This window comes from Lepisosteus platostomus, chromosome 13, assembly GCF_059453375.1.
Source record: "Lepisosteus platostomus isolate fLepPlt1 chromosome 13, fLepPlt1.hap1, whole genome shotgun sequence".
Taxonomy (NCBI): domain Eukaryota; kingdom Metazoa; phylum Chordata; class Actinopteri; order Semionotiformes; family Lepisosteidae; genus Lepisosteus; species Lepisosteus platostomus.
The window spans coordinates 40,234,037-40,810,752 of record NC_142623.1 but is presented as its reverse complement, the minus strand read 5'-3'; the positions used below and the strand labels follow the sequence as shown (position 1 = coordinate 40,810,752).

The following is a 576,716-nucleotide window of genomic DNA, read 5'->3' as shown; positions in this document are numbered from 1 at the left end:
AGGTAGCAGATATCACTGACTCTTGGTTTGGTTTTTAACCTGTTACCTGACCAGTTATCTTCTCACAGTTCATCAGGTGACTGAGGGCAGCTGTTCATTCCCTACAGCATTCTGGGGAAAATGATACAGACAGCAATCTCCATTTTGTCTGGATTCACTGTTCTCTCACTGTACTGTGTATTCAGTGATAGATATATTCAGAACTGTACAGTATATACTGTAGTATGTACTGTTTATACAGTATATATGAGAATAATTCCAAATTAAGTCCTGTAGACAGTTATTTCCCAGTGTTGGTCACACTAACACCCCTCCATCATTTCCGTTTCTACCACTAGTGTAGCAGCCCTGTGGTTATTGCAGAAGTGGACTGGCTGCCTTGTCTTTATGACTTGCCAGCCGTCCCTCAAAACAAGAATGTTAAAGGCAAATATAATTCTACATAATTTTTATTTATCGCAACTGGATTATTGAATTTTATATGCATCCTCAACTGTACATAATTAATATGACCTTGATCCTGCTTGCTTCAAGTGCTGTGTGTGGTTGGGCTAATTGGCTGACTGAAAAGCATGAGATTGTGAGGAATGCTACATCCTCATTGGCTGATCAATCAATCAATTGACTACAGCTTCCACACCGTTTAAAAATAATTTAACAAAATGGATGAACTGCCTTGTCTAGGGAATTGATATTAAGCATGCATGACTGGAGTGTTTTGATGGATTGTCACAGTCAGTTAATATTTTGGTTCTTCAATAATCTGTGTTATTTTTGGTCCACCCACCCATCCATTATCAGAAAGCTGCTTATTCCTGGAGAGTATTGCGTCAACCAGCAACCTGTCCTAGAAAAACAGTGTGTCAGATTCTGTAGGTCCCCACCCTAAACAGGATACCTGTCCATAACAAGGTACTGTACACACACTCACCATTCAGACTCCAGTTCACCTAACCAGCATACAGTATCTTTGGAAGGTGGGAGGAAACTACTGTAGAGTATCTGGAGAGAACCCATATAAACATACAGGCTTCATGCACCCCTGTCTGAAATCAAACCTGGGACCAAGGAACTGTGAGGCAGTAGTGATTATGGCCACACTACCATGGTACAAATCTTTCTGTCTATTTAATCTTGTTTTCTCTAATACTTGTAGAGCATCATCTATCCTTTCTTGAGCCATGATTCCACTAGGCACAGTACATGTGGGTAGGCGTGTATTGTGTGAACTGTATATAGTGTACAGTATTTGCAGCATCTTGATGTAGTTTTGACTATTTAACAGACATAGAGAATAAATTCAAAGTACTGCATCCTACAGTAAATTTAATACTGAGTGCAACTGATATGCTATACTTTCAAAGTCATGTGTAATGGTCATTACAGTTCCATCAGCAACATTGCTGAGTGCAAGATGCTTAGAATTAAAGTGCTGTGAAGGATGCTTATTGTGGAATAATTGCCTTAATTTTTAATTTAAAAGTTATTAATTTTAAGATCCTTCCAGAGGAGAATATCAACTATTTAAAAATTGAGTTAATGTTTTTTTCTGCGTAGGTAAATACAGTATATTATCTTTTTTCACTCTTGAATTAAAAATAGAGGCTGACCACACTGTCGAATATTGTGAGTCTACTTATTGTTTGAAACACTCCTAAAAAGAGATCCCAAATACCGACCAATAAAAAAACAAATAAGCATAATTTCTTGAAATAAAAACGTAACTAATATTCCCTCAAAGTTTAGAAAGCAGATGCCAGCTGGAGTTGGAATTGCACAAATCAGCTCCGTACACTACACACACTGTGCTGAAACTGGTGTGACATCGAGTTCACACATAGAGCACCAGCCTTTTCAAGGCAATATCTAAAGAAGAAAATATTCCACAGGTTAAAAAAATGTCAAAGACAGCAACCCAAAGCACCCTATGAAAGTCTGTTTTTTGGAGAACTTTAATGAAATAGAGCCAACAGCAAAAAGCTCATTTGCATACTGCCAACACAGGTCTATGGAACAGAAAAGTACAAACAGCGGATTGAAATTGACGAGACCTGCAGTCAGAGATAAACTGCACACCTTCTGCACAGAACCCCTCACTTTGCCTTCAATTTTCACACTTCTGTAAAAAAAGAAAGCTGTGAGTAAGACTCATTGGGAAGCCACACATCATATTATATTGCTGGTGGTTCGGATTAATTTTTCTCTTTATAAAATCAATCACAAACCATATATTTCTTTTTAAAGCTGCATGGGTTAGCTAACTCAGGGAAACTGACCTTCTCCAATGTGTGATTGTATAGCCATTGGAAGAAAATCATTAGGGTGGAAATGTTAGATAAATGATTTATACTCCCTTTTAAATGTTTCATACTAGGTTTAGCTCCTGCCTAGGATGACAATGATATATAATTTGTATTTTAACAAAAGAAAGACACTTTTGGATGAATAACCTGTTTATAAACTCTGTTTAAACAAATTAGAATGGGTTGATTTTTCCCTGTGACCAAATAATCCATCTAGTTAATTTAATGGGCACTTTGCCTACAGTGTCTTCCCAGTGGAGAGACAGTTATTCTCCCTACTGATATCTAGATGGGGTTACATTCGTCCCCAACATGTGCCTCCTAATCACCATTCCTACATTAAATACTTTTTTGTGAAATAATGCTGATACAGTACATGAGGATCTCCGTAACCATGAGGTGTTTCTGCTTTCTTTAGTTTAGATACAGTATACTTTAATGTACTGTATTGTATGTGTCTAATGAACCCCTACGGTACCTTCTGCTCCTTTGTGACAAGTAGAGGACATTCGACATTGTCCACTTCCTCCCCATCTCTCACGTTTCATCACAACAACCCTGCTAAATCACATCACGTGCCTAATGCGGTGAATCTAATGGAACATTACTGATAATGGCTATTGTCAGTGGGGGGTTTTGTGACAAACAAACAACAGAGAGAACTCTGTGTAGTGAGGCTCATCAATTCTGATTTGGCTGCCAGTCCCAGGCTAGGAGGAACCCAGCTGACCCAACCTCCTAGTAGGTTGCACTAATTAAATTTTAAGTGCATTATGGCTTTCTTGGAAAAAAAAACGAATGCTTTAGAACACGGCTCCTTAATAGGGACATAAATAGGACTTTCCATCTTTACACTGTCAATCTGCTGCCTCTGTAGCACGGCTGGAGTTAAGTTACAGCATTAGCCCTCCGCTGGCGTCAAAGAGCGAGGCTGAAGAGCGCCTTGCTGTGTCTGCTATTGCATCAGTGCTTCGTTAATTGATTTTCTAACTGGCTGTGACAATTGAAATTTTTTAATAGACTCCAGAAAGCAGCACAGCCCTTAAATCAAACACTTTGATAGACAGACTTTAAAAGCTACCATACAAGACCTCGAAAACAACCATACCTTACATTCTTTAAAAAAACAACCTCACTGCATGCTGTTTTCTCCATTCCACACGATTTTAGAAGGCCTTTCGTCTGAATCCCCCTGAATGAGATAATTACTGTGCAGGATGTGTCAAACACGAAGGACGAGCTTTCCTTTTCCAGCCTGTGATCGATCTGTCATAATCATTCTGATTTTCATTTTGTTACATTATGCAGTACAGTGTATATTATATATATAGTACAAGTGTTTCAATATATGAACTCAACCAGGAGACAGGCAAAAAAGGAAAAAGGCTTTGACTGGCATGTACTGTATTTACTGTCAATTAGCCAAGGTACTTGTGGTTCAGCCAAATGCTTCTTTTTGTTCCCTTATGAAAAGTGGTTTCCTTAGGAACTGCGAATGTTTTTGTTGCTTCTCAACTTTTGAAAAATCTGGGAGATTGCTTTTCCCAAGAAATGTGTTTAAGGTGTTTTGATATGTTCAGTGCCAAATATCAGTCGTCTGTCTTAAGGTTTATTCATATCAAACTTATCTCATCTCTCCCTTCTACTTCCTCCTGAAAGTTTTTGTGTCCTCTTGAGAGAGATAGGGTTTCTAAAGCTTTAGCACACAAAGTGATCAAAGGTTGTTAACTTTTAAGTATTGTGTTTGTCCATGGGTGCTGCACTCTTTTTTCTTCACTTGACAACCTGATGTATACCAGCACACTAATCCTTTTTTTTCCTTAATAGAGCAACAGCAGTCTGAGAATAAATTGTTGGCCCAAGAGAAGACGGTGAATCAGTATTTACTTTTTAGGAACATAAAACAGAAGTGGAAATCTTTTCCTTATCATGCCTTCAATTTAATTTTCAAGCCCTTAAGAAGGAAGAAATATCTGAAACCAAGTCTAATCAGACAAGGATTGCAAAAAGGCAATTCTCTGATTTTGTGCTGTAGAACCATTGTAACAGAGAATCTATTGAAGAAAGCTGAAGAATGACTTTTATTCAACAGTGTTGAATATGAAAATATGCACGCCAAACTAACAAAAACCTTTATTTTTAATCAATGCAAAATGTACTAATGCTAAATGTAAACTTTTCCTAATTTGTTCTTCTTCTTTGCATTCACTAAAGGGATTTATATTTGACAGAATTCTTAACTTTCATCTTTTTACACCAGGTCTCCAATCCTGGTCCTGCAGGGCCAGCGTGTCTGCACATTTTAACACCAGCACCTGAAAAGCTCAAGGAAGTTGTTAAATTGGTTCACTTAAGCCAATAATGAGCTGACTTAGGTTGTTAAAACCTGAGTGGGAATAAAAACCTTTAGTCATGCTGGCCCTCAAGACCAGAATAAAAGACTCCCATTCTTACTGGGTATGTTCCTACTGTCCATACGTGCAGTTTTTTTTTCAGGTTTCCAAAGGATTCAAAGATTCTGCCTTGCTTTGGAGTATGGTTAAAGCCTACCGTACAGTACACTGACTGTGCTTTTCCAGCTCTTTTTGTGGCATAGATCATTCTTCTTCACCAGCTCCTCATGCCTTTATTGGGATTGACTCTACTTAGCTACCTTTCACATTATTTTTACCATGGTATCCAACAATAAAGTTTTATCAGTGAGTTTAACACACATTGGATCAACGGCAAAACATAAACCAAAGGGTGCAGGTGTGAATTACAGGGAAGTGAATTTAAAATTGATAATAGGAGGTAGTGCACAAGTGGTTGTAAGTGTTTGGAACAAACTACCCAGCCACATACAGTACCTAGCTGAAGCTCAAGAAATGGCTGGGTGAGATCCAGGGATCAATTAGTGAAATAAACACCAAAAAAGTTAAATGGGTGGTATCATCTACAGTACATTTGTGACCTTTCTCCTGTTCACACACAACATCCAATAGAGCACAAAGCAAGATAGATGTCGACTCTCTCGTTTAATGTGGGCCGCATTGAACTCTTGTGTCGCAGCATCATATATATACTGTACAGTATATAGAATTACTCATACAAGAGTGTGACTCAATGCTCACCTAGATCTTGTTCGATATCTCCTCTTCTTGCTACACTGGAGATAATTTCACCCCCTGCAAATGTGGAGCAGTCATTGCACGTGATGAGTGTTTATTTTTGGTCTGAAGTAAACAGAACATCAGTCATTATCACAAGGGCAGGACATGATATAACAAGCTACTGTAGTAGGCTGGAAATGAGAATACTTTCCATACAGAATACAGCTTGGAAAATACTAAAGTGTGTTTCAAGTTGGAATTGTTATGTTTCTCAGCCTTTACAGTTCTGTACTGCATGTAAACACTTTGTGTGAGTCTCACAGCCTGACAGAGCTTCATTAAAATGTTCCCATACCCATCTCTACTACTGCTACTAATTTTATGTACAGCTATAACCACTTTTTAAAAAACTCTACTTTTATCTTTGCTTTACTACTGAATTACCCACAAAAAGCATGTTAAGTTATCTGAAACATGGTTTAGTTTAAATACAGATAATGTGATGAATGTACTGTAGCATTGCTCAGCTCTAATATTTAAGCATGCTAACTATTTCAACTATAGCTTGTACATACATAAGGGCAGTCCAGTAGCGCAGTGGTTAGCATTGCTACCATGCAGCGCTTGTAGAGAAGAAGGGCTGTGTTCTATTCCAGACCTGGGTTCCTATCTACATGGAGCTTGTATTTTCTCCCCTTGTTCACCTTGGTTTTCTCTGGATGCTCCAGTTTCCTCTCACAGTCTAAAGACAAACAAGTAGGTGAAATGGCTTCTGGGAAAATTGGCCCTGGTGCGTGTGTACATATCTGTGTGTGTGTGTGCCCTGTGATCCACTTGTGTCCCATCCATGGTGTATCTCACCTTGTGCGTGTATCTTACTGGGATAGACTGCAGCTCCCCCATGATGCTGGATTGGATGAAGGTATTAGAAAATGGATGGATTGTTTTCATAATCAGGAGATACTGCTTCCTTTTCCTTATACCATATAACCCAAACCCTCCGAAATATTTCTCACATCTTGTATACAAGGATTTCCTGTGTTAGAACTAGCTTCTGTAAAGGATTGTATGACAGACAATGGTTTTCAGAGGATGAAGAGTAAAAAGAGGACGGGGAGGGGTGACAGTATGTCCCATCAGGCTGTTAATTTTACAGCACGCTGTAAAGATGCTTGTGAATATGACAGAAGTGCTATCACAAGGCACAGCAATACACTCTGTAAAAACATTTCAGGTGGTACTCGAGAGGGGGAGGGCTGCTGCCTGGGCAATTACAAAATCCACTTCTGTGTAATTCAGGTAATGGGCTTGAATCTTGTCAGTTTTATTTAAGTTCCCTAATTTCCATAACGGCACACTTTTATTGTTAAGTCATTAAAATGCTCGTAAGGCCTCCATTTCTGTAATGAGTGCACAATGTGAAGGTCAGGGAAAGTCAGTCCTCCCTTTTACTCTCTTCCCAGCCTTCTATCTGTTCCAGCTTGTCGGAAACTCCAAATAGCTTTCAATGGCAGGCCTTGCAAAAACTTCATTTAATGCTAATTACCACCGCTGTCAGCTTAATTGTGCCTATTCAGGAAACAAGAAAAGGAAAAAAGAAACATAGTCACAACAAGTCTCACTGTGAAAAAGAGGTGAGTGATTTCACATTTTAAATCTAAAAGCAGTCTATACATTTAAAATGAAATGTCTGCTTTGAATGATCTATTGCCAAGTCTTAAGGTTTACTCAGAAACTTTCAGATGAAATTCATTGCAAATGTATGGAGTGTCGGAACTAACTGTAGGAAAGTGAAACATGAATAGGTTTGAAAATTTAAAAGGTTGTTCAGAAGTTCTCCAGATCCAAGAATTGTGAGGCCCATGCAATGCAGAGCAATTCTCATGATGTAAAAAACAACACATTTTAGTAGTGCATGATCTTCAATGCTTAAATCAATACAAATTATATCATAATCACATTCCTCTTCTTCATGTCAGAATGAATATGAGAATTGCTGCTCACACTTATTTTCCTTTACATAACTGACCAGTACTTTCTGTTTATGTTTTTAACCAAGTGCATTTTCATTATACAGTATACTGTATATACAGTAGTATGCAAATAAAACATTATAGCATTAGCAAAGTGTGTAACAGTGTAATTAGTGTAACACAATTGTAGTTGTTCAATATCCTATCACAAAGCGTCTTTCAGGACCCTATGCAGACGGCAAAATCCGGAGGGGAGTGAAACAAACATGGGGAATAAAGACGACTGGGATCGGGGCTGGAAGAACAGGGGGGCATGTCCAAGGTGCGCCGATGCTCAGGGGGGCGTGGCTAAGGCAAACAAGTCCGAAGGGAGTCCGTAGGAAAATCCAGGAGTGAGCAAAAGTCCAGAGCCAAGTAATCAATCCAAGACAAACAAGACAGGAGTTAAAAGCCGGAGCGGGATCCGGTGAAGGGTCGGGAAATAGATGGGGTAACAGGGCCAGGTGCCACAGGCGCAGATCCTTAGCCACAGAGCCACTGCTCCACCCCAAACGAGTAAACGAGGAACGAGGAAGGGCTGCAGCGTCCTTAAGAGGAGGCGTTTACGATTGTGACAATGCACAGTACTTCAAGTTCAAGTTTCTGTCCAATATTTCTTTAATTGCTCCTCCCTGTTTTCACAATAAAAACCCACATCCTGATGTGATCTGTTACTTGTGCAAGCTGGCTTAATAAACAGTATTCAAAGAGAACATTTTAACTGAGCTTTAAGAGTCCTGTTCACATCTAGGTTAATGGGCAGTAGAAAGCAACAACTTTTTAATGAGACAGAGAATGAGTGATACCAATGTGTGGAAGTTAAACCTGAAGTTAATTTTTAACTGCTGTGATCTTGAATGCTGTCACCACTCACCATACTGTAGCTCATGAGTCACTGGGGCATGTAGCTTTTCTTAAGATATGTTCTCGTATCATCATGTATAAATTTGAGGTGCTGTGTCTTTCAGAGGTAATGTCATGCAATTTAATGCAGTATTTCCATTCTGTTAATAATACATTCCATGTATTATTAATTGATCATCAGTTTAAAATATTGTATTACTTCTTAAACATGTCAGCGGAGGAGTCATGTCAATAATAATAAGACTTTATGAATACCTGCTAGATTCTTTGTATGAACTTTAAGTATTACTTAGGGATGACGTTAAGAGTACCTGGTTGGACCCTATGTGGAGCTGAGTCTGTAGGCAGCCAGTGTTTGGTGTCCAAATCCCAAGGGCAAAAGGTAAAAGTCGTAGTCGAGGTAGAAGAGCTAGGTCGGGTATCCTGACAAGAGTCAGGTCGAGCGTATCCAAATCCAAAACGAGAGACGGGACGAAGTCGAAGCCGGAGGAGAAACAAGGTCGAGTAGCCAGAAATCAGGTAGAGAGTAGTTTACGTGCACAAGAGAAAGCCAAGGGTTATTCTCAGTAGTGAGCGGGGACTGAGTGGAGTGAGAGGGTACAAATAGGGAAGAGCGGGAGGTGCTCATAGCAATGCGGTTCGTGACATACAGTACACAGATGCTCTTTTAACCTTTTAAAATTGTAAATCACCATTACGATACTGATGTACTGTACAATGAAAACACTGCAGACTGTGTTTAGCGTAAGTAACTCTTTATTCATATATGTAACGGGGCTCACCACTGTCCCCATCATTCTCCTCAGAATCAGCATTCTGCTCGGAACCAGGAAAGCAATGAATTTTCCCCCAATGGGAAGGCCTACTGTATGTCTTTATACTGTACATGTTGGAATTCTCCTTTCGCTGTGTAACTCTGAAGCCATAACTGAATCCTAGCAAGAGAGGAGATGCAGCCATTCAGAATGTGTGTCAAAACTTGTGATGATTCGGCTTGTCAGATTGAGCTTTTCACTGCCCAATGACGATAGATAGGAGGCCCTTGTGTGCATTACATATGAATGGTATGATAACTGCATTCAATCTTTTGTACTTCCTCTTTAAATCCACTTATATTTAATATAGAATATTTATATGGAATTATGTAGCTAAAAGGAAATTTCGGTGGCTAAAAATAAAAACAATTGAACTATAATAACATTTCTGAATATCATTAACAATTGTAATTTATTAATATAAGTATATTTTTATTGCCAATAGTGGTAGCTGACAATAAAAAAGGTACACAATAGTATTTTCACCTTCCTGATAAACAATTTATAATGTATTATGTCATTTTAAATACTGAGAAGATGGGTTTGTTGGTTGGCATGATTCCTTGAGATAACAGAAGCCTGAGCTCAATGTATTTGATTTAGTAAAAAAATGGCAGGTGCCAAGTGTTTGGTATTTGAGCTGACCTAACATTTTCAGAACAGGTTGATTAAGAATCTGTATAAACACCAATTCAAAAGGACAGATTTTAATCAATGTAAGAACAGAAAGTTGTAAGAACAGAAAGTTATAAGACCATGTTATGACTGAAAAATTAAGATCAGACTCATTGCTATTGCCATGTCATCAAAGCAAGTTTCCATAATAATGAGATGTTATGCTTCAAGCAGACTGGAGCCACCATGAATTCAGCTCTGTGAGGGGCAGGTCAAGTCCTAGAAGGAACAAGGTCATCACAACAGCCATTTCCCAAATCCCAGATGACTGCAGGCTCCAGTAGGAGACATTTCAGGAAGGAATAACCTATGCAAAGGGAGCAGAATGATTGTAGCTTGTGATCCAAAGATCAGGGACTCTTCATGGGTAACATTAACAGCTGAGAGAGAAAATCTTAATCTTCTTTGGGCCGGAGAACATATGAGATGATGGCACAGAGTGTGTTTGATTATTGTTTTTGCAAGTAAATGTAATTATATGGAGCTGAAGGAAGACAATGTGCATATAGACATATTGTATGCCCAATGTTGCATTGGTCAGCCTAATCTGTGGCTGACGGAGTGTGATGATGTGGGCAGAAATCTCCTTCAAGACAATAATGCCTTTGATGTGGAGTGGGCAAAAACTTACTTCTTAGCAATATATTAACTAAGTCCTTGAGCCATAAGCCCTTCTGTTTCATCAAATCAGCCCAGATGCTGTGATTTCCCAGCAGGACGATGTAAAACCACACACTGCTTGGAATATAAGGGAATGACTATAATTAAAGGATATTGAGGTCTTGCAAAAGTCAAAACAGGATTCAGCTGTCCAGGAGCACCAAATGTCCCATAGGAGTCCATTATGTCATGATTGTGTATTCCCCAGAATGGTCATGCATGATAACTTTCTGATTTTACTCTGATGGTGTGTTATAGTATGTTTTATTCACATTGTCTCTGATTTCCCTTGCTTTTTATGTTAAAATATTAAATTAAATCAGTTAGACCTATGTTATGACAGTGTGTTGTGTCTCTTTTGTGCATCCATATATTACATACAACAACATTAAAATCAGATCCAAATTACAACCCTTGGATGTGAAACAGAAGCATATCATTATGAACTGCAGACAGTGGAAGAATAATGCCACTACCACTTTTTCTTTTTACTGAGAAGAGCTCTTTTCACATGTTGACATGCTGTCCAATCTTTTTCACAAGAGGGAATTTCTAAATTAAAATTGTGGGTATAGCATGATATATTGTACTCTACTTACAGCTTTTGAAAGCTAAGGCAAATAGATATTTTCTGACTAGATTATTCAGATGGATAGGCCTTCCTAACTTAAGTCTATAGTTTTCAATTTTTGAATTTGTGTTTGATGTATTTGCTACATGTAATTTGTGGGTTGTGTTAATTTAGTAAAAATATAATGTGAAAAATATTGACAGTGCCATTTAAAATATTATTAAAATAAATCTAAAAGGTCATTTCAAAACCCTTCAGTCATTTAAAATCAGAGTTCTGTGGTTAATGACATGTCTGGAGTTACATAATGTTTTGTCGCATTAATTTTTTTCCCCCTGTACTCATTGTAATCTTGCTGCTGTGCTCTGCTTGGAGGGGGGAAAAAAACAACAAATGTCTATAGATTTTCTTTTGGCTGAAATTAGACAGTCAGAAAGGCTGCGCGGCTTCTGTGAGGATTGGGAAGCGCTGACGGCAGTAATTGAAACTGACAGCGGGTTGAGCACAATGAGTCAGTAGATAACAACAATCATAACCCCGTAATCATCCCAGCATGCCATGCGTACCTTCCTGGGTAAACAGAATTACCGAGCTGACACCCAACATCTTATTTTTTTCCCTTCCTCATCGTCCGCTTGATTGAACGTGGCACCCCGCAATCAGCTGTAAATTGCACCAGTGAGCAGGGTGTTTGTTAATGGTGTCGCGAGAAGGTTATGTACAGGGCGAGACGGATTTGTTTGATAGCGCCCTGAACTTTGACACACAGCAAATCCCTTCCTCCTCAGAGAGCCAGTTTTAGTTCACCTGTGCACCTCAGGAAGACAAAGGAAAACTGCAAACAAAAGGTTATTCAGCTCGCTCTTTTTGTATTCAATCGCCCAGTTTTTTTCTAGTATCTCCTGTGGTGTGCATTGCCTTATCTGTTATTTTTTCATTTCTGTGACTTTTCAGCAGTGTGTTCAGCCTCCTCTCTTGACCATCAAAGGATCTGCTTTGTTTCTCAAAATATGTGAACTGTGAATACTGAATATGTGAATATGTGAATGTGTATTTATTATAAGTACTTAATTAACCAGGTAAAGACTAGTTTTCTGTTCTGCAGATTTGTGAAAAAAGTCTTGTGAAACCTGCACTGAATTTATTCACAGGGGACGGTGTGTCAGTATGAGCCACAACTGTACAGTTAAAATAGGAACCTTTCATTACATGAATAGACTTCACACACTTTCATAAGCAAGGGTTCCAGTGAAACAATTCCTGATTTTGGAAGTATGCAAAAAATATTATGAATGACAGGTACAATGAACAACAATAATTGTATTTTTCTTTGAATTCTCGGAAAGAGTGAAGCAAAGACAATATTATGAAGTAAAAGGCACCAATGAGGGTATGACTGATCGCTCATCTCAGTGGTAATGGCATAAACATAGAATTCTTTAAGGACACAGAAAGCCACACAATATACTTAGTCTTTGACTAGTATTACACAGAGTGGTCTTTTTTCCTTCAGAGAACAATATGTAGGTACTGTTATTAATAATAATACAGCACCTTCTCAAAACCTTCCCATTTAGACTTAACGTCACGCCCGACATTCCTCCCCAAGAGGGCGCTCCACTACTCCTGTCATGAGTCCCATGACTGTTGCTATGTTCCCCAGGTGTACCCTGTTATGTCTACAGCTATTTAAAGACTAGCTCCTCCAGTCCCCGGGGCTCATCATTAGGGTATGGATGTCGCGAGGCCCGCCTAGCGCCAGGACACCCTATGTCCGTGTCCTGAGGGCACAGGCCTCATCCCCGACACCTCCCGTTTCCTGAGCCCGGGGTCTGGAGGACCTCGGCCTGTTATCTCAGAATCTCCATGTTCGTGTTTTCCCCCTTCTAACGGATTTTAAACTTGTCACATCTCAGGATGGATCTTTTGCTAAGGGACTCATGGACTGGGCCCTGACCTGCCATCGGACCTGCTGGGATTCGGATGCCATTCTTTGTCTCCCCCGCTCACCGTCTCCCGGACTGTCACTGTTATTTTGTGCACCATTAAACCCCTGTGTATTTCCTTTTACCACGCATCCTGTTTTCTCCAGCTCCTACAGTACCGCATTGCATAGGGTCTACAACAAAACCTGACACAGACTACAGACCACATCTGTAACACTTAATATTCAATAAACAATTTTTGGTCCACTTATTCTTTAGAAAAATACCATACTTTTGGAGTCCATAAACTATCCTATTATTGTAAGAATTGATGTACTACTGTTTGCTTGGTTATTCTGTTATGTTACATTATTGCTTCTGTAACAGATAGTTGTTAATTATGCCATTCCATATTATGTACCTTTACTCTCTTAATTCTTTTTACACTTCATTGATTGTGGTGAGTTTAAGTCGCCTTGCATAAAGGTGACAGATGTAGAACAATATTAGTAATAACACTAACTAAATTATGCATTCTGTTTTTTTTTTTCGGAATGCACATCTCGCCCAGAGCTCCAGGCCTGAAACTGCCACAGTAATAATTACTGGGATCTCTAATATGAGAATATTTCTGTGTCACTACTTCAACTCGGAACTTTCTAGAGGCTTAAAAAGGCTGAAATGTTGTTAAAACAAACAGAAAAAAAAACTTGAGGATTACCTGCAATTCAAATGGTTGTGATTGCCTGACAATCTTGTATTGATTAAACAGACAGGTCTTGCATTGCACTAGAAATGTAATTAGCTAAGGGCCGATGCAGCAATCTCAATAGGTCTGTACATTTTTGCTTGATTGCAATCAGAGTGGATCGTTAGGATAAGCAAAAAGTCTCTTCCTATGACCTTGGCAGAAAAGGCCGCATTTAACAATATGTTGCTTTTAATTAGAATATTTATTACCCTGGCAATGGAAAAAAAGTAGATCATAAGGTTATAACAGACTGAAAAGTGGGTGAAAGGGGAATATTTTCTTTAAGTGCAGAAGGTAAAATATTATCCACAGTATAAAATGAAAAATATTCTGACGAAATTGTTGAGTTTGAGTCAGGTTTTCAGATACTTTTCAGCAACTTTTTCCCTGGAGAGAGCAGCTGAAGGGAAACGTACATTTACAGTATAACAAATCAGGTTTCTATAAAAAATAATCTCCATTAGTTTTGGCCAAGTCTAAAAGAAAAATAAACTGAAAGCTTCCCAGTCAGCTCTTTAAATTATTAAAGCAGAAATACATCTTGAGACACAAACAGGCTTTGAATTTTGTACTTAGAGCATAATGAATGCTGGAAAACAATACTAATATTGCATTTATATAGTGTTTTTCATGCCAAGGGATCCTAGGCTGCTTTGCATTCACCTGGGTGATATGCTACATCCACTGTGTGCTTCCAACTCCATTACACAGATCAGACAGGGAAGTGATAATTTGCTCCACCACTTGAACTCAAGGGGATCTTAAGGTAGACCAGATTGTGCTATCTGAGAGTGAAACTTATCACTTACTCTTATGGACAATGCTAAGGGATCTTATTGACCAAATAGTAAGGACCTTGGTTTAGCATCGCATCTGAGGGATGGCGCCTCTATGTCCTATGGCACCTGCTCCGTGTCACCATTTTGGGATATGTGGTTTTCCAAAGGAAACGAGTGCATACTGGTTTGCATTCCAGGTTTCTGGTGCCTTTTCTGATCAGGCCCAGTGTTAGGCTAGAGAACACTTTCAACATATTTAAAAACTTCATTTTAGTTCAGTTTCAATTGTTTTCAAATATTTGATGATAGAACTCAGGACGTACTTTTACTACTGTGTGAAAGTACACAATTGTAAAGATTTAGAACTACCAATGTACTGTACTGCAACACTGTACTAAAAACCTAAGTTTTAAAATGTTCCTTTGCAAACTTCTAGGACTATATGAATTTCCTATAATAGCTTATAACAATTAGTCATTTTAGTTTCCTATTTCAATGTTTGGAAACTTAGTACTGGACATCTTCTTCTTCATTCATTTTAGTATATGCATTTTAACACTCTACAGGGAAAAGAACATCATAAGATTGAAGAATGCTGTGCCAGATCGGACTTGAAAAATTGGGGCAGAACACAGCCTTTGTAACAGCAATTTAATTTTTAGAAAATGTAGCACACTGACCTTTAATTTCCCAGGCTGCACTGTGAAATCACATGGTTGAAGCTAATTTCTTCTCAGCTGGAAGAGATTATAGGAAACCCTGCAGTGTCTCTCTTACTCTGAGCCCCTCTCCAAGGGCAAGGAAGCTCAGCTTCATCTAATCATGAACAATTCACTACCTGGAAATAATATACCCTACTGTTCTTCACCAGCGCTCTTCCGTTTCTCAACAGTGGAAAAGAAAAATCAATGCCTTTTCTCTGAAAGTGAATTACAGAAGTGACCTCCTCCTACTTTAGCAGAAAAGAAGTTATATTTTGGGAGGTGCAGGTATACAGCATTTCATACAGTACAATGCTTTAAGAACAAAAGAACATAAAAAGGCTGCAAAGAAGAAGGAGCCATTTGGCCAGTCTTGCTCATTGGTTTCTAGCATGAAACTTCATATAGCACTTTCCTGAAAAATCCCCATGAAATGGTCTCTACACTGTGGTTTAGGGGAACGATCCACCCCCTTATCTTTTAGTCAATTCCTTGCTGTTTTTTTTTCTCCTGAGTCAACATTGGAGGTCAAGACGTGCAGTGTATTATGACTGAAGAAGCACTGTTACACCTTCATTTAATAGGTTTCAGGTGAGAGTTAGCATGAAAACCTTAACTTATTTCCATAACGATATGCAAATTACGAGAGTGAAAATCCATCCTGACAGAGAGAGAAAGGTAATACAGTATTTATTATGCAGACATGGTTTGAATCCGTAAGGGAAGTTTTGAAAACCTAGAACACACAAAAAATGAATATACTGCACATGTTTCACTAAACAATGGTCACTCATGCTTGGACTGATTTATTGCATTCTGGTATGGTTTTTCAGTGGACGATTGATGATTATAACACTCATCTCTACATATAGTGTAAGCTGTGGAATATTGAACATATAAACTCATGCAATCTGCACACCAGGATATTAGTTTAGGTAAGAGCTCAATTCATCTTCCACCCTGTTTGCTGTTTTTATAAATAGACTTTATAACAGCCATTCTGTCGGAAGGTTAGATCCTAGTCTTGCACACTTCCTCTCAGTAAGGTGTATACTGTAAGTCTCACACCCAGGACTTTGTTTTGGGGTATCCCTTCTCTAGCCCACCGCCACCCCATTTACATCTTGGAGCAACTTCCTACCTCACTCATCCAAAGTTCGAGAGGGCCTTTTTGGGCACCCTTATTCTCATGATTAGACTGCCATTCCCTGAGCTAGCTGATTCAAGCCATAAAAGCTCTACATGCTGTATTCCATCCCTCTTTGGCATTAATTATGGTAGAATCTAATCAAACTCCTGAATTCCACTGTTAATAACTGTTATTGTTCCATCTGAGATACCAGGAGCACAGAATGGAAGGGAACTCATCTCTGCCTCTACATAAATGAGTTGTCCACCTCTTTGCTGGATTTTGTTCAGTTAGAAGAGCTGACTTGCAAGGCTAGTCCAATTCAAGGCATTCCTGGTTCTTTATTTGTGACTTAAGGTCTGACTGCTTTTTCTTGACATAACCTTTTTATACTGGAAATGCAGAAACATTATACTGCCACAGTGCTGCCACATAATGGGAAATTTACCTCTCTGAAAATAAATGGGGTTTTAGTCATTAACTAGTAACAACTTCTATCTTGTCATACGTTAATTTAAAAGTATATATATATATGTATTTCTCTGATGGAGAGAATGGCAATATTTCATGGAACATTGTGCCACTTTATTATCCTAAAGTAACACTCCCAATTATTAATAATGTACTAAAATGAACTGAAATATCAGGGTTCGTGGTCATGTACCATTTCATAATCATCCATCTTCTTGTATCCGCATTGGCTAAAATTATCCTTTAATTTAAAATGATTATATTGAAAGTTAGGCTGACCTTTAACAGAATACTTCTTATCCCTAGGCCTGCAAAATAACCTCAGATTTTTCTGCTTTACTGCTACACCACTCACTCACATGAACCCACAGACAAAATAACACTTACCACTGCTTAATGACCACATGTGCTTGGATTTGCTGTATACCGAGCTATTTTAACTTCGTAAATTAATTACATATGTTTAGTGGTGTTTTCTTATCCTTGCATTAGATATGAAGACCTGAAGACCAGCATGTGTAAACTTTAAGTTTAAATGAATTTTTAAATGTAATTTATTTTCCATCAGGGAACCCTTGAGATTTGACCATGTTGAACAGTCTTTCATGAACCACTTAAGTGACTCAGAAGATAAAGGAGTTTATCACCGCAGCTCTAACTGAGATATATTATCAGCATATCTATGTATCCATCCATCTACCTGTATATATCTGGTATTTATTCCCAGTGACTTCTTCCCTGTAAAAAGGTACCATAAACCTAAAAGGCATCCTTTGTAAGATATGTCTCATCTATACCTGTGAACCATGTGTAAATACTATAATTTTGTCCTCAAGTCGCATTGCTGTCTACAAAGGATAGACAACTGCTGAATAATTTACAGCACATTTTGTAAGTACATTATATAACATGCTTTGGTTATATCAGCTGGAAATATGGAATGTAAATAGAGAAAATAATCATCTGTGACAGGACATCAATTCAAATCTGCCAGTTCCCACGAAGTGTAAAATAAATGATTGGCACCTGATGTTTGATTTGACATTCTTCCAAGACACTGTTGTTTTGATTAAATGAATTCAGTATTGTTGTGTATTCAGTAAGGAATCACTATTACAATAACCTTGTGGTTGGGTGGCCAAAAAAAACAAAAAAACAATAATCTGTATATAACGAAACAGTAGGTTATTACAACTGCAGAAGTATTATAGTATCATTATTAACAGTTTAACTTGTCTCAGCTCTGTGAAACAAATTTAAAATACATTATTTCCTTAACCATGTATAAATCTCAATTTAAAAACAACATGACAAAGAGCAAGTTAATAATGTTTATGTATTCTTTAAGATCAACTTTAAAGCATGTCTCTTGTCACCTGGACTATATTTAAAAACAGCACATTCTGCAGTTGCACAAATTAAACCTACAGTACTTGAGATCTTTTTCACCACAGTGAGAATTTGTCTTAGTGGGTCATGGATTCTATTAATCCATTATGTATACTTGAGGATTTTTTTTTCTCAAAAACTGCTGTTTCTAACATTTCTTGTACAATGCATTTTTTGCTGTATTATTTTCAGTTTCTTAATGTCTTATAAGGGAGAGATTCGTCACCTCAGCACACACCTCAACCAAACATTTCTGTGTCAATTTTAAAAATGGTCTGCTTTCCTCACGCATTTCCTAAGTTGACAAATCTGTCCAATTATTAGGTGTAAAGGTATCTTTTTGCAATTTACCCTTGAGAGTAGTGTATTTAGTTGAATATTTTAGTTCTATTTATCTGCACACTCCCACAGTTGCATAAAAAAGTAATGTTTCACACAGGGTTAGCTGACAAGGTGCAGTCTGACTGTGCTGCCAAGGTGGAACACAACATGATCATAATTTCTAAGATTCAAAATTTCAGCCACATGCTCTTTCTGCAATGTGTTTGCTGTTCAAATAATATCTAAAAAAAGACTGACGATGTTTCTTATGCGTAGTTTCCAGTGTCTGTACTTTCTCGTTGTGCTGTCTGTGCTTTCTCACTGCGCAGTGCAGGGATAATGAACTGGTAATGCATCGTTTCAATGTGAGGTTCTGAAAATACAGAAAAGCAAAACTAGAATTTTCTTTCCCAAACTTTACAGTTTCAGTCCCAATCACCGAAGATTCAGCACAGTTAGAAAACCATGACTCAATCCTCAGAACAGCACTAAAACATATATTTAAAGGAACACTTAACGAAAGCTACCCATGGGCAGCTGCATGCTTCCAATTACAAATTGACTAGGGCATTTCACCAGGGACCAATCGCATAGTCATTGCTCTAATGCATTAAGCAAACTTTAAATCACAGTAACCCCTATGTGAGAGACACACTTGCTAATCGAGTTTAGTACTATTTCACAATTACTTCCTCTCTACATTTATCATGGCCTTATTTAATTAGTGGTAACCCTGCCTTTTCAGGAACTATTGATGAGCATGAAGCCATAAGGGATTGACAGTATAAGAACACGTTCAATTGTTGGCACACACTTTTGTATGTTAGAATAATACAGAAGACACATCCACTATACAGTATGTTTTCAGCTGCTGTGGTGTAAAGAAAAAAGGAAAATGGATTTATTTTTTGTGATGATTTTTTAGCAATTCAAAGAGAATATGCAGGTATTTTAATTGGAACTTTAACACAGAAACGTGGCTAACAATAGGTTTTATTGAAATAAATGGTGCCCATTTAATTTTCATATGCATTTGTTTTATGTGCAGGGGAAAAATGGATGTTTGTTATGACAAGGAGAACTGAGCAATTAACTTCCATTATCTTCTGTCACATACTGTAATTAGCCAGCCGATACAGTAAAAGGCTTCTACTAAAAATACATTTTAGAAGTTTATAAGAACAAGTCTATGTTTTACGAGTCAACATTGGGGAATCAGTTAAAGGCCAGAGATTTGTATTTCAGTTTTTATGAAAAATAAAAAAATGTATAACTGTGACTAGTGGATGTGGATTTGGAAAAAGTTTCTCTTATCTGATTATTAACTAGAGTGACTGTAGTTATTTACATTTTTAAACATTTAATAATTTGTAATCCTACTATTATGGCATTTAAGCACTGAACTTCTGTGTGAGGACAGTGCTGTTCATACAGTATTTAAAGAAAACATCCATTCTGTGCTGTTGTATTAAACTTTAGAAGGTTCCAATTTACTCTAATTCCATCCATCAGTAATACATAACCTGTATTAAAACTGACTTACAATCAATACGAACTAAAAAGAAAAAGGTTCAGGAGATTGATTGATCTGCCTTAAACATTTCATTGTGCATAAAAAAGAAAAAAAACACTTGTAAAGGTGTCAATGTTTTTTTTTTTTCAGTTGCAGATATAAATCAAGGAATATGTTCTGAATGGTTAGGGGCAGGTTAGCCTTAGGTAGGGTTAGTGTCCATGATTCCAATGTACTTCTGCAACATGTAACATTAACACATAATTATCAATTTTATATTGATTAAATTGGGAGTCTGCTTGTCTTCATGACTTTCCACATGTATCCATACATTTTTGTCAGATTTCACAGAATGTTTCCATGAACCATTTTTTTAAATTTAGTTTTAATAACAGAGCAAAGCAAGAAGTGTTATCCACATACAGTATAAGCCTACTTACAATGTGACTAAGTTCTTCAGATACAATAAGTAAGGACATAACTCATATTGTGTTGTTATTATTACCTCTTATTTCAGGTTCAACATTCTAAAAATAAGGTCAAACACAATTTGGTCAGTTGACTATCAACAGAAGAAAGTGTTGTTTTACAATATTGTATTGCTTCCAATACACATACATCATTTAAATCTGCATCATGGGGCAAAGTCACTCCTGAATCTTTCACAATCAATGCAAACAAACACTAAAAATGGCTAAGTTAATTTCTGACCAAGTTATATACTCTACCATTTTTACTTAATTTTCATCATTTTTCCATGACTCAGACATGATATTTTTTATATTTGAGCCAAAAATCTAGATGTAAAACCAAACAAACTGGATAGCGCCAATATGGGTGGTCGAGAAAGAGAGTAGAACGAGGACTCATACATTTTATAGAAGGTTGCCCTGTTCTAGGTCAGATATCCTGATTTATCCAATGTTATGATGTGCTCTTTTAAGTGATTCATTCGCTATTGATTTTCTTCAGCTTTCTCTTCGCTGCTCGGTGTCCATGGGCCAGATACATGTGACGGGGATTTGTAATGCTTGAACACTCTCCATGAGATGGAATTATACATCCCTTCAAAGCCACACTTCATCAATAATATAATGCATTCTCATCTCTTCAGCGAAGCCCAGAAATCAGTATGTGAGCATCTGTTTTGTTAAACACTGTGTACAGTATGTGAAGCTTTTTTTCACTAGCAACGCAGAATAACAATTTGCCAGTGCCATAAAGACCTCTTTGGGCAAGACTTATTGAACAGAGAATGAAAACATAGGTCGTTGTGTTAAAGAACACATACTGTACTGTAGGTATTTAAATCCCTATACATTTGACTACAGGCCTTTATGTACAATATGTAAAATTCTGTTCCACGATGTACTGTAGGCAGATGTGCTAAGAACTAAGAATGTATTGCTTTTTAGTCATGGCAGTGTCAAAGGATTCAGAGGAAAATACTGGCATGGCTTCACCTTGTGTTCAACTACACACATTTTGTAATATGGTAATCTAGATGCTAAAGTGCCATACATGTCAACATTCAAACAAGGCAAATTTCAGTTTCCTGGAAAGATCTTCCAAACCTGTGTTGGACTATGGGACTGCCCTTTATTCTGAATGTAAAAATAAACACAATACACAATGTCCAAATGCTACTTTGCATAACATAAAAGGCTTTAGATCACACAGTACAGTATATATTTAGCATTATGCAAAACAAATACAATGTACTGTAGTTTGGGAAGGCATATTTATGTCTTCCTTTTAATAAGTTGCTAATTAAGTGTTTGACTCTTCCAAACATATCACAACAACTGAGTAGCATATTTGTACAGTATACTGTAAGCTTTCCTTTACTTGTTTAATAATTTCAGTGGGTTAACATGAGAGGTGTTGTATTAAAAATTCCTCCATGCATTGTTTCAGTAGTCTATTTCACTGTAGGCTGCCATGCATGACCTCCCAAGCACACCTCACTCTTTCATCATGACACATGCTGTTATGTCTACAGATTAAATGTAATCTTTAGATGTAATCAGGTCAAATTGTAGAAAATCATATCCAGTAATTCATTTTCAATCCTGTTTTCAATTACTATTGCTAATTAAGTTGTATGATGCTTTTATCTAAAGCAACTTACTACACTCTACAGTATGCAGCTGGTTATTTTACTGAAGCAAGTAAATGAAGCAAGTGAATACTGTATTCATTAGCAATTTGGTGGCTTTTCAAATGCCGTGAAAGTATCACTATATTTATTTGTGCAAAGGATTATGATAAGAATATTGCATTTGCAGACTCTATAAAGTATAGAAGTCATTACATTTTAACAAAATAATGAATGGTATATTAATATGATACGATTTCGGGTTCACGTGGGTATGCGCCCTCGCCACTGCCGCCTCAGGTGAGCCCTCCACCATTGGGGACTCAAACCCAGGCCTCCTGAGTGTCACTCAACAGGGACCCAGCCAGCTGAGATAAAGGGAGATCTCCCACCAGCCTGGCGGCTCCGGTCCCTGCTATTCACAGGGAAGGGTGGTGACGTCACCGCCCTGGCAAGCCAACTCGCACAACCTGGAATGTCGGCCGTATGCGTTACAATATGATTTTCCTTACCTACTTAACTTCCTTACCTGCTTATAGGCTGAAGGCTGAAGGAACTGAATTTGTTAGCCTTTAATAGGCTAAACTACAACAGAACCTGATACAAATGTCCAATAACCTTGAAAGCATTGTAAAAGTCAGCTAAATGGACTTCTTCAGAATGAACATTGAATCATGAAGCAGAGAACACAAGTGAAGACTAAATGGAAGTGAATTCCTGAGAAAACGTTATCAGAAAGGAAGTCATTTTGTCAATGCTGCTCCTTAATTTTGTAAAAAAGTTTTCTTACTCCTTTCAGAAACAGTTTCAAGAACATGTCCTGTGTTCTGCATCTCCTGATTGTGGTCTTAGATGGCCCTCGATGTGCATCTATCACGAAGTGTCTTTCAGTACCCTATGCAGATGGCAAAATCCGGAGGGTAGTGAAACAAACACGGGGAATAAAGACTGGGATCGGGGCTGGAAGAACAGGGGGGCGTGTCCAAGGTGCCCCGGTGCTCGGGGGGGTGGGGGTGGCCAAGGCAAACAAGTCTGAAGGGAGTCCGTAGGAAAGTCCAGGGCAGAGTAATCAATCCAAGACAAACAAGACAGGAGTTAAAAGCCGGAGCGGGATCCGGTGAAGGGTGGGAAAATAGAAGGGGTAACAGGGCCAGGAGCTCCAAGCCCCAGACCCAGATGGTCAGGACGCCATTGTGAACCCTATTCCGTCGAGCCTCTCCTGGACTTGCAGGTAGGCGGGCTTCCGGGCATCCATCTTCCAAAGCTGAGCCCAGATTGGCAGGAATGTCTGGCTCTTATAGGAATGGGGCTGGAACTGGAGGCAGGTGCGGGAAATCTGGAGTAAACGAGGAAGGGCTGGAGTGTCCTTAAGAGGAGGGGTTTACGATCATGACAGCATCCCTGTCTCCTTGTATTGCTGTCCCCCTAAGATGACTTAGTTAAAGTCTCTCAAAATACCTGAATGGCTCTTCCCAGAATCTCCACTGTCTCGTGCTTGAAGAATTCAGTTCCCTTGGTCAGTCTGAGTGTGGCATTCCTTTCAGGCTCTCCTTCGTGCTGCCTATCTTGATTTGCAGAGTGTCCAGAACTGAATGTAATACTCCAGGTGAGATCAAACTAACACATTGTATAATATTGACATACAGTAATTTAACTTCATTTAAGTTCTAGATACTCCTCATATACTGTAGGACTTCTTCCAATTCAATACCACTGTTTTGATATTTGAATTTTGCTTTCTTGCTTCTTGCATGTATTATATTACACTTATCAAATGTTAAATTTCATTTGCCAAGCAGCAACCCAGTCTAAGCCCTCTCGTGTTGCATTTGTTGTTGTTAAAGTATCTGCAATACAGCCTACAGTATGTTTGTGTCATCTATGAGTTTGACTGGTTTACTCCTGATCAACCACATTTCTACATCCACACCACACCAACTATCTCATAGCATAGATTTCATTTAGTCTTAGAATTGGGTTACTGGCCTTCTTTCCATAAAGGAAAAAGGTAAGGCTAGAAAATAGACAGAAATAGCAAAAGCCATTAGCAAAGGGGGGAAGAGGTGAGAGCTTTAAAAATAATGAAAATGTTTAAGACTATTCAGAACTCATTTATAAACATAGTGTTTGGATCCCTGACATTTCCTTGAAAAATCTGAGGAATCACACAATCCATGCCATCTCGAAAATCTTTTTGTTTTGAGCAGTTTGCAATACTTGGCAGAATAATTGCCTGGGTTTTATAAATGTTAGCCTGCTTTTGTTTCCCAGGTTGATCATTTCGTTTTTGAATCAATAGCTTTTACAGAGAATGAATCGGTGACACTGGCTGTCTGCTTCCTGACCCTGCGTTCCCATTCTCCACCAGAACATTAATTGTCTTTTGATTAAGCCTTTGTCGTACAAATTGCATGTGAAGATTAAAGACTGAGACGTGCCTTTCTTCCTCCAGAGACCTACTCTTATTTCGTTCCACTTTTACTGCTTTTATGTTGTATTTTTTAAAGATTTTTGGTCTGGTTTTTTCACTATATATTTACTTGTTGATCTCTTTGTGTCTAGCTCCATAATGCATTTGAGAGATCTCAGTCAATTATATGCCTTCACAATATCTAATTGTGTCTAGTTGGCCCTTGATGTTACTGACCCCAGTTACCGATTTCTCAATTTAGAGTTATTGTCTCCCAGACCAAAATTATTGTTAAACAATTTTTGTTAATTACAACGGCTGACTTTGACCAGTGATGCTTGAGTCATTATACAAAATAGAACATACTGGGATTTACATCTATAGGACTGAATAACACAGCTGAAGAACTAAACATTACAAGAGTACATTCGATTCTGCAACTAGTGTATGACTTTAAAGTCATTAAATTTGATGAACTACAGATTTTGAAAACTCTGAAACACAACCTGTACTGTGTGGATGGTACAGTAGGTGTAACCTGCAGCCTGTAGTATAACTCCACTCTGCTTCCCCCCTACTGTTGGATTATTTTAAGTTTCTAGGATAAACTTGGAAATTCAGAGACATTTACTATGATGTACCTGTAGTTTCATTTAACCATACTAGAAAAATCTCTGTATGAAACATGTCATTGGAGCCATAGTTCGTCATTTGAAATGCATTTCATTCCAAAGATTCAGAATCTAATGCATCCTGTTTATTTACAGTATGTAGTATAAATATGCAAACTGTAAAAATATACTGTATTCCTGCTTATATATCCGGTAATATATACTGCATTATTGTTTTAATCCACTCTTGTCATAACAAATTCCGCAAAGAAGCATGCTGACACATCAACAAGACTAAACAAGACTAAAATGTCTGATTTTCTTGATCGTCACCAGCTGTTAACTGTACATTGGGATCCCACACATATGGATTAACAATGTTCTTGCTTTGTAACCAAAGCTAAGTCATTATTAAAAACTGTATTTTTAATTTGTTGTAGATAAACAGTTACCCCAGATAAGAACATCAATTAATCAAATACTAACATCTTCATCATGGGCAACAAGAAAAAATATATTTATTGGTTATTACAATTTCAAGAACTTTCACCATTCTGAAAATTTATCTAATCTTATTGGATTGGATAAAGAGAACATTTATAACAACTTTTTTTTCTTTCTAAAAACTTTTTCCTCAAAAACTACACATGTTTTTAGTTTGTGTAACTCCTCAAACCTCAGACAAAATATTTCTGCTCTTACTTTTGTAAGAGTTACCTGGTTCACATGCTCGTAGTGATTCTAGGATATACTGTAGCTAATTGGTGGGTCTCCAGAAAAGTTCAAGGAAAAATTGCCCCTGAAAAGCTGTCTCAAGTGGGAGTTTCAAAACCTTTGGTTCAAAGGTCTCTATACATGCACTTCAGAACATTGTGCTATTCAGGAGAATATGCACTGAATGTGCTATCTGTGTCTTTATCTCTCTGTGTTTAAATATGCTGTCAAATTAATATCTGTATTTATTATTTGGACTGTGAATTTGAATTATTGAAGTCAAAATATTTTTGTGTTAAGGGAAACTGATTGACAGCCTCCATTTAGACTTGAATGACAGTGCAATATGCAAACGAAAACCTTAACAAAATAAATAATTCAATAAGTATCTGCCTGTATTTTTTAAGAGAGTCAATTTTAGTTAATATAAAATAAGCTAAATGCAGGGAATTCATATTCAGTACAATTTAGTTGATAGTTTTGTGTAGTTTTAAGATGTTTTTTTCAGGCTGCTGTATTTTGTTGCAGGAATAACTGATTGCAATGGGATACAGGGAACAAATAAGCAACAGGTGCTATAAACAACAAAAAAAATCCAAGTAAAGCTAAAACACATTTGTGAAAGAGGTGAGTCTGGGAATGAATGTCTGACTTTGAGATTCAGACTTCATGCTGCATATTTTATTTTTGATTAATTCTCATTTTCATCAAGTAAAACATAACTACCACAATGTCTGAGCAAACATCTGTCCTCATCATTTTCAATAAGCGCAGTTTGTCATGCATGTAATAAAAAAAATCTGACGCTGTCAATCACATCTCTAAGAATGAATAAAGTCTGTAGTTTCGATAAGCTGTGGTGCAGGTAGCTGGGTATTCTTTTATCAACCTGTCTGGAATAATTCACCAGATGAACTTCTTAACCTGAGATGAATAAACACTTTACATTCTTTTTGACAGAAAAGTCAACAGAGCTGAATTGAAGTCTCCAAGATATTCTTCAGCGTCTTCAAACATTATCAAAAGTTTTCTTTTTTAAGAAACGTGTGCTGTCTATATAATGGGTTTTAAAGGTTTTGAAACAGCCTGTGTCAGTTTTTTGTTGCATGCAAGGCAATATAATTGGAAGAGAGGTTGTTTGTTTAAGCTGAAACCTCAAAAGAGTTTAGCACATCTCTGAGTAGAATTTTCACTACCTGTTTTTTTAGTAGCCAGACTTGCATTTAATAAGTGTGACAATTTCTGCCTACAGACCTATTTTTGAATGTGCATATGTTCTGTGACCTAAAACAGTTCAGCAAATACAACAAGTGAATAAGTTAAATATAATTTTTTTTCGGAAATTAAACTTTGCAAATTCAAATGGTTACTGTAATTATATCCCCATATTGTAATGCGTTACAAAGTTGTGCATTTGCCATCTTTTTAACTATTGTATGCAGCATCAAATTTAGGTAAAGGACAAGAACAAAGGAATGCCGAACACACTGTAACAAGTGGAGTGATGATTATTACATACTGTACTCAAGCAGAATACAGTTATAAGAAAATCCCTTGATGCTTCAGATTAAGTGTGGCTAATTAGGCATTAATTGTTTAATTATGAACTTTCATGAATATGGAATTAAATAATTGATTGATTATTTAGTTGTTTGATTAATCCATTGGGATGATATCTATTAAACATACAGGGCCCCACTCCTCAACATTCCATTCACAGTTGCAAGTTATTGCTGCAAAGTGTAAGACTTAGTCCTCGAATGTATTACCTCACATACAGTAATAAAATTGTTCAATGATAAAGTACCTTAGGTAGCTCTTACCCTCGTATTTGGACAGGCCTAAACCAGCAAGCTTTCTTTTTCACATTATGCACATAAGCTCCAGTTACAGCATTTAGGACATAGACCCGTGCACTCTATCATACTTTTAGAAATGATCAAAATGGTACATCAACTTTATCGTGTAACACTACATGCTTGGCCTTGACCACCCAGAAGTAAGCTTGACCATGGTCTTTCCTGGTAATCTCCATAGTTTGTGTCTTATTTCAGGTTTCGAATGACATTTTTATTCCATGTAAATTTGTAACAATCATAACGGATTTGATGAGACCGGCAGTGGGGTTTCATGGGAGAAGCCGCTTGCAGGGCGAAAGGTGGATGAATCCCAGGGGACGTGCAGGCAGGCGTGGTGACAGCGGCTGCAGTGCGGTGCTGCACACAGGCAGAGGTTGAAATGCAGGCGGGTAGGGGCAGGGATCCACCTGCGCAGACAAGGCCGCCATGCCGCGGATTGTGGGCCTGCCAGCACACCACAGTGGTGGAGACTAGCAAAAGCATCAAGGGCGAGCCAAGTAGGATGGTCAGGCAGACATGACGACGTAGCACTGGAGAAAGGTGCAGGATCCGGATGATCCCGGTTGGACATGGGAAGATGAGAAGGAATCCAGTGGGAGATCCCAGGTCAAGAGAACAAAGCAAAATCAGAAATTCAAACCAAGGCACAGGAGGCAAAACAGAGCTAGTGATTAGACAGTACAAAGCTCGAGGGACTCGGAGACAGACTCTGTATCAGAGGCGAGAACAGAGCCTGGGTGGTTCTTAAAAAGTCCCCCAAATCACCCTGACCAGCGAGGTGGTTTTTCCCTCCAGGTGAACCAGGTCTCCTTAAAATTGGTGTCCATGGCAATCAGCACTGCGAGACGCGTGGGCGGAGCAGAGCAGCAGCCAGGGCAACCCTGACAAAAACAGTATGACCATACAGATATATACGAACAGTCTTTCTCATCCAAAGACAATGCAACATGTGGGCATGTCAACAATACATATTCTTCTGACCTGCTTTAGGTCAAGAATGTGTGAGAAGGTTACTCATATGCAATCCTCCTACAACCCATAAAAAAGCAAATTGAGTTTCATGGTTCCCTTTGACAGAGAAAGTTTACATACCTTCAAAATTAATCACACATGCGGCACATTATTATCTGAAATGCATTCTGATACTAATCAGTTCTCAGATTGCATGGTGTTTGAGCCTAAGAAGATTTCTACCATGCCTTCCAAAGTAAGTCTGGTTAACTTGAAAGCCAGATTTCTCACCAAGCTATCGTCTGTTGTGAAAACGTTGTGGGGGGTATGTCTTTCTGGGAGAAAATTTAATCTAAATAAGTAATAGCATAAATTCCCCAAACCAATAATAGTAGGAAAACAAATTGGGATGTCATGTCAGCATTTAATCCTCACAAACAGTCTTGCCTACATGTTAGGTAGTTTACAAATTAAACTAATTAACATTTAGCCTTGATATGCTCAGTACAACTTTCAAAGCAGAGGCTTACACAGTTGAGAGAACCCAGATACACAGAGCTTGATTACAGCCCGGTTTGCCAAAGCAGAAGTCTGCTGATGTATTGCTGCCATAATTGATGTCTGAGCCTTTCTCTTCATGTTTCTTCAAACATTTTATCCAGTTTACTTTGGCCTTTTGTGTGTCTCTTTTTTTTATGAACTAGTAATGTAAAAGAAAAGCAATTGATGTGTTAAATCTGAATTAATAGGTTCTTCAAACTCTGAGAACACTGCTAATTAAGGTCAAGTAATTTTCCATCACCGCTATTGAAAAGTTCATGAAAGTCCTTTGATAAATTCTACAGATAAAACAAGAACTGTTCTAACAATGGCAGATTTTTTTTCACTTATGTTTACACATCATTACAGTTTAATCACCACAGTTTATTTGAATCTAAAATGTGTTTAAGTGAAATTTGGTTGTTAAGCCGTAAACTCATTATTGGTGATTCTGTCTATCATCGTGGGATTATATTTTCTTGTGACCTGCTCCAGAGAATTTAGCAGAAAAGAGAAAGGGAAGTTATTTGTGCACTTTGTCTTTAATTGTGAAAACCTAGAGCTGACCTGGCCTAAACACGTTTATTTAAACAACTGATTCTACGAGAATAACAACAACAATGGAAAAACTGGGCCGAAGAAATGTAGTGGTGTCCTGTCAATTAAAAAATACTAAAGACAATAAGCTTTATAATTATAGTTACTGAACCAGCTGATTTACCTACTATCATGACTACTTTCTTGCACAGTGGTGTGAATGTTAGCACTTCTCATGAGCTCAGTTCCAGTCTGCTGCACCTTCTGTATGGACTTAGCATGTACACCACGTATTCATAGAATTTATATTCATATCCTGCATAGTATTTTCTCTAGTTGCTCATGTTTCCTCCTACCTTCCAAAGGTAACTACTGTAGATTAATTGGTGTCTCTGATGTATACCTGTATGGATATACAGTATGTGTGTATACAACATGTCCTGCTATGGACTGGCAGTCTGTCCAGGATAGAGTCCCACCTTGTGCCCCATGCTTCCTGGAGAAGCTCTGTGTTTCAGTGACCTTTAATAGGAACAAATAGCTTTTTGATGATGGATGGATGTATAGGCATTTCTAAAACTTCTAAATAAAAACTACACTTCATAACCCCTAAAGGTTGTTGCCTCATTCATTAAACTAAACCATGTTCCACTAAAAGCAGAGTCCCTTCATCTAGCACTTTATATTCTGCAATAAAGTTCAAACAGCAATATAGTCTTCAGAAACTCAATTTCAAATGCTATATTAAGCATGTTCTTGTCAGACTCTACTTATTATAAAGCGAACTGGAGCTCTTGGAGTCTGAGTTTTGAATTGATTGCTTTTGTGTGCATACTTTCAGTACATTGAATGTATTATGTATTTATTTTTTGTAAGCTGCTGCCTGGGCCTGTATCTTCATAAAGACAGGATATAAATCTAAAGTTTTTTTTTTTAATATAATGACTAATGAGTAAATTCTGCTTTCAGAAGTGAGCTTTTCTGCTGAGTCTGTTTGCAGTTTATTTTTGTATGACAGACATAGTTCATTTTTGGATGTAAGCCTACCTTTGTTTGTGTTGCATGAAAATAGCCTGGTAACATGTCAAAGCACTACTTATCAAATCCAAGGTTTTCATTCAGTGAAACATTTGTGGTCTTTAACTGAACACACTGCTTCATCTGGTGTCTTTCTTTTCATAAGCCCTTTTTCAAACATATTCTGTACACTCTACTTTATATGCAGACAGAAAACATGGGAGTACTGAAAACAGCTGTATACTAGGTGCTGAAAAGCTGCAAAAAGTGCAGACCCAACCTGCATTAGCTGCATGAACTGAAAGAAACGCTAGTTGGGTTAATTTTCAATTTGCCACAGGTGCGTTGTTTTGATTCGCACGTTCCTATTCGTTATTTTAACATTTTAACCCCGTTATTTAAACACAAACCTTAAAAATCCTTGCAGTATAGTGTTATAGAAACTACTTTTTGCACAGCAGTAGTGCTGATATTTCTGAAAAAAAGCTTGCAATACATACTACTTTCCACAGAAAAAGAATTTGGTTTTTATATTAGTGATATTAAATACATTGTTCATTTAAAGCCATTTGTTCATCACATGCTTAGACAGGTTCAATGCCCAACGAGCTACATAAGAATGTAATTTCGGTTTGCCAGTTCTTGATAGAACAGATGCATTTGCTACAGTGCATTATGAAAAAAATAATGAAAACCTTCATATAACAGCATCCATTTAATAATCATTAATAGTACAAACACGCTCCACAAGTTAATGCATTCCCAAAGTTTAAACTGTGTCCCATTCACTGCAGATGTGATTGCAATATGGTAACACAGCAGTTGAAGATGGATCCCTGTTGTTTACCAGATGACAATTTTAGTTCACTGTCGTCTCCTGTGCATTATTGCCAGCGTTTCTACAAGAGTAATAAGCCCCAGTGAGGTCTTTGTATTTTCCCTGAAGCCTTCCTCTAAGACGATGTCCTATTTTTATTGAAAGACATAGAATCAGTATGTATGTATAAATATAATATTTATGTATTTGCAGCAGTTTTCCAAAAGGTACTATCCACTGTAAGCCATAGAATGGCTTGCTTTGATGATTATGCAACTGTCACGATCGGGATCCTTCCTCTTAAGGGCGCTCCGTATTTTAGTTGAATACTGTATGTGCACCTGCCCCCTGTATTGTGTCCCCTTATTTAAGCCTGGCGCTCTCACTAGTCCTGGCACAGCATTGTGAGATGGACGCCCGGAAGCCCGTCTACCAACAGGTCCAAGAAAGACCCAACGGCATAGGCTTCATCATGGCGTCCTGACCATCTGAGTCCGGGGCTCGGCGAGCCTGGTCTTGTTACCTTCGTTTTATTTGCTGTCCCTGTTCCGGATCCCGTTCTGGATTTTAACCCTGTTTCGTCTCGTCTTGGATGGATCCCCTGGTTTTGGACCCTGGATTCCCCCATTTGGACTGTCTGGATCCTTTTGCCCTTGCCACGCCCCCCGAGCACCGGATCACCGTCGTCACGCCCCCCTGTGTGTCTACCTGTCCTGAACCTCTACGTCTTTTCCCTGTTGTCCTTCTCCACTTACTTCCGGATTATACCATCTGTATAGGGTCCTGAACTACAGCAACCAGTCGATCACAAAGTTAGAATATGCAGTCCCAGTCTAATTTTGGCCAAAACCTGAACGACGTTACTGCACAATATACAGTATGTGCTCTAATAATATGATCTTCCGCTCACTTCTCCTTACAGTGTGCTTTCTGGAAGTTGGAAAGCAAAGGCCTAATAATGATCTTTTTGTTTTTAAAGCTTGTATGATTTGTAGTCTGTGTTAAAATGTCTGCATCTAAAAATGCAGATGCAACTAATTTAATAACCGTGTCACTTCGTGGAAAGGAAGCTGTGAAGGTTTATTCCACATTGAAAACTACAAAGAAGAAGCACATCGTTTTGGTTGTTGTGTTAATCTTTATTCGTTCCTTGGCAGTCAGCATACACTGATGCAGCTCGCCCTCTTTATCATTTCATGGAGAGTTTCTATGCAACACTGGGCTGTGGGTATACATAGTTTATGAAACAATTATCGACAAATAACTGCTATTTGTTTAAATTCCTTATTGCCACCTCCAAACAAATTGTAAAGGCTTCTGCCTTGCACTTGTGTTCTTATGACTCATATCTCAGCCTTCCTTTTTTTATGTCTCACATTGAAGGTTTCGCAATTTAAAATATTTGTCGATATTTTAAAAAGATTTGTAAAAATGAAATTGTGACTGACTCGAGATGTACCTTTTGGGCAGTATTATGACTGAGGACCACTATCCCCATGCCATTTCTGCTATATCACTCACAAATATTTATTGTCATGCCACAGCAAAAGAGAAATAAACAGGAAGCAACTTCCAGGAAGCAAATTGTTTGAAAATGAATAACAATATACTGTATGCGCTCCCAAAGATGGAACCTTTTTACATTGCTGATCAAGTCAAGTATCGACACAGAATAAGAATTCTAAGACTTCAAACAAGAAAATGACTAAGCATTGTAGCCACAGAAAACACCGTATTCATCTAGTGCCGTTAGTCTGAGAATTCAATAAAATAAAAATAGAAGTGTGTGCTAAAATATAAAATTAGTATCATAAGACTATGACTATTGCATATCATTAGCTAAATAAAGGCAGGGTGATTTGCTTTTTTGTAACAGAAATGAATGCCCTCTGAAACCACTTATTTCATGAATCTTGGAGCAGAGACATGTAATAACTCTGGAGACCTATTTGGAGATATTTGTATTCCTTTCTCTGCTCTCCAACTGCTCAATTGACAAAGGGGAGTGAATTAAACCTAAAGGCAGAAACCTCTTCTTGGTATACCCTTAGGATTTGGACCATGGTCTTCCAAAAACTGCCATTCCTCCCGTCAAGCTTGTTTAGATTTAGTGTCCTTCATCTAAGTTGTCTTCCCTAATAAAAGATCTTGAGTGCTTATTTAATAATAACATACTGGGATCAAGAAAGGGTCTCAACTGTAGCTCCAGATTCAATTAAGGGGAATAAGAAAAGAAGCAAAGGGCTGCTGGGGTTGTGAGTCTTTGTATTTTTCATCAGCTTCTGATTGAATTTCTGCTTCGGTGCTTAAACAGAGGACACTGTGTCACCAGGCAAGACGAAGCCAATGATTATCAATGGATTCTCATTCATTATTTTTTATGCCCACTGCCTAGCGCTTTAGTGTTAAACAGGGCTCATCAGTTAGTGATGCCTGATTTTGAAGTATCTCTTCCATTAGTACTCACATTCAGAGCAAACATCAATCTAAGCCCTAGTTTACAACTAATGTATGAGTATGACTGTGGCTGCCCAGTTTGAGTTGCTTTTGAAAACAAAGTATTGCTTCTTCATGGTAATAGAAAACTCCAAGTCTTCAAGAAACTGGGGAAAACTCACCCTCAGGTATCTAAAGAGTTTTGTCAGCTGTACAGTGACATCTGTAATATCTAAGGAGTGTCCTTCCTTCTCTCTGCCACACAAAATACTCAGTATGTACATTATCCCCATTTTTCTCGTGTCAAAATACAAATGCTAGAAGTGGTGATCCTTGCAAATGCCCCCAGTAAAATCTGTTAAAGTTAAAGAAAAGACACATCTACCCCTTAATTTATAATGTAATATTTACTTATGGTTCACTTTGAACTAATTACGATTAAGTCTAATTTCACTCAATTTGTTTTCCTGAAGCAGATCTTGTCATATGTAAGAGACACAAACTGGACTCTCCTAACTTTGTGAATCATGCAGGGCCTAATGTTGATGCCACTGAATCACTTTGTGATAGCTTTTCCTTCCTTTGCCAGGTGCTAGAAGTTCAAAAGGAAGAACATACAGTAACTTTAGCTATTTGAAACTTCATTTAGTGCATTTAATTTTCCGTTTCATTATTTAGACTGGTTATGAAGCTTTGCTTTAACATTAAAGGAAGAAAACAATTATATAGAGAACCTACTCTCTCGTGAGCTAAAAAGTATTAGGTGCAAAGTGAGAGTAAGATTATTCTTATAAGGAAATTCATGTTTTTCTTTTTAATAACTGCATTCTCGAAAAAAAAAACTAATGAAAAAAAGGCACAAATAAATGTAAAGTAGTCACCACTGTTGCTTTAATAGTTCTTTAATGGAAATTTTAATGATTCTTTCCTGCAACCTTTCAATGAAGCTTTAAATGCAATGCAATTAAATCCTAATGTGAGCCAACTCTCTTTCAGCATGTGGCAATGGCCAGTGTGGTGAGTTATGCTAAGTACAGTGAGTTAACCTTATCCAGTCCTGGAGAAACTTATTAAGTTGGTTTGAACAGACCATAACAGGCCACATAAAGGACTATTAACATAGTCTTTTAACATTATCTTTAGAAACTTATTCTTTACCTTTTTTTTTTTGGATGGTAGAAAAAAAACAACAAAAACATAACAAAACTATGCACTGATACAACCATTAGCATCCCAAGCGCCTCATTTTCTTTTTTATTAAAACCCCCTCACCCTTCTTTTCAGTCCTGCAGCCAAAATTTTTATCTCTGGTTCTGCACAAAACGCACTTTGATAGCACTTTGAGTACCAGTACAGAGTAATTGTTCTGCAGCTCTACAATACTCGTTAAAGAAAAGTCTAAGGTTCAGTTTAGATTGTTTTTCTTCAGTATGAATTAAGAAAAAAATAACAAGTCATATCTTCTTTTCCAGTTAATACTAACAAAATGCTATTTAAATTAAATGTCTAACAATTCAAAAGCATTCATGGTATTGTTAATTAATTTAAGCATGCTTTAGTGAGGCAAATTGCTTTTTGTTATCCAGGGCAACAAAATTAATCTAAAATTAAAAATACATATATACTGTATAGCTATTCTGAATGGGATGTTAGTATGAACTCCATTTCGTTCTTTCAAATGGTAATTGAAAAACATTCAGATACAGGTCTTTAAAAGTTGAATTTCACAATCAATTTATTTCATTACTCACATATATATTAAAATTATTTGTATTTGTAAGATATGTCTGAGAATATAAAACACCTAGCACAAAAAGAGTTTAGAAAATTAATTACTAAACCCCATCATCTATAAATGATGATTAACTTCAAAATGTAATTTTGCTTAACATATTGTAAATGGAATTCTATTTTTCCCTCAAGATAAACCATCTTAAAATTAATGTACAGTACAACTGTGTTTAATGCCAAGGATAGGTACAGTCCAACACCACACTTGTTATTCTGCATTTTTTAGTGTTTTTAAAGCAAAACCTTTATTTTCTTGTATTCCTACTGAAAAATGAGTCACAACAGCATTACATAGGTACTTTGACTCTAAGGTTTGTATTTCACACGTCTTCATATTAATATTGATGCTACTGTAGTATTCTAAAATTTCTCCATGAGAAAGGAAATCAGAAAACAACCCAACCTTAATGACCACAACCCCAAACATAATGAAATGTATACTGTAGCTCTGACTTTTGCCTATCCTGTCAAACTCATTTTGTAAAAAAAAGAAAGAGAGGTAATCTATTCCTTGGGGACAATAACATCATACCTCTAGAAAAGCAATTTAGATTTAGAAAAGCTCATAATGCCACAAAAGCCTTAATTTAATCTCAAGTGATTCTATCCAAAGGATAGGAGCCATATGGACCTTGTTTACAGACTAAACACTCAAGCTGCGATATAGTCATTGTTAGGATGGGGCAGACATCATCAAGTAGAAGTAGCTATTATATCACATTATACAGCACTGGATACATAGCAGAATCTAGCTGTACATAATCATATTTTAAAGACCTAATGCCTGTGGCAGCCAGCAAAACTCAGTCCTTGGCCTCATAGCTCTGGCATTTCATAAATAATTTGCCAAAGCTGAAAAATGACTCCAGTATTTGTATGCCAGTCACTTGTGTCTTAAAACGGCCGTCCCTCGTTTGCTGGATGTTCAAAATAAATTTCAGATATATTTTAATAATACAGGAAATTGGTTTTGTGATGAATAGCTGCAGGGTAAACATTGACAAAACCAGTGTCTTGATGTTCCCTAGTTATCAGCATGTTGTAGGTAGTGAAAATCTGCTGCCTGTTAAAAACATGGACTGTAGGTGCTGTCCTGAAAGAGCAGGCGTGTTTTTTTCTTTTTCTGATGCCCAAGCTTTGCCGAGGACCCTGAATTAAAATTCCATCTACATGTTGGTTCTGTTGATAAAAAAAAAAGCCAGTCGGGAAATTGGCTACCCTGCAAAAATCTTAAATCAGGTTTAAGCCCCAAGGAGAGAATGACAGCAGTAAATTGCATATAACGTCTTGTACTAGATGACACTAGTGCGTTGGTTTGACAGGCTCAGTGAACTTTTGGAACATTATGGACACGTATGGTTCTTATCACCACTTGCAACCTTTTTAGTATCTTTCTGTTTTCAAATAACAAAGATTGTCATGAAAACCAACCAATCTGATATCCTGGAAATTCAGCTCATTCTTGACTGGATATTTATCTTTCACGCTGAAGATAGAGAACTTATAAAGGCACCACTTTTTTGCTACAGGCAAAATGACCTGAAAGTTGAAAGCAATCTTTTTCTTAAACCTCAGATCTTTTCCTCTTTTTATCTCTGTGTAATAGAGTCAGCCCTCTTGTTGAATCACATAAACATAATTTCTTTGACATAAAAAAAAAACATATAAATTTGAGCAACTTTAATGTAACATTACCTCTGTAGGTATTGTTACAGCTGCTGCCTCTTATAAAAACAAGAAGAAAATTCCTTTGATCTTAAGAGATGTTTCCGTATTCTTATAATTTCATTAACTGAAAGTTTGCTTTGTAGTCTTAATCCAGTTTAGTTTTGGGTCAGTAATAGATAGACAGAGATTAACTACGTATATTGAGCAAGCCTACAAAGTCTCATCTCGGAACTACCAGATCTGATAGGATTCTAAAGGTATGTTAAAGAAACTCTAGGCTACCTACTGTCACTGCAATACAGAATTGTAAATACTTCTGTCATATCCAATTTTCTTTTTATATCATTTATCTTATTTCACTTTGGCTTCTGCAAATATACAAAAATGTGCCAAAATGTTCAAGGTAAGGAATGTGCACTTGTTAATTTGCACACACAAAGGTGAAGTTAGAATCCATCAGGTGACCCACACAACATGTGACTTTTAGGAACTTTTTAAAATCCAAATATTTTACTTCTCTTTGAGTTATGTTGCTGAAGTGTTCCTAGGTACTGTCCTATTCTTTCAAGCTGTTTTAAAGGTTATGCATTACATACTGTTTGACTGTATGATACAGCACTTTTGTTATTTCTTCTGTCAGAATCCATATACTACACAGAGTAAGAGGAAAGACACGTCAGTGTATAATCGCACAGTGTGACTTAGGGTCACAAGACAATTGATCCATACTGCTAGTTTTGTATTATGGTGTACATCAACCGTGCAAAAATAAGATGATTGGGTATTACAGCAAGGTACAATAGCACAAAGTGGTGTGTGTTTAAAAATGGTTCTGGTATTGGTATATAATTTAGTATGTCATTTTCATTATTGTCCTCATTCTTGCCCATTACACTCTTTTGTAAGACTCATGCATAGGATGGACTATAATTTCACACAATAATAGATTGTTGAGAGAAAAAGGTGTTATTTAAGTGAAAAAAAATAAATTGCTGGTCTGAAGCAAAAACAACAGCAAATGGAAAAAAGAATTCTTACCATTTGCCCTTGTAAAAACAAATTAATTTATTTCCCTATGAAATTTATTTATTTATTTATTTATTTATTTAGTTTTTAGTTTATGACCTTATAGTGTCTGAAGATTACATGTTGAGAGTCCTAGGTCTACCAACGCAGACAAACTCCCGGCCAAGTTAGTCACATTTCTGAATAGACCTGGCATTTCTCAAACAGTAAATGTCTAAAAACAATGGGGAAGAATGAAGGAGAACTGTTTTACCATATCATTCAGGCTTTCTGTTGGGCAAACAAGATTGACTTTGGACTGTATCTGGCTGGTTTGAGAAAAAGAAAAAGGAGAGAGTTGTCCAGGGTGCTGATCGCTGACAAACATCAATCCCCTATTGCATTTCTCATCAGATCTCATCAGATCAATGACAGATAGAGAGTGGACATTCTTCTCATCAAACTAATTTGGTTCTGTTCCTCTATATTCACCCAGTCATCACTTGTTTCATAGGATACAAACCCACCTTATGTCTGAAATCTTCTGGAAAGCCCCTCTCTGGAAGGGGGAAATGTAAAAGAGGCATTATACTGTATTTAACGCACATGTCACATATAGTTGAATGTGCTGAGAATGTGTAAACTCTAAACAGGCAGGCTGCCCAAGCTGGAACTAAACCCACTACCACCTGTGAGGCAGTGATGCTTACTTCCATGCCACTAAAAATGAAATAAGCCATTGCATTCACGAAAAGTGCTTTGCAAAAGAGCACACTAACAAAACGTTCTTCCCGAATCATATTGCTAGACAGTCGGAATAATTCCATTGCTACCAATGTAAATGTGTATTCATTGTGAAAATGGAAGTAAAACCTGGTTTCAAATCTTCCAATTGGATTAAGTAGAGATTCATGAAAGGTATAAAATAATGGAACCATGCTTTCTAGTGTATTTCCAGTGCAGTGTATGTAATTATGTATCATGTTAAATTGCTTTGACATTGCTATAAACATATACATTACAACACTTCTACTACAAAACATAATTATAAGTGAAATATTATTTTATCACATAAAATAAGAATTTAACTTATTATTTGTTTTTTATATAGAAGGTATACTACAGCATACTGTATGTGCATGTATAGTTTCCATGTGTGCTTTGCAAATTATTATTATTATTATTGGTATTAATAATAATAATGATATAATATATCCTTCATTCAATTCTTACATGTTCTGACTATTTCACAAGGGAACACACTCTTCTGGGAAAATCTGATTACGTTCCTGGTTAGACAAAAGAAGGCTGAACTGTGACAACAGCTTTGCAAAAACCCTAGAGAATCATAAGCTGAACATTTTCCCCTTCAGAAAATTAAGGATCTGTCTATCCCACTTATTTTCACCGGCTCATTTCTTAAATCCTCTTATCGGAGAATCTAAACATTCTTTTTCCGCAATCCCTGTGCTCATGTCTGTTTTCATTTTAATTGTTAGGTTTACTTAACAGATTATGGTCTTACTTTTGAGTTTATGTATCTGTGGTGTGTTACAGTATATCTTTATTAATGTTGATAGCTATGTTTAGGTTTTAAAAGCACACCTAATTTTGTCTTTGGGGGGAAATTACCCATATACTGTGTGTGTCACATACTGTATGCTTTCACCAACATGCGTTGCTTTTCCACTGGCAGTGTGCTATCAAAAGGCCCCAGGTTATTATCTTCATTATTGTTGTTATTTGTTTTTATTGAATCCTAAAGCCAGCAACCAAGTGATGGGCAAGTCACTTATATAAACCAGTTCTGTTAACCTGTACACTTATACCGAATAACTCTTTTTTCTCTCTATGATACAGTACTTTTCATGCATTCTTCTGCTAATCATGTGTGTTTGACGAGGGTTCACTATGTGACTGAGCACACACAGAAAGCTCTGTGGATTCAAGATTCAGCCTTTTCGCTAATGAACTTGGCAAACTTTATCTAGCCTCCTCAGGTGACATTTTTAATGACCTTGAAATGATCATTCTGGATGGTTGTTCTCTGTTTGTTTATGAGTATTTTTTTTATCCATTATGAGTTTTCAAGATGTCTTAAAATATTTTCAGTGTGTCAGAAATATCTTTGTAAAAGAACATGTTATTGCTCTTTGAGCTCAGCTGGATATCTTACATAACCTTATACAATTATTTGAGATTTTACAGAAAGACCTTTTGTTTCATACTGCTTTTACTGCAACTCTTTGTTCTTTGTCATCTACTGGATGAAGGAACCCATGATAATTTTGTTTTTGCATTATTCCTGCTATTTTTACACATGCCAAACATTTTATAATCAGATTACATTCTGTCACATTTTGGTTTTAATGCAGAAAGTATTTTTTTGAATGCAGATGTCAAAAACATTGTTCTGCAAGGTTTTCTGGAGCTGAATTAAACAAAAGTGTATTCTAAAGAGTTTCGTAAGCAATAGGAGAACCATAATAAACTAGAAGTGCTTAATATACAAGAAGACTGCAATTTCAAAAGATTAGGAAATGTACGTCTGCTATCAATTTGTTTTATGTCGTATTGGCAAAACATATTATTTGGAATATCTGAATTATTTTTCAAATGTTTATTGGTTAAGTTAACATAGTCTGTCAGAACAATTTAAGTCTTTTAAATGAAAGCTCAGGAAAAGGTCACATCCTCACCTCTCCCACTTCCACTTACCTACATATAAATACCTCAGCTTTGGTTAAACTGACTGCATGTTTCACATCCTTTCCTCCTTCTTATTGGTCTCTTAAAAAAGGCTTTGGACAGGCTTGCCCTCACAGAATCATTCTTTCTCTTACCCAGGTGAGTTACACCACTAAAGCAAACTAATTTATATCTCTCCTCCACTCCGTCTTAATCAGTGCTTGACAGAATGACAGAAAGAAAAGAAATTAAAGCAGAAATACCACCAATGTGTGCACATAATTTACTGCTAGAGTCAGAAGGATCGCGGAAAAGGATCCCAACGCTTGTATTCATAATATCCAGGATGTACTTTGTTGCTGCATAATGTGCTGAGTTTTAGCCTGTTGAGATTTGTGCATAAATGTATAGCCTCAGGCTTTATTCAGGCAAAGCTGAAACAAACCCAAATACACTATTGCAAAGCTTGACTGCGTACTGTATATTGCAGTGCGAGAGTGTGTAACAGTGATCTCTTTTCTGATCACAGACAAAAGGAAACAGTGTAGCATTTCCATTTTGAAATGAATTTCAAGATAAGAAGGTATGATTTCTTTTATGCGTTTTCTACTTTAAATCTTCAATCTTGATTATTCATTTTCTTATATAATTTGTTCACTTATTGTTGATCTTTTGACACAGAGATTGTTTTGTCACACAGAATATGAAAAAGACCACTTTTCTAAGCAAATTTGTCACAATGTAAATCTGTAAATAGATTTTGTTTTTCCATATTCTTATTCAAATACTGTAGATATTGCCTAGAACCACAAATATTCCAGAAAAAAAGCTCTGTTTTCTATATATGCACTGTTAAAAAATACTGCAGCAAGTGTCAATAACAAGTTTAATTTTACATTTGGGAGCTGTTTTTTCCTGAGAACTATGGTTTTCACCTAGTTAAATTTATGTACTATATGTCTCTTTATGCTCTTTTTCTCTACAGTATTACCATTTCATAAAATTGTGAATTAAAGCTATATCTATTTTTGACAGTACGTACCCCACGTCCTGCACAATTTGTTAGGGTTGCGGTGAAGTTCAATTTTGTTGATGAAATCCCAGAATGAGACAAGAAACATATGTCCATCTCTGTCATGCTGCTAAAAAGAAATAAATCTTGAATTTCACCAAGAACATAGTGACAGGTGATAGCTCCAAGTTGATTTTTTTTACACACAAGTGTTTTTTCCCAGTCTTTCCCATTTTATGAAATTTCTGACACTTTCTTCTTTGCAGAAGTGGGCTCATTTTAAGCAGCTGCTGCATTCATTCACACTGCTTTATTAAAAATGCATTCCTCCGACTTGTTCTTTATTTGTTTGTCTTGCCCTGCAGAGTTGTGACATCTCACCTCTTGATTATGAATATGGCAAAGCAACCTATTTATAATTAAACATCTGCTGCATATATTTTGTTCTCTCTCTCCCTTTTTTCACCACAACTATATATTTATCTTCAGTTCTTCTCTGTTGTTTCCTTGAGTGCTTTCTCTTCTTTATCTGGGGCTTCACACGTTCCCCTTTTCACCCCCTTGCTAGCTAGATGTTAAATATTTAACAAAGGTACTGTATATCATATAACCAGGATGCAACTTCTTTCATCAGCTGAGCAATTATCATTATTGTTGAGGTATAAAACCAATTTGGTCATTTGTAGCTTAAATGTCATTAGCATGCACAACCTCTCATTATTTTGCATGGCTAAATTAGCCATTTAACATCTTTTTTTTGCTTTCAAATGGCCTTCATTCTTTAATGAACGCTACAGGACATGACAGCTAATTCTAATCTTGAAATAGCTTCCATAGTTGTCACAGATCTGATAGCTTTTGAGGCTGTGCTGGTTTAATTAGGATGTCACGTAAGTAAGACCCCCGCCAACTGAAATGTAGAATCCCACCAAACAAGATAAAAAATATTAACACATTTTCAAAAGGCTTTGTTTTGTCTGCTTCAGACAATACTTTCAACGGAGCAAAATTGTAGTCTGGTGAACCAGTCAATCATAGAATCGAAACCACAAGGAAAGAAGCTTAGATTTTGTTTTCTGTTCACCTATTAGGTTCTAAATAAGATCTCAAAAAAGCATCTGTCATTACCATGAAAGCTCATCCATGGGTGCCAAACACAAAACAAAAAAAATATATGTTGAAAATGTATTTTATATACAGTACGACACCACATGGACTACTTCCCCATTTGGCACCTCTGTGAGCAAATTGTACATCTCATTCTTTTATTGAGTTTGCCCACAGGGAATGTCTAGAGCCCTGTCTTAAAAATATATGTTTTCATAAACAGTGCTCAGTAAACAACATTAACAGTTGAATATGTTTCTAAACAAGTACGATGCTGAATACACTTATCTTAGCCTGTACTTATAACCATATGAGAACTGTCCAACATGTTTTAGAACGCCATTCATTCGAAATAAATGCATTACTTTCAAAGTCAATGAAAACAACAATGAATTGTGTAATAACTATGTTAATACAGGTTTAATTATGCCTTGGATTTAAAATTTCATCCAAAACATTTAGATAATATTCTAGAATGTAGAAATTATAGTGAAATATTTTGTTTCTTTGAGTTCAGCACTGTTTTAGGAACTACAAAGGATGCAGTATGTCTTTATTATACAATGTGTATGTGAAACTAGTGAGTTTCTATAATATAAGAACAGTGGAAACATCGAGGTAGTGAGTAAGATAACAATCAATGTGCCTGAATTTGGAATTCTCAAGGTTCAAAGTGAAATTGCATAAAATGTACAAAGAAAACCGTGTATACTGGGTCTTTCATTTACAAGACGTTTTTTTTTGTCAATGTTTAATAGCATGCTACAGTACATTCATATACTGTTGCTTGATGTCAAAGGTCAGATGAAGTTTAACTACAAAAAAAGATTCTGTCTGTTTAAAACAATTCATAAAGGCTACTGCAGCTTGAATTTTTTATCAGAGAAAGGATGGACTGCATTTATGAATACTGTATTTTTACTTTATAACAAAGCACATTTTTCTTCTGGTGTGCAATGAATTAAAACAATGTACTTCGTCGGTTTTCTATCCCAGTGGACAGCTTCTGCATTTGAACAAAGTGAAAGCAGACTGCAGAAGTCACCAACTGTCTCTTCATAGAAGACAATGTAGAAATGAGCTTCAGCTAATGAATTTGCGGAATATTAAAAAATATGATTATTAGAACATTTGGATTTTTCATGCAGAATCATTGCAATTGAATTATTGGTTACACAATAAAAGTTACCAAATTTAATCTATCACCTAGTAACTCTAATAAGAAAATCAATTGGGGCTTAGAATGCTTTTCTCTAATTGAGAAATAATCTTACCATGAGAAGCAGGTGTATCTGCAAGATGTAGTGGGATCATTTAGACTAAACTATTTAAGATATAAATTACCTTGCTTATTTCATTAGGTATGTTTCTTGTAAGTGCTAGGGGTTCATTTAGTGAAGTAGATAACAGTTAGCATTAGAAAATTATAATTGCTTTCTGGAGAGCTGCCTATCAGATCCTGAAATAAGCTTATTCGAATATGTCTGGTAAAATATAAAAATAAGGTTTGTCAAAATGTTCTCTCACTTGTATTGCATTTTACAAGGCAGACAGGGTCAACTAGAAGACTAAATCACAGGTCATAAACAGTTGTGTTAATGTGAGAATTTCAGTGTTAATTGACAAAATCTTGGAAAAACTCATCTCAAAAGCGATAAAAGACAAGTCACTGACCAAGGAACTCTTGGGAGACTTATTGAAACATTGAGGTCAAGGAGAAGGCATTACACACACTCCTGCTGACTCAACCACCATCTGTATGTGGATCCCGGAAGAACTTAAACAAAAAGCAATGCTGTTCTCTCTAATGTCTCTCCAACTGGTTTCACACATGATGGGAGAAATGGAGAGCACTCTTTCACAGGAGTACTGTTGCTCCAGCTCCTCCAGGCATCCTGCATACAGCCAACAGACAGATGAAGATGAGACAAACCCTTATCCTTGGAGATCTGATTTTCCCATCTGGACTCCTGTTAGGCCTGGCATCCATTGGCAAGAAGCTATTGGATAATATCAAAGTCAACTTCAAAAGCCACAATGGGAAATACAATGAAATCAATTAGACAAAACACCAGAAAGATGCCAAGGGAGAAGAACCTTGTGTACTTCTGCAGCTCAAGACTAACAGCTGGCAGTCTATGACATACTGTGAAACTACTTTACATTTCCAGGAAACAAAAAATATGTTTCACCTGCTGTTTTTTTCTGCTTCTCTTTTGATTGTGTATGAGATTTGCATAGTTCTGAGACTGGAGTCCTAAAGCCCCCACAGCAGTTTGAAGATAGAGCTAGCGTTTCTCTTTCTGGGTGAGGTCTGATGTGAAATACAGTACAGTATGTCTCACAAAGTGTGTACTCCAGAAAAACTAAAACTGCAGATATTGCACATTAGAAACAAGATGGAATCTCAGATCCAACACTGATTTACTTTAAATATTTCTTGCTAAATGCTACTTACCAAGCAGGTAAAAATACAATTCCTTATACGGTAATTACATCATTACAGTCTTTAAACAGGTAAACAGGCATGCACTACATCTTACCTTTGCTGTTGTACAAATGTTCAGTTCCAATTTATTTGAAAATATTCTGCATGGTAAGTGCTAAATGCAGCTCAAAGAAGTTTAAATTATTTAATTAGAAATTCTTGTGCATCATTTAATCCTGTGCAAAACGAATGGGATTGTTTAAATAACTGGCAATTGAAAGGTTAAGAACTATGATCGATGAATACAATATAAAAATGAGCTGTGGTTCTATAGAATAACATCTAGAGAAAAAATATTAGAGAAAAGTAAACAGATCTTTGAGGGTTATTGGCCTGACACATGGTATGAACATTGTGTCTTCTAAAACATCTCAGAAGCTGGCTTTGTATGATGAACATTTAGCAGCTACTGTATACTGTAAATCTACAAGAGTTTATAAAGAACCAAATTAAGACATTTTGTGTATACAGAATTTGGGTATTACCTTTTTGATGTGTCTTAATCTGCAGTTTGATAATGAAAGACTAGCAATAAAATTTACTGAAGAAAGTGCATACTATTAAGAATCAGAGTAATGATTCCTTGCCTATTAGAGATGCAAACTGCATATAGGCCAATTCACATTTTTAGTAACCACAAAGCCATTTAAAAGATAAATTGTCTGCAATTAAACAAACATTGGAATATTTAGCTGCAATTTGCAGCTTTACTTAATCTTTAAATATTTTGCAAGAGATAAATAACACAATCTGGACATATTAAATTATATCTAGGATAATTATTTTCATAAAGGTACGATTTTAAGTAAGCATAACAATAAGTTAAAAAAAGTTTATTAGCAAGAAGTAACTACAGTTAAGTGATATAAAAAATGTTAATGTATGCCTTTATAGGCTCCTCTACAGTCTGAATTTAAAGCGTCCATTGTAACATGAAGAATGGCAAAAAATTACTTATCCCTAATGAAGATATGCTTCAGATAAAACTGTAACATATCTATTATTAACTATACTCCCAGTCCTGAGGCCAACATAAGCTATGATGGCCTTAGTTCTGGTGTCTCTGATAGACAACACTGCAGCAAATTCATTCTCCACGTTTTTAATCTGTAGTTTCACAGGGTTCAGATTTTATTTCACTTGATGAGCCCAGATCTGCATTTATAGCACAGGGATCACTAAGTGCAGGGTAAAAGTTTGCAGTTCTCAATAACACCGGCTATACTACATTCTGCAATGTGGACAGGGTCATCAAAAATGACTTTTAATAATAGTTATTGTCCTGTGTCCTGTAAGAAACTGGCAGAAAAACTTGACTTGCACTTGTGTGTCCCTTCTCCTGTTTAATATACATTATATAAGATTTTGAAATTTGTAAGTCTCGGTATGGGAAAACAGTTCCTTTTACTGGTCACTGCTCTCAATTTAAATGGAGCTTTCCTTAAACCAATATAATCAAATATAATTAAATAAAATCAAATTTTCACCCGCTAATGACAAATTTTAGTTTTCCACAATGACAATGAAAATCCGGGGTGCAGTCCAAAATCCAAAAACCGGGTGATCCATCCAATACAAGACAGGGTTAAAATCTGTAGCAGCATCCAGAACAGGAACAGGAGATTAAAAATAGAATGACGAGGCCAGGCACTCCGAGCCCCGGACTCAGCAGGTCAGGACGCCGATCAGAAGCCTGTGCTCTCAAGCCACGGACATACTGTACAGTTGGGTAACTTGATGCTAGGCGGGCCTCCAGGCGTCCATCTTCCAATGCAGAGGCCCGAGCTTCTGGAGCATCGGGTTTAAATAAAGAACGGAACAAGGGGGCAGGTGAACGTGATAATGAACCTAACACAAAAGGGTCGGAGCGCCCTCTAGAGGTGGGATGACGAACGTGACAGTTATAGCATTGGTTTTATGTAATTTCTGGGAGGCACCCAACACCATAACCTTAGTGATATGACTTATGAATTATATACAAAGCATTGGAAGGCAGGTGGGTTTCTAGTCAATGGAAGAAAGGTTCCTTTGGGTACAGTAAAGCTGGCATGAAATACAAGGTGTGTAATTTTATAACTTTTGATTTGACTTGAATCTTGGCAAATTTGAAGCACCTTTATGTTTTAGTTAGAAACACCATTTTCTTAGGGACTCAAAACCACCTGAAGATGTTTTACTGGGCAATAGTCATACAGTAGGTTCCTCCACCCGTTTTCTAACCACTTCATCGAATTCAGGGTCATAAGGGAACCAGAGCCGATCCTGGCAAACTACTGTATTGACACAAGACAGGATACACCCTGGATACCTGTCCATGACAGGGCAAACACAGACAGACAAGTCAGTGAGGTCCTCTGAGTCAATGGATTCAGGGATTTCCTAAATATCGCATATCCTCTTTTTCTTGACTTTTGTAACTTTTTATACCACATACAGTACAAGACATGGATCAGTATTCGAAGCTTGATATTGGAAAGCAAATCATCCAATAAAGTATCATCATCTAGTAGAGTCTTTTGTTTATCACTGTCCTTCACATTGTTCAACTGATTCATCTGTGTCTTCCATACGTGAAAACAACGGTATATTCATCTTTAACTTAAAAACATAGTGAGCAATTTAATATGAAATGGTATGGAGCAGTGTACTGAAATTGCCTACAGCTGAATACACAGAAAAATGGCTTCCAATCAAAATGGGATATGAAGGTGACCACTTCACTGTTCCATTGTGCACAATAACCCTCATAGCATCCTATTATGACAATGGGGGTTCCAATTTGCTGACTTTTAAACAAGCACCCTCAGGTTCATGCAATGCAGATACAGAAAAACTACAAGAATGAAGATTACATTCACAATTGCTGAGTCTTCTTCAAGTGGATTTTTACCTATTGATTTTTCTTTAAATCCTCTTTACGGATTTTAAATATTTGACTTGCATTTCAAATGATTAAGCTGACTCAGACCCATGTCTTAGGCTCCCAGCTATGTTTTCCCCTTTTAAAACATTCATCATCTTGCCATTTACTGTAACTTCTCTGGGAAAGAAATTAAAACTCCATAAAATTAGTCTAGAACGTAATTATGTCTGACGCAATTTGGCAGCCTTGGCTCTGTGGTTTTCAGAAAGAAAAGAATGGACAACCCAGAGGTCCGTGTGAAGAATCTATGAAGGCATTAATCTTAGTTTTATTACTTTAAAACTTTAGAAAGCCTCGTTTTTTTTACCCTGAAAGTATAATTAATGCCCTCTTTTCTTTTCATAGCCAAGCGGTTCAACCGTTTATAAATTTCTTCTGAGATTGTTACAAATAATGACAGATAAACCTAAGTATCTTACTGATTTACTAGATTAAATCTCCTAATGTGGCACTCTGTCTGGTACTGAACTTGCCTCCCATGTTGCTTAGATTATTATATTTCATGTTTCTAAGATTAATTAATTTATCATTTTAGTATGACAGAGACAATTTGCATTTAAGAGGTGCTGTGTAGTTAGTCAAAAGTTTCTTCACAATTCTGTTTACTTAATAATTTATCCTGTGACATCCATCCTCTTGTGAAGCTTGTCATGTCTGTTGAATGCTGAATAGCACTGGAGTGTTTGGAACATTACTATAATTGAGTACAGAGGAATGAAGCACTGTTTGTAATAACAGAACCAAAAAGCAATTTATCCAAAAGTAAATGTTAGAAATGTCAACCTAACCAGTGACTGTAAGACATACGCTATGAATCAATGTTAAAAAAAGCCTGAAGTGTTAACGATTTAAATCAAGTCTCAGCATTGCATGTCTTTAAATTAAATACCTCTGACAAACAGACAGACTGAATGTTTACATACATTTTCATTAAAACCCTTCACATTCACAAAACAAATTTGAGAATGAAGTGTGATTAACTACCAATGCCATAACGCATTGCTTCATGTAAAGAAAGATTTTTGCTTATGTAAAGAAAGATAATTTATTGTGAAACAAAATAATAAACACACTTAAAGCTGCTCCAACCCAGTAACACACAGCACACAGATATAATAAAAGTCACCATCTGTTAATCAGACAGAAAATAAGGAGTATAGAATAACAAACATGGTAGTGCAAGGAGAGCTGCAGAATGAGCTGTTCTGCTGCGCTTTCAGGTGATAAACATCAGCTGTTGATTTGCGCAGCCTCCCTTATCTGAATGCTGAACATCAAGCCTTGCAAACTTGCCTCACTAATCTAAGGAAGGAAAAAGAAATTGAAAATGTGTGAGCTTGGAGTTTACTTTAACATGCAACAGGTTCACACCCATCCTAAAATAGGAAAAAAAGGTCTACCTTGAGACACTTTTGGTCTTTACAAATCTGCAGATGTCCTGATTTATCACTTTCGTCCCACACTGTATGGGAGTTTTTCACATCTTTCTGCCCATCTCTAAAATATCATAAGTAGTAACAGGTGAAGAAGTTTCGTGTCGACTTCAAAATCCTCATACTCATCTACAAGGCTCTGCATGGCTTGGCACCTCAGTACCTGCCTGAGCTACTATCATCCTACTCCCCACCTCGCAACCTTCGCTCCTCTAATTCTGGTCTCCTTACTGTCCCCCAAGCACGTCTACACTCTGTGGGTGACAGGGCCTTCTCCTGTTATGTCCCAAAACTCTGGAACTCTATCCCTATGGATACCAGAGAGTCACCTTTTCTAAACTCCTTCAAATCCTGACTCAGAACCTTCTTCTTTAGAAGGACCTTTACTGAACTGGTTCTGTTATTTACCCCTTTGCTCCTACCACATTCAGTACAGTTCTGTCCCCTCTCATTGTGTGTTTCCCTTGTGCATATGTTGTGTATTTTTGTTGTTGTTGTCTTTCTGTAAAGCACTTTGAGAAGCCACCTTTAAAGGCGTTATGTAAATAAAGTGTATTATTATTATTATTATTATTATTATTATTATTATTATTATTATTATTACTATTATTGAGAGAGACAATTGAACAAAGAACCACAAAATATAAATCACAACATTAGGGTCAGGCAAGATGTTAAAACTGTACACACCAAATAAAACATTCAGATTTAGTTATTGTTTCATGTGTCTGAAGCCATTAAACCCATGGTACTGGGCTTGGAACATAAAGGAGAAATTCAATTTTCACAATCCTACGCAGGCTAATATTCCTTACAGAAAATTATTAATATTTACTAATACTATCACAGAGCCTTCCAAGTGTGTCTATAAAAGTGAATATATATACAGTATATTGATTCAGCGGGCTCTGTATTTTTGTTGTGCATTTGGGATTTCTTTGGATTTTTTCTGCTGTCACAGCGGATTTCAAGAGGATTTGCAGTTGTATGTAATTGGAATACAAAATATCCTTAAAGAATCAAATTATAAATCTCAAGAGACAGTCACTGATACAGTATGTTTGACCTTTGTAAAAATCCCTCTGGATTTGTTGATAATAAAACCTAGAATTTCAGATTTTATATGAAATTAAATTGTTTAATGGCATGAATAATTGTACTGCTATTGTATCAATTTACAAAGTATTTTTAGACATGAATGGATTTGCAATTTGACACACATAGTACAGTACATATGATCTTTTTTAAAGACCTTTGTCAATATAAAAAGGTGGTAAAGGGAAAAAAAAAACCATTTTTCCAGTATTCTAACAATGTGCATTATTACTATAATACGTTTTGTTGTGATTAGTTGAGTTTTTTTAACCTGAGTGCCTCAAATATTATTAACACAAATGTAAGCATGCTTTATACATAGATTTTCTGTTATTTTACATCTCGTTCCAAAATAAACATTCTTTACAAGGGTTAGACCTGTGAAACACTGACTGTTGCAACAATGAAAAAAAAAACATATTTACACTACAAGAAGCTCAATCACATACAGTATGTATGGTGAGGTGAAATCTCACAAATATCTGCTGAAATTTTGGAAGTTGAGCAGCCTGCAGAAGATCTTGGCAATGATCATAAGAACAGTCATAAATGAAAGGAGCCTATTTGGCCTGTCTAATCCATTTGGTAGCTACTACAGTTGATAATTGATCCAAAGATTTAATCCAGCATTTCTGGAAGAAGCCAAGGGGTTTGGCTTCAACAACATGGCTGGGTAGCTTGTTCCACCCTCCCACCACCCTTTGGGTAAAGACATACCCCCCCATGTTCTCAGTTTTAAATGGACTTTCAATGACAAAAAAGTAACCCGTAATGAAGAAAGGCAAAAGGCTTTGAGAAGAAAGATATAAATGCTCCTATTTAAATGCATGTAGTCTTCCAATGTAGTTTCCAGCAGCTGATACTGTATATTTGAGAAATGACATATTTACTTGTCTTGAAAAATGTTTATATAATTCTGCAGCAGGAATAAATACCTCAGCACTGTGGCATGACATGCACAGAAATTGCCTGAAGGTCCTGAGATAAAGAAGCCAGAGGCAAGGAAGTTTGCTGCCTGGAGATGATTCTACCATTAATTAGCTCTAGGTGGAGGACTTTATTCCAGTTATACTTATATTGATTCCAATTAAGATGAATAAAATGTTTTACTTTGCAAATATGATCTGAATAACCAGGCACGTGGAAAGAAGACACAAGCGGAAAGCAGAATACTTCAGAATAGAGACTTCAGTTGACAAGCGAGCTTGGAATTGTAATCAAAGGCCAAAGGGAGCTGTTGATTCAGACTGCAGGCTGTTGTGCCAAGCCCTGGCTAGAGTTTCTCTCACCCCAAGTAGACCGATGTGTCCCAGTTAGCGATGACATGCAGTAGACACGGTGGCAACGCTTCAGCCATGCAATCTTTGGTTCCGCAGTTTCACAAGCATTTTAGATGAGCATCCTGATGTATCCTTAAGTAAATGCTTACATGCACTCAGCTGGCAGCACACTCTGGAATCACTATCCTCTTTTCTGCCATCACATCAGTTATGCATCCATTTGTACCACCAAGGTCTTTTCGCTTCTCTAGTGGCATAGAGCTTGTAATTGCCTCCCTTTATCAGCTTGTGGCTGGCAGCAGTGAGGAATCTGAGTTTACTTAGGTAAACGGATTGTAAAGTACTCAATGGATAAATAATACCTTTTTGTCGGAGTGAGCTGGAAGTTCTAAGATATACAGTATGGTGTTAGTTACGGGTTTAAGACCGCTACACATTTGCTCTCTTCTCCTTTGTGTGCACAAATTCAGTCCTGGTGCCCATAGTGTCTTGATTTTCACTACCAGATTCAATTAATTCATTTCTTAAATGGATTTCTTTAACAAATTAAGGTGTTTGTGACCTTTTAAACCATGACCTCTTCAGACCATGACCCTCAAGGCTTAAAGTGTAATTCTTACAAGCCACTTTGGAAACAAAGGGAAAATAGATATTTTGTATAAAGAAGGACATTTCTTTCCAGATGATAATTAACCCCAAATGAATATGGAAAAATGCACATTTTATCAGCATCACTGCAATAATATCTCTTTAATTATAACTCCAGGTAATCTTTTTAGAGACCATTAGAATTTCTCCAGTAATTCTGTTACTCTGGGGTATTGAGACTGCGCTAAAGAAGACTTCACAATCACACTAGGGGGCTCCACATTAAAGCAGTGATCGCATTTTATCTTTACAAAACTAGGCTGCGATTAAAGTGGGTCCAATTTCTCTGGAGCAAACTCCTAAAACCAAATTATTTTTTCCAGTTGCTTTGAAATGGATTCACGGCTGATGGAAGATATCTGCCTTGAAATAATTGGAAATAGTAGCTTCCATTAACAAAACCATGGGTCCTTAATGTCAGTGTAGATTTGTTTTTTTTTTTCAAACTGTGTAAACTAGTTATTGTTCCTTATGACTTTTTCATGATTCCTTACATACGGTTTGTGCCATAGTAATAGAATTACACTAAAATGCTTTTTTTTCTTTCTCTTAAATAAAATGGATTACACAGCAGCCTGCTGTTTAATTTCCTAGGAAACTGTCAAAGTGAATAAACATGGCCTTATTATAAGATGCATTCTCCTCTAAAGAAATGAGTGTCGTATCCATTTGGCCTTCAATAGAGTTGCTCAAATGCATACTATTGTGCTCTTTGCTTTCACTTTTGATTCATTAGAATTTTTAAACACATATTGAATATTAGGCACGGACATACATTAATTGTTTTGTTGGTTAGTAGATTTCCAGCATCTCTGAATCACAGACTAATGAATTTAATGCATCACTGTATTCATTTATAAAACATACCTTATTTTAGCAAATGCAGTCAAGCAGAATCCATTTAGATTGATCTGTAATTCATAAGAATTTTCAGGATGGAAAAATAATTTTAAAGATAAATGTTACTACCTCTAGTTATAAACAATATTTGCATGAGTGGTTTAACTTGTCTAATACTGTAATGATTATATTTCAGATAATGAAGGATAAATAAAATGCATTATTTTAATTCTTCCAGAAAAACATAGTGATACATTAATATAAATGTAACTTTAGAAATGTATCATCTTTCTTTTTCAGTCTTTAATAATCATTTTTATTGTTATTGGTGTGTTATTTTGAAATGCTAAATGCTCTTTTGTCCCTTTAAAGTAAAACTGTATGAAGGGGAAACTAAGACCAGAATCTGTTTTTGTTTTTTATTTTATTATTGATTTGTTGCACGCACTTCAGAGCAATTAACCTTCATATCAGTTCAAGACATGAAATTTGGATTATAAGGAACCATATTTTTACAATGTATCCTTCCTGCTGGTATTTTATCATGATAAGTCAACATAAAGACTTTCTTCTCAGCATGCAACCTCAAACTACAGCTATTGCTTTGCTGTAGAAAATCAGCGAATATTTAGCTCAATATTCAGTATGCTTTTGACATTATTGTATATGCAAAAATGGGAAGTAGAGGAATAAAAAAAATAAAAAATAATTACAGCTCTGGTTTACAAATATAAAAGAAACAAAGTTTTTAACTTCTTCTTTTGTTATCTAATCTACAATGTTTCAGTGCCACAGAATTAGTGTACAGCTCAAAAGGACTACAAGTTTGAGCTCTGTTTTGTGTTTTTTTTGGGGGGAATGTGTGTTTTTGAATCTGCCTTACATTATCTATTAGCACAATCTCTTTATCATTTTTTATTGTTTAGTGCAGGGGTGGCCAGACTTAGACAAAAGACTTCCTGAACACAGAAGGTCTTCAGACCTTAGAAAGACCTGGAGCAATTTTAGAAGTAAGGGGTTTTTATACTTTCATTTCAAGTGATCTTTGAACTGCTCAATTAAACAAATCACCTGCTTCACGGGTTTGAACAAGATTGTTCAAAGGGTCTGGAAATTGATGATTTAAGAGTGACCTCTAAAGATTGCTAGGTGTCATGATTCTCCAGGGATAGAACAGGGATGAAACCTCTGGCTTTGTTGCAAACATTTCTCAGCACACTGGTGGTTCAAAGCAAGCAGAGACAACGTGTCTTTTGGCCAAATAAATTAAATATTGAGCCATAGATTTACGTAGGTGATGAATTCATAACCCTAACTGAAAGTCTAAGTATTAGACATGCAAAATTACAACATTTATTTTTCTTTTTCCTGCACTTTTAGGTTAAGAGCCATAATAAATCTTCATCTGTCAAGGAATTTACTGAAGGCCAAAGTTTCAGACTGCAGATGGGCTTGCTGAGCTGCTAGAAAAGGATTCAAGTGGTCATTTTGATTCAGACAGATTTAACACTCTTGTGGTAGTGATCACTGTTGGGAACAAAATCATTTTTCCACCTTTTGTTCATAAGCATATTTCCTCTCATTTTTTTCTCATGTGTGTGCTAGTGTGTTATACAAATTTCCTTAGTCTCCCTTCCCCCTTATCTCTGCGGCTGTTTTTGAAAACGGCAGCCGGAAGACCTTAAGTTCGTTAGTCTTAGAATTTCAATAGGGGAAGAGCCGGTTTAGCGGTTTCACCACATTAATGCTTGTTGTTAGTAATCACTGTTTTTTTTTTCATCCAGCTATCAAACAGATTTTTTACTCACTTTCTCACTCCTTTGTTCACTTCCATTCTTGAACTGAGACGACCCTCTGAGATAAACTACAATGAAAGGAAGAAAACAACTAGAAGGTCTGTTTGAAAACAACCCTCCGCCCTCAACTCCAGCTGGGATGATGCTTATTAGGGGGTCCCCTAATTAATCTGGAGCTGCTCTGGCCTCAGGTTGGAGGGTGTTGGCAGGGGAAGAGGGTAGATAGGGAGGGTGGATGCTGCAATGTAAAAGATGAAAAAAATCCTCAAGCTGCCCATTATCAGTGAAACATTTCATCTTCCTTGCATCCAAGAAGGTTTGGGAATTTGCCTTCATTTTTCATAATCCTCACAGTCTTATCCATATTTCATGAACCACTCTCGAGGTGTGAAAGCAGTTGAGACTAATCCAGTGCTGGATATTTAGTCTCAGATTAAAATCACTCGCTTCAGTGCTCCATAATTTTGTTCCTATTGATTGCAAGGGTCAAGAAAGCAAGTTATGCATGTACTTTTTTATTATTATTTCTGTTTCTTATCCTGAAGATTGTATTAAATGCGTTTTGTGAGCCTATTTTACAAGAATGCCTGTACAGTAGCAGGACAGAGGCAAATACAACAATGTATTTAAACATGGGAAATCAAAGAATATACTGTATGTATCAAAAATCTGCTGCTTCTTTTTTTTAAAAAAAACTGATTTCAACAACTTCTCACCATCACATTTCTCTCTTCTTTTTGTTACACATAATGGCGTAAACAAATAAATTTATAAAGTATTTTGTGTTTCTGATAATTGTCCATATGGCATTTGATAAATTATTTATGCTTCCCGTTATATTACTTTTAACATTTCCCACATTCTAATTACCAACATCTGCACAGATGTACTTTCGAAACCATTATTCCTAGCTAGAAATTTCTAAATAGAAACATTTTCATTTTTAATTGGAGCTGCTAAATGGTTCTATAATAACATGCTTAATCAATCATAGCTGCTGACTCAAGAAAGCAATGTTATGGTTAATACCTCGTATTTATTTACTGATTTTCTAACATAAACAATTGTGTAGCTTAATACATAATGCCAAAAAAGAGATATTGCATAATTCAACAACTTTATGAGGCACAATATCCTGGCTATCATACAGGCTAAAGCGTAATTTTCCATCAGCAATAGCTAACTAACACTTATTTTTCATGATGCTGGTCCACCATTTAAATTCAGCTGCATGCTTGGAAAATAATAAAAGAGTACTCACAGAACCATACCCATTACTATACATCATAGCTAATAATTATTTAGTCAAAATGTTAACGCCTATGATCTATTTTCTGTACAAAATGGTACCACATGACAATTGTGAAAACATGACAAATCCATCCCAACAAATTTAATCTTTTCTTTTAATGAGTAAATTATACAGGATTTAATGGTGCATTTTAACAACAAAGACAAGTGCTGGTTTAATTCGACATTAATATTAGCATGTCTTAACTTTAATTACATATCCAGTTTAATCATACATTATGTTACCTTGGCAATTAATATTGCAGAAGCCCACATATTAATTACTAAAACTGAAAATCAAACCTAAAATTCATTTTTTTACCTCCTGTCTTTCACAGCTAACATATGGTGAATCTGTTTAGAATGAGAATGTTTGATAAAGTTTACCTTTCATTCCAACATCTGGAAAGATTATGAGAAGCACTGTTTTATAATCTACGATACTCTTGATATTAGCATTATATATTAACATCGGTTTTTTCTCCATGTGAGTCGAATTAGATGTTCTCTATGTCTTTCACTATTCCACCAGCATAATCATTAAATGGTTTTTAGGGCAAACTTCAAGGAAGTTTGCAGTTCAAACTAATAGCCAGTCATATTTTAAGAAAGGCCTGGATGAGATCCTTGGAACCCTTAATGACGAACTACAAAACGAGTTAGGTAAGCTGAATGGCCTCTCCTCGTTTGAATCCTTATTTACAGTATGTTAATATGTTCTTGCTTCTGTAACATGCTTAGTGCTGTTAAGCCCTGTTACAAGAGTAGTTACAGTTGGTACTGTATGTGTATTCGTGTAGTCGTATAAGAGTCGCCATTCAAGCTGAGGGCAGTGACTGTTGAATGTCCGTACTGTTGCCTCCACAAAGTTTGTTACAAAATAAGATGTTAACCCCTTGGAACCTAGAGGATGCAGAATTCTCCAAAGTCTCTTTTAATTAAATGATTCGGGAGTCAGAGCTGTAAAGTCCATTACTGTGTAATACAATCTCCCATGTCAACAGTGAAAACATTAACTTTTCAATTATGTAAATACAGAAAATGGGTGATCTACACCCATTTTACCATACAGTCTTTGGTGCTGTGTGTGTGTGTGCTCTAAGGTTGCCCTTTCCAGTGAGGAGTAAAGATCGAATCCAGGCACAAGCAGAGTTGTACCTGTCAAAAGTCACAGCAAGATTAAGTCAACCAGCATCAGAGCCATGGTGCAGTCTCAGCACCAGTTCATCAGCAATCAGACTGAATATTTAGGAATATAAAATTATTTTGTTCTGTTTGCCACAGATACTGTACCTGAGGGGTGTATTGGCCAATGTTCATGAACTTGTTTTATCGGCAGCAGACTTTTCATAAACATCGACATGCTGTTCCTTAGTAAAAAGGATTTTCTTACACTCAGAGGCAAAAAAGTAGCAGTTTTGCAGGCAGAAATTGTAAATCCACTCACCTAAAAACAAAAGTGGGATTAGGTTTAAGGTTAGGATTAGCTGTGTAAAAAGAGTTAGCTAGGTCTCAATGCTTTGTGAGGAGATGAGTGGATACCTCATTCTGGTATTCTGGTGCACAAGGTTTCACCAGTGGATATTGTGCAGTGCTGATTTGCTTTCCTAACACACTTACTTGAAATCAGCTTTAAATAGTCTTTATTTAGACATTTGTGGCAGTAGAATAGTTAGTTACCATAGCAAATTACTACCTACAAAAACCCAACAAAGGAGAGTCATTAAGAACACTCACAATGTTATTTTGAAATAAGAAAGCAATGAAACACCTGGGGAAAATTATAGCTGCTGTATTTCTCACTGTGAACCTGCCCTAGCTCTCATGAGTTAATGTGTATCTGAGTAATAATCAGGAAATGCAACAATGCAGAGTTTTGCTCATTTGCAACAACTTTCTAATCCATTTAACATGCAAGTTTTCAAATCTATTATCCACAATGCAAAGAATATAAAGCTTTCACTCCTGACTTTTAATTGAAAAATGGTAATTAAGCCAAATGAAAAGGGAAGGACACATATCTGCAAATACCAGTGGTTTTATTTAATGCCAGAACATGTTTCTGTAGAAACAACTAACAGTCAATCTGCATAAGAGAAGGGAGAAGATTAATTACACTTTTTGGAGCCTTTCTTTTGTTTTTTTTTCCCCCCCTAATTACTTTAATTAACATTAGGCTGGTGAACAATATGGGACTGACAGCCGAGAATGGAAGCCATATATCAGGAAAGGCGCTGACATTACAGGTAGTGACACTGATGCACCATATCTGACAACTCTCCCTTATTTGCTGGGAGGTTTCCTCATGTGTTCCATTCCTTCCTAGCAGTTTCCTGGACAGGTTTTCTCCCATTTTCTAAATTTACATCACTGAAAAGTTAATGTTTCCTTACAGTGATCACTGTTGACAGGTGAGATTCTATTACACAGTAAAGGACTTTACAACTTCGACTTCCGAATCGATTCATTAAAAGAGAATTTGGTTCACAAAATCTCCTGTGAAATCCAGTTTTACAGCAATTTGCTCATTTATACTGTGTTGTCGAATATCTAGGTTATTATACTGTAAAGGTTCATTGCAGCAGCTAAGGGATAAAGGCTCGTCAAACTGGTTTTACATTCTTTTGTTTTCCATTTGTGTTTTTTAAGTTTATATCAGGAAACACACAATTGTCATTTTCTTATTTTTATATTTTACCAGATACGTCACGTATGAACAAGTACCCATTTACAGTAATGACCCATCAACCCATTTATACACTTTACTTTTCAGTCATAAAATCTGTTATTGTCTGTTATGTGTGACACCAAGACGTGGTCAATTTGTGCTCCTGTTCATCTTTTCTCATCAACTCTTGTTCATTTTATTAAAATGAAAAAGAAACAATGTTTCACAAATCACAGGATATAACACTTTCTATATTTTCACATCTGAAAGCTGGGAAATTTCAAACAATAACTTTCTTTAAAAATAAGGGAGATCAAGAGAGATCAAAATAAAACACAAGCTGAATAAACTAAAAACATGAAACAATTTGGATGAAGAAAGAAACAACACTGAAGCCAGACTGGGTAAGTAGGGTATTTAGAATCATTCTGGGATGTTTATGGCCAGAGGATATGATAACAATGAGTAATGTAACTAAATCTCTAAGCACAAAAACATGGACATGGTGTCAAATCACCAAATTAACATTAATCTCACCTTACAAAGGATTTTTGCTTACTCATCATATTGCAGTAGCAGAGAATATTTCATTCCTTGTTACAAGCACTGTCATGTAAAGTAAAAATAATCAAAGCTCATGGACTTTGAAAAGAAAAACTAGATAATATATCATGGTACGGTATTTAGTGTATTACAGTTATTATCATCATCATCATCATCATCGGGGATGGAAATATAGTCAGACTCGACACTTAACGTTCATTGCATTCTTATCTTTCATATTAATGATATATACAGTATGACATTGTATACTGTACTGTAGGCGGAGTGATATTTTGCAAAATGTAGAACCGAATGCATTTGATAACACCATCAAAGTATTCCTCGTGGACTGGAAGACTGAAAACGTTATACTGTATGGCACAAAAATCATTGTTTTGTCAATGAATTTCTTTACAGTACATTACTTTATATAAAAATTCTTTATAAAATTGGTTTCTACAGCAAATACAGAAGGATGGATGACTTAAAGAATATGTGTTTTAACTAATCATACTTTCCTTTATTCATTTCATTCATGTTCTCTCCCATAGATACGCTTGTTTGGAAAATGCTCAAAGCTGATACCACTAGCTTCTTTGTTTTACTTTCTGTAGGGGTGATTAGTCCGTTTCTATCTGTTATTTAAATGTTAAAGTGGTACAGTTACCCTGATTTTGTTCTACTGAATGGATATAATGAAACATTATATTCGATATTGGTCCTATTATCGTTGTCAAGGAAACTAAAAGCCAGCAATACAGTACATGTTTATCCCAACAGTTTTCTAGAGAGGGGGATTCTGGACGTCTTTGCTGTGTTTTTTTTTTCAAAATATGTTTAGACTTTCAGGCACAGTGAACTCAAATTCAAAACAAATGCTAGCTTTTTTCACAACACAGTATGTCACACTTCTGCTTTCTCTAACACTTTAAATTCTGTGTGACCTGTTAGTAAATCTTAATAGAGTCTTACATCCAACTAAGAATGTGGTATTCCAAATTATGTCAAGATGTGACCACATATCAACAGCCAGTCTGGTTAGTTGGGCTGTAGATCGACAACCATTGGAAGTTCATCGCATACCTTGGACTGTTATCTCCATATCTTGCTTTAGTTTAGCACACAGTTTACTAGGCCACTTTCAAATCAGAATATCTACAGTAAGACAAATCCTATGTTTGCTTTGCATCGTAGATTATGTTTTTTATTGTACTCAGTGTAGCGTAGTGACTAAGCCTTTGGAATAGTAACAGGCTGTAGGTCTTCACTGCTCCAGCTGTATAAATGGGCACGAGCATTGTTGAGGGGTAATCCCTGCGATGGACTGGCTACCTGTTCTACACACTCTTAATGTTCTGGAGCCAAGATGAGCTCTGGCCTGTTGAACACCTCACTCTTCTCTCTCTTTGGGTGAAGTGTCAATCCTTAACAGGGCTACAGGCAAAGGGGTGGTGTAATATTTTAATTTGTGTTATATTATTATTATTAGTAGTAGTAGTAGCTTCTCTGTGGGGTGAGCTAGCATTGGCATGGCAGCAGTCCGCTGTTCTGCCCACCTGTCACACAGTGCCATGACTTCTGATTGACAAGTGACCTGGATCACCTGGAGGCAATTCCCAGCTCTCTCGCTTCAGGTGGTTCAGGGAGACTTGTTCTCTTTGTATTTTGAGGACTATTTTTTCCAGCTTGTTCCCCTTATCACAATTCTTGGATCTCCCCTTTGCTTGTTAACGTTTCCCATGTACGACACGGACCTTGTCTAATCTTCTCCAGCTCTTCAACCTCTTGGGTGGTGTTAGTTTACCCCTTCGGACCAAGTACATTCATTTGCTTCCACCTACAGCTCTGCGACCGCTGAGTGGCTGCCTGGAAGTGCAGCTGCAACCCTGCCTGCCTGGCTGCCCACCTCCGATCGCAGCTTTGAACCCCTACCTGCTACACCGCTATTCCCCCTGAGTCTTTCCACTCCTGCCTGCGCACAGCATTGCACTGTGGTCTCTGTCAGTGCACTGCCCACCGCTCCCGATCTGTTGCTGGTCCCACTGGGCCAAGGGGTCGTTATTATTCTGTTCTATTGCGTAAGAATATAAGAAAGGATACAAATCAGGGGAGGGTACTGTTTATAGCCCGTCTTACTTATATAGTTGGTAGCAGCTAAGTGATCTGCGAATCTCATCTAGATGTTTCTTGAAAAAAGCTAGGGTATGCAACAATACAGTTGGGCAGGCGCTTCCAGACTCATATTTTACTTTTTTCCCTTCAAATATCACTTTAATGTGGTTTTGTACAATATGATTGGAGAGCTTGTGTTCAATAAAAGATTAGATACATTAACTAATTTTTAGACACATGATATGCTGTGCATGACGTATATACAGGTACTTGCACTTCAAAAATGAAAGTTAAAAAGAAGAAAAATAAAAGCTTTATAATTTAATTTTTACTAATTTAATGCTCTTTCTTGATCGTATAGTCTAAAATAGCATACTCAATTAAGACCATTGGCTCTTCTTTGTGAATTTCATCTGATGAATTTGAATTATAACAGGTTACAGCTAACTATCTTGCATTCATGCACTTTTCAACAAAGCAAAGATGTACTGTATAATCAGGCTATTAATATTCTTTCACACTCCTTCTAGCCATTTTAGATGTTATTAGTAAACTCATTATACAGTTCACTTTTCTTGAGGAGAGTTTGTTTAAACTGTAGCAAAAGTAAGATAGAAATAACTGAGTATTTTCAAGTACAGTGATGGAAATTTCCTGCTGGCTTGAAATTTCTATCACTCGATTAAGAGTATTATTAAAGGAGTTTTGAAAACGAACTTGTAATTATAAAAAAAATATTTTAAAATCTGCATTTATATTCAAGTAGAAACAGTTATTTCTGTCTCCTTAATGTCTCTCTTTTAATTGATTTCATATGCTTAACACATTCCCTGCAATTTTTTGACCGCTTTTCAATTCCTTGGTTTCCAACAAACAATTTCCTGTGTACAGCCAAGATAACACAACACATATTCCTTAAACAGGCTCCCTATTCCTATTTAATGACTGTCATTAGCACTTTTGTTTGGTACCTGTGTTTTTAGTTAACACTTTGCACAGCATCTATTGTATGAAAGCAAAGACAACACAGTAAATTAATACAACATTCGCCACACTGTATCTTCTTTTAAAATACCATTCTTCTTAGATATATTCAAAGACAAAGGTCAATTTAGTTTAGAGCCTTACACATAAAATATTTGTCTGTGTCTGGGTATCAGGATTTTAGACTTTTAAAGAAACTGTCTTTAAAATATAACTCATTGTGCATGTCAGTCTGAGTTTGAAAATAATGTTCAATAAAAAATCTGTTATTTTCCTTAGAGCATTTTTATTCCTTTGAGGTACGAAAAGATGAAAGTAGAACGTGAATACACAGGAGGCATTCTAACAAGCTATATCCTTATAATATGATAAATAATAATGTAAATTTGGTCATGAGTCAGAATTGATTTGCTTTCAATGCTTTCTTGGTTTTACTTCTCTTTGACAAATATTATTGCTTAAGGAGTTTATAACACTTTAAAGTTATTAGAAACCAAAAAACGTCAGTTTCTTTTGTGTTGTACCCTCATATACAAATAGAGAAAGCTCTTTCAACCTTTCATTAAAGTTATTATAATACATGTGCGGCACTTGGTTTTTCCAAGAATGACTTGCTTGTAAGAAAATAAAAAAGAAAGGGAAAATTGCGCATTCTTATTTTGTTTAATGTAAGAAAAGAGCAGCCTGTTTATATCTCATTTCTGTGGAGTGGAACACTGCTTGGAATTGCAAATGAATACAGCCCACTCAACAAGAAGGTGCACTTGTTGAAAACCTCACCTCAGGCTATATCATTGTGTTAGCTACCAGAAACCAAAACCAAAAGGATAATGTAGAATGGGTTAATAAATATGTTCACATCGATTGAGAATAAGACGGATCAAGTTATATCTTGGCTGGGAAGTGCTGTTTAAGGACTAGCAGTTGTTGTTTGTTCTTTTTTTGGATACGTCAAAATAATTTTTTATATAAACAATCAATGTTCAGTTAGAAAAGCCGGACTGAGAACCTCATTCCTGGTATGTACTGTAGATGGTAGTGAGCTGCTGCAGAATAATTAGCAAGGAATTTTGATGAAGTAGAAATTATTTAGTATTGAAGTTATTTAATTACCCACATTTCATTGTCCACTGTATCTTGTCTCAAGGGAACAATACAATGCAACAACTACAACAGGTTATGCTTTATTTATGTGCTTAAACAGACCAGTTCAAAACATTGGATATACAGCTCAGTGGTGCTTTTGGCATTATATATATTTCTGTAGGGAGTGGTTAACAAAGACAAATTAATAAAAAACGTTTTTTCATTTCTCTCTCCAGAAAGTGATCAATAGAGTACTTGCTGTAAATGCTGGGGGAAAATAAAAGAGTTTTTGATTACAGATCTCATCATTTGTCATGCTGCTGCCTTCACAGAAAGCAATGAGCACATTAAACCTCTCTTGCCTAGTTTAGTAAAAAGCTGCAGAACCTGAGATTTAGTAGATCAGTAGGCAGTAACCAGTGAACCCTTAGAATAAGGAAGGAAAAGGGCTAGCCAGGTATCAGGGTTACATTGGTTACATCATGGAAAATAAAATGCTCTAAGTGCTCTGAAATGAATTGAAAACATCATAAAGCATGGAGATGTTTGGACAATCATCATGAAAAGTAAATGTATGGCACTGCATAGGAAAACCACTTATAAAATTGCACTACACTAGTACGAAATTGCGTCAGGCTATAATGGGAGAAACAGAGGCCTTCTTTTTCATTAACTTTGAAAATGAATACCAACACCAAACTGTCTATTTCTAGTCCTTCTAATCTACTTCTAGTTTTAAGGTAAAGACTAGTATTATCTCAGACAAAGCTTTTGAGATGACAAGAAAAGGCAGCACATATTAAGAAGGCAAAGGCAGCATGCATCACACCAGGATCAGAAGCACGTGAGGTTCAGCTGATTATTGCATGAGAAGAAGGAGTACCTGGGAAATGGTCAGTGGTTGGAGGGTGTACACTTCTGCAACTGTAACAAGCAGCATTCATTGTTATGGGCTCTTCCTTCTCAGCGATGGCACCTCCTTGAGTTGTGACACACAGTTGTCCAAGATGTGGCACTTCATCTCATTCTAAGACAAGTATTACGTTGGGGGAGACAGTTCTGGGACTTGGAACTTGTTCAATAGCACTGAGAACAAGCCTGTTACTGCTCCTCCTAATGGCATGAACAATCTGTGGAAGCTGCTCTGTGGACCAGCGAGAATTCACAGTCTACATTACATACATGTATTCTGTCCCCTGGCGGTTTGCTGTATATACAGTACATGTAGAACCCAGTGCAGCAAACGAGGTAAATGAAGATCCAAGTGAAGAAGGCCATGCAACAATACCGCTGTATTTATTTTTTGTTTAAACTTTACAGTTTGAGGAAAAATACTGCAGAATGTTGATACAAAAGGTAAAGGACCACAAACTGATCAAGTATACAATGTAGCAATTTGTATTTGTGAGTGTGAATATGCACAATATAATAAGTATAATATGTTTATACAGTATTATTTTTGGTTAATTCCAAAATGCATACATTTGGTCAATTAGAGCAAACTCATAGCAGGTGTTTTAACCAGTGATTTCAAGTATTAGGTCACACATTCACTTTAGATACAGTAAATTTCAGTAAAAGTCAGTATTTGTTTGCATATCACTTTAACACATCACCTGCAAGAGATCTGTGTCCTCTGGGTATCAGCTATACATAAAACTGTGCGCCAAAACTCTCCATCTTGGTTTATCATGTAGCCTATAAAGGTGTAGCCTTTATTTTTTTGCTGTTTCAGTTTTTGAAAACTGTGGATTTTGATACCTTTAGCCCTGCACCCTGAGTTTGTGGGTGATTTCACTGACTGATTTGTTTCAAGGTTATCCTTTCAGATGTGACTGCTGTCATCAAATACATCTTGGCCAACTCATTTTTTCCCTTCTTCAGTATATTCCAGACTTTTATTGTTGCATGCCCCATTTCTGAGTTGTGGTTCTGACTGAGAGGTTCTGTTCTTTGCATTTAGGAACTTTCTATTTTTAACAGAAATCTCTATAATTTTTATTTGACTTTTGATTACCAAACACCAGGTCAAAGTGGGAGAAGTTGATAAGATATTCACAGCTCTTAAAAATCACAGAGCCTAATTAACCAACAACAAACACTTCTCCAGCAAGAAATACCTGCCAACTAATGTCCCGATACTTTTACTACTTTAAGAAAAGAGATTTGTTGTTATCAAATTGTTTAATTGACCCACGTACTGTAGGTAGAAGTGAATTGTTTTTGTTATGGCTTACTTAGGAGTTGTACTTGTCTGCCATGTTTCTTTTCACGAGATGTTATTATTAGAGATCATAGTGAAAATCTCGGCTTAGGCTTCACTGTTCCAATATATTTGGAGGGCACTGTAAAGTATGTACTGTATATCAGAGCTTTGCTATATATTAAAAAAAGGAGTTTGGGGTCATGTCAGTGAAATATTTTAGAGACTCCAAAGCTGTAGCTTGGTGGAAGAATCATAATTAAGTCTAGTTGTGAACCATTCTAATCAGTCAATATCTTTAAAGTATGCAAATTTAAAACTTTTAATACAGTAATAAGCGTTATTGTAGCCTGGCTTTTTTGCTGCCATTAGTCCTGCAAAAAGACTTTTTACAAACTCAGTCAGCAATGAATAAGCATTACAGGAATATAATGTATGTACTGTAGATTAGAACCAGGTATTCCGATACCAGGTATTTTACATGCTGTAAAGAACTTAAAATATGTTTTATTTTAAAACTCCTATAGGATGTGTCACACACTTTGTGAATTAGTTTGAATTGTTTAAGCTGGTGTGTCATATTGATAGAAGCAGCAAAAGTGTTGTATGCTATTGTTTCCCAGTCAGAATCCTAATTTTCCTAACTCAAGACAAGCCTTGGACATTGCCTTTTATTACAGAATCACGAGGACTATAAATAATGGACACAGGGACACTGAAGAAAAGATATCAGGGTCCAGGTGACCATGGAGATGTGAAACACTATTTTAATGTGGAGACAGGTAATAAAAGAGCCATCATGTTTGTAATCTCAGCAACACTACAGAATATTACAGGTTGTAGAAGCCATATATATACAATATATATTATTTAAGCTATTAGAATGAAAATCCTGTTACTTTTATGGTCTGCCTTGCTTGCCACTGAAGTTGGTGACATTCATTAATTCAGTTCCAAATGTCACATGGCCAGCAACCTGTCATTTCTTTTTTTCTTTGTCTTGTTTTCAATACGCATCCGCTTGGATAAATGTAATCGAAACAGGTGCAACCAAATTTAATCATTTTAAAATAGCACCTTTTTTGGCATTCCTACTTCCACTCAGATGATCTAGTGAAGCCAAAATTAATCAGTCTGAAAGCGACTTAGTAGTTAAACAATGGTCGAAGTGTGACTTTCCTGAAAAGGTAAGATTTTTACTTTATACTTTAATTATTTAAATTAAAGCACCAATGGTATGACAAAGCACCATCAGTTTTTAGGTTTGCTTACTTGTTTGTTGTTTTTCAAGGGAGTGAGGTTTAGGATAGTGTGTATTGCCTTTGAGACAGAATGTCTATGTATATGAATGACTGCAAGCAGAAAATCAATTTCATGTTGTTTGTGAATACTGAACTTTGACTACTCTTGCGAAACACATTAAAATGAACTCGCACGCAATCTGGCTTTATCAATAATTCTCTTTATGAAAACAGCTGAGGAACAATTGAGAACATTTCGCATTTACTTCTGAAACCTATTATGTTTATTCCACACATATGGCTTTTTTTAAAATCACATTCTTACCTGCACCCATATTTATAACTTTAAAAAATCCTAAACAATACTCACACAATATTGGCTTTATTCCCATGACTCCAAGAGGCCTTAAATGACAAGCTGTACAATTTTAAAACGATTCAGAATAGTGTTAGCTATGATTCAGAGCTACAGTATGTTAAACGCAAAATTGAAATGGAGGAAAATCTGCCCTAGAGGAAGACTACTTGACTCACACAAGCAGGTCTTGTACAGAAACAAAACAGATTCAAAACAGAAAATAATAATAATAACTGTCACTGGGAATGACAACACCCAGAAATTACTGTAAGTGTATTGTAAGGTTTATTTTGTGATTTAGTCAAAGTAAATTAGTTTACCCTGTCTGGCCATTGGCTGTTCTCTTGGCCATAGGATGATCACTTACAGTACTCATCATTTTTTATGACATCAGAATTGATTAAGAATTACTGATAGCTGAGGCTGATTGAACTTGGGTGTTGTAATCCCTCTCAAAGTTTGGTACATCTATGTACATTCTTTTATACTTTTTATTAAGTGAGGTGCAAGTCACCATAGACAAACAAATCAGTTAGAATTAGGAGAATAAATATTGCACTGCATAATAATGACTATAATACATCTAACAGTGTGCAGATATTCATATGTAATGCACAGTGAAAAAAAAGAAATTGGAATGTTAACAGGTGCACTTTTTGAGAGCCAGCTGTAAAAGCCAAATTAAAATCTTGACACCTCATTAACAAGAGTCACGATTAATTATCACATTTACAGATGGTGCAAAACCTTCTTTAAACTGGGCAGAGTCATTTTTAAGGGGTTCAATCTTTCAACAGCCAATTGCGCTCCATCTGATCACATGCTGATCACATCCCTCTCTGATGCCACCCAACCTGTACAGCAAAGTGAGTCAACATTTCAGCAAGACCTTTTGACTCTTGTCCTTTGAAAAGTCCAGTAGATTTTTTTTTATATTTATGCGGTCTAGTTCTGTAATGTGCTACAGTAGGTCTGGTTTTCCATTACAGTCCAAAATGCAGTGCTTTTTTCAATTGATATTCAATTTGATGCTATTTTTGCTTCATATCTCTATTTACCAATCAGGGTTTTATACAGTCTGTGATCAATTAGAGTTTCAATTATCTGAAATTTCACACCGCTGAAACAAACTTGCACCCTTTCAAGTTCCTTACGCTTTACCAATTACAATTACAATGTAGTCAGCAGTCATTATACTGTACAGTAAGCTGCGCTGCTTTGGATTGGCTGTAGGTCTGTAATTCCTTCTCTGCTTCTATGCATTATGAAGCATTATACTGCTAATTATGCTCCCATGATTAGCGGATAAGCTGGCAGTGCACAGAAACCTTCTTTCTTGCCGGCTTGTGCAAATGAATCCATTACAGATATGGACTAAAAACAACAGGGCTGTGTTGTTGTTTTGATCAAATTACCAGCATGAAGACATTATCTTAACCTAATTTAACCTTATCTTTAGCTTAACCTAACCTAAGCACAAGCACAAGTTTTAATGCTAACATGGTCACAGTCACAGGAAGGAGTTGCTGAAGCTTCGCTAAATTAGCAATGTTCTTGACAAGATCCAACAAGCTGGCTTTTGTTCCTGGCTTCAACACCAGCCCCGTGAGAGAGAGCTGTTTAATTCTTTCTCACTTAAATGTCCCCTGTTACTGTTTTGGATGTTTTTCTTAATAAAGAATAACAGCAGTAGCGCAGTTCACTAGCACAGGACCAAAAGGAGTTCGTTTCAGGAATATAAAATAAAATAAAAAGTGAATTAAAAAGAATGGCTTTGGCTGAATTAGAGTAGGAGGTAAAAATGATGGGTTAGCTGTACATGATCCACAGAGATTCAGATTCAGAAAAGAAAATTAGCATGCTGGCATTTGAGTTTGTGATGTAACCCAAAAATAATATTGCCATATTTGTACAAATTAGCCTACTGTAATTGCAGGTTCTTTTCTTAAAGTGAAAAAAATGCAATTGCATAGAGTCACCTACTGTAAGTGGAATCCATTCTCCTTTACAACTATTAGAGACGTGCCTTGCCTTTTAGAACATTTATAGCACTCACTAATTCTGTTGTATGATTTTGGTTTCTATCATAACACAGCAATCTACGTACAGTATACATCACGTATACTGTATAATTTAGTTTTTAAACAGTTCCAGAGGTTTTGGGAAGAAGGGCTACTGACAACCTGGACAAAAAAACTGTTTGTAACACCTCTCTGTGAGGTAACACTCAACCGTATAGGGTGAGTTTCACTAGGCACAACCACATCAAAGAGCTGAATGCAGTGTGAGGGCTTGAAAACTGTGAGAGTAAAGGCCAAGGAAGCTCGAACCCTGTTCAGACTGAGTGAACCAAGGGGCAGCAGCAAGGTGAAGATGGAGTGGAGGAGGAAGGCCTAAGAGCTATGCAAAAAAGGGGTTTGCGTTTAGTATATCCAGCTAGAATCACCATTTTGTTATGTATATTATATTATGTATATTATATTATTATATATATATAAACGTGGTTTATAAAAAGCATGAAAGATAGAAAAAGCCAGCTGTACTCAGAAAACAGGGAATCGTTATACAGGGAACAGGAAACGATCCTCTTTAGATATTTAGGCAAGGTGGGGGTTGTTGACAAAATCAGAGCCTAGATGATTCGTTTGAGTCAACAGACATGGTTTTGGGTTTTGCCGTTTTCACATTTTCCACTGTGCCCTTATGCACTTCATCCATTATTGTTAACTCCAAATCAGCATCCTTTTCTCAAGAGACACATTTTCATTGCAGACACCGAAAGAAAAAATAAAAACAAATTTGTCATTGACATTATACTGTATACTGTAGGGTGTAAACCAGCACACACTCACTGAAAGCTGAATGCTGAAAGTATTCAAATCGATCACATCTATATTTTCACTTTATGCTTCCTGTTCAATGCCAGAGCAATGTTTACAAAGCAAAGTTACAGTGTACAGTATGCCCTTGCTTTTATTTGAAAATTGCATTGGAGAACCTAATGTTATTCCCACACTGAATACTGCTTGTCTGTTTCCATTACAATTGCGAGATGACTCTGTGTGAATGCACAAGCCTTGTGGTTCCAGATAGGCTTTTCAAGGGCCAAATAAATGTGCACATGCTTGCAAGTGGCAATCTTCTTATCACAATGAAGGTTCACAGACACCTTATCTCTGCAGCAGCAACCACACAGTACCCTTCTACTAGTACGACTTCTGCTGGGTACAACTAAATCTTTAACGGCGCATAATTAAAAAGAAAACAATGACATACAGTAACCACCACTCTGAAATAATCACAGCTTCTAACAAGAACCGCTAGAGGGCAGTAGTGGATATTTTGGATTTGATATCTACAGTAGTTTATTTTTTATTTTTAATGTACGTAGAAAATCATTAAGACTTTTTCTCAATGCTAAACTTTCATTAAAGGTAACAACAGAGATCTCTAATATTTCAGGACAGAATTTACTTTTGGGTGTAATGAATGCTTTCGGAGTGCTGTCATATTAAATGAGTTGCTTTGACAACAGCCTAATACCAGTGTAATACCAGCTTGACAAAAAACAGAATCTTTCTGATATTCAGCCAAGATCATCATCCAGAGGGATGACATCTTTAACAAAAATATTGAAGGGAGGAGAAGTACCTGTTTCGTAATTGTGAACTTCATTATTAGAATGTGCCCACTGACATGTACTGGGATATACAAGGCCAGAAGATTTAAATCTCACAAATAATAATATATTATGAAGAGCGTGATTTATACTGTATATATCTAAATACATTTTGCTTCTCTGATTTATTTCTTTTTGTATCTGTCCTGTTACGAGCAAAGTCCACCAAATGATACAATGTTTTGACTCCAACTATATATAGCACTGTCAATTTATTTTTACAGTGACAGAACTCAATTATAACCTTCCTACATTTCATCCTCTAACTCTAAGGAATGAATTAAAGGGAAATTTGATCAAGATGGAGGCAATCAGTTCTACACATTATCAAGTTAAGTACTTTAATTCACTTCATATTCCAGCCCTCATTTGATTAACTGTCATTATGATCACAATTTAATGTCACATCTGGCAGTGAACAATCATCAAGATGGTTTTGTAAATAAAGACATGCTGTCTTTTTTTTCTTGCATTGTTTTGTAAGAGGTTCCCTATTTCTGGATGATTAATTCTTCAGGTGTCTCTAATTAACAAATCCATAGGGCTTACACACCGTTATTAACATTTACAAAAGTGATATACAGCTGTTCTGTCTATTGACTTTTATGGATCAGTCAATAAAGCAATTTAATAAACATGTCTTACAATCTGCTAATAAATCAGCATTATCTGAAATTATTCAGCACTGATCTATTTCACACTAATGGATCAGGGTGAGATAGCAAACATTTTTATGTAAAACAAAATCTGAGATTTATGACAGCAGGCTGCTTGCTCATTGCTAAAGCAGTTTATTATTAGAATAAAGTTTTCCTTCTGGCGTATATAATGCACAACTCCAAAGAGAGAGATGCAGTTCAGGCTTATTTTTATATTAATCTTATTTTCTCATTGAAAAACAAATGTTCAGAATTTGCAGTTATAAGGGTGAAGCATATACACAACAAAAGTCTGACAGATGGATTTGGAAAATTATGATAACATTGTCATAGCGAAACAAATTACAGAAAAGAAAATGAGGAGGATCTCAAAATATGAGCACATAATTAACTCCCTTTTATCAGCAGGAGGAGTCACCCCCTCTCCCCACCAAATGAAGGCAATTTTCATATCTGAGCCCCATCGGGCCTGAGCTTATCCTGATCCCTGTGACATTAAGAGGACAAGAGAGGCTCCCCTCCTCGTCCATCACTGTGGATACCTCAACAATGCCCATCCCCATTGATACAGCTGGGCGGACTGGAGCGGCTGGGATTGAGTGCCTCTCTCAAGGGTAAAAACAGCCAGCAGCCATATCACTCTGGAACTCATAACTGGCAACCCACTGAAGCTAAGCAGGTGTGAGCCTGGTCAGTACCTGAAATAAGACCTCCTGGGAAAAACTAAGGTTGCTGCTGGAAGAGGTGTTAGTGGGGCCAGCAGGGGGCGCTCACCCTGTGGTCCATGTGGGTCCTAATGCCCCAGTATAGTGATGGGGACACTGTACTGTAAACAGGTGCCTTCCTTCAGATGAGACGTAAAACCGAGGTCCTGACTCTCTGTGTATTTAAGCTCTCCTGGCACAGAGGCTTTTAAGCAATAGGACAACAAAAAAAATGTTAAAGATCTTCGGACATCTTACAACTAAGGAAACGTAACACAAAAATGCATCCTTACATCACAAATGATGTGGCAAGACAGAACTGCCTTGTCTAGATATGTTCTGATCTTTTGGGGAATATGCCACCTGTAAGAAGTACGAAGAACATTAAATTCTGTGCATTACAGTATATATGCATCAATCATCCCTAGAGGCACCTTTGCACGGGGTGTTTTAGGTAATTGTTTCAGACTACATACTCTGTCATACAACTGCATATCTGCCAACATCAGAGTCTGAGAGACTCCCTGTGAACAAGGGGAAGCTGACAGCAGCAGAATAGGTTGTGGGAGGGGGCGAGGGTGGTGAGGTGCTGTTCAGGTTTGTTTCATTGACTGAGTGGGGTGGGATATCCTGCAAACCTCACTAGTAGGCAAATTACTGGCTTTTTGGTGAAAAAAAAAAACGTTTTTGATAAAGTAGGGAAGAAGGAGCTCTTTAGGTTTTTACAACCTGCTTCCAGAATGTTAATGAGTCATTCCTCTTTTTTTTAAAAAAAAAAGGTATCACATCGTGACCTTTTTTTAACCACTCCAAAAAGCAATCAAATACACCAAATGCTCACCTAAACAAACAGGCAATGGAAAGGTAGAAAAAAGGTTGGTTCCTGTAGTATTGCCAATAGAAGAAAGTGTTCATACAGTCACAACACGTATTACATTATGCCACTATTCATATTTCATCTCCGTTGCCGTTTTATTAAATATACAGTACAGTGCATATTGTATATGTGTGTCTGTTTTTCGAAAGAGGTGGGTACACTAGGGGAGGTTGTCATGCTACCTAATGAGCCCATCATCACAAAAACAAAACCTCCACTGAAATTAATACTTGCAGACAACCTCCTATTTCTTGAGAATTAATGTCAAGTAGGTCTTCCTCTCTTTACCATAAAGTCTTCTTTGTACAGATATTAAATAATAGATGGATGTTATGTGCTGAGGATATCCTGCTCTGTCATAACATAAAATAGGTTATACAGTAGCTGCTATTGTCATGCCTGTTTGGGAAACATCTGTATGTTCCAGTCATCCATAATTCTTCAAAAAATGTACTTTCCTTAACCTCAAAGAAAGCATTAAACTAGTGTGAATTGCAGTGTATTTTGCATGACTTAAAGCAATTTAATTCACTGTAAAAGCACATTTTAAAAAACCCAGCCCATCTGCACTACCATGCAATGACATCTCTCTATTAGGTTTAAAATATTGTCTTCTCCGCACTAGCTAGAATTTTCTTGGGTTCTGCCTCAGGGTTGGAGGATATGATGCTTAGGAGGCTTAGGAGATTTCACTCTAAATAAAACTATCCAAGACTATAATCTCAGTCAATAACACATAATTGATGTAGTAGCTCAGTTTTGCTGTAGATATTCTATTGCCAAGCCATGTACATACAGTACTGTAGGACAAATGATAAAACAAAGTACAGTAATTGTTAAAAATTATAATAATCTTTTGAGATTTAATGCATAGTCTCTTTCCATACTTTCACTACTGATAAAACAGAAGAAAACACAGGATCCCACTCCGGTTTTTAACTTTTGTCGTGTTGTCTCTTCTGGATATCCTGGTTTTTGGACTTTTGGACTTCGCCCCGGTTTTCCCCCTGGACTCCTTCGGATCTGTTTGCCTGAACCACACCCCCCGCGCATCAGTGCATCGTCACGCCCCCCTGTTCGTCGACCAGCCAAGTTCCTCGTCTCCTCCCCGTGTCTGTTCACTCCCTTCCGGATTGTGCTGTCTGCACAGGGTCCTAATAAACTTCACATCAAACTAATAAACAGTACATCAACATTTTGGGCAGCTTGCTCTTCAAAGCAATATGCTTAATATATAGCTATATACTGTATATAAATATTTTTCATATCCTCTGTAAGATTAGCTGGAATTTTGTGTTTTTCATTAAAAAATGCATCTTTGTGTAGTTATTCTATTTGTGTGGTGCCATTTGTGAATAATGATCTTTTACAATTGTGTGTGTGTTAGGGCCAATCTGTACAAGGCGAACCTTTCCTTGATTGTAATTTTGAAAAAAGGAGACATGTACAGGACTTCAAAACCTTGATCTGTAAAAAAATCCTAATCATAAAGGAAATTGAATTGCTTATGTGAAAAACCCCAAAATCAGAAACAGACCTACAGTATATAATGTATTAATATTTACCATTGCATACATTCTCGGCTGCATGATGTATATTGCAGGAGCCTTTAAAGAGTTGTCTTGGTTTCTGCTGTAGTGGGTCTGCAAGTGTCATCATCCATGCATAAGACTCCTTTCCACAGTATGTCTTGCATTGCCTGATCTTTTAAAAGAAGGTTCTAGAGTACATCTCTGAAAGCATTTCATTTTCACTTTCAAAATACAGTGTATTAAATTCACATTTGTTTGGCATCAATTGCCAACCTTTTAAGAACTAAGCTGAGTTGATATGAGACCAAGAAGTGCGTCATGCACTCTATGTATTGTACTGTATGTGTGTACAGTACATGATTAAGTATGAAACCTATCCAAGTTCATTAATGTGAGTGCATGCTTATTTGATTCTGCTTCATGTCCCAAGCTGCATGATATATGACAACAAATGAGACAGTAGCCTTCTGTTCAGCAATAACAACATCGACTCAAGCCCCTCTTAACAGTTCTACTTTAATCTCAATTGCTAAATGACAGATGTCTCTTCAAAACGAGAAACCCATTGTGACACTTGCTCGGAGAGCTAATGCAGCTGTTAACATGCAGTTTTGATTCTTAAAGCAATGATGGTAAAGCTCATAGAGTTCCCATGGCCAATGATAGATTTTTTAAGATGATTTTTGTTTCTGGTTGACTTTGGCTGCTGTTTCAAAACTGTACACCACAAAAGTATGTGAGCTGGCTGGAACAATGAGCAGTATAATTAAACTGCAGGGTTAAACTGTCTTGATAACGCAGCTTTCAAGAGTTCTTGTGCTGCACAGTCATTTCTCACTGCATGCCATGATTTCAATTCTAATATGCTGATTTAAAAATTTAAATAACATGGCTCACATTTATTCTTGAAATAGATTTATTATTGCTAGTTATCATGGAGCTGTGCTGTGAATCATGCGCTGCAGCCACTAGTGTCACTCATTTCAAATGCAAGGCGTTCGGAAGATGTGCATTTCGTTACTACAGCAAATGCAATAGGTATTTGAATTCACTTTTAAAAGTTACATTAAAAATGTCCAAATTCCTTTCACTCCCTATGTAATGCATCTCCACAAGCCCTCCACAAATTCTGCGTTTAGATACAGTACATAAAAATAGCAGTACATCACTGAGGGATTTACAGTATTTAGGTGTTTTATAAGTTAGTCATTAGGATGATTTTTGTACTGTATTTCAGGAATTGTCAAAGCATACAGTATAAAGTTGCAAAATCCTACCGATACTTTGAGCACCATTAATTCTATATTAACATCTTAAGAATAATAAGAAACTACTGTACTTATGGAAAACCTTTTGTGTGTTAAAGACTGGAGTCTTATGGAGAGACTACCTGCATAAACATTCATATCTTCATCTTTCATGAAGTACAATGTTGAGAAAATAACACACGCAGCATGATAAAAATGAAATGGTAAATTAATGGCATTATTTTTTAATTAAAACTACAATGAGTTATCTAAGTACGGGGCTACCTAAAGATTACATACTTTAGCTTTAGTCATAATAGAAATGCAGTGTGGGTTGTACAGTGACATAAAAACATCCCTTGCATTGGATCTTTTTGCCTTACCTTGTTTTAAAGTTTCTTTTGTGTTGCAACATAATATAACTCTCTACTGTTATTATCTCAAGGACCAGTAATAAGAACATATTGTGGGCACAAGAGACAGGAAAGACAGGAAAGCTGGGCCATTGAGTGGCATGAGGCCAATCTCTTGGCCTTTTCTGATGTGTGACTTACAGAATTCCATTTTATTTAGTGCTTTCATCTCCATGGACTTTGCTTGTTAGCTGAACTATGGAGAGAGAAAGCAAATTTCCAGTATTTCAGTCCATTATTGTAATTTTTGTTTGCAGCATGGAGATGTGATTGTGTGCCATTTTCTGATAATCCTATCCACTCAGTGGAATGGTTGTCTATGCTCTCTTTTAATTAGAAAAGCTTTATCCACTTTGGTGCTGTGTCAGAGCTTATTTGGACTGTAATCCTTCTGATGGCTGACAAGGCAATCAACCCATTGAATAATTAGGGTACTGTGCCATACTCTCCATACTTGAGTCTTACTTTAGCTTCCAGATCATTTAAATATACGGGTAAAACTGCCCTTGCTTTTAAATACAAATCCTTCTTTTTAAACTCTTCATTGAAAAGCCGCAGCTAAGAACGACACACCTGGCCTTTGACTTGCTATGAAGTTACACATGTGAGTCAGCTAAACTGAGATGTTTCCTCATTAGGTTTGTCTCGCATTGATTGATGTGAAAAAATGCCTGGGTTGAATTAAAGCAGCTTACATGTGACGTGAGACCATCTTTATAGTGGATTTATGTTGGAATTTTCTTGGCAGTTTCGACTCTTGCTTTAAATAAGCAAGTACAGGTATTGATAAAGCATAAATGAATAATTGCATCTACTGTAGATCAGTACTCACAGTACTCACGGTGACACTTTTTTTATCATGTGAAGAAACCAATTTTTATTTTTTTGGTTATAATAATAAAATTGAATCAGTTTTTGTAAATTTGGATATAGTTACAAAGATATTATCAGTACAAAAACGTAACATAAAAAAACTAAAAGAACAGTGACAAGGGAACTCAGTGACATTACCATTAAAAAACAAATTGTGACTATTTTTAAGGACCATGATGATTCTGTGCCACAAACGTGATGAGTCAAGTTAACAGAATGCACAGATAAAAAAAAAAAAAAAAAACTGGCGTTAAACATCTTCCAGGAACAGAAGTGATCCACGGGAGAGCTACAATGCAAAAAAAAAAATACTGCAGAGAGTGTGAAAGCAGAAGGAATGTAGAGCCAAACCCAGATTCAGTGAGACAGAACCTCCAATCTTTCAGGAGTTGAAGGCAATCAGCAGAAAGAAGCAACTTTATGATGCGGCGCAGGAAATATGATAAATAATGAACAAAAGCAACACCTGGGACAACACCAAAAGAAAATATCTAGCCTAGAGCACCATGTGTGTACTGAAAACAACTGTAAAAGAGAGAGAGAAAATAAATAATGTAAAATCGCTGAAGTAGGTATAGAGTAGGAGCATTCTCATAAAATTCATAACCTGATTACAAAGTGTGTTATTTTGGTCTCTTCTTTAAAAACGAATATGTAAATAACATAGCAGCAAGAGTGAAAGTAGATTTATTTTTCCGCTAACATGGTAAAATTAGGTTTTGTAATTTGGTTGCATTACTTGCATTATTATCTCATGGTAAATAATGACAACACAAGTATTTTGAATTGATGACATGTGAGCCAAAATACAAATATACCACTGGCTAATTAATAGAGCATCTGTTAAAATAGACTGGGGGAATTGCCTGAAGCAGATCTTCGTGTTTTAGGTGGAGGCGATGGGGAATTACATAGTAAATTATTATGTATGCATAGAAACATGGCAAATGTTTAATGAAAATGTACTCCAGGTGATTTTTAAAGCCTTTGCTAGATCTATTGACAAACAATTAAGGAGATGAGAAATTAGGAAATTAGTTTTTCCTAAGCAAAAGTTCATATGTTTTTTCTAAATAAAAACAAGTGTTTTCCCGTGGACGTGTTCTTGGAAGCTAGCCTGTGGTGTGATCATAAAAGCATAAACAAAGCAGGTGGGCTGAGCGGTCTCTTCTCATATGCAAAATTCTTATGTTTATGTAGGTAACAAACAAGAATAAGCTTTTAAATGAGAAGAGTCTATTTGACCCATCTGGGTTTTTTGGTAAGCTAATTGATCCACACATCTTCTCCAGATGTTTCATGAAAGACGCTATGTCCCGTACTCCTACAATCCTTTATGTTTGAAACTTTCTCTTCCCCTTAGTTTTCATTTGTATCCTATTGCTCAAGATTCGGTGTTGTTCCTGAAGGAGTCCAGAGAGCTAACTTTGTCAGTGCCTTTCAGGATTTTGAATACTTCTGCCTGGTTGTATCATAACCTTCTCTGTACTCAGTGGTTCTTTTTAAGATAGTGTTGCTTGAAATACTACTCCTGTTCATTTTATATTCATCTGGTATGTCCCCAAATGTTTGGAATTTTAAAAGTGCCGCAAGCTGAAAAGGTTTGGGAAGCACTGTATTAGAAGTTATAATGCTTACATTATGCAAATGTTGTGTCAATATGTGATAATAAAAATTCCTTCCATGACTCACATCGTCCAACACCACTGTTCAACACCCACTTAGGCAACACGCAGTAGCCATTTTACGCCAGCAGCCTCACTATCCAGCAGTGCAGGTGGAGAAGTGAGAAACTGCTTCTCCAGTTGAATAAATGGAAAACCAAATTGTACACACTAATAGTGGCATTTAGCCAGGACACTGGGGTTGACATCCTTTAACATATGTTTTACTTTGAAAAATGTTTTCAAAGGTAGTTTCGTTTAGCTCAGTCAATATTTTTGCTACAAGCACATAACACATTACACTTGTCTACATTAAATGTGATTTGTAATATGTTGTAACGCGGCCACCGGTGAGTGTGTAAGAGCCGGCTTACCAGAGCGGTGACGTCACCGCCCTTCCCTGTAATAGCAGGGCCACAGTCGCTGGACTGAGGGGAGATCTCTCTTTAGCTCACCAGGCTGGGTCCCTGTTGAGTGATGCCGGAGGCTCGGTTTCGTGACGGTGTGGGGCCGACCGTAAGTGGCAACGGCAAGGGAGCCCCCCTGAACCCCGAAGCGTTACAATATTTATCTGATTTTAAATTCTTTAAAAAAACTTTTAGAATTGCCTTTACAGATTCAACAGTGTTTCCCGATCCTCCCGATTATCTGTCAATATGACTAGTTTACTAACATACAGAATGGATACACTATGCACACAAAAATTTTAAAATAGCTCTTCCACTCAGCATCTTGTTTGTTGTTGGTCTGTCTGGGAAGGATTTATATTGGTTTGTTTTCTCTCTCACATTTTTCAGTAAACAAATACAATTCTCCTATGAGAACTGTTCTGTTTGGTGTTCCTCAGGGATCTGTTTTAGGACCTTTGCATTTTAAAGTATATGTGCTACAACCATTTCTATCAAGAGGAAAGCAGACTTTCACTTTAGTGCTTATTATACACAAGGTATACAGCAATGTCTGTCCATACAAAGTGTCTAGCCAGCAACTAAATTAAACCCAGATAAAACAGAGATATTGCCAACTGACTTTAAACACAGACTATTAAAAATCTAAACCTCCTATGATAAAGAGAGACAGCAATTATGTCTCTCTGTCCTCAAGAAATGGAATCAAGCATTGAGAATTTGAGCGTCATTTTGGACTCTTCTGAGGTACTCACGCACTTGTTTAACTCATCTGGGCACCTGGCTTTTAGATGTTATGCTCCCTGTTTTTGGAACTTCCTCCCAATTAGTATTAGAAGCTCTAGGATTTGTACCGAAAACTGTTATTTTAGATGCTAATGTTTTGCTTTTATTTATGTACGGTATTTAAAGCACTTGGGGATGCATAGTTATGAAAAACAGACAAAAACTTGTAATAGCGGATTGTGTCACGACCATACAGATTTGAACATTAGAAGCCATTGCACAAACCATCGCTTTTGAAATAAAAAGAGACAAAGTAAGATAAATTAATCAGAGCTGAAGCATGCCCAGTAAACCTCAAATTTAATTTCAGAATAAAAGTAGCACTTAAGTTGTCAGACTGTGCCTCATTTTTAAAGGCATAAAACTAGCTCTGTTCTAATCACTGGATATAATTAAGTATCCTCATTATGAGAAGCTTAATTAAACAGAGAGGAACACATCACTTTCAATTGTACCTTGGCTGGCTCTGGAAGGGGATTAGAAGAAATGCCACTGGGTAGCTGAAACAGCTGCGTGACTGGGAGCTCACAGCTGGCTGCTGTATTGCCCGTGCTTCCAGTCTTCAGCCAGAGAGAAGGTGGGGCCACAGGAGAAGGCAAAGACCTCTTCAGGTGGCCGGCTGGGGAAATGTTGCCAGTCAGCCCTCTCAAAAAGTGTAGTGAATCTTCTTGTCAGGTGGTGAATTATATCCCCACTTGCTTGCACCGCTGCCTCTCACAGCAGTGTGCAATTTAAAACGAGATGGAGAGAAAATAAAGACGGAGCTGTGTCTTTAGTTTACAGCCATGGCTTGATTTCAGAGAAGGCCTTCCAAGCGGTGTGAAAAAACGTAATTCCTATTTGTGTCAGCCAGTAATTTTTTTTTCTTTTTCGCAGGTGACTTTGTGGTGCACTGGTGTGAAATGATGACACGGATCATAAAGTTAGGTGCAGATTAATGTTTTCTTTTATTGCGACTTTATAAATGGAAAGCGCATAGCACATCTGACATTATGTTAAACAAGGGAACATCGAGAAGAGAAAAAAAGCAACAAAAACAAATTAAACAGTCGAATACAAGCAGGGACATACTGAATATGAAATGCCACATTCAGAGAATAAGAATCTTTTTCTCCCCAGGAGAGAGAAAGAGTAAATAAGGTTTGGTTGAATTCAGTGCAACTACATGATAAAGCCTGAAAAAAAATGTGCCAAGGAATTTAGGGCTGATACCAACGTTTTGTTTGAAACAGGATTATAAAACAATACAACTGAAAATAGTAATAACAAAAATAAAACACTGTAAGTTAGGAACTGCAGTGAAGGAAAAATGTAGGGAAAAGACAGGTTCAGAATCACGGTCCTCCTTTTAAAGGTATGAAATTTAAATACGGGAAGTCAGACAAGCTTCATTATCCAATGTGAAGCAAAAGTGACAAAAGTTAGAATTACTCGTACAATACTGACCACCCTGTTTCCAAGGGCATCTGCAGTGGCAGGCCATAGTAGCACTTTAAGCAAAACCAAATGACTGCACAGAGATCTATCAATCATACTGGTCAGCCCTACAGCAGCACTTTATAAACAATTGCTTTCCACGTACAGGTAATCCATCAGCCCAGGGTTTGAACGTCCGAAGGAAGAAGAAGACGAGAGCAATTTCGAATGTTGTGGCTTTTATAGAAAGTTGATCTATTTTTTACAGTATATAGAGCAAACAGACGGTTCACATACCTTGTCTTAGTTTGTTACTGTGGTGCTCTCAAGATGTTACTGAAATGTCTGGGAATGGACGAAACATTGTGCAGTTTTTAGTTTGTGCTAGAAGTCCTTTATATAATAGTAGAGTTCTCAAAAGCAATTTCAAAAACTGACCTTGCACAAAAACAGTCATTTGCGAGCGGAAGGCTAATTTGGAAAGAAATGTTGCCCTATTTTTTCTGCTTTTGAAATATTGTTATGCCATAAGCACACCATAAGCACATAAGTAGCATGGAGTACTGACATACAGTATATTGTTGCCTTTTAAAGAACAAAGAATCCTTTAATTACTCTATTTGAAAAAGGTGTCCATTTTAAATACAGTTTATATGACACTTAGTATGACATATGACATTAATCCTGTTTATAGCTAGTCAGCTAGCTGTCATGGGAATTTAAGTATTTAGCACTCAGCTCTAGTCTGTTTACAGACAGAATAAGTAAACAGCCCCATGCTGTATTATGTAGGCCCAAAACAATACAATAGCTATGCTCTTAAAGTAGGAAAATTGTAAATTCTGCAAGATGTGTGGCTTGCCTCTTATTTACAGCATACAGTATATGTATACGGTACATGGTATACAGTACAAACATTAGGAGCATTTTTGTGTATCAGACCAAACTTTCTTATTTCTTAAAGAGACAGTAATTGATTCGCCAGAGAGCTGTTATTAATAAAGTCTGTTAATATTATTCTAACATCTGTCAAATTTTGAACATGACTGTATTTCTTGATAAATGCTAACCATTATTTTTAGAGATTCATTTGTCTTTTTTAACATACTCTACTTCTGTGGTGCAAATTGGATGAGGATTTCTTTGACAAGAGATCTGTTAAACATATGATTTAAAATAAAAAAAGATATCGTTTTAGGCATTTGGCATTGCAGCCTGCGAAGCCTGGAGAAAATAGCTGAAGAAGTCTTCATTGTTTAATGCCTTTCTTCATGGGATACATGAATCACTTTCCATCAAACAGAAACAGGATAAAAAGGAGAAAGACGCCAACAAGATGAATGAAACAGTGGGAAGTGTTGCCTGGTTTTACTGCTTGGATAATCAATACAGAGTGACAGAGCTTAAAAGTAAAATATATTATGATAAGAGACTCACTCTGATGGGGTCACACCATTATTCCAATGAAAATCTAAGTGTTAAGCAGGAGAGTGGTTAAGAGACACCTCAATGTAGTCACTTTCTTCTTATTTTACAAAGACACAGATGACTAAACTTAAAGTTTAGAGAAAATAGAAGAAGTTGGATTTATAACTATTTTTCAGACTCTAGCAAAGTCTCTTTCACAGACTTTCACAGTTCCGTTTCCTGAGCTAGAACCTATAGATACTCTTCTGTATTTATTTTAAAAATATAATTGTTTTTCAAGATTCATTTTATTCTGTGTGTATGACCCTAATCGTTATTGAAACCACACATATCATTGGAAGATGAATGTCTATTTTTTTCTTTTAAAGAAGATGCATGTTCTTAAAATTGTCTGTGTATTGAAGAAATTAGATCAAATTGTTGTATATTATGATGTGTCTTTTGCTTTTGTGAAATAAACTGTTTTATTATGGCACGCACAATAAAATACAAGGCAAAATTAAACAATAACAATTTCCCTACCATTCCTTATTCCACATGAACCCCACTATCCATCCCTCCTAAGCATACTTTCATCCAGATTTTTACCTGAGAGACCCATACATATGGTCAACAGCTATAATAGATCTGTCCTGCAGCAAGACTTTGCCTGCACCAGCAGCTACACCCTAAGCCTTCCCCATCACCCTGTTGTTTTCATTGTTTAAAAAAAATCTTAAAAGAAAAGCAGAAAATGGAAAACATGCTACTAAATATTGCACTGAGATGATGCTGGTTATTCTAGTTAGTTCCAGTCAGGTTATGGAGAATTCCAGTGGGGGTTTATTCTTATTCTCTGACTCATGACAGTGAAAGAAAAAAAATCTTATACAGCGAAACAGCAGCAAAGATGCACAGGCAGCACCGAAACTAAATTAGGAAGCTCCCTAATGCAAGCATCAGTATGTAGGATGGAGTGCTTGAGGAGACCCTGCAAGTCCCTAATCTACTCTCCACAGCCGGACAAAGCATTTAACTGACTTTTCTATCTAGCTGGTATCACAGGAGATTACAAATATTGTGTCATAACAAACAGCTTTTAGTTTAAGTAAAAATACACAGGCAGTACAGCAACAAGCATTAGCAGTATTTGCTTATTTCTATCTACACATTCATTGACTGATTTTTAGACATACAGTATACTGTACATGCTTTGGTCATTGGAACAAAGCCAGTTGTGGTACAAATGCAAAAACAGCCCAAAGAAAAGCAGAATATTTAACATTTTAATCATCATTAAATCTATTTTGGGGGATTAAAATAAAACATTCTTTACTATCCTCTTTATTATTTGTTCCAGAAACAAAACAAAAATCCATAGTTAACTGAATTTGAAAAGAAAAGCTGGGAGGAATTGCTGCCTGAAATATAACGGGCTCCCAGGTGGCTCATCCCTAAAGGTGCTCAGTGAGATTGAAGATAATGCCCTTCAGCCAAGATATCACTGGTCCAGATCTGGCCTATATAGCCATTTGTGTCAAAGATGCCCCAGGCACTAGTTGACAACTGACGAAATACCACAGGGGAAAAGTGGACCTGGTATTCTTAATTTGTTGTGCAACAGACTTAAGTGACTTGTTGAACAGCTGTGAGCTTGCTGGGTGCTATCAGTAAAAGATACCACCCTCTACCACTGAGTACCATCTTTGTTTGCAGTAATAAAACTGGTGAAGTGCCCTTTTAAGAAGGACGTCCTTCTTTCCTCTTGTGTTGGAACAGAGATCATAACATTGACCAAGATAGTTAACAATATGAAAATATTGAAGTATTAAAATATTAAAGTATAAAAAATATTAAATACAAAACAGCAAAGATTAGCATCTTATGTACTATCATTGTCAGCAAAGAAAACTACAACGTACAAAGATATATACAGCTGGTTTTAGACTTTTAAGATTGAGGTTAGTATAAGGTGTGGGTTTAGGTGTGGTTTTATGGTGTGTTAAGTAAAGCATCTTCACTGGGCTCAAGCACATGGTAGTGGTGCTGAAAAGGGCTCTGTGAGAGAGTGTTTAGAGTGATTGTTCTTCAAGAAGTTCTTTTTTGAATCCAACTCTTGTTTTAAAATTCCCTTGATTCATATTACTATGATGACTGTAATATGATTTTGGGGTGAAATGTAATGAATTATTTGGTCATCAAATAAGACCTACAGACTGAGCCACAGCACTGGTTTGATTCTTTGTCTTCTAACACCTAGTCTTCTACCAAGATCCGATTTCGCCATCATCGCCTGCTCCTGAAATCAAGTCTCTTCCTGGGTCTCTGCTTAAGTTGAAGATCTATCACCAAGTGCACTACATTGCCGAAGGAGTCACAAGCCTATTGCAGTGTTGGCGGGTAACGCTTCCATTGAGAGATCACACAATTAATTGCCTGCTGTCACATCTGCTACAGAAGAGCAATTGAAAACATCTGCCAGCCTCTCCCACCACTCTCTTGAGGTATAACAGATGAGGATCAACCATTCTGAATGCTGCTCACCTAACAGTGACAAACACCTGCCTAAATATTACAGAATTCTGGCAAAAAGAGAAAACTCTGTCTCTGGGTATTTTATGAAGTGGAGTCTGTACACCACCATTTCCCTTGAAAGATGAAAAAAATCCATGCCTTTCCTTTTCCTAAAATGCACTCTAAAAAAACACAGCAAATTTAAGGTGGTGAGCAATGTAACTGAAAGCTGTGGGTTCAGTCCCAGTGGCCCCAGTGAAAGGAAATTAGCTTCTGCTCATTAAGTTTGCTGCATTGCAGCAATATTCTTGTTAAAAGCCTGGGGAATCCAGGAAGACACTAGCCAAGTTGAGCCCATTCCTCCTAGGTGTGGAATCTTGGCATCATCCTTAGATTATTAAAATGTAGTAATAAGGGGACCATTTACTTATCAATTCTACTTTGTGGTGTTCAGAAGTCATTGTCACTGAATTTTAATTTGTCACGCTCCATTAATACTTTTAATCTCCATTGTTAAAAGCTAAATATGTATAAAATATTAATACAAAGTTTTTATGAACTGCTTTAATATAAAGTAGTAGCCATTATTCTAGTAGGGTAAAAGATGCATGAGCTTGACGGTGTTATCAGAATTCTGTAATTATTGCATTTTCAACCTTTAAACCTTTTTTGGTTTTGTTTTTCTTTTAGGTTTGGTCCTATTGCTTCTTCGTTAAACCCGTTTAATACAAAAATGAGAATGCCAAAAAGTGTACTTCTAGCATTTACTTCTATGTTAATTCTAGTCCTGGAAAACTAAGTGGATCAGACTTTGTAGAAAAGATTAGAACATGCAGTTTATTAAACAATTCAATACTCTTCGTTGAAGACACGGTAATAAAAAAGATTAAGAAGTGCAAAATACAATAATCAAAAAGTAGGAAATAAAATTTTAAAGAAACGAAGAGGTATGGGGGGAGTTAAATTGTATGTGTATCTAGTGAACGCAACTTCAAAAGCAATATTTGACATCCATCTGTTGTCAGAAAGCGGCTTAATCCTGGTAAGCAACCAGAGTCCAAGACGAAAATACCTGTCACGATCATAATCCCTCCTCTTAAGGGCACTCCGGCCCTTTCGTATTTTAGTTGACTTCATGCACCTGCCCCCTGTTTGCCCGTTGTTATACCATCTGCATAGGGTCCTAAACTACACATTGTGACAACACCCTGGACAGGAAAGCAGCACATGGCAGGGTGCGCACACGAACTTCTGAGATGCAAATAAACCAAAACCAAATATCTTTTGCAAATCTGAATGAATGTGAATTAAGCATGAACACTCCACACAGAATACACCTCAATCTGGAATCAAGACTGGGACCCTAATAAACCTTATGATGCAATCAATAACTGTTCTCTCCAGCAACAGATGCAGGAGAAGGATCCTCACCTTGTCTTATGCAACATTTTCTGACTAGTTTTCTTTAGTCACACACTTCCTGACATCTTTCATCTTTAGAATAATATCCTTTTTTAGTTAATCTACGGTGTTGCAAACAACTGCGGTGAAGGCAGACAAAGCTAGCAGTTGTTCCAAAGAAAATAGGAACTGTAATGGGAAAGTATTATTCTTTATCAATTGAATTGACATACATCTGCTTCCTTTTGCGATTTTCCTAACATTCTGTAAGAAAAGCAATCTTTCCAAGTTTTCCTGTCACAGAGATTTTTCAGCCTACATTCATAAACAGCTACTCCAGCTGTTCTATCATTTCAAAAGATGTCTTTTTTATTTAAAGAAAGGGATACATGTGAAAGAGATATACATGTACATAACAATGTGTTCAGCCTGCAAACCACTTGAAGTATAAAGAAGAATCGGCTTGTAGGGGAATGTGTGTTTTTATTTAGAAGTGGTGCTACATAGAAATGAAAATAATACATTGTCAAATCAGGGCAGATAATCACTTTTTCTAAAACAATTGCTGCAGGCCAATGTTTGAAGGTCTGTCTTTGCAATTAAATGCATGCTGCCCCCAAATTGTTTATTTCTGAGAGACAGTGAAGAGCACTTATTCAGTTTTAATGTTGCTGAAATAAAACTGATCCTGCCTCCCACCAAACAGATAAACAGTGTTATATCTGCTTTTCAAAGATCTGTTCCCTGTTATGTTCTGAATTAACATGTATGTGGGTGCGTGGCATGGTGGTGTAGCAATTAACACTGCTGCCTCACAACTCTTTGGCTCTGGGTTTGATTCAGTGTTGGGGGGGAGTATACTGCAGGTACTTTGGTTCTCTCCAATGCTTGTGTCATTGTTTTATGCAAATTGTTGTTTTTGTGTGCATGTGTGTGCAGTACTGTATGTGCCTTGCATTGGAATCCCTTCCAATGTAGCATCTACTTTATTTGTGTCAGAAAACAGGACCTTCCCATCCTTGTCTTGTATCTGCTGTTTGGTTCCAGTTGAGTTCTCGGTTTCTCGGTTGAATTGGATTTTTGTTTCATAATAGTAAGGCTGTGACAAAGCTGCAGTTCTCAAGCCAGCTATAAACCATATAAGATCTGAAATCTCAAACAGCTTAAGGTATGAAATGTACTGAAAAGATCAAACTAATCAGATGGTTAAAACAGTTGAACAATGAAATGAGCTCCTTGGAATGGAAACCTACAGACATGAAGGTCACCAGGCTAAGGATATTGAAGCATCACTATATACAGGACACGGCCTCCTCAGGGAGGGCTAGTGTCAATCAGTTGAGTTCTGAGCCATTGTTCAGTTCAGTTGTGTGTCAATGTATTAAACTTGGTTAAGATGAATACTGTACCTCCTTCTCCCCTATTGAGCTGCGAGTGGATGTAACATACTCCAAAGGTCTAAGACTAGGAGAATGGGATGTGCATTTTAGTTAAGACACAGTGGTGTTTGTGCATCCTTCAGGGCAGTATAAGTTAGGAAAAGATCCACTTTGTTGAATGGAGCACTGTTTTTAAAGTGACAATGTCGCTGGCTTGCTCAAATGAGTGAAGGGAAACATTTGCATAATAACACTGTAATTACAAGCCCTGAGAATAGTTTATTCGGAGGTGATTAGTTTCAACTCTAACACTTGAGCTTTTCACGCATTGAAGTGCTGTCACACTCGGCACCAACAGAACGATGTCTCTGGAAACCGCTGATAATATGCATTTCTAGGCTGACATTGGCAAAAAAATGAGCGGGGATATGAGCGGTACATAAGAGACGTACAAAAAAGCAGCACATGCTTCTTTGTGCTTGTCATGTCTGAATTGTTGCTGTCCCAGCACATCTCGCGGAGGAAAGAAAATCTGACATAATCATAGAAAAATTGATAATAAAAAGAAAGTATCAAAGAGAGTGCAGCCATAAATAAACACATGGAAGAGAAGAAAGAATTCTCTGTAGACCTTTTTTCTTTGCTAATTTCTGCAAGACGAAGGTAAAATTAGAACATGCTTTTATAACTGTAATTACAACAAAAAATAAAGGTCTTCTGTCACACATCAAAGGGAAAATCATGCCTAGATTATTATACGGCTCATTTTTTTAAGAAGATCCTTTCCTGAGTGTTCAATTAAAACCATGGAAATCCCCCACAGAGTGCCAGAAGAAATGCGACTAACATTTCAGTATATTTTAAAAGACTTGCTGCCCTCCCAGAATGTCTTGAACTAAGAATATTTTTTTCAGAAGCAGAGAAGTTAAATTCCATCCAAGGCAGTGAATCAGATTCAGAACTCTTTGTGTCAGAAATATACTTTGAAATATACTGCTTTCAATTTGACATTGGGCTAATTCAGGAATGGATCAATCACCGATGCCGCTATCGATGAAGTTTGGCTATGACTTCAGCATCATAAACAGACTGACACCTTATTTTTCCATCTTTAACATTACACCCTGATCCATGCTTTTTTACGTATCTCATACTGAAACACAAGTCGGAAAGCAGCATTTTAAGTGTGGAAAGAGAAGGAAATTGCGTACAAATGAATGTTCCATTTTGACAAAAAAAGAACCAAAGCATACAGCTGTGCTTAAAAAATACTACATATAAAAACAGGATATGAATGCTATTTTCCTGCTGAAATATTGTTGGCATAGTATTTTGTTTTTCCGCAGGGGCTACGACAGACTGAACTTTGTGCCTTGGAGCTAGCGGACTGGCAGTGTTGTGTATCTTGGGATGTCTGGATCATCTTGACGTTATGTGGAAAGCCAAAGGGCTAAAAACTTTTCAAATAAATGATGTTTGAGACATTTTTACTTTATTCTGCTGTTTCATGGACTTTTCTTCCAGCTTAGTAACTGTCAAGAGTGAACTTCTACAAAAGTGCAATCAGGGTCTGGCCAGGGGAAATAAATTTACAGTACAACTAGGCTTAACTTTTGATGCAAATATACACAATAGGACTTTAGGCTCATAAGTAGTGTTATTTCCTGTGTGTTTGGGGTTTCAAGAGCAATCAGAGTTAGGAGTTACTGTAAATGAAAAGGCCTGTCTATTTCTAATTATGTATCTACTGTACAGTACATTTATGACATATTGTACACCATACACATCCATTCATCAGTCTGGCAATTTAAAAAAAATGTTCATTGTTGGTTGACTGAAACAAAGTGAGTCAGTGGTGATGGAGCAATTCTTCCACTTCTTAGTAGAAGAACGTCTGGTAATAGCTGATGTTCAAAAGACTACAAATGAGAAAGTGACAACTATTTCTCTTGGCAGAGATCAAACTGACAGTTATGGCTGTTTCACCTAACAAGTCAAAAGATAGAGACATGATGTGAAAATGTGTTAAGGCAGAGGAAAACCTTTTCTTTCATTGTATTGAGCATGTTTCTATTACATGGTGTGTCCCAAACAATGGAAGACTCATTATTGCTGTTAAAAGGGTAATAAGTATTGACATCTCAAAATACCTCCTCTGAAAAGTAACACACTCTTAGTTGTAATGTAAATTCCTGCTTTAGACAATTGTGCTTTCATAAATCAGGAAGGGTGTTTGACAAAAATGGCTGAGGTGTATTACAAGAAATATCACCAACAAAAGGCATCATTCTGTCCCTCTAGCCCATCTGCCTGCAAGAAATGAGTTTTCAAATGAAAAATTTGGAAAATCTGAAACATGATGCATTTTCTTTTACAGTACTTCAGTTGGTCATGTACATGCTATTTTATATATAGTATTTTTCTTAAATGAAATTGATTATATCATAAAATGAGTGTGGATACTGTTGGGTTGCTTTATTATGCTTGGGATTGGTTCTTTTTCCCAGAATTTTGTTTACAAAGATTTGTTTTCATCTCTATGCACCGCACAAGAGGCAATTGTTTCTGCACTGAAGCCAGATGTGTACCAAAAGGGGTTGAGAGACTTAGAAAATGTAAGTATATACTGTTTTAAACGAAATCCAAAATGTCAGTAGCATCAGTTTATTATCTATGACATACTGTATGTATCACAGGTTGGTGCAGTGATGAAGGGGGTAGCATTGTTGGGGGACCTGGGCTTGATTCCTCGGGTGCTGTCTGCATGGATATGGTATTGTATGTTCTCCCCATGTTTGCACGGGTTCCTTCAGTGCTCTCCAATTAACTCCCCCAGTCCCAAGATCTACTGGTAGGTTAATTGGCTTGTAGGAAAATGTGTGTGAGTTTTCGTGCATTTTCCGTGTCTGTGTGTGCCCTGTGATATACTGGCCTCCCATCCATAGTATATCCAGTCCTGTACCCTTTGCTCATCAGCTAAGGCTTCAGCTCCCCTGCATCACTACATTGGATAAAGAGGTTGTAAAATGGATGGATGGACATATATGTCATAAAGATCCTCTGTCCACCTTCAGAGTAAATCAGGTAGAATAGTTTGGGAGTTAGTTGACAGAGGACACAGTAAACAGAGGGCTGCTGCCTTAACCCAGCGCCATATTGTTCACTGGTATTGGGAGGAACCAACACACTGAAAAATACTTTTTCAAAGATAACTAGAAGCAACTCATCCACCATCAACAGGACACTTTTATGGTGTGGTAAAAATGTTTTACCATTCCAATCCATGGTACAACGCTGAGCTATACAATCCATTCATTAACCGCTGCTGTTGCTGCTGACCGCTACCAAATGTTAACCGAGATGACTGACTTTCAGCAATAGCTGGAGAAACTCTGGTTGTGTAGGGAATATCAGTGAAGGATGATACATTTTCAGCAGATTTAAAAAGGCTCCAGCCACGTGATCGCTATTCCTCAGAGGTACAGTTCTACAAGACTGATTACCCCCAGTATCATAATGTATCAGTGTGTCTCTTGAGGAAAAGTCCCTGCCATTCCTGTTAAAATGCAGTCCTCACTGTAAGCTGCCATTTTGCCCTCTGAAATAGTGTGCCTTTGGAGTACTGACACAACAAACAGCCTACTGCATGTGTGGTTCTTGTACCCACTTCTGTGCTTGAAGCATCAGTATGTCTGCTTTTATGCCTGCCAGCTCTGTGTATATAATTATCACCAGAAAGTTCTGTCTCTTTCTTTACCTTAAAGCAAACAGAAAATAGGATCATGAGCAAACGTACTTGGCTTGGACGAGCTGTATCCTCTTGGTCTTAAGGAAGATGAATGTTCATTTTCAGTCCAGCTCTTGCACTCATTCTGACAGATACGCCTGACACTAATCTCTTCAGGAAGCGTTAATTGTGTCCCCAAGTTAGTTTCTAGCAGCTCCATGCAGAAGCAGACTACTTATACATGAAGGTTTCTGCCTTGCGCTGAATGCTGTATGTAATAATAATGCTGTTTCAATCAGGAATTTGTTTTTTTTTTAATAAAGGGATTACAATACTTGAATTCGTTCACACATGTACATCAACCTAATACACACAGCTTAATGTGTTTTGTATTTAAATAGTACTCTCATGCAGAATAATGATCATCAGAGATATACATTTCTGTCACTTTTTGCAGATAATTCATTTTATTAATAATTAAGGCACACCGCAGTGGTTCCTCAGCCAGGGACAGGACAAAAACACATACAGTATACTGTATGAGTTCTTGCTTATATCAGTCGAATGACAGATCAATGACTGAAAGACTTAAGCTAATCCTATTAGTGTTAAACGCTTGCTTTTTTGCTACCATAACATCAGATTGATACAGATTTTTATTCTTATTTTTATTTCCACCAGAACAATAGAGACCTGAACTCAAGACCCCTGAACTATAGAGAATGGAAAAGCTCTACTTCCAAATATTTATCGCTGACATACTGAATTACACAGTTATGTCATTTAGTTTTACTTGGTGATGTGTTGTGGTAAAGAGCACTTTCCTTCAATCATAGCCATTTTGCTATCATGACAAGTATACAGTATAAGCAATAATGCACTGTGTTTAAAAATTACAGAACTTTTGTTGGTTAAAGAAACAAATCATCATTATACAGACTTCCAATTTTCGACTGTCCAATTTTCTTCTCCTAACAGTTAAAATGCAGAAGGAAGTGGTGCTGTGAGGGAGATATAAAAGGTATTACTGAAGAACTAAATGTTGCCTGGTAACTTTAAAAGATTTTCAGGAAACAGTTGTTAAGATCTGCACTCAATGTGCTGAATCAGAAAACACAGGGTTTTAGACAACAGATTTGAAACAAGAGAAGTTAAGACAGAGAACCAAGTTGTTGTTTTTTTACTTCTTTAAAAAAGCAATTGAAAGAGTGGAACATGACCATAAAGTAAGTATAGCATGAATGCACAATCTGTGCACCACCACAAAAAATCTGCTCAGATCTTGGGTCCTGGGTTCAATTATGGACCCAGGGTTCCATCTTTTTCTTGTATTTGTTTACTGTGGGATGTTCCAGTTTCCACACACCTCCCAGAGACTTGCTGAGTAAAGTTAATTGGTGTCTCTAAATAGAACCTGCAATGGAATGGTATCCTGTCCAGAATGTAGCCCCACTCTGCATCTTGTGCTCCCTGGGTTACCCTGCTGCTGTCACAGCCCTTACCAAGAATGAGTGGATATCTGGTACTGGAAGGAATATGTCGCGATAACCGAAATATAATACAGCAAGCAATTTAAGAAGTGAATTCTGTACAATATGGCATTTTATAGCAGAAAAAATGATTCAATTTTATTCTTATTAATAGAAAAATAAATACAGTTTTGAACAGCATTGCAAAGAGGGTAGTTCTTCAAGTAGTGCCAGTGAAGCATGCAGCTCTCAGGCCGCAGGACTGTGTTCCACCAGGTGATTTCTGCATTGATCCTTCTTGTTTAATATTCACTGTAATTTCAGTCTGGAATATTCATTGGAATTTGTTTCTGGAATTGGTCTTCGTTTCTGCATCATCACACACACACCTTCTTGGAGGAATCATCTCAAGCAGTGTTAGTGTGAAGTGAAGCTATACTAATCTGACGTCTCTTTCCCCATAAGTGACAACCTTTATATGACATGCTAGGTTATTTTATATCACACACACACAATTTTTGCCCAGACAGTTTTCATGCACAAAACGTTTTTAAAGCCTATTCTTAAACTAAATATCGGCCTGGAGATACTTTTAAAAAGAAGGCATGACCGAAAAAGTGTAGCTGACAAAACCTCATAGGTAACATTATTGTTTAACTCAAGTTTGATGGTGAATTAGGATTTGGTTTATTTTAACATATTTTTTTTCTTACAGATTGGTTAAAAAGCAAATGTCAATGGAAAAACGTTTACATGTCTGCAATTATTTCTTCACTACTGTCCCGGCAATCCCTTTAAGAACCATAACAGCAGTAATTCGGCCCTGTGACAGGAATGGGAGCTACTCTGCCTTGGGTATTTAGTTCAGCTGTGAGGTTGTTTACCAAACAGCTTGAGTGAGTGAGCTGGAATGATAATATGACTGAGTACCTTGCTGTCATTGCTTGGGCAATCATTCAGTCAGCTGAAAAGGAAGCACTTGCAGCTACTATTTAAGCCAGACGGCTGAAGGTTTAGGCCTCTTAGAGGTCCCATTATGGGGTTCTTTAGTTCAGTAGTGAGTCTTTGTGTGCTACAGTGTACAGTACTTTCTGGATTGGTTTTAGGGGTTGGTTCATGGTGAACCATGCTGATATACAGGTATTTCTGTTTTTATATTCTTCCAAATAACCACATGTTTGATTTTCCATAATTAGCATAAGGATACAATCCCCTACAGGTATGTTCATTCACAAGCATTAACAACAGAACTAAATTACTGAAGTGAAATATTCAGATTATTTTCCCATGTTCATTCAGACAATGCTGTTATCCAAAGCCAAAGAACCAAAGTGTCTGTCAATTGCTTCATCATCCCATTGCTTATATTGTATTTTTGTATGTTACACCTTTGTTTTTTGCAAATACTTCTTTGTGGTCTGCTGACTTCTAATTTATGATGCACTATGCACTAAATTAATATTTGATAAGCATTTTCATTCTGAGTAATGTCCACATGCTATTGGAATAGTCCTCTCTTGGAAACACTCAGAATATTTCAAAATATTTGCTGAAGATAAAAACTACTGAAAGCAAAATCAATACAGAAATGTTGCTAGCTTTTGAAGGATATTCATAGACTCTGACAGACTTAGTCTGTGCCTCCTAAGATTATGGCCCTTCCTAGTCCCCTTCAAGGAATACTTGCCAGTTCTAATATCCCCAGAAATCCATATAACACTTCAATGCAAGCATGTCTACTTCCTTCTGTTCCATTGCCAACCTTAATTTCTGTGGCAGGCCAGCTTTAGAAAGACTGTAATTACAGTGCACCTGCCACTAGAGGCCGCTATATGCCTCTACTGTTCTTGTAAATAGGCACACTTGAGGTTAACATTGTAATTATTAGTTATTTAATAAAAGGTGCAGCCATTCATATTTTCACATGGGTGTAATTAAGCCTTAGTTTGATATATAAAGGGTAGTGACAGTAAAGCATAGTGACTGTGGTATTGTGGTAGCGTTGTTTGTTCTGAAAAGAACTAAAATAAAGCCACTTGGGCATTTTGGGTTAATTACAACGAACCAAAGTAGCATTCTAACTGGGGTTCATCCTGTGCTTAGCACACAGCTCTGTGCTAAACTAGTGTGCTACCTTAGGACTTGCAGTTCCGTACTAAACTCATTCCCAGCGAACCCATAGTAACAGCTGCCACATTCTAGAAGTTCGTGAAGTTGGGGACTAACTTAAACCACCTCTTCACCTGGTTTAAGCAACACAGTAGCGTATTAAGTGGGACACTGCATCACATTAGAACATTTCCGAATGTAGTAGAAACAATATTGTCACTATGTCATGAATCTATTATGTATCCATCACTTGGAAAATTGTAATATTTAACTAAAATTGCTTTCCATTTATCTGAAAAACCACGAATATCCCAGAGTTGCTGGTGCGGTTCGCTCCAGATGCCTTCATGGTTTCAATAATGATTTAACCTCTTCAGCGATTTTACATCTCTTTTTAATTACAATTTTTCATTTACATTTTTCACTTTGTTTGTTTTTTTTACTTTGAGCCTTTCTTTCTTCATTGCTTGCTCTGTTTGGTGGATGTCTGACTCCAAAAACACTTCAGATTAGGGTTTAACTGTAACATGGGAATTGAACAAAGCTTTTCAGGGTAGAGAGCTATTACAAGAAGACTAAATTGGCAAACTGTGTTAATTACTGAGCCTTTGTTCATTAATTAAAGCAAGAGGAGGTACAGTACCAGATTAAACAAAACAGATTTCCTACAATGGGCATATGTTTCTTCACATTCTTCTTGTACTACTGTGATGCAGGGTGACAGTTTTTCAGCCCATGTGCTCAATTCGGTCTGAAGGTCATCAGAGCAGAACAGGATATCCGTGTAACCTTTGCATTTTTGAAGATTTTTAAATGCCATCATCCTAATTTGACCATTTTACATTGTGACTTAATATAGAATGTTCAGACGTTCACAGGTATTTAAATTGTATTTATTCACAGCACAAGAACATGTCCTTGATGTCATCTGATGTCCTGTACAGTATGCTTTTGCTTGCCGCCATATGAGAAAGGGAGCCATGACGCTGGAATACATTCCAAATTCACCCTGTAACAGAGAGGAGTGTGTCAGGTGATGACAGTCATCTAAACATAATGTAAAAAACAATGGCATACATTTTTGGAAGAGGTCCAAAAATACAGTGTAATCTTCCTTTAATGGGCTTTACAAAAGGAAAATGTTCATTAGGAGTACTCAGAAATGTGTTAACAATTCAAAATATGGATGCCATTTTAAATAATAAAAAAATGTTTATGAACACACTGATTTGGGAGAGTTATGTGTGATGTACTATTCAAGAAACACATTTATAAGGATTAAAAAGTATAATGTGTAAATCAGCTGGTCTTCCCCAATATCATCAAATACCTTTAATATTAATACATTTTTCTGAAGAATTCTCTGTGGACTGAGTAGGGAAGAAGCAGGAAGGAAAATTAAAAGACACTCTTTCTTTCAACTTTTGCTCAAATCCATCATTTCTATGTAAATGACTCATGCTCTTTTCAAAAGAACTCTATTGGACCTGTAACAGACATCAACAACAATTCAACAAAATTAAAATCAATGCTCTATTCAACACAAATATATGCTGATAAACATCAGAGCTCTTGGTAATATAGCCATCCGCACAATAATACAGTGACTTTAAGTAGAATAAAGTATGAAACTTATATGAAACAAATATTGAATCAAGGAACAACAGTAGCTTAATTGCTAATAAAAAAAAAATCTTCTGAAAGAGTTGATAGAGGATTATTTTTTAAATAATATGCTGCCAAAAATTTGAATAAAATGCATGATGTACTTTACGTTCAAACATTTTAAAATTGTAAAATTACTTATTAATTTTATTAGTAATAAAAGCATTATGTACAGGTTGTTAACTTTTGCTAGCAGCAGTTAAATTATATGATTTAAAAACAAAACAATTTGTAAAATCAGAGTAAAAAATCAGAGTACTGTTTGATTATCAAAACAGCAGAACACTTGTAATCACCTCTAAGGTGATTCAAGACAATTCATAATCAGTCACAAACATGATAAGTTGATTCAAGTACACATGTTGTGGTCTAAAAACAATGAAAATGCCCCTGTCTTAATAATGCAAAGAAAATCTTTCTTTTGAGACAAGAGGTTGTCTCAGCATGAAACTCAAAACAACCATATGTAAAAGTCATATTACAACATTATGAATATGTATTTTCATCCCAATCATAGGTAATATATGAAAATACTGGGGTGGGTGGTTGCATGCTTGAAATATCACCTGCTTTTAATCATAAATCTAAAATAAATCTATCTACAGTACATTCAAATTATATTGATGAAGCTGATCATGATTTCTAACTAGTACGTGGATATTTGTATCTGCATGTATAGAGTATATGTGTATATATAGATACATATACTGTACATTGTGTAATCAGCCAAATGCATGAGGAAAAAAGACATATAATGTCAGAAAACTGCATATCTGATGTCATATCCTATGAGCTTTGAGGTCTGACTGGTATGAAGAAATATGCTTGATTACAGAAGTTTAATGTAACAGCAGGCAAACACTCTGTTGGCTGAAGCCAAGAATTTATCTCAATGATTTCCCCATGAGAGTTAAAATCAAGAGTCAAATCAATAGGTAATGGCCTGTCTTGCTGCCCAGTAATGATTTCACATTCCTCACTAAAGTGTATGAGCTTTGTTTATAGAAAGCGATTACAGCCCTGATATTCCCTCATGATCAACTGGGCTTCATCAAAAGAAAGGCATGATGCTGATAACCTGCAGGGATTTCTGGATCTTATCAATTTCATCCCATCTAAACCTAATCCTAAATTGCGTTGTACCGTGAAATAATAAAGGATCATTTAGTGGTCCAGACCCGTGTTTTTGTGTGGCTGTCGGGAAGAATACGTCTTCTATTAGAGAAATCTGTATCCTTTGTTATAGCAGCAATTTTGCAAAGCTTATCAAACTGAACACCACAGACTCACTCCCGTTGAATTCCAGTCACAATGCTTCATTTAGAAAGGTCATGGCCAATCTGAGGCATTTAATGGAAGGGCTGCCACAAACATTACAGAATTGATTAAAAAAATATCTGCTTGGACTCCTTGGTCTATCCGAAGTGTGGTATAAAATATGGACATACAGTATTACAGGACAAAGGACAAATCCAGAAAAAACAGAGATGACCAAGCTTGACTTTTTTGTTACATTTAAACACAACCTCTCTTTGTTTTGTTGATAACTTTTAGAGAGGGTCCAAGGGTAATTCTTCCCAGACACCCTCACACCCTTCCTACCTTTCCACGCAAGTCTCAATTATGCAAGAGGAGCTTTCAGCTGGAACCCTTCCTTGCTGACCCACTAATTCTCTCATACCCACCACCATCTAATCTGCAACACAGCTGCCATGTCCACAGTTCATTTACACATCCACAGCAGCTACTGTATACATATTGTACTTTGCATTTTGTTACAGCGGCTGCCACTCCAAATCCAGCAGGTCGACACGCATCCTCTGGTCTTCCATATAGGAGGATCAGCTACAGGAATAGAGCCGTCATTAATGCCTTGTTTATTTAAAGATCATGCCATGCTCATATTGGCTGAGAGCTTGGTGCCACCTTTCATTGTGTTTTGCCTTTAGAAAAGACGGTAGCAGGACAAACACCGGGTGAGCGTACTGCAGGTGCTTCCGTCTGGTCTGTATTCAAATCACAGACAGACAGACATTCGTCTTTTATAAAAGTGTATTTGAAGTTATTCAAATAAAGATGAGGGCAGTATGTCGAATCAGCACTAACAAAAGCAGTATATTACAGAATTGCTGTATTTTAAATGACTTCAGAAAGAAGCATTATTGCTGGCGATAACATATCTGCAACATATGTCCATTCATACTTTCTTACTTTCAGGATTTACAGGTGGGAAGTAAAATTCAGGCATTGAGCAGCGGCTTAACTTCTACATCCATCTCTTGCACATTTATATCAATTATTGCCCTAGTTCAGCTGCAACACCTATAGTATTTGGTATTTGCTGATATTTTGCTGGAACAGTATTAAGTATATACTGTAAGAACCTGTTCACTTATACCAGAATAGATGTGTGTACAGTATGTACACAAACACAAGTGCTGTATACTGTATTTGCAATATTATTTACAGTATGTTATTTAGATCAGGTTCTCAAGGAAAGTGGATCAATCACCGTTTACACTGAGTAAAAAGAAATTATTAACAATCATTTGGAAAAAAGCACAGATGATTTTTATGTCTGTAGTCTGTGATAAAGTCTATCAACATCTTCCCTTCAGGCACACTTGGGAGTGAGCGTTGTGTCTCGAACTGCTATGATAAATAAAGTGCCCCAGATAGTTACTTGGAAATACTCTATGATTGATAGGCTGGCAGGGAGATACATACTGTAAGCTGATGGGTGGTCAGAAAGAATAAAAAACTGTGGTTCAAAAAGTATGCATTCATGCTGTCTGCATAAGGCTCTCCCACCTGTCTTGTAGTGAAGTGAAGCAAAGTCTGCCACATTGATCTGCTTCCCAGTACAAGTGTCCCTGAAGGGCTTCTTCATCCATTTTTTAAAGTTAAGATATTACCCACTCTATAAGTCGCATATCACACGCATATTTTACCACTTTAGGTGTTTCTTTGCCTGATGACACATTTCACTTCACAGAAAGTACGCTTCACTGGAGTATTGGCACAGTGCGAGAGGGGAATCAACATGCAGATCACACTGAAGCCAGTGGAGCTGCATTTGTCACTGATTGCTGGATAGTGGGGGGAGACAGGGGGGTATAGGACAGACTAAGGGAGAGTTATTTCTTCCGCTCTTCTGATAATACTAGAGAAACAAAACTAAAGATTTTATTTATTGCTTTGTTTATGGCTCTAGATGGATAAGTAAAAATAAGTCAGGAGAGTTCAATCTATCTCCTCTAACATGGCTTTGCAGGGCCTTGTCAGTAGCAGCCTGTGCACAGAGCTCTGATTTATAAGTTCTTTTAATAGCTCTCAATATCTCTTATGGACAAGGGCCTACCATCTCTGGATTGGTAGTTGTTATGGTTGTCTCTAAGCCGATGAGGAAAAAAAACAAAGATGGCCATTCTACTAGGAAATTTAGAGAAAACAAATCATATAAGTGAACTCACAAGAAAAAATCAATACGATAGTCAGGCTATATGTGCATTTGCAATGCATTTAACTGTGGGAAGGACTTAGAAAAGGCATTTTTACAAAACCTTGATTTGTTGATGTTTTTCATTGGGTTCTTTATCATTGTTTTAAATTAGAATTCTTTTAAATAATGTAAATATATATATAAAAATATAAAAGATTATGTTCACTTTTATTAGTGCTATTACTAAACCATAAGATACAACTTTGACAGTCTTACATATTGGTAAACAAATGCTGCCCTTTTCAAGAGCTGAAAAGAAAATTTAAAAACTGTGACTTCAGATAATAACTATATACAGTACTGTGGATACCGACCCCATTCAGCACTGTTTAATCCCCAATAAATTGTAGCACTGGATGTCGCTGTGAGGAAGGTCCACTTACCTGCACATCTGCCTCTTGTTAATTTCATCTAAGGCGACTCTGCCTCTAGTTACACTAAACTTTCTTTATCTGAGAAACTCTCAATTTGAAAGACTGCCTCCCACTGAGTTCTCCATTCCCCTGAGAAGCTAGACTGGAATCCGTCTCATTTAGATTGTCTTGTTTTACTCTGAACATAACACGCATCAAGAGAAAGAAAAGAACTAAAGATCTTTTGGCAGTTTGATGAGCCCTTTCGAGAGCCGTATGCTTGTTTTATTCCAACAAATTTCAGCAAGAGATTAGAGGGCTCTGTTAGATTGTAGGCTCACTTTTAACATTACTTTGTGGCGTTTTGTGTTAACTGCACTGGATGCTTTACCTGTGTGGTAAGCACCCTTTATATGTGGGTTTATTCTGTTTGCGACATCATTCCATATGTAGTTTCAGAGAAGGTTGAACTGCATAAATAAATACCTGAAACTGAAAAATACTTTTTTAGTTGTACACAAGGTTTAAATGATTAAAAACTGTCAGACCAGAATTTTTCTTCAGCAGTTTAGAGAAAATTGACTCTTCTAGGTGTAGGTTTGTGTTGAAAGGATGCAGTATATTAATTTGCTATTGTCCAATTATTGTCCCCCATCTAGGAGAGACAAAACTGTCTTACTTATACTGTATGTATGTGCAGAAAAACAGAATGAGATGATGCAAGACAGTTTGGGTTCTCGTAACATTGTGATTAGTCAAAGGCTTACTAGATTAAAACAAAAGCATGGAAACAGATATGGTCAGCACAACAAGAAGATGTAGCACAAGAAAAATACAATATGTGAACATTATTCCAGGAAAAACTTGGAAGGAAATGCACCCAGGCACAAAACAAAATGAAGGATCCTTTGACAACCATCCCATCGACAACAGTGCACAGAATTTCAAGACCTATAAGAAGACCTTGTATAAAACTGGAAGGTGGTTTAAAAAGAACAAAAAAAGGTTACAAACAAGAAACCCTCGATCCATCCAGCCCTAATGATAAAAGTCATTAAGCTGAAATCAATAAGATCCCAGCATAAAGCTGAATGAGGACAGCGGAAAACAGGAATTTGTGGGAGAAACTTGAGGAGGTCTTCATTCAGTATCAGCTCCATAAAGACTGATGATAATGAAGATGATGGTGATGATGACTCATATTGATGACACAGTGGAACATAGTTATGTGCTGTAGTCAATGCTCTGTATGTGGTCTCATATCAGCAAAGTGATGAAAACCAGAAAATTAATTCATTTGAATGCGAACAGCAGAGAGGCATTCCCAATACTTAAAGCCATCTTTGATAGATTGAAAGGCTCATATAACACTCCTCCTAATGGCGGCTCAGTATCAATTGTTAAGTTACTCAAATTAAACACTACAGTTCAAGTAAACTTGAAAAAGACGGCACTTAAAAAACAATTAAGCATTTTGTGGTCATCCGTAATAACACTACGACATTTTCATACACCCCTAAACCCAATAACTGCACATAAACAAACCCATCAGCGCCCTAAGAAAAAAATACTGGAACAGCCCCCCACAGATTTTCACAAGCATACAAATTTAAAACCATTTGAAAACAACAACAATGTTGCAATCTGCCCTCTTTAATTTGTTGAATGCTACTTACAGCAACTGGAGGTATTTTTCCAACTTCAATGGGGTAATTAGGCGCAATTGAGAGTGCAGCAATTTACTACAGGTGGCTTTTTGTTAGGCTTGATTTTCGACTGTGCCAGGCAGAATACGAATGTTGATTCCTGCAGTGAGGCAATAATAATTAGGCACATCAACATTTAAAGGAAAAAAATAATAATAATGGATCTCGGTCCCATCATTTGCGTATTTTAATCGAACAAAGCATCTTTTTCTTTTGTTAGAAATTGTGTTTTATTCTAATGACTCCCTTGAAGTCAACTTTAGTTCCCCCAAACCATGGAGAAATTAATGTATTTACTTTTAAGTACTGTATTTGTTTAGATTAACAATCGAGGTTTCTGGGGTTGACCAAACAGGTTAGTTGTTTTAGGGGAATCAGTTTTTTCGCTTTGGGCATTGCTTTGAGCTCTGGTTTTCCCAGTTCCCTTACCCTTCCTGAAAACAACTGGCTGGCATTATTGCACTGTACATATCTGATAAGCAGCTACTGTAAGTGTGAGTGATTTCAATCCTCTTTCATCAAAGCTTCTTCTAAACTTTTCAAGTAACATTGAATTCTAGTGAGAAACTAGAAGCATGAAATGCTTCAGAAGAAATGCTTCAGAAAGGTTTGATGTGGTACTCTGGCTAGAAGCTATAGCAGGCCTTTACGAATCATCTTGAAAATCACCTTGTATCTGGATTTCTTTAGTCCATGTTGAGAGTGAGCTTGGAGGGCTCTTTGCAGTCCCCTTCATTCTATGATTTGCTTAGAAATACATGTCAAAGGTCTGTGCTCAATGGTCGCTCGTCCTGGAAGCAAAAGACTCAGATCCTTGGCAGCAGACTTAGATGTACTGTACATGCAGCACTATTTGGAGATGGTCTGCCTGCCCCAATTCAGGGAAGGATTGAAAAAATGTGACCTCCCAGCTCCTTTCTTAATTAAAACAAATTATGTTTTGCATGTTATGTATGTTAAACTGTTTGTTTTATTCTAACCAGACTTAGACTGAAAGGCCATGAACTTCAGAAACCAGCCTAAACTAATTGAAAGCTCCATCATTTTGCTGTCAATGTCAGCACTCAGTGAGACAGAATTACAGTACCTTTACTGCTCCAGCAACCTTGAAAGTAAATTGTGAATACATGGGGTCAGACCTGCTGTCAGGAAATCTGACCAAAGTGCACAAACCTCACAGATATTTTTTAAAGAGAGGATTGGATGGATGGATGTGAGCCCAGATGTCTGACCTCTGATTGATTCTGACACTTAATGGGAAATTTCAGACCATATGATTAGCTATTGCCAAGAATTTGTTTGAATTTAACAAATAACAACATCCTGATTGATCTGTAGTGCCTGAACCTCTCTTGCTTCTCCCACTCTTACTGAGCCAGAATTGCCTAACCTTCAACAACCAACTTAATCCAGAACTTTTAAGGTGAAAGAGGCTAAGGATATGGTCCAGAATCCCACTAGAGTACTGTATGTGACCAGAAGTACTAGCAAAACCTGGGCAAGAACATGACCAGTGGACTGACTTTATTTTTAATGGTGCCACTTTCTGTGATAATGGATTAACTGCCATTTTCAAGCTTTCAACAATAACGTAAGTGGCCAAAACACCAGCACCTAAAGGTATAGAGAAAGTAATTGAAGACTTCATACTTTGCAAAAAAGAAGATAACCATAAACACCAGGATCTGAAAGATGTAAATATAATTATTCTATTAAAAAAGAAAGGTAGACAAAGAATATTGCAATTAGAGAAGGATACTTCTGCTTAGTGTGGTCAGTAAGGAATGTGCAATGGTCTTGTTGAAAAGAATCCAAATCCTAGCTGAGTCAGTCTTTCCTGAGAGCCATTGTGCATTTGGATGCTTCGTGACAGATATGTCTCTCACACTGCTTTTGCTGCAAGAAAAACATAATGTGCAAAGCACACATAATATGCACACATAATGTGTACATACTGTAGCATATAGCACATTCATTTGGGAAAGGCCTTGGACACAGTAAACAGGAATGTCATCTGTACATCCATCAGGAAATTAATGCAACTATTCTCACATACTTTATGCCATTGTCTCAAATGTGAATGCCCATTCACCTCTAAATTGAAAATGAATAGGCCTAATGTTCTACATTACATGAATACAAATTCAGTCAAATGCAGTGTATTTGATGTCTTCCATGATTTTCCCTTACTGCAGATATACTGTAGGAATGTTCTCAACACAAGACATGAAGTAGGGAGTTTCAGCTAATGATTGTAAGGGAATTAGAAAGCTTTTTTTTTCAGTTGGAGGTAAATGTGAAATGGCATCATTATCATCTCTCAGTTGGTTTTGATTGAAAATGCGTTTTTGTGATATAGACCTGCTTTATTAGCTGGGTATTAACTAACTCAAAACTTCAAATAATTCCTCTGGTGAACTGTAAGATGTGAGATGAGGCTGAGGTGACTAGATATAGGACTGCCTTGTCTGTTTATAAATAATGAAAAAGATGTTCACAATTTTTAACAAATTCTTTGGAAGATTTTGACACATGAAGCATTCGACATTAAATTGAATTTTTTTCATGGTCATTGCATCACATGAATTTTTAAAAACACCTTTCCTGCTTGTAGCAAGGATAATTACAAATTAAACATTGTTATTAACCCCAGTGCACTAAAAAATAAAAAAACGAAATTGATAGCAGTAGACTATGAATTATGCAAGCAATGTTTTACAAGTTGCATTCCTCAGTAATAGCCAGTGTTCATTAATTCTTATTTTTGTATCAGAACAATGGATGGCAAATCTTGGGTCAAGTGAGCAATTGAATAATGAATCTCCCTGGAATAATTATGCACTGTTAATAATGCAAAAGGAACACTTTGTAACTCTTGCTTTATAAATCATATTCCAAAAATGAGAAACACTGACATGTTAAGAGCAGTTTGATCAACAATCCTTATCATTTTCTTCCTTTTTAACATTTTAACATTTAAAAGTCCCAATATCCTTTGTGACTGTGTAATTCAGCATGAAAGAAGGATTTTTAAAATACGTTCCTGATTATCTTTGAGCCGCAACTCCCAGAACTTGTCTCTCTCACTGTGCTATTTTTATTGCCCTTTAAAACATTTTAGGAGTTCATGTGAGGAGCACAAAATGCTTTTCGGTTTATTGTGAATGCCTGTTGTCTGTGCATTCTGTGTATTAGCTGTTAAAGTGATGGAACTAACTATATACCACCAAAAAGGCTGTTCAGCTACTTTGGAGGTGTCTTGTCCAGTATGTGATGGCAGAGAGAGAAGAATTCACTTAGGATGTTGTAGATGCAACGTATGCTTGTAGCTTGGTCCCATTTTTTTTCCCTCCACCTCTTTCAGTGACAATGTGCTGTTATTTGGCCCCAGAGCACTGAAAGGTTGGCAATTCATGTTCTACATGGAGAGCTTGTGAGAGCATATTGATTTTCCAAGGAGGGATTTCTTCATGGCTGCAGATGGAGCAAAGGAAGAAATACACAAAGCAATTGTAAAAAATTGCTAGATTACCTGCAGTTAATTATAACTCCTATTCATGCATTTTCTTTTGAAAATGAAAGGGTCCCCTGACATGGATTTGTGTAGATATATATAAACAAGCTGCATAATCTAAATGAACAAAAAGTAATGAGATAAGAATTAAGTTAAATTATGCTAAACTGGTAAAACGTCTATAAAAATAACACCTAATTACAAAGTGCTTACATGCTTGTTCTATTTGTAATGTACATACAGTATTGTGTCACTTTTTGCATGCTGCAGTTATTCCCAAACCAAAGACTCTTTTCAAACCTACAGTAGTTACTTTTTAGAACACAGTTAGTTATCAAAATGAGACAAAGTCTGTCAATATAAAAAAGGTGTGTGGTGATATTTTTTCAGACTAGATAAAAATACCACAGTACTATTTTGGCAGCACTATTTATGGTTTTTGGAATTTGCATGTCAATCATTAACATAATTAATAAATAAAATGTTTCTTTCATTTTCAAAGAGCGCTCTTTTAGCAGTAAACTGTTCTGGTGGCTGGGCTGGTTACCATATTTTATGTCACTTTCTGTTGGACTTCAGCTAGTATCAGACTATCAGACTTACTGCCCTGGATGTAGTAAAAATTAACTTTTAAGAATAAAAAGAACCACAACTACCTTACTAATATTTAACTTTATTTACCTGTATTTACCTTTTCAGCATAGGAGATTACATTGGCAAGGTATTCTCTGTCATTCACTTCCTGGTTCCCTTGCTTTCTGGTCCCCCTGACCCCTGTGTCATGGAACTCTTGGTTCCTACCTGTTATGCGTGGTTTGTTACCCTGGTCTCCCAAGTTTATTTTTGTTGTTTGTGCTTTTGTATGTTTTTTTTGTTTCACTCTACAAGGCCCCCCTTCCTCTTCCCGATACCCAGAGGTTTCCTTTCAGTTAAATTAGGTTTTTCCTCCCCCCAGTGCTGTGCAGTTCATTTAATTCTTGGTCGTCTGGAGCCGCCCATGAAGGGAGGAGGGGGGTACTGTCACGCCCTCTACAGCTAGAGGGCGTTCCTACTCTGACCTGTCCCTAGTTTCCTGTGCTTTGCTTGTCCTTCCAGTGTGTGTCTGTCTGGAGCTTTATATTCCCAGGTCACGGTTTCCTCCTCGCTCAGCATTGAGATTCGGATGTCCTGAGACCCGCCTAGCATCAGGTCGCCCCATGTCCGTGACCTGAAGGCATTGGTTTCTAAACGACATTGTCTGACCAGCTGTGCCCGGGCTAACCCCTGTCCTGCCGCTACGCACAGGGTCTTTTTTTTTTGCTCTCCTGCCATTCCTCAGCATGCCTTCCCGACATCCGTGACAGAATGCTGAACCATCTCCTGACCCTGCAAGCGGCACCTTTTGTCTTTCTGCAGTGTTTTGGGCTTTTTTTTCTAATATTCTAATATATTCTAGTCGCGGGATGCTACTCCCAACATCCGTGCCTGTGAACTGGTCATTCAGCGGTATGCCATTCCGACCTCCGCGCACAAATAGCTGGCTTTCCGCGGGTTGTCTCTCTTGGCAACAATGATTGAATGTTGAGCTGGCTCTCCTATTCTCATTGTGGGATGCCACTCCCGACATCCGTGCCTGTTAGGGGGCCTAGTGCCTGGATTTCCTCAGGTTGTCTACTCCCAATATCAGTGATAGAATGTTGAGCTTTTTCCGTTCCTCTGTTCTCATTGCTGGATACCACCTCCCGACATCCGAGCCTGTGAGTGGGTCATTCAGTGGTATGCCGTTCCAACATCCGCATGTGAATACCTGTCATTCCTCAGGTTGTCACCTCCCAGTATCAGTGATAGAATGTTGAACGTGTTTTTGCCCAGTTTGCTGTGTTTTTTTATTTTTTATTTCTGATTTTTTTGTTGTTACTTTGCTTTTTCTCAAGGTGTTTTGATTCTTCGCTTCCTGGTTACCTTTCTTTCTTGTCCCCCTGTTATGGAATTTTTGGTTCCTACCTGTTCTGTGTGGGTTGTTACCCTGTTCTCCCAGGTTTGCCCTGAATTATTAATTTTCTGTACTCAATTATCATTTCACAAAATCACTAGGTTTGTAAGTCTATGCCAATACACGCATCTTCTTGAATATAGCATATGTGAAATGCTGAAATAAGCTATACACATGAGATATATAACAAGCATTGAATTTGTTTGGTTTATTTGCAATAAGGCTTATCCAAATTAAAATATAACTCACTATGGTCAATCTCAATATTTCCTCCATTCAGGTTTTCCAATGTTTGATGATGAGACTAAAGATGTACACAAATCCAGAGAAAATAAAGTTTGTTTTGGAACCTAACCAGCACCTAGACAGGCATGGTGGGTTCTGTTCTTCTTCCAGTTCAATTTTACCATCACGGAAAAGCCTGGGCCGAAGAATGGCAAGGCAGATATCCTGTCTAGGATCTACAGTATGCCATGGATGACTCTTGGCAGAGCCCAAAATAACATTATACCACCCACCTGCATCTTCAGAGCCATTCTCCTGTCTATGGAAGAAGCAGTGAAAATGGCACTGGTATCCAGAAATGGATCATTTCTTGATCGCTGCCTATTCCGTCCCTCTGCCCAGGCATCCTTCCACTTCCCAGATCATCTTCATGAAGTGTTCAAACTTCATGGTTTTCTAGACCGAGGGCCCCAGTTCACCTCTACATGATGGTAGGTGTTTTGCAGATGACTGGGGATCAAGGTAAACCTCCCCTCTGGATACCACCTGTCAAGTAAGGGACAGACAGAGAAAGTTAACCAGGACCTGGAGACCTACCTTCACTGCCATGTCTCAACCTTTCAGATGACCAGGCTCAACTACTTCCTTAGGCAGAGCTTTCTAGAGATATCCTATGCAACACATCCATGCGAATTTCTGAGTACAAAAAGGAATTTTTCCCTGCCAAATTCTGCAAATTGCTGTAGACAGAGTACCATATCCCCTTTATTGCCAGGGCAGAAGGTACGTTTGGCATCCAAATATCTGTGCCTGAGGGTTCGATCCCTTAAACTGGCTCTTTGGTTGATAGGTTCCTTCCAGATCTTGAAAAGGATCAAAGTGGTCACTTACAGGCTGGAATTCCCATGTCGCCAGGGAAGGCGGTTCTCTTCAACCTTCCATGTACTCCAGCAAATCCTGGATCCTTTCATAGCGCAGAGCAGTGTGCAGTACCTGATTCACTGGACGGGAAATGGGCCTGAAAAAAGATTGTGGGTGCCTGCCCAAATGCTCGGGGGCCCTGGACTGTACCGTGCCTTCCATCCTAGTTACCCAGGCAAACCCCATTCAGGGACTGGCGGTGGCCTTTTGAGGTGGAGGTACTTATTGCTCATGCTCATGTGAATGCTATTTCTCACTCCTGTAACACTGCGGCCGGTGGTCAATCAGTAGATCAATCATCCAATCTGCCCATTCCAGTTTCCATACGGTATGGCAGATTGTCAATACCACCAAGCTGTAATTAAACAGCACTCACCTCATTAACACCAGGGTATTTATTTCCTCTCCTCTAACATCACGGTGCTCGTTCTTCATCTTCTCATCTTCTGCTCAGTTTTACTTAGCCGTGCTGCTAAGCTCTTGCACTCCTTTGAAGCTTGGCTTCACCCCATGCTTGTTTCCTGGGCCAAAGACTGGATTTTCTTTGTGCTTTGCTAGTTCTCCCGTGTTTGACCCTTTGCCTATGCCTGTTCAGTGACCCCTTTGGACTTTAGCTCGTCTGTCTGCTTCACTTCAGCGGGTTGCCATTGGCTCTACTCCCAGTGTTCGGCTGCCCAGCTGCACAGCTGCATCTCACCAGCTTGCCCTGCTTCATCTGCTTCACGTGCATCACCTGCTCAGCCTGCCTGCTCTACTCAGCACACACCACTACAGCCTGATGGTCCATTTCATAGCCCAGTTCTATTTGGTGTGTGATCCTTCTTTGCATTTCTCCCTCCCAATGAATAACAGAAATTACTAGCAAACAATTTCTTTAATGGAAACATATTGATCGACATCTGTAAGAATGACTGTGTAATTATTTAGGGTATCTCAGTAATCCTTCAGTGTTATATTGCAAATATTGGATTAATCTCTGAATGTAGCTAGAAATAAAATCATTTTAATTGCCGATTTGCTTTTCTTCCTTCCTGTATTCTAGCTTTCTTCACAAACAAAAGCAATGACTATTGAGGTTACATTAAATTGTTTCTTTGTGACTTTCATGGGATCATTACACAAAAAAGCATTTAAAGATATTAAGGACATTAATTCACAATAAAGCAAATCAAGCTTTTGTAGATGGACTGATGCAGCTGGATCTAATAAAACAATAATTTTGCTCTGTGTTTTCTTCTGTATTTAAAAATTCACAGCCCATAAATTGAATTTGAAGCTCATTTTTTATGAACACGTGAAGAACCATTTAACATTCCATCATTAACACCGAAAAATGTCCTGAGAGGATATAATTCATTTTCAAATATGCCTTTGCATGAGAGAGCACTGATATGATTGGAAATCTTAATACGTGAATGTACATGAAGACAAAAAAACATCATAATTAAGTTATGATGAACAGCCCTAACACATGCAGACACAGATAGAGTTAAGTACTTTTCTTCTTCCAAAGTTTGTTTGAACAATTCACAGCTGGCACAGTCTCTGAGGATATTGGAACAGAATTCTAATGATAAAAAGCTTGGACTGAAATTTGTTAAGTGATCAATCTCCATCTTGACAACAGTGTCTGGAAAAAGTGATGATTTGCATATTCCTTGCAATATTAAATTCTGTGTGATTGTCAAACATCATATACAGGATAACTTACATTTTCATGAGGACAATGGTGGTTTGACAATACTTTACAATAATACAATTATGTATCATACAAGTTAGATTGCCACATGACTGCACTGTCACAATCTCATTTTCAAAAACCCATTAAGGTAAGAAGAAACCGTTAATGTATTCAGGAGTAAATGATATTATGTTTTTTTCTCCTTCTCTCTCTCCTACTGCAGAGGAGCTAGGAGATTCTGTCAATATAAGCCTGACAGAGACTCATATGGAACCAGTAAATCACATTTTCATCCTTCAGTGTGTAAATTATAAAACAGTTCTTTGTTTCATTAAACTAAATTTTGTAAATACGCATTTGAAGAAAGGAAAAAAATCCACGGTGTGTGATGTATAAAGAAATGCTCAAAATATAGCATTATGCACGCATAGGAATATTGTGTGATTCTATCAGTTCTTTCCAAATGCATTACTTAATTCTCAGTAATTAAATTAGTGTATGCAATAATAATGACTTATTCTGCTAAAGCAGAACCTTTTTGTATGAAATTGGGGTAGGCAACTCATCAGCTAAAAGCTGGTATTAGCTTATTTTACATTATGGAGGTCATTTGTGTTTAAATGAATTAATATCCCGAGTATCACAAAAAAACTGTTATTTAGATCAGAAGCCAAAACTCAAATTAAATACCCAATACAGTGTTAAACAAAGCAGACAAAGACTTGCTGTTTTCTCTCTGTTACTTTCTCTCATGAAGGGCTGTAATAGGATACTATAAATTATAAGGGCTTCACAACCAGACATTGTTTGTTTTCATAATTATTAATCTCTACATTTTTATAGTGTCATATGCCTAAATGTTGTTTCACTGTAAACACACAGCAGATACCACTCATTCAGAGCTGCTAAGGGACAAAATTACATGCAAACCAATTTACAATCCTCTATCATTTACTATATCAGACATCATTTATCATCCAAGAGCATTAATCTGGGACCATAGTGCAGCACAATCGATATGTCCAGATTTACACACATTATGCCAGGGTTTATGAGAGAATTGTCACATAAAATTGGCATATCAGTTGTCATACTGATGCACACAGACACATACTGTACAGTATACAAAATGAATATTTATTCATACTCAAAATTACTTTGGATAATTAAAGTTATTGTTTCAATACACCTATTAATATCACTACTAAGATTAAATATATTGTCATTGCTTGAAATGCTACTCCTTCTCCTCTCACTACAATAATATTTATGATATTTTGAAAATAAATACTAATTTGGATTGAAAGACGTTCAATGGTTTAGTAATTATCAATATGAAACATTTATTAAATATAAAAATAATCACACTGCACAGTTCTTTTCACACTGAGTAAAACAACCAGGAACCCAAGAACAGGCCACAAAGCTGATAGAGTTTTGAACAATAATTACAACAATAAAGACATGGACCTCTTTCGAACTACAGAACGCTGCGGTGTTAATGCAGTATCTTGTAGACTGGTCTTGTCAGAGTTCTGAAGCAAGGCTGGGATGGCTCAGTACTGCAATGGAAGACCTCTGAGGAAAACCAAGTGATGTAAGTGGCACTGTTGGGCCATTAAGTGGCACTTTTCTTTGTGGACCTGGACTTCCAAACAAACCCCCAGGTCTAGTGATAGGTACAGTATGACAGATAGAAGTCCTACTGTGCTGTAGGAGCTCCCAACAGCAATATAAGAATGATACATTCTTTTTTGCATGTACAGTACAATGGGACTCCTAAAGATCTCCCTTATTTGAATTGGTAAAGCAATCTCTTTCTGCTCTAATAAATCTGCTGTCTAGAGGGGCTGCTGGTACCTCAAGAATGGTACGCATCACCAAGGTGGATGCCACCAGTGAAATGGCTCCTCTCCTTATTAGGAAACTACCAGTTTACATTTAAGAAATAAAATTGAATCTAGTTTATTGCTATTCAGTCTCGGTAGCCTAGACCAAGCTGTCCAGTCAAGTTGGTGAAGCTGATTCTCTAGGATCCTTCAGGAAGTTACCACATTAGATATTCTGGGACATGTTATCTTATAGCAACCAATTGAGTTTGATGGGCAAATTGGCCACTTCTCTTATGTTACTTTCCTCATGTCCTTATGTTCATATGCAATGTTGAACAAATTGAATTCCCTTAATTCTGCTTTCTAATTAGGTGCAATCACCTACTTATGTTTTAATTTGTTGAAGTACACAAGACAGTGATGTTTCAAAGTAATGGTGGGTGTTAGAACATCATTAAAATCCCTGACTTTTACATGGGGCAGAGACAAGAATATTCAAAAGAATTCTACTTGGACACATGTTCAGCATCTAAAATTCTTGTTTACAGTATTCAATATGCGTAACAGTGCCTCAACAGCTGCAGCTGAACCACAGCTTTACAGTAAAACAGACGTGATTACAGCGAGCTGCAAATATACTGTTAGGTCCTAAAGGACTCTAGCATGCAAGACCAAGTTAATTAAAAGAGGATATGAAGCACAGTGTAAGCCTGTGTACAGTTTGTGCTTTGCCACACCAAATACTAGGAAGAATGGATTGCAGTCTCACTGGGCACTTCAGGAAAGGAGGAAATTGAATCTGGGAAGTACCATCTTTGGGGGGATGTTTCGATATTTCATTATCTGCCATTTTTTGCATAACAACCTAGTCATAATGGAAAATAAAACTAAACTGAAATGTTACGCAAAGACTTGTTTTCCAAACCCCTGAAAGGCTTTTCGCTTACTTCATACCAGTACCTGTGTGGGAGTGGAATGAGCCACGGTTAACACATTTAACGTTTACACCCTGTTTTTGGGCTGGAGGCACTGGTGTGAAGTTAGCGAAACTAAAAAAAAAAATGGAAAAAGAAAAATGCACCGCTTGGCACAGCGACATCCAGGCTGGACTGTTCCTGTTTAGCAGGGTCTAGACTGGAAGAAAAGGAGAGTGAGGCCAAAAATGAAAGAAAAGTCAACTTGAAAAAAGACTTTGACTTGACAGTATCCTATGCAACTACATGTGTCCCTAGTCCCATAGCAAGTCCTCAAGTCTGCTCTTACCCATATGTACTGTTATATATAAAGGAATGCTGCAGAGAATATTTTATATTCTATCTTGATATTATATTAATATAATATTTTATCTTGAAAAAGAAGTGCCATTATTCCTTCCTGTCTGACAAAATGAGTTCGATCTAATGAGCCCCTCTGTTTCCTGAGATGAAGTAAATGGAAACCATCTGCCAGCATGGAGGAACCTGAGCACAATGATATGCAACATCTGAATGCCTGGATCTCAGTGATTCCCTTACTCCTGAAAAAGCATGTCTCTTTTGGGCAGTCCCTGGGCTATAATCCAGGTTAACAATCAGTACTGATGACCTCAGCAGATTTCATGTGTGATCCCCCACCCAGTCCTGCAGTGCCAAAGGTAAAAAAAACCTCTGGGATTTCCAGTTTGAAGAATCTGACTGGATCATCCCATTCTCTTCTCCTATAACTAATCCACTATGGGACTAATGATGTCAGTAGTAGTCACTGGGCACGGCCTTCTTTCGATTTTCCTTCATCCTGTAGGGCACACCCTCACACTTCAGTAGACTCTCCAGACTCCTCCAGAATGGATACCAGGTGTTTCTGCCCAGACCTGAAGTCGGTAGGTGTTGGCCTTGGTTTACATAGTCTAGAGTTCCTTGAAAATTATTTCCTGCTTTAGTCAGTAAGGAACAAAATCAAAGCAGAAGTGATTTGCAAGATGCATTGTATCCATTATAGTGTTTTCTGTTTAGCTTGGTAAATTATGGTGGTGTTTTTTTGATGGTTTGAGATTATTCACAGGACCAAGTAAATAGTACTTGTTCATTTTGCCTTGCCATGGTCTGAATCATGCTGTTCTTTCTCATTTTGACAAGATTTTAATTTGTTTTACTAATAGCTATCCTGGTTATTATACTATAGTATACAAAATCAGCCTCTGCAAGGCTTTGTGTGTTTTTTTAGCCCTCCTTATATCAGGACTTACCAGAAATGAAGAAAAAAAAAGAGCATAACATTGACACAAACAAGAAAACAAAACTCCGGAGACTTGCCATTAATCTAGGACTAAAACTTGTCTTGCTTTTGCAAAGCTTTACTTTACTTCCAAGAAAATAACATTTAAGTTTGTATCTGCAGCTTTCCAGTAGTTATTCTGTGGTGCCACTGGATTTTAGAACAGTCTTGCAGCAACTCCACCTAATTTGACCCTTGACTGCTGTGAGGAGCCAAATCTTTCCACCAGCCTATTCCCATCAGACTGGGAGATGAGATTCTATCTTCAAAATGCCTAAAGCATGCCTCGCTGAATTAATATATTATTTATAAGACAATGCCTCCCTGGTAATTCGCTCTGTGTTGTTCAATATTTGAGTTATTGGAAGGTAGTCTTAAAAGCCCAAGTAGAATGCTGGAAATAGCTGTGGTGTAGGACTGCTTGCCACGATCGCAATCCCTCCTCCTAAAGGCGCTCTGGCTCTTTCGTATGTTAGCTGATTACCTGCACCTGCCCCCTGTTCTGCCCCTCCTTATTTAAGCCTGGCACTCTCGCTATTCCTGGCTCAGCACTGGGAGATCGACGCCCAGAAGCCCGCCTACCAGTGGATCCAGGAGAGACCTGACAGCATAGGCTTCATCACGTGTCCTGACCATCTGAGTCCGGGGCTCGGAGCGCCTGACCTCGTTAACCTGGTTTTTATTCCCTGTCCCTGTTCAGGATCCCGTTCCGGATTTTAACCATGTTTTGTCTTGTCTTGGATGGATCACCCGGTTTTGGACTTTGGACTGCGCCTCGGATTTCCCCCTTGGACTCTTTGGACTCATTTGCCTTGGCCAAGCCCTCCGAGCACCAGATCACCATCATCACGACCCCCCTGTCTGTCAATCCAACCTGATCCTCGTCGTCTCTTCCCTGTCGTCCTTCTGCACTTACTTCCAGATTATATCGTCTGCATAGGGTCCTGAACTACGCTTCACGGGAGCCCCGACGGCTCCAATTACACTTCTTACTTGAGGTATACCTGAAACCCAAAACCTGTGCCACAGGGCAGAGCCAGTCAAATCATTTAAACAATATGTTGTATTTTCTACTATATACTGTATACTGTACACTTCTTTTATTCTGAGGATTTCAGACCTTGTGAAAGGACGGCAGGCTCAGAAAAGATAAGATTGTACCTGAACTACATTAGCCAGAAAGCTTGGGAGAATTACCTGCCTTCCTTAGTCACCTGACCGATTGGCATAAGACAATTAAAAAACTTCCAGATTTAAGAATCTCCATCTTGTCTGAACCTAACACCTTCATGTAGGTTCTGTCCCAGACTATGTCCTAATATGCACACTTGCGGTCTTGCGTCCTTCATATGAACATTCTTGCTCAAGTCTGCAAGGGCTCAGGCCGCCCCAATTTCTAAATCTGTGTTTTACAAGGGAGCTCTTGTACCATCATCTTTGTACTGGGACAGATTACATTAAATGCATTTAGTAGTGCAAAGCTTTGAATAAACAGAGAGGGGTATTTCCATGTTTTCCTTAGTTTACTCCGTCCTTTTTGGATCGAGGCTGCCATACAAGAACGAACACGATGTGTCACTACTTTTGTGCAAGGATAGACGAGATGAAATTCCATTTCATCAAGCTGCGGGTGGAGAAGGAAAAATAATTTTAAAACTTATCTGCAGACATGCACTTAGTCACTGGAAAGGAGCCATCAACAACAGACAGCATTTTGACCCTGAGCCGTGTAACCAGTGTGTGTCGTCACTTCGCTGAAGGGAGTAACCTGAAATTCCTTGCGACATTGAATAGTTGAATGTTCTAACCTACAGTATCAAAGCGAAGTCTGTGGGAAAAACTCCTTACATGACCAAGTGATTATCGTGTATTCTTCAGTTACATACCCCCTCAGCTCATTTTGTCATCATGGTACATTAAAATGAATGCTTGTTCCATACTGATAATACAGCTGTAACAAAATGCAAAGCATAATGTGGAACATAATTTTTGTAAACTACTGAACGTCTTGTCCATCTTGCAGCAGACAGAAAATTGGAGTATTTTAGGAGGTTTTGAGTTTTTATATTGCCGGGCTATATAGTATGTCTTGAACTGAAAAGAATATTCAAGCCAATTAAACGTGGATTAAATAAAACACCTGTGACAGGTGATTAAATAATCTGAAAAATAAAATAGTCTGTCAAAAATCAAGTTAATTTGTCTTAATGTAGTATTTCTGTTGTGATGCAATTACGTTTTTTTTAAGTATATATTTACCTAAATAATGTTATGCTACAGTACATACTGTACAGTCATGTGAACCTTTTCTAGTGTTTTAAAGAACAATGATGAGAATTCTAAAATCTTGTTTTAATATACTATACATACTGCAGAGAAAAAGAGGTTAATTATGTAATATGAATCTGGAAACAAAAAGTTTTTGTGTGAAAAGGGACCTTTGGCCTTGGGAAACATCAAACACCCACAGCACTCTAAGACTCTTTTTTCTCGCAGTAATTTTTTGACCCTCTTTTCTGAAAAAGACAGACATTAATTGATGGATACTGTACTTACAGTAGATATGTGTCTCCTGTAGGTATTTATATACAGGACACACGTAATTAGTCTAACATATAGGCTAAGCTAAAAAAGTTGGACACATATACATACTGTACGCCCGAAGAAGGCTCTACAGCCGAAACGCTGTGTTTCCTTTTTTCTCTATTCAGCATGGAATAAACCTTTACTTGTTCCTTTGCAGCCTACGCATGCTGACGCAGCTAGCCCCTGAACTATATACAGTACATACTGTAAATGACATATACAATATTGTATATGACATATATATGCACATACTGTATATACAATATATGCAGATGAGAGAAAAAAGAAAATTAAATATAATCCTTTCCAAGGAATCAGAAGTTCAACAGCTTAACAAATGAATAGGTGGAGTGGTGCACACTGTATACTGTACAGTATGTGCCAGATTTTCAGATCCCATACTGTATATACTATGGAAAATCATATTTCCCAGCAGACATTCTGACAGATTGGGAATCAACTTGTTTCTTTTATTGACTGTAAACATAAACACTCTCCCACACAGACTCATCGCACACTGTTGAAGGCAATAACAGAAGTGGAGGTAATTCATCTTTTGCTCCCACTGTGCCTATCTCTGCTGATTCACTTCATATTTGAGGACCATCCTGCTATCACATTCTCTCTGTGCTTCCCAGTCCATAGTTATTCATACTGTATACTCTTGTCTATAAAAACCTGTTATGTGGAAATATTTCAACAGGACATTTTGTTAAAAGAGTTTATAAGAAGCAAACAAAGAGGTGATGGAGTCTCAGCTGTTTTTTGCTTACATCTTCTAAGGAGTTATCTGTAGGTATTATGTCCTGTGCCTCTTGCCCCAAAAGGAAGGTGAAATTGTGCAAGATCAGCAACACTCACTGATTTTTCTTCTTGTTTTCCATTTTCACAGTTGTTGGAGTTGATAGAGAAAAAATAGCAGCGCCCTTCATATTCCGTAGGGATTTTCTCGCACAGCTGCAAATGTATTTTCACCTGGGCAGAATTGCCTGGTGACATCAGGGAGGGGGGGGAGGTGAAAAAATACAACCGGCAGTGATGCACTTACTGTAGAGGGCCAAATAACTAAAGGACACCGCCATCTGAGAGAGCAAAGAGCAGCTGGGTGGTGTGCTGAGCTGCTGAGATGTAGAAAGAAGAGATCCAAGAATGAATGTAAAGGAGAACAGTAAAATAAATTAGAAAATGTCAAAATGACTTATGTTTATTTTTACTTATTAAATGATGTAATGCTTACTCACTTATTGTTGATATGGCTAACACATCATACTTAAGATGATAATATGATATGTATTCTAGTCACACAGCAGCACATTACAGTATTCTAGTCACAGCATTACGGTAATAAATATTTACATACAGTATGCACGCACACACACACACATATATATATACAGTATGCATATACAATAAATATATCTAGATGCATGTCTGGATCACATAAGACATTAAGATGAGATAAGCACTTTCTCAGATGCCTAGGGATGCATTATATATACAGTAGGTCAAATGGCTAAATTTATAGCTAAATGAAAAATAAATTAATTCAATTAATTCACACCATTAAGCTGTCGGAACCTGAAAAGTATAAATTGCAACTACTTTTAAAGGCACGGACTGCATTTTTTTAATTAGGAACAGTATTCTTGTCTCACCTCTGATCTCGTGCAAGTGAAGCAAATCCGGGAGGTGTACACAATTAACAGGATTTTTATGGATATCTGAAAGTTCTACTTCATCTTGAAAGATTCTCACTTAAATCTCGCCTTGCTTGTGCATCTGGTGGTGACTAAGCAGCTTGCAGCCTGACCAAATTGCATAACATTGTGAGATAATTTAGGTTTCAAACTATGCTGGCTAGCTACTAGACAGCTTTTGACATCAGGTTTTGTTAACACTTAGTGATTGTTAGTAGCACTTCATGGTAAATAAGAGATATTTACACCACATAAAATACAGAATATGCCAAAATTACTGTACAGACTCACTTCAGCTGCATGTAATAAGAACTCATGTGTTACTTGTGTCTGTTGAAATTATGGATTGTTATTATAAAGTGTTACCCCATTTTCTGTAAACAAAATCTGAATAGTGAGAATCTCGAGAAGGCTTTAAAGTTTTGCCTTAGCAGATGTTCTTACACAACAAACCTGTAAATATCTAGTCAGAAGAATAATTTTGCAAATATTCCACATCAAGAAATATCTATTATCTTTTGTCATGAAACTTTATTTTATATAAATGCTGCTGTATTTAACATTTACAAAGGATATAAAACATTTTGATAAATTAATAGTTTGCACTAATAAAGCTAGGACAAAGTACATTCAGATAAACTTTAATTTCCATAATAAGAATTACTTTTTTTTCCTTTAAAGATAAAGCACTCCAAGAGGCAATGTGCTGACAGTAGATGTTTAAACAGCTGTACTTGATTAATCAGTTCACTGCCTCAGTCCATTAATCTTGTAGATTTTTGCTTGGGATGCCCAATGATCACCTTCCCTTTGCCACTTACAAAATACAAGCCACCAAACACCATTGTATATAAATAATTCAGCTCTCTAAATATAAATTCCCTCCCTCCTTTTACAATAATCTCAAAATTATCTTGTCATATTGTACAGGAATCTGCTCTTCTTAAAAAATGCGTGCTTGAATTCTGGAGGCCATCTACCAACTTCATTGTATATGAATTTCTGACTACTTGTGTCATGGTATACATCATTCAACAACTCACCTGTAGACACAGAAGCCAATAAATGAATACTGAAATACCTCTTCCTGTGGAAACCCACACAACCATGCCTTCTTAATACTCTGGAGCTCAGCAACCAGGTAAACAAATGCTGGTCATACCAGAGTGTAAGTCTCTCAGAAGTGTGCTTCACACGGTGATGCAACCTGACTCATAACACCAGACCAGATTTCTTTTTTTTCTTTTTTTCATGTCACCTGTTTATACTGAAGAAAGCTGCATGGTAATGTGATTTTAAATTGTGCGAGAAAATTAGGAATTTGAAAGAATAAGCTATAAAGCATTTTTTTCCTTTCTGGCATTGTTACATATGGCCAACTTTTTATTTTTATATACAGTATCACCACGTACATAGAACAAAACAACCCTAAATAAAGGGGCGTGTCTGCTCAGCATGTTAGATCAAATTATCGGGTAAATACATTTTGTCATGAACAAGAACTCACTGCTGCCCAGAACTGGCTTGATATTTGCATGAGCCTTTGCAATAAGAAACATCATAAAATACAAAGAAGAACAAATTCATAATTTAATTCAATTTATTTTAATTAAATCCAAAATGTACCCTATTTAACATGCTCCATCTATACTTTTAAGGAAGAGATATAACAAATTCTGTTACTTCCTAAATGCATGTTTTACTCCATTTTCCATCTAAGTAGTCTTGGACAGTGTTATTGTATGGCCCTGCGTGATAATTATAACAATGTCAGCATTGACAGTTTACTACTTTGCAATCAGTTTAGATGAAGTGAACTCAGATCTCCTCAATAATATCATAAGAGAATTGAAGGACTCTAAGACACTTTTATTCCCTTTTATTCTTTTAGATTATTGTTGCAAAGTCCCACAGGCTGCAGTGGCAGCTGTTTTTTGGTTTTGAAAAGCTGCAAAAGCGTCTTCTTGCTCAATCCGTTGCCCTTCAAAGGCAAGGTGCCCCTCTCTCCAAGAAAGTGACAGCTGGTGACGCGTCTGGTGTTCCCAGCAGAAGAGACCGGACAGAGCCATCTCCATATGGGCTTTCCTTAGGTCACTCAGCTGGCAGATGAAGCTGGGCAAGCTCTAGCTCTCCTCTCACACATGCACACACAGCCATCTCCCTCAAACTCACACTATCCGAACCGCATTTCTGAAATGTTGTTCTCTGCAATTCATCCAAGAAACCTCTGTTCCACTATTGCAATGTCACTTTGATGACAGTGCCATCATGTCGTGCAGTGACTTTGACTGTAGAAAATGCACTGCTTGTTTGAGCGGCTGAGTTCTGGGGCTACATGGGGAGTTTTGGCAGCAATGCCCATTTGTTGAAAGAATCCAGAGTTGTCTGATGTGAACTAGTGAAACCTGATAAGCAAATTACCAAATGCTGTACCATCATGAAAAATCCTGAGATGGAGTTATCGGTTTATCTTTTCTGCATTCTGCAACCCATGTGGGGTTCTGCCAGATAAAAACACAGTTTTAAATTCTAGAACAAAATGGAATACAAATTACAGTAATTTGCTTGCTTTAAAAAAATCTTGTAAACAATAAAAAAGACATAAGAATTTCAAATTTCCTTTAAGATGTTATAGATTATTCCTGAGTCAGTTGATATTGTTAATATAAATGTAAAGCGAGCTGTTAAGGGCACAATAAAAGCCACTCTTCTGTTAATGTTCAATGCAGTCTCCTTTGAATGAACACTGTGAAAAACAATGATTAGGTGTTTCATGAGAGGGCAGTTTGAATTAAAATCGTCTGTAGGCTGTCATTGTCTGCTGAATGAAGCTATTTCAATTTCAATTTTAGGTTTATATTACCTTGGTATTTATCAGAGTTTTATTAAATTCTTTAAACATATCTCTCTGCAGTTCCAGAAGTTGCTGTGTATGTGTCACAAAGCGTAGATCAGGACCCTATGCAGACGGTAGGATCCGGAAGGAAGTGAAACGGACATAGGGAGGAGACGGAAACTGGGCAGGATGACAAACAGGGGAGCGTGACGACTGTGCACTGGTGCTTGCCTGGTCCAGGCGTACAAATCCAAGGGAGTCCGAAGGGAAAATCCAGGGTCCAGAGCCAGGTGATCCATCCAGGACAGACAAGACAAGGTTTAAAAACTAGAGCTGGGTCCGGCCCAGTGGGTTAACTGGCACTCCTGGCCCCGGACTCATATGGTCAGGACTCCGTGGTGAAGCCGATGCCGTCTGGTCTCTCCTGGACCTGCTGGTAGGTGGGCTTCCGGGCGTCCATCTTCCAAAGCTGAGCCAAGAATGGTATGAGCGTCTGGCTTAAACAGGGAAGGGCTAGATAGGAGACACAAAATAGGTGCACAAAATCAACTAAAACGGGAAAGAGCCGGAGCGCCCTTAAGAGGAGGGATTATGATCGTGACAGTGGAGGTACTGTGGAGGGGAAACCTCCAAGGAAAATGAGGTTGCTGCTGCAAGTGGAGTTGGCAGACCAGTAAGTGGCGCCATTTCCTATGCATTTCCAATGTATTTCCAACACTGTACTGTAGAAGTTTCTGGTCTTCAAATGAGTCATTACACCAAGATCCTGATTACTTGGTCATTAAAGATCCCCTGGCACAATCTGAAAGAGTGGGTGTGTTAACCCTAGTGTCCTGGCTGTCTACTCTGGCCTCGCTAAAGTTTCTCATTAATTCGGTAGGTTAAGCAATTTCTCACTTCTCTGTCTGATTTGTTGTGTAGTCGGCCTGTTGGCAAAGAACAGCTGCTGTCAAGGGTTGATGAATTGGGTCCCTTCCTATGTGTAAAGCTCTTAGAATGAAAAGCGCTATATAAATGTAGGGTGTTATCATTCAGACAACCTTTGCTTGGAATTTGGATTTTAATATTTACGATTACTTTCATGATTATAAACTCTGTTGAATTTGCATAAACACATTTTAAAGGAAAAAAGGTGAATATGATATTTTAGTCTGATTTAAATTAATAATTATTTGTTTTGTGCAAAATAAAACTTTAAAATATGTAAAATAATTTTTAAAGACTATGTTCTCCCTGTGTTCCTCTGGGAGTTTCCTCTTGGTGCTCTGGTTCTAGAAACATTCTGGTGGATTAATTGGCTTCCTGGAAAATGATCCCTGACATGAGTGTGTGTGCCTGTGTCTGCGTGTGCCCTGTGATGGACTGGCATCCCAACCAGTGTGTCCCTTCTTCACTCTGTGCAACAGGGAAAAAAAGCAGATTATAAAATCTATTTATTCACTGAATTCTACATTTTTTAATGACAAAGGCATCTGAATTTTCCCAAGAACACACCTAACTTAATAAAAGCTTCTAATACAGTGAGAACTATAGAGTATGTCCCCAACACAGTTCCTATTCAAACCCATACATGTTTGCCTAAAAATGCGTATTTAATTGTGAAATATGTTCAAGATATTCAGCTAAAGCTGGCGCCAGAATCCTTTGCTCCACTGATGGCAGAGATGTTAGAAAGAAAGACAACCTGAAAATGCCGCCAGCAAGGTAATTCACTCCTGACCCGCCACAAAGTTACAACTCACACAATTTCTGCCCTGAGTGCTGCACAAACACATCTGGGTCAGGGTCAAGATGGAATTATAGAAACAAGTGGAGGGAATGACTTCTCCAGACAGTAATGTGATACAATCTAGATAGATTGTGACCAGTGAATCACTGGAAATTGGAGGCCTAAGGCTGCTAGCTCATCCCACTGCATTTTCATGCAATTCTCTCCCTGTTGTTGGCATCATGTAGTGAGCAATGAGCTACTGGTGAGATGTGCACACATTGAGATAATAGGATCTCATTGGTGGAATAATGGTTCTGTCATCTTGAACGCACCAGGCTTAATTCGACAATGCCTAGGTTGTTCCTGCGGAGTTACCATGCATCATTTAATCAATCAAATTAAATAAAGTGTGTCTACTACAGAGTCATTAATTTAGGGTTCAGTTCACTAAGCCATTGGATTCCAAATGTTACAGGCATATTTTTGTTTCCCACAAGGACAGATAAGTAAATACTCATGGCTTGGTATTTACAGGTAGAGTTGTTTATTTGCGTTGTTGATTGTTGTAGTCAGAGTAGTTTGACCATAGAGAGGTCCACGTAGATGACTTTCAAATGCTGTGAATCAGTTGGACAAATGAAACATTGATTTATGACATATCCATTGTATCTAACCGATGCTCAGCTTTTTTTTGTGACCGGATGAGGTATTAGTTTGTTGTCGGTTGTCATTCATGATTCAAGTATACTGTCTAGATTTTGTATTTGTGAATTGCCTACAGGTTGAAATCAAAATGTTCCCTTCTGGCTACAACTTTACTCTAGAGTCTTATATCACAACCTTTCATGTTCTTTTGACAAAAAACAGAGTGAAATTGTGTATTTTTCTTGACATGTGTGATGCCTGAGTATGATCTGAAACTTCAGGTTATATACCTTACTGATCAGAATACAAAATGTCAGTATCTGCATGAAAAATACTCACTAGATTTCACTGTTTGCGTGTGACTCATTTTGGATCTACCTGTTCTGATACCTCATACTGTAATGTACATGTTCATTATTATTAATAAGTATCCTTAACATCTATTTTCCTAATTATTATGTTAATGCACAACTGTGCAGATTTCTGAGAGCTGAGTTAACAGTTTATATAGCAGCTAATTCCAATAGGACTGCACATGCATTAAAATGTATTGACGATGCAATCATAAATTTGCAGCTGTTCACATCTCGCTGTTCTTTCTGAATCGTCAATGGCAGTTTTGTGCTACAGTGCACTGCATTAACCTCTGCTAGCCACCCAGGTAAAATGGCCTGAGTGCTCCTATCTCTGCTGATTGCAGGATCCAGTGGGATGAAATAAATAAATACAAAGGTTTTCAGTTTTTTTAGCTGTTACACAAAAATCAGGTGCACATGTACAGTATGATTGCTGAGCTGGAAGCATACAGTACAGTAGATACCAGAAAGCTACAAAGCGAAGGGTTTTTTGGTATCAGTGCCATAAGGTTTACTGTAAGTCCCAGTGTGAACTAAAACTGTAGCCTGTGTTTAGGTGTTGCATGAGTAAAAAGCACATTGCCAGGGTTTTAGAAGTGACAAACCTGACAAAAGTTGTCCTGCAGTTAGTATTGTATTTTAAAGTTGCTTATACTGTAAAGTCAATTAAACTACCCAACATATGGGAAATGAAAACTGTGCACTATAGAGATTTTAGTAGACTTACAAATGGGATTACAAAGAAAAACAAATAACCAACATTACCAGGAATTAAAACACTGGGTACTGACATAATCATATCGGCATCCATTAGACAGTATATTGCAAGCAGTCCATGTTCCATGCATATTAGGATTTGCACAATATATCCTTGGTTGTGTTCTGTTTATACATTCATTGATTATGTGAACTAAATATATAAACAGTCTAGAAAAAAATTAATTTACTTTTCTCAGTTTGATACATCCACATTAACATATGTAGACCTAAGGACAAATAGAAATCATTTGACCATAGTAAGCTGACAGCAGCATAACCACCTTGTAGTTGGTTATTGTCTGGTTTCAGAAGTGGAAGATGTTGAGCAAAGTCACTCCTATACATAGAGCAATTCTGGATCCTTTGGGATGAAGTGCTCTAGATCTATTATTGGCAGTAGTAATAAAAATTGCATGTAGAATGGACTACTGGGATACAAATTGAATAGAGGGCTTATTAGAGGCTTTGGTGATTGTCTTTTTATTCTAATGTGCTTCTAAGTTGGTGTTTTCAGGCTGGATCAGAATTAGAGTATGGAATTGACAGAAAACATGAAATACCTCTCAGAGTAAATTCGATTGAAAATATACAATGACTTGATTTGCATCTGAAAAATAAGAAAAATAAATAATAATAATAAATTATGTAAATATCCAATAGTCCCTTAAGGTTTACCAGATGGACAAAATGGGACGATTGGCCTCATCTTGTATGTAACTGTTCTTATTTTCTTATCTGATTTCTGGCCATGTGCAATTTTATTCTTGCCGCCAGGGGAGCACTGGAGCTCAGCCTGCTCTGCTAATGTACCAGATCTGATAGGAATCAGTCACTTCAATGGCATGTTATCAAAGAAAATTGTCCCATAGGATCCAGGCAGTCTGTCACTACTATCCTTCCAGCAAATACAGGATTTTTAAAGCAGCAATGAAAATAGGCAATCAAACTCCAACACATATCGACTGCAGTCTTTGGAGAAAGAAATGACAATTCTGAAACCCAACAAAAGGCAGTACGAGCCTATTCATGGTGCTTGACTGCTCAAATACTCCAAACAATGAAATAATTAAAATAATCACTTTGCCTTTTTACTGGGTAAAACCGACCATTCTACCCTGTGAGTGCTTCATTCAAACTTGCTGAGCCTAGAAGTTAACTTCTAGGATCTAACCTCTAACCACAGTCCTGCAAAAACCCTTATAGCTTTGAGAGCATCCCACAGAAGTATATAGATCTCTATCAGATCTTGTGACTAATGATGCAATAACTGTGATCATGGAAAATGTGGCATATTGCAAATTCAATGCACAAACCCAATATGTTGCTCGTCTGCAATTACTAAGCTTGTATCAGCTTCCATAAAATCCTGTGAGCTTTCTTCAGCTTGGTCCTGTCCACATGTCCACCTTAAGTAGGTTCTGGCTCCCTTCCCACTTTGATCTATGGGACGTGCACAAGCACAGCTGCCTCAAAGGTCTCGGGTGCCTCACTGGACACCTTCAGTGCAGGGTTTGCATCTTTTTCCTAATTTTCTCTTGGGATTTCTCCTGGTGCTCCAGTTTCTCCCCACCTCAAAAACACATGCCGACCATGGGTCCAAATTGTCCCGGTGTGTCCAGCCAAGCATTGGACAGACTTCCAGTACAGGGTGTAATCCTGCTTTCAGCCCTGTGCTTCCGAGATAGATGAGCTCTGAGTTTCTATGACCATTACCAGGGTATCTGATAATGGACGTACCATGTGAATTATGTAACAAATGATTTCCTGACAATTCTGAAATGGAAAAGTAATGGACATTGTCTAATATTGTAATACCCACGTAAATGGAGGCCCTCACTTCCATGTCACAACAGCAACCAGCTGCATCTCCACACGTCTCTGCCTGGGCTGAGACATGTGCCACTGCCATAAGAACATGTTATGGGATTTTCTGTACCACCTGCTCCTGATTAACAGGCACTTACCTTATTAATATCAGGGATTGTAGTCCTGCATCAGGCTGAGTTTTGTGGTCAGTCATCAGGTTTCTTCCCTTGCATCTCTTGCTTGTTTACTCCTGGTGTCTACTTGGTGTCGGACCTTGCTTGTTATTTCTACTTCATCTCCTGTATTTGCCTCTCGTCACAGACTGAGACTGGATACCACCTTACTGCCACTGTCAGTGCAGTACGTTTAGTTTCTCTTTTGCCCATCTGCTTGCTGGCTTCCCAGAGCCCAGCGAGTGGATTCACTCTCCTGTACTGTGACTGCTCCACTCTTCAGGTGCAGTGTAACTACAAATATAAGGTGGCATGGTGGTGCCAATGTTAGCATTGCTTCTTCACAGCTCTGGGACTCTGCGTTCAACTCCTGGGGTGATATCTGTTTGCGTGGGTTTCCTTCAGGTGCTCTGGTTTCCTCTCAGAGTCCAAAGGCATGCAGGGAGACTAATTGGCTCTGGTTTGAGTGTGTGCTTGTATCTGTGTGTGCACTGTGAGTCCCATCCAGAGCATATCCTGCCTTGTGTCCTTTGCTTGCTGACATAGGCTTCAGCTCCCCCATGACTCTGTATTGGATAAAGAGGTTAGAAAATGGATGGATGGATTATCTGATATAACTCATAAACTCATCAGAAAACTCTAGGACCTGATAAGGATCATGTTGTTGCATAGTAATGTGTGATAAGGCTAATTCTTTACATACATTACACAAAGAAACACTATTCCACACAGTTTTAGTTTCAGTGTGTTTTTTGTTGTCTTTGAAATTTTTCAACAATAAAGCCAATGATGGAAAAACCACACAATTTACAAAGAAACAAAAACAAAAACTCCTAACATGACCAAGAGGAAAATGACGCATACCTTAAACACCGTACAAATAGTAATAATATGGACAGACAGCCTTTTCACACTCCAGAAGATTTCATATTAGAGAACAGAGCACCATGACTCTGTCTGCATCCTGCAGCACAAAGCATAGTGCAGGAATGGCAGACATTCAGCTATTAAAACACTACCCGTAGCTTCTTATCTCTAGGGCCAATTTTTTAATATGTATTTGTAATGTCTCACAATCTGCATACACTTTGCTCACTTACCAATAAACGGAGTGGTAAAACAATGCCTCCAGTCCACTGTAAAGATTGATTTGCATTTCATCCTTCTTGGCTTGGTTTTTCTAGTTTTTGCATTCTTTTTCTACCAGAAGACAATGAGTTATGTTGAGATTTCGACTCCTTTTGAAAATGGTCTCTGTTGTGTGAAACATCAGATCTCTAAATAACCAAACTAGTAGAGTGGAACTACGATTCACAGACTGGAGCTTGGCACAAGAGCTTAAATAAGGAACAAAATAACATCATTTCCAACTGTGATCTATTGGACTGCCTAATGGCTTGCTAATTTATCTTTACCCGATGTACTTACACAGATAACCTCCTATTCCGAGTGAAAAATTAGTAGCTGAACCACAGATGAAGGATAATGGCAACACATCTCCAGGCCTCTGAACGTATTTCAAAACGATGAGCACAGGAGCAAAAAAAGTTGTTATTCTTGCAAGGTTTTGCATCACATGTGGCTTGAGAAACCATTCTTCAAGACTGCATGGGAGGAAAAGAAGGGGGGCAAGATTATTTTGGCAGCCATTTAGTAAATGGCAAGAAAGGCGACAATAGTGGTTGCAGCAGGAGGTAGCTCTTCATTCTAGATCTAGTGCAGCACTGATAACACACAGATAATTATGCATGGGAATATTTAGTTGCTTATGACTGTTACCCATAACCATTAGTTATCCTAACTCTAACCAATCTGGTTTATTTCAGAACTTTATGATATTTAAAATATCAATTGTATCCCTTTTTAACATCAGCCTTTAAGCTGTGTGTCACTCTGAGATAAACAAATGTATTCATATACCTTTATAACTTTATATTCCTATGAGCCACAATTAAAATACTTGTAACATTATTCGACTGGTGCAACGGAAAATATGGTTTTATATCTTAGTGACTAAGACGATGCTGCGGAAGGAAAATAATGTTAATTGCTATTATGGTAATGAGTGTATAGCCTGAAATTTCCATTGTAATGTTAGACCCTATAGGTGTGATTTATTAGGGCCTAAGTTAATGGTGGTGACATAAATGCATCACAGATGGGTTGTAAATTGGTTGCTAAGTGGCAATAATAGACTCTGAACTGTCTTTAGCCATTTAACAGGGGATTTATGCCACTCTTTCTTGCAGTCACAGGTGTTCATTTGCTGATGAAAGCAATTGGTAGAAAACTGATAAATTGGACCTTGTTACCTAGGGTTTGTTACTCCCCTTTTGGAATTAAATCGAGTAATTAGCACCTAAGGTCCCTCTCATATTTTTCTTTACTATTAGCTTTCATTTATCTCAAGCACATCTCAAGTGCGACTAATACTTTTTTAGCAATGTATACAAGAGACCGCTCAATTTGTCCTCTAGCTAAAGAACATTTGCTGTGGTGTTGTATTATTTATGCTATTTGCACATTTTGCAATGAAAATACAAAAGTCTGTATTTCTCAATATTAGTTCATCGGGCATGTACACTTTTACAGGTATATACAGTATGTTTTAAAATACTTAGCAAACAGGTTTAATGATTGTTAGAGTTTTTTTGTTTCTTCAGATAAAAAAATGCTTAAGTCATGTGATTTCATAAGAATGCCAGGACATTATTGCCAAAATCAGTTCAGCTGATCTGTATAAATATCCATTCAGAAACCCTGATTTTAATTAACATATAAAGAGAAAAGGCTACATCAATGCTTTGCTTGATTAACAAAGATTGCCTGGTTGCTATGCGCATGATTGAACGCAGACTGTCCTTGAGAAGACGAGAATGAGTGTTCTCTCTGGACAAATCCACTGACTTGTTTAGCTTGTTTAGATAAAGAATGAAAATTTCTGTGAGGGACAGATCATGTCATGGAAGATAGAGCATCATCACAGTAGCCCAGGACTATCACATTCACCTGATTCATCAGCTTAATCCCTTGCAGACTGCAACAGCTATAGCACATTAGATACAGCACATGAAAATGATTTGCATGATCTCAGGCCATTCCGGAGCAACATGTTGACAGCTGAGAGATATCAACACTTTATTTTGTGGGCCAGATAATATCAGAGGAGGTGGCACAGAATAGTGGCATATTTTATTCACAACTGCAAGACTTTTTGCCTTGACAGACTTGACAGAAGACAAGCTTTGAAAAGCACAATGCTATGTTGCATTGCTCAAGCCAACTGTAACAGACAATTGCAGCTACTTCTGTAGGTCGAAGGAAGGAACATTCCACAGCAGTCTGTCCACAGGCTGATCAGGCCTTTGCTTCAGTGCTTCTGAGAATGTCTTAATGCTCAGGGGAGACATACCTAATACTACCTTTCTATTTTAATTTTTTTGACAGGGTCACTTTTCATACTGAAACCTGTCATGATTGTTTGATTTGTATTTTGAATTGCATATACAGTATAGAAATGAGTGGTGTGTTTCTGTTGCGCATCAACAAATTTTGCTAAAATCTGTCTGTAGCTTGAGCTTTATCCCATTTTGAGAAAAAAAGAATACCCCAAATCCAGAAAGATCTATGTGCTGTAAAACACTGTCTCCCTAGTTAATCTTGCATTACACACAGAAAGGGTGACAGACTCTGTTTTCTTCATGTCCTCTATGCCAGGCTACCAGTGAAACAGACAAGCAAGAGTATGTAATGTATAAAACATTGAATCTAGCCTGAGTTGAATGTCTTTTTCACTACTTCAGAACAAAGTGAGGCTCGAGATCCTTTTGGCCTTTGCTGGAGAATAGCACACGTCTGCAGCAAGAAACCCACACGTTAGTCAAGTAAATAACTAACCTTGCATCTGCTGCCACAGGAGATTTTCACTGAGAGTCATAGTACCTAAGGGACCGTGGAGGAAAAGATTATCACGGAAATAAATTCACAGTGGCAGAATGATACACAAGTCTGCATTTTGCATCCTTTTTGTTAAAATATGGTTTTAAAGGAAACTAGTTCAGCAGGAGTCTGGACTAGTGCTTATGGTGTAATCCTCACCTCAGTCTCTTTCTGCTATACTGATAAAAAGAGGTCTCCACTTCAGCTCTTTCTAATGTTACCTGACAGCACAGCACAGGCAAAAAACAAAACTCATAGTACAGAATTATGATTTTTTTTTTTTCTGAAGGAGGAGGTAGATTATATCTGTTGCTATCACAATGGTTTTTATTCTTTATTCCTTCATAAACCCTACTTTGAAAACATTTCAAGTACCTCATCTTATTTTGTTTTTTTAATGGTTGGCCTTATGTAATTTAATCAATACCAGTCAACCATTTAAAATACCTATTATTTATTGGGTTTTCATTGACAATAAAATTAGTGCCTTAAAGACTGGTGCTAGTAGATGATATACAATCAGATGAGATAGGGCCCAATCCTTGTGCTAGGAGGCCTTTGCATCTGCAGGTTTTCATTCCAGCTCAGCTCTTTACGAGCCAAATCAGATAGTTACTGGATTAATTGGATCGAAATAACAGTTTCTCCCAGTTCTTCAGGTGCTGCTGATTTAAAGAGACCCAGGATACACACAGACACCTCCTCCAGGATTGCACAGCCCTAATGTAGAGCTATTAAAATGTTTCACATTCCATGTATCCATAATCCTGAGGCTATGATAGCACTAGCTCTTATATTTTGTTCTGCAGGAAACACAGGTTTCCCATTAAAAACAGATGTGGATTTATATGCTTTACATCATTCAGATATAAAACATTCATACATCTTTCGGATGAGACATTAAACAGAGGACCTGACTACATGGTTACTAAAAAATAATACATGGTCCATAAGAGCTGGGGTGTTAACTCCTGAGTCTGGGCACAGACAATCTAGCTTATCTGAATTTCTCCCTTAATGCATCTGGAGAAGCACTTTCTCTGTTTCATCTGCTGTACAGTGGAGTTTCTTGTGCACAATGGTACTCCCTATCACCCAGGTGGATGCTGCACGTCAGTGGTGAGAGAAACGGCCCTCCTCCTATATTAACACACTTACTCTACAGTATAGGATCTGACGAGATGAAAAGCACTGTTTAAATGCAAAGAATTAATCATTAAAAAGTTGAATCCAATTAATCCTATGTCCCGGCTCTCTCGGTTAGTATTTACGTGTGGTGCTCCTGACAACATTATGGGCCTCCTCTCATTAGTAGCCTTTCTTCTCCACATGAAGATGTGTTGTGTGTGCAGATCTGTGAAAAAAGAGAACTGCCTCTATTGTGACCAAAAAAAGCGGTCCCAGAGAAGGAACTGGAAATCACATAAACACGTGGGAATTCTGTACTCCTATTTCCCACAGAACCCTGCATCTCATGTGAAAATGTAAACTGGCTTGTGAAGTGACCCTTTCAGGAGAAAGCGTGGGAGGTGTCAGACTGAGAACTGAGTTCTGTCTCTCTACTGGTTTTCCACAGTGGTGACGATTAATATCTGAGTTGGGCAGTTTCTTTAAAAAACCTATAGTTTTAACCATTAAACTCATGGGTGCAGTGCAACCATGCTGATGTGCATGAACAGGATGTGCCTCTTAAATTCTACAGAAGGAATAAAGGAATATTACAGCTCAGAGTAGCTACAGTTACTCCACCTTTGGAGCAATCAGACAAAGAGCCAATATACAGTATGTGTACTGTACTGTATCTTCCTTGTGGCCCTTTGAGGCAATGGACCAGTTTTAGGGGAAACCTGGGTAGGTACCTGTACAATCTTGGCTGTTCACTTGCTAAATGCACTAGCAAGTAAACGTTCATAAATCTCTTTAGGAGTTTTTAATTCCATTGTTAGCACCTCAGGAGTCATGCATACATCAGCACTGTAGACCATTTATATTGCTATATGAGATTTTTTAAAAGTTGTTAGGCCTCTTGTGAATACACTACACACAAAAATTGCAAAGAAGAGTTTCCATAATTATTCTCAACAAACTCCATACAGGGCATCACTTCATACTGATGAGGCATTACAGCAGAATGCCTTCAAAAGAAACCACATTTTATAGCTGAAATAGGCTGGGAATTAGTTTGAATTTGCCAAGGACTTTGCTATTTGCAACGTACATTCTAATTTCTCCTCTGATGACTTTCATTCATTACCATCCCAGCCAGGAAAGAAAGAAAAATGAACTCCTGTAAGAAGCTGTATAAAATTTCACTCCGACACACATGCCTCTGCTACAGAAGGTGTGTCATTTATTCTATCCGACATGCGATCCCTGAAACTCTTTGGGGGAGCTCATCTCAAGAGAACTTCAATCACGTCCTTTCAAGACACATCATTTATCAATTTCATCTCAGTTAGCAGGCTATAAATAACCATCTTGTACTTGATTACTGTCTGATATTTATCACCATCCATCCTAGGAATTTGACTCCAAATGTTCCAAAGTAAAATGTGTATAGATGTGTCTTACATATTGAACACGGACTATTATCTTTGTAACACAATGAGAAGCCATAAATATGAAGACAGACTCTTAATAACTAGATCTTGGCTCTGTATACTGACTGCAACCAGTATATGAGGTTTTTATTTGTGCTTGTGTATTTAATTTCAGGGCACACACAATGTGCTGTTTAATCTGTCATTACTTGTCTGGAACAAGAGGTGTGTTAGCCAGTCTCACTCTGGACTACAGTATATGGGTCCGCAGAACTGATGGACACAGAATCATCTTCTGTTTTTTTTAACTTGCCTGGACCTCTGCACACTGCTTGCTTTTTTTCCCACAATAGGTTGCATTTATCTTTATCTGTCATAGCCTTGATTGCACCAAATGTGAATTTTGCTGGTCATGATTTTCTGGAAACACAGCTACACTAGCAACTTTCCAAAGAGATGAGAGAAGTGTACGAAAAACTGCTTTAGTAGCTCTCATTAGCTCTCATTAGGTCATATGCTAGCTCGTTTCCCATTATTGTTGCTAAATAGGTCTATTAGCTCTCATTTAGCATACTGTAAATAGGTTGACTGTAAAAAGAAGACTGTCAGATTTTGGACACATCGGTGTACAGGTATATGCAATATTTATCGTAATTCATGTTGGGGAATTAGCAGGATTGCTTATAAAATTGATTGCAAGTCCTGATGCTTTGCCACAACAACAGGTGCCAGGGCATGACATAAGCTATGTCTAATGTGACACTGGAGAGGGAAATGATGAAGCAGAGTACCTCCGGTCCAGGTGTACTGTTTGTGTGCAGCATCTCGAAGCTCAGTAATATCTTGGTGTTGTCTTTGTGAAGAAGAGCACCATATGGAACAAAGCCTGGCAAGACTGTAGCGTTTGTGGCAGTTAGTAATCCAGTGCAACCACACAGAATCTTGTGCTGAGTGCTGGGAAAATGTAGGAACAAACTCAAAATGCTTTTAAAAGGGAGAAGCAAAATAAGAGACTTGTGTGAATTTAATTACTGACTATGTATTTAAACGGTTTGCTTACATCAGGAATCCATTCTAATTTCCTTATCAAATAATAATTTACTCCAAATAAGAATGTGAAGTAATTTTGTTACCAATGGATTTTGTTTAGATTAAAACATCAAAAGTGTGATGTTTATTCATGCATTTCTTTTCCTGTTCCTTAAATTGTTAAGCAGAAAAGAGTATTTGAACACCACAATGGAGAAAAAAATACATGCATCTATGAGACAGTCATTCGGCATCATCAGCATCGGTTTATTTTTTTCATGTGGTTGTTCACCCTGAGAGGAGGGAGTGCTGCTCCTCATTTCTTACTTGAGGATTACTTTGGTTACCTGGATACTCTCTTTAAATGAGAGGGAAAATTTCCCCTAGAGAAGCCATTAATTACAATGTATGAATGGATGTGTTTTGTTCTTCAGGTGCACTCATACATATATATATTTTTTTACTGTAGGTCAAAAATAAGCTTGGCATTTCATTATCTTTTTCTGGTGTTTGTTTATCCATATTACATGTTCAATTTTTAATTATCCTTCAAAGCTTTATTTCTATTCCAGAGCCCTAAGAGTCATCTGGGAGTTTTTTAAATATCGTTTAACACTGTAGTAAACTAAGCATTATTCATTTTTAAAATTTTCCAGGAATACAATTTATTAGTTTCTTCGATTCCCCTAGGTTGGTTTTGTTATATTACAGTACAAGAATGTAATATTTGCACACATTACTACAGAATTTCAATTCCTGGTGTTTTTACCAGAGACAACATTCACTTCATCTTAAGCTTTTGCGCAATGGTACTGAATGCAGACATTACTGGAATATGCTTTGAGGTACCAGAATCAGTTCAGGTCTTTAAGATTCCAGACTTCTATTGCACAGGTACTGCATATAGAGGTGTGTGATGTAAAATAAATACAGTATAATTTAGGTCATAACAATTATTTGCTTATTCAACGTCTGCTTGTTTTAAACATTAAAAACATGTTTTTTTCAGAGATAAAATAAATGTGGTCTCAGAAATTAATATTTTTTAGACAAACATGATCTTACCAATTGACACATCCGAAACCAAAATTATAAAAATTTCATGTTGATGTGTTTATTTTATTTATTTATTTTTTGTCGAGGACTAAAAGCTGCACTGACGTCATATATCCAATTTAGACAGCCTTGGGCAGATGTAGATGTCTTCCATAAAATATAAAATTACATTTCCTGTATTCAGTGCTTGCTTGCAGAGTAATGAATTATTTAAAAATCATGTTGGATTTATTTTCAGTTATAGATTATCCATACAAATGGTGCTGCCCTCATCCCTTCTTAACATTACAGGAAAGTACTGTTGAATGGGCTCTATTAATTAATAAAAAATGACTTGTGTTTTCCTTCCAAAAAGGTTAAAGAAATCATTGTGCAGCTATAGAAGCACAGCAATGTACTCTGTTTACTTTGCATTAAGCGCAGTATGGATCCTTTTTTAATCACACAGCTCTTTCAAGACATCAAGGTTTCTAGAACTTCTTACAGCATGTTAATTACAGTTATGCGTTGTTCTGTAAAATGATCAAAATCTCAATATGAAGACATAACTTCAAAGAACTTCATGCTAGTAAACACAGAAAAGAAAATGCAGGTTCCGGCAAAATTATTCCCGGATTAATTACTTTTTTTAATCATTCTTACTATATGCTCCCACACCTCGAATTTTGAACAGAAATTCATAATTTCATATTAGCCCATCTCTCTTATGTCTCAAGGGAATGGCAGAGTTGTGATTTCTAGCAGTAAATGTCACTTAGGCAAGAGGGACGAGATAATGACGTCTCGTTTCCATAGAGAACAATTTCCCAGAATGGAACAAACATGGTGTGTGTAGAGAAGTGTATGTGCTCTTACTGCAAGATTGGCATGCCTGACAATATACATCTGTCATCTTTGTTAACATCCGTTCAGATAAATTGATGGTATGTAGAAATAGGCCCAAAGACTGCCTTTGCTGAAGAATAGAAAGATGTAAGAAATATGTGGAAAAAGTCAGTTCATCTGATTCGATGGAGGCTCAATTTTCCGTATGTCTGTCCTCCTTTTTTCGTCTGTTGTTCACTGAATACAATCTTTTTTCTTCCTTGAGCCTCAAAATGCACTTTCATTCCCTTTCATCTAGTAACTTCGTCCATATCTTTGACATTTTTAAATCAAATTGGTTTTTCTTTCGTATGATGTTGAAATTATATTTCAGATGTTAAGGTATACCAGTAGGACAGTTCATTTTTTAAACCCTGCCCAGTCACTAAGAGAATTAAAACTTGCATTGAACAATAGTAGGATGCAAAAGCAGCAAAGGAAATATTAAATAATGCCGTATAGCAAGTGGTTAGAAACCCAGAGAGGAAAATGTCTTTGGAAATGTCGTACAGTATTAAAAAAGTATCTTATGAATACTGATGTCTAGTAATTTGAGATTGCATTTTCTGTAGGAAAAGTGAGTAAATGAATCTGATGGGCAGTTTGAACAATAGAAAAGTCAAGATGAAAATGTTTTATGGAGAGAAAAAAAATTGACTCAACTGATATAAATTCATCTCAATTTTCCTTATGGAAATATATTTTTTCTTTCCAGAAGATGTGTTCAGATTCTAAAATAAAAGAATGGCAAAACTACAAACTACAAGAGCTTACAAAACCTCAAAATGCATTTTAAAAGGGTTACAAAAAGGGAAACACTTTTTTTTTCTGTTAATAATTGATGTGCCATTGCATAACTAGCACACAGTACAACATCCCATTGGGCAAATGTTAAATTGATCTTTAATTAAAAGTGCCGCTTAAACTTTATATTACATTTTTTATTTTTGTCTCATTGACATAATTAAATGAGAATGTTCTTCTAGTTGTATGTTTATTTCATAAATTCGCCATGAAATAAATTTGCTTGAAAGTAATTGTATTATTGGCACATAATATAAATGGTATCCACAGTAACAGCCTAGGACTCCAACCGCACTTAGTTCTAAAAACTAGAACGATTTTCTTCTGAGGTTTACGCAGAATTTGACATAGAAGTTCTTACTATCGGGGACAGTGTTAAAATGGAACTCATAAAACCAGGCCCCATTCCAGAGGGCAACTGATATTCTCCTGGAATTTGTATGGATTTGTGGTCATTATTTAAAACCGTTGCCATCTGATCAATAAAAAGAAAAGCATTTCTCTGAGCTGTTGTAGAAATTTATTTCTATCGATTGCGAAACAGTTACACCAGCTCATCGTTCATCTTAATTATTTAGAGTTTCAGTGAACCAAATGCAAACTAACATGATCTCTTCTCATTTCTGGTTTTTGCATTTCTTTTGAAAATACCATCCGTTCTCCTAATTCTAATGTGGTTAGGGAATCTCACTAGGATTTAACTCCAGTCACAAAAAAACATTACAAGTGGCATTTCTTGAGGATTTTAATCTTATATCCCCTAACTGCTCCATATTCCTGATGTGCTTTGTTGATTTTTGTCAGTACAGTGACATTTTGAGTTGCAATACTGAACACTGTGCAATTAAAAAGTCACATTTTCTTTTGTATTTTGTCACTTCACTTCACTTCTACCCTATTCAGTCATCACAGGTACAATCACATCATCGTAAATGTACTATAAATGCAGAGAAATATATTATATAGAGAGAGTATATCATTTTTTCTGTCAAAGATTCACAGCAGGGATACTTCACTCATTCGGAAGTCAAACAAGCTTGATTTCACCATTACAAAAAAATAAAATGAAACTTGTGATCGCAGAAAATGTGCTCTGCAAAGCAAGAACATTACTGGTTGCTAAAGAATAGCTGCAAGGCCTTAAACCTTATAATGCGTGATCTAAGAGTATCCAAACTTTAAAACCCATTAATTTTTTGTTTAGCTTATTTCAAGATTCTTTTCTTCAAAGGAAGGATTTATCCAATGATAAAAAGAGAACTTATAATGGCTCTTTCGCCACAGTCTTCTTAAATTGTCAACCACATCTGTGGTTCATCTCCAGAGAACTGACTTTCGAATTGCAGGCACAAAAGAAGGAGACCTGTGCTGAGACAGCAGGAAGTTTCACTCCAAGGAGATGCTTTCACAGTTGTTGTACATCACAAAGCTTCCCCTGACTAAACTCTGCCCTGCACTTTCTGCTTTTATTTTACTTTAATAGAGAAAAATGAGAAGATGTGTTTGATTTCACTTTTCCCAGACCCATCTTCAAAACATGCATTTAAGAGTGAACAAAACTTGTAGGAAGGGATTAGAAAGAGCTTTGCTATTTCAGACTACAGTACATACTGTACTAGTACAGTAAATCATTGATTCTTTTGTGCTGAATTATATCTATAGGGTTCATTATTTTCACCAGTACACACTTTCCTACTTCATATTGTAATTTACCATGTTGCCATGTTTGTTTTGTTCTTATATGTTGCTATCATTATTTTGTTTTTTCACACATCTGCATGGATTTAAGAATCTGCAAAGATTTATCTTTCCTACCAACAGAGTGTGAGGGAACAGAACCTTCTCGCAAGATTTCCATCACCAGGTTCATCACATTTTTCTTGAAGAAGTTGTTTTATAATATTTCATACTTGGATTTATTTTTTATGTTTACGTTGCATGACTTTTGCACTCAACATTCACCACCTTAGACGCTTAGCATGAAACCATTCCCCATTTCTAATAAATTGAGCTTTTGAAAATTCAAGTAGCAGTAATACAGTTATATCGAAATGTCACGCAAATTCTTTTTTTTTTTTTTTTCCCTCAGCCATAGAGCTCAAGACAGGTAGGTCAAATTTTCTCTTTTTTTTTCTCTTATTTTTTTAATGTTCAGCAAACGCAGAGATCAAATACTCTCTGTGCCCCAGAGAGCTCCTGTTCATAATTAAGTAAGTTGCAGAGTGCTTTTGCAACTGATTTGCCAAGTACTTGGTTTATTGTATAAATATATAGTCAGGAGAGAGAGCGGTGCGAATTATGCAGTTATAAATGGATTACCACGCTCACTTCTGAACCCTGGGGTCACACAGCAAGTAGGAGCACAGTGCCCTAAGCGCGTGGCTGCAGGTTTGCATGAATTACCATAATCAGATTCACTCAAGAAGGTTCCTAGGAATAAGGCTGTGAGGGTGAAAGTTGTCACGACTATAGTCCCCCCTCCGTAAGGGTGCTCCAGCCCTTTCACTAAAGACTTCATTCTCTGCACCTGTTTCCCATTCCTTGCCCACCTTAAAAGCCAGGCGCTGACGCTCTTCCGGGCTCTGCATCTGATTTCCATATCGTGCGAGTCCGGGACCAGGAAGCGCCTGGTCCCGTTAAGGTTTTAACCCCTGTTCCTTGTCCCTTTCCGCCGGTTCCGACCCGGTCTTCGTGGTTTTTAATTCTTGTTCTGATGGATCTCCTGGTTTTGGACTTACTCGTGTGTTTTGGATTTTCCCTAAGGATTACTCTTGGATTGTTCGCCTCGGCCACACCTCCCCCGTGCACCAGCGCACCTTGGACACGCCCCCCTGTCTTCAGCCCCGTTTTCCTGCATGACGTTTCCCCAGTGTTCCCCCACTTCGTCGGATTGTGTCGTCCGCATAGGGTCCGGAAAGAACTGTTCGTTACAGAATGCAGAGCCAATACCTGGACCCCGCGGACGGCACCCTGGCAGCCTGGATTCCATCGGTTTTTTTTTCTCCCTTTTTTTTTTCTTAGGGCTTCGGAGCCGCCCTGAAAAGGAGGGGCGTACTGTCACGACTATAGTCCCCCCTCCGTAAGGGTGCTCCAGCCCTTTCACTAAAGACTTCATTCTCTGCACCTGTTTCCCATTCCTTGCCCACCTTAAAAGCCAGGCGCTGACGCTCTTCCGGGCTCTGCATCTGATTTCCATATCGTGCGAGTCCGGGACCAGGAAGCGCCTGGTCCCGTTAAGGTTTTAACCCCTGTTCCTTGTCCCTTTCCGCCGGTTCCGACCCGGTCTTCGTGGTTTTTAATTCTTGTTCTGATGGATCTCCTGGTTTTGGACTTACTCGTGTGTTTTGGATTTTCCCTAAGGATTACTCTTGGATTGTTCGCCTCGGCCACACCTCCCCCGTGCACCAGCGCACCTTGGACACGCCCCCCTGTCTTCAGCCCCGTTTTCCTGCATGACGTTTCCCCAGTGTTCCCCCACTTCGTCGGATTGTGTCGTCCGCATAGGGTCCGGAAAGAACTGTTCGTTACAAAAGTGGCCTTCTCTGGACCAAATGAAGACCAAGTTTTCAAACAGGGCAAGCGGGCCACCTCGAAGTTACCTTGCAGTACATCTTTTTAAGTCTTCCCTTACATCTGCCAATAATACTTCCTTGACTCTCATGCAACAGGTGCTTTTACTCACTGCATTACTCACACGCTGGTCTTTTGTTGGTAGCTTGACGTACTCTTGGAAACACCTGGAATCCATCTTTGATGAGTAGCTGTTGTGTCACTCCTTTTTCCCTATGAGTCAGCCTACGCCCATCAGTCTGGGTGTGCTGTGCCTTTGCCTTCATCTTTTTTAAAACCTATGCTAATTGAGTTAGCTCAGCACTAGCTGGATGTTGAAGAATAATTGCAGGAGTCGCATGGATGGCATATATGCTGTTTATGGTGAAACAAATGACTTACAGGATTTTTTTTCTCTGTTTTCCACAATTAACACTAGAGATCTTGTAGGGAAAATTTAAAATCAGTGCAGTAGCAGATAAAGTTACAAACAGTGGAGAACCAGCTTTTGCTATTTTCTGTCTACCTTGTTCTGTGTGGAGAATATAATAGCTTGTTTCAACAACTAAACAGCATTTCATAATTCTATATGCAATCCTTTAACAATAGTCAATAATCTTAGCTATAACCTAAACTGTCATTGTTTTCTAAAATGATATGTTTGTGTTCTTTTTCCGAAGGGACCTATTTATTACACTGCAACAGCATAAGAATAAAAACGAAGTCATTTTTGTGCAACATACTGTATACCCCAGATGTATACTGATGAATAATGTACATATGACACCATGAGGAATCATTTCTCTACATTTAACATGAATTATAGCATGCTTACATTGAAGACACAAATAAACTAAAATGAACCAAAGACAGGATATGGCTCTTCAAATATAATGAATGTAATAATGAGCAATTGTTCCAGAACAACTCATTCTTGTTTGTCTTTTTACTTAGCAGCTAATGACAGAATTATTTTCATGATCATGTCATTAAGACACCCTGTGTTATGTCTTCCTGTAATGTGCTATGGTGTATTAAATTGGGTCAATGAATTTGGAATCCAGGATTACAATGTAACACAGATTTTCTTTCTCTTATTTGATCTTTTCATTGCTTAGCTCAGTTCAAGGTTTTATGTCTTGTCACATTAGGACTATTAAAGATTGGAAAAACATGCTAAAAAATATACACTCCCAGACTAACCTTCCCCGTGTTAATCCCCTGTGTTGAATAGCTTTGTTAAGCAACAAAGAGCTACAGATATCGTCAACCATTGGCCTCTTCCCTTTCCAGCATGCAAATTTATTTATGATAGTGGAGACAGGAAAAAAAATAAATTAGCATGCATTTTAAAACACTCTAGCCTCTAAGATTAAAGAAATCTATTTTAAGATGGAAAAGCTTCCACAAACTAGATTGTTTTTCGTCTTATTATTATTCTAATACCACTGTGGACAGGGGAGCGCATAAAAAAAAAAATACATTATCAACAAGGCGGAAATAGTACTACTTCCTATCATGTTTGTTTTTCAATTACAACATCAGTGTCTACTCGTATATGTGATACTTTCGGCCTTGAAGGTGATTTGGATTTGTAAGGAGAATTAAACAATTTACCTAAAAAATTACATTTAAGTTTCTTTCCAAATCTTCCATGCAAGAGTATAATTATTGCTGTCAAATTGCAGTCTTCATCTTGAATCCCCTTCCCTGATGCTTTAACATGTCCGGTCTTTACATGTGTTCGTGAGTATAATACCACTGAAGGATCTGTATAGATGCTCAGCACATATTGCTTTTATGCAACCCATTTGCCAGATGAGATGTACTTTTAATACGATTTTCTGTCAAACCACTGCAATGGGGAGGGTGATTGAGATAATTGAGCAGTCTCTTAACTTGGTCTTTGCATTAAGTGAATCCTGTAACTGCCACCTACAGACGACTAAGGCATTTTCTAATTTTATCTGTTACATGGGGTTGTTTTGCTTCTTCCTAATTTCATCTGTTATATGTGTTTGTTTTGCTGCATTTTCTGATATTCAGTATAGGCCTATACAAATGAATATTGGAGCCCCTGGGCAAGGGGCGGTAATTGAAATCTGAAAAGATGTGATACCAAGACCTCGTAGGACAAGTAAACAAGGCAAAAGAAAAATGGATCAAGTTTTTCCTAATGCCAATACAATCACTCAGGGATAAAGAATCCAAGAACCACCAAAGTGTGGCACTGGTGCCACAGAAAGCATTTCACACTGTCTAGTTTTCTGTAGCTCAGCAGGCAGAGCAAAATAGAAAGGAATAGGTTTCTTTAAATAAAGTATTGCAGCCTTTAAGCACCGTCATTATTTTTAGCTTAAGCAAAGAGCATTCGTATTCATAGCTAGCATTAGTTTCCCTTAAAGTCATCATTCTTACACCTCTATAGCATGTTCTGAAATTAATACCACAGACTTTGCATTGGTTAAACATTTCTGTATCAATTAATGTAACCATCTATCTCTGACTCATTTTTAATGGACTGCAAGACATACTCAAATATGCATACATCCACGCTGACTCTCGCAGATCTTGCCTGATAATTCCACATTTAGATTCCCTGCAAGGCATTGCACTGCCAATGCTCCTGTGTCAACATCCTTGTTCCAGGCAGTGGGATTATTTCAGTTTAGCTATTTGATACAGGCTTACTGAACACAGTTGTGCAGCGTGTATGCTAAAAGCCCTTGCCTTCACACAACCCTAATGCACATCAAATGCCTGAATGTGCTTACCAGTATGGAAAACATTTTCCATGCAATTTTTTTTTTCTCTGCTTGAACTTTTGCTTGAAGAAAAATTTACAGCCTGAGAAAGAAAAACGGGAACTATCTCCAACATTACTTAAACAGAATGACATATTACACTGGTTTATCTTGTTGTGCAAAGTCAAAGAGGAAAAGGTGAGAATAGAGGTGCTGTTGATCTATGCCCGACTATGAATTTCAATAGTGTACTGTATTAAATGCAGAAGTGTTCAGGCAGTAGTATACATTTTGGGACAATACTTTGAGTTCTGATATGCATTGACTTTGTAACAGAGGTTGAATTGCTCACTATAGGACTCAATAAAGTTTATTGGCTGTCTTCTATTTTTTATTGTGTGTTCTGATGTGTTGCTTGTTTACCTGTGGGTGTGTACTTTCAATTTTTTTTCTTATTAATAACCATAATGTCTCACATTTATATTGCACTTTCCAACTCAAATGATCCCACCACACCTGACATACAGTATAATATGAGATCCACTTCACCCACCAGTGAAGTCCAGCACCCTCCTGGATGACACATGGAAGCCATTCTGCACTAGCAGCCCCCCTGCACAGCAGAATAGGCAGAGAAGTAACAAATTGCTTCACTGTGGGAACATTGGATAAACCAGGGAATTAGAGTCCATGTGGTTTTTATGACCAAACAGTCTGGACAACAGTTCCACATCTCACCCAATGGAAGGGACCTCCTGCAGCACAGTCTCTAGACATCACACTGTGGGATTTTTTTGGAAACCCTGGTCTGTGGGGAAGAGTGGAATAAATGGAAGGAACTGACCAGGAGCAGAGACGTCTGGCTTGGTCTGCTGGCAGACCGCAAGTCAGGCTCAAGGGGATGGGTTCCTCTCTATTGCTGGTGGGAACTTGGCTCTTACTTCCCAGGAATATTTACTGTAGTAACCTTTACTGTCCTGAAGCAATTCCTGAATGTCACCCAGTCCCTGGTAATGGAACTGTGGTTTCTGTGTGTTTCTTCCTGAACAGTTGGACCTGGGACCTGAAACCAGCCTGACATGACAGGGAAGCAGACTGAGAACAGAACCATCCCTAGCCTAGGGAAATTCAATACCTGCCCTGCAATAAATTCAGCTTAGTACGTCCGGACATAGAGAAAGATTGATGCTTTGAATTACAGTACTGTGTATAACTGCTGGGGAAAAGTGTTTAAGTCATCCACCTCAGACATCACATGTAGTGTTACAAGCTAGGCTAGTGCATTCATTTAGGATATCCTTGTGGGGAATCAATCATTTAGGATATCCTTGGGAGGATCAGTCATATAGCAAGAAATTATTAAACAAACTATTAAATATTTACAAAATTTATCTCCAAATGACAAAAGCATGCCTTCAGACACAACATAATAAATCTACCAGCTTTCTTCAGTCTCCACTCCTCACTCTTCAGTCTTCACTTTGACAACTTCTTCAGGTCTCTCCAATGCCTGTATAACACCTCTTGGAGTTACCACCTGTTCACTGTCTAAATCTGTGATCACCAAGCTACAGCTTCTAGAGTTGTCTGCTGCAGAAAAAGGATAAACCTATTTTGTCTTCTAATCACCTCAGGCTACTTGACTATGGTCTGTTACTTGAAGGAAACAAATATGGAAACTAAAAACCTTTAGTTTCCTCTGCTGCATTGCCTCTGTAGCATCATTTACTCATTGGTTGGTTGTTGATGTTGGTTTTTAGTTTTTCTACACGAAAGCATTGCTATGAGGTTCTTAGTTTTCATTTTGTTAACGTTTCTAATTTATACACTGTACTGTACATCTTGTTTTTTCCATGAAATATTATAATGATGAGAAATATTGTTTAATTTATTATTATTATTATTATTATTATTATTATTATTATTATTATTATTATTATTATTATTATTGATTTACTGTAAAATACTGTTTTATTAGATTTCAACAGAATAACAGTCCATGAAGCTGTGTTTATTATGTGGTTAATCCATGCACTATACAGAAACAGTATAGTCATATAAACATGACACCCTTTGAGCTCAATATGTATTGAAAAAACTGTCGCTAGGGACTGTTGTGTATTATGTGGGTGTAGGTCATGAAAGCTGTTCATCCTGAGAAACCTATATTTTCATATAGGTTGGTTCAGAGTAGTGGCTCTGCGGCTAAGGATCTGTGCCTGTGGCTGGAAGGTTGCTGGTTCAAATCCCACAACTGGTAGAGGAATCCTACTCTGTTGGGCCCCTGAGTAAGGCCCTTAACCCCAACTGCTCCAGGGGCACTGTACAATGGCAGACCCTGCACTCTGACCCCAGGCTCTCTCCCTGTCTGTGTCTCATGGAGAGCAAGCTGGGGTATGTGAAAAGACAATTCCTAATGCAAGAAATTGTAATGGGTTAATAAAGTGATGTTGTTGTTGTTTGTTATATGCATGGAGAACACAGCCTAGTTGTATTCCACTGCATGATTTCCAAACATCAGGTGCATATGTTTACCTCCATTTGGGTGAGAGCTCTAATATTGTAAAAATGCTATGTAAACTCCATCTGTAAAAAAAGAGGCAAACCTGATTTAACCTGACCTAGTATTTCCTTTCATTTTAGCTTACAAGGGTTATAATTGCAAGAGAAAGCCATTCAGCCCATCTTGCTTATTTGTGTTCTCATTTGCACATCAGTCCAAAAATCTTAACAAGCTACAGTATTTTCTGGAGTTTGTATCAGACAATGCAGCTTCTTGTGTTTTTTTTTTTCTTGTTGAGCTTGAAGTGAGGTGTTGACTTCTCTGGCTTATTCTGTAGGTTAGATATAACCTACAGTAAAAACATTGTGGTCACAGAAATACGAGACATCACACAGAGCAGTAATTTACATAATGTACAACACAAGGCGGAAGACGTAAAATAAATGAAGCACAGAATGAATTGTAATGCGGCAAATGTGCAGAAAATGGCATTCGAAGCAACGCATAGTCGGTAGGCGTGCGACACAGAGCAGGCCGTGGGATCTACAAGCACAGGCTGATGAGTTTTGAGGAGGTGCTGTAAATTAGCGAAAGATTTTCACAGAGCAGGCTGTGACATCAAAGGGTGGCAAGGAAGACTGAGCAGGCACAGAGATTCAGAGAACAGACAGAGTCACTGGCCCAGCAGGGGGCCAAAACAGGGCAGAGTGTGCTCATTCATAGAGTTGCTGTTTGTTTGATCAGGTTTTTCAACCCTGATCTTTATGGCTTTGTTCGTGAAGATGCGGAGTAAAAAAAAAAAACAGCATTCATTGTTCTCAGGGAATACAGCAAAATGCCACACCTGCATGAAGATTTCAGACTCTTTACTTCCTCTATCATTGTGCTAAAATCCTCAAATTCTGTAGTGACCCCTTCAAATTCTGAAGGGGTTAATCTATTAGCTGTAGGAAGAAACATTTGTGAGAAAGAGCTACGTTTCTGAAAACATAGAAGATAAACAAACATAAGAAACAGAGTGAGGTTCACAAATATCTATAGAAAAGATAAGATCCAAATTCAACAAATTACATTCATCACCAATTTCCTAGATAAGCCTGCCACTCTGAGAATGCAGTTGTTTTTAAACTCTCAATTTCCTGGTGGTTGATTACGATGTGTAATGAAATCTGAAATTAAGGATTGATTGCAGTAAAGAACACTGCTTGGTCGTTAAGTCTTTACAGCAAAGCTATCTGACCAACTTCTACTCCATGGGGAATTTTCCTGAAAATTAATTACATCACAACGAATCAATACAGAGAAGTGACATGCTTATGAGGAAGAAGCCACAGAATATGATATTAATTTAGCTTAGAAAAGATGAGAAAAAGAATGCTCTTGAAAGGAAAGTAATTTGAACAGGTTAACGTAGTAATAATTTCCCACAGTGTTTAGCCTTTAAATTGAAAAATAATTTATGCCAAATAAAATCTCATTTAATTTAATGATGACATGCTCAAATAAGCCAACAAAACGATCCTATCACCTTGTTTTTTTCCCCATGTTTTTTGCAATATTTTAAGCAAAACATATTCTAGTTTATTTTCTGCAAAATAGTGCAGTTTTAAAATATCATATTTTTTCTGCTTGTCCTTAAAAAGTCCTAAACGTTTATGTTTAATGTATTAATATCTACGCAAGTAGTATATCCAGGACACCAGTCCTCCAGACCTATAAGTCTAACTTCTATAACACCATCTCACCTATCAGAGCACTTCTTTATGATTTCTTCGGGATGTGGAGATCAGAAGAATGTTTGTAATGAAGTAGATGCAGCTTTACTCACACAAGAACTATATCTGTGAAAGCTTAAGTCCCACCTTGTTTAATTTATAACTAGTTTTCCTATCTTGCTGTCTTTTTGTCTGCTTACAGTCATTACTTAGCTGCAAGATATTTCCTATAATAAAAGACACAATGAAAGTCAACAGCAAATCGAAAGCCTTGCGTGGGCACTAAGCAGTGATCAGTTTAACTAAATCTTCTTGCAGGTTTCCATGTGTATTTTTATTGTTCAAAGGCTTCAATCCAGCTCAGGCTATATGACCAGTGAAATACAGCTTATACTACTCTAATAAGCTTTTATTAAAGCAGCTGAAGAAGAGGATTTCCTGTCAATTATTTTTGATTGATTTTTCCAACAAAGAGAAGATAAGAAGTTGTGCTTTCATTATTTTTAACACAACATCCTTAAAAATTGACAAGGTGCATTGGATTATAAATTTGTGGGAACCCACCTAGATTTTAAATACATTTTTTACTTATGATTTTAATTAAGCATTCACTGAAAAATACCCCTGGAACTGTGATTCTTCTGTTCAATTTATGTTTTACACAACTCTTCTGTAAGTGTCCCCAGCATGACCCCACAATGGTACCCAAGTCAGATAATGCTGTCAATGCCATACCTGAGCATAAATAATGTTGACATTATAAACTCATCCCATTCCCTCACACTGAAACACTATTTACGGTGTTTAAAGACCTTCTCCCTGTTTTAACTACATGACAGTCTTCTCCCTCTCTCTACTTGACTATGTCTTGTCATCCATCTCTCTGCTCATTGATCCAATCCATCCACCACTATTCTATCTATCTCTGCCTTGTTCTTCAGGGACTTTTAAGCACAGCATTGTGCACAAAGCAGATTAATCTACAATTTGTAGCACATGTCAGGTTCCCCAGCGCAGAAGCTTATTACTGATTGATTGTTTTGCTTCAGTGTTTTACTCCAGTTTAATGCCTTTAAAGAGGTGGCCTCAGGAAACCAGCTTGTGACCAGACCTAGTGCTCTTCACTCCAGCTGTCTCCACAGCAGCAAACAGGCACGCCAAAAGATGATAAAAGAACATAGATCTTGTTGATTAAAAGACCAGCCAAATGACCTTCTCTCATTTTTAACCCTTCTTATATCTAAAAATAAAACTCTGACAACAGCAGCTGTGTGTTAATTCGCCCTGACAAGTCCTTCTTTCATGTGATCTCTACCTTCAGCTCCTGACAGACTTACAGTATATGATTCTTTAACCAATGTACTGTATGCATGTAGTGAGTAATATTTACAGCTACCTTTATGACAGCACTACTAACAGGCTTTGTCTAATCTTGGGAAGGATTAGCTTGGTTAAAAGAACATTCACCCAGCAAATGGATGAAAAATATTATACTGCAATCATAGGCAAATCAGTGACAGAAATTAGTGAATTCAAAGCCTGATACTCAAACTGCCAGATTCTATTTGCTGTAAAAGTTGATTATGTGCCAAAACCAGATAAAAAAAATAAAAATTATCTATCTCTGATGCATTTCTGATAAGACTGGTGCTTTAGGGTTCATTTCTACTTTCTAGAAAGCGTGTGATGCGCACAACACTAACGAACTGTGGATATTCAAACCCAATATGTTGTCTGCTGAAATCTCTCCACGCGTTTACGCATATCAGATGTGCAATAATTAACAATTGACAAGAGAAGGCAATTGCCAGTGCTGCTTCTAAACGACTTTTCGCAAACTGTCTTACAATTGGGCTAATTAAATCCCCAAACTGAGGTAGAGCTGTTAATATGTTCATGACTAAACGTTAATCTTAGCCTGCATTTGATTATTTAGAACTGTCTCGCAGCGTATGGATTCATAATCTGCAGAAGAAGACTAGAAATCACGGGATTTCTACACTTGAAATCACAGGATCCTTCTGATCCTGTGATACTTAATCGGCAGCATCATCTTTTTTATTCTCACACCATACTAAACTTCGCTTTTGAGGGGGGGTTTCTCCTGTTACCGCATATACAATATGAATAATGATTACGTGTAACGGTGAGTTTAAAAGCAGACGCCGTGTTTGGAATACATTGGCCTGACTTTTTTTCTTGGCAGGGGACGGGGGGTAGTAGTGGTGATTAATCTTGAGGTCAATCCATTCCATGTGAGGGCTTGGGATCCACTCCTGGTTTTGCAGCAGTGGTGTTCGGTTTACCTCTTAGCCTCCCTCTCTCCTGCATTGCTGTACAAGCAGATGTTCTGCTACTGAAAAATCAGTTCATGCGAGATCGCGGTCGAAGGAGGTAGCAGACTGTTTCGCAAGCGAAGCAATAGAGAAGAAAAAAAAAAGGCAGGCTGCTGCTGCTGCTCCTAAACCGAACACGCTTGCAGACTCACGCAACGCACAGCCGCTACGCTGAGAAATTCCAGCGACAGCGTTCTGCACCACACCTGTGTCGCGCTGTTCTTAAGCAGAGAGGACCCAGGACGGAGATATCCATGGACAGGAAGGTGGACTCGGGTGTTTGCTACAAGTACACTTTCACGGGCTGCTGAAGAGAGAAAATAAGAACTGCTTCGTTGGCTAACGACACAGACGCGCGAGTTTCTCTGCTGTTTTTTAAAGCACCAGCTTTATCAAAACTTGAACGGACAGGTGCTGAATATCATGTTGTTGCTTCTGGGTCCCTTTGTCTGCTGGAGGTCCGGTCTGATGTTGGTTGGAAGCTTGCTGCTGCTTGCCGGATTTACCTACAGTGGTAAGTTGTAGATTTAATTCTCGTTAACTCGATCCACATATTCTGGCTTCTGTTAAGTGTGGCATTAATTAGATGAAACGGGTCGATTAAGGGGGAGGCTGCGTTGTTTTGTACTTGTGTGTTATTGCTAGTCTTCTTCCATTCCCCTTAATAAAATGACAGTTTAGTATTAGAACTATGACTAGTTAATAATAACAGCAATAATAACATCATAGATCACAATTTTGATAGTGCTTTGGAAGAAACTCAAAGCGCTGGTATTATTCATACACGCACACTTTTAACATATTGAATCGAGAACGTTTTTAATTAAGGTTGCACGTTTAAATACGCGAGTCAATATATTAAAATGACTCATTTGACAGTCGTGACAAATTGGATCTCCGCACCCCTAAGGTAATGATTCCGTGAAGTGAGGTTTTTACAATCTTTAAGAGTGAGAACAGTGGTGCCGCTGGTGTCTAGGTGTGATGATTGGGCTGTTACGCAGAAGTACGTGAAAATTAAATTTGTTGTGCCTTCTTGAGCAATGGTGCGAAACTTAAGAGCAATACGTTGAAATTGTGTAGTTATTTATGTGTCTTTGACGTGCACAAGTGTCAAAAGAGATACCTGCGCTATACCTAAACTGCGTGCAGCACGGATTTTACGTCCGGAAGATTTAAGGTGGTTTCTTAATATTGACGTGCTGCATATAGCTCATAAACATATGTACAGTATATACGATTGTTAACTGGCATGTTTTGTTTAACATATGGGCTAGGCATTGAATCAAATTGTGAAAGATCTGTAAACCAGACTGAGTTTTGGCTGCGAAGACTACAGCGCTGCGCCTTTCCTTCTGTGTTTTAAGGATCTGTCGACGGGGAATGAAGAAACGCAGAGCTCAGAGGGGGTACTATCTTTCTCTCTCTCTCTCATGTAAATGACTCGGGCTTTATTTGCATTATTATGTCAAGTTTACAGAGTAACTTTTTTGTTGCTGATGGGCGGTTATCGACGTAACAAAAGAGTTACGTTTTACGGGAGCTAGCTTCCGAGCCTGATCTGTTGTTCCAGCTTGATGCTTCAGAGTCGCGGCTGTGTGGAAGTGATGCAGCACAAGAAGAGAGAAAGTAGCGGCCAGGATAGTTTTGCATTTGCCGAGAGCTTCGTGAAATAGAAAAGGATCGCTCTCTTGTATTCATGTTAATGTGGTTGTGCTATCCGAGCAGCTCAGCACTAAAAACAGAGGTTAATGGTGCTTGGTGCTGTGAATTTAACCGGTTACTGCCACTTCCCCGAAAATTCTAAATCGATGCAGTGTCCTTAATCAGTGCAGTAATCTCAACCGAGTTTTTGTGAAAACTTCCCTCCCCAAAGCATCGTACATCATGAGAGTTCATAACAAAAGTTCCGCTGTGTTTGATCGATGTGTAGTGTTTGTGTGGTCAGAGTTAGGAGGAGCGTTTTAGAAACCAAATCAAGTGATGTTTATGTGTGTTTAACGTGGTGGTGTAGAGAGCATCTCTGAACACCAAATAACGTTTTAAGTGCCAGCCTAGTCTTGCAAACCATTCTACTGCTAAAATGAGACTTCTGCAGCAGAAGTTTTTTAAAATGAGAAAGTCATTTTTTTTTATCTTTGGCAGCCTAGAATACCTGTAACATCAGCAAAACGCTGCAAGTCTCGCAGCTAATGTATTTAGTGTCTTCCTTGAAAGCATTAATTTGCATTCAAAAGTCAGCCCAAGACATGTTATGCAATTACAAGATGCACAGAGCACTGACAGTTGCTTATGATCTTTTTCCAGAAGTACAAAGTGGCTTAGAGAGTCTACTGTTCATGTCTGGTGGGTTCAAGAATGCTTCAAACCCATGCTTTATGTGCGGTGCTGCTGGCTGTTAAGGTTCCTGATGTGACCTGCCATTCCAGCACATCTGCAGTTGCCTTTAATAGCTGTTACCTTTCCATCACTTAAAGCCTCCAATTCTTAGATAAAGAATCCCAGACAATTAGTTGGCTTTTCTTGTGAGTGAAGCAACACCTTTTTGTTTCACAGAAACCAAGCAAGAAAGCCTTGATAGGAACAAAAACCCATAAGGACAAAAGTTGGCTGTTTTCCTTCTTAAAGTAGGAAACAAGCACAAGCAAACATGCTAAGCTAAATCAGAGGTATACTACCATTTCTGGAAAATACAGGGATTGGGAAAATTCAAAACAAAAAGGAAACAATGGAATAAAATGGATCAATGAGTAGTATTATAATACTTTCATTTGTAGCTGGAAGTGAGGGCTTTTTTTGTTTTTATCTTGCACAACTATGCAATCCTTTCACGTTCGTGTTAATCACCATGGATATTGGCAGATTTCAACAATGATAAGCCACCGTGCTGTGGAAATGTGATAATTCAGGCGTCTGAATCATTTCTTGCCTCTCTAGTAATCTGAAATTCAGTGGGAAAGTCGTATTTTTAAGAGCAATAACAGGACCTCAGAAGGTTGCTTCCAAAAGTTCCTAAAACAATAAGACACACAGTAATTGTTCTTGATTTTTTTTAAGTCACAAAAATAAGCAGTTGTTGCTTTACTGCATATCACCTGCAATGCAAACCTGCTTCTGAATGAAATTTCCACATAATTAGTGGGACAAACAGAACAAATCTGGTATTAAAAATACCTCAGATGTTTCACAATCATCCGTGGTACAGTACATGCAGACCACTACAGAGTCAACTGTGGGAGACCAGTGGCTAATATCCTATTAAATGTGTGGGATTATTCCCCCTCATTTGCATTGTGCTTGATTTCCAAATGTTTGTTGTACCATGGACAGAGTGCTGACTTGTTTAAGTCGGGTAATTGGTGCTCTTGCCCCCAGGACACTTAAGTACATGAGATGATGAATCCGAATGGGCTTTTCTGCTGCATTAATTAGTGAATAATTATGAATAAATTAAAATAAAATTAACAATCATGCTCCAGGGACATCATATTTCACACTAACTAAACAAGAGTTGCCCCTTTCCATCACTGGCATTCTTAGGTTTGCTGCACTTTATCTAAATACCAATTAAGATTTAAAAAAATACAAATTTATTCTGGGGGAAAAATATCTGATCTCCTGAAAATTAGAAGGCCAATAAGCTATCGCATCCTGTACTATTATAAGAGTTAGTGGCACCTCTTTTCAGTAAAATATCAATAAAGTCCTGGTTACAACATCTTCGTATTTCTGTATGCTAGAAATGACAGATATAATAATAAATTAATTTAAGACCATCCATGTTCGGGTTTCCAAAGAGCATGATTGGTAATACTGTACATGTTCCATCAGTATTGCTGTGTAAAGGAAATGAATGAACCCATGGATAACTCTTGTCGCCACATCTGGACAGATAACCTCTGCAATGTAATATATCTATAGTAATTAAAACTGTTCTTCTGGTACTAAAGTTACTGTTTTTCTTGTTTAAGCATCAGGGATAGGACCTTTTATACAGGAACAGTACTGGGTCTGCAGTAAAGAGTTTGTTACCTATAATTCTCTGTGTCCCTGATTTGCGTGTTAACACCACTGACTCTAGATGTTTTAAGTGGAGCTGATAAATATTTCACCCCTTAACTCTGTAAATCACTGAAAATAATAGCACCTGATTATAATGAATTATCAATATAAAACTTGATTTAACAACTTTAATGTTTGTGTTCACAGAAGCACAAGTGCCTTTAGAAATTATTACCTTTTATTTTCAAAATCCCTTCAATGCAGCCTTTCCCAAATATCTGAATACCTATGTTGCTACTCGGCCTTAAACCATTTCTCTAAATGGACTGAATGCTTGGGGTTATGGAATTTGAAATTAAATTGTATTATACAGTTTTCAATTAATTTTCAAATGAAATTTTCTACCAAAATACCAACCTGTGGATTGGTATGGTTGATTTGTCAAGTAGTGGAATCACTGAAAAGGTGGAAATATTCAAATTACACCTTCCAAAGCACAGACAAGGAATGCAGCAGCACCTGAAATTGGATTGTAAAGTGATTCTGGTACTGTTTGTTTTCAACCCTGTGTTGGGATTAATATATGAAACCAAGACGGAGATGAATATATCCTTAGATCCATAGTTGTGGAGGAATTATAGCTTTTCATTTTTGTTAAGTGTTTTGTTTTTGTTTTAGGGGGGAAAAAATTCTTAAAGAGACTTAAATGCTGTGCCAGAAGTGATGTCTTGCCATTGTAAATCTGGAAGGAGATATTAGACTTTGATTTATTGGAGTGAGTCCATGGTGCATATTTAACTGAGAGAATTGTTTAAAGGACTGTGATGCTGTCCCTATAGTAGCCTAAAAGCTTGCATAGTCTTAGAAGCGTCTTGGAGAATTTGGCTGTTGTAGCTGTTGTTTTTATTAAATGGCACTGTGATGTTGCAGACACAGGGTAAGAAATTGGAATGAGCTATTTACTTGTGGATCTGTTTTTATTTGTGCTAATGGAATAATCAGGAAAGAATCCTTTTTTCTGATGTGAATGTTTATATTTAATGTACATTTCTTTAATTTGCACATTAAAATGCTGCCGAAATCGTTTTAACATTGTGAGAAGAATTTGGTCAAAGTAAATCTACCTTTTAGCAAAATAAAGTATTGAGCATAAAAAAGAGTGAGGAAATGGACAGTGTGTCATGAAAAGCGATATTTACAGTTATTTAATTTTCAGAGATGGGATAAAGCAGCCATATCCAGGGTTAAAATGTTGTTTCAGAATGTTGTTTTTCTTTAGATCATACGTTAAAGAGAGAAAGGGAATGAGTAAATACTGTAGGAAGTTAAGATTCACATGATTTATTAAAAAGGAAATTTGTCTCCCTTTGTCTCCCTCTTAAGAGAATTTAATAATCATTTTTTTTTTATCCCTTAGCTAATATGTAGCAAATTATTTTCATGTATTTGCTGGGCAAGGTCTTTCACATGGAGATGGTAATTTAACAAAAAAAAGTCTGATTTCATTCTTCATGGTAGTGAGCAATGAATTCAAATGATGCATGTGGAGAGAACATTTTTGCACTCAGGGAGAAGAGTTTAACATAAAATTATTTCTTCCTTATACCCCTGGTAGCAACTCGGTGGATTAGCATGATGTAGTGAAGACTCCGTGAGGAGGGGGAAAATTATACACCAGAAAAAAAAAAAAATTTGAACACAATTAGTCCTCTGGAGGTCAAGCACTGAATTAGGATTTTTTGTGTTTCTATAATGCAAACCTACCAGGCATTTTTGAAACAAGTGGGCTTGCCTTTGTCCTTTATGCTTCAAAAACTCATTTTGACTTAATTTTGCTGTTTCTGTCCAACTGTGTAAGAAGAATTTGTTTTCTTTTAGTGGGTGAGAGTAATGGAGAAATATATATTTTTTTCTAGTTCATTTTAGTTTTGAGGTTTTGATTTACATGTATACAAATGATCTACAAAAATACCAGGAAGTTCAAAGTCTGCAAAATTCCACTTTTTATAATATACAGTATAATAAAGAACTATTACACATTTCTTAAAAAAGCTAAATTGTCAGTATTCTCAGGCCTCTCTGGAGCTGAAAGACAGGTAGATTTAAAAAAATCATGTGGCTTGATCATATGAAAATGTATTCTAAATTAATAAATTTATACTTTGACAGTTATTGGTCCTTTGCATTTATGAATAGCCTTTGGAAACATGTAATTTTAATTACTAAATAAAATATGTATGAAAAGGTGTGGTGTCATAAAGCTGAACGTCAAAACTCGCAGTCTATTATTTTAAGTGCAATTGAACGTCAAATAGCATTTATAAGGATATCGATCACCATGTACAGAATGTGCCCTTTTGCTAAAACATTAATATTTCCATGGTGTTGTGTTTTTGTTAGGAAGGTCCTTTGATTTAAGGTTTGGGTTCAGATGCTTTAAGATATATTTCCCTTATTGCTATCTTGCTCCTCATCCTACTAATGTATTTATATAGTCTTTACATAACTTTAATAAGTAGGGCACACATGCTGTTTGTGGTTAAAACGCAAGTTGATCACTGTACGCTGTATCAAGGTGCAACACATTACTCAGTGCTAGTATTCCAGTTACTGGGGAATTTGCACACAGAAAAATATTCCCTTACCTTTGAAATGCGCATACATTACACTGCTATTATAGAACTGGTTTTGAGATGTGTGCCTGTAAGTTTTGGGAAATTGGGACTCATATCCTCCCTCCAGTCTGATGCTTCATTCAGTGGACATGTGTGTTGCTGTTATCAAAAGAAACAAAAAACCAACAAACAGCTATGATTCTTAAAAGATATAATTAAATCTCTTGAGTATCAGCGCATTCTCCTCATCAGGGTAAGCTGACGTGATGAATTCCTGGACCTCTGATGTTGGATGATGTCTTTGTGGGCACAACGGTGTTCGGAGAGAGAGTGCCCTGTTTTAGGCTGGTGTTTTAGTCAAGAGGATGAATGTCTGTTTGGTGGGTAAAATCAGTAATTAAAAGTTGCTCGAGCTGCTTCTGACATCGAGATTAAAGCCTCTTCTTCTGCTCTGTAAAAGAGCTTGCCTCTTGAGGTGAGGGATGGATGACTGATAATTCACACGAGATTGGATGATCCTGTTTTTGGTTCGAGACGAGTATTTGTTCTTTTCATCCATTTCAAATTTTTTGGACTATGTACAGTAGGTGAGGTGAGGCATGAGTAAAAGAACAAAGCACTGCAAATCAGAATTCCTAAAAGGAAAGTCTAGACTGTCCCTTTTCCAAGGTGTTTTATCTAAAAAATATTTCAATTATAAAATTAATTTAAATTGCATCATGTGTCACTGATTTGTTTTTTTTTATTGTTAGACTACACTTAAAGAGGATATAGAAGACATCTATCTTTCTAACAGCCCTGCTTTTCATTCATCATTCAGGAACTGCTTCACTGCATATCGCTGTTGGTAATGAATCATGATGCACATCATGTAATGAAATTTCATAATCCATAGCTGCATGATAAATTGTCTCACCTTTAACTGACAAAAATAACTTGTACATTTGTACAATAGAGATTTTCTTGGGAGGAGAACCTAAGCAGACCTCAATGGGAACTGTTCCAACCATTCTGTTTCCTCGATAAGCGAATATCCAGATACACAGACTGAAAATTGCAGTATCTACATTTATAGCAGGAAAGCATTTTTTTCCTGCAAAGCACACGACAACGTCACAAAGATAATAAATCTAGCTTGGCTTCCCAAAAACGTGCTGAAATAAGGTGACCTTTTGGAAGGATGGCTGTGTTGTTTGCACCACTCACTAATATAACTCCTTGTTTTCTTTCATTAAGGTTTTGTTCAGTTTTTGTTGTCTGCAACAATTCAAGCTGCCGATCACATTGAGTGACGTGTCTTGAAATTCTCCATTAAAATGGCTCGGAATGCTGGCCAGAGTCTGACAGTCTGACATGCATTAGTTTAGGGCACTAGTGTAGCTGTTCATTTCTTTTCAAAGGAGTGATTTGTAATATTAATATGGGCTTGGTGTTTGAGCATTCACCACATTTGCCTTGGAAGCTCTGTCCTCGTTCTGGGCCAGAATAAAGGGCTACTCCTAAGAGAATTTAATGATTGTTTTTTTTTTTTTATATGCTGTGGTCTCTTAGTGCTTTTCTGCCTTCATTTAGTCTAACTCGCTTGGTGTGTGCCTGTGCACATCCGTAAAGGCATTACTGTTTCATTTGTGAAGAAACCCAATGCTGTTTGAAACAAAAAAATATCAAATGAACAAAGTCGTACATCTTGGATTGCAAAGAGATTTGTTTGAATGGATTTCACTTGAAGGGACAGTGCTAGCAAGCATTTGACAAGGTTTTTATCCTCCACAGCCCTAGCTCATATGAAAAAAAAGCTTCCATTCTTAATATACACTTCAAGGAAGAGCTTTGAATATGTTTTGACCTAAAAGAGTTGTGTCTTTGTTTCTCAGTTTGATTGTCAGTTTGACTGACGGAAAAACTAAACAGATTGTGTGTCCAAGCACATTTAGACAATTTTATTGTAAAGTCTATTCATTTTCTTGAGGTACGCATAAAAGTTCAGGGACCTGCAGGTTACAACAAGGGGTTCGGAAAGGCCTGGAAACAGGAGAGAATAAACTGTGACCCCTAAAACTGTCAGAATATACAGACAACTGGTTTAACTTGTCTCTTCGTATCTAATCCTGAAGGATTCACTGTTATTGAGAGAGTTGGAGGCAATATCCCAGATCTCCTGTGAAGTCCAATCAAGTAAACTGTAAAAAACTGTAGTTTTTTCATCTCTGTATTTATCTCTATTCAAAAAACACATACAGTATAATATTTCTAGTTTTCACTCCACTACAAGCAAAGGCAGGGCTTGATCCTCAGGCTGTTTTGCTGCAGCAGGGCTGCAGTAGTGTCCTAATACAGACTGGGGAACAAGGTTACATTTCTGAAGCACTGTATGTAACTTACAAGGGAAAGCAGTGGTGCTTAGATGATAAGTAGGTACTGTACATGTGCTGTAGTTTCACTTTTGTTGGCACGTCAGATGATTAAAAGCTGTGTTGGCATGTAGGTATGCTAAGTAAGGTCCATAAGGAAATTGTGTGCTAAATAAGATGTTTACTATTGAAACGATGACAGTCTTAATGCATTGCTCTAGTATGTTTTGTTTTTGGTTGATTATACACCTTCCTGTTCCCATCATTTGGCAAGGGGAAAAAATGAAAAATAATTGCTACAGAAGACAGATACACCCCGTTTTAAAAATCATATTCCACGAGTGGTTAGTAAGTGTCATGTATGGAGGTAAATTATTGCCAATTTCCTGAATTTCCTTCAGCTCACAGATATAAATTCTGTGCCCCAGAATTGCCATTTCATGCCTCAGAATGAACCTTTTGTGCATAAAATGATCACCTCATCTCATGAAATGATTTCCCCCAGACAAAATAAACTCTTTGTGTCATGAAATGAGAATTTTGTACCTCAAAATGAGCATTTCACCCACAAAATTAGTTTTTAGCTTTGAGCTCTATCTTTGCATTTTGCCTAGAAATGACAGTTACACAAGAATTCTTTAATAGAAAATATTTACATGATCTAATGTAATGCAGTTCTTCCTTTCAGATCAGAATCTTGAGGCTGCAGACAATTTGTGTTCCTTCCTTAAATATAACATTAAAATAATTAGTTGTATTACTAATTTTCATCCCTTGTAAAACTGTATTTATATCTTTAAAAACATTGTCTAATTTACCTCGAAAGATTCATTAAAAGAATGAAGCACAGTTATAACGGACCCAGTTTAAATGCTGCTTTTAATGAAAAGTATACATTTCTTTTTAAAAGATTGTAAGTGAAGTTTTTCTAGTTTGAACAGCAGTATTCCTTTCATGAAATTTATAGAGACTGGAAAAGGGATCAGTTTTCAAATGACAATTAAAACATCTTAAAGCTTGCACAACACACACGAGGGTGCAGTATATCCACTACCTGAACAGCTGTCTCAGCACATCTACTGTAAGGCCCTCTGCTTGTTTTTATGATGTGTGGGGAGCTCACTCGCTCTCTGATGATCAATAGCTCTCACCTGAGTGTTTAAGTGTTTAATTGGCCATCAGTCAGTGACTGGGAGATGCTTATACACCCGGTGGTATTCAATCATGGCTCATTACAGAAGTCTCCTGGGTAGTGGATAAAGCCTTGCTAATACAGATTTTGGGGGCATACATGCTGTATTGAAAATGCGACAGGGCATCAAGGGTCAGAAAATGGATATATACATAACATGGAAATCTATCAGGATTTACTGTACTTCTTTACTTGTCTGGCAGACAGGTCCAAGTGTTCCCAGTACTTACCACCAGGGGGCAGCAGGCTATATTTAAAGCAGGAGCTTCTCTGGAAATTGCCAACTGTAAACTTGAGCACTAGCGTTCTTTTCAAATCCGCAGCAGAAGACGCACGGCCAGATCCGAGAGAGATTTGCAGCAGACACCCTGTGATCATAAGGGAAAAAAAAAAACACGTGAGCATAAATTCAGACCTCAAAAAGATACTGCAGTCATATGCTAATCATCCTGATGAGACTATCAAATCATTTTTTTTATTTCAGCAAGAAAAACAGAAATGGTGTTAATCAATTTACTGCAGTTGACTTCAAAAGAAGCATTTTTTTTTTAATTTCGTTATGCTATTTATGCATTATTTAAGATTAAATTAAGTTTTCTTTTCCTTAAAGTGAGTCTTTACATACACGGAAGTCTATACTTAAAAAATAAAAAGCAGGAGTATATTATTTGACAGAAAGATTGTACATAGATTTTATATTCAAATCACTAATGTTACAAGTATATGTTAAATGTAAAAAAGGAAAAATATATTCGTTTTAATAAAGTATCTATGTCTTTCAAACCCGCCGGTATATCCTTGATAGAATCTTGTGCTTCAGATACCTCTGATGTGAGAAGGTTCCCCGAGTTAGAAACCTGGAAATATTATGAAGTGTAAAAAGACATCCTTCAGTAACCTACAGTCTTGTGGTGATGTCTTTACATGAAATAAGTATGAATAAAAATGAGCCTACTCTGATGTGAATATATATTGACACTCAAGAGCCTTCTGACAAAGTTCTGCAGCTTCTTCTTTGAGTGTCTTAATATAAGACAGATTTTCTCTGTATGACTGATCTTTATTTTTATGGGGAAAACCATCACCAAGCAATTCGCTGAGTAGCTGAATCGGGTAGCAGCCTGTTAGAGTGTCCTTTGAAAGGTGTGTGAGTGGCTCTCTTAAACTGAGCATCCTCACCTCTCAACTCAGTTTTAAATTAAATGTCACCCCTGGCTTGTTTGATTTGACAGGTGACTTTAAGGTGGGAGTTTATGAAAAGACAGCCCTGGTTACACTGAGGTGGGAGAGAAGGTGGACTCTGTAGTGAAGTGAAGGGATATAACCCCGGCTGTTCTCAGCCCTTTACAGTAGGGCTAAGGAAAGAATCGTGAGTCGGTGTTGTAAAGGTTCAGGGAGCTTTCGGCTGGCTCAGTGGGGAAGAGGATCACTCACCCAACTCAGGTGAGCAAACAACCTGAACCCGCAGAACCCAGATAATCTTATTTCAGTACAGCTGCGGCTGTCGCTCATAAAACTCCAGATATTGAAATACTGTCCTTTGTTTTCACCCGGTATTGTTGCAATTTAATTAATACGAGCAGCATTATACCCTGTGACCTTTGTGAAAGCAAAGACGGGCAGAATACAATCTCTCACTTCATTTATTTTCATTCCATGTTATATTATGTATTGCTTCCAGTCAATCCGCATTGAAAGTATATATATCCATGTGTATGAATATACAGATCTAGAGATAATCATATAAGGTGATGCGTAATGAACTTTGAAATACTACTGCTATTGGTACAGTACGTAGTTATCGGCTGGCTTAATACAAGGATTCTGTTTATCTAAGGGTAGCTACTATATAGAACAAGACAAAGAATGTTTACATTGGTTAAGCCCGAGCTGCTGTTATTTTCCAAGGTTAAGGGTGCAGAAAATTTCAACTGTACTGTATGTGCTTCAGTGTTATTAATATTAATCATAGTGTGATCCTCTCATACTCACACCAGGACCAATTCTACTGGAGCCAATTAACCTGCCGGTATGTCTGAGGACTGTGGGAGGAAACTAGAGCACCTGGAGGAAGCCCTCACAAACACGGGGAGGAAACACAAACTCCATGCAGACAGCACCCCAGGAATTGAACCCAGGGAAATGCTAACTACGGTGCCGCCATGCCACCTGCTCCCCTGCCCCCTGTAGTTTTGAAAGTTAAAATTATTGTAAATTTGCCAATTGTGCGTTCTGAGCAGTGCACACTGTACACATTTTGAAACTCCAGTGTTAAAGCAAGGGTTTGGCAACACTGTAATTCCACTGTAATGCCAATGAAACTCGAATTTGTTCGGAGTTTCCCTCCTCGTGGGAGTATCTTCCCCTCTGCAAAGCTGAAGCTTGGCTTCCTCAGGATCTCTGTAATGGGGAAATGAGTATTTGCCTGTTCCGTGACACAGCAGGGAGGAAACCCTGGCTCTTTCAGGCCATTGTAAGCCTTAACATCCCTTACAAGACTTCAGTCCAGCTCGTGCTTTAAACACTTGATTCACCTTCACCTAAACGGTTTAAGAGTAGCAGGAATAAAGTCTTGGAATGGAATAGGAGGACCATGACTCCTTTGTGGTTCTGTTGGATATGAGCAAAGAAGCTTACAGTTTTTTTTGTTTTCAGAGACTTCACTACCTATTTCATTTTTGAATGATCCAGATGTTCACGTGTGCACGTGCAAGAGGGCTTATATAAGCATTGTATCAGGTGTTCCCTCTAAACTGCACAAGTGCGTGACCTTGAATGCCAAAACGTTCTAAGCTGTGGAACAATTTAGGAAGCAACAACTTTGCTTCACAATGGATCGTACTGGTAAATAGAGCTGAGCAGTTCACAAAAGATTGGTGAGCAAATTATTTCAGTAAATCAAACCAATCAATCTGTGATTCCCCAGATGACTCGATCAGTTGATTTATTATGCCTTTCAGTTCAGTGAGACGAATCGAGCATCGAACCAACACAGGAAACGATTCATTCTCAAAGCTCAGAAATACTTAGGGAGAAACTTGGAAGACAGAGTCGAATGCAATATCGTAAATCTGAAGCAATTGGAAATTGCCACACTCAATAAAAACACAAATAGCCCTTGTATTAATGAGGTGTGTGTATTTGAGGGCTGTGTATGAAGAAATGATTTTAGCTATTTATTTCAGATGGCTGTATTGATTGAATGTTCCCAAACATCCTGAATTACCTCAAACTGATAATAAACACTGGATATACCTTCTACAAGGGGGATGCATACTTTTATATTATTATAAAAATTCTGGAATGCATACATTATGATGTCTTAAAGTTATAAATGCAAATATTCCCTTGAGTAGGTAAATAACAAAACGTAATGTCATGTTTTTTAGTTTTCCTTTATCATTCCACTGTTAACGCTTTAGAAAATAACCTTGATTTGATGTTTTCAGAAATTATTCATATTATGTTTTCTTTTAGTTTTACATCATTAATTTATGACCCTGCACCTTTGATATTTGTTTATAAATAGATCAAATTTGATGTCCATGTGCTTGGAAGGTACTTTGTTTTGCTGCTTTTCACCCTGCAAAAGACAACTGCACACAACAATCTGGCCAAGCTGTCAGAACTGTCTATACTTTATGTGATATTTCTCTAGGATTTTCACAAAAATATACTTTGTTTCCAGAACTGTCTTCCTATGTCGAATAAGAAAAACTACCCAGACTTCCCATTTTACATTATACCTTCTTATTTTCCATTTAACTTTATAAAAGATTGAACCTCATTTCAGTAATTATTTCTCTAAATATAGTATTCAGTCAAGCTGTATTTGGCCTAAATCTGCTAATGAGCCACTATAAAGCAATTAATGTGTTTTGTTACAATCCAAATGCAAGATAAATGTAGGATTCAAGTAAACGATACTGCATTTAACTGGATTTAATTGTTCAGATTAATTTAAAATGTTGTTATGGAATTTTAAATCAAATAAAATCGAGTAAGAAGAGAATCAGACTCTCGGGTATTGTACTTCTGGATAGGTTGTGGGCATGACCAAGTTTAACACACCCTCACGTTGCTTGGAGAATTGACGTTTGTGCTCGTGTAACACTAGCTTGCTTGTTATTTAAAACAATTAGGGGGACATTGATTGACAGGCCCTTGAGAATCATGCCTAACATGATCAAAGTCTTTTGCAACACTCCACTGATCTGGACCTGTGTACCCAGATATGATTTTGTAGTGTTTTGAGTGAGTAGTGTACTTTATGACAGCACAAACAAAGAAGGAAGGGAGGGCTTGACTTGAACCGTTGAGTGATGAACATATTTGGCTATATGTACAAGTGGGAATAAAGTTCTTCAAATCAAGCGTTTATGGAGTTCTACAGCTGTGTTAGAAAAAATGTTTTAAATGTTACTCCCACACAATTAATCAAGACAGGATTGTTTCCTTAATCCGTGCATATATTAGGATCAGCTCACACAGGGAGTAATGTATGTAGACTACTTCACAGCAATATTTTTTTCTTCAGACAAGCTGAACAAACTGCACATGGAAACTAAACAATAGTCTTTCATGCAATCATACGTATTAAATGTGTTTGTTTATTCCATAAGATAGGATGGTTGATCTTTGATTAACAGTTTCTGAAATATACTTAAGAATATGAGAAAGGCCATTTGGCCTTTTCTTTTTTGAATACTTGTAGTGGCCCATGGTGTAGTCTTCTCTATTTCAGACAAAAATAATTCAGTGCTTTTAGCCTGTCAGTATAGAACAGTTCAGAATTGTATATCTTCTCTTGATTGATCCCAGCACAATAATCTTTGCAATGAGATTATACTAGTGTAATTAAAACTATGCTATTTTAACATTAAATCACATTATTTAATTATACACTTGGATATACTGTATATATGCTAACATTTTACTTTTTTTATTGCTTCCCCATATTGTCTAGAAGATCAAAACAATGTGTCAACATAAACTCCTACATCTTTGTCATAGGTGGCTTCTTCAAGCTGTTCCCTGTTTTATAATTGTAGTTGTAAGATGTTTTTGCTTCCTCTTCAATAAAACCAAGAAGGAAAGCTAAACAAGGCCAAGCCTATGATTCTGAAATTAAAAACTTTTCATTTGTGTATTGATAATTATAATGTGCTTAAAATGTGTACTTTAACAGTTTAAAAATATAAATCTTAGAACAAAATATGAACTCATTACAATCCCTTGAAAGTTTTACAAGGCATCTCAGGTTGTGAAACTTTTTTTTAAAGCAATATACTTAGAAGGCCATGGAATAATCCTAAAATGATAAAACATGATCGTAAAACATAAGCTTTCAAGGGGAACACACTAGACACTTTTATGAAATTTTAAAGCAAGTTGTTTTATCATGCTTTTCTCATAGTTCCAATTTTTGGTGTGTATCTGTGTGGTTTATATATAGTGTCCAGATTTTTGTCTTTATTAGTATTGTTCACACAATGGCTATTAGTATTTTGACATCTCTAAGACATGTGTTTTAGAGATGATTTGTAGTGTGGAATTTATAGCGGACAAAAAAAACAGAAGACTTTATGGGTGAGCATAAATAGGACATCATCACTTTTATATTGCAAATTTCAAGGGAGGATCATCTCAAAGTGCTTTACAGATAATCCATTAAAAAATGCAACACCGTAAAGTAACAGTCCCACACTACAGTGCTGCACAAGCTCATCATTGTCACTGCCACAGGGAAAGCATCAAACAAACCAATAGGGTTCACAAAAAAGCAGTCCTGTTGATCACAGGTCAGTCTTTTCCTTTACGTTTTCTCAATTCTGGTTTTAATATGAAGGTTTAAATCTGAAAACGGTTCAAGACCTGAATGAAGGGTTTAATTAATTCGATTACAGTAATGTGGTTAGAATTAAGATATTAACTGATAGCCAGAAACTAAAGAGATGAATGAATGGGAGCTCGTTTGTATTTCCAAAATTGTCAAATCAGATTTCTTTAAAGAAATATCTATATCATAAATGCTCTCCATTACATTATACAAAATTATACTGCATTATTTAGATATCTAAAAATCTAAAAATGTGTATTAAGTCTTGGTGGTAACAGTATTATTATAATAACTATTTTCATGTTTTTACATGTTAACAAAAAATGAAATATTTAAATTATACTGAAATTTATAAAGAGAACTATTTACCACCATAATCACACTTAAAGTGATTTAATAATTAACACATAGGAGTCATAACTCTTCATTAAAAAAAATATTGGTGATCATTTCTAGTATCATTCTTTTGTATTTTAAAAATATACAGAGAAGTGGTCTATCGAGTGCAAAAACTAAACCAGCATTTTAGGCACCCCTGGCTCTAAATCTGAATTCAGAAATATGAAAAAGGATCAAATCGTTCTCTGAAGTGTGGCTGGTGGAGCTGTTGTAAGATCAATTCAAGTATTCATTTGAAGATTAAGAAATTAAATTGGAGGCTTTCAAAAACTCATCGCTTTGTATGCTGAGGTTGCAAAATCATTGTGCAAGTTTGTTTGTAAAAAAAAAAAGCCACTTTGTCCCTCATTCATCTTCAAAGCCACACACTCCCTATTCTGATGAATAAGAGGAAGAGATTTGTTCCAGTGTTTCAGCCAAAAGGATTTCACAGAGAGATGAAAATTTAAGACCAGCCATACATAACAAAAAGGGCACTGCCTCCTTTATTGGATAATCAGGACAGGATCCCCAATGGGCTAGAATTTGCCTCAGAACGTCTCGGTGTTCCTTTAACATGCATGTCTTACCTCTCGGATTCCATTACCTTAATCAATAGCTTACATTAAAAGGAACCAGCTGTCTTCAGACGTTAAATAAAGATGTCTGAGAAAGGCAGGAAAAGCGTTCTTTTGTTTCCTTGTTCCACTGTTATGTTAGCAGTGAGTAACGTTAAAAAGAGCGAGCATGTAGTCTCGATCCATCCCGATACACAGGTTTGTGGAGCAAGGTTCTTAAGGTGATGCTGTACTGGATAATTGTTTGTTTTTGTGCAATTTCATGTAGCAACATTCTTTTTTTCCTCCTTTTATGTGTAATTTACAATGAGCTCCAAATCTGTGACAATATTAAATTGCTTAAAGCACAGATATTTGGGAAATGTTTTCATCTTACTTAATCTGTCCATGCTGGCACATCCTTATACTGTATACTGTATTTCCAGTTAACTTCCATGTATTTTATGTGTTATTATCCAAGCTGGCGTGTTTTGCAGTTGTGGGGTCCTTTCGTAACTCGACTCGATGGCGTTTGTCAGGCGAAGCTGCTATGAAAGTACAACGCTCTAAAGAAGGCACAGAGAGCTTCTGCTCCGGCCCTTATCGCACAATTAGCAATCATCTTTGAATGTGGAGAACAGTGACGAGCACTGGGAGCCAGAGTCGTGACCAGGAGCACTAGAGCTCTGAGCCAAGACAAACACATCTTCAAGCCGTGTTCCCCGGCCCGCGCACAATCGCCAGTTGTCAAAACCCATCAACGTCTGCGGTTAACTAATGACATCTACACATTGTTCAGAAGGTGGAAAGGTTGATTAAAGAGATAAAAAATTACTCCCCCCCCCCTCCTACCTCAATCCCTGTTCCATTAGGCCTGGGGCTTCATGTCTCTTTTGAGACAGAGGTGTAGACGCAGGTTAACTTAGGCGAAGGAAAATAGTCTACATTTCCAGTTGGCTCCATTCACACACACACCCACAAGGCACTGTACCCTTTCTCTCCCCCATAAGGGTCATAACACACAAAAATGCTTATATAGGCACACATGTAGAAATGCCTGTTTCTGCTCGGAGCTACTTTGTCATTACTCTGAATGAGCAAGGATGAACAAATACCGTTCGCTCCTTATTTCAAGATTGAAATAGTGTCAGACCACTGTTTCGCATTTTTATCAATACGTTTCTCTGTAACTGTGTACAGTACCTTAATAAAGTAGACTCAAACATACACTTAAAACTCTATTGCTAGGATTTAGACCTCTATGCACAGTATAAATTGTTTTCAGTAATTGGTAAGAACATTACCTGTCAGGTTCATTTAAGTGTATTGCCTCCATTTCAATATTTTTCGGCTATCTGTATTTCCCTTTTGGCTTCCAGTAGTGTTTGCAACTAACTTCTCAACCGATCTCTGCTTCATTCTCTGTTATGCTACCACCTGTTCCTTAACATTCCTCACATATTGCCATAATGTGATATTAGATTTTTAAAACCTTTGTACAAATCCTCTGAAAAACATTCAGCAAATATTTAAATCTGTAGTCAAAGAGCTCAAAAATCCTTAATCAAACAAGTTATTTTACTGGAAAAGCGGAAGTCTTTTAACTGTGTTTAATGAGGGGTGTTTGTTAACAGTTCTATATATCTAAATGTGATTAAAACATATTGTTAAAATCCAGATGTTGTTTTTCAAGAAGGGTTGTCAAATAATTATGGCTTGAAAATATGTAAAGGAAGTGTAGTTATGTTGCATTTCCAATACTCCTTCCAAAGATCTGCAAACTCTTCATATTGGCAAATGAGAACATAGCTTATGCTCTCTGATATGTTTTAGGGGACTCAGTTTCATTCATGACATTTCCTGTTCAAAAGAGAATTTATACAAACGCAAAAGAGATTAGTCAGTATGTTTCTTAGTGTTCAAATAGCAATGCATGCTGCTGAGAATGATGGTAAATTATAGATTGGATGCATGTGTGTGCTTTTGTACAGCTCTTTGGATTTTGTAAAACGCTTATGAAATAATGATCGTATTGTTATTATTCACCGAGACAGGCTCTTCATGTTTTGCAACCCATTTGTAATTGGGTTCTACATCTCTTTGTGCTCAAAATAAAGCAAATACACTGTCCTACAATACAAATCACGGTCCTTTTTTTTTTTCATTTGCTCGATTTATTAATTCCATCTGTGCACCTATCTACAATTTACATAATTCCCAGAACAAGAATTGAAGGTGTGTGACATTCAGGGTTCTGAGAACTGAATTGAATTACGGTGTGCAAAATGGAGTGTAAGACTGTGTCAAAACAGGCACAAAACCTCAATGACAGAGGGTGAATTAGAGTTTGTAGAACGCCTCGTTTCAAAGAAATAGGTGTAACGGTACAATGCTCTAAAGGACAAATTAAACACAATACATATAGAAAGCTCATATACAAACTGGAGAGTTTTACTGTATAATGAAAATATGAATATTATAGTAATATTCATATTTCTGTGGGGTCGCTATTTTATAGTTATATTGATATTTCAATTAGTGAGTTTTCTTTGATATTCTTTCTGGATGGCTTCTGGACAACAAGGAATTCCAGTTGAATATACCATAACCCTTGGCTGCTGCTCTGATTTCTGCTTAGAAATGAAGGCTCTTTTAAATATTATTTTCTTCTGCTAAATAAGTGCTAAGAATTTTATTTGATACCAGCGGAAAATAAATCCCTCCTCAGATATTTCTTTTTAGAATAATTTATAGTCCCGATCCCTTCCTCACGTGGGTAGGTCATTCCGATAACCTTCCCATAAAATGTTATCGGAGCGGCACTCTGCCGGGCATCATGGGACCTGAGCTGCGGATGGCATCTTGAGTGCAGTTGTGCAGAGCTGCCTGGATCTGCTGCCTGCCAGAGGTGTCACTTCACATCTGCTTCACAGTGACAGGAGCACATTGTCGCTATACAGGCCTGGAAGGGGTTAGAGGGAAGCAAGTCAAGACAATGTCAGTATGGGGGCAGACTCCTCCTGAAATTACTTGCAAACAAAAAGCATTTCCACAGATCTCTGCCTTTCCCCGACTCTCTTCCTAGACTTTGAAGGAAGTACCGTATTCTGGTTATGCAGACAGTGCAACTAACACCTATCGTGCTGCTATTGCTCAGAATTCATTGTATTATTTGTAATGTGGAGGTCTTTCTTCTACGGAGAAAAAGGTTTATTTTCCCAAAGGTAAATTTTATTTTTAACATAGCTGTGGCCCTCCTTGCCATCAGTTGAGGGGAAACAGGTGTGTACAGTCATTGGATAGATGCAAGATCTGGCAGTCTTAGTTAAGCAAACTTCTATGTAAAAAATATTCAAACATGTCATGTCAAAGTCCAAATAGTTTGTTTTTTTAAATGAAGGTTGTGTGAAGGTCAGATGGCAAACAGTGAAAGGAGTAAACCTCTGTATTCCCTTCTCTAAGAAGTGGTATGTTAGAACATTCTTTGAAGCTAGCGCAGGACCCCTTTGTGAGATTATCCATGTGGCACAATCTGCTATGTATTAGGTGATCTTTGAAGAGCGTTTTACAGCCACTGGAGATTTTATTATACTGGCAAGCTCTCTCAACACAGGGCGGCATTCCCTGTCACACTGACCTCCCTAGATAGCGTTGAACAGGGTAGTGTGTAGCTCAGACAATAGCTTCCAAAGAGATCCACTGCAGCAGCTCCACAGATTCCTTGTAGAATAACCTGAAAAGGAGTGTTTGCACCCACACCAGTGTACTGCACTGTCAAAGGTATAATGAAGGAGATTGCTCCCTCAGACTGCAGCTTGAGCTAGGCCTCATAACCAAGCATGATTATGAAGGTCAGTTGTGGCTTTGAACTAGAACACATTAAGATTTTGTAGAACTAACTAAGCTGATTCAGTATTCAAAATCCATTTATCATCTAAATCTTAATATGAAGGTGAACAGTACAGACCAGAAATTGAGCACTATTTTAACTAAAAATTTGGATCTTACCATGAAAAGCAGCTCCACTTTAGTGATTGCTCCTCTGGGTTATAAAGAATAGATCAGGAAAAAAATGTACCACAGATGCTATAGATATGCAAGGGTTTAAAATCTCACACATGAATAATGTATAGGAAGACCTGCAATTCAATGTTTTATATGACAGAGGTCACAAAGTTACAGCTTTCAAAGACGACTGTTAACTGAACTGGTAATCATGACATCTTACTTTCTCCTCTTTAGACTATTTGTAGTTTGTGGCATGGCTCTTAATTTTTCCAGCTCTTATCTTACTGATTGCTGACACTTTGTCTTTCTTGGGGGTTTCAGTTCTGAAGTTGGGTTCTGTTGATAACACTGTACTTGAATTTCAATCAAAAAGGGAAAAAGGTGGGGGTGATATTTGATCCAGGCTTGACGATTGACCCACATGTCCAAAACGTCACATATTTACAGTATGTCATATGTTACCTCTGACTGTAGCAGAAAAGCCGGTCAACACATTTGCATTTTCTAAAATCAATGACTGTGATGCTCTACTCGCTGTCATATCTAAATCCACACTGAACAAACTTCAGTATCTCCAGAATTTGGCAGGTTGCGTGCAAGTGATGACATTACTCCTGTCCTGGAGTCCTTGTCCTGTTTTCCTGTGCTCATCTATAAGGCTGTACTTAGTTTCTCACCTAGTGCCCACTTTGCAACCTTCATTCTTCTGATTCTGATTTCTGCAGCCAGTCTTCTTCATGCCCATCAAGATGACAACTCAAACCGGTTGTCCACTAACAAATTGCTAAACTTCACATCTTGGTTCAAAAAGCCTTGACAAAACTTGCTGAAGCATTTGGTGTTCACAGCCCATTTTGTTGCATATTGCTGCGAACTGAATTCAGTGGGAAAGCTTTAATGATGTTAACTATTTTCACAGAAACACATTGCCAGTGACATAACCCCGCTATACAAAATTCCGCACTGCGTGCCCAGTGTTGGCTTTCGTGAAAATGTCATTTAAATTAAAATATCTCCCTCCGTTGTATCGGTGGGAAATGGTTGACGGAACAAAAAATCCTCACAAAATCACTGTATACCCAAATAAGTAACAAACACAAACCAAAAGACACTGTATGCCAGATTTGAAACGTCTGTCGACTTGTCAGTTTGCAGTGAGTAAAATTCACTTTTTTGTGTGATTGATTAGGTGGCAGCAAATGTTTTCAGACATGCTACTAATCCACTGTGACACAGTATTGTCAGAAAGAGGGATCATATCCAACTTTTTAGCTGCCTTTTTGCCAGTCATACAACTTACCATGTCTTTGCCAACTGGTAAACAGATTGTTGGGACTATGCATTCATTTCCTTTTTTAGCTTTCCTCTATAACTTATGAGGTAGGATATTTCAATGCATTCTTGCAAGACTTAATGTCTGTGTTGAACTGCATTAGTTGTTTGTTTTTTAAAAGTTATTGCAGTTTCTTTACGAAACAGGTCCAGGAATGGATACTCAGCAATGAATATCACCAAAATCCAACATTTTTTCCAATGGCTTTAATTAGTATCTCTCCCCTTGTTTTTCATTTTCTATGCAGAACATCCATTGTAACAAAAAAGGTGAGGCACTTCAGCAATAAACTGTCTCTGAGAACTGTGTCAATGCTCCAGAAACAGCATTTAAACTCTGATATTTTGTGTGGAGAGACACAAACGTTTTTTGAAGTAATGAAGTAATTTTTTTCATTTAATTTGTCAGCCATTGTGGATTTTTGTCACATACCCCTTGGGCCCAGCTTGTACTGCACTGGGGTGTGTTCACCATAGTTTGAAAATCCCCAGTTTAGGTGAACGTTAAGGGTTTAGCTGCCCACACCGGAGCTGAATGACTGGGCTGTCAGCAGCCATTTTGGCTCTGTGCCAACTCATGGCTCACATAAGAACCAAAATGGCTGCCTCTGAGGGCTACTTCAAATAAATCTTGTGACTATATTCAGGGGTGTAGACTCTCTCTATCTGTATATATGCATTTGCAGTTCATGGTTCAGCGAGAGAGTAAGAAAATTGAGCAATAAATAGAAAAGTAGTTAGAAACAGTAGCAAGTGGGTCATTCTCTAAACACCACAGAATCATTTTGCCTGTGGATAACACTATAGAAGGCACCATTGCTATTATCTTCTGTTGATTAAATTGCAGAGTTTGAACAGTAGATATTGTTGTGGTCCAGGGGTCAGCAAACACATAATTTTGAAGAAGGGAGAGAGTAGCAGAATTATTAACTTATTTACCAGGAGGCTCCCAAGAACAGTAACTGTTCTTTGTTGAAATTGTAACTGTCCTTTTATTTAAAGTTAAAGAGTGAATTACAGTGGTTCTTACTGAAGAGCATTTTACCAGGGAGGTATTTATAATTAGCCAGCAACAGTTCTGTTTGCTGAGCAGAATAGGCTTTAGAACGTCGCTTTGCATTTGCTGATCCCCTGAACCGCAACAATATTTTAAAATTTATAGATGCGGTTTATATTTTTATGTGGTGATTGATTTTTTTTTTGCAGTTATTATTCTTGTGAAGTTAAGAATCCTAACCCACAGTTTCTCATTGTAATTCCATTAAACTGCTCTAATAAAGTAATAACGGCAGGTCTTTGATGTACAGCGCATTGTGCTGTATATCTTTCCTCGTCTCTTACTCTTGACGCTTTGAGAGCCTGGTTTAAATCTGTTTGTTCTATATGGGTGATCCCGGTACCCTTGTTATTTTTGGTGTAAAATCGTCTCTGGCCATGGTCTAGCAAGGCTGATAGAGGTAAAATGAGTTATGTGATGATAAAGTAGTGACCACTTACAGGACTATCGCTGCAGTCCTCCCTCAGTCAGTCCCATCAATTCAAACCTTGTGTCAGGTGCCTGAACAAAAAAAAAAATGTCTATAATTAAACCTTTCTGGAAATTGACCCCTCGACCCCTTTGAGCATGGTTGACTGATTGGCTGATAAATTTCCTCTTAATTCCCATAACTTGTCTGAAGACATGGATTCCTATGGGCTCGTGCTGTCACCCTATCTTCAGATCTTTAATTTAAAAATACAGCAGTGATTACTCTTGTTTTCCAAGCTCTTGATCCATTGATAGGGAGGTCAAGTATTGCCTTGGAGCGTGAACCAGGGTTTTATCAGCACACAAGCTTGTGTGTGTGTGTGTGTGTGTGTGTGTGTGTGTGTGTGTGTGTGTTTGGATGTGAATGTTCATCTCCAAATGGCCTTTAATGCATAGGATTTGTGGTGCTCTTGTTTCACTTTGAAAACAGCACAGCTATCAGTCATTCTTTGCTCCAAGCTCCATTCAGGTATAAAATGCTCTTGCACAGTGGACTTGGGGGGCATTATGACCATCAGTGAACCATTAGATGTCTTATTACAAACAGTACTATAAGGAAGGGCTTTATATATAGTATTGATTAAGTATCAAATAATGATTTTGGGATCCGAAACATTTTTTTTCTGCCTTTTCATGCATATTTGTGAAAGAATGTTTTGAGTGTTACGGCACTTTACATTTTGGCTACAATAAGCTCAGTCTTCTAGATAATGTTAATTTGATGGCCTTGTTATCGATTTCCATGGCTTACAGGAATAAAAAAGCAGACAGGCTCCTTAGGAGGGCACAAGTTTTGTAAAAGTTCACCAAAGGCCCACATCATTTCTCGTTGTCAGTCCTTGGCCTTTTGACTGATTCGCCTTTGATTTTTACAAGCTCCTTTGCCTCTTCTAACAGACCAGGAAGAGAGGAAGAAAGCAATATATTTAAAAGGAAGTGACTGCAATCGATAGGATTTTCATTACAGTTAAGTTTTCATCTTTCACGAGAGGCCAAGCAGACAGGTGATAAATGATGCATTAACATTCCTTCCCTTGCTCCTCTCTAGTGATATTTGCAACTGAGGGCTGTCACTCTGGTGAACAGCTATCAGGATGAGGAGCCCTTCCTTTTCCTCCTCCCTCCTAGTGCACTCGGCTGTCCTGTGTGACTCCCTGTCTCTGCTCCGGGCTTGTCCCATGCATGCAACATAATGTTCCTGCTCTGACAAGATAGCTGGCAGTAGCGGACCATGTTAACGTACCAAAAAACAACAGGTCGCATTTACTGGAATAGTCCGAAGAGTGTCCGAAGAGTCCGAAGAGCCAAGAGTGTGTTTATCAACAACAGAGAGACTGCTTCTGTTAGAACAAAAAAATCAGCTCAGGTGGATTTTTAAACGTCAGTACTCAAATAATGGAATGCCTGGCACTTCAGAGCTATAAAGAAAACTGTATCTATTTAAATATGCAGTAAAATCTGTACTTCACAGTGTAACAGAAGAGCTTATATGTTTGGGAATCCTGAAGATGAATCTCTGACAATATATTGTATCTGTGTATAATGTGTCCACTCACTTGTGTGTAGATATATTTTCTAACTGTGCTCATGCAGTAATGCAGCCCAGTGTTTATACAGCTCTTTTTTTAAAGCTGAACTGTAGTATACAAATACTCTTCTTTCTGATTTGTTTTTTTTAATATTTTGGAATAGGTGATAACTTTCTGCCACATTCCACAGGTCTGAAGCAGTTGATAAGGCTCTCATACATTGAGATATTACACCCGTTATGTCTAATACATTATTACTATTGGGGATTCTAGCATTCTAGAATACTAATATTTGGGATACAGCAGGTAATATGCTGTTTACTTACTGAATTTGATTGAAAATTCAAAATGTTTCATAAGCCAAAAGCTGTCTTTACATGTGAAAACAGCCTTGGGGAAAACATATAAATATGGAGAAGTAACACCATTTACTAAGTCAGTATACCCTTACCCTGAATAACATTTTCACAGTCTTTGGGCTTGCAAAGCATGTTTTCTAACTAAAAAAAACATTTGTATGATACTTCATTTTGTACAGATATCCTGGTTGTTTAATGATAGAAATGCATCACACAGAATTTTGATCTAACCATTCCTAGTCTTAACAGCACAGCTTTAAAACCACAGTCTCTGTTACACTGCACAGTATGTGCAATTAAGCTCAAATATGACAAATTAAAATCTAAAATCTAAAACTGCAGTCAATACGTCTTTTACTTTTCCCACAGGATCTTATCAGATTCCTGCTGCTCAGCTGCATTTTACCTTGCCTTGTAGAAATATAGGATTGGTTCCCTATCCCTGTAGAAAACTCTACTGCTTTCTCCACAGTGCAGTTGTAGTAAGGTAACCCTCTATTCTGTGAAAGGAGCTCTAGCACTCAATCAGATAGCAGATTGACGAGTGTGTCTGAAGTGATCTTTTCCCCCTGTGGTCAAAGGCTTTTTTTTCCTACTGAATCATTGAACTGCTTGGTCTCCAGAGTGTTGCATTCATTGAATTTCAGCTCTAGGGACTGAACCTATTGGTTCCTTTAAATGCCCTGGGCTTTTTCGAAAGATTGATCTCATTTGATTACTTATCAATTAGGCTTTTGCTGCTGCGGGTTTGTAGGTCAGCCCCCATTACATCTATGTCACAAAGTGCAGGGACCCTGGGACGACTAGGTCAGAGGAAGCACAATACAGACGGAAACAACACTTAACTATACAGATAAAGACATGCTCAGTCGATGCAGAAGTAAATAGTGCCTACATTACTGTAGAGCACAGCCAGTTGTAAATTATTGGTGTAAGTAATAACATAGTGTATCCCAGTAAAGTAGAACATCATTATATCTATACTGGTAACTTTATATGGATAGCCATGGCCTAAATATAACATACTGTATTATGTTGACATATACTGTACAGTATGTTACTATATACTGTTATGTATTTGAAATTCAAATTAATGTATTAAGGTCAGTAGTCATACTTTTTGTATTTTTTTATAACCTAGTGGAACATCGGTCTTAATGATTTCACTAGAGAATAACATGTGCTCTACATAAATTAGTATGAAATATTTAGTCAGGCAAAAATGCTTTAACTCGAGTCTTGGCAAATAAGTTTTAGAATCCAATATCAAAGACAAAGAGCCCCTCAGCATCTCATTTGTAAAGGCTGTTTTTTTTTTCCTGGGAGCATCTCTGTGCTAAATAGGGAGTGTTTTTAGTACTTTCTCTTTTGTAGTTGTGTATAGTGTAATGAATGCAACTGATGCTGGCATGTTTTGTATGTTTGTAAAGAACAATGGGATTCAATAGTTTATTTATACATCATACCAAGGGCAACTGCTTACTTATTTGCAAAAAAATAGCTAATTTTATGTTTAGCTATAAATGAAGATTTCTTAAAGGCCACTAATGTTCTAACAGTATAACAGTGATTCAGCTATAGAATTTACTGAACTAAATGCATCAGGGTAGGTTAACATTTCAGCTGGTCTGCGGTCTGGAGCGATCTGTTGGCTGGTGAGGTGTACTTGTCAAAGCATGTACCTGTATACATCCACTTGGAATGAGATTGTACTTAAAAAAAACATCTTTACATGGAAATACAGAGAATGTGAACTTCCAAATGAAGTTCCAAAAACATGCATACTGTAGAAGTGGGGAAAAAAACAGTTTTCTGTTTATATGTATATATTTTATTAAAAGGCATCTTCATGATTTTACAATTCCTTTTAGAAAACTGCCCCAGGGGTGCTGGATAAACGGCTGACCCTGCGCTCTGACCCCAAGCTTCTCTCCCTGTCTGTGTCTCATGGAGAGCAAGTTGGGGTATGCAAAAAAACAGATTCCTAATACAAGAAATTGTATATGGCCAATAAAGCCATCTTATCTAAAAACTGAAGGCACTAAGCTTTGAAATTCAAACCTTCCTCTGTTTTAATCACTTCACAGTTGACAGCAGAAAAGACAGATTCACTTGCATAAAGAAGTTTAAACTGTTTGCTCTCTTCCTTGGCTTTCTGCTTTCTCTGTGTGCGTTTCTTCCATTGTAAAGGAAAACGACTGTTGTGGCCTATGTCCTTTGGATAAATGAAAATTTCCCTTGCGAGCTCATCCCGGCAATCTATTGGCTTTCAGAAAGCGAAGTGCAAGACATATGCTTTAAAGACCATTGTTACCCCCTCCCCCTTGTTAATAAGTGCCCTAGGTAACATGGGCATTGCTAATAAATGATGCACTCATGTTCCAAGATTTATTCTCTTCTAATCCATCTGCAGGACTGCATTAAGAAGCGCAGTCTCTGTAATGTCTGAAGAAATCAAGACATCTTTCTCCATTAATGTCTCTCTGAGATTTGTGTAACCATTTCTACAGCCTGTGGGAGATTCTTAAAGCTTGTACCTAGGTCAGACATTTAGTTATTTAGTTCAGCCTTTTATATATTTAGGACATTTATGTCTCTTGGACTTTATTTTTTAAGTGTGCATTGATGTTGGATAACCAATGATTATGGCTCTGAAGCAAGGCCATCCGAGTGCTATTTCAAACATCAGAAAGGATGCCCTTGAAATACATCCTAAACAAAACCACGCAGCATTGTTGAGACTGCATTTTAAGTTTTATACTGTATACATTTAACTAGGTTTGGGTTTGGTGGCACAATATATCCAACAATAATTGTACAATTCCACTAAAAAGGGCAGAATAAAGCTTGTTTTTAGAAGCTCGATATGATTATTCACACACTTATCTCCATCACAGAAAACCCACAGGCCTGGGTTAAAGCACTCTGTGACACAGTTTGGCTCTGATGTCTTAAACAATCACAATCCTGCACGAAGCATCAGCTCATATCATACTGCTTCTCAATGACAGGCAAAACAGCCCCAGCATTATACCATATAGCATTCTGTCAGGCTAAGACAACCAGGGCGCTCATAAAGGACGTCGAGAGCTAAAACATTAGTTGCAGAGCAGTGTATTTTGGATTCAAATTAAAATGAGTGACAGTAAGAGGCTATGTGATGTCTTTAGATAAAGTTTTGCATGGCAGTGGTTATACACAAGTGACAGAACGCCTACCTAGAGAAGCACACTTAAGCTTTGGGGTGAACACCACCATCAAGGGACCTCATTCTTACTCAGGGAGATGGGATGTAATGTTCATTTTAATGTTCAAATGCAGTCAGCCAGCTGGGTCTTAATTTACCTGAGGATTTTCTCATGTCTGTAATAACTTAGCTCACCATTTCCCCAGTGTATAAGTACTGAAAACTGACTGCAGGCTTCTGACAGAGGATGATATAACATGCAAAAAAAAAAATCCAATTCAAAAGATGCTTATAAGTTTTGCTCAAGGAAGGAGGCTGAAGCTGAGGTCCAGGTATGACTAGTTAAATGGTTCTGTAGGAGTGACTCACCATAAGATGTCTCTTCATGTGCAAAGTGAGTCATCAATATCCAGAGTTTGGAATAATCTTCTCATCTCCAAGAAAGAAAAGGGTTAATTTTACAGATTAACAGTGGTGTGAACCAAAACTGTTCCCAATTAAGAACACATGCAGGCAGGGGACAAATGGATCTGTAATTTGAGGGAAATCAATGAAGCCACAGCTTTCTTCCAGCTCTTGATTCCATCCCAAGTGATCAGCCAGAAGCAGACTTTTTCCAGTCCGGGGTTATAGCAATCTGAATTCATGTTATTTAAACCCCTTTTTTAACCGTTTCAAATTATAACGAGAAATGGTCAATGGGGTGAGCTAGTCAGATACACCCTGTGAATAAAAGAACAGGTCCCACACTGTGAGAGACACCTTCCTCGCCAGCACCCACATCTGCAGTTTATTCTTTCCAAACCGATTTTCTCATCTTCTCTGCCCGTGCTGATTGCTATTGACATTCTGTATTAATCGACCAGTGAGACATCGATCTTCTATTGTGTGATTGTGAGATGACTGAGCGAGAATTGATATTTCAAAATGACCGACAATCTTACTCGGACGGACCAGTGCCCTGTCCGTTTAGATTGATTAAGTGAAATATGTAGTGCACGGACTGAACTTTAAATATTGACAGATCAATGGTTTGCAATAAATTTTAGAACAAAAGAAACCATGGGGCATTTTTGTGCCTCTTATTATGATTTATACCTTATGGTTTTATTTTATAATTCAGGTCTCTCTTATTCCAATTGCTTTTCTTATCACAGTTCCCAGTGCACATTGTTGACTCTGTTTCTACTCGGATAAACATAAGCCAGTGCGTCTGGTTCCCTGAAATCGTTCTCTCCTGATCTTTTCATTTGTTTTCAGTGTTGCTATCCTAAGGTTAGAACAACGAGAGACCTGCAAGACCCCTGTCCTGGAGATCAAAACTATGCAGATTTTAGTTGGTCTATTTCATTTTTATAGAAGCCTAATTTAACACGGAGAAAAAAAACAACTATTTTTGGCCCTTTATGAATTCAGAGATGAGCATAGAGACCTACAGTATGTGTAATGCTGCTTTGTCATTGTAACTGTGCACTGCTGATTGAATACTTTCTGTGTTCAGTGTGCTTACTGTTGGGCCAAATCGGAGATCCCCCAATCTGTACTCTAAAACCCAAGTACTAAGTCATGAATACAAATGTCTTTTTAGATTCCAGACCAATAAAATTCTAGCACTTACTGTCCTTTGGTTTGCGCTTCACTATGTACTGGGTATACCGTTGAAAGAAAGTTTATACTGTAAGTCTTTTTAAATCACTTGCTCAGGAATTAACATCAGGGCTGAATTTAAGTCTTAAACATCAAAATCACAAGTTCATTTAAGGAAACTCCTCATTAAACACCTACTGTATACAGATATGCAGATTACCCCGTGTGTCTACAAAGCAAAAGTGGAGTAAGCACAGAGGGCTGAGGGAACATTTTCAGATATTTCTTGGATACAATTCAGGAATGGGGATAATATATTTACATCATCATTTGCCTGAGCTCCCTTTTACCATTTGTAACCTTAAACAGAGAATGCTCCTGACCTGACTGGTCGAGCATAAAGTCATGAAAAATTAGTGTATCCATGCTTGTTTTTTCAGCGATGCGAGAGAGTGTCTCATTGTTTTGACACATACTGATGTCTTTGGTGATCTTAGCTGAAATAGTTACGTTTCACTGGGACAATACTTTTGCTACTATATATACAGGTGTTGTCATGAAAGATATCTGTTGTATGTACAAATACCTGCAGTATAGAGCTGAAGACCAGTCTGAGATCTGGACTGCCCATAATTAAATCTAATTATTCTGTTTTGGTGCATTGATTTTTTGATGAGCTTTTCTTCCCAAGACTGTTTATAATAATGTTTAGAAAGCTTTTGATTGAAATCCCCCCAAAATGCTCTTTCTATTGCCATACTACAATGGCATACTGAGTTCTTTCAATTTCTGATCGTGGTGAGAACAGTAAGTCAGTATGTGCTGCTGATGCACGGAAATTAGAGATACAACATTCCAGCCCATGGAAATGATTCTAACCATAATCAGATTTATTTACAGTACACATCTCTGAGAGAAAGATGAACATCTGCTCTGTGACTCTTAACTCAGGCCTCCCCATGTTTTCTGTGTTAGTGACCCCAATGGACACAGATAAAGGATCAGCCCTCCATTCCTACAGTAGTACCTTTAACAGTTTGTGTGTTGTTGATGCTTACCAAAATATTAACTCATTTTTTTTTCATTGGTTTTAGATGAAACACTGCTGCTTGTCAGAGTGTATTTACAAATTGCTATTATTTGTTTTAGGTGTTAGGGGCAGGTGAGGTTAGCCCACGTCAGATGCATCCATCCAGAATGCAAGGTGTCAGGCAGCATACTGCAGTAAGAGCTTCCTCGTGACGAACAGCACTGCATCTCGCCGTTCCTAGTTTTTCAAATAATCTGATGCGGGACTGCATTACTCTGTAAAACTGCCAAGTGGCGCAGTGAACCCTTAGAGTACCGCAGCTGCATGTGGCTGTCGTACAAACCGTTGCAGTATTAAATGTTTAATAACCCATTAGTGCTTTCCTGCGCTTATCATATTGTTTGTGTACAGCACTGGCAACAAAATAATTAATCAAATATAATGATTACATTGTTGAGACTGCATGTTGTGACCATGTTGCCATCACAACTCTAAATGACATATTGTACAGTATTTCATAGAACTGTATAACACTCATATAACACTCCCCTGTTTGATAAAAGTATAGTTTTTTAATTACTCACATTATACAGAATGATTAGTGATTAGAATATCAATAGTAATTAGAAAAAAAATATTTTAGATTTTGATTACAAAAGTACATGTATATTATATATTGTAGTAGCTTCAAAACCGTACAGTATTATACTGTACTGTATTTAATAAAGCAAATAAACACCCAAAGACAAGGTGAAGTTTTGAGTTGAATGACTGTCGATCGTGTACTACACATTAAGTTTCATTCCAGCTATTACAAGTCTGCACTATATTTGGATCGGTACGTTTCGATTCTTGATATTTTCAATAAGGTACTATATGTACTTCAATAAGTACAGTATGCTCCACTCTAAAAAAAATCTGAAATATAATTTTAATAATCTCTTGCAAAACAATGGTGCAAGTAATGGCGTTCAGATAAAGAATGACGCTAATCAGCACTATACCGTACTGTATTGTCAGGTATTGTTCGGATATCTGTTGATATGACCTCAGGTGGTTCTGGTTTGTGGCACATTGGTAATACTACTAATTTTATTCACATATTCAACACATGGCTAAAACGTGGCTGACGTTTTAAGACTACAGTATAGTACTGTACAGGACATGCTGTGAGGGAATTATGTTTGTGTGAATAGTACAATTAAATCTGCCTCCACTATCTTAATGTAACCTCAAGAGTTGTAGCCTTATTAAGTTATTAACAGAATTGTTGATTTACATTACATACAGTATACAGATTTATTAGTTTTTCTTCAGGGTTTTTCTTTAATCAAAGACATGTTGAATCCAATACTCAAGCAAGATGCATACAGTAATTGTAACCTATTATTTAGTTTGTGGTATTCTGCTTTATATGGTCATATGCAAGTATTTCACATAAACACCTGTTGATCAGCAATTCTCACAGTATGAATAATACTGAATTCTCGCAGTATGAACTGATCATTGTGCTTTTTGTTTATGCGCAATCATCAGTTCATACTGTGAGAATCCAGTATTACTCAGTTTGCTTTTCCAGTTTTAATTTGCTGTAAAACTCATCTGTAAAATCTATTAAATTTATTACAACCTTTCGGTTGACTCAGAGAATTACAGTCTCTCTGCTTCTGCAGTTATTTGGATGCATTTTTAAATAACTCATGTTTGCGATATTTAACATCATCCAGTTTTATGTAGCGGTGACTTATGTACTGTACTATTATGTATGCATACATACAGTACAGTATCTACACCAATTATGTAGGCAGTGAAGGTTTCTTATTATCTTTCTTTTATTCTGAGTACAAATGTTGAAAAAAAGGCATCTTACCATAATTATGATACAGGCTGGCAGCAGAAGAACATAAGAAAGATAACAAACTAAGGGAGGGCACTCAGCCCATCTTGCCCGTCGGATAGTAGTTACAGTAATTGATCCTCAGATCTGATCCAGCTGTTTCTTGGAAAAAGCCAGGTTTATAGCTTCCCAACATAGCCAGGTAATGTATTACACATTCCCCAGAAACTTTCCAAGTTCTTCTGTTTTCATTTTTAAATGCCAAAAAATGTCAGTGCCCTCGACAGTATTTTGGACCAGGTACCCTATTTCAATCTCTCTCAGCATAGGACATGCCCTTTGGCCCCAGAATGCATGGTGGTGTTTCCCGATCAGCAATATCTTTTTGTAATGGGATGAACAAACATCAACACTACATTCTTAATATTGCATGTAATGCAGGTGCATTGTTCAGTTTTAACATAATATTCTTTGATTGAGATTCTGCACTTATAACTAAATATGCTAACATTTTGTTTGCCTTTTTATTGCTTCCAGACTAAATTCCTAAATTTGGACTTCCACTACATCCTACAGTACCTAAAGCTGCAACCTAATTCAATTGGAGAAGCCATTTCTCACTTCTCAGCCTCTACTGGGCATCACACAGATGGCTGTTGCACTTCGATGGCACTTCAGGGGATCCCTCACTATACGTAAAACACTTCCTTTGGAATGAAAAGCGCTAAATAAATGCAAGGAATTCTTTTTAGTCTTTCCATTGACTAAATGGAAGAAGCATTTGGGAAAAAAAGGGTTGCAACAAACTGATGTGTTTAAAAATCCATGTGTTTCCGTTTTTATTCATGTTTGGTGTTGCATCGATGCTAAAAGAAGTAAATGAAGAAAATTACAATGTTGTTCCTTCCACTGAATGATTGCATTCCCATACACTGTAAATTCTTTCACTCTCTGAAAGGAGTATATACAGTACACTATGTGGTATGTTATATTTCAATGTTGCGTTATAGAGTATGTATTTTTATGCAATTTTTCTTTCTTCATTTCCAAACAGGACAGGATTGGGCTCCGTATGAAGTAAAACAAAGCCTAGACTACTGTTCTCTAATTTGTCTTCTGGCCTTTATTCACTAAGTTGTACATGGTTTCATCAACCCACATTGATTTGCAAGTCTCTCTTCACTGTAGTGTCAAATAAGTCCATAATGCAAACTACTCTTTAAACTCCAGCAGCCATGACTGGAAAAAAAAAATATCTAATAATCCAAATGCTTGCAATTCCTTAAGGCTGCACTTATAAAGAAATTAGATTCAAAAATCAATGTGTTTCTAAAGCCTCCTAATGCACATCACACAGTTAGTGCAGACCACAGCTGCTGCAGAACAAATTCACAAGAAATAAAACAGAAAAATAAAATGGTTTACAAGTGGTGTAATCCTCTGTTTGAAGCAAAATAAAAGTCTCAGGCCTGAGAGCTAGTCGCTTCCTGGTAATGTACCTGGGAGCCCCCATTTGTGGTTCCAGATTATGTAAGGGAAGGGAGAATAAGGGTCTCCAAGCTCTGGGGGACCTATAGATCCCCAATCCAGTTAATTTTATAGGTCACCTGCTGTTCAGTGATTAAAAACCCTTGTTTACGCACTTGATCAATTAAGCAAGTAATGTTTCAATGAACAGAACATTGGTCCTGGGGGCTGAAGGATATTCTCATTCTCATTCCAAATGATCTCTAAATGACTTAATTGAGCACTCCACCTGTTTAATCGATCGTAGTTCATTTTCTCCAGGTTTTGATAAATTGGCGACTTAAAGGTTGCCTATAAAACCTGCAGGTCTGGGTTCTCCAGACCAGGGTTGGAGACCCCAGAGTTAGAGCTTGTCTTTGTTTCTACATATCACTTACTCATCACGCTTTTGCTGGATACCCTGTCCATGTGATAGAGTAGAATTATGCAGATAAGTGGGCTTATCTGTGAAAATGTGACATTTCTTTAAACCTGACATGACCTCTTAAATTAACACCCTGAAAGATGTACGTATATACCTTTTTTTATTATTTAAAAATCAAAAAGGTGGTTGCTCATTTTTTATAACACGCATTGCAAAGTTTGTTCACAGCACCAGACACTTTTATGAATGCAGCCCTGTGCTTCAAAAGACATTTTGAAGAGAAACTCATTTCAATGTGGTTATATTAGTCAAAAGAGTAGTAACACTTTACAATTACAATTACCATCAATATTTTTGGCAATAACAGACATCCCTTCCCCCTTATTTGTCTGTTAAAGTGAGGATTTACTGTAATATATGAATATGGAACACAACATAGAATTCAAAACAAGCATAATATTGTATTGGTTTTCTTTCATCTAGAGCAAAACAAGACTGAATTTCTACCGTTATATCGGCAGCTCCAGGAGAAAATGTTAAATGTGTGATTTCAATTAATGATCGGTTTCCTGATTGATAAAGGAAAGCTGTCTCTTTCTTCCTTATAACATCATGAGAGTCTGCTGTTAAATAAAATTATATTCCCTTTGTTCTCTTTTGTATGAAAGATTTTTTCCCCCTGCTATTTAAAGAACAACACTAACGGTAAGAAAATTAAACCTGAGAATGCACAGATCAGTGGCAGGGGTCACCGGCCAATGTCGATAAGAAACACAGCCATGCCTGAGTGCGTGCAATTCAGACTCTATCGCCTTAACTATAGGCAAACACACAGACTTGCTTATCTGCATGCAGATTCTGCTCCTTTGTGGAGCACCAAACAGGCCATGCTAATTTGTATCAGCCAAAACCATCCATCCATTAGCAGAAAGCTGCCTATTCATGTTAAGGGTCATTGCAATCTGTAGCCTGTGCTGGAAGCCTGCTGCACACATCAGGGCTGCAACCTGGATGCGACACCTGTACTTCACATACATATGGGTGATTGAGAGACCGCAATTAACCCAGCCAGCCTGACTTTGGAAAGGGGAGTAAAACTGGAGCAGGGTGTTCATGGAGTCATGCCTCTTCTGTTCCAATCTCACAAACGCAAATTTATGCATTAATAACGGAACCAAATGGGAAGCATTTTTTCCCTTAAAGTTTGAATCCCTGCTCATTGAAGAAGCTCTACATTATAACCTCAAAAGATATTATCAACTTGGCTGGCCTTTGTGACACCAATACAAGCGCCAAGGGGGAATTATTCCCATATGCACTTTATTGCAGTGCTTTACTGGATTAATACAATGAGTAAACTTCATTGAAGGGATAAAATTTCCTTAACTGTACCCCACCATAACATGCACAACCTCGCTGTTAGGAAGATGGAGATAAAACAAGTTTAAACACAGCTTATTCTATGATTTTAAACTGATTTTTTTAACCTTGTACTATTATTTGGACTTAATGAAGACAGGAAAACAGAGGTAGAGGGAGAGAGATTTGTGTGGACTTCAGATAATGAAAAAATTCTCTGTTATTTTATCTAAAGTTCAGGTTTAGTAAAAAGGGGAAAAAAACTGGCTTTCATATATATTTTATGAAGTGGAGGAGGATTTCAGTTAATCTCCAAATTGTATTTCAGGAGAGATTGTTTTATGAATCTGCACACGTTTAGAATAAATTTCACTTTCTCTTTATTTTCTGGCTACATGCTCTGTCACCGTGAACTTTTCATAATTAAGTATTCCGGACGCAGGATTCATTTCGCATATGTCTAGCACCTGCTAATTTCTCCATCTTTTTACAAAATCTGTTGCATTTGACCTTGAACTTTTTCTGCACGCCAGTGCTGAGAAATCAGCATACTTTTGCCAAAGATGTGTATGCATTTGTGTGATTTAGTGAGTTTCTGTGCTCTCAAACATTTCAAATGAATTCATACACAGTACGCTCAAAAAAAGTGTACTGTATATACAGTACAAAAGGCTTCAAAGATCCAGTTTTGTTAGGATGTTGCAGTCTTTTGAGGTATGAGCTTTCTGTATTGTTAAATTTCTTTGTGCTAGCTGAGTTGACCTTGCACTTTGGGTACACAACAGTATGAAATATAAATGGAAAATACGTTTGGTATAGAATCATTATAATGCATACAAACTACTGCTGCTGCTGCTCTTAGGGCCGAGCTAGCGGTAGCGCGCAGCTGGTGACGTCATCGTCAACCTGACCGTCTCTGCGGGCTGAAATACAATCGAATCAGCTGGTGACTCGGAGCACCTGGAATCGGTTTACGGCCACACCCGATCCAGGTGCTCTTCTGAGTAAACACCTGGACCCGACAGAGCTCGGGGTCTGAGCCCCACGCGTTGCAGTCGCGGTGTCAGTTCCCCCTGGTTTCGCTTGCCGGTACTCGGGACTCCTGCTTGCTTATCTTGCTACCTCGTCTCCCGGATTGTCAGTCGACTTTGTCTGACAATGAAGGAACAAGTAAAGGTTTATAATAAACTTCATCCCATGCTGAAAATTGAGGAGAAACAGCGTTTCCGCTGTGGAGCCTTCTGTCACAGCCAAAACGTGGAATAAGCTTTTACCTGGTCCTTTGCAGCCTACGCATGCTGACGCAGCTACCTCCTTGAACTACTTTGACTATTGCGCCTTCCTGGCTTTGAACTTGGACTGATGCTCGACCGCGACTCTCGGCTTCCCGGTTCCTCAGCTTGCCTCAGTACCGCGTCTGTCTACCGTACGTGCGTGTACTCTGCGTGGAGCTCTGGGCGTTCCCCGTGTGCTGCTTGCAATCTCCCGGACTCGGCTGCCTTCCGCCTGGCACATGTTTCTTTACGTTCCTGGATCACACTTCCGAGTCCCGCCTTGTGCGACATTACAAATCCCTTTTCTTTTTTTTTTTGTGTGCGTCTCCAAGTAGAAGCATGAGTGATGTACTGTATTCACTCCGCGTCCTTTGAAATGTATTCGTTGAAAATACCACTTAACGTTGTAGGTTTTGCATGCATTAATAAAAGTATTAGTGCAGTGACTAAAACTATAATCACCTCTGCTGTAGACTGCATGTTAGCAAAAAAAGAATCCTAATCCTGACCATAGCCTGAACCACACCCTTAACCCTGAGGTTATTTGCAAATGCAAAAATACTCAGTCTATACTACTCTGTAATTGTGAAAGGATCTTAAATAAAGTGTGACCTGGAGACCAAAGGCCTTTCCATCAATCTTTAAGAGTCTTTAAGCAGGTGTACTGTTTGTATAAAAATAGTTGGCTAAGAATATTTGCTTTTGACCTTGCTTTCTTCAGCTGATTGCTCCCTGCTCAGCTTTGTAAGCTTGACTAATTAATATTTAGCCTATTAAAATAAGCAAATATTTCTCCTAATTACATGCACTTAGAATTCTAATTAAAATGTTCCTGTTTGTGGCAAGCCCAACATGAAGTAAATGCTCTAGATTGGTGAGAAACAATTAGTATTATGTCTTTGTGTTCACAGAAACACCTTTTGATATTTTGTCTCCATCGTGAGTTTAGTTCAATACAACTACTTATTTTGTTTGTGTTCAAAAGTTGCTTAATAGATTAATTACATTGGTTTGCATTTTAATGTTGCATGTATGCATTTTAATGTTGCTTGTTTGTACCACATGAAGAAGTGTCAGAATATTCGCAAGACTTTCAACTACATGCTTATGGAGCCTACAGAAATAACTCCATATCAATACTGAACATAATACCTGTATTCTATCAAATATAACTGGGTTTAAAATTCACCTTTAATAAATGATGCAGCTTGAACAAGTTATAATAATAATAATTAATAATTGCTTACACTTATACAGCGCTTTTCTGGACATTCCACTCAAAGCGCTTTACAGGTAATGGGGACTCCCCTCCACCACCACCAATGTGCCATTTCTCTATTCCTGTTTTGCAAGGTTAACAGAATGAGTCATGAGGGTGATCTCCCCAGTCAGTGATCACTATATAATTGCAACAGATATGCTTTTATTCTTGTGTGTTTCCTTATCACATTCTGAGGTGAAGAACACGTTTTTAAGACTATTTACAAAAGAACCAAATTCCTCACAGCTCCTACAAAGAAAAATCACTAAACTGAAAAAATACATCCCAATTATAAATGAAGGAGTTTAGAAGGAAATTGAAGGAATTGAAATTCTGTGTTTACTTCAAGATTTTGTTTTCAGCTAAAGGTGAAAATGAATCAGTAAGGAATCATGGAGCTTTGTGCAAATGGAATTCATTCATTTCTTTAGGTAATGATCATTACCATGTAATTGCACATGACAGTCATGAAATATGATCATTGTTTAACAAGGTTAGTTTTTCAAATGCAAATCACAATATCACGGTAGGGTTCAGGTACTCTATGAGGTGGGTGGAATGTTGAAATGTAAACACACTGCAAGATGAATTACCAGATGTTATTAAAATGCAATTAACAGTCTGTCACTGCGATGTTGAGTGACTTACTGTTTATCCAGTTTATGTTATATTAGAGCCTATTTATTGGGAGGGACAATGAGAGTCAACCTTATTAAAGCTTTAAACATAAGAATCCTAGAAAAGAGAGGAGCCCATTCAGCTCACTTGATTATTTTCTTCTCTGATCGTCTCTGTCACTTTTCAAAATGCATTGTGCTCCTCTGAGTGACTTTTTCAGTCTATTCTGACTGCCTACTGTCCTGCATCATTTGAATCCTATTATATTGCACATATATACAAAACTGTTACTTTGAAACAGGTTATATTAATGATGAAGAACACCTGACAATAAACTAATGAGATGTTATTGGTAAATGAGATGAATTAGCTGCTACAGTACTTCATATTGCTACTCATCTGTAGTTCACCTTGAATCACTGTGACCATGTTTTTGAAGATAATGAACGATGAAGAAAGATTGTTTATAGGTATAAAGTTTTATTAATGTTTCTGTTAGCAAAAGGAAAACCTGCAGAACCAGCATAAAAGAAACAAAAATGTCATACTATTGTTTTGCTTCTATCAAATGTTTAACAGAAGTGTTTTCATGACTTTATAAATAAGCGTTGTACAAAATCTGAATGATCACTTTGTGAATTTCAGTGGTTTGCAGGGCAGGCAGTATATTGTATAGAGCTTACAATTTTGAAATTTAAGCTGGGAAAGCTGTTCTTCTTTGCTCAAAGAACACAGGTGTGGTTGCAAACAAAGGGGTCATTTTGGCCCATCTAGATAATTTGGTATTTTAATAACTAATTGATCCATGGATCTCATCCAGATATCTCTGAAAAAGCCATATTATCAGCTTCAACAACATGGCTGGGCAGCTAGTTCTATACTCCCACAACCCAATTATTGATAGTGGAACATAAATATGATAATAGCGACCTTTGCTGTGAATTTGAATATTACCATCAAAGCCTTAATCCTGACTATAGCTTAGACCTTATCCTAATGTTAGAAGTGTGTATTATTTTTGTTTGTAATATCAGGGATAACATAGTAATGCATTGTTTTATGGAGATACAGTCTATGGAGCTCTGGAGACACCTGAATTAAGCTGTTACACAAAACGTTCAGATAATTTAGCTTTGTTATATAACTTCTCTGAGGAATACACTTAGATAAATTTGTGCTAAAAATCTAATTTCTCTCTTGTCTTGTGTTCTGCACTCAATGGAGTCCTCCAGAAACCTTGTTTGCATGTCCTCCAGCACTGCATAATTGTGCTCAATAGGTAGTTAATGCCATATCATAAATCAAGTGTAGAAATGAGTGGGAGGTCTTGGGGAGACAGAACCCCAATGAACCATGGAAACAAATATTTACTCAGGAAAATGGAGAACCGTATTTCCTGCCGACTGTGCACCTGTCACTGGGAGTCAGGCCCAGGATTTTGGCCCATGCTGGGAACATTGGAAGAAAGTCAAACTCTTAAGCCTCATTAAGATTGCTGCTACTCGTATACTTATGTTTTTGCCTTTAATTATCTGCCCAGGCAGTGATGGGATTGTCAGAATTGTTGGGTCTTCCTAAAACGTTTTTTTTTTTCTTTTTCTTTGTCAACGTCATCTGGATTCGGATAAGTGAACTTGTGGTGGGTTTTGTAACTGAGCAAGAACGGGCGATGTGGAGGACAATAAAAACAAAGTTCCAGAAGCATTACATGGTAAGGGAAACATATGGGATGTAACTAACCTTCCCTCCTTCTATTCCATCCATTTTCTAAGCACTTCTTCCAGTTTAGGGTCACGGGGGAGAGGGAGCCTATCCCATCAAGCAGCGGGAGGCGGGGGGGGGGTTGGAGGAAGGGAAGGAACGGATAGGCCCTGGACAGGGTGCCAGTCCATCGCAGGACAGACAGACACAAGCACAGACACACACACTCCCATTGGGGCAAATTACCCACCCAGCACTGTCTGTTTTGGGACTGTGGGGGGACGTGGAGGAAATTCACTGGAAGGTGGGAGAACATACAAACTCTACACAGACAGTCCTTCAGGTCCGGAACTGAACCCAGGGTTCCCAGAGCTGCGAGGCAGGAAGGACGTCTTTCTTGAATATGAGTATTGTCAATGAGACACAGTTCTGTAAGAAAGTGTTATGAGCTCTTTCATGATTCCATCTGGTCCAGATGCTGATATAAATAAGAACTAACTCGGAGCTGTCTTGTCTAAACTATGGTAGATGACAACATGCAGTCATTGAGAAGTACTAATGGGGTCTGCTTAACTATCCATGACAATCTAGGGTATCAGGCATATGTTTACAATCCCCAGAAGTGTATGTGCTGCACAGATGCTTTTCTTCTTATAAAGTCTGATGTAAAAAAAACCCCAAAACTCTCTGGTTTTTGTGTAACACTGTTGTTTCTTCCATTAGTTGGTAATTGTTCAGTCTGTGACTGATCAAGACATGATGGATAAGGAGCTCTTGATTGAATCCCTTTTCAGTCAGGGGGGAGGCAGAATCGAATGCTTGACCATTGATCACTGCCTTCTGTAAGTTGTTCTTTGGAGTGAAAATGCCCTTGAATAATTTGAATTTAACTACCTGTATAAAAGCTTCCTTCCCAGAAGCCAGAAGAAGTAAAAACATAGTGTGTTAATTCATAAAATTGAGCTGGAATGAAGACGATTTTATGCCTCTAGGACATTTATGCCGTTTTTTCATATTCATTTCCATAGAGAGCATTATCTACCATAATAGGTACTGTAAGTCAAATTAAATTAAGTCAATTGAAACATATTTGTAAATCTTTTATGGAATCCAAAATGCTTATTTTTGCATCTTTAGAAGATTTAATCAACTATGATTGAAAGAAGGTTGTGGGTTCAAATCCCAGGTGAGCCAATCGCTGTCGTGAGCAACAACTTTATGGCATTATCCCGTTTCCATTAATTCTTGTGTATTTAAACCTGCCTACTTTATAACTAGTTCAGGTGGGGAGCTGCGTCAGCATGCGTAGGCTGCAAAGGAACAAGTCATAGGTTTATTCCATGCTGAAAAAAAGAAGAAAGAAAACACAACTTTTCTTTCTTATTTTTTTTCAGCATGGAATAAACCTATTTCTTGTTACTTTATAACTAAATACATATAGCTGATATTTATTACAGAACTGCTTTGCTCAAAACGGTGAATTATTGTGTAATTTTAATGAAACTTTTAAGAGCTAATATATAGTCAATATAAATAAAAACTTGCAGTGACATAGCCGCAAATGTGAAAAAGATGTATTATAATGATTATTTGTCGTAATTGAGTAGACATCTTTATGAAGGGAGACTTACAATATGAAATTCGCTTTATGTAAATAACAAAGTAGCAACCATATACCTACAACAGTGTTGGTTCATAAAATGACAAAATACTACTATATTATGGAAGTGCAATGAACCAATGCACTATGTATAATGAAATAGATGTGAATAGTATTTAAAAAGGCGGTGTGAATACCAAGCAGTAATGAAGGCAGCCGGTTGATATGTATTCCAGGTACAGTACATGGTGAATAAAAGCAATAAGAAAGCCCACTTTCAATCTGAGTTTTAAGGATATAGAGAATAGTGCTGACACATGACAACATACATGATGCAGTAGATAGGTCTGTCGTGCTATTCCTTCATAAAGAAAAGGAGTAAGCAGGATTTAATAAAACAAAGAAAGCTGGTACCCCAAATCATGTTTCCAAAAAATGTCAAGCTGTGTTTTTATTCTTTAACTGGTTTTAAGCTAGGTAGATTCACACTTCAGAATAATTTCTTTTGTAATCAAAAATATTTCCAATACACATTTATAAAGCAGCTATAAAGAAACAACACCTGCTTTTAAAAGGATAGCTTTTCTCCTGTGATAAACATATTGTAATTAGGGCTGGGTTGGAATGAGGCCTGATATTTAACAAGTCTTGAAAAACTTCAAGTTACAGGTGAAATAAGCAATACTCTTTTTCCACTGAAAACCTTGACCTCCGTGAACTCATGATAAGATGAAAGACCAGGCTCAGAGTTGATCTCCAAGTAATCCTTTAGAAGAAAACACCAAGCTTCAGTTTCCCTGCTTAGATTTTGATACTTCCGTACTAAGTGCCATTTTCACTTTTGACAATTTCTATTTTTAATCTTTCATTTTAATTAACAAAATTACACTTCCTGAAGTTAAGTGAAAATTGTAATTTATAAAAGAAGTATAGGTTATGATAATTGCTTGTGAATTGAGCTTAGCATTTTTTAATTAAAATGTTAATTTTAGTTATGACAAATGTATGTGTATTAAAAGCATGCCATATGGATAAATGAACTTTTTTGCACTTTTGGCAGTTGAATGGCTAATTATTCCTTTAACCTTTTTGTCACCTTACTAGAAAGCTTTAAAACCTGTGGTCTTAAGCTTTGAAATGACTTTTCGTAATCCGTCTACCACATTCCTAAATTTCTATCTTTTTTCCCTAATTTGAAATTGACACAGTGGGATTGGAAAGTGCCACACAAAGCTTTCAGGATGCAGTTTATTTTTCACATCTCACTTGTGACCTCAATATGTGCAACAATTCATAAATCTCTTCCATGAAACACCAAGAGAGGTTTCTGTATAGATTTTATAACTATAAACTTGTCCTATACATATTGCTGTTGTTGTTAATTGTATATAGTGCGTTCTGTAGAAACTATGGAGATGCCTAGATTCTTCAGTGACATCATGTCTGATATAAAACTGAGGCCTTTTGTTTCTGCTTACACTTCATTACACAGAAACATTGTTAATTGAAAGTGATAGCTGAATTTACTATCAGTTACTGAACCTGAGTTTAATTGCTTAATGAATCGCCATGCAATTTCATGGTAACTGTGCATTAATTAATCCACACTAAGGTTTGATTTCTCAGTATTTACTAGCAGCTGATCATTTATTTATTCATCCCTCCCCTGCCTATTGCCTTTGAGGGGATTCATGAGGCATGAGCTGTGCAGACTGACCATATAAACTAAAGTCAAAATTAAATCAGTGTTATTCAGCTGCAGTATACATCCTTCCATCCATTTTCTGGCCACATTATCCAATACAGAGTCACGGGGAAGCCGGAGTTTACTGCAATGTACAGAGCAGGGAAATATCCCAGGCCTGATTTCAGGCAGCGATGCTTGAATCTATGAAATAAACTGAGTGAAAACTCTTTACCGTGGCCCCAGGCTGTACACCTTTGCTCAAAATAAATACAGTACATACTACCATGGCAGTGATACAACAGGGCAGGTAAGTTTTGTTTTATTTCTTTGTATATACCGGTGCCATTGGTGTTGGTCACGACATTGAAGCCAGTTCTTGAGATGGTATGGTCTTAATATTTGAAGTACTACACTATATCTTAAGCTGTACGTTTCTAAATAATCTCTTGCAAGTGGATGCCAGCATTTAAATCTCAGTAAATGTAGGACAAGTTGCGCTGGTCACTTCTCTTTTTGAATATCTGCAGAACAGATTTCAGTCAGATTGCTGGAAAGGAATATAGGGTGATTTTATCTGGCCTGTTCAAGCAATAATACACTGCCCTCTTTTCTGTGCTGTATGCTGTCAGAGACTTTTGAAGAAAGAGTTTAAGTCTCCAAGCAATCAGGAGTTGTCCCACACATCCCCCTCGTGGATTTTCACATGGTGGATAGCTGCTGCTTGATAGTTACTGGTCTTTCATAACTCAGAGAGATTAATGGTCGTATCAAACAAAAGACTGTCACACATCCTCTTGCTCACTGGTTTTTTTTTTGTCCGTTCAGCATATACGCATAAGGAGATCTTTAAAAAGTCTTTGCAAGTCTCTTACTTTGCATTTACTAAGTGTCTGAAAATAGATGTGAAATCTCTTTCTCCGAGATTTCATTCCCCAGCCACTGGGTGAACACCATCCATCTCTTTCATTTAAAAATAATCCCACTTCCACTTGGACTGCCGCATAAGTAGATGAACAACACAGTATTTTTAATCAAGCGTCAAGGATTAAATTAACCTTTTCTGAGCTTGCAACAAATTTGTGAACTAATGATCTGTAATTCTTAATTATGGGCAAATGTAACCACCAGAGAATTTGGTGTGACATTTTAATTAAACTACAGCCAACATGTTCTATCTTCTCTCCTCAGCAATACCAAGCTATTATGGCACAATAATAACACATTAAATCAATTTGGACATTGAGTGACCTAATTGCCTTTGTGACAAACCATGGAGACAGCAAAAATTGTTACTTAGCTAAAGACCTACCAATTGAAAGGCTTGATTGTTTGAAAAGCCTCTCGTCTCTGTATAAGGAACTTGCCATAGAATCTCTAACATGTTTGGTAGATGTCAGAAGAGATCCTACGTTTCTGTTGTTGATCTAGGTTACATTGTAAGTAAAGTGAAGATTTCTTAACCAATATGACTTGAATTTAGTAACACAATGCATTAAGCAACAACTTTGGCTTTAACTGTGTATGGTGTGTTTATTATTTAAATTAATTTATCTGGAGCTTAAAACGCATGTAATATATCAAGTGATTTAAAATGGAGCTCTAGTGGTTTATTTTGATGTTTGCAATTGATCTGTACAATTCACAGTGAGATTGAGTTGTCTTTGAGGATTCTTTAGTTGTTGATTTTCTTTGAATTTCGCAGTGTGAGAGAAAAAAAAACCTCACTGTGCCCTCTGTTGAGTTCAGATGGAGATCTCAACAAGTCCAAGAGGGAAGAAGTCACATATTCTCAGCCAGTTCATCTGTCAGTTCTTTGCCCTGAAGGCAGAATCTTTTTCAAAGAAATACATAGTCTCACCTGTATCTGTTAGCCCCTTCTATTGCACACAGACACACAAGGTCCCTATGGGAGTCAAGTTGCACAGTCATTAGATCTTGCATTTTTACTATTTGTTCCTGAATGTAAATTTAATATTTAATGTATTTTTAATCATCTGCCTTGTGGGCTCTTGAAAAGGTTTAAAGGGATTGTGTAAATTTATAAATGGATTCGTCTTTTTTTCTAATATATCTTAATGTAGATCAATGATCCATACAATGGCAACATAAACTGGACTTTTTGTGTGTTCAGGAGTTGGGCACATTTGTAGTGGAAGGGTTGCAGGGCCATGCCATTTGTTCTTCAAGAAAGACAATTATTCTTTCCCAGACTGAGATTAATAGAGGTACTGTAGTTTTCATCAGGGTTTATCAGGTTCTTTGAGTTTAATTGTCATACAGTATATCTTTATGTATTTATATTGGGTTTTGCATGGAGCCTTTGGCAACATGAAATCACTTGTTTGTGAGAAAGCGTTTTGCAAGGTAATAGTGTAAAATATGGATGATTTTTCAAAATGTTCACCCATGAGGACCTCAACAGCTTGCTTCTTTCTTATTACAGTAACCAGATTATTAAGGTCTTCATAAAGAGTCTATTAAGTGTACCTACAACAATATGATCTACATTGTACAGAAAAGTGAAAATCTACAGAACCAAAAGAAATGACACGTTTGTGGTACAGTGGCAAATTATTTCAAAAATGAGAATTAAGGAGATCAGAGGAGTTTTCAGTCCCGAGGAAGTTTAACCTGCATGTAACGAAACAACTTAGAGCTGATTTTGGAAAACCTTAGCATCTGAAATGTTATGTTGCCTTTCTCAGTTCTAATTTGCTGCCGTTTGCTTTGTTTATAATATTCAAGTAACAGCTGAGGGTTGCATTTGCTCTGAAATTTCCATTTGTTTATTTCTAAGAAGAACAATAAATCTCTTGGTAATAAGATGAAAGAACTAAAGCCTGTGTTTAAAAGGCAGGAAATAACACCAATCCTGTGCTCACACAGTTATACAGTACTCCCTTAGCTGGTTGTCACGTCAGACGCAGTCCAGATATTGATCCTAGGACTGTCAGAGTCTGCTTTGGGATAGGAGAGAAAAGCCGGAAGGGAGGGAGGTTATTGTTTGCTTTGCTTGATTTGAACAAGTATAGGTTTTTCCTGACTTCTGTATAACTTAGAAAGATCTTGGGTGACATCTACTTAAATGGAGCTAGGGGAAATAAAGGATGTTGGAGGTCAATTACTTTGAGCACAAGAATCTCTTGATAAGGTCGCTTTTGTCAGGATGGGACTGTGATCTTTTCACATGTGCCTTTTACATTAATTGCATTGTGTTTTCTCTCTCTCTGCCTCTGTCTCTCACTTCTCTATGAATAATGTAACCACACCGTACATTGTAAACATCATATGGGTGAACATAATAACTAACAAGAAGAAAGAAGGTTAGCCAGACGGCTTCCATTTGGGGAAATTTTCAGGACTGTCTTTTTTTTTTTAAACGAAAAACATTTTTTTGAAATTTGCATATGGATCAAATGAGCCTCATCTGGTACTGTGATTGATACTTTATCACATCTTTTGCCAATCCCTTCTCACAGGAAAGATGGATTTGTGCCAGCCATAGTCCAGCTACTAGCTTACTGAAAGTGCTTTGCTTGAACATCTTCTGTGTAATGCATTGTTATTCAGTACATTAGATTTGGCCTACATTATTCTACCAACCAAGTCCAGGCCCGTGTTACCAATATACCATGAGTTATAGCACGTGTTGTATAACTGAGTGTTTGAGGCCAGGTACAGTATGTAATCAAAATTTAAATAGCATAATGTGTTTGATGATGCAGTATCCATTTGCATCCTTTAAATTGCTTTTCCACTGCCTATGTAGCAGTATCTGAAAAGAAAGATTTTCACTAAAGCTGTTTTCTGGGGGGGGGGGGGAGATCACTTCTCTGAAATGGGTTAAGCTGTGCGGTAATGATGAATTTACAAGAGCAAAAAGCTGGATATATTAGCAATATTCCATAATACTTCATTGTTGCTGCAAAGCACAAGAAGCTGAACAAGCGGTGAGTCAGGGGAAGATGTTGGGAAGATTAAAGATTATTGTTTATTTGGTCCATTTTATACATGCGATAGAAGACAAAACAAGCACGCAGAGACTGCAAGCTGGCCATCTGTAAGGAATGTTGAGTAGTTTTATCACATTTGAAATTCAATAACACCATTCAAGGCAATGCAATTTCCATGCAATGTTTTGGAAATTGAATCAAATAATAGGGTTGAATGATAAAAACATTCCTCTATCATGCAATCCAGTAGCTAGTAAATCTGTGTGGTTGTACAGCAGACCCAATATAATGGGAACTACACTGTTGGATGGCAAATAACTTTATTATGGATTATTTATGTTTTGATTAATCTGCTGTCTTTTCTCCTTTTGTATATGTAAATACTATTATTAATTGCTTTTGCACAGGAGTGGTTGGAGGTTTTGCTTGTATTTTTGCATGTTTCTTGGTTTTTCTGGATACTCATGTTTCTCACATGAGTTTCCATTCCACTGTTTAGTGCCTAAGTCTGGGGGAGATGTGACAATCAGAGACAGATTCATGTAAATTCAATTTGCAGTAGCTTTTGAAAACCAAGCTGCTTATATGGTTTCTGGATATTTATATTTTGCCTGTTAGACTGGGAAATCAAAATAAATATGAACTGCATATCATAGTATTTATGCAGTAATTTGGGTAGGTCGAGTCTATATCTTGACAGGCGGGATCTTGCTTTGTAACAGGATAATTTTTTGTCCTTTTTTTGCAATCAGCAACAATGAGACTTATCACCCTAGTTGTGCTTTTATGTTTTTATGAAAAGGTATATACATTTTGGTTATGGATTGTGTTAGGAAATTAATTTATTATCTCAAACAGAAGGTGGTGGTTATTCAAGGTAATGTGTATGGGGATAAATGATCAGATTAGGATGATTTAATTAATCAACTACCTCAGGTACCATTGCTCTTACTAGATTACATGAGTGGTATAGTTTGCAGATAGTACCAGACTAGGAAGATTAACACATACTGTACAAGATGCAAAAAAAGCTGTACAAACTGAGACTTTGAAAATACTTGCCAGATGATATTTAATGTAGACATTTGTATGTTGTTATATGCTTGAAGCAAAACCATAAACTCCAGAATATAAAATGGGAAATGCCAAGCTTCAAGAGGCTTTAAGAGAATGATGTAGGTGTTTATGTAGACATGTTTTCATCTTCCTGGCACAGTGGGAATGTAAGAGAAAAGGTTAGCATACACAGTTAGAATTGTATAGTATAGCACACTTGGAAGATTTTATTTAGAATAGTGAGTATAATTGTGGGCACCATGTTACCATGTTGGAAATCAGCCCAGAGAAAAGGGAGGCAATACACATACCTAAGTTCAAAGGAATGTCCTACTACACCGAAGGGCTAAAGGGCTGAGAACTGAATCTTTTTAGTTTTGACATGCTTGAATTATTCAGAATCTTCAAGGACATTGACATTGTTAAATTTGAACCAGAGGCCACGAGTGGAATCTACAGGGGAGAGCCCTTAACAACAAGAGTGGGAGGCACTTCTTTATGCAAAGTTGTGTTATTGAAGCTGATACTCTGGCTAGATGACTTCCCAATTAGATCAATGAGCTGCTGAAATGCCAAGCAAGTTAGAAGGGCTGAACGGTCTCCTCTCCTTTGTAACCCTTTTTATGTTGCAAATGAAATGTTTTTGTTGACATTTTGGTTTTTCGGGACCGACCATGATACATGCCCATGACTGCTGCATAAGCACTGAATCGCCTCATTAGTGACAGTTGAGTGGGCACAGGTTATGTGGTGATGTAACCTGCTGAGTGTCAAGCCTGGTGGGTGAAAATAATAAAAAAGGAACTTGGAAAGGCATCTGTTTCAAGAGAATTGAAATCTCTTTCCAAGAGAACAACGACCTTGTGCCAACACTATGTTGGATCAAGACCTCTCATGGACTTGTTAGCACTGGAAGTTGCACAGAGTGTCACTGCGGAGTTTGTGTGATGGTGGTTGAACACTCTGCCGGTACGGATAGGAACAGTAGAGCAATACGTGTCCCCTTGATTCTCGCATAACAAGACCTTTCTTGTGTGACGGGAATTTAACAGTAATGCAGTGGATGCCCTCTTTATCAAACTTGAGCCCCATTGAACGTGTGTGGTGTGAGACAAGATGCCATGTGCCATCTAGGACTCTAGGACCATCTGGAGACAAGTAAGAGGCACATGGTGGTCCAGGCTCTGTGAGAGAAATGCACAAGACAGAAGTGCACAAGGCATTATCTGCAATTGGGTTCATATCGTGCATCACAGGTGTACAACTTGTCTTGTTTCCAACAGTGGCTATGCACTTGCCTCACAGGCTCCTAGCCTTGACTTTCATAGTTGACCACTTTTGATATTAAGTCTATTTACAGTCTTGAGGAGGTTAAATAAAGCTTCTTCAGAAGTGCTTTTAGTTAAGGATCTAGGAAGCTTGCTGGCGTAAAAACATGACTCATTACTCTCAAGATCTGTGAACACACACTAGTGAGCTTACACCTCTGAGACAGGGCCATTGATTTAGTCAGTGAGAACTGTTTTATTTTATTTTTTAATTTGCAGTGATAATGCATGGTTTGTATGTCCATGTCCATACATTGTGAAATATTCAGCAATTCATGCCCTTCCTTCTCCAGTGAGCTTCTTTGTGTGTAGACTAGGTTTTCTTCATGCATCCGGTCTGTGCTCATTTGCTGTCTGTGCCAGCAATCCCAAACAGTGCTGTAGATGTCACGTAGCGTGATCATTTAGTTGCTGAATCTTAAATATTTTATCAGATCTTTAAAATTTAACACCTAAAAGGTCAAAATAGAAGTGGTTTGTTATTGAAAAGAAGCGTATTAAACTGTGCATCAAATGGGACTAAAGCAAGCTGGTATAATTCCTTGTAGATTTATATTCAGTTGAAAATTCCAAATGTCATGGATTAAAACAGCATGCAGCAAGAGGGCTTCTTAATGACATCTTTATTAAAGCCCATTTCTCTTAGTCTAGTAATGGCCCTGAGAGTACTGAGGAACAAAAAAAAACATGTACCTTCTTGATTCTCCTGCTTCAAAGCTGGCATGGGATATACAAGCCTTGTGCTGTATCCATAAATTTTCTAGACTACACAACCATTCAGCCCTAGCAGTTGAGCTTTGCCTGTATGTCAAATCCTACACTAGACAAAATGGCAGCACATACTGTACCTGAGAGCACAGTTGCTTTGTGCGGTCTGCAGGTGCAGTAAATGTTATCCCTGGAGAGATGGACAAACTGGCAATCTGTGACAAAACAAATGTATATCAATCGTGCGTTATAAGTTAATGTGAATTAATATGCACACATGAATATGCCGCTTGCTGCATTCAGTCATTAAAAAAAGGTTTCCAATCACAAGCACTCTGTCTTTATAAACCCTATGATAAGAAACAAATGATGCTGGCTGTGGCCCTGGTCTGTTTACAATAGAAGAATTATAAAGAAAAATGAAAGCTGAACCCTGAAGCATGTGGCTTGTCCATCTTGTTTAGTCTTAGTCAAGGGTCCCCGTCTATTTCTTCAAAGACAGGTGGTCGGTGTGGCAGATCCACGGTGCAGGTGTTGTCAACCCTCTAGAAAAGCTAAGCAAACACCAGCACCAGCACTCTGAGCAAATTTCTCACCTTCATGTGGGCAGTTGTGCCGGTGCATTTTAATTGACATTAATGGCATTTCCTAGAAAAAAAGTTTAGCGGGGGCTGCTAGGGCCATGACTGCAAATGAAGCAGATGAAGAAAAAGAAATTGTGGATGAGTTCATTAGGAGACCCAAGCAGCTTGTTCACTGCTGTGCTAAACAAATTATACTGGCTCTTGCCGGGCTCTGGCTTCAGGAGGTCTCAAATTGATGTAGAATTATTTAGAAAATCAACTAGATTTGCATTCTCTCCTCGTGGCAGGGTGCATGCTTAAATAGCGGGGTCCCCCCCCAAATAAACGGCCTTGACAGCACATCAGGTACCCCACAGTAACTTTAAGAGTCCCAGGTCGCACTGGGGTGAACTTAGGAACTTGTTAATGGATTTTAATTGCAGGCGATAGAAACAGTTGCCTGGCCAGACTCAGAAGAGGTGTGATTGATGAAGAGCATCTGGTGTTAATAGCAATAATAAGCATCTTTATCAAGGCAAGGATTTTCAGAACGTGTTGATAATTAGTAGGCGCGACTTCATTTCAGTGATGGGCTCGTGATTAAATTATCAAGAGAAATTGGATTTGATTTCATAACACAAACAGAATACACATACAGAGCACACACAAACACACAAGCCTGAGCCTCTACAAACTGAGTATTGTGCCTGTCAAGCCCTGCCCTGTTCGCCCCAATTTCTCATCTGAATTACATTCAAGATGGGGGGTAATTTATTTTAATGCGCCTGACAGTTTTCTATAAAACACCTTCAGCTTTTTAGACATTTGTTGTTGAATTCTGTGTATTTATTTCTAAGTATTTTGTTTTTATTCTGTAATTTGCTGTTTTCAAGGCTACAGAGGCCTCTTTGAGTTTGACTCTTTGAAAGTGGATTTGTATTTGTACCGGATTTTGTTTCTCCACAGCGCACAAATTTTAAGGTGCAGTGATTTGAATCAGCCAGTTGCCTTCATAAAGAAGCTGCTCCTGTAGATCAGGACTATTCAACACGCAGCTCCTCCAGTCCACTCAATTGCAGTAGAGCTACCAGAGCCTTAATTGTTATATTGATCTTGTTAATTATCATTTAAAGTAATGTGAAGCTATTTGTTGCAAAAGTTGGCAAAAATTGGAAAGAGACATAGGCTGAATAGCCTTTTTTAGCTAATGCTTTAAAATCTTTAAGTTGACTATTATCAAATATTAATCTTATTACTCTTAGTTATACTCTACATTGCCATTTTGTTTTCATATCCTATGGGTAATTTAGTCTCTTAATATCTCCTAAACATTCCTTTTGCTAAAGAGCGGTCCGTGTCAGTGATCTTTAGCACCTCATGTTTGCCTATTAAGCTACTGTACTTTCATCTAAAGCTTCTTTCAGTTCTGTCTTTTACCACCACGTCAAGTCTTTCACCAATTACTTTTATCTCTGATAATGAGAAGGGGAAAATACATTGTAAGCTATTCATTCTTGTCTCAGAAAGTATTATTGAATACATGATCTTTCAATGTTTTTGTTGTCTAGCGCAATCCATTCCGACAGGGTAAGACTGATAATGCAGGCTGTTTGTTATCTTTATTACCAGGGTGTATATATATACTCAAAGTGTTTGAACTCTCCGACTCTAGCAATGCAAACGTCTCCTTTTGCATTCCAGAGTTGGAAGCACCGTGGGAATACATTGTTATACTTCAATTGACAAGACCCAGTACGATGTGAAAAGGATCCTTATATACTGTATATTATTGTAGGATAGAACAGCACACTGGTAACAAGAAATAAGCAGAGCTGTAGTAAAAAAAATCTTGCAGTGGTAAAAGATGAGTGGGGGGTGCTGAGAGAGAGAGGGAAGGTTGTGTCTGTAATGCACTAACAGGATAACTGTCATAAACAAGACAAGCGCGAGGCGTTCCAAAGTAGTTTGGCGACACCGACTGTTCTGGTTATGACAGCCCTGTCACGGGGATGCTGGGAGATATCTGTGCTGCACCATCGATGTGACATCCCAGAAGGATTTTTTTTCTTAAGAGGCGATGCAGGATGTTTTCATCCTACCTACCCCAGCGTAATAAGAAGGACACGCTTTCTGAATTGAGTCGCTCTGCGCAGGTGACACAAAGGGAGTGCACAGAAGAGAGCGATGATTAACAGCCACCCCTGTTCTTCTGTCTGATGGCAAACCTGTCACCGATGTTTGATTTGCTCACCTTATTTATGTGGTTGACACAAGGGTGCTAGTGTCCTTCAGAATTCTTCTCGCCTATGCTTTGACCGTAGCTGCAGCGCCCTTTGGAACTGATAGGGTTAGCGGCTGCTGACCCCTTAGAAATGCTGTAATTTCACCAGGTGTGGTCTGCACGTCTGTTTCAAAATCCCGTTATCAGATCACCTTGGCAGCTAACAGTACCTGTGTTCTACTGTCACAAGATGAAACAGAAGTGCGGTGTCAGTGGTTGGACTGGTTGACATGACCCATGATCAAGTGATAGCATCTACAAAACATTTCTGTTAAACAACGCGGCAGCTTATTCAGCCTTATCTAAATAAGGAGGGAGCAGCTGTTAAATAACTGCCCACGATTTGTCAGACGCTCACCACCAAGGAGAATTGTGTACCAAAGGGAAGAAAACAACCTGTTACTAGGAAAAAATAACAAGTCAAGGCTAATTTTAGAACTCTAAGTGACATGAGCATTGAGATTTACAGTTTACAGTCTTAATTTTCTTTTCCCTTTGTTGCGAAACACAATTATATATGCTGAGAATTGGAGGAAAAGAAGTACTTGATAAATGTGCTCCTGTCTTATTAAGAAAGACGGGGAAAAGAAGCTCAGGCACAGTATAGACTCCATAAATTGTTTCAGTATCAAAACTAAATCACAAGTTGGGCATGTAGGAATCAATCAGTCCATTTCCCAGTAACACTTACAGCATTCAGCAGCCCTACATTGAGCCCAAATTTGAGTGACAGTTTGGGATCCGAGAATCAAAGGCATCTACTTTGACCTTGTGCTACTGTACAATAAGATGAAGGTACATTTGCTGTGATCTCCAGAGAGTGCTGTTTTCTTCTTCAACTTTCTTTGATGGCATTTTATACAGACAAGTCCTCTTCTGACAGATATGAAATAAAATTATTTTTGCTCTTGTTAAAGCTTAATCAGAATTGATATGATACTCTTCAAGATGTGTTTTTATTTATAGATTTTATTATTCCTTACACAACACCTAGAAGCCGCATTCATTCAGGTTTTAAGAGAATTAATTCTTATATTTTATGAGAAAGATATGACAACACATATTTTGATATTCTGCTTTATTTTTCTAAAACTTGAATTGTTCTTTGAAGGAAATAAAAGCATTCTACTTATAGTCATGTATGTGGGTTTGCTTTAGCCCAGATAATCCTGCATATAATATTGCTGCATTTAACACTTCACTGCATAATATTTTATTTTGCATGTATAGGTTGTCTTATCAGAATGTGTGCTGAGGTGAGATATCAGAAGGTTTTTGTACGGTACAGCAGGATAGTAAAGTAAATTTCACAACACTTACAATTCAAGATTACAGTGATCAAAGATAAAAAATGTGCATAGTGCCAGTCGAAGCAAAATTTGGAGAAGAAAGGACTAAGATACAGTTTTGCCTATTCAGTGCAACATGCTGTATCCTAGTGATTACAAGAGAATTTTTAAAGTTGTCAAATCTTTGGTAAAAATCTGGAGTCACAGTGTGTGCAATGGATGCTGTTAAGTTGGACACTAACGAATTCGGTGTATATGCTAAACGGATAACACAAAAAACTAGAATCTAGTAACTAATAAAACTAACTGGTATCTACATATTACATAAAAATACAACATATCTGTGAATTAAAATAAAACATCTGCCCATCTTCAAAGTTAATGGCAAATCCAAGTTGTTGGTTCACAAAGAAGGTGAATGTAATAAATTCAGAATTATAGTTATATTTTGTGTTTATTCAGATAGTTCACTGTATCATTGGCAAAATATGTTTTGATTATATTTGATTGGGAATTTGTTACAGTAATATTTATTAATCAAGTTAACAGTTTCAAAGACCTGATTTCAAAATATGGAACACAATTCTGGAATAATTACAAACAACTGATCTGAATAGTGATTTTAACATGAGAGCAAAAAAAGACTTAGTTAACAAACTACCTTAAAAAAGATTTATTAATTTTGTGGTTTCACGTGAACAAATGTGACTGTTCAGCATTTTGTTTTTCATTTACTGTAACTTTCATTGAACATAGCTGCGTCATGGAACTGTTTAAAAACAGAATGATTTATGTCTTTTGTCTTCTCTAGTATTTTCTAATTTTCTCTAGTATTTACAGTAGCTCCAAGACTTCATCTTTATATACTTATTTAAAGCCTTCATTTTTTTAAAATTGTCTTTAAATATCTGTTAGCTATTCCCACAAGATTTTTCCCTGCAGTTATCTATTTTTAGTATTTATCTTCCATTTACTGTTTTTTTCCCCGATTTATGAAATGAATAATATGATTGCATACTGTATCATTAATCATTGCAGAATAATGAGTAAATATGATTATGGACAACTAAAATAAGTATGTCATATGGGAAAATGGAAACGAAATCCCTTATAGTTGAGTTAATTCTCCTGTATTGTAATGCAAAGTAATGTTAATTAAGTTCTGTACCAAATTAAGAGAAGGGTTGTTGCTCAGTTTCCAAATTACGTTTTGGGACAACTTCTAAAAGACTCTTTATGTCTCAGATTGTTTCCAGGAATGTGTGGTTGACTTACGCTATCTATGTCAATTGTCTACAGTAATCAAGGATTAGTGCAACATCTTTCAAGGGTGAAATGCAATTGCAGACTCCTGGTGTACAGGATAGTATGTTTTTTGTACTTACATGTGGCAATTCTGAAATGATTCAATGAAGCAATCCCCTAAGCAAATAACAAAACCACATTTGATTTGTTCTTTTCTTTCTTATTTAGTTTGAATGACAGATTCCAGTAAAGGCCCAGACTGATTGTTTCTTTCAGGCCTGGCTTCAGTGTAATGGGATGTGATGCAAGCACAATGACATGCTCTGGGAATGTGACACAATGTCTGTGGTGAGAGAGAACAAAGAGAATGCTAGAGAGAGGTCACAGGGCTCAAAGTGGTTTTCAAAAAGGCCTGAAATGTCTATAGTTGCCTTTGTGAAAATCTGCAGGTGTACTGCAATTGCTTTGTGGATTGCTGCAAATGCCACACGTCGCTTTTTGTTTTTATTTGCTTGGAAAAGTCCTATAAGATTATGACACAATTCTGCCAGCATACTCGTTGTCAAATACATCTTTAATGGCGTATTTTCTATGGTAAATGCGCTGTGCTTCTTTCAATTCTTTTTTTTTTCTTTTTTAACTATGGCATGCCAAATATTGAATCAATCATGCAAGGACCAGCTGTAATCTCTTTCCAGTACGGAGCCTTAAGGGTACAGAAAGTGTTAAAACACAAGGTCGTGAGAAATTGCCCTTAGTAACAAATTAATATATATTAACTCTTGGAAATTACAAATTCACACTCTTTAATTCCATCCAGCCACTGCTGAATTAACTATACACAAAACACTATAGTAAGATAAAATACCTGATTAACAAATAAAGGGGACGTTACTTGTTTATTTGACTACAAAAAAATCAAACTTCTTGGAGTGATAAGTAGCCTTATTGGAGCTGTTTAGCCTCTGTAAAGCCTAATCACTCAACCTCTGTTTCTCAGCCAGCCGCAATTTGTTGTACATTGACTACCGCCTACATTTGGGTGCTAAATAAAAAATTACACCTTGAGAATAGCTAGGAAAATGGAAGGTCATTTAGGGGAACCAAATCTCCTATTAGAGTTACAGTAATCATTTTTCTTAACAAAACTTTCATGAAACAAATTAAATACCTCTAGACTGTTGCTTTTCTGCAAGCCATGGATGCATTTTGTAGGAAAGCGGAAAGTTGATTAGTTTTGTTGGATACAAGGGTAGGGATGTGAAGCCTGGCAGTTAATGAGAACTGCACAGAAGAATGACCTCTACTGCATATGCCAACCACAATAATTAGTACTGTAGTGTAGATATCCAGCACCAGTATATTCTATGCAGACTTAATTTACTTCACTAGAGGATGTAGTGTTGTCAGTATTTATGGTTGACTGTCGCCGATCATTATAATGAATGTACTATATAGTGTATGGTAGTTTTGAAGACATTTTTTTTCACGTGAGAGACAAATTAGGTTATATGTGATGTGGCTGCCTAGTGATTATCTATTGCCGTTCTTGAGGCTATGGCTTTTCAATTCAGAAACACAGAAAAACAAATGTCATGAAAATTTTAAGTAGTGCAGGACCAGGGGTAACATTCCATGCATCTTGACTAACATGGTCTCTGACCTAATTGGAGTTCCTTGTGTCCAGATTCCTGTAGGATAGTGTTGTTGGTGTGTGGTCAAGCACAGCTTCACACCACTGGTATGCACATTTGAGTAATATTACGCAGATTATTGTGGGAACTATTAAATGACAAGATCTCATTTTATCAACTCTAACATAAATAATGTAAATTGCATTCCCTGTAAGGAGATCAAAACCGAGGGCTTCAAATTTTGAAAGTGTAATAAAGCAACATACTGTAGAATACACTGGACAGAATGTAAACCAGCTCTGGTTTTTAGATGATAAGCATTGAAGAAAAACAGATTAAATGTATTTTTTTTCTATCAGTGAATTCACTTTTCTCGACATAAAAACTCATTTACATTTATTTAAATCATTTACAGTTCTACATTAAAGTAGAATGGAAAAGGATCTATAGGGTGAGTATTTTGGAACTAGAAGAGTAACTCGCTGCTATCAAGCTGTAAAGTTGACCCCATTTATTAAATCAAGAATACACAATGTAGTCATTTTGTGTACAATGCCACAGCAGAACTGTCTGATCTGCTGAAGCAAACCTACAAAAACATCTTCCATGTGCATCCAGTATTCACAGTAGGGCCACTTCCTCAAGAACTAAACCTTGGTTGTGTAGGACAAAAAAATCAAACCTCCCTAGAGTGTTAAATGCATCTATATGTCATCCATCAACAGGGAATATGGTTTCTGACTCACTTTTTTTAATAGGAAGGCTGCTCGAAGAGTTCAGGTAATACAGTCACTTAGCACAGGCTCTGCAGCACATAATGCTGAATCCACATTTCTGAAATATAAAAAGCTGCCATGCTTCCAGAGATAATTAATGAATGACTGCATGCCTGTCTGTGAGGTTGGGAGGTGAAACCATTTTTTGTTTCAAAATTTTTTGCTTTATTTTTTTTTAAAAATTGGAAATTGGTTCAGGTGCACACACATACAGTGTGCTGTTATAATGAGCGGTATTAAAGTCTAAACGTGGGAGTGCAGGCTCCAAGACCCCACTGAAGGAATCTGAGATTATGTGTAATGAGATGCCATCCCTGGTTCCTAATTGCAGCCCCAACTCCATATCATTTGTCAGAGTGGGCTTAATTGGCTATCACTGCCCAGACATGCGTGGTGCTTAGCAGTGTGCCATTTTTTGCCTATGGAAAAAATATCTCAAAAGAATCCTTAAGATGTTTTGTGTACTTCTGTTACAACTATTAATGAATATAGCATCACACAAGGCAATAATCATACGGATGAAAACCGATAAGACAGGGCCTGCCATGTGTATATATGTTAATACAAGCTTGTTTTTTCTTGGAGTTTTCTTTTTCAGTCTGCATTTATTTATTAGGTAAAGTTTTTTTTTATTTTAGTAGGAAGCACCTTATGCCTCTCGTAGTAGAATTGTGAGCTGAAATTTTAATGTAAAAAGTTGTCAGGATGTTAACTTTGAACACTAGAATCAGGTACCCTCATAGAACTGGAACAAAGAAGACACTGACATAAACTGATGCAAGTATTCAAAATACTCCAAGACGTTAACAAAGTCAAGCCCATGGACAACTTCTGAATCAACATAAGTGGAACCTACAGGATTGTGAATTTACACCTGAGAATGTTAGATACCTTATTACACAAATGTCCTGAGAGTATGGAACAAGCCACCCTGTCATATGTTATCAAAACGGATAGTATTGCTTTTTCTAAGGAACAATTTGAGTTCCTCTGAGCAATTAACTACAACATACTAGATGGGCTTGATGACCTACACTCTTTTCTTATGCTCTGAAGGAAAGAAAAAAATTACAGGTATGTTAGTGAAGTACTTGCAGCAACACATGCTGCGGTCTACACTACACTGTAGCGGGTGCCGTCTTTCAGATGAGACGTTAAACCGAGGTCCTGACTCTCAGTGCTCATTAAATATTCCCGGGCATTTCTCAATAAGAGTAGGGAGTTATCCCAGTGCCCGGGCCAAATTCCCACGATCGGCCTTTACTGTGACCTCCAAATTGTCCCCTTTATGATTGACTGGAGCCCCGTCCAGGGTGTACCCTGCCTTGCGCTCGTTGCTTGCCAGGTAGGCGCTGGCTTCCCGCGACACCGTATGATATAAAGTGGTTTGTCAAATGACATGACATGACACTTATTCCTGGCAAGGGTCACAGCAGTCCAGAGTTTTGGCAGCAGAGGGCAGTACCTTACTCTACCAGACCATTGCAGGACACACTCTCACACACACAGGGACTGGTAGGAGGTATTATTGATGAAACATCGTTTAATTTAGGAAGCACGTCTAGAAAACTTTGGACATGGGAAGAACATGCAGGCTCTACACAGAGGGCAGCCCAGGCCAGAGCTGAATCCAAGACTCAGGAGCCGGGAAGGAGCTGCAGCAGGAATTGCCAAACTACAGTGACTCTCCAGGTTGCAAATACAGCAAATACCTCCTGCCAAAAACCAGTACACACACTAATGCTTATGCATTCAGCACCACTGAAGCTGTAATATCTTCCCACTGCAGCACTAACTTCCCAATGAAATACCAGAAACTATTCTTCCTGGCTATTTAACTGTGGCCACATAAGCACAGGGTTTAATGGATTCACAGTACACAGTTCTTCGTTTACCGGCTCGTCACTTCAGTTAACAAACATTAAACTTTTGTTCGTGCTGAAATGAGCACATAGCTCCAGATAGGAAGCACCACAGTGCGCCCAAGGTAAAAAAACAAATGCCACTAACCAGCACTTTCGTTGCTTTCAGAATCTAGCTGAACCGGGATGATAGATGTCTGGCAATGTGTCCTTGGAAAAGTTGTGTCTTAACATAGCGCAAACCACACAATGCAATATTGACTGTTGCTTAAGTCAGTCTGATAACTGCTTCGTCAGATCAGCCTTTTTTTTTAAATCAGATTAGGGCTTTTAGCACGATCGATGTAAGAATTCCAAAGGCACAGGCTGGCTGTGTCACAAAATGATATGTACAAATGAAATGATGCTCACTTTTACATACAAATTCAAACAAAGGATGAAAATCAATGCAGCTGTGAAGGTTTGACATTGTCATTGCAGCGTTTGTCTTTTGTCTGAAGACAAGTGTGTATATCGGTAAGGGATTATTAGATGATTAAAGTTAGGAGAAACAGATGGTTATTGTCATCGATTATGTACATGCTACTCTATCTACTGGGTATTTAATAGCCATTTAAAGAATGCATTTTTAGTGAAAGGTATAGCAAGCAAGCACATATTTCAATTAACCTGAGGTTGTATTTTGTTTGTCTTTTTGTGTGCTGTGCATTCATGTCTATGTGATTCCTTTCATAATGAAAAATCTGTTACAAATCATTACACAGCATTGAAAGGCTCACCATTGATCTGAAAATATTAGTCTTGTCAGTAGCCGAGTACAAAGATTTATATCTTTAATGAAAGCAGAGTTTTGAGTTTTCTAAATAAACATAAATGGATAGATTAATTAAACAGAGGATAGATAGTGCTGAAATGTTCAATGAAGTAAGAATATTCATGTCTTTCATGAAATTCTCCTGATGACTTTTCTAAATAGAAATTAACCACTTCTGAAAAACAGGGCAAAAAAAACAAACAAACAGAGGAGCTAGGGCATCAATATGAATGCCCATCACCTTCCGGAATAAAAGCAAGGATATGTAAAACTTCTGAGATAAGACCAAAGCGGATATTTGCTCTGTCCAGTCAGAATTGCAAGCATGACAAAATGACAAAGACCAGTGAATAAAAGAGGAAGAAAAAAATGTCTTCTGGAGCGTTAATGTGAACTACAATACCACATGGGAATAAAGTGTGTAGAAAGATAAATCTAGCACCCTTTGTGAGACAAGAAACACAGAGGCAAGCATGTGAACGTGTGCTGCCCCCTAGTGAGATCCACACAGTGCAGTCCCAGCCTGCCTTTCAGACTTCTGCTTCGGTCAATATCAATTTTCATTCCCTGCGGTAGAATAGAAAAGAAAATGCTTTGCGTAAGTGTAGACTACTAATACCTAGCAAAATATTGTTTTTTGTACTGAGTAACATACTGACCTTATTGATAGAAGTGATCCATACACCGAATTACTTAAATAAAGGTAAACACAGGTACATATACTGTAAACAAAAGATGAAGGTGATGACCTATTGGCACTTCACTACTATGTCTTTTCATTGACGTAAGATGAATTCCGCATCCATGTCAATGTTTTCTCTCTCAGTGAAATCTAGGCTACTCTGCATAATTTCCTTGTCATCTTTGAGTTGTTTTTTGACTTGACTGAAATATTATTATTGCTCTGCAGTGGATGCTAAACAGGTACAGATGAATCCACGTTAAATAACTATCAAGGCTTGTATTTATAAATGTTTTGACGTGGCTTCCAGTGTGTTTAAAAAAAAAAGACTTTTAAAGTGATAAAGATTTAAAAAAGGGAAAAGTGTTCAGAAGCAATTCAGGCTCATATTTTTGAAAATCGGGCCCTGGGGAGATAGGAGGGAGTTAGTCTCTGAGAATCTGAAAGGATTCCTCCAGCCTCTATCTGAAAGTGCTATTAACAGATTCTTCTCTTTGACCTTTACTGTGAAGGTGACCTGATGCTGAAGCCTCTCAGTGCAGCTTTTCTGTTCCCATCGGAGCCTCTCTCCCTTCCAGGGGCATTAGAGCATGCCTCATCTCACATCCTCACACTCCAGACTGCCTCTGGTTCCTTCCTTCTCCATCAGAGGAGCAGGCTACAAAAAAAAAAAGACTTCTGCTTTCACGAGCCTGAATGTAGCAAAGTTTATTAGGGAAGTTCGGTTTTGTTTGAAGACTTGATTTTTTTACCACTTTGTTAAGAAAATGCAAAATATGGATTAAAAAAAAAAGCGTGTGCCAGCACTTGATGGCCTTTTTTTGTTGCATGTGGCTTTTCCTTTTCCTGTCTGGGTCGGTGCTCTCTCAGAGCTTCTTGCGTTTTGAAATGGCACTTTATTTAGGAAATTATGAAAGACAGGTAGTATACAAAATTGCTTTCTTTTTTTTGTCAGCTTCCATTTCAGAGTGCGCTGACTCGGATCAGACTAAGTCTCCTGTTGCAGAGATGATGAAATTCCCAAAGTGTGCATCTCGGTTTGACAGGCTATCATGCGCTTACCAGCATTATTAGCGGAGTACACTATCCCATGAGATGCTGTGAGGTTAAACAGAATTACTACACAGTGAACATTTTTCACACCTAATGAAGTTTGTCATAAGCTCTTTTTATAAAATCTAGATTGTTTGTGTTGAACTTGACCCTGTTAACTGTATGCAAAATTAGTGTATAATAATTGGCTTCTGATACATGCCAATATTTTGGTTTTTATTTCTTAAAGCATTCCTGAAAAGTGTGTGTTTCTCTTTATGTTTCACAAGAGGCATATTACATTGGATTGAGAGTTCAAACTGCTTTCAGCATGATGTTGCAGGTTGATCACTGTCAGATATGTCTGAAAGCAGGGTGGCAGAAGTTCACTGTGTTTCTGACATTCCAGTGCAGCCTGATGGTTTAATGAAAAATGCATGACTGGGATGAAATGGGTGGACTGTTGATTTTTCTTTCTTTTTTGTTATTTTGTTGTTTCCTGTTTAAAGATGAAGGTCTAACAAGCCCAAGCAGTATAAAAGAAATGTCAAATTTAAAATGTTTCATTTTACTTTTTTTTTTGTTAAAAGGGGAAGAATTAATTTTTAACAAGGAAAGGATCTTTTGACATTATTTTAGATATGTAATTTGGTTTCATTGTCTATCTTGGACTCTATAGAATTAATATCTGAATAATATGAAATAATACTAATAAAATAATAATGAAAAGCCTTACATACAGTATGGAATGATGTAACGTGCTTGTAAATATAGCATATGAAGTGTTATACATGGTTAGTAATTATATATTAAAACCAGATGAATACATGTGTTAGTAGAGTATGTATGTACCATACATAGTTTTAGTGGCCACAGTTTACTGGATTTGTTCATGCCAGAATTATAGTAATTACCGATCAGTTGGTGTAAAGTTAATGTCCTTTCTCTGCAAATCTTCTAAAACAGCAAAGCACAACATGAGCTCATGATCAACACTTTTGACTGCAGTCGGCAAAAGTCTTTTTGTCAAAATGTGTTGTCAAAATAAAAGATGTTAGATTTGCAAATAGAAGCATAAGGCATGTCTCATTTAGTACTTGTCACACATCTGAAAAGTTAAAAAAAATCTCTTCATAATAATTGTCTGTAACAAATATACTGTATAATGGCTATTTGGAAAAAACAAGGTTTATATTTTCATGATGGTATGTACCTATACAGTACTGTATAATATATTTTTAATGCTTAAAGATGGAGCCTTAATTTCTGGACATTAATGTGCAATGATGGAAGGAGAAGTAATAAGGCAAAGGCTGTCAAATCTCTAGTCTGATTTTGTATTTAACAAGCCTGCTTGTTCCTGACCAACACACTTTACAACAGCAATTTCTTTATCATCATACCTTGCCTTTGTGGAACTCAGGCTTCTTGAAACTAAATTTGGCTGACTTTTTTATTCTGTTTTGTAATACTGTATAGTCAATAGTCAGTTTTCTGAGAATAACTCCTGTGAGCTTTGCTCTTTTCTGCCTTTTTGAAAGTAAAAAGAAATTTGGAGAAAGAGAGGGGTTAAGTTAAAGTGCAGTATTTTGCTAGCTCAGTTTAGCAAAGAATGTGTTTTCAGCCTTGGTTATGTTCGCCTGGGTTATGATGAGATTTAAATGTTAGTTTTCTGCATTGATTTTTTTATTTTGAATTGAGTGGTGCTTAGAGAGCTATGTATAGAAGCATTTGAAGAACAAATGAAAGCACAAGACAAATGAACAATCTGTTCCAGCCCTGACAAGACTCCAGGGTATTAATACCTGCCTAAAACTTAAAGCACCGAATAGCTAATGCTCCAGAGCAGAATTTATTTCCAGCAGTAGACAATGCTGAAGCTTTAACTTCCCACTAGCAATCCTGACATTGGCTACTCTCCGTCTTTAAAAAAGGTTTTTCAAAGATTTGATTTGTGAACACACTGGGTTGATGGTATGGTAAGAGCCTTAACGAAAGGAATAAATGTTGCTGTACATTTTGTTTTATGAAAAAAAAAACATTCAATGAAATCAATTAGAAATATTCCATCAAAAATATTTTTGCTGACTTAAAACTACTTGTTGTGAATTTAAATTTTCCAAAAAAGGTCTCGCCTCTCCTTCATCTCTTTTTCCTTCATTCACTATTAATAGTGCTTACTGCTTTTTGATTAGTGGCAGTACATTCCGTTACCATTTTGCAAGAATAACATTCTCAGCAGCTGCTTTCTTTGTAAAAAAAAAACATTAAGGGTAAAAATGTTTGTGAAGCATTTTATACTTCAGAGTCTGTGCCTCGCCTTTTCATCTGCTGAAACTGATGATAACAGATTCTGAAATTTTTCTTAAATTGGATTTTACAGTGATTCCTCGACATTTGAAAAGGTTCGTCAGTAGCACTGCATGAGAAAAACATATTCTGCCTCTACTTTTTTTTTTCCTTTAGGTGTAGAATAAATAGGTGTGTATCACTAGTGGTGCCATGTGATTTCCTGGTCTGTATGAGTACGTACTGTATAGTATCAGCAGCAGTGGAAATATTGCTCAAACCAGTTGAACTGCTACTGTCTGTGTAGTTCTTGATTTTCCTCCAGGTGTTTTTAAAGATCTGACCTGCCCTGATTATTGTGTCATTTCTGCAAGAGTATTGCAGGCAGCAGATGTGTGCCAACATTAATTTCAAGGCAAACCTTCCCCAAAATGTGACTGATGGAAAGGTGGGGTGTATCTGACATACAGACATGGGGAGAAATGCCAGTGGTGGCTGACATTTTCACAATGTCTGTAGGGTCAGGCAATAACTGCTTCTAGTTGAGCTGACAGCACAGCCTTACTGACAGCTCTAAAAGCCACATGTCTCCCTATGGTGTTTCCTCCGCTCGAGAGTCAACACAATGCCAGCCTGAGAAAGGAACATTGAAATCAACTTGCTAACATTGAAAGCCAAGCTGCCTTCCTGTCAGCTTCTCTGCAGTTTCTTGAGTTGCCACGAACGTTTTCACTATGCCTGATGGGAATGGTGTACTGGGTTCATTTTGTAGTTAGCACACTAACTGATCTCACTATATCCTCAATAAGGAGTCCTTACCAGCCATCAAACAGCCGCTCATTTTGGCCACTGCCTCTAAGGAGGTCAACAAAACTGGAAGTACAGTACAGTACACAAATGGGCCATATAAAAGCAGGTACATGACATGAGTGTTTGAAGGAAGGGTGCAGCATTTCTGCGTGAGAGCACGAGGGAGTGAAGTAAACGCAATCGGAGTCACATCGGAATGTCCTCACCTCATGTTCTCCTTCCTATCCAATTCTATATCCTTAACTTCAAGCGCTAGGTCATGAAGTCTGCCAAGCAGTAGGAAGGTGCACAACCTGGCAACAGCTTTTACTGGAGGCGATGAACAAACACTTAATCTTTCACCCTCCCTTTGTTTATGAAAAACAGGCTCTTTTTACAATGCGCAACCACTCTTTCAGTCAGTGTCTCACACATGCAGGTAGGTACTAATCTTAGAAATAGCATCTTTCAACTAAAGTTGTAAACAGAGCCATACGGTATCATATGCAGTATAGAGAAGTACAGTGCATGAGCTCCTGAGTTTCCCAGTGAGACTACCTCCTTTGAGAAAAGGCAAAGAGTTCTGAATGGATTATTGGGTGATAAGAACCCATAGCCCAGTACTGCTAGTGAGCACAGCTTATAAGTGAGAGGGACTACTTCTGTTTCCCATAAGAGACTCAGGAGAAACACACATGAATTTTGGTATGCTACGCATGTTTTGGCAGGAGAACAATTTGATTACATGAAAAAGCAAACATAAAAGACGGAGTGAAATTATACATCATTTTTGAAACTGTGAGTAGTCTCCAGTTTGTTAGGTTCTACCGTGTTTTTTAAGCCTGTGTTCTAGTTCATCAGAAATAATCCCATTGTCAGTGTGGGAGAAATGTAATCAGTTAAATGATAAACAACTTGTTTTGTGCTCCTATTGTGCTTTCAGTTTTACGTTTTTACATTTTTAAATCCAAGGAGCTCTTTTTATGTTCTCTTTCTGAGCAAAATGTTGTGAACTTGGGAGTTTGAGGACTTTGCTCCCTTATCTTTTGTGCGGAGAGAAACCTTTTATGGAACAATCAATCAATGCTGAATTCTGATTCACAGTGCAGTTCCCTCAAGTGTGAAGCTATTGAAGGGTATTTTTTTATACTGTGAAAAAATGTTTTCTTTCTTAAAAATAAAGTTCTAATTTTTAGTGCAGCGGCAGCTCAGCGGCAGCTCAGCAGTATGGTGTTATAAAGCAGAGGGGACACTTAGTCCTTGTCCTCATTATTAAATTACCATCATTTGCTGACCTTTGGGAGAGTTGTGAACTGTGTATATACTACAGAATGTTGCACTTTCTATTTCTTCTATCTATTTCTGTGTCTCACTGACATGTGTTTCAGTGATGTGCTGAACTCCAGAGGGCTTTCATGATGCTGTCTGAATGGTCAATAAAAGCATATAGTGAGATCCCTGGTGTCATAGAGTTGACTGGAGCCCTGAGATTTCTTCAGAAGTCCTTTTTTGTTTCTGCAAGCACTTCCACAATTTCAAAGGCTTGCTTTCTTTCTTTTTTTTAGACCAAATAGATAAGGTAGTATAAAAGACAAAACTTACCATTTTGCACATACAGTTCTTTCTCATGTTTTTCAGGTTTTGGCATCACCTGAGAAACTTCCTGATACAGGCAGAAAGCAAAGGAAGTACATGAGCTTTCACTGTAGTTTACTGAGCCATCTCCCAGGCAAAGTTGGCTTTTTGATGTTTAACATGTCTCTTCTTTAGGGCATTTTGTACATCACTAAGATAAAGAGGAGAGAAAAGATATAAAGTTGCTTACAGGGAAATATGAAATCGTTAGTCCAGGTTTCTTTAGAAACCCTATAAAATATCAAATTTGGATTCTTATTGAATGGCACAGGTTTTTAAGGAGCACAAGGCTTAAGACATTTTCTTTTCACTTAGTATGAAATATACTGTATATCCTGTTGTAGAAGACGAATTAAAAGCCTCTGTGACCCCTTCAATACAAATTAATTATGCAATGAAGGGATTAAAAAAGCAGCCAAAACTACACACAAATTATTTCTCCTTTTTTACCAGATATGTGAGATCTGTTTAGCTGGGGGAAAACCATAATGTATACGTGTTGGGATTTGATCGTCATTGAGTAAACCGACTTTTGGTTTTCATTGTTAAGTTAAATAATAAATTCTTAGATGTGTGCAAATAGTTAAAAAATGACCCAGGAGTCTCAGAATAAAGTCATTTTAACCCTATGTATTCAACAGTGCCAAATAATTATCTGACAGATTAATGTGGATTTCTTCTCCTGGGAATGTTTATAAAATATAAATCATAAATTATTATCATTATACACAGATTAGCATCTTCAGTGCAGGGAGTAATTATCTGTATTTGCATAATGAGAGCCCAGGAACACTCCAGAATTTAAAATTGTTTTAAGTTTACTTCAGCATCTAATATGTTTTCCAAGTTTCTTCTAATCTTCTGCACAGAAACTGAACTTAATCGTTGCATGTGGCATATTCATGTTCATGTACATATACAGTACATATACACATATTTATCAGAGTACCAACACAGGGTAACTAACACAGAAGAGTTGTCAAAGGGCGGCCAGATGTCTCAGAGGTAATAATGGGAAACGTTTAGATGACGAAATGAAAATGGATATTATGAAATGAATTATTTTACCTAGGTGTTTTCCCATGAAAGGAATAGAGAACACACCTCAGGCTGAGGAAAGACAAAGTTCTGTATTAAACAGTGTTAGTACAGAAGAGGCAGACGTCTTACAGGTATTAGAAGCACTTAAGATACATATTCGAGGCCCGATGGTATTCTGTCAATTGTGCCTAAATAAACAAGATATGGATTTCAGACTGTTAACAGAGCTCTTCCAATAGTTACTCAAGCCTGGGGTAATACCCACTGACTGGAAAATTGTTAATGTTGCACCTATCCATAACAAGAGTGTCAAAACCCAACCAAGTAATGATAGACCAGAGTCTTTTGTTGAAACAATAACAAGGACAAATCTGTATGGAGATAGGATTCTAGACCATAGTCAACATAGATTAAGAAAAGGTAGGCAGTGCTTAGCTTAATTTGTTAGAGATGTTTGATCACGAAATAGCAGTAATATAGTATATTTACATTTTTGGATTTTTGCTTTGAATAGCATTCTTCATGAAAGATTCATTCTTAAAATGTAGATAGTGGGCTTTCAAAATGATGTGTGTGCATTATATGAATTGAGAACTGTAACAGATAGAAACCAAAGTGGTAATAATGGGTGGATGTCCAAATTGGAGTAATCCAATTAGCGGAGTACCACAACATCTGTATTATGACCACAGCTTTTTCTTAATTACATCAATTTCTAGATGGTAGCAAAGTTAGTAAACTAGTCAGGGTGGCAGACGATAAACAGAGAACCCTTTTTTAGATGATTCAAAAGTTGTTACATTTGACATAGTGAGAGTTTAATGCAGGTACTGTAGATGGAAACATAACATGAAGAAGGTAATTGTGTTCTAGAAAATGTGAGGAAGCAATAAGAAAGAAAAACATTAGAATAGAAACTTAGAAGTGTAGAATTTAAATCATAGGATGTTATGTAAATGTTTTATCACACACGGTACTACTGTATCAATTAAAATGCTGTGTACGATGTGGGAACCATGTTTCAGAAGAAAGTATTGGAGCTCTGGAATCAGTCCAGAGAAGAGAAACCGCATACATTTCCTTGCTTAAGGAAATGCCCTACACCGACAGGAAAAAAACTTTTTTGTTTAGAATTAAACAGAAAAGATTACAGCATTGATAATTAACAAAGCCAACCCAAGGAGTTTCTTCAGAATTAACAGTGAAACATGAATCGGGTGACACGAAGAAATTTTGGGAGAATTTCTAAAACTGAGAAATGGAGGCACATTTTTACACAAAGGTCTGAAGCAATATGGAATAAGTCGTGTGGTTGAAGTTGATACCCTGCATCTTTAAACAAATCCCTGGATGTGATCCTTATGATCCTTGGATCAATTAAATACTAGAAACCAAAAAATTCTAGATGGGCTGGATGATCACTTTTGTAATCCTTTGTAATTCATGTTCTTACATTCTGTGTTTTTTTAAAGTGATAATTAATAACTCTGTCATTACATTTTCTGTTCTGTCGCTGTTGTTTGAGATTAAGTCAGATGGTCATCAAAACTGGCAGAAAATATGCATGGTTGTTTTTTTCTCTGAAAAATTAAGGAGACCAGGGAAGAAGTCTGTTATTGATTAGAGCCGCGGGGTTTCTAATTGCGTGGCCATGATTGAAATTGACTGCTGGTTGAGATGTCATTAAAAATCAAGGATAAATGCGTGCGTTTTGAGACACTTAATAAAGTTTATCTACTGCACTTCCACGTACGGAACTGCAACATACAGTAAGTCTGTTCTTTAGCTACAAGAAACTTGAAGATACAGTATACTTTTTACATTATAACTGCAAACTAAGATGAAATACAATGTATGCTGGAGGAGACAAATAAATGCCTATTGTTTACATTTTCTATTTTGTATTATTATAATAAATAATTAGTGGCCAATTTGACCAAAATCCAATTAACCTTTCAGTATGTTTTTAGACTTTGGGAGGAAACCGAAATACCCAGGGGAAATTCACACGAACATCCTAACCACTGCACCGCTATACCACACTTTAAAGTTAGGATTTTTCAATTATACTGTATATTTTATTCTTTCTTCCTAGAATACTAGCTATTATGTATATATAAATTACAGAATATATTTGCATCTGCAGTTAAACTCGTATGCACTGATTTAAAATTTGTACAAATGCATCTGCTCAATTCCCTTTCACACTTATGTCAACTTAAGTCTGTTAAGGGAATAGGTTTATGTTTGATACTAAAAGGCTCTATCTTACAATTCACAGCTTTGTGATTTAATATATACTATTGCAATTGTAAAGCATTGAAGGCAGTAATAGTTTCTGTGGTGTTATGAATGTTCACATATTTGGTGACATTTACAGTAGTCACCAAAACACTTTTGTCTTTTCATTAAACATTTTACATTTGAAATTCTAGCTCCAAGGATGGAACAAATTAAATTGTTGACCACCAAATTTCTTTCACCTTGCGCAGAGGAGACTGAGGCTATCCTGGCAAGCAACAGACACAAGGCAGGGCACACCCTGGATGGGACACCAGTCCGTCACGGGCAGAGACACGGCCACAGTCACATTTAGGATAAATTGTCCCAGAAGCCTCCTGATATGTTTTGGGATTGTGGGAGGAAACTGGAATGAATTACGGGGCGAACATTCAAACTTCACACACACGCCGAATTGAATCCAGGATCCCAACAATGTGAGGCAGCAATGTTAACCACTGCGCCACGCTCGATTTTAAAGGATATGGGATTTGATGTCATGTAGTTTAACTTCCTGAAGACAAGTTCATTTTCACACTGAATTGTTTTGTTTTGATTAACTGGAAAACTAAGCTAATTGGGTTCCCGGGATGCAAGAACATAGGAAATTGGGGGGAAAGAAAAACATTTGTTTATTGATTTTACAGATTGCTAATTGAGGGAAGGAGGCATGCAGCTTTTTGACAGGTCTGTCGTCCTCCTGGGAGCTGTGTCTTGCTGGAGGCTCTGCCAAAAGAAGAGTGACAGGCGGCGTGTCGCCGTCTCCTTGTCAGCCCATATCACACATTGGCTCGTCAGACGGGTCTCATGCAGGGTCAAGGAAATGAGTTTGCTGTTTATACACTAGATCTTCAGCTTCAATTTAAAGGACTCACATAAGGCTTTTATATAGCTACAAGCAAGATGTTTTACATAACTTTGTTTTTAAGTAGTTAAAATTAGTAGTTAAAATAAAATTGCTTACAGTATAGGTACCGTGGTAGTTGCATTAACCTGGTTAATAAATCATGACACATAAGATACAAAGCAAAAGGGTCCTGAACTACTGCACAATCTTGGTATAAAAAGACTTGTTTTTAGTTCAAATACCCAAAGTTCCTCAAAATTCTTTTTCTTTGCTTTCTCTTCAGATATTTTTTCCTCAATTCTTTCTTAAAACTATCTCTTTAGCCTTCTATTTTATCAAACATAAAGTGGGGGTAAGCTGAAGATCACATGCGCTTAGATTGCATTACTGAGGATTTCTGAAGCTCTGTTTTGTAACTTTGCGGCTTAGAAAAATCAGTTTCTCTAGTTGAAATCGCAGATAGAGAAGATTTTCTATTTAGATAACTCCTTTAACAAAATCATAGCAGAGTTTTATCCCTGTACAAGGCTGACAGTGCGACTTCAGGTGAGATGGAAAAATAATCCAAAAATGTCAAGCAAAGGAGGTCTAATGATTAAAAATGAAAAAAGGCTGGAGAGCAAAAGGCTGTGTGGCTGAGCGGTTGGATACAGTTGGTTAGTGCAGCTTTATCCTAAAAGAGGGGACCGGGAAGTAATTTACAGGTGTGTGTGGTCAGAGGATAAGCAGTGGTGTCTGGATGCTTGACTGTTGATGCAACACTAAAGCCAATCACTGATTTAGTTCAGACCACAGGAGAAGTAGGTATTTCCATTTTGCAATATATAAACTCAGACCCATTTCTTTTGCTTTGAAAAAATAAAAAATAAAACTCACTGAACAAAAGGCAACACTGAATAGAAAGAAATGCTTAGAGTCTAAATGTTTAAAAGGCCAAAACAGTATCCTTTTTCAACAACCTGAACTACAGATCGGGTTTTTACGGCTTAGAGGGGAGAAATTGAAAGTATGGTCAATACCCCCCAGTTTGAATTATAAGTGTGCAATTAGAATTATAAGTACTTTGACAAAATTTTGAAGTAACATTGAATAATTTAGCATCCTTTCTTCTCTTGTGTGTCTCAGATACCTTTTTCTTTCTGTGGAACAGACAAATGATTTATTAATAATGTTCCCTCTAACAGCTAAGTATCACTAAGACCCATTCAAATTAATGAGGATTTGAAAATGTAAATGAAGGACAGGCTAAAAAATAGGATCACTCGTGTGTCTGAGTGTATTTTTACATGAAGATGTTATTTCACGTATCACTAGATCTTAATTGGAGTCCCAGTTTTCTTTAATTTCTAAAAGTTTCAGTTAGTCTTACAGCTTGCAGCTTACAATTCAAATTTGCACAGAGCTTTCTTCAGATCTTTTAACTGGACCATTGTGGTTTGGTTATTGTGATGTCCGGGGCTTGAAAGGTTCACATCCAAGTGTGACGGGTTCAGGATGGCACGGTTCTGTCCCAGAAAAGAGTGGTTTGATCTCTCCAGGTGAGGAAGGACCAGCAGCCCCAGGTGGAGGAGTTGAAGTACCTTGCGGTCTTGTTCACTAGTGAGGGAAGAAGGTATCGTGAGATTGATGTTCATTAGTGAAGGAAGAAGGTATCGCAAGATTGATGTTCACTAATAAGGGAAGAAGGTATCGCGAGATGGACGTTCACTAGTGAGGCAAGAAGGTATCGCGAGATGGACGTTCACTAGTGAGGCAAGAAGGTATCGCGAGATTGACGTTCTCTAATGAGGGAAGAAGGTATCGCGGGATTGATGTTCACTAGTGAGGGAAGAAGGTATCGCGGGATTGATATTCACTAGTGAAGGAAGAAGGTATCGCGAGATTGACGTTCACTAGTGAGGGAAGAAGGTATCGCGAGATTGACGTTCACTAGTGAGGGAAGAAGGTATCGCAAGATTGATAAGAGGAATCTTGCAGTGGTTTAAAAAATGTGGACGCTGTACCAAATCATGGTGGTAACACAGGAGCGGAATTTTCTAACAGTACTCTCAGTTTACAGGTCGATATACGTCTCCATCCTCAGCTACGGTCACAGCCTTTTTGAGTAGTAACTGAAATAATGTGATTGCGGGTACAAGCGGCAGAAATGACGTTTCTCCGTAAGGCTGCTGGGCTTACTTCCCATAACAGCGTGAGGAGCTCGCCAATCTGGGAGGAGTTTGGAGTGGAGTTTCTGATCTTCTGGATTGAGGGGAGCCGGTGGACATGGTCTGGGTACCCAGTGAGCATGCCTTCCACTGGAGGTGTACCAGGCCCGGCCCACTTGGCCCATCCAGGGCAGATCCAGGATACGCTGCAGGGATTGTACTGTAGCTCTCAGCTGGCCTGGGAGCTCCTGGGAATCTCTATTGGAATTCCATACTTACCAGGCAGACGTCAATGATGTTTAGAAGTGTATTGTCCCTAAGAAGAAAAAAGGAAAATATGTACTGTGTTCTGCCATTTTGAAACTGCAATGCAGGATCTATCCTTGGTGAACCTGTTACAGAATATTTTACAGTTTCTCTTTACTGTATTTTATTCCAAAAACACACTCACTTGGGGCCTTCAGGAGGGACTTTTATACAGTCACAGCTTGACTGAGTGCTTCAAAGGCTGAAGCACTGTCCATCTACCATCCACGTTGACGTTTTAACATGCAGCAGATTAATTTTATTGAACTCTCCATTCTGCTGTGTTAACAGGAAAAATATGATGCAAACTCAGCCTTTCAGAATGGACTCAAGGCAAATAAAAGTTTTATAGTCAAGTAAGCAGCATCAGAAAAAAAACAATGATCTATGTAATTAGGCTGCCGTTAAATAAATGGCATGCAGGCTGTAAAACAACAGGGAAACGTTTTTAATGCAGTCTTTCCTGACCAGGCCCTTTGGGATTTATAAAGTAGCAGGTGGCAAATCCCGTGTAGCACCTACCAAACAAGAAAAACGTTATTCGTTAGAGTCCAGGTTTTAAGTTAAATATAACATTCAGATTTTGAATGAAGAAAAAATATCAAATCACCCACATCTTGTTACTGTTGGTATTAAACTCACACTGATAGATAAAAGTGGAGAGACAAGTATATGATTTTTGTAACTTGTGGTTTTCACAGCAGAGTACACTTTCTTTCAAATTGTTAAATTTACTCTGTAAGAAAAAGGCAGAAATGAGTAATGGAGATAACCCCAGCTTGTTACCGAGTATGTGGGCATGTTATGCAGTGATCTTGGGTTTTCATTCTAGCAATGAATTATTGAGAAATATTAATGCGCAGGCTGTGTATAATGTGCATCAGTTCCAGATTAAAAATTCAGTTTTTCTTAGAAATCTCTCATTGTGCCTGATATTTATTCTCATGTATCATATCGAAATGTACTGGGGTATTTATGAGGACTTTCAGAGAAGGAGAATTGCTACCGCAGGGCCTGAGATAGCTTGTAATTGTGAGATGGTTTATGGCATTAGCTTTTGTTCACAAGAAGAGAAAAATAAAGACAGAATTGTACTTCTACCTTGAAATTATATAACCGAATTGAAGCTTTAAATTCCTGTTACAATTTGTATTTTCAAAAGGAAATATTTAAAGCCATTTAATAAAGTTCCGTATGTCTGTTTGTGTAAAATTCACAAGAAATGAAATCAAAAGACATCCATTATACATATTCGTTTTTTCTTCTTTTAACTATTATTAATGATGATTCATGTTGAGATAACATATACTGTGCAATACAGAACAAGTAGCTTTCCTTATGAATTATGGGCATCAAAATCCGCACTCCAGGTTTCCTGATATTATAGCAGATTAACTTTTTGAGAAGAATAGGAAGGGTGCTCTCGGAAAATCCATGTTTCATGCACAGTTTCTTTTAGTCATACAGTATTATGAGCAAAGCAGGCAACCTGCAAGGAAATATGAACATAGGTTTTCGGGGATTTAATATACAGTATAACGTACATAATAGGGAAAAAAATTCTGCAAAAATGTTCAGTGTCAAACAGGATTCAAGGATTCAAGGATTTCCTTGAATGAGGTTATGTACTTCCTGAGGTTTTGGTGGGTTTCATTTGGGTACACTTCTCACAGTCATAAAACATACTGGTAGGTTAATTGGCCTCTGGGAAAATTGTCCCTATGTGTGAGTGTGTGTGTTATACAGTATGTTTCTGGTGTCCTATCCACGGTGTGCCCCACTTTGTGCCCATTGCTTGCTGGGATAACCTGAATTGGTAAAGTCATGGTTGGCATTAAACGGTTGCATTACGTTTACTTAGAAAATATGCACTTTCGGTTAAGGGTTTATTTAGTTTATTAATGCTATCTTGAAGCCAAAGACCTATTAGGTAGAACTGAAATAGTATGCATCAGTCTGGTCACATTAACTCAAATCCTTATTTTTTCCAACTCGGATATTTAAAGATATAGGTTCTCTTTTCACTGTTGTCACATCATTGAAATAAAGCAATTAACAATCAATCCTTTCAGGTCTTAGTGTACTTCCAATTCATAGCCTTGTCCAGGTCATTGTAAATAATCCTCTGTAAACTCACTCGTATGCTGCTGTGGATGACATATCGTCTATTGATTTAAGGCAATTGTATACAGATGAATGGCTTCAGTCTGTGACATAGCTGTAACAACCCCAGAAATTAGGGCTTTTTAATGTCACTCTATTTTATCATTAAATAATCCCCCTATCTCTATGTCACTAAGCAGCCCATTGGTCAGCCCCTGTGGTTTGGCTGTTTGGAAGAGGGATCTCTCTTGATCGGTTGTCCCAGGCTGAGATCTATGGCTGCAATTACATGTTGCTGCTGCTGCCTCTGTTTGGGAAATGTAATAAACAGTATTAAGGACTAGTGCAATCCTTTAAATATACTTCCTCTTCTTTTTCTGCCTGACAGTTGAAGAGAGTAATGTATTCCCTCTTGGCTTCTGAAGGCACTTAGTACAGAAGCTGAACCCTTCCACTCTTCGTTTCCATGTGTCTCTTCTTAGGAACGGAGAAATAAAGAGAACAGCAGAAAGGCTCAAAAAAAGAGACCGACCACAATGCAGAGATCAAGGACAAAAAGGTTCACACGTTTTCCTCTCTCGGAATAATTAATCACACCTCTTTCTGTCTGACTGTATCAGAAATACAAAACAAACCTCACGCAGCTCCACCCTGGGTTTTTCAATGCACACAGATCTCATCAAAGGCCATCAAATGTTTCTGCTGGGCTTAATTTAACTACTATCCTTTTAATCCCTCGCACAAAAATTAGGTTTTAGAAAAAGTCCATACAAGTTTAATATACTTTTTAAACATCCTAACCATGAAAACGTTTTCATTTAGTACTTAGTAAAAACAAAAGGGCAATTTATTTGATCCCCTACGAACAGAAATTATGTTACTACAGGAATGTATTTGATAGGGAACTGAAAGGAACCTGGCAATTGTATTAGCAGGATTTGGTATTTACTGTATACTAATACAATTGCAGAAGTGATATATATATATACTGTGGCTTTTAGCTCCTTGTTTGAGGCTCATTCTCCTACACCAAGAGATGAACAGCCCTCACAGCCTTCTCTCCAGCTTTAATCACAAAATTAATAGACTAATCATGGTAACTGAAGACTAATTAAGTCTAAGGCGTATGCTCTACATATTTACCAAAGCATTTGCACAGATAATAGATCCCTTAAGAATTGGTGTAATTGCCCCCCTGAAACTAAAAACACTAAAGAGCTCATCAGTGAACCCCATCCAGCCATACAGTCAGAAAATATTCCTGCAGAAGTGCAAGCGGAAAAACCTTGGTCACCAATTAACAGAACAAAATTGCTCAACGCTGGATGAGCGTCTTTTTCTATTTTTACCACCACACAATGACAAAAAGCATAATTTCTGGGAATAAGTCACACTCCTCCTTATATGATCTGGGAGGGGGGGGGGGAGGGAAAATTTGGAATTCTGCAGATGTGTAAATACCTGTGAGCCATCTGCCTTCACTGTTCATAGCGTAATTGTACCATTACATTATATTAGAGGTTAAAATATGCCATTTGATCAGCTACAGTTTTCAGATCAAATCATAATTAAAGCCAAGTCTGTTCTTTAACATCAAAACTACTATTGTATAGAAAATCACAGTGTGCCACTAGTTCAGTATATTGCACATGTAGCCCAAAGACTCTGCTTTCTTAATTTCTTTCCCAGGGCCAGGCAAAAGATTGCAAATGGCAGCAAATCTATTTCCATCTTGCTGTACACCCTCTGTACTCACTTAGAAACGCAACTAAGCAAAGAAAACAAAATGCTTAAAAAAACAGCATTCCTCTCTTAGCAACAGAACCAAGAATAGCTTCAGTGACTCCTGGCCTGTGACAGTTAAACAGCAAATTTGGTGATTTGTGCTTTAAATCCCTGCAGAAAATCAATTCCTTGCCTTTCTGAAAGTGATTTGTTCCAGCAATAAGGAGTTAGGTTTGAAGCAACCCAGGCTTTGAACTGTCTGAGATGGGATGGGAGTGTCTAAATGAAATGGGAAAAAGGACAGCAATCTGAAAACCCTCAGAAAAAAAAAGATTTATTATTTTCGCACCATGGGTGGAAATATATCTTTCTCACTGTCCTAACAAAAATTATTGGCCTCACATAGGTCCACTTAATGTACCAATAATGGGTTGGTCATGCAGCCTATAAAACCTTCAAAACTTTCCTTTGCTATTAAGACCCTTCTATCTTCAAAACAAACTCAAACGTTTTTGAGCACAGCTGTAGATTAGGGTAGCGTGATTCCACAATTTCCAGAAACAGAGTACATGATTATCACGCAGGCTGTGATCCTCAAATACACTGTGAGTTTGTGATCCTCAGACTTAATGTAAAGGTCTGCTAGCCCCGGGGTACTTTATAAGCTCCACATAGAACAGATTCCTTAGAGCCCATGGTAAGATTTCCCTTTATAAATTATTATTGTCTTTAAAAGGGCTAAATATTCATCATTAAAAGTGAACTTTTTTATTGTATCTGAATAAATATTGTGTGTTCTATAATGGTGCTTTTCATCATCTCAGTTGAAAGATTTTTTATTAATTTACCCCTTCAAAAAATATTTTTTGTTTTTGTCTCAAAAGACATTAATCATTTGGATCTTTTAAACTTTTGTTAATAGACTTTCTCAATGCCCATAACTGCACTACACACAAACTGTTTTTTTTCTTCAATAGATTGACTATATTGATTAATGATAATACATTTATATAATTCCTATACAATGCTGTACATTACATCCATCTGCTTTCTAATTTCCTCTTCCAATTCAGAGTCACAGTGGAGAAACAAGCACAAGGCAGGGTATACCCTGGACAGGACATCAGTCCATCGCAAGGTCAACACAGAGACACAAACACAGACATGCACACACTCACACCTAGGGCCAAGATCACCAGGAGGAATCCCATACAAACCTAGGGGAGAACATACAAACTCCACTCAGATGGAACTGTGGTCTGGAATTAAACTCAGGGCTCCAGAGCTGTGAGAAAGCAAATGTGAACACCGTGTCACCACACTGCCCTGCCATACGTTATATTTGATTTTTAATTTAGTCATTCAAAAGGAAGGGAATGTATATGTATATATATGTTTTATTGTGAGTTACATCTTCACTACAGAGGATTGCTCCCGTGTTTTTGTAATATGAAATGTGTCTGGTATCATTCATGTTTCTTATAAAAAAAAAGGAGGGCAGCCAGGTGCCGTATCAGGAAAATATGGTGGGATTCTGCGTCTGGCGCATGTAGCACACCAGAACACCTGGGATACAAATTCTCTGGAGATTCAATGATGGATCCCATCTTCAGTCCTGCCGGGATTTGTGGAAGCTCGCATCCCTTCCATCTGTTGCATGTGTGTTTCTTTACCTGTGAGCAGTACATACTGATGCATGTCTACCGGTGCCATTTGTGTGCCAAGTGTGCTTACTTGAATTATATCCCATCCTTCTATTTACTAAGAGGCATTCATCTGCATTTGACAGAAGCCAAAGATTTGTTTTACAAGCATGAGGTCACTAATATAATAGCTCAGCATGAACAATGTCTTAGTATGGATGCACGTTAAAATATTTAGAGCAATTCGATGTACTGTTACAAATATTAAAAGGAATATTGTCCAGTGTAGCTCACTATTAATGATGATAGTGTTGCAGGTGTTCTTGTTTAGTTTACAAGCAGTATCACTTGTACATCCAGTACTAACTACACATACATTAACAATGCTGGTAGTGTTTGGTTATATGAAAGTATCTTATTTTAAACCATGTTTTCCTATTTATAGAACAATTGGGCTCTTAAAAAAGCAGACCCCTACTTTTGAAGAACTTATTTTGCCGGTATTTCTCCTCTCTTGCGGATGTGTCGCTTGCTGGGGCTCTCAGATTAAAGAGAGGGCTGTAAAGCTGTTCTGATCCCACTCGTTCTGTTCGTGTCTGATGACTTCAAAGCACAGACTGCCACTGCAGGGGGAAAAAAGGGCAGCACACAAAGACATGGGTTCGTCTGTAATTCCAGCAAGAATGCTTACAAAATAGTAAAGAACGTTCCTATGATCTCTTGAAAAGAGATTTGTTGGAACTGGCATTCTCTTTTCATTATTGATAAAGTCTGTGAGGGGACTGTCTGAGTGCTGCTGGTGAATGATGGCCCAGCCCCACAGCTTTTAGTTCTTTCTGACAGCACAAATCTTCTACGTGGATCTTTTTAACCTTCGGCAAACAGCAACATAGAAACGAAACTGATGGCGTTAGTTATGAAATACCAATGGCCTCTCACTCCCTTTGCTATTTTATTGTCTGGAAGGCTCCGGGCTGATATTAACTACTATATGAATTCCAATAGGACTGCTTTTCTTTCTCCTGCGTGGATGTGTCCAAACTACATTTGGTTTCCAAGGTTACGGCAGGTATCCAGTCTGCAAAATAAACTATGCACAGACGTTGATTTAGCTTCTGATGTTCTGAACCCAAGTCTTTATTTAAAATGGTATTTACAGAAATTACATTTTCATAAATAGAGTGACACCAACTGTGGCATGACAGCGAGTGCCACTCTTTAGGTCCAGGGTTCAACTCCAGACTTCGGAGCATTCTTTATGGAGTTTGCATGTTATGAGGTTCGCATGCGTGCTCTGGTTTCTTCCTATCTTACAAAGTTTGATTGAAGTCACTAGATCTTCCCTGTGTGTGTATATGTATATCTCCTTTGACGAGCCGGCTACCCATCCAAAATATACAGTATTCCTGCCTTGTACCCTGTGTTTCCAAGATAGGCTTGTGTTTTTAAAACAAATTTGGTATTCAGCTCCACCTCTATCCCATCTCTCTCACATGCAGCACCTTATAGCGAGATAATACATTTCAGTCTAACTTTGAGTTTAAAGATTATTCCCATAGACTCTCCCAGGTTTCAAATACCATGCCTAAAAGTGAGGAAATGGATGAAAATCTGCCTTTCAGCTTTTCCCAGCCTTGTGAAATTAGTGTTTGAGATTGGTGAGAGGATATTGTATTTTAAGACAGATGCTCATGGTTCCAGATGATTACTACAATTTGACAAATGGTGTTTTCTGCCAAATTGGCTAAGTAATCACCTGCACAGCTTGGTCTTGTCAAGTCTGGTGTGGTATTTAAAAAATGTAGGCTAATCTTTCCCATAGTTCTGTCTACAAAATCATGCAAAATGTTAAAATTAAAGACAAGAACACACGCAATATTACAAATGAAACGTGGCCATGTGGCCAATTTGGTATTTAGTAGCTAATTGATCCAGTGATCTAATCCAGCTGTTTTGGAAAAGAAGGCAGGAGCTGGGTACCTTGTTTCATACTCCCACAAACATTTGGCTAAAGATGTCCCTCCTGTTCTCAGTTTTTAATTAACTTCCACTGAGTTTCCACTTAATCTGCTGGGTTGTCTTTGTCAGTGCCTTTGAGCATTTTGAACACGTGTATGAGGTCCCCTCTGTTCTCTGTATGTGTAGTTTGTTTTTACTACCTGCATGCAAAACCCCAGTGCTTGTCTGCATTAAATTTGTGCTGCCAGTGTTTGCCCATTCTTCAATTTTATCTAAATCTTTTTTTAACTTAATGTGCTGCTTCTACAGTTTTGGTAATGCTCCTACTTTTGTGTATCCACAGACCTAACTATACCAATATCTAGATCACTGATATAAATTAAGATCAGCAGCGGTCCTAGTACAGATCCTTGTGATACTCCACTAATTACATCACCCAGATAGAATTTATATGGAGCAATACTAAGCTGTTAGAAATGTAGCTGTAAGACTTGAACTTGTTCTCCTTATCATTTTCTGACTAATGTTTTTACAATAATTGTGGTACATACTGTACCTTTATTTTTACATGTGTTAGGGTCTTTTTTTTTTTCTTTTAAAAAGAACCTTTAAAAACAGGCTCTGACCACAGCTCTTGAAACTTATTCTTGATTGAAGTGTCATTTTCACAAAATAATGCTTAAGGTTTTAATTGTGTGTCTTTGTGAATTCCAAAGAATTCCATTTTTTAACCCTACGTTATGTTAATACCACCATGTCTGACAGAAGGAATCCACACTCCCCTGTGATTTCTTTAGCATTGCTTGCACTGGCCTTTTTTCCTTCCAGTTCAAGTGTGCGCACTTAGCAAGGTAGTTGCTATAAAGTAAATTGTATTCAGTAATAAAAGTAGCTGAATAAATCATCCCGGGCACTTTATAGAAGAGGAAGGGGATGATTACTCTTGCCGGGGGTGCTCTGAAGGGAACTAGATGAGTAGCAGAGTGGAGGTTAACACTTCTCCTTTTAAACGAGGACAGTGCTACTCAACATGTCAAAAAATGGAAGGTTGGGGTAATTTTGGGGGTTCATAGGTGGCTGATTTTCTGATGCATCCTGCCAGGCATGGACAGTGAACTTTTACTACTCTGATTCATACATTAGCACCAACCTGAACATTGACCTTAATCCAAGCCGATGCTCATTTTGGACCAAAAAAATATTTCTTAATCAGTGTTAGTCTTTCTGTAGAACCTATTTAAGGTAAATGTTATGAAATACAAAAATGCTGAGGGTGAACGCTCAGCCCTTTTACTTCATAAAAACAATAAGGTTTGACAGATCGATATGTCTCAGATAAAAAGCTCCTCGTTTAGCCATTCAGTCATCATTTTAATCCAATCGTCAGCCGTGAGTCATTTCCCTATTGTTTGGAATGCAGTACAGTGATGCTTAGCATTGATTCCTTGTCAGTTCTATTGTAGAAGATTATTATGTTCTCTCGAGAGGAGTGTATAATCTTTACAGAGTTTTTCTTCTTGAGCACAAACTGCAAAAAAGTGCCTTCTCTAGTTCTGTGTTCATGAATCTCCGTAACAAATGCCTTATTGTTAAAAAAATCTATTTCCCTGAAGGGTTTTGCTCATCTTATAACATAATAGAACAGGCCTAAAAGCCATCTGGATAGATGGAAATTAAAAGCTATCCTATTCTTGCCAATCGCATGCTAGTTCCATCTTTCACTTACTAGAAAACTGCAACTAATTTTTCACTACTGCTAGTTTCATTTTTTATCATTTACAACGGCAGGTTCGTGCCTTTATAATGGTGATATGAACAACAGTGAACAGCAGCATGGAGCATGCTCAAGAGTTTCACTGTGCCTCCTTCCTAGAGTGCTTCTCTTTAAAGAATGGGTTTGTTACAGTTGTTTTACAGGTTTTATCATGACTGAAGGCCTGTGGTGTGTGACAGCCTTAACAGAGATTTGTCAGATACAAATGGATTGTAAATCAAACAAAAAATTCTGAAAATTCTTAAGCCAGCAATACGTCAACAATACTAAGTTCTTTTTTGAGTTGCTGTTTTGAAACTCTTCCTTCTGTTAACCTAATACCTGTTGAAACATCAGACGGCCATCAATATAAACATATATTGTAGCTATTTTTGCATAATATTTTTCAGCTTTTACAGTATTTACCTCACTGTTGTTTTATTGTCCTTTAGCTGACTCTCAGCGTCATGAGGTAAATTATTTGAATTACTTTATCTGCAGCTATTATAAATCCTTGTTTTATAATACATAAATAGCATGTAACATTAGCAAGCACATTCTGCTGTCCTCTTGAGTAGTTCAAGAAAGTATTCAGTACTTTTGACTTCTTCAGAATGAACAGTAAGACATGAGCCAGAGAACATAAGAGGAAACTGGAGAAAATCTGGAAATGCACTCATAACAGTGAATAGGTGGCTTTTTTACCAAAACGGTTGTGGGAGTGGAAGGTTGTGGAACAAGCTACAGTACCTAGCCATGTTTCCAGATGCTGATACGCTTTTTCATGAAACATCTGGATGAAATTCTCTAATCAGGACAAGAGGTACTTCTTTACCCTAAAAGGTGTAGGACTCTAGAACAAGCTGCCCAACCATGCTGTTGAAGCCAATATCCTGCCTTCTTTCATGAAGCACTGGATGAGATTCTCCGATCAATTAGCTAATATTTATACCATAGGCATGGATTTGCTGTGGGGGGGAAGTAGATATTTCCAATAATTTGTCCATTCTCATTTTAATATTATTGAATTCTGCATATCCCTGCAAGTTAAGATAAGCAAGTTTGTAATTTTGTAGTGCTTGAATCAATGGATGACATTGATTATGATATCATGCATTACAGCTCATAATTAAGTTGCAGAAGGTGGGGTGTGTTCTGTGACTGTTCTATACACAACGATTCTGAGCTTTCTAACAATGACTTGGATGCAGTTCAGCCAAAGTGGCCTTGAAGGAGAACAACCGCAGAATGCTTCTGTATTGCTCATTTGAGTGGGCAGTGTGCTGCTAGATGGGAGAATTCTAAATTTAATAAGTGTGCCACAGCAGCAAGGTGTCAAGCTATTTTTCTTTTATTTTCAGAAACAAAGGGGCAATTATTAAGTTCTCAGTCCCTGCCTTTCCTGTTGCATGTAGAACTCTGCAGTGGCCACCGTTCCTAGTACAAGAAATAAAAGGACAAAATGCTTAGGGAAGATAAAAAAGGGCAGTCTTAGTAACTAAACTAGAAAATTGATTTATTGAACATCATCTATACAGGATTCGGAAAAATGTCCTTAATATCTGTGCCAAAGGTATCTTTCACACCCGACTACTGCTGCTGCCAGGATACAACATATATCCTTAATAATTGTAACACAGCCTTTGGAATGTACAAGAAAGTGCTTCATACCAGATAAAGTAAGGTCCTCTAATTAAAGACACAACTCTCTTACAAATTGAACCAGGCACTCTTAATTTAAGGCGGAGGCTCCTAGATGCAGTGTTTTCCAGTACAATGGCACAAACACATTATTTCTTTGTCTGGCTTCTGGCGGGCTGTGAACTGGGAGGGTGGCATGAAGAATAACCCGTTTCCTGATGTCAGAGCTGATTGAGTCGATCAGAAGCTCATTTTGAGTTGCGGGGGAAGACAAAAGAAAAAAAAAGTGTTTTCTTCTTTTTCTGGCTCTGGGGTCACGAAAAATCAATTTGTTCACTTTGAGTTTTTTGTTTGTCAGACAGATCTAGGTAATTTCTTTACAGTCAGCAGTGACTTTTTAACTGCTGCGTTTTGTCTTGCCTCCTTGAGATATTCCTCATACATTTTTATGAGGTTGACTTTCCATAAATATTAATGCTATACTGTTTAATTATTGCATTATGTCTATGGGTTGTGAATTTGAATGATCCTTGTAAAATTTGGAACACAATAATGTTTTTTTAGCCAAAATCATCTTAGGGAAAAAAACACAAGAAAGGTTCATGTGCAGGAGGAGCTGCTGTGCTCTCCTCTAAAATGATGGGGAGAAATATATTGACAGAAATGAACAATCTGGATCTTTTCACTTTTGAACTGATGAGCACAATCTTGTTTGTTGATTCATTGTATTACAGAAGTTCCTTATTCTCAACACTCAGTTCGACGAATACTTTTCATGATGACGATTTGAACAAGTTGGAGTTTTTTTTGGATCTACCCCCTCCTCTGCTTTAATTTTATTAAGCTTGCGTTTGTGATAAATTACCAAGTGCTCAAACTTTTTGAAACAATGATGGTAATTGGAATAAGAATAAGAATATATTTCTTCAATTTTCTCATTGAATGTTTGGCTCCAATCTGCTGGTTGTTCCTGCTCAGACAATCTCATGCAAGTGGTTGTCTAGGAGAGCTGGTAGCAGTGACACTGGCAGGTTGTCTGCCGCAAGCCTGAAGATGTGTACGCATCACAGATCCCATGTAGGCATTTCCCTGTGTCTATGCTTAATCTCATTTCTGGGCTGCTTGCTATTTTTCCACTTGGTGAGCTGCGCGTACCTGATTTGAAAATAATTATTTCTTCACTTCTGTACTTATTTTTGCTGCTTTGTGTTGTTTTTTTTTCTGGGTCATAAGCCCAGTTGAATTTACCCTTCTTATTTGTCAGAATGTTTTGCTAGTTTGCCAAACGCAGGTGGTTCATTGTTTCTTAGACAGTGATCACAGTCCAGGAGTGGGATTTGAGATAAGAGTGGAGCTGAACCGTGCTGGTGTCCTCAGCAATTTTTTTTTATTTATTTTGCTGGCAGTGGTTTGTTGTTGTCGTTATTGTTGTTGTCTAGCTACAGTAGAAGCTTGAAGCTTTTTTTCAGTGCTCTGTGCTATCTAGGGCAGAACGTGAAACAACAGGCATAATGTTGTTCAGCAGCAGACCACAATTTCTCTTGGTAAAAGCAAGTTTCGTAGTCCAGATATTAAAAAAGTCCAAATTAAAAAACAGAATAAGACTAAGGATAAGGTATTGGTTTGAGAATAGTTTATTTGTAGGTTCGTTTTTTTACGGGTGTGGGAATATAAAATCAATAGCAACCCAAAAAGTTGAAAATATATTAATTGTTCAATTCAGTTTTACAGCAACCAGCTGGACGAGAACAAATTCTTTTCAAGACATTATAAACAATTTAGTCTACACTGCATGAACAGTAATTATCATGAGATGATTCATTTTTGCTTAAATGCATAAAATATATGAAAAGTGTTTGCTCTTTAATTACTTGAATTGCATTCCTTCATTAAGGACTGTGGCAGGTCTCCCTGTGTAGACATATAGGTTGTAGTGCTGGAGATTTGCTTGTTAGTGTGTTCAGAGGAAGTCACGCTGTTTTTGTTCCAACATCAGAAAGCACTGATGGGAATGAAAGGCCAGGTGTCATGGTAGTCAGCCTCACATACTGACTAGTTATAAAATTAGTATATTTATTAACAGGGAGGAATGAGTCTGCTAGTTCATTTTCTGAAAGCTAATTTGCCTAACGCAGATAATTCATGAGGAACACATTTCTGGAATTTCACGGGTGGGAGGCATTTAAGTCCTGTCTCCATTTTGTGTCGTTTTACAATGACAGACATGATTTTGTCTTCGTAAAAGTGCATCCATTTAGCTTGGGGAAAAATATATTGCTTAGCCATGGTGATAGGTTCATTAAAATTGCAAAGGCCTCGATACACCCTCTCTCTGAATCTAAAGAAGAACTGACTTTTCATGTCTTGACTTTTAAGTCTTTCCGGACCTACAGGGTGTTTTGTGGCTGCTTATCTCGACGCTGTGCTTGATGGCAGCACCAGTCCTGCCTCTATAAACATCACTGGGAATGTAGGCATCGAGGCCTCTATTAAGTGTCTCGGTAAGGCCATCGGTGAACTTAATGGAAAAGATGTCAGCGAAGTCAGGAGTGCAGGCATCTCAAAGTTAGCTTCCCTGTCAGCAGGGAATGCTGTGAATTCTACAACAGCGACTCCTGGAACTGCTCCTTTCAGTGAAGAGGAAAAGAGTGGAAAGAATAAGGGATTAGGGGAGTTTGTTGACTCACAACACGGGCTTCCCTCTTTCTCCACAAATGGAGAGCAGTTAAAACAGGAAAAATAAATCATTCCAAAGCCACAAATGGTTTCCCAAAGTTCCTTAGTGTGTAAAGATCAATGTTTTAAAATGTAAAAAAAATGCAAATCACTGATCTATGTAGTCAGGACAAAAATAGGGTTTTGTGATTCTGGTTTAGAATCCGTTATCATTTTAAAAATATAGCCCTCAAGGGATTAAAAAACAGCTTCCTTTATCACTATTTTAAGTATGACACATGGAATAACGTTTTCCGGCCATTGTTTTACTGCGACAATGACCTGAATTGTGGCACAGGCCAGTCACATTTTTATTGAGGCGTTCTTCAGCTGTCCGTAGCAACCAGAAAATTGTCCAGCTGTCTTTTTTGCAAGATAAGACATAAAAGAAGAAGTTTGTGAGCCAGATTTTGAAGAAGATCTCAGCAGGAATCCTTCAGTACCCCATCTCCCCACCTCTGTCTTTGTTGCCTCAATAATGAGGGGTATTATACTGCTCACCTTGACGTGCAGAAACATACTGAAAGATGTTCGTTCTTCACATCAGTACCTGCTGTTGTCTCTGTGGGGGGCGAGCAGCCAGACAGTCCTCCCTTCTCGGAGGCTCCTCTCTTCCCGTGGTTAACAAAGTGAATTTGCTGAATTTGATCTTCAGAGCGTTCCCGGGCACATAGCAAAATAACACGCTTTGATGGAACAGCGTAAAGCTTAGAAAAGTACAAGTTGAGGATATGCAAAGGGAATGTTATGCATAAAAATCATGACACCCTCAAAACTTTTAGAAAAACGCACTTGGTGAAGCTGAGCTAAATTGTTGCCATTGTTCCACTGTCCTTTTGTTACCTCCGTAGAAAGCAGTGGGTCTAGAAATGAAAATCATGTCTGGAATGCTCTCATAAAGGCTCAGTTTCAGACTTAGCTTCCTTACTAGCAAATTTATTCTTGCAAGTCTATTACCTTCTTAAGGGCCATACCCGTAGAATTACAGTGTAGTCCCTAGTCCCCTCATCTTTGGGAAATTGTTATAGTGAAGAATTGATGATAATTATGACTAGGATTATTGTTAGAATTGTTATAGAAATGCGATACATAATGCTGATGGTAAAAAATGTTGCCACTTGCTTAATGGAAAATTGAATGAATTTACAGTTCACACTTTTAAAAATATAGTTTTTTTCTATGATCTTTTTTCCAGCTACAGAATGGTGCATGAAATGTGCAGATGAACAGTAGTGATTTTAAGCTGGAATTGTCTTGAGATATGAATGTCATCATGGTTATTTTGGAATATTTTAGATTGAGAAGGAAACAATGGCAATATCACACCCCCTTATTCCCCCAACAGGACCTGTCTTTGTGGAATATGCTCAGGGAAAGCTGCAGCCAGTGCACTGTGTGACAAAGCATTGGAGGAGAGAAAGAAAACATCTAAAAACAAGATCTACACTGATTTCAATTTGAAGGTTTAGATCTTGTTAGTCTGATAAACATATCTTGGTATCTGCTTTTATCAATGCTGTGAGGTATCTAAACTTTTAAAAGAGATTTCTGCAGTACTGCGGGCTGGATGATAAAGTTGTCTGAGGATTGGAAAAAAATAGACCAGAGCCTCAGAATGACATGGCCACCTCAGGGATTATTAAAGTTTAAAACCCCTTGAGAAGAGAGGCGGAGCTCATGGCACTCTGGCTGAGCGACCTGATCCTGTAGTCAGTCATGCAGGGTTACTTCACAGAGCAGAGTGGACACCTGAGATATTCGAAGAAAAAGATCATGGCTGATAGAAGTGGGAGGTATCGTAATGGCTGCAAAGAGAGAACCGTGAAGTGGAAAGAAATGAGGCAAATCAAGCAATCTGCAGGCCACAAAGGTGCAGCTGAGTGTGTAGACTCCACAGTTTGTGCGTTTTAAGTCCACTTCAAATGTAAATAAAGAAAGCCGAATTGATGTTCCAAGGTGCAGACGTAAGAAACTTGAAATGAAAATGTAACTGTTTTATTGTTTGACATGATCGGGTCATTTTTAATTAAACTAACGTGAAACGAATAGAACTGTGTCAAGATACAGGAATCAGGTCCTCCTCCTGTTAGAATTTCCCCCTAATAGGACACACGAGGTCTCCTGAAGAACTTTTAGGAATTGTAATAATTATATTTGATGCAGTGCCTTTAAAAGTAGATGTGGTGATGTTAATCCTTAAAAACAGAAAAAAGGGTGAATACATGGTACCATATTGAAAGGAATGCACAAATGTATTGTTTCCACATGTTAAATCAACATTTTATTTTTAAACATACAATCCAAATTATTTTGATATAGTTAGAGCCTGATTTATGAACTGTTGAAATCAAATATGGGCTGTGAAGAAGCAGTCACTCGACTCCAAAGAAGCAGGACCTCGGTGTCCCCCAGGAAAATAGACGGAATAGTTAACAGGGATCCAAAAAATTCTTTGTCAGTTCTCTTGCGCCATTCCTCCTTCTCAAAGAGGTGGGTACATTCTTCTTTTTATAAATTTCCTTTTCACTGGATCAGTTAGCTAGTGCAGTTGCCATAAATTACCTGTCATTGATGTGACAGTTAAGTGAAAAAATAAATTGAGTTTCAGCGCCAAAAATGTCTCTGTCTGTGAAAAGCAGAGAGATAAACGCATCCCTGAGGGACAAACTTGGAAAGGCAGAGAAAAAATAAGATTCCCAGTCATTCTTTACAGAATGGGATTTTTATCAGCAGTAACTTGTCTTCCCACCTAATTTATCAGGTGGTGTTATTAACGGTATAACTCTGCTGTCCCAGACTTTCTGATCCCCTGTCATCTTATCGTCATCTCAAATAAAACAAAATAAGAATACCTTTTATTTTTTCAGACACCATGATGTAGGCCACCACAAGGCCTTCTGTGCATCTGTTGTTGTGTGTTGTGTATTCAAGACCATGGCTCTCACAGGGAGCAATTTTATATCTCTGCTGTTGATCTTGTAAAAAGTACAACTAACATGAAACCTATAAAGCAAACAAGAATGCCTCTGTCTACACCATACGCAATATTGCTTAAAGATATATCCTTGCAGTTAAGGTCAAATTCAGTGACGTAGTTTGGGTGAAATAAATGACTATTAGAAACCTTTTCTATGGTTTTATGTTGTAATAGAATATCTTTTCGACAAAAGAATGGATTGTGATTGCTGAACAAAATTACCATTAAATTGACGAAATCCTATGGACCTTTTTTATTTTTGTTACTTTATTAAGGTGCCTGAAGTATGCAATTATTGTACTTTTGTAACAATGTCACGAGGCCTTATAAACAGTCTAATGACTTATTATGGGTAATGCTTCATCACCAGTTGTGTGTGTACATGCAAAAACTGTAAATTCACAGTAGAAAGTGCTGTAAGCTACCTCCAAGCTCAAGATAACAAGCTTTGAGACTCCTGGAAAAAAGAGGCAATGGAATTTTAAAATTTTAGTTTTCTTCATACCAGCTTCCCCTATTTAATGGTATCTTCCTGTCATACAGACTACACTACAGAAATCTGTGTTAAAATGTTTATTTGTGTCCTTATTTGGACACATACTGTAGCAATGACTGTAAGCACTGTGCTGTGAATGTAAGTTTTAATTTTCTTCTAAACTTGATCTAAATGAAAAACAATAAGAAAGTGGGCAGAAATATGTTGGAAGCTGGCCTGCTGAACAGCGTAATTCTCTCTGCATCCACTGTATATATTTTTTGTCTTAAAGTCCACCCATTATGTTATGCTTGGTCCCAATGGAAGCAGCAGCTATTAAAAATAAAACAGACGGTGATTGCTTTCCTACAGGGGGAGGTTAAGAAATAAAGCAGGGGCTGCCATTTGTCATGCTTGCTGTGAGTTGATCCCATTGTGCCAAGCTGAGGAGAAAGAAGGAATGTAGGCGTTTCTACATGTTAAACATTTTGGCTTTGTGGCAATACATTTGTTCTTTTGTGGGAAAGCATTAAGGTTACTGGCCTCCACACAGGCTTAAAAGATAAAGAAAAACATCAGAATAGGTTATTTAAACACTAACAGAATAGGACAGAAGCACCCAGTGGGATTTTCATCTTGACACCATTATTTTCAGTCACGGAATTTGTATTTGTTTTTTTTTCTAAGTGAGTTTTTTTACAAGCATTTGGAGCTAGATATTTTGAAAGGGGCCTGGCACAGTTTTTTTTCTTACTATTTTAAGTGTCAATAGACAGTTATAATAGCTTATGTGCACTGGGTTCAGTGCAAACTACACAACACAAATAGCCAGAGTGGAAGTTTTTACATTAGCAGAACTTTCACTGTTGATTCTGAAGAAATCCATTGGAGTACCTTCATCATGACGTATTTATTATATGAGTCAGGTGCCCTCATACCCTTCTTTGTTCAAGAATCTGCCGCCTTAATGCTGTTCTTTTCATTAATTTTATTGGAATTGATTATTTTTTTACCACCTGGGATGATGCGGATGAATCCATTCTGTGTTTTTCTGGTGGAGAAAGAGGCGACATACTTCAGGAAAAAAAAAATCTAATTAGAAATGAAAGCTCCCGCAGATATAGATTTAGTTAGATAGTTGAACCAATCAGTTGGACTCCTCATCGCCTCAGAGGTGAGAGTGGAAGCGTGTGCTGGGTGGGGGGAGGGCGGCTGGCAGGAGGCAGCAATAGCTTAAACAAATTTTGCAAAGATAATTCAGGCTGTTTTGTGAGCAGAAAATGAATTCCCCCAGCTGCTGCAACCAGATACCAACGGCATACCCGTAGGTTTAAACTGATGTTTATCTTGGCACAATCTGCATTGTATTAGAACACTGCAGACAAACAGGGTCTGCTCGAAGCGATGTGAGTGCTACACAAAAGCAACAAGCTGCATTTGCATAAAGTAATTGTAATGGTATTGGTGGTGGGAGTGTGTTTCAGCTTTTAAGTCGTATATCTAGGATTTCAGTCTGGAACATAGTCTTTCTTTCAAAGGATGATATGCTGTCAGTGATTGAAACTCAAAGCATTAGTCCACTAGGAATGCTGAAAGAGAAAATAACTCTTTTTTTTGTTATTTTCTCTCCACTGGATTCATTGGCACATCACACTTCCTTTTACCTACTATTCCTGTGGGCTTGCTAGATCAATTTTCAGAAAGATAAGGCCTGGTTTTGTCCATTCTTTCAAGATCACAGCTTGTGGTATTCCAATACAGACAGTTAATGATATCACATCTGTCAGCGGTTATTATTTGTTTTAGTCATGTTAAATGTGCCATACTTTGATAACTTTATCATCATTGTGCTTATAATCCACCAGTAGATGTGGCCTGCTGTGGAGCAATGAAAACCACACACACTGGTTAAGCTTACAAATGGATGATATTGCATCAAAGAAGAATACATCTGGGCTTATTATTCCATCTTGCAAACTGCTAGTGTGGGAAGTTTAATGTCATGTCAGATGTCTGTTCTTAAAAAACCAAGGGTCTAACTGTGAGGGAAAATATTTCAAATAAGTGAGTAAATGATGGATTTTAACTTTGTTTGCCTGAGTTAAACTTAGTGACTTGAAGTATTTTTGGAAATGGACATCTCTGAGTGTGGTGAGACATGCAGAGTGATGTTAATGGTCGACATGCAGAGACTAATTGATGGGGAGGTTCAAGTGTGATAGTCTAGGCAGGAGTGTCTAGCCGTTACAGAACGTGCCTGCCTGGCACTATATCGATCACGTCCTAGATTCTCACTTGCGAGCTCATGCAAGACAATTTACATCCTCATGTTACTCATGTGAGAAGGGTTTTCTTGTGAGACAAGCATGAAGCATTTTTTTCTATGGTTGCCCCTACTGGAAACCAGTTAAACATTTCTAGGATGGGCTGAGATGAAGTGGGGCACCCAGAGATCAGAGACTTGTGACAGACAAATGCTAGCCTGGGCTCAAGAAGAGGAATGGAATAAATTCCTACAAGACAACATCTGCATCATGACATGTGTTGCAAATGTTAACAAAATGTCTTACTGCTCCAGTACTGGTACAGTTCCAGTGGTGGCTATATTCACTACTAGCCTGTGACTTTCACAGTAGATCCCCTGTTGATCATTCCAGCTGATAGATTTTATTAACCTTAATGAATTTATTAATGTTGTGTCATGAGATTTCAATATAGTGTTAGTGCACATGCTACAGATTGATATTTTATTTGTGAAAAATTTATAAAAATACTATAATAACATTGTTGTAGTAATAAGTGGTGTGCCATTTGATGTTGAGCATATGTAAATGAAAGGATATATATATCAAATCTAAAATCTAATTTACAAAATAGTAAAAAGCTCTGAAATTATCCTAGTAGTGATTATCAGCAGCCATATCACCCTGCAACTCACAACTGGCAACCCACTGAAGCTAAGCAGGTGTGAGCCTGGTCAGTACCTGGATGGGAGACCTCCTGGGAAAAACTAAGGTTGCTGCTGGAAGAGGTGTTAGTGGGGCCAGCAGGGGGCGCTCACCCTGTGGTCCATGTGGGTCCTAATGCCCCAGTATAGTGATGGGGACACTATACTGTAAACAGGCGCCGTCCTTCAGATGAGACGTAAAACCGAGGTCCTGACTCTCTGTGGTCATTAAAAATCCCAGGGCGCTTCTCGAAAAGAGTAGGGGTGTAACCCCGGTGTCCTGGCCAAATTTCCAATTGGCCCTTACCAATCATGGCCTCCTAATAATCCCCTTCTATGAATTGGCTACATTACTCTGCTCTCCTCCCCACTGATAGCTGATGTGTGGTGAGCGTTCTGGCGCACTATGGCTGCCGTCGCATCATCCAGGTGGATGCTGCACATTGGTGGTGGTGGAGGGGAGTCCCCATTACCTGTAAAATAATAAAGCACCTGTAATAAGCACCTGTAAAGTGCTTTGAGTGGAGTGTCCAGAAAAGCGCTATATAAGTGTAAGCAATTATTATTAATTATTATTATCATCCAGGTGGATGCTGCACATTGGTGGTGGTGGAGGGGAGTCCCCATTACCTGTAAAGCGCTTTGAGTGGAGTGTCCAGAAAAGCGCTATATAAGTGTAAGCAATTATTATTATTATTATTATTATAAAATGGAGTCTGAAGAGAAAGCAATGCTCAACAAGATAGAATATTTTTAAATATATATGAAAAGATAGATAATTAAAGATTCTGTAAAAATGATAACTAAACAGTAGTATAATTACGCTTTCCATTATCACTTTTTATGGAATAATTCCCAGCTATAAGCGATAGAAATAGTCATATTTGCATGGTCTGTTTGATGGCAGTTTTATACATTACAATACCAATGTGATGTGAAGGAACTGAGAGGGGAAATGTAAAATGTATTTCCTCTAAACATTTAAGAAAGTAATGCAGGGAATAACGGCAAACATTTAGAACTGCCATGCATTTGTAATAGAGCTCGGTTTCAACTCTGTGATTTGCTGCTCTTATAACAAGATCAATGCTGTACACAAAACTGGATTATTGCTTGTGCCAGTCTGCTGAAAATGGCCGTCAAGTGTCTTCCAGATGTTTCACAGCTGTGACAAGGTAAATGGCTCATTAGCACTTCTTGAATGGAAAGGTGCCAAAGGGGACAGATGCTTTAAAGAGAAATCCAGGGGACAAAAGTTTTGGAAGGGAGGAGATCAAATTAAGTCTAAGGAGGGAAACGATGGTTTTTCCCTTTAAAAGGGAAGCAGGTTGACCTTTGCTACTACAGTCACCTTTATTGCTTGTGAGCACCACTTCCACTCCAAAGGCAGGTGAGAAATAGCACAGGGGGGGTAAATTATTGCACACGTTCAGTTCAAACCAGATTTGATTTGTGTCAAGTTCTTCATGACACAGCCTGTTGTCTGGCGTGATTTTCTTTTCAGTTTTCTGATGCCAGACATTTGAATGCCATTGGTAATAGTGCCATACTGCTGCCAAGTGTCTTGTTTTAAAACATTTTTAGCTCAAGGGATGACCAATAATTAGATGAAAAAATATGCTGGTTCAAAATGATTTCTTCTCACCCTCCCCACCCTACTGCCTCACCACTTCTGCGTTATTGATCTCATTTATTTCACTGGCATTGGAGAATGTAGGGCTTAAATTGCCTCTTAATTTTTTAATAAAAAGCCACGTTTTATTGAATGTTCGTGTTTTCTTATCAATTGGATTTGGAAGATGAAGTCATCCCTCTAGTCATAGATCACAGTACAAACATCAGGCCTCTGTGCTTTTAATTCAGAGATTCTGTGCTGCTTGTAAGCTCTACTCTCTATAGAGGTGAGGCTGATTCTTCAAGGCCTTATGGCCTTATTTCCCTTCACTTTTATTTTCCTAGTTGACCTGTACTCATAACTCTGCAACTGAACTTTGGCGTTTTAAAAACCCTGGTGTGTTTTATTATCATTGAACACTGCTCTGAAATGCATGCGTTACATCTCTAGGAATTCCTATTTGCAGTAAATAAACAAAATCCGACAAGCACTAGGGTAATTTTTAGTTACGTTTTACCACCACATTAAAACGGGTTAATGAGAATGTAAGAATTTTACAACATCTAGATCCTGTTTGAAGATGGCAGAGGAAACAAAAGCCAGATAGAGAATGAGTAGGAAAAAGGGTGCATAAACCGATTGACGCTATTTGCATGTGTGTGTGTGTTGGCGGGGTGGGGGGGTGGTATGCTGGCAGAGTTACTGAGGACAAATATATCACCTAGCTGAGAGTGATAATGCTTCTTCTTAAGGAGCAGGTGTGGCAGGTTTCTCTGGACACACAGCCAACAGGATTAAATATGTTCAAAGACTGCGAAGCCCAACAACATTCTCATACAGAGTGTTTTCCACTGTCAGGGACTATGATGACCTCTCCAGGATAGCAATATCTTAACAATGTTAAAAACTGTATAGTATTACCTGAGTCCCCAAGGTGTGCTAATCGTGGACTTCAGACCAAGGACACATGGTAATACAAGACATGTGCACATATTACGGAGATAAGCTTTGCATTTTATTATGCTACAGTAATTATTTGCTACTCAAGCTCACTAGCTTTTTACTTAATGCTTTTATGTCCTGCTGGTATTTTACCATGCCTTTGTGTCTGATCCATAAAACGTATATTGTGCGAAAAGCCGATACTAATTCCAGTGCTGTGGAGTGTCAGAGAGGGCCCTCACATTTCAAAGTACCATATGTCTAAGAGGTATGTTAATTGTATGGTTCTCACTTGTGTTATTTCTCATAGAAAAAAAATCTTCTGAAAGTATAAAACCACTGCAACCTTTTGAACCTTTCTCGGAGTTCTTAATTACATACAATCCCAGTGGGATATGGCAGGTGACTTGGATAATTATGTATAGAAATAATTTCCTTCTGATTAGGCATCACTGGGATAACTGAGGTGAAACCAGTTCTTTAGAAAGTTAGTAGAAAATGTAGTGATTTAATAAAAAATTCAATGTACATTAATTTTAGTAGTACTATAAATAAACTGCAAACTGTATGTTACCAAAGAGAGACGATGTAACAAAATGAATATAATAACCTCTGTACATTTTCTTGCATCTCTGTGGATTGCAGAAGTGATGTTCAATTGCTGGGTACAAACTTATAAAGAGCACTAATCTCAGTGCTTAGATTTGTTTACCGCTCCTATAAAACAAATACAGAACTTTGGGGGGATGTGTCCTTGCAATGGGAGGGACCATATGGGTGGAAATCATAGCTGTTATTGTGAGCTGACAGTTCAGTGCTATTCTTCCCAAAACAAGAGGCATCTGTTTCCTCAAATGCACATGGACACCTTTTTGTAAAAGTCTGTACTTGCAGTTGTTCATCATTCAACAGTGCATCACAAGGGCAATGTGGGGTGTGGTGCAGGATGGAAGGTTTTAGGTTACTTTAAATGTTGCCGTGTTATACTTAGCATGCATGAAAGGAAACCTCGAACCAAGTTCACATTGCTACCACCATTTAAATTATAAGGAAAATAAGGACAATTTTAAAATAGGAGGTTCTTACTTAAAAAAAAACTCTAATATGTAGGTTACATGCTATGCAGAATCTCAACTCTAACACAGAATGTCAGATTAAATATATTGTGGTGCTTTTCTGGTTAATTAGGAGACATCAACCCCATCTCAGATCCTAGTCACCAGCAGGGTCTGGTTATTTCCAAGCTATCAGACCCCAGGTCAAATCACAGCCTACACTGGATACAGCAGTTCCTTTATCTTACAGGGCAAACCTAAAACAAGTTGAGAGCAGTAATTTGAATGTAATGTCAAAATCTTTGGTGCTGCTGTTGTTATTTGTAAATCATTCGTTAATGCTGAGAGTCACATAGAACTTATAGTCTCTACTCCAAAGTGGCTAAGACAGATGCATTTTGAAATGTGTACTGTAAAAATTCTGTATGACATCACCAGAAGAAATTATGCATGGAAGATTTATGAAAATGCCTGTGAAGATCCCATTTGAGATCCCAAGAGAAAGAAAAGCACTTTCTCTTTTTTCACTTTTCAATCACTTTGCTTGATGAATAAAACTTAGATTTTTTTTTACAGAGCTCAATTTCTAAAAAAATAAAATGATCATAGTAGTAGCAGTGATAGAAATAGGACTTTACAATTTCCATTATAAAAGTTTCCTGAACAATGGTTATTGTTTGCTCTGTGATATAAAACAAAAGGGCTTTCAAAATATATATTTATATGAAGCATATCTTTCGAAGAAAGATAGGCTTCATGTAGGTATACAGTTTTGTTGTTTGAAAAGCCAGCTTCATGTTGCTAATCAGTTAGCTGCACTCGTACCAATTTCCAGTGAGACAAGACCATAGAGAAAAATAATGAAAGACAAGGTAAAATTTAAAAGAAATACAGAGTTCAGGGGAGCAGCTAGGGGAACCTCATTAGTCTTTCACACCTTTTATGTTTTTTACTCTACTACCAGTACAGCATTGGAATTTAAAATCAATTTGATCCAAGTTCTACTTTTAAATAGAGCCCTTTCCATCTCCTCTTCTGACAGTTCTGTAGAATTGAAAAGAGTGGTGATGCTGTGTAAACTGCAGAAATGTTACAGGCGGAAGTTCAGCTCTCTTGAAGAAGTATGTTCAAAGGATGAGTTCGGAATTTCATGCTTTTTCTTTCGGTGCTGCATATTCCATTATGTGTTTTCTCGTAGTCTCTGTTTTTGATAATCCTCAGATTGTTTGCCATTCCTTGTAATTATTCCAGGGAAAATAGTTTCTGAAAAGGGTACATAAGGCTGTTTGTAGATAAGAATGGCAGGGAAGCAGGCCAACGTCACACAGTGCTCTGAAGGCCATGAGCAAAGCTCTGACTACTGCAGCCCAAGCGCCGTCCAAGTACTCCACCTTCTCCAGTCACTCACCTCTTTGCACTCCTGCCTTCAGGAGAATCTTTCCAGAAACCCCAGGAAAAAAAATATATATATATATAGGATATGGAAACAATACACAACAAAATTCAAAAAAGATGGTCTTATTCATACTCCCCTCTGAAAGCTTATCGGTACTTGTTTTGATTTTTCTTATGTTCCAATTCCATTCATTTGGTGGTGCAAGTTTAGTCTCTTAAGATGTAGTGTCACTTGATTATACTGTCAGGTTTGCCAGATAACAAAACCACAGAGAAACACACCTTTGATGGGTAGATATTTATTGTCAGGTCAGAATGATCGAATTAATACATGCTATGCCTTTTTCTGAGCAATTGCCCTTTAAAATATGTAATAAATGCCATTTGTATGTTGACATTTAGTGCTCTCTTGTGGTCAGGGCTCATTGCCTTCCACGATCCCGGCAGGGATTGAAGGCTGTTAAGGGATCCACACACTGTCTGGCAGGCTGCACCGTTTCTAGGCACTTCTGGGTCTTACTTCTTTGCGTTCCGGGGTTTAAAGGAATGCCCTGCTCGGATGGGTTAAAAGAATCGAATCTGGAAAAAAACTGAAAGTCTGCGACTAACTTCCCAGCTGTGTTGATGAAGCTGATACCCTGGCTTCTTTCAAGAACTAGCTGGATGAGAGCCTTACATCACTTAGCCACCAGCGACTGAATGAGATAGATGAGCCGAATGACCTTCTCTCCTTAACCTTTCTGAAGTCGCGATGTGTTGCACGCACTTTGCATCCTGTGAGGTTTCCATTCGTATTTGAACACCGGCACTTTGAAACGCCCGGCAGCCTAAATATTGTGATGAGAGTTCAGGACGAGAGAGCCTGTATCGGAGAGTCAGGCATTAAAAACGTAAGAATGGTGACAAACGAGGGGAGGACATTCCACCCATCTGTCTAAATTATTCATTGGCAATTGACTGTTGTGGAGGGGGTGGTCAAACCCAGCCATTTCTTGAACGAATCCATGGTATTGGCTTCAACAACTGTACTGTTGGGGAAAGAGGCATCTCTTGCTCAAGGTTATGAGTGCACTTTCATGTAGTGGAAAATTCATGTCTCCAGTGCAGACTCTGGTCTTTACCCCGAGTGCATCAATCAGCCTAACTGTACGACTGCTATAGAAGCTGGGGGATTTACCTGCAAAGGACCAGCGTCCACCCAAGGGGACATCTTTACTGTCAGATTACACTTTTACTTACTTACACACATTTAAATATTTTTTAACCACACTTTAAAATTTACCTTTAAGGTAATTGGTATCCACCTTTTAGGCACAAGTTTCAGAGGATTAAAGATGCCACTCATAAATGCCCATTGTGTTTTTATTCTATGCATGCTTCAGACAAATTTACAATCAATGTTTTCCCAAGATTTTTTTTAAAGTTGTTTGACATACAAGTGTGTCAGGCACCATCCTGTTTTTCCGTGTTCAAGATCTTTGTCTTCCCATAACTCTCTGGAAGGTGTTTTTTTCTAAGTGAAATATGCCGTTGTTTGGACTTCCTAGGTAGTTTACACCTTTGATTAGTGTGATTGCCATGTGATTATTTGCTATAGTACTTTACAGTTATTCGGCGACAGTGTGCATTTAATGAAAATTGGTGTTCATTTACAAATTCACCATCCTCTGAAAGAAACTACATAGCAAGATTTAAGGCTAATTGGTGTATAGTATATATTGTTATACATAAAAAAAGCTTATCTGAAAATGCCTCAGGTCGGCCCCCCCACCGCTGGGGGCTCGAACCTGGGCCTCCGGCGTCACTCAAAAGGGACCCAGCCAGTTGAGCCAAAGGGAAATCTCCCGTCAGCCCGGCGGCTGCAGTCCCTGCTATTCACAGGGAAGGGTGGTGACGTCACCGCGCTGGTAAGCCGGCTCGAACAACCTGCAATGGTGGCCGTATGCGTTACAGTATGCAAGCCTCCATTGTACTGTATACTGTACAAGTCATCTTTGGTAATATTTTAACTAAAGGGAGAGCAATCTACCCATTGTTGATAGCATGTAATTTGTCATAAATGCATACCAATTGCTGTTCAGTCAGTGCCGTAATACTGTTTATTATTTTTCAGGTTTTGAAGAATTTAGATATTTAGTGTGGAATGACCAAAACTTCTTATAAAGTTTCTAACATAGTTAGCACAGACTGTAGTATAAGTTCTGGAAATTACATATTCTTTATACAAAGCAATGGTTTGCATAGTCTTTATCAATCTTTAGCATTTTATTACTACACGTAAAGCTAACAAGTTTACTGAGTGCTTTTAGCTCAATCCTGTACAGGCACAAAAAAATCAGTTCTTAGCAGGACCAAAGTGGGTGAGGTGCACAAAGAAATATGCCGATAAACACCCAAGTTTATGAATAATTTAGCCTCCTGCGTGAGATTTTTTTGTGCTGTGGGTGTCAAGAACTTTATGATAAAACATTTAAAAACCAAGATTCTGTCACGGTGTTTCTCCTTAGGGGGCTGTCTCAGCATGCATGAGAATCTAGATGCCTAATTGGATTGTTTGCTTCTTGTTTGTGTTCACATGATCAGAGAAACTTGCTGGGTGCACAGGGAGCAAGGATCGGTCTGTCCGTGAAGCAGTTCGCTCAGATTCGCTATTGTGGCTCTTTCCTTTCAGACAGCCACCAAAAGTGGAAAAAATAATGAGATGAAAAAAGCAATAACATCTGTCTTAAAACTTGCTTTTGCTGCTGTTGTCAGAGAAACTCCATCTTTCCATAGAGAAAGGAAAGACATTGATGCCTGTTGTAGATTTTTGTATTTTTTCATTGTTCTGAATGTGCTTAGGCCCTGGAGAAAGAACATTTGTATGTCTTTTTCTGGGTTCATTTTAAGGATATGGGCAACCGTAGCCAAGACAGTAAAACAAAGCTGAATTTTTAACAGAAGGTTTCTGATTCGTAGTATTCCCATACCTTAGCAAAGGAAATTATGAAAATATGTCTTTCTTCCTAGAGAGACCTTTTTAGAAGCCCAACTCTCTTTCAGAGCACCACTGTAAATAAAATTTGTTTTGCAGTGGTGTTAAGAACTGATGACTTCATCGCAGAACAATCTTTTTCTCCAACAACAAAATGAATTGTGGTTGTTAATCTGTATGTGGTATTTAAGTCTGTCTGCCTCCTGGTGGAACAAATTCCTTTGACTTAACTGGTGTGCTCGGATCAGTGACAGTCCCAGATCCATCTTACCCTTCGCCTAGAGGCTGAAAGAGAAATGCAAAATAATTGCAAGAAAGAAGAAGAGGGGAAAAAAGAAAATCCATTAAGAAATACATTTACAGAGCAAGGCTTTTTAATATGAATGCCGTTGTGGTTATGTTGTTAAATCACTGGAATATGAAATGGTTTCATATTCTGGACAGCAATTTTAATTAAATTAATTGCTAAAGACATTGTAAAGCGCTGATGGTGTAATAAAACACATGTTATAGCTGTCATTCATCATTGTGATGTAAATTATGCCTGGTGATTGCTCAATGATGCCTTCCTTCAGGGACGTGACACAGATTAAATATTTTAATTGGCTCCAAAAGGGTAAGAAACATGAGGGACCATGAGGAACAGCCTTCCTACCTTTCCTACCTGTTTTTTTTTGTCTCCTAGCAGTGTGCTTGAACATACATGTAGGTATACGAAAATATGAAGGTTTGAAGAGGCATCTGAATAAACATCTTCTTTTTCTGCTCGTCATATAGTATACTAGGAAAGAAACATTTTTCATACTAATAGCTATCATTCTGGTCAAATTCTGGTGTCGCCTCATTTGTAAGACCTGAGCACGTTTCCTAAGAGATCTTGGAGCACCACATTAGAAACGCGGCGGGACTTCTGGCCTGCCTGTATTATTCAGAGAATAGCAGGGATGGAGCCCATCGCTCTCGTATCACGCTCTGAAAATGAGGTGTTAATTAGCACACTGGAGAGTGAGTTCTTCCCCTCAAACACCGCAGGGGACTGGCTAACGAACATGTAATGGCCGATGTCCTGGCTTCTTTCAAGAAATGGCTGGGTGAGATCCTTGGATTAATTAACTACCAAACGGGCCAAATGGCCTCCTCTCTTTTGTAACCATTGTAATGTACCTCCAAAAAAGAATGGGCTTCTGTGATGGTTTTTAATGGACAAAACATTGAGTTCTCTGCTGCAGGCCGCCGGATGTGAAGCTTTAATAATGGTTTAATTAATTATGGTTTAATCTCTTGCATGTGTATTGTGCTTTTCATCCAGATGGATCCCAAAGTGATTCACATATAGGGGGTGACCCACCCTATCCAGTGATGAAGTGCAGCACCCACCTGGGTGGCAGATGGTACCCACTCTAGTCAGCAGCCCCATTACACGGATGATCAGAAGAAATGAGCAATTGCTTCACCAGTTGAATCAAGTGGGAGATTTAGGCAGGCCAGATTGTACAAGCCCATAGTGGAATTTAGCCTGGACACCGAGGTTAACTCCTCTAAAAACCAATGCCAAGGGACATACAAAATTGAAGGTGACCTATACTTTAAATTACGTTAGGACTGAGAAGGTCCGTTCTGAAATCATCTTTTATAAATAGCAGATATAAAAGTTATACATTTAAACTTCAAATGTTGCTCTTGCGCTCTCTTTGATTTAATGTATTTTTTACAAGTCGTCTAAGGGGAATAGGATGTTTGCATTCAAAGTGTTGTATTAATGAAATGCTCCTGTAATTCATATCTATTCCTAACAGAGTTTGGATGCGGAGGTGTACCTGGCAGAATTAAAACAGTACTGATAATAAAATAAAAAGACCTCAACAACAAAAACAACTAAGATTCATAATAGGCATTAAATTAAACATGATTGTGTAGCTCAGTGAAGCAGGCAAGTCCAGCTTTTAAGTGCGTTACATCTTGAGGAACTGCTGAGGTACCCAAGTGCCCTGCTCGTAATGAGGAATCTAATAATCTTAAACCACATGGAACTCAGAACTTATCATTTGAAAAGAAATATGTTTACTGGTACCAATCGTGGGTTTTGTTTCATTACTTAACAGAAAAGTGGGTGAGGTGCACAAAGAAATATGCCGATAAACACCCAAGTTTATGAATAATTTAGCCTCCTGCGTGAGATTTTTTGTGCTGTGGGTGTCAAGAACTTTATGATAAAACATTTAAAAACCAAGATTCTGTCACGGTGTTTCTCCGTGTTTCAAAGCGCTTTACAGGTAATGGGGACTCCCCTCCACCACCACCAATGTGCAGCATCCACCTGGATGATGCGACGGCAGCCATAGTGCGCCAGAACGCTCACCACACATCAGCTATCAGTGGGGAGGAGAGCAGAGTAATGAAGCCAATTCACAGAGGGGGATTGTTAGGAGGCCATGATTGATAACAGCCGATGGGGAAATTTGGCCAGGATGCCGGGGTTACACCCCTACTCTTTTCGAGAAACACCCTGGGATTTTTAATGACCACAGAGAGTCAGGACCTCGGTTTTACGTCTCATCCGAAGGAATAATTCCTTAAATTTATATAGTGCTTTTCTGGACACTGCGCTCAAATGTGCTTTACAGGTAATAGACCTGTATTGGTGGGACTCCCCTCCACCACCACCACCAGTGTGCAGCCTCACCTGGATGATGTGACGGCAGCCAGAGTGCTCCAGAATGCTCCCCACACACCAGCTCTCAGTGGGGAGGAGAACAGAGTGATATGAAACCACTTCATTACGAGGCCAAGACTGGTAAAGACCGGGGTGAAATTTGGCAAGGACATCGGGATAACTTCCCTACACTTTTTCGAGAAATACCCTGGAATTTTTAATGAACACAGAGATCTCGGTTTTATGTCTCATTCAAATGACGGCAACTTTTTTTTTACAGTACAGTGTCCATGTCCCTATACTAGGGGAATAGGACCCACACACTACATGGTGAGCGCCCCCTACTGGCCCCTCTAATACCTCTTCCAGAAGCAACTCATCTCCCATCCAAGTACCGACCATGGTCATAACTGATGAGCTTCAGTGGGTTTCCAGCTGTGAGTTGTAATGTGATAGAACTGCTGGCTGTAATGCAATTATAAAATAACATTATAAAATAAAATATACATATTGCTATAGCTCTTCATGTAACAGTGCTCACATTTCAACTTCTCAGCTACAGTGTCCCATGTTCTTATACCATCTGTGTCTTCCACTTTGTGCAGCAGGGGTGTGTCATATCATTGAGCTACTGAGCATCAGGTTTATGGTTTAGTTGTCAGCAGGTGAGTTAAGGTTGATCCAGGCCTTTAGCGCTTATTGTTGCTGGATTTGTCTTCATCGCCATCCATGTGTTTTGCCTTCAGAAAACAAAACTGTCCAGGTTTGACCATTTTGTATTCCGTTCACATCTTCCAGAAGCAGTAACAGAAAAGCGCCACAGGCATGCCTTATGCTCTTTCTAAAAGAGTCATATGTTCTGTGTCAGGCCAGAGAAAAAGAGAATGAGTTTAGACTATACCAGCTCTCCTTAGCCTGAGCTGTTGACTTAAATTTATAGTTGCTTTTTTTTTTGTATGCATATATTATAATCTCATCCCATGGTGTGTTTGGGTGCAGGCAGGGTGGACTCCTGTCTACATGACAGGAAGTGAATTTCAACCAAAGTTTTTTCCCCACTCTGAGCTCTAACCCCAAGCTTCTGTTTCAAATCCTAATAAATATAAATGGAGGTGCCCAAGCAAAGATAATGGCATGGCAGCCGAAGATGGAGTGTCCTGCTAAATGGGTCACCTTAAGCACACGAATGCAAGGAGACTAAATAAAACAAGTGCACTAAGTATCCTAAAGTGTAAGTGGCCATTAGGGAGTTATTACTATACTTTGGAAATTTTAATTGCATTTTGTAACATCAAAGATGCTCATCGTTCACTTATCAGGGCACTCGGAGAGGCTTTTTGCTCTGCAGGTACGAAAGAACATAATATGGGGCTGGAAAAAAATAATTTGTGTTTTTCCGTTTCATCACCCTGCCAAATATAATAGGGGGGAAGCTCAGAAGGGTTGTGGGAAGTGATAGATGTCCCTCATTGGACACAGAACATTTAGTTTTCATTAAGAGTTAAACGCGTACATGATACATTAGCAGGGGTTCAGTGAGTGCCACCGTGCGCTCACTGTATTTCACTCTGATGAATTAGCAAGCTGCTCGCTGGCAGAGGGATGACAAAGGGAAGCTGCAAGGATGACATTAATATGACATGTGTTTTGCCAGCCAGATAATTTCTCTGAGCAGGATGGTGTTGTAGAGCCGGCTAATATTGTCCCTGACCTGGGCTGAGCTCTCTGAGTGGACAGCCGGTACCTGAAAAGGTCAGGCAGAGAACTGAGTAGCTAAGGATTTCCAAGAGACAGCAGAACTGAAGGTTCAGGCCAGAAATGTAAAGCCTTTCACTGGCATTGGATTTCTCATGGTAAATTATTATTATTCTCTACATAAAGGAGGTTTAATTTCAGGATTTAGGCCTCTCTCCCGTGACCTGTGGTTTTGTTTTGACTTTTCTTGCCAGACAAACACCCACCACTAATACTTTTTGTTGATAATTTTGTTGTTGTTTTTTTAATCAGGCCTTCTTGCTGCAAACATGTTTTGCATGTTTTCCATGTTTAGTAACACCTGGGATTAGCATTTTCTCCAGGCAACATTTTAAATGCAAATTGTCAGACAGGCAGTACAGTTGCAAAAAAAGGTATACAGTAAATATATATATATTGATAAAATATATATATTTTGATATTTATATATAAAAATAAAATTTTTGAGTGTACTTGTTAAACATTATTGCCCGCTGATGTGTTTTAGTTAACCCTTTTTATAGCTCATGCTTAAAAACCTTTAGACATTTGTTTAACTGAAACTAAGTACAAATTATAATGGAAAATGGAGATATTAATTACTGAACAGCTTCAGTGACTATATAGTCATCTGAAGCTTTATTCATCACCTGTGCTACTGAGGAAATAAGTATTATTGAAAGTAAATATTTGCCGGAGACTTTCTTACACACCATGTTTGCATCAGGAAGTCTTGGACTCAAAGAAGGTAAGGCAACAGCATTCAATTATGGAAAGAAGCATCAGAGAAAGTGCTGTTGAAAAACCCTGTATGTCAGCAGTACTGGACACGAGTTGACTGTCGAAGTGCTGTGCAGAATCGTGAATGCATTGTAAGAAACTGTGGCAGGTTCTTTAAGAAAGGCACTCCTTTAGCTAAACAACAATACCAACAACTTAGAACCCCATAAGAATAGCTGAAAAATGAAGAAGAAGGAAAAGGTTGTTTTTTCTGAAGGTTTCAGTTTCCCTGTGCAATGTAATCTCTTTTAATCTAATTCTAATTAGATCTGTCTATCAAAATTGGAAGTGTGTGACTGCATATAATTGTACCACCTACACTTTTGTTGTGTTTATGATGTCTTGGGTGCAATGTCCACATCTTTTAGCTCTTTTTCAGCTTTGATCAGACAGAATATTGCATCAAAATACAGTAAAATACAAATACATAAAGATAATTCTAGTGCAAGACAACATATAATAAACTAAACGTTCATATTCCTTCTAGCTGAAATACCATTAAATGTTTTCTAGTAGTCTTAAGGCTAAGTAACAGGGAACAGGCGCTGTCTGTGCTGCATATTCATTAAGATGGCTTTCAAAGACCTGTTAGACGCACTGTTGCTGTATGAGGGGAAAATCGGTGAGGTAGGAGGTCAGATACCAAGCCTTGTAGGCATGTCATGCAAGCACTCCTCCCTGCATAAAGAATGCAGTCTTTTCTGTTTTGAAGCAGGTGTCAGTTACAATTGCAATCTTCAGTCCAGTCTGCAGCTTGGTGCTACATAAAGGTCAAAGCTTGTTGACGTTAAAAATAAGAAAGACCAGGCATCAACATATTCCTAATTTGTTTTCTGCCAGTGTGTGCATTCTTTTTCATTATTCTCCTGTTTCTGTTGGTGTAAAGTATGTGAGACATAAGCGGTAACCGAAAAATCACTTTTTATCTTTAATTTATGTATTCTTCAGACTGTTTCATTACATCAGGGCAACGAGAGTGGAGCCGGTCATCTGCGTTTACAATCATACTATTTTATGCAGAAACGAATAGCATTGATTGCAAGTGTCTCTGACAGGAAGGTGATGACTGCTGTAGAGTTTCTAGCCCATACGGTGCAACTAGAAGCTGTGGAGAGATTTAGAATCCCTGGATTACCTAAGGAACTCTCAATGTACCTGCACCGGATTTTACCTGCAGCATGAAAACAATCAATAATACTCTTTGACATCTAATAACAATCTGGGGCTACTGTTGAGATGCTTCAACCTGGCACATAGCTTTACACAGAGGAGAAATGTGTCAAAAAAGGATGAAGCCTTTCACGTTCTGTTTATTACTGTGTTTTATTGCGTGGAAAATGTCTCGACTCTGCAAGGTCTACAAGTGAACGTGAAAGACTGTAAATGTTTACAAATGAGGGATCTTTTTTTTTTCACCCAACACCATGGAAGTGATAGATACAAAGTGAAAGATTTTAAAGAACTGCGCAGCCTTTCTCTGGTTTGGCAATCTGCTGTCCATTAAATTATGTAGGAGTTAAAACCTCCTAGAAACGAGACATGTAATGTTTGTGAAGTGTTGCAGCCTTTCAGCAGAAAATGTCTGGCTCCCAGCACCGTTGCTCTGATCTGAGAAGAGCGTGATTAACAGTAGTTCTAAGACATGCCCGTGCTTCAGGCTTGTTCTGACAAGGCCACACATACTCCATCCGGGCCTGACAGTCGAATTGTCTGCTCAGGCCTATTTCTGCCCTGATTGCTCACAGGAGTGCCAGGATTTAGGATTACTGTCCATAACCTTGAACTTCACAGTCATGATGATGGCATTGTCCGGACACAGCACAGTTTATTTCTCTGCCTAGGAATATTAATCTAATATTAATATTAATAACCTAATATTAATTCAGGTAGCACATCCCAGACTATCCAAATGCCAACCCAGGATGCTACACATTTATAGTAACTGCAAGTCTTTGCCTATTGCTTTAGTTTTTCTTCCATTGTTGTCAGCAGTTGTCAAGATCATTCCATTGTTCTTTTCCCTTTGGCTGTTAAAGCTGACAAAATAAATTCATCTGATTTGCATTTTGTTTTTATATATATATTTAACAACCAAGTATAGAAAAAAAGTATAAACACCCCACCTTCACAATTGTGTTTCTGTGAAAATTTCTGTCAAAGAATTCCTGCTACACCAATGATACTGCATTGCGTGTTTTAGTCTGTTTTAACAACTCAATGCCAGCACAATATAGACTGGTAATCTGCTGTTCTTTACCCTGCTCTGCTGAGAAAGAATAGATGAATAAAAGATTGGCGCTCTATTCTTATTCTAATATACTTCTGAACATGAAAGCAGTATTCCATATTGCCCAAATATACTGTAATCTTTTTTGCAAAGAGGAAAAAGACCATCATTTCTGTTTATTTAAAACACATTATAAATATGTGCTATTGTCTGTCTTTAATGCAAATCTTGCAGCACAGTGGTGCTATTGAGAAGGGATGCATGCCTTTATTCTGATTTCTGTGGTTATGAAGTGAAGATGTATGAAACAAAAATAGATGATAAATAGGGTGTATGGAACTATCCAGACACATCGTCGAAACCCGCTCCCTAAGATCCTTCAAGTAGTGTTTTAACTACTTGATTTCTTGGATTAATAACATGCTGTGACCCTTCATTGAGCGACATTTTCTTTACTTCTCGCAGATGCCCAACACATCGCCACTGCAACGAACCCCCTCCCAGCAGCCTTTTCAGACCTGCTGCCTCACTTCCTGGTGGAGCCGGACGACGTCTATATCGTCAAGAACAAGCCCGTGACCCTGACCTGCCGCTCCACCCCGGCCACTCAGATCTACTTCAAGTGCAACGGAGAGTGGGTGCACCAGGATGACCACATGATCGAGCGCACGGTCGACCCAGCGACAGGTATGGGCACGTCGGCGTGGCAGTGTGACTCTTTCCAGTCCCATCCACGGGGCCCATTGTAAAGAATTTCACCGTTTGTCTGTAGGATAAGTATCCTGTAGGGTGGCGTTCATTACGGAGTGTTGTCCCGGAGAGAGGACAAATCCCTTCACCCTGCTCAACCAGTTGTAGACTTTCCTTGGCAATTACATTCCTTAAAACCCTTGTGTTTGGCAAAATCACAGCGGGTGAATACTTGAGAACATGGGAAATAGAGCATTAGGTTCACTTGCAAATTTCTCCCTTCAAAAATTTGGAAATAAAATTACTAAAATAAAATAAAAAGGCCTGACAGTTCAACGTGCAAAAGCTGTTAAATCATTGCACAAATGGTGAAAAATAAAGATTTGCAATCACCCGCGCATGTTGATGTGAAAAATATGCATCTAGCTAGGTGTAGACAACTCTAGAGAGGCAAGACAACAGCGCAGAGCCATGAGTGGCTGGAGGAGCTGAGCACGTTCTGAAAGTTTCCATTGGCAGAACCATGTACGAGAGAGGGTTTTCCACAGCTTGGAAGACTTGTTCTCACTCTGAAAACTGCTAAATGAGTGAGTTCTCTGGTTTGCACACCTGCCACTGTTGAGGGAAGGCTGTATAATAAGGTAAAAATCACTTACTTTAACAGGCGTCTGAGGTATCCTTCCCTCCTCCCTGTCCCTGCCCTTGCAGTAGTTCTTTGGACCGTGTGGCTATGTTAGTCTCATTTTCATGGTCTGGCTAGGCGGTGCAAAACTAAAACATTATCTCAAGCTGCTTACCAACCAAAGTGCACCACTGTGTGATTTCTTTCAGGCTCCTGAATTTGTTCCTTATCATGTTAAAATGCGCAGTCTTGGCACAGAAGTAATACAACAGCTCCAAGGAAAGCCCAGAACAAAACACAACAGACACAATAACATCATCATCTGGTAGTTTGTCCTTGAATCTCACAGCACTTGGTCCTGATTTTAAAGTAGCGTGTCTCTGCATTATATTTATGTGTTGCCAAAGAACTGTCCAGAAATAACCAGTGTACAGACATTCTAGCAGGATTCTTGCTTTAGCAGCTAGTCTTAAATGAATTATTAACCTTGATGTATTATTGTATATTTCTGATGGGGAAAACATTGGGCAAGAAAAGTCTCCTTTTATGTGTCTTCTTAATTTATGGAATAGTTCCTTCATTTTTACATCTATAATTATGAACAGTACCTTCCCTGCTTTTATTTATTTTTGCATTTATCATCATCATCATTAGCAGCAGCATTTGTTTTATTAGTTATACATTTTATCTTTAGATTCTGTTAAAGAAATCTAATATATAGTACAGGTAAATGAATTTATCCAGTTAACCTGTGCCATAGTTTTGTTCAGTTATTTGTTTTCTCTGTTTTCCTTGTTTCCCATCAAGCCCAGAGTTTCTGTTGTTTAGCCTGATGGTGTTATGTTTGCAGTGCGTTTCTGTTGTCAGTGTAACAAGATCATTTCCGCAAGGTCTGAACCCATTTCCTCAAGTCGGTACACCATGCACCCACCACATGTTTGTTCTAAGAGCAGTTTAACTCAGAAAGGCTCCAGTGTAAATCCAAACTTAAAAATAGATGCGTCTGTCACTGCTGAGCTGTGATTCAGAGCGGATTTGTAACTTAACACTTCGCATTTACAGCAGAAAGCCTACAGACCGTTAAAACAACTAAACTGTTAAGGAGGAGGAGGTTGGAAATAATGAAAAAGGCATATTTTCACAAGATGTGTTATTTTTGGCAGCCTATAGTCATTTTAATAGACTTTAGTTATTCTAGCTAAAGTCTTCCACTGGGTAATTCTGTCTCATACAAACAGCTATAGAGATTATCATCGTCATTTAGTTTACAATTTCAGTTCAATTGGATATAGGATTTAAATGTATGAATAAAATTTATTAAGCATATAACAGCTTAACAAAATGTCAGAGTAATGTTTTGAAATGAACAACATGGCATTTACGCCACACAGTATTTGGGTTTGGTAATGGCAGAAATTACTTCCGAGAGCAAATGACCATCTGCCTGTAAAGTGGTGGCTTTTAGAGGGCATCGCCTATAGTCACAAAAGAGTGGCCTCGAGGCAATGGGAAGGATGTGCTGCAGCAAGCTGGCCGAAGCAGAAAAGCGGTTTCGGTTTTTGGCTAATACTGCCCCGCTGTAGCTCTTAAGCCGTGGAAGCTCAGACGGCAAGGACGTCTAGCTCCTGACTGGAAGGAACCACGTTCAATCCCAGGTAGGGGCAAGCACTGTAGCTTGCTCCAATTCCTTCCAGACGGCTTCCAGGTCCACTCAGCCTGCTTTCCAAATGAGTACCGGGGGGTTGATCCTTCCGGGGGGTAATAGACCACATCACCTCCACCTCCGGGGGCCCTCGTCCCCCATTCCCCCCATGGGCCTTAATGGCCTGAAAAGTGACCTACCTACCTAGCTCTTAAATATTCCAAATGGCAAATACAATTTAAAAACCCGTCTTCCAACTTAATAAAATACCATTAAAAATAATCAAATACCATTAAAAATAAGAATAATTAACCGATTCAAAAGCTCCTAAAACCCTGAAAGTGGAATGGCTGCTTCGCCTGACCACTACTACAGTACAGAGACAGCTTTTAATGATCTGCAAATGCAGCTGGATGGTACAGTCTCGCTACTGAGCCTGATTGCCGACGGAGTTGCTGTAACGTTTCTTTTGTTGCAAGACTTGTTGTTGGTTTCCATGGAACCTCAAGGGTCTCTCTATACACAGCCATGGAGTTCTGAACCACATCCTGATTTTCTATGACTCTACAAAGGATGGATTTGTCACAAGAGAGCATTAGAAAAGACCGAGGATGTGAAGATGCCAGATGGCAGAGTAAAGGTGCTTTTCTGAGCTACTTACTTCAATCCCCCAGAACCTGTAAACTTAATCCTGTCAGGACTACTTAGTGACCAGGGTTTTTGATAACCCAATCCCTCTTGCTTGAAATATTAGGAATTTGGGAAGTAATTTGATGGCCCTTTTTTTATTTATTTGCCTGAAATCCCACAACCTTTTCCCCTCCACTGGCAATAAATGGCAGACCAGAATGTCGTATAAAATAAATCTGAAAACTACACTCTGAGCTTTACTGATTATCAGTGTGTTGTTTTGTTCATTCTTTCCGTAATTAAAGCTTAGATTACATTTGAAAAAAACTGGCTTTTTTCTTAATCACATTTATATGAACTGTGATCAGACTTTTAATATAAACAGTTTTAATATAGATAGGAGAGAGAACCACAGTGGTGTTTGTGATTTATTTATATTATATGGCCAGCCAGTGTTTTAAAATATTTTTGTCATTATAGCCATTATTTCTTAGTAAAGCAGTGAATATTTGACAGTGCGTGATAGTGAGTACAAGTGTGGACACATATAGTCAAATCTAACATGTCTGGTTAAAGAGTAATTGTTTTATTAGCTTATGCAGATGAAAATGCTGGCTCAAGTTATAAATATGAAAGTCTTTGAAAATTTCTGAGGAGCTGAAGTGTGATTCTGATCTGTCTTTTTTCCTAATATGTACTGTCCGCACTGGAAACTGGACCTTAAATCACCTGCTCCCCTGAATTGCCGATATATGTTGAAATAAACTGGAGGCATCACAGGGTCTTTAAGTCAATAGAACGGTGAATCATGCTTTCTGATTGTTTGAGAGATGTGGAGCAGTTATCTGTTGCCTAGGCAAGAAACAATCAGCACTGAAAAAGAGCCTAATGACAAATTCAAAAAAGCAAAATCAAGGGCCATTGTATAATATTCTTAAATTGAACCACTGCTAAGCTCCTAAACAGTTTCATTTAGGTGGCCGTAAAAGGAAGACAGAGGAAATTGACACAAATATGTCTAATCAATAAGTAAAATAAGGTCATGCTTTAACTTCATTTTGTATCTCTTCAATAGGTTTCTTCCAATTCAGAAAATTCTCAGCACTGACAAAATCGACCAGGAGTTAAGAGGAGGAAATGTCTCCTGATGGCACTACACCATTTGAAACACAAAACTTGTGTCACTGTCAGAAATGCAGTTATAAACCGACAGTGTGGAGAATGATGAGCAATGCTAACACCTTCTTGTGATATGAAAATAAATCTAAAATTTACTTTTTTTCATTGCTTTACCATTCCTTTCATTGCAGATTATTGCAAAATCCGCATAGTAAGATGGAAGTAAGTTCAGTATATTAGAAATGGGTACAAAACTCCACAACCAGTTACAGTATGTTGCAAATTAGTTTGTTACATGAATAGAATTGATTTACACAGTAAACACATAGCCAGAATTGTGTCTGTTTAGCACAGTAAATACAAATCACATACCCAACATTACAGAAACATTGGCATTACAGTGTTTAAATAAAGCATAGCTGGAGCCATCATAATTATTCTAGTTCATTGTAGAACAGTAATAATAGGTGTTTAGTTGCATTAGTTTCATTTTAAGCAGCAGTTTTACACAGTTCTGGATACCCATATCTACACTCATTAAATCATATAGCTAATCTTATTGTGTTAATCTGTCTTTTATAGATTTCTTTTTAAATTCTTACTGAAAACTTTGAGTATTACTTTACAGAAAAGTCATAATTTCTGTACTATTTTAGCAATATTTTCTGCTTATTAAAAGCTTCACAAATTTCAAATGCCCAACTCATCTATAACCTTTTTTAATTACAACGGAAATAAAGTATAGATGGGGCCTTTCAGCTATGCCAGTCTTTTTGTAAAAAAAAAATCCTAAAGGCATGTGTAGAGAATTGGGACTATTCTATAGAAAAGGTATTTTTTTCCTCTATAAGTCATTTTGTAAGTGTAATAGTACAAGTCGAGTATGTTGGTACCTTACCTTGCTTGTTGCACTGTGGTACTAAAGCCCATAGACATAAATTTCTTTATTTATATTACAGAGTAGACAGCAGGATGTAACTTAAGTGTGGTGTTTGAGTTCTGCTTTTGATTAAAATATTGTAAATGGGTTTCAGAACATGGAATGACTCTAAAAAAGTTAGTAGGGATATTCCTCAGAATGCTGTCAGAGCCTGGCTTGTCATGGCTGTGATCTCTGTGCCTTTTTTTTTTGTTTCTGGCAAGTTGCTCTTGCCAAGAATAGTGTTACAATTTGCCCTTCACCTTAAAATATCTATAGATGGTATTGATCTTACCTGTAGGGTCTATCAATTCTCATTATCTGCCTACAGTAACTTATCTTTGTGGTGTTTCACTGCCTGTTGGCTCTCACTGCTCAGTCTAGCTCTGGTCTTCCTGCCCTTCTGTCTCCCAGAGTGGTCTGCTCCACTTTCTTCCCTAGCATATGAAGATGAAGGGGGTTCTTACTATGTCACATAAAGACGTTTCCTGCCTAGAGAAATCAATGCTAACTGGCAGGGCTATTTGTGAGAATTATGGCACTGTGTTAGGAGATCCTGTCTTTTGTACATATTATTTTCAAACAGAATGGCCCATCCATCCTTCCAAAAAGAATTAATGGAGTATGTATTTAGAAATGGAAAAGGAAAATAGAATATTGCATTCATGTGGATCAGAAATATTCAGGAAGGTGCCTGTGACTGATGTACTGCTGTGGTGAAGGGACTAAGGAATTATGACATTTAGGAAGGAAATTTCCTAAAGAAATAAACCTCACGGGGAAGAGGGTCAGTTGGGCCCTTCTCTCTGTAGATCTAGTGATTTCAAAAAGTAAGAAATAGAAGTCATATTGTGTTTTTCAAATGAATTCAAACACTTTCCATCCATCCCTGGAAAGTTAGCCTGTGAAAGGTGTATGATGTTAGATTTGAAGGATTTTATAGCTTTTTTATGGTTTACCTATGCTTGTAATGTTATTTCATTGTGTTTTAGTACAATCAGAATCATGGTTTAACTAACCTGACCGCGCTTTATTGTGAATTCACTGTGCTTGTGTAACCCTGTCTTAAGGAGGAGGCGGGTATATACAAACTGGCTATGACTGCTCACAGACGATCATTAAGGACTTGGTGGCTTAAGAACTACAACTCCCGTAAAATGTACGGAGCGACTACCTGACGGCATTACGTCACAGACCCTGTGCGGCCTGGCTGTGGTGACGTCTAGTGGCTCCCTCCAGTACTGGCAGTTTCAGAGTTGGTCGTCTCTCGTTACCGGCGCGCAGCAGGAATTACCACGGAGTTTCTTTTTTTTTAAAGTGTGTTTTCTAAAACATTTGAAAAAACAAACAAGGAAGGGTTTACGGAGATATTTACAAGTCAAGAGTACTGCAAGAAGGTAGCCAGGTAGCAAACTTCTCGCCTCATAATATTATTTTCTCCTGTTTAAAACGTTGACAGAAAACTTTTTTTTGTTGTTGTAATATACTACAACACGTTTAAACACCACACATCATAATCATTTCTAACAGTCCACTTAACTCACAATAAACACTACGGAGCTCCGTATTCGTCTCTTGACAACCCACACTTTTTATACCCTTAAAACAAATATACTGCACACGCTAAAAACCTTAACGAAACAGTGACATCACTTAGCATAAAACTAAAGACATTAAAAAAACATATTACTTTACTTCAGGTTTGCTCGTCTTACCTAAAAAAAAGTGGAAAGGACAGCACGCAGGTAGAGAGGATCGAACTATCCGTCAATGCCAGGCACTATACCCGACCCGTTTTCCCCTCACCACAACTCCTGCTTACTCTTGATGACACTTCGCTGTGCTTTTACCGCAGTGAGACACAGCAGAGTGTAGTGCAGTGTTGTTAGAAGCTAACGCACACCAAACCAGTTTCTGAATCTTGAGAAATAATAAAACCAGCTGAGACATGCCATGCCTAAGCTGGAAAAATCAAGAACAAATGTTTCTTGTAATCCACAACTAACAAGGCAGACAATAGCAGGCAGCAAATCTGTGGTCAGACCATGGGAAAGTTAAAGACAAGCTTCTACAGTAGTTCTAAAGTTGTTCAACTCTGTCTCTTAGGCCAAGAGAATCCAGAAGAGAACAACTATTTTTGCAATCAAAAAATGTCCAACATTTCTGCCTTTTCATTTTCAGTGGAACTCATTTCAGTGGTTGCATGATCAAACTTTTTCTTATTTACAGATAATGTTGACACTAATTGTACAACTGATCCTCAAACTCATGCATTTAGATTCCCCTCAAACTGGTTGGGCCTCATCCCTCTCACAGCTGAATTTCCTAACTGATGGAAGGGAGGTGAATGATCATTAGAGCACCTGACCACTTAATGTGTATGCTCTTCAACCTTTTATGAGTCTGTCTTGCCAGAAAAACTTCTCCAGGCTTGCAAAATTTATACCCTTGTGCCTCACAGTTGCTTTCATTCATTAACTCAAAATTCCTCCCCCAGCTTTCTCCACACATAAATGTTTCTGTGAACATCAAGTCTCATTATTCTCTAAATTCGCTCATTTTTTCTTTCCCACTTTGCTGTAAAATGCTTTCCTTGAGATCATAGCACATAACTTAAAAGCTGACTGTCACACCGTGGTATGTCTCTACATAAACAGTGGTCCCTCAAGCCAACATTAGGCTGCTTTTCTTCATTTGTGGTCTTTCTTTTAACTCATCTCGTTGTGGTCTCCGCAACATCATTGCATCCATCAGTGAAGTGAATTTGCAAATTCATCTCGTTTCCATTCTTTCAGAATTTTACCTTTTTCACATCAACACCTATCAACAGATCATTAAATACCTTCACTTACCTGTCAGGATTTCCAAATAGCTTAATATGATTTGACGGTTTTCCCACAGTTTCCATTCTGGAGGATAATTTCCAGTAATTTATAAAAGGCTAAACATGTTCTTTCATAAAAGATCCAAACTGTGACATAGAATATGATGTTAAAATGAAAGTCTGTTCGGCATTGATGCAAGTATTAGACAAATAATGCAAAAATCCCTTTAATACTTCTAGTTGAGTGTAAAAATTATCAAGGGATATTAAATCATTTGGGATTCCTGGCAAGTAAAGGTATTTAATATTAGAAATATAGGTTAGCAAAATCTCTTTAAACAATTTTCCCAGTCATTTTCCATTTTCTTTAAAAAATTAGAATGGACAGTTTTAGAAAGGTCAGGTCAGGTCAGCAGGGCCTTATGCAGATGATCATTCAGAAGGTTAACATTTTTGTGGGAAAATTGGACAGTCCCACCATTTATGTGTTTTTATCTAGGTCATACAATATTGTTTAAGAAATTGATGTTTCTTGCTCTATATCTTTGTTGTGTTTTTGGAAAGATACTTGAGGTGATTAAATGTGTCTATTCAACTCCTAAAGTAATTGCTTACTCTTGGAGGTATTAACAGACATTTTCAGGAAACCTTTAGTATTGTCGCTAATATATAAACTGGTTCATTACGCAATTCCGTGTTCTTGTGTCTGTGTCTGTTTCACATCACAAAACTCCTTTTCAAATGAAAATATTGGCTGTATAAGGAGGCAAAAAGGCTGGATTCCCTAAATGACTTCAGTCACAAGTCTTTCATCAGCAAGCTATTGAAGAGGGTGTAGTCTTTATCAGTTCTGCCATATAGCTATAGACCAGAGTATTGTAGTTGCAGGAGCTCTCTCAGAGGCACTTACTTGGCTATTCATAAATTATCAATAGCCAATTTCAGAACATGAAAAAGTACACAAATACACATTATTAGATCTTCGAAGTACTGTAGTCAATGTGTCATTAGTGATATTTAAAGAGCCTAGGAAATGTGATTCTGTGATATTTAAAGCATTACATTTAACAGTCTGAATTTAGTCAGTCTGTTTTCTTCATACCTAAAGACTTTCTGTCAATATTTATATGTATCCTAGTAAGATTCTCGGGTTTTTAGTAGAACTCTGTTACTTTAAAGACTGTAGTGAAGTCCAAATAAGCATCACTAATGCATTCACAACCCATTGCAGAGATGCGCATTTTCTGGCCCTGAAAGCAACTTTTGCAATTCAATTTTCTAATTGCGATTAGGACTGCAGAATAACAATGAAAACCGACAATGGTGATTAAACATGATCCGGGGTATCGAAGAACAATCAAGCCACAATTTAAGTAAAAGCCGATACTTCTATAAGCTTGAATTTAATGAACACGTGGAAATAGGAGAAGCAGGAAAGGGACAATATAGTCTTAAATGAAGATAATGGGCTCGAGCCACCTGCTGCACATCGATCAATAGCAAAGAGTCTAATTGATAATGCATTATTAGCTGGATCCTTATAATGGGAATTGTATTTCAGCCTGTCGGTATGGCTGATGGAGAAGTATTTGGTGATGATAACCTGAAACAGATGGCAAGGTCAATTATCTCTGCAACACAGCTGTCTCTTTACTCCATTAACTGGCCTTTATGAGGGGAAAATGAACTCCATTTAACCCACCACACTTCTCCACTGACATGACTGGATTTGTTCTGTTGGTCAAATATTTAACAGCCTACTTAAAATAACTGGATTAGATGTGTTAACTTACACTTTTATATCCTTGACCTTGATAAATTGGGATAATCTTTGGTTCATAAATAAGACTGGGAATTGGAAAACCAATTATCTCCATATTCAAAGCAGGAAGTTCTATTATAATAAGAAGCGATGATGTATGTTTGTATCTGTTTAATTTATTACTGCAAATGCCCTAGTAGTGTTATCTAAAGCAGTGTGTGAACATTTGTATAACCATATGTTTGATTGAAGTTGTCCTGAATGTAGAGGGTAAGACAGATTTAAGTACCCTTTCATGTGTCAACCTTACCACATTTCTGAAGCTTGAGAAGTCTTGTGTTTATTAATTTGATTAAGTGTCAGCCAACCTTTGATATATTTTATGTCAGCTCTTAACTTGAGGAAAAAGTAAGCCAAAGACTGTTTATTTAACATATTTTACAGTCTCTCCCACTTACTCGTTTTTTGATAAGGCTAAGATATTTCTCAATTCCAGTTTAGTTATTTCTACAAAGGTTGCATAATTGCTAATACCTGTATGTTAAATGTTTTAAAATTAATGTTTTGATCATGCATACAGCAGTTTTGTCTCATGCTGATAATTAGAATGAACAGGTATTCCTTATCTGTCTGATGCTGAAACAGAATACAGGAATTACTTTTAAGTTAACATTTTTAACTTTGATTTCCTGTTTTTTACATCATGTATTCTTCTGTCACCGTTAGTTTTGTGAAGCAAATCATATCTATCCTTAAATAGAAAGCTTATGCAAATACACACAGATTTATCCATTTTCCCACGGAGACCATATGGAAGTGCATTTAAAAACTGAGAACCTTTTTACTCAAAGTGTTGTGAGAGTATGAAACAAGCTACTCATGTTGTTTCTGAAAAAAATGAGCAAGATCTTTGAACTGATTAGCTTAACTACCAAACTAGCTATGTAGACCAACTGGCTTCTTCTCGTTTGTAAGCATTATTATACTCTTATAGTGCAAGAAGGCTCAAATGTAGTAAGGACTATAGTAAGACAAGAGGCAACAGCCTGTTATGAGAAATATGAGGGCATTTAACAGTATGTGGAATTAAACAGTAAATGTACTGGATAAGTGTGTGTCACCACAGAAATGTCTACTTAGAAAAACCTGTTCCTGAAGTGAAATGCTGACTTGTATCTTTCTCATAATTTGTATTAATAAAATACAAATTATTCAAATAAATGTGTTCCTGTGATTAATGCTGGTAATAGGGGAAGGATGAAAACACGGCTTTTTAATGTTTATCGCCTTTGGAGAACCAGCAAAATTCTTTATGTGCTCAAAAGGAAGAAAACAATAACCTGCAAACTTGACATTTCCCATAAACTATTACACCATCAATTCAGGCGTTTACACATTTTAATTAGGTATTTGGAGATAATTAGCCCTTATATCTTCCAAAAATAATTGAGGGAATTAGAAATATACAATTGCCTTTTCTTCTTCTTGTACATTTCATGTATGTACTGTTACGCCTGGACGAGCCAGAGCTCACAGGCCTCGGGTCTCCACGGAAACTGGACACATTTGCACCAGGAGTTGAGCAATTGCCCCCCCATAAGACGTATTTATTCCATGTTGCCCGGGATATTTCAGCCCTGATCCGCCTATGGTCTGTTGCTCTGACCTTGAGCTTCCTTCTGCCTAGGGAAGTGCTTGCAGCGCAACACACCCGCTTGAGAGAAGAAAAACCTGCTTGAACTAAGCTACTCAGATCAGAGTATCGTTTCGGTTCCCAAACCACACGGCCAGCCATCTCCCCGTCCTCAGCCCAGCTGAGCACCAGACCAGTGGCATTGTGTCGTGCCCTCGCCCTCCTGCCTTGGTTGGTGGCACAGCTTCCCGGTCTTGTTCTTTCCTGTCAGGCCAGCAGCTTAGCGCATTTCTTGTTCGGCAGTCTCCTTCCGCCCTCACAGTGCCATCCTGCTCGGTGATTCCCGTCTGCCCTCACAACTCGGCTGCCTCGCCTAGTTTCCGTAACTCCTGGTTCCTTCACAGGAATCGAGCTTTTGGATTCCTCAGCTTGTCCAGCAGACGTGGCTTTTTCCATCTATCCACCAAACATAGCACGTACTAAATTAAATTATATCCCTTTGTATTCATCTAAATACGTAATGTTTAGATTAATTACTCTTTATGACTGTTTTTGTCTTGGATGTTGGTTTTCTGGCATGTCACCGGTTTCAGTTTCAATACATTTTCTGGCTGTGCGGTATATAATAGTTAATATCTGAAAGCAGGCTAAGAGGACCAGCTGTAGCTGAAGTAGCTGCAGACTTTGTTGAGAATGTACACAGCTTGTGCAGAAATAGCTCAAAGTGTACCCTGAAGACATTATCAAGCTCAATTCAAAGCACTCCCTTGAAAGAATTAAAAAGTGCATATTTCCCTCAACTATGCTCAGGCTTGCTTTCTTTAAAAAATGCTGTTTGTTGACATCTAGGAAACCGTAGCAAGGTAGTTACTGACCCACCAGAAGAAATGCCTAACAAAACCATTATACTCCCTGGTTAGTGGCACAAAATAATAACATTTGGAACAGAGAATCCACAAAGTGCTGTTTTGTTTAGAAATACAGCCGCTGTGTAAGACAGGCTACACTGTAGCAACAGGGTTTAATGAGACTGTTATGGAATAAACAGGCTATGTTCTGTCCTGGCTCAAGAGCACACGGGTCTCCTGCTCTCACCTTTTACACTTTAATAAGCACTGCGAAACTGGACTACTGCTCTATGTCCCTAGCAATGACTTCCAGAAAGCACATTAACAGGGTTTCATTAACAGTTGCTTTTACAATTATTTTTTCGTTGCTTTGTTTGTTGGGAGACAGTATTTTTCAAGTAGCCCGTCTTCCTCCCCAAAACATCCAGTGTATAGTGTAATTATCCCAATTACTCCCTGGGTTCTGTGTTGATCCATGCTGACTTTAACCACTTCAGTACTTACTGAATGTTCTCTTGCCCCCATAAGTCATTAATTAAGGGATGAACACTCAAAGGTTTTAGCTTAATTAGATGACAACCCCTGTGGGTGTTAAATAGTAACACGCAGCAGGCTGCTCTGCTGGTAATATTCTCGAAAGGGAGGGGGAGTCCAACAGTTAACACCTGAAATCTAGTAATATTTTTTGGCACCTATCAGGTGGAACAATAACGGTGAAATAAGTGATGAGCAAAAGTACTGACACCTTGGCTGCAACTTCATGACTATATTATGGATATGGATTTACAGCAATCTCACTCTATAAAGATCTTGATGATCTTTTTACAGCAGTCTCACTCCATTAAAAAGCATGGTGTTTTCATACCATTTTTATTCCTATAGGAGGAGAGGATGTATTACCCACATCTGCAAAAATATAGGAATAATATATAAAAATCCAATCCCCTGCATATACAAACAAGGACATTTTAGGGTGTCCTCAAAGAGTTATTATCCAAACACTATCCAATGCAGAAATTTATTCTATGCAGACTTTTTTTACGTTCTGGAAGGTGCTGGAATAAATAATATGCCAACCAAACACATTAGGCTAAAATAGTGACTGTGTTAGACACCAAAGGTTACTGATCACTTTTAGGGGCATAGAACATTTTGCAAGTATTATAAGCTGAATCCCAACCCAGGCATCCGTATAGTAATTGCATTAGAAAGCTGAACCCCTTTGAGTATTCACTAAATTCAGTGGGATTCACATCCCCATGGCATATTGCAAAATCAAAAAAAAAATATTAAGTGGATATTTAATCATATTTTCTTGTTTATGAAGAGGCTTGGTTATAGTCCTTGGATGCCCTGTATCTCCTCTCAAGGGGAAAGCATGCGGTTCTCATTTTTACTGCCAATGGGGTCTTTCTGCTACCTGGCCTGTGTACCTTGTGGACTCAGTCTAATTGAATTTCACCGCTGACAATGGCAACGCATTCAAATCTGCTGGTTCCAGTCTCTCCTTCTGATAAGCAAATGACCCATGTGGAATTGAGGTCGAGACGAGTGGAAACAGAAGAGGGAGGAAAAATAAAGAAGTCTCTTACTGACACAAAGGATATTCCCTCTCAGAGAACAATCACTTTAATGATGTTTACCTCAGGTTGGAGCACCCCGATTTTTTTTCCCCACCAGAGCTTTGTCTCCTAATGCATTATAGCAGAGCACTCAAAACATCTCATCTTCTTCTCTCTGAAACGAATACTTCAAAAAAATACTTTGCTGCGCTTCCAGTGAATAATTCCCCACCACCACCACCCTCTAAAGTACAGTGTCATTCAAAATTACTGGGACAGCAAAGTCAAAACTGTCCTTTTTGCTTTACAGTCTAGCAGTTTGTATTCGTTACAAAGAAGCCTGGGTAATAAGTAAAAAAAAGAGTAAAATACAAAGTACTGTTTTGGTTTGAAACACATCAGCTGTGTAAGACAGGCTACACTCAGTAGCAACAGGGTTTAATGAGACTGTTATGGAATAAACAGGCTATGTTCTGTCCTGGCTCAAGAGCACACGGGTCTCCTGCTCTCACCCTTTACACTTTAATAAGCACTGCGAAACTGGACTACTGCTCTATGTCCCTAGCAGAAGCTCAATGTCCAGAGAACACATTAACAGGGTTTCATTTACAGTTGCTTTTTTAAATGTTTTTTTTTCTTTGCTTTGTTTGTTTGGAGACAGTATTTTTCAAGTAGCCCATCTTCCTCTGAAAACATCAACTGCATAGTGTAATTATCGCGATTAATCTCAGGGTTCAGCGTACCCCTGCAGATTTTTTTGGTAAGCCCGTTGTAAACCTGTTACATTTTGTGCAAGATACGTTTGTGCTGCAAAGCTAGTGTTTTTTTAAGTCAAATGTGCCCTAGAATATGTGACAGAGGAGTAGGCATTCTAATGAATTTCTGCTTCTCCTACTGCATTTCTTTGCATTCAATTCAAAATCATCACTGCCTTCTACACAGTTGCTGCTTCAGTTTTAGAATGACAAATGTTGTTTCTGTACAGTGTGTCTCATCAACATGACAGACACAGTAACTGGAGTCATGCAGCCAGTCCCCTGTCTTGTACCAGCTTGGCTGTCTCTCTCTTTGACAGGAGGGTTTAGGTTGATATGCGAAGGGAAATGAGATGCAGGGGTCTAATACCACCTTAATCACCACTTTGGCAAGGTAAGCAATAGAAATCAGCGATGAGGTCGCCCCAATTATTCTTCTTCTGAATTATTGAACATCTTCCAAGCAGGGTAAACGTGCAACCCATTGAAAAATATCTTAACCTCTACAAGTCGTGCCAGGGAAGCATTCAGTGTGTCTGTTTGCCAAGAGCTTATTTTGAATACAAAGCATTGTTTTCCCTTTTCTAATGTGTTTGCACAGTTCATATAGTTGGTATTAAGGTCGTTGACCTCCTTATCATTCTTATTTCTTATTGCAGGCTAGTTCTGCAGGATATTTCTGGTTTTGTTTGGCACAGATGTGCAAAAAAGTTTGCTGTATTTGTCTTATGAGTCACTGTCACTTGTGTATTTGTCTACTCTGTTCGCCCAAGGTAAAATAAAAACAGCAGGAAATTGACATGATCACGCAGGGAGAGAATGGTGGTGTTCCACACCCTCGTCCCCCACTTCTTGAAGGTGAAGCGTATTGGAACAAATGGGCACTAGAGGACTGGGAAATGATGAGTGTGATTATGCATATTCATCTCCCTTAATTATGCCAGTTGCCTCTTGATTACTTGGATAAGACAGTATGTCACATAAAACCCTACATTTTAATGTACTGTCTTTTTTTTCTGTGACACTTTGAGAGGCTGTCTCCTGCAGTCCCACACTCTAATTACATTACATTTGGAAGCTGAAATAACTTTATCAAGATACAGAACTGTAGCGTGAAATCTAACATGTCGGTCATGTAAAACAGATGATTATCAGCAATGCAGCCATATTGTTTGAAGAGAACTTAGCAAAGGTATAAGAAAATAGGTAACAGTTCAGAAAAGGGATTGCATATTTTCCATAATTTTCCTGATTTTCCATAGAGGTTATATTCCATGTAACTCCTAATGTACTTTATATATTTAAAATAACCTATTGAATAATTAGTCAGTGATTTTCTAAATCATTATTTGACACTGTATGCCCTTTGAGAGCTGTTTGCAAGACATTTGCACTGATTAAAGAGCAGCATGTCTCTCTCTGTCTTTGTGGCAATTCCACAGTGCAGCTTTGCCCCAGTCTGCAGTTGTCTGCTAACATAGCCCTAGCTTGAATCTGTCACAGTTTGTCTATGGAGCTCAACCTATACTCCTTGTTTCAAATAAACATCTTCACTGGCTGAGTCACCCAGGATCCACTAAACTGGTAATTTACAGTATATTTGCAAAGACTAACAGAGTGTCAATTAGGTGAGAGGAATTGACCTTTACCAAAAGGCACTTTATTAACTAAAGTCAGATTGTTCTCACATATACAGTAAATGCTTTATTAATGTAATTATATATTAGTTACATCAGGTTCATTTAAATTCTGAATTAGCATTCATAATGCTCAATTCATAATTGAGCCTTCGTGAAGTGTTATTTACAACAAAGTAGGGTTTTATAACTGATGTACTGGTTTAGCCTAACAAGATTATTTTCTCCAGGAAAGCAACCACTTTGACTAAATTAAAAAGTACTGATGGTTACTAATCAGATGAATTGATTTATTTGGATTTAAATCCTGCTGCTAGATGGTTGAGTTGAATTTTATGGTATGCTCTTTTGTGACGTGTTTGGAATGCCATTTGTCTTGCCAGCTTTCTATTCCAGAAAAAATAATACCTGAAATTAGGTTTCCCAGTAAAGAAAATAAGTGTTACACATTGCTGTCCGCAAGTGAATCTTTAAATAACCATCAGCTCCATCTTTCAGATATAAGAAGCATTCTTAAGGCTTTTAATTGATTTGAACTTTTCTTTCAGTTTTGGGAAATGCTCATTTGTTTGCTTTCCTGATCAGCAGACGTTAATTAGAATTGTAAGCATGTAATGGCAAGTAATAAAACAAGGAGAAATAACAACTGTGACAGCTACAAGAAAAAAAAAAACATGGAATATACGTTAAGATATAATGCATCGTGTATAAAATCTGAAATAACAGAAGAGCAAACATGATGAAGCTATTCTTTGGAATGGCCCATTCTATGGAGATACTTCTGGGTCTATAGGTTCTCCATTTCAGGAAAAGAAAAGCTGTACTTGCCAGCTTCACCTTTTTGTGAACATAAAATTAGAAATTAGAGGAGGATGTTCTGTCCATCAAGCCTGTTTGATAGTCAGTGGCTGATAGATCTGGGGATCTAATCGCTAATCACTGGGGATCTAATCTTTGTGATTTCTTTGAAAAAATGCCTGTTCTCAGTTTTAAATGCAGTTCCACATACAATAATTTCCATGTGGATAAATACTTTATACTGTATATAAATATATACTGCATTTATTACTGTACTTATACTGTATATAAATCTGTGTGGATTTCTGTAAGCTTTCCATTTTAAGATGCTGTACACTTTACTTCAATTAAGAAAACTAGTGGTGACAGAACTCCCATAGCTCCTATAGGTAAAAAATTGCCTCCTGTTCTTAGCTGTATGATTAAATTCAGACCTCAAGGTACATTGAAAGAAAAACTTGTGGTTGCTGAATTTTATGTTTAAGATTTTCCATTTACATCTGCAGTTATCTGAAAAAGTGTAGCTTCCCTTGTTAGCAAAATACATGAAATCTGTATACAAGAAAGCCTTTGTCACCTGAGTAGACTGGGGCAGAAAGAGGAAACCTGCTACTCACAACTGGCTGCCCACTGAAGCTCAGCAGTGTGAGCCTGGCCAGTACCTGGATGGGAGACCTCCTGGGAAAAAGGTTGCTGCTGGTAGACAAGGTACAGGAGCCAGTAGGTGGCGCTCACCCTGCGGTCTGTGTGGTAAATTATGACTCTCTGTGGTCATTAAAAATCCCAGGGCATTTCTCGAAAGGAGTAGGGCTATAACCCCAGCATCCTGGCCAAATTTCCCATTAGTATTTGCCATTGATGGCTTCTAATATCCCCATCTATGAACAGGCTTCATCACTCTTTTCTCCTCCCAACTGTTAGCTGGTGTGCGGTGAGCATAGTGGCGCACTATGGCCGCCATCACATCATCCAGGTGGGGCTGCACATTGGTGGTGGTGGAGGAGAGTCCCCAGTGCTTTGAGTGGCGTGTCCAGAAAAGCACTACATAAGTGTAAGGAATTATTATTATTGTATGTAAAGGAGACTAAAAAAAAACAAAGATCCCTTTGGGAATGTGCAAGAGTTCTCACAAGTGTTGCAACAGTAAAATTAGTCATTGTAAATTACTGTGGAACAGATTTAGTGTGTATTCCATTTTTGCTTTCTTTTTTTGTGCATGGTTTTATGTTTTTTCACATTTCATGATTTTTAATGCAACGCCTACTCATATATGTGTAGATGTTTCTTTCTAAATATAGATCTGTTATCAGCTACATTAGCAAGCATTGTTTACAGTAGACTGTTATTTTAAAAAAAAACGACTTAAAGCTTCTTTTCTTCTAATAATGAGACTGCATGCCAGAAAGTATCAGCAAAGCAGATTTTCGTAAAACAGGTCAAATCCTTTGGGGGGAAAAAAGTAAACAAGTAGATTGTATCATTAGGAAGTAATTAAAAAAATACTTAATCCGCTTTCGTAATTAAAAGGATCTGGTGTGTTTTGATTGAGAGCTTTGTTTGTCTTGCAAAAAAACAAAACAAAATCTCATTTAATCTCATCTAATTTGAAGCAATGCAAACCCAAAATATTGCATGGTGGTGAATTGTGATAATGTAAGAGCAACAGAAACTGACAGCAGATGCCCAGGCTTTATTTGGTTCCTGCATATTACCACATTTGGTCTTAACAACATGCAACTTGCAGTTCAACGGGAAGGCCTTTAGAATAAGATTGCTCTAGTGTGCATCCAAACCAGTGAGGAAGTACTGATTATGCCAGAGGAGCTCAATGTGTCCGGATTCTTGCACAAAGGCAGCACTTACTATTCGAGTAGACTGGAAGTGATGGGTAAATACACAGAAAAAAACACAGATTAAAGGAGGCATGTAACCTTTTAGAGGCATTTAAGAAAAACAAAGATTTTTTTGTACTATCACAGTCATCAGTGAATCAATTACAGCTCGTTGAATAATCTGTTTCTCTTTGCATTAATGTACAGTATTTTACCAGTGCAAAACCTTGTGGGTGCAGACTAAGCTACAAACGAATCTGCTCTGTGTGAGTACAGAGCATATTTGAGAGCATACAGTATTTGTCCTCTGATTTTTATTGATCTGCCAAAAGAGCAGACATAATGGACAGATTTGCCTGTTAGGCTGTGACTGTGTCTGCCTAGTTTCGATTCAGCACTGGTGTTTTGTTGGGCGTTTTTTTTAAGAGTGCTTCACATCTGCTTTCTTGAACTGCCAGGTGGTTTACAGAGAATGCTCAATTGCAGCTGGACATCTGAATTTCTGAATGTCAAGAGACAGTAACAGGTAATTGCTGCCTGTAATGTTTAAATATTTCGAAAGATAATTAGGCAACTTCCCATAAATTGCACTTTCTGTAAGTACACTAGTGCTTACCTGCCAGAAATCTTGTTGGGAAGATTCCATCAACTAAACATTGGTCACATTTTAAAATGAATTGCAATTCAGTCTGTGTTCATGTGAATCTTGAGTCAATACAGATCATCAGCTGATCATCATAATGAGAAAGAGATGGGGCCTTCTTTCTTGGGGTCTTTGGTATTCCCCCCACCAAAGGACATTTCTATGGGCTTCAATCTCAGATATCCAGAAAAGCTATCATACAATGTGTGCACTCAGTCCACAAAACAACAGGAAGAAAGACAACAAATAAAAAACCCAGTCTTGGTATGTACGTGACCACACAAGATTAAGTACTTTGTGCTGCATATTTATAATCACAAATACATTTGCAGTCACACAGACCTGTTCAGCATAATCAGTCACTGCAGCATTTCTGTTTACATAGAGTGGACAGCAGGAAAGAACCCAGGTAATTATAATGAAAGAGATGGTGGCACAAACTGTGTGCAATTACCTCATCATGAAAACCCAAAGTGTGTAAAATTACCTTTCTCTGAGTGCCACAGATCTTTGCAACCATTCTGACTCCCCCTGGCTGATTTAATAGAGGTACTACAAATGTGTGCGTACATAAGTAAAGAATATATCACGGTAGACTGATTCATGATTTTTACTTTCACCCTTTTGGATGTGGTCCAAATACAAGATTCAGTACTTGTGCACAAGCAATGGCAAATTAATCATCTCAAGCTATTACAATGACCCATTGCACAAGTAAAAGTAGCTGTAAACAGATTGCAAATCAATTCATAATTCAGTTTGAAATAAGTCCGTTTCTTAATTCAGGTGGTAATGGAATGCTGAAAAAATTAAAAATGCTTGTTCATGTTTATTGTATGAAACATCCTGGATATCAAGCGCCAGAAGATGCATTTTGTCCACGGTGATGACATACGGCGGGTATTATCCTCCCTGCACTACCCCCGATGAATCCCTTAGGGCCATCAGTTTAAGGTTTACAACTTTGTGCCTAGAAATTACAAATTCAGTCACTAGACACATCAAACATTGAGCACATAAGGCGGTCTCCATTATCCGTTATTTCTTTCTCTTTTCCCTTCGGTTATCTCATTCCCATCTCTGGTTCCCTTTTTTGTTTCTTCCACCTTCTTCCTGTTGTTTTACATTATTGTTGGATTTATACAGTTTGTTTAGGTACCAGGTCTGTCATACCATGGTGATTGTTCCCATTTGACATTATTGTATATGGTACTATGGGATATTCTTTGTTTAAACAAATTGAACATATAATAAGTTTCCTCCGTTTTGTGTGTTGTGACTTGAGGAGGTTTTTTCAAGTGACATTTATTAGGATGGTTTGTGATGTCAGTAAAACCACCGTGACTATCTTAATCGTGCAGGTGGATATGTGACATTTTACGAACTTGTTTTTTATTGAATTTTTTTGCTTCTCATAACCAGCCTTGTATTTTTGTTGTTCCTGTGAAGTAATCTAAAGTAATACCTAACTTAGATTGTTTCTGGTGGTGCACTTGGTTTTTAAATCCATGCCACTGCTTTACATCTGCTTTATCAAAAAAGCACACAAAAAATCTTCAAAAGCGATCCTAACAGATAATGAAATATGGTTTGAAGGGCTAATTTGCGCAATGCTAGGAGAAAGAAAATGTTAATTCTCTTCTCTCCAGAGACGGAATTTCTGCTTGTAATAAATGTAATTCAGACACAACCACAGTCTTTCCTGGGGGATGTTTAAATCAAAGTTGATATTTTTGTGAACCGTTTTTCACAATTGAAATCTAATCAGTCATCAGTTTCCTGGCAAAGCCAGAGCACATTCTGAGGGGGTGAACTGGCTCTTGCAACAGAGAAATTTGGATTGGATTCAACGGGAGAAGCAACCGTCATTGTCCATGTCTGTTGTGGCTGTTTAACCCTCGGAGATGTGACATTTTCCTTGATACGAGAGTGACCTTTTCTTAAAGTCAAAACAATAGGACAGCCAATAACTTTTTTAAACCTCTGCATTCTTGTCATAGTCTGAAAACTGAAACAATCATATTAAATGTCATATACAGAATTTTCCCATACATATCATAAACCTTGTGCCCTCTGTAGTATTATTTCTTGCTCGAGAAAGTCTAGGGTTGGTGGTTCAGTGAGAATGTAAGGTCAAATCCTGGTTGTCCTAGTTAACTAAGAACCAAGAAAACTACTTGTGGGTAATATTGTTTATTTATTTGGCATAGCCACAATACCTGTAGTCTTATTCAAAAGATAAAAAAACACCTTTCATGTTTAATCACCTCTTTGATCTGCCAAGTGGTTAGAGTGACTATGTACCAAGATTTTTTTAAGAATGATGCTTCTCTTTACCTAGTTTTAGTATGTTTGCTTTGTGTTTTTATTATTGAACATTTTTTTCCACACTTATGAAAATTAACTGAACATGTACATTGAACTGAATGTGCTTTAGGTTATAATACAATACCAGTTATCTGGTTTCAGTCATTCAAAAGAAAGGATATTCTTTGATTTCAAGCTATAGTGTACTGGCTTTATAAAGATAATTTTGTATTTCATGTAGCTGTTGTATAACTGGTTTCTTCACAAATTATACACACCAAAAAGTTTTCATACCTATTTGTGTTAGCCAATAGAGACCGGAAAGTGATTTGAGGGGTTTGGCGTGTTGCCTGGACGGGTTCAGTCTTATGTCACGTTATGGATTTTGTGTGTCTGTGCTTGTGTAGGATTGCCAGTGATGCAGGTGAAGATAGACATCTCCCGACAGCAGGTGGAGAAGATTTTCGGGCTGGAGGACTTCTGGTGTCAGTGTGTGGCGTGGAGCACCTCAGGAACACAAAAAAGCCAGAAGGCTTATGTTCGCATTGCCTGTAAGTGCCACACATTTCCCTATTAAATATTTTCCATTCTTGGGACCAGGGAGCTATTTTGTTAACATAACATTATTATTTTCCTCAAAAAATAATGTTAATAATATGCTGAAATGTAAAGTACTAATGAAATTTCATAATGTATTATAATGAAAACAACTTGTACCTTTGATTTAGAATTTTTCCATTTTTAACATTTCAATTTTAGATCGCACAAAACACTGCCTTATTTAAAGATGTCCAGCTAAGTTGCTTTTTTAAATCTGTGTATCATGCAACATACCACAAGGTGTCAATTAAAATGTTTTTTACCTACTAATATCTAATGATAAAACCCCACAATACATTGACTCCTATTTATTATAAGTGCAATGTGAGAGTGTTTGATTGAAAAATAATGTAATAGAACATCAATTGACTATTGATGTGCGTTTCACTCCTGACTAAATGCGTTCATCTCACAGCATCGCTTTTTCAAATCCAAGGACTCATTCCCGCTAGTCCATTTGTACTACAAGCTGTTTGCCTGGACCCTTTTTCAAGCATGTCTTTTCTAAGATGGAAGTATTAAGTTATTTATGAAAAGCAAGGGGTTAAAAGACAGGCTCAAACATGTTTAGACACTGAAAAAAAAAACGAGGCACTCAGATTAATCCTATTACTACTGTACATTAATTAAGGGTTCAGTTATATAACTGGGAGCTCTGTTGTAGTGTAGAGCAGCAGGACCAAGCAAATAGAACTTAAAAATAAAACAGCTAATTAATTAAAAGTTATCACTATAAATGCATAAGCTGTTTCCGTTTCCCTCTTGGTGGATCCAAGATCTCCATTAGTAGGTGTCAAGCTTGCCTTAAGGAAAAGCGTGAACTTTAAGAGGTGTGTGATTTGTGACTGCGATATGAACGCTATAAAATGTGTAGAAAAAAGGAGGAAGCCTGCTCTTATCCTTTCCTTTATGTCTTCTCTGAGCTCATTTCAGTATGACCAAAGATCTTGCTCCATTACTGCAGCTGTATCTTGTGTTGTTCCCTGAGATTTTTTTCTTTCAATAGCCATTCTCAACCGGGAGGTGCATCAAGTGTTGATCAAAACGCATTTCAAACTAATGAAGATGGTAGAGTGTGTGCATATACTCTAACAATCAAGGTTAAAGAGGGGGGATATTTAAATAGATCATTCCTATGTGGTCTAGTGGTCAGGATTCCTGGTTTTCAAGAAGGCGGCCTGGGTTTATTTCCTGGGGTGCGAATACTGAGTTTGGAGATCTGATCAAGTATTCAACATCCCTCAGACGCATTGAGAAAGTTCACTAGGTGGACCTCTTCAAAATCAAAAGCAAACCCCGACCCAGAGGACACAACTGGAAAGTACGTAAAAGATGTGGAAGTGCATTTAAAACTGAAAAGCAGGAGGCACCTCTTTGTCTGTCTCTGTATTCTCTAAATATCATTAACAATAATATAAGTTTTTGTTTAAACTGTTCAATTTAGATGTTGTTTCTCTTTGGTTCTGCCACACTTCACTACTATAGCGGTCTATGCTGATGAGAGTTCTTTTGAAAGTGGGAAAAAAAATGTCTGTCAGCTTCTGGCATCATTAAACTCCTTAAATCTCCTCTTTATTGTGGTACTGAAGTGCCAAGGTCAGAGCTGTTTAAAACAAAATAATGCAATCTCTACTACAAAGAAGGGTCTATCTGGAGTTATTCTCTCTTTCCGAAAGCAGCAGCCTTTGTGTCACACTCAGAGTGTCCCCCTCACCTCTAAGGACCTCGCTTTTGAAAACAGTATCTTCAGGGAAGGCTAGTTCTGAATGCATCTGATAAAAAAACATATCAGCTTGATCAGCATCCGTGTTCTGTTGCACTCTGTGGATGAACGTGAAGAATTGAGAGAGCAGTTATTCATTAATCTGAAAGTATTGTAGGTGCTGTGGTCGTGTGTTTCGCAGGTTTTCAGGTGAATGCCATGAAAGCACTTTATTTAGTCCAGCATTGGTTTGTCTTGTCAATTGATTTTCAATATTAGCTTGTTATTTCCATGATTTAATTGAATATGTAATCATTGTTCTCTTGCTTGACATGGGGTTCATGCGACATTTATTCCTGACACATGCATCAAACTTGGTTGAAAAAGGTCCTGTGTGCAGTGAAGACACTCTCTTCCTCAGTTCCAGCACCCACACTCCAGAACATACCAACTATGTCTTAAAGAGGAACTGCAACTCTATTTTTGTATTTCGGGGTTAGAAAGAATCAGCATTAATGAGTGAATTTCAAACCACAATGAAAGTCAAATGTACACAGCATCTTGTAAAACCTCCAATTTACATCACAAAATAGCTGAAATGTCTAGGTATGGGCAGCGCCATATTCTGCAATTCAGAACAAGCCAACAAAATGTCCGATGATGTGGCAGCCTTATTACATTGTAAACACCCAGGCTTGTGAATACAGTGCATCTCTTTTAATCCAATACAAATGTTGATCAGGATTTTGAGATGGTTATGCCGGCAAATACAACCTATTTGGTAACTCTGCATGCAGATCACGTTGGTATTTTTCTGCGGCTTTTGCGATTTTGTGCTTAATTCAAAATTTGTAAAACTTTTCTATCATTTATTTTGTTACCGGGATTCAATGACTGGTCTGAGAAATTGGGGCTGCAGTTCTCCTTTAACATAGCACATTGCGATATAGAGGTTTCATTTCTTAACATTTCACATTTGCATTATTTTTTAATCAGAATGAAAAGAAAAAATTGACTCTATATTTAATAGTATTGGCACAAATGTTGACAGATATTATAGCAGATGTTAGAAGCACTTAAGGCAAGCAAGATCTCCACAGCCTGATCGTATTCTACCCAAGAAACAAGAGATGTTGTTCATAGGCTGTGAGCAAAACTCTTCTAAGAGTCATTGAGACAGGGATAATTTCCTTTGATGGGATAAGGTCTAATTAAATACTTTTCTGTAAAAAGCACAATATGATTAGATCAATGTAAGATTATGGAGATAATTATTACTAAAAGTGATCATCTGTGTCTCAATAGGATTTAATATAATTAGTAAAGTACTGCAGATATCTGTATTAAAACAACTTCTCTTCCTACATACCTCTTTTTGTGTGGCCAATCTGACATATTAGTAATCTAGTTGTGTCAGAACAAAATACAGTACCCACTTAGAGGGTAAGCAAACACTACTTAAGCAGCAAAGGAAATTCGTAAACATTGGGCAAATATTTAGTAGATAGCTTTTAATGCAGTGTATGCAGATATACAGTATAAGCTAGATATTCATGAGGAGGAGTCCTTAAAATATTTTAAAATCCTGTGCTGGTCCTGAAGAATGCTATTCCAATTTGTCTTTTAGGTCACCCTTAATTGCCTGGTTTATAAAGATTAAGATCTCTTGTTCAGTTCTTGATCAATTAAGCAAGTAATTTGTTCAATTAAGGGAAATCTTGTCCTTTAAGGCTGAAGGGTCTTCAGGTTTTTGTTCCAAATGATCTCTAAATGACTTAGTTTTACACATCACCTGTTCAACCGATCACACTTAAGTGGTTTTAGGTCTTTAGAAATTGATGATTTAATGATACCTATAAAACCGGCTGCATACAATAGGTTCTCTCTAGGAGCAGAGCTGGTGACTCTGTCTCTATGTAATGTGAGGAAACAGTGATTGGAGGAAACAATTTTAGGATATATAGTTTAAATTGTAACAATTCACTAGTAATACCTTATTTAGACTATGGTGCACAATTTTTGTCACCGTGTTACAAAAAGGTAATGTAAATGCTTTTCTGGAATCTGCCCAGAGAAATTCCACCAGATTCATTCCAGGATGTAACAGAATGTGCTACACTGAGAGGCAAAACATTTTAATACCAAGGGTTATGGGAGTGTGGAACAAGCTACTGAGCCATGTTATTGAAGCTGGAACCCTTCTTCTTTCAAGAAATAGCTGTGTGCAATCCCTGGATATCTTAGCTATAAGTTGTAAGCTCTCAGCTGTTCTTGTGCTCAAAACAGAAACAGGTTTGGAACAGATTATGACCTTGATTCAGTCATGAAGCCTCTGGGAGGACGCTAAAAGATATAACCCAAACTCTCAACAAGTTCATTATAGATAATATTTTAAACAAGTATTTGTGTGTTTGTGTCCTGCATTCATTAATTCAGGTTTAAAAGGAAAAAAAAATGCACTGCATTCGCGTGTGCTCTTGTCCTTCCTTTTTTCAATGTCATGGATGTAGGAAGAAAGCATTCATTTCTCCAAAATGAGAAATAAGATCCATGAGCCTTCTAGGGCCATTATGTCTTACCTTCCTTCCAGCAATGTTATATCAACTTTAATTAAGTTAAATGTCAAAGATCACTCAATTCTCCTCAACGTTTTCGTAATCATTATTGTTCCAGACTGACCCAACATCTGATTTAGGGAATAAATTACTAAAAGCAGTCTCCTTATTGACTGTGAGGATCACATAAGCACATGATTGACATTTGGTGCCCACTTTATCTGGAATGCACTTGGAGAAACAAATCTATTGTTTGTAATTAAGGTCATGCTCACAGGCAACACAAGAAGACAGCAGCTCTTTGGGTATATATTGGTAGATGAAAGCAAAATAAGCAAAGGAAACTAATGTTATTGATGTATGAAGCCACTAGTTCAGCCCCTTTTATGTCTTGCAGTCTAAGTTACAAATATATGAGGCTGTTGTCAATAAATTAATTCAGTAATGTGTTAGATTTGCTTTGGATAATTGCTCTTGCTTCCTAATTTATTACCCAGTGACTTGACACCACAAATCAAGTTTACAAGTTGTGGTTTAAATGCAGTTTGGGAGAGTGTTTTCTTTCCTATTTGGAAAAAGTAGCTATTTTCATAAGTGATTTATTTCAAAGAGTACTGAGTTTGTACTGAGTACTGAGTAAAGAGTGAACAACAGTATATAGTCTGTGAATAATACAGTATTATTTTCAGAATTCTCTGGCATCCATGACAGCGACAAATCTGCAACCTCTTATTGGGTGTTTGCTGTTCAGAAATGAAGTGCGCATATTGATCAATCACAATCACATTTACAAACTATCTTTGGTTAGAACATCAAGGTTTTTTTTCCTCAGGTAATCTTAAGCCTTGGTGTGGAGAGAATTAAAGATCATAGAACAGCCCATCCAGACCCTGGGGCATCTAATTCTAAATGAGCTGAGCAGTATGGAAATTCTGCAGTGGAGGGTGTGATAGGGACTCCTTTCTCCCAAAATGTTGACAAAGGCCTGTGAGCAAAGCGCAGGGTTTTGACAGCGAGAAGCAAAGCTGCCTTAAGCCATGTGCTCATGTGAGACAACCACCAAGTGACATCCTACTAAGAATAATAACTGCAAAAAAAAAAACCACAGTCCCAACCAGGACAGGGGACAAGACACAACACAGGGAGAAAAGATCAATCTGCCTGCCTTCCCTTGAATTTACCAGGTTTACAAAAAACTCAAGAAGCATAATACTGCTTAACAACAAAATATCAAATGCAAATATCAACAGGTTTTGTTTTCACCTCCTCTATCGCTTTTGAAAAATCTGAGATCGGTGTTCCAGTTTCCAAATGGTTGGTAACCATGGAACCTTCATTTGTTTGTATGTCTGCTGCTAAGAGTTACCAGCCTGGCTCTGAACATTCGCCAAATGTCACATGTGCTCTGGCCTGAAGGAAAAGGCACAGACAGCTCAGGCTGTTGATGAGTGTCTGATTTGTTTTTGGACGCAGATCTGAGGAAGAATTTCGAAAAGGAGCCGTTGGGTAAGGAAGTGGCGTTGGACCAGGAGGTGATTCTGCACTGCCAGCCCCCCGAGGGGATACCGCCTGCAGAGGTAAGATGGACCTCCGTATTTCCGCTGAAAACAAGAAACAAAGTTCGTTGATTCAGTTAGTTGTTTAATTCAGCTGATTGGATCACTTGTTCGCTTTTTAACACCGATGATTTTAGAGTCCAGAAATTTCCATTTTAAAAATAAAAATCTGCAGTAGTCCATGTCATGAATTTAATGAAATATGGGGTTGCCTCTGAGTTTCAAGAATCTGTTTCAGTTCCTAATTTAGTGTCTCACTCCAGACTCAGACCAACTGTTTCACTTACATTTACTGCAGTTCTAAACCACCAAAATGGACAAGACTGACAGTACAAAGCCCCCTCTCAGATGACCTGGGTTTTCAGACTTTATTTGAAAGCAATTTTGTACAGGCCTTTTGATGCATTTTTTGTTCTATGTTTTTAATGAGGTGCCTCAAATAGCTGTCTTGAGCTGAAAAACTGATTCTTGTTTATCTTTCAATTGATTCTAGACATCTAATTCACAACTTCAGCTTAATAGAAAAGAGAAATGAATTCTCTGATACCATAAAATAAAACACTTGCGATTTGTTGTGCTCCTTGCTGTTGTGGAAAGACAGATGCATGTCTTAAAGGCAAACGAGCTGGGTGTCTCTTAATTTTTAGATCAAATTGGTCTCAGTTTTCTATCGGCCATCAAAAGCAATCTTCCATCTATACTGTAAACAGGTGCCGTCCTTCGGATGAGACGTAAAACCGAGGTCCTGACTCTCTGTGGTCATTAAAAATCCCAGGGCGTTTCTCGAAAAGAGTAGGGGTGTAACCCCGGCGTCCTGGCCAAATTTCCCATTGGCCTTAACCAATCATGGCCTCCTAATAATCCCCATCTATGAATTGGCTTCATTACTCTCTGCTCTCCTCCCCACTAATAGCTGATGTGTGGTGAGCGTTCTGGCGCACTATGGCTGCCGTCGCATCATCCAGGTGGATGCTGCACATTGGTGGTGGTGGAGGGGAGACCCCATTACCTGTAAAGCGCTTTGAGTGGAGTGTCCAGAAAAGCGCTATATAAGTGTAAGCAATTATTATTATTATTATGTTTTTAGGTGGAATGGCTGAAGAACGAGGACTTGATCGATCCTGTTAGTGACACCAACTATTATATCACAATTGACCACAGTCTCATCATCAAGCAAGCCCGCTTAGCAGACACAGCCAACTACACGTGTGTAGCTAAGAATATAGTGGCCAGGCGGAAGAGTTCATCAGCCACAGTCATTGTCTATGGTAAGTGCCTTATTTACCCTTTCTCATCCATTCATTGTCCTGACTACAGATGGCCAAGTGTGAGATACTGAATGACTAACAATGCAAGCAAACCAGAGCCTTTGGTAATAGTTAATAGCATTGGGATTGAAGAGCTTAATGATTGCAGTTTCCACTTGGCATAAATAACATGAAAAAAGTAACAATCCAACATTTAAGTTTGCACTTGAGTCTTATCATTTTCTGTCAGATTTTCAAGGAAGTCCATAATGATGTGGAATGACAAGCTTTTTAACCTTTGCAAAAATGCAGAAAGTATACTTAATTATTTTCACTGTGATGCTAGGCTAGGGTAAGAACTAGTACATTTTAATAGAATTGATTTTGTTTGGTACATAAAATCTTCAGTTGATAATTACAAAGGAGAAGGACATCTTGAACAAGAAAGATTTCCACCTCGGAGGCACGATGTGTTTGTGTGCTTTTCCAGGTTGCCATGCAGTCTACAAAAGAGATGAATTTGCTAGTAAATGAAGAGCTTTTAAAACCAATCTGCTGAAGGCATTACCTAAAGGGTTTATTTTTAGTTTTTATTTAAAACAAAATATTGATTTATTACTTTATGTGCATAGCAGGTGTTAATTAACAAACCAAAGGGTTCTTTTGAAAATGCAAGAAAAAGCAATTTAGTGATTTATTGGTATAGTGTTCACAACACATTTTAGAGAAAGTACAAAAATATTTTGTCATCTACAGGCACACTTTTCTGGTGTTTTTTTGTTGTTGTTTTTCTGTTTGCTTTTTATATTGATAACAGCCCTCACTGCAGCAAAGACAGAAATGTTGAAATGTTGCAATTACAGTCTGACAGCAAAACAATCAGTAACCATGGCAACAATAAGGCCCTTCAAACTCCAATTTTTTACTGAGAAGAAAGGGGAAAAAAATAGACAGGCAGATTTTTTTTTTAAAATAATCTCAGGATGTAATATTTAAACTGTTGATTAGATCTGGTTTTAGATGGACAGATGAAAGATCTGAGAAACATGGTCATTTTCTTCTATTTCACCTTTTAGAAATAATGATATTATGCTGTACAGCTCAAATCCCTTGTTTGAGAGAAAACACTTTATTTTATATCTGTCGTTGCCTCTGTTGTGCTGGCTTATCACTTTGAAGAAGGCATCGTTCACTTATCAAGGCTGTGATTCTGAAAACTGCATGAAGGGATAAATGATTCATTACTAGGTTAAAATTGCGGCCTATTAATACAGATGGCTCAGAATGGGTCATCACTCTCACTCCCCTTGTATTCATTACATTTTTGAATTTATATTATTTATCACTTGAAATTGATTTATTTACCAAATTCATTTTAAAGTCAGAAAGTGTTTTGTTATGCCTGAACTGCAGGTGCTTGCTTGTCAAAGCCTGGAACAAAAAAAAAGGCAGTATTTTTACTAGGTCCTGTAAAAAGTGGCAGTAAGCAGCAATAAGAGGTAATCAGAGGTGAAGTGGCAAAGCGATTTGCTTCACCAAGGTGGCCAATCAATTCAGAAGCAGAGGTAAGGAAATTATTCAACAAGACCATAGGGAGATTAATGGGGGAATTAGGGAAGAATACTTGGAAAAATATGTAAACCTGACTACCAAATGCACCTCAGGCCTGTCTAATCAACCTAATTCTTGAGTGGAAAGAGCTTGAGGGGAAATTCTTCCTTGGAGGATTTTAATTTTTCTTTTTAATTTTCTAATGACTGAGTCTTAGTAATTGAACACTCCACATTTGATTGGGTGGCACAGGGCTAGCATAACAGGGAAAGCCATTGTAGCATCTGATCTGCCAGTTGTTAAAGGAGAATAGAAATATTTAATTTAAAAAATCATAACTGCTGGCATTTATGTCATTATATGGCAATATGATGCTATACATGAATTCTCCAGGGCAAAACCAGATTTGCTTTTACCGTGCTTCAAAGTCATATCTTGCCAAATGTATGTTGCTTGAGCTATTTTGCTGCAGTTTTTATAAAGCTTTTTAATCTTTAGCCTTGTCTAACTTGTTTACTTAGGCTGATGTCAGTATAATTCTGATTACACTGGAAACACCTATAATGTTCAAATGTACTTTAAACCCTGTGACCTGTTACCTACATTGGATTTAACGTGACCCTACCAGTCACATTCCTTCCGTTCATCACATCTCCTTCCTGTATGTCATCTATAACGACACGCAATCTTCTGTCAGACCACGGAAAAGCTTTGGAATCGACATTGATTGCATTTCATTTGTCCTTTTAATGTTTGTTTTACTTTTATAAAGTAAATGTTGTCATCACATCCACAAATTAAAAAAAGTCCGAAATTAACTTCCACGCCACCATTTGTCATCGACATGATGCAGACAAGCTTCTCCCAGAAGAGCATTTGTATTTAACAGTTACCATGAGTCATAAGTGAAGGGCTGTGGTCTCTGCACTTCAAAACCTATAAGGAAACCTACTGAAGGAAAACTGGGGTTCAAGTCTTCATTTATGAATGAAAAAAGGATTAAAAGAGGATAATATTCCAATTTACTCATAATTCAAAATGTTGAAGTTTGTGGGGAAAGGAATCCTGGTTTTATGTTTTATGGCATGTAGAACGGCCTGGTAATTTAATTACATGAATATACTTGGGAAATAAATCCCAAAGACCAGCAATTTCATGTTCATGACTTTGATTAAACATAATTTGAGTTTAAATTCTTTGTCTTCAAGACATTGATTTTTTTTCTTTTTTTTTTTTCTGTGGCAATGTGATTCTCCTGAGCAATGGTACTACAAGCCTTTAATCACACAGTGGGATTTACAAATAATATATATATATTTGTCATCAGGATTCCCTAAGCAGTAGCAGTTGACTTCATCCGTTTGAGCATATGACCGTATGACCTCAATCAACAGTGGCTATGTTGTTCTCAACCATATGAGAGCTTTCAGCTTCTGGGTGGGATTAAGTCAGTCATGGTGTCCTTGACCCTGTGAGAGCTTTGGAGGGCTGGGTGGGCTTGAGTTGTACAAACTACACACTGAAAACTGTAAAAGTTACAGTTTACTGAACATGTGTTCATTAGTTGAAGTTGTCTTTAAAACATTATTTCTTAGAACCAGCATACAAAGACAAAGATAAACACTGGAGACCTTTTGTTCATGTAAAATCACAACGGCAGAAAGTAAATGCCTTTTCATTTGATCTCTGCGAAGAGTTGTTTGGATGTGGTTTTCTCCTGTTTGCCTTGAAGAGAGAGACAAATGAGAATGTGTATCAATTGAGGGATGTGACACAGGGTTTAGTCGCTTAATCAGATTTGGAAGTGAGAATTGTGAGGGTCCCTAAATCCTCACAGAGCAGGGCGTGGAGACGGGGCAGGGCACTCTTGCTGGCAGTGATTTCTCACCTTTGACATGAACAGGATTTGTAGTCTCAGCTTACTGTACATTTTAAAAGAACCGAGTGAAAAGATCATTCCCAAACAATGCCAATGTGAAATGCTGAAACACCAAGAGAAAGACTGTAACTGTACATCACTGGTGTTGCATGATTATTATAATTAATGAGGTGTTGACTTGGTAGCACTTAAATGTGTAAATCTTGGATTTGAGGCATCGGAGGAGCTAGTTTCCATTGCTGGGTGACTGTGACAGTACAGCTGCTCCAATATCCCCCCTGAACTCGTCCCAATATGAGACACCTTGAGACACCTCCCCTCGGTCGTGACTGAACCTCGGCGCCTGTTTATTTCTCATTAGTGGTTTATTTTGTAATGTGCTCAGAGGAGAGAAAATCTAGTTCCCGTTTGACCCACCCAAAAAAAAAAAAAATGAAAAAGAGACGATTGGAGATGAACTTTGGGAAATGTTAGACGCTTCCCTCCCCCCCCCCAAAAAAAAAAAATAGATGCCCATTTTACTGAACTTGAAAATAGAAGAAACTGTAGAGAAAAGGGCGATACAAATAGAAAAGGGGTCTGCCATTCTTGAGTCACTGATATTGTCCCAATCATTTTAGTTTTAAAGTGTCTTAAAGTGTGCTGAGCTCTTTTGACCATAGCACTCCATAGGTCGTACACTGGGGCTGCTGTTGAGTGTAGTGTGCTTGACACCTGAGGGACCTCATTGTCAAGAGACGCACCCCAGCACTGCCCTTGTCCATTCTGCGCACGTCGGGTAAACCTGGCTGCTCTGTTCATTTCCCCCCGTGGTCAGTCAACGGCGGCTGGTCCACGTGGACAGGGTGGTCGGCCTGCAGCGCCACCTGTGGCCGGGGCTGGCAGAAGAGGAGCCGGAGCTGCACCAACCCCACCCCCCTGAACGGAGGGACCTTCTGCGAGGGGCAGAACGTCCAGAAAAGCGCCTGCACTACCACATGTCCAGGTAACACTCAGCACCCAGCAGGTCCCTAGCAAAGAGAGCTGGTGGATTCAATCAGTGCTGACAGGCAGTTGTATGAAAGCCATGTGAGTCTTAAGCATGCATTATGCCCACTTCTTATTTCAAAGGGACTTGTCGTTCTTCATTCTGGGCATACTTACAGAGGAAAAGACTATCTGTTTTTTTCAAAGAGGCAGCATGTGTGGGCAAGCAAGTAAAGGTATTTTTGCTGTAAAGACCTTTTGAACAGACATGCTTGTTTCTATACAAAAGGCACCATTTCCACCCTGAGTTTTTCTTTAAATCCACAATAATGCCCATTCTTAAGAGGAGGCCCTGTCCCCATGTTAAGATTTTGAGGACAATACGATTTTCTGGATTGTAGACTCTTTTTGTTGCGCCACTTGATTTAATATAAATGTTTCTCTTTGGCCGACAGCTGACTTTTCCATATTTTTTACCTCATCTGCAAGTACCATGAACAAGTGCCGTCAGACAGCTGTCTGACATCTTTTGGTTCTGTACAGGAAACATAAAGGCATTAAAATTTAAAACCAAAGGAAGCATCAGGTTAGCATATTAGGCATCGTTATCTTGGACTACAACTGTCCCTTGTCAGCTTAGAGTGCTGTACAGTATGTCTCGGTCTTTTTGGTTAGTATTGATTTCTTGTAGTTTTTCATGTAAATAAGACAGCTCCGTTTGTGTCCTGATATAAACCTGTCATGAAAACCTGCACAGCTATTAGATTTGGGCCGCTCAATGACAATAAAGTTGCAAAGGTTTTCTGCATGAGACATTGCAGTTTCTATTGTACTATCAATAGCATAGGCCTGTGTTGAATAATTATACAGAGGATATTGAGAGTTTTGTTCATCACAATCATAGAGCTGGTCCTTTCTCGCATTGCAAAGGAGAAACCACGTATATAAGATAAATATACTCTTTGTACTGCAGTGATAACACACTTTAGACAACCCTTATGCAAAAGGCCTTAAAATTTTAATGCACCAAAGCAGTGATAGAAAATAAGGTTAAACATAACAAACACTAACTGAGAACACTTTGGAGAACGAAATAATGTTTTTCAGAACACCACATATTGAAAAGAGCACCACATATGGCACAGTTCTGTATGGTAAACAAATAGTCTTACATTGCTGGAACAGAAACTGAGAGAAGAGGGTTTTGAGAATACAGAGGCCATTTAACATACACGTAAAAAGTAGCCCATCTTTTAATGCAGCATGCGTCTAGAACGTACCCTGGATTGGAAAAGGTATATCCACCTTCATTTCCTTTCTGAAAGAAGCCACAGTAATGAATGCTGTACAGGTGCTCGTGTTTGTAAAAACTTCCTTATAGACTCCCTTTTCGGTATAGATATCTGTCTCCATCCTGAAACTGAGTTTCTGAACTGGAAGACCCCTCGATTCAGAAGGAACAGCCTCGCTGCACACCCAGTCAAGAAAGGCACTTTGCCACTGTTGTTTGTTCATCAGAGAAAACTGCAACTCCAGGAAAACTGACCCTCCCCCATTTGTCATTGCACTCAGACATGGCCTGACAGCAGTAGCGCCTAAAAATTACATCTGAGACTTCTTCCAGCTATCCCGATTTATCAAAACACTGTTCCTCCACCACAGGGGCATAAATCATCATTTATACACTGGGGCTTGGGAGCAGAACAGGGATCAGTTTCAAAAAAGCAAAACAGAAGAAAAAAACACAAGAATCGGCCTCATCAAGGTAAAAGCACACTCTGGAGAAGACATTTTTTTCCTTTATGTTCTTTCATTTCATTGACTTTTCAGCAGCACACTTTGCCATATGGTAAATGGCTAGAAGTTAAGTTACTGCTTAAAAACAATCAGAAATGCTTGAGTCTTGAAGTCATTTACATTATACCTATGATGGCGCTATAATGTACTACTAAGTGCTTTTGTTTTTGCAGATATTAAACCAATTTCAGCATGGTTATAAAATAGCTGTACAGTGCAGATATCCATGTTCAATCAGTTTATGCTAAACATATATTCCTACCTTACATTATTATACTGACGTGATCATTAAAATTTGTCCCCTATTTGACATAATGGAGTTTGACTTATTTGTTATTTGTTAAGTGCTTATTTATTAAGTTAACAAGAGTTAAGTGCTTGCTCACAAGGCTTTAAAAATTCATAATAAACCAAATATTAACATCCATTTATGTATTAATAAAGTGTTTGCATATGAAAATCAGATCGTTTATATTAAACACATATTAGCAGAAATCCTTTGATACCAAGTTATTGACACTATTAAACGGTTTTATTATATTGTAGGTTAAAAATATTTTATATAAATGGAATGTATGGCCCATGATCTGATAAATATTAATTGTAGTACCAGTAACTGTTCATTGTTAAGATAATCTTAAAATATACCTTTCACAGTATAGTTGTTTAATTAGGGCAACTAACTTTATAAGAACCCTGTATGAGTGGATTGCTAAGATCTGCACATTATTAATATGAGGTTTTGGTCAGATATGCTGAAAAAAGAAAGTTCAGTTTCTTAGAAGGATCAAGTTGTGCTCTTATGCATCATTAGCCATCTTCACAGTAGAACATCATCATTTTTATTTGTAAAACCCATTCCAGGCGGCTTGGCACGTAAAACATTTTAAAATGATTTAAATTTCTCACCTATTAGTTGGAGGTGCTTAGGTGAATATGATAATGCACACTCATGGCCACTTACTTTGTTTTTAGAGCGCATTATGAAATATTACTGATGAATACCTTGAAAAGCTCACAGGAAGTCAAATGAATTAATGATGTTGAAAAATCATACATCTACCTGTACCGTGTTTGTATCCCATCTCCAGTGTGTTCCTTTATTATATTGTAAGTATTTCGGAGCAGTGCTTTACGTTTTGGAGAAGTGCCAAATGTTCCTTAAAATAAAATAATCCATGCTATTTCCACTTCTCTCTCTCTTTTTAATAAGGAAAGTAAAACCTAATTGTAACTAAGTACCTATTAATACAATTACACAGAAGTGGTTGTCAGATAAGTCCAAATAATGAAATCAACTCCACATACTGTATATTGTAAGACTTAAAATAGCATAACAAAGTAGAATTCTAAGATTAGGACTTCATTATATTGTTTCCTACTAGTTGACTATTGCAGGAACCGAATTTCAGTTGCTCTTGGCCTGTGGCTTTTGTTTCTCTTTTCTCTGACATTTTTCCACATTTATAATATTTGAATGAGACTCACTCAGCCAAAGGATAATTGTCTCTCAGGAGTGCTGGTTACTGACTGTGGGTTAGATGTTACTGATGCTTGTGAAGCATTCCCTTTCAAGATGTAAAACTGCAGTACAGTGAGGGAGAAGTGATTTTAGCATGTCAGACTAATCAGAATGTTTATAGTGAGAAAGCATTTGAAATTACTGTCAATTTGGTGCCTCTACAAGTGTATTGGTAATAATAAAAGCTTAAGGATAAATGTCTGAATAAATTATGCATAAAGAAACAACCATGGCAGTTGTAGACCTAAAGCCAATGTTGATGTATTTTACTGTGTATTTTGTGAACCTCATTAAAATATTATTTAAATAGCACAGGATGTGTAGACCAATTTTGAGCAGGGAACTACAGTAGCAGCTTCTGAATCGACTGCCTTTCTGTTCACCATTCAGTTACTGCTCAGGTAACAAGATACCATTGCCACAGACTGACTTACAGGATAGTTTTTTTTCTTAAGTCCATAAAAAAGACGCATTGCCATCATAATGAGTACCAGCTGGGAAAAAGTAAGATGTCAAACTTATGATGACCATAGCATGCCTAGGCCTGGATTAAAGGCCTGCAAGTGATGCCATAGAGGGTAATTGTATTCCACTAGGCCATCTGTTTGCGGAGTTCGGTGATGATGGATGTTGGTTTTTATGGATAAGCAGGGAGGGTAGGCTGGAAAAGGCTCTTGCCGGAGTTTCTGCTGCAAAAAGGGGGTTGTAAACAGTTGCAGCACATTTTCTCTTCTAAAATGAATCATGCACTGCTTAAAGCGCTGTCCAGCAGAGTGAAGAGAGAGGCTAATGGGACAACCATTAGAGAAAACAAAACAAGCAAAGCCTTCACCCAGCTGAAAGTTCTGTCTGTCAGCAGCACTTGCAACAAAGGTTCAGTGCAGTTTGATTCACCAAGAGGATTCTAGTGCTGTCAACTGTACACAAAGCAAATGCAATGGCAACAATAAAAAGATTTCATGCTTTATCTTAAGACTGGATAAAGCCTTGAATGCCTTTATTGCTGGCAGTACAAGGAGAAGCAGTGGTTGAAGAAAAAAAAAGCGAGTTACCTTTCCGTTTGCTCACAAACTCCAGTTAACCATTACTGACTTTATTTTCCAGAGGCTGGTAAGCTTTGTTTTCTTCACTGGAAACATATCCTTGGGTAATTGATGAAAGTATTGAACACCAGTGCATGAGACCATAAAAGAGAGGAGCAGTTAAAAAAAAAACAGAAAATCTAATCTGTGCCGTTGTCCATCTCTAATGCTCCCAAGAGCAAGTTGAATGGCTGATTGAGTGGATATGGAAATAAAAAAAATGCTGCTTATTTTATCAGTTGCCTGTGCCCTGTCATGAAATACCTACAGGCACAATGTTTGATAATTAGGGTTACACGCCCTGAAGCTTCTGAATTTGTCTCCCAGGATTTTTTTTATCAAGCACACACACACAGCAGAGATTGTGCATGCTCGGCAGGCTGCCCTAAATAAATATCATCTAAACAAATTAACTTGTCACAAAATGAACCACGGCAACCGGCAGCAAAACACATCGCACACTGGCTATTTTTTCTCCTCTGCCTCCTCTCCGTCTCTGCCTGGAAATTGCAACCACAGGCAAATGGCTTGTCCCAATCTGTCACTAGACCGGGGCCGCTTGTGACACAGGAGAATCCCTCGACAATTCAGATTTATGAGAACACCGTCCTGTTAACCAACTAGCATTCATCATCATTTATGCAAAAAAAAAAGAAAGAAAAATAGCTTGAGTTTCATAGAGTATGGTCTATGAAATTCAGTCCGCAGGCACACTTTTTGAGCACGTTTTGTGTATTAGGATGTTGCTCTTGTTTTATTTCCCTTCATCGCTACAACCACAATGCCTTTCTAATTTTTCTTTAACGTAAGATACCGTACTCCCTGTAGACTACTGCCATTTTTTGTCGATTGCTCTTTAAAAAAAAAACTACTTGCTCAAGCAGTGAAAAAGCAGACAGTTGAATGACTCCTGCGTGTCGTGATTTGAGCATTTCGTTTTGTCCCGAGTCATGGCGAGTTTGGGATGTAACACGGTCATGGATTGTGAGGAAGTATTTCTGACAAAAGTCAACTCGTTAGTAGAGCGTGTTTTGGTATTTTATGGATGAAGATTTTGTCACAGCATTCAAGACCAAAACTGTCTTAATGTATGCATTTCATCACTCATCAAACAAAGTGGAAAGAATGTGGTAGGTGTTTCATTGTAAATTAGTTCCAGAAAATGAAATATGATGTTCTGACTATGAGCACTACTTATTAATAAGGGGTTCAGCCCTGCTCAGGATTACAGGATTTTATTTGGTCAATAAATGTCCCAAAATCACAACAATCATGAGTGCCTTAAATTTCCAAATTGCTTAAATTAGTGTGGCAACAAAGGTATCTCTTGCTAATGTACAGGAATTCTGTGATTCTGGCTACAATATATGTATATTAATGTACATAATGATACAGTTAGCTACTACATTGGTTATACATGCACTATATGTTTATTTTTGTTAATTAATTCTTTATTTCTTGTACTTGGCGGAAGTTTCTGTATATTTGAGTTTTCTCTCTCATTTTTTTTTCTAATTATAAAATTTTATTTTATGGGTCATCATCATCATCATTAACATCATTATTTTATTATTTATTTCAGTCCTCTTACTTTAATGCCTTAATACCAGCTTTTTTAGATCAGAGAGTTGTGTTTAGTCTCTAAGCAAAATTCATTTTTATGGTCTGAAGAGAAAGTATGGTGTCTAGAATCATAATGCATTCATTAAGCATTAATTCCTGAGTTATTCAGCTCCATCTCCCAAATGATTGACCACAGTGTTAAGCATCTCTGTCTGAATATGGGTCCACTTAATAGGAAGCAAAACCAATTATCCAATTATTCATGCTCTGTGCAGATACAACTCATTTCAACATAATTTCTACGGAGCCATTTTCTAAATTTTACACTTAAAAATTCTTTATCAGAATCAATTCCATATGTATAGCTGTGGAATGTGTACAATGGAATGATGAAAGACCCCTCTTTTAGACTTTTTGAAGCTACTATTATTATTAATAATAATAATAAAATATTAATCGCCTCACGCTTTTTCAGTGGATGACATTTTAAACATTTTTCTCCAAGGGATATTTAATTTGTACATCTAGATGAACATCCATTAAAAATATTTGCCTTCTTCTCCTGTCCCTTTCAATGGTCACAAAGGTGTCTAGTGAGTGTCAAAGTACTCCCTAGAGATCTGATATATGAATGTTCTCTCTAAGTAGCTCTGTAACCTCTTCACATTTTTCGCTAAGTCCCTTATCTCCATAGAACTCATTCTGCTTTGGACCACTAATTGTTTATAAGCTCCAATACATTTATATTTAAAAAATTAGGCAGAACACCAAAGCAGTGTTTTAATGTCCATGCTTCACACACTTTTGTGTTTTACCTGTGTTTCCCCCAAAAGCTCTAAACCTCACACCCAAATAACACTTTCCTTTTCTGATGATGTAGGTTACATAGTGGTTTAAATTCAGTGCATGTATATCCACTAAATATATTAATCAACACTTCGAATGCTCCTGAGTTACAGTTTGCTAGTCAGTTTTAACTGATATGTTTTGCATTTTTGTGTTTCTTCTTCAGTTTTGTGGTATCAACCTGCTGCTACACCTATTGGCCTTAGTCCACTTAATCTACAGTTCTATTCATACATGTTAGGTGAATTTATATCCTTAGCCCTAAGGAAACTTAAAAAATCAATGAGCAGTTTTATGGATTATTAAAAATTCATGATCCTTACTTCTTTAGGGATTTGTCACATTCTTCCTTTAATTGTTTTCTTGTCTTTTCATTCAATTTATCCCTAGTTTTTTTTATTTCCTGCAAACCATCCTCATTTTTACCATTCCTGATGGTCTTTTTTATACAACTAAGATATTTCCTGTTACCAGTATCTTTCATGATAAGACCACTGCATATCCTAAAAAAAAATTAAAGACCTGTTTCTGCAGGATGCATTCTTGAATGACTTGATGTGTGAGGCTGCTAATATCAGTCTGTATTTCAAAACCTATATGAGGCTAACAACTCAGAAAACATTATTAAACTGTGTGGGGGGCTGAAACACAACATTGGAATAGTATTGCTGCACAAATACTGTCACTCAACTGTAGTATGAGGACAAGACCTACTGTACACAGAAAGGGTGACATACAGTACTGTATCCATACCACACAGTACCGGTTATAGGTTCGTAAAAAATTAAAAGGGTACCTCTGAATGGTTTTCCATTGCACAGGACATATTAATGGAAAGAGATCAATGCATACCTGAAACCAGAAGGCTTCCATTATTAATTTTACAAGAAGAAATTGTCTTAATCCTTTTTTTTTTTACTGTGCAAAAATGAAAAAAAGCATCAGGAATTCACCCAGTAGAAATACTGTGCCAGTTCACCAGTGGATTGTCAGTCATGGGTCTGTGGTTTCACGGTGGTCGTTGTTTTTATCACCAGTGGACGGAGGCTGGACCGAGTGGAGTAAATGGTCAGCCTGTGGAGCGGACTGCACCATGTGGAGAAGCCGGGAGTGCACTCAGCCAGTGCCGGGAACCGGAGGCAAAGACTGCCAAGGCCTAGATCTCCAGTCCCAGAACTGCACCAGTGAGCTGTGCCCACAAAGTGAGTGTTATGCCATCTGACCAATTGTGAAAACAGGACAGCCTTCTGCTGCGCCTCTAGTTGGAAAAAAGTGTGACATTCCAGTGGTTAACACAATAATGAAAGTTAACTGAAAGTTATGTTTCCCATTTCTCAGAAACAATGGTTAAAGATGTCAGTTGAGCAAGAGACAACAGAGGTTGTGGAGAAATCTTTGTGTTTTGTTGACACACCAGTGTAGGTTTGGAAAAGGTGCTGGACTGTCTCTGGTGTAACAAAACACAGTTTTTGTTTTTGTTTTTATGGGATCATAAAAAGCTCATTGGTTTTTTGTTGGGGGAAAAGATAAATTACATTTTTATTCCGGTGTTTGGAAAAAAACATTTATTTATTCCAGTGTTTGGAAAAAGCCACGGTGCTTTTTCATTAGCTCTATTCTTAGCTTGCAAAGAAGGAAATGGATTATTTTTGGACAGAATTTAATTAGTAAAACAAGAAGATAGGAAAATAAGAAAGGTCAAACAAGGCCAACTTATTTCTTCTAAATTCTAAAGTTAATTAAAAAGATGTGCCCTTTCTAAATCCATGTTGGTCGTCTCTTAGAACGCCATGTTTTCGTTATATTGTTCTATTTTAGTTCAGCCTATCATTACCATATCTGTACAAGTAACAGATGTAAGGCTAGCAGGACAACAGTTTTCCTTCTCCTCTGTTATGAATTAGTTTTATGTTTGCAATTGTCCAGTCTGTACTGCTGGGTTCTGCTGCCTGGCTAATAGAAAGTTTAGATATTCTGGCAAGGGGTCGTTGGATAATGTTAAATTATTTACTTTAAGTACTAATAATAATAATAATAATAATAATAATAATAATAAACTTAATTTTATGTAGAGCCTTTAAAGGTGGCTTCTCAAAGCGCTTTACAGAATGAGAACAACAATAAATAAAAAGAATACACAAGATAAAACACAATTAGAATATACAGTGAAAGATACCATAATACCCTAGCATATTTTTAACCATCCTCGTCCTGCTCAGTGTCAGACAATAGTTTACTGCTGGAACTTGTTCTGTAATATATTGTAGTGCATGTTATTGCAATTATGTTTGTTGTAAACTTGTAAAATATTAATTGAAAAAAATCATTTTGTTATCTCCTAAGATATTTACTTGAACCTTTACATAACTTTTAATGTTGTAGACTTACAAAATGCATTCCAGCACCTGCTGCAGGTTGGTGTACTGTTTGTCTTTGTGTTTTTGACCATTTTACACAATCTGTAGAGTTCTCTCTTCTTAATTAAACCATGCTTTTCTTAACTTGGACTTTAGTTTTAGCAATGAATTTGTTTTGAGCCTTATAACACTATGGGTTATTTTTAGACCACATTATTCTCAAGATTTATTTTATTTCTTCATAGTCAGATAGCCACAATTTTTTTTTAATTTAAACCCTACGTTCTTTTAGAGATTAAGAGTACATCAACTGATATTATATTAATGCCATGTTTCTTTTCTTTCAGTTTTGCTATCGCATCTCCTCTCTTGTTGTTTGAAAAGATTAGATTAATCAGTTGGTGCTGTTACAAACTGGGTAAAGAATTAGTATTAGAATTAGAATAAGCATTTCAGCTACATCAATTTCACCTTCACTATTTCCTATCACAGTATCCCATTTTATGTGTGGACAGTTGAAAACTTCCGATAATCTAATATCACATTTGCTTAATGCCTTCCTGATTTTAATACACAGTAAGATGCATCTGTTTTAGGTGGTCTGCTCTGTCCTTAAAAGTGTCCTGCACTTTTATGTTTTAGTTTAGCCATATGACTTTTAAACTGCCTGTACCCTTGTGCTTCAGTTCTCTAGATTACAGGTCATTTATGATATATAGTCCTACATCACCAGCTCTTCTATCCTGCCAGAAATTGTACCCACTAATTTTATATTCGACACCATCATTCTCCTCCAGCCATTATTTAGTTATCCCTGTGTCACAGTTTTCTGATAATGCTGCAGCCTCACATTCTTCCACATTCCATCCCCTGTGCTTCTAACAGTGAGGTATAAACATTAAAGAGTGGATATTTTATTTTTTAAGTCTTTTTTTTCTTAGTGTTGCTCAGAGCTTGGCTGACTTGAGAGCCAGGGCTCTCTGCACACCAGTTTTCCTAGTTTATAATATTCCTCAGCTACTTTAATCTTAATGGGTATTGATTAAAAGATCAGTGCTTAAAAGATAGATATTAATTGTATGGCCAAATTAAAGAGAACTTTACTGCTAGTCTGTAATCCCCTTTAGATATTAATTTGTAATTATATACATAACAGTTTTTGTTTTCTACCCACTACATATTGAACTTACCGCTCAGGTTTCTTGGTCTTTACTTCTGTTTAAATGATGTGATATGTGATGGTAAATACACTGTAGCACTGAGCTAGAATAAGACAGCTGAATGCTCGTTATAGTGTCCAGTGATTGCACTTTAAAAATATTTGACACATCACAGCTATCTGGGCAAAGTGGTAGTTAACAAGTTGTCCAATAACAACTGTGAATAATTTCCTAGTGTAATTAAAAATATGGTGAATTATGCCACTTTACAGTGAGGGCATAATAGTGCTGGGAGGATTTCACATTGTGGAAGATAGCCAGAGACGCCCAGTGTTTTACAGTACATACCTACTCATTAATAGACAGACATTGTGTGAATTATAACCAGGAAGATGTCAGCCATTGGGAAATGAGCAGTAGGCTTTACTGAGTTCATGGTACAGTTGGTGCTCATCCAAAGCTTCCCATTGAGATCTCTTTTGCATCAATGCAGATACAGTACTTATTTGCTGCGGTGTCCTACAGTGATGAACTCAACTATGGAGAATATTAAGCAGGTCTTATTAATACGATCTGCAATGCAGATATGTTTTAGAGGTCAAGTTAAACATAATGGGTTGGTGGCCTTGGCAACTGAAGATAGAGCTCAGACTCCTGTCTGTAGGCTCAGCATCAGATATATTTCTGTAGTTTCCCAGGTGTCGTTTTAATAGCTGCATTTGACATAAAAAACTGTAATGCCACTGGAAAGGAAAGTAAATTCCTGGTCACAAACTGCTCATAGCAGATAGAGTCCAACAGACATTGACAGAATTCTGTGTCATGACAAGCAGAGGTCTTGCTCCATTGGGCCAAGTCACAGAAACCTCCAGAACTGGGAAAGAATCCCCTTTAGTGTGCCTTGAACTGATTTTGTGGTCGGCTGCTAGTTCAAGCTTTAAATTCCTCTGAAGAAAAAAAGATGTATAGCGTGGTTTGAAAAACAAGAGTTAAGCACAGCAGTTAAAATTAGATTTTAATTTTCCCATCTGTGTTTCAGATATATAATTACACTGTGACCCTTTCGAAAACTCAGTTTGCTAAGCCTGGAGCATTAGATGATTTGCCACAGAAACATTTCTGTTTTCACTCATTATACAGTAAAGGGCATATGTCAGAGCTGATGATCACAAGTATTCTGATCTCTTAAAAGGGGAAGCTTTTGCGATTTTACATAAGCCAGGCATTCCTTTTCTGAGCAAGTCCTCATGCATTATTCGGATATCCTTATCATTGTGTGAAAGTGCTAGATCACAAGCTAAATATTTGCTCTCCTCAGCATAATGAGGAGTCCTGTTTAAGCTGAATAAGCAAATTACAGTGAGGTATGGCTGAAAAAACGAAAACAGCAGAACATATATTCATTTTGTCATTTGCACAGATTTTCTGAGAAGCTCCTGTGAAACTGGGCCAAGTAAAATTAGAGTAACATCAAAATGATTATCATCCCAATTTGTATAATGAAGTATAAAATTATAAAAGCTTGCTGCTGCTTCAGCTAAGCACATTATGAATGATTTAAGAACCAGTGAGTACAGAACTGTTCATTGGATGTTTGCATATTTTGTGAGTAGCACCTGATCGGCAGTTTAGCCCTGTCATTAAACATTTTCTACTACTGAAAAATTCCTTTGTTTTTATGGCCCATTTAAATATGTTAAAGTGTTTAGATTGGAAAAGGGTTTATCATACTGGTACCATATTTTGAAATTTGTTTTTCAATACTTCCACTGCAGGAAACACTTCATTAATAATAATAATACTATTGGTAGTGTCTGGTTAATTAAGCTTTAATGTCTTGTGGCTCTATCCTTAGATTTACTGATCTGACAAGTTTCAACAGAAGAAAACTGAACTCTGATCCATTATCTCAGTGAAGTTGCACCTGAGTCTTCTCCACTCTCAGCTCCAGTCGGCACTCACGTCAATGACAAGCAGCATGTGACATCTGAGGTTTCTCTTGTTACCCACCATCCAGTGGAAAGGGACTGCTGCCTTGCCGGGAAACTGTCATGAACATTTTGGCGTTACACAAATCAGAAACCGTCAACACAGCTCACGGCTAGTCAGACATACCGCAGTGATTTAAATCAACAGGGAGCCTGATTAAATAGAGCTGGATCTGTTACTCAGAGGTACACGCACAATAAGAGATCAGTGCAAACCCCAGACCTTTCCTCAAAGAGAAGAAATTAATGCTTACCATCACCGGCCCACACACAAACACACAGTCTTCATTAACTTTTAAAACACACTACAAAGGCATCTGTTGCTCAGAAATGCACATCTCCTCCTCTATGACACTGGGCAAAATGTGGCAAGGTGCATTTGAAAAGAAACAGCCATTAACCTTCAAAAGGGCAGGAGCTTGTTTATCAGTAACCTATTCATTGCAAATCGAATTACTTCAATTTGTAGTGAAAGCTTTTTATTTGTGTGTGTTTTGAAAGGAGCCTGATAGAACCAGAGATAAAAAAGGTGTCAAGGTGACGACAACTGGTTGATCCTTTTAGAAGCTGGAGAGAGAAAGTGAATGAGAAGTTGTTTTTCTAAATGGCAAGAAATGCATCCGATCGTAAAACCTAATTATCCTTGTCAGTTTAAGCCTGGTGGACATCGTTTTAATTATTCCAACGCAATATGAAAATCAATGAGCGCACCAGGAGAGGCCTAGCTGTGGGCTATAGTTAGTAAAAGAGGATCGTTGATATGTGCACCTGCAGCACCTGATAAAGCATAGGAGCAATCAGCCGATAAGCTGGGGGGAGATTGGAGAGAGAACAAAGAGGTGAGAGAATCAGAGAGGTAAACCTGGACAGAAGTCTCTGTCAGCTAAAAGAGTCATGATGGGTGGGATCGATCGTGTTGGGAGGTACAGAGAGCCTTAGAGGTCACTCCTAGCATTTCAAACTCACTCTCGGTAATTAAACCTGAGCCGCTGTCTATAAGTGCTGGCTTACAATGCCAGCTTGGCTATGACAGGCGCACTCACTGAATGCAGTCGAAGGCTGTGAATTTTAGAGATTTATTTTGAAGCATGACGGATCAGGATGAGTTATGTGTAACCATCCTCCAGCCTCTGATGGGGCATCTCCGTGCTGCTAAGTGAAAGGAAACTAATTGCATATCCAGCCAAGTCCCCTATATCTCCTTTCTGCAAGATGGGGGAAATGAAATGGCATGAATGAAGCAACCCGAATCAATTTAGTGATGATGACAGCCCTCCTCCTTTCCACTGTATTCTTTCATTTCCTATGAATGTGTTGGTTGTACAGCTCTGGGCACCCTCACATCTCTTACTGAATACTCCAGCGCAAGGAGCTTCTGAGCAATGTTCCACATTCACTTTGCAGGTTTGCCTGCAATAAAGTGAAAATGTTCCTCACAAATAAGCTTGACACAGATAACATAATTGACACTGTTTGATTTGCGACTTTTCCTTCGTATCACCTTGTATTTAGATTCCTTCCATCCCCACGAAGGCAAAGAAGTGAACCTTTTTATGTTGTTCTCCCTCCCCCATTCATTATTCCTGGCATTAAACAAATATTGAGTGATGAATGTCTTTATTTAGTGGCTCTACTGTATATGCATGCACGGGGTTTAAGAAACGCATGCAATTTTAAATAAATTTAAATACATTTTTAAATAAATAAATTGCATGAATACATTTTGAATAAATATGACAATCGCATATTGAACCTGACTCATTTAGGTATTATTTACTGCAGACAATGTTCTAAGTCTCACTGTCTGAGTAAAATTAGATAGTTCAATAATGTCTTCAGTAATGTTTAATTCAACTTATGTAAAATTATCCAAAAAATGTCAGAAACACTTAGAATACATAAATACAGTCCAACATCTGAAAGATTTATTTGAATTGTGTGAAGTGGTCTTTGCCAGTACACTCATAAACAGAAGCAGGCCTACAACCTGTATGACCCCCCATGCCCATGACATTCCCTGTTTGCAGGGTAGAGAAAAATGGAAGTAGCTTGTCTGCTCAGGAGTGTAAAATCTTTCAAGGGACCTGCAGTGTAAAAGCTGTTCCAGTGAACCGAGCACACTACCAAAAGGTTAGAGTGATTTGTAGTGAAGCAACATGGCAGAAGGAGGAGTCTGGCATAGATGCTGCATGCCCCAGACTTTGACTTGATGATCGTGGCACTGTCACCTCACAGTAAAAAAAGACTCTGGAAGAAGAGATGAAGGATGACACTGGGTGGAGAGCACAAAGAGTGGAGGGCCATCCGTCATGTGCTTTGTTCTGAGGCCGGTGTCGCATGACAGAGTTTGCATGCCTTTGTGTGACACCCTCCTTTCTGAGAACAGGGGATGAGATAACCCCATGACAAACAGAACACAAATTCAATTGACAGCTGACTGGATGCATTAGGCTGTACTTGTGCTCTGTGCTTAATTCATCAGGCCATTGTTTGGCCTCTCAATCAACACTACCTTGCCTGGAGTTATTAGAATTGCTGTAATTACATCTGGATAGACAGATGCTGTAGGTTCCTTAGTTCTTATGATTTGCTACAGTATGTCTTCCACGTGCCTCATAAACAGTAATGTGCAAAACATATAAACACACACACCGGAAGAATGCTCCACAGCCAAAATATTGTGTTTCCTTTCTTCTCTTTTCAGCATGGAATAACCTTTACTTACTCCTTATAAACACACACCTTATAAATGCCATGAGGGCATTCGGTTGATTTTCATTTCGTTTTTTTATTTACTATTCTCTGCTCTGTCGAAAGGAAACTCAGTGTGGGGTGTAAGTGGATGTAAAACAAATACTTTTGGCACCTTTACATTTAATCCAAAATTGCCAACAGATTTTTTTTAAAATGTGATTTACATTGCTGACACACCTAATCCCTTGATTTATGAACTCTTAGTTTACAAATTTTCGCTATAAGCAGAAGCACAGATGTTTTGGGCATTCTGAAGAGATGTTCACTACAATAAAGGTGTATCCTTTATATCAAAACAGAGGACACCTCCCACTTTAACACACAGCACAGTTCTCAGATGTGTTCTTAGATTTTTTTAGACATTTCATCTTGTCTGATTGTTAACTATTACAATGGGGTGATAGGGAAATTATATATCATAAAAGAGTAATTATCTAATTACTATTATGATGATTCAGCACTCTGTAAGGATAAAATCCACTAATGCTGAGTGGTGTCTACAACTTTAGGAATTAATCAAAAGGTTTAATGTGGAAAATAATATGAATTTTATTTGTGGTTTCTGAATTTTTATCTTACAAAGCCTCCACATTGGTAGGTAAACTTGCCCCCCTCCATACACAAAACACAGACGCTCTCTGTCAGCTCCAAATATTTATACAATACACCAAGACCTTTTCCAACTAAATGTAATAGTTTTGAAGTACTGAGCAATGAAGTTCATAAAATGTTGAGGAAAAAAAAATAAGTATCCTTCTTGGCCAAGTCTAAAAAAAAAATGCTCAGTTATATGAAGTAGCCAAGGGTCACATTGCTTGGAGATTTTGGTGCATGTTAGTTCCATAGATCCTCACTTTGGGCTCAAGATATTTGACAGAAATCACAGTCAATTGTCTATTTTGTTGTATCGGAAAGAAACGTTTCAGAGAATTGACACAAAAAAGCAGTCATTTAAGAGTGGAAAGAGATCCACTCATACTGTACATGTTTCTAGGGCAACTAGGATCTGACATAAACTGCATATGACATGTCAAACTTTAAGCAGAGCTGAGGCCGTAGCTTTTGTTGGAAATAGCAGTATGCAAGATGGAGGTCAGACTATAGCTATAGAAAAAATATATATTTGTTTTTATTTATATTACAAACTTTTTGGAAAAAATCCCTTCAGATTTACCTTATGAAACACAAATCTTCTGATACCCTGGTGACATTTATGGCTAACTTTGAAGAAAGCTTTGTTTTGACACACTCTCCTACATTTCCTCTGTGCTCTATCTCAGTGAGATGACAGTTAGTCTTGAAGTGGACAGTTTGTGGTATTAAAAAACGATCATAGAAGAATGACGCTGGGGCCAAAACATTAAACAGTCTGCTTTCTTGTTCAGATTATATTCAATTGGGAAGAGCTTTTGTTTGCGTGTACAGTACATGTGGGTTAGTTAATAAAATATGGACCATGCCAAACAACAGGCTTATCTTTTTTAACCTCATAAACACTTAAGGCCATTTTGCATCTTACTTTATGGAGTTGCTTATTTATTAATCCATAAGCTTTTTAATCTGAAGTGACGTATCATCATAAAATAGTTTTTTTTTTTGTGTTCTGAACAAGACATTACAGTGGAGTGACCTGGCTAAGAATAAATGTTAAGGGGTGTTCTGGCTCCCTTGGAACTTTTGGCTGTTTTTTAACCAGTTTGTTATAGATTGACAGCTGATGTCTCTCCACATTTCTTTCTCTTTCAGCTGCTTCAGGCCCGGAAGATGTGGCTCTCTATGTCGGAATTGTTGCTGTGGTTCTCTGCCTCACCCTGCTGCTCATTGTGGTTGTTCTGGTGTATCGGCGCAAAAAGGAAGGCCTTGATGCTGATGTTGCGGACTCTTCTATCCTAACCACAGGTTTTCAGCCTGTGGGCATTAAACCTGCCAAGCCAGGTGTGTGGCCATATCTCAGAATACCCGTCTGCAGCAGGCTGTCATTTCATAGAAGTGACAGAGAGAACTGCCTGCAATTAACAAGTCTGAATAAAAGTGCCCACACCAATGTCAGCTATGATTGTATATCTGTGCCCGTTGTCTTTTGTGTGAGAAGTGTTCATTCAAAACTAGAAAAAAAAAACGTTTAAAACAGATTAGCCACAGTCGATGCTGCTGTCTTTTAGTCGACAACTAAAGAAATTCTTGTCATCCTGCCATTATTTCAGTTTTTCTTATTGTTATTGGAGCACCCTTGTTGGTATCAGCAAAAACATTACTTGTGGAAATTCTGATACTTTTCCGGCTTAAACTGTCGGTGGAAGCTTGAAAGATTCTTAAAATGCTACGAATTCGAAAATGTTTTTAATGTGTTTTTTTTTTCCTGTGTTAGTGTGTCCGTCATTTGACTTGTCTGCACTGCCTGACAGCAATATCTGGAAATGTCAACAGCAAAGTGTTGTGGTAGTATAGGAGGAATAGTTCTACTCCTCTATATTAGCATGAGAATATTAGAAAACTATTATATATGTATTGAACTATATATTGAACTCTGAGCAATGAGGAGTGCAGAAGGAAACTACTTCTAAGGGATAGCTTGGGTGCTTCAGTGTGAACTGTATGTGTGGAAGAAAGAGAGAGTTGTCTGGCATTTAGTGTCTGGGCGCTTTAACCTGCCGAGCATTTGGAGATTTTCATGGTGGTCTATCTGTTTTTGTTCTAATAGAGAACTCCCATTTGCTTACCATCCAGCCCGACCTTACCACTACTACCACCAGCTACCAGGGCAGTCTGCGGTCTCGGCACGACGCCACTGGGAAATTCCCAGTGAGCAACGGCCCCTTGCTGGACCCTCTGCCAAACGGGCAGCACACACTGCACAATGGCAAGCTGCCCGCCGACCCTGCGGACTTCATGACCCGCCTCTCCACACAGAGTTACTTCAAATCGCTGCCTCGAGACACAGCCAACACCTCCTATGGTACCTTCAACTTCCTGGGCGGGAGACTGACCATTCCCAACACAGGTGAGTTGGGCCACTGCTTTTCAGACGAAGACGTCAGCGGTCAGTTCAACACCTTCATCAAAGCTATGTATGGTGCTATGATAACATTAAAATTAATTTATGGTTAGTATTAGGGTTACAGATGTGGCGAAGGATATGATTGAGGTTTAGGTACTCATGTATCTGGAAAAAAATGTCCATTCCATATGAATGGAACTGTACCATCATATACAACGTCTATAAAGTTGTGCCTATAGAAGTCAAATCTGGGCTGTAGGACCTTAGGGAATTTCTTCCAGTTGACTTTATGCAGCACAATAATTGAACATAAAGTTTAAGTGCCATCCAGAGTCCTGCCTTGAGAAACTGAGAAAAGCTGCCATAGAAGCGATATAAAATGAGACAAAACACTTAGCACATAACAGATCAGGCATAAACAAGCACTGTCTGCTGTCTCAGCAGGTGTTAAAATTGAAGCTAGGAATGTAGAAACTATGTGGGAACACTGTGTCCAGATCTCAGCATTGATGCAACATTGTGTTGTAAAGGTCAAGGCCTCTTTAGGAAAGCTCTTTGGCTCTTTCGGAAGTTTATAATTTTTTTATTTTCTTTTCTTACACTTTGAAGAAAGTTTAAAGGTCCAAACACATTCAGTAATGCTAAGCAGTGCTATAGTACTACAGGTACACAGCAGTATGTGTCAAATCAAACAAACAGCATTTATATTCACTTTTATCCTCAGTGAGAGCTCAGGATAAAGGAAAGGAAAATAAACAGGGAACCCTTTTCATTCTGATAGGTCTTCTTAAAATTTAAATTGCGGTTATCAAAAAATATTTGTCCTGCAACTTTCACAGAGCTGTCATTTTTTAGGACACTTTGCTCCAGACTCTGTTGCCGAATGATATAATAGCTGACTTGTCAGGTTAGTAAGACAGTCTCTGCATTTAAGACAGCTGAAGCATAACACACTCCACAAAAGCTACCAGAGACAAAAGCTACCAACTGCGATTTTCCTTCTGTGCCAAATTAGATTTCCTTCAAGTCGTCATTTCAATTTATTTTTAATTTTCTACATTTTTGTACAATTGGAACACTTCTGTTGACTCTGTTGCAATTCCACTTCAAGTACTCTGCAAGTCAAAGCCTCTCAGAATATGGCAGTCCTTTCTTCTTCAGGTGCAAGCAATAGAGAAAACCAATATTCTTTATTGATTACAACTGGCTGGTGATGTTGCAAAACAAAACATATATTTCATTATGTTAACCATTACACAGGTAAATTACATTTCTCAATCGATTTACCATTTATTTCAAAGGCTAAGACTGAAATGAGTGAGATTGAGTTAAGCAAGTACAAAGGGCTTTAAACAGTGCAAGGTTATTATCTTGATGACTTAATTGTCTTGTGTGGGACTTGGTGGTAGGTAGACTAATTCAACCATGTGAGTGTTCATAAAATTATCTAATCAAATTTTAATAAGTTACAGACAAGTCAGCTTCAAGTCTTCAGGGAATAATATGTGGTTTTCCAGCAAACTACTGAAGGAAGAAAACCATCATTTTGATTGTTAAATTTATGGGATGGAATTGGTGCTTTTATAATAGTATCTTGGACTGGTGTCTGTGTCATACAGGCATGACGGTATGACTGGGTAGTTCCACTGCCTCATAGCTTTAGGGTCCTGGGTTAGATTCTGGCTTTGAAAGTCTGTCTGCACCGAGTTTGCATATTCTGCCTGGGTTGAACTGGGTTTTCCTTTCCCCTGGGAGAGAGGTTCCTAGTATGACTGAGGTAAATGTTTGTTCCCAGTATGTCCAGTATTGGATAATGTGACTAAAGCAGAGCTAAATGAGTTCCTCCTCTTTTTAGCTGTTCTGTTGTTGTGATCCACACATGCTCAGACTCTGCTCAGGTTAGCAGATCTGTAAGGATTTAATGTCAGAGTGGAAGCTGATAAAAATGGATTAGCTCCAAAAGCAGAGAATGTTGACAAGTGGAATATTGCATCTTTGAAGTGGCTGCCGTGCCTTGAGTCTGTTGCTCCTGGGCCAAAATTTCACCTTGCAGAGAGAATCCATCTCGGATTTTGTTTTCTTTAAATCCAGTGCCATTTTATCCTCCTTGCGGGGTTGAAAAACTCCAAGCAGACATTTGCGGAGTTCTCGGAAGAAGCATCGCCTTAGAAAGGTGATTTAAAATTTTCCTTATTCCGAGGTCCCTGCTTGCTTCCTTGCCTGGTGCCGAGACAGTTCTGTTTAGAAATAAACTGTGAGAAGAAAATGAAAGAGCTCCATAGTATTATTGACTCAATAACTGGGCCTATGTAACCGATATCTGAATGAGTACAACATACTGCAAACTGTAGCAGCCAAGGTTTATGAAGAGGAAGAAAAGGGAATTAAATCTGTAATATTGTCTTTAGTTGCTGTATCATGATGAAGCACAAAGAGGTATTTCTTTTTATGAGGAAACCAAGTATTTTTCTTAGCAGCCACCTTACTCTTAAAGAAATCATTGCACACAGTTTTAAGGACTGTAATATAAGCGGATGACATATATATATATAGCAAATGAAGACTGTATCTTCACATCAAGGATTAATTCAATGAAATATAATTCTTTCAAAGGTCAGGCTCATTTTCCTTTGTGACTGCACTCTTTCATGAAAGATCACCTCATATCCTAGTGTATCTAAACCAATAATAGAAATCCATGAGCTTTCAATGTTAAGGTGCTTTGTAGGAGAAGGTTAGACTGAGCACCTCTGCCTCTATAAACTGGAAAAATGTTCATTTGGGAAATCACCAGTTTGTATGCCACATCAGGTCACTGCAGGTGTGTCACCATGCTCTTGAAGTGACCCTTTGTTTCACCGCTCATGTTTTTATATTGGAGTTGAAGCAATCTGACAAAAACCCAAGGTTAGCTTTACCTGCTGTAGTTCAGATTGAATCCATCTTCATCACCCTGTTCTCTGCAGGACTTGTCAGGAGTGTGGTAAAAGAGGGGAATATAGCCTTCAACGATTGGAGGATATGTCAAATTGGACATGTGGCATTTCCAAATATATAGCTTTTCTCCTGGGTCTGCTCTATCAATTAGTTTACCTTCAGTGATGCATTTCTCTCTCTGAATTGGAAAGCTGGTCTGTGGTCCCTTGACAGATATGACTAGCTGGTGTGGAAGTTCTTTGACCATGCAAATATATGAGTTTTGTTTCAGTATAGTGTGCTTATTGTTAGTCAGCACCTCCAAAGCCTCTGTAACAAGGGAAAAGCAGAAGTGTCCTGCAGACAATTGGAAACTATTTTTGCTTGTTGTTCTTGTTTGCTCTAGGAATCAGCCTGCTCATTCCTCCTGAGGCCATTCCCAGAGGGAAGATATATGAGATTTATCTGACTGTTCAGAGAAAGGAGGATGTAAGGTACGTTCCTTTGCTTCTGTGTTCCCTTTGGAACAACAAAGAAAAAAATCTAAACTTCTTTTGCAACACTTATCAGAACTGATGACAATGAGCCCTTATTTTGTCTTGTTTTTAATTTAACTGTAGGTAAATTGTTCTTAATTAGGCCATGCAATGTGACAGTACTTCTTCTTTTTATTAATTCATTTGACTATAGGGGAAGAGCATGAAACTTTATTTCTGTCTTGTATGTAATTGTGGATTGGATTGCATTTGGTGTATTTGTCAAGATGGCGTATTGTTTAAATTTGATTGGTTTTCCAGTTTTACTAAAAGCAGGGTCAAGCGTGCTATTTTCCAAAAGCAGAATTAAAAAAATTAAATATTGTATTTCAGCATTGTTCACATTTTGTCATGCGTTTGTCTTTTACTTTGAATTTCACATTAGGCGTTAAGGTGTGCTGAAAGGCAGGTAGTAAGAAAATTCAGCAGGATCTGATTTGTTTTGAGTTCCTCTAAGTTTACGAAAGCCGTCAGTTAGTAAGGCGACGCAGCGAGGACAGGCGGAAAGATGGCCTTTGGGAAACGTGGGTGTTCAGTCTAAACGTTATTTAACTTTGAAATGTTGCTGTTCTCTCTGTCATTCCCATTGCATTGTTTCCTACTTGAGGTTGCCTCTAGCAGGCTGTCAGACCCTACTAAGCCCCATTGTAAGCTGTGGCCCACCTGGAGTGGTTCTGACCCGGCCCGTTATCATCAGTATGGACCATTGCTCTGATGCAAACCTCGACAACTGGGCCATCAAGCTGAAGAAGCAATCATACGAGGGGAGCTGGGAGGTAAGCTTCTGAGCTTAATCAGGAGTAGTTTCAGCACCCCCTGTTTCTGAATTATGTCCACCTAGAACAGTGTTACAACAGTCCTTTTTACACATCTTCTGGCATCTTCACACTGGATGAAATGATGGCGGAATTGATTCTAATCTCTCTCTTGCAATTAAGGCATCCATTCAGTTCATCCCAGTCATGATTAAATTCAGTTGAGTTCTCTGCTACTGTAAATCTGTTAATTTGTGTTAACAAGTGCACGTATTGCCTGCATGATGCCTTGTAATAGTTTCTTACAAATTTATGTGGCAATCAGACAAAATGTGTTTAGCCACTGGTGAAAGTAAATTGTCAAATTCCCTTCAAGGTATGCATCTCAGTTTCTGGATGACCCTGAAAAGTACAGTGTGTGGAGGAATGCTGGAGAACAGCAGGAGTCCTCTTTGGTGTTCAGTATCTTGCATAAATTATTTAAGCGCTCCGATGTTGTGGCTGTGGGGTGTCTGCCAGATGAATTGGCCTGTCTGATGCAGAGGTTAGGTGACCACATTTAATCATTCTGAGGGCCAAATCTATCCTACTGCCCCCAGACTGGGCACTGAGAATAAGAAAGAGATAACAAATCCAAAGGTGATCACGGTAAAGATCGATCTCATACACCAACGGTTGCAAATAAATGTGCTCGGTACAGCAGATTCAAAAACACTGACTACGTTTAAAGTAAATTAAATAATAAAATTACTCTGTGGAGCAATTTCGGATTGATATTTTATTGATTGTGATTATAGAATGCAACTGCATTGCTATCCTGTAAACGTTTCAAATAGAAGAAAAATGACAGCTTAGCCAGTGTTGTAATTCGAATCTCATGTCACTGCTGTTTCTTCTCTCAATGTTTCATATGTCACCAGGCTGGGTCTGTTTGATAGAAACTGAAGTCGTACACTGCAATAGAACTCCTGGAGCACACAGCTGATTGTATTGATGGGTATATCAATCAATACAGCCAAGGGAAACCTGGTTATTTGGGCAATTTTTAGTTTTTTGTTACTGCAAAGTCTTTAAGAATCCCAGTTTATCTCCTATATTTTTAATGAACACTTGAACATCATAGTCAAAGTCAATTGATCATACACAATACTTGCAGAAGTATAAATATATCATGTGGTGGCATTATATGTTCATACTCAACTTGTATGCTCTAGGTGACTCATACCCTTTAAGGTAATTGCTAACAGAAAGAAAGAGAAAAGTAGAATATCTAAATAAATTTGAATTTTTCATTCGGAAAAGAGATGTAATGACCTTTATAATCTGTTCATTTACAGAGAAGGATGGTGGCTTTGAGTCCAATTGGGGGAGGTGGGGGAGACACTCTTTAATTAAATACAGAATGAAAAATAAATGTGATCACAGGTCACTGAAAGACAAAGGAAGCTGTCCGCCTTTAATTACCTAAGGAGCGCGCTGTGGTTATGAGAGAGCTGGCCTCGCCCGCAGCCTTAGTGATGCCCTCTTGCTGTGTGCTCTGCATCATTAGGTTGTCAGTGAATCATTTTAATGCACTGTTATAAAGCAGTGCAGCAGATAAGCTGCACCAGAACCACGTGGTGGCTTGAAAACAGCACAGGCAGACCTTCACCTGTGAATCAGGCCTTCAGCTATGGTCACTGGACCATGCTTTCCAAAACTCAGGGAGAATGTTGATGTGCCCTTTAATTTATAGCTATTCATACCCAAAGTTTATACCCAGAAAACCTAGCAATGAGCCATTGCTGTATTTTAATTGAATTGAAGCTGAGGTCTTTACTAGGACTAGATGTGCTCTTTCTAGCCAGCAGCAGATTAAGACTTACTCGTTCACTTTTGGTTTATTGTAAAATGAGAAGTCATGCTTTTTATTTTACTTACGCTATGATATTGTGTTTCCTTCTTAAGTAACATAGGCATTCAAATAAAGCTGGATATTATTTCTCAGTAATACTCCTCAGCTATTGTAAGTAAAATAAATAACTCAGTCTAAGCCATTTAAAATAGTGAAACAGGACAATCTGTGGCAGTCGTATATGGGCAGATATGAGTCAGATTTATTTTGGTGCTGTTACTATTGGATTATGAGAGAATATTTTGAGATATTTTCCTCTGCAAGATTACAAGTTAACTATACATCAACAGCTGCAGAATGTTTTAGATGTTATAACTGAAATGCAATTATAAGCATCCATTCCTTCCTACTATCCCTTTTTCTAACACATTAAAGTTGCTCTTGGATGTGTAAATTGAGTCAGAGAACTTTGTGAACTGGGTCATGTGAACATGTAATTATTCCAGCCATCCAGTAGGAGCCCCAGTTATGCAGTACATACTGTAAGGAGAACAAAAACAAATCAGTTAAAAAGATCCTAAAAACTGTAACTAATGTAACTAAATTTTCTATTTTTCCATGCAACAGCTATAAGTGATCTTCAATATAAAAGTCATCCTGTGAGCAGCATCAGATTTGTTATTCTTTAGCAGATGCCTTTCCCCAAAGTGACTTAAACTGAAGATCTGACAGAGGGATACTGTACAACGTTGTGCGTTGCGAGCCCTTCAAATGGAGTATTTACTGTAAAATCATCCTTTTATTTGCAGGACTACTGCACCTTTCAAACGGAGACTTAGGAATAGATTTTGAATGAAAGCGCTGCACCAGGCAAAAAAAATAGTGCTGCATTCAAGGTGTTTTGATCTCCACCATGATTTATTCTCAGCCTGCCTGTATTGCTGATGATGAGTCGCTCCCTCTTTTCCCTTATCGGGACATTATGGACCTTCCGATGTCCATCATCGGGTTCAGTGTATTAAGAACAGAAAGAAAAAGTAATGTAATTGGGGAACAGTTGTTGGGCTGTGCGTTAACAGGCAAGCATTCGCCATGATTTTGCAAAGTACTGAATGATCTTCTCAGACAAGTTAACAATTACACACATATGCCTAACAGATGGGAAATAGCCAGGAGCTCAGGTCTCTCAAAATAAACGTGTTTGTTTTGTTTTCCCTCCTGCATCCATCATAGTACCAGCGTTTTCATTCTAAATGACTTCCAGTGGAATTCTGAAAGCTCTCTAATGAGGGCAGCACATCCCCTATTTCATTTACTTATGAGAAAACATATCAGGCTAATAGGCTGCTGTTCACGCAGGGTCATCTTCTGCAAAGGCATACTCATATCCACAGACCTCCTATGGAAATCAAGGATTGCCAGCAAGGTTAATTGATGCTAACAACAATAAAAACGGTGCCTTTTCTTTTGTTCTTTTCAAACTTGATGGCATTCACAGAGCTGCTGAAGCACAGCCGTGCAGTGGAGGTGTAATTAAAGACGAGGCTGCAATGATAGCTCCAGCATGATAGCATAAATGGGTTCCATATTGAATGAAAAACAAAATAGATTCTACATCATGATTATTGTCATTTATTATTTGATGTTAGATGTTTAGGTTTTCAGATAAACAAGCTGTTTCTAAATGTCTAAGCCCAGTCTTTCAGAATCACATCATGAAGAACTGTATATAGTATTGGCATTAGGCATAATACCAGCACACTTTTGTAGCAGTGGTAGCCCAGCAGCAGTAGGAGTAGCATTAGAAGCAGTTGTGGTCATCATTATCATCACCATGATAAATGTGCTGTAATCTGTGATGAAGGAAAAAGTGCTGCATACTAATTTATAATATTGTTCCTCTGAAAGCACATATCAGTGAGCAGGGAAGATTGATGCACGGGGTATGTGAAGGTTTGTGAGGAATGCAAAGGTGTCGGAGTAATGGAATTGCCGGCTCCGAACCTGTTCGGCTAAGCTAAGAAAGTCCTTGATTGGGAATGATGTATCAGGATTTACTGAGAAAAAAACATGTTTGAGAATTGCTTGCATGCATCTCCCTGGACCGGTTAATATGCAAGCTATTGCTTAAATAATCCATTACTGTTTGCTGTATTCCATATTATTCTGTGCTTAATAAGTACGGTAATCCAGCTTGCTTTCACTCTGCCTGCCAGGCAGTGTTAGCTCCTTGCAGGCTGGTGTCATTAGGACAGCTAAGCTTGACATTCTTGCACTCTGTGACAGGATGTGCTGCAGGTGGGAGAGGAGCTGCCTTCTGACCCCTATTACTGCCAGCTGGAGGCGGAGACCTGCCGCGTCTTCACCGAGCAGCTGGGCCGCTTCATGCTGGTGGGGGAGTCGCTCAGCATGGCCGCCGCCAAGCGCCTCAAACTGGTCCTGTTCGCCCCAGTGTGCTGCACCACCTTGGAGTACAGCATCCGGGTCTACTGCATGGACGACACACAAGATGTCCTCAAGGTGACCTCCTTTACCACGTTTGTCTGGGTCTTGCTTATGTTGTTGTTGTTGTTGTTGTTGTTGTTGTTGTTGTTGTTGTTGTTGTTGTTGTTGTTGTTGTTGTTGTTGTTGTTGTTGTTTTAAATGGGCCATTGCTCCTACTCCTTAATCAGAGAAGGGATAAGAGAATGGATCAATCTGACTTCAAAAACATATCTTTCTGCAAAGATAAAGAACACTGCAGCAGCCTTAGTGACAAGATGTTGAGCTGCATATAACTGGCCTGGGCATCCTTCTGTCCAATCGTTTTTGCACGTGTGTTTTTATACAGCAGACCTTTCCAAGCAATTAAGGGTATGCATGCTCTTTCCATGGTGTGTTTTTGTTAACATCCAATTTACACATCAGAAAATTAAACCTAAATAGTTAAAGGACTAGATGTTCTTTAGGAATTCCCTTTAATAGACTTTTGAGTTTAAATTTACATGTTGAAACAGCAAGGAAAAAAATCATTTCTGCGCATTCGTTATCTGTTCTTTTATTTGCCCCTGTCCCCACTTTCAGTTGCAAACACAGAGCCTTTGGCACGGTACATTTCTGGAGAGCCAGAAGAGCTCCTCTTTGGAAGATTTGCCAGAGTGGGTGACCTTTCTCTTTAGAGGAGCTAAACGTTCAGGGGTTTTAGTACAATTGCTGTGCCGAGAGACCATCGTTCTAGCAAATTAAAGCCTCTGCTTGAAGGGAATATTGGCACTTTCACCACAAAGTGCATTGTGGGGGGAAAAAAGAGTCAGAAAGTAGATGGAAATTGATTGCTTCCCAACTTAGAAGCCCACAAAGAGTGTTTGGAGACATGGTTGTTGACATTCAATTTGCAGAGTTTGGGAATAAAAGCATCAATTTTAAAAAGGTCAGTGTTGCGACATGCACTAAACTTGTCGCACAGAAACTTCTTGTCTGAATGAAGAGATTGGCATCTTGAAATATCAACACTTCTGACTGACTGCAGTCTGGTTCTGAAGCTGCCTCTTTTTTGTTTGAGCACTTTATTTAAGCCAACCATAATTATCCACCGTAAATTTTATTGTATGACGAACCAATTTTTATTTTTATACATTTTGGACATTTTTCACTTCTTTGAACTTTCAGTTCTATTGACTTAATTCCTCTTAATTCAATCCAGTTCATGCTTTGAAAAGCAGTGGCAGCTGTCTGCATGTTTAGCTTTTCATTAAGGCTTAAAATATCATTGAATGAAAGTGAATGATAAAGCTGGAGAAGCTGGAGACTTTATCTTTTGTTATGTTTTGGTGGAATTGTTTTTATCTTCAAATTTTAAGTGGGTATCATATGCAAAGAAATGCATATTGTCCACAAATATTGTAACAGTTTGAGGTCTTTTCAAAAGGCAACTGTGTGCACTTGCATTTATTGCTGATATATAAATAATGATCAATGTATTCATATTTTGTTCAGTTTGAAAAATAGAACATTTTCAGTGTTTTAGGTTTGGGAACATCTGACTACAGTGACCTGAAATTTCCATTAGAACATCTACTCTTATTTAAACACTAGACAAGTGAAGCCCTATGGAACTCAAAACATTTTTGCAGAGCTGGTTTAAAACTAAAAGCTTTCTATAATGCAAACATCCCTTTTTCTACTTGTAGTTTCTTGCTAGTACAAAAAACTGCTTTTGTCTAAACATATGTGCCACTTTTGCACAGATCTGTTCCCTTGAGTAGATCATCCTCTGTTTTCAACAAAACAAAACAGCTCTTACCTGTTAATAACTTGTCTAAAAGGATATTAATGGCTTTTTATAGAAGAGCAGGTAAATTACATTGGGGATTAACAGAGTGCTTGGAGGCGATCACAGAACAAAAGGGCTACTAATTTATTGCATTGTCATTATGAACTAGCAGAGACCTTTTAAAGTTTAATTAGATAAAGAAGAGCTGGCTAAAACAGAGAATTAAAGCCTTTATAGTCTTTAGCTGGAATTACCAACAACAAAAACCCTTAAATTATTTTAGTTTATATTACTTTATATAATTTATATAAACATTTCTATTGTGTAATGTAAATGGAAAGGAACAAAAATAGTTAAAATAAGATGAAACATAGCTTTTTGTATTCATAGGTTAGGCATGAAGAAAGGAAACAGTCTGGCTACAGACAGAGAATGAGTTTTTTCAGCTTAAGTAGACTTTGGAGAAAGTCCAAGCCTTTTATCGATCCATTTGCTGAACACACTGATGAATTGGAACCCATATTTAAGAGCTGTTATAGTATGTGTATTCTGAAGGTGTGTAGACTTGCAGTCTCCAAATCTTCAGAATTATTTTTAAAATGTATGATTGGTTGAAATAAGAGTGACAGTAAATATTTACGAATATGAAAACACGCTTGTCTCCCAAGATCTTCTTCCAAGAGAACCTGGAATATGAGAGAGATAATGTCACTTTTCATGGTCTGAAGCCCTCTTAACCCTGTGGGAAAAATGGCTTCCATCATGAAAACCCCACCTCCTTAAGATTCTCAAAGAGACCGGGGGTGTGAGCCCAAGAAAGTGACGTATTTATATTTTTGTATTAAGAAACCATCCAAATTTGATTTGAAAATATGAGGGTGTTGATAAATATCATAGAGGCTTAAATCTATTGGGGATAACTAATACATTAGTAAACATATTTTAATGTATGGAATGGAAAGTGAATGTATAAGACTTTGATGTGCAAGTCTTTAAAGCAAATAGCCAACACTGCTGAAAATCAGGTAATACTGTCTATTTCAGGTGGGGTATAAAATCAAGCTGTTTGCTTCCAAGTATTACCAAAGTGCTGTACAGTATACAGTGAATACAGTGTCTTTTCTAAAATCCTTTTGATCGCCGCTTCCCAGTTGCCAATCAGTGCTGACAGCCTCTGTCAACCTGATACCAGCAGACAAAAGAAGAGTTTCAACTAATTAAAGCTAAAATAATGTTATTGTCTTTGATAATGAGCTTAAAATGACACCAGGGATTCCAGAGCATTTAGTCTTTGTGTTCTCAATATGCATAAGATCTTGCAGGACCAATAACATGAATATTTAAAGTCGAGACGGCTCAGGCCATGCGTCAGAAGAGCTTGGCGTTCACTTCCAAAATGTCACACTTGTTTTGTTTGTATCTCTGGCACATTGATGTCGCACTGCAACCAACATGATTCCAGTCCTTAACCACAAATCTCTTATCTTTCCTATCGGGTAAGTAGCTAGGTAGAGACTTGTGCATTCATTAGTATTAGGTCTTCATTAGTATTAGGAATATAGCAAAGCTCTTTTATAGAAGTATAAAATTGTTGCTGAGCAATGTCTTTCATGGTGTGTTTTTCATAATAAATGCAATTAAAGCATTATGTTGTGTTTGATATAATGATATTGTGTCATGAAACAAAATAATCTGATTTAGTTTTCTTGGACAGCTTTTGGCTTGAGCATGGAGTTCACCTCTGACTTTGTAAAGGGTTAAGGAAAGGTGATTTTTGAGGGAAAGAAAGCTGTATTACTTTTCATATGTAAAGACACCCATTTTGAACAGCTGAGTCATTCAATTTTTTTTCACTGTTCAAATAGGTTGATATATTATCAACACAATTAAAACATTTAATCTATGATTCATAAAGTATTTGGAGCCCAGTTGTTTAAACGTTTCACACTCTACCTTTCTGCTAAGTATTTCCACATTACAGTAGATTTCCTTTGTTTCATTTGGCCATGTGAATGTGTTACATTTCAACAAGCAAACAGTTTGTTGACAAACAGATAAAATGAGTGTTAATTGAATACCCTTTATATATTCACAGACTCTGGTGGACATGTAAGGGATGCATTAACAGAATTAAGACATTAAAAAACTTTTAGTTGTGACTATCTGTATCGTACAACTATCCATATGTTTTATTTTTTTTAACTTGTAGACTGTAGGGTTGGCATCTTGTATCTGAAACAAGGTTATTTGCTAAATTATGTATTGTAATACGTTTTGTTTTCTAAACCATTTATTGTAGTATCTTCTAAATTTTATTGAACACAAGCCTCTCAAGAATCAGTGGTTATCATTTTGTAGTGAAATAAGTCATTTAAAATGTAGGGGGGCAATACTTATACCCAAATTTGTATTTATTTCATTTGTAGTAGGAGAAAGTCAGTCTCAGTTTGACTACCACTGACAGCATTGTTTCATATTTAGAAAAATAAATGTCTTTCACCAAAACCAGCCCTATTCATTATGAAATCATTTGTATTTGTGTGTATGTATGAAATTGTTTTCTCAAAAACAATTTGTAAAATACACAAATGTCATTAAAGACACAGATGAACAGTGAAGTACAGTTTTGTAGGTGAATCCAGTTTAGCAATGCAACCGAATTGGAAATATATAGATAAAAAAGAACAACCCTCAGAAAACTGCATCCCATATTAAAATGCTACTATGATACAACCAGAAATTGTAGATAACATCTCCAGTACTTAGTGCCTTTACCACCATCAAGCAGCAGATTTCAAATTTTCAGTTGGCACATAGGGTGGAAATTTGATTTTTAGAGGATATTATTTCCAAAATAAAGAGCATTTACTTGTGTGGACCTCTGTTTAAAGTCTTTAGGGGATAAATGTCATACATTTTGTTTCAGTTGCCTTTCAGGTTAATTTCATTGTGTTCCGTTTTTGTGCGCCATTGTCTAGCATTCCACAATTAGCTGCAGAGTATGTTATCGAAGCACAAAATTTAAATTCAGATTGCAATCTGGTCTGATGATGGCTTTATCATATCGCTGTGTTCCCTGTGGCTTTCTTTGACCTGTTATGACTCCCCTAATTTGCAAACAATTGTAAATTCACTTTTATCACACAGTACAGATTTCCTGTTTAAGAATCTTGTAGTCTTGTAGAAGGTTACCCAGAATTAACATCTACATAGAGACCTAGCAATAGTAGTATTATGTAGGTAATGTTTATACATTTTCAATAAGCACTTTATCTTTAAAGGATTGCAATGAGTGGATCCTGACCTAGCTGGCACAAGGCAGGACCACACCTTGAACAGGATGCCAACCTTTAACAGACTACACACTTACACACAGACTCATACATACAGGGGAGGCAATTTTGAGATGGCAGTTACTGTGAGACTGTAGGAGGTGACCAGAATATGCAGAGAAAACTCAAGTGGACCCCAGGCCACAGTCGAACCAAGACCCAAGAGCTATGAGGCAGCAGTGATAACTACCACGTCACCATACTACCCAACTATACAGTATATGTGAATAAGGAAATGTGAAACCTTATTCTGGCTTTTCTTGTATAATTGATATTCTAGGCTTACTTGGTCTGCTTTTTAAAGATGAAATCAAAAATGAAAACCATTGGCCGTCATCTGACTTGGAACACTAATATTGTGTCACAGACACAGTCACCTGTGAACAATAACACCTGGGGAAAACCATTACAGTATCTTTCTGTGCTTCTGAACCAGAAAACAATGTGCTGTACTTGTGTCTTTTGGGTGAAGAGAAAAGGTACAGGTGAGCCCTAATTCAAAGACCTCTTTGAGGTTTTTTTCAGCAATCCAGAAGAAAAGGTTTTTAGACTCTCCTGTGCAGTCATCCTCAGTCAGGTGCCAATTGGAAAGGTCGAGCCGGACAGAATCAGTTAACCCAGCCTCATTCCATAAGAGCACGCATGTCATTTGCCTCATACTCTGCCTGTTCCCTGATCATCAGAAATCCTGTTTTGGAAAGCGGCTTTTTCCTTGGTAAAAGCAAAGGACCTGAGAGTTGTTGTCTAAGCAGTGAATTCTGACTACCATGCTTCTAATCCTGTTATCTGAAGCCATAAAGCTGGCACCCTTGTGACTCAGACAGAATAAATTTAAGCAGTTTTTTTTCTTCATATGTCCCTTGTTTAACTTTCTTTGGAAGCAGTAGGAGCAGTGTAGTCTTGGCATAGCTGAATGTGCTGGAATTATTAAGTCATACTGTACATCTGTCTTACCTTCACACAGTGGGAATAGCAGACCACATCCATTTTTCCATCTGTTTTACTGCTTTATATACCTTCTGATTTACTGGCTATCCTTCCAAATATTGCCATTTTAATTGCACAAATGATGTTGTTGTTGCAAGTGCAGACACTAGCATTCAGTGCGTTCATGGACATCGCAGATGATTGCGTCTCATATAATTACTCAAATTAAGGTAATGTTTGCCTCATTATAAGATGCCTCAGAAACCTTCATTCTAATCTCTCGATGAGTATTTTGATGAAGTAAATAGACACCCATTGTTTGCAAAGAATACATTGTGGTTCCTTTGCTGGACATTTAATAGACAGCACTGGCAAAGTACGATCTGGGTTAATTCTTGAGGGTGGTGCTCAGTGGTGTACTGTCAGAGGGCATTGGCAAGACCGTCATGACGTGTGTTTGGGCAGAAACTGTATGTTAGAACCCCCAGACTTGAGTTTACCAAGAGGCTTTTAGAGAAATGTCTTACAAGGTTTCACTGCTATGTGCCATAAAGAAAAACTCAGTTAAGTGTAATAAATCAAAATAAAATTATGGCAAAGCATAGAAAAGTTTCGCTACAGTGCATTAAATTGTGATAGAAGCCACAGGAAACTACGACGAATGTAAAACAGAAGTGTGTGAAACTCTTGGGAAAACAGTGAAATTACCAAGCATTTATCTTTAGTAAGGCTTCAAAGGGGATTGTGGAGTTGTGGCCCTGACACACAATTTGACATGTATTACTATTTTCTTAGTTCAAGGCAATTTACTGTCTATATTGATAGAGATTGACTGGCAGATCACAACTTTGCATCCTAAATGCCTAAGTAGTCTATGATATAACACGTAGAACATTAGTCATTCTTTGACTAATCAAATGACAGTATATCACATTACAGTCGGAAAAAATATGGACCTTAATCTTAACTGTTGTATTAGCTTGCCACCTAATAAAATTAACCGTATTTAAGCACTCAAAGCACATTGTAATACACTGAGGCTGTGCCACAAGCCTGAATTTTATGCTTCCTCCTTAAATTGTCTAAGATTGCTAATTTGAAAAGAAAGAAACATATTAACCACACATTGGTATTCACATCCCCAGTTATTCATAATAGGATAATTGACAGTCTCCTCTGTTTTCCGATTACTGGCAGCCAGAATGGATCTGTGAATAGGTCATGAATTAGTCCTAAGTCTGTGAGCATCAATTTGCAATGCTAATGGTATTATTGGTACAAAGGAATAATTGTGTGGTGGAAGAATCTGAATTAAATATTACATTGTGGCCCGCAATAAAAAAAATCATATTTTCCAACAGTGTTTAATAGAAGGATTCCTAACAAAAGGTTTAATGTGATTGAAAGTTTATTGCCTCTGTGCCACTGACTGTCTTAACCAGGGATTGGCTGGCTCAGTCCTCTGGTTTCATTGCTTCTCTGATCTTAATGACTTTATTGAACAATTATTTGGATAAGAAGATGAATCCCTCGTTTTTCTTAGGTCTTAATCTGTTAATTGAAAGGCATCTGTAAGACCTAAAGGTCTTCCTCCCTTGAGTTTCACTGCTGCTCTTCCTTGCCCTGCACCTTTTCAGGGGAATCAATGACCATAGTGTTTAATTAATTCAAGAGTTTGCAGACTTGGTGAGCTAGGTCAGTCATTGATACCACAGCCTTTCAGATCAAGTGAATGCCAGAGAAAAATCTAAAATGTGAAGTCTTTCTTTTTCAGATTATTCAATCACTGTAAATAAACTGTTGTTGGGCGTTAATACTGAGCATCCCATCTGCTCCTCCAGTAGCTTTCTTGTGCAATTGAAATCCCATCTTATTGTCCCGAAAGACAGAATGCCCACAGTCAAACCTAGATTGAGAGTAATTATATTATTTAAGAAAGGTAGAGATTCCTAATAAGTAATTAACAGGTTCCTTACTATATTAATTGAAATCAGCCTGCCCCAAACATGTTAAAAGGAGCAGAAAATTGAATCATTGAATCAAGAACAAAGATTAGCAAATTCCTCATTCCAACAAAATTAGACCCCTGTTCTAATCCCATTCTCATGGGAACATCTAACTAAGCATATAGCAATTATCAAAGCATGATTCACTGTTTAAGCTCATGTTGTTGTTTTTTAATATTTTTTTACTTTGCAAGAATGCTGAATTTCCAAGGAGGCGAACACATTCACCTTGGTAACTTCTGAATAAAATTAATAATAATACCGTTTGCTAACACTTTTCAAAAACAACTCACAGAACGCATGAAATGCCCTCAGTAGACTGGAGAGATCATTAGTATAGTTTTATTTTTGTATTGCCAAAAGAGAAGAACTTCTGGTCCTGCTTTAAACTATAGGCTGCAAATTTCCAATAAATTGTAACTTAATACCACAGGATTGTTACTTAGATACATTATGTTATGTGCTCCCTCAGAATCCCAATCAAGATCACATGCAAAACACTACATTTTAAGAAGGTTTACTGTAGCAATTGTATAATTATCTTACCTTGAAAGAGGTTAACCATTTTGTCACATCCTGGCCTTTCTAAATCCACCCATTTAGTACAATGTTGGTAAAAGTAAGGAACATCCCTATCTAGTAACCCTCTCTGCTGCCCCAGTTTGATAGAAATGATATTGATTAAATGACGATCATCATGAACACTGACTGTATGATTGAACTTATTTTGATGTCTGATAAAATGAATGATCACAGAAAAAGCGACATTTAACGGCACTGAAATGTCCATTCTGTTAATGTTAGATATTCCAAATAATACCTTCCTTTCCTGAAGTGGAACTGTTTGGTTTGCACACAAATGAAATTTCTTAGAGATTCATGACACAGCAGTAACCACTGCAGCGTGAAGCTCAATGTTATAGCTTGTGAATGGTTTTCCCCGTGAAACCCTGAGCGCACAGTTTAACTCTTCTGTTTCTGTGTTGGTTGCAGGAGGTGATGCAGCTGGAGAAGCAGCTGGGCGGACGACTTATTGATGAACCTCAAGTCCTTCTCTTCAAAGACAGTTACCACAACTTGCGTCTCTCCATCCACGACATGCCCAGGGCACACTGGAGAAGCAAGCTTCTTGCAGGGTACCAGGTATGTTACCCTTCCTGCCCCTACTGCCCCTATTCTACCCCAGTTGCTCCAGGGCCCCGAACACACACAGCCCACTCCCTTGACACTGTAGAACTCAGCCACGCCAAAATGCTGCATGTCTGCCAGGGTATGACACTAGATTTCAGAGGGGGTTGAAAGAAAGGGAACACAAGCCTGTTACATTAGCAGCTTTCGTTATCATGATCATGAGATGATCACATGGTGAAAGAGTTTGGAGATAACAAATTCTGAATGTGTAGCAGAGTGAAAAATGTTTTTTTGTAAGTGCTATTGGGCAGTAAACACAAGTCTCCATTTAATTTCTGCGGGTTAGGTTTAGTGATTTAAATGGAAGAAGCAGAATTTAGATGTGCCCTAGTTGTGCTATGTTCAAAAAGTGAACAAAGCACAAAGGCAGCATAAATATATAGATAAGAACATTTATTTCTGATGTAGGAGTTAAAGCAAACATTAATTTCAAAACAACCCTTCCCTTCCAGGGTCTATATACCTGGAGTTTACAGTACATTATGAAGATAACTGAGAGGGGGAAACCTGGCTTTCTACTAAGAAGTGTTTTTCATGTCTTTTTCTGAATTGTAATTCAAAAGTGATCCTATTCACACAAAATAGGAAAGACCTTGGAGTACTAGAAATTTCTATCTTGGCAAGGTTTATTTTTTACACAGGTAACAGTTAAGGTCTATAATGTATGTTTTTCTTTTTTTTTGTACTGCTTGAACGATCCATATAAAAAAAATCAGATTGTGTTTGAGGAGGTAGGCATTATATTTGCTTAATAGCATTCCTGGCCTTGGTTCTATGCTTCTATTGCCTTGAACTCAAGAGAAAATTGTATGTGACCTGAAGCTTAATATAGAACATGAAACAATTATTCTGGTAGTGTCGCTCTTAAAATGTAGAGAAACATTTTTGGTTTTTAAAAGGAGAAAGCTGACATTTCTGAGTTTTATTACTGCCCATTAGATACATGCAAATTAAAGTGACTTGGATAGGAAAGGAAACGTGCAGAACAAAGCCTTCTAATCCGTACGTCAAGCCCTGTCCCATAAAATCAAGCTGCTTTTTTGCGTAAACTTATGAAATGCCTAATGCTAGTGCAGTAACCTATTCTTAGCAAGAGCAATCAGCACATTCTGTAGAAATGCCTTTGATTCCATTGAAAGTGTTATTTTTCTTCTGGCACTGTGCACAAGCATCGCTTATCTTAAAACTGCAAATTTACTCGTTGTGCTCAAGCTGAGTCCTGCTGACAAGGACAATAGCTCCCCCTGTTGATCCTCTGCATGGTCTCGCATAAGTTTTCAACTTTATTTGTTCTTCAGTCTGTTTTGGTTGTTAAATTAAGTATCATATGCAGACATTTGGCTACGTTTTGCTGGATGATAATGAAGTTATCCATTCTCCCCAGCTGGCCTGGGAGGTGTTTTCTCATTCTCTTTAATAAAAAGAGGAACTTAGGGTGTAGACCGTTTATTTGATTTGAAAATGCAAGGAATGTGAGCAAGAAGGGGAATCAGATAGGAATGTTACCATAATTGCTTCAATCTGTTGTTGAGTATTTGGCTGAAAGAATCACCCTTGAATGAGGAAGGCAAGAGACCTTTCCACTGTGGGAAAAGTAAAGCTGAACTGTCCATCTTGGAACAGTTTGCCTAGATGCTAGTGAGAAATAAGAAATTTTGTTTCTTCAATTTTCTTGTGCATGAATCTCATGTGTTATAAGCATATTTGGGACTATTGTGTCTCAGAGTAAAAGACATAAATGCAGCAAATTTCTCACATTTTGATGTAAATGCATTTTTGCTCTGGCTGCATGACATTCACAAGATGTTCTGAAAGCCTGCCAGAAAACAGCAAAACATCATAACATGGCAAGTGTCACTTGATCTATGCAAATCTATGCAAGTGATTAATTTAACCCTGTAGAAATGAAAGGAACCTGCCCTTAACTAATCAGTCAACTGTCATTGTACTTTTCAACCTTGCACTCAAGTGTTTACTCCCAAATCTGCATCTTTTCAGCCTTCATCAAGCCTTTTTGTCATCTTGGAGGTAATCGCTTCACTCAGTGGTGTCGGGTCTCTTTCAACACTTCAAAACAATAGTACTAATGATCACTGTCTCATTCTCACTTACTAATAAAACTAGCGTAGACTTAATGGAAAAACCTGTATGACACTCGTTGTGTCATAATGCCTCACTCAGTGAAAGGTTTCTGTAATTAAAGATGATTTGATCTGAGTGTCTCATTGCTAACAAGGGACACAAATGCTGACCTTAATCTCTAAATTTAGTGTAATTTGCATCATTCCAATCCAAGTTAGTGCAGGTGGGTAAAGTTGGAAAACATGAAATATGCATCATATCTTTACTCCCTCTGAAGATGACATTCTCCATTTCTTATTGCTAAAGGGCCAACAGCTCTCGTACCTGTTATCAACGTCTGGGGCTTGGAAGCAGACAGGTGCCCCAAAAAAATGAGAAATTACTTAGAATTCTATATCTTTATCTTTGAATATTTGAGCCTCATTCCAGTGAATTAGCAATTCCAAATTTAAATGTAAAATATGAAATACAAATCTGACATTTGGGTAGAACATTTTATAACAATAATTCCCTTCGATGTCTGTAGTGTATAGTGTGGATTGCAGTTGTGCTAACTGTTCCCAATGATCAGGCTTTTTGAGACAATAAACATTTCTCTCAGGTTTCCCCTCACACTATTCCTTTACCCCATTTCCTTGTAAGTTATGATAGAGCACTCCTGGTGCACAAAAACAATCCCCTGGAACAGTTTTATTTCTTGTGAGACACTATGGATTACTAATGTCCAACCAGCAAACGTCATGTGCAGTGTCCGCATGGAGAACCCTTGATCTGAAGCTGCAGTGGATGGTGCTTCAGGCTGTGTCTAAGTTCTACCTCATGCATTTCTTCTGAAGGAAATCCCCTTCTATCACATCTGGAACGGCTTCCAGAGAAGCTTGCACTGCACCTTCACCCTGGAGCGACTCAGCCTCAACACGTGCGACCTGATGTGTCGGCTCTGCGTGTGGCAGGTGGAGGGGGAGGGGCAGAGCTTCAGCATCGACTTCAACGTCGCCAAGGTAACAGAGGGATGCGGCCTTTAGGCCCGCCTGCTTGAAGGCGTTTCCGTTTCTTCTCGAACGGATGCCTGAAGTCCGTTCGAGTTCTAACCTGTACGATTAAATCAGCATGACGTGTACTCACACGACAAGGACGTAGTGAAACTGGAGTCTTTTTACGAGAGGACAAGGGTATTTGTTTTTTTTCTTTCAAGCCCAGATTGGACACAGCAAAACCCCACATGAGGTGTTGCATGAAAGAGCAGACTTTAAAGACATCCACAAAAAATATACAGTAGTTGTATTCGGTTGTGTAAAAAGGACTCTGACATAATTTCTGAAAATAGAAACAATAAGACATCGTGTAGAGCTCAGTGACTGGGATCCCTGTGTTAGTAATAGGGTTTAGGCCAGATAATCTCTCTGTTAAAACTCCCAGATTCTCTTTCTAGTGCAAACGGCAATAGCTTATTCTTTCTTGATGCTCCACTGGTGATGTAATTAAATCCTAGACATGACAAAACAGATATAAATGCTGTGAGGTTGCAAAGTGTAGGATTTCAATAAATCACCACTGGTGCATTAAGGAGAATGTGGAGAGAATTATCGTGTTTAACTTTTTTTTCCATCTCGCCAACGCCAGATACCTTTCAGCATGTAATGGCTTACAGCTGAGAGAAAATCCAACCAGTGGAACAGCGGCTATAAAAATAGGTGTCGGCACAATTATGAATGATGCTTCAGAAAAACTGCCAGTTTGCTGCAGTCAGAAATTTAAAAAAGAGGCTGAATCCACACAAGGTGATGTCCCCTGTACCAATGTAAGGTGGACTAAGATTTGCACACAAAAAAACAATGTTCTATTTTTGCAAATTGACTGAGGTGATAACATCTTTTTCCTTTTGCCTGCTTGTTTTTACAAACAATAATTTCCACTATATAAAATGTCCTTGATTGGAACCCTTAAACTACAATTCCTTATGTCCGCATAGTCAGTGTGCTTCATGCTAAAAATATTTCACTTTTGCATGTATGGGATTACATTATATCATCATCTCAGTCCACCCCAGGATATCTGAAAGAGTAGGACGTGCTGTTTCTGCTTCCAATGAAATGTAACTCGTGAAGCACTGTGAGTGCTGAGTACTGATGTGCTATGTAATTTGTCTCCCCCAAAAAATAGAAAAATAAAAATACCTTCCATTAAGAGAGTGGCTTGTTGGGGTTCAAAAACATTGACTGCTTTATAGTATGAGAGCCCAGACATGTTCTGTTTAAAATGTCAATGGTTATTTACTGCTATCGAGTCATTACTTAGTAATTACATTGTTATTACTCAGCACGGACACCATTCAATCGCATCAAAGGTGAAACTGTACAATTTAAGATTGTTTTTCTGCGCAGTATAAATCGCCCACAGACAGTTTAAAGGTTTTGTTAGCATTAGCTTGCGTCAGAATTGTAGCTGCCAGCCCCCAACTTTGACCTGGATTCAATTTTCTTTATTTTGATCTGGCTTCCAGCTGGAAATAGTTTGGAAATTGCAGGTTTCCTTAGCTAGAGGAGAAATAAATGTATCTAAAATATATTTTGGTGTTGATTGATGGGCGGTAGACAGAAGTGATAGATCTAATGATATAATGAATATAGAGATAAAAGATATACTGAATACAGATAAGTGGATGTGATATCATAATTCGATTAATAGGAAATGTACAGTAATACCGTTTCTGAAGATCTCATCATTTCACACTGGAAGTATGATGAAAGCTGCTGTCTAGCTGCCTCTCCTCACCTCAGGCATCCTGCTGCTTCAACGAGTGGGCTGATGAAACTGTCCTTCAGTTGCTGTCACTGTCCTAGCTGATACAGCTCAGCTACAACCTCACCCGGTGTCTGCCGGGGGTGGTTTGCTTTGGATAGCGGGTTTTTTTTCCCCCTCCAAAAGCCAAACAGCCTTTGATTGACGGCAACAGTTTTCTTCCCCAAAATGAGCTTTATCCAGATACAAGCCTCCTTCGGCTGTGTGTCTGTGCCAATCAATAACACAGCACTGCGGAATTCCGATTTCCTGCTTTTCCCCCAGCTTCATTAGTAAAAAAGCTATTTAACCTTCTGGTCTTTTAGTCTCTGTACTTATTTATTTTACATCTAAGATTGGAAAATTAATATCCTCCAGGGTTTAAAAATGAATAATTAACTTCTTTTTCCTTGTCCTGTTATTTCCTACATTGTCAGTCCTCCTCTGATTTACTGCTTTACTGTGACTCTGTTGCAGTAAACGGTGAATTTTGCAGTGTTACTGCAGGGTTCCTGGGTTACTGCACGTCCATTTGACTGGTACAAGACTGCACAAAACAGCAACACCTGAGATTTGTTACACGGCCACTTAGTTGCGACCTCTTCTGAAATGGACTGAAAATTAGACTTTTTAATGAAATGTGGCAGGGGTATTCCCAGCATGGTGTATTTATAATTTAAAATATCAGATACCAAAACCTTGCGGAAATTTTCAGGAGGAAGAGTTGATGTGGTAGAGTAGGTGGCCTGTAAAAATCAAATTTTCAAATATTTAAAAAAATACACTGTACAGGATACTAGTAAATTGTCATGCCTGTCCCTAAGGACTGATTGTGCCTAACTGTAATTCTTGCCTTTTTGTAACAGTTGAAGTTTAACTATCCAGGACTGATCGCTCGTAATAAAGTTATACAAAAGGGCATATATACGTTCTTAGCCTGCTATTTCATCTTTCTCTCCCTCTCTGAATCTCTACATCTACAGGACAGCAGGCCTGTGGACGCTGACCTCCTTGGTTTGGACAATAGCGCTCCTGCCCTTGCCGGCCCCAGTGCATTTCAAATCCCTTACCTGATCCGACAGAAGATCTGCAGCAGTCTGGATGCCCCCTGCCCACATGGAGCCAATTGGCGATTGCTGGCACAGAGGCTCCAGCTTGACAGGTACAGATCAGCCATCAACCTGCTTCACATGGGTTTTGAGTGCCTCCCAGTGTACTGTTGGGGAAAAAAGAGTGGCTCCACGCTTCTTATCCATCAGTTTAATTTTAAAATCCCTTAAAACTATCAGATGCAAACCTAAACCCATTGCAGTCTGTTGCTTCTTACTGTAAGAGTTCACTTGTTACATACTGTAAGAAGACAGTGTTGAGAATGCTGTTGTGTATAATATGTGGCAGCAATGTTACTACCTTGTAGCCTGAAGTGTTTGGATCTGAGAAACAAAGTGCAGCTTGGCCAGGTCGATACTCTGATAGGAGATGTTGTTAGTTTTGATGAACAGTAGGAGACCCTCTTCATTTTTGGACCAGAATTTCCAATCCAGTGTTCCAGTAAGGAGACTGGAGACACTCTGCTGTAGCAGGTACCATCCATCACATGAAATGTGATCTGAGGTCTTGACTACCTTGGTAATATCCAAGGTACCTGTAGGCACTGTTTGTAACAGTAGGGGTGTTATCCCTCCATGTCTTGGCTAAATTCCAATTTTGGCAGAAAATCTAAGACCTTCAGAATTTTTTCTCTTAATGTAAATGATGAATTATTACTTGGTAAATTTCTCCCTTCTCCACCTGATCTTCTGTGTACTGAGGCTGCTGGTGCAGAATGGTCACCATATCTCAACCTGGTGTTAGTTGTGGGATTCTTTAACCCAGAATGGAAAAATGCAAGTGAATTATTATTATTATTATTTAAAGAATTTCAGAATAAAAAGAAGATAACTGATTTGTGAGATGTGAGCAATGATATCGTGATAAGTTTAATCGAAAAGAGTCAGAAATGTAAATGTGGTAACCCAAAAACAGCACGCAGCTGGTTAAATGCGTTTCTTGGAAAAAGAAAAAGTTTGTTATTTATGCGGCGCGTAGTGTATCAAGAGTGAGTGGATATGCCGACAGGTAGCTGTAAGATTCCCATTATGCTCCAGTTAAATCCTATTTCTGGTTTTGCTGAAGGCCTTACTACATGTTTCTAAGCTTGTGGCCTCCAAAACATATCTTCTTAAGTACAGAGGTCTGGATAATTAGGCTTGTGAAGGATTAAACAGTTCTGCTGTGGGAGTACTATCAGCAAAGCCCTGATGTTCCAGCTAGAGATATGACATTTAAAGACCTTCTCAGCCTACATTTCATTGCTTTAGATTTGATCCACATTACTTTTCAGATTAAAAAAATTGTTCCTGCATGTGTAATCAGATGTACATTGTCTATCTTGTCTCCTGTTTCACATTACACAAATGCAGTATTTACAGGGTGGTTACAGTTCTCTTCACCCTGCATGACGTTGCATTTCTAGACCACCACAGCTGGGAAATGTGATTAAAATGATCCAAAGACATAAGTAAACTAAGGTCAAGAACTTTCTTGTGCCGCATCAAGCATGCCGCTCTTTAAAGGGGTGGGACAAGCACAGTTTCCTTTTTCTTGGTAGTCTGCGGCACTCTGTATTCACTATGCTGATCAGATTTGCTTGTGAAAGCCCCTCCATCCCTCACATGCTCTATTTTAAAGAAATCAGGTATTAAAATATTTTAAAAATCTAAACCAGTAAAGAGTGTGCCCTGAATATTTTCTTCAAAAGCATCCACGATGCTTGCTGTATGAGGAAGAAACAGTAAGGTGAGGATGTACAACGTGAAGGTGATAAATAAGAAAGATGAGATATGGTGCCTGACTCTTCCCTGCCAATGTGTAAAATCTAAAAGAAAATGCCCTCAGAGTGCTTTAGACTCCAGTAGAGGATCCAGATTTGCCAAGCAGCAGGGCAGAGTTAGTGTTGTTTGAGTGCTTAGTTTTAGGGTTATCTTGTGGGGTTGCCAGGCTTGGAGCTGCTGAGAATTTAATGGAATAACTGTGTTGAGTACCCCCCCCCCCCACAGTAAATACAGCATGTTTTACTGTGGGGGGGAAAAGAGGGAAAAGTTCATTCATTTTTCTTTTGTGTAAATAAAACACAAATTCTGGCTAGTCTGACTTTTTTCCATTTTATTTTTTCGTACTGAAGCAAAGTAAGAGCAAATCACATTGAAACAATGAAAGAGCTTTAGACATTTTATGAACAGGAAAAGGCCATTAGATCCAACAGACCTCGCTAGTCCTGGTTCAGTGATGTCAGAAAGTATCTCTTAAGATACCAGGGAGTTTCATTTCCAAAGCATCAAATGAGCTGCTGGCTGGGGTCACTTTTTTATTGATATCGATCAAGGTGTGTGTTCAAAAGATCTAAGCTAGCAATATAAAAAGGTTCCAGTGTACCTGAATACCATGGCAGATTAATCAAATTGGTGCATCATTTAGAAGCAGTCATTTGTCCTGTTCCCCAAGCCCTTGTCTTCTCAATTTCGGATTTTCTTTTGTTTAATTTTAATAGTATGTTATGTTCTCTGACATATGGGATACAAAGCGTGCAAGGCAGCTAGACCCCGACTCTCTTTTTTTAATTGTCAATTATGTTCTTCAGTACCTTAACATTCCTTCTAATGACATCCGCAGGATATGTCAGAATCCTTTTTTGTAAATTTCAGTGCATTAGGATGCTAATGCAGTCTAGCTGTCGAGAGGGACACAAACAAAATTTGCAATGAAAGCACCACCGAGGCCTTGGAGTAACAGCATATTGACTTCAGACTGGGAATTCACGATAATGGTCTTTTAAAAGCGTCTAACTTGTTGTTGTTTTTTCTCTGCCTCACAGGCACCTCAGCTTCTTTGCGTCAAAAGCAAGTCCAACATCAGTGATCCTGGACCTGTGGGAGGCCCAGCACTTCCACAGTGGGAACCTGAACCAGTTGGCAGCTGTGATGGCACAGATAGGCAAGCAGGAGGCCATGATCTTTCTGGTGACGGATGGAGAGTGTTAATTTTTATATAAGACACCCGGAGAGATTAAGCCTGGGCTTTGTGTCTTTTGCCTGGGTTTGGGGGCAGAGGGAGAAAGTTCCTACCATCCTGGCAAGCAGAGGACAGGGCCTATCTCCTGTAAGAACCGAATCCAGCCTAAAACCCACACGATTCAAAACAGCGCCACCAAGCCTCACAATGTAGACTGTGTTGTTAATTAAGCATGATCATCCCTTGGAACAATATGCGACTTTTTTTTCCATTTGCTTTAAACCTAAGGAATTAACACACAAACTCAAGATAAATTTCACACAGCAGGAAGATTTGTACACTTTTCACCAGAAAACGGAGCTTAGTTAACAATACTGTATCACCTGAACAATAGTATCACCTGATCAAGAAGTAGATCTCTTGAGCATAATATCCATCTCTGTTAAGAACCACATGAAAGTGAAAGTAATGTTTTGCAGCGTGAGGAGTGGAGTTTTGCTTTCAGCAGAGGCACTTGTGTTGAGGTTTCTAAAACCAATAGCCAGTGGCAGCCTCACTTTTTAATCTCATTGCCTTGAGGAGCTGTGAATCCTGCAAGATTCTGCAGCCTAACAACTCTGCTGTTAAGGATTTGTAATATGTTTGACTTCTCCCTTAGCTGTAGGTTCATTTTTTACTAAAATTAACAAATTTAAGCACCATTTTTAATATTTGAGTTTTGCAACAAAAAAATTAGATATAGTACATGGAAGGTATTCAATATTTATTGATTCTGTTTCTCTTCTTTCTTCCAATGTGAGGACAATGAGAGCCTGGCAACTCTCTGGAATTCTATAGGGAGTTGGCTTCAATTGTTTTGTAAAAAGCAATGATCTCTTGGAAAGAAACTGCTAAAACATTTAAATAGGAAGCTATGGCATCTCTCTGTAAATATCAGGAGGGTATTGACAAATCTCAGAATCCTTTTGCAACTGCAGAAAACCACAGAAAAGAAGGGGGCAAGCCAAAAGTGAATTTAGTGGAAAATAAAAAAGTTTTACCCTAAAAGCCTGGTAAAACTCCAGTTTTATTTAATCTTACATGTCCCAAAAATCCAATACCTAGAATATAGTACCTGTTCTTCTCCCTCAGCTTCTGTCATGGAATTAATGCTTGATGGCAATCTAGTCTGTTCTCTAATGCCAGCATTTAGAATTAAATTTAATATTGTTGTTACTTTATCATCCATCTACTGCATTGTGCTTGGAACAAAAGACAAACAGTAATGTGCATAATTTGTTAAGTAGAGGCTATGGGTGGAAAAGAAAAGGGTTATGGATGTTTGCTAATGAAGCGATTCTAGTCGTATCCTTAAAAACAATGAATAGCAGCACAAAGCCTGAAACAGATCTGACAAAACATTCAGATGAAAAGCACTCGTCTTGTCATTATTTAATTTGAACAATGCTATGTTTCTTTGTTGCAGCTGTTTTTATTTAATTAAATGACATTTAAGCAAATACATTAGTGGTAGAAAATATTAATTAAAACACAATGCAGGGAAATAATTACAAGCAGCTTTAGTGCCCTTGCTGTTGAATGGTGGTTATTTGAAGTAATGGTTTGCAGTCTGGCTGCCTGCCACCAGCAACCTGGCACTTTTTTCATTAATAATTCTGTGCAAACCTATAATCTCTTTCATGTGCTTCTTATGTCATTAGAAGTATAGCTAATCTTAGCCCATATGCTTTGCAATTATTTTATATAATGGGCTACTTTTGATTTGTACAGAAGATACATGAACTGCTGTCAAAGTATGTAAGATTTGTTTAATCTTTTTCAAACCCGAAGGAAGGAAATTGTGTCTCTGCTGCAGCTAAACATTTCGGGGTCCTGTTTATAGTAACCTTAGTCTGCTTTTCCTGTTGGAGAAGGGCACATTAATGTTCTGTGCGCATACGTATGAGTGTGAGCATACCCCTGAGATTCAATATTTTTCATCAGCCACCTCTGGAAAATACAAACTACAGTAAAATAGTAAAAACAGACTAAAAGCTTTGTATCTTAAGAATGTGCTGTTTGGGGAGGTTGTGTACGTTTTTCCAGCACCCTCCTTTTTTGATAACTACGCACACACATTCTCTCGGACAAAAGATACTATACGATACTATAGGCTGAACTTCAATACTTCAACTTCAGCACTGTTAGGGCACACACTTTTGTAAGGGAACTTGCAAGAAAATGCACTGGGGATATTTGATTGAAAGTAACCATAGCCATCAGACCTCTATTTAAACAATCAGTGTTGAGTAATGAAACACCCACAGTCCTCTTGCAGGACCTCCGAGTCCATTTCCACTTTAAATCAGCGTTCTAAAAGATTAGTCCTTTACACTTTTAATAGATTGTGCCTTTTGTGTATGAGTTGAGAGAACTTATAAAGTAATGGCAGTGATGACACATTGGATATACTCAGCTGGACTGGATTGGATATTCAGTTTCTGTTGCTGCCACAATTATTCTAAGCCGCTTGTTAGTATCTTAATACTGTACCACTACCACTGAATATCTTTCGACATCTTCCCGAACAACAGAATCACTCTATGGTAAAACATCAGCAGGCAGTAACTCCTACAGTAGATGGATGGGTAAACGAATTGCCAAAATTCTGTTTATCCTATCGAGTAAAAATGGGGTCAGAAGAGATCCGATGTCGGAGAAAAGAAGCTGTCTTGTTTTGACATATTCACTAACTTTCATGTGGCCAGACAGGGTATGGCCTCTGCTATGGAAAATTCTCTTGTTTGGCAGAGTCTGAAAGGTTTCTCTTTGAGAAGCTGTGTTGCCTACAGAGGCAACCGACAGCAAAGCAGCTCTCTGCACTTTGTGTGCCATATGTGAGATTACTGTCCATCTGTGACGGCCTGAAAACAGCCCACAGCAGAGTGTTCATTTTTTTACTTCACTGAATGAGCTAGTATAATCTCTATTTTTATCCCAAACTTCCAGTAGGTTAAAGCATTCACTGATAGTGTGACTGGTGATGTATGATAAGCTTTAATTTAAAGCATTGGGAACAAAGGGAATTAAGTGGAAAAATGTACTATTTAAGGATTCAAAGCAAATGTTGGTATTGCAGCAATTCTGGATGCCAGTGAAGTTATAAAATGTAAAACAGATACTTTGTTTTTTACTTTTGATTTTTAAAGCTCGTACGCTATCTCTATTTCCCTCAAAGGACATAGCAATGTTTTCTCTCTCCTTCTCTCTGAAAGCTGAAAAGGGTTAAGCACTACAGTCAATCACATACAAAACTTTATGAAAATATTAAATTTTACATCTGCAGTCTTGAGCCAAATCCCTTAAAGCTAACACTCCTTTCTAGACCTATTTACATAATAGTAGGTTGTTTATTTCTGCATTATTGTTTGAATTTACTTGCATATAGGAGTAGTGGATTTCTTTCGGTCCAGCTGGGTTTCACAAGCCAAAAGAGGGAGAAAATTGTGTTGAAATGGTTGGAAATTGTAATTGTCTTAAAGCAAACATATCACTATGAATTATTTTACTATTTTATCTCTGTGTTGCTATTCTGTATTTTTAGTGATGAACAATTTCTTACCATTCTTACAGATTTTTAACGTGATTCTAAATTGTATTATGGACAGGAAAACGTATATCCGCCCTGTTCTACAAATGCAACTGTTCCCTAATCTTATGGATTCATACCTTGTTCATATTTCATCTGAAAATTAATAAAAAGGAGCAGGATTCCAGCAGGTTTTTTTTTTGTTTAAATCATACCATATGTTTTGATTTATTTTTTGTTTTTAAATGCTATTTGTAAATCACAGCTCTCTAGTGTTGAAGAAAATCTTTTCTATCTTGTGAAAAAAAAAATGCTGATGGTTTTGGAACTCTGTCAAAATAATCTTTGCAAGAGAAGGTACCAGATGCATCATTTTACAGACTTCTGCCAGAGCAGGGTTTAAGTAAGTCCTCTCTGCTCAAAGTTTGCTGTTGCCATTAATCATATTTGTAAAATTTAATTGCTGTGCATACGTATAAGCATTTTCTTTTAATGAGCTGTGTAAATAACAAAATGCTTTTAAAAAAAATAGAAGTATACTATCACAGTACATGTATGAGCAAAGTTGGTAACCAAAGTTTTATTATATATAACCTTTTCTAAACAAAAACATCTTATGACTAATTGCAGTTTCCAGTGATTCATTATACACTATTGTGGTCACCTCTACTATCTTTTCTAAAGTTTGTCTGTCATATAGTTATACTGTGTTTGTCATTTTTTAACAAATTAATAGGAATAACATTTTTAAATGATAAACACCACATGTGAATGATACATGGTAGTGTCTGTCATTGTTAGGCTAAAAAATAAGGATAATAAAATACAAATGACCATGCAATACAATAAAATAGTACTCCATGTATTACATTAAACTTTTTAATTTTGCAGTGGAGTACTTCAAAGCAAAGGATTTGTTTTAAATATCTGACAAATGTAACCTGAATAAATTATCTAGGTGTTTACTATAGGGAAAAAAAGTTATGAAAAACTACAGTATATCCTAGTGATTGGAGCAAAATGTGTTTTCGTTGCATATTCAGTTGTGCATTAGTCTGAAATTTATTAGAAACATGTGCTCTGAAGACTAATTTATTCTGTTTCAGTGATTGACTGTTCTGTGTCAATCATTTGAATATTTAATCTCTATATGGAATATTTCAACATCTTTCAAATGTAGCATTCTACGGAGGTTATTTATTCATTTAAAACAGAGATCTCTATTCCTGGTCTTGGAGGACCGGTTTGTCGGCATATTCTCTTTCCAACTCAACTCATTATTGGCTTAATTAGACAATTTAACAATTACTCCTACTGCTTCAGGAGCTGGTTCATCAAAGAGAGATGCAAAACCTGCAAAACAGACCAATCCTCCAGGACCAGAACTGAAGACTCCTGATTTAGATATAGCAAAAAAAAAAAGGCTGTTTGACATTATTAATGTGAGATCACTCAGTGTTTTATTAAACACTATAAGTGAAGAAAAAATCGAAATGATTATATAATGGGTGTTCAAAGCCACTACTCTGTTTTATGACAAGAATGGCACGACAATAATTTTTTAACCAGATACCATTCCATATAAAGAACTTCTTCCATTTTCTCAGCTCTGCTAAGATATCATTGGTGAGGTTTCATTTAGATTGGTGAAAACACTGCAGGTCTGTATTAATTTGTGAGCTTATGACTGAAGCCCTAGGATTAAGTACTGCAAGTCTCCATAACACACACAAATGCACAACCAAATTAAGAAAACTCATTTCCATTATACCAAGCAATGTTATTTTCTTACCACTTAGATCTACTGGATTTTCAATGACTGAAGAGAGCACCGAAACATGAAAAAGGAAGTGCTGAAACACATCTGTCTTGCTATTTCAGTAGGCTGTCTAAGAACCCCATACACCACTACCCCTAGAAAAACTGAAAAAGCAGTTAGCCTCAAAAGCAGTGGCTTGAAGGTTTAGACCGTGAAGCCCTGTATTCAAACTACAGAATAATCAATGTGGATTAGTTACCAAAATCATCAGTATAAAGCATATTATTTCTTCATAAACACATACTGTATCCGATTTCCTCCTCTATCAGCCTGACAGCAAGGTAGCTAAATATTAAGGGGCAACTTGTCAGAGAAGCAGATACATTTCCTAAATGGAAAAAACATTTTCCATCCTGTTTAAAAGCCAAGTATTTTTCAGTATGATAATTTTTAGTCTTGAACTCATTCATAGCAGTTCTGTGTAATGAATGTGAGATTTATTTTGTTCTGAAGAACTGAGAACAGATTTTTGGTATTTGTGAATGTTATTTCTTAATTCAAATGTTTATTTCCTTGCCTTTATGTAATTCAGAAATGCTGTATTTATGAAACGCCACAGCGCTTATGCAATTGTATAATTCTTTTTTATTATTGTTATAATTTTTCCTCTTCTGTCAATGTAAATTACATGTTGTCAAAAGTTTTGTGAAAGTCGAAAATCACCGGCTTAAGGAGGTTTTCTGTACTTTTTTGGACAATACTATGGATTTGTGGGTAGAATTTTGAAAATTCGTTTCTAAGTGCATTCAAGTATTTACTTGGCCTTATGTATATATATATGAAATTTCTGAAAGGTATGTATAGTAATTCAAACTAAAATGGATGTAAATAAATTATATATTGTTAAAATGTGTTCCTTATTATTTACTTTGGTTTTTAAAAGGTTTTTTTTTTATTTAGCTGCTTATGGATATAAATCTTTCATCTGATTTTTCTAAAAACATCCATTTATCAGTCAGATCAGCATTCTTTAATGAATAAAAATATCCACACTTTGAGCTTTAATTCTTGCTTTAATTCCAATTCTGATCTGAATTGCTTAATAACAAGATCAAAAGTAGAATTAATAGTTTAGGTCTTCCATCTGTTCTTAACACAGCCCTACAGGATTCTAGCTCTTAAGGACTGCAGTTGTCCAGCTCTGGTCCATCCCTTCAACAAAGAACTGTAACCAGTAGAAAAAGCACAGGACTTGTTTTGTAATAAGGTGGAACCTCACCTATCCTAAAGGACCAGGGTGTCTACAAGTCTCTTTTACAGCACTAGCACCAGAAGAGATGAGAATTTGGTAAACTGGCCTAGTGAAGTCAGTAATGAGCTTAAGTTAACAGTTGAGCTGGAATTGAACCCCCTTAGCTTCACCAACCCTATAGGACCTGAGAACAGGACCAACCTTGTACAGAGTTGGGCAATTCTGTCTTGGACCATGAAGTTGCAGGAATTGAATCCTTCTACCATGTTACTGAAGTGATTAAGCACCAGTTAAGGATCAAGCCAAGGTGCTGAAGACCATTTAAATTAATTAGCAGGAAAGAAGACTTGCAAAGGTCTACCTCTGATCCCCGTTCATAAAAGTGCTGCAACAACTCGAATTTTACATCCTGAATTGTAGAATCATTATTATTTTTTTACTATTGTTAAAAAAAAGGGAGACTAATACAAATCGGAATATTCTAAAGAACAAAAGAATTCTTGTGTAACTAAAATAAAATTGTAAAGTAATGCAATTATTCTAGCATTTTATATACACATTTGATGTCCTGCTGTTCATCACTAGATGTAAGGGATCAGTCTTAAAATAAAATCTGATTTTCTTGAAACAATCCATGACAATAACAGTTCATAGTATGAAAAAACTGAAACTGAAGACAAACCATAGATAGGGCGCCATTCAATTCTAAAATTCACAGCCATGCATGTACCCCCCACACACACACCGAAGAACAAGGTGTGCAGAAAAATGAAAGCTGTAACTCGTATCATGCAAAAGGCATCTAGCTGTTAAAGATTCAGATGACATCACTGAAGAATTTCTTTGAGTAAGAAATTGCAGTCGCATCCACATCATTGAGAAGAGTTGCACAGCTTTCTGTCCTGAGCTCATACAGCCTAGATTTCAGGTTTCATCTGCATCCTGCAGAAATATCGCTACAATGTGGTCCACAGAGTAACCAGGCAGAGTTTACATTTTGCGTGGGTCAATCATCTAGCATCAGTTTTGATGTCTTCCTTCTCTTCTCTTGATCAATAATTGTCCACTTGTCTTCAGTGCATTTTGTTTTTCAGTTTTAACAGAACAATCTAACAATGCCAACAGACAACACTTGTGTAACAAATACACAACCCTTAGTGTTAAAAAAAATCAAATGTATGCCCTGATTATGAAATCTTTGCAAGATGAATAGGAAAGAAAAGGGCAACTTGTACATTAATGCAACAAATTTATTGTCAACATTCAAAAGAACTTTTTCACAAATGTCTCCTCTATTTCTATTAGAATTTTCAAGCTTGTATATTATGAGAATACAGTAGTTTTATAAGACTTTTTTTTTAAAAAAAACTTAAAATAGCAAGGTTTAAGGAAAAGATACATATAACAACCAAGACAAAAGAATAAAACAATGAAACAAAATAAAGACCCTGTTCAGGGAATATAATCCTAACCAACAGAACCATCAGGATCTATTCTTTGGTGCTCAGTAGAATTGTGCTGTGGACTTCAGTGCTCAGGGAACTTGCAATTACTGGATTTGGTTTTGTGAAGCCTGCTGGTTTTCCTACATTTGAGCAGATGGGGCATACAGTACAGATCATAATACTACAAAACAAAATGGAAATCTTAATAGCAATACTCAGAAAGATAAGCTTAAATTGGTGATTGTGTACACATGGTGTTGAGTGCCCAGTAACTATACAAGTGTATAAAAATGTGCTGATGGTGCAGGAAATCATGGAGTGTATGCTTACTATTATATCTGATTTCGATGTGTACTGCCCACACTTGGAATTAAAAATAAAACAGAGATATTCAGCTCTGGTAAACAACATACAATTCCATATGTCCTCAATACAAAAAAATATTTATTTTATATTTATTTTAGTAACTAAACAAGTAGATCCCATGTTGCTAAATTTTCTGTGTTACATTAATTTGCATTCCTACCCAAACGCATTCTTCACAAAAGCATAATCATATTTTGTGATGTCTGGCAATTTAAACAGATTTCAATACAAGTTAGGTTCCTGTTACAACAGCACACTGTATTAACCTCTGGACTTTCATTGTAAAGCAAGGCTAGGTTTTATCACAACCATACCACATGCTTATAAAAATCTCTTAAATATTTTTATCAGAAGTGCATGTATAAACTTCTGAATTATACTTGCATATAATTCATTTTCATCCACTGGTTCCATGGGAGTCATGTGACATTTACTTTTCTGATGTACGTAATACAGCAGTGTGACACATTGTATTATTAAAGCTTTTCAGAGGCAAAAGGGCTGTAATTAGGAAGAAAATGTGAAAAGGAGCATCGGGCAAAATATGAAAGGGGTTCCAGATCACTATTATAGCTTTACAGGAACAATAGGTTTATTCTGTGCTGAAAAGAGAAGAAAATGGAAAAACACAACGTTTCGGCCATGGAGTGTGAAGAAGGCTCCACGGCCGAAACGTTGTGTTTTCTTTCTTCTCTTTTCAGCATGGAATACACCTATTACTTGTTCCTTAGCAGCCCACGCATGCTGACGCAGCTACCCACCTGAACTACTTATATCTTTACATATAAATGGCATCTTAAAAATGATTCATTAGTGAACTAATTTCACAGTCACATTACACGATTACAAGTGCCTTGAAATTTGTTTCTGAGATTTTGTAAAAAAAAATACTACAGCATCATAAAATCTACTTATTACAACTACTTATGCACAGTTTTTGTCAGATTAAGTTTGAAAATAATTTGATTCAAGAATTAGGATTGGGAGGGCTCCTGTGCTCTTATTAAGAATTGCTAAAAAAAATATCCTCTTGGTCCAATTTCTTGCAGTTCTAGGCAGTAGAAATGAAGAGACATTTTGACGTGAATAGGTAGAGCTTCAGTCCAGTTATTCTTCTCACAGGTTCTTGTTTATTATGACTGCGTGATAATACAGAACTGAGAAAAATATATATATATTCCCCCCCCCAATGTAAAAATCTCTAAAAATGACTGAATCAAATCTGCTTAAAATTTAGAAATTGATTAAGTAGTGTCCCACAAAACCTGCTGGAACGGCACTCTCTAGGACCAGGACTGGAGACCCCTGCTCTAGGGGAAAGGCTTTCTTGAGTGACAATAGAGAAAAAACATAAGGAACTTAATATTTTCTATTATTTACTACACATTTATATAATTTTCAAGCATTAGACAAACTATTTAAATCTGCATAGAGCTTTCATGATTCATTTTAGTCAAGCTCTTCTGCTTTGAACCACCTAGCACTGACCTACATAAGTATTTTAATATTAAAACCTAGCAGAACTTTAAGTAAACAATAAATTCTGACTCCAGTACTGGAGATATTCATCATTCATCAGAGATAAAATCCAGCCAACATCAGAATGAGCACTCTTAATACTTAAATATATTAGCAATTTGAACTAATGCACTTTTTTGAGGATTGAACTCTTGAAAGATGTGCATCACAAATGTAGAAAGAGCAGAAAAGGATGACAGAAACTGGAGGTCCTTTATTTAACACTGCTGGCTGGAAACGGGGGTTAAAATGGATATATCCATTTTAAGGTTATTTATATTTAAGCATTCTTACTCATTTGCACACTAACCAAACATCTTTAAAAAAAAGGTTCCACGCAGAAGAAAATGGTCTTGAAGCTAGGTGTGATGTAATTCGACACCAACAAAATAGGCAGCATTTCATTTTTGCTTCTACTGTAAAAAAATAATGACAAACAAAACAGATGTTGTACTTTACTGCTATTCAATTATGAAGGTGAAAACTCAGCAGCATGTTAACCTTCAGTCTTGAGTGGTAGCTGAACATTGCACAAAAACTGTGCGCGATAAGTATCTGATTTTGATTCAATCCCAATCAAACAACCTGATTACAGCAAAGTTTGATCTAGCCTGGGAGTTTTTAAAATAATCATACATCAAGCACCAATTACATTTTCCCTGATATAATTACTTTGCCTTTGAGCCTTTCATAGTTTAAGAGGATCTAGGTTTCAAATCAAGGGTGAAAAAAGTCCTTTTAGATAAGGGACGAATCTTAAAACTATAGAAAAAACATCTTACCACGCAGAAAATACCTTGAATAACTTTTCTCATGCAGTAGCTCTTGTTCTGCCTGTAAAGTGATTTTAACTAAAGTACAAGTGGCTGGTATTTATGGTGAATTAGATTAAAATTGAAATAATGATGCCATTCTTGAAATAGTATCATTACTATTTGGAAAGAGTATCCATGTTTCTCCTCCAGTAATCTCTGCATGACAAGAGTGCAAAAACAATGCAGTCAGGATCAGGCAACAGAAGGTGAAAACTGCCCCTCTCGTTTCAATGGCAGTGTGGAGAAGAGAGAGTTGTAAGATGGATTAAGATGATGGCACAGTCTTTTTCGGCATCTCATTTTGCTCCTGTGCCCGTCAGGTTTATTTACCACACAAGCTGAAGAGATGCTTTAAACATGTGAGAAGGCATGGGTCTTGCAAAGGGGCTTGTCTTTCTTGGAGTAAAAAGTCTTCCCTTCCAAATTGATCTGGCATATCTGAGACATCAAACAGAAGACAAAGAGATGGCAGATTAATGGAACAAATGCGTAAAGAATGCCCAAACAAGGAAAGAAGCTTTGCAAATGTTTGCAGCAAGGTCATTCAGTTACTTTATTTTTAATCTGCACCTTTTTAAAAAATTAGGATCCCTTGCACTGAGAGCACCTGTCCAGCAAAACAGTTGTTGATGAATCAAAATGACTTACTGCACAGACGAAGCAAGTGTCATGCCAGCTGTAACCAAGAGCCTCAAGAAAACGGTCTCCTGCATCAATCTTGAAGTCGCAACCATGACATTTAGTGCCAAACATCTTCTCGTAGTCTGTAAAGATAATAATTCATTCAACAGCCTCCGCTATAATGCCAGAAGATACCTTATTACAAGAAAGTGTGACTGAGTCCCAAAAGACACAAAGAATGATAAATCTAACCATGTCAGAAAAAGTCAACTTAGATTACAGAAACTGCCTACAAAATGCAGAGTCAGTGATACATTTTAAGGAAAAGCTAAATTGATACAAACAGTGAAGCTTAAATGTATGCCCGAGTTTCTCAATATTGTAACATGAAAAAGTCTTGGAATGTCTCTAGCACTTAAGGAGTGTGATTTACAATCTTTTCTTGTTAAAACTGCAATTTCAGGTGCTGAGCCTGCACTGTTCTCTTCAACAGAGTATCATAACTTACAAAAATTGCTGGGCTCATGTTTTTGTTTAAAAGCTAGAAAATAGGAGTCTTCAGCAAAATGAAATTCAAATAAAAGGTTTTAGTAAAATTTTAAAATGGCCAAATTCAATTCTGTCATTAGAGGTTAATGAAGATACTGGCAATCTGTCACACAACTTGGCCAGAGACATCAGATGGGAAAAATACAGGTACACAAGTAGTAACCAAACAGAACACAGACTTTATTTTGCCCAACTTATGCGGGAGCAAAACAAAACTTCATTACGTCTTTTAAACTGTTAATCAAGCTAAGCTTTCCAGGCAGTCATGCAGTTAATGAAGAGATGTCCTTGAAAGAGTGTGGAGACGTCTTGTTTTCTTCGCACCCAGGGAGGAAGCTTACCTTTCTCACAATATGGCTCTCCCTCCTCCATGTAGAAGGCTTTGTTCCTGATGGGAATCTTGCAAGCTGCACATATGAAGCAGTGCACATGCCAGGTCATCTTGAGGGCATGCATGATCTCCTGTATGACAGAGTGCACAACGCGTACTGTACATTAAAACTTAATGAATAACAGCAGTGGACAAATCCAAGATGCTGTTCAGTCCAGCTGCAAGCACACGTAGCTCCAGGTTAACATCACATCTTATTGAAAAAGTTCATAACGGTATAGTTACTGCAACCTCATGCCGCTATTGCTAAAAAAAGAGCACCTCTTGACTTTAAGCACAACAACTTATAACCTCACCTCTAGGAAATTACATTAGACAGGTCAGAGGGACATGATAAGGGTGTATCCAGTTAATAGCTGGCATGACATCTCCATCCATCATAACTGTGGTTAATAGAAAGTGCTTGGCTCTCATGCTAATCTCAAAGTACTTAAATGCACTGACCAAAAATGATCATGACTGCAAGATTGATTCATTTAGCCGATTCCCTTATCCAAACGGCTGAATAAGGGATACATTTCCTAAAATGTTGTATATGTGCAAAAAACACCTTACAGTTAAGATACGTCATTTATTCACTGAAAGAAAAAGTAGTACTAGTCTTCAATTGGATGGTACAATTAAAAAAAAAACACTCACACCAGTGATGATCTTCTTGCATTTGGCACAGTTGGGTGCGTAGCGACTATCGTAACACTTGGTGCATAAGATGGACCCCCTTTCCTCAAAGAAACCCCCCTCCTCCAGGACCACCTTGCACTGGGAGCAGGTGAACTCTTCAGGGTGCCAGGAGCGACCAAGAGCCACCAGATACCGTCCCCTGTCAGACAGGAATAGGTATAGAGTCAGTGAAAAGGGAAAGAGGGGGGAAACAAATTCACCTCAGGAAGGAACTTCTAAAGCTGTACAGGTGAAGATGGATTGATTTCTCAATCAAAAAAAAAATCACCGTAATTCTCCAGCATCTAGTCCTAAAATGGTCCACATCAAAGGTATGATCCAGTGCTAAGACAAAAGGTTATGTCATGCCTCTCAAGGAACTTTTGAAAGTGCAACCAGACAAAGAAAGCCTTGAATCTTAAATACTGGTATACTACTCAATTTGTTTTCCATTTTATTAGGGTATTACTGCAAAAACAAAATTGTCCAAACATATCATGAATATGAAATCAACATTAGTCTACACAAACAAATGCAACATGCATCTGCATCCTGCCACCTTGAGCTTACATACGTCAAGGGATGAAATGGCAAAAAATGATCCGCACGATCTCTGAAGCGCCTACCAGCACAGCAAAACTGTGCCAAGGGAAAGAGGACAGTTCCAGATCAAGCACGCGGTCTCTCCGGCTGGAGACCCACCTGATGATCTTGCTGCAGGCTGCGCACACAGGGGTGCGGCTGCTGTCCTCTGGGGCCTGCTGCGCCGCCTGCACGATGGAGCTGCGGTTCTGCATGGGTGTCGGCTGGGCGGGCTGACTGTGCCGGGTCAGAACCGTGCTGGTCTTGTCAGGGTGGTATCGATCCGCAAAGTTGGGGTCTGTGACCCAGGGCGGACGACAAGAGGGCCCGGCAGCAGGTCTAGGTGTCATTTTGGCTAAAAAGAGAGGGGGGGAAATGGCCATTCTTTTTAATCTAGTAAAGAGTGGATTTGCACAGGTGCTCCATCTTTGTCCATTTTTTTTAAAACACCTGCAATTAAGGATTGGAAAAGAAAGGAGGCACTAAAATAATAAGCCTCCAGCACTTTCAGGTAAAAAAAAGGAGAATTGCATCCTTTGTAAGAGTTGTACACTTGTCACAGATGAGTGAAAAGTGTTGGGTGATGTACTAGAGCAAGCACAATGATTACGGTGAAGTTTGGAGGAACATTTTGCAGAGGGTTTTTTGTCTTTCTGGGTACACCCCTGATGACTACCTCAGGCATTTCTGCATTAAGTCCCAAAAGTGGGGAAGTGACTGTGCAAATGAGGGTTCTCAGACATGAAAAATGAGTGTTCTAAAGCCACTGGCATTTCTGACACTTCAAATGACACCTTTTATGTCATTTTTTTAAGTTCTATATTTTATGTTTTGGAAAGCGTGTCTTCAGAAGAACCCATTTCCTTAATCTTCGCCGCTGTAATTAATTGCAGAATGACACTCACTCCTTCCTGCCCATGACGATGTGCATCACAACAAAAGAGTATTGTTCTGGGTCTTAACTACCATCTTCCAACTATGTGAAGACCCCATCAGGAGCAGGTACCTGCCGAGCTAGTTGACCTGCAGCCTCTCACCCAGAGGAGTCATGCCAATGATGCCCCTGTAGCTATGGAACAGTTATCCACCCCCACTTCTTTGCCTCCAGCTCTTATCAGGGGACTGTATGAGTTGCTGCTGGCATCTCCAACCCCTTTACTTCCTCCTGAGTTTCCACCTTGTGCTTCACAATTCGTTTAGATTAATAAAATTCCTATTTTCCCCATTAAAAAAGAAAAATCGCTAGTACAATAGTCCAATCACTGAAAATAACTACTTTGGCCATTTCTGGTTCCCCCAGTGTTATAAGAACAAACTGTGCACGCGTCTCTGAAACCTCTTAACATCTGCACAGAATTATGAAACGCTTGTTCCGTGAATATGAAGAATATGAAGGTAGTGTGTTAGTCAAACCTATTGAGCCCAAATAGTCCGGTCTTTTATCTTAAAGAATGAACCATATGAAATAGGGACGTTTCTCTTCCTGCGCTCACCCATCACAGCTGGTTCCAGACTGTGGTTCTGGTGAGGCAGGCCACGACAGTGCTTGGGTTTAGTGCATAGGATGCAATGCTCACTTGCAATTGTTTCACCATCTACTATATCTGGCCCACAGTATCCATTCTTAACTGCAATTTAACAATTTTAACATAAGAATTTAAAAGAAACATTTTTGCATCTCTTACTGGTACTTGTTAAAGTACCAGTAATGAAAGGGGAAAGTCTGCTTTGCGGTTTGTGGTGATATGAATAATTATAAAAAAGGCGTGAATACCCCCGGATTGATTTGTGTAGTCTTCTAGTTGCACAATGAAGATGTACTTAGTGTCCTACTTTATCAAGCTCCTAATACATTAAACAGCTACAGTAAGATTTTGTGAAGCTTGATGTATACCAGACATACACTACACAGGGGCAGTATACTCAGTATACACAAGGGCAGGTTTCAGAAAGCATTTGAGATACTGTACCACTGAAATGTGCTACCATGCAACATTTGAGTTACCACAGAAAATGTGCCCTATATTTTTGGGGTACACAGATCCCATTCCCTTACCTCCACCAGGTTTATGGGCAGTTGTGCCAACTGTAGCAGCAGCAGCTCCAGTCTTGGCAGGAGATTGATTCGTCTCATGGCTGTGAAGGAAAGCCGTTTTAGAACCCAGGTTCATACAGTACACGGGTATCAGCAGGTAGGATGCTACAGCCTCCAGCAGAACGTTTTATTAACACTTTCACTCCAGTCTAGTCTTGGCTTTCTATGCAAATTCAAGAGTGGGTTTCATAGACGATAACAAAAAAGAAAATCCATATTTGCACAAATTGAAAGAGCCAATATAAACACTGTCCAAAATGGTACACAAAGCTTTAGGCAGTGAACAAACCCTGGACTTGTGTTCCCATCTCCAACTTCCGTTACCCCTCTTTTTTGTCGACATTTTACATCAATATATAAAGTGAATCGCCCATTTTTTAAACATTTGAGGAAGCCTTTATTTTAAAGAAAATGGGGGGGAAAAAAAAAACCAGGTTGATAATGAAATGATACCACTAAGACTCACTCCTGAACAAAGCATCTTCTCTAAATTTTTAAGCTCCTTTAACATAAGTAGCTTATTTGTAACTGCAATGTGGCACTTTGGTGCCTGCAGTTCTGTTCAGACTCGTGTCAACGCCATGACTCTTTATATTAAATCAACAGCTCCACATGGCTGGAAACTGTGGAAAGAAATTCAGATAAACAGCATTTGCATTACAGCACTTAGATTTTGCTAGACTGTGAAAAATGCATGAAAAACTAAATTAGAACAAAACTTAATTATTTTTTCTTCCAACTTGATTCATTTCCAAGATGTTAACCTTTTGCCCTGCCATATACAAACAAAAAAAACCACTCTCAAATACTTGTATGACTACAATAGAGGTGATGCTCGCCATACATAGCTGAATGTGTAAAAACTTCCTGAAACTATTTTAGCAGAAAACGACAATTGACCTTATTCACATCTTCATTAATGATCTCACTGTGCAGAATTTAGGGACTCTAAATAAATTATGAATAATTAAATGAATAATTAATATCATATTATATTATATGAGTACTGTTCTCAAATGTAATATCCTTGTCACCCACAACCCATTGAACAGAAAATTACTCCTGAAGTGCCAGTCCATAAAAGATACAAAACTGAACCAAGGAATTATAGACAAATAAGACAGTGACTTATTAATCTTAATTTTTAATCTTCCAGACAATGTGAAGAGGCAATAAAAAGGACAATCTTAGGATAAACAAAGCAGTGATAAAACAGTTTAAGTTTCTAAGGGAGACCCCATTTAGAATACTGTGTGCAATTTTGGTCAAACTATCACTTTGCTGGTCCAGAAAAAATAATCCTAGGCTAAACAGACAGTAAAAACAGATTTTTTTTTTTTTTTTATCGGGATCAGAGAAGATTGAAAGTATTGAAAAGGCTCAGACATAAACAAAGTCAATCTGTTGTACTTGGAAATGTGGGATTGCTTTAAAGGCACTTTTGTTTGCACACAGGGTTTTGGAATTCTGGAACAAGTAATCCACTAAAACAATCCCGTTCTCCCACCCCAAGAAACGGTTGAATGAAATCCTTGGAGCAACAGCTACTAGCAACCAATCCAGAGACCGGGTGGGCCCAAATGACGTCCTGTTTGTACCTTTTCTCACGAAACAAAAGCTACTAGCAGCTTTGATTTGCTTTTGTTTTCTCCTAAATGAAACATGCCAAGTATGACCCTGTCTCCAAGTCAAATCCGATCTTGTGCTTCACATGAACTTCTGGACTTATACCTCAAGTATACCTCTAGAACCCGTCTTCCACATTTGGGCAGCATCTAAATGTCAGAATTCTACATCGGTGTGTATATATATATAGTTTTGTACCCACAAACAGAACACCAAATACCTTCATTGCAAATCATATGAACCCGGATGGAAAGAAATGCATGGATATACACAGATTGCACTCCGTCAAGTCTTCTCAAGCTTATCGCCATGGAAACATCTAGCAGAACACTGCTCCAGTGCCTTGCAGTGACGCATGTGCAGCCTTTCAAACAAGCCATGTGAAAGAGCTACCTGAATTAATGCTCATTTAACCAGAAATAACAGAACACTTCAAAACCCCAAAATAAGATTTTACGATTCATTGTTTGTAGCAGGCTGAGGCACAGAGGGAGGACAATTAAAATATTTGGAACTTACTCTGGGTAAGAACTCCTGAGAGCGTACTGTATGAAGCAGACAGAGATTGTAGTTGACACAAAAGGGGAAAGGGAAAGTAAAATCATTGTACCATCCGCGTCCCTCTTTACACTCAAGGTACATTGTGGGCAATCGCTGGCGGCCGCTTCTCCATGCAATGTTGCTTCACGAAGGAGATCATTTGACATCCCCCTGGCTGCTGGAAGGCCTTTTGGAAAAACTACTTACACACCTGCTCCCTCAGATGAGGACTCCAAGGATGCGATTTAGATTAGGATGTTAAAAAGGAAAGAAAAATGTCTCTGTATATAAACAAAACCACAAAATTCACCCTCTCACTCCATCCAGACAGCCCCTCCCCGAAAGAGCCCTTACATTTCTCATTAGTGTACAAATCAGTTCCCATTTCTGCGCTTAATTGGCATTCTCTGACCTTCTGCTTTCCAACGTCAGCTTGAAGATTAGGCAAACATGTCAGGCCGTTTGCCGTTTTTATTTATTTCTTAAGTGACACACCCCATTTCAGCTACATTAACTGCTAAAGTGGACCACAAGCTTCATTAGTTTTCCTCATTAGTTTGGATCTCATCTCTTCTTAAGTAGAGGCACATTTAACAGTTCTCTAGACCATGCTGTGCTGCAATTGTAACATTTACTGTACAATGGATTCTTATCTTAGGGTTTGGTATTGCCTTTTGATTTTAGTCTAGCTGTTGCGACCTATTAAACACTGAATCTACATTTTTTGCACTCATTTAATGAGAAAACATTTACAGTTTGCCACTAAGGAATGGAAATTGGATGGCACTACAGAACGTTTTATTCTTCATTGTAAGATTTCAAATGATAGTTTAATTTTCATTTGTTAAACGGTAGGATTGAAGTATTGCTACAATCGATCGATTCCTTATGCTGGTTACACAACGAAAAAAATCAAAGTGTATGTTTGACAAAAAGAGAAGGAAAGACCTAAAACACAAAAAGTTGTCTACTGATTTTATTTTAGATTTTCCTTCTCTGAAAACTGGGTTGCTGCACAGGGTTTGACAGGGGGTACCAAATCACATGAATAGACAACAGATTCTGACTTTTAAACCTAAGGGAAGCATCACAACTTTATTAGACAAAGTCAGTGAATTACATCTAAAAAAACTAAACATCACGAACACAACAAATGGCACGTATATAAACAAGTAAACAAAAGATATTTTAACACAAACCGATGTTACAGTACTGAGGGGCAAAGAACATTTTAGCAGGAATTAAGATTAAGTATGGTGTGGTAAATCCTGAACTGTTAAATGGTTTTGTAGTCTAGTCTGAAAGAGATTCTTACCCTTTAAAAATATACTGCAGGTAAAGTTCTCCTTCATGTACTGTATAAAGAAGACATACATCTAATGGCAAGGAGACACACAAAATAGACTCAATCCAGCCATTTCTGAGACCCTGATTAGCACTAATCATAAACCACCTACTGCCATGCCAGATTAATAAGTCTAGAAGGAGTTGACAACTTTTGAAAGGTGAAACAGGCCATAATGTGGAAACCCTTGATTCCTTGCCTTAAATCACATGCTGCCTGTAGGAATTTACTTCTTTTAAAACATGTGTTTGCTCAAAACAAAATCAACCTATTACCCACTACTGCTACTGTTCCAACTTCATAGACAAAAACATTACATATCAACAACTCAAAATACTTGATGGGAAAGGGGGATACAGTTGTGCCAAGAAGTCAATGAACAAAACCTATTCTACTTATGACAGCAGTTCACAATTCTTATCAAGCTCAAAATCTAGGTCCTTTCATAGACACGACAAGACACATGAGCTAGATCAAGAGAAGAGAAAACCCACCAAAATGAATAAAACAAACAAATTGAGACAGCAAAAAAAATCTTTTTGGAGCTTTTTGAATATTTTATGCATTAGTGAAAGCAGAAAGAGAAACATCAATCACTGAATTTCGCTTTTGTGGGGAGAACACAGAGATGACAGATCAGAAGTGAAACATTGAAATGAACAGTTTAGAATACAGAGCAGAGAGAAGATATGGCAAAAGAGCATCCAAAGAATTCAGAAACGATGTGCAGAACTCATCTCCATTACTGTGAACTCCGCTATTGTAATCTTTTTCTCAGGGGCACTCTCTAAAGAGATACAGATCTGTTTGACAGGGGGCTTTGGCATTATCGCTTTCTCACTGCTCTTGTTAACAAAGGGGATTCATCATCAGGCTCAGTTTTCAATTGTCCACTTTGGCTTTAGGTTGCAATTTTTTTGCTCGCAATTTATTCTCCCCCCCCAATATCAATCAATCAAGGGCATTTCAATCCTGGTGGCGCCAGTCGCTGCTCGTAAAGGAGATGCTCGCCACATCCTTTGTTCCGTTTGTGGGCGCTCAGGACTTGATATTGAGGGCACGGGCAGACCGCTCATGATGCCAGTCACGGAGCCTGGCATAGCGAGGGCTCTGGATTTCAGTAAGGAACTTTTCCCTAAAATGAGAGAAAAGAGAGAGAGAGAGAAAGAGCAGAGAAGAAGGGAGAAAAGAAAAGGCCACTAACACAGAGAAAAAATCCTGCAACAGAACTAGAGACCTTTTTAAAGCCGCAGAGGTCAAATAGCCCAGCTGTCAATCAGAAATCAAGATCTCGGGTCAACTTCTAGGATTATTTTGTAGAAGAAAAGATTTGTGGAGGGGAACTACACAGATCTGGGCATATTACGGTATATTTCATTCCTTAACCAAAAAAGGAATAACCACGAACACCTCCCTATCTACAGTTTTAGTGCCAGTTGCATTAAAAAAAAAAGTTGCTCAAAACAACTACCTCATAAAATAAGCAAACAAATGTTAGTTGTTAACTTGCCTTCCCTCACAAGATCAGTTCACACAGAGTTCACTCTGTCTTACAAAGAAGTTAGGGATTTGACCGAATCACTGAAGCAGAATTGCCAGCTTATAATTGGTAGTCCATGTGTTACGATAAAATCCAGCATGCCGAGTTCACACTGGTGCACACAATGGACTTACCTGGACTTTTTCAAGTTCTCGTCATCTGGGTCCTGCACTGAGAGAGCCAGGAGACAGGGGCTTCAGCCTCTTTCCAAGAGCACGCAACACGCAAGCCCCCTAACACTAGGGCATCCCTCTAAGATATTCTTCCCATTATAATAAAAGAGGCTGCTCATGGATGTTTGTCTCATTGTAGAGTTTAAGGGAAAAAAAATTACAACAAATGCACTTTCAAAACGTGTCCCTTTAGAGTAATGGCTGATAATACTACTAATCCTTTGCTTATATAAAAGGAACAATGCACGTAGAGCACAAGCCAGCTCTGACAAAATGATCTTGCTCATTGCCATTTTAGAGGCAAAAGCTGAAAGAAAAGATGAAACTGACTCGGGGAAGATCTAAATCAAAGGATGAGGAACAGTCGGAGGTCATAAGCCCCCTCATTACAGAGAGATAGTTATCACTGCAAGTGAAAATAAAATCTCTCACAGAAGTGGAACGCATCCACACACTTCCCGGTGAAACAAAGCAATAAAAACGTAAGCAGGCTGGGTTTTCCCCAGGCGCACCTTCACAAGTGAGAATGGTGAATGTGCCATTAACAAAACGCACCCCAACCGATCCCTTGCCCCACAAACAAGTCCAACTCAGCCCTCCGGTCTTGCGGGCTCGTCCTCTTTGACTTACTGAAGTCGGTGCCGGTGAGCTGGGCCAGGATTCTGAAGGAGCGAGACTGGGTCGTCCCAGTTCTGGGCTGCCAGTCCTGAGTGTCCTCAATCAGCCTCTTCTTGCTGGCATCATTGGCTAGGTAACAGGGCACGCTCTCAACCCTTAGGGAGTGCCTTGAGCTGGACAGCCATTAAAAGACAGCTTCTTAGTTCCTCACAGTGAACGGATACTAATCTCAGGGCACACGATGCCATGCTTAGAACCATGCTCAGGTGGCAAAGAGTCATCACTGCGTCATGACAAGGGGCTTTAAATGCAAGAGAGCTGCCATAATAAGCAGGCAACTTGTGCAAGCTTGAGAACCACCCAAACATAATGTCGGTCCATTTTCTTTACTTTCTTGCGTATTGGTGAGATAAATGCACGTGTTTAACAAAATAAGGCGAATCAGGCCTTTTTCAGTTTGGCATTGTAAGGCAAAGTATTTTATCGGTGCTCATTTTTGGATTGCCAGTCTGTGGACCCAGGAATTCCACTTGATTATAACAATGGTCTGATAGTTCATAGCCATCAAGCCTTGTCGTGCAATCAGACTCAAATCGAGAGCACAGCAGTCAAGCACACATCACCTAAAGCAAACAATTTCAAGCAGAAAAAAATAAAATTAATTGAATGCATTGCACAGCATTATGGCAGGCTTGTATATCACCAGCAAAGATATCAAATGCAATTCCAATAAAGTCAGATTTTTACTTAAAATGCACAGTATATTTCCTTTTACGGCATGAAAAATGGCCTGTTAATTTTGATTACACCCAGAAAGAATAATTAAACTGAAAGAACATTCTTCTAGGAGATGCATGGGACAGACCTGAATCCTTTTTTGTACTTTAAACAGCTGAGCCATAATTACAAGTTACTTTTGATGCATCACTGAAAATATATAAGTTCTTGCAATGCAACAGTAGAGGGTGGTATAGTTCCAGAATTAACCAGTTTGGAGATAAATCTTGTCCTGTAATGAGAAATCTCTATCATTTGTGCAGAAGTACACTATTGAAAAACGAAAAGGGCAACCCGAGCACATGAAATGATTAGTCAGTGGTCAGTTAGGAATTCTTGGGTCCCCTCCAAACCTAAGCCTTTTAAGAGACTAATAAGTTTAAATAAGCAAAATGTGTGGCATTTAGTACTGCTTATAAGCAGACCCTCTTGTAACAGAAATCATTCTATTCTCTACACTTAAAATGACACTCACTCATGTAGCGTGTATCACTTATGCGTTATGTTGGCTTTCAATATTGTTTTTTTTACTACAAGGCCAAAGCTTTATTTAATTGAGTTTCCATTAGTGACAGGATACGAATGCTCATTCCAAAACAAGAAGCGAGGTTAACCTCTATTCCGTCGGAGAATATAATCCAAATTAACTAGACAGGTTTACGAATGAGAGGAGCCCATTCAGCCTTTTAATGTTCAAAATCAAAATAATCACAATGTAAAACAGATGGTATCCACTCAAAAGACATCTAAAAGGGTTGAGAGAAGACAACATCTTAAATCAACATAAGCTTTAGTTTCAAAGGACTTGGAAGAGATTCAAAACTGGCAATTTCTCATTGTTGTATGAGCAGGCTAGTAGCTTCATTCCACATATGCCTTTATAAAGGAATCAGTTTGCCAGGAAGACCACTGAGATTCAAAGTGTGAATGAGATTTAGCCCTGAAAAAATTCTCAGTGGTGCTTAAGAGACTTAATGAACATCTCTTCTCCACATCACCAAATACCATAAATGTTTCTCTACAGGAATGTTTTAGAGCAACATTTGAAGGGGGATACAATGGAGTATTTATATCCAGATTGTTTCCAACCTGAAAACATTTACATAAAAGGAAAAAAAACAACAGATGATGACTCACATCAACACCACTCACTTCCACTGTGGAAGCTATTAATAAAAAAAAAAATCTCTTCAGTCATGTCTTTCCAATTAGCATGTCCCTGCACTAGCCTTTCACTAGACGTCTGAGCTGTGCATCACCTACTCATTTGCTTTTATATCTACATGGTTTTTGAAATTTAGAAAAAAATATGATCCTGTCCTGGACTTTCAAAAACTTTCAAGGACAAGTGAGTGTTCGTGTAACTTAACCAGTCCCTTTTAGACCTAAAAAGACTTCAAATGATCAGGCAATGCTTTGTGCAAACACCTGGAGCAATAGCTGGAACTCCAGCACCGGCCTGGAAAATTGTCATGTCGGCTTTGCATTACTTCAACTGGAACAAGGGAACCCGATTTTAAAGGGCACCCCCCTCCCGCCATCAGAGCTACTGATCGATTTCAATGTTTTCATCCCTGACAGCAAGGCACTCTCTTCTCAACCACAAACGTAAAATACAGCTGCAGCATGAGTAAGCGGAAACTCAAAATGGCCATGCCATGGTCACAGAGGAGAGTTAATTGTAGAGAACACTGTTAAAAAGCAGATGACTAGTCCGATGTGCATCTTGGATCTTACTTGGCCTCGGGGTAGATCTCTTCATAGAATATTTGTGAAGGAACAGCCACCCTATTCGTGAAGAGGTGGAGAACAGGAAGGACAGGAGAGATTAAGACAGGAAGGAAAATGAACGAAAAGAGGAATCAACACACAGGGCACACCCACAAAAATCCCAAAATGTAATCTGAGCTGGTCAGCGATTGCACAACAAATCTTTATCTAATTGATCATCTAGTATTGGTAGGTTGTTGTTTTTTTAAGCAAAATGGATCTAAATCCAAAATTGTCCTTGCATTTGTAGTTTCAATACAGTATCTGCCTTCTACAATTCCACATCAGTTACTTTGTAAGCCATCTGGGTCAGTAGCACACTGATTACACAACATCCTGCAGACTGGCTGACTGATTAGCTAGTGTAAATCATAGACATAAAATGCACTGATAAAACCTTACATGGTTGCAAACACCATGCATGGATCAGGACAAATCCAATGGGTCAAGTCATGCTTAAGCAAACATGGTAAATGATCAAAGAACCTAAACTCGAGTGACAGGGGTAAAATGGAGGTTAACTCCCCCCTCCATCACCCCTTCTCTGACTAGAAGTGACAAAGCAAAAGGAGGATGTTAGACCAGCCAGCATAACAAATTAATTTCATTTTCACTTTTACAGCAGGTGACCATCAAACAGCACTGCTAACATTCTTGCAGTAACTGCCGAAATGACAGAAAAAGCTTACTGACTTGTCATGAGACTCCAGCTGCAGGATGAGAGAGCAGAGAAAGAGAGAGGGAAAGGAATCAGTTAGGATAAAGCATAGAAGAAGAGATTTATCATTTAAACACTTCAAGAAAATTGGCAGGAGGCAAATTGCTTTTTTAATGCGCATAAAAAAAAAAACCCCAAACACCATGCTACAAGCAACATGTCTTGACATTAGTGGCAGGCTTCAGCGCTTAATCCTCAATCCTATATAGACTGGACTAGCTTTTAATTTAAATTTGATACTGAGAAGCCGTCTCGTTTACCTGTAATCTCATTTTTGCCCGTATACACCGATTTCAAAACTACCCGACTGCAATGTTATGAAAAACATGAACCCGTGAGCAAAAAAATTGCAGCGATAAAAAATTTGATTCACATTTTTTTTGACAGATGTCATAAGTGTGGCCTAGAGATGAGCTATTTTACATTCATTACATATTCTTTTTAGAAATGATCATGCAGTTGATATCTTGGTTGAGGGGAGAAAAATCTAATAAAAGGCACACAGGATGAATTGCAAGTCTGTGTACAGAAGAATAACTGGGAAGACTTGCAGGGCAGAACATTAGCTGAACACTCAATCATCCCATGAATAACTGTCTCCTCTCATTGCTTCAGTGACTCCAAACTCCTCCTGTAAATCCTTCTGAAATCGCCAAGTCACACGCAAGGGCATAATAAAACGCACATTTCTGTAAGACAGCATGTTGTGACAGTGCCAAAATTAAACTTGGAAAATCAGCTCTACCCAGGCAACCCCCTTGAAGGTACATAAACATGACACAAAGGCACCATCAAAAAGAAAAAAAAAGCTGATATGGTCTGAAGCGTTATACTTTTCTAGAAGTCAAATCCAAGTTTCGCTTTATAACTTGATTTCTTGGCCCCCATTTGTGGGACCTTAAGCAATTGGGACCTCTTGAAGCCCTCACAACTATTCCAGGAAGTTTTTCTCTACACTGTGAAAATAAATCTTGAAACTCTCTCATAAGACTTGATTCACCAACAGACAATTCTTGATTATTCCCCCAGGACCACCTGCATAGCGGTTACCAGCAACAACCGCAGTTTTACTGCATTTCCATTTTCATTTTCTGGATTCAGTATTTTGCAAAGGACCCTCCTAGCCAGTATTAAAAATCTTCTACACAAAAAAAATAAAGGCAATACAGGAGAGCTTAGGTGTCTTCTGTTAGTTGGCCCTTTGGTTCGGTTTTTACTAAAGAGACTTATCAGCCAGCCCCTGCCGATAAACCTTTAGGGCTACCTGAATTGTCACACTAGCCAGGTCTGCTACTGCCCTTGTCTATAACAATGCATCAGATGCATGTAATCAGCAATCATGCCTCTTGCGATGTTACAATACACTGAAGAGGAGACCTGATTTGCAATGGATTTAACATCAAGGATCTACACTGGATCACATGAACAAAACACCCTAATACAGTGACCAAAGTTCCTTTTTGGACATATATATATACACTTCAATCTCATTAGCAGAGTTTAAAAGGGAAAAATAAATAAGGATACAGTACATTACCTGAAGCAGAGATCAATTCTTTTTTACCAACTGCTTTATAATCAAATAAAAATTCCTTACATAGTAATAAGAGAAAACAGCTTCTTCGGCATATAAAAAAATTGTGATTAAATGTACTTTATATCTTGTTCTTTAAATCTATTTAATCGAAAATGCTTTGCAGCATCCCTTGAAAAATGTAACATTTGTTTTCAGAAATAATTTTATTAATGAGAGGCACCATATAGCCAACCATATGGTTTCATTTCTAAAAAGAAGGGATGAAAAGTCCCCTTTGTCTCAGAGATGCGAGCCCCCTTTAACTCCAGTGGTTCAGACACAGCAGCTGCATATTAAAGCACACTAAACTGGGGGGGACGTGTGAAACTTAAAAATCCTGCATGTAACCAGGCTGTCCAGACAGATTTAGCTCTGCAGAAAATTGCCCCGGTCTCTCCAAGTAAGGCTGGTGGGTAATATGGCACCCTTGGCTGCAGTAAAAGCTGCTTTGAGCACTCAGCGCATTTTGAGGGAAGGAGGGAAACTAAAAACGGCTACAGGCATAGACAAGATCTGACCCTCTTAACCCATCACTGACCACAGCCTGAACAGAGACTACAAGCACACTGCCAACCTACCAGGGCAGCAGGGCGCTGTAACTTTAAGAGCTGCCCCAACAGTGGATCCCTTTACTTGTGTGCAATCATATGACGGCACAGTAGATAAAGGAGAACTGATCTTTTCAAAGTACAAATTCTATCTGCCAAGTACCGTGAACACATACAGACGTCCCCCACACCCTCTCCAAAAAAAGTGCCCAATGACTAACGGGGACGACCAAGGGCAATCTGACCAAGCCCCCCTTGATTAACAAATAATCTTTACCACTAGAGTAACACTGCAAGAAATGATTGCACGACCACAGGGATTTGTTTCTGACAAAATAACAGGGGGAGTGTGGTGACTCTGTAGCTCAGAATCTGCGCCTGTTGCTGGAAGGTTACCGGTTCGTATCCCCGGGGCTGGCAGAGGAATCCTACTCCGTTGGGCCCCTGAGCAAAGCCCTTCACCCCAACTGCTCCAGGGGTGCTGTATAAATGGCTGGCCCTGCACTCTGACATCCAGCTTCTCTCCCTATCTGTGTGTCTCATGGAGAGCAAGTTGGGGTGAAACTTGCTCTCCATGAGACACGGTGCGAAATTCAACAAATTGTATATGGCCAATAAAGTGATCTTATCTTATAATTACTAATTGTCAAAATAAATTCAATTTTTTTATACTTTTTTCTAAAACAAAGTTTATTTTAGGTGCTGATCATTCATGACCATGGTACACTTGAGTGATTCAAACTGTTGCACTAAATGTCCTTTGATGGGGAACCAAAATCTATTGAATGTCCTGGTGAAACATTGAGAAAATAAAATACACCCACAAGGGATCAAGAGAACAATAGTTTAGCCATTGGCTTGCTGGAGGCTGGATTAAGTGAGCATGGCGTCGGTCACTTGCTGTCTCAGATGAGGTGCAAGACAGCTGGTGTGAGACCGACGTCAGTCAGTCCAAGATTGATCACAATCTGGAAGATCAAGAGGTCATGACTCCTCTCCAAGGAGGGCGGAGAGGATGATGGTCTGGGCAGGAGTCCATCTTCTTCAGAACTCAACTCAGTGCTTGATAAAGACCTAACTGCAAGGCAATACATTGATCAACCTCAGGGACATCCCTTCCTGGGGGCTCAACCTGAGCAAGACCACACTCCAGCAGGACAACACCTGTAAGAACCACATGATCCCCATCGAACTTTCGTGGGATGGTTCTGGAGGACGACATGTGACACCTAGGGCTCAGAAACCAGTGAGCACAACCCAAGAGGAAAAGGACACAATCCCACACAACAGCATCCAACGCAAAATGCGTCACAGATGTACAGTCTGTATTGCTACCAGCAGCGCCCACACACCCTGCTAGACACTTCACAGTAAACCTCCTGCTGATGACCAAAATATTCATCAGTGTAATTAATTTACTTATGTCACAGTGCAATACTGTACCATTTTAAATGAGCAGGCTATAAAAATAGTAACTTCCTTCAGAACTTTGTGAATGTGTTGCAGTGAAAAGTGACATTCTATATATTATGAAAGTTAAAAATGTATCTTCTTCGGACTACAAACCCAAGGTTCAGGCCTTTAAATCCAACCATTCACCATAGCATACAAGATGGTCCACAGGTCATCAAATCACAATCAAGCAGTTTTTTTCCCCTCTTTTCACAATTATAAAATTAACGCTTAACATCTATCCATACAGTATCTAAAAAATATTATGGAAGGCCTTATAAACCACTTGATGAAACATGTAAAAGTTCAATACCTATTTATGACATCTACACGTTTTCATTGGTCATAGAGGAACATACAATCCACTTTGAATTAATTCCATCAAATCACATAAACCACATGTAAATAGTAGAAATAAACAAGAATACAAAACCCAAAAAAATTGGCAACCAAAATGCCTGAATAGGCACCAGTCAGATGAAATTTCAGTTTTGCCCAACATGGCATTTCATACTTTCCCAGAAAACAACAAATGCTCTCCACGTCTCCAGTTTTCAAGGCCATTCCGAAACAGCACTACTAGGTTGAGGTTTAAAGTCACCTACCCATTGTGTTGCTGCAGCACGTTAGCTGGGGCATTAAATTTCGGCGCGGTGGGAACGTATGTCACTGGTTTCGTCACAGGCCCCAAGTTTGTATCGTCAGAGCCGGAGATGAACGGCCGAGGCATCTTGTTTAAAGACATGCTGGGAGCAAACGAGTACTTTGGCTGACTGGAGGCAGAAGCAAGCAACTCCTGAATAAAAACAAAACATACAGCAAAACCCACAATGCCATGCAGTTAGAGAATAATTATCTGGCAGTGTGCCCCAGATGCATAGACACCTGTTAAATTCACTCCTTTTTTGCTCACAGCGAGAAAAGAAGATTTTCTACACAGGCCATCTTTGTACCAAAGAATAATTATTGGAATGGTTGCAGATTGTTATGTATCTCAGTGTAAATGAAAGTATAGTTGTTTAACACTCAAAGCACGATAGAAAGATGTTTACATTCTAAAGATTTAAGTATGATGGTGCTACTTTCAACAATCAAATATTTTGCAGGCTGCACAAATTATTGCATTCACGATCTCTGAAAAAAGGAGAGGGAGGTGCTTACAGCCTAGAAGTTAGCAGGTGCAACAAAAAATTCTACTTTAATACTTCTGTGGATATTTACTGGAAAACCAATGTTTTGATCATTCAAAAATGCCTATTCTCAGACGTTCCAGACGCACAGAAAATGTAATTTCCGATTTTCAAATAATTACGAGACTGAAAATGAAAACAAGTAAAACAATGCAGCTTGTAGCAGAAAAGAGCCACAAGATGGCAGCCCTGCATACCTTTTGAAACTCCAATAGTTGCCATGGAAATTGAATTGAAGGAATTGAAGGAATAGAAGTTTCCTATTTTAATGGCTAAATGCATGCTTTATCACATCTCAGTCTTGACATTACATCCTGACCAGGAGTTCACTTTCCAACAGGTTTTACAGTGGTGTGTCATCTGGGACAGCCTGCACATTTAAGACACTCAGAACCATACTTCACATCACACCAGGACTAGTGGGATATCAATAGGATTAATAGGACGGCACTAACAAATTATCCAGTCATCACATTTGCAGCTGAACAAATAGTGAATAACGCTTCAGCAAAATGAGGGATGCGTCAGAAAGGGAAGTAGCTTCATGCAAGCTCCAGTCTTGAGATTTTCACTGCTCAGATGCCACCATCTTAGGGTAGGATCACTGACAGTCCTGGCACAGGGTAAGTGTGAACAGGGCTTCCCAGTCATGTGGTGTTTCAACAGGACAATCCTGGGTTCATTTACCAAGTCGGAACATCAAGTATCAGAAAACGAAGCTAACTTTCCTCCTGTTGAGATTTTAATTGCTAATATTGAATCTAATAGCCCAGCTACAGTATCTCCAGTCATAACAAGGGCTTTGCTGGCTATTTCATATTGATGTTAATTCAAATTAAAATGTCATATTATATAGTAAATACTGTTATAAACTCACAGGATATTTGCTGGGGTTTGGCATTCCTAAATTTGAGTCTTTAAGAAGGATTGTTTTATTCTGAAATACTTTGCAGGTAGGGACTTACTGCATAAGCTACAGATGACCTTGGTTCCTTCACATCATTTTCACTGTAGTAATCTACATAATTGAGTGTATTTACAATTTAGGTGGCATCCACACATTATTCACACTTTGTTCAAATACCACTAATGCAGTAAATATAAATCTTACCTTCCGTTCTGATCCAGCAGGGTGGAAAGCTCTGAAAGAAAAAATAATTTACGTTATCGTATACTGCAGACGCTAGTTTACTAGCGAGGTTACCGAGCAAATAAATATTTTTAATGGCCTCCCTGATCTTCTTCTGACCTGAATACAATAACTGTTTAGAATTAGATCCTTTCTTATATATAGATATGTGTAACAGTGATATATTTAACAGTGCACTGAAATCCATTTTCCCCCAGTTGAAAATCATAAGTTAAGGCTATAATTATGGAAATTTAAAAGGGTTGTAAAGGTTTTACAGCTTTTTAGACAGGGTAGAAAAAATTCATGGAACTAAGAAAATTTGTTATTTATGTTGGCTTATGCGTTTTCCCTCAAGCAAAGAAGTAATTTTTTTTAACTTTGACCTTCCCAAAAATTACAAAAACATTGTATTATTTTCTAAAGGAAACGTTAAGGATTAGTCGGATTTCCGATGGGTGGTCGAGTTATAGGTTTCATTTAAATTCCATGTTCCAATATTTAAGACCTACTAAAATTATGATGGCACCAAATTTTAAGGCTCCAAAAGCATTTATAAAAAACGTATTTCATGTCTACTGTAATAACTAATTATAAAACCCGTAAATCCAAAATGCAGACAGAAATGCCAACACGTTCTCTTGTTCAATGTGCTCTATAGTGTGGCTGCTTTCAGACTCCCGCACAAACATTTCCAACCAGGCAACTAAATGATTCAGCTTAAACCAAACTAAATCAAGAGATAACCTGGTGTGAAAAACCATGACATTAGATGGAAACAAAATATCCAAGGACCAATGCAATTGACATGATACACAGTTTAATTTATATACATAGCAGCCTCTAAGGTTGGTGCGGAAATAGCAGCACTTTGTAACATGACCCCAGCCATCAGTGTGTTCAGAGCTGTTTGCAAATACCAGAGCATGTAACAAATGTAGCCTCCATTCACATTACCAGCGCTCCCACTGGGACATTAAATTGAATTGCATTTTACCTTCTGGCTTCGTAAAACATGATTACAAATGAGTAAATGGGGAAAAAAAAACGTTCCATTAAATGAAGAAACAAATAACTAAAGAAAAATGCCGGCACAACAAAGCAGGGGGCTCCTGAAATGCTATAAGTATGATGTTTCTTCGATTGGACAACATTAATCAGAAACAGTCAGAAAGCATTAGTAATTTGGACAGATCAAGAACCACAAAGAATAAAATGCAAAGCATCTGGTATTTTAATCCATAAGTCTACATACAAGTTAAGCTATTATAGTCATAATACTATGTTGCCCCATATGAAATACATGTTTTCAAAAAAGCACAGAAAAAAAAAGAGTACATTCTGTAGATATCGTGGTACTCACTGATTGGCATCACAGACGGAACTGCAGATCAACATTTCCATATGCAAAATATATAAATTTGCCTAAACTGTAAGGATTATTTGCATGCAATGTGTAGACAATCAAGAATCAGAATTTGATAAATAGAAAATTTACATTAACCCTGCCAAAACAAGACTTATTTCTTTCTGACCCACAGAAACTGTGAACTCTGAAACTGTTAGTGGCATGCTACAGTGTCCTCATCTTCATTTTTCCAACCCATATGGTGACCCCTTCATTCTGGTCACCGATGACCAAGTAAGCAGCTGGTAACAATTTTTAAATTTCTTGATCTGTATTCAAGTAATACTCAACAACCACAGAAGAAAATATTTTCTGTGATGAACATCTTGAAGCAATTCGAATGCACACGTACAGGGATCATTCAGAAGAAACATTCGATAGCTATGGTAGGAAGCCAAAGCTTTCTGGGCTTGTCAGACAGTCGGAGAAGGTCACAAACAAAACATCATCTAGGTCAGGGTGGAGATATCGCTACACCATGTTCTGAAGTCAGGGCTGCAGAGAGAGGCTTGTATAAATCAAATTAGTGTAATGGAACAAACAGGATTAAAGCCATCTTGCAAGCATGAGGTGTGTGTGTGTGTGTTTGAGGGTGGAGGAGTTAACATATTAAATGTGGAAAATACAGGAACAGTTCTGCATGGTGACCTAAAGCAAAACCCACCAGAAAATCAAGATACAAGCTACGCAAAAAAAAACATCCCAAAACTGGGCCGTTAAGGTCCCCATGATCTGTAACCTGAATTGTTCTTGGTTAAATGTTTAGATTTTTTCTTCCCTACATTTGAGAGTTAAAGAAAATGCAGCACTTATTCTTTGCAGTTTTAGCACCCTCACAGAACAAGAAATGAACTGAATTAACCGGCATAATACAAAAAAAGTCAATAAATATTTCGACTTGTTCTCCTGCTCTGTATAAAAGCTACTGAGCTTTTATACAGCTCAGTTCAAATTCCATTTTTTCTTTCAGACATCATTTAAGGAAAATGGTACTTGAATGTATCATAAGCCACTAAGCCTTTGCATTCTTAAGCCAACAGCAAAAGCACGTCTGGGTGGCAGTTTTCTGTACAAACCCAGCTTGTGAACCCTGTGATAGGCCATTCCTTCCTGTATCACTCGTCATGATGGTTGGAATGGTTGTTATCTTGCGGGGGTGTTGCGGCCACTCGAGTTATCAGTCCAAACCTAGTTCCCCATGTGCCCGATTTGACAGCTAAGCAAGACTCCAACACTATGCATATGGTAGCCAGCGGGTTATAAACAGGAAACAGACAACGGGCTATTCTTCCTGCAACAAGCTGAAATAACTCTCTAGTTATCTCCCTTCACAATGCTGAGAGGTTAATATCTACATGTGTCGACAATAAGACAGGGAAATGCACTGTGGTAGCAGGGCCGCAGTCCTGCAAGTCAAGGCTAGAAGTACAGTTCAGCAACAGAAACCCTGATGTGCTCAAGTGACTATTCTATAAGAGGAGATAATGGAAAGGTAAAAAGTACAGAGAAACGTGTTGAAAGAGTGTTGTTCTACGACAATTTATCAATGCTTTCTAAAGCCAATGAAAACCAAGAATGGGCTTTTAACGAAGGAGAAGAGAAACAGAAAGGGTCTGAATGCTCTGACAAACTTAAAAGTCTATACAGTATGCGCACATAATTAGGGAGGCAGAATAATGGAGCTGTAAATTGGTAAAGAAGGAACAAAACTCCAGATGAAAACAGGTAATAACAGGTCTTGTTGCAGGTCTGCAAGAGTGTAAACAGAGGGCTGTAAATTTAAGAATGAAGACAAATACAAGAATTCAGTGCAGGGGTAGCACCCAGACTCTACAGTCAAAAGGAACAGATGGGAAAACCACAAGCAAAGGCAACATTTCAGAATATTCACAAATATTTTACAGATGGTATTAAATGTTATCCAAAACTATAACTTCTGATGCCATTTTTTGTTAAATCTAAAAATAAAGTACACCATTAGTAGTGTACAGCCATTAAAGTGAATACAGGTATATTTCTTCTAATAAAGCCTAAGTTTTACGCCAAAGGTTGTTGCCCTTAGCCTTGCATTTTGCTATTCAAGTACCAGTTGAGTTTTCATAAGTCCTATTTAGGAAACAGAAGATATCTTCTCAAATCACCCTATCCATAATCAGGCAACAGCTCAATTTCTACTGTCGGCAAGAAATCAAAATAATTTGAGAGAACTGTATAGTAGGTCTTTTATACTGTATATTAATTTTGACGGATGAAATAAGTTTTGATTAATAAATCACACTACATTAGCGGAACTGAGTATTTTCCTCCTCATGAAAATCGCCTATTTGAAGATAAGGAAGAAGGCTTTCGACAAGCATTTGCTTATTACTTCCTCTTTAAGAAACCAAGGAGGTAAGAAAAAACACACGACTCTGCTAATTTAAAAGCATCTCACTGTCATCACAAAGATCTTTGCCAGCAATCAAACATTCAATCAGAAAAGGAATAACTTCAAAATATATACCATGCTTTTCATGAGGCATGACATTTTCATTTTCATGAGAATTGTGCTGTACTTGGCCTACGAAGACAGAAATATGAGACTGTTCTACCTACATCAGGAAAGACCATGCTACAGTCCGAACAGTATGTTGCTTTTTGTTATATAGACCACTGGCAAAAAAATCAGGGTTTTGATGACTGAACCCAAGTGACAGTTAGTTACTGAAACACAGTTGGAATGAAGGGTAAAACGAAGGTAAGAAAAGAAATGTTAAGACTTTTGTTAAGAGGCTATTAAAGCCGGAGTTGAGAAAGCCATACCCATCTGGAGAAGACTTGTACAGATTCATTTTTCATTTCTTCTGTAAAAGCTTGGTTATCCTCCAGAAAAAGCTATCCTGCCAAAAATAATAACCCTATTCCATCTTTAAGAAGCAATTACTCATGATTACCCTCAGGAAGGTCACAAATATAAAAATGAAGCAATTTGCTTATGTAGGAATGGACTGTGGAAAAACGCCAACAAGTGTAAGGACAATAGAGGAAAGACACATGAAAGCATTTGGGATGCTGCAGGAAATGTCCCTGGAGGAAATTATAAAGTGCTGGGTTTTCCTGAAAAAGCCTTCAATTCTCCTAAAGACACAGCACTCTTGAGATCTCTGGTGCTGAAGTCAACATTCTATAAAACCACCAGAATCCTGCCTCCATCACAAAAAAAAGAAAGAGCTTTATTTTTCCCCAAAAGCATCATGTTCATCTTATGGGAGCATGTAAAATGCAACTCTTGAGAAACCTTGAAGTTTAAGGGAAGCCAGGAGAAGAAATTATGTCCTGAACATATCAGCAGTGTCCCAGGCCTCCTGTCTAAAAGTCATCAAATTGTTCAAACTCGCAGGACCATTATGGTTTGTCAGCCTCTCCTAACTCCCCATTGGTACTGCCTCTGTACCATGTCTGCCCTATAACCAGAACTAGTCACAGGGGAGAGAGAGGCACTAAAGCTATGCAAATGCATGGAGAACATGTGCCCCTAAGTCTGACACGAACCCAAGGCCAGAATCGAACCCAGGACTCAAGGGCAGTGAAGCACTAGCATTATCCACCATATTACAGCATTTACACAAGTTTTCCGAGGGTCAGTTTTTTTGTTTTTTTGTTTTTTTTACACTGTTAGGTCTCAGTGCCACAGACAATTCTTTTGCAAGCAGGCGTCTTGTACAAACAAATTAGGCTTGAACTGAAGAGTGATGAGTGGCTTGTTTAGTTTCCTTCCCCACCTCCGAGCAGATAACCCCTGCCCATTCAAATGCTCAGCTTTAGGAAGAATATGGAAGAAGTTCATAAAAAGAAAACTCTTGCTCCCCAATCCATTCCAAAAACGTAAAGTATCCTCTTGACTTTAAAAGAAGAGGCAAGCCTTCATTTCATCCATTTGAAGTACTGCTCTTAAGATTTCACTGCCAGTAACCCAACAGGAATTCAACTCAATTACATTGCAACTCACTTCTATTCTGAGTATTCTAAGAAGTCAAGTGCTGGCTAAAAACTATCCAAGATCTAACTGATCCAATGGACTACTGTTCAGAGTATCTGTCCTAATTTATGTTGTGGCTGCCTGATAACCCATTGAGATGGACCTTCCCATCATTAAGCCACTTATCAGAATAGCTACAAATACACAATAATTGCTTAAATGCATCATTACAGTGGAATATCGACAGCTCCAGAAGTGAGTGAGTATTTAATTCCCTGGCATTTCAGATTCTATCTCTAAAAAAAAAACAAAATCTACCCAAAACTGGACTGTAGGACTGTAAAATAATACCTGCATCCACTCACTATTGGCGACAGCCACTCATTAAGTTAATCTGGAGGAGCCTACAGTGGAAGCATAGTGTCCAAGGCAGGACCAGGAACACAACTGCTTTCTAACCAGATGGACCTTTGATGCTCTACCAACAGAGACTGGAGCAATTTAAAAACAAACTGTCTAACCTACAGGGCAAATCTTTGGGATATGGGAGGAAAGTACAAATTATCCACAAAAGCCACAACAAACTCCATACAGACAGAAGCCTGAGGCTCAGATCGAATCCAGGGCCCTAAAGCAGGGATGTAGCTGCACTAATTGGCATACCACCGATTGCTAGCCATATCCCTTCTGTCTGATGTCCATTTCATCCACAGGTCCAGCACAATCAGTAAATTAGAATCAACAAAAGATGGAAAGAGTCGGCACTAGCAATGCATGAGCTGTATCAAAACTCCTAAATGAGGTAAGGAGATTGTCGAGACACCCCTGTCAATTTCGCAATTCTTATTGAAAACACTCTCAGACGGATTATGACTCAATCAGATTACATCACATTTTTCTTGAATCCCAAGAAAACAGGACTGCACTACAGTGTTGTTCTTCCAGCCAGCCACATGAGAATGCACCACTCAGAACTCTATAAATACTTTAAGTGAAAGATTTAAAGTAAACTGCGCCATAAAGCAAATCAGGAAAGATCAATATTTCAAGCTGCGCTGGCAGGGAAGCACCACCTTGACTACAGCATGGTATTTGCTTTCATCTGTCTTTATAAAGGTCTGCTGGCTGTACAAATTTAAAAGCTGTCAAAGATACAAACAGACTTGTAAAATAATTCCTTCATAAACTACGAGGCTGTCACAAGCTTGCAGGCAAGTAAACATTTATATAGGCATTTACTGGGGGAAATTTTACAGGTATGCAAGGATAATAGGATACATGTCAAGGGATCAAGAAAGGAAACTCAGTAAAACTTGAGTTTCTCTAAACAGCAAAAATAAGAAAAATTGAATCCAAAGTGAATGCCATTATATTGAATCGATTTTCTCCCTTCTTGTATTTACACACACACACACACACCTCTATTTCTATATTATTGTGGGACCTTCCCACTCCCCTTAATTCCATTTTATTTACTCTTCCCGACGGAATAAAACAGAACTCCATACAGGGTGCAAATGGAATCAAAATAAAAAAAGTGCTTCTAGTTACAGGAGATGATGCAGTGTGGTTGATAAAAAGGTCATTTAAATAGTGGAGAGGTTGCAGGTTTTTAAGTTAGTATCTGGGTGGGACCAGATTTGGAAATGTCAGCCCCGCATTGATCATAATACAGTCCCCAAAGCACCACTACACACAAATGCAAATTACTGTTTCATTATTAAGATCGTAAACCACAATATATTGTTGTACTAGGGCAGGATTTTTAACAGACTTCTGAACTGAAAGACAATGAGGCTTTAGAATCATCTCATGTGGCCACATTTTTAACCTTGAAGACTGGGGGCAAAGAGTCTTAGTGAGGTATTACAAAGAATTTGGGGTAACAAACGTTTTCATGTTAGACCACAGGGCATGCCTTTCTCCCTACTCCGCTCATCCGAGAAAGGGCTTCCTTCAGGAGCCTGCCTGCTAACAAAGCCCATATGGGACAGTTGAAATAACTGTCCATCCCCCTCAAATAGTTTTTGTTATAGATGTCTAGTCTTGCCAAAACGAAAGCCAGCAAATTAAACCCCCAGCAGTTTCTACATTTCTCATTTCTGGCTCAAATGTGATGTTATGACAGTCAAAGAAATGTTACCATTCAATTCCCCAAACTTACAGTCCCATTCATCCATCTGCCCGTCCGCAGTACCCATCTCCCAAGAAGCTCGAACCTCTTTTTTTATACTAAAGGATTTTAGACTTATGACCCTGCATGTCAGACGAGAGGAGAGTTGAGAGGAGGGTGACACGAAGCCGTTGAGTCCAGTACCTGCTCAGAGAAAGCGTGAGAGTGTCCCCAGCAGCTCTGATCTTGTTCTGCGCCTCCACATGGGTCATTTCCTCAGCGTTGGCGTGGTCAATGGAAACCACCCAGTCTCCGGGCCCGACACCTGCCTGGGCAGCCTTCCCCCCAGGAGTCAGCTGTCAAACAAAACAAAGAGCTTGTGAGGAGCCCGCGTGCACATGGGACCCTTCCAACAGGTTTCAACTCCCCTTACTGCTTGATGGTTTACTTTTCTTCTGGGAGACAATTCCAGCACCTGCTTAAAGGGGAACTGCAACGCTATTTTATATTTTGGGGTTAGAAAGAATCAGCGCCGATGAGTGCATTTCCAACCCCAACGAAAGTAGAATGTACACAGGAATGTGTAAAACCTCCAATTTAAATCACAAAATGGACAGAATTTCCAGATTCCACAGTGACACTCTCCGATTCAGAACAAGGCAACCAAACATCCGGTGATATTTACATTAGTCATTACAGTGACTAGTGAGCAGGAAGGGCCACATCAATTTATGCAAACTCTCGCTCTCGTCCGTAGTGAGACCGGAGGTTTGTGACAGCATGGTGACTATACAGTACTTTCACAATTTTTACAAAATCGGAATTAAATTGGGACTGCAGTTCCCCTTTAAGATGGCTGCTTCTCAATCCAGTTCTTACAAGGTACGTTATAGCAGGCGTTCTAGGTCTCTTTGAATAAAATCCCTGTTGCTGATATTCCACCCAAGAGCCCAGATACTTTACAACAATTGCTCCAGCCCACTCTACCGTAAAATGGGTAGCAGCAATTAACTGAATCAGGTTCACTTTTCTCAAAAAGTCTTAAGGTACTGGCAAATTTGAAGACCCAGATAACATTCTGGACCTGGAATGGGAGCGTTTGAATGTCAAACCGGCAAAATTATTGCACAACTTATATTAAGAACTTGATACAATAAAAAATAAGAAAGAGCTTATTAGGAGTGACAGAGCTGGAAGGAGCCCTTACAGAAAAAAGCTTGCCAGCTTCGCTTTACTGAATTTTATCCCTCAAGCAATTTTTACCACTGTTGAAAAGGCTTTCCACCACCTAATTTAACATGTACAGGATGCAAAAGTATCACTGCCTCCCCAAAAATTCTTTAATTTTCCACAAATAACTCTGAATACAGGATAGACACTAAATATCTGAATCAAGCACTGCATGATATACTTGTACTTATGGCCTCATTTCTCTAAAACGGCTCTTGCAGACGTATTCGGCCAAGACGGCCCACTTTGTTCATTTCAATATAGCAGGATGTGGTGCATATGGTGAACCCATAAATCACTTCATTTAATTCACATTTTACCTCAGACTTAAATCCATATGATTCAGTGATGTCTTGGCTTGGATTAGCTTCAATAATCTCTCTACAATTGCCAACTGCTCACCTGATGCCATTTCCCCACTGTCCTCCAGACAGCCAGCCACCTCCAGACCAAGTTACTGTAATCTGAACAATTGCTCGGTTTTACAGAACTCTGTGTCATCTTTTAACAGACCATTACTGCTGGCTGTGTTTTTGGAGATGTCTTTCCAGTCAGTGGTTTTGAAAACAAATTGCTTTTGGTGTCGTTTCTGCTCTCCAGCACGAGGCAGATGCCCTGTGGCATTCGTTTGCTCCCTGGCAGGTGTATGAAGACAAAGTACCTCGCTGCGGACGCTAAATATAAGTTCCATTATTTCCCCATTAATGCTGTCCTCTGCTCAGGTCACTTCCAACACTGGTGTGCACTACCTTTCATGCCGTCTACAGACCAGGGCAAAAAAAAAAATTATGGAAGACCAGGTGTTTTTAAGACAGGCAGATCAGAGAATCAAAACATGCTTTTGGGAAACTCTCAGGAGAAAATGAAAATGCACAGCAACAATGGAACATGAAAACATGATTTATAAAAAGAGAATAAATAAGGAGAAGCTATTTGGTTGACATTTGTTGCAACAAGTGACCTTCATCCCTTTTCTTGTGATACTGTATGCATCATTTTCATTTTTGAATGGGTTACCCGTTTACACAGCGAGCTGAACGTTAAGGCCTGAATTGCTGACACCTCACCCCATTCCAATCCAACTGGGATGGTCAGCTTAACGGTCAGGCATAATAACATGAATGGCTTCTTAGTAGCCAAACGCATGTTTGGTACAGTATTAAGTGTTGTACTTGATAAATACAAATTCATAGACTATTACAGTACAAACACCCAAGCATATTACAAGCAGTAAAAGAGGTCTTTTTTAATTACATCTCACCTAAACTTCAGAGTCGGCAAGTGATAACTTATTTGAATCTAAAAAAAAAAAAACTCCAGATGGTTAATTATAATCTTCGTCTTTCACTAACACAGAGCCTGGCTGTGCTTCCCCCCCAGTCTGAAGATGTCAATACGTGCTCACAAAGGTTTAATAAACTTCCATTGGAAGCCACGAGAGACCACCGATGTGTCAAAAACTCCAATATCCTTAAAACACTGGAGTTTCAAACAGCCTGCTATGTATTCCAGCATCTGGTCTGCAAACCGTAGAGTTTGATTAATGCAAAGTAAATCCACTCATCTGACTTATCAATATGTTTCAGACCTGGCTTGCTTCCAGACATCCACAATGTAAATTTTCTACATATTTAATTTAGGTTTAGAAAAAGGAGAAACTGGCCCGGTCTTCAAATAAATCTGCCATGTTTTTTTACAGGAAAACAAAGCCAAAACCCTTTGGAAAAAAATGCATGTACATGTTTAAAATAACAGAACATTCTATTTAATTATTCCTTAAATATACACCTATATATCATATAATACACTTAACAATTCAGTTGGACACCACTATGTGGTTTTCAGATAAGTGCAGTTGTGCGTCGTACTATTAACAGCCCCTCAGGACTGGTTCAATGTACTGAGATAAAGAGAGCCTGTCAGTTCTGTAATGCTGAAATATAATCCAGATAGTAATCGGAAATATATTACTAAGAAACGAAAATCTGCACAATTGGGGGCCAGAAACATTAGTAAAATTGTACGATGTACAATTCAGTGTGACTCGCCTACACAAACTCTAATCTAAAGGTAGCAGGCTTAGTAATATGAGAGCCTTTTTCTATAAAAATGATCAGACGTAACGTATACACAGTTCCAGAGATCTGTTTAATCCTTTTACCATTGTAAGGTACACATGTAAGTGTGTAGATTGCAATGCGGTACGGCGGTGAAGGTTCTGAGCTTTTAACTGGTAGGCTGTGGTTTCACATCTCGTGGGCAAGCATCTTGAGCAAGGTATTTTACTCCATTGGCTCCAGTAAAAATGTAGGGCTCAGTAAATTTATAACGTGTGTTTTATTTAATTAAAGAAAACGTGAAGCTGACCAATGTTTTACAGAGCTAAATGGGTACAGTGCCTTAGCAATTTGGTCTTCTTAAGGCAAAAATCAAAGAAGCAATTACCCCTTTTTTATAGCCCTAAAGTTTCTTAAACCATTTTGGAGAAAAAGAGTTCAATCCTACAGGGGTCTGTGCCAGACTGAGTGGTGGAAACTGTGCTGAGGGTGGAGGGAGAGAATGCTCTGAGCAGCAGTCACACTCCCACCCCAATCTCTGAAATCCAGGCTCCTCACCATGCGGTGATGTCAGCTCCAGAGTTCTGTGGCAAACCACTGATGTGACCTCAGGCTTTATAACCAAAAAGGGGCATGGTGTTTCACTTCCCCTCAGACATGAGCTCACTAAGGCTCCAGGACCGCACACCCCTGGAGGGGCCGTGAGAGCTGGGATAAGTCAAGAACCTCAAATCCTGTTCCTGCACCACCGGAGTCCAACCCTGTAGAGGTTAATCAACAAACGCCAGTGCTGTTCTCATTCATCAGCAAGATACAGTACTCACAGCAGCTAGTGAAGGTCAAAGAAAAGAAATAAAAACTGACCTTGGCAATAAAGACAGGACAACACGGAGCTGGCGTCTAGTTGTTTTTGTAAAGCAATTGCATCACTGTGCTTGGATGACAAGGAGAGGTAAAATTGTGCTTTCATTAAGGCAATGAAGTTATTCCAACACGTATTGGAAACTAACCTGTTCTAACAGGTTCAAACTATCACCACATAGCGCATGGAGGCAGTTCACATTCTGCTTCTTTGCAAATTGCTTGGTTTCCATCAGTTAAAAGGCCAAAAGCAAGACCGCTTTTCTGTCCAAGACATTTTAAGCCCCTGTTGTTTTACTGCACTTTGTTTTCTTTGACCACGATATTTACAGCAGCCTTCAGTAATAAGTCACTTTTACAGTTGGTGGTTTTGAAATAGCTTTTTCCTCTTTCTTAATGTGTCGAAATGAATGACTGACAAGAAAACCACTGTTCTACTGGCTACTGCTAACACAGACAAAACAAACAAATAGTAAAAAAAAAAAACACTACAGACAATTTTGTACGAAGAGATGGTTTCCTTTATCTGTGCTGTGCAGGGAAGCAGACTTCTCTTCAATTTATTTTTGCTTCAGATCATCTTTTCTTCCTTGCAGATGAAAACATTAACTGTGGCCAGTGCAGCAGAGTGAACTAATGACTTGTATCTCCTGCAGGCACCTTGCTGCAGATTCAATTCATTTATTTTCCTTCAGATTATGGACAGATTGTTTAGGTTTGCCAATGCTTGACCAATGACTTCCAGTTTCGTAAACCAGATATCGTAACAGACACTGAACATAATTTGGGTTTTTGTATTTTTTCCATTAGGGTAAAGTGAAATTAAGTATGGGGCTAAATATTTATAAATGTTTCTTTTTGCATTTCTTTTCTATTAATGGCATTAATAGTTATTAACAGCCATAGCTCTCTACAGTACTTAAACATATGTAAAGATAATATTCTAATGTAACACTTTCTACTGGACACTTCCAGTGTTTTTATGTTAAATCATGTGGGGAATAAACAAACTTGTACCAATAGAATGCAGAAAACAAAAAGGGAGCATTTTACATACAGTAGGGCTATTTTATCTGCTATATAGGATCACAAGGCTTCTGTTTCTAAGCCTTACCATGTAGCTCTATTTAAAGATTAGGAGTCCCACAAGCATTTGAATATAACATGAACATTGTGCAATATACAGGCCCTAAATATACTCTCTAGAGCCAGAATGTTAACCTAAAGCAAGCCTGCTTTATTTCCATACTTTCAGCAGATTTTATTGGTTAAAAAAAAAAAGATTCCAGCTCCAGAGAGGCTGGTCTATAAAGCGCGTTTCTATCTAGACTGCGCCAAGCTCACGCAAAGCCAAGAACCTCCAGAATAGACATACTCTTCAGGATTTCACTGGGATTTTACCTCCACTTCATTTCCTGGATTTGCAGCGTAGTCTAAACGGTCAATCCCAAGGATCAGACTCACCTCAGGCACTCGGTTCAAATAAACATCAAACCCCCTCCTCAAAGACTTTGAACATTCCTCCCGGGGAGGAGTGATGTAACCGTAACAGGCTTATTTTAACCTAGGAGCCACAGTACAGCTGCATCTTGTGTTGTACTTTTATAATGTGTTGTACAACCGAAACCAAATGCTGCAAGCTGAATTCTACTCTCATTACCATTAAACTGATTGATCGCGAGCCACCGTAGTTGAATACATTAATGCATTCCTAACTGGTTATGCCAGCCTATCAAAGCAACAGAAGCCATATCTGGTCAGATGAATCACAGTCTGCTTCCCAAAATTCCAGTGAATTAGTAAGCAACTGGGCTGATGGACATGCATATTTGACCTAAACGTCTTATTGAATATACACGGAGTGCAGTTTTAAATGAGAAAATAGCTGCCAACTAACTTAAGGAGATAAATAACAGAGGATTTCAGCTCTAGTCTTCCATTACAGCAGATATTAAACACCAAATGGTGCACCCAAAACCTAGAAGTGTGCTGCCTGTATGCTCTTCACATCTCGTCTTGTCTCCATGGTGTACCAGAGAAACCTGTAGTTTGACTTCCATCACTTTCTCATCACGTTTACAGTGGCAGAGTAACAGTGGGTACAGTTAAACCAACAAGGGGGAGGGAGAGAGGGGGCATCCCAAATCTTTGAAGATGTTTAATTTCAATCTCCACCCTATTCCAAGAGGAACCTCAAGAAAAAGCTTTTTTTTTTTTAGATGAATAGCAATGTGTTACAGACACCCTATTACCGCGGTTCAGACCTTGTTGTCAGATAGAGAAAAGGCTGTAGGGTTTTCTCTCCCAGAGTGAAGGACATGAACACATGTGGGACTGGCTCTCTGCCGCCTCACAGCTGTTCCGTCACTCGGGTCTGTGGCACTGAATTGCTGAGGTCAGGGTTCCAGGGAGATGGAAATAACTCTATAGCTCTAGATCACCAATAAAAAAAGAGGGGCAGAAAATGACACACCATATCATCATATCAATAGGCTGGAAAATAACCAATAACAGAGTAGGACAGCATGATTGTAATAGAACAGAAATGACCAATAAACAGCTATGAACAAAATATCAACTACAAAAGTCATTGACAAGAGATATGCTGGCAACACTGACAAATCTCGGAAGTTTTCAAAGGCAATCGCTCCAGAAAAGAAATAAAAAAGCATGCTCAAAACAATGTGAATAACAGTGTACTTGAAACAAACACCGTCTATAATTAATAAGCTTTTAATGGTGTACACTCCCAATGTGCACAAGGGAGTGTATAAAATAATATAAAATAAAGTTTATTATAAGTATACAATTAAATAAGTTCAACTTGGGAAATTCTGGTGTTTTTAACAAGGGTGTTCAAAGGCTGGTCTAGTTCTTTTTCTGCTTGTTAAAATTTCTTCACAAATCTGACCTTTATTTCTCCTGCCACTGGTCCCCATCGCTCTCTCCTTCTATTTAATAAGCCTTGGCCTTCTGCCACCTAATATGGAAGGAATGATCCCTAAACTGGAAGACCACCCAGATGGTGCCCTGGAGGTCACTACACAACATTGAGCATTTACAGTTCAAAGACGTATTCTGGCCATCAGGAAAGGGCTTTGGGAGCCTCACTTTCCTCTTCAGCCAATGCAACATGTACCCCTCCGGGGGGGAAGGGCATTACACACTGGATTACTGATACAGGGCCCTGGTAATATAACCTTGCAGGCGCGTCACTGCAGGCACGGCAGAAGGTTTGCAAATAAACATGTTAACAGGTGCAGTCTTTTCTGGCTAAATTGGCAAGTGGCCTGCACATAATCCCAGGACCATTCAAGAGAAAATGGCACATTAAACTTCTATTAGGGCTGCTCAGTGCGTGAAGACCCCACATTGAAACCAAAATGTCATTGACTGACAAGACATATGACTTTAGAAATGTCCAAAAGATTTTCCAGCAAAGCACAGTCATAAATAAGCAGCAATTAATAGGATACTGGAAGAATGACAGTCTTCAGTGATTACAACATTTTCAAAAAAGGGGGCTGGTCTGTTTCCAAGTACTGAAACTAAGATTCATACCAATTGCCTACTTATTCTGGGAGTGTGACACTTTCAGGTGATGCATTGTGTAAGCTGTGTAAGAGACGGGTAACAGACGAGAACACCTACATCACAGACAGCTTATTACGCAACAGACTGTGGCCCCAGGAGTTTAGTAATACTCCTGCACAGAAACAGGTGTGCAGAGGCACATCACCGCCGTGCTCATCTCAGATCGATTGTTCTTCTACAGCGTGAATCACCTGCAACCGTGCCAAAAAAAACACTACAACGCCTGACCCTAGATAAACTCACAGTGACAGTGAGGAAACGAGAAAGGATATCCAGAGTCACAAGGCATGCAAATCAGAAAGATTACAATTTTACGAAAGGGCACAAATACAAGGCAAATTTGGAATTATATTTTAATTTACAAAGTAATGTTAAGCACACAATCGTAGTAGCAATCACCCAGATATCATCTAGAGCAGCAGAATGCATGACGTTTTTTTTTTTACTTTGACAGAGTCATACGTACTATGCGTATAAAAAATGACATCTGGCTTCTTTGAGCTGCTGGAATCTACTGTAAATAGGCAAATGAGGCTCACCATCGAGGTTAATGATCAGTAAATAAGTGAGAATTTTGAGATGGTGCAGGTACTTCAGGAATCTGAGGAAGGCCTGCTGAAAAGATTAAGGGACAAGGGACTGTCCAGACATGCAGAGGCACGCACACATTTATTCACAGGTCGCAATCAGAAAACACTGACTCTCTATAGGGGCCTATCAGGTGGAGACATCTCCAGAGTCTACGAGACTGTACATCGTAGGGAAGGTGATCATCGGGAAAGTCTTGAAGCCAGGTGAAATGCTTTTAATTCACACCTACAATACCACTCCAATAAACATGGCGAGACCAAGAAAAACCAAGCTCTTCTTTTAGGGGTTTTTACAACATTTTAAATACATCATAAAAAAAATGAAAAACCTTTATACTGTATATTTTATAAGCAATTTAATCTCAATTACAAAGTTTCTCTAAAAGAAGTAAATATCAGTACGAATATCATACACTGCAGTGTCATATGAAACACTATTTGAATAGTTCTCCCTATGATGTTTCCAGATTGGAATGTACAAATCTCCTAGTGAAAAAAGATTTCATATTGGAAGCCTGAACTTTTAAAGTAATGGGAAATCTTCCATGAACTATACTTCACCTTTGCTTTAAGTGTGCGCTTCTTCCTTTTTGAGGAATATACAATTGACCACAACTAGCTCACATTAAAATTGACTTCCCCTCCTACAGCAGTGGTTTACCATGAGGAACAACCCAACTGGGCGAATTAGAAGTGCCGTAAAAGTGTATCGTAAAAGGTCACCGTTTTACATAGGAACGGTTTCAAATACTTCAAAACCAGCTTTTCCAACTGGGAATAAAAGCTCGAGTTGTCGAGACCTGTTTACAGGCACCTTACCTGGCATTGTTACCCTAGCAATCTGCTTCTTGCCTTTTAAGCTCTATAGTGGAACCATGCATCACATAGGAACCTGCATTAAGATGTGGGGTGGTGGGGAAATGCACTGAAATAGTAAATGGAGCTTACTTCCACCCATCAGGTCTGAGCAGTGCGCTTTCAAAACTGGATTAACTCATCTCCCTGCAAGCATGCAGCATTACGGCTTTGTGGCCATGCAGTTCTGATCAATTCACCTGTGGTAGCTCTCATCTGCTGATTTGCAATATCTGTAATGTTCTGCCCATACCTCAATCCTAACACAACCCAGCTCCTCATCCAGTCACCTCAAGCTGGACTACTGCATGTGCCATTAGACTATTCTTCAAACACTCATATCTTTAGAATACTTAACCCAGAGACCCATTACTTATGTTCTTGCATTACTACTGCTTGCAGGCCAAGACGCACTGAACTCCTCAGCACTTCATTTAAACTTTACTTTGTTTACAGTTTTTTGTGGTTTTATGTTACGGTTATATGCACCCTTTGCATCTTGACGAGATGATGACACCAAGTCACTTTGGATCAAAGCATCTGCTGATTTAATAAATGTGAAAGGTCTTTTTAGGATGCTGCACCAAAAAAAGAGAAGAGATTATGGATTCAAAGTGTGCAATGCCAACCTCTGAAGAGCGACCACAAACTCAACTAAGCAGAGAAACATGGCTTGGAGAGAATGGCAACAGCTCAAACCCGAATCAAAAATAGGTCATGAATGTCAGTGTCAGGATATTAACTCTAAGCCCTTTAACACCCCCTAGTGGGCAGAGGAAAAACCCCATTTGAGCCCAGGCAGAATCAGGTCCTGCAACCTCATACAGTACTGCAAATAAGAAAAAGAATGAAGACGATGCGATCACCCACCAGTACAAAGACAAATGAATACAAAGGAAATAGGTGATACTGGAGGGCTGAGGCAGTATTAAAAGTGTGTCAACAGATTAATTTAGTTTTGAAAGTCCAGGAACTATATGACTGCGATGAAGAGGTCATAATACCAGGGTTTTAGGATCCTCAAACCTCCTTTTTTTTTTAACACTACATTGCTCCGGTTAGAAGCTGCTTGTGCTCCACAAAAAAATGTGTCCCTTCCAGAAGTCACAAAGGACTGCGGGCTCTTCTTAGTGCTCAGCTGACATTTAGTTACAAAACCACATTACAAAGGAAGAAAGGTGGGAAAAGGATTGATCTGGCAATTACAGTGCTACACTGCTGTCAGGTTCTGTCAGGTGGGGTGCACTGTAACTGGGAGGGGACACCCAGAATGTTGCAGCACACTCAATTTGCATTTCTCAGCTATGCGTCACTAGCTCAGGCCCTTGGGCAGAGACGTTTGTACTCCAGTTCAGATTAATGGATTAGAACTGCAGAAAGAATGGACTTCTCTTGTGCAGTTTTATTTGGCTCTGGGCCAGCCATGTCCTAAAATGTGAGTGCTCTCTGCTGTTCTTGGACGAACTTCTCTCGTGAAAATTGAACACTCCAAATAAAGCAGCGGGCACATGGTCACATTACAAAGACCTCGAAAAATGTACCAGCATTCCAAAAGAACCAGAAACAAACAGCAGCTTCTTACTTCATAATGCTGTAACTCAAGCCCAGCAGTGGAGAATTTATTTTTAACACTGTGCTGCGAGGTGATCTCAGCATAGCGGCCTGAGGGTCCCCTTCCACTCCCCCACCTGCTAACACACGCCTTCGCGCACCCCCATCCAGAGAGGCGCAAGGCCCGTGGAGGCTGAAATCAAATTCCTACCAACAATAAATATGCAGGGCTCAAGCCTCGTCTTGCCATCTCACCGACAACACATCTGTTTTCAATGCCCTTTCTTAAGTAAACACTTTTGCCAAAATTATAGGCTCTTCCCCATGATAGTGGGGGGGGAGGGGGGATCTTTCTTTCCACTTTTATTTCTATGTTCAAAATTAAAAACAAAAACCACACTGAAACCCCCCCACAAGATCTCCATGCTTTTGAGTTATTAAAATAAGGACGGAAACGTTGCTCAAGCTCTTAACCTGTCCAAGATGGCAGGGCAAGGCGATTGAAGTGCAGCCTTTCCTTTAGAGCAGTGCATGGTATTCCTATTACTGCTAGACAATCGATCTGACTTTACAGCAGAGTGGAATTCGAGACTGCGGTTGGAGAGCTTAAGCGTTTCTAAACCAAAACGACTACGGAAGGACAGACTTTCCCGGTGTGCAACAGTGCAGGGGAGGACTGGGGAGCGAGTATTTACAGTAATGTCAGGAATTGAGGGAGGACCGCAGACCTTGACAAAGATAAACCACGTCATAATATTTACAGAACAGGCCTCCGTTTTCAAAAGAATTGAGACAACGATAAACGACTCCGGGTTTTGAAGATTTATTAACGCACAGCACTGCTGAATGCCTGCCCACTGGCAACAGTTAGCTGGGATGCTGGACCCTTGTATACAGAAAGCAATACGGTACAAATAAGGGCTGGAAATACAAGGCAAAGGGAGAGAGAAGGGCAGGAGGAGAGCTGAAGGCACTCAGGGCCGTACGTACAGCTGCAATTGCTTGCACTACAATTATTTGACCTATAAGCAGAGCAGAACACGGAGTTCTTGAGCAAAATGAATCGCAGCATTTCCTTTTGTGGGGAAGCCTGTCTTGGGAGACAATTCGCAGAAAAAAAAGAATGAAATCATAAGCTCTAGAGAAGGGAGAGGCAGTGCTGATCAAGTTGTTTTTCAGCGTCTGGTGTCAAGCAGCGACAGGCTTCTCCAGAAACGTGCGATTTTGAGAAGAGACAACTGGGAATTCGAATGGATACCATTAGTCTTTTTGTCAGACTTTTTTTTTATTCTGTAAAAACCAAGAAAAAAAAAGTCGATATAAATGACCATTTGAATCTGGAAGGCTGGGGGAAGTCTCTAAACGCTCTACCTCAAAATCTGAAACATGCCTCCCCCATCCAGTGGATACAGTAGTCATGGAAACGGCTTAATCCAGGTTGAGGGCACAAGTCCTCCCAACTGGCCTCACAGCTCTCAGCGGGGTCTCTAGATAGACTCCAACACACTCATGCAATAATGAACTAAATACAGTCCAGTCTAAATTCCAGTGAGCTCCAGGTAGAACTGGAGAAAAACAAAGTTGCTATGGTTATTATCATTGTACAAACAGGTCACCAGACGCAGAGCAACTATTTATTTGCTTTGCATGACCTCCATGTTTTGGAAGGCCTTTTAATTGCCTTGTAAACTATCCAAAAGGACTTGAATGGAGCTCAACCTTTGAATGGATACCAGATCACTTATTACCTAAAATGGATGTCGTAACTGACTAGTGTATTCAAGAGTCCAACTCAGCCTTGACAAGACTGAATTCTCAGTGAATACCAGAAAGTATGCCCTCTTCAATAAATTAGAAACACATCCAGTGTCAGAACACATACAGACATGCACACATTCACTAAAATCAAGGAAAAAAAAAAGCTTAAAAAAAACACGCAGGAAATTCTTCCATGAACTAAAATCTCGAAGACAGGCTACATCCTGGATTACTATAATCCACAGGGATTTAGAAATTGGAGAGGGCGAGTAAAAATCGTGTCTTAATGTCGTTTGATTTTGCAATTTATTTGTGTTATAAATTAAAAAACAATTGTTCTCACGGCCATCAATCTGTTCCTTTATTAAAAAAAGGACTTGGAAATCAAACTGAAGCTGACATTTCCTAACTTTTGCCTCTACATACAACAGGCAAGAATATAAACATGTGAAGGGGTTTCAATCCATTAGGGAAAAAAAGCTCCCCCATATTTATTTTCTGTATTCATAGCTCGTCGTTGATCCAATAATAAGGGCATGGTACTCAACACTTTCCCCACAGGTCTCCAAGCCTCTAGGCATCAAAGCCTGACCGACTACTACACATGAAACGCAGCTCCTCACGCGTCTAGTGCCAGTAATCAGCTGGCTGCACTTCGACAGAACAGCTGGAAACCACTGGGCTCAACACCTCCCACCCATAATGCAACGCATGCGGATACGTTATCACGCAGTAAAATGTCCCGGCGCAGATACCCAGGCCATTTTCAGAAATGGCCCCCTGCAGTCAGTCCCGAAAGCAACAGCAGTGCTTACAAACAAAACCTGTTGCTTGCAGAGCAAAGCGTCATTGCCATGGACAGGCGATGCCCATGGACTATATGCCTTGCAGCACTCTGCTTATGCACACATACCAGAATAATGCAGTCTTTGCTACCCCACTTAAATGAAACCATCCCTCTTATTTGCTTGAGGAGCTCTAATAAGCTTTACACACGCTGCACCAGGGCTTGTGCTGTGTGGGCTTCACAGGAATTTCCTGTGCTGGGTAGGTATGCAAGTGGCTCAACTTCAATCAGACTTTCACCAGGTGCACTTATGTGGATGCAAGAGCAACTTTTACACTCCACCAGGATTTAGGGCCCAGGCATGCGAGAGAAAGCCAGAAAACAAGCTCTTACCCTGGAGACTGTGAGGGGCATGCTGAAGTCCTTCCCTCCCTGCAGTCTGAACCCCCAGGGAGCTGGCCCCTTAAGTGTCACGGTGTATGTATTCATGGCCTGGACAGGAAAAGAACAAAAAATTATACATGTGCTGTGTCCAAGAATAATCAATGCACATGCATCTTTTAAGCAGTGATGAACAGCCAGTCAGCCCTGGAGACTCCACTTTACAAACAAAAATAGATCAGTTGCTGACAATGGCACTAGTTTTATATTTGTTACTGCATCTGGAGGAGTCCAGCACTCTTTACCGAGTTTGTAAAAACGGAACCGATTCACAGTAATTGCACTGACCATGGGATTCATCACAATTTCCCAACGGACAACCCACTATCAATTAAATTATTATACTTTATTTACATCTGTATTCACGTACTGCCCTGTAAAACACACATGAAGTATAGTCTTTCATGCAAGTTCACGGTCAGATGAAGAGATCTGCTCATCCCTATCAGATTCTTATAAATGCAAGGAAAGTCTGCATTACATGTACAAAGAGAAGCAGTTTAACTAAAAATGTTGCCTTTTAGTTTAAACGCACAGTATACGATGCCTGAGCTAGTTTCACTAACACCCTGTTGATGACTGATTAGGCTCTCCAGTGTGTTCAGGAAACATCTTTGAAACAAAAGCACTCGGAGACTTCCTGTTGGATCAAGGTGGAAGAGAGGGGGGGAACGGGGACTGACTGGCTGGGCTTCACACTCCTGGTTCTTAACATTGTGGTGTTGGCTTTTGATTAGATAATAATGACAGCGCTGAAATGCACCACATGGACTTCCTACACTTCAACCACCAGTGGAATACTGATGCCTGTGCCTTTCATTAAAGCATCAAGCTCTATAAAAGAAACCCAGCATCACAAAAATATTTTAACTTGCCTGCATAATCTTCGATTTCTCTTTCCCCACTAAGATATATACTGATCAGATTTTAACGAAGGAGAGCACCATGCTGAGATCTTGATATGGAGACAGCAGACAGAATAAGTTTAAAAAAATAGGAAAAGATCGCACCCTACATTTATTACTTTGTTGTCCTAAACACAGCATTGTTATTCATTATGGGGAAAAAACAATGTTTAGAGGTTTCACAGACAAGGAGCTGTGTGCTGTGAGCAAATCCGCAATCTACTACTTAAAATCTGATTTATTGGTCAGTAAATAAATGTTCTTCTTTCAGAAAAAAACAACAACAACAAAAAAAGGCCAAGAGACAATATGGGCTGAAGTACAGTATGAAACACAGTTTACATGAAACAGCCATGTGTGTGTCCTTTAGCACACTGTCACTATCCCTTCATCTGTAGTTAGTTCATCTATCCCTTCATTTGAAGATTTGCAATAATCAATCTTCCTCCCCCCCCCCATGTTACTTTTGTGCCACTGCAAAGCTACAACGTGAAAATCAGAAGGATAGTGGAAGAGCTCTGCAGAGAGGTCAATAAATTCCTCTCAACTCACGACTGACAGAACAGGACAGGCAGGGAATTCCTTCAATATATATATATATCACAGCTAAGCTGTCATCTTTCTTTCAACCACCATAATGAGCCTTGCAATAAGTGTCCCCAGAGAACATCAGTATTGCCACAGCAATGCTGTATATACAGTTACCAGAATAGACACCTGAAGAAAGTGCAAAAAAACAAATGCACAAACGTCTTTACATTCCCCGGATAACTGAATGTAAATGAAGCATGCCACTGCCGGTTTACAATGAAATCAGCAAACGGTATTTTCACACAAGTCTCCTGTGGCTCTAAAGGGCAAGGTCAATTTTTGAAATGCATAGGATGATCCTTTACACCAATTACGATCCTAGTTTGCCAAACAAACAGCCATCGATGTCCACAAAAACAGCCTTCAATACTTTCCTCTGTGCGACGTCTTCAGGGTCTACCCTGAAACCCGAGTCTCTGAAACTCAAAGGAAAGTAGGACTCAAGGAATCTCATTTTCTTACCGCTGTTAGTCTTTTCCCTTCTCCTGTCCCGGCAAAGGCTCTCCTGCTCTCTCCTCACGCTGCTCAGAGGCTATATAAGGAATGTAAAACTACACCGAACTATTTCAGCCCAACACCCCAGTGAGTCACAGCTCAGAGAGAACGTCAGCCACCCTGATTTCCTGGCTCTTAGCTCACATATTCTAACCAATAGTTGCTGGAAGAGACAATCAAAAGGGGGGGGGGGGGGGGAGACAAGTCAACATTCTTTTCTGCAACCATCACATGCATTCAGACATAATGTAACAGAGCTAGCAATTAAGGGGGGGTGGGAGGTAGTATTTAAGAGCTTTAAAGAGACTGTCTTTTATTTCTGCAGCAGAACCCAATAACTTTAAATGGGCACTCTTTGTCCAAATCAAAATCTTTATTGACTAAGCTCAGCATTGGCAATGAGAAGCCTCCGTGACTCCTTGACAGGAGCACTGACCCTTCTCACTGGTCAGTTTGCCCAGCTGAGCCACTCAAATTAATTGTCAGGTACAAAAGCCCGTTTGAAGATTTTCTGCTGATAAAAGCCTCTCAGTCCGACCGGTTTGAAAACAGAAACTTCAACATCTTTGTACGTCTCCTACAAGGATGCCTAAAAAAGGGTACCTGTTTTTAATGACCTATATGTTAAAATAATTCGAATTTGGTGGATATTCTGAGAGGCTTCAGTTTCCAACTAGAAGCAAGGAGGGGACTGAACAGCTAGCAGCTGTTCCTGAAAAAAAAAAAAGAAAATTTGATTGTAAAAGTCAAAGAGTTGAGAAGAGGGTAGTAAGAATACAGGAGACAACTGGCTCTCAGCTACCGGTTTCAGTTTTTACCAGAAACAGAAAACCCAATTCCACTAAGCTTGAGCTTCTTGCAAGACGGTTAAATGAGTTTTGGTTTTCTTCTACACATTAGACATTGTAGTTATTCTGCTCAAACCAAAATTAAACCGATTTTTCCTATATTTAAGGCTACATTAAAATAGTGAACAGTTTTTGGATACCTGGGACTAGAGAAGAACACTGCACCAACTGCTACAGCGCATTTAAAAAGATGCATTTATGGGGGAACTTCACTCTAAGGATTTATTCTGGTGCTAGTGTTCCCCTGCGACAAAGGGCAGGATGTCGTTGATATTTTGAAAGCACCAAACAGTATTCCAATTGGTGTGATCTGTAGTGTGGCTTGCTTTCAATACATTAACGACATCTATAGCTGTGCTGCCCTCCTTAGTTTTGTTATTTTTTATTACAGAGAGGTCCCACAAGTATATTACTCAGGAAAAAGAGAGGAAACAGATTCTCTACAACTGTATACAAATCTCTCTGAATAACCACAATGCACTTTGAAGTGCCAAACCATCGCATTCTGCAAGTTATTCCACCAAATTATTTCCTGTTTTTCCCCATGTCCTTTACTGTGCAGGTCTTCTGAGCTTGCAGACTGCAGTTTATTCTTTGGAAACCTTTTAACGAAACCAATCACTGTCACAGAATAGAGTGCATTTAAACCAAATTGCTGCAACCAGTCAAGGACCTCTGGAAACACGGAATAATGAAATCACACTACAGACAAAACTTTCAAATAGTTTTTTTTTAGGAGTGCTTATGCTTTAAGCTAGGACAAGATGTACTGAACTGTGAAATGAAAAATCACAGTTTAACTGGGAGTTGCTGTTCGTTTAAATAAAATTCCTCCATTAGATACCTATTAAAAGACTTTGAGATGGTACACTTACATTTAGAGTTTAGCACTAAGCATGCCTAACCCCAATACTTTAAATCTTATTTTCACTGTATTCTACCTTATTATGAACTTATTCTACCTTCTTACGCTCATTATGAAGCGTGACATTCAGTTCAACAAAAATAAGACATCGTTGTGACTTTCACACTTAGCGTCTTTCAAGTTTAATGAACATCCAAGAGCAAAACAAACCTAGTGAACTACCAGCGTCCCTCTGGCCTGACAAAGAAATACAATTATGTCAGTCCGTTTTGCTTTGTCTCCAAGATAGGTGAATTACCTTATTCACAAAAGGTTTTGCATCTCATGTTTTCAGATAAAGACACTTATTAGCCATTACACAAGACAAATACTAGAAACATCAATCCCACTAGACATTTTTACACCGACAACAAGACCCCGTTGTTAATTAAATATTTAAACAGCATATTATTAACTTTTAGCAATTCTTCCCAATAGTTTCTGCAGGATTCTCAGGTAAGTCTTCTAGGTTTTCCTCTCTTTTCTGCAAAGTTACAGTTTAAGACATCATCTTGCAGGTGGTCTTCCTTCATTGTTTGTTGCATCTCTCAGTAACCAAACCAATATTACTTAGTCCACCAGTGAACATTCTTACAGCAGTGTCTAATCCATTGGCATGACATCCCCTTCATCCTCACACCGGTGTTGTGAGAAACCCATTTGTTTCTATGGCTCTTGTTTGCAAAAAGAGATTTTCTGTCCTGGTTTTCTTGCCTGGCTGATTGTGTTCTGAAGCTGAACCCAGAATGTGCTTACAAAGTTTTCTTAAAGGTCCCAGACAATCTCCGACTAAGTATTTAGGAAATTAATATATAAATTGATTTCATTAGCATGTGCCTCCTTAAAACAGCTCCTATTATCCCTACAAATTCAACTGATATACAGCCGAACATTCAAGAGGTTGTGCTTGAGATTTGCAACGTTCCTTGAAAAACTAGGACTGCTCTCTGACCCCGTTTTCTTCAATTACTTGATCCTGCAAAATGTACATATAAATTTGCATTTGAAACTTCACACAGATGTGATACTACACAAGAAAAAGACTCAAGTTAGCCTTTGTGTTGATCCTGATCTTCATTAGAATACGTTGGCAAAGCCCAAATCAGCAGACTGCAGCAAGTTCAATTCACAGGGGACAGGAGTTAGCATTGACGTACAGTAGAATACTTTCAAAAAGCAGACAAGCCACAAAGTTCTGGATATAACGAGCCCTTTGAGAATATCATACAAACATCCCCATATTTAAGGAATTACGGTAGTCTGATCAAATAAAGGCGAGTTTCAATATTTCAGCATCAGACGTGTAGAACAAGGGTCTTAACTGATCAATGTTATGCAGATGGAAGAACAATACCCTGCAACATTCCTAGCATGAGTGTCAAATAACACAGTCCAATGTACACAATTCCTTTCAAATATAAATGGCTAATTCCACAGTAGTATGTATATATATATATCACATGGCAAAACCCTCTTTCAACAAAGGCTTCATAAAGGTCAGACAAAAAAAAAAAAAGACATCCAAGGATTTAGCACAATTACATCTTATATTTTTATAAGCAGTAAGCCGTTATATGAAAAGCAATTTTCGTCTTCTCACTACAGAATGGTGCAACTAATGTCAAGAGTACCACCAGCTGAACACCAACATGCACAGACACCCACAACACAGTACATGGTCCAGATCAAAAACTCATTGGAACTGCCCTCTACACAAGAGAAATTCTGTAGCGAGCCTTAAAACCTACAATACTCACCGCAACTCCAGCCGACTTTTCTGCCACACTTCTGCAGTCACTATGCTAGTGTGTTAAACCATGAAAACCTTTCCTCGTATGTGTCAAACTCAGAAAACTGTGAGCGAGGGTAGGTCAGGAGAGTGAAGGTTTGTAAAATACACTATTGGAATGCAGCCCTGTAGTGTTTCTTGACCATGTTACAGAGATCTGATAAGCTGTCGGGCTCAGGGAAACTCATTGATTTTCACTTAACCTCAGTAATGTAGAAGCAAAATGTGAGAAGAGCTTTGACCACTGAGGACAAGGCATTCAGTGATGTTTACGAGGTAGAACGGACCTCCCATATATCCAAGAATAAATTCTACATTTTTAGGATATAATAAAAAAAACCTCAAATTACAAATGAAAACTGTACAGGCAGCTGTATGGAGTAGAGGTTGATGCTCTGTGTTTACAGCAATATAATGTATATAGATTTCAAGGCTAGATGAGGCACTACTGTACTACTTATAAAGTAAACTTCAGCAAAGTACACCCCTCAAATTACACCAGTAAAATACCTCACTGTATAAATGGGTACGTTAAAGAATCTGGATAAAACTGTGAGGCGGATAAATGACCAAAATCATAACAGAAGGTTAGCATACCTGCATATACCAAGATCTATTTCAGAACAGAATGCCATTCACAGAATTCGCAATATCTTCCCAAGAAGAAGCATTACACAAAATAACGCTGATCTATACAATCCAGAAAGAGATTCTCTTTTCAGAGGGCACTAACGCTAAAAAGCACCTGCCCTGTCCTAAGGTGATAACGCAATTCCAAGTTCGTTAGTGAAGTTTTACATTGCTCGGTTCGGACAACAATGAAAGTGTTGTCACGTTTCATATATTGAATCTGTAGGACTTTAGATCTTTATTTTTGATCGACGTCACCATAAAAACACTAATGCACACTTTTTTTGGTAGGGGGGTGACAATTATATACAGTACCATCTATTCCTTTTCATACATCTTAACCACAGCAATATAGATACTAAACAAAACCACATCACTTACAGCCCCCCCCAAAAAAAACATTAGCAAATAATATCGCTGACCTGACGAGTGTTTGATCATTTCAGGTTAAATGCTGACCCAAGCAAATAGCTAAGCAATTCTGGAAACGACAGAGGAGATCTCGATTAATACATAACGTTTGATTGCTGGCATGCAATCAGAAATTGACACTTTTCTTGTCACATTAAAACTATTTGAATAATATTCAAAATGATATCAGTGCGTTTATTTTGGGACAATGTGTGCACAAACTTAAAAAAAACGCAGCATAACTTAACATCGACGAACATGAAATATCTGCTCTTTTAGCACTTTTAGCACAAATGCTAAGTGCACGAACTTGATTCGCCTTTACACGAACGGATTCACAGCCAGCTTACAAAAGGAAACTCTCAAGGAGCTTTCGTGATCACAAATCTCGACCCACCCAAATTATCCACGCAGCGTTGCTCAGACTTGCAAAGATCGCGTTTGATTACTTAGGTCTAAACGCAAAAAAAAACGCAGATAACGTCCTTATGAAAACACATCTCGTCTGTGCAGAAGGATTCAATCTCTGAGCACCCTGCCCTATAAAATTTAAAAGAACAATTTACAAAAAGAATTAGGAAAAGAGTGGACCACTCCCTCTTTTCCGCCTCCAAACGCCAACGCCAAACAAAACTTCCATTAAAAAAACCTTGTATAGATATTACCAGAGCCATGTAAACGTTTTTTTATGAGTACAGAACACAAATATTGTGTAACTCGCAAAAGCAATCGTGTTATATGGCAGTTACCTCCGGAGCCCCTTTCTGGCTGGCGGACATCGTTAACGATCTTTTTTTTTTATCTTTGCACTTTAAAAAAAGTTAATTACTATGTGCTAAGTTTTCCTTGTAAGCCAGTCCAACTGTATCCACGAGCAGCCGTAAACTTGCCTTCTGTTTCCTTTTATAGACAAGGAAAAACCTACAGCCCGGGTGACGTCATTGGGAGCGCTGCCACGAATTCTCCGCGCTCCATCTACAGGTACAAGCTGGCATGGGGCTGTGCGGTGCTGCGCTCTCCCATCTCGCCGCTTAACACACACGTCTGACCTGCAGCCAGCTCGTTTTTACAACTAAGCACCTACACTAGATCGTTTTGCTCGACGAGCCCAGCTGCGGGATAAAAGTGGTGTATAATCTGACCCCCATGACCCCCCCTGCTAATCATCGACTTGAAAGTGTTGGTTTTATGATGTCACTGAACCCAGCTGAAATGTCATGTTGGCATTTTATTTTAGCTCTCGGGATCCCAGTTGATTTCTGTAGTGTTAGCAAATGTTTGTTTTGGGTTTTTTGCTAACAATACAGAACGTTTTTACATTAACAATTTACAGTAAATTTAAAATTCTTTGAATGTCTTCAAACCCAAACCACGTTGTCCCACGTTTATTCTGTACGAACCCGAATGCTCTTGTTTATTTTTCTCTTTTACTTTTTATTGTGCTTTTCTTTATCACTATGTACAGCATCCTGGGGTTTGGAAAAGCGCTATATAAATAAATGATGTATTACTGTTAGTCTTAATCTTCCATCATTTCTGTATAATAACATGACACCCTAACCAATTCAACTCCACTGCTGTTTGGCAAGAGCAGCGTTGACCACAGTACTTCAGTCACTGCAATACAAAAGACAATACGGTGCTCTGGAATCAGTCCAGAAAAGAGCAACCACGTACATTCCTGTGGTTCAGGGAACTGTCCCTCCCTGACAGGCTGAAGGAACTGAATCTTCTTAGTCTTGAACAGAGAAGAAGGAACAATGTGATTCACAAATTTTGAGCCCCCAAAGACCACGACAAAGCCAACCCAACAGACGTCTTCAGAAGCAAGAGGGGAGTATTTGAATATAAGGACACCGGTAGGAATTATTGGAAAGTTCATGTCACTGAAGCCAACGAAGACCCTGGCTTATTTCACAAAGCAGTTGGATGTGATCCTCCAACCAGCAGCCAAGCAAGTTAGACTGGTTGAATGGCCGCCTTTCTTTTCCTTTGTTATGTTCTTGTGATACAATACCAGTGTGCGCAGGGAGAAGCTAGTTACAGTATGAATCCACAACCTTAATCACTATCCTCTGCCACCAGTTCATTATGTAACTTCTTTTAAAGGTGCTTATGTATTTTATCCGAAGCGTGCTTTTTTTAGATACAGCTTTCCTCATCACTTGCCAGAAAGCCCTGCCAGGTAACAAACATTTGTCAGTTATCCGACAGTGAACAGAAGACTACTTTGGGTGAAATGCAGCTCTTTTCTTTTGCTGCCTTGAGTTAAACTCCAGTGAAGTCTGTTTTTTTGTTCTTAAAAAATGTACCTAAAAAAATAAAATTGAGCATCCATTTTTTGCCAGATTATTTCCTCCTCATGTTCATCAACTAAAATACCTAATATTATCAGAGTTCAAATCAATCTATAGTGTACTGTATTTACTAACACCACTGCCTCGTTGATATAAAATAAATTAATGAGCTGTTTGCTACAACAAAACATCAAACACATTTCAGCTTCACTAATGAAAAAGCAACAGAAACAATCAGATTCTTCCTTGGGCCAAAAACATGTTAAAATCTGGAACGAATCGGTTCCGAACGAACGAACCGCAGAAAATAAAACCCAAGAAAAATCAAGTCACACTTTGGAATTCCCTGATTTCTTATTTAAAATCAAGATTTTGAAATGTTTCTTTGAACCAGGTATTGCTTGATCTTTGTTTATGTGCTGAACACAGGTCTTTGATCTGAAGAATGCTTTACCAGACAGGAAAACTATTCAATACAGGTCTAGCGGAGTTCTTTTTCTGTGCGCTAGAAAGTGCCCATATAAGGAGATCACAGATCTAAAGAGCTGCAGGAATGAATCTACCTAATTATCACTAACCTGAAGCATGGAACAAGCCGGCTCTCTGAAAAGGAAATGTTTATGTAGATTTAAGCATGGCTGCCAAGAAAAGACAAACAATGTAGAATAAAAAAAAAATCTCAGGAATCACTACACTATATAGTTCTCCACTTGGTGCGTCCAAAGGAACAATTGTTATTCCATGCTAAAAAAGTAGTGTTGTAGGACAACTGTTTGCATAATTCTTAATATTTAGGGCAGCATTGTGGCACAGTGTTTGTTATTGCTGGCTTTTCACACTAGAGTCCTGTGTTCAATTCCAGACCTGGGGTGCTATCTGTGTGGAGTTTGTATGTTCCCCCTCTGGGTGCTGCAGTCTTCTCCCACAATCCAAACACATACTGGTAGATTCATTGGCTTCTGGGAAATTTAGCCATAGGTGTGATTCCGCACTGCCTTTTGCCTTTGCACTGAAACTGAAAATGCTGCCACAGCTGAATTTTGCACACAGCTGCTATCTAAACGCTGGTTGAAATGATTGCTGCTGTGCTGTTGCTTTCTCCAAGAATTGTGACGTCATCCTTTATGTCAATTTTGGGGATAAATGGTAACATCCTTTGATGCCTTTCATGGAAGCAAGTACAAATCCTGGTTATGGACAATTACTGTTCTTTATGACCCAGTGGAGGTATGCTGCATAAAAAAAAACAACAGTGTCGTGAACAACAGAGCTAAGTGCTCCAGGCTCAGGTCTAGGGACCAAAGCACTCTGTGAGAGACCTGAACATTTCCGAGCTCCTTAGAAGGCACTCCAACAGATCCAGCTGTAGGGAGCAGTCAATTCTTCCATCCCTGGTTAACTATAGGGTCCCAATGCCCTCCTGCACACCCACGATCGAGATGATGAGAGTAGACGAGAGAGCTGTTAGCTTGATGCGCTTTACAGAAGCGACTTAACCTGCGAATGATAGGTTATAAATAAACAGGGCTCCGAGTAACCTATGCAACTGAACTGCATTCTAGATTATAGCGGCTGCCGTGCAACAAAAATTAACTATTGTTCAACTTTCTACTTTTTTTAGAATCAAAACATTAAAATGTGCAGCAACGGAGAGGGTTCCCAGTGTTCTGAAAAGATTATAACGAATGGCATCTTTATTTTGTATAAGTTGTATTCAATTATTTTCAACAATCTTCACCCCAAGCTAGTTCCTGTAGGTATAGGGCAGTAAACTGTTCAAAAAGAAAACCGATCATTTCAACTGGGAGCACATTTGAACTTAAGGCCGTTCACTATTTCTGAATTCTAAATGCACACACAATTTGAAACGCAGTGTTGTTGAATTTTTAGCATCTTACATAAAACCCATTCTAACATGTTAAACCAATAGAGACAAAAATTCAGCGGTTTCATCATGGCCAATAGACAAATCAAACCTTGGCTTCGCTGTTTGACATGACTAGAGACATCTAGAACATCTGCTTATTGTTTCCTATTCATAGCTCAGCGGGTACCTTTAGGATACGGTATTTTATTTCTGTAACAGCGGTCAAAACATAAGACGTGTCGTGTATGCCTTCATGTACTTGTCAAAAGAAAGAAATGAAAAGTATTTAATGTAGATTTATGTACATGACTATTTTCAGAACAACTTAATTCAGTACAAAAACGCCCATAGGCTCTGGGCTCTATATGACTGTAACAAAATCAAGATCAATAGTTTGCGGAACTTCATTTTTTTGTACATTTTGTATTGTGCTGTCTCCATCTCCTGGCTACCGGGAGTAATGCAGAAGAGGAGATCACTTTACCATCGCCAGAACTAAAAACATCGGGTGATTGAAAGAATGTCACCCCTAGATTATTTCCGTGTATTGGAATATTACTTTCTGTATTCGATACAAAATATACAAAATTAATCTCCAGCCCCTCCAGTTATTCGAGTTAAAAGAGGAGGCGATGTTCTGAATTTGTTGAAACGTGAATTTCTGCGTGGTGCAGGTTCCAGCTACTTTTCCAAACCTACCCCGCTTATATGAATGAATTACCTCCAGACACTTAATGTCTTACCATTCCTAAAAGCGCTCTTCCCCGTTGTCCCAGTGAAACAGAAGGACTTTCAGTCCAACCCTGCTAAACAGCTCCCTCTGTTGTGTATGTCGTTTCTCTTTTTGCTCGTTTACAGTTGCTCCTGCCTCGATGATTTTAAATTTCAGTAAAAATTGGGCAGACACTTTTTTTCTTACGAAACTTGGGCAAGTACGCGCCTCTCAGTAATCCTGGCTGTAATGTAAAACATGTTGGCGTATGCTTTGGGATTTTAACAGGCCAGAAATGTGCTACCACAGGGTTATTAACCAAAATGCTTCAAGTAACAGCAGTCCTTCGGTATTCGTAATTTTGATTAATATTTATAGACTCTATTAGAAAGCGGAAAATGTTAATAACTAACAACGATGATTAAAGCGAAGTGATTAAAGGGTGAGATCATTGATTGTTTATTCATGTAGAGACAGGTTTAAAAGTCTAATAACATATTGACTTCCATTGATTGTGTAAACTCAACATTAATCTGATCTAATTCCAAACTTCCAGCCAGACGAATTCAAAGCACATCAACTCCACTCAATTCCACATCTTTTCTTGGAAGTGCTTCAGAATCCTGATATTTCCTGGCGATAAGCCACATCCGGCCTAAATATATTTAGAGTGTAAGTGTTGAGTTTCATTAATCTCACAATTATTGCCAATAAACTATTCATATTCGCTAACACCAGACTTTTCTGGCACTAGAATACCAAATTGGCTTCTCATTTCAAATGATTTATCTCATGGGAGTCTTACGTGCGTGATAAATTATGAATCCATATATGTCTCAGGTTAATCAAAAGCAATCAATGTTGATAAATATTATAACATATATTATAATATGTAATCACATCACACATAATCAGCTGTCAAATATTCAAAAAATTAACATAAAAATGGACCAAAAATGGCTCTCGATCAACTGATATTAGCAACAATGTTTTTTATCAGATTTTTGCTAGCTGCTAAAATCCATGTTCTGATTTGTCTTTGTCTTTGTCCTTGCAACTTTCAATAAAGCAAATCTGAAAAACTGAGATATTACACCGCTGTCAGTAAATTGCTTTAATTTCAGTGCCTTTTTATTTCACAATGAAGAGAAAGAAATGTGATAAGGAAACACAGACCTGTATGACTGAATGATACTGGCAACTTTCCACTGTAAGCGGATTAAGTTGTCATGAGCTGTGGTGTAATGCAGTCTTTAACAATGAGCCAAGGTTAAAATGTTGCTTAAAAGCACAGCCTCAGATTTCCATATTTTAAATTCACTGGTGTGTTACAATCAGAATACAATCCTTGACCAAAAATGTCACCAAGGATTTAATCTGGATTCTTTTTTTCTGTTTTGAGACACGCATGAATTGAACATCTGTGCTGATTTTGTCTACACATATTTTAAGAAGGCATAAAATGTTTGGCTTTATCTAGAGATTTAGTAGAAAAGGGTACTGAGCTGTGATAACAAAATCCTCTAAACACAATTTTCTGATAAAGCATGTAAACAGGTTTTGTACATCAGTACATAAATTAACAGTGACATCTCTGGACATTTATGTTTTTATGACAACAATTCTATGCTTTTATAATAAACAGTAAATCATTAACCAGAGGAACCAAGTGGAAATGACATAGAAGTACATTTATAACTTTAAATGGGATGAACATCTTTATACAAAAGAAGCAGGTGATCCTTCATATCAAAGAAGAAGTTAAGGGAGAAGGGAGATAGAGTAAAGTTTAGAAAAGACCAATTTCAGAACTCTTAAATATCCTCATCGAATTCTTCCTTTCTTTAAAACGCTTATCGTAGACAACCAAATAAGAAATAAATCAGTTTTTCTTTGCACAAGAACAAATATAAGTAATGTTATATATAGTACTGTTCAAAAACGGAATAAAACATTTACAGCCTATTTATTCCAGATAAATGTACATATAAATGAGAGTTAATCTGATTTACAATAACTACTGAACTGCAGCTCTTAGCCAGTTTTGCTGAGATTGCCGATAACCGTTAAACAAAAATGAATTTAATATTGCATTTACAGGAATCTTACAGTTTCATACTCGTGGTACAGCAATACCTCAACATGGTTCATACACCCAAAATTGGCACTTTTCTGATGAGTTATTTCATTATTGTTCAAAATTATTTATTGTTAGGGAAATTCTTAAATTGCAGGAATCATAGCCAATGATATGAAAACTGAATGTTGTAAAATGAGGAAATTCCCCAGCGAAACTAGTGCTGTTCCTTACATCCCTTTCTTGTCACAACAAGAAATTGCCTGTTGAGCAATTTCTACTGAGGAACTAAATAATAACATCATAGTGTCATTTCCTTTTTATAATATACATATACCATATACAATGAATACACCCCCCCCACACACACACACTTTCTTGTAAATGTATTAACATGTCATGATCATGCTGTGCTGTATCCTAGGATTTGTAAATCCCTGGAAAATGCAATAACCTAGATCAGCAGCTGTCAATCCTGGTCCTGGAGGAACACTGTCTGATGGTTGTCATTATACCTTAGTTTTTCATCTCCAGTACTAATTGATGAGTTGATTGGTCTGCTTAGACTTTTATTTCACTTGTTTCTTCGGTCAGTCCTGAGTGTCAAAACTTCAAGGGTACCTTTTCCAACAGCTTCTGCACACAGAATTTCATGCAGGCTCTTCTCAGCTTGCTTGCTGTTGTTTCCAAGTAAACAGCTCCTGGGAGTTGATCAGACGCAGGGGGAATGACACTGTTATCACACAGTCCCACAAGGAGCGTTTTTTTCTGCTGAGGTCCAGTTAGTTACCTTTCAGGCAGCAGACCTGAATGAGGACCGTTCTGAAACCAAGAAATTTGTACTGGGTCGATAACAAATACAAGTCCATTCATATAATTTTGGATGTTGCTCCAAAAAATAGCCACCTGGGAATGCTTTCTCTCATAATTTTAAGTTATATTCTTGCAAATATATTTCTTCACTGAGTTCATTACTGGTAAGATATGATTCTGCCACACAGTAAAGAACGGTGCGCTTTTGATTAAAATGAACAAATATAAAAATCTGAATGATTTCAGGACTTTGACCTGTTCCCATCTAAGTCTCTTATCTTTAATGTGCTTTGTTGACAGTAGGTAAACCTTCACACCTAGTTTTTGAAGAAATAATTAATCCCTGTACATGCATCCTTTATATTACAAGTTTAACATCTATTCTGCGACTGATCCAAAAAGAATTTTCTAACAGTGCTCACATGAGGACTGGGAAATCCTTGTTTGATTTTATATTTTGATGTTTTTTTGTAAATGCGATTCCAGTACATTCCCTAAATGACAAAGAAAAACATTATTGATTGTTTACCGTGTTAAGCACAATACAGTACAATATTTACATGCATCCACAAGGCTACCTTTTTCAAAAATAAGAACTGTCTGTGATACTAAGTAAGTGAAACCTTTGAGCAGCAACAAGACTGAAAGCCCTTAACGTAACGGGGGCCGGTCCAGGCTCCCGCAAAGCGTAGTTCAGGACCCTATACAGACGGTGTAATCCGGAAGTAAGTGGAGAAGGACGACAGGGAAAAGACGTAGAGGTTCAGGACAGGTAGACACACAGGGGGGCGTGACGACGGTGATCCGGGGCTCGGGGGGCGTGGCAAGGGCAAATGGATCCAGACAGTCCAAAAGGGGGAATCCAGGGTCCAAAACCAAGGGGATCCATCCAAGACGAGACAAACACAGTAAAAAACCCCAAACAAGATCCGGAACAGGGACTGGGAATAAAACCAGGGTAACGAGGCCAGGCGCTCCGAGTCCCGGACTCAGATGGTCAGGAAGCTGTGATGAAGTCTATGTCATCGGGTCTTTCCTGGAACTGCTGGTAGGCAGGCTTCCGAGCGTCCATCTCCCAGTGCTGAGCCAGGAATAGCGGGAACGCCAGGCTTAAATATGGACTAAACAGGTGGCAGGTGCATGAAATCAACTCAATTACGAAAGGACCGGAGCGCCCTTAAGAGGAGGGATTTCGATCGTGACACTCAAGCTTTTTTAATAACTGTTTCCAAGCAAGATTTCAACTTCAGGCTAAGGCTGATTGTTAAGAGCTTACTACTCACTGAATAGTGAGGACAAAGCGGAGAACAGCAACCAGTACACAGCTTTTGTAACAGTGTGTGGAATGTCTCAATTAGTTAATTATTTGCTTAGTGTGGGATAGTTTAAACTTTGAAGCTCTTTATTATCTTTGGGTATTGGATGTGGTTTCTGTAGAGTTTGTGATGTTCTCTTTACAGAAGCAGGGCAATTCAAACTTTATGTCCTCTCCACTTAAGTAGTACACTATAGGGTCCAAGCAGCTGTTGAGGCTGGCTACACCCATCACTACTTTACGGGCGCCACAGGTGAAACGAAGCAAGGAAGAGCTGGGCAGAACTCGAACCCGAGCCAACGTGTGCAGAGTCTGAATGATGTGGTAAGGAAGGAAGCTGACGGTGAGCACCCCGATCACCACCATTATGGTCCTGAGGGATTTTTTCTTTAAGTGCAGCGTGCTCTGCTTCCCTCGAGTCAGGGCCATGATTCGTTTCCCGATCAGGACGTAGCAGGTCAATGTGGCGCTGAAAGGAAGGAAGAACCCCGCAATGGAAGACATGATGTTTATGGCGGCCAATCTGCTGCTCCAGGACTTGGAGGAAAAGTTTTCCATGCACGCAATCCGGCCATCTGGAAGCACATTGGTGGTGCGTTTGGAGAAGATGAACATGACAACAAAGAGAAACATCAGCCAGATGACGCAAGACACCACAACACGGTACAACGGTCTCTGCAGTCTGAGATACTTGATGGGATGCACCACTGCTACGTAGCGGTCCACACAAACACAGGTGAGGAACAGGGTGCAGCCGTAAATGTTGCTGAAAAAGAGGCAACTCGTTATTTTACACATCACCTCTCCAAAAACCCACATATTGCCAAGGGCGTGGTAAGAAATCTGGAGCGGCAGGCACAAGGTGAACAAGACGTCGAGGATGATCAGGTTGACGATGAAAACCTTGGCTTGAGAAGACCTCTGCCAGGTTCTGCACAGATGCCACAGGGCCGTTCCATTTCCAAGGCAGCTCAAGACGAAGACTGGCGTGTACACAAGAGGGAGGAGGACAAACTGGAAGCTGGTGGAGTCAATACATCGATAGCTTGCTTCCTCCCCAGCGGAAGAATTTGACGATACATTGTCTTTAGCATTCTCAGTTGCGCTCACTGGTGCTGACATCGCATAAAATGTTCCCTGCAAAGCATCCGGTGTGAGGGTAGTCATCCTGAAACTGCGAAAAGAGAGGTTGTGTTGAAAATGTCATTTTATTTGGCAATTTTAGAGCTATAAAATGAATCATGTTACAAAAAGATGTGTGGGTGTTTATAGATTAATGCAGAAATCCTGTGTTTATATTATATGTATGGATGCACATAAATATGTAGAATATAAGAAGCTGTGTGTGAAAAAAAGCAAAAAAAAGGTCTATGTTGTGTACACAATATTTAGTTATTTAATAATAATTTTTGAGGCAAAAGTCTTTATTCCTCATATAGAAAATGTCATATTTAAGTGTTATATTTATTGGTACACTGTAATTTGCCCATTCTTAAAAGCCTTTAGCTATGTGTCTGCCTATTAACAATTATGAATGTTATTTATTTATTTGGAATGATCTCAGTGTACTTAAAACCTTTATAACATGTACAAATCTACTTAATTTTCCTGACCTAAATATTCTTTCATAAAATTGAACAGCTATCAGTGCTATAATGCCTACATTTCATTAAAACCTATTAAATTAATGTTGAATCTTTAAGAATTCCCACAGCACGTCTTCAATGAATTTCGAAAACTCTTAAATTAATAGATTAGCCTTGTTCAGCAGACAGATATTTTTCTGAGCTCTGTGAGTTATAGCATCCCACTGTGCATTCAATTATCAGTTACAATCTGCCAACTGCTTTTGAAAAATCACTAGTCATGCCTTCCTTGTCAACTCAAGTAGCAAATGTGTACTTGCGGGATTGTGAAGTACATCAGGTGAAAAAAAGTTATTTAATAAATAAAATACTTACATTTATTTTCTGTCAGAAGTATTTCTACTTATCAGTAAGCTTGGAAAATGTTCGTTTATATGAAAGCGCACCAGAGTCAGCGATTCTTTGCAGAAGTACAGACCAGGCACGATGTATGTAATATTGTAAAAGAAATGTCACGAGTTGCGGAAAATCTCATCCTCAAAATCTTAAACTAAGTACTGTTATGATTCATCTGAAGAAGTTAACTCCTTCTTGACGCAAGATGGCCATTAATGGACATAAAAAAGGGATTTACAGTCTAATTATGTTTGTCACAGACAAAACACAATAAGCATTTAATATAATAAAAGCAGTGGATAATATTATTTTGCTAAGAATTCAGAAATTCTTTTATGAGAATGACCGTGGTGAGAGCATTTTGCAAACTGCCAGAGAGAGGAGTGGTCACTCACTTCAATCCTTGGGCAGTAAGATTTAGCAGATGTTCTGTTCGACAATACTGTTTCTACCGTTTGCACCTAACACCTTCAGGAGACCTCCAGTTTCTCCAACTGTGTGAAATGCTTCGCTGTTTTCCGTGTGTGCTGGTTGGAAATTATGATCCCATGTATTTATACATTCAATTATATACAAATCAAGAGTCGTTTTTTTTAAAAAAAATTATGAGCTGCATTCTGGTCACCAGTGAAATCTCTTTTGGCATCTGGATCGAGAACTCTAATACTTCACAAAGCTAAATTGATTTTCTGTTGAGAAAGCTGGAAAGTGAAATGCATTTTCTTTTTCACTTATCTTCTGACAAATTGCCTCAGTTTTAAGCCTGGTGTCTAAAGACCCCGACCTCCCACACCACTCCGGAGTGTGGATGTCCCGTGCAGTGTGTCTGACTGATTGATCTGGGTGGTTTACAAGTCTGTTAAAGCAGAGGGAGACCGTTGATTTTAGTGTAGACGGGCAAATTAAAAATTCATTAAAATAAATCAAAAAAAATAAAAAAGTGCGCGCTTTCTACTTTCAGATATATACAAAGGTAGTGTACGGAAAATCCATAAAAATAAATGACGAACAACTGATGACTTTTTAAATTAAAAAAGCTGTATTTATTTAGTATTTAAATAGTATTATGCATATCAATTATTCATACACTATGATGAGTGTAACTGCATACAATTTAAATAATTTGCCGTACACTTTGAAAAAGGAAAGCAATTTACAACTTTTAAGTGTCACCGATCAACATTTGGATGATCCAATGAAGTCTCATCAATAAATATATTGATTGCGAAATTGACCTACAGAAGCATGTGTCTTCTGTCAGGCATCTGAGCAGTTCAGAGCTCAGCTGTCCCGAACTACAATATCATGAAATTATAGGAGACTGAAACTCAGCCACAGGGAACAAAAAAAAACACACCTACCCCGCCCATTTCTTTAGCGTGACCAATCATTTACGAGAATTAAACAAACACTCCTCTTTGTGTAAACCACGCCCACTGTCGCAGGCTGACCAATCGCGAAATTCGCTTTGCGTGCGCTCACGCCGTGACGTGACCGGGCTTCTTCCGGAAAGCAAACATGGCTGCTGCCACAACGCCTGTAGGGCAAACTCAGGTTTCTGAGACAGTTCATTCTGGATCTGTGGGGTTCGACTTGACTAAACCCCCTGTAATCGAAGGATTTGCTCCTGCTCCTAGGCCCAGAGAGGAAGGGTTCAAAGCAAAGTTTATCAGAAAAACTAAGGAAAACCCGTTTGTGCCCATAGGTGAGTTACATAAATGTCTTACGGTTATACAACTGCAACTATGTAAAAGCAGGGTATTAGCAGAGAGTTGACAGTATTACCTATTATTTTAACCGTGGTTGCTGTGGGTTGTTCCTGTTCCTTTTATAGAAAAAAGAAACCTACATTTTTTCCATGAACGTTTTTGACGAGCGTAAAGCAAAGCATGCGGGCATTATGTTGCTATTGTTGCTTTTTATGTAGGTACAGACTACTCATTCACTACTTATGCTTTGTTTAATGAAAAAAAAAAACAATCTCAAAGACATTGAATATCTCACTGAGGTCATGTCTGCTACCAAACCGCTTTATACCATACGGTGTCGCGGGCAGCAGGGGGCCTACGAGCGCAAAGCAGGGTACACCCTGAACGGGGTGCCAGTCCATCGCAGGGCAAGTGCAAGCCTGTCATACATGGGGACAATTTGGAGGCCACGGTAAAGGCTGAGGGGGGGGGAATTTGGCCCTGACACCGGGATAACTCCCTACTCTTATTGAGAAATGCCCAGGGATGACTACTGAGAGTCAGGACCTCGGTTTAACGTCTCATCGGAAAGACAGGGGCATTAGGACCCACACAGACCGCAGGGTGGGTGTCCCCCGCTGGTCCCACTAACACCACTTCCAGCAGAAACCATAGCGTCCCAGGAGCTCTCTCACTCAGGTACTGACCAGGCTCAACCCTGCTTAGCTTCAGTGGGCTGCCAGTTGAGAGCTGCAGGCTACATCTCACTGAGGTAAAACTGCTAAGTCATTCTGGGTGCAGACGTGTGAAAATGTCCTGGCTTGTCATTCACCAAGCTGTTCTCGTCACCTTGATGTAAAAGCAGGGTATTAGCAGAGAGGATTTGAGGTAGTAAACCGCTTCGTCAAGGGTTATTTCCTGAAGCAAGCAAGACTGGTAATTTTTATCACAGAATAAAATGAAATAAAGAAGGCAGTCAAATATCCAAAGCTATGCTTATTAGCCTTGTATCAGTGGAGAATAAGTACCTCATAATTGTGCTCCAATAACTTGCAGACTATGCCATGTTTACATTTAATAAGGGATTAACTGTGTTTATATACATCATTATCAATGTCTCCAGATAACTAATAAGCACCTTCTGTATACAGGAAGTTGCCACTTTCAGGTAATATAATGGAAGAGAAAGATCAAGGGTGAGTTTTGATTTTGCAGGGTTATGAATGAATTGTAATAATAAACGGAGGTTTTCAGTGTGCCGACGTCGAGCAGGAGAGCATGAAGGCTCCTGCAAGTCTGTGGCCACTGGCAGAGGAAGGTGAGCAGGCCTCGTTTCACATCTTCCTGGTGACTGTTGCCCTTTGCTCCCTCCGGGCTCTCCCAGGAGGTGACCTGCTGCCTGCTCCACGGGGACTTTTTATCCTAGTGTCTGATTTGAACATGCGCAGTTACAACTGAGAGGACATTAGGCCCATCCAGCCTGTCGGGTAGCTAGCAGCGAATTGATCCAAGGGTCCAGTTATTTCTTGAAAGAGGCCAGAGTGTCATTTTCAGCAACGTGGCCGGCTAGCTTGTGCCACGTTCTCACAAGCCCTTGGGTAAAGAAACGCTTCGTGTTCCCGGTTTTTGAACGATGTGCCGTTAAGACCCCCTTGTTTTCTTTCTGGTCAGGCTGTCTGGGCACGGCTGGAGCCCTCACTTATGGACTCATTGCCTTCAAGCGTGGCAAGACCCGCCAGTCCCAGCTGCTGATGCGGGCGCGGATATTCGCCCAGGGATTCACCGTGGTCGCGATCCTGGTGGGCGTGGCAGCCACCGCGCTGAAGTCCAGGAAGTGAGCAGAGGGGTGCTGACAGAGCAGAGGAAGAGGAGGGTGTGGTTACAGTTTTCTGGCTGGCATTTCCCACTTCAGAGAACAACTCCTGACGGGGAACAATCTAACACGATATTTTGGTTTTGGCTTGGTTGAATGTAGCATCTCAACTGAGTGCTGTGTCAATCTTCATTTCACAAAAGCCCAACATTCGTATCACTATCTGAAAAGCGCCATATGAAAAAGCGGCATGACTTTTTAGCGCCATATTTTGCCATAATGATTGGGGCTCCGGTTTCTGCGTTGCTCCCGCAGTATCTACATACAATAAGATTTCAGTCCAACAAAATGTTGAGTATTTTGAAAATGAAAGGGAAAAGAAGCATTATTTAAATATAGTAAGTTTCAAGTCATTTATCTATAAAAATACTTGAGATTGAAGACATTTGTGGGGAAAATGTGGGTGTGGAATTAATTTAGTGATCATGTGCATGTAATTGAACACGCTATTACTATGTGGGTTAAGGTTTAATATAAACTGCTGCAGCAGGTAGATATACAGATTGCATTATTCAAGTAACTTAAGCCCTCCTGAAAAGCATAGTCGGGTTTGTAACTACCCAAGTCAATTTCTATATGTTTTTGTATTGTGCCTGGGAAGTTAGTTTTGAAAGTTACATCTAAGTCACAAATGTTAAGATTATTTGTAAAATATTTCTACACCCATAAAAATGCATTTTGGGGTTATTTCACTGAATGTTCTCCATACCATTCTGGATGCCATTTTTCTACCAGACACTTCATTCACTATTTATTTTTTCTTCTGTGTTCCCTTGCCTTAACATTTACCATAGGTTATTTCCCAGCAACTATAAACCTAAATCACATGTGTGAACAGCAACAAATATTAATCTGACAAAGCACTGAAGGGAACTTCTAGGAACTTTTGTATCACACATACCTCAGTGTATAAGATATGGTGTATGTACTGCCTGTAATGCTCAGTCTGTTCTATATTTACAGTTCATAGACAGCTGTAAATAGTGCTGTAGGCAGGAATTTGTGAATACACGGATGATAATGTTGTACTCAGATTTCTACAACAATAATAAAATTTTGGTGGAATATACGTACATTTCTGTTTTCATTATTACCTTCAGTCTCTCTTTTTAGAACATAAAAAAGGTTGTAAGAAGTGGTCATTTGACCCAAAGTATCTGTTGATTTGATTCGTGGATCTCATCCAGTCTTTTCCTGAAAGAAGCAAAGGTAGGGACGTCCAAGAGCATTGCTGGGTAACTTGTACCATAGTCCAACAACCCAAAGTAGGAGCAATACTGAGCTGTTAAAAGATGTGTGGCTCCAACCTAGTCCTCCTTTAACAATTATGGTTAGCGCACTGCACTCTCAGTGTGTGATTGTATTGATAAAATTCTTACACATCACTGCTAGTACTACCATGGATAGTTTGTGCTTCTATCTTTTGCTGGTGGACACAGAAAGCTGCAGTTAGAAAATAAACCCCCCAAAAAGGGAATAGGAGAAAAAAAGGCAGGAAACTCTGATGAAAGAAGGTAATCTTTAAACTATACAATTGTTTATGCTTGTGCCTGCTGTCAGAAATCTTACAATTTGGTGGTGAGCTGAATGTTTAAGATGTCAATTGTGCATTCACACGTTTTCAAGCATTTCTATAATGGAATGACAAACACTTCTTCATTCTGACTGTTAAGCACCTAGATGTTATAACACCTGTTTAAGTGCTGATTATAACAGACTGTCACATGTAATAATTTTCCAATAAAACACAGGTTTCCACAAGATTCTAATAAAAAAAAACCTCCTTAATATACAATTCAGCTTTATTTTTTTTATTCAGAAGTGGAGTAACAATTCCAAGTGTAACATTTTTCTTGTCCTCTAAAACAGATGCACTGTTTCGAACTACATCATATATATTCATGCACAAATATACATGTATGCAACAAAAGTGTGAGACAGTAACCTACAGAGAATCCACTGTGAATTCCAGACGACAATTTCTCCTTTGTTCGTACTCAGGAGATGACAAGAGTAGTGCAAATTGAAACATTCTGACTGGGGAATTGTGTAATTCTTGGTGGCAGGCCTGAATGTGGTAGTGCACAGCTTGTCATAACTAAGACTGGTGTAAAGGGAAGGATACTTGTTATGTGTTGGCTTTAGCAGATGTGCCATAGCTGGATGAGGGTGTTTTAGGTATTGTATGCATGTTAGAAACAAGAAATACCCCCACATGTATTCATCTGATAATCATCAACCCCTTCTCATCTTTTTTTCCTTAGCGGTATGTAACCTTTCATAAAATTCTCTAAAAATGTTCTCTAAAACGATTAAGAATCTCCATTCATTTGGCAACTGGAAAAGGATTGGAATTAAAAATGGAGAGTGTGAGGAAGGGCATGCCCTAAAGCAAATCTGACCCTGGAAAACAATTTCCCAAGCAAAAAAGTCCGCCGAGAGCTCAAGGTGGAAGGTAATTTCTCTGAATATTTAGGTGAATGGAAACTGATGTTTCTTAACACAAGGGAGAGAAGAGGACATATCTGCTGAAAAAAAGGAAACCAGGGTCTTGGGGTTTTAAGAGGCACTAACATTTTGGCAGTACAGGAGCGAGGTTACTGGAAAGGCCACACAATACTCTGTAACAGAACATTAAAAAAAACAGTTAAACCATACTTGACAGTTTCCGATCAGCCCAGACCTTTTCATTTGTAACCTTATTGACTGACACCAGGTCATAATGAGACCGACGCCACTCTAGAACTGAATCTGCTTCAGTGACTATGGCACGCGCAGGGTGGCACTGAGGTTGTTCTTAAGGTCCAGGTTTTCTCTGAAATTCACAACTTACTAATAATGAGGTGAGTTTTAAAGCCCTTCGACCAAAATGCTAAGGTGTTAAGATGCTGAGCTCTTTCAAGAGAACAGATGCAAAGAAATCAAAGAAGTTCCAGAAGTTAAAATCAGCTGTAAGTTCTCTTAGGCTTTGGTGAAAGAGACAGTGGCGATGCATGCACCAGGAACAGGGAAACCAGCAACAGACAATTTTCATGTATTCTGACCCCCTATGGTGGACAATGACCTTTTGCTGTTAATAAAAGTAGGCCTTGCTCATTAAATCCTGTAGCTCAGTTGCTGGCCTCTCTGCATGTAACATTATGAACTGCCTCCACAATCATCATGGAAAGGGCAGTCTCATTATGGTGGTAAGGGGATTGAAGTTTTTAGAGTGACACTACAGCGATTTAAGATTTACATCTTTAGGATGTCTTTGCTATGACAGTGCATCTGCAGTAATGCAGTACATCTCAATTTAGTGCTTCATCCAACTGTAAGATCATTTTCCTTTTTAATAAGGTACACGGAGAAGTAGCTTTTAACAGTTTTTTAAATCATCACCAGGAGCTACCCCTCCCTGAAACCCAGACAAGGTACACATTTCAGGACATCTTCAAGTTAGGACTCAAAAAAAACCCAACAAATGTCTAGTATTGTTTGCAGAGCTGAGGTATATCTTTACAATTCACTCCTGTTCTGAACATTATCACCTGGAAAACAGTATTAAATGGATGCTTTTCTTATATATTCAAGCAGCAAACCCGGTTAAAAGCAAAGCACCACATGATGCAAGGACTTGTGTGAAGTGTCAGCTTCGTGAAGGAATGGCAAACAGCAGAACGGGGGGTTGTGGCACAGATAGATCTGTAAAAACAGATTATTTTTCTTATGTGATCTTGCGCTACTAAACAGAAGACAGTAATACACCACTTAACCTACTGTTGCAAAGCACAAATCCCAGTGATACTGCGGAAGGCAAAAGAAGGGAGAATCTATAGCAGCGTATGGCACTGGTGAATCTGACAGACAAGAAACCAGTACATGAGAGGAAAATGGTAGCAAAAAGAACACTTATAGATGCAGTACATCAGTCAAATAATCAGGACCCTGTGGAATTGACTTTTTAACCACAAGTATCTCAAAAGTGAAGGAGAGGCACCTGGTCAAGGAACAGTAAAACAAAAATGCTGTGGAAAAGGATGTATTTAAATAAAGAAAAATAATCTGCCTCAATTTATTGTCCAACACCTCCATCTCCTGGATGAAAATGTTACTGTCCCAAAAGACGCCCGAAATCAGATGGCTGTTCTGTGAGCACAGGGATTTCCAGATAGGAGTGTCACCGCTCTGCTTTTTCTCTACAATGGTCAAAACAGCACGACAGAATCACGCTGAAGGAGACTAGATCGGGAAAGGAGAGATGGAGCAAGTCGTGAAAATTGGGAGGGGGGAGGGGGACAAGAAAAGGGAATACTGCATCCATAAGTGAAGGGAACAAAAGGTTAAGGTGCTTGAAAGAAAAAAAACTTGTAACAGATTGGCTTTCCTTGATCCAGACGATGGGTGGCAAAGCTCGTACTACAGGAGGAGGAAAGGGGTGTGACTGGGGGTATGTGAGACACTGTAGCCCAGGCCTAGCGGACCAAGGGCGTCTGTTTGAGGGATATGAGCACAGAGCGCATGCGGGACACGTCCTTGGACTGCTTGTTGGTCTTGGGGTTGAAGTCGCAGAGCCGTGCGACCCTCTCCCACTCTGATCCCGGGGAGTCTTCATCACATTCCTTCAGGAAGGCCTCTTCCGATGCCCTAAGGGAAGCACAGGGGAGACAGGGAAGAGCTTCTTTACTTTCAGGACTCCACAGCTGTGCTGCAGGCACACTCTCTCTCTCATGCATGTGCAGACACACGGGAAGGTAGAGAAATCTGGTCACAAAGGGGCAATCTAGAGGCCTGCCACTTCCCCAATGGCCACACACTGCTCTACAGTTTTCTGATGGTTAGGAATCCCCATCTTATCTATCTAGTCAGGAACTCCCACAGTTTTAGCCCACACTGTAACAGCACTGATGAGAACACAATGTCCATCTGAACTAACAAAAGTCTGCATAAATCCAAGGACAAACTTCTAACTACTATACTTCACAGGGAATTAAAAGTTGTACAAATAATCAAGATGTAGTGCCAGATAAACAACTTCACAACTATGTTCTGCAAAAATATATTTTTAAAAAGCTTCATCTGTAAATTCATGAGTAGGAGTTGCTATTAATCCTAGAGTTACCATATAAGGGAGTGCCACACCTCTGTAAAGACAAGGAGTTGCAAGAAATCATCTGATTTAAATATAGAGGCCTACCTTAGTTCTGCATCACCCTTCGAATAAAACACTTACTGAAATACAAAGCCATTCTTGCTTGACCAGAAAGCAACTGATTTATAAGCCTGATAAGGCAGACTTTTCTATATATAGTATATATGTATACACCGTACATGTACACAAGCATGCTGTAATTGTGTATTGAAAAGCACTATTGAAACAAATGCTCAGTAATACACACTGTAACTACGTTTCACATTTTCTGAAGATGTAAATGTAAATATGTACATAAGGCAAATGGAAATTTAAAAAATGAAACAGACGTATGTTGGCAGTTTGTTTTTGTTTCCTCTTCCTTAAACCCAATCAAGGGCTCAAGTTATTAGATTTATCAAAAGCTACATACTGTTAATTAAATAATACTAGCCACAAACAAAGACTTCGAGGTAATAAGAGTAAAACAAAACATAGGAATATAATCATATCCACAGATTTTGCTTATCCTCCCATGCAAGGTTAACAGTGGCTGTACATAGTCTGGGTGTATACAGTTTCTGATATCTTGTGCTCCAGATTTCAAAAAGGCACCATCCACAAACAAAAAGATGCATTTGACCAACTATACTGAAAGGGACTTGCAATTATTAAATAGACACCTAAAAAAACAATACTAAAATTTTAACAAATGTTATTTCAATTAACTCACTGGAAAGAAAAACAGCCCTTTTAAAACGCAAAACTTCTTATGTCCTATATTTATTAAATTCACATATTTCCTAAACTGAGATTAGGTCTTGCGCATCTTTATTTCATCAGCTCGGCACGCTGTTCCCAAATCAAACTGACAGTCCCTTTCCATATAGAAGGAGGCAGTGAAGACAAGGAAAGGCTGAGAAAGATGCGTGAAAGTCCACCCCCAATCCAGACCAGCCACACGCTCACAGAGCCCAACTAGATGATCCAATTAAGAATGTGTGAATGCATGAGCTACTTCTCTGAGGGAAAAGCAAGATGCATAATCACACATGCTGTAGAAAACAATTTAGAAAACAATATTACACATGAGCATCGCTGGGATTCACTGGCTTATGGCTTCGGTTTTCTATGTTCACCAGTCCATTACAAGTGATGAGGTGCATAGCAGATGAAAGGAACTACACGTTAAAAAAATCAAAAGAAGAAATCCAATCCAATCTGGAATAGTGCTTCATGCAAACTGAAATGCCACTGTGTGTGCATGAGATAAGAGAGGTGGATGATAACTGCAAACTCAGGTCTGCAAAAAACAAATCAAAGACTAACCTTGATCTCGGTTGCTTACCCTTATACCCAAACATGTACGCAACATATTTTGTTATTTTTAAACGGTAATATTATGCGTTTATCAAAATAAAGTAAAAAGTAAATCTAATGAAAAGACAATGCAAAACTTAAGCACAAAATGAAGATAGGAAACAATCTAAACATGAACAATTTCAGTATGCCAGATTCTGAATAATCTTGCAAGAAATGATTGGGACTCAGACTAGCACTGCATGGGGAAATTCTTCAAATGGCAAATGTGTCCTACTGACTCATTTCGGTTTGAGAATCAAAATGCAGTTTTTTTTTGTTACGCTGCACTGGATGAGTCTATATAGGAAGGTAAAATATGGTTAAAGTAGTGGCGACCTCTAGCGGTAACAAAAGGAGGTACTACTTTTAGAAACTAAACTGTTCTGGCTGAGTTGCCACTGCAAAGAATCTACTGTGAATCAACAATCAGAACACATTCAACGGAACATAAAAAAAAGCAATATGTCAGAGTAAAACGCTGATGATGCAAGGCCTGCCTATCATCTCTATTATTGTTTGTCTTTATGTAAGTACTTTACTTATAGACAAGTCCACCAGATCAGGTAGAAAAAAACTCAATGTCTCGCCAACCCACTCAGTTTAACGGGGAAAGTATTCACAACGCTGTGTGAATCTGGAGTGGAATCTAGACACTGCTCCAAGTGTATCTCCAAATACAAAACATGCCTAGATTCTTTACCTAGAATTCACATCACACGTTCCAAAAACATCAAGGTTAAAATAGTCCTGACTAAAGAAGAGAATAAGGATAAGGAGCTCTCTTAAGAATTTTAGACGATCTACAAACGGGCTTTAACATATTCAGTGACTGCACTGATCTTTTGGTTCTCATTACCAGTAAGATCTAGCATGCATTCTCTGTACAAAGGGGGATTCAGCAATTGGAAACCCAGAAGAGATGAAAGGTTGGACACGTACACGTAGCCTATCGCCTCAGCGTTGGGCTGCTCGTAGAAAGCCTTATCAGCAATCCTAGCGCACATGCGGGTTAGTCCAGAGAGAGACGAAAGGAGGCGAAAGACAGAGAAAAAAAGCGTCAGTTTCACACAACACGTGGGCAGCACCTGCCACGGTTAGAGAGACATAGAAGGGAGAGGTGCTCTCGATGTTATTGCGGGGAAAACACAGAAATATAGATTTAAAGTTACAAACAGATACCGTGCAACAGATGGAGAAAGTCTGCTGAAAAATATAAAAGAAGGTTGTAGTTAGTAAAGAGAAACCATATGCAAGTAGATGTATGTAATAAATCTGACATATAATTGGCCAAAAAAAGCATGAGGATAAAAATTCATTTTTAGCATCATGGTGAAATAATTTTACACAGGAATGCATTTGAATGTGAGGATGTACACAAGACAAAGTTGGACCTTTTCATTGTTTACACTTTTGTTTCCATTTATCCAAAATAGCTGAACGTTTTTTTTCATACACACTGCATACTTCATTTTTCTGCCTCCTTGCAGTCTGATGGATCCTAACCATGGAAAACACATTTCTTAAAATTCAGGGGGAAAAAAAGGTAACCATTCTACAACTAGTTTAAGAGTACCGTCGGGATTTGTACTGCTGTTACCTCAATTAGCTAGACTGGCTATTAGCTACACAGCTAGGGTTAGCTATATTGTCAGAGCTGCAGGATCTGGGAACCTGAAGTTGTAACTATTAAGATATCAGATTTAACCGTTCTTAAGGACAGGATTTTCCAAACAGTAAACAGTAGGTCAGTAAAGAAATGATCTTGCTTTTGGTTTCGTTCCCGAGGTTAGTGTCATATTTTCCAGAACGGCAGAATGGAAAAGTGCTTTTCCCGCCCGTGACACATGGGCAGAACATCAAACCATGGATGCCAACATTACCGAAGGCACTGGGCCCATGAACTGGGATGACAGCCGCCGGCGTCCCTCACAGCGCCGGACCGTGAAAGAGGCGTGGCGGCCCTACCTGTTGTTGGCCTTGTTCTTCTCCATCTGCTCGTTCTGCCGCACGTGCCAGTCTTCCAGCTCCTTCTTCGCCTTCTCTTTCCACTCCGTTTCTGCGGCCCGGGACGCCGAGTCTGCGGCAGGAGTTCAACATGAGAGGCTGCGCACCAGTCGGGCGCTGACAGCCCTGAGGAAGCGCGCTCGGCCCCCCCACAAGAGCCTCGTCACGGCCACAAGAGGTTAACATCTGACCTTGCACATCCACAAGAGACAATGGATTAGCTTCATCAGCAAAGGGGGGGGGCTAAAGACATACCGATTTACTTGAATGGAAAAAACATACTACTGCAGCACGGAGGCTTTCATAATCCACTGCAATCAGGCTTACAAACTAGGATGCTCATTTAGTCTTGGGGGCATCAGGGTATGATCCCGTGTCCCTCTTGTTACCTAGCTCCTCCAGTCTGGTTTTCTGCTCTTCTCTCCATTTGCGTAGGCTCTCGGGCTCCTGCCTCTGCTGGTCCACTCGTGCTATGGCGGCATAGCTGTCAGTGGGGCCATTGGTCTCCTTAAAACAGAAGACAGCCAGTCTCAAAATCCGCTAAAATGATGACAGCTGTCGCTTTACATTTTACCTCCTCTCGGCCCCCACCTCTTGCAGTTTCAGAAGGTCATTTGATTTACAAATACTTTAGAACAAGACACACATTACTTCAGTCATAACACCTGGCCACAAAAAGAGGTTCAAGTTTGATTCAGGCGTGCTGAAATGCACCATTTTCGTCTTAATATTTTAAGCTGGAAAAAAAAACCCAAAACGGTTTCCTTCTCAGTCATATTCTTAATCTCACTGGTAGCTGTTGGAATACTTTCTCAAAGGGAACGTGTGAAATTAGGCTGGGAAGAACAGAAAATATTCTAAGATCCTTTTTCTTCAAGTGCAAGAGTAATTTCAAATCCACCGATGTCACCAACAGAGACTCCCGCGGATTTCATTAGCTGCTAAATTAAAAAAATATCCTTAATTGTGTGATTTCAAGATAATCTCATTTTAACATTAACTTCAACAATCTTAAAATACCAGTACTTTTTGCCCTCCACTTAGTCTATTTTGAGTCTATTTTTCCATTTTCCTCAGATTGCCATAGGGCATGATTCTGAATTTTATTTTTCTATAAAAAATTTCTATATAGCCGTTTCAACCGACTAATAAATACAATGATAAAAGAACCATGTGGTAAAGAAAGGAGCTAAGTACATCTCACTGGTTTCATCCTCGGCTCAGAGCAAAGCAAACCAACAAACCAACAAAGCACTCAGAGCCTGCTGTTATGTGAAGTCCCTTATTACAATCTGGGAAGTGTTTACTTCTTGAAATCAGTGATGTGTGTTCCAAACTGGCTATTCGGAGTGTATGGCTCTTGATTGTGACTTCAGGGAGGAAAGCATGTTAAGTAAACCTTTCACTACACAGTTGTTTTCCCTGGATGGTTAAACGGAGAGCTGTAGGATGTTCCCAGCAGGTGGGCACTGTTCAGGTTTTTCAGCTGGAACATATGGTCTCTCTCCACAAGGAGAAAGAAAGTTTGCGTTCTCTGGCTGCAGAGTTATCTTTTGCAACAGGAAAATGTAAAGCTAGTAATATGAATGAAATTGAATAAGAAGGGTTAATTCCACGTGGGATAGAAGAAGAAAAAACAACATTTCTTTATCCCAGAGGGATGTGGGAATAGGTAACAAGCTACCTGGCCATGGGGTTGAAGCCAAAACCCTTGCTTCACTCAGGAAATGGCTGGACGAGATGCCCCCTCTCATTTGTATACCTTTTTGAGTTCTTAACATTTTGGCTGAGAAGCCATCTTAATGTGTGTGGGGGGGAATGAGAGAGGAGGGATACAAAATGAAGGAGCAGGTAAAAAAAAAGAATGAAAGATGACAAGAGAATGGTTATGGGGACTAAAAGAGGGGCTTAAGAGGTAGACATCTGGGCAAGTCTAAGCAAGCAATGAAAATGGATGATATGCAATGATATCTCGGATCTTGAGGCAAGTGACCCTATTAAAACAATAAATGAAATACTGAGACCATCAGTCGCAAACAAAATTGTGTAAGTCTCACAAATCTGCTGCAATTTCGCTTAAAAAATACATTTGTAAATTAAAAAGCCGAACTAAATCGTACTATACAGTCTAAAAATCAGTAAATACCAACCTGAAACAAATCACCATTTACTGTAGCAGCAGATTCTCCTCCAAAGCTATCTGCAAAACAAAAATGATTATGTGGTACAGTTTTTAATAAATAAATTCATGTTGATACAGTCTGTAGCAGGGACCTTGAGTGTTATTATCCTAGAGGCTGACAACTTTCTGTTGTCTCGGAGAAATACACATACAGTAAGTTACAGCAGGGACAGATAAGACGCTGTCAACTGTGCTAATGAAGCAGGATCTGGTATCAGATGAATGGAATAGCGTTTCGATAATGGGACTGGCAAAAGAACGGAATCCGTAAAAGGCAAAATCAAAAAAGAAGCCAAACAGCCATGAACACAAATAAGGTCACTTACAGCAATTCTTGTGGAATAATCTATATCTGAACACACTTCTTCTGCATGCTTGCTAAAATGACCCTATCAAATAACTCCTTTTGCTTCTAGGTTGTCAGAGGTCTCCTAGGGTTCAGATCACATCCTGAACAAATTCCACCTTACTTCCATTTAGTATGTTGTTTTAAACACATCCACTCTGAGAAGCGAGGATTCTTAGGGCTATGGGGGAAATTTTAGATGGAAGAACCTCAAATTAAAAAAAATATATATTTTAAAAAGTTAACCTATATCTTACTCTAAGGTCTTTCACAGCCTCACTAGACACCTCCTCTGAATGAAATGTAGTTTAGCAGGTCTACCCAACTGTTGTCAAGCCAGTTCAACAGCAAAAACCCTTCAATGGGCCATTACTTGAACTATAGCAACCTCTATATTTTTCAATTTATAAAAGATAAAGATCAAGATCACCGACGGCAACATCTTAAGCCTTTTTGCAACAACATACTTTTAAATGACTAAGTACAGAACCATATGTAGAACTTTGTAAGTTAAAAAAAAAATCTATACACATCTGAATTAGGCACCGGTACATGAAGACAGTACTAACTGCTGACTTGACAACTTGCTCGTTAATAGCCTGACATATGTTCTAAAATTATATGACTGTGTCTCAGTGAATATGTCCCCATTCACATCAAATAACTCACATTCCAGAAGTTTGGCTTAATGGCACAACAGCTTGCATTGTGGATGCTCTTGGTTATCCCCGGAGCTCCATCCACAAACTCGAGCCACCAAAGTCCTTCGGGGTTATATGATGTGAACAGGATCACTGCCTTGAAGAGGCTAGTACCTGGCCATGACAAAGCCACGCAAAATGATCAGGCAGGTCTGAAGAAAGGCTTGTGTGCAGACTGCGACGTGTGGAATACCCATGAGAAAAAAACATTCACACAGAACACGGGGACGCTATTCTCTTCTGAGCTTCCAAGACGCGAATGCCGTTGCACGATTACACAATGAGGACGAGTGGCAGATTTAATAGGGTCTCATTTATAGTATGACACTGGAACCATCTCAGAAGTGCTTTACTCTAATTTATTAATAGAAGCAGCGCCCTATACTCAGAAAATGGCTTCTGTGAAGCTCTAAGCCACAACCGGGTTTATCCCTACGGGGACCTATTGAAAAAGCATTGCTTTAGAGGCCTGAAACCTTAAAGGCAAAGATTGAGGCCGTCTGTCACAGCCTGCGCTCCCCTCCAATGCTTCCTTCCTTATCAGTGCCATCGGGATTGTCGTCCAATGCCCGCAGAAAACAGGCTCTCAAAGGAAAACTCCATCCAGGGTGGGAAATCTGCCCCTAGCCTCTCCTTTCTCTGCCAGCCTCTTTGATTTACAGAACTGTGTGCTGCTTATCCCCTCGCTTTTGTTTAATCAGTGTCAGTACCACGGGAAAACAGATGATGGCAAAGTTTCTGCTATTTCTGCTGAAAGATTTATTGACCTCATGCCGGCCGGGGTTCAGGAAATCGGCATCGCAGGAACAGCACTTTCAGATGTCAGCCTTTAAAAGGCCCACATGGAATAGCTCAGCATTATTAGAACACAAGCTAAATTTGCTTAAAACCTAAAAGAGGAAAGTCAGTAGACATAAGGTTTCCTAAATAACATTTTATCAACCACTCGGCCTACATTAATGTGACCTTGGATACAACTCACGCTGATTTTCTGTCTGCTTTGCTTAGCAGGTGGCTGGAATAATACCTGGATTAAGATACGGTTAAGGTTAATTAAGGTTATTTACTCATTCTTAGATCCTAATTCTCCAAGTGGGAAAAGAGAATGGTATACTATTTTACCTTCTGTCCCTTACCAAAACACTAACAAATCACAGTCCTTTTTCTTATAGCTGACATTGCCACAGATCAGGAGCAAGTAAGAGGTTTATTCCCTGCTGAAAAGAGAAGAAAGGAAACATAACGTTTCGGCTGTGGAGGCTTCTTCGGGCGTGACACCTGAAGAAGGCTCCACAGCCGAAACAATGCGTTTCCTTTCTTCTCTTTTCAGCAGGGAATAAACCTCTTACTTATTCCTTTGCTGCCTACGCATGCTGACGCAGCTCCCCACCTGAGCGTGTTTTGAATGAGCTACTTTTTTCTGTATTTCTATACTGTACTGTAACACAGTGGCGGGGAAGCTTTTGGTTTTGGGAGAAACGAGACCCGACACTACTCCACAGAAATCACCTCGTTTGTCCCATTTCTTTAGCTGGAGAGAAACAAATCACCTCTTTGCTGGACATTCAATCGGTCCTTACTGGAACCCAACAATAAGATTAAGCGTTCTGGCAAACGGGACAGATAAAACACCGATTTCTCTCACTATATCGAGGTACAACAAAACTAAAAAAAAAAAGAAAGACGACCAAATATACAGTACTATAGGCGCCACTTTTAAAATGGGCATAGTATTGTCACAGCAAGCCCAATGACTTCTGGCTATGCACTCAAATACTCTCCTTTCAAAAACACAGCAAGTTAGGCTACACTTGGCAAGTAATGGAATACCCAGAACCAGAAAACCACCGCATTTACCATTTTCAGCCTCCGCTTTAAAAGCCAGCACCTATTTAAAAAAAAAAAAAAAATACCAATATCTCCTAAATTCCAGCTCTTTCTGCTTGAACAGCCGATCGCACTTAAACCAGCTGCGCTGATGACCGCTGCCGCGGACCCTGTGCCCACCATAACTCGGCAGCGGCTGGCCAGCCCCCTCCAGAGCCCCGAAGCCTTCGTCATTTTCAATCCCGGCGATCTCGCTCTCTTGCTGGGCTAAGAACGCCGCCGCCGGGTCCTCCTCGGCCGGGGCTGCTCCGTTGTCGGAGGACGAGAAGAAACCGAAATCGTCAGCCATCTTTCTTCGGGGTGTTTTTTTTTTTTCCGAGAGGAGAGATGAACCGTGCAAACAATAAAATGCACTGTCTGGGCTGTATTCGCACAGGAACACCCAAGCACTCGGACTCCAGGAACTGAGCACTTCCTAAACCCTAGGCAAGCACTTCCTTTCCTCCCCCAGCTCACACAGGAACAAGATACGAAATGTCAAAGCAGGCGACTGGGAAATGACATCATTGGGGTCATTATCATAATTTTGGCTGATGTGTGCTAATCCAGTTCATGGGTGGAAACAAAAGACACTTATGTGAATGCAGTCACACGGCCGCACACAAAACACTTTTATGTGTACTTTAAAGCTTCAAAGCAGCAGAGCACATTTCCACTGTGGTGAGGGGTAGAGAAGGAGAAAGTTACAGTAGCTTTAAAATGTATGGCTACAGGCATTTGTGAATGGCTTATCAGTTCTTCCCAGGACGACAGTAATATCATGGTGCAAACTCCATTATCACCACATAAACAATATTTTCAAACACAAGTGATGGTTTGTAGTAAAACTACAAACTGAAGGTTGATCATTGGTCGTGTTTCATCTGGATTGTGTAAACTTTGTGAGGCTATTTTTATATGCGTTAACTCAACTCAGAATGTTACAACTAATTGTTATTTTAGGAACCTCACTGAAATAGCATCGCATCCTTCAAAGTCGGGAATTAGTTTTCGCACAAGCATTATTTGTTTTACCACGAAATAATCTAAAGACCCCTTTGAAACTCAAAGCGCAGAAGATGTAGACAATTTTCCATGCAGCTACAGTATATAATGTATGTTGTACTCAACGGTTTGTACACCTCCCAGTATTTAAATGTTTAGTACATAGGCAGTTTTACTATGTTGGACTGCATAAGGTCGACGTGCACTTATTTCACTTTGTAGAGAATCTTATAAAATATCAAGGTGGAATTCAGACCAAATCGTTTTTTTTTTCCTATGGCTATGTAGCAGTAAATTACGTTAAGTATGATTACCTTGGAGGTAGTGGCTGAGAGGAGAATGGTGTCCAAATTAATGGTCATCATGAACAACGTCTCCCATCCCCTCTATGACATGCTTGTGAGAATGAAGAGCGCGTTCAGCAACAGGCTGACCCAACCAGGGAGCGCTACAGAGATCATTCTTGCCTTCTGTCATAAGACTGTACAACTCATCCACTGTGTGTCTGTGCAGGGGCAACACTGACCTGTTTTTGGACTAAACATGAATTCTCTGTTTACAGCTGGTTTTCCTGTATACAACTGATTTTTGTGCAATATATTTATAATGTGCAATACATCTTTTTGTGTACTGAACATCCTGGTTTGTCTTGTCTTCTTCTATACTCTGAGCAATTCTGTAAACTCAATTTTTGAAGTACTTACTGTATTGTATTGTGTATTATGGTGTGATTTCGTTACACTGTGCTGTGTTGAGTGTGCCAAACTGCCGTTGCACTGCAATTTCCCTCAGGGGATTAATAAAGTATCTATTATGTTTGCTGATTGTTAAACCAAAGATGCTACAGTATTGTGGTTATCGGCAATTTCTGCCAGCAATAAGCGGCACCAGCACTTAACTCCTGATTATGTAAAATGTATTAAATAAGACTACAGTAAAATATATGAAACAGTTAAGATGAAACTGTCTCCTAGAAAAAGACCAGCGAGTATATATATATAGCCACTATCACAATTTAAAAAACTTTTTTTAGCCCACGAGAGGAGCGTCTATGAGCACGTAAGAAAGGGGGCGGGGCTAAATCTCGGGTCGCATGTTTTCATTGGATGAGAGACGTTACGTGCGCGCACCCGAATATTTTGTTTCCGTCTTTTTTTCCCCCTTTATCTACAGTCATGGGGCAGTAGAACAACAGATAGTCCGTTCTCCATGAAAGAAGGAGGAAACGATAGCACAATTTGTCGGTAGACATTCTTGTCACACGGGGACAGTATGGTTGACGGAAAAATTGCTTTGGGTTGTGGCTGTTTTATTTTATCGCTCAAAGCAAAGTGAATTTTCTCTCTCTCTTCCCCCACCTCCTCCTTACCTTCTGCCTCTGTCAGAGTGTTACGTCAGTTCCGGTCTGCTCTGTTGCGGGGGTTTGGCGAGGCAAGATGGCGGCGCCAGAGGAACAGGAATTATCTCAGGAGCAGACTGAGAAACTCCTGCAGTTTCAGGTAATCAGGAAGCACATGCTGGATGAAACAACGAGGAAAACAGTCTGGATACTTTCCCCGCCTTGCACGTGAACTAACCAAATGCTGAGGGCAACACACTTTTCTAGAAAACTGGAGATTTCGAACAGAGGATTGAGGAGGGGGGGAGATTTAGATTTTCAGACAGGTATCTTACTCAGTGATTCGTATTTAACGGTGTAGGGGTAAAAAGAGCCCCCATTCCTTGTATTGATGACTTTAAACCATTAGAGTTGATAGTTTTCCACCTGCTGATTAACTGTATGAAAGTTCCATTAAGGACCTGACCCTCACCTTAAAGTGAAAATGAAGAGCAAGGTATACAGTAGATCAGAGTGGATAACACTCAGCATAATAGCATAATTGTATAGGAGAGAGAGATTATAATCGGGAGCTCATCATTCTTTATCAGCAATACAGTAATCTAGATACATATGTGCTTTTGCTCAAGGAAAAGGTAGTGTTCATGAAGTACAGGAAAGGTGCTTGGAAGTTTGTTACGTGTGAATTGACTTTTTAGCTTTTGTAGGTTCTTCATTATAATGCCATGTAAAGCAACAACGAATTGCCTTGATGTTAACACATTGTTTAGCAAACGGGGCAGTTAAAATCAGCATTTTCATGTCTAAGCAGTAAGGTATGGTGGTGCTTTGTATGTTAAGGTTAGGTTTAGTTCTAAAAAACAATGTTGAAACACTTAGATGCTAAAGATTCTTAGTTCCTTTTTGTGTATGACTGATTATTCTGATGTTTTGATATGGTCCCAGTAGTAGGTTTAATGCAGATGAGCTTGAAACCTTATTTAGCATTCATGTACTCAATATTGTTTATTGCTCAAGGGTGAAACAGAAAAGCCAAGTTACAGATATTTTGCTGAGTAAAATCTCTGGCACTGTTTGTTTCCATATAGATTGTGTGTTCTTTACAAGCATTCTGTATATATGTTTATGTAACAATGTTTTTAATGTCTTTCAGGACCTGACAGGTATAGAGTCTATGGATCAGTGTCGCCGCACACTGGAACATCACAATTGGAATATTGAGGTATGATTTTCTAAATGCTCTCTTTTTTTGCTCGGTTGCAGACTCATCTCCATTTTGAGTAGATCGGAGAGCAGAGAACAAATTAGTGTGATCCTTATTGCCCATGAGGTTGTGGGCTCTTTTGAAAGTCATCCAATCTGTTGAAATGTTTTTCAGTACCGATGGTAGAAAATGTATTCAGTTAGTGCAGTTTTCTCAATTTAAAATGCCTGCCGCCTTCTTGGTTTTTAACAACATTTTTAATCATAGTCATATGTCATACATGGGGCAGTATTTCAGATTAAGAACTAATCTAATTTAAGGTTTGTGATAGTATAGCCTAAAAAATGACTGAAATTTGGGAAGAAAAGGAGTCTGTTGATAGCGAACATTTTTGGTAATAGGTAGCTGACATGCCCCGCACATCATATGAATATAGATTAAAGCTGTGATTAGCTTTTGTGCATCAGAAAAGAACCTTTTCTTGTGACGTTGGCAAATATGTGCATTTCAGCAACGTCAGTATAATGGCAAGGTTTGCTTGAAATGGAATTCGTTTGGACTGATTCTGAAAGTCACAAGGCCAGTTCTAGAATTATTTTCTTCTCATTCATATTTGATTTGAACGGGATTAGAAAACCTACGAAGTGTCAGTTTAACTGTCTCCTTTGTTAAAATGTTGGGAGTACTCCTCAAGTTTGTCTGTCAATAAATCACTGACCTGCATTGGTAACAGATGTCTGTTTTCAGTCTAATAATGCTCTGTTATGGTTCTGACATGCTTGTAGGGAATGGCTCTTTCAGTTGGCTTCCTTAGTCCCTGCATTCAATCCAAATGAATATTTTAACACAAGTTTGAGAACAAATCATAGAAATAAGTGTTTCTCGAACAAGGAACAAGATTAGAATTGCCATCACCATAATACTTTACTGTGAACTTTATATGTAATTTAAGCAGTCCTACAGTACATGTAGGAATATTTGTCTTGCAATAAATTATCAGTAAAAACATTCCTAATAATTTATCTCCAAATTACAATTGAACATTTTGAATCTCACCAGTGAAGGAGGCTGTATGGAGTCTTAAGTTCTGTGACCGGCATTAAGTTTACATTACCATACGTTACCATAGAAATGAATTTTCATTAGTGAGGGGTGTGCACAGTTTGAAATGTTATATGCCTACTCTGAAGTCCATCCATGCATATGAGTGACTTCTTTGGCAGCAATATTACTGTAACGTACTGTGCTGAAATTGTCCACATTTATGCTTTGTAATTGCTGTCACTAAGAGCAAATAACATGCTGCTGCAGCTGCTGGCTCTAGCAGGCCTCTGTAGCTGCTTAGTGGCTCCCAGTTTCATTTTGAGTGATGCTAACTCTTGTCTCAGGCAGCTGTACAGGACAGACTGAATGAACAGGAAGGAGTCCCCAGTGTGTTCAATCCACCATCCTCCAGGCCTCTGCAAGTCAACACGGCAGACCACAGAGTCTATAGCTACATTGTTTCAAGGCCGCAACCCAGAGTAAGAAAACATTTATGGACGTCGCAGAACACATGACATTACTGTAACTGTGATTTCGGTATTTCTATTTTTACCATTTGGCCACTTATTATGTCTTTAAAGGCAATGTCAGCTTATCCCTTATAACACAGCCTAGCACATAAAGTGAGTAATTCAGAGTTCACTTGGGGAAAAGGTGGAGCATGTAGTAATGGAGACATCAGAATGTGTTATATTGATTATGATTTTTCATATCTTGGTAATTCTCTCTTATGTAGCACTTGAGACTTAAAGCAAAAACTGTATCTACTTGCATCCTGCAGTGTTCATTGTTTTTTTTGTATGCATTTCAGGGCCTGCTAGGCTGGGGATATTATTTAATAATGCTTCCATTCCGTTTTACATACTACACACTACTGGACATATTCAGGTAATAAGTTCTTATAAATACACGTTTTGCAAAATTCGATGAATTGACTGAATTACAGACATACCTGTTAGAATGGTTATTTGTTACTGTGCTCTTTGTTAGAAGAACAAAACTTAAATGAAATTTAAAAATCCAGTAGCTAGTGACAAAAACAGGAAAACTTTTTACTTTTTCTGTGCTAAGCACCTGGCTGAGCTGGGGGAATATAAATTCACAGAGGTAATTTTGTGATTTTGCCTTTTTTTTTTTCACTTTTGACCTTCTATATCTGGAAAGAGACCTGCAGGAAAAAAAGCTGTCAAAATTGTTAATGCAAGGAGTAACTTTTGATATTAAAATCAGTGGCAGTGTCTGCTAAATTTTGGTTGCATTTCTTTATAAAATTATAAATTATAAATTATTATTGTGTGTTGAATATCAATATTAGACCTTGCATATCGTATTGTGGTGTGTTTGTGAAGGATTTTGCCTTATTCTGGTTAAGAGTTACTGAAAGGTATAAACGGATGTTAAATTAGTTTTCCCCTGTTGTGTTGTGGAAATGCATATTAAAAATCCAGGTTTATGGATGTATGCAGGTAGTTGTTGCTAACCTATGCATTGTATTTCTGGATTCTGTTTAAGAGATGCAGTACCTTGAAAGGATCAATTTTGTATTTGAATTGACATATTCAAAGGCAAATATGTTTTTACATGTAATCTTGAAAAACTGCTTTCCATTCCTCTACTTATACCTTTTCTGGATTTTTTTTAGGTTTGCGCTGAGATTTATAAGACCAGATCCACGCGGCCGGGTTACAGATCCTGTAGGAGATGTGGTGTCATTTATTCATAGTTTTGAAGAGAAGTATGGTAGATCCCATCCAGTGTTTTACCAGGGAACATATAGCCAGGTGGGTTTTATTGTTTAATATCAGTCATTACTCAGTACTTATTTTAAAATTCCCTTAGTGAGATAATTAGAACTAATATTTTTTTTTGTACAGGCATTAAATGATGCAAAACGTGAGCTTCGTTTTCTGTTGGTTTACCTTCATGGAGATGATCATCAGGACACTGATGAGTTTTGTCGGTATGTCCAGTTATTATATAAAATCTTGTCTTTTTTGTCAGTTTTTCTTGAAAGTCAAGTGTCATATCTTTTTTTCTGTCTCCTTTAGTAACACATTGTGCACGGAGGAAGTTGCAAACTTTGTTAACACTAGAATGCTCTTCTGGGCTTGTTCTACTAGCAAGCCTGAAGGATACAGAGGTGTGTTTCTCTCTTTTTGTTGTCACTAGAGAATTTCTCTCTTTATCTCCCCTTCATTTTATAAACTGATTATCTGTTAACTGAATTATTTGTATGCAAGGAGGGGACTTCAGACGTTTCAGAAATATTTCTTAAGTGTGTTTTTGCGTTGTATCTCAGTCTCCCAGGCTCTGCGTGAGAATACCTACCCTTTCTTGGCCATGATTATGCTGAAGGACAGGAGGATGACAGTAGTGGGAAGGTTAGAGGGGCTGATCCAACCAGAGGACCTCATCAATCAGCTCACATACATCATGGAAGCCAACCAGACCTATCTGGTGTCCGAACGACTGGAAAGGTACGTATAAAAGATCTTTGTTTGAAGAGGGGTTTGAACTTTATAAATACTGTATGTTACATGGGCCTGAAGTGTGTGTAAATGAATTGCATCTTAAAGTTGACAGATCTGTCAACTGTGATAACTTATTCTTAGCCATCTGTTATTTGTAGTGGCATGAAATATAACCAAGTAAGATTTTGTGGTGGAATGAGTTGTTACGGAGGGTTTTTTTGCCTTTGTTCTGCGTTTCTCTTCAATGAATGTTTTGATCTTTCAGGGCATGCTAGAATGCCATGTCTTAAAGAGAGCTTCATTCTTTGTTGCATCTTTGTGGCAGAGAGGAGAGGAACCAGACGCAGGCATTGAGACAGCAGCAGGATGAAGCCTATCTAGCGTCCTTGCGTGCCGACCAAGAGAAGGACAGGAAGAAGAGAGAAGAGGAGGAGCAGAGGAGGAGAGAGGAGGAAATGGCCAGGCAGAGTGTACTAGCCGAAGAGAGGAGAAGAAGGGTATTTGACCTCTGGGTTTCAGTTTTAGGGCCTTTTCCAATGTGTCTGTTTAGGACACTTGATTTTTTTTTTTTTGTTGAAAATGTAATCATTCAATTTTTAGTTTATATATCCACCCTACTTTGAATCAGCTTGGCGGTGGACTGCGACACCTGAACTGCGCAGGGAAAACCAGTAGGCACTCCTGTCTGTCAGGTCTGGTCTTCCTTAGACACACTGCATGTACCATGGTGCCTTAGAGAAGCAAGCCAAGATTGTGTTAGCCAGTTAATTCCAGTTGCCGTATGTTTAATTCCCAGTTAAAGGATTAGCCATGCTTTAAAGTAAAAGACATTTAGAATAATTATTTTGTCAATGCAAATATATAGGAGGAAAGTGTTTTGTATTGTGATGTATAGGTTAGTGTCCTTGATGCAAGCCTCAAGTGTGATAGTTCTATTGCTTTTCATTACAAACCTGACTTATTAATCAGTTCCAAATGTATGTATATAAGGAACCTGGCGATTATGATGATTAGCACCAGAAAGCTATTCTTACAGTGAGCTGGTATTTCTGACTTCAGACCCTACAGGAAGAGAAGGAGCGCAAGTCTGAGTGTCTTCCCCCGGAGCCTCCCTCGGATGACCCAGACAGTGTCAAAATAGTCTTCAAACTGCCTAACGACTCTCGGGTGGAGCGGCGATTCCTTTTCACACAGTCTTTAACGGTAAGCGCTCAGCCCCCGCGGAGATTTTCCGCCTTCAGTCTGTGCATCTCCTCTGGACTGCAGCTGGCTCATTCCAGCGCCCTCTCATTTCTCTCTGCCCGTATTTGTTCGACTTCATTTTTCCCTGAGGTGTTAATCGTGGCCGGCATATTGGCACCGTGGTTCGCATTGCTGCGCTAGAGCCCTGGGTTCAGCTCCTGCGGGGAGTTTGTCCGTTCCTCTCGTGTTTGCCTGCGTTTCCTCTGGGGGCTCCCGTTTCCTCCAGTGTACTTGTACACTTGGTACACTGGTAGGTTAATTGGCTTCTGGGAAACTGGGGCCCTGGCTTGCCGTCCAGGGTGTATCCTGTCTTATGACTGTCCCTTGCCGGCATAGGCTCCAGCTCCCCCTTACTGACCTCGTATTGGATAAAGTAGTTGGAAAGTGGATGAGTGGTTCGTTAATTGCTAGGCAATGCAATGTTGCTACATTTGTATTTATATCATGAATAATATTTCTGTTATAGTCCGTCTCAGAGAGGCAGCGGTCATCAGTCCTGATAGACACAGTACCCGGCGCCCATTAAACTTAATTTTCATTTGTGGTTTTTCCCCTTCTCTCAGGTGATCCATGACTTCTTGTTTTCCTTGAAAGAAACCCCCGAGAAGTTTCAGATTGTGACAAACTTCCCACGTCGAGTCCTGCCCTGCCTCCCAACTGAGGCACAGCCAAACCCCCCGACACTGAAGGAGGCTGGACTCAGTCGCTCAGAGGTTCTCTTCGTACAAGATCTCACAGACGATTGATGCAAACTGTTCAAGCTCACCCACGGAACGTGTTTTCTTTTCGTTAGATGGTCATTGCGCACAAGGGATCACTAAAATAAACCTTGCCTGAAAAAGCCATTTTTTTTTTCCTTGCCCTTCTACCATGGACATGTGGATGAGTTACTGTTTCAGTTCTTTGAATCTGCCCTGTATAGAGAGAGTAAATATTTATGAGTTTAAAAAGATGGTTTGAAGATATGAACTTTTCATCCCCTAAGCCCAAAACTGACCATATGTGTTTTTTTATGCAACCCCAGTTTAATAATATAAATGTATTTATGTTATGAAAAGACCAAAGGAGGGTTGGTGATAATAGAGCAGGACTGCTAACAGTTCTTAAAAAATAAAACTCCACAGAATTTACCTGTGGATCTAGCCTATATAGCTTAGTATAAGTTTGCCTATAGTGTGCCTGTGGTAATACATAGATGCCTATTTTGCCATTTTAATATTCTGAATGGGCTGGTCATGTTAAGATGTAATTTTTTCCAACTATAAATTAAACGTTTTAAAATTTTATTGTGTGGAATTATTTTCTTGGCTTTTTTTTTTAAAGAAAATAAAAATTCAGGTAAATTTTCCTGGCTCTGTGAATTATTACATGGAACCAATGTAGGCAAATTCAGGACATTAATCAAATTGTGGAGTGTTAAATTTGTTTAAAAAGTTGTTGGTCCCACTAATGCATTTCTCTGTGCATCGATTGCTTTCGTTGTACTTTGTTATTGTGACAAAGCACTGGTCAAGCAGAAATTATTGTCCAGAGGACAAATTGGATGTAGTTTGTTAAGGAGCTTCATGAAAATGAAGATTTGATGCGAGTAATTACATTAGTGTCTTAACCCTGGGTTAGAAAACTTAAGACATTGTACCAGTCTAATATTAAAAATCCATTGTTTCCATTAAATATAAGCAAAATGCATGAAATAAGGGCATGGCTTTAGAGGTTGAATCAGGCATTTGAGTCTGAGTTTTGACTTGGAAAACTGGACTGCCAGACCTTGGCTGACAGACAGGATCTATTGCAGTCATTTCAGAAGTGTTCCTACACATATATAACATCGTGCAGACCCCCCCTTTTTGTTACCTTGTTCCAACCAGTGTAGCAGCATTTCTTACAACGTAGCATTTTTAATACTTTTCTTTCCGACAGATTAATTTTATGCATTTAATGTTCTGTCTCAATCTAAATCTGTAATAGGATAAGAACTAGATAAAATGCATAAAGGAACATTCCTCTATGTACTTTTTTAGCTATTGTACTGCTTCGTTATGTGCAATACATATAGTACCTGAATGAAGTCCTATCTGCAGGTTTTTTCAAGCCACTGGAAAGACATTTGCTCTCTCGTTAATTGGATTAAATTTAGTTTTCTGTGGGATAGCACTGTACTGGTATAGGATTTCTACACGACAAATGTTATGAAGATATTTTATGTATGATTATGAAGACAGTATAACTCTATCATGAAGACTGATTGGCCTGCTCTTCACAAAACAAGGCGTGGATTCCAGAATTAACATTTGAGATCCAATTTCCCCAAAACATAGCCCATGTTCTCAGAAATGTGTCTGCAACTGTAGATACACCTGCACAGATTCTGATGTTCACTAAATCTTCTGCATCAGATTAGAATGACCTTTCAAACGTGTTTATAGGGGCTATTGTCTCCCCAAGTCTTGTTCACATTATCCACAAGATGAGTTTCACATCTCCACATCAAAATGGGGAAAACTAACCCAATTACGATTTATCAGCCAATTTATCTCTTTTCCACAGCCTTAAGCCATTTCAATTTAAAGACGCAGTAAACCCACTAAATTCTGGATCTTAAGGACAGCAGGTGGAAACACAATGTAAAGCATCTTTTCAAATGCCATTCCAGTGCAGAGCCAGCAGGTCTTACAGGTCAACATTAAAACCATCACTTTGCCAAGACTAAGCTTGTGATTTTAACTTTTATTACTAATTTAGTCAACTGAGTCTATTAAGCCAGAAATGGCCAGCTGTGGCCTCTGAAAGCAACAAATAGTTGATCTTTCAATCATCTTTTTTTTAATCATAAAACAGCCTATTCAAATGATCAAAACCTAAGTGAACCTCAAAACTTACGGGACTGTGGTGTTCCTGATCCCAGGCTGGTCATCCCCGGTCTTACATTGTAGAACTTTGTAACATTCTATTGATACGACTCACTGCACTAACTCAATTTAAAGGGTCATTTGCAATCATTAAGTTTTCAATTTTACTTCATTTACTGATTTTTGTGTTTGCATGCTTTTCAGGGTGTTACTTTGAACCATCACTTTAAACATATTGACAATTGTACACTACATTTCCATTCTCTTCTGTTGGAGAATGTTTTTGTGATGTCTGAGTGCCTCATGAGCTATAGCTATAAAATGCCAATTAAGCTTTGGGATTTGTTATTTGCAGCAATTGTAAATTCTGCTTAAGGTAATAATGAAACAAAACACTAAGTTGACTGATTTGGAAGTTGAAGAGCAATTCACCTTGTTTCAGAAACTGCCAAATAGTGTTTTTAACTGTGTGTTAAATGGTGTTAAACAGAACTGGCCAGTGTGTGAGAAACAATTCAGTATTATTATACTCGTTCTCTCAATATATTAAAAAGCGACCTAAATATTCTAATTGTGAGCAGGATAAAATGGAACAGAGTGAAATATATTGGAAGAAGTTCTCTATATCACACCATGTTTTTTTTAAACATGTTCAAACAGCAAAGAGAGTTCAGAATCTGAGAAATTTCAGATTTAGGACATTATACAACCCCATAATACAGTGTTATTTTTCATTGTTACATGTCTCCTGAACTTTGACAAGAACAAAACAGCCATTATTATACTGGTATACATCATACATTTATTAGTGAACAACCCTCTCAAATCAGCCACAACAATTAAAAAAAATATGATTGCACTACTCGGTAAAGCAGAACTAGCAACTTTCATTTAAAAAAAGTACAAATCTTAAAAATTTCAATCGGTATACAGATGTATATATAATACAATATAACTAGTTATATGTTAAATGCTACAAACAATATGATTCCAATGGAATGAAAAAAATTATAGCATTAAGAACCATTTTCCTATATATATATATTAGCTTTTTTTCAAATACAAACATGGCAAAAATGAGGTAACTGTAAATGTGCAAGTACCAAAGCAAAATATCTTCCTAACACAGAACACGTGCCCTGGCCCTTTTTTCCCAGGGGCTGCCTGGTTTTCAGGCTAGCTCCCCTAGAGGCCAGGGGGTATTATAACAGTAAACAATCCACTATCCCACCACAGCAAAAATCATTGGTAAACAATCAGTGGCATCTACGGAGCAATCAACAAATCACAAGTCCTAAAGAGTTTTAGCTGCTTATTGGAATAAATTTTGCACCACACAAGCTGTGAGATTACTTATTAATTGGATCACTGAAAGACTACAAGATTCTTTTTCGCCTCTGATAAAACCTCAAGACCACACTGATACCAGTGTGGAGCTGTTATTGAAATGTATTGTCTGCGTGCGAACACTGGGATTTTCCAGTACCAAATGAATGCTGAGTGCACCCAAATGATAACATATCAAAAACAATTGTTTTGTGCTGCTAGTATTTTTGGCAAGACTGAGAAGCTTCTCATTGTACAAAGGAAACCATTTTTAAAACAGGATTTAAGTGCATACTATGATTTAAATAAATCACAAGGTTAAGACAGCTCAGATGAATAAAAAAACAGCTTTTAGCAGAATTACAAGAGTAAAATGACATACAGTAATCACAAAAAACATTTACAAGTGCCAAAACAACCCGAGCTAGTTTAATTAACAGACAGGCTACTTTGCGGAAAAAGCTAAGATGGTAGCAGCAAAACAAAATTGAGACTAACCACCGAAAGAGGCTCCAGGCGGTCAGTGGTACAGAAAGAATTGAAAACTTGAGTTTGGGAAGGAGAAGCTACCAGGAAAGCTTCAACTGGTCACTAAAAACCCAAAGGAAAGCTTGCAAATATTTTAAAACATAACCACTTGATGGAACCATATTAAAAATAAACAGTTATAGTTGTAACATGTTTTCAAAGGGGCAGTGGGCCTCTTCTCCATCCAATTTATTTAAGGCTGGCTCAGACAGATACTGTTGGCAATGTTTTGCTATGGAGAAAAACAAATTGAACCTGTATTAATGAAATACTGTCTCTTTAAGGCGTTTAGTGTATTTCCTTTTCCCCTTTTGTCTTTAAGATCTGGCGACTGTGGATGAAGTTGCATGGCTTTAGCTCTGCATGCTGTTAAAATACATTAGTTCCATAGCAAACTATTGCATTCCACTAAGTGAATGTAGCAACATACTTAAAATAGAACATCTAGCACCTTTTTGCTATATGGCTTTCAAACAACTAGTTTCCAGGAACATCATCACCAGTCACCAGTTTAACAATGCCACTGGCTAAGTTGTGTTCTAACTCCTTTGCACACTGGATATTCTGCAGGGTCATTTCATGAAATTGGAGCCCGTACTTGGCAGAAAATCCTACTACGATCGAAAGAAAATCTTGCAGTCCTTCAAGTGCATTACAAATGTGTGCAGTACAGTGCATGGCAGTTATCAGCTGAGCACAAAGTCCCCCCACCCAAACCCACAGCCAACTAGAGCTAGCTAAAAACCAGTTCAGAGCTGGTCAGACATGCATGCATATTGTGCACATTTAAATAGTTTTCCCCTTTCTAGATATCTTTCACTCAAAATACACACTTTTTTTTAAATCATGCAAACACCTTTAGGATAAGTTTGGAAGTGGTTTAGGTAGGATAGCGTGCGCAAAGGCACACAGTTAAAATAGGAACACGACCAGTGTATATATATATCATTCAAATACAAGAACACAGAAACAGACCGTTTACAGTTAGATTAACATACACTCTGATGATGGGCTGCAGTGACACAATGCCTCTTTTATTTATTTATAACTGTTCTATTTAACTTTATTTTTTGCTTGCATGCCTGTCTTTAAAAGATGCGATATCCATTGCTCTCTGCAAAATTAAAACAAAAGTTGAATTGGTTGCATTATAAACCCTACATACGGCCTGAGGAAAACAAAAAACACACATAGAAAATCAAAGACATCCCCTTCACGGTATCATTCCCATTTGAAATTGACTGTTCTCCTTTATTTTATTTTAATTAACTGAAAGGCCCTGAGTGAAAATCTCTTTAAAACTCACAAAATTCACAATATTAAAATAGGAAAGGTTTATATATACACATTCTGGTGTACAGATATGTATATATGTATATATTTATATATATAAATTACCTAAGTGGTGGGATAATTCATTACAATGGCTTTTAATAAAGGGTAAAATGGGAAACTGGAGACGTTCTCTATACACATGGCAAGCTTATGCCCATGTCTACTTCAGTTCAATAGGGAAAATGAAGTCTCCTTTGTTAGGGTGAAGACTGCCAATAAGTGCTAGATGGGGCAGTACTACAAGTAGATCCTCTACATATGAAGGATTTTGTGAAGACCTCTGAAACCATTTCTGATTTTGTTTTCCGCCAGATGAAGTTACTTGAGGCCCGAGCAAGACGGACTGAGAGAACAACAGTCCAGTGCATTACCCAGCTGACCCAACAAATTCCAACTGAATTTTGCGATTGTTGAAACATCAGGAACTCAAACAATTATTGTCACCAGCGGCGAACACAGGGAACTTTACGCAATACTATTCAAGTTGTTTAAACATTCTTCTGTCTTCAAAACAAGACAATTAAGCTAAAATGTTCGCTCACAGCTTCATAAAGATGCTGCATCTTTTATATCGCCTACACAGGGGTTTCTAGACCTGACCAAGCTTTCTAAACATCACACGTGCTTAACTGACATACCTCAAGTCAGTACTTTGACCTTGTCCTTCCGAGATTTGTTTTCAGAAGATAAAACCAATAAATAAGACCATTTAAAAACCTTATATTCTAAAATAAGTGGAAATGACAGAAAAAGATAATTTTCTGTTAAGATCAGTAATATGTTTGTGCTTGTCAAGGTCTCGAAAAGGCAGAGCTAAAAATTTGAAGAGTATATTGAATATTTGGCTCACAAACAAGGAAAAACCTGGCCTCCCCCAGTCGGGAAGAAGTGTTCCATTAAATTCGGCACTCGTCGCAAATATTGCTTTCTGCAGGATGCCATGAAGCTAGCTTCTTCAAAAGTTACTGGAAGCTGTCACTCACCACCACCACCTTTGCCTGCTCCATTCAGATGAGCAAAGCATGGCAGGCGAATGTCACTCCTTTGACCCGGAGCTCTCGGTTAACCTAGTATTCCTCTTTTGGATTTCAATGTTGCGCTCTTGATTTAAATATTGCTCTTCCAAAAATCAACAGTCCATGCACATCCCTACATGCCCCAATTCCAGCAGCCACACAAAGCAACAGTTCCTGAACAGAGAAAGAAAGTGTTCTGCAGGCGGAGTCAGGGAATGGGGCAGTCGGTGTTGCGTTTGCGTAGCAGGGTCTAGTGGATCAGCAGAGAAACAGACGTTTAGTCTTGAGTCTTTCTGTGCTGCTAGCTCAGCTAGGAAGCATGCCGTCTACCAGAGCAACAATAGCAATTGTCTTCCATGTCCTTTATCCGCCAGAGGGTGGGAGGTGTGTGTCGGAGGTGGGGTGGGGGAGCAGGGAGGGGCGTCTTCCTTTTACGTTTTTGCAACCGGGAGGGATTTTCCAAATAAATTAGCGTCCACCGTCCAAATCCTGATACCTTGTTTTTGAACCTCAGGCCTTAAAAAGATACTGCACCTTTTACCACTGCAAATTGGACTTTCACAATAGCATTCAGCGATTTAAAAAAAAAGGTGAAAAAAGTACATTATTGCGTAACATACATTATTAACAAGCCACATTGCCCATCACCGATACAAACATGCACCTCTGACAGTAAGCCTTTCCTGCAGGTCAGTGGAATGGTCCAGTTTCTTTCCAAAGCCCAAACTAGTTTTAATCTTCTCTTTTCCTTTGTAAATCAGCTGACTGCACAACCACCCGCCCCCCCCCTCATCATCCCACGCCACCCCACCCTCACATTACTGCTGCAGTACTTGGAATGACTCTAGCATCAACTAGAAAACCAAATTAAATGGAAAAAGAAGTTAAGCCTTTTTTTTTCCTTAAAAGTTAAAACACAACAGATATTACATGTTAAATCTTTGGAGTATCAGAAACACAAGGGCAATCAAAATAAGTACACACAACACAACTCCAGAACTCGGTGGCTATGTGGTTATACTAGGCAGTAGCTTTCATCAAACTCACACGATGCACAGCAGAGGTAAGACAGGGCCCCAGATACGATCCTAGATTGCTTATTGTTCAAGGGAGGGAGAGGAAAAAGGGTTGTTCTCGGGGAACACGGTGGGGTAGGCGGTAGGTTTCCCGTGTCTCCAATGGAGAGCGGTCTCCATTTATTTGTGCTGCTTTCACGTCGGTTACAACAATGAGAAGTTTCACTCCACGTCTCTGTGAACTTCTGAAGCATCAGCTCGACAGATCGGACAAGTGCGATTGGTCTGGAAAACGAGCACAAAACAAAGCTTTAGTTAAGATCTCATAGAGAGGTGGAAAACAATACAGAATTGGCACAAGGAGGGACTGAAACACAAATTCATCAATTAGCCAGAAGAGGGCAGCACACCAGAGGCTGATAGCAAAAGTAAATGGCTTCTGCTACATCATACATCTCTGAAGCAAAAATTATTATTAAGTTGACAGTTGGAACTGATAACATTCTACTGAAATATCCCTTTAAATATCTCAAAAACTGAGAACCTCTGCAAAAAGGCATCACATTCACAGTTTAATCCTAATCTCTTTTGATAATATATGTCATTTTCATTATAAATTAAAGGCCAAGGTGGCATGTGACAGCTCCATTTTCACTGCACAACACCTTTATACAGTTTTTTTTTCCCAAAAAGACATTAACATGGTAGCTCAAACATCTACGACAACAGAGGGACTTCTTTCTATCAGAATTACTTTAGGGATGTGCGATTTTCTTTTTCTTCTACTTTTCATAGCTTTTAACATGAAACTAGTTATTATACATCATCCAATACCCTCTCCATTCCATCTTGCAATGACCAAGAATACAACACTACATGAATGTCTCCTCCAAAAACAGTTCCCTTTCACACCAATACTGCATTACAGGAACACTGAAGCCCCTACGCCTAGCAGGAGACTGGCTGTTTCCCTTTCTTACAGCTCAGTAGGAGAGACAAGAGTTTCTGTTGTGCAATAGACTGAGAGTGCACTGTTTCAGGGACACTTGATCATGTGTGCCGCATCACTGGAAGTTGGACAGTTAGCATTAAAATCAGTGTTATTCAGGCAAAACAACTCATAATGAATTCTAGATATGTTCACTGACTTTACACTTATATTAATTCACTTTGCAGACACTTCTATTCAAAACAACTTACAATCGCATCCCGTCAAGATGCAAAGGGTGCACATAACAGCAGCACAAAAACAATAAAACCACAGACAGCACTCAGGGTAGCTTTAATTACGTGCTAACAGGCTGCACAGTGGTAAAGAGTTTCAGTGCTGCTTGATAAACAGGAAGTCCGTCACACAAGGGCACATCAGTGAGGGTTTGTCATGGGCCTCAGGGGTCAGGTATATTTTGAAGAGACAACTTTTCAGTTTCTCCCAGAAGAAGGTGTTTGAGCTCATGGCTCTGACTGTGGCAGGTAGGTCATTCCACTATTGGAGAGCTACAGCAGAGAACAGTCTGGCCTGGGACTTAATGGTATCAGTCAGCCTGAGGAAAAGGATCACAGACAATGGTCTGGATGCATGCTGGCAGAGTTCCCTTGGAAGCCCTTTAGACCACCACAACTCATTAGTCCCCAATCCCACCTCTCCTCCTCCCTTATCTGTTAAAAGTCCATCCATCATCTATAGACACTTCAGCCTACCGAAGGAGGCAGAAAGCCAACACACGGGGCCACCAAAGTAGGTGGGAAGAAACATGGGTATCCAGAGAAAACCCTCGAGTAACATGGGGAGAACACTTATTCTCCACACAGAAGGCACTCAGTCCTGAACTGAACTCGGGACCCAAGATCTGTTAAAGCAGCAGCGCTAAACACCATGCTGTGTTGCCAACTGCAAGTGATTCTCAGTTTAATTTGTTTTCTATTCATTGTCGTGCCACCTCAATGCCACTGTGCTGTCAGCTTCTGGGAACTGTTCACAAACTGTGTGAGATGAAAATCTGCTTTCAGGTGCCCACTACCAAAGCTCTTACCTTTAACCATTTGTCAACACACTTGGCGTGAAACTCATGGTTACAGGGTAATACTCGAAGTAGCTGCCTAGACTCAAAATCGCTAAAGCACACAACACACCTGTGAAGGATTAGGAAAAAAGAATTAATACAAAGAAACTCCTCCTTTCCTACTTCAGAAAACTGCTGCTATTTTTAAATTAAAATGTTAAAATAAAATACAAAATTTCAGCAACTGAAGCAACAGGGTCCAATATTTTTTATCTGCTCAAAAGCAATTAATTGCATAGATTTAGCAACTAATTAAAAAGACAGAAGTAGCGACTGGTCAGTAAAATGATAATATTTTAGATGAAGTCAACTGTTGCAGCCAAGGGCCTTTTCTTACAGCGTTTGTTCAGACTGGTGGTTCTCTGGGTTGAACCTGTAGGACGGGAGCTGCTCTATGTCGGCTTTGGTGAGCCCACGAGGTTTGGCCTCCCCCAGCCTCTCAGCAAGGTTCAGTAATGCCTGAAAGACACACCAAGGACTGGGATCGAAACAGCTGGAGACTGCGTGGAAGAGCATTCAACACTGAGACCAGGAAGAACTGCTGTACTCTTTCTTTAAAGGGTTGTGGGGGTCTGGGACACGCAACCCAGCCATGCTGCTGAAGTCAATTCCCTGGCCTAAAGGATCTAATTGATCTTTGGTCAATTAGATAACGAACTCCCAAACAGGCCAAAATGATCTTCTCTCATTTGTCATCTTTCTTATGTCTGAAATCAATCCAACAAACCACCACTATCTGTAACAAGTAAAACAAGGGACTGAGTGCTTGAATCATGTATCACAGCTCTTTAGCATTGCTGTAAAAAAAAAAAGAAGAAAATGTTAATGAATTGCGGAGACAGCACAGAATGAGAGAAGACCATCTGGCCAAACCAGATGTGTAACCTTTACAGAGAATGAGCAATCATGGCTCTAGAGCTACTTTCTGTTGATGCACTGTAAGTCCAATACTTCCCGCCACCACATTGATTTTGTCTACAAACCCGTCTGTAGCAGCTGCGCACTGAAGCTGCAGCAGAAGAGCAGGCCAACAGGGGTCGGACCCAACCAGAACTTGAAAACAGGATTTAAAATGACATTCATTACAGAGTGGGAAAAAAGCAACGATAAACAAACGATGTGATCCTCCAGTACTACGGATTCCAGGGAAGCAAATAAGTAGATCCGGGGAAGGTCTGACCTCATAGTTCTCCATTTCTACATCATCAACATCCAGGTCCAGGCTGATCGCAGGCCCCACCGCTGTTGGAGGCACTGGAAGCATTGAGCTGTGACAATACAAACCATGAGTCACTACAACAACTATTACCCTTTCAGACTCATAGGGCCAGGCACAAGGAAAACCATCTCGCCATTATATAAGCAGGACTAAGGCAACTGCATAAAAAACAACTGATCAAAGATTTGCCTTTCACACATTATGACTGTATCACTCTCACAGAAGCCATCAGGCTTTCACATGTAGTACTTCTGTGTAACTTGTTGCAAGATAAAAAAAAAGCCCTTCTGATCGCAGAACAGAACATGCTGCTTTGTCTACCAAATACTGCATTTTGAAAGCCAAATGATGAACAATCACAGCCACCCCACCCCCATTCCTCTGGCAGCCAGGTACTCACAGGAAGTATGGCAGGAAGCTGGGGTAGTAGGGAGGCGGGGGTGGGGGAGGGGGAAGAGGCTGCTGCAGCCTGTATCTCTGCCCGTTGACTCGCCGAGGCAACACATGGGGATATGGCTGTGGAGAGAAACACAGGCACTTACTCAACATCACACCAACATCGTGCTCCCAAGGATAGCTTAAAGTCGATTTTGGGTGAGTGGATAACGGTCTGGGAGCTACAATGTAATAAAACAGGCCTTAAAGATTGGTATAAATCACCCTCCTGCTGCATAAAATAAGTTATAAGGTGTCTGAGCATTTTTGGCTTCTTTAATTATAGTAAAAATGTACGGTATCTTAAATATTTAAGTTAAATTAATAAGAAAATATGGTGTCCAGGATGGGCTACAGAAAAATGTCTGTTCTAAAACCAGTTCACAGAAGTGTTGATGTCTAGGGAGTACAGCATTTGATTCATGTCAATGGCTGCGCTCCCACTGAGTGTGTTTCAAATGGAAAAGGTTTCTTTCGTTTTGATTGGAACAACGTCTATTTGTTGGAGTCCAGTTTAATGAAGTATAGAATCTGAGGTCAATTAGAGATCATTCCTTTGACTCTCCTCATCCTGAAGAACCCCTGGTTGGTGAAATTAAGGTGGCAGCTATCATTTCATTCGGTTTCTTATGTGCACATTTTGCTTTTCTTACGTGGAGCACAATCCACAGACACCACAGGAAACGGTTTTCTAAAAGAGAATCGTTAAGGCAGAAGTAAAGCATCTTGTGTTTATCCCCTGTATGCACAGCATGTGAACTGTCAACAATTAAAGTCAGAGTGCGCAGTTTGTTTCCAAAGTGTTATAGGACCAAGCTTAGGTTTTGTTCACATTATCATTCAAATTTGGTTTGTGAGCCCAAAGTGATATTGTTGTTCCCACTTGACATCAAAGATCAGAGTGCAAACCATGCCCCTGTAGGTCCCTGTGTGTGACAGATGGCAGCACTTCATAATTCTTATAAACGGCTCTTACTGGTTCAGGAAAGTCCACTCTAAAAAGCTGTCAGTCAGGTAAGCTGCTTTCACAAGAAAACAAAGTCAAATGGCCTGCAGTATTTTCTTCAGTCATGTTCTTATAAAAATATTATTCTCCTCACCCACACAAAGGCACCACGCAGGACAGGAAATAGAAAAGGTTGCGGACTCACCACTCCGAAGGGCAGTTCCTGGTGCAACGGGTCATGAGGGAGATACTGGAGGGGGACAGAAGGAGGCATTGCTGGTGGGTGATGGGTGGGGGGGTAGGAGAACCCTCCCACAGGGTGCTGGTCCCCTCTTAAATCCACTTCATTCTCTACCCTCTGCAAAGGCTGGAGTGGGAAGAGACGCAACCGGTCAGGACCTGCAGCCGACGCAGCAGGGACAGGCCCACTCCGCTGGAGGAGAACCTTCCTTTCCACCGGAAGGGCTCTGCTCTTTAGTGCGCTCTCGCAAAACTCTAGACTTTCCCCATTAAACATCCCGAAAAAGTGGACCTGACACTTCTACGGCGAGTCAAAAATGAACAGAACCGTCATGCAGCAGAAGGAAAGACACAGTCAAGGCCAATACCTGTACAACAATACCTTCAAGACTAAACAAGAAGTTTGCTGTGCACAACTTCATTTACCAAGATTGCCAGCAGCCATATCACCCTGCAACTCACATCTTGCGGCCCACTGAAGCTCAGCAGGTGTGAGCCTGGCCAGTACCTGGGTGGGAGACCTCCTGGGAAAAACTAAGGTTGCTGGTGGAGGTATTGGAGGAGCCAGTAGGGGGCGCTCACCCTGCAGTCTGTGTGGATCCTTATGCCTCAGTATAGTGATGGGGACACTATTTCATAAAAAGATGCCGTCCTTTGGATTAGACGTAAAGCTGAGGTACTGACTCTCTGCGGTCATTATAAATCCCAGAGCATTTCTCAAAAAAGAGTAGGGGTGTAACCCCGGCATCCTGGCCAAATATCCCCCTGGTCTTTACCAGTCATGGCCTCCTAATAATCCCCATCTCTGAACTGGCTTCACCACTCTGCTCTCCTCCCCAATGAGAGCTGGAGTGTGGGGAGAGTACTGGCGCACTCTGGCTCCCGTCACATCATCCATGTGGGGCTGCACACTGGTAGTAGTGGGGGGGGAGGGGGAGTCCCCTTGACCTGCAAAGCGCTTTGAGTGGAGTGTCCATAAACGCGTTAAGTGTAAGCAATTATAAATTAAGATACATGGAAGATCTTTTACTTCTCAATGTAGAATATTAAAGGACTCCCATAAATCATTTTTAGAAACTGTCCCACATATTGCTAGCAGTATCTGTAATTTCCTTTTCATGTCTGACGGTATTATCGACTTTGAACACTGTGAAGATTAATCTCCACCAGAAAAATGGCATTTTTACAGAGGCCAAGGGTATGCTAAATTAGGGCTACAAGAAACCCATTTGATCATCTCTGGGAAAGGAATACATTAAGGGTAAAACTATAATACAAAGCACAGGATGTAACCTCTGTGTGGCACCTTGAGTCATTACTGTTATCAGATCAAGAGAGCATGAACATTTTAAGATTTGACTCGATAATTATAACTGTAGTAACATTTAGAGGCCAAACCCCATGCTCTCGTATGACAAGATTATTCTCCGGATGATCCCCGGATCACCTTTCCAGTCCCAGAGGTCATTAAATGGCTCCTCCTGAAGCCCAAGTTCCTCATTTCTTCAGCAGCAGTTCGGCGAGGCACGGGCAGCGAGCGGTACTCACCATGCGCGGATGCTGTGGCTGCAGAGGTACGAACTGGCTCAGCGGAGCGAGGTGAGGCGGCTGGTGGGGAGGTACAGGCGGAGGAGGGTGGAGTATAAAATGCTCACTGGAGATCAGGGGCGGAAAGGCTTGATACGATACTGGCAAGTGCTGCATTGTGCAGGCTTGGATCAGCTGGAAAAAGCCAAGACGAAGAGCAATTTCAATGGGGGGGGGGGGGGGGCAGAGGTGAAATTCAGAAAATACCATGCGGGCAATTTACCATCCTCCTGTCGAGATCATCAAGCCACCCCCAATTGGCTTATGAGGTTCAGGGCAAGAATTTACTGTCTTGCAACAGTGGGGTGGAATTAGTGGTTCAACTCTATTCCATCATGATATAGCAGAATACCTGCCACTTTCTGTCGACAACTGAAGGCTTTTCTTTTTTCCCCTCCTTGTACATCTTAAAATCGTCTTGATCCTAAACTATCAAAGCTGCAATAGCCTGGCTTCGTTCAAGATAAAGCTGGATGAGATCCCTGGATCAATTAGATACCAACCAGCAAACAAGCTAGATGGGTTGAACGGCATCCTCTTTCTAGCCTTTATTTTCTTACATCACACACACACACAGGCATTGAGTTCCCAATTGAAGCAACAAGCCAAGAGTGGGAATACCCACAGAGCAATGGCTATTGCTCGAATCACAAGGGAACAATTCTGAGGAAATGGCAAACTGGCTCTTTAATGTAAAACCACTAATTTGCGCACAGGAGTAACGGGTTCATTCATGTACAGGTTATATTACTTCGCATATTAATGAAATCCTTTCTGCATGTGAAAATTCAGTAAATTCAAACTGCTTCAAGGTTTTTCTTAATGTCGTACAATCTCGATTACAGCAGGGGAGCACAAATGTAACCTGGCTCATATGTTCCGCTAACTGCCTTTCATAAGACATTTAAAAGAATAGAGATAAGTTATTAAATTGTTTTAAACAAATGAAATCTTGGATTGAACATCGGAGACAAACAATTCAGACTGACACATACCAGCAATACCATTACTAGTGTTGACAAAGCTTGAAATCCACTTTGTAACTAAAATGATTTAGGCACATTAGAAAACTGTGTCCACTAGCTAGGAAAGATAAATGCACATACACAGGTTCTTCACAGATGTCATTTTCAAAATGCAAAAAAAATAATAATTGAATGCTCAACAATCTGTAGCTTTACAACAGGTATATATGTATAGTAGCACTGGTAAACTAAACAGAAAACCAAGTTAGAACAACTGTACACACTGAAAAGAACATGTGAATCTCCCCGTGAATACTTTCAGAGTGTTCCAAGGCAGTAGATTGCGAGTGGGTGGGATATGGTGGGAAAATGCTAGATGGACTTCATGGACATTCCATCCTTTCCTTTTCAAACTCACAGGAGGCGGAAGGCAGCAGAGCAGAGAGTGCTGTCCGCTGAACATTACCGAGCATGCTGGGAGCTGCTGAGTGTTGCACCCTGGGATAGGCTGGCCGGCATGGAGTGGGAAACCGTGGGTCGTCACCGTGGTAACCGTGTATGATATAGGGACCGGTCCCTGGTGCATCTACAAGAGGAACAGCATCCACACAAATGTAGGCAGAACCTGTGAATGTTGCTGAAAGTTCAGAGCTGTTAACCATCCATCAAGAAAACAACACTATCAACAGACAACTCAAACTTAGTTAAAAACACTATAGTTTAAAAAAGGATACTTGGCAATGTTTACAATATTTAAAGATGGTGTTTTTTCTATTCTAGTCTTCACAGTGTAAAAGCCAAGTCTTAATACACATGTTGACCTTTGGTATTTTTAACCATATACACTTATCTGGATGTAAATGAAGGACACGGCCTTGGTATAGTAAAAAGTCAAGAATGGAAGTAGGAATCAAATACAAAAATACTCGGGTAACAATGGGGAACCTTGCTTCATGCCTCATTAAAAGATGAGCCGATTCTACCCCTGGTGAATTAATGTTTAACTATATTTTAAATGCACCGACAGTATAGATTTAATTTTGCACAAAGATGACAAAAAAGAATGCCTCTTATATATTGAAAACTAAACACCAAAGTAGTTGCTTCACTTATTTTTTCCCCACCTAAAAAGAGCACCTAGAATTTGACCTGCAATTACCTTCTGAAAATAGTTTTGGGAATCTGTTTACCTGTCACACGTATGCTGGTAATCTCAAGTCAATTTCTGTCTAAACCATCCGTTTCAGTAGAAAAAAAGTATTACACATAAATATTACCCCTACTGACCTTAACAGATACTCCTAACTTTTTAGGAGTAAAACTACAGTATGGCCAATTCTGTTCTGTACAGATCAAGGGCTGAAGTCAGCTTTTACATCACATTTAAATACCATATCCAGTTAATAATTTGATAACTTATCTTAACATCCCCATGGCCTTGAATCAATCTGACTCTCGTGCTCCCTAGCCCACACCATGTAGGCTAAGCGCACTGGGGAAGCAGAAGGCCTGTGCTCTCCTGTACCTGCTCGTGGAGATCGACCATGATGGGGTTCTGCTGAGGCGGGTGTGCAGCAGGGTGCAGCATTCGTGGCGGTACGCTGGTGTGACTGTACGGTCTGGACTCATCTAAAGAGATCTGCTGCTGATGCTGCGAGAACAGAGGGTGATGGAAATTCTCATCCTGGTGTAAAGAGTTGTGCAATGAGGGTCTGTCTCGACGCCCCCACTGCCTTCTCACTGGAGGGCTGTTCCAAATAAAAACACCAACAGCACTCATCAGAGTGAGCCAGGACGATTACCAGAGCCTTCCTGAAGAACCTTACCAGCCCCCCCTTCATCAACTAGGAAACAACATACATAGCCTGACTGTAACAAGGATTAAGTGGCGAGTTAGTCTTTTGAGAAATAAAAAAAAAGTACAGTTTAAACAAAAGCCACGTTAACTATGACATTAATGCACCATTTCAATTTAAAAAAACTGCTTTCGTTTCATTTTCAAAAGAGTTATACATTACAAAGGAAACCTGAAACATTTTGTTCATTTAGATTTTCATATATACACATATGATAGCACTATTTAGTTTTTAGAAAAAAAAATACACAAAAGTCAGAATATTAGATACAAATTTAAATAGACTTAAAGGTTAAGTGACTAGAGGAGGATTCCTTCTGCCATACAAAAAAGTAATTAGAAATAATTATTTTAGACCATAAAAGGTAAAAGCAATTTAAAACAGTGCTAAAACCTATTTAAATAGGTTCATTTAAATTATATGATAATCATTTAGCTCAATGCTTTGTAACTGGAGGTTTGCGTTTTTCATCTTGCAAATACTTTAGCTTTGTGGCTCTTCAGACCATACTGTTGATGGAAAGAGGAAAAATTAGCACGGACAACTGCAATGCTCTGTGAAACAATGAAGTAACCAGCAAACGAAGAAAAGCTAAGGCCTACAATACACATGAAAATCACACTCAAGATCTAGACCTCTGGTGTGCTTTCGAATTTTTTCACCCAAGGAGCCACTTCCTCTCTGAGCAAGAACTGTGGGGTGCAAGTATGTGTGAGGGGGTCTCCCTTACATTAGGCACATGTCCTGGGGGTCCTCTTCACTCATTTTGTGCTGGGAGGGCAGGGGGCTGTTGCAGACCCACGTTCTGTTCACAAGCAAGCGATTGCCACTGGTATTTGTAAAGACAGTATCACTCTGTTCCAAGCAACAAACCCCCAGAAAACACTGCTTATTATGTTATTTGGTCTGTTTTAGTTGCTGGCTGAAGCCTTGATCGAGCAGTCACAGTGTACTGATAAAAGAGAACCGGCACCACCTTTGTTTAACCACAACTGGTCTCTTTTGTTTTTATCTCTCTCTCTCCGAGACGACAAAAAATTAAAAACACAAGCAAGCCCGCAAAACAGACAAAGGAGCTGCGGTGATAAGGGTTTGGAAAGCACTAATCTGGCACACGGTGCACATCTAGAAATGATCCAGCCCCTGGCCGCGTGCAGATGTCCTTTTCGATTTTGAGTGTCTGCCAGTTCCTAGTGAGCTGCTCTCACCGCTGAGGTGGAACACCACACTTGTGAACAGCGCCACAAGTGCCACTACAGGAGATTCCCTGCTGCTTCTTCACAGGCCACAGTCAGTCCATCACAGTTATTCTGTTCAAGACGTGTGCGGTTAAAGAAATTTTAAAAATGAGGTCTACTCATCCTTGAAAACGTCATTTTTAAGACACTCTGTGGCAGAATGTAAAGTAGCTAAAGATGTTTATCACACTTTTTGATGCTATTGTACTGAGCATTACTTACTATTTTATTACTTATTTACATATATACACAAGACACAAAACATTAATACACCAAGTTACTGTAGCATATTCGGCTTTGAATTAAAGGACTGATGCTCCAAATGAGGAAATTAAGTTGGGAATTGGCAATTCTCAATTGAAGGCATTTCTAAAGCAAACAGGTTTTAGCACTGCTAGTGTCCTAACGGCCTCTGCACTAGAGCCAGTGTACAATCTATTATTTGCAGGTATTAGTTCAACTGGCCCATACGCTACTTATTTTAACTTGAACTTGAACTTTATTGCTATATGTAACCGGTACTGGTACAATGGAATTCTTACTTACAGAAAGTCTCTCGATTGTAAAACAAGTGTAAAAAACAAGACAAAGTGCAAACAGTGCATCAAGACAATGTACAAACAAACAATAGACAATGTGCAAGTAAACATGTAGACAGTTTGAATGTAAACAATACAGACGTGTAAACAATGACTGGAGATGTGCAATAGATAAGAAATCATAAAGAGGTAGATGGTGATGGTGTAGGTGTGGTCCGAGGGGGATGGCTAAATGTGTTAACAAGGGGTGTGTTAACAAGGGGGTAGCAAATGTCACAGAGCTCAGGAAAGAAAGGAAGGCCCTGAGGTGAAACCAAGTGGAATTTATACTCTTTCTCATATTAGATGTTAATAATAAAGCAAGAAAGCATGATATTTTTACAACTTGCTGCCTCAGGAAGGCTTGAAGTATCGTTAAGGACACCAGTCATCCTGTTCCCTCACTTTTCTCCCCCCTTCCCTCTGGTGAGCGTTATGGGATTATAAAGGCCCGAGTCCAGACTCAGAGAGCTTCTTCTGAACTCTACCCCTACCACTGGCTCACACTGATGTTTTTTTTCTCCAAGACGTATGTTATTTAACTTGTTGTCGTTGCTGCCGCTGTTCTGCATTTTTGGTTTAGGTGTTTCCTTGATGTCTTTGTATAGGAGCATACATGCAAATAAGCATTTCATTGCACTTGTGCATATGACAATAAAGTCTACTCCAGAAGTCCAATGTACTTGTGGCTCTAAAGAACAGCACCAAAGCAGGGACAGTCTAGGCCTGCTCACCTTCTCCTGAGATGTGCTGGGGAATTGCAGGGCTCCCCCGGAAATCTCCTCTGATTGAAGGGGGCTGTTGGTGGCCGCCTATTCACTGCGATTTCCCATGGTCGCATTGGTGACGTCGGGGGGCGAGTCTTGCTCAGGAGTGGGAGAACAGCGTGCAGGAGGCACTTGTGTCTCAGCCTCAGATTGTCTTCACTCTGTGGGGAAAAACACCGACTTCATTTCTGACAGAGGAAGCTTACAGCACTGATGTAACTCTTCAATCCCAAACTCATTTTTACATGAACTCTCAATTGTGCACTTTCTATGTGCTGCAGGACATTCTTCAAGCCTCAAGCCCTGGTTGTAGATGTCCTCTTTAATTCCAAGGCTTGCCAACTCAATATCATGTGTGGTCTTTGGAGTGTAAATTGGATTTACACTACTACGAAAGTGATTTAAAAAAAACAGCCTTTTCCAAGTTAATATACATGTATTTTGCCAAATCTAGTTTAAGGCATATTCAGATCAATTAATACAAATTAGTGCTATATCTTGGAGCTTCTCAGCAAATTTATCACAGTTAAGACAGTCTGACATCTACTGCCCTGTTGATGTCTGAATGGATACCGGCCCCTGCTATTAAGCACTGTAAGTCATATCCATCTTCAGCATCAGCCGCAGATAGGTTTGAGCCTAAGTGTTAATAAGATAATAACTGAGACATATGGTGCCTTGTCTTTTGTGAATCTAAGAAAGCAGCAAATATATTTGTCCTGACTGAGTAAGAAAAATAATTAACTGGTTATTTTTTATTTATATCTGTACATGTAACTGTAGTGGTGGCTCACAAGCTTCACTGATATGTCCTGAATGTACATCTAAAAAAAACAAAGGGTCATCCGCCATCTAGCCACAAATCTTGAAAACAACCGAATTGAAAGAAGAGCTTCCTCACTCTCAAAAGAAAAGGAAATGCAGCCAAATCACTGAACAACAGATTCTCAAACTGGTGTGCTATGCGTCGACAACGACTTTCTGCAGATTTGCTTTGAATATGTTACTGTGTTGGTAATTGATATGCAATTCTGTCACCTGCAAAATGTCCATTACAAGAGACCATACACTCCCAAGTTCTTTTTGCCGGCTTGCATGTCAATTCTTCTTTCTTAGTATAGATCTTTCTGAGTTTCCTTCTCATGGGTAGGAGACAGAATATGTCTTACTTTCTAGAAATGTTATTCTTTTGTTGACCAACAGGATTACTTAAGTAAGGTCCAGCTACACAGTAATGCCAGAAGAGTGAAGTCTATGTGGAGCAGACTAAGAAAGAGGAGAAGTTCTATGCAGGAATACAGGTATATATCTCAACACAGGAAATTAAAGCAATAACTTAAATGTATTAATGCCCAGAAAAAATATGTACATCGCTAGGTGTAAATGTAGTAAAACCCAGAATAAGCTGCAAACAAAATCTTATAATGTATCTTTCCTTAATCCTGTCTGAAAAAAGTAAATATAATTATAGAAGCAAAAGAGTAAAGCTTTTTCTATAAAAGCAAAAGAGTAGCCTACCACCTCCAGTTGCTTACAGAACAGTTAATACCCCAATCTGACAGTCAATCCAAACACTTGAAAAAAAGACAAGATTTCTTGGAAGTACCAGAGCTACTGTAACACCAGGTTTTGACAGTGTTACTGAATACTCTGATAGTTTCAGAGGCTTTCAGAAACAGGGAATTAAGAATGAAATCAAGTATACAAATAATTACTTTTCTGTGTGTTTAATTCTCCCTTTTCATCACAAAATGTAAATAACATTATCTGTGCATTTCTAAACAAATCCTAGCATACAACTGTTAATCATATTAAATGTCTAAATAATACAAGATACAAAATGCCTCTACCACTAAAAGCTCTTTAGATTCACAGAATTAAAGACATATCAAATGTGAAAAGGCATGGTTTTATTTTACAGGACAAGTCATGAAACAAACATTAACATCAAGTCTTGTGTACAATGGCTCCTACTGGACACCTTGAAGAGGCCTAACTCACAATCAATGCTTTTCATGCACACATTGATGTAATTTAAATTTGGCTCAGAGTAACCGTCACATCTGCACAAGACATTTTCATTTAGTCCGTTCAGCTGTGTCAGGTTGATATTTCAAATTCAAGGCCCATCTACACAAGCCTTGAAAAACATCTGAGAAAGAAAAAAAACCCTCGTCAAATGCAGTTAACATTTGCCTCATATTCCTATTCAATAAAGCAAATGTTTTCCAGTCACTTTAGAGACTTCTGATTCATGCTAAAAATAAGTACGCTGTAGCTTCTGTTGTAGGTTTCTTGAAAACAATGTTCTAGAAGCTAATTTGAGTTATACAGCCAATTAAATGGCATTATTGTAATTTATTAGGAATACAAGGCATTTTAACAGCATTATCTTTTCCTGAACTTAAAAACCCAGAGGTCCCTAAAGATTAAGGGATATCCCCTGATATTATGCCAGTATACGTAACATAGGATTACTGCAATGCAATCGGAAGGGAAAAGCAGTGTTTCAAATTTATGAAGGACAATCTCAATTTATCCAATCTGAATCAGGCACCTGTCCAATTAATTCAAGAAAGGGAAGACGGTATCAAAGGAAAGAAGGGATGTTCACTTATAGGAAGGGGTTAAAAAGGCGACGGCATTGGTAATTCTGGCTGCTGGTTTGAGCCAGCTGCTCTTTACATCTCAGCACAAGCCCATTAACTTAACATTGCACATTTAACACTAAAATACATAAATCTCCAAGTTCACAGAAGTCTGGTTCACTTCAGGTTTATCCAGGCACCTATACAGGATGTGGAAAATTTCATGTTTTTCCATCCTATTTTACGATACCAACAGACCAAGTGGGAATTACAACGTCAATAAATGTATTTTCTACTTTATTATTTGCATGCTTCAGACTTTAAAACAAATGGAAAGGGGTACATTATTTTCTTCTTCTCTTAATATCTGTCTTCAATACCACAGATCTGAGTAATCTCCTGGTGTAACAAATATGGCAGTTGCACGAAAAAAGCCTTCTGGTGAAATGGTTATCTGAATAAGCCCTTACAAATTCAAAGCCATACTGCACTCTGTAGCTTGCTGTAATCAAGGTCAAGGCATCAGTCAAATTGTTTATATTACATAATGATTCATGTATACTCAAGGGGTTGAAAGTCTCAAAAACATAACAGTCCTCTCTGGATTACATTTTGTTTGACAAATCGGCACATACACATCATCCCGCAAACTATGCTTGGAACACTAGCCCTTTGTTACATTTTTTAAAGAAACTAAAAACACTCCTTTAAATGTTGATAGCAGCCTTGCACATTCTCCAACTTACACAGATAAAACACTCCAAAGACAGAGGTCCATTAAAGTCAAATAGGGATTTGTAATGGCTTTAATACTGAAATTATAGCAGTTTTTCCCCACACGTGACATACCCTTAGAAAATAACACAATTTTCAAGTTCAGTGAAGTCCCTGTGAATGTCTAAACTTAACACATTTGTGCTTTCACCTTACTTTGGGTAACATTCCAAACAATTCGGATAGTTGTTTTTTCAAAGCTGTGCTCCCCAAACCAGGGTCGTCTCAGGACATCTGGGTTCTTGGAAGCAATCCAGGAGCTTCCAGAAACAATCACTCCTCAAGACCAGCACTGGATCCAATTACGTCTCACGTTTTGTCCATATCCACGGAAACACGGTAAATTGTGTTATTATCTGTTTGTGCGCTTGTGTTATGTCCCAGATAAATACGATGGGCTGCGAAACAACTCTTTATCCAAGAGACTTCAGAAACCTGTTTCAAGGATGATGTTATACTTATGAAGCACCACGTTTCTGTCAGTCCATTAAGAATTCAGTTATCATAATGCCACCAGAATTTAAATAATTTTCAACATTAGCCAACCACAAATGTATGCATCTGATAACGCCAAGTTAATTCTGTAATACACAACTGGAGGAAACATGAGTAACCCATGTCTTTTATTCACTTTTCAGTCTTTTATTTTATTACAAACTGTAGCCAAGAACAACATGTGACTTAAAAAAATAAATCTGAGGACGCTCCCAGGAATGACCTAATTTCGATCCCTAATGAAGACACACAACTAATAAAGTGTTCCTGTTGCTAAAACTGGTTTTGTCCAGCAACAGGGGGCTTCTGCCCAGTCTGGCACAGGCAGTTAGGTGCAGTAGCTGTTTGCACTCTTATAATCTTATTACTCAGGCATTCAATTGAACTGCTGGCTCTATCCAGACTCCTACAGCCTGGAATGAGAAAATAAAATAGATCTATCATTTGTACGCATGTAAATCTGTTTTTGACTTAATCGGACTAGAATTTAAACATATAGATGTGCTCTTAAAATTACAGTACACCCATGTAGTTAGGCCACACCTATAGCCTAAATTTGTTACTATGTGGTCATAGTACTAAATCTTCAAAACTCCGATACTTGTACAGCATAACATAATTTTCTAGGTAATGTCAAACTAGACAAATGTTTGGTGCTTCAATTCCACAGCAATAATTTTTCGAGGTAAGGAAAAACTAAAGTTTTAATCCAAATCTTGACTTTTTGTCAGGACATCCAAATGTGCACTAAGCGTAATAAATATGAACAGTACTTTCAAAATAGTCTGAGCGCTTGCACACGAGCGCCAAACCCCGCATGCTGGGGACTAGGTAGCGATGCCACACTCAGTTCATTGAGGGCCTGGGCGTCTTGTTTTATTTGTTTCTTCGACCCACGTGTTACATTGTGTCTAAGTATTTTAATTAATTGCTTAACCGCAAATATTTATAACCTAGCTCCAAAGCGTCCTATGGGCAACCGTACTCTCATGAAGTGAACGTTCAGCTGCAAACGACCGTAAGGAATATCCCGTCGGTTAATTGTTTAATTGACAATTCGACGTGGAACAAAACCCAGAAGCTGCAGGGGGGGAGCTTGCGGGGCGGTCCGTCAGAAGAAAAGACCACGCTTCCGCAGTACACCTCTTCACGCACGCCACATAAATATCGATCGCGGTTTTCATGATCACACCCGCCGACGGTTACAAGTCGCATTTTTTTTTGGTGTTGTTATCAGTTGAACCCAGGGCTCCCCGCTCCCTCACCCGCTATCCCCCTCCACGACGAGGTCGCTAGCGCTGCTGGCGGCTCTCTTGTGTGCCGGCCATTAACGAGCCGCCTGCTCCTCAAAGCGGGGCTACTGCAGCTTTAACTGCACGCAGAGGGGGCAGGCCATGTGTTCAGACAGAAACAAAGCAATAACAAAAGGAAGCGTACAAAGAAAAGCCCGGTTTCCAAATCCAATTTTCACCACCGTGTTTTTATTTCACCGGGCCACAGATTCCACCCGCTTTCATCGCGAAGTGCATCACCCAGATCCCTACCATTGAAACGCCGACAAATAGATATATTTTATCCATTCTGACAGGCGAGGATTGAGCTTGTTGGACTGGCCACAGCTAGCAGAGCCTCAACAAAGGCTCCGGAGCCCGCAAGACAACACGTGCAAGCGTAGCTGTACCAGACCCCAAAGTCGTGCCCCCCCCAAAAAAAAACTCGGGACATCGACTGCAAATGCAGGAAATGCATCAGGAACGCACATGAACAGACGCAGCACCACATTTATCCCGGTTTTTGTACAAGGCAAATGCACGCAAAGCCCTGTGCGATCCGGTTGTCAGGGCTTAAACCACTGATGCCTGAGGTTTAAGCGTCATCCAAACTCTTCCAACAAACCACTTTAACTTTAAAGTAGCAAACGAGAATACACGGCGTGATGTTTAAATCATTTTTAAACACATTTCCCCCCCATACATCGTTTAATACATGGAAGTGTGCCCGGATCACACCACGAATCTGAAATGCAACACGAGGCTCAGTTTTATCGCTAGGATAAGCCTTCTGAAGGAGTGGGGGAGGCGAAAAAAAGGTGTAATTTTGTTTTCTTACAGTACTTACCCTTTCGGGGACAAACTTGGTTCGTCCGGGAAGAGACAATGCATCTAAAAAGATTTCTTGGGGGGGAAAAACAACAAAAAAAAAGGTCTTCGCTCTCTTTTACAATAGGATTCCGCTTCTTCTTTTTTTTTGGCCAGTCAAAACGTCCACATAAACCCCGAAACCAGACCTATCTGTACGGCATGTGCACACGCGTCTCTGACCCCCCTCGTAAAGTCAACGGGACCGCAGGTATCGATCTTCCTGTTGTCTTTGTTGGGGTGTCTTGTTTTCACTTCGGTTACTTCCCAACTTGATACTTGTGCACCACGCAGCGAAGCGGCGACGGCGATGTCACACAAAGGGAAACGTCTCGCTTCCTGTCCCGTTTCTGGATTGATTTTCTTTCTTCCTTTTCTCCCCCCCTCCTCTTCTCTCCACCTTTTTTTTTGTGTTGTTGTTGTTGTGGTGGTGGCGGCGGCGGTTGCTCTTCGCTCTCGAAGAAGTCTGTAACTGCCTCTTTAAGAAGCGCCAGTGCAGGAATCCGACCAACAGTTTTGATTCACAACATTCTAACCCGCGTGTGCCCGTCTCCTCCGGAGCCCGGCGCAGGGGCCAATTGCGCGTTCGCGTCGCCCAAAACACGCCCTCGAGCCAGGGCCCATCCAACAAACCCAACCCCCCTGCGCCGGCGCCGGCGCGTTCACGCGGCGCGCACTCCAGTCGGCTTTGGGGAGGAAGAAAAAAAGTGTGTAGGCAGGCAGGCAGCAGCCGCCGAGAGAGGGAGGAAGGACAAGGGCTGCTCGTAAAGATGTCGGTCAAACATCTTTTAGAAACAAACAAAAAAAAAAGTACACCACTGTGTGTCGCTTACACGCCCCGGGTACAGCTGGGGATGAGATGGGATACGTGATGATGGGATCATTTGTGTTTCGGGGATGCTGAGCCCACAATCGCTGACCTGACCAGCCACACCCGAAACAACAACAACAACAACAACAACAACAACAAAAAAAAAAGAGAGAAAATAGCCGAGACTCGCCACATGATTCGTCCCCGACTACTTGTTGTGTCACGCAACTTTTACAGCTGGTGTCATCTGCCCACCCATACTAGCAACTCTCCTCGGGACGGGTGGTGGCGATGGGTGTGATCAACCCGAATCATACGTAACCGTTTTTGCGCATTTCAACTGAAATTAAAGTTGTATTTTCGTTTTAGTTACCTTATCACTGTAGTTTGGTATAATTATGTCAAATGTGTCACGTTTAGGACGAAACGGGTCCTTTATGCAATAGCAGTGCAGTATTGAGTTTGTACGAAGTTCTCACGTAACTGCGGCAGATGTGTTGATACCCCATTAAACTCAGGTGCGAGAAATGCTTTCAGAAGCACAAACCCGCTGCTGTTGTTAGTACGGAAGTTACAGTAGCTTTTACCGCTGTCATCTCTGTTACAAGGACAAGATAGGTAGCCCAGGAGTGGGGATAACAAGATTTGGTAAACCGCCTTTTACTACTGCAAGCACAGGGCTCTGTCAGTTAAAGCTCTTGAAATGACTCCAGAAAGCAAGCCGAGCTGCCGGAGTACAGACTTCAGCAATGTCACAAAAAGAAACGGGCACATCCCGAATGAGCTGTAAAAAAACAGTATTACAACAGCGAAATCCACAGCCGTAGACAGAACAGTGTGCAAACAGCTTCGCATCATCTTGAATTAAGAAGTTCAACAACTTTACCCCATTACCTCGTTCTCTCATCATATGAGACACAAACCAATTTATTCAAATTAAGGGTAGATTTTTTTTTGCCTTTAGATACCAAGAACTCCCAGGTAGAGTGTATTAAAGAACATACTTTTAAATATTACAAGGGGAGCATGCCTCATGTTTAACGAGGTCCTTGGTGAGTAGCTGTCACTTCTGAAAACAACCTTTAAAAAAAATCAATTTAAAATCCCAGTTCTGATGCTGTTCTACTGTACCTCTTCTCTAGTTCAGGTTCTTGCTCGTTAGCGTGTGCACCCCCATTGGGAGGTAAAAAGATTTTGTTATACTGACGGGTTTTACTTCTTTCTCTAAAAATTAGACCTATTATTCAAACCATTTATAATTCTACTACATCTTACCATAAGTCACCATAAATATAATTTGCTTAATTTTCCCAGCCTTTACAGCTATTCCTAAGTATGAAATGTCTTAGTATTATTAATATTAAAGCAGTAACTCCTAGATGAGGAGAAAAGGCTATATTCAGAACATCGGTCATACATGCTCCTGTACCGATAATCGTTTTGTATTGAACAATCTTCAAATAATTAAAAGAAGAAGAAGAGATGTGAACTGATTGAACTGGATAGAACAGAGTGAGCAGAGAGGCTGTATGGTGAAAATAATAAAAAAACAAACAAACAACCAAAACACTTCTTTCAGATATCTTAATCGAGGTTAAGGTTTTGCTGTTTCAAATGTGAGCAAACCGTAGCAAGTAAGATTTCAGCACAACAGATGAGCCTGTTGTTTGAGTCTACAAGGAAAGGGCCTGAATAATGGAAAACCAGCAATCTTATTATTGACATGTAACTGCACTAGGATTTTGCATTCTTCTATTTTTGTCTTTTATTGATTGCCATAATATGTAGTCCCAAGCCACAGGCGATTGAGACTGTGTCTGTGGGATACTTACACACACAAAAAAAACCTCCAGCACAATGTCTCTAACTAACGAGGCAAATCATCTCCTCCATGTAAAATGACACATAAGCTTCAGTCAACACATCTCTGGAACATTGCATTCTTGGATATTTTTGTTCCTGAGCATTAAGATGTGTTGTACTTACTGCCGTATGCAATTCCAATTTATAATGTAAAACACAAAAACAAACTGTAATAGTGTTGTGGACTACTCCTTCATAACTAAATTGCAAGGAATAACCAATTATATTCAACAAAGGTAAACAGGGCAAGAATTTGAAAAAATTCTTTTGCAATATTTCTTTTTATTAAATGAATGGTAGAACTACAGCCAATACTTTAAGGAATCCAAGTAAACCAAGGCTTTTTTATTATAGAGATTTAATCAGAATGCTCCTTGTTGTAAGGCCTACAGATAGTTTGCATTTAGATAGTCTATAAAGAATTATTAAAATCACTTAAGTAAAAGAAAAAAACATCTTTTGTCTACTGACAGAATGAGAATTTAGTCGATGTAGGTCTAATTGTAAAACACTTCTTTCATCACTGTGCCTTTCATTGATTCTGACACAGTCACATAGGAGTTAGTGCTGTTGCCTCAAAAATCCTGGGTTCAGCTCTGGACTGGTGCATCTTCTATGTGGAGAATGTATGTTGTTCTGGATGTGTTTCGGTGTTGACCGGGTGCTGCAGTTTCCTAAAAGCTTACAAAGTCATGCTGGATGGGTTAATTGGTATCTCTGTTGTCTCTGTGAATCATGTGTGTGCCCTATGACAAACTGGCACCCAATCCAACATGATCCAAGATGCAGTTCCACCTTATTTCCATTTACAATGAGGTAAAGTCTCTAACTAGGAATAATCAACTTTCTGTCAGAGGATGGACTTAGCTTTCTGATTTGGCATCCAGTTTTTAAAGGTACAGTATGCTGTTTCTTACATTATCTCTTTACTCTTGTTTCATGAGCAGATGTGGATGGTACTACTGTTCATAACATAGAGGGCTGCTGATAAAATTCCGGATTTCCCTTTAGGAACGTACTACAAGATTACCTTCATTTACCAAATTACCCCACACACACACAAATTAAAGCTTAGTCATTTTTCTCACTTTGAAAAGCTGACTTTAGATCAGTGGGTGTTTTTTCATCCCACCCCTAAAAAGACTGCAGTGCTGTTTAGTTTTTCAGCCCATCAGCCCTGCTTTAAGTTGCTACCATGTTCAAGTCAATTTTGCATGATTTCCAAAAGTCTGCTGTCATACTAAGTAGGTCATTTTCTTAATGGTAAACATTGTTTAACATTAAACAACTAAATCCTATACCATAACAAAGCATCTTCAATGTATCCAGGGATTAGAAGAAGTCACACATTGTATTGGGTCCATGTAAAATCATTAAAAAAATTATGGATATGTTTTATTGCTTAAAATTTGTGATCTTCCTCAATAGTGGAATTGTGGGTAGTGCGGTCGCTCTGTGGCTAAGGATCTGCGCCTGTGGCTGGAAGGTTGCCGGTTTATATCTCGCAGTCCGCAGAGGAATCCTACTCCGTTTCAAGGCCCTTAACCCCAACTGCTCCAGGGGTGCCGTATAAATGGCTGACCCTGCGCTCTGAGCCCCAGCTTCTCTCCCTGTCTGTGTGTCTCATGGAGAGCAAGCTGGGGTCTGTGAAAAGACAAAGTCCTAATACAAGAAACTGTACATAGCCAGTAAAGTGATCTTTCCCAGTAAAAATGTTACGAAGATTAAACACCTAAACTCCAGATAGGCTTTGAAGACATCAATCGTACATTTATGCTTCATATCTGTAGTGCCTGACTTCAAATAATAATTATTAATAATTTTAATTTATAGCAGATAAATAACATCAAAATGCCACAGAGGAAACTGAAATAAAGACTTAAGGTGGGCAGATTATCATACAAACCTCTTTTGACTTCCTGTAAAACCTCATCTCATTAATAGATTGCTTGAAAAATCCCACACCAAGAAGTATTAAACCTAATATAATCTATTTTATTATCGGTAATAATGATTTCAGCCAACGGCAGCAATGTACAGTGCCTTGCGAAAGTATTCGGCCCCCTTGAACTTTTCAACCTTTTGCCACATTTCAGGCTTCAAACATAAAGATATAAATTTTTTATTTTATGGGAAGAATCACCAACAAGTGGGACACAATTGTGAAGTGGAAGGAAATCTATTGGATTTTTGAAACTTTTTTAACTAATAAAAAAATGAAAAGTGGGGCGTGCAAAATTATTCGGCCCCTTTACTTTCAGTGCAGCAAACTCACTCCAGAAGTTCAGCGAGGATCTCTGAATGATCCAATGTTGTCCTAAATGACTGATGGTGATAAATAGAATCCACCTGTGTGTAATCAAGTCTCTGTATAAATGCACCTGCTCTGTGATAGTCTCAAGGTTCTGTTGAAAGCGCAGGGAGCATCATGAAGACCAAGGAACACACCAGGCAGGTCCGTAATACTGTTGTGGAGAAGTTTAAAGCCGGATTTGGATACAAAAAGATTTCCCAAGCTTCAAACATCCCAAGGAGCACTGTGCAAGCGATCATCTTGAAATGGAAGGAGTATCAGACCACTGCAAATCTACCAAGACCTGGCCGTCCCTCTAAACTTTCAGCTCAGACAAGGAGAAGACTGATCAGAGATGCAGCCAAGAGGCCCATGATCACTCTGGATGAACTGCAGAGAACTACAGCTGAGGTGGGAGAGTCTGTCCATAGGACAACAATCAGTCTTACACTGCACAAATCTGGCCTTTATGGAAGAGTGGCAAGAAGAAAGCCATTTCTCAAAGATATCCATAAAAAGTCTCGTCTAAAGTTTGCCACAAGCCACCTGGGAGACACCCCAAACATGTGGAAGAAGGTGCTCTGGTCAGATGAAACCAAAATTGAACTTTTTGGCCACAATGCAAAACGATATGTTTGGCGTAAAAGCAACACAGCTCATCACCCTCAACACACCATCCCCACTGTCAAACATGGTGGTGGCAGCATCATGGTTTGGGCCTGCTTTTCTTCAGCAGGGACAGGGAAGATGGTTAAAATTGAGGGGAAGATGGATGCAGCCAAATACAGGACCATTCTGGATGAAAACCTGTTGGAGTCTGCAAAAGACCTGAAACTGGGACGGAGATTTATCTTCCAACAAGACAATGATCCCAAACATACAGCAAAATCTACAAAGGAATGGTTCACAAATAAACGTATCCAGGTGTTTGAATGGCCAAGTCAAAGTCCAGACCTGAATCCAATCGAGAATCTGTGGAAAGAGCTGAAAACTGCTGTTCACAAACGCTCTCCATCCAACCTCACTGAGCTCGAGCTGTTTTGCAAGGAAGAATGGGCCAGAATTTCAGTCTCTCGATGTGCAAAACTGATAGAGACATACCCCAAGCGACTTGCAGCTGTAATCGCAGCAAAAGGTGGCTCTACAAAGTATTAACGCAAGGGGGCCGAATAATTTTGCACGCCCCACTTTTCATTTTTTTTATTAGTTAAAAAAGTTTCAAAAATCCAATAGATTTCGTTCCACTTCACAATTGTGTCCCACTTGTTGGTGATTCTTCACATAAAATAAAAAATTTATATCTTTATGTTTGAAGCCTGAAATGTGGCAAAAGGTTGAAAAGTTCAAGGGGGCCGAATACTTTCGCAAGGCACTGTATGGGGTCTTCAGGCGAGGGCCTGAAGTAGACGGTTCTATTTCGAAATGCAGATTTCCGTTAAGCCCTGTGTCATGGCCAGTGTAAATTCAGTTTCAATTAAGCTGTTTTGTTATTTTTATCCATATTCTTATCCTCCGTCAGATGATTTTTAAAAAATTATAAGTGCACCGTGGAATCTGCATGTAAAAACCACAAAAAGCAGAAGCAGCGTACAGATTGGTGTTGCAGTCCGCAATGTTTATTTTTCTAAAAATAAGCCATTTTGATGGTACAGTGTCAAGGTAGGCAGCCGGGCTACAGGTCTCAGCTCCCTCCCCCTTTTCTTCCTGTCAAGTTCATTTCCAGGTTAACCTCCCCTGACGTTACCCACAATGTCTGGCCGCCTACACCCCTTGCAGTGCGTCCTATCGCTGCTGTCTGATTCCTGGCTGCTTCTATTCATTCAAAGCCAGGCAGGCTTGAGATCATCAGACTGTCTTGTTACCGAAACAATAGCTACTTTGTCTGCAACGTCGCAATTGTGTTAAAGGGACTGAATTTGCCATAATTTTGTATGTAACCTCAGGTTCCTCTTTACAGATCACCAAGCCTGCTCTTCAGCATTACTTTTTGCGTTGAACTCTTCCAAAACGAGCTATGTTATGAATTCCATTCCTGCTTTTTTCTGCATTCGATTACTTAGGAGAAAAATAAAAACCCGATGGCTGTTTGTTTGTTTGTTTTTTTTGCCAATGCAGTGCTACCGATATTAATATTAAGTTATCCATCCAGTACCAGAAACTTGATTACTCATAAGGGTCACGGTAACCCAGAAGCAAATGTTGCAAAAGTGGGCTAAGCTCTGGGCAGGAGGATGTGTGCGCACGCGTATAGGAGCAATCTGGAGACACCAATTAACCCAGCCAGCATGCATTTGGACAGTGAAAGGAAACTGGTGCACCCAGAAAAAAATGCACAGGGACCTGTTTAGAACATGCAAATTCCACACATAAGGTACCCCGGTCTGGGTTCAAACTCACTGTTAAAGAGCTGTGAGGCACAAGCACTATCTGCCCCACCCGCCAGTCTGCCCATTGTTAAGGATGTCACGTTTCTGCTTTGTCTGTCGTGCACGCACTCATTTCCTAAAACACAAATAGTAGTATGAAATCAGGCGACCACAGTTATTACCCATGAAACAAAGATGAGTAAAATTAAAAGAAAAGCTGCAGTGATTATTGTTGACTGTATAGCAATCGCCATACATTAACGATAAAGGTCTATCGCCCATGAACGAATAAACAACAACAGTGCTGTAATGCTCAAATATCAATTAGAGTAAGTTGAGACCGTCACAGAGTACACTATTTCTTACACCTATTTTTTTCTGACTTTGTTGGCTGAGCCAGTTCTTCATCAGTAAGAAAGAGCATTATTTCAAATTTTTAGATGCAATGTATGAATTCATATTCATACCTACTAACACACTGCTCGAGTTCAATCATTTAAAAAACAACATTCTTTTGCTTTTTGTTTTTTGTTTACAGACTGTTTTTGCAAAGGAAGACTGCTGGCAAAAACTGGCAGCATTTGGAGAAAAAAGAGGAACACGCTTCACTGTTAATGAAATATGCCAGAATCACAGGAGTAATGGCTGTCACATTCAGGAGGAGAGAACACTGCAGATTTGCAAGGATTTTGAGGTTTTGTTGTTCAGAAAATAGAAAAAACTTGCCTGAACATCTGTGAATTGTATAGCACCTGCACTATCAAAGCTGACCAGGGACTCTGTACATAGAATTCAAGAACCCTTTTATCACAAATGCTATATATATATTTCAGTCATGTATTTTTTTAATTTGGCATGTTCCAAATGGTTTTCCCATGTAATTAAAATCTACTATCAATTCATCTGCTGCCCCCATAATAAACTATATTTATGGCAGTTAATAAATATACTGTGGTAAATGTGTATGTTAATTTCAGACATTTATGATAGAGTTTTTGACAATTTAAACTGCTGTTACAATTCTTTCTTCAGAGTGTGCCATTTTACTTTGCTCTTGTCCATAACACACTATCACAGATAATAATTTAAGTCACTCATGACAGAGGACTACCTAACAACACAAGTGGAGGGAATGTAAATATAAAATGCATTTTATAGCAAAACATAAAATGTCATTTTCTTTTTCACCTCTTATGATTATCCTAAGTGGTTCAGTACTGCCTATTACTTCTGAAACAGGTGCACATTTTGGCAGGGGTATGACTTATGTTAAAAGCAACTGTGTCTCTGAGCGCCGTCCTAAATTAGCAAAACAAAAGACCCTAATTATGCTTGAGGTGTTAGGGCTCGTCTCAGGAATGCACACAGCTTGTTGGCTTGAGACAGCAACATTCGCGACTGGACATCAAGATCCTCAACACTGAGATGAGACATGAACCTTTTCTTTTTGTGTATATGATAAAAAAGATGAAAAAAAACTGTACAGACAGGTCTGATTTGACTTAGAATAAAAGCATCCCTGTAATTATGCTTTCACCCAGCTGACTTTAATCTGTTATACTGTATTAACAACTTTGTGGTAGAACGCTTTGAAGAACTACCCAGTCTAGACTGGGAAACAAAGAAAGAGAATAAAAGCCAACTATGGCAAACAGGCAAGATTGTGCTACAAAAATGTCATTTTTAAGTCCACCAGACCTCATTTTGTATTGTCAATATAAGACCTTTAATGGGCACAGGTAAATTGTCATACTGACAGCAAAACAATGAATAAAACCTTATATTCTCTTGCTCCACAATTTAGAGAGGCATTTCAGACATAATATAATCGATAACACATTGAAACAAACCAAATAAGTGACAGAAGTAAAACCTCAATTTCCCAGTTTCTGCAAGGGAAGGACACAAGATCCGTGAAAGAACAGAGCTTTCCAGATTACTGCTCTTTTTTAGGTGTTTAAATTCTTGCACAAAAAGCAAGATTACAGCCTCCTTTTAGGCTAATTGTCATAAACAGCTTTCATTTAAATAATACCAGCATGTTTATACCATACCATGAAGATTCTTTAACTCGGCATTAATGGTAAATTGCTGGTTCACATATATAACAAATGGAGACAGATAATCAGGCTCAATTTAATTAAGAAGGTGGTGCATTTTCAGAGGGAGCTGCTACCAAGATGATTAACCTAAAAAGCTAAGGCAGTACCTCAATGATTTCTGGCAAAGTACAGCTTGTCCATGGATGGAGAATCTCTCTCTACTTGACAAGCAAATGGTGTGGGGCTTAATTAGTTTCGTTTAAAAAAAAACAAATCTTTGTGAAGAATGTCTCACTTCCGTATCAGTAACTTTTTTATCTGAAAATCTTTACTTAAAAACCCTGAGCTGTTCTTCACCAACAATATCATCAATTCTGTTCACTGGGATTAATACCCCATATATCCTTAGTGTCTGGGGTGCTAGACACCATCCCATTTACTCTACATTCTTGGAACTTAAAGACTCACAAAAAATTCCAGGAGTCCAATTCTTCTTAGGCAAGCTACACAACTCCCTTCATTTCAGAAAATCCTTCACATTGAAGGTTATTTTCATTATCTGTGTTGATTACAAAAACTTTAAAGTAATTGAGTTTAATGCTAATGTACACTGCATCTGTTTCCCATCAATTTAAATTTTACACAGCTTAAGAAGAAATTGAAGCCACATTTGCAATGGTAGGAACGACAACCTACAAGAAAAGCTAAAATTAACTTAAACGCTACACACTGTGATTACATAAATGAAAAATTGCTAGCAATTACCCAATATCTGCAGTAAACTTCTACAGTCTGTGTGAGATTAAATCAACAGTTACAACAATTGTACAAGTACCATCCATCCATACAATCCATCCATTTTCTAACCACCTTATTCAGTTTGGGGTCACAGGGGGCCAAACCTATCCCAGCAAGCAATAAGCACAAGGCAAGATACACCCTGGACACAACACCAGTCCATCACAGGGCACAGACATTTGCTGAAACTCATGCATTAGGTACAGTATTAGAAATTCCTATCTACTACTTTTCACTAAACAGCTTTTTATCCTACTAGGTATTTCTTTATTCCTTGCAGCAATATTTGATATATTGAAGTTAGGTATTGCAGTAGGAAGGTATCTGTCCCACCAAAGAAAAATGGCAAGAATGTCAAACACCTCTGTTCAGTTCACTGAGTTAAATGATCATGTCAATGCTTTCCCATGTGTCATATAGATATATTCGCAAAACTATGCTTAGAAAGCCGAAATATGTATTTCCATAGGATGCTTTTAAGGTCCTGTCTGTGGTATTATTGTAGGTGCACTATTGAAAGTTAAAGGTGAATAATCTATGAATTTGGGCCCATTTCAATTCTAGACAGAACCTAACTTTGGGTGACAGTCATTTTAGTAAATAGTAATTTTTCTTCCCTTATTTATCAAAACACTTCTGCTCTCCACTTGCAAAACTTTCTCGTAAAAGCGACTGCCCTACAGTAACACACACATAGAACAAGTGATGAAGAGGTCAAAGTAAGTTTAACTAGAGAGAGAGGGAGAACTTCGTCAGGAATGCTAGTCTAAATAGTTTGCAACACAGAGAACTGAACAAAGAAGAAGCTGCAACAGTCTTTTCTCCTGCCCCATCCTTCTTCCATATATACATTTTTTGTACACACTTTTGTAACAGCAAAATACTTGCCATACAGTGTGTGCTTTTACTCACTGCTTGGACAGTGCCTGTACAGTTATGATACAGTATTTTAATACACCTTCGTTTTCACATTTCTCTGTGCCAGATGGATTTGGTATTTCTAACTTTTAAGAAACAAGACAAAAATTAATTAATAATTTAAAAAGAATCGCTTTATGGGCATTTTACTAGGGTGTTAGTAAAGTCAGAATGCTTTTAAACATAAAGAGGGCACAAAACAAGAACAGCTGTCAGAGATTTGGTTGCATTGACTAAACTGGTGTGCATTCATGGTCCGAATCACCCTGCCTGAGTCCTCTGGGTGTCTTCCACTCAAATGCAGGAAGAAAGTTAATTTACAGGGGCACCGTTTCTATTTCACAAATATAAATGCTCTGAAAACCCTTCTAATTAAAAGAGAGGTGGCAGCCTAATATGACAAACACAAAAGAAATAAGTAAATGGGCCTTGAACCATGTCATATCTTAATAAGTGGAACATTCTTACCTCTTATTTAGTTAAAATGTCTTAATACGACTGATTATAGTACATAACAACTAAGCTCTATTTTTCAATGTCTCAGCATCCAATCAGTTGAAAGTGTAGTTGAGAAAATCAAACTGTTAGAAGATTCAGATGTCATCTAATCGACCGTACAATGTTTTCTGGCAATATGAGCATTGCAATGCCACAGAAACGTTCAATATGTGCAATACAATGCATCATTTTTATATTGATCTCCAGTTTACATTCATTGATCAGATTAAGCTGAAGGGGTTGTACCAATAAGGAGAAACATAACTAAAGCAACACTTTACATATTTACAAAAGGTGTACAGTGGGTGTCTAACTGTGCCCAGTCCATTACTGTCCATTCTCTTTCCAGCATGCTGTCTGACTGGCCAAAGATTCAAAATCTTATTGACAGACATCCCTGAACGATTTTTAGTATTAATTTGCCTGGGTCCTGCTTTTTAGAACCTGGTACACAAACTGCAGTTTCTAATCACAGAGAAGCATTCTTACATTTGCTCATTCACTGTACACATTCTGAAGAGGATGATAATGGGTGATGCATTAATTGGCCTAACCTTCAATTGGAACACTGTGTTCCGTTTCACTCACGCTGGTACAATAAACTACTGCTGCTCTAAAGGCAGTATAAAGGAACACAGCCTGGTGTGCAGGGAATGTCATGTTTCGACAAAATAAGGGAAGTGAATCCGTCTTAGATAGGAAAGATGTGATTATGTGGAGACCACATTCTTTCATTCTCTTACCTTTAGTATTGTACACAGTATTCTGACAGGCCAAGTCAACTCGGGGGACTATGTCAAGATCAGCAGCAACATAAGGACCCAGGGACACAAATGAAAAATATGTTTAGAGTCATTTAAGACTAACAGGAGATGCTTCTTTACATGGGTGATTATAAGACTGGATTCCACTCTAGTCATGTTGCTGAAGGTGACTCAGTGCAAGCTTTAAGAAAAATGTATTATTCTTAGATCATTAAGCTACCAGCAAATAAACTAGATGGGTTCAATGGCCTATTCTCATGTGCAACCTCTTAGATGCTTATAATCAATGTCTTAAAAGTGAGTCATGATAAGTTTCTTTCATGGGGGCAAAAAATAAATACAAAAATAAAGAGAAGATAGTGTAGGTTCATGAATCTGAAATTGCGTGACAGCAAACTGCTGCAGTCTAGGAGAGGGATTTTTACAAACATTGTTTTTCCAAACTAAAATTTCTAAATTTTAACTCTGTTCTCCACTTCATTGTGCCTGAAGGTGAGATTTTCACAGCCTTACACATAAACACACTTCTGAGTGCTGCACTGGGACGACTGAACTCACAACCCATCCAAATATCTCAGTTCAATCTATGAACATATCTGCTGCTAACAAAGTCACATCCTTCATCACTATTTGCAGATTTTTAAATACCTGCTACATTTTCAGATGTTTTCAAAAAATCTTCATTCAAATGTGAGGTGAGCTGATGGTTTAAAAACAGAACTTGCTGCACTTTTTTATGTACTTTAGTTGTTGTTTTTTTGCCAGTGACTTACAACACTCAATTCATAACACAACACAGTATTATTCTATCATATCCACCATTAGATAGATAAGATCACTTTATTGGCCATGTACAATTTGTGTTAGGAATTTGTCTTTTCACAGACCCCAGCTTGCTTTCCATGAGACACACAGACAGGGAGAGAAGCTGGGGGTCAGAGCGCAGGGTCAGCCATTTATACAGCACCCCTAGAGCAGCTGGGGTTAAGGGCCTTTCTCAGGGGCCCAACAGAGTAGGATTCCTCTGCCGGCCACGGGATACGAACCAGCAACCTTCCAGCCACAGGCACAGATCCTGATCTACAGAGCCAACCCCATTAGTTAGGTTAACAGGTTAAAAGCCCTCCTTTAAATTTCAATTAAATAAGATGCATGTGGTATTAATGTATTTCCCAGCACACTGAAAATCAGTATAAGGGCCCTTCACCCTTAATGATGTTTGTCTGATAATGTAGAGGATTGTGTTGCTAAACATTTGACTCTTCTATTTTCCCACTATACACCATAAATAAAAAGCTTTTCATGCAAACTTGCATGAAAGCAAAGGTACCCTGGACCACAGTTTGAAGAGTTTTTTTTATTGCAATAAAAGTAGGATTGAACATTAGCAAAAGTAAAATAAGATAATGAAAATGTCACTGCAGAGCATCAGCAATACAGATATACAGCAAAAAGAGAATTTCCTCAAGGACTTGCTGCAGCCTTCTGCAAGCAAGCTAAGAGAGGAAGGGTATCGTGGAGAGGGCATGTATGTGATGAATGAACCTGTTGGTTTTGGTCACCCCTTCATTATTAAACACCCCTTAACCTGCTTTTACTGCCACCTGAATGTAATCGCCTCGGTCTCCCCTTCTTGATCACTGTCTTAGCCTTGTACTTCAAAGTCAAAGCCTGTGACAATACCCATTACTGGAATGACACCTGATCTCCAGTACCCTTGGTCTCACTTTGACCAAAGCATCACATGATTCCTGCAAGAATTACAGTAGTCTATCCTCAGAGGCTACGGTATCCTTGTCCCATCTATTCAGACTATGTCTCAAAGCTGCAGCTGTAAACTACAGCCCCTTTGACACGTGCACCAGAGACTTTTTCACATCTGACAACAAAGCATTAACTTCCAAACACTCTCAAACATGCCCTGTTTCAATCAAAGCTTTCCACAACGGCATTGTTTTTTAATGTATTATTAAATGTTTTGAATAATATATAGCCTATATGTGTTATTCATGCTGAAGATTGCCCTTTGTCTAGTGTGCAAGAGATTATAGCTTCTTCTGTGAAATTCTAAAATCAATTTGGTCTGATTTGCTCATACACAAAAAGAGGACATGCTGCCTACAGTCTTCAAAAGTGTGCCATTTAATTTGAGACCCCAGGAACCCACTCCAGCATAGTTGAACCCAAACTCTAAAGCAATTGCCTATTGCCATATTTTTAAACACAACTTTGCATGAGTAGACTATAATGGAAAAGCAGGTTTGACTCACTCCGTGACTCATTTCAACGCCATTTAAGGTTCCCCAAAGAATGGCAAACCAGTCTGAAATAAAACATTCTCAAACATCTCAATAGAAAGAAGAAATACACATTCAACATAAAACAAAGGAAAATATAGTTCATAATAGAAAAATCTGAAGAGATTTTAACATCTGGAAAACATTAAATCAGATGCATTGTCCAAAGTCGAAAATATGGACCAGATGAGAGGTCACACTACAACATGCCATCGTGCACAACACCTAATTTGTCACAAGGCAAGAAAAAAGGAAAATGCAAATCAGGATGTGACTCAAGCTTTCATGAAAATGGAGTTACTGCAAGATAAAAGCCTTCAGCTGAAGTAAAGCAGACCACTCCATGATCAGTCCCTGTCAACATGCTCAACAAAATCCTTGGCACATAGCATCCGTTTCACAATGGAGGAAATGGCTGTCATTCATGCCTATTATGAACTGGGATGGCACCCAGCAAATCCTTTCAAATACAATCTACAGTACCCCTAAACCAGACACCTCCAGCACGGATTACAACAATGACACGAGGCTACACTAGACAGATTGCTGCATGCAGCTTGCTCTCCTGTTAGTCTGTGAGCAACAGTTGTTCTGTGAACAATGTTATTGTTCCAACAGCTGCCTGTTCATAAAATGAAAAGCTAAATGTAACTTTTTTTAAAAAACTCGTCTGCGCATGGTGAAATGTGTGCAACATGCAGAAACCAGATATTAATCCTGACAAAAGCCTAACCTGTGGGCTTTTATTTTTGGACATTCACTTAAGTCAGTTGCTGAATTGTTCTGACAACAGCCCACAGTACTGCACAGCATCAGGCTACAGCTCACCGGGTTTCAAACAGATTTGATGTTAAAGTGTTGTGGCCCCATGCATGCACCTTGGAATGGCTGAAAAGACAACACAGTTAATCCGGAGCCTTGAAAGCACTTTAGGGCCGTGTACCTGCTGTAAGAAAAAAGTGCCTAAGGAGACCAGCCCTATCAATGTCACTCCCACTGTATCACCATACACACTTCCTCTTATCCCTTCTCGGCTCAGAGCACCTTGGAAATATGTGGCAATACTGAAAACCAGCAATACAGGCATAGGGTAGCCTGGCGTTACACAAGAGATAAACGGCTACTTTAGCAAGCAGGGTGCTTTTGTCAAAAGTAGTGGGGAAGAACAAAAGAAGACACATTGGTTATACCAATCCATGAAAAACAATGCAACGGTCTGAGCCAGTGTATAATAATGACTGGCAGGTCCCTCTCATTCTGTCTAAGAACACCAGTCCCAACATCATAAAACCGTTTCCGCTCTATAAGTCAACGGACACCTACAGTACATCAGTGCCCATCTTATTCACGGATCGTTTTGAATGTGGACAATTACAGTAGCTCTGCGGCGGTTACTGACAAGTGTCAACGAAATCAAGTTTCTTAAGTTAGAACTTACGGGATTATTAAACGCTAAAGCAGAAACAAGTTCCTGCACCCATTCCAGTGGATCCAGTGAACCGAAGGGCTCTAAGAACTGACGAGCACAAAATTAAACAGATCAGACCAGGCGATTCGGGCATTATCAGGTTAAAAACTCTACGTCTTCTCCCGGTCTCTACATTTAGCATGATCTCGGGGCAAAATTGTGTAGCGGCCAAGTAAAGGCCTAAAACAAGACCTACAACCCAACTTCCCTGTATTATCAGTCAGATCTTCCGCAGAGGCAGTTTGGCATAGAGGAATTATATAAGAGGTAACCCAAAACGGAGCGGTACCGACGGCTTGCCAAAATAATAACAGTACGAGCAGCTGGCGCTACACCACTTAATAGATTTTTAAAAGAATAAAACATCAACGAAGATTTTGAAATGATGGTATATCTAGATCCTGAAAAACCGCCATTAACACCAGCGTCAAGAGAGGCATACATAGTACAATGCATAAAATAACAAATTAGAATACCCTGTGCGATTTAAATATCTTTTGTATTATATACGTAATTCCAATAGAAACGGCAGGAGTTTAGATGTTCCAAGATGTGTATGATAAGATTAAAATCAGCCCAGAGAAAATTATTATGCCATCTAAATGCTTCGGGTCTTTTTCGATTATGTTTCTTCTCATCTCAATGATGTCATATAAGTTGTTTGATATGTAAATGTTATTGCACTTGTAATCATCTCAGGCCTCTCTGTGTCTACTTGCTCCAATGCAGAGAAAAACACTGCAATGTTGCAGACCGGAATAATTCTAAAGAGAGGGAGACAAACGCATCTTTGAAGAGATGATGTTCCGCCCTGTCCCTCGCCTTAAAAAAACAACAAAGTAAATGATATTCACTCAGCACATTTACAGAGAGACGCGGTAATATACGATTCCAATAGACTTATTCCCGAATGTAAACATTACAACATACAAATCAAGGAGGGGCTCAAGCAGGGGAGAGAGAGAAAAAAAAGACAAACAGAAAAGCTAAATGCAAGCCTCCGGAATTCTGATCCTTAGCGAAGCAGTGCAAACGCTCGGATGAAACTGTGCAACCGTGACGAAGCAGTGCCCGAAAAAAAAGCATAATGCAGAAAGAGTTACCTGATTGTTAATTTGCAAGCATTTTATTCCTTGATCTCTCCCATTATAATCGCTTTCACATCTCTTTCATATTTTCAGTGCATCGCTACTATCTCGAGCCGTTCCTGAAAATGGAACATTCCGAGGGTTCCACCACGTTTGTCGGGGAAGGTACGTCCGCCCGCACGGGGGTTTCACGCGCGGGGGGCCGGGGCACCCGGTGGCCGCGCGACCGCAACAGAACCCATTGTCGTGCACCCGGTGGGTTAACTCGCGCGCGGGAACCGGGCGTGCGCCCCGCTGCACGTCTCGGGTGAGGGGCACCTCTTCTGGAGCTCACCCCTCGGCCGTGGACATTTGAGAGCGCTGACTCGCGCTGTAAAGGATACGGGTACCGTAATGATCCTACTAAGGTGACTTAAAGATCATTCCCCCACCCCTCCTCCTTCCCAATGTCATGTTCCGGTGGTGAAGAACACATTTCATGTAGGTCAGTGGATCTGCGGTTTTAAAGGGTACTTTTATCAGTGCAAGGGTCGCGTCCCGGCTGTTTTGTTCATATACGTGCCGCCGGTCAGCTCCCCGCAGAAGTACTGCCCCGAGTTTCGGATGTGCTCTGGCTTATGTAAGACGCGGGTTGGCCCGGGTTACTTGCATCTCTGAGCAGTGACGGGTGTTCCCTTCGGGCTCTCCGCTCGTAAGGCTGAGCCTGCCTGAGGTCAATGCCATGCCTTTTTATTACGCCGACACTGCAGTACTAAACTCCCGGTTCACTATTCGCATTCCGCAACGAAGACCCATGGATGTGCCCGGCTCGACAAAAAATAAAACGTCTCATGTCACCTTTTTTGAAGTGTTCCATTCCCCCTAGAAGACATCCCAAGGGCGTGGATACGTCAGTTGAGCTTATTTCTTTCACACTATGCAAATTAAGCAGTAGTTGAAAAGGGTCCACATTTTCCCCGGTACAGACTTCGCCGCTATCAATATACAGAAAACCGGATCAGGAGTCCTCATTTCCCCCAAATCACTATCCGCGTAGAATGACGGGTTGGGTGCGTATATATATATTTTTACTTTGAGCGGAGAAAAAAAAGCACAAAAACTTCACAAGGTGTTCGTGCCATTTCTTTCTATCTAGTGCAGCAATTGTATTTAAGGAAGAGTTGCACCTCGCACTTCTGGAAACACTGCAAGTTCAACACAAAACACACGTATACAAAATAAATCTCTGTACATGCACGTGTTGATGGGAAGACAAAGGAGAGAGGGGAATGTTTTTTTTTATTTTCTGGGGGAGAATCATGTGGCATAACAGGATCCTAAATTTATTTTCATCCCCACACAACTGCTGACTGTAACTGAGAATGATCATTCTGTCATCACGTAAGCACTGAAGAAAAAGGAACCCCAAATTGAGCCCAAAGGATCTTCATGGGCAAAAAAAAAACGCTTTCCTAAAAGAAAAATGCATTACATATAAATAATCATACACTGGAGTGTTGGGTTTTAACCCGGGTGCTTCACAAATGTACAAAATCCGTGATTGTGCACTACTAATCATCATCACCGTCGTCAAGTTGAGCAGCAGACCAGGGACAGATGTCTTGCAGTCTGCCTGTCTGACAGCCACACTCCTGATTTCTCCTGCCTGATGGAAAAAAGAAATGTAGGGCGAGACACCAGATCAGCTGGTCATCACCTGGTTTCAGCTGTGGAGTATACAGAATTCCCAGATCCAGTGGGAAAGGTTCGGGTCCGCTGGACAACACCTGGTCAGTGTTTCTTGTTTGGTAACGCTGCTGGGTTTTCATGTCTTGTGCTGGCCAAGCAGAAGGCCACTGCAGATCCCTTCTTGGGCAGGGGAGGGAGAGCGTGTCTCAGGTGAGGTTTCAGATCTAACACTGGGAGACAAAATAGAAGCTATTTAGGATTTAGGATCGTGTGCCAGAACACCTTTTCATCTCATTAGGTTGCTGGTGCATTTTGAGGGAGGAAAGACAAAAGAACTTTAGGGCACAAATTAAACATTATATCTGCCTGGAGGAACTCTGGAATGCAGTGTAATGTGAACAATTGTTGATGGTGATCTTCTACATGATGGTGAAAATCTGGAAGTGATCACAATACCACTAAGTAATAATAAAAACATAATAACTTCACAAACGCAGTGATTTGTAATGTGGTGTTTGCACCTTTTTCATATTTTAATTTCTGTTATTTTCCTCATGTACTCTACTATAATTCTGTTTTTTAATAATACAGTGATTTTCAAGTTCTTTTCTTACTGAGCTCCCAGTTACTTAATTCTTTAGTTACAGTATCTAGCCTTTTTAAAAGCTTTTTCTAAGGATTTGAACAACTGCAGGTTCCAGGTTAGCTATAAAGATATTTATTATTTTTAATTCAGACTTTGTTTTATGCAGACTCTTTTTTGCAAGGTGACGTACATGAAATAAGTAGGTGGTGAGTCAAACAGCAGAAGGAGAAGAAATATACCAAATAAAGTTTCACAATCCATCAATTAGATATTATAAAGTCAATAAAGCATCAGTTAGAGAGATACTGTATGATAAAGTTAATAATTTGAAATAACCCGTTAAAATAACAAATACAGTCTTGTATATTGCAAGGTGGTGAATGTGTAATACAACAGGAAGAAAAACTGTATAAACCATAGAATAATAGAATAAAATAATAATAAGCAGTGCTAAAACGATCTGCAGGTATCTATACAGGGCGTAGGACACTGCTCTTGCACACAGTTTACTCCAACTATCCCCGAGCTAAAGAGAAAAAATCCGTACAGTCAGAGATGGGTCTGTGTTTTCACGGGAGAAATTGCCAGGGGGTTAAATTAATTATTCTGGCCACTAGGTGGCAGCACATACAGCTATCCACACACCCATCAGGAGCCGGCGCCAGTCTTAACAGCCAGGAGTCGATCAACGGGACTGAAATTACACCTATAATAATATGTTTCAAATTCAGCACTTCCAAAATAAGACAAAAGTCGATGAAATCACCTGATGCTTTTTGCGACAGAGGTTTACAGAGGTGCTCAGGAGGAGTCTGGCCTCGAGTCAAAAAGCGAGTACCTCTCCTTGGCCACCTGATGATGTAATCAGACTTGACTGGCACACAGGAATCGGTGTGTACAGGAAGGTGGTCTCGGCTCTTTCATTCACCTTTCAGTTATTTCACGATTATACCTGTTTGGTGACAACAGGGAAAACGAGGTGGTCACTCATCACATTTTGAGGACTGTATAGTTCAGTATCTATAGTAGAACCGCAGTGTGGTAACAGTATAGGAATAATGATGATATAGCCAAAAATAGCATTTGAATAGACTTTTTGAAAATTATATAATCTCGTTGAAATGTATTTTTATTTAGTTTATATGTCTCTCTTAGCTCAGGCCAGTCCAACACTGTATCACTCATCCAATTAATGTTCATTTAAAAGCTATGCGAATGCTTTGCATAGTGTTTTACAAGTCACACAGAGGCAAAGTTGTTTTTTTTTATTTCTATTTTGTTTATTTCTTGCAAACGCAAAACAAATCACTTCGTTTTGTATGTATGCCGAAATGAACCGGCTTATTATCTTACCAAACAATATGATGTGTCTGAAATTTCAGAAACGACACTGTTCTTTTAAACAGAGGTAGAATGCCTACGTACATATGTACATATATATTCCTAACTTTTAATTGCATTTGCTTTGCTTTTGAAAGTTAAAATTTCTCGTCTTCGAAATGTTTACAGTACGTATTCCTTGTATTCAAATTAAAATGCTGTCATACGCTATTAAAATAGTGCCCACCAGGGGGCAGTGCAAACGCAACAAATACCGTTTAGTCTCTTGTAACTTCTCTATGCGGTAAATGTTGCGGAAATATTTTTTAATGACCGCATATTGGGATCTGTTGTTACATAAGGCTTTGGACTCGGATATAAATATACTGATATATCTTTCTACTGCTGAACTAGCTCAAGCGGCACTGGGGATTTTCACTGTGTTCGACACTAATAACTGCAACCAATCCATTGGTGTAGAGTATTGCAGAGGAGAAAGGACATCTGAAAAGGGCCCAGACAGGTGGGTAAAGGCAACTGTGATTTCAGCTGGCTTGCCACGATGAAGTTAGTCCATGCTTGAGGAGAGCACCACCCTGCCATTTCTAATCTTCCACCACTATTCGTCTCTATCAGTGTGCTACGACATAGTCACGTGGTTTTCATCACGATTCAATGGACCTGCACACAAGTTTATCTCTATTGCATGGAGGTAACACTGATAAATAAGCCTGCAATAAAAATGACAAGTTATGGTTGAACTTTGATAACTATGTGAGACGCACAAGCACATATGGTATCATTTGAAGCATTTTTATGATAACAGGTTTCTCGTTAAACAAGAAACTGAAATTAAAACGTTAAAAAGATCAACTACTTTTGGTTATGGCAAAAAAAAAAACAAAGCACAAACGATTTGTCTAGTCTAGTAGTAATTCAGCAGTGTAAGGTTGTTTTTGAAGTGTTGTCCTGTTTATAAAGAGTTATTGTATGTGGCTCTCTGAGAGACATATAAAAGAACCTATAGCAGTGTGTTTATTTGTGTGTGTACAGGTGTTGTCATTCCATTTCTGTGAGTTGCCATGAAATGTGATAATTTTTGACATGATAAAGATTACACAGCCTGAACAAAGAGAAGACAAATATCATTACCTGTCCCATCATTCTTGTCACTAGCACTTTGACTGGATTTTTTTTTCAAGATGCAGGAATAGGAAAAATGTAAGAGATGTTACAGATAGGTGGAAGGCATTTGGCTTGGTGGTTAACTAGTAGCTAATTAAACTGAGTATCTCCAGCACCTTCCTCCATTAAAGATGACAGAGTATCAGCGTCAACAACATGGCTGTATAGCTTGTTCCATTCTCCCGTAACACTTTGCATGGTAAGCAGCTCCTGTGCTTGGTTTTAAATGTACACCCTTGTACTTTCCACGTGCCTTCTGGTTTGGGATTCACTGCTGAATCAGAGGAAACCCATTAAGTTGCCCTTGACAGTGCCTTTGAACACTTGAGTGAGGTCTCCTTGTAGTTTTCTCTGTTCGAGACTCAAGAGATTTATTTCTCTGCGTCTGGCAGACAGTGTAGGGCATTCCTTTAAGTCCTCTTTTCTTGGGTGTTCTGTTCTGGACTGATTCCAGGGCGACACTATCTTTTCACTAAAAGATGGTTTTGTAATTTCCGAATACTGTAAGGAGCTCAGAGTTAGCGGGTAGCTCAGACTTGGAACAATGTGGTGACAGATTAAGGCTTTCATGGCATTTTAAATATGGGTCAACCACTGAAACTGTCTGGGAAATGTGGAAACTTGAAAATGCGATTTTTGACAAAATGGAACTATTTATGAAATTTGTCAGAGTAGATCCCATAATATTTGATGTCACTACAGTTAATACTACAGGAACCAGCTGTGTATTTACACAGTACATTCGTTATTAGTTGTAACATAAGGATTAGGGTTAAGCGTAGTATTTGCTTAGGTGGTTCTTCAGTATTCTTGCTTTTACCCAGTAGGTAGAATCCATATTTGAGTGTAGAGGCTCAGCATGTTAGACGTTATCCCAGCTTCTGAAGTGTTAAACAGACCAAGAGATGATTCCCCCTTAGAAGGGACACTAATCCATCACAGGATCACTTCCACTGGTGCAATTACACCTATTTTTACAGTTTGGGGAACAAGAGAAATTACAGTAAAATACTTTTATCAAGAAGACAGAAGCAGTATCTACAAGAACTAGCAGGGACACTCTCCCAGTGACAGTCCAGAGATCTAAACACTACTCAAAGATGCCCCCATGTGTTTTCAAAGGTAACAGTGCCAACAAATGACCCACAAGCCACAAATACATAAAGCGTCTGTTTTAAATTTTTCTTTTGAATATGAAATTTGTCGTGAAAATTGAAACAAATGGGAAATACAGGATTAATATTTAGACACCATGCAGCTGTGCACTGGCTAATTAGACTGGATTGGACTGGGTGCTTGACAGCTCCTGAACAAGAAAGCAATTAAGCAAATGGAGGGGTTTCTTTCCTTTTGACTATGACTATGGTAATGTACAGGTCGCCGACATGTTATGATGGCAGGTTGTTAAATGATACATCAGTTGAGCAAAAAGTAAAACATTTTTTGTATTATTTAATAATGTGATTGCAATTTGTTTCATTTAGTACATTGAAACAAAACGCTGCCCAATACCTTGTAAGTAGCCATCTTCCCAAATGTATCAGAAGGAAATTTAAGTGCAAGGAGGAAATAAAGGCAAGGAAAGAAAGGTCTCTATAGATTTACTGCGAGCAGCAATAAAACAGGTCAACGCAGAAAAAAAAGATGTTTTGAGTTTTCAGAAGGCTTTGTGTATGACATAACTGGGTCATTATTATTTCTGAAGCATCAGTTTGTCTCAGCTTGCCAATATACAGTTGGGCTAATCCTCTTTGCTGTAGACGTCATATTCCTCAATCTTAACATTTTGCTGTGGTCTGAATTTCTTCAGTAATAATATCCTATAAATACATATCAAGTTAAATTGTTTTTTTTTTTAAATTAAGTACTCCCGTAAAAGTCATAAACCTTGGATATGATGATTTAGATTGCACTTTGATCTCTGAATACACAGGTTTGTATATGATGCATATGACGTTTGAATATTGATACTGTTTGCTGCCAGGCTCCACCCAAAACAGAAAAGCTTTGTAGGTATATACATGTGAATGTGAATGACACGCTATAAAACCATAGTTCAAAATAAAGTGATAAGAAAAGTCAATTTCTTACAGTACATAAGTTCTACCTGACAGTTTTGATTCCCTCAGTGACTCTCTTTTAACTTTATTTAGTTCCACTAAAAGTGTATCAACCCAGGTGTCACATACTCTGCTTTCAACTGACATGAAGGACAATTTAGACATCTCTAAACATAAGAGCAGAAAAATGGTTACAAATGACAGGAGACCATTAGGCCCATTAGCTGCAGTGCGATCTACAAAACATTTTAAGAAGTTACAATAATACTCAACATGTTGCATTATTAATGTGTTTTATTATTCCGTATATGTAACAGTGATTATTTGGCATTAATTTTATTTTCAGCATCTCACAGTTTGTCTTTGATGGGTGAAGGCTAAGGAGCACTCAAACCTAAAACAGTATCTTTTTCTGAACAAAGACAAATTTGGCTAACTTGGCCTTGTCAAAGTCCGAAGGAAAGGACCGGTTAAGGAGACTAAAAAAGATCATATCAAATTTCCAGACAGGTTTTATTTGTCTGAATGAGCTAAATGGGTTTCAGTTCAGATGACTGAACTTCTCCTAATTAAGACTGAAAAGGGAAACACAATGGCCTTCTTTGTTTTAATTAATAAGCCTAAATGTAGGCCACTGAGGTTTCTTTTTGTTTATTAATGATAAAAAAACACTTCAATGGATTATCCTTTGTCTGCATCAGGATAATTACAAGGAGTGACTGGTGGGGGCTTATAATAAGGAGCAGCTCGTTAGTGCCTTTGTGAGCGAGTGGGAAGGATCTTTGGTGATTGGAGAGTTTAGTGTTCATTCGTTGGTACGGAAAATCGCAGAGTAGTTCTCTCCTCATGCATTTTATTAACTTCATTGAAGAATGCCAGATGGGATTTTGATGTAAAATCTTGCACATAGGTATGAGTCATTCACATTGGGAAATATGTGACAGACTCTACAGGTGGGCCTAAAAGAAACATTAACTAAACATGGCACTGCTGGGGGTTCTGCTAGCAAACAGGTTATTTTGCTTGCAAATCAGTTTAAGGGTTAAAGTATACATTTGCAGGATTACCAACGACGCTGAGTGGCAATATGACAGTTGGTCATTTTAAGCCAGTGATGTTGCCTCTAACAACGTTATTTCAGTGGCTCTCAATGGCTGAATCTTTTAACATGAATTTTAACACACAATCAGTATTATAAAAAACGGATTGTATTTACAACCTAAAAAAGGGAATGAGAGGAACAATATCCATAATTTAATCTGTTGTTAATTTTTTCACCATGGATGAAAATAAGTTGTAATTGACAGTATGTGCTATAATTCAGCTTTACGAAGTTAGACTGAAAAGGACAAGGCCAAATGACATTTTGATTTCACATGGAAGATTACACTTAAAGTTTTCCGAGGGGACAAGCATTTTACCTAATTAACATTTTGGTACAGTAACATTTTAAATGCTTTATTTTTGCAGCTGATGCAGCCACAAGAGAGATTTATCTTGTTAATAGGAGGTACTGTACAAATTCTGTTGTTGTGTTTTTAAGGAGACAAGGCAGTACCACTCACTGTAAATGATTCACATTTACAGCCAGGCGTCCATAATCTCCAAAGCTGTTAATTACTTTTAAAGAAGGCAAAGGTCTGTTTCAGTCTTCTTTCCCTACATTGAGAGGAACACACCCAAGAAGTGACATTGAGAGGAGTTGTCGTCCAAGGTAAATTCAAGCTTTTGTATACTTATGATGTTTTACAAAAAAAAGTTTTATTCGGTCTACCTGCTCTTAGGTTTGTAATGCAAAGCTTTTTAAATTTTTCTTTATTGTTATATTGTTTTGTACATTTAAATTTTTAAATAAATTATGAGTATGATATCAACTAACTACCTACATATTTGGTCTCCATATTACAGATATCAGGAATACAATATCGTTTAATAAATCATTTAATCCAATACAACAGATTCTAATTAAATATGATATGATATCTATTGTTTTGTCAAAGATTTCTAAAGTTCTCATTCTTCTCAGTCCAGTATCTGTTTCCAATTGAATACATTAGTGATGATCAATATTACTTTCTTGGAAAGAAGAAGAGATGAGAAATCGGTATGAACCAGAGGGTTGGGAGAGGACTTTGAAGTCCAAATTTTGTTCTGAGTAAAAGGAAAAGCTCACACCTTTTCTCACTCAATTAATAACTTACAAAAAAATCAAGGAAACGTTTTAATGATTGCATAGTAGTGTACCGTAGACGATAGAAATCTGAGAAAAGCTATAAGAATATACAATATATTCTTCAAAACACGCAACTAATTTGTAGGATTCACTTTCACACTATTAAAAATTGCACGATCTCATTCTTGATAACAGCAACAACCCTAAATCTAGTGAAAACAGACAAAACCTTAGACATTGTGCTTTGCCTTAAGGTGCCACTATATTTTCCAGTCTAATGGGATTTGTTAATTAACACACCAGCAAATCTGTTAATTGCTCAATGGGATCACCCAGCATCAGAGTGACAAGTGAAGTGGAATTAGCACCAGCATATTTTTAAACTAGATCCTTAAAACCACTGGTACTGAAAACGTGGTTTCTCCCTCCTTTTGTATTTAAGCAGTAGCAATTACTAAGGCCATCACAAGGTCATGGCATATACTGTAGGTGGTTGTGAGAACCTGTTAAAAATCCAGTATTTAAACATCTTATTTCCTAGCATCTCTTATGAATTGTTTTGTGCTTGCTTTTTGTAGTTTTTATTGAACCTTTCTTCCGTTGGAAAGGTTACTACTTGGGGTTTCTCTTTCCTGGTATTTTGTAAAGGAATTTGGTGTACCTGATGCAATTCTAAATGAATGAATAAAAGATAAGTCTCTGTAAAAGACTCTGTAGGACAAATGTAGTAAAAAGGAAAATTGTTATCTTCAAATAATGAACTATAGTCAATCGAGATGGGAGGTTGGGTGTTCTTAATATGGAAAAAATAATATATTTTTAAGCAATAGAAGGACTATATACAAAAGAGGTATACAGTATATAGTCATAATTATAAATAATTATAAACCATATCTCAATCCTTTAGTGCTAAAATTCTGCAGTCTGTACACAAGACAATGTTGTTCTGTCATCAGTCTGTGAGTGATCCTTCCTCAGTACAAAATGGGTCTTCAGTTCTTAAATTCTGAAATCAGTGTATGACGTTGGTAAAGGTTTAAAACCATCATTTTGAAATCAAGAAATTGTGGGTGGTTGATTGCCAGGCTTTTTAAGATTTTGAACATGTTCCTTGTACAGTATAGCGCAGCAGTCAGTTTCTTGGCATTGAGAAAGCAAAAAATGTCAACTTAAACTTGATGCTTTTCCAATGAACATTTATAAAGGAATACAATTGTTTTACCCTTACTTTGAAAAACGTCTAACACTGTGCTGTTTACAATCTGCAGTAAATAGGTGAGGAACCACTATTGCGTTTCTGTGCCTGTGGTTCCTGCAACAGGTTGTAGGGGGTTTCCCTCTGTTACACTTAAAAGATTAATTTTGTTGAGTAAACCTGGAGATGGAGATGGAAGGGATTTAAATGTAACTTAGAGCTTTAATTCATTTCAGTCCAGCCACTGTCTCTAATTTTAGAGTACACGTACAAGGCAAACATATGTAACACTCTCCCAAAGCTTTATTTATGTGGATGCTTTACCTCGTTTCTAACAACAGTTCCTGTTGTGTTGTGTGCTTGCAGTCTTCCTGGCAGAAACCATAAAGATGATGAGCCTTGTACTGCTCACCCTGCCCTGTTTCTTTGCCAGTGGTAAGTTGATGTAGTGTACTCTCCTCCGACCCCTGCCTTTGGTGTCCTTAAAGATCCCTGGCATGCCAACAGGTTTCAGAAAGATAACAGCTTGGCCTTCTTAATGTAGACATTGGCTGCATCATTTTTAAAGGTTCATCAGTTCAATGTCTGCAAAATGCTTCTGTACCTTCAAGAGATGGAAAGGAAATTTGGTGTGGACAAGTAATGGGGTGACAATCTTTCTGTTCTGTTTTCATCAATTTTTTTTCAGTTCCTGCTGAAACAGTTAGTGGGATGCTTTATAATCTCAGCAGAAAGTAAATGTTATAGCCAATGAGGATACCTTGAAAAGGAACAGGACAACATTATAAATATGTGTTTTGATAACAATAAGGAGTGCAAAAACATTCAGTTGATCTTTATTTAATAACAGAAATGTATATCAGTTTAAGATCGAAATGAAAAGCGCTTGCAAATACACCATATCGTCTGTTTACGTGTCACTTTTTCTTTTTTCTTAGTCTCCGGAAATCTTCTTCCAACTTTCTGTTCCAACATGAGTGTCATAATATTACGGGAGGATCTGCGTATAGGTGTGTTTATTTTCTATTATTATCTTTAAGCAGATAAACTAGCTTTGGAGTCAAACCAAATGCCAACATCAGCTCTTTAGATACACTAAATGTTCTTATACAATTAGAATAACTATTGTGTAAATATTGGTAAGATGTTTAGCAACAGCTAGTTGCTAAATCAGTGCGTTTTGCAACAACCAACAAGTGACTGATATAATAAATAATACACTCATATATACGTGTGTTTATCGTTTATATTGTATCAGTCATTTATTGGCTGTTGCTTAACATACTGGTAAGATTTTCTAATACACTCAAGTCTCTATGAGCGTATTAAAAACCCAGAGCCTATAACATCATGAACAGACTTGGGAGATTTATTCAGTGTGTTCTGTTACCCCCTGCATTATTTATTACTGCAAAATGCAGTTTCAGCTTGTCAATCAACAATAAGAAGAAAGTCACTGAATATGACAACAGGTAAAGATGACAGAATTTGACATGCACAGTATTACCCTTGATAGATTAAGAGGAGGCTGTGATGATAACATCCTACCGCCCCCGGTCATTCAGTGCTGTTAGATCCTGAATTCAAACTGCTGACCCAGACAGAACTCCAAATACCTGCTGGACTTCAAATGTGCTCCACCCGAAGATCAGTCTCCAACTGGAAGGGATTTGAATGCTCTAGGATTTGTGTGTTTTCATAGACGTAGTGGCTAAGTGGCTGGTCTGCACCCCCTAGGTGAGAATCACAACACCAAAGGGCAGGTCCACTGGTGCAGGGTCACGAATGCTGTATAGCGATGAAGGGGGATGATGTCGGTGTAATGCACTCTGATACTGTTAGCCCTTTTATAGTAGCAGACAGAGTATTGCTTTTTCTGGCTTACTGGAAACTGAGACCCGGAGCTTGTTAATGTCTATATAATGGGTGATGTCACTGAAACTGGGTGCAGATATGAGGATACTTCAATCCTTTAATCTTGTGCTTCCAATTGCAATTGCTGTGAACTGAAATGAAAATTGAAATGAAGGTGTTGTTACGAATGATTGATATTCTTCAATGTTTTTCAATGGTTGCGTATTGCAAAAATGTAGTGGGGCAAGTAATCAAGCTATGTGAAGTTTCGGTTCAATGGGAAATTTTGGAATTTGTTTTCTTTTGTATAACAGGCGAATATGCTTTCACGATTTGTGCGACAGATGTGGATAGTAGCGATTTAACATACTCAATTATTGGAGATAATTCATATTACTTTGCGGTCAATCAAAAGACAGGAGATGTAAAAGTGAAGTCTTCCCTGGACAGAGAAGTAAGTGCTACAAATGTTGACTAGTGCTACTTATTACAGATCTATTGATATGCACGGTGTAATATTATAAAAAGCATTTCCCTTCTTTATCATCATTATGTGTTGCTTTTTTGTTCTGTTATTAAAGAGTAGAGCAATATTTTTTTATGATGTTGTAGGCCATTCATGATTTCATGTGTACATAATGAATAATTGTGTGTTTCAAGCAAATTTTTCTGTACTCTTATCGTACAGTATAGAATCTATTATTTTGTACAGGAAATTATTTTTTCACATGCTGATATGTTTGTAATTATGATGTTATACAATTGTGAGTAACATATTGGATCCCAATAAAAATTCAATGATTGATAATTTTTTTTAGGACAAGGAAACATTTGGCATAGATATAACCGTTTCTGATGGTTATAATGATGAACCTGTAAGTATTTCATATATCTAATGTATATTGTATGTTGTAATTAAAAGTATAGATTTTATATAACAATTTTTTAATCTTTGTGTTTTTACAATTTTGATTCCCTGAACAGGCCAAAAAGCATGCCAGTATCATTTTGCTAGATGCCAATGATAATCGACCAATATTTACTGGGGCACCATATAATGTAAAAGTCCCTGAGGTGAGTAATAAGGCTTAATGGTTTAATAATAATAAACATGAACATTGACAGTCTGAGCTGAGAGTTCTGACTTTAGGGTGATACCAAAAAATCTGATTTTCATCCTATACTTTCCCCTTGCTATTAATTGCTTTAAATTGTTTGTTTTTTTTGTTTAGAATTTGTTGAATGGGTGCAAGATAAAAAAAAAATGATCATAGTATTGTAAGTTGTTAAAACCCTTGATTTCTAGCAATCAAATCACAACTTAAAGCAGGCTTCTAAACTCTTTCAAGTGGTTCTAAATTATAAGTGGCTAAAAGTCCTCTGGAGCTCAAGTAATAAAATTCAGTTAATGCAAATGTGGCTATAAATATGTCAAAAGCCATTCTGTTAAAGAAACTTTTTTTAGAGCTTATTACACTTGCCAATCCGTTCTGGTGCACAGTTGGTTATGTTAGGGAGAGAGCGAGTTCTGCTGCAACCTTGCGTTTAATATAAATCCCCTGGGATCCGCTGGTTAGCTTTGAGCTGAACAAGGATTTGTTATGAAGGGTGATTGCTTGATCAGGGAAAGTCACTAATGGGAGAAAAACTTGGTTTGCTTCCAATATAGCAGCTTCTTCTGAATATTGAAGTATTCAAGAGTGTCAGCCAGTGTTTCAGTGATCAAGTGGGCATACTGTACAGTTGCAGGCTAGACCTTGGACAGAATTCTGTATGTACAGGCTCCTTTCCAGCTCAGCGTCCTGGAAAAAGGTTTCGGTCCCTAGCCTTTAGGCAACAATATTAACCATTAACTTGTTGATGGTGTCAGGCAGCCAACGTGGTTCAGTGGAGAGAAGTGATAGATGGGATGTGCAATGCTTTGTAACTGGGGAAAATATGGTTGGTGAATGGCCAAGCAGTCACCTGGTGGAGTGAGTCTTCCTGCCCTATAGGTCCCTGCTTGGTTGGTCATAGCTTTTAAGACCATCATCCAGATGCGCCTATAGCTCTCTGCTAGGCATTCAGGTGTGAGCAGTGGGATTCCGTCATGGGAAGCACTGTTCTGAGTCATATCACTGTCCTGAGAGATGCTCCTTATCAAACCAGCTCATCTTCCCTGCAGACCAGCACACAAGGATGAACAGCCTATTCTGTGGCTAAGACCAAAGAAGGGACCTCACTGAAAATCCATGTCAACACCTAATTCTGTGGGTTATTAATAAGCATTTCTGCTACAAGTATTATACAGTACTTAGATTTTTATTCAGAAGGTTTATGTAGAAATACCATTTCAGTGGAATGTTATTATTTTTCAGCATGTTGGGTAAAAAAAAACAGAGTGAAAATTTTCTTTCTTTTTCTCTTGCCCAGAATACAGCATTAGGTACGATATTATTTAAAGTCACAGCCACAGATGAAGACAGTGGGCTGGCAGGTGTCGTGAGCTACAGTATTGATGAGGTATGGATGTGATTAAATAATGAAATCCCATCATTAAAATTTGCCAACCTGTAAGCTTCTATATCTTTTACTGTATGTATGAGTATATAATATTTTAAATTCTTTTTACTGTTTTTTCCCATAGGTTGTGCCGGATGATTCATCTCTGTTTAAAATGAACAGATCTGGTGAAGTCCTACTGAATGGATTTTTGAACTATGCCAACAAAAGTACTTTCTATCAGCTAACAATTAATGCATCGGTAAGGTCAGAAAGAATTATCGTGCCAGTCAATTGAATGAAAACTACTGTAATTTCTAAGTCTGCCAAATGTAACTAAATAAATCTAGATATTATCACCCATGCATATTTTGGTCATTGTGCTGGGCTTTACAGTCCAAGCCATGTTGGCCAAGATATCTTTGATATCAAATGATTGATGTCACAAACACATTCCACATGTGTCCTCACTAATTACCTCATTTTCCAATCACGTCTCAGCTCTCCGCTATTTAAACCCTCTCGTCTCACTTTTCCACGCTCGGTATTAGAGTCCCTGACTTGTCGGCTTGCTGCCAGCTCAGTTTACTCGTTCCACGATTTTCTGGATTCTCGACCTCAGCCTAGAATTTGGGATTTAGCCTTCTGCTCTGCCCTTATCGGATAGTCTGCTCTCGGATCGGAACTTAACGCTCCGCATAGGGTCCAGCTGTTTATCACGCCGCTGGCCAAACAATTCTCTCCCAACTGTTGGTATTGTGTTAATTGAGCTGTTCTTCACCTGTCATTGCTTACTAGTTTACATTTTTAGATTAGTTTTACTTCTGAGACTGTTGACGTTTTAAAATACTTCAAGGTCTCCTCATGAACACAAAAGCTATAATTGGGTATACAATTAAAAAAAAATTAATAGTTCAATGAAGTAACTGAGAGCTCAAATGGAAAGAATGTCAGGATCACAAGTATAAAATTAAGTTTTGTAAGAACTCTATCAAGGTGCAAATACAGTGTTTCTTCAATATGATAAAATAGTATGAATTTGATCATAGAAATGCGTCTATGACGCTGTAGTGCTTCCATTCAGACTAATTTCTGCAGGCCAGGATGAGGGGCCTACTTTCATCTTAGTTGACCAAAACCCCTTCCATACACAACAGCTCTGAAAACAAGCAGGGATGGATTGATAATTTATTAATTAAATTTAAGCCTCCATATTGAAACCATAAAAATAAAGGAAATAAAAATGATTCCTCATTTACACTTTGGCCTGTGTAGCCGTACAGTGTTATCTTAAAAATGCTTTTCCAACACTATTAATATTTTTTATTTGTATTAAAAAGGATGGCGGAGGTGAACTTTATGGTCAGGCTGTTGTTCAGAGCACCAGTGCATTTGCCTTCATTACCATTGAGGATGTCGCTGATCTGGATCCAGACTTCTTAAACCTGCCTTATCAGACCTCTGTGAAGGAACACACTCCTGTGGTGAGTATCTACTCATATGAAACTCGATATCAACAGGAAATATCAGATTCTTTCTGCTTAACTTACTGGTTATTAGAAGGGTAAAGGGTGACAAAGTGACATTTGTGAGCATCTCTGTAGTTCTTTGATTTCATGTAACAACTGCTTAACTGAAGAACAATGAAAGAAAGAAAAAATCTTTCTCTTTTAGAGATTTCTAGGAAAATGCAATTCAACTAAATTTACAGTTCTTTATCATTTCATGGGACCTACCCACAACTTGCTTTAAAAAATATTCTTTGGGTCTTACTAATAACACAGACATATTTATAGTTAATGTTTTCTCTCCTGTTTGTATTAATTGATTTACCTTTGCTATATAGTTAGATGCAACTAGCAGGTGTTTATGTTTAAATGAAAATCTCAAAAAGTACACGGTGGTTAATTTGTGATGAGGATCTTTTATTTTGCTCTGTGTGCGTTATGGCAGATATGACATGAAGGGTTTTTTGCACAGTCATCACAGATTAGGGACAGTGCTTTCACATGTCCATTGGTACTTTTTATATAACAGTCTTTTTGTTTGTTACATTTTAGGGCACCTCAGTGTTTAAAGTACAAGCTGTGGATGGTGACAGAGGAATCAAAGACAAAATCTTTTATAGCATTAAGGGTAAGTGTTTTGTTTTTCATTTTTGACTGTGATCCAAAACTGAGGACATGATTTTCATGATTTAACAAGCGTGTAATGAAGATGAAATGTAGGACAAAAATTAGGGGAAGTGCAGATCAATTGGCTGAGTTGGTAATAAAAACAGCACTGGAAGAAAACCACATAAAAACCAGATAAAAATTTCAAACTCAGAAATTGTTAGGAAGTGTTAAGCCAATGGTACAGAAAATGTGATAATGAGATTCTACCCTATTGGTTTTACAGAGACCAATGCCCCTGGATTGTTTGACATTGACAGAAACAATGGTGTTATAACTGTGAAGGGTGAAATTGATAGGGAAGCATTATTGAACATAACTGCTACTGTCAATCTGCAGGTCATGGTAAGTCATGCATATGCCTGGCTCTGTAAGTGAAGCTTGTAAGATCGACAGCTAATACATGGGTTAAACCATAAACACCTGCCTGAATAATATTTCCAGCAGATTGTTGGAAATTTCAGCAAGTTTATACCAATCGTGTGTATTTCAGGCCGAAGAGGAAAACCCTAACATTCATGGGCAAAATGCTATGACATCTGCAGAAGTCATCATCAAGATTCTGGACATCAATGACAACAAGCCCAAGTTTTACAACTGCATGGAGAGCGAATGTGACTTCAGTGACAGCTCTGTAGCAAACAGTTTCACTGGTGACATACAAGAGCATGCCTCTGGAGGTGTCCCTGTCGCCAACATGACCATTACTGTCCGGGACCAGGATGAGGTCAGGTTTTTCTTTTTTTTTTTAATTTCGGAACATATACTTGCAATACATCATAATAAACTGGGATCAGATCGTGCGTGATTATTTTACATGTTTTTTTGGCATAATTTGAAAAGAAATGTCATTCCCAGTAATGGAAATTGTAGAACTTGTAGAGCCTGTAAACTTGATAATTTGATACATTTGATTACAGTGAGTTGTAGTATTGCGATTTACAAAGAAAAGCACAACCCAGATTATAATTAGAAAGTCATAGAACTCATTTTAATGCCCAGAATTGTGGTTGTCCAATCTGTAACAGCTTTTTGGCACTTACGATGACAGTATCAGGTCTGTGCAATTACTCTTCAATCTCGTATCTTTTAGGGAAACAATGCCAAATTCAACTTGCGCCTGGAGGGAGAGGACAAAGATGCATTTTCCGTCTCACCCACCACTGCCATGAGCAGTGCCCAGGTTCAGATTCTGGTCAAGAGCCCTAGTGCAGTCAACTACGAGAGCAAAACCATGATGAGAGTGGAGGTATGTGAGTGTGATTTGATGTTCCCACATGTAACTATGGTTTTAAGCAGATTAAGTTAGAGGCCCAGAGTGTCATCCAGTGTCAGAATTATCCCTTTTTATCTGAAGGGCTTTGAGATAAGACTGGCTTTCAAGATACTCCCTGCAGTGATTGCAGATGCTGCAGAACACCATCAGCTGATTCTTTTGAAATTTTCTTTTGGTCATGCATATAAAAAGTTGATTCCACAAGTCAGATAATTCTTTGCTGTTTTCCCACAGCATGTGTGTTGCTATGAATATAAAGCCCAACAAAATTCAAGAAAGGAAAATGTTTATTTGAGTATTTCCAATTTTAGTAAAGTATTTTGTCCACTTTGCTTCTATGTATTTTGTAGAAAAAGCCTGAGCAGACTTCTAAAGAACTACAAAAAAAGTATGCATGTATATTTAGGTTTTTTAAAGGACTTTTAAAGCAATTGCATCTATTTGGTTGATTTTCCAAGCTTTATACCCCAGTGTAATATTCGCTACCAGCTTGGCAAAGATTTGTAAAAGTTTAGATGGACGTGGAAGTTGAATGGAGGAAACTTTTTTAGTAGTGGTTTTGGAAAATTATCTGGAAGTCACCCTGTATGTGTGGTGATACTTTAATGGTTTTGATTCAGCCTGTGTGCCTCAGGAGCCAATTGAAATGTATATTTTCAGATTGTTGCCAGTGACGTCGCAAACGAGACTTACTATTGCTCCACCGCCACAGTGACTATTGCTCTTATCGACATGAATGATAACAGGCCAGAGTTTAAACAAGAAACCTATCAGCTGCAAGTGAATGAAAATAGTCCAAATGGAAAAGCTCTGATGACCATAACGGTGAGTTCATAATTTGACTGAAGCCATAGAAAGAAATGCAGTAATGTAGAGTCGTTTAATTTGATATCTTCCATTATATTAATTGGGATATTAAGGGCTGTGAATTGAACTCAGTGTTCCTATCAGTATGACTATCTGGTTCATTAATGACTTTGGTCAGATGGGAGTTCAGCAGAAGCTGCTGATGAACTACAGTATAAAAATTGTTCTCAAAGCTATTTGGGGAATTTTATGACATGGCTGTGCATTGTACACTTATCCTGGTAAGTTTGTCTGCAAACATCATGCCTGAGTCATGATGGAATTAAAGTTTCTATTAGGTATAACGTCTCCTCTAGTGAAAAGAGAACAGAGACTGAACAGGAAAATACATGTTCAGTCCATTAAAATAGGAGGTCTTTATATGCATTTAGATTAATGCCTTGTTACTGTGAATAACTCAGGTGCCTCTTGCTCCTGCAAAATGTGACATGGGATGTTAAACCCCCACAGTGTGGGCAGGAGCTATCGATCTTGTGGTCCAGAGGGAGGATCATTGCCTTTTCTCATGGCTTTCCATCTGTACTTTGACACCCAATCACATGGTCTAGTCTAGATTAGCTTCTGTAGTCTGACAGTGTTGAAGGTTATAGTGCCTCCTGCAGGAACTGCAACAACAGAAAAAAGAAAATGTATTAAAATGGAGTAAAACAGTAAATAGCCTGTCGTCAGACGATCATGGGATTTTGAAAACAGGGAAGCTAATAATCAAAAAGGCACAGCCTGTTGTGTTATTGTACATTTCCTGTAGAGATATTTGTGTGCTGAGAAATGATAATTAATTCTTCTGTTTCAAATGTCTTTCTTTCTTTTTACAGGCTTCAGATCCAGACACAGCAGACGAGGGCAAGATTACCTACAGGCTCCTACCAGAAAGCATGTAAGTTCGATCTAGTGCAACAAAATATTGCACAAAATTGTGTAATAATATGGTTCGTTAGAAGAATGTGGAAGTGCTGTGAGTACTGTCTTTAAATTGAATACTTACTATCTGTGTTTTGTCAGGGTGAAAAATTTAGAATTTTATAAAGGGAGTATTATTCAAAATGCTGAAATGGCAGCTATCGGTTGCTCTTATACCTATAAAGTGATTCTCATGCATACTGCTTTCAGATACTGCAAACACATGCGATATACCAAAGAGCTGTGGTAATTCAGTGTACCAGTAACCATCTCCCGTTTTTTCAGATTGCCTTATTTTGAAGTTGGGAAAGAAAGCGGCACCATTTTTGTGAAGAATTCCACGCTGCTCGACAGGGAAACACGTCCTATTTATTTTGCCACTTTGCAAGCAATTGATACCGCGAACAACACAGGAACTGCAGTGCTGGAGATCACCCTCATAGATGAGAATGACGAAACACCAGAGATGGCCAGGGATTATTACATTGACTTTGTGGAGGAGGGAAAGGATGGACACTTACAACTTCAAATCCAGGTCAATAATTGCTGTTACTTTTCCAAATAATACCTACCTTGGATCACAAAAAAATGTAATTATAGATTCTTTGTAGAAATGAAAAAAAAAATCAGTATGGTAATCAGCAAACATCTTTGTGCTACAGATTCAAGCTTTAATTGGAATCTTTAGAAAACCTGAACAAAAAAGCTCCCAAAATAAGATACACTGAAAATGGGCAGATTTTATCCTGAATAATGTTTAACTTGATTAGAATATTACTCCTCTGTAGCAGGGTGTACTAGAGTCATAGTCAAAACAGGACTGCCTGTCATAAATGTTTATTTTCTGACGATAGTCCTAGTGTCATGATATATAATGCAAAGGAGTGATGGTGCTTAACAGGAAACCTTTTGCATGGAATTTATTGCCTCTCAAGGTAACTTAATTTTTTTTGTGTTTTATCTTTAGGCTTTTGATAAGGATGAGCCAGGGACTAACAACAGTGAGATCCGCTATAGAATAGAACCGAGCGAATTCAGTGACAACTTCACCATCAACGAAAAAACAGGCATGCTGGAAAACAACGGCCCTTTGGATAGGGAAGCCATTGACCCCTCATTGAACGGGGCAATAAAACTGATCGTGACAGCTTACGATTTAGGGTTCCCATCTATGTCTTCCTCAGTGAATGTAACCATCAATGTTGAGGTAAAGCCTTCCTGTTCAACAGCCACATAAGAGTAACGCATTTGCAGCCAGGCAGCAATCCGTATGGCCAGCTTTATTATGGATCTGCTTCATGAGAGCATCGTACTGCGGTAGAAATATGTACTGTAGTTGTGTAACAACATAAACGTTTGATAAAACTTCTCATCTAATTTCCAGTAAGCAAATGAAAATGCTTATTTAAGTTAAATGTGTAAATATATTTTCTCCCTAGGATATCAATGACAACAAACCAGTGTTTGCACCAGATACGTATGATTTCTCAGTAAACGAAACTGAGAAAGGTAAGTTAGTCTGGATGATATTTTTCCTTCTTGCTGTTCTATTTCCTTTAATATCAATAATTCAGCTTAGACTATCATTGTATAATTTCAGTAAACTGCAGAAACTATTTTTTAACACTTAAAAGATGCTGAAAAAGTGCTGAATGCTGTACAATTGTATTGTTCAACAGAAATTGTGGTGTATTTAAACTGATCAATAACAACAACAATACAATAATCCCTTACCCTAACATAGTGCTTTTCTGGACACTCTACTCAAAGAGTTGTTACAGGTAATGGGTAGACTCCCCTTCACCAATGTGTTGTTGCCACCCGCATGATGAGAGGAAGCACACATCAGCTATCAGTGGGAAAGACAACAGATTAATGAAGAAAAATTAATAGGCAGGGATTATTAGGAGGCTATGATTGGTAAAGACAAGAGGGAAACTTGGCCAGGATGCTGGGGTAACACCCCGACTTTTTTCAAGAAATGCCCTGGGATTTTTAATGACCATGGAGAGTCAGGACCTCAGTTTTATGTCTCAACTGTAGGACAGTGATTTTTGTTTCCAGCACTATACTGGGGCATTAGGGCCCACACAGGCTGCAGGGTGAGCGCCCCCTACTGGTTCCACTAACACCTCTCCCAGCAGCAGCCTTAGCTTTCCCAGGAGTCTCTCATCCAGGTACTGACCAGGCTCACACCTGCTGAGCTTCTGTGGGCTGCCAGTTGTGAGGTACAGGGTGATATAGCTACTGATTGCTGGTTCAGTCAGATCAGTTGAATAAACCAGAATGTTTGGAGAATATTTTGGAGATACTTGGAGATCTTTGTCTTCTATGTTTATCCTTTCCTTTCATAGGTGCGTTTGTAGGTTTGGTGTTTGCTCAGGACGCTGACCAAACAGAAATTCACAACCGCATCTCATTCAGCATCACTGATGGGAGCTTTGGAAATTTCATCATTCGCACGTTCTATGACAAAGATCTCAAGCGTTACAGGGGAAATATCACAGTGGACCCCGACGTTGAGTTAAATTTCGAAGCAGTGAAGAATTACACTCTTACCGTTGAGGCGACAGACCTTGGTCTGCAGGAAGACCGTGCCAGAGTGAAAGTGAAAGTATTGGATGTAAATGATAAACCACCAACGTTTGAAGATGGATCCCTCAAAGACTTGGGTGTAAAAGAGAATACGACTGGCCTGGGAGTGGTGAGGAACATCACCGGCACCGATGAGGACACCAAGCACTCGCTGGTTTATCACCTTCTCTCCGTGAAGTGCCTGTGCAATTTGAACGTCTCGGCAGACGACTGTGAAAAGGACTGGTTCCGGCTGGAGCCGAGCGGCTCCCTGTTGGTGAATAATGATTCTGTGATTGACTATGAGCAGTGCCATGAAGTGCAGATGGAAATCCAGGTGGTGGATATCTTAACAGAGAAAGGCGTGAATCACAGCAGCCCAGGTAATGGGAATTGATGGAAGAGTTCTCGTTCTTGTTCTGTTGTTTCAGAGGGCTTGGGGTTTGTTTTTAATAAGTGAACCTACGTGGACCCATCTCAACCTTGTTTAGTATTATAAATCAAATTGCTGCAAAGATTTAGTCATTTACATTGTGTAAAAAAATCTTGGTAGCATAAATTATAACGGCCGACTAAGAAGACAAGAATTGGATCCATCTTTTTAACATGCACATCAATAAAACTTTGTTATTTATTGCAGGAATACTGAAAATCCACATTATTGACATCAATGACAATGCTCCTCAGTTTACTTCATCGGAGACGCTGTTTGGTATATTTCAATTTTTTTCCCCTTTTTGTCATGTCTCATTATTCTAACTCTGACTTTCTATTCCAAAACATCTTTTGAAATTTCCTCGCTATATCATCCCACTTATTTAACTATTTTTAACTTCAGTTAATGAAAATATACATGAAACATACATAAATGTACTGTATAATAATATAAAGAAAATGACTGAAAATACAGAAGGTAAAGTATTTAGGCACTTACTGAATTTCCTTACAGCACTTGATTACCCCTCACAAAGATAAGATGAAATCCAGACCTTTGTCCTCTTTTAGCTCCTTTATCTTGCATTATATAAAGAACAGTTTTAGGTTTTTATGTCAGAGATGCAACTAAAGAGCGCAGTACGGCCACTTCAATGGATATAGATTGGAGTATCATTAGCGGAGAAATTCAGATCACTCAGATCATGTGATTTCAATAACTGATCAAGTGGGAACATATAAACGCTGAATAGGAGTATCAAGCCTAGAGGAACATCAGACTTAACCAAAAAATCTTCAGAACTGAAACCCCCAAGAGAAAAAAACTGTCAGCAATTATTAAGATAAGAGGAGAACCGCTTAAGAGTGATGTCAGAAACCGCAAAACACCATCTCAAGATGGGAGAGTAAAATGTCAGGAAATAACGGTGTCTTAAATGGTTTTAATCCCTGGATTGTAAGACCCATCTTTTAGAAAATAACGTTTTATATTTGTCCTCTTTCAGTTGTGGTTCCAGAACTTGCTGCCAAGGACAGCGAAGTCGGCAGAGTCACTGTAAGTTGTTTATTGTTAAAATTTAGTTTAAACCTTTGTTACAGTAACAGAATTGACAGAGTAACAGAGTTTTGTTAAAAATGTATTTCCTTTTCATAGCCCTGCACAAAATTACAAAAGCCTGCTATAGTTTTTCAGAATGTTTTGGGAAAAGGCAACAATTATACTGTATACTCACATTTACTAAAAAGTATTTCAATTTTTGGTTGCTTTTCCTCACCCTTAGTCATGCAGTTTTGATAGATAAGAAAGCAAAGACTGCACATTAACATAATTCTTCCATAAATAAAGACAAAACTGAATCTATTAGTTTGATTTGAGGATTTTACTTGACAATTGAGGTTTGCACATGTACCTTACCTTAGTTCCTGATCTTCCATTACACAGTTTCACTTAAATTTTTAATAATCACTTTCAACTACTATTTTATTTTTTAACTACTATTAATTATCGACAAACTTTGAAAAATGCGTAAAAAGCCTAAACTGTGAACGGGCTTTTCTCTATAAGTGAGCTCACTTGCACCTTATAATCAAAGAGATGCAAATTATTTTTTGTTTCTCTAGTTTAAAAACTATCCACTCTCTGCTACTGTTGTATGTACCAATGTTTCAACAGGCAAAAGATCGGGACTCTGGAGAAAACAAAGTCATTGTGTTTGACGTTCTGACAGTGGAGTTCATTCACAGCAATGGGGATAAAGAAACCATGAGCAATCTTTTCTATGCAGACACAGTGAAAGAAAGTGAAGACTATGCTGGGATCATAAGGTAAATTTGTTGATGTACAGAATCAGTTAACTGCCAAATTGGCTAAACAGGCTTTCATTTATAACCTTTTATTACCTTTGTGTACCAACTAACCAGCATTACTGCTGTCATTTAAGAGCAGAACCAGCCATGAACTCTTACCTTCACCATGAAAAGTATGATTTAATTTTCTTGGATTCACAGATTGGTGTGTTAATTCCTGAGCACTTCTATGTTGTAAACCAATTGCCCTTCTCTAACATTTTGGTATTGCCATGTTTCTCAGAGCACAAAAGCAAAAACATTACATCACCAGTTAAACACCGCAAATTCATGTTTTATTTTTCTGTAATCTTTTATAGCAGGGATTTAATCTCTATTACATTTTGTTTCTAGGACTTCAAACACCTTGAACACTAACTTAAAAGGACGATACTTAGTAACCGTAGGGGCCAAAGACAAAGGAGTCCCATCCCTCAACACTTCCATTCAGTTGGACGTAGGTCCCTTGCTTTGATAATATACTCTGTGATGTGACATTTTCTATGTCCAGTGGTGTAAATTCATATATGCATATATTCCTATCTAAATATTGCAAATATTTTAAAAGTGTAAACATCGCCAAAACTGAATCCATGGTTCAAATACATACAGAAACAGGGTTAATGACATAATTGAATCAGTATGATTTCATTTCTACTATACAGAGGACAGGCCTTCCTCTAATGTCCTCTCAGATGTCTTTAAGATCTCTAATACATATTTGGAGGATACTGACAAGTCGATTTAGCACAGTATATCAGTTATGATTATTATGGACTATGCATGTTTTTGACTACAGTAAATACATTTGATTCATATGTTGAACTGCTGACTATATTAACTAGCCACCTACCAAATTTTTGTGTGATTTGCTTTGGTCTTGTTTGTTTTAAGATTGCACAGAATGAAAAGATTTTGCAGCCAAAAATATTTTTTGTCTTTTTGATTGGGTTTCGGTGTCTAATTTTTGTTTTACAGGTGTACACAGTTGACAGTTCATTCCGTGTTCAGTTGGAGTTTAGGTCATCAATACAAGAAATTGATGCGAACATTGACACAATTAAAGGGTACGAGTGATTTTTTTAGCGGTAGTATCTGCTTCTTAATGAAATTGCACAAGCAATCCACATCCACTGTATTTCCAAATAGGTTGACTTACTTCTCTGGATGTTCCTGAACTCTTGCGTTAGGCCTTATTGACATTTCCGAAACATTTAGAGGTCTCACAGATGAGGTGATAGGTAGAGCCCTCTGGTGGTGAAAGAAAAAACTGTATTAATAGGGCTCCTTCGCAGTTATCGATATTGATAATTCTAGGATGGGTGCCTTTTTTGTTTAGACCAAACTCTAGTGGCAGCACTGTTGATGTCTATAATCAGCTATGCATTAATCAAGTTTCTTTATTACATGTTAATACTCTAAAAAGTTGTATAAGATTTTAAACTCTGAATTGCACCTTACTTTGAATCAGTAGCATCTAGATGTAAGTGACACTGTATTCCTTAACTGGTCATGAGCTCTCCTATTTATGTACAGTGACACAGTGGCCTTGTTTGTGCTTAAATTTCATGTGTTATTTTTCCTCCACAGTGAGAACAAGCTTGGATAATTTCACTGTCATGCACAATTCAGACTATGCATAGGGGGATTTTCATGATCTACTTTACAAGTTAACAAAATCTCAAGTTCCATATTGTGCATTGCTATTATATTTAAGGTGTTTTTCTACTTCCAGGGTAATGGTTTCAGCTACAAAAGCAACAGTTCATATTGTAAAAATTGAATCAAAAGAACAGGCACAAAGGTGAGTGTGTATTGCTGCAAATATATCACGCTAGGGAGAATTAAAGACATTTATGTTATACTTCATTTCCTAATCTAGCACAGTAAAGATTGTGCACACTTTGAGTTTCATGATTGCTTCCTAAAGTAAAAGCAGGATCTCAGATAACAAGGGTATCGATTGTAATTTTTTTGTTGACGCCACAAGCAGTTGAATTTGTTTCAAATATATTCATGTACTGTATATTCTGTTATTGCAGAAATAAATAGAAATGTATCAGCAGCTGGAATTTTATGAACACTTGCTCGAATCTGATTCTGACATGAATATTTAAGATGCTCCATTGAGTAAAATCATTCAATGCAAATAATTTATTATATAATGTTAAGATTTAGTACCATACAGTTTTAAATAAATATATATATATTTGGGACTTTGTAGGTGGTCTTTTAATAGAAGTAATACTTGACAATTACAAAGATGTCTAGCTTTCTAGAGGATTGTTAAGACATTTAATATACGTTTTTTTTTCAGAAAAATTAAGTTATACAGATCAACCACATAAATCATGGTTATTAATTTTTAAGAAATAAAATCTGACTGAATCCATTTGGAATTTTTTGGCAGGGCTTCAGAATTCACTGTTTTAGTGGCATATTTTGTGTATCCAAATGGCAGTGCTATTGATCCTAGCAACATTATCACGTAAGTTTTAAAGTTTGATTTTCCTTATATGAAGTTCTAAAACATTAGATACTCCTAAAGTTTAATTTAGGAAACCGATGTTTTGTTTCTATTTTTGCATTTAGTCTTCATATTCTTCCTTAATGTTCAATGTTTTTTGTTGCTTGTGTGAAGGATTCTTCAGGAAGATAGGACAGCGGTGGACGTGCTCTACAGATATGGCCTCCAGTACATTGTAAGTACAGTACAGCATTAGTGGACACTGCAACCGAAGCTGTTGTAGTGCTTTAATTGTCCTGTAATAAAAAGGACATGTAGCCTTTTTTATTGCTGTTTCTAGTACCAAAAATTAAATTAAAGGATGTACATGAAACAAGGCTCATTATAATGCATGCTGCATTATAATATATACAGTATATGTTTGTTTATAGTATTATTGTTTTGTCTAAGTGAAAAAAAATCACTTTTTTATTTTCCTGTTCGTTTTTATATGTTAAGTTTTATAAATGGTCAGGAGTGCGTGACGAACCTGACCCGTTGTAAAGCTTTGCTGCTCAACAGTGGTGGCTCTACAAAAACGGTTGTGTGTTCATAGGCGAAAATCAGGAGAAAATCCCACAAACCTGCAGATGAGTACGTGTTACAGTGGTTTTCAAAATTCCTGGCATTTCCAGGTTAATCCTCAAAGATACTTTACATTCAGAAACAAATTGTTTTGTCAGATGCTTTCATATACCTACGATGTGAAATCTTTCACATAACTGTTCATGGACTGTTCATAGACAGTTCATAGATGGTGTGCGAACTGTTCATGGATTGAATTGACCTTCTAATAAACAGAGAATTTCACCCTTTGTTCATCCATTTGAAACTACTGATAGCTGTCTTTTTAGAAAAGGGCTTTCTTTTATATACTGTATGTTTATTACATGCACTGTACACACTGTATTTACTTTTTAAGGAATCAGGAGAGAAGGAAAGTAAAGAGATCGATCCTGTGTACTATGCTGTGGCTGGCTTGGCGGCTGGCTTCGTCATCCTGCTAGTTATCATGATCACGACACTTGTCTGCACTCAGAGGAGGTAAGATCCTAAACGAAGTGAGAGCCTTGCCTTGCTCTCTCCTTGGGGGTGACCTGCTTTCGTGTGACAGGCTTGAAGGCACGTGGCCGATATCAACATGTATTGTAGGTGGGAGGAAGATGTACCAGATGACTTGTGAATACAAAATAATAAAAACAAGCTGGGTCACAAGGTACATAGTTGCCTTACTGTCCGTAGCTGCTGTAGTTAAACTGATTGTCTATTGCTGTGAGTAGCAATATCCCGCATAGCAGCCGTTTGGAAAATACACGTTTTTATTTTCACTTAGTATGGTGTCAAAGAAACAGGATGAGTGACCTCAACAAGCACACTAACTGAATTTCACAAAGTAAGAGTTTGGATTCATTATTGTCAAAACTCAAGCTAGGCCCAGGTTTGTCAAAGGTGTTTGGTTTTTACTGTTCCCTCATCACATTCTTGAAAGTGATGCATTTATTCTTATAAAGCTCCTTAAACCTTTAGTTCCCACTTTGAGAATGTGTTTTACATGAAACCTTTCACAAAACCCTGGCACATCTGCGTTTGGTTGCAAGACATTATAGGACTTAGTTACTTTTCCCTCCCTATGGTATAAACTTGTACAATCCATTAAAACAGCATTCTACATATTTAACATTCTACACATTGTATTGCCTTTTACATAAAAATATAAGTTGGCATTCAACATTTCAGTGTGAGCATTAACACAAAGCTACCATGCTGTTCATTGCTGAAGGTAGAACTAAGCCTTTTGCATCACTATGGTAACTAGCAACTAGAAAAAAATTCTAAAAAATCCCTTTTTCCTTTTGAAAGCTGTGTTGCCTGAGATTGAGAGAAGCAGAGTGTGGGGGAGGGCTGAAGAGAAAGCTGGCATATTAATCACAAAAATCAAAGCAGGTTTTTTAGTAAAACAGAGTTTCTGGAGTCAAATTGAGGGAGTAATGAAAAACATGGTTCACTATGTACTGTATTCTATAAAAATGACTGTAGGTTTTCAAGCTAAAACAAACACATTTCATGCCACCAAAACTGAGGGGATTTGTATACAGTACATGCAACAGTAAAAAAAGTCTTAATATTTATTTTCTTCAGTGGGATACGAGTGAGCATAATGTGCACCTCATACCTACCCTTTCGTACACTTCAGCTGTTGTGCTGCAGTTTCAAAGTTGTGTTTTTAAGACAGAGCAGTATACCAAGTGTGATGGCTCTTATTGGTCCTCACAGCTATAAAAGAAAACTGAAGGCAGCCAACGCCGTGAAATCAGCAGCATTTATGGGAGCAGACAACCGTCACACTGGGCAAGTGGTCCCAGGGACTAACAAATACACCATGGAAGGGTGAGTTTGAGCTGTAAAACTCTTTTCCTCTGCACATGGTTCTGTATGTGTGTCTGTGTGTGTGAGTGAGTCTGCGCTTGTACAGGGAGAGGGAGACAGAAACTTCTTGGACATTTTTCATTGCTCTAGTCTTTCCACTCAAAGCATCTCCTTCTCTTTGCAGAAAAACGGCGATATTCTACTCGGGTTTTACTCATTGGGTTTAAAGCTAACTGGTAAACCTGACCAGTCTGGGCTTACCAGTTCAATAAAAAGGCATTTTAGCTTCATGGATTTGTCCATGAGGAACCAATGATTTTAATGACGAGGAAATTGACAAAGAGCAAATTAGATTTGATTGGTATATGTGATGGATTAGCTGTTACTCCACTTCATGGTGGATGTGAGTGTACAGAATATTTCTCATTGAGTAAATGAGTGATCTTGCTTTTGAAGATCACTGAGTCTAGACTATTGGCCCCGACTTGAGTGTGTGTGTGTCATAACTGTGTTTGTGGGTGACTAGTGATGGACTGGCATCCCATCCAGGGTGTATCCTGCCTTGCTCCCATTGCTAGACAGGATAGGCCCCAGCTCCTCTGTGACCCTGCATTGGATAAAGCTGTTAGGAAATGGATGTTTACTGGATCATCTGAAGAAAATAAAATCAGATGTTTTCTCTCAACATATTCGAATTTTTTTTAGTTTAGTTTTTGACATTAACTATCTCCTTCTTTTTGACATTAATTATCTTCTTATTGTGGATTTGGTAACAACTTCCCCTCCTATTCCTAAATCTTACATTAATATATGAACCATTTAGCTGTCATGACTTTGACTATTTCAACTGGTAGGGTTTTCAATGCAGAATTCATTTTGAACTGAACTCAAAAGTTGTGATGTAGTTAAGAAATGAGTTGTTTAAATTAATGTGTTCTGTTCATTTACTTTGTTTTAGGGCTAATCCAGTGCTAAATTTGAACATTGATTCAGCTACAGATTTAGGGTTTGATGAAGAAGGCTCAAATATTGACAGAGTGAGGTAAAGAGGTCATTTTGTCTGTTCCTTTTCATACGTTTTCCTAGTTGACTTGTTTTTTTAATTTATTTTACTGAACCTTTAACATATTTTATGTATTTAAATCTGGATTGGTCATTCAGCCCTAACATTGATTTGTTGTATAAATTGTGAATTAGAAAACTGAATTAAAATGTACGTTTTTTATGTTGTTTTAACACTAAACATATATTGTAACAAGCATTTGTCTAGTAACAATTCCATGAGATACATAGCTCAGTTGAAATGATAGAATTTGATAAATCTTATCCATGTTTCTTACCATTTTAAGTCATTTCAAGCCATTTTCATTATGATGCAAGTGTTAGACAAAGCCAATGTATTTCCCTTAAACTTACTAATAGTGCATCCTTCTGTTCTGTAGGTGGGACAGTTTTCTTACTCTTCTACCACTTGTTTTCTTTTCAGTCTCGACTCCTTGGATGAAAACCTTGACATTAATATGAGCGAGAAAGAGAATATGCACATGATGGTAACTCAGTAATTTTTAAAACATCTCTCTTTGTTCACAGCGAATCTAAGCTAGAAGCCCTAGAAAACGAACGCCGCGGACTTTAAAGTTCTAAATTAGTCTTGGCCTTGCCTGAGAAGAAAAAGTATAGGCACGCTGCTTATCAATTGTGGTTTGGATGTGGGGATGCAGAACGTTTAACAATATTTGGGCGCTGCTTAGAAAACGAAAACTAAAAGGGCAGACTGCAGCTGTCATATTTGCTTGCCTTTATGTTATACTGACGGTGAGGTATACCATTGTTTCCGGCCAGATGATCCAAGAAGAAGACGAAGAGAACCCTAACGAGCCTCATTACATTGAGCCTCTTGGAGCTGCCCTGGCTCAGCACAGAAAGAAGGACAACGGGGAGACTCACACTTTCACAAACCCCTCTCTGGACACCACAGATCTGTGAGAGAGAGAAAGCCAGTAGCCGGTGATGCATCGCAAAGAATGAACCAGAATGTTGGGGCACGTCTTCACACTTTGCAATTACCCCCCCACCCCTCCATTATTTTGATTAAAACTCGATTGAAAAGCTGCCTCTGAGAAATCACGTTTGAAAGACAATTGTGTCCAAAACGAAGCCTTTCATGTCACACCAGCGTACGCAACGGAAAAAAAAAAGGCAAATTGTTTCTTGATTTCTATTTGAATGACATTTTTTTCCTTTTGTCAGGTAGACGGTCTGAAAAAAAAAACAACAAGTTTTCTTCTTTGTCTTTTTTTATAAGAAGATAAAAGCTGAACCCTATCTTACAGTTCTTCGTTGTTCAAAGCTTTGCTTTGGTCATCAGTGGCATGACAACTCCGATTGGCCTCGAACTGCAGTTGTACAATTATCCTCAGCTCTGATGTGAAAAAGAAACTGCAGGGAAAATGTGTTAATCTGCTCCAGCTGACAAATCTGCTACAAATAATCGTATGCCAATAATGTGCAGCAACTGACAAGTATTGATCTCAATTAAATGTCTTATTATATATATATTTATGTACCTTAATGTATTTATGCTGATGTAGATGTAATACAAGGCACATGTAAAATATACTGTGCAGTACCCAGTTGTTGTGCCTCTTTACGGTTCACTACGTGTCCCTGACTTGTACATCCATCATGTGAGAAAGCATAACACGTTGCTCAGAATTCTCCATGTTCTGACAATAACCTAAGACTGAAGTATTTCATTGTGCTCTGTGAGTACAGTTCACAAACACTCACTATCAACGGGTGGTAGGCCTTCAGGAAAAAACAAAACTTGTGACCAATTTGCAAAGTGTGTACTGTGTGTTTTACTTAATGAAAGGAAAATCATGCTGTTTCGGAATTTGGAACTCTTGAATAAATCAAATTTCCCATTTTTATTTTTAACTTTTTTTTTTACCACATACAGTAGGCATACAGTAGGTGCGCATATGCAAATACATTTGAGAATCCGTTTTTTTCTCCAATTGTAGAAACTGTTCCAGTCCTATAATGAATGTATTATGCAGTTCTCACTTCCAAAGATAGTTTATATCTTTACATGAATCTTTTATGTGTTTATAATTGGTGTCTCTTGAATAGTTCAAGATTAAATTCTGTTTAGATGGAATTTCTGGTTGATAAAGCAAGAGGGTATCAATAGTAATGGACAGGTATAGAGGGATATGTTTTATAGGTCTGCACTCAGTCTAAAGGGAAACCATTAGGAATTCAGTTTTTTAAATGCGTAGTGGTAAAGGGAAGTATTAGAAATGCTGCTGGCACTGACAAAGGACAGGCAAATGGAGTTTTAAACCTCAGGGATTACTCTTTAAGATTTCAGCATCAACTCTGCATTGCATGATAGTTAATCCTATTACTGGCAGTGGCTGAAGTGTGTCAAATCAAAAATATGTTAAAAATAGAAATACAGAAGAAAATATCTTGGGCATTGGTGTATCTTAATGAATGTATGCTAAGTGCATTCTTTCTTTAGTAAAAAATACTTTTTTCTAAATCATGCTGTCCCAGTAATGAAAGGTACCAACATGCACATAATGTCCTTGTTTAATAAAATCACTCTAAAATGCTAATGCATTGTTGCAAGTGTACTGTAGAGGTGTAAAAATGAAGCAGTCACATGTAGTTTTCCTTTGAAACCTACGTTCTTTTGTTGTATTATATATCTATGTTAGGAATGTTGTTTTACTGTAACAGAATCATTTCTTCTCCATGTTGTCTGTATGTTTGTGATTCATTAGTATCAACATCAGCATGTATACAGTATACTTACTCTGCTTCATAAATGAACAACATAAAGATATTAATTTAACCTGTACCATTCAAAGAAGCCACCAGTTTTCTTGGTTTTACAAATGGAATAATGAAATTCTGATTTCTATCAGTACACCTACTGTATAAAAGGTATAAGTAAGCCCAGCTTTGGCTTAAAGTGTGACATTTATCATTACTTCTTCAATATTCAACAGAGCAGCATCCCATTAAAAAAAAGTAACTACAGGCTTTGAAGAGTTTATCCAAACTTAGATTTCTTTTTTAGAATAGTCTATTCAGCTTGACTATGGTTAATCACATTAGTGATTGTAAAATAGCTACTGTATCATACAGTATTTGCATCTGATTTATCTGTATCTACTTAACAGATTGAAATTATTTTTTTTTTGGCCTAGGACATGTATTTGGAATACTTATAACGTAGCCTATGTAGAAATACAAAAAATGTTTTATAATTTAATGTCTGGAAATATGTCTGGAGTTTCCATTACTAGGAAACTGTCAGTGATCTATTTGCCTCAGTGCATGCATGCTTCTTTATATATCAATTGAAATTAAGTGGCAAAAACGAATTACAGCAATAGCCAATTATATCAAGAGGAATGTATCTTTAAAAACAGTTTGAACTTCCCTCTAATCTGTGTTGCTTTAATTCTGCACCCCCTTCTCTTCCTAGTTGTCAGTTCTGTGTATAATCTCAGCTGTGCTGGGGATCACGCAGTCTCTACCTGTCTGGAACACTTGTGTTACAGCAGTCCGATAGTGTTCATGTCTCTGAGATAGGAGCCCTGGATTAGAAAGTACACCAAGCCCAGTTCCTTCCTAAACCACCCCTTGTAGCAGCCAGGCCTGCTGGTTTTCATTCCATCTGAGTTCTAAACCTCCAGGGCTAAATGATGCTACTGAAACACTTGTTTACAGTAGTATTTTCTGCACTCAGTTATGTGTTTCGAAAATGCCCTACTTTAGCTTATTGTGTTAAACAGCTGAAGCACAGAAGCTTTTAAAAAGTCTCTCCTCAACATGCTTACCCTTCATGTACAGACAGAGGTAGGAAATGACATATCAAATACCCTCCCAAAGTGTGTTTCATTTTTGCTCTCCGGGGGGGCAGTTACTTCAGACAACACACCATAATGAGAGTAGTTCTGAAGCTCACAAACTGGGCAGGGTTGATACCAATTCCTAAGCTTATTCACCACTTCAACACTTAAAAGTAAATATAAAAATATTTCCAAAATAGAAAAACGAATGCATTTTGCCAATGATTAAGAATTCAACTAAAGCAAACATCAGAAGACACAAGCCTCACAGGCTTCCCCATCCAGTGATAATGTGGTAGCAACATTCAACAAGTCAACAACAGGATGCACATCGAACCATAGTTTTCTGGTTAAATCAATCACACTGAACTGCAGTCCATGTGCTTATCTGTTTATTTAACAGAGAGTAACTTAAATTTGCAAAAGATATTTTCAGAAATACAAATGCTTTCCCCGTAGTCTCCAAATAGCCAACAATGTACAGTAACTGTTAATGGAAAAACTTGCAACACCAGATTCTGAGGTTTAACTACAGTTTTAGCGATTCGGTTGAGTTAGCCGTACTACCATCCCCCATCTTACATTTAAGTTAGACTAAGTATGATTTGATATCACATCAATTTAAAAAAATGGAAAAAATAATATAGATGTACAGTGTCTTAAAGCTGGCGCTCATTTGGCCACTACAATACATTTGTTTTACCCATGAAGATTAAGAAGTAAAGGACTTAATTATAAAATATACTGGATTGAAGCCACCATTGCTGAAAGATTTCAGATACTCGGAACACTGAACCAGTAGTTAAGCTTTTATGTAAAAAAATTAAAGTGTCTGATTTGTAACAGCTATGAGAAACTAAAGCAATACCTCAACATGAAAGGACCAGAGCTGCAGCACAAAGCACTTAGGACAGGGTCTTTCATAAGCAGGTACAACATAACTTCAATCTACTAAGAGCAGTGAAATGCAGATAACTGTTTTAAATAGAAAAGAGAACCCACATACTCCTTACGAAGTAAGAGACTGGTAAATATAAACTCAAGACTATAAGCTTTAAGAAAAAGAGAGAGTTAAATCTGCCAAGACACAGGAATATTCTCCATAGAATCTCGTATTAAATAAAGTGTTCGCCTCCAACAGAAATAATAAAAAAACATAATTAACATTTAAAGTTCACTTACACAGCTCATATAATAAATTATGAAAGGAATCCTCTTCCGTTGCGATGCATCAGTGTTAAATGTGCAGTCCGATGTGAATTTTGTCATTCACACAATGGATGTGAATAGCTCTTCAAGCTTTAATTGTTGAGTGAAGCCTCTTACTGCAAGTGTCAGTATATTTTTTTGTCAGTTTAAATGACTGCGGAAAGTGACCCACGATCATAATGATGATCCTCCTTGGAGACTGATTAGGCAAAACGAATTGGAGAGCAGTGATTTTTAAAATGTCTTTGCTGAAGAATCCCTTATAAAGGAATTAGTTTCCTACCTGTTCCTTCAAAAGATTTGGTGATACCCTGGTGTGCATTCTTAATGCCATTCATGATATCCACAACTGGCTACACTCCTAAAGCATATCCACAGTGATAAATGCGCAGGTTTTGCCTTGTTTTTCCACATACAAAATCCTAATTGATCGAAATTATTGTGTCTTTATTCCTACTGGACACTGATTAAAGTCTGGCCATATCAGAGGGCCATTGGCCTTGCCAAACTCAGCGGTAATAGGAACTAAATACGAAAAGACTTTAAAAAGTCTAAATAGCTGAATCATAAATCTCCAAGAATCCTTAAAAAAATTAAAATGAACATTAAGATTATAAAAAGACTTGGAATCTAATAAATTTGTTAATAAACAGTACGTAATACTTAACTCAAACATTCTATGTAAAACTAAAGGCAGAATGTACAATATAAGTAGGCAGAATGTACAATATAAGTAAGCGCAAAAAGAGAAATCATAGCTATTGTTTCTCTATGTTCTGGAAAGGCTACCTTCAAAAAGAGCAGTGTTCAGTGGCATATATAAACATAGTACTGGCTTAGCTTGAAAGTATCGTGTAAAACAGCCATTAATTCTACAAGATACTATGCTAAAAAAACATTAAGCTTTAATACTGCTGTTGCTAATGCAATTTGATGTTTAGCTTTAGTGCACTGGACATTAAATGACAGAATAAAAAAAGGGATAATAAATACATAAAACAAATACAACTAGTAAAGTGTTAGAACCAGAAAGAAATAAATATTCTTTGTGTCTGAATACTGGCATGGGTATGCCAGAATTTGTCCTCTTTGATCCATATCCGTATATATTTCACTTAGGTATGAAGTGAAACTGTATAACCAAATTCCCGGTGAAATCTGTAGTTTCAAAACCACCGCCATCGTCGACGCAGGTGTTCGTGTTCAGGTGGATTGCAATTGATTGTGCGACTCTTCTTTTTGTCTGGTAGTAGGCCTGATAAAGTCTGATCACTACGAACCATGCATGATCGCGGTGTGGCCTGCTCTGCGGGTGTGGGAGGAGTGTGTGTGTTTGTGTATGGGGGGGGTGGGGGGGTAGGCTGAGCTGCCCCTCGGTGTCACTCGATGGTGCTGGCCCTGGCACAGCAGCGCGGACGCCGGATGTTCTGCAGCACCACGCGGAAGGGGTTGCGGTGCTGCCTCTTCTCCGGCAGGGCCTTGACGGGCCCCTTGAGCGAACCCGTCCTGTTCACCGCGGTGTTGGGGGTGGCCGCAAGAGGCAGGAGAGGGGGCGGCTTCCCGTGCTCCTCGATTTGCTTTTCCAGGTGCTTTTGGATGGCCATTCCCAGGACCTCCACCTCCATGGCGGCTCCATACACTTCCCAGGTCATGCCCTTCTCGTCCCATCTGACCTCTCTGACGGGCTCCGGCTGGTCATCTTCCGTCACGCCCTTTATCTGGATCTCTGGGTAAGATGCTTCTGCTGTTAAACTCAGCGGGCTCATCGGTGCGGTGGCCACAGACCTCGACTCCACCTGGTGCCCCACCTGAAGCTCTGCATCCTTCGTGGCAATCTTGACCTCCTCAACACCGGGTGGGGCTCCCTTCCCGGTAGAATAAGGAAAAAAGAAAGCGGCGCAGCCTTCTGGAGGGGTCATGGGACTTGTGGCTGCTGACTTACACAGAGCTTCCAGGCTAACCTGAATCTCCGCATGTTGTGTGCTGGCTGACAAGGTATGAGGAGAGATGTAGGTTGGCGAAGTTACTGCCTGACCCCTGTTATCCCTAAACACGTTATCATGGACTTTGAGCTTTGCATCGGACTCACTAAGGCAGCGGGCTTTTATTTTACTTCCCCCGGACTGTTTCAATTGATTCTTCTCCTCATGCTGCGAAGGGCTCAAGGCGGAACTAGGTTTTAATGTGGAGCCACTTTCTTTGACACCAGAATTTGGCAATACATTCAGCTCTCCTGTTCTCTTGTCTTCATTCCCTTTTGTTTTGGAACAAGAATTACCGGCACTTTTAGGCTCAGGCTGCATAGTGTTGTCTTTATGAATAACAAGTTTCACGGTTACCCCCTGACTGGCTTTTGTCTGTGGGGACTGAACCTTGATCTGTTTTGTTTCTTGGGTTTCTTGCACATTTATTTGGAACTTAGTAGATGCTTCCGTGTTTTGTTTTTGGCCATCAGATTGCGCAGGATAATTAGAATCCTTTTTGGGAAGGCTAATGTTTGGATCAATAGCCTTTTTTAGGCTCTGCTCTTCATTTCGAATTGCTTTTGAATTTGTAATGACAGTGGAACCATCCGACAAGACAGCATAGTCCCCTCTTGGATTTCCACACTCATTCAAGGAATCTGTTTCTTTATCACTTGAGTGTGAAGATGATTTTATCTCTTCAATCACTTCTTTTTTGATCGAACATGCGGGTGCATGATTCGTCACGTTACTGTCATCTACTGCTTTACTGCTGGTTTGGCTGGGATGTGGAGGACTACACTCGTTCTTTGTCTGATCTTTAACTGGTGCTGCAGACAATCTGGAATTTTCCTGTGCAGCTTTTGTCACTTTTGCTGTAACAACTGTATCCCTTTGTACAATGTCACTAGACTCTTCCACATGTACAGCAGAGGTCTGATCTGTTTGCTCAGAGGTCTTGTCCTTGACTTCTGAGGTTTCTCCAAGACTGTTGACCATTTCCTGGGGCTGACAAGGGCCACTTCCATCCAGGTGCTTGACTTCAGAGTTCACATTAAAGGGAGATGAGTCAGATTTTTTTTCACAGCTAACGCCTCCCTTAAGATAATGAGAACTTAAGTTTGAGCCATCAGCTACCTCAACAGGATCTGCCATTACTTCACCACCATTGAGTGATACTTGAAAGCTACCAGTTAGGTCTTTGGTGCTCCCCATTTTCACTCTGTATTCATTTTCACAGTCTTCCAGAAGTGTGGATTACTACAACCTGCAACAACAAAAAATGCTATGTATTTTCATCTACATATACATAACGTCTAGTCTCTCTTTTTGCTTGCACTAATGTTCAAGAAGAGACAAAATATATACCACATACTCTTTTAAATACAAATAGTGTGCAGCATTCAAAACAACTGCGTTTGAACATTTACTCAAGATATCAGTAATAATTCTATAACACTGATACACTACACTTATGATCTTTGATTAATTATGACTACAACCTCAGTAAAGGATCAAATATAACAACATGATGTTGAAAAGCTTTACTTTTAACTTCACACACAGCACAAAAAACTTTCTCCCCAAAAAAGAAACAAATATGCATTTTGTGTAAATGAAGAATGGAGCTATGTGAAGAAATGTACTGTCCATTGAACTGGATGGCTGTGGGAACAACACGATGAATTGTCCAGTGTGGGTGGTATTGTTTCCTGTGTCGTGCGGCTTGTCAGAGGCTGTGGGCTTTTGCGTGTTTGTTAAAATTTTAAAACTGCAAGGTTCTTAAAGGGCTGGCACAACGAAATCTCTTTAGAGAAAAAAATGTAAGTTAAATGGGGTGTAATGAAACAAACTAGTGGTTAGGAACATTGTTAGCAAATCGAAATCAGAAATTTCGGGAAATAAATTAACATCTGAATTTAGGTATTGGAGTATAAAGGTGTCTTGTAAGGCACATTTTTTAAAGGGAAAAGCTTGTATTTCCCATTTTTGAGGTAATCCTCTGAAATCATATGCCTAGCACAGTCAAATACTCTAAATTTTAGCAACCAATAAGTAGGGGTTCCAAGCTCTAATTGACTATTTCACAAATGAAGCAGTAATCCTGAGCAGCTACAATAACAGAAGTAGCAACAGAATAGGTTATCTGGTTAGAAATGAGCCGGACTCGTTGTATCATATGAGCTGAATTCAAGATGTGAATAATGGGAATAAAATACCGATTTTACCCAACAATAAAAAGCACCGTTTCTCAGCAGATTTCCTTAGAGATCTTCACTACATTTTAATCTCCACAATTAAAAAATGAGTGTTTTTCACTTTGTTAACACATACAATAGACTGTATTAATTGAGAAATCTCAGGCTGATTACATTTATACTAGGAACGACTAACACCCTCTTAACACAATTCAAAACTCAAGCCACATACATTATCAGACAGATGCCACAATGTTCCTCACAAAAGCACTATTTCACAAATTCGTAGCCACACGTAATTGTCCCCCCCCCCCCTTAATTTGAGGTGCTAACAATCTAAAATCTCAAACAGCAGTAAATGCTTATCCTCTGATTATAAAAGAGAGACTAATTACAAAGGGTAGATTGGAATGCATTATTACCTTAGTAAGAAGCGCAGAAATGGAAGAAAACTCCATCCATTTCCCACAAAGGGGGTCTTTACTCATTACAGTTCACAGATTTAGTTGTACAGGGGATACCCTACACTCCTTCCTGCTGCTTCATATACAGTAGATATCATCTGCAGTGGTAGAGAGAATAAAAAAACACGAAGGTTCCTCTCGAAAATCCTTAGATGTTGCAACAGATCAGGAATTAAAAGCTTCTTGTTCTCCGTCTCCCTGGAAACCAGCTCCAACCTGGTGGTGACTGGAAATCGAAGAACACGATTTTCCTGTGCGTTTCTCTTGTTCAGTCTAAAACAAATACACGCAGTTAGAAATATTCCTACAAATACGTATATATATATAATAAATAAAGAAATCGGATGTAACGCACAAAAAAACGGTCTTGTCAAATCAGATAAAAATACATGTAGCCACAGTGAATCATTATTATTATTATTATTATTATTATTATTATTATTATTATTTAAACGTTACAACGCACACAGAAGCAAACAAGTTATTGGATGTTGGAAGCAAAATAAATTAAATGCGGAGATAAAAGTTACTATTTATATAATGTCAATGTTACAAGAGAAACTGCAATTTGGAAACAACACGACATCCCCAACAGCCTCCATTTGTTATCATGGGGATATCAACAAGTTACGGTTGTCGTTGAATGGGCAGTAGTAAACGTGTCAAAACATAACACAAAGGATTTTCCGAATGTCCTTTTCAAAAACTTATCGGCGTAGTATCCTCATATGATGCAAAGAAGAGTCGAATATCATTCCGGAACGGATATCCATGCAGGGGACAACAGTGTTTCGCCAAAGAGGGTATTCACTGTCTTGCTCTTCAACTTGTGCAATGGCATTTTAAATTCCGAGAGAACACTCCATCGTAATACAGAAAAAAGAACAATACCCAGTCTAGTTAAATTCTAGCAATATGGTACAGATACCTGCATCGTGTTTTCTTAAAAACGAAGGTGGGCGTGCGATAATGTGAGTAGCTCATCTGATGTTTCAAGTAAAAGGGGGAAAATAAACGAAAGCGTGAAACTTAAAATTGGGGTAGAAAGTTAATCGAAGTCCTCCCAAGCCTCATCTTTAAAGCGGGAACACAAATATATATATATTTAAAAAAAAACTACGGTAACAACAATTGTTAAAAATGAGCCTTGCAACCTAAGATCTGCCTGTTTTACAATAGGAAAGCAATGGATTGATAATGCTAAGAGGTGGATTGCACAAATAAAACACAGTCACTATTATGAGGGATTTACCTTGAGGAAAATGGTGCTGTGCAAAACGTTCCCCCGCGCGATGAAGCTGTAATAAGTACAGATGATGTCTCTTTGCTGCCGAAGGGACTAATGGAGGCGAGATTTTCCTGTACATCAACTGCGAACAGGTCAGCCCTTCAACATTGCCATACAGCTATCCGGTTCGCTTACACAGGGAGTGAATCGAATAACCAGACGCGGAACAGACTGATAGCGTAACCATAAAGCATCATTCATTATTCTGGCGTGAATGTCATATGCCTAGGCAATATAGTACTTTATAAAGCATTTAAAGATTGTTAGGCAAACTAAAAAAAAAAATATGACTACCTTGGTATACTGTGGTAAAAGGGAAATGCCTCATTTATATGCATATAATCACAGCAGTATAGTGAGAGTATCACGCCATCCTGATTTATTCATTACCCCCCAATGAAATAGGAACAAAACATAACAGAAGATGTAATAATTATTTAACGCAAAATCTAACACCCTGTCATAATATTGTACAGAACACAGTCGTTTTTCTCATTAATAATTAATTGAACTAACTCCAGAAAATACAAGGGTCACATTTATTTACTTCTCTAAGTATTTCTTTAAATAAATTCCAACAAAAACAAATCTATGGTAACGTTCTGCTCTTTGGAAGTGACATGGAAGCCTGCGGAACTATATAAAGGTCTCCAGGGGTTTCTTGTTTCCCTGGGGTACAAGAGGATGTAGCACATTGAAAACATTCAGTCATAACATGCATCATCATGGTTTAGGTTAGATAGATTTCCAAAGCCTGTTGGTAAATGGTCATTGACCTCCATAAGCTGCGGGATGACTACTCAAAAAAAAAAAAAGCTGATTCTACCACCTTTGCCTGTAATGTCCATTTTATGAAATTTAAATGTATATATAGTGAAATTGATATATTATATAGTGGCAACCCTGCCAGGAGGAGAGCACAGGTGTACCTTTCTTTCCACTACACGCTGTGAGACAAGAGATTTGAGAGACAATCGTAAATCCAAAGGCAGTAGCTGGAGACCTCCAACACAAACTGGCATCTTCGGGGTACGAAGTGTCAAAAACTGTCATTCCGAGTTACCTGCACGAATTTGGTATTTCTTTTCCGGTTGCAAAGAGGAAGGCTCTTCCGAAGGCGAACCACAGAAAGGGGTGTCTATGCCTGAATGACAATTTAAACTTCTTCTTAAGGTCAGATGAAACACAAATTGTGCTTTCTGGACATTCTCATCAGTGTTATGATTGACATAGAAAGGTGGAGGTAATGTTGAAAAGACACTTTAGCCCACTGTAAAGTACGGCAGTGGATCTATTATATCGTAGGGTTGTTTGGTATCATCAGTTTCTGGAGCCCTTGTTAAGACAAAGGGAATCGTGAACATCATAACATGGTGTCCAAACACCTAGTTCCCACTGCCAAAAAGCTTGAGTTTGGCCAAAAATGGACATTCTTCTTTGGATACGAGTTCTTGACTACTTGGTTATTATATAAAGATTCCTAGGAACGATTTGTAAGAATAGGAGTGTTGATCCTGGCCTCCAAGCTGAATTCCACTCTTAGAAGTTTACACAAATCTGGCCTACTTCAACTTCCTCCAAACCTCCACTGGTGAAGTAAATTCTCACTTCTCTGTAGAATAGCAGGGCTGTTGGTATGAAATGGTTGCTTAGTGTCCCCCACATGGGTGCCATTGCATTTCTGTGGTGGATGAAGCAGGTGGTGTCCTATACAGTATATAGAGTGCTATGGGATGCCTTGGCACTATATTAATACGTGGGATTATATGTATAATTAGCATTTTCTTTTCTTGTTCTAGTGAATCTTCAGGTATAGATTTAGTCATTATGAATGTTCGTTGTTCTCCCTATTGAAGATCAAAGCTTTGCTGAAATGTTTCCATCTAGAAAGGAAGACTATAGGATTTCAAAGGTGAGAGGCTAATTTCTTCTGTAAAAAAATACAAATAAAAGGGATTGCAACCAGATCTGTGAATCTGTCTTTTTCTTATTTATAGTTTTTTGGATGTATAACACAACTGCTTTGAGCAGCAAAGAATGATAACACAAAATGTAAAACTGAATAGACATTTTATTATTTCCCACTTGATAAACCTCTGGTTTGGCGCTATTCTTATCATGCTCATTATAAATTCTTTATATTGTGAAACAATAAAAAGCAATCATTTCATGCCTCCACCCCCATTCCTATCCTCACATATTACTGCTTGCACTCTGCCTATTTTATGTAACTAGAGAGCTGTTGAATTCAACAGTACATGCATGGGAAATTACCATAAGTATGACAGTAATTATAATCTACACTTTTAGGCAGAAACACTGTTTGAAAAAGTCATTCTGCAAAATTGTAGACAGAATCGTTCTTCTAGTCATTAAAACAGAGGAAATAAACTAAATTCAGATGCTTGCATGAATACACTGTCATACTAAGAAATGAAAGTCCCCATAGCAGAGACTCAGTCCTCCTTCAGTGGTGATTACAGCTACAACATGTTTTGGGATTGATTCCACTATATGCTCACTGAGAGAGGTATGATACCACTCTGCTAACAACAAATGATGTAGCTGTGCCTGAGATGGATATAGCAGAGAACTAGCTTCTTGCAGCCAGAATTTTGATTTCTATTTTGGTGGGTTTTTGTACAGTATCTTAGAATCACTGTCTTTTAACCCTTGAGGCCTTCTGAACTGGCACATAATCCAGGTTTGCATAATCCAGGTTTAATGATGCACTATACCCCTGGGCACTAACAATTATGTCTTTGGTGAGACCACTTACATTTGACCTCTTTCCCATTGGAAAGCACATTGGTTAAAAGATATGATCTGATGTTACTTTATAGTTCTTGATAATTATGGGAAGTACTGTGTGCTGGATGTTTCTTACTATTTTAGACAAGATTTGTCACTCCTAAGGAACATTCGTTTTTCTAATATTGCAGTCAAGTAGTAAACATCTGTTCAGTGAATGAATTGCATTGCATTGCTTATTTTAAGACGCTGTATAACTCTGGCTCTGAAATTAGCATCCTTGATCCTCTGACAACCAGCTTCAAAGGCACTTTGAGCTCAATGATGAAACTCTCGTATTACATGTTCTTCCTCCACGATCGAAGAAGTTGAGTGCAAGTACTTACCGAGACCCCTTTTTAGGGGCCTGTCTGAGTTGTGGACACTTTGTATCTTATATGCTGAATGAGATCACTTGTGTTTTCCTTGGCTTATGTAGGCAGTGTAGAATAACACATTTTTGTGACTGGTACTGGAAAAGATCGGATAAACCAAACAAGAGAGTGAAATCAAACATTTTAGGTGATTTTTTTCCTTTTTAACATAGAAAGGGACTTGAAGCTGCATTCTTGTTTTAGATCCAGGGAAATAAAACTTAGTAGCCATAGAGCATTAACAACTAGTATTTCACTAGTACTGACCACTGCTTGGTCATATAGTTATATTGAATTATTTGCCTGGGAATCACATTACAAGTGTTTGCACATTGTTTCTCTTGGCTTTATTTCAGAAACATCCCAAGTGATTTTATCGCAGCATGATACTTTTTTTTTTTGTATTTGGCAAAAAATATAAAACCCTACTTACATTACAGTGGAAGAAATCATGGGTTTATTTCAACCAACATAATCCTTGTTCATCTGTCCGGAACAGAAAAACTCTATGACTTTCAGGAATAAGAAACACAATATTTCAGGAGGTCTGGCAGTATCAGGTGCTGTTTTTGTTCACATAACTACATCCTTTTGCTGCTCTCCAGAGGGGCAACAGTAAGGTTTAGAAAGGAATAAGGTCATTTAGTGTATTTGAACTCAGTGACAAAAAGATCAAAAACAAATGTCCTAAAATGGCTTACATAAAATATTTCACTTATTGGAAAAGTTACTGTGTTTCATGCCTCAGTTTTTATGCCGGAAAACTTTATTTTGAACCATCATCACCTGCATACTGGTGAAATGGTAGATCCGGACATGAGGTGTGTTTTTTATATTTTAATTTTCTCACAGTCTAAAGGGGAAATCTGCACAATCTTTGGGACTACAACAATGATCTACTGTCAAACTGAAATACTGTATTGTCTATTTTCCCCAACCTTTAGATAGATTGAATTGCTTATTTATTTGACTAATGCTATTTTACAACGCAAATTACTATGAGCCCATCTATACAGCTGGGCACTTTACAAGAGTAATTGAGCAGAAGGAGGACCTTGCTCAGAATTACAACAGCAGTGTCTCTCCTGATATTTTAACCTACATCTTTCCTGTGACACTTTAGCCCAGACCTGTGTTGTCTGAACTGCTTTCTTCCAACTCGATCTCCTCTTGTTTAATTTAATAATATTAAGCATTCTTGGAATGGTTTAAGGAGCAGGTCACTTAAAGGTAAACTACCCATGTCCTGAAGTTTCATGTCCCTGAAAACCAGATTTACAAAACTAAGCAAGAGACAGCCCTCACAATTAATTTTTGTCTGAATACATACTCATGTGTTCTTCAAGTAAGTTCTGTAAAATATGTGTGCCATATTGATTTACTTTCGCAAGGAACGACATTCAAGATCAGATGCCCTGTGAATGTTTGTGTATTTTAGTATAATATGTTTTGGCTTAACTCGCTTGGGTTAAGGGGTGAGGATGAGAAGGCTCACAACCCCAAAAAGAAACAAGTGAACCTTAAAACTCCAATGCAGAAATAGTGATGAAAAGACCACTAGATTCAAGCACTAGAACGCAATGATTAAAATGATTTTATGCTTATTTCAGAATTAGTTCAGATGCATGCTTCTGAAAGCCAGTCACATTTTCTTAATTAAGTGTAATTAATACCTTGATATCCTGCTAAGAAGGCTGCGCCAGTTAGAAACAAGCGATGAGAAATCACTACGTGAAGAATCCAGATTTTTGTTGATAGTTTTTACAGATGAAAAGGGAACCAGCTACAGGACATAATGAGGCCTTTAAATATTAATGAAGAGAAAGTCTGGAAACCAGGATGAAAACCGGTTGAAAACTGGAGAGCACATTAAATAGTTTGGTATAAGAACTACAAGGTTAAAATATCAATTAGTAAAAGAAAGCAATTTGAGAATGGAATTTTGTTTCCATTTGAGACCCCAAAGAAAGGCAGCGACGATGGTTGGGAATAATTCAAAAAGGGAGGTGTTGGTAGTTGGATGCCTGCTGACTGAGCCAGATGTTAGGTGCCAGACAGACCTTAGGACTTTAGAATCAGAAGGGTCCAAGAGCAAGGAACTCAGGGCCAAAGGCAGCAATTTGGCCATTTTGGACGCCAGGGACAGAGACATAAGGGAAGACAGACATTAAAAGTTGTGGGACGCCTGCTGACTGAGCCGGAGGCAGGTCACCGGACAGATCTGGGGCTAAGAAAATGGCATCAAGAACAGCAGGAGCCAAGAGGGAGGAACCAAGAGACACTAAACATATTTAGTTAATTGGACACTAGGGATGTGGCAGAAGGAAAGGCAGGCATAAAAACTGTAGGATGCCTGCTGACTGAGCCTGATGTACCAGAGACCAGGGGCTGAGGAGATGGCATCAGGAGCAGCAGGAACAGTTTAATTATTTTCTTTTTTCTTTTGTGTTTTTGTTATGTGGAGTCCAAGTGTTAATGAATCAATACATGCAACAAAATGTGAGAAAAGGTGTTTGCAAGACACACAGTAGAAAGTCAGAAATCATTGTGTTTTAAAACAGCTGTGTGAAATTGACTTTGTCTGTCGTCATCCTCCTGAACTTGAGTTAAGAACTTCTATTTGTTAAAACACCATGGAAATAATGAATCTACCTGTGTGACCCATTTTTCTAAGATCTATTTATTTGTAGAGATCATTGTAAAATGTTGAATATCACTCCATATCAATGCACTTTGAATTGACAGAAACTGGTCAGGGTTGAGAAGCTCCATTTGCTTCAGTTCAGTTCAATTTTTGTTTTGTCAGTCCCATTACAAAGTCACAGCTGATTTTGACATACCCACCAGCAGAAGCACACTTGAAACTAGAAATGGAAGATTAATAAATGCTGGTGACAAGATTCAAGGAAGCACTGCTGGATAAAATCCTGCACACATCATGCTTAGTGTGTAAATTATTTATCTTATTTGTAGTGAAAAGAGCTGGTAATAGAATGCATTTCCATCTTTGGGTTTTGGTTGAAGAAGTTATGCACATATGAATAACTGTCCATTGCTTCTACAAGGCCCTTAAGTGCAATTTTGTCTCATAGTTCCTTAATTTTATGTAGGAAGAAGTTCAATAGAACTACAAATACTGCCATTAAGAGTATAATTTATTTTAGCAGATACACTAGTCATCTGACATGCCATGTAATCCATTAGGAATGCTACACATATGCTGTAACATCATGTGGATAGCCCTCTGACCATGTGCCTGTTTGACCAATACACTGCATTCAGCGAGATACAAGGTTTGTACAAGAAAAGGGATTGAAGAAAGAGCAAGCATAGCTCTGGTATCACGCAGGTTCATTGTTTGTGGAGTCAAACTTTCCTTTGAATTGACACCATGTAGTCAGTCACAGCTTACAAAAGCTTTCATTGTTATCATTCACTTCGTAGCTGTCCTCAAGGACTGACACTGTCTTAAAGCAACATGCAGGTCTGGAACCCCAGTGTTCAAAAAATGTCAGTGGACAAGTGCACCTTTTGCAGATTGTTTAGATCATGCAGTGTGCTTGCCACCACCAGCATGACGCACCCTTTAGGTGTTCAACTGCAACATTTGAACATAATTTCAGAGTGTCAGGATGTGAACCTGCACATTCTTGTACTTGGCTCTGTACACCAATTAAGGGAATCCAACTGTGTGGTGTCCTGAGTTTTCTTCTCAGTCTTGTGTTAATAAAATTAATTTGAAAAGGAATATGTTATTTTTGCATTTCAGATTATTACTCCATTAACTGAATTAATAAAATAACTTCTTCCTGTGAGGAGCTTGAATTCACTTTTACTTCATCATATTACTTTGGGGGAATAAATGAGACTTTCTAACAATTCCTAAATTAGTCTGTAATAAGCACCAAACTGTAACAAGTAAGAGAAGTGTCATTATATACTTATTGTACAGCGGGTTTTATATTCTTCTTAAAAGCACTTGCTTTTTGTAGATGGTATGTTTTGCTTGGGGTATCCCTTCCTGCATGTTGTGATGAATAACTTGGTAACAAACAGTTTCTCATATAAATGACTTTTTCTACCAAGTCAAAAAAGAATCTTTCACCAGAATGTCATGGATTATCCAGGAATGCCAGAAAAGCTGTTTGATCATGTGTTCTCTGCATGCTAGAATGATCTATTTGTAAATATTCATCTATTTGTTCTATAATCACCCAATGGCTGTTAATAAGCAGGAAGCAGCCAAAGAAAAATGACTAACATGGGTTTAATTCTCTTTTTATACTGAGAAAAGGGTAAAAGAAAGAAAAGCATTGTATACACATGAGGATGAGTTGTATCGGCACTGGCAAATATTAACGCTTTTTCTACGCGATATTATACTTTAACATGGTTATTAAGTGATATCTTTTCTTCTTTCCTTGGTGATAAAGATGGCTGAATAAGACACTGCTTTTCTGTGACTCAGATCAATTTTCATGAGCCACAAGTCTGACCTGAACATTCTGTTTTTGTCAGCTGTATTTTCATCATCAACACGAAGGGCCTCATCCAATCACAACTTGCTCAGAACCTGGTCTCTTAGCAACCAGGCGTATGGACTGGAGGATGTTTCCTTGTAAGAGCCTCGTGAGTAAACAGCAGTGATAAAAGTATCTAAAAATAAAGGAAAGAGAGATGTTATTCATCCTGAAAATCTCCAGCAGATGGGATTTTGTTTTCAGTTATAGTGCAGCTTTTATGAAGCTTACATGCACTGACAATTATGCAGAGAGTGGCAGAGTGGCAGCTCATAGATAATTTCCCCATGACAGGTCAATTATTTGCTATTTGTAAAATAGAAAGAAAATAAGGCTAACAGATCAAGAATGCAAAAAGTATTAATTTTGGTCTGCTGTAACCATATAGACGTAAACCACACAGAAGTGTATCAATAAAATAGAGGGCACAGCAGGTGAGTACCTATTACACTAGTAGGTTAAACTTGCTTTTTAAGGTCATATATGGTTAACACTGTATGAGCAAACCATGTGCTATTCAGAAATCAAAACTGTGAAGATAGGGCCACTTGAAATGCATTAGCACACTATTTGTATTTATTTTGATATGCTGCTCCCATTTTTATCGTATTCTCTGAAAGCATGCAACGTATTTTGCTTCTTTTATGTCCGTGAGACTGCTTTTTGATTATGCTGGCTGGAGAGGGAGCTTGCATATTGTGCCGTGTAAAATCAAACCTTCTAAAACAACTCGTGATATAGTTTCTGCATCGGTTTTATGTTTTAATATGCCACCACTTACAAAAAATATTTTATTTGTAAACTACAATAATACTAGAATACTACAGTGTCCCACAGTTTTTCCACTACAACAAGCATTAATATTGCATTTTATCACTGGCAGGAATTCCTACTGTGATGCCACTATCACACCTCCGAAAAAAAGCACACTTATGCAGTAGGGTGTTATTTAGCAGGCAGATACTAGCCAGCATGCCTCGACTTTGTTCTTACTCCCCACACTGCAAAAACGACATCACGTGGTTTCATGTCAACTGCACATTCATTTAGACATCTCTCCTGCTGGAGAGCACCATCGACACACTTCAGCGCCATTTGTACCAGCTCTTCTCATTTGAATTAAACAAAATAGGACAGTGTTAACAATTGCCTTCTAGTTTATAAAGTTTATAATGTAAGCTACCTCACAAGAAGGATAATTCTCAGTGTGCCTGGTGCATCACTGAAGGCAAAAGCAGACCTGGCTAATGTGTCATTTCAGACAGCCTTAAAAATTTACAGATAGTGGTTAACAGATATAAAAACAATAACAGCAATTCAGGTTCAAGAATATACCATTTATTTCAGAAGGCCATAGTGAAGGCCCATATAGCCTAGTTTGGGCACAGTGACGTCATCGCCTTCCCTGCGCGTAGCATGGACCTCAGCCGCCTAGGCTGGGGAAGGTCTCCTTTAGCTCACTCGGCTGGTTCCCTGTTGCGTTACGCCGGAGACCCGGGTTCCCGCCCAGGTGTTGCGGGACAAACCGGTGGGGTGGAGCAGCGAGGGCACGAGCCCGCGCGGAACAGCGGTGGTCACGCTAGGACATCTGTGAACATCTAGTGCTGTATTTCATTACTGAAGTCATGAATTGCCCCAAATTGTGGAAGCCAAAGGCATTTTAGGATAATATGTTTAACATAACATTTGTGCAACACGAATTCAATACAGGGCTATGCTGACTGAGAAAGTCATAGAATGCAAATGACACATAGTCAGTTTTAAATGTAACTATTTGAGATGTTTTTTTTCTTTCCAGGAGCCTTCTGAAAAAACTGTAGGAAAAATGATTAAAAATCTAGAACAGGTGTAACAACGCGATCGTGGGGGGAGTGGCGCAGGGCACCGGTATGAGTCGACACTCAGAGGAATTTCGGTCCCTATTTAGTGGGGTCCAGCCTGGGGAAAAATAAATGCCTGGGACAGCAGTATCCAGACTGGACCCCGTTAGATAGGGCAAGACAGGGCAAGTCCAGTCTGGATACTGCTGTCCGAGGCATTTCTTTTTCCCTAGAAAGAAAAGGAGCGCGAGGCCAAAACAAAAAAAGAGACTTAATCTGTCCCAGTGGGACAGGCAGGACAGGAGAAAAGGAAAAGAAAAACGACGGCCTTACGCTGGAGTAACAGTCCTCTCCGGGACTGTCGCTGGAAGATTCTCCCCTTGCGGGGGTCTGCTCCTCCCTCCGGGGAGGTGCTCAGTGTGTCTTAAAGGTCCCCCATAGCTGCAGCTCGTCCTTCCTTAAGTGGGACAGCTGTGGTTGCTAAGGCAACGCGTCGCCCTTAATCCAGGGCCCCGCCTCCACACTGAACACGCCCCTGCGTTATGCCATGCGTGGGAGATGCTACATTGCAGCATTTTGTTCCAATGTGCCCCTTAATTGTTATGTTTATCCTGGTGATTGTCAAATCAATATTTACACATCCGATTGAAGCAAACTCCTGCGATGGACTGGATTGGAAAGTTGGTTGGTTGAGTATCCCTCTCTCAAAACAGGGTAGGCACACAGAAGCTAGTTTCAGGGTTCATTTTGTTCATTCATTAACATCTAAGTTAAGTGTTTTAATTCCTTTGATTTCTTTCGGTATTATATAATTTTTTCATTATGTAACTGAGATCATTATTGCTTTAGTTGGACCAATTTCTCAACTTATCTCACCTCTTCAGGTGCTTCTGCTTAAACTGACCTAAAAAACCTTAAGACACTGGCCCCTCTGGACTGAAGCTGGTCTGCTGTGCAGTTAATGCTCTCTTTTGGAATTACTGTTGGCGACAGGGTCTCATGAAAGGTTTGGAATCTATAAGTAGCTATTAATGTAATGCACACTCTGAAACAAAGTCATTAACAGTAATTACACAGGATTTTCTCAGTCGATACAATAAAGGGATAATTATCATGATTACATCGTTTCATCAGCCACCCACCCCACCTTTCTGTAGAAAAGGATTGGAACTTCATTCTGCCATGTGATGTAAGCTTTGAGTTCATTCTGATGGTTTGTGAACTCAAAATGGAGCAGCAAGCTAGAAGCAGTCCTGGAAAGGTATTCATGGAATTTAAATGGGTTTTAATTGAGTCGTCACTTTGTGAAAAAAATCGTTCTCCCCAGATGCACTCATATACTGCAGTGGGGAGTATGGTTTTAAATACTACAAATATTACTTGATTTAAGGTTGGCAAAAAACAGAAATTGCTCATCCCTCAGGACAATGTGAATGTGATGGGAATTAAACTTTCTGTTCTGATCTATAGTCACATTTCTCTATTCCTTCATAGATAAGTAACTTATAACATGCACACAGCTTTATTTAAATTAGTATGGTTTATTCGGCTAAATATACAGTATTACATTATCTCAGTCACTTTTACACCTTGTTCTTTATCTCTCATGCTCCATCATGAGGTCCCTGTAGCCAATCAGAAATTATCTTTATGTTTAAACACAGTACAGAAGTATTGTTTTATTGTTTTGATTGCCCTATTTTTCTATAGTTAGATATCGCTGATTTTGACTTTTGCCTGGTAAGTCCTTGCTTGCTTGCTAAATTCTCTACAGATTTTAATTTCTGTGAAACTACCTTTTTACAGACTGAATTAATTAAACTCACTTCACGGTGTTCGAGGCCTTGTAAGGCCATTCATTTTCCAAAAATAGGAAGACAGCATCAATTGAAGAACAGATCTACAAAGCACATTAAAAATGTATTGAAGCATAACATACCGCAAAGCTGTACTTTATTTTTTCCTTCTATCCTTTTCTATTCATTTTTGTCTCTTGTGTGTATTTGTTATGCATTATTAATCGGAAATAACAATCAGGCAGATATCATGTCCAACTTTCCTTTTCAGCTTTATTGGTCTGGCTGTCTATTAATAGTTGCCAAGCTCAGGTAGCTGAAGAGATTAAATTCTTCTTTTGTTTATTAACACAAGATTAGTCAGACTGAGACAATGCTCAGACAACACATACTGTAGCAGTAATAAAAATAATAAACTTTCTGTTGTAGATTGCAGCTTAGAAAAAGCTTGTATTAAATCTACACAGTTCACTGAACCATGATGTCTAATACAGTGTTAAAAACTACTTGATTTTTGTATGCCCACATAATTGTGCACATATTAAAAAATCCTTTATATTGAATATACATCAAAGAGTTTATATAATCAGGCTAAATGGAATATGCTAAGCATTTAGCATAGGTAAAATTAATTTGTACAGCACAGCAGATTTTGTACCCACAGACCCTGACAATTGTTAGGAGAGTGTATATTCCACAGGATCAGAGAAGATCCTAGACAGACGTCTGTGTCGTATAACTTGACCTTGAGAAACAGTGTATTGTCACATTGTTCGGGGTACAGTGACGTGTGTGAAACAACGGCCATCTTTTCCATCTTTGGTCTCATGATCAAGCAATACTTCGAACATACCACAGCCTTCCTTTACTCAGAGTGTTAAGCTATGTCTTGTTTTGAATTTTGTCATTACCAGGCGTGGCAGACAACGTCTTGGACAAATAAATATTTTTGGAAGGACTGGAATATATTTTGTACCGAACCAGTGGTAGTCAGTCACTTTTTTCCTCAGGCCTCTTCTGTACAAAACAAGGTGACCAGACGTCTCTATAGTTGGTCCTTGGATGCCTCCTGTCCATTAGAACTAATTCATTTCTAATTTTTGCTCTTCCAAGCTACATTGAGGGGTGTAAAGATTAGACCTATCAAAGGGAAGGTTCTTCTTTGGCTCTGTCTGCCTACCGTTTTGATTTCTTGCAACCCCTGTATGTACAGGGGTCTTACTCAGTTATCATGTGCTCTTTAATTATTCAGTAGTGGTTCTGGCAGATTTACATAAAACATGTTTCTAGTTGTTCGCTATTTATTTTTTAAAGAAAATTATAACAGGCTTTATGTTTATATTTCTGTCTTTAAGTGAAAGACAATTACTGTTAATTACCAAGGACCACAAGGCAATTTATTTTAGAGCTTTTATCATGACATTTTAATTTCCACATGTTAATACAGAATGCAAGTAAATAAAAGTCAGTAACCTTGCAGTGACTGATTATGAAAAATAACTGAATGTTGAAAAGATCCCTGATTAGACCATCATGTCTTAAATATGCATCCTCTTTTAGCTGGTCTTTTTAAATCTAACATTTAAGATATGCCCATTGGGAACAGGACATTGTATCCTAGAAAATGCTCAATTGCAGCCAGTATAAGAGATTGGGGATTTGCTTTTTAATATGAATGTTTTTTCATTGGTCTTTGTATGAGTGATACCAGAAATTATAGTAGCAGTTCCATATATCACAAGGGCCCCTAAAGAACATTATCTTTATAATTAATATTAACCTTTCCCCACAGAAAAACATTTAACAAAGGTAAAAGGTGTTGAATAATGAGATATTGCTGAAGTTCCATAGTATCACTGTTATAGATATTGAAACTTGTAACTAAGCCCCAAGTGGGTTATGCATCACACTGTATATTCAATTATGTATTTAGTATTTTTTGAGAACTGAAGATACTTGCCTGCAAGCGAGTTTATCCTGGATGAGGATAAAATAATAGTAATAAGCAATAGGCATTCCTATTTAGTAGATCATGCTCAACAGCTAAAGCATGGATCCCCCTTGCTGACATAGTTTACTGGATGTTTGAACCCCTACAGATACCTCATTTTAAATTAATGTCCCAGTTAAAGGCAAGGTGACTTTGCTGAAAAATGTTTAGGTTATATTGAATATAACCTGTAAAATATACAGAGAAATACATTTAGTATTTATTATTATCCTAATAATAATTCCTTGCATTTATAAAGCACCTTTTATACTGAAGGATGGACCAACAGGACTCGATCCATCGCTGAAGTGCAGCTTCCTCCTGGGTGAACCCATTATACCATTACGCAGCAGCAGACCCACTACAAAGCAGATCAGCTGGAGACGTGAGAAACTGTTTCACCAGCTGAATTACAGGGAGAACTTTAAAAGGGGCCAGATAATGCAGATCCAGAGTGGAATTTCGCCTGGATTCTGAAGTTAACACTCAAAATCGTACAAATAGTGCTACGACCTTGAGTCTGGACCTTCGTTAAACTGCTCATCTGCAAGATGGCACCTCCTTCTTCACAGTGTCACAAAGCTGTGTGTCCAGTGTATCAATGCTCCAATACTGGAGCATTGGTATGAAAATCCTGGCCCAGATGGGAGAGCACCAGCTGCTGCTTCACTAAAATATGCAACGAATTTACAGTACTTTAATTAAAAGTTTGTGAACCCCAGAGATAAATATGGAAATTTCATGACATATCCATGATAGCTGCCTTCAATCCAAAAACAGTCTTGTAAATGCAGATGTACAGTTCGTGGTATCCATTTCCACGTCTCTTGATGTATGAGTTATACAAACAATGAGTATTTAACGTACAGGGGTTGTGAAAAAATAAGTGAACCTCTAGTTTCATGAGCTCAGTGAAGGGAATATTTAGAATCAGGGGTTTAAATAATTAGGTGGATCTTGGGGGCAGAGTTTGTAAGGCCCCACCTCCCTGTATAAAGATCAGAAACATTGTGATTTTGGTCTTCGCCATACAGGTCGGTGGAAACAATTTATGCCGTAATTTAAGGAAATCTCTGAGGACGTCCGAAAAAGAGTTGTTGATCCTCAACAGTCTGGAAAGGGTTACAAAATCATTTCAAGGGACTTGGGGCTCCATCCCTCCACTGTCAGATAGATATGAATGAAAGTTCAAGCCCACCCTCGCACGAACCCAGGAGTCATCCTACCTAGGCAGTAACACCTGTTGAGAAAAGTATGCACAAGCCTGCATTTGTACAGTGTCATAAAACACATCACCGGAAGTTTTGTTGGCTTGTTCTGAATCGCAGAACATGGCGCTGCGCATACTTGGAAATTTCGCCTATTTTGTGATGTAAATTGGCAGTTTTGCACGTTACTTTGTACATTTTACTTTCTTTGTGGTTTGAAATGCACTCATCAATGCTTTCTAACCCCGAAATATAAAAAAAGCGTTGCAGTTCCCCTTTGAATAGAGCTCTCTTCCTAAAGAGTTAACTAGCGTTTCTTTTATCTAAGATTAATAATGTGCCAAATGGGAAATACGTTTTATAAAAATATTTAAACAACGGATGATAAAACAGTAGTGGGTTATTGAAAGTTGCTCACTAACTGGAATATCAGGTCCGAAGTGAAGAGATCAGTACACATAAATAAAACAGGCGACTGTTTATTAGGGTATAATTTAATTAAATAATCAAAAGCAGTATAAATAAAACCAGATATATTGCACTTCAGCTAACGTTGTGATATATGAATTGTAATGTTAATGGCACAGGAGAATCAACAATATACAAGCGTTGGCTTACAGAATATTTAGTAACATTTACTGTTATACTGAATATTTCCAATTCAGTAGACTGTTTTAGTAAACTGCAGGAATTATTGCATAACTATTTTAGGGACTGATATGATATTAAATATATAGTTACTTGAAAGTTTTACTTAGGGAAATGCAATAATTCACCTTTCTGGCAATTATCATAGTGTTTTATTTTTAAATGTTTCTGATAAGCTTTCAGTGTGCACAAGCTGTACCTGTGAAAATATAGTGGGATGTTTTGTCATTTCGTCTCATTTGTGTGTAAGAATAAATATCTTTTTTTAGCTTTGAACCTAGAATTAATTCTGTCTATAATAAGTGTCAAAAAAATTGTCAGTGTATCATTTTGTTATATGTGTGTGTTTAATAGAAATATTTACAGATTTGTCTTTTATTTCACTCAAGAATATAAAGTATAAATATAAAAGATGACAGGCATTAAATATAAATTAGATTTTGGTTGTACTGACTTAACATGTTAGTAAAAATGTTTATCATTTTATTTTTTATATAACTCCAGCAGAGATACAATCAAGAACAATACAATATTCAAAGAGTATATCAACAATTATTTTTATTGCTGCATGGTTACACAAGAGTGATAAATAAGAAATATGCACCCAACTTTGAGAGTGCATTCTCTAACTATGCATGTAGTACATATATATCATACGGTATACATTGTATTACATAAATATTAATGCAATGACAACCTACACAGAAAGAAGTGAAGGTTAAATAGACTCTATATGTGACCTGTTTTTTTTTTTCAAACAGGCCCTTTCCCTCTATCCATGACTTTATCCCTCATCAAGTGCATTTAATGGTACTGGAGTGATCAAATGATCCCATAGTCCCTGAAATACTGTGGAGATGGATAAATTTTCTTGTATACTGTACCTACCAACCACAGTATTCTCCTGACTTTAAAGATGGCAGTATTTGGCAGGCATATCTGGAACAAATGTAGAAAAAAAAAGTCTGTGAGAACAGGCAGATATCCGAAATTTGCCTCCCTCCAAAACAGATTTTCCTATCGCCATATACTGTATTGTGTGAAAAACGCACACTTTCACACATACTCCCACAAACAAACTCCTATGGGGAGATTTTGGGGGTTCTTTTAAAAAGCCTTCTTGTTTTTACCTGCTAATACTGTTCTGCATTGTTCTGTAGTGACGTGCACTGCTATTCATCTTCCAGGGCTTGTGTGCGTGGGGGTATGTGTGGGAGTTTCAGTTGTGTTTGTTCTCGAGTGAGTTTTACACATGAACCAAGCCATTCATGAGGGAGAAGGAGGTCTGAAAGAGTTCTTATGGAGGTACCTTTATGTCATCTCCTATATTGCTACTTTCATTCTTTTTTCACCTCCTACATCATTCTACCCTTTGTATTAGGTATCCACTAGGATTTTCACTAGTTGTTTCTGCTTGGGAACACTGTCGGAAATTAAAACAAAACTTAGAATTCCTGTCTAAAAAGACATTTTTGAGGGTTGTTTTTTTTTAGAAAATCACAAGGGATTTTATTAGATTTTTTTGCTAGAGGCTTAAATGTGCAGCGCAGCAATATTGGACTCCAGTGCAATCTGCCTTCAGTTTGCTTCTCGACTGTATATGCCACAGAATCATTTTGAGAATAATTGTTAAAAAGCTTTTTTTTCAGAACAGTTTACATCCTAAATCAGAATGTAAGCTTAAGAAATAAAACAGAAGCGGGAAACATACATAAACGGACATGCAGACGAAATATCGTAAAAAGAAAACCTATTTCTGAATTTAAAGACTTCAAATATTTTAGGTCTAACAAACAAAACAACAACATAAAACTGTGGCATTAAAACTGGGTCTCCAAATTCCAATGTTCGATTGTCCAGTTAGTTCATGATGTGAAACCAGTTTTTCTGAAAGCAGTTATCCTACCTGGGCTCAGAGAGTTTTCAGTACCATTGCATTTACAAATTTGATGCCTAAAAGAGTCAGGAGTGAATGGGCAAATTTTAACCGCTCAACCCCTTTCACTGAGCATAAAAACCTATTTTTCCCAGATTACTATTTAGGTAAATGGTTTTATTCCAAGAGGTGCAGTAAACACTCAGGAAATACGAAGATTGTTTGTTGTGATCTTCTACAGTAGCATCGTATTGGTTTTGTTTGTTAATAAAGTTTGATCTCTTGCTTGGGTACTTTAAACAAGGACTGATGTAAGTAGAATGCTCCAATGTGACGTTTGTTAACCACAAATAAAGGAAGAAACCATTACTGTTTCTTGGAACATTTTATTCTTCGAGCTTAAAGGCCACTCAATCCTAGTAGTTACAATAATTTAATAAATGTATCACCAACCAAGGTTTTTAAATTGTTTACTGTGAAACTACAAGTACAAAAACTGTTAGTCTTTATGTTGTCTTTCAAAAAAATATAAATGAATCTGAATGTTCTGTGACAAAAGCAAATTCTGTGGGAGACATTTTTGAATACAGATTCTTTGTGTTAGACTGTTCCTTTTTCAAAAAGACATCTCAGCATTCGAATTTCTTCAGGTACATACAGTATATAGACTAAAGCAACATTTCCAAAATAAATAAAATGTGTAAGATTGCTTGCTTTTATGAAAAGATCCCAAGGACAGCACTATACTGTATGTCTACATTGGTATATTTGGTTTGTCTTCCTAAAGACACTAGCTTATCACAGCAGTGCCTTATCTCTAAAGAATGAGGTAAGGTGAAAATGAAAAATCACAGGCTGGGGAGATCAAGCAAACATAAAAATGTGTGAAAAAATACAAAAAAGCTCAAATTAACTGTCACAGCTTTTTTGTTGGGTGATAGACTGCTTCTAGAAATTACAGAAGGTAAAGTAACCTTTCTCATTTTAGGATTGCAGGCCTGTTTGGATTTTCATCAAGAAATGTACTAGAATTGTGAAAACGAATTTTTTTCCCCTTGCATTTCCATCCCCTAATTATGGTTACGTACTGCATAAAAAGAAAACAGATTTGTCAAGGACAAAGTGTAAGTGTTATCTAAATGCATAATCTCAATTTTACTTCTGCAGCGGAATTAGTCCCATGTCAGTATTACAAAGTCTTACTTCTTCAGCTTGTTTGCTTATTAATTAGCAAAAATATAAAATAATTTTATATATTTTTTCTAATACCAAGTCCATTTCAGTCTGTCAAGACTGCGGCATTTACATGAGATCATAGGGAATTTGTCTCTCCTCATTTTGGACCAAGTTGTTGTCCAAATTCCTTGATGGCATCTGTTGCTTTGCCTGCAGCTGTGCCTATGGCACTCTGAGTCTGCTTGGAGGCCTCATCTGCAGCTGAAAATATAAACAGAGAAGCCTTGTTTGAAGTTTGATGATATTTCAATGGGGACCCTTTTTAAAAAAAATAATGCAGAAGCAAATCTGAATTAAGCATAAGAAATATTTATTATTGCAGCTACTGATCACAAGCATACAAACCCAAAACCCGATTATTTTCTATTGTTGTGGTGATGTCATTGCAATTGTGACTCCCCTGCACTGTTACATAACCATAAGCTCCACCACTCTTTACTAAGTATACCACCTGAGTTTATGACATTGTGAGCCCCGTCAATTGCACAGGGACTTTGATTTGAAACACCACTTTGAAGAGCAGCAGCAATATAAAACTGAACGTGTGTCTGATTCCAGCTGTCCTATACTGCACATGTCTGCTGTGCAAGGCACATTGGAGAAGGCAGATGAGTGAGTGTCCCTGTTAGGCCCTCTGTTCACCTAGTGAATTGGATCAGTTCATGCCTGGATGACTAAGCCATCTCGGTTTTGGTTTGCATGCCTTCCCATAACTGGGCTACACGATGTGCTGAAGCAAACCCATGGAGGTTTTCCCTCTCTAACTCAAGGGTATGACGGGGGATGGTCTATGGGATCCCTGTGGGTTCCTGGTCGAGAACCGGTCCTGTATCACGCTGCTTTGAAGGACGGATAACCTGAAAGCTCAGCTGCTGATTGCTCAGTCACTGCCCTACCACTCTGCCATGGCCTTGCACGTTCAATAATAACTTAAATGTATTTAGGTAGGGTGACTTGCCCTTGACAGACAAAATGAAAAGGTAACTAGTGTAGGAAGTTTGAAAATGGAATGTACTGTATGAAACTCTCCCTACTTTCTTTAAACGTCCACAAAGTGTATTTGTTAAAGGATTTAGAAATCCCTAGGGTTTGAAAAATCGGTTTGGCCATGCAGGTCAGTTGTGAAGCTTGGTAAACATAACAACAGATGAATGCTGGCAGTGGCTGAGCTGGTATAATGGCAGAGCTGGTACTAGAAGAGATATACCCATTTTTGTTGTTTCTTTGGATGACTCTGCCACCTGCTGCACAGCCTCTTGTGCTGCTTGGACTGAAATGCAAACAGAGAGAAATAAATTTCATTTCTTATGAAAATGCATTGATTCTATCAGTTGACCTTTTGCTTTGTGCAGTTAATTATGTCTGAATGCATTATGTCATTCCTTTTACAGCCTATTTAAGTAGTACATTATGATTTATTCTATTCTAATTTGCAAAATTCTTCACATGTCTAATCTAGGTAAAGTCCTAGATATGCTCAGTCTAAAGGACGTGTTTTTTTCTGAAATATGAACATAATTCATTTAATTTGTATTGCACTTTATTACAAAAAGTGCCTTCATAATTTTAGTAAATGGATTTGGAGCAGTTGGACTGGCTTCAAAACACTTTAGAGCAGATAGCTGAGTCAGCATGTGAGCAACAGAGGAGCAAGTAAAGGTTAATTCCACTGTGAACAGTAAAAAGAAGACTTTTTTATGGGGAAACCATTTTTTGTGTTTTTTTTTCCAGCATAGAATTAAACTCTGAATGTTCCTTCATAAAAAACCTTTTAACAGCCAAAGTTTCTCCCAGTTTGATGAACGACATTAGACAGTTTGAAGCAAGACTACACATGTAAATGACAAGACATGGTTGAAAAACAGTACAGCAACATTAAGCAACGCCTGAATGATTTAAAGAGTTAAAATGAATAGAACAGGCATTGTGAGCTGTCATTTGAATAAATATGTTCTTCAATTAAAAAAGCGACAATGAATGCTGTTTGTTTTTTTGTCCATCAAGGTGTGCTCCCTAGTTCCTGTCGAAGTTATTGCAATGATAAGTGAGCTGTTTGTTTCATTTTGTAGCTCAAGATCATGTATGGTGTTCCACATTACGAGGCCAGTTTTAGGTCTCTAAAAGAAGAAGGAAAGCTTTAATTCTCTTTCATTCTTTTCTCCATAGAAAACAGTAGTCTCTGTCAATTATGTTATCTTCATTTGCTTTGTACAGTATTACGTTTTGGCTATTCTTCAGATTTTGATGTTTATTTAATATGTGTATTTCTGCAGAAAGTTTAGTTTAGACTAAAGCTACATAAATTCCTTAATTCAATATCTAATGATGAAAGTAAGTTGTTGTTGGCTGCAGTGTAAAGTATGAATTTCAGACTGACCTTTTCCTACAAGAGGAATGTGTTACTTAATCCACTAACCTTTGCTGTCATCAGTAATCTAGATAGATGGTTATATTGATTTTAAATGTGATAAAGATTATTTTAAATTGTGCCTTATAATATTTTTTGAAAACAGGAGACTGAAAAAACAACAATATAAAAAAACAAAAAAACTCCACTAGATTTTAAGCTAACTGAGCTGTTTTAACAACGGCATATGACTAAATATTTCCTAGTCTTGGTACTGGAGAACAAATGTGTCTTTGTTTTCATTCCATTTAGTATTTAGGCTTGCTGAATCTTTAAACTATTTTTAAATATTTCGAACTCTTAAATAATTTTAGAATAGGTTAGATTAAACCCTGTGTAAAATGCTTGTTTTCAGAACCCCTCCCGATAACAAGGGTTATTGTTTAAATGACCATCTGGATTTTAACTAGTGAGTTAATAAAACTATGAATACCTGAAATGATAGTTATTGCACTTACTTTATATATATCTTTAACTGATAACTGGTCAAAGTTTGTTCAGAAAGCTAAGAGAAAGAAACAATCTCTTTGAAAATGAGATCTGAGTGCACAATATGGATAAAATCAAGCAATTGGTTACATTAACAATTCAATCATTTTTAATTAAGAGCTCTGCTGAAAAACAAAAGAGACAGTAGTATTCTAGGATCCAGAGTGGGAACAACTAACATAGGAAAGGTATACTCAAATTCCAGTTACATTTTTTAAAAAATATCAATATGTGGACATATGCTGTTGTATGTTCTAGGGTTGGACAACCCCAGAGATGAACTTTTCAGAGGGTTTTATGGGTCACCCTTAAGACATCAATTTCTACACCCCAAGAACAAATCTTAACCACTTACACTGATGACTTATTCAATTAAGAAGCTTGGAGAACTTTTGTCATAAAAATCTAAAACGCGCAAAGCCGACAAGAAGTCTTCAGTCTTCTTTTTTTTCCCCCGTGATCTAACGTTTTGCAGGTGACAACAGCTTAACGGTGTGATGCAACAACGAGAAGGGAACTCTTAAAAAAAGGTTCTGTGCCATGAAGTGGCCTTAACACAGCATTTCCACATGGACAGATGTCAACATTAGACCTCAGACTGGAGTTGAGAGATAGTGGGATTCAGCGTTAGACGTTTTCTTACCAGCAGAATCTGTGACTCCCTTAGCAGCTGCCTGCGTTGTCCCTTTGAGTCCTTCGAGAGACTTCTTCACAGAGGCCATGGCTGATAGCTGTTTGGCTTCAGAACTGCCCTGGCATCAGGAATGCCACTCACAAAATGCCCATTTAATACCCTCCCCACTGAAGCCCCTGGGGGCAGCCAGCCTGAGCCAGTACACACCAACGTGATTACGGATGAAAAACTGTGAAAAGGAAGAGATTACTGTGGCATTTCAAAAATGAGCTTATCTGGTGATGTGCTCTATTCTGTGTGCTAATGCAAGCATGTTTTTCTAAAGCTGGTACAGTGCTGGCAGAGGAGACATCCTGGAGATATTTAATCTTTGCTGATATCATTCATTTGGCACTTCATTGCACAACTAGTGACAGGCATTGGCTGTGTTCTCTTTTTTTTGTTGTTTACCTCATTACCAATCTGTTTTAATACCTTGGGAACGTCTATCAATGCAAAAATCAAACAAACACAAGCAAGAGTAAAACGCAACTTTTTTTCTTTATTCTTTTTATTTACAGAGAATGTATCTGGTTTGACACATAGGTATTTAGTGTTGATCATTCCTGCATTGTCTCTCTTTTTTTTTTTAAAAGCACATGTTGAACTGACAGGCATTTCACTCAATATTCTTTTTTAAGACACACGTACACTAACTTTGAATATTTTTGATCATCAATACATACACTCACAAATATATATATATAGATTTGTCAGTTTCTAATGAATGCCTCACTGGAATGATATCACAAGCAACTGTAAAGATACAATGTAAAAAAATCCTAATGTGAAACACCAAATAATCAAGTCATTAAATAAAAAAAAGATAACTCACATACAAGCATTGTACAGCTATATAGGATTATTGTTCTTGTATATGCATCTTTGATTTTTATTGGAAGATACAAAACATCTATACCACACGCACATACACACAAGTACACAAGTACAAAGATTCACGTACTGAGTTCAGACCTCACTTCGTTGGGAGGGAAACAAGGAAGTGAGGCCTGGCTGACAAATTATTCAATAAATATCTGAAACAAACACGTTACAGAAAACATGACGATTCAAATCAGTTATTAAAAGTTTTTTTTTTCCATTTTCTTTAAGGAAGATCCTTGGGATTTTTTTTGCACCAGGGGTGACTGTGAGGGTTAGGGAGTTGTCCTTTTATTGATAACTATTTTAACTATTGTGCTGCTGCTGGTCAGACAGGGGCAGGGAATTGGTGATGTTTACGCTTCTGGTTCATAATCCTGGTATTCCTCCTGCAAACATGAAAGACATTGAATAACTGAGATGATAAAAAATCAAGTTTTCATTGTGTTTAATGTACATTTTCACTCTGGACATTGTCAGAGAACAGAAATTAGTGCCATAGTCATTTCATTCAAGCTTTTTAAGTGTCCTCGTAAGATATCCATAAACGTCACGTGAGTCTTGTACTCAAAAATGTTGAGGAAAGCAAAAGCACTATTTGAGAAAGCAGGATCTTGTTGTCTAAAGGGCAGATCAGTACAATACTTGTACAGTTAACGATTCTTAGGAGATTCTTGAATGAAATACAATTGCAAGCACATCAGTCATGTCCAAAATCGGCAATGAAACCCACAGGGTGCATGTCTTGTACCACACCTTGTCAGAAAAAAAAAAAGCTATCGGATTTTGCAGCTTTACTGTCATTGACAGGTACATTTACCCAACAAAGTATCAGCACCTTGATATATGAAATAAGGTTTTTACTATTTTATTAAGACTGTTAAGGGACACATATTTCTGCTTCTAAATATATAGCTTTATACAGAAAATTCACATATGTTGCTAGGAGTTTATAATTGAATCATATTTTTTCTCTTTATTTCAATCCTTATTATGAAGATTGAACACCTATAAATAGCTGGTGGAACAAAACTACACAACAAAAGCACTTTATTGTGACTATTGATATTATTTGGAATGACTGTGAAACAAGCCCCTGTTGATCCAGTAACTGAGGCCCTCTATAACCTTTGTATGGATATCAGTATCGTGGTGAAGATAAGGCCTTCTGAGACAGAAATTAAAAGAAAATTCACAGATATTTATAAACTCTTAACAAGACTCACAGAAGCCATGATAATTGTGCCTACAATTACACTTTCAGGACAATGATACCTACAATTATTGAACGCTCCTTCACTTTAACAGACATTAGAAGTTCTTGTATGCTAATTTAAAATGTTATGATACTTACATCTACAGCTACATACTGTACATGTTTAAGAGGTAAACATTACTTCCCTGTATCTTAAATGTCTTCTAATATTTATAAGACTTTACAAATGACTGAATATAGGGTGGTACAACATAGGTCTCACGTTGTGAAATATTTTAGAAATCTATTTCTTTTATGTTTCAGCAATAACCAAGCTGTGCATTTTCTGATCTTCTCTCATTTCTGAACACAGCTGAATACTGAAGAAATAAACTTTCTTGCATTACAAACAATTATTTTGCAGATGTGTTCCTTAAGTCGATATTAACTGCTCTCGTTCTGAAATAGATTCTACTGCTTTGTGCTGCAGTGGCTTCCACCAGCCACAAGAGGACAGCATCACCTCTACTTGGCCACAGCGAAAGCAGACTGATGCACAGGAGTATTGCAAGGTTAGGGCATATTAACACTGCCTTTGAAATTATCTTGTTTATTTCTCATTTGCATACTCAGGCCACTATTGGTGGGGCAGAAGAGGCCATTTGTTCTTGATTGTGTTCAGAAGTGCTGTGTGGATCTTGCCACAGTGTGGCATCGTTATCATGAGAGATGCTTTGCTGCTCTTAGTTTTCCTAAGGATCCTTGTTTAAAGCAATGAGGGCAGCATCCCTGGTGCTTCCCACAATGCACTACATATCTTTACATCACCACTACGCCCACGTGCTCAGTAACAGCTGGCTTGGAGAGGAAAAGGGATGGGGGAGGGAGGAGGAAGATGGAGATGAAGGGGGAGGGGAGGGAGAGATACTGGGCAATTTTCTAAGCCTTTTCAGAATTAGCACGCTCCAAGCACACTGAAGACTTTACAAGTATGGTTAAGGCTTGAGAACTGGTGCAGGCTTTGTGAAGTAAAAATAATAATGCTCTTGCATTTAACAGGAGCAATGTGAGCATTCATACTCACATTGCATACAACAACAAAGCATCTACTGCAGCAGTAGAAAAGAAATTCTAATTTATACTTAGGAATCAAAATATTTTTACAGATTTTCTTTTTGATTTTGACACTAATGGTTTCCAGTTAAATTCAATGTACTGGCATCATGAATTTAAAGTTGCATTTCAACATTTTAGCATGTCTGCATTTCTGAAATGATTTTAAATGTACACATGTAGGCAACTAGAAACCTCTGTCTCTTCTATCAAAAACATAATTTGTTTTCTGATTTTTGTCTAAAACTAGTCATAAATACACAGAAATTAATAGCATGCAATCCCGATTCATGAATAAATGGAATGTCTTTTGGACTGTGCATTTCTCTTATTGCTAGAAGCACTTCATATGAATATATTATGGCTAGGAGTGCCTCTTCCATCTTCACTGATGTGCAGCGAATGAGCTCCTTGTAGTCTTCCTTCCTCCAATTTAGAGAACAACAGCTCTACAGCAGCATTCACACTCTTATTCTAAACAAAGAGGTGTAATTCCTTCTGGGGTTTGGGTATTCACAGCAATGTGCTAGAATATATACAGCCAGGCTTATAACAATAGACTTGGCTACAGAAGATTGTGTCACAATTTAAAATGAACAAATACAGTACATGTATAAATTCTGACGAGCCTCAACCCCCTGATTTATTTAAAGCCAGCAGTCATATCACCTTGCAACTCATAACTGGCATCCCACTGATGCTCAGCAGGTGTGAGTCTGGTGGAAGAGGTGTTAGTGGGGCCAGTAGGGGGCGCTCACCCTGCAGTCTGCGTGGGTCCAAATGCTGTAGTACAGTGACGGGGACACTAAGCTATCAAAAAGGCGCTGTCCTTTAGATGAGACGTAAAACTGAGGTCCTGTTTCTCCATGGTCATTAAGAATCCCAGGCTCTTTCTCGAAAAGAGTAGGAGCATTTCCCTGGTGTCCTGGCCCAAATTCCCCCTGGCCATCAGCAGCCTCCTAATAATCCCCATCTAAGAAATGGTTTGATTACTATTCTCCTCTCCATTGATAACTGGAGTGTCGGAGCATAAGCGTGCACTATGGCTGCTGTCACATCATCCAGGTGGGGCTGCACACTGGTGGTGGTGGAGGGGAGTCCCCATTACCTGTGCAGTGCTCTGAGAGGAGCGTCCATAAAAGAGCAATATACTCTTATGTGTAAGTATATAATAATAAAAAAATTGGGACAGGTAGCTACTTCTCTAACAAACTAATTCTTTTTCTGTGAAATGCTGGTCTAATCCTCTGGCTAGCGCAGTAGTCCCCGAGGCCTGTGCGAGCCGGTCGGGGAGGGCTCACTCTCGGCCCCCTCACTCACCAGCACACTCACCTGTGGAGCTTCTTCGTAAGTCTCCCCCTCGGGCTCGATGAGAGGCTCCCCCATCGGCTCCTCCGTGGCCTCCTGGCCAAGTTCCTCAGGCTGCGGAGACACAAGCACAGAGGGCTGATGTGAACCCGCAACGCAAACAGAGCTCCCTTTTCACATTGGAGGACAGTTTTAATCTTGGAGACCACATGAGCTGCTGTCATCCCCGTTAACAGTGGCTGACCTCTGGAGAAGTTTCCTGAAATGTTTTTTTTTTCAACTAAATTGACTATCAATACCTCTGATACAGAAAGTAGAAATATAAAACGTTGCGCTTCTCTTAATTTAATTCAACTTTAATTGAAAGATGTTCTAAAAGATGTCATACTCTTCCCGTTGTCTATACTGCCACCAGAGTGTAACACTGGAATTTTAATTTGTAGTGTTTTTGTGGATTAGTTTTTACCTCATTAATTTATAAGCACAGATTAAAAATAATCACAGAACAAATAAGAATTATAAAGCAATATTGAATGTTAACTGTGCTGTCTTGACCTAGGAATATGTAAAAGACAAATATACCAAGTGTTAACACAGCAATATCTAATAGGTTGGTATTGAAATCACAGTACGGCTATAGAAGTGATACTATATGTTCAAAATTTGATAATATGACAGTTAGCTCAGTTTTTCTGCTGGAAATTAACATTTGAAAATGAGAAGGGCTGAGATTTTCTGTGTAATGTTTCCAAGGTTAAACAGACAAACTGAATGACTCTTAAGTTTGCCTTATAAACAAAGAGTAACAGTATTTACAGGACTCAAAAAATAAATCCCAGTTTCAAAATGAATGTTCAAAGGGCTATTAAATTAAATTGGAGCATTTTTTCCACACATACATTTTGAAAAAATGCATCTAGATCTAATGAAAATGTCCAGTTTCTCTCATTTCTCTAGTAAATATGCATCTAATTTTAGACAGCTTTACAAATCATAAAGGTTACATCACTGCAATTTCGAGTGCTTTAAAACGTTATATATTTCACAACCCCAGGACATTCTCTGGAATATGTTTGTGGTGTTTAAAAGAAGAACACTGTATAATAACATTTATAAAAAATGGCAGAAAGATTATTCAGGGCTTAAATCCACATGATAAATGATTTTGAAGCTAGATAATGGTTCTTCCTGTTTAAAGACTAGAAAATAGTCTTTGTATTTTAAATTAAAGGGGAATGGGTGTGATTAATAGCTCAAGAGTGGTGTATAGATATATTAAGATAAAACTCCTTTATCTGGGTTTGATCTGCAGCCCCTCTTCTTTGTGTTCCTCAGGGGGATGTCTTCCTGTAAGCAGGATGTAGTGCACATGTGTGCTCAGTTCCCAGAGCTGCTGGTTCATCCACCATTTCTTGTCCCTCAGCTTGCTAATGGCAGTGTTTTCTCACCCTCTGCTTCTCTGTGTTTAATCATCTGGGAATCCTACAGTATCATACCTATCTTCAGATAGCTCGGCTACTTCTCCTCAGAAGAGATTGAGTTATGCATTTTTTACTTTGTAAAAATGACATGCGTTATAAATGATTGCCAGACTGACTTTAAAACACATTCGCTCTCCAGAACAGGTGTTTTTAACTTCAGACCTCAGAGTCTGGAACAGAGCAGGTTTTCTACGTGCCTAAATCATCAGCAGCTGCTGTAAGGGTTGTAGAGAGGGGATAAATTGGTTAAGTCAAACCTTAATCAGATCAATTTAGCACTTCTCCCAAGTGAAGAGCTTTATAACTTAAGGAGACGTTTGCTGAATTCTGGACCCCTGACAGAAAGCAACGGGAGATAGTAAACTTTATTTTTTAATTTTACATTGCCTTATGAGAAAAATAACAATCCAAAATAAATTATTGTGACACAAGATATAAAGATTTAGAGTCTGAAAAAGACAAAGAGGTCATTTTTTACTTCCTTTAGCTTATGATTCATTTCACAATGTGATTAGTTTGTTGAGAAAACAATATATATTTCTGAGCTCTTGGGTTATAGATGAACCGGAGAGCTGTGCCTGAAGCAGTTTGTAATATGGTGAAACCCTATGAAGTTTCTGACGGTATCAGAAGGGACAGTTTTCTGAAAGAAATACATTTTTAAACATTTTCTAACAAGGCTGTTCTCTCTTGCTAAGTGTCTTTCTTTTTACAAAGACAACACTTTTTAACTTTTTTAAAGCATATGAGTTACTTTTAAAATGAGACCTCATGTCTGCTATATTTTGTTACCCAAAATAATACTGTTTAATATTCTATTTCTCTACTATGAAAATTGAGTGCCTCTTTTTTCAGCATTATTCAGTTGTGTTTGCAGTGCTTAATACTGCTAATACTCAATAGATGTTAAAGTCTGCCAAATTCAGATATTGATTTTATTTTATTTGGGAGCCTTGAACAAGCTAGACAGTCCTGCCTTTAAAACTGCTACTCTGTCTTTTTTCAACAAACAGCTGGATGAGATCCTCAGGTTGCTGAGTCACAAGCATCCAAACAGGTTAGGGAGCTTTTTTCATCTTGTCTGCAAAATTTCTTGTATTCACACCACTGCACCAACACATGCAAAGCAGTACTTACAACAGTCAAACTCATACTGTACATGGATTATGTTTAGGAGCATGAAATTATGCAGAAATGTATTGTAGACGGAGAGCATGGTAAACATCCAGCATGGTCTCTAATTCTGTGAAATGTTTTCCAGAAACATTAGTTGCAAAGATCCAGATTTTAGAATATATACACATACTGTGAGCTGTCCAATCATGTATTACTGTAGCCAGAAGTTAACATGTTTTGGAAATCCAGGAATCTGACACTCCAAGTTCTCTTAAGATTTAGGTATAATGTGATGTACCCATATGCAGGATGAGAGTAGGGTGCTATTTACCGGCAAAGGGAGCTGTGAGAAACTGTAGCCCATTACCTGGTGTTATTTTCAGTCTAGCTCTGAGAATAAAGCTAAAGTGTCCTGGGTTGCTGTATTTTTATTTTTAACCTCAGCTAATCAGGTTAATGAGGTCACCTTGATTTTTCCTGTAATCCTGTATGCTACACAATCAGTCTGTGCAATTGCCAGACACACCTCTACAAGTACAGTTTTTCCTTAAGACTACTAACATTATGACTTGGTGGTGCTTTTAATAGGATTCCAACAGCTGGTTAAGAATTATCCTCCAGAATCTCTAAAGAAAGTACTGATAAGATGCAAATGTTGCACATTGAATTAGCAAAAGTGTTCAAACAAGGTTCCCTTTCTTAAGTTCTGAAAGTAGACAGTTTCACATTGTGTACATGCAAGTTGTTATTTAACATTAATTATTAAATATTATTTCTTTTAACAATGAACAGTTTTATAAGTGATCAGCTGAAGTGAATATATTATTAATAATGACAAAAATATTCTCTGGTTCAGGTTTTTCACACGCCTGTAGTAAGAGCACAATACTCATGCCTGAGATATAAAAATATACATTGCATGTTGTGAATTAATTACAATAGGCTATTTCATAGGGATTAAGTGACAAAGAAGAGTAATGAAATGTCTCAATACAATGGCCATTAACAATTGGGCATAAGGTCTTAAATATGTACAGTAAGTAAGCTTTGTACGCTGGATCCAGTGTAATTCCTGAAAATGGATCCCGTGGTCTGGTGTTGCTATTTTTGTTCAAGCAAGGACTCATCTCCCTCCGACCTCCCATTGCCTGCATGGAAGTGAAGCAGCAGGCATGGTCAGAGAGTGCCGTCAAGTGATTTATCGGATTCAAGAGATCAGCAAAGCTTTGAGCAGGACATTAAGTGATGTCTGCCAAGGCCAGAAAGCAGATGAACAAGTCAAGGTAAACCTTGATAATTGATATCCCCAGTGAAACACAGTGAGCGAATACAGTAAATTCTCTTGGCAGGTGAAGCAAGCTCATACCCAGCAACAATCGTTAAGCTCGAGTGTTTAAAGCCTGGCAGGCAAATCAAACCGCTAAATGAGGTGGAGGGCTGAGGGGCTTTCACAGGGTTGTTCTACAGTTACACGTTCTAATTTTATCTTCAGCTCTTCTATTGCACTTTTCAGGAAACTGGAAGAGCAGGTGAAAACTAAGATGTAAACTTGATGTTTTAGGGCCCTGAATAAAAGAGACAGTAGTGCTAGCCACCACAACAACTTACCACTCATCAGCTACTGTGTCTACGTTGATCTTACAATAGAAGATTCCAGACAGGTATTTACTATAGAACACAGAAATATCACGCTTCATATAATAAAAAATATGCATATTTAAGAATAATGTCAGTTTAACAAAGAAGCAAGCCCTACAAAGACTTGAAGCACTTAAGATCAACCACTCTCCCAGGGTTGATGATATTTTCCATTTATACTTAAAGAAATGAACACTGCAACTGTAACACTGTACAGTGTAAGCTAGGAGCTCCCAAAGTTATAGTCTGTTGCAATAGATTGTAAAATTGCAAATTAAAAAACGACTTCGGACACTACAGAAAAAAAGGGCTTGTTTATTAGCAACACGTGTTTGAACAAGCAACAGTGACAATGAATTACAGTATCGCATAACATATGATATTGTATTTATGGACTTCCAGGAACTACATAAGGGCCAACTTTGACACATATGAAAATGAATTAGAGGTAGGAAATGTCCTCTAAAAATGAATAAAAAAGAGGGAATCTGTTAAATTGCTGAGGTAACTAGTGGTGTGCCGCAAGGATCAGCTTTGGGTCCACAGTTCTTCCTGACCTACAGTAATTACTGACATCAATGACATAAGATTATGTCATTAATTAGCTAGCCTGTGAAACCTGCATAACACTGTAGTGGAAGCATATGATGTGCAAAATAACTAATGATTAAGACCCTGGTACATGCAGATTGCAAGAATATGTGCTATAAGATTAAATGGTTGTTAATATAAGGATGCATTCTATGAAAATGATCTATGCATTTATGATGATATGACATTGTCTTTGACAATAGATAAGAGGGAAGCTGATTAAAAAGGTAAAAAGGTGTTTGGCTCTGTATTTTAATCAAGGAGAATTTAAACTAAGTGTATTATTTTTAAAACTCTAAAATATTCAACTAAGTAATCATTTTGTGTTGAGGGTGGCAAGATTTCTTCCTGGTAACTAAATCTCATTCATTTTGAAAGAGGAGATTGAAAGGTGATGGTGAACACTGTTTTGAAATACGTTTTTAGGTACCTAAGACATATGAAACATAATAAGATAAATAGGGAGAATAACCTTTTGTTTTCTCTTCAATTAATAAATATGTTTTTTTAGGACCAGGGAAGGGTGAGAGGAAGAGCAATTCTCATCATTCAGAGAGGCTACATGTGATCTTACCTTCATATCAGCTGGAAACTCTTCCTTCTTTACTAGTCCTGTTGCTGCCGCAATGTTGCCAGCCCCAGAAAACACAGCGCCACCAAGCTGGGAGGCTTGTTCCTTTGTCTTCTCTGCCACTACAGAACAAGATGGTCAGATATCTGTCTTAGACAAGGCTTTTGGTACTTGATGTAACGGCACAGTTCAACAGATCAAAGTTATCACCGAAACACAGAGATTGTTCTGCTCTAAAGCAAAACCATATTATTAGGCAGACGAGGTTTGTGATGTTTTAAGGCCTTCTGGTCCAGAATACAATGTGTCTTCCATTTTCTACAAAGCTACTGTAATAGTTTAACCATACTAACTTAGCAAGAGACAGTGCAGACAGTTGTGCAAAGAAATATAATTAATATTCTGCCCTTAACTGCTTTTAGAATTTTAACTGAATTGTAGTTTGTGTTGTCAAAATGAATTTGAAGATCACCTAATGTAAGACAATTTTTTTAAATGTAGTTAAAAAGGGAGGCTAAAGTACTGTATGATACTTTAAAAGGACTAACCTAGCTAACTTAGATCTACACAAGTACATCACAAGCCTACTTTGGAAATGAGATTAGAATAAAAAAAATTCACTTAATAAAGGGTGATATCTGTTTTATGTGTATGCCAACCACTAATGTTTCTAGTAAATAAGACACACATTGTCTTATAAGCAATGACTACAGTACATATCAGTGACAAAGAAGACATTTTCTGGAAAATATTTTAGGCTTTGCAATGGCCAGTGTATTTTGGACTATGGCCTTGTCTGTGGAAGGGCATTCTGCAGCTTCCTACACTCATCAAAATCAAATCACGAAACTGAAAGAAGACAGATGAGTGAAACATAAATGAAAATAAAATACAAATGCATTCAGACTGGGCAAAAAGCTTTGCTTTTTTTACAATGCAATGAATGCATCTAAACCTCCCCTAGGAGGTTAAAAGATGAAATACAGGATACCACAGGAAGCGCTGAAGATCTTAGAAATACAGGAAGATGCTAGTGATTCAGATATTAAACCACTGCAAATTCTTTACCCCTGGGAAGTCTGTTCCACTTAAATGAAGACGCCAGATCACTACTAATGATTCTTATGTAATTGAGTAATTGGCATCTCTGGGGTCTTGTGTTATTCAGTTAAAAATGAAGTGTTTGGAAGTTTTAAATTCCAAAAAACCACATGCTATGAAATTAGCCAAACCCAGTCCATTTCAGTAATTATTGTTTATTTTAATATCTGAGGGAACAAATACAGTACAGACTTAAACAATGTAAAAAAAAAGGTCACACTCAAAAAAGGTCCTGTTTCCTAATAGGATTGATTTCCATTGTCTGAGATATCAATAGTATACTACAGGTCAGGCCAGTGGGCTCAGGTTAATGGAATATGTAAAAGCTATTTTCTGTGGACTCGGAGAAGGAACTCTGTGTGTAATTTCACAAGTGACTGAGCGCTGACCTCATAGCCAAGGACTGCGACAAAGCGAAAGATTACAAAACCCTCCTTCAGTCTCCTAAAACATCTGACTGGATGCACCACAAAATTGCATTGCCAAAAATAAAAAACAACATAATGGGCTTTTTACATAATGTTCCAAGCGGTTGGGTTTTGGAACATGTTTTAAAAATTACTAAATCCCCCCTCATTGATCGAACTTTGTACCCCCTTGCTGAGAAAAGCTAGTAACAAATCAAACTTTCATAAAAAGAAGAAAGCAGACAGCAGTAAATTAATTTAATTGAGTGTGTTTGTGATTTTTTAAATGCTCAAATGTTTTTAGCAGTAGATTTCTCCTGATATAAACACACAGATCTCAGTGAGGAAGAGACCTACTACATTGTTGGCACATTAATCATTTATGAATTCAGGCCTTGGTGTGCACTTTATAATATTTAATTAAGCTCAGACAGTTTCAGTTAATCAAAAATACATAGACCCATGAAACTGGCATGTAATGTTAATGAATTTGCATCAGCTCTTAATTTTCAGTTTTCAACAAAATGGATAGAATAACTGGATCATTATACACAGTAAATCTAGGGCATGCTGAAGAGCAAAACAAGAATTAATATTAACTGTACAACACTGAGTAATGATTGTTGTATGTACAAACTTAGAGAAAAGGCCCAGGTCACTGTACTTAAAATCAACAAATCCAAAATCTTACAGCATAATAACTGTTTTTAGCTGTCAAACTTTCTTTCATTTATGCAGAGAGAAAATGAGAAATTAATATGATCAATTACTTGATAAGAATATCATCATTTTCACACACAAGGCAAAGGATAAATTAAAATATGTATTTCAAACTCCATACAAATAAGGTGCTTCATACAGTTGTGGTAAAAAAATGTAAAGACCATTAAGTGTTGGAAAAAACATTTAATTTATATCGTTAAGTTAAAATTGACTTAGGTATTGCTTCATTAATATGTAAATAATTAATTTAGGTAGTTCTGTACCTCAAAGGATCATTAATCCAGAGTTTATCCTGGTGTTAAGTGAACAGAGGGCAAAAGACTCTCTCCCTAGATGGGATATCAGCCTTCCTCCAGTACAAGCTGGTCCCCATTCATTCTGTTCAATGCACTGGAGCAAGCAGTTCTGCAGTGGGGACTCGAACCCATCATCCACTAATCATTTATCATGTATCCGTACCTAAGCAAGTATTTTATGAACTCTCTCTTTTTTTTTGACAGTCTTGAAGAGGTGCTTCCTATAAGTCTTTAATAGGGCCGTCAAATTCTAATGGGGGATATTTGACCATCTCTTCGCAAGACTTCCAGATTCCCCTTGTGATCTGCTTTCTTCAGCTCATGTTTTAAAAGGTTTACTAGGGACATTGATGAATAATCATGAGCACTCCCTGTGTCATTGAGATTTATGCAGGTATTGTATTGCTGCTGTATTGCAAAGTCCATTTGTACCCACGTAAAGTTTCCTGACAGAACACTGGCTCCCGTTACAGTATCAAAACAAAGAAGACTTTTGTCTTTTATGGATTAACTTACCAGATGTATAACCATGTACAACTCCTTCTTTAGTTTTGCTTCCTGTTAAAAAAAAGGAATCAGGTTAGTGTGTTTTCACAGAAAAAACAGTCTGATTTCTTTTCTACACGGATCCTTAAAATATGGTAAGCCAGCTAGCCTTAAATGATAAGTCTAACTTATCTACCATACACATGTATTTTTAATCAAAGACTTCATCGACAGTAATTTAGCCCTTTGGGTTTTACCTATTCATGTGAATATATACAGCACAATCATGATGTATAACAAATAGGCTATTACAAGATGTCTGCTTTCAAAAGTTCACGAAATTAAAATGTACTTAAATAAATAGCCTGCATTATGTTTTAGATATCCAAACGGGTGTTTTTACATCATGCTTCTGTGTATGGCATTGACCAACAGGCTGGTAAACTTGTTCAGACGAACAAATAAAAATCCCTTATTTCCTCAGCCACTGCCCTAAACTGAGAGACCCACTTGTTACTGATATTGTTGCATTTTCATGTGCATCGTGCTAATGATGCCTAGATTTAGAGTGCAAGTAAGGTTATTTGGTTAATTAAAAAGTCTTAAAAATAAAGACAAAGAAAAGAGAGAACAGAACTGAAGAAGTGACTTAGCATGGCTCAGTTAAGACCTTTTGCACTACTTCACCAACAAAGAGTCCTACAGTAGCAGAGTCTTCTACCGTATTTACCTAAACCACCCCCAGGAAAAACAAGACAGCATCCATTTCCTTCAGTACTGCCTGAAGCTGTAAAACACTTTCCAGTAAATCCAAAAGGTAACTGTCAATATACAGCAAAGTGGTGATACAAATCTGAACATCTCCCTTCTTTTTTTTTCAACAACCACTTTGGATTCAGGACTCACAAAGGTACATCAAAGGAAAGATCACTAGCAGCATCATGCTGTGTTGGTGTACATCAAGGTCTTCAATTTATCCTCTGAGATCTTTTTTTACATTTCTCTCATGATTTGATGCCTTAAGATTGCACTTCAAACATGCAATTTGAGGTGGCGTCAGGAGTCATGTGATGTCATAATCCAATTTTTAGACAGAGACTGAAACAGAGGAGCTCTGGGGATAGAGCAGCAAACCATGGGGGATATTCAGACTATATTTTCACCACGTTTCAAATAAGATATTGCTGCTCTTGAATCAGATCAGAGAAGATCAGGCATGTACATTACCAGCTTTTAAAATAATGCCAGCCATTTATGGAATAATTCAAAGAACTAGCTTCTTAATGACAGAATAATCAGCCTTGGTTCCACAAGTGAGGGAAACTGATCTCTAGCAGGAGAGCAGCTGCAGATTTCTTATTTTTGTGTTTTCTGCTTCCTAATTGCTTTGCTTAAAATACATACAAATTCTTGAAGGCATTGACACACTCCACCCTCTGTACATCCTCAGAACCAGCAGTGAAATACAACCCAGTGGACTGCATGCTGAAGTGAGAACAGAAGGCACTTCTTTACACAAAGAGTTGTGGGAGAACATACTGTCAAAGCTGTTACCATGTAGCTACTAGTAACCAAATAAGCCACATGAACCAGATGGCCTCTTCTAATTTTTAACCCTTTTATGCATCGTATTACAAAAACAACAGCATTTATTAATAGCATAAATTGGTTGTGGATATTGATTACAATTCCACCATTTCATGAGTTGACAGTGTTTTCTTTTAAAATATTCTTTTAATTTAACATCTGCAAGGCTGTGTACAGATGAAATGAACTACAGCACATATTCATTTGCACAATGTAATTGCGGTGATTTGTAAAAACATGAATCATTTATTCATAACAGACTTAGATTTTGGCCGCAATATATATTTTTATCCATCTGATGAATCACAGCAACAGCCTTTCTGCAACATTACGACAGCATATTGTTTTAATTTAAATGGATATTAAACCAGTCTAAAAAGTCAAAAATCCATGTGTAGTTTCCTCTAATTGTGACTAAATCATTCAGCAATATAATTATATGGTGAGATCCAGCCATCTTTCAGAAAAAAGGAAAGGCATTCGTTTTAATCACTTCAGTGTTAGTGCCATAAATGTATAATGAAATGTGCCATTTAGATGTAAACAGTTATGCATAATATAAAAGCCTATTTATAAAAACACGCATTTTCAAATTCTCATAACTGACTTGTCATGAATATTATAGAGAAATTATTGCTAGAGCCAGTTATGAAAAGGGAGCAAATATATGTGGTAAATAACACAAGAAAACATACATCAGAACGAAAACCAAACACATCACCCTTTACTATTCAATATCTGTCTATATGAATAGACAGTGTATACAATTAAAAACAAATCAAGAAGACATCTCAATGTCCTCTACTACAAATCACTGTCTTTGGTTGTTAGAAAGCAACAGAGAAGAAATGACACTGAATTTTTAGCCTGGTGAATGATATGGAGCTTTGAATAATTACTCAGAATTTGCCTAGTAAATTGAATTTTTTTCTTTATTTTTAAATCCTGATAATGTATTTTCTTTCATATTCACTGAGATGTCAAATAAAAAAATAGTGCTTCTTTATTTTTCTTTCTTTTGGTTTTACACCATATACGATAATGCCACTCTTTTCCAGTGAGAAGGAAACTGGGCCATATGCGTACCCATCTGTCCGAAACAAATCTGCCCTCGGAGACTGCCCACATGCACACAATCTGGAGCTTTCATCTTAGTCCAGAAACCAAAGAAAAAATGCAAAAGACACCAGAACCTCAGTGCCTGACCCAGAGGCATCCACTCATTCACCAATGTGGTCTTGAGGCAGGTAACTACTTGCTAAAGGCAACAGACAATTCTCTGTTACCCGACTGGCTCAGAGGCCACTGCCTCCTGTGATCCCTCCTCTTCTCTTCAGGTGTATTTCCTTCCACATTCACCAAGAGAGGAATGAAAGCCTTTGTTTTTTATCCCTTTGATTAATAAACTCTCTTGTTTTGTTTTTCAACATCTATTAGTCTAATTGGTGCACAACTGGCAAAACCAGCAACAAGGTAATGCTTTCTTGCTATATCTTTTAATGCTATATCTTTATTTTTCATTTTTTCATGGCTTTATAACCACTCTTCCATGAATGAGTTTTATATCCATGCCACCTGGAAGATTCAGTGTGTAGTGACAGTGGGAAAAAAAAACTGACAAGATGATGGATATTAAGGAAAATTGAATACAAATAATCTGGGGTATGAAACTTGTGAGTTTTGAATACCTAATTTATTGTATCAATGCAGAAGGTTGGTAAAAATGAGAAATCAAACTAAAAGATCATTTCTTATTGTGAATGGCAGATGGTATTCAGCTCCACTGAATCAAGTCATGATACAGTGCCTTGCGAAAGTATTCGGCCCCCTTGAACTTTTCAACCTTTTGCCACATTTCAGGCTTCAAACATAAAGATATAAATTTTTTATTTTATGTGAAGAATCACCAACAAGTGGGACACAATTGTGAAGTGGAACGAAATCTATTGGATTTTTGAAACTTTTTTAACTAATAAAAAAATGAAAAGTGGGGCGTGCAAAATTATTCGGCCCCTTTACTTTCAGTGCAGCAAACTCACTCCAGAAGTTCAGCGAGGATCTCTGAATGATCCAATGTTGTCCTAAATGACTGATGGTGATAAATAGAATCCACCTGTGTGTAATCAAGTCTCTGTATAAATGCACCTGCTCTGTGATAGTCTCAAGGTTCTGTTGAAAGCGCAGAGAGCATCATGAAGACCAAGGAACACACCAGGCAGGTCCGTAATACTGTTGTGGAGAAGTTTAAAGCCGGATTTGGATACAAAAAGATTTCCCAAGCTTCAAACATCCCAAGGAGCACTGTGCAAGCGATCATCTTGAAATGGAAGGAGTATCAGACCACTGCAAATCTACCAAGACCTGGCCGTCCCTCTAAACTTTCAGCTCAGACAAGGAGAAGACTGATCAGAGATGCAGCCAAGAGGCCCATGATCACTCTGGATGAACTGCAGAGAACTACAGCTGAGGTGGGAGAGTCTGTCCATAGGACAACAATCAGTCTTACACTGCACAAATCTGGCCTTTATGGAAGAGTGGCAAGAAGAAAGCCATTTCTCAAAGATATCCATAAAAAGTCTCGTCTAAAGTTTGCCACAAGCCACCTGGGAGACACCCCAAACATGTGGAAGAAGGTGCTCTGGTCAGATGAAACCAAAATCGAACTTTTTGGCCACAATGCAAAACGATATGTTTGGCGTAAAAGCAACACAGCTCATCACCCTCAACACACCATCCCCACTGTCAAACATGGTGGTGGCAGCATCATGGTTTGGGCCTGCTTTTCTTCAGCAGGGACAGGGAAGATGGTTAAAATTGAGGGGAAGATGGATGCAGCCAAATACAGGACCATTCTGGATGAAAACCTGTTGGAGTCTGCAAAAGACCTGAAACTGGGACGGAGATCTATCTTCCAACAAGACAATGATCCCAAACATACAGCAAAATCTACAAAGGAATGGTTCACAAATAAACGTATCCAGGTGTTTGAATGGCCAAGTCAAAGTCCAGACCTGAATCCAATCGAGAATCTGTGGAAAGAGCTGAAAACTACTGTTCACAAACGCTCTCCATCCAACCTCACTGAGCTCGAGCTGTTTTGCAAGGAAGAATGGGCAAGAATTTCAGTCTCTCGATGTGCAAAACTGATAGAGACATACCCCAAGCGACTTGCAGCTGTAATCGCAGCAAAAGGTGGCTCTACAAAGTATTAACGCAAGGGGGCCGAATAATTTTGCACGCCCCACTTTTCATTTTTTTATTAGTTAAAAAAGTTTCAAAAATCCAATAGATTTTGTTCCACTTCACAATTGTGTCCCACTTGTTGGTGATTCTTCACATAAAATAAAAAATTTATATCTTTATGTTTGAAGCCTGAAATGTGGCAAAAGGTTGAAAAGTTCAAGGGGGCCGAATACTTTCGCAAGGCACTGTAGTACCTGTGGTGAACACTAAATCCTGCATTAATCCTGACTGGAAATGTAGACTTATAAATTGTGGAAAAAGCCTCTAACAGAACTGCAAATAAAAAAAGGTGTCTTTACATGGTTTTATTTCAGATATTGCTATGCAGATCATGTAAAACTGAATCAGTGAAAGACCAGCATCAATCAAAAGCTGTCAATATTAACCAGGATGAAACCTAGCCTGGCGAGGTACAGTACTTTAAACCTTGCAGAGGTTTCACATTTTGTGGCTTTAAACTTCCAGTCATGACACCTTGAAGTAGCAATAATATTATTTACTGTGTATACAAAATCTATGCCAAAACAAAAAAATGCAAAAGAAAGAAATATATATATATAATTAATATGAAGGAAAAATGGAAAAGACATGACTGCATAAGCATTCAACCCCTTTGTAATGGTAAATCTGAAATCACTTAGGTGCACAAAATTATCTTAATAAGCCCCAAAATTAGCTGAGTGACCTCTGACTGTATGAAATAATAGTGGGCTTCATGATTTTAGAATAATTACCCCTGCTTGTATGAGGTCCCTTACTCAGGCCATGAATGTTGAGCAAAGTTACTCAATCATGAAGACTAAGGAGCTTTCAAACAAGTCAGGGATAAAGTCACTGTAAAGCACAGATCAGGAAAAGTGTAATAATATCAAAGTCTCTGAATACCCCTGTGAGCACAGTCCTCTCAGTCATCGAGAAATGGCCAAGTCTCTCCAAACTGAGGAACAGTTCAAGTAAGCACATGATGAGGGATGTCATGGTAAGGTCAGGGCAACCTTTGAAAGACCTAGAGTTCAGTGGCTCAGATGGGAGAAAGTGACCATGAGTCAACAATATTCTGGTCACTCCATAAAGCTGGCTTGCATAACAGAGTGGCCAACCCTTCTCAGACCCCACGTATACAGTACTTTCAAACAAATCATTTAAGTGATACTGCAAACATCTGGCCAAAGGCTTTGTGGTCAGATGGGACAAAATTGGAACTTTCTGGTGTGTTAACAAATTATTACATCTGACATATTTCACAGTACAAAAAATTGCAAGATTGGCAGAGATTTACCTATAAAAGACTCATGGTAAAACGTTTGGTAAAAATCCAAAGGTGATTCCAACAAATAATGAGTTAACGGGTCTGAATACTTTTCAATTAACACTTTTTTGAAAAAGTTTTTTTTTTTACTTTTTTCCCTCTTTATTTTTTGCTTCCACTTACTGCAACTTATTTTGCTTTTAGAAGCCTCCAGTTTAAGCATTCAGGTTTTCAATTAAATATTATTTTATAGGAAGGATCTAAATACATTTGTAAGGCACTGTATATGAGCAAATACAGCATATGCATATCAGACCATGATAATTAACTAATTATCTATGCATTACCAAGAGAATTGCAAAAAATGCAGGGATTAAAATTGCATTTACTGTCCTCAGTTTATATTTGTTATTTTATTTATACAATTTTTAAATTTTCTCTCGAGAAGACTTCAGTTAGTTACTGAATCTGAGCTCTGTTGGAATGCATATGGAAAATATATCACTGCCATTTCTTTTTAGAGATAAGTAACAAAATTGTACAAATAAGTCTTCTTGTCTACAGATTTGTTTGTTTGGTTGCACAATGTGATGTTTCTGCTGCCTGCTTGTTTATTGTTACAGAAGTGGCATTAACATGACTTTGACAAATTTAATGTGGGAAAGAAATTCAATGTATCTATTGATTTTCAGTTGGAGAATCTTAGCAGGACGCCACTCTGCAGCATAATCACAACTGGTATACTTTAAACAGTTTGAAAATGTTGTGCATTCCCATGATAGTGGACTCTCAAGGTAACAGTGTGAGCAGAGATAAATTTAGGTGTATAATTTTAATAGATCTGGACATATTTAGATGCTTTTTTATGTATAAAAGCAAGAAAGTTCTACTTACTTCTGAGTTCAGTGGCAGTACAAACCTGACTTGAGTATTTATTTGGATCTGAAAAGTATTCATCAGTCAAAGTGCCATAAAAGATCTCATTACCAAAATTCTCTCCATCACAAAACTCCATGTATGGCAAGATGCATGTTAAAATAATTAAAAAAATAATTTTGAGTTCACTCAACGACTTCCAGTTATGTGTTACAAAAATCTTTGCAGTCTTTTCATTTTAAATTGATATTCATTGCAATGAAGAACCTTCCCACAATTACACGTGACAAGAATCTGTGAGCAGTCTTTTCTTACAGCCTTTTTAATGAATCCCTTACACTGATGTTCTAGTTTTGAGTGAAGATGGGAATTAAGTCATCAATAACCTTCCACTGGAGCTCAGCCGTGTGAAGATCCCTAATCTCACCAATGATACTCAATGGTCTAACGCTGCATTGTGGGAGAGAATCTAGCTGCTCTCATTGACATGAATCAGCACTAGTTATAAATGATCAAGAATGGGATGCATGACAGTTTTTGCACAAGTTGTTTAATTCCTCTCTGACTAATCAAATACAAAGCCTCCGTCATTGAGCTTTCAAAGGATGAACCCATCAAATAATATTTACATTTGTTTTTAGAAAATGTATTAGATCACTTTGCATTATGTTTTCAATCTTATTCTGGGCAGAATAAGAAGATAGTCCTTCAAAGAGGATAGTCTTTCATGTTTTTCTTAGTTATCTGATGATGGCAGTATTGTGGCTGATTTCTTTGTTCCAGACTACTGAGCATAACAGCTCTCCTGCTACCTTTATTCTCAGATTTAATGAACGTTCATATCTGGATGAAATGTGCTATTTCAGCAAAACTCAATTAAAGGGTCAGAATCTTTAGAAATTGCTTTTATCTCCCAAAACAGCTTTTCTTTTCACTTAACATTCCCAAAAGTTAAAAATGTCAATTGCAATTACGCTTCATTAAGAACAACCCAAGACAGAATACAGGTAAATTTAATGCAAATGATTATTTATCTCAGGATTTTTTATATCAGGATTGTGGATTGACTACATTATGGGCCTATACTTTGTTATTTACCCAGTTGAGCTCATACCTACAGTGCAATTCACTTAGGAAAAAATACCAGAGCTGTTGTGCTCTGAATCTGAATGATGACTTTGAGTACAAGGAGGATTCAAATAGAGCAGCTTATATTATGCATTTGCATGATATATAGTAGCCGGTAAGTAACATAACTCTCAGAAGGAAACTGGTGCCCAAAAGAGACACGTCAGGCCTAAAAATCCTCACTCTTATGGTTCAAAACCTTTTCTTATTGTCCGTTTCTCAGTTACTCAATGGAAAAGCATTAGGAAAGTCTTTGGCTAATTTGTAAATTTGTACTCAGTGAGTGTTGGGGTCTGTGAGTGAGTGCTGGCTGATCTTACTTGTAAATGAACTGAATTTGGATTGATCTCAACAGTACAAAGGTACAATAAATACTGCAGACTTAGTACAATGAGTTGCAGTTGCAAATGTCTGATAGAAAATACTGCTTTAATATAGTAATTAGCACATGCCATCCATATTTACGTTAAACAGCACATCACAAAGTCTAAGCAGAACAATGCATAATAAATTACTACAACAAATCTACTGCTATGCTATAAAAGTAGCAGTTTTAAAACAAAGGATATGCCACAAGGAAATTACTGGAAGTAGCTTTGCTCAGAGTAATACATAGTAACTCAGTGGCAGAGCCTACTCTCTACAACTCTTCCTGTGCTTCTGAACTTCTAACATGGCTTTACGTACAGTAACTTGTAGTTTAGCCCTAATTCTTGAGAAAACTTTGTAGTTGACATGACAATGCAGGTCACCTCAATGTTTCACTGTAATGAAATACCAAGTTTCTGTAGTGTGGTGATGATCATGTTTGTCTCACACGCGGAAGGTCCCCGGTTCGAAATGGGAGGGGAGGAGCAACTGTTTGCCAGCAGCCATCTCACCCTGCAACTCACAACTGGCAGCCCACTGGAGCTCAGCAGGTGTGAGCATGGATGGTAGACCTCCTAGGAAAAAGTAAGGTTGCTGCTGGAAGAGGTGGGGCCAATAGGGGGCGCTCACCCTGTGGTCTGTGTGGGTCCTAATACCCCCATATAGTGATGGGGTGGATGCTGCACATTGGTGGAGGGAAGTCCCCATTACTTATAAAGTACTTTGAGTGGAGTGTCCACAAAAGTGCTACATAAGTGTAAGGATTTATTATTAATTATTATTATATTTATACAAAATGAGCATTAACACCAATGCACATCTGCCTTTAAAGGCTATAAACTTAGACTAAAGGTCACAACTGGCAAGCCATTTGTGAATTCTATACTTTTGCATCGCAAGCTGGAAAGGAAACACGTCACACAGCACATAAAACAATCAAACTTATCAAAATTATGATCATTTAGATTTTTGTATTCTCCAGATAAATTAGTACTTTTTCATTTTTAACATAGTAATACTATTTCCAGATCTGCACACTCTGTCATACTGCATAGCAAATGTGAGAATTGAGAATTATATCTTTGCATCACAGTACTTAACAGTATTGCCATTTTAAGGTACTGTATAAGGTTTTACTACTAATACAGCATCATTGTGTTCATTCACTCATTGGCATTTTCACAGCTCTTATTTCTAATTATAGTATAGTAGATGTCTCCTGGTGCCTAGATAATCAGTAAATGTCTGAACTAACGTGTGACAGCACAATTTGGAGGCACCACTACACCACTACAAGCAGCACAGTGATATAGTATATGTGCAGGGTCGATACGTACAGTAATTGCTATTTAATTTAAATCCAATTTTAATTTAGATACTAAATTCAGCCTGATGGTGATGCAACACTGATGTAGCTGAGGTGGAAAAAGAATCCAAGGCTTAAAATGCCTAGCACAGCACAGTTTTTATTGTATGCACTGTACATAGATGTGCCTCATACTTTAAACTGCAGTTGTTCAATAAATCTAAATTAATAAATGTAGAACCAGGAGGAAGATACAAACTTTGCATTTTAACTAATTTATTTCTTTGACAATCCTTTGATAAAGCAACAGTCCTCATTAAGCTGAAATATATGGTGAATTACTGTGTCTTCAGTTCTGACTTGTAATGATTATACTAAAGCACAGGCACTCTGTAAATTGAATTCTTTATCTAACCGATTAAGGAGCTACAGGAAGTGTCACGGATGTCGGAAAGGGCATGCCGTGGAGTGGCCAGGGGAGCAACAAAGACCCAATGCGTAGCGGCAAAACGGGGGTTAGCCAGGGCTCAGGAGGTCAGACGATTTTGGGATTGAAACCAATGCCCTCAGGCTATGGACATGGAGCGACCTGGTGCTAGGTGGGTCTCAAGACATCCGATCCCTTAATGCTGAGCGAGGAGGAAAGGGTGACCCGGAAATATATAGCCCCACACAAAGACACACTCACAAAACAAATGAGCTGCACAGCACTGGGGTGAGGAAAAACCTCATTTAACTGAAAGGAAACCTCCGGGAGTCCATGGCTGAGATCTACCCCCTCCTCCAGGGTAAAAACCTTTACTGAGTGGGGGGGACTGGGTGAGACAAAAAAACAGACAAAACACATAAAAAATCACGCACAACAAAAATAAACCTGGGAGACCAGGGCAACAAACCACACGAGAAAGACTCACAACAGATAGGAACCAAGAGTCCAGGGAAACGGGAGACAGGTAGAGCAGGGAACATGGAAACCAGGAAGTCAGGAAACCAAACACCAAGAGTAAAAAAAAAGTAACAAAAAAAAAAACCCGGGAACAAAAAATAGAAAAAAAAAAACACAGCACACAGGGCAAAAAATAAGTTAAACATTGTGTCACAGATGCCAGGAGTGACTTCCCATGGAAAGCCAGGTATTCATACGTGGATGTCGGGAAGGCATACCACTGAATGACTTGCTCACAGGCACGGATGTCAGAAGTGGCATCCCGCAACAAGAACAGAAGAGTCAGCTCAACATTCAATCACGGATGCCGGGATTAACAAGCCAAGGAAAGCCGGGTATTCGTACACGGATATTGGGAAGACAAAATGCTGAATGACCCGCTCACAGGCACGGAAGTTGCCTCACAGGCTCATAAAGGTAAAAGTGAAAATTTAAAAAGTTAAAAGATTGCCCCAATTTTAGATTGTGGGTGAATGAAAAAGAAAAAAAATAATTATTTAACCCATTTCTTATTTTTAAAAAGATGGTAATAGAGAAAATTCCTGGGTGTAGGAGGGTAAAATGATTTTATTACAAATGTAAACAACACTGGAGGAAGGGGCTGCCCTATCCATTTTTGTCATATGACCACACCTGGGAAGCTGAAGCCTAACTGGTAACTTTTTCTAGTCTGGACCTAATATAGTGAAGACACCCCTTAAGTATGTGCAATAGGACTTCCCCAGGGTCTTTTCTCAGTAAGAAATAATGTGCAATGATTAACAGCACCTGTGTATAACATGAAATCTTGCAGTGTAGTGCTGCATACTGGAGAGTGAATAAACCTCTGTAAGGCTTGTTGAAGCACAGCAAACACTTGTCTACTGCCAAAGGCATAAATAATGCATTCCATGAGTTACAGTGACCTACATCTACTGTAAAGGAACATAGGCTCAAAATACATTGACTTTTCAATCACACTTCCTTTATCTAAAACTTAAACTAGATCCAAGTAGAGCAACAGTTTGCTTTATGTTTTCTTAAAGAGATCACCCTGTACTCTCTGTAAAAAGGTGATTCCTATTGCAATGTTAAAGATAAACTGTTATTACATCAGGGTTGTCACAATATATTGTATGGGTTTATTTCAAGACTAAGGCAGCTGTCATGCATAGCACAGAAAACATCATACATGAATATTGTAGCCTCCTAAACTTTACCCTTCGATCTACTCTCATACTGTACTCTTCACAATGACACATTTTGTGCCCATGTTCCCATTCACATGACACACAGAATACCGAGACATCTGTACTCTTCCTTAACATGCATCAGTGGCTACAGACAGAATCTGAGACCAGTTGCTTTCATCTGGTTCACTGTGCCTTGCAGGCTACTTATATATTACACTGCTCAACTGCAAATGCAGCATGACTAAAAAAGTCTCTAAAACATTTTGGATTCTTGATAGTGGAGAATCCATCGCTTGACCTGGAGTGTGACAGAAATATGAAACTACAGGGAAACTTCAACAATTCTAACACATTTGGTATTTAACTGTTAAAGTGGCCAAACACAAGAGCTTGTTATCAAAAACAAAGTGGATTGTTGGCAGCCCTTGCTTGGATGTTAATCTAATTAAGAAATATAGCATTGACTGCTCTTCTATGAGCTTTTGCCAAGAGCCTTAAAATGGTATGCCTTGATTTGAGGGTAAAACAATGAAAAAGAGATAGTGACTATATATTTTTTCAAATACAAGAAGGCGAAGGGTTAGACAATCATACCACTGCTGCAGAGAGATCTTTGAAAACACAGAACAGCATTTAAAAGCTTTGTACTGTAAGTTAATGAGAAAATACAGTTTTGACAGAACATTAAATTAATAAAATCGGAGTTAAAGTTCTTTGAATTTGCTGCATTGTGTGGCTAAAACCCAGATGTGTCCAGAGTACTCTTGCAATATTAAGACAGCTTATTAGCTGTGTTTTATGGATACTACAAACATACTGCCCATACACTGCACATCGGTGTCAGAGGCTCTTATGAAGAATTATCTAAGCCTTTATACTGAAAGACAAAAGGGGTAAATGTGTGGCTTAAAAATGCTTTACTAAAAAAAGGCAGAATTATTTAATTGTAGTGTAAACTGTGGTCCACAGAACAAATCCTAGACACTGAATTTTCCTTCATGAGCTCACAAAAGAAAATACACTAAATAACAAGGAACACAAGCCCTCTTCCTTTGAATACAAAGAATATTCAGTTTATAACAAAAACATATGAAAAGTACCTTAAACTGCCAATGAGAATTCTATGGAAGCTGTAAACCACATTTAACAATGCTTATTATTTAGAACATTCACAAGTCACTGATGCAAGACAAGTACATGGAGAAGATTGCAATTAAGATTAATTAAAGGTGAGTGAAGAGCTGCTTCATACTGCATAGAGCTGTACTGACTGAGAGCATATGTGCTCCTGAAACACTTATTTCCTGGGAAAACAAGCATTTTGAATATTACTTAGTACACCACATTAAACAACCTGTGAAAACATGATAAAAACATGAAATGTAGAGTATCAAAGTGTGTGATAAAGCATTATAGAAGCCATGGCAGAGCTTGGAAAAGAAAAGCCTTTGCATGTTATGAGCAGTATACAGTAGATAGATAGATGCTTTATTGATCCCAAGAGAGAAATTGCTGATTTACAATACAGACTGCAAATCTGCATTGGTAAACTTTCATTAGAGAGGTCATGCATGCTAAAATTAAATTCCTAGTGCAAAACAGTGCAGTTCTACAGGGTTGTGGGCAGATTAGTTTGGGGATTTCTCTTTCATAGCATGCCATTAATAAAATCCAAATTGCATAACAGAAAAATAAGGATATTCACCATTAGTCAAATAAAAAAGTGTTAGGATAATGATTTAAAAATCTCTGCAGAAGATCTATTTTTCAAACAGTGGCACAATGGAAACAAAAAACTAGCTTCAGCATACAAACTAGCATAGTGAAGTGCTGCAGTGCACTGCTAAATACTTCTAAGTCAAAGGTTTCAAAGAATGATTGTATGTTATTCAGATTTGTTCCGTTATTTTCATCAAAAGAATACATCATTCTTTTGATGAAAATTACAGAACAAAGTCTAATGTCCATGTGTATGCAAATCAACCTTTTAGGCCAGAACTTTAGTTAAAAAGATTTCTGAGCAAGGGGCCAATTTTTTCAAATGAGCCAATATTACTTGTTTTCTGGCTGTATGTCACTGTGCTCTGGCATGGTACAGTATACTTCCTAATGCCTTATTCAATGTGTTTAAAGTGCTTTGAGAAAAACGTGTTACATGAAGCACAGTCACTGTTTAAAAGACACCAATGACTTGCCTGTTCAAATGTTGCTTGTGTGACGATAAAGAGAAAGAGTATTATTACAAAAGGACAGTTTTGGACACGAAAAGCTTGATGGACAACAAAATCCCTGCTGCTTACCTGAAATAAGCAAAGGACCTAATAAATTTGGTACACAGTCTTGTCTTCCAGATAAATGAAATACTGCAGTTCTGTTGCCTGATTCCTTATTCTACAAGCCATGGTACTGTCTTCAGCTAACTGCCTTCCTCTCCCCAGACTTCCAGCTGGGTCCATAGTCATGTGCAACAGCTGGTGAGTAAATGTGCCAAGAATCTGAACGCTGGACTGCTCGTCACTGCACTAACACTTTTCAGAGCAGAAGCCAGTAAATTTGCATCACTCTCTAGTGCACCACACAAGAAACCCTTAGCTAGAAACTGCTCAGTCTTTATTTAGCCTTCAGCTGAAACCCCAAATGGACCTCTGTTATCACACTGCCTGCATAAGGAAGCTGTAACTAACCAGTCACAGGGAAGATCCTGAGACATCGAACAAGAAATACACACTACAGTGAAAACCGACAGCAGTAGAACTATTAGGAAACAATAATAAAGCCTCTGTCTAAGAATATTAGATAAAATATATGTACCACTATCAAGTATCCTGTGTGTGCACAACTGAAAGAGGTTCATTGTGCACATCTTTCATCCAAGCGTGCACTATGAATAAAAGCACATGGATCCTGTGTTTCACACATGGGAATAATGTTGCTGTTGACAGAATGCATTTCTGATAGATGGCCAAGCGCACAGTGGTTTCTCAGAGCCAAAACACGTCAGAATGCGCTAGGTGGAGCTAGGCTCTTTAGGATTCTAAAAATCTCTAATCTGTCTATGCAGTATAGTACAAAGAATGAGTCTCTCACACCAAGTCTTTTCTGACAACTTGCTGAGACATGTGCTCTATGCAATCCAGTCTCAGAGAAGTGAAAGAGGCATCGTAAAATGTACTGTTTGAAAGCACGAATTTCTTTAGACTTCTGTGAGGAAAAGAGTGACAGTTAGAAAACGCTTCACTCTTTTCTGCTTTCTTTCCTGGGATAAAGTCTTCAGATTTGACAGAATTTTAAACTTGTGCTACGTTTGTCTTTGCCTTCCAGTAAAACACTTTTGACATTAATTTCATTAAAATAAGTTCTGCTCTGGCAGCACTTTTCAATTCTGTGGCCCTCCATTTGCCAAGAATTAATTTTTTATTATGTAAAAGGAAAAGTAAAAAAGCCCCCTCCTTTCACTCTTTGCCAATTATTTAGATGTTCCGTATCAGTCGCTGCTTCATGGGCTTAACAAGGAACATCCTCCTGGGTCATGGTAGTCAGGAGTATGAAGTCAGTGTGCATTTTGGGTATAACAATTAATTAGCCCCTAGCTCTTTTCATATCAAAACCTTACCTTAGGTATCAGGCGACGGAACTGTGTTAAGACTTCTCTTTTGTAAGATAGTTCCATCTCCCTTAATATTGTGATTCATCAGAGCCGTTTTGCTCTTATTTGAGCTCACCAGTGTGACACAGTGGTACCTTAGCTATTGAAATGCCTTAAGGCTATTTTACTAAACACTATTTATAAATATCAATTAGGTCTCATCTTGTCACAATGCTATGAGAGTATGCATGTACTCCATTCCTATTGTACATTTACCCACAAAGCAATTTAAAGCAGAAAGATTTGATAACAAACATAAATAATATACAAACATGAATAATAAACTCTTCAAAACACGTTACCAAAATCTATATAAATAGAAAAAAATATATGTGCATTTTTAAGATGGAACAGAATTGGGGAAGTGAAAGCTCTTTTTCATACTGAGAAAGTAAATCGAGACCGATTTAATTCTTTAGGCAGGGGCTTCCTATATAGTCCATTTAAAGTCAATAGATAATGCACATAATGCACAGTATTTCAAAATAAGTATCTTATGTTGAAGTCAGTAATAGCTATAATTTATTCATGGCAGGTTACACAATGGAAATGTTTGCACCAGAAATGCACATGTGATCAGGCTAGACCATGTGCAGACACACTCAGAATATACATTATTATATCAAGCCTAAGGTGCAAGCAATGCACTTACACCAGCACAGTTTCCACCTCTGGGTATAGATTATGTACTTGTATTCTGAATTCTTGCCAAGTGGGTCAAATTGAGTCTTGGGCTGGAGATCTCAAACACTTTTGCCTTACGGATATTTCTCTCAACGCTACAGAAGTACAACCGAGTTCTGATTAGGTGTTCGGTTTCTGTTTCTCTTTTTTCATTTGTTTTTTTCTAAACGTGGGTAAAAAATACAATTGAGCTTCTCCACATGAATATTCCAAAAATAAGACGGCTGTAAGTGTGAAAGAAAAGGTCCACACCCATTTCTGTCCGATACAGGGAAGACATTTGTCCTTGTAAGGCTCACAGCACCCAAGGCCTTATTGTGAAAGTGTAAGGTACTGTATAACAAGGCAGGATTGTGCGGTTTGACCTCTCCTGCCCTCAACACTAGTCGATTACACAAGAAAAGGGACCATTTAGAATAGCCAGTCAAATGTATAGAAAGCTTTTGGGAGATGTGAGGAAACCACTAAGAGGTCTCTTTCTGGTGAAGGTATTTAATTGAAGTATTCATTTGTTCACAGATCCTGGGCAGGTTCTCATAAATGGTACTGTGAACAACCACACTAATTCAGGCACTGTCGTGTACCTGGACATACTACGCTGGATTTGTATGCTACTGTAACGCACTAACTATTTAAATACACATCCTGTAAACTCAGGCATGCGCACAAAGAAGCCGTGCATGTCAGAGGCTACAGTAACCCCGGCGTAGGGGTGTAACCCCGGCATCCTGGCCAAATATCCCCATCGGCTGTTATCAATGATGGCCTCCTAACAATCCCCCTCTGTGAATTGGCTTCATTACTCTGCTCTCCTCCCCACTGATAGCTGATGTGTGGTGAGCGTTCTGGCACACTATGGCTGCCGTCGCATCATCCAGGTGGATGCTGCACATTGGTGGTGGTGGAGGGGAGTCCCCATTACCTGTAAAGCGCTTTGAGTGGAGTGTCCAGAAAAAGCGCTATATAAGTGTAAGCAATTATTATTATTATTAATTACAGTATATCATCACCAAGGTGATACTTATAGTAAGAAGCCCTTGTTCAAAATAGGATTTAACATATGAAGGTGCCAATGCGATACCAACATACTGAGACCTCGGCAAGAGCTTAAACAAGGACAGTGTTGAAACAAAGCCTGTTAAGTTAATGACTTCCTGATTGTGGGTCACATCATTTTCTCCTCTTCTTGACTTTTGACACTGTTGGTTATGGTATTGTCACACCCGCTGCTATTCAGAATCCTCCACACAAATGGTCGCACCCCAATCAAGCACCAGCTGGAGGCTTTCCCTGCAAATGGCGCAGATCAGACCCGTTAACCCGTTTCTTGTGTAGCGATTTGACTTTGGTAGTACCGATAACTTTCCAAGTTCGCATCTTTTCTGACCAGCGCCCAGAACTCCGCATAGGGTCCATTACACTGCATCAGCACCGTGCGCCTTTACAGGGATTTTACTGTATTGTATGGAAATTTAGGGCTTACTGGTACTTTCCCTCATTGGCTTTGTGGATATTTAGCAAATATGAGACAATTTGTAAATCCTGGCTGATGTCCCAATTACTAAGGGTGTTCAACAGGGTTCCGTACTGAGACCTTTTCTGGATTGTATACATGTTTTAGCTCTTTGTCAGATTAGTGGCCAATAGCAAACTAACAAAATCATATACTACTCCTGTGGTTTCTGCTCTTTACAGCTGCCTGTCCCATATTACGATACGGCTGCAACGGGTCTTTATTATGCTAAACTATGATATGATACGACTGCTGTTACGCTTATTAGCATGCAGCAACATCTGTGCAATGTTGGACATTTCAGTGTGATTGTTGTGTTGAAATCAAAACATTGACTGAGGTTAGAATCCTTATTTGTTATTTTTGACCTTGTAATGTCATTCAATGCTCATCTGTGTAACTGTTTGTCAGGTTAAGATCCTTACTGTATCTTATGCTGAAAAATGTATGCATGCTTTTAATTCATCCAGATTAGACCATTATTATTAATGTAAGTAATGCCTTACTTACTAGGGTGTCCAGTAACATACTAAATAGGATGTAGTATGTCCGGTATTGTATAGTTCATGTGCTTACCAAACTAATCTACCACAGCATACTGTACAGTATACAATAACTCCTGTACCGCACAAACTGCATTGATTCTCGTATAAAATTCAAAATGGAATTTAAGATTCGCCTGCTTTTGTATAAAACAGTAAATTATCCAGGGCCAGATTACCTTAAGGATTTATAGTATGAATAATTCCAACATTTAATATGATATCTGCTAATGTAGGCCTTATGCTACAAAAGACCTTGAACACTATAAGCCATAGAGCCTTTTATTGTACAGAGCTATGTATCTGGGACTCATTGACAAATGTCCAATGTGTTAGAGACTCTGCAGCAGTGAACAATCTAAATACTAAATTACAATATAATAATTTCTTACATTTACATAGCATATTTCATCCCACAGATCCGTAGGATCTACTGTATAATGATTAAGAGTTACTAGTTGAACAGCGCAGTGTCTCTGGTCACCATATTGGGGCAGTGGTTTGGAAATTAAAGTCCGGGGGGACGAATTTCAACAATTTATTTTTTTAAATGCATATTATGCTTGATTTATTCACTGTTCTACAGCCTATTTTTCACGAGAGCGTAGTAGAAACAAAACGAATCCCTCAATCCATCGCACCCCATCTGAACGGGGATGGGGGAGAGTGGGATGCGTTGTCTCTCTGCCGTTCAACAGAAGACACTGGCAGGGGGGTGGGGTGGTCCGAGTGGCTTTTTTTTTTTCTCTGTAAAAAGCAATCCGCAATGTTATGCGTCTTCCTGCAGGTCTCGCCCCTTTGATGCGCTTAATGACTCCCTGATGGCACGAGTCGACAATTCTCAATAAGTGCGCGAATGAATTCCTTTCTTACCGACATACATGACACCTTCCTTGGTTTTTTCTGCAGCTACCGCCACCCCCTCTTTGGTTTTCTCCGCCGCTGCTGCCATTCCCTCTTTTGCCTTGGACAGTCCCTTCATAAAAACATCCATCTTGGGCTCTCTGCTGCGTAAAAGGGGCAAGAATCAATAAAACAAATTAAAATTAATGGGCTGATCTGGACCGCCAACTGTAGCTATGTGCTTGTTAAGCGGAGCAAGAAAAAATAACCTGCGTTAAATTATTCAAACGATATATTTTTTCTTTAAACGTTATTGCCACACGCATAACGTATATGTACTGATGTCACCCAAAAGCTCACGTAGGCAAGATGTCACTTTGGCGTGTCCTGCTCCAGCTGGAGGTGGACGGTACAGGACTTTCACGCTACCGAATCACTCGAGCAGAAAATGAGAAAAAAAAATGCAACACAAACCAAACCTAAATACGACGGAACACACGACAATATGCAATTGCATTTTGTGATTTGTTGCTCCTCGGGAGTGCTCGCGAACGGGTCAATTATACATGCATTCCTTAATTGCACGAATCTAGGATGAGCTGGAACCCAGTTATGTTACAATCATCACCACTTTGACAGAAATCACATCTGACGGATGCCTGTACACCATTTCATTATTAATATGCATCGCTACAGCCATACACCGCGGAGATGAAGATTTAAAATGAACAGATATCACTCAGGTTATCGCCAAACATAACTAAATCAATTCAAAACGCACGGACACTTAATACTGCACATATTTCACTGTTTCAGCCAGAGGTTCACCCTTTCTCTTGCACTCTATAGAAATACATTTCAGATGGGTTGAAAGAAATGCAACATACTATTTTTTGTACCTACAAGAAAGACTGATAGCACGTTAAGGACGGCTGCACCTGCTACCTTTTTACAATTTCACCCTAGAATGACGTATACAATTGCATACCTCCTATGATCGAAATGACTTTGATTTTTTTTAAAATAAAATTATTATGCGTTTTATTTTCGCATTCAATTTGGCTGGGCTGCTCGATTACGTACTCACCTTTAAAGACAAATACCAGGACGTTTTCTGATTGTTCAGTCGTACTCCAGCAGATTTCAAATATCGTCAAAAAAGGAAGACAAAAACGCAGAATATGATCACTGTGTGGGCCTTTCCTCTTTTACGTTTTTCTGACCAATAGGTGTAGACTCTCTTGTGATTCAGTAAGGAGAATCACACTGATTCTGCCATTGATTTCCCTCAGATGTCAGTTTATATATAATGGGACTGTGAGGTTGTGCCTGGTTAATATTGCAATGAGCTTCCCCCCTATAGAGTGATACCCTATAACCAGCCAGGATGAGAATTTCATCATCAAATATCCTGCAATCAGACATCGACATTGTAGGTTGCAATCCACCCCTCCCGCCTCAAGAAGGGACCATTTCGACTGGATTTGTTTTTAAAATGCATCCTTTTTCGTTACCCTATTAAATATGCAAGACGGTCAGTCATCACGACACTGCCATTATTTCACCCCACTTTCGCCTTATCTGCGTTCCCTCTGGTTTTCACTTTAAAAAGCAGAAATTAAAAACGTCGTGCGATATGATAATAATGCCATTGTAACCGACAAATACAAAATTGTAAATATGTTAGCCAATTGCTGGAGCTCGGGGATTACAATATTATATAACAGGCGCACCTATTACATCACACAATTAAAAAAAACATAAACGGACGTTGACGCATCTTTACATTTTACTCGGAGGGAAAAAAAAAGAAAATCGTATAGTAAAGTTTTTTTTTTTAATAGAGAGAAACTCAGGAGATATGATTCATTACTTCTGTCTTTGTGATTTGCAGCACAAATACACACCTACACAGAAACTCACGAGACAGATAGGGCAAGACCTTGAGAGGGATGTGGGTCGTGTATTAATTAGGGGTGAAAAAGAAAAAAAACACTT

General features: G+C 38.2%; 11 protein-coding genes and 2 long non-coding RNA genes across 25 annotated transcripts; 6 read left to right on the top strand and 7 right to left on the bottom strand.

Annotated features, from left to right (window-relative positions):
• Nucleotides 1-151,638: 151,638 nt before the first annotated feature.
• Nucleotides 151,639-347,591, top strand: unc5a (unc-5 netrin receptor A). 2 transcript variants are annotated; one of them, XM_088604630.1, is made up of 16 exons: nt 151,639-152,269; nt 262,813-263,034; nt 284,978-285,121; nt 290,901-291,004; nt 292,071-292,251; nt 296,478-296,645; nt 304,474-304,638; nt 313,442-313,630; nt 314,397-314,696; nt 318,016-318,103; nt 318,753-318,921; nt 323,021-323,254; nt 332,245-332,394; nt 335,361-335,525; nt 338,289-338,467; nt 341,219-347,591. In XM_088604630.1, exons 1-16 carry the CDS (start codon nt 152,179-152,181, stop codon nt 341,382-341,384), a joined length of 2,715 nt encoding a protein of 904 aa, XP_088460756.1. In that variant the 5' UTR covers nt 151,639-152,178; the 3' UTR covers nt 341,385-347,591. The 2 variants fall into 2 exon arrangements, with proteins under 2 accessions (XP_088460756.1, XP_088460757.1); XM_088604631.1 differs by lacking the exon at nt 296,478-296,645.
• On the top strand, nt 162,880-165,459 carry LOC148650624 (uncharacterized). The gene is made up of 2 exons (XR_015926170.1): nt 162,880-163,358; nt 163,913-165,459. It is a non-coding gene; the product is annotated as an uncharacterized LOC148650624 (long non-coding RNA).
• Nucleotides 347,592-349,163: 1,572 nt separating the features above from the next.
• pdlim7 (PDZ and LIM domain 7) lies at nt 349,164-400,811 on the bottom strand. 5 transcript variants are annotated; one of them, XM_088604635.1, is made up of 11 exons: nt 400,645-400,811; nt 393,134-393,232; nt 379,662-379,813; nt 371,961-371,991; nt 370,265-370,455; nt 356,938-357,017; nt 355,002-355,236; nt 354,279-354,459; nt 353,590-353,710; nt 352,727-352,842; nt 349,164-352,516 (listed from the first exon to the last, which is right to left on the bottom strand). In XM_088604635.1, the coding sequence occupies exons 2-11, from the start codon at nt 393,227-393,229 to the stop codon at nt 352,430-352,432; spliced, it is 1,290 nt and encodes a 429-aa protein (XP_088460761.1). In that variant the 5' UTR covers nt 393,230-393,232; nt 400,645-400,811; the 3' UTR covers nt 349,164-352,429. The 5 variants fall into 5 exon arrangements, with proteins under 5 accessions (XP_088460761.1, XP_088460758.1, XP_088460762.1 ...); XM_088604632.1 differs by lacking the exon at nt 400,645-400,811 and adding an exon at nt 400,504-400,638; XM_088604636.1 differs by lacking the exon at nt 400,645-400,811 and adding an exon at nt 400,152-400,176.
• Nucleotides 400,812-405,729: 4,918 nt separating this feature from the next.
• LOC148650621 (lysophosphatidic acid receptor 6-like) lies at nt 405,730-410,928 on the bottom strand. The gene is made up of 2 exons (XM_088604627.1): nt 410,797-410,928; nt 405,730-410,009 (listed from the first exon to the last, which is right to left on the bottom strand). The coding sequence occupies exon 2, from the start codon at nt 410,000-410,002 to the stop codon at nt 408,926-408,928; it is 1,077 nt and encodes a 358-aa protein (XP_088460753.1). The 5' UTR covers nt 410,003-410,009; nt 410,797-410,928; the 3' UTR covers nt 405,730-408,925.
• A 1,374-nt stretch (nt 410,929-412,302) lies between these two features.
• higd2a (HIG1 hypoxia inducible domain family, member 2A) lies at nt 412,303-415,447 on the top strand. The gene is made up of 2 exons (XM_088604626.1): nt 412,303-412,522; nt 414,177-415,447. The coding sequence occupies exons 1-2, from the start codon at nt 412,336-412,338 to the stop codon at nt 414,341-414,343; spliced, it is 354 nt and encodes a 117-aa protein (XP_088460752.1). The 5' UTR covers nt 412,303-412,335; the 3' UTR covers nt 414,344-415,447.
• Nucleotides 415,448-416,162: 715 nt separating this feature from the next.
• Nucleotides 416,163-428,460, bottom strand: cltb (clathrin, light chain B). 4 transcript variants are annotated; one of them, XM_088604621.1, is made up of 6 exons: nt 428,091-428,460; nt 425,005-425,054; nt 423,244-423,361; nt 422,816-422,927; nt 421,790-421,843; nt 416,163-419,004 (listed from the first exon to the last, which is right to left on the bottom strand). In XM_088604621.1, the coding sequence occupies exons 1-6, from the start codon at nt 428,257-428,259 to the stop codon at nt 418,833-418,835; spliced, it is 675 nt and encodes a 224-aa protein (XP_088460747.1). In that variant the 5' UTR covers nt 428,260-428,460; the 3' UTR covers nt 416,163-418,832. The 4 variants fall into 4 exon arrangements, with proteins under 4 accessions (XP_088460747.1, XP_088460748.1, XP_088460749.1 ...); XM_088604622.1 differs by lacking the exon at nt 421,790-421,843 and adding an exon at nt 422,030-422,053 and having other exon boundaries at nt 428,091-428,459; XM_088604623.1 differs by lacking the exon at nt 421,790-421,843 and adding an exon at nt 422,030-422,050 and having other exon boundaries at nt 428,091-428,458.
• Nucleotides 428,461-430,095: 1,635 nt separating this feature from the next.
• Nucleotides 430,096-437,540, top strand: faf2 (Fas associated factor family member 2). Its single transcript, XM_088604620.1, has 11 exons — nt 430,096-430,453; nt 431,447-431,515; nt 432,886-433,020; nt 433,353-433,429; nt 434,184-434,322; nt 434,416-434,501; nt 434,590-434,681; nt 434,841-435,018; nt 435,338-435,509; nt 436,072-436,215; nt 436,818-437,540. The coding sequence occupies exons 1-11, from the start codon at nt 430,391-430,393 to the stop codon at nt 436,998-437,000; spliced, it is 1,338 nt and encodes a 445-aa protein (XP_088460746.1). The 5' UTR covers nt 430,096-430,390; the 3' UTR covers nt 437,001-437,540.
• Nucleotides 437,541-439,879: 2,339 nt separating this feature from the next.
• On the bottom strand, nt 439,880-456,319 carry rnf44 (ring finger protein 44). 2 transcript variants are annotated; one of them, XM_088604638.1, is made up of 10 exons: nt 456,186-456,319; nt 453,305-453,527; nt 452,198-452,365; nt 450,776-450,949; nt 449,193-449,354; nt 448,007-448,122; nt 447,568-447,655; nt 446,725-446,846; nt 446,358-446,457; nt 439,880-444,609 (listed from the first exon to the last, which is right to left on the bottom strand). In XM_088604638.1, exons 1-10 carry the CDS (start codon nt 456,290-456,292, stop codon nt 444,547-444,549), a joined length of 1,323 nt encoding a protein of 440 aa, XP_088460764.1. In that variant the 5' UTR covers nt 456,293-456,319; the 3' UTR covers nt 439,880-444,546. The 2 variants fall into 2 exon arrangements, with proteins under 2 accessions (XP_088460764.1, XP_088460765.1); XM_088604639.1 differs by having other exon boundaries at nt 452,246-452,365.
• LOC148650616 (uncharacterized) lies at nt 448,095-456,958 on the top strand. The gene is made up of 2 exons (XR_015926169.1): nt 448,095-448,200; nt 452,200-456,958. It is a non-coding gene; the product is annotated as an uncharacterized LOC148650616 (long non-coding RNA).
• Nucleotides 456,959-487,781: 30,823 nt separating this feature from the next.
• Nucleotides 487,782-512,756, top strand: cdhr2 (cadherin related family member 2). 2 transcript variants are annotated; one of them, XM_088604628.1, is made up of 32 exons: nt 487,782-487,952; nt 489,973-490,041; nt 490,545-490,616; nt 491,775-491,914; nt 492,279-492,335; nt 492,445-492,534; nt 493,873-493,962; nt 494,087-494,203; nt 495,282-495,425; nt 496,002-496,077; nt 496,342-496,460; nt 496,609-496,842; nt 497,209-497,364; nt 498,052-498,216; nt 499,074-499,135; nt 499,444-499,693; nt 500,126-500,365; nt 500,598-500,667; nt 501,513-502,115; nt 502,373-502,444; nt 503,172-503,221; nt 503,840-503,991; nt 504,367-504,469; nt 504,991-505,079; nt 505,748-505,816; nt 506,423-506,500; nt 506,654-506,714; nt 507,441-507,562; nt 508,793-508,906; nt 509,844-509,927; nt 510,372-510,435; nt 510,728-512,756. In XM_088604628.1, the coding sequence occupies exons 2-32, from the start codon at nt 489,996-489,998 to the stop codon at nt 510,869-510,871; spliced, it is 3,933 nt and encodes a 1,310-aa protein (XP_088460754.1). In that variant the 5' UTR covers nt 487,782-487,952; nt 489,973-489,995; the 3' UTR covers nt 510,872-512,756. The 2 variants fall into 2 exon arrangements, with proteins under 2 accessions (XP_088460754.1, XP_088460755.1); XM_088604629.1 differs by lacking the exons at nt 510,372-510,435; nt 510,728-512,756 and adding an exon at nt 510,476-510,721 and having other exon boundaries at nt 487,783-487,952.
• Nucleotides 512,757-514,131: 1,375 nt separating this feature from the next.
• Nucleotides 514,132-521,213, bottom strand: gprin1 (G protein regulated inducer of neurite outgrowth 1). Of its 2 annotated transcripts, none has more exons than XM_088604618.1 (3): nt 520,844-521,213; nt 519,550-519,864; nt 514,132-518,196 (listed from the first exon to the last, which is right to left on the bottom strand). In XM_088604618.1, the coding sequence occupies exon 3, from the start codon at nt 518,142-518,144 to the stop codon at nt 516,345-516,347; it is 1,800 nt and encodes a 599-aa protein (XP_088460744.1). In that variant the 5' UTR covers nt 518,145-518,196; nt 519,550-519,864; nt 520,844-521,213; the 3' UTR covers nt 514,132-516,344. The 2 variants fall into 2 exon arrangements, with proteins under 2 accessions (XP_088460744.1, XP_088460745.1); XM_088604619.1 differs by lacking the exon at nt 520,844-521,213 and adding an exon at nt 520,520-520,780.
• Nucleotides 521,214-538,271: 17,058 nt separating this feature from the next.
• On the bottom strand, nt 538,272-542,841 carry adirf (adipogenesis regulatory factor). Its single transcript, XM_088604617.1, has 3 exons — nt 542,677-542,841; nt 540,345-540,407; nt 538,272-539,338 (listed from the first exon to the last, which is right to left on the bottom strand). The coding sequence occupies exons 1-3, from the start codon at nt 542,753-542,755 to the stop codon at nt 539,235-539,237; spliced, it is 246 nt and encodes an 81-aa protein (XP_088460743.1). The 5' UTR covers nt 542,756-542,841; the 3' UTR covers nt 538,272-539,234.
• Nucleotides 542,842-543,188: 347 nt separating this feature from the next.
• sncb (synuclein, beta) lies at nt 543,189-576,066 on the bottom strand. Of its 2 annotated transcripts, none has more exons than XM_088604615.1 (6): nt 575,806-576,066; nt 574,749-574,879; nt 555,645-555,686; nt 552,605-552,723; nt 547,229-547,318; nt 543,189-543,977 (listed from the first exon to the last, which is right to left on the bottom strand). In XM_088604615.1, the coding sequence occupies exons 2-6, from the start codon at nt 574,867-574,869 to the stop codon at nt 543,945-543,947; spliced, it is 405 nt and encodes a 134-aa protein (XP_088460741.1). In that variant the 5' UTR covers nt 574,870-574,879; nt 575,806-576,066; the 3' UTR covers nt 543,189-543,944. The 2 variants fall into 2 exon arrangements, with proteins under 2 accessions (XP_088460741.1, XP_088460740.1); XM_088604614.1 differs by having other exon boundaries at nt 574,749-574,882; nt 575,806-576,065.
• Nucleotides 576,067-576,716: the final 650 nt, after the last annotated feature.

Coding starts and splice junctions, on each gene's coding strand:
- pdlim7 (XM_088604632.1), bottom strand. CDS start 400,533: ATGTCCGCCAGCCAGAAAGGGGCTCCGGAG. Junction 371,992..379,661: donor CTCACGCTTTCTCTGAGCAG/GTACTGGACTCA, acceptor TTTTTCTTTCAG/AGCTTTCCACCCTGCTGGAT. Junction 370,456..371,960: donor CTGCTGGATCAGAACGGAAG/GTAAGATTTATA, acceptor GTTTTTATTCAG/GAGTTGCTTGCTTCTGCCTC.
- cltb (XM_088604621.1), bottom strand. CDS start 428,259: ATGGCTGACGATTTCGGTTTCTTCTCGTCCTCCGACAACGGAGCAGCC. Junction 425,055..428,090: donor CCAGCCGCTGCCGAGTTATG/GTGGGCACAGGG, acceptor TTTGTTTTGCAG/ATAGCTTTGGAGGAGAATCT. Junction 422,928..423,243: donor AACCAGACTGGAGGAGCTAG/GTAACAAGAGGG, acceptor CTCCTGCCGCAG/ACTCGGCGTCCCGGGCCGCA.
- rnf44 (XM_088604638.1), bottom strand. CDS start 456,292: ATGCGACCATGGGAAATCGCAGTGAATAGGCGGCCACCAACAGCCCCC. Junction 452,366..453,304: donor TGGTCGATCTCCACGAGCAG/GTACAGGAGAGC, acceptor TTCCTCTTGTAG/ATGCACCAGGGACCGGTCCC. Junction 444,610..446,357: donor GTGTTGACAAATGGTTAAAG/GTAAGAGCTTTG, acceptor CTCGTTTTCCAG/ACCAATCGCACTTGTCCGAT.
- faf2 (XM_088604620.1), top strand. CDS start 430,391: ATGGCGGCGCCAGAGGAACAGGAATTATCTCAGGAGCAGACTGAGAAA. Junction 431,516..432,885: donor ATCACAATTGGAATATTGAG/GTATGATTTTCT, acceptor CTCTTGTCTCAG/GCAGCTGTACAGGACAGACT. Junction 434,682..434,840: donor CAAGCCTGAAGGATACAGAG/GTGTGTTTCTCT, acceptor GTTGTATCTCAG/TCTCCCAGGCTCTGCGTGAG.
- adirf (XM_088604617.1), bottom strand. CDS start 542,755: ATGGCCTCTGTGAAGAAGTCTCTCGAAGGACTCAAAGGGACAACGCAG. Junction 540,408..542,676: donor GGGAGTCACAGATTCTGCTG/GTAAGAAAACGT, acceptor TTTGCATTTCAG/TCCAAGCAGCACAAGAGGCT. Junction 539,339..540,344: donor CAAAGAAACAACAAAAATGG/GTATATCTCTTC, acceptor TTATATTTTCAG/CTGCAGATGAGGCCTCCAAG.
- higd2a (XM_088604626.1), top strand. CDS start 412,336: ATGGCTGCTGCCACAACGCCTGTAGGGCAAACTCAGGTTTCTGAGACA. Junction 412,523..414,176: donor AAACCCGTTTGTGCCCATAG/GTGAGTTACATA, acceptor CTTTCTGGTCAG/GCTGTCTGGGCACGGCTGGA.
- sncb (XM_088604615.1), bottom strand. CDS start 574,869: ATGGATGTTTTTATGAAGGGACTGTCCAAGGCAAAAGAGGGAATGGCA. Junction 552,724..555,644: donor TGTACATGGTTATACATCTG/GTAAGTTAATCC, acceptor CTTGTTCTGTAG/TGGCAGAGAAGACAAAGGAA. Junction 543,978..547,228: donor CTTACGAAGAAGCTCCACAG/GTGAGTGTGCTG, acceptor TCATGTTTGCAG/GAGGAATACCAGGATTATGA.
- cdhr2 (XM_088604628.1), top strand. CDS start 489,996: ATGATGAGCCTTGTACTGCTCACCCTGCCCTGTTTCTTTGCCAGTG. Junction 502,116..502,372: donor CGTGAATCACAGCAGCCCAG/GTAATGGGAATT, acceptor TATTTATTGCAG/GAATACTGAAAATCCACATT. Junction 503,992..504,366: donor GACTATGCTGGGATCATAAG/GTAAATTTGTTG, acceptor TTTTGTTTCTAG/GACTTCAAACACCTTGAACA.
- unc5a (XM_088604630.1), top strand. CDS start 152,179: ATGTTGTTGCTTCTGGGTCCCTTTGTCTGCTGGAGGTCCGGTCTGATG. Junction 291,005..292,070: donor AGGGGATACCGCCTGCAGAG/GTAAGATGGACC, acceptor TTATGTTTTTAG/GTGGAATGGCTGAAGAACGA. Junction 323,255..332,244: donor ACACACAAGATGTCCTCAAG/GTGACCTCCTTT, acceptor TGTTGGTTGCAG/GAGGTGATGCAGCTGGAGAA.
- LOC148650621 (XM_088604627.1), bottom strand. CDS start 410,002: ATGACTACCCTCACACCGGATGCTTTGCAGGGAACATTTTATGCGATG.
- gprin1 (XM_088604618.1), bottom strand. CDS start 518,144: ATGGGGAGCACCAAAGACCTAACTGGTAGCTTTCAAGTATCACTCAAT.